Source organism: Pezoporus wallicus, unplaced genomic scaffold (genome assembly GCF_028554395.1).
Source record: "Pezoporus wallicus isolate ANWC-B61680 ecotype Strahan unplaced genomic scaffold, APGP_CSIRO_Pwel_v1 contig_5787, whole genome shotgun sequence".
Classification (NCBI taxonomy): domain Eukaryota; kingdom Metazoa; phylum Chordata; class Aves; order Psittaciformes; family Psittacidae; genus Pezoporus; species Pezoporus wallicus.
Genome location: NW_026637253.1, coordinates 858,431 through 1,435,146, shown reverse-complemented (window position 1 = coordinate 1,435,146; position 576,716 = coordinate 858,431). Strand labels below are relative to the sequence as shown.

The following is a 576,716-nucleotide window of genomic DNA, read 5'->3' as shown; positions in this document are numbered from 1 at the left end:
AGAAGTGGGAAGAACAGCCTTTTTATTGGTAGAGAAGCCTTCATAAAATCTTTGGGAATCCATGGGACTAGTGGCCAAGAGGACTGTGTGTAAGCAAAGTTCCAGGGGGTCTGAGAAAATATGGCCTCTCCAAAAAAAGTGCAGCTAAGGAGAGCAGGTTGTCTGAAGAAGACAGTATTCTTATTGTGTTAATAGGTTTTGTGCTAAACCAAAATCTGCATGAAAGTCCTGGATTTTGTAAACAAGCTGTCAACAACACTTTATTGTATTCACATTATGTTTCAGCTTATTATACTTAGAAAATTGATGCCAACTTGTTAGTATTTGATTGTGCAATGACAAACACATCCCAGCAATAGAATATAAAGGGATTCATAAAGTTTTCTCCTCTGTCGTGCTATGTATCTTGTATACCATAAATACACATTTAGATTTTCAATGTGCTTAAAAGGAAAAGTCTCATGATTGCAGGAGGTAAGCAGCAGTGAAGACTGTGTTTCATTACAATTCAGACGATGCTAGAGGAAAGGGTTGGCAAGAGGTTTTATGCAGGAGTTGAGATGTGTGCTCAATTTGCAAACTCCTTGCCACTTAACAGGGCAGTTAGAGCCAGACCTGCTCTCTTTTCTATATTTCTTCTTAGCTGGCTCCTAGCAGCTGGTTGTGAGCTTTTCACTTCTATTGTCTTTATCATCATTATATATTGGGGAGATTAATTAATCAGAGCTGCTTCAAACAGCACAGCAGTGACATTTGCTTTGGTAACTGAAGGATGACAGCTCAAAGGAGGCAATGAATAGAGAGGATTTCTTCAGCCCTGCTCACAAGCCTAACTAACCCCTCAGGATGGAGCCATCGGCTCTGACACAAGACATGCTTACATCTGCATTTGGTGGGCTTTGTGGCTCCCCCTTGCAGGAGACCTGATTACGGACTCTGCAATGGATTGTCCCGGGCCACAGTGCAAATAGGACTTTGCCATTGGTGGGCTGCTCAGGGAGCAGTTCTGGCTGGTAGCATGAAAATAACCCCCACACTCCAAACCATCCTGAGGGTCACAAATTCCAGTGGCTCCTGATATCAGCTTCGTTTAACTCTGAGTTGCTCTGTTTTGCTGGAAATTTATAGTTAGTCATTGACTCCAATGACAGCTCAAAACATCTGCTCAGGACAGCTAAGGGGGCCACTGCAAAACCAAAAGCAAAAAAAAACCTAGGATCTTGCTCCAGATCCCTGCATCAAGATGGGCTTCTGTGGTGATGCACCTGCTCACACTAGAATTAAAATGGATGTTCTGTATTCACTCAGTGTGAAAAAGAATACAATGGTAAAAACAGCTCTAACTCTGCTTTGAGCTGATCTGTTAAACATGATAATTTGATATAGAAATCCCTTTTAGATGTGAATACACAGTAAAAACAAACCAATTAATTAGAAATTGGATTAAATGAGCAGCAGTGTTTAGTGTGGAAGTGGTCCCTGCTGTTACATAGAAAGCCTTAGCCCTCAGAAAGCTGTGACTAAAGGACACCAGGCTGAATCACTTCAGTAGTCATGCTGTCAGTCGACATTAAAGAAAGTTGGGTTTGAATAATAATAAGAGACCCTGGTCTGTATCATGTGAATCTTTATTATCCTCTAAGAAAGAAAGCAGCTGCAAAAATATTGATAATAGAAAGGGATGAGCATAGCAGTAACTGCTGTTCATCTGTGCATGAATGATCTGGTTTATCAGGTCTACCAAGATGCCCTTGGCACTCAGGCACTGGTTCAGTCAACTGAAATCCATGGTGCCTCAAATGCAGTGTAATTGCTCTGAAACTCAAGAGAAAAGAGGATTAGTTTGTACAACAAACTTATTCTCTTTGATGTGATTCATAACTGCATTTGTGGATGTGTTCAAAATATACAAACCACATTACCTCCCAGAGTCCAGTATTGACTGCAGTGAATACCGGTGTAGTGTATGGGTGGGTATTTCTGCCATCTGCCTTCTGCTTATGTGCAGTGAAGAGGACTGAAGTTAGAAGCCCCAGACTTTAAGTCTCTCCCCAGAATCTCAACCATGTGTGTGAGGGTCAAATGAAATTGCCTAAACTGATGAGAATATTCCCTGCAAAGCAAATATACCAGAAAGTATGCAGTCTAAGTCTGTGTCTGAAGTATCTTGGCATGAGAGGGAACCATGTAGGGTTTGGAAACCTTTGTTTGAAAGTTGAATTTATTGTTTAATTGCAGAAGTGAAATCTCTCTGCAATGAAACTTCAGAAGCGCCATTACAATTCTGCTCTGCTGCTACTGCTGAGTAGAATGTGCAAATCCTTCTCTCTTCTTTCTAACCTGACTGGTGCTTTACCTTTGCTGCTATTAGCTGTATTCATGCCCTAAAGATTCTCCATTTCTTTTATGAATATGCTCTACTGATAAAAACACACTTAGATGTATACTGCTGTGACTAAGCTCAGGAGATTTTACCAGCGTAACTACATAGTATGATTACCTTTTTGTGTCCTTATTCTTTCCCTGAGGCTGCTTTGCCTCAAATAGATGATCATTCAGTCCCACTAGAATTCTCCTATTTTTCCTCCTTTAATTTTTTTTTTAATTTTGTCTTCTAAAGTGTGTACATTTCACATTTCTGCTTTCCATTTTACCCTCGTGTTTTATCCCCTAGCCTTCTAGTTTTGCTTAACTTCATCCAGCTCCTTGCCATTCTTTTTTCATCTGTTGTTTCATTTCTGTCTTACTATATTCTTTCTGACAGTTATTCCCCCTTTTCTCTTCTCCATATTCACATATATATTTACAGGATTCTTGAGACTGAAAATTGGCCCATTTTGTTATTTGCTAATTCCTTGTCTTTTTTTTGTTTTTCTTTTCTTTTTAATGTTTCAGGTATTTACTCAGGGTTAATTTTGTAAAAACGTGCATATTTGATGCCTCTGTTTCTTTGGGGGAAAGGAAAAAGATGCTACTACTTTTACAAGTCAACTGCCACCCTGACATTTGTTTCTATTTCTCTCCTAACTTTGAGGCAAAAGAAAATGTTGGCCACTTGTCTGATATAGTCTGTTCAGCTCTACATTGGTACAGTCAAGGGAGACATTTCTGTCCAAGGAAAATTTGGATGCTACGAATCAGTGTGCCACATTTTGACTATTGAGTGGTGGCAAGTAAGTTTATAACACCTTTAATCAGAATCCTCTCATTGCCTATAAAAGTGGATTTCCCACATCGCTATTTTTGTATGACTGCCATCTTCTGCCAAGTAGAGAATTTAAAATGAGAAAATCTATTTTTGGCAGGACATATATGTTATAAACAACACATGCAGTGGTATCCTCTAATCTGGAAATGATCCCAATAGTACTTAAAATAAGAAAGCTTTTGTGTCTCACAATAGTACAAAATCAAAGAAGTGCCAGCAAATAACAATCTTGAGAATCAGCAAACAATGCAGTTGCAGTCCCAGCAGAGGTCTGTGACATCTATAAATTATAAATACACTAATTAGGATATAATTGATAATATCTTACTTTGAACCCAAATGCAAGTGCTTTAAAACAGCGTGATCTGCAACAGCGTTTAAGTATTTTGTGACACTGTCATGACAAGATACAATTTTTAAGCATTTTGCAAAGATGTTTGAACAACTTTACCATGAAAGGAAAAAAAAAAAAAAAGACTAGTTACAGATAGCACCCATGGGAAAACATGTAAGCAGAAATTGTTGCAACCAAATTTGGAAAAAAATAGCATTATCAGGAATGAGTTGTGAATTAATAAATTTGGTAGTGAGATTTGGGTTTTTTTAAAGCTTAACTCTGGCCTGGTTTCTCAGTCTCTAGAAAGTTCCCATTGCAGCAATCTAATGGATTATGTACAGGTGCACATTTAGTTGCAGTACAATGTGGTGTATCATGGGGGTGGATTTAATGGCCTCTCTGCCTCAAAGCTGATACTGAAACAAGCACCATGGAGGTACAGTGTCAAAGTTTCACTGGTTCTGCCAGCTGAGAAGTGTGAAACTTGCTCTCCCTTAGCAGAGCCATTGCCCTCAGAGTTATGAGAAAATACCTCTGTCACCTCCAGCATCTTCTTCATTGCTCATACTCCCTGCCCTGGAGGTCTCAGCAATTGCTGAGTTACCTCCTGAATTTCATGTGAAAAGATACTAAAGGCCCTGGCCCCCAGCTCCATGAGGGGGCATCCCCTCTCTGAGGATGCCGATAAAAGCAATTTTGAGTATAACAATGAATCCAAGAGTTTATTAGTTTGACATCCAGCTGATCATGGAGCTTATAATCTTTACAGCACAGAAACAGCAGATATTGAGAAGGGACAAGGAAGAGGTCATTCTTGGGAATGTCAGTAGCTGTGGTGAGGTGGTGGTCACTGTGCTCTGTCCGTGTGGTTCGGAGCCCCAGGAAAGGCAGCCTGGGAGCAAGACAGGAAGGAGCCCAATGACGGTCAAGAGGATCATAAGAAATAGCCATCTGAGCCCTGTGCAAACATTCAGGGGTTAGGCAAAAAGTCTTCATCTCAGGCAGAGGAGGAAGAAGGAAGGAGAGAGGAGAAAAAATGTGAGTGTGGGAATTTGTCCTGAGTGGCATGCCTGTGAGGAAGGGACAGGATGTTTCTTCAGCCTGCCAGGGCAGCAAAGACAAAGGTAAGAAAGGTTGGGCCCTGTTAGGTAAAGGTTAATCACAGTCCCAAAAGCTTTTTTTGTGTCAAGGGTTTCATAAGCCCACAATAAGCACATTGCGTTCCCTTTATATATATTCTTTGTGTAATTCTTGGCATCAGAATATAAACCTTTTAAAAGTTTCCACTAATAAACTCCAAAGAGGTATTCATGGATTCACGGTATTAAATTGAAAGTGTAGTGTGCGTTTTAGCAGTATGGTATTTGTGTACAAATATTCAGCAGTTATAATGAAAATTAATTCCAGGATTAGGTTAATCTACATATTCATCTTCTTCAGTTGTGTTCAAATTGGGAGACAACACTTGAGAAGTAAAGTTAGATTAAATAGCCAGGTATGAATATCCCAGTTCTGATTAATTTTTTTTAAGAGTACTATTTTTCTACTAGAACAGAATCACGTCAGCAGTGTTCCACTTATCTTGTACTTTATAGCAATGGTTGGCTTTCATGAGTCTCATTTGCTGAAGCTTGGGTTTTAAATTTGTATCTTACTCTGTCTTGACAGTATTTGTCTTTCTTTCTTGCCTCATTGGTTCCAGATAATTATTTATACGAATTTTACTTTCAGATTTTTGTAGCCTTGACAGCTTTGCCTACAGGGATGTTTTCCTGTTTTACCACACAGTTTCATAACCATCCGTCTGCTTTGTTGAGATCAGGTTCTTTCATACTTCTCCTGTCCTAAGAGTAAGAGGTAACTCGTGGTACTAATCTGCATTTCAGAGTGCTGCCAGTCTTGAGTCTTTTACATTTAAGAAGCCCAGACGTTTTCAGGCACTGTGACAATGAAGTTTTAGCACCATAGTTTGGGTTTAAATTCTGCATCAGGGAAGAGAGGAAGGCTTTGGTTGCTTACTGAAATGCTCCTGTTACTGTTCAAATGCTGCCACTGCTACCTCAAGAACTATATAGCTTTAATCACTTCTGATGCTTTAATGAGAAACCTAGATGGCATTCAGGTCCCCATTCATCTCAGCCTGCACTACAATGAAGGTCTAGACCAGAGCATAGATGTCCATCTCCACACAATGGGCAATTAAGAAATTAAAAGTAAGTCAAAATAAGCTCTCTGGGAATTTTCTAGCCAAGCTGGTAGCGCCTAATGAGGCACAGGAGGTACAGACCTATCAAAAATCCAGAAGAAAACCTCAAAACAAAACATAGCTTTGTTTTGCTTTCTCTTGCAGGAAAACAGCATGGTGGGTTTTGTGGGGTCTTTTTGTTTGATTGTTTGTTTTTTTTTCTGGCATCCAAGCAAACTGACTGATTCATGCGGTGCCATAAAACATGACTGGAACAGTCATTTTAAGCCCATTGTTTGGTAGCATAGTTTTGTAGAAGTAGTGTAAAGGATAAAGAACAAACTGGTGAGTACAAGTAGATATTTTCTAGAAGATAAATGACTCAGAGAAAATGTGAAAATTTAATTCTGTAAGATATTCAAAATGCCCTTTTTCTCTTTTTTTCTTGTTCTTTATTTTTCATTTTTTGAGGAAGTGGGGTTGTTCTTTTTTGGGGGGGTTGGGGGTGGTTTTTTTGTTTGTTTGTTTTTTTCCCTTGAGGAAAGGTAATGCTATTATTTTTTTATTTTTATTTTTATTTTTTTTCTTTTGAGGCAATCGGGTTTGGCAGACAGTGAATGCAGATGCTGGCAGAGAAAGGATGTGTGGATGGTATTGGAGCCAGAAGCAGTCACCCACCAAAATTACAATTTTCACACATTCCAGTTCCTCTACAAGGGCTGAGATAAAATACAGGTGGGAAATTGCTGTTTGCTCTTTCATCCACTGCTGTGCTGAGGCACTCTGTGGGGTAATACTTTAGACATGCTGCATTTTTAAAGGTGGTAAATCCTTGGCTCCATTAAAAAAAATGGAAGCTTTGCCAACAGATTTTAAAATGCTCTTATCTCTTTTAATTTTTGTTTTTTGTTTTTTTTTTTCTAAAGACTTCTGTTGTAAATAGGTATTGCTACAGAATCTCACAGGACTGACAGTCTGGGGGTCTGGTTCTCCTCTGTAGGTCGTGGGTTCCCTCAGACAGTTGCTGCCTCCCTTGGAGATGAGAAACTTCCCTAATGCATTGCCTTGCCTTACTGTTGGAAGCACCTGTGCCCCAGAGGATGCTTAATGCCCTCTGGGAGCACAGATGAGAGAAGACACATTTCACAATGGGAATATATCAGTGGCTGGGCAACAGCTGGTATTTTGACACATTGCTGGTAAGTTGAAATTTGTAGGCATCTTGTCCAAAAAGTGTGTGCACACACATATATATGTATGTGTATACATATGCGCATAGGTATATATAAAAATAGGTACTTATATATGTGTACACCTGCATACAAAATAGCTTTTTATAACTTTTCCATAAGGGAACCCTCTCTTCCCACATGTTACATACTGGCTACCATTAGCATGGAATTCAGCTGCAGTTTGAATTTAGACAAATTCAAAGTCAAACTTACAGACAGCTATCTGGTATGTCTCTGTCATGACGTCAATACACTTGGATGTGTATGGAGAGTGACTGCAATACACAGTAAAATAATATTGCTATTATTTTTATGATTTGTGTGCTTACATTCTTGCACTATTTTTTTTAATTAAAAAAAAGAAAAAAGTCCTGCAGCCTGTTTCACAATCCCATTTACTCCTATTAGCACACACACATACTCTGTTTCAAATTGACTTTTAAAACAGATACAATATCAAATCAATTTTAAAAATAGTTTGTACCTACCCCAGGGAGATCTGGAATCCTTTAAAGCCTACAGCAATTTACATTCAGAAACAAATATTCAAGGCAAGCTTTATCAGTTCATGCTGTGCAGTTTGTTGTGCTCAGAGTGGACTGTAAAAAATAAGAGCTTTGCAACTTGTAGCAGCCTGAACACAGGGCTGATACAGTGTTTAGGATAAAAGAACAGCTTCTTTCCCTTAAACAAAAGGAACAAAATCAGTGTTTTGGACCTTGCATCCTCTGCTTGATTAGAGGTGTTAATTATTTCAGCATAATCACTGTCTGTGTTCACAAAGTGTAGTCCCCTCAGGACACTGCACTACCTCTTTATCAGCTGGCTTTGAATGGCACCACTGGCTCAGCTGGAGTCGTGCTTTGCAAAGCATGTCAGATGGGGTCAATAGATCTTTTCAGCTCCTACTTTACAGCCATGTATCTGCCTAAGTGCTCTTTAGTTATCATATGCTTTGCGTAACTGGGCATTACATGAAGAAAAGTAATTTTCCTTCTGCATGTTTTAGTAATACACTGTTTCAACTTTATTTTCAGGTAATTTTTAGGGAATAATTTTGGTATAAGAGCAGGAAAGTTTATAGGATCACCTGTAAACACACTTTTAAAGCTTTCCACCACCTTTCTGAAGTAATCCCAGATATGTCCTAAAGGGTCAAGCAAGGGCTTTGTTGTTTAACTCCTTGAGCTTCTCATGAGCACGGCTACTTACTGGCAACAGGGAGCATGTGTATTTCCTAAAGGGAGATTCTTTGGTCTTTGAGTCAACAACATGGTTTGTAAGTATAGCAAAGGGAAGAAAAAGAACAGAAGTGATGGGGAACCCAGACTCTTGAATCTGAATGTTACCTTCAAGTGCTGCTTATTTTTTGATGACTTGTATCTCTTATTCAAGTCTTCAAGAATTCCCTCTCACTTTCTATTGCACCAAGCCATTGTTGACATTACCATGCTTCAGTATTATCCTTGTTTTCTGTATTTCTTCATGTCAAATAATTACTTTTGTGCCTTTGCCTCATCTGGTTTTCTTTTCTGCAGAAGCTGAGTTGTCCTGAGAGAATTCTCTGTGTTATCAGCAGAGTTGTGTCCTAGAGCAGATCTTATAGATTCAGTCCATACCTGGAAATTGCTTTTTGCTTTTTCATCTCAAAGAACAATCTCTTCTTTTGCAACATCTCCCTTGAACTAGGTTTGAGCCATTCTTATTTGTCTCTTCCTATATCCCTCACAAGAGAAAAAACAAAGTCAAATGTATTTCTCTCTATTATGTTGTCCTGAATTCTTGTAGTGCCAGGTCATAATATTAAAAAGAAAAACTGACTGGAAAAGAAAAATCTTCTATAGTAAACTGTAAATCAAGAGGAAAAGACATCATTTCACTGCAGTGAAATGTATGAAAACTTCCATTGAGCTGAAACTTGATTCATAATTGTTCACATACTGTCAAATATTCTCCGGTGCACTCTTGCTGCAGGTCTTATAATTCATACCCTTTAACAGCTTCAGGAGCAAGCTGGAGCTTTTTAAATAATAGTTTGCAAGAATGATAATTGCAGGCCTGTCATACAGAAGGGAATGCTAGAGAGGCATTCAGTGCACAAGGGAGGCCTACAAACTTCAGGAAAAAAATCATGATTGCATTTAAGGACAGTTGAATTATAAGTGACTGTTCCATGACATGTCAAATGAGACCTATTAATTGCTACAGAAACAAAGGAAGAATGTATCCAGTGGGTGGTGGAATTATTAAATTTTCTGGGACTGAATGGTTATCGGGTATCCAAAAAAAAGGCCCAACTAATCCAAACCTGAGTTTCCTACCTAGAATATGAAATAACAGGAGGACAGAGAGAACTTGGAGCTGCTAGAAAAGAAGACAACTGTCAGACTCCACGACCGTCGACCATCAAGGAGCTCCAGACATTCCTGGGAATGACTGGATGGTGAAAACTTTGGATCCATGATTATGGTGTTCTGCATCCTTTTTGCAGGAATGATTGACACAACCACTAACACACAACTGCTTGGCCACTATAGCGACTGTATATTCGAGCTGACCAGACTCAAAAGGAAAACCTCTGGAAGATGCTGATTCTTGGTTTACTGATTGTAGTAGCTTCATGAAAAATGGTGAACGAAAGGCAGGATATGCCGTTACCACCACTTCACAGGAGATCCTCTACAGGAGAAGTGGAGTGGACCGTGCCAGATATTATTGACCACCCCTACAGCAGTGAAGATAAAGGAACAACCTGCTTGGATACATTATTCAAGAATAAAGAAAGCACCAGAGCCAGAGAAGACATGGCAGATCGAACCTTCAGGACCCTTTATGTATAAAATTGTGTTGGTCATAATTTGGACTCATATGATAACTGGCGCACAAGCTTGGGACCAGAATTTATACCAGAACTTATACCTGAAATTAGTGCAGAATGTTACTAAGGTTTTAATCATAGTGACTATTGGGTGTGTGCACAGTTGCCTAAATCAGGAGAAAATCCGGACCTTCCATTAACTGGAGTTCCAATTCCTTAGACTATCTCATGGACAAATTTGTGGGTGAACACTAGCAATCTACATCCGAGGGAAAGGTTAAAATTTGGGATAGTTAATCCTAATCCAGGTAATAAATATTATACCTTAGCACAAAGACGTATTGCAAGAGGAACCAGGGTAGGAGATCATGCTTGTTTAAATGCCACAGATGTAGGTCACTGTTCAAATTGCAATCATGCTATTAATATAGATGGTATCGTAGTTCAGTGGTGGCCTGTTCCTAAAGGGAAAGGATGGTATTGGTCATGTGGAGAAAATGCTTATAAGACTCTACCCCCCAACTGGAAGGAGGCATGCACCTTAGGTGCTGTAATACCCGATTTTACTATTATCAACGAGTATCCTTCCGGGACCTGGATTAGAAGCTAAACAAATTAAGCAAGGGTTTAACCCTATTATTGAACGGCACACTGCATTTCATAGTTTTGTAAGAGGGCTAATTCTATCTTTGGCAGTAAGTGAATTAGAGAAGGCAATTGTAAATATCTCAGCAACCATAGAGGAAATGGAAAGTCAAACTATTGTTATAATCCAGGCAGAACAAGAAGAGATAACTAGCCTATCTAAGGTGATATTACAAAACCGAATGGCTCTAGACGTGTTACTGGCATCACAAAGAGGGGTTTGTTCCATAATCAATGAAAGTTGTTGCTCCTATATAGACCAAAGTGGCTGAATTGAAACAGATCTGGAGAAAATTTGGAAACAAAGATATTTCATGAAATGGCCATGGAAGGCACCTCCTGGGGTTTTGAAGAAATATGGAAAAAGTTAACTTCATGGTTACCTTATCTCTCCTGGTTGAGGCAACTGGTTGCAGGGATATTGATGTTAATTGTTTTAATATTGATTACTTGGGGTATGATACAATGTTCCCCCTGGTGTCGTAAATGGTCTATGGTAAATTATGAAGATTGGAAGAGAAATGAAATCAAGCATCAAGTAGAAATGGGAAATTATTTCAAAAAGACTTTAGACGGCAATGGTAGTATATAAAGTGTTGCAAAAGAATTTACAAAAGGATGGAAAAAGGGGGGATTTGAGACAAGGGGGAGCACAAAATTACAAAATGGAATATATAAACCTTTAGAATCAGTTTTAAGTAATGTTAAGTTTGATGGCTTTGTAACAGTAGCAACGGAAAATTACTGAGGTGCATGATACACAGAAAAAAGTACAGTACCCGTAGAGAACATACCGAGAATTCTTGTACAAGAGAAATTGTTATAGTTAACATAGTTTTAAGAAAAACAGTCTAGAAGAACAGGACACAGGATAAGAGTATCTGGGAACCGCAGGTGTCCAGGATGGACTACAGTTAAACCAACTGATAAGTAGGAGGATAGGAGGATTATTATGTCTCCGGTGCTAACAAACCAATTAAACTGGTATGAGCATCTACTGCGCATGCTTCAAAGGCTGCCAGAAGTGATGAAGATTGTTGGAAGAAGTAAATGACCCTCAGAGACCACCACCACAATTCTGTACACATGGGGAAACTTTCTGGAAAATTATGTAATCCATATGTAGCCTCATGAATATGTATGTATGCCCAGGGACTATATAAGAACGGCTTGAGTAGCAATACGGGGACACACGTTAGGAGGAACTATCCCCTGTGTCTCCTGGCACTGCAATAAAGAATACCTGCTTGTCAGCTTGAAAACTTTATTGGCAAGTTTGTTCCTGGAGTTCTCTCCAAATCACAAAAGAGCAGGTGGAGCTCAAGCACAATCTGCAGCTGAAATACTTTAAAGGTGGACTGGAAAGCAGAAACTGGCTTTTTGCCTTTTCTGTGATGTATAAGGTTTTTCAAAGACCAGTGGATTTATTCTTTTTTCTTCTTCTTTTTTTTAATAAACATTATATACTTCAGGTTGTTCACACTCAGTGTTGAAAGATTAGCTAATCAGGTACCTGAAATAGTAATGCTCTCCAAAGGCATTGTTAGCAGTCAAGTCCCCTTACTCTACTCTCATTAGTTGGAAAAATCTCTTATTCACACGGGGGACATCAATATTTTGACATTTCAGAGGCCTTATCAAAAATCTTAGTGGAAACAGAAACAATTTAGGAAAGCAAGGAGCAAGAGGCAGTTGAAAATGGAAATGTGAGCACAATAAAGGTTGACTTTAGTGTGGACTTGATTGGTGTTTTTTAGGTAATATGGTATGATCACATCTGTTTCAAAGAAGAGACAGCTATAAGGGAAGGTGGCTCTGTAGCGGAAGAAACATAGCCTCCCTCCCTCTTTTTACTAATTTAGGGAAACAGGAGGAGAGATGTAAAAATTAGTAGCTTTTTAAACTTTCTCACTCTGGCAGAAGAAATGATATCTTGTGGGGCACCTGGAGGAAGAAACTGATGCCTACCCAGCTGCTGCTGACAGGGCTAAAGACTGGTCTGCCAGGGAACCAGCTTCCTTCTTCTCCAGCTGCAAAAATACTTCCCAAAAGGCCCATTTGTCTCTGGTTTGGATTTTTTTTTCTTTATCTCTGCTTACTCCTCCCCTTCCTTCCCCGCTGACTTTCTGAAGCATAACAAACTCTTACTTTCCTCCTCTCAAATTTTGCTACTGGCTGTCATCACTTTATGGCAGTGCTCTCATATCAGAGAACAGGAATCTGAGATTGCCTTGCCATTTATCTTAGACTGTCTCCAAGTCTGCCCACTGACTTTTATCCACCCTTCGTTTCTTCAGTCCCTATGTAACTCCAGGCTGTTCTTTCACCTAGAAAAGAAAAGCCAGACACCGTTGAAGACCCAAAGTCTGGGTTGTCTCTGAATTGGCTGCCATGCCTGCTAGTCAAACTTCAATCATTTGTTTGTCAGAGCATCTTTTGACAGAGGATTTTTACTTGGCAGAATCGTAACAGCAGTTATCCCAAATTAACACTTCATTATCTTTATGCTGCTCCATTCCTCACAGTGACTATTGCTTAATTTTAGGTTCTTCACAAAAAAAGAAAAAAAAAAAAAGCTGCAAAAGCCAAAGGCCACATAAAAATTTCATAAAAAAATCTTTTAGACAGTGTTGGCTGTGTTCTGCCTTTCAAGCCTGCACAAGTTCTGCTGACAAGAGTAGTGATTGAGTGGGGTACAAAGAAGATGAAGAATTCCAAGGTGTTAAAACAAAATAGTTTAAATCATGCCTGACTGAAAAGAAGGCAAAGAAAAAGAGAGGAAATGTTTAAAAAGAACTTTTTTCCCCAGTAGTTAACTTTTCTGTTTCACCAAGCGTGTCATGCCTTTCCATGTAAATCACTTTTGAATGTGGATGAGCTCATTCAGGTTCAGCAATTTGAGTGGCTGCATCATGCTGATATAACTGACATCAGCTGGTATCTGCCGTGTTAGCGTTGCATAGCATTTAGGGACATGCTGCATCTGACTGGGGATATATGGAAGTTTTCATACAGTCTGGATTCCCTAACTGAAAAAATGCTTGAAACAGCAAACAACACTCTCAAAATCTAAGCAAGTTGGTCTTTGTCAAAAGCATACAAATAAGATCCTAAATTTCCAATAACCTCCTGAAGAAAGAAGCCTGCTCCTACTGTAAATGCTAAGTAACCGATGATATCTTGCTGCACAGGGTTTTAATATAAGACCATTACAAGAAATAAACCCCAAATAACCAGAAAGATTAATTGCAAATTTATTCAGCTTCTTTTATTTCTTCACAGATTATGACCATGATATTTCAAAGTTGCCAAGAAAGAGTGGAGACAAACCCATGCTGGAAATCACAGCTTTTGAAATGACAAGTGGTATTTCTCAGACTTCTGGGAGATAGCATGCACCACTGCAGATGAAACAACAGATTCTGTCACGCTATCATGTGGTCAAAAGCCGAGCCAAATTCAGTGAAAATTTTGAATGTGTTACAAAATCACTGAATCAGTTGAAGAATTGTTCAAATGATAAAGGTGTACCTTAAGATCTGAAGTACACATGTTCTGATACTCCACTGGGAAATCAGTCGCGCAAGCCACCACTGTGTTATCACCATGAGCCTAAAATTTTGAAATGTGTTTTTCAGCTCTGTGGACAAACAGGAACCTTCCTACTCCACATCTCAAGGATGGACATTCTGCAAATGCAGTGTGGTTTTTAGGCTTGCTGGCTCAATAAAAATGAAAAGCAGGCGGAATCTAAGTGAGATCTTCACCTGGGTTTACATAAGGTTTGAACTGACTGCTTGCAATAGAAAGAAACATGTGATGGACTTGCCTGCTGTGGGATTCTTCTGATACAATCTTCTTTAAGTTGCACACAGACATTTATAGTTTCTCTCAGCTGTACATAAACGAAATTTTACTGCCCTTATTAGAAAGATTAATGTAAATGCATTTTGGGAGTGTTGCTTTCCTACCAGTCTTTTCCATTCCTTGATCTGTTGCTTCCTATATTATATGTTGTATGGTATTTCATAACAAAATGATCCTATGTTAATTAAAGTATTTTAAAGGAATTGTCGTGAAAGCCCATTATCATTAACTTCATTTCCAACCAAAACATGAAAAAAACCTAAACAGTGAATAAAAATGTGAAACAATGAAATAATACACTTAATCAGGTAGGGTTTGCATTTGGCCTGAAACAAAATAAAAAAAGAAAAACATTTGCACTGTTACAGTGTTACAGAGAGTCTTAGGCCTATGGGCGATTATCTGTTACTAATACCATGTGTAGATTTTCCTATTCCAGGAATTTGCAATTACAGAGGCATAAGCACCGCCTCCCTTTCTGTGTCTGTAAAATAGAGGGTATATAGAATCATATAATCGTAGAAAGGACCTTAAGATCATCAGGTTTCAACCACCTGCCATGGGCAGGCACTCCTCACCCTAGACCACGTCACACAAGGCTCTGTCCAACCTGGTTATGAACACTGCCAGGGATGGAGCATTTATTACTTCTCTGGGCAACCCATTCCAGTGCCTCACCACCCTTACAGTAAAGAACTTCTCCTTTACATCTAACCTGAACTTCCCCTCTTTAAGTTTAAGCTCGTTCCCCCTGTCCTATTGCTACAGTACCTGATGAAGACTCCCTCTTGGGCATTCTTCAGACGCTGGAAGGCCCCCTTCAGATACTGGAAGAAACAACCATGTTAATGCATTTTTGTACAGATGAATGAGAAGTCCTGTACAAGTTTTCTTTTCCTAGCTCTTGAATAGAGAATACAGAGTGTCTTCTGAGTTTCTCATGAGAGAATTTAGTGCTGGGAGAAAAATTTGCTATCGCATAGACCTCCCTCACTTAGCACTAGCTGAAGAAGTTGCTGTCTCTTCCTTTCTTCTGTTCACTTTTGTTTTGTCAAACAAAGCCTCCCTGAGCACCTAGAGTGCCACCAGCAAACAGCTGGGGCAAAGCTGGGAAAATGTTTCTTTTGGCCACACGCAGGCAGACACTGTATGGCAGTAGAGGAGTATTCTTTGTGCTTCATTGCTGCAGTGATATGAGCTAACAAAAGGCAGAGCAGACTTACAGGGCTTTAGCTGAAAAAGACTCCAGAAATCATGCTGGCTACACAGACAGTTTTGTGTTCCTGAGCTTCAGTGAGTGATGCCACCGTGTCACCTAGCAGTGGGCACACATGAGGAGGGAATTACAGCATCCTTTAGGTTGTAAAACACCCTTAAAATCATGAAGTCCAACCATTAACCTAGCAGTGCCAAACCTAGCACCACTAAACCATGTCCCTAAGTGCCACACCTATACATCTTCTAAATATCCAGGGATGGTGACTCAACCACTTCCCTGGGGAGCCTGTTCCAGTGCTTAATAACCCTTTCCAAGAAGAAATTTTTCCTTATACCAAATCTAAACCTCATCTGGTGCAACTTGAGGATATTTCCTCTTGTCTCAGACCCCCACACATACATGGGGCATGGCCAGAAAATGGTACCAACCAGTCAACTACTTACAGGTGACCAGACTCTTTTACCTCTACTTTTCCACACTTGATCCTCCCCAGATCACCCAAATCCATCACTTCCTTCATTTTGGGCTCCTTCCCTAAATGTCCCATAATAAGTCTTGTGCAATCCCCAAATGCTCTTCCACTGCACACTATCACATATCGTTCAGCCCTAGAGAGCAACCTCCCTCAGTCCAAAAGATGATTTGGGGTTGACTCCTCTTCATGGGTTTCAAACTTGGGCCATAGGGCTGAGGCTGTCTTGAGTCAACCCTGAGAAGTGTCTGGACAGCATGTCCGTATCCTTTCCTCTGAGTCCTTAATTTGGGTTTGCACCTGCCTTTGTGCCCCTGTGCTCCTCTGGGCTTGTGGAGATGAGGCTTTGATGGGCTGATGGCTCCTGTGATGGGCCTGGGAGCAGCTGGAGCAGGGTGTTATGTGAGCTTCCCCACTGTGCTCAATTGTGGGTGTGCAGACAAGCTTTTGTCACACAACCTGACATTAAATATATTCCTACCACTGCATCACTTCTAATGTTACAACTTCTCTTCATCTGTGAATCTGACTTCATTAAAAGTGTAGGTTTTCTCTTCAGGGAATGCCATGATCCCAAACTTACAACAGACTAGCTAAATAGTTTAAAGGTTAACCTTCTGAAAGTCTGCATTACAACAATGAAGTTTAATAAGTGTTTTCTGGTTCATGAATTAACCTCAATATACCAGGAAAAATAATCTTCCTGCAGTTTTGTAGAGACTCAGACTGAAAGTACAAACCTGATTCTGGAAACAACCTATTTGGCTGAAATTTTCTGTCTGAACAGGACCCTAGAAACTTACATGGGCTCAGTGCAGGCTTAAAAAATTTTCTAAAAACTCAGATGTCTCCTGCACAAAGGCAAAGGTCCTCCCATGTGAACCTCTTCTTGTGGTCTTGCAAGCAAAGTTGCTGACTTTCCTGACACTTGGTATTTGTCTCAAAGACCCACAATCTTGGTTCTCATTTTTTAATTTTTCTTATTGCAGAGGAAAACTTGAAAATGTCAAATCTAGGAAGGTGGTGACTTGAATATGAATATTCCTTAAATAAGGAACAAAAAAAAAAATAGATTATTTTTTGAGAAGTTATTTTCAGACTCATCTCTTCCATCGTTTTTCCTTGGTATAATGGATGAAGCCTGGAGAGCAGCAAGAGTGTTATAGAGAGGCAATATATGAGGTTTTGATGTGAGTAATTAAAAAATCACAGCAGACTCCAAGGACAAGCAATACAAAAGCTATGAAACCAACCTTACAATGAGATGCAAAAGTAACAATTTATTTCAGCTGGAAATAAAGAGAGAGTGCTGTGGAAGGAAAAGAAGTAGCTGTTTTCATAATTCATTTTTGAACATGTAAGCCTAAGCCCTGAATCTTCTCAAACTTCTGTAGTTATGGTCCTCGGTGGAACTATATAATCAGTATTGATGCTTAACACACAGAAATAACATTTCAAGGCAGAACACAGGGTAGTAAAATCAGACCATTTTCAAAGTTCAGTAAATACTCAACAGCTCTTTACACGCAAGCTGTTCTTCATGCTTCTACAAACCCTTAAGAACATCCTTTTATTTTAGTAATGGCAAGTGGTGCCTATTGAGGACTTGGAGTCATAGCATGTAGTTTAGATCTGTTTGCTAATTCCTTCCTTTTTAGAAAATCTGTGTTTTATAGTAAGTGGTTGTGACAAAAGCTGTCTCTTTGTTTTATTTGGAAAAGGAATAACGTGCTAAAAATAAATTTGAAAACCATATGGGTCTGTAAAAACCATGCCAGAAAAATCTCCCATTCTAGAAAGCTGCCTGTTTTCTAAAACTTTTGTCCACAATCTGGAAGTGTGGAAATGCTTGGTGTTATTTAATGTTTTTAGTATGCTTTATGTCTCTAAGCAATAGATGCAAATTTTTACAATCCAAATCACTAGGGGGTAAGCAGCTCTATCAGAGAGATTTAATACCACAACTTTTTTTTCTTATCTTCTTTTAAAAAGTGCATTTTCTCCCTCCTCCTTAATAATCTGGGAAGATTAGATGCATGAAGCTATTACAATACACTGCTAGATGTAAGAAATCAGGCACTCAACCAATTAGGATATATACTGAAATACCAATAGCAAATACAGCAACAGAGGTGATATTTTCCATCTCAATTAGTTGTTTGAAAGGTGAATCTTATTGTCATGTTTCTTATTAAAATGTACCAACAAATAGAAGATGAAATAGAAACTGACAATTTTCTCATGCCTCTAATAAGAGCAGCAGTATGTCTTTTGACTTTTTCTGATGTGGAAAAAATTGATCTCAGATTCACTTTTTTTTTTCAGTGTATAAGGATTTCATGATGTACTGTGCATAAAAACACAAGCCTAACTTTTACATTTGAAAAATGGTGATGCTCTTACTACTTATAGTTTCCTTGCATTGTCATTTTTCTCTGGGGACAATAAGAGTTCAAAAGAATTCTAGATGCATTTTGTGCTGTTATGGATTTGAGGAGGAAACAGAAGCTTTTTGTTGGTATCACTGTGTCTGTCTTCAGAAAATACCATTTACTTCAATTCTGAAGAAATTACATTACCCTGAAAACAACAAAGTCTCCAATTGTTTCTATGACATGCATTATATGTTGAAGAAAAAGAAATAAGTAAGTATCTAGTCTAATTTTTCAAAACTCTGAAAATAAGAGTACATTTGTAATTCTCTAAATATTCACCAATCCGTGACAGAAACAGAAAATATGCACTGAAGGTGATCTCATTTGGAAGTGACATCCCAGAGATCAGAGGCACTGAATTGCTTTCATCTCTGCCTACAATCCACTTCCTTTGAGAAACCACATATGTTCAAATAAAAACATAGGCCAAATTAGTTTTGTGACAGCCGGTCCCCTGCAAATGTACATCATCTTCAAATACTGATTGGAGAAGAGAATTTAAATTTGTGTTTGTATCCTAATCCTCTCAGGATAACATCAGAATTATCCAAACACTGTCACTGCCCCTAGGTTAAGTAACAGCTTCCAAACCTGAATGCATCTGTCAGCGGCAGATTGCAGCTAACACCACGCAATTGGCACCATGCAGCCAGAGACTTGATTAGAAAGAGCTAAGTGATTTTGCTGCTTAGTCCTTCCCTTTTGTTTGTTAATTAATTAATGTATATGTTCAATTAGAAATAAAAAAAATATGGATGGAACTTTCCAGGTTTGGGTTGACATAACCTGTAATAAGGATACACAGCTTTCTGCAGGTTTTTCTGTAAGTGCCTTCCACAGTTCCCCAGAAGAGTTAAAAATGTGTTTAGACATAAATTTTTTCAATTCTGCAGGAGCTCCTTACAAGATTCCTCTTTAGTTTATAGAAGAAATGTATTACTGGACACATTTTTCAACCTACTGAATTCCCACTGACAGCTAAAAATACTGGATGCCTGCTATTTCAGAAGCCTTCTATTTAGCTAAAGTATTTAGATAGTTATTTAGTGTCCTCCTACTTTAAGGCTTCCCTATGTCTAAATAAAAATTTCTCCTACACATAAATCTGCTCATCAGTGAGCAGTTGCTGTTTGGCAGACAACTAACATCAGAAGAAACAAATGCGTAGTAGATGGGTATGTTTCTTTCAGCTGATAAGAGAAGCCTTTTTAAACAGAAGCAATAAAGGTATCTGATAGTCTCCACTGACAGTAAAGATGAGTACATTTGTTCTAAGTTAACATATACTACACAATAAACTAACTACATGATTTTCCTTATCTAAGAAGCTGCAGGCACCCTCTGCAATTGTGTAGCAACTAAGAGAAAAAACAGAAAAGTACTTTTATTTTTGTCAAGTCATAGTGCTCTCCTGATTCATCCCTTTGTCCTCAAAAGAAGGCAGGAAAGAACAGAAGTGTTTCAATGGGAGGTTGACCTCTATTTCAACATGAAACCCATGCAACAGACTGTAGGCAGAACAGATTGCTTTTAAAAAACTAGTTTTATGGCTGTGTACATGGATGTCTCTGAAAGTCAGAACTGAATTCTGATGTGTGTGTACCTGATTACATTCAGAGGTGCACCCTACATGGGCCACAGCACCATGATTGGCAGTGATGACAGAAGGGACACTGCAGGACAGATGAACGGATGAGGCTGCTCTTGGCTGATGCAGCTGGCAGTCTGTCCATACTTACTGCTGTACATATGTGTACGAAAGAGGAAGCAGGGCCAGTCTTTTGACCTAGGTCTAAATTAAGGAATTTGCAGTTAGAAAGTAGAAAAGCAGAAGGTGATGAACTGGGTTTGTAAGAGCATGAAGGTGGTTTGGCTTGCCCTTGATGACAGCCAAGGAAAAAAATGACACTCAAAAACTGAAACATCATTTGAAACAGAAAAGGGGATTAAAACTTGCCCCAAAATAGATACTTGCATCTCTTCTGTTTTCTGTAAGCAGTAGGCCTGACCTTCAGACTTCATGAGCAGTGCTGTGCTCAGACATGGGGGTGAGGGTCTCAATGAGGGCTCAGAAGAGCATTGCCTGCTGACAGGCACAAGGCTGCCCTGAGCTGCTTGGCTGGGTGTGGTGGAAGGCTGGGAACGAGACACGTCATCCAGGCAGGATGTCAGCAAGGCCTTCCAAGCCATCCAGTTGTGTTTTCCAGAACTTTCATGGCTGATGCTGCTCTGAGAGGCCTTTGCAGAGCCTTTGACCAAACAATGCAACCATTCATCCCGCTCACCTCCAACCTATGTAACTCCTCAGAATGCCCATCTGGCATCCCTCATTCTTCTAACATTCAGAGCTGGCGTGTTAGACACCCAGACACCACATCTACCAACATTTCCCGCTGCTCTCAAATCTGTGTACCCCTCTACTCTCTTAGGCTTCCTCGAGTCCTGTGATGAGCAGATAGCTCCTGACCCAGCTGCGCCTGGAGGTGCCTGAAATGCACAGTGAGTTTTGGAAGGTGTGGAAGTACTCACCCTATGCACAGGGGGTCCCACCATTCCTCCTAGGGGTACTGGAGAGTTGTCACCTCTTCCCACCCCATGACCCCAGTGCCCTTTACCCAAACACTGAATCATTGAATTGTTTACATTGGAAAAGACCTTTAAGGTCTTGCATCTTTCATGTCCTCACCACTGTGACTGCTCCCTCCAGAGCAGGGATATACTATTTCACAGGAAAGATGCAGAGGATACATTTGTGCTGTACATACAACAGATGAATATAAGCAGGTCTGCAGACCAAAGCAGATGTTTGTGAAGACCTAAGAGATGCCTGTCAGTGGAGTTTATTACGGACTAGGTCTTGCTTGCTTTGGTGCTAGTTAGGAGCTGGAGTGATCCAGGTGTGCTCCTGGCATGCATATTTCAGTTTGCTTTAATCCAAGAGTAATCCACTTTGTGCACTCTGATAACACTTCAGCAGTGTGCACAAAAGCACAACAGGGAAATCTGCTTCAAAAGTGCACTTCTGTTGAAACGCTAATATAGGATTAGGAAGAGAAATCTGGGAGACCATAGATCAGAAAAGTCAATACCTGTGACCTGGATGTTGAAGGTAGTCCACAAGCCCTTGAACACCCATTCTTTAGCTACCCCAGGACCTCTACTTAGTTTTTTGAAAGATTAATACAGACTATATTCCTGCTGATTACAGCAAGATTTTCCTCAGGGTGACATCTTTCATTGGTTGTGGGTAGTAAAACCAACAGTGCCGAAAAACTGTGATGAAAAAGTCTCAGGACTCTTCAGGAAAAGACATGTTAAAAAATTAGAAGGTTTTGTTGACTTTCATTTTGCTACAGAATACTAAAAACTGAATAAATATTTATATACAGAAAATTGTTTTCCTTCCATAATACACCCTCATAATTTTATGGGGGTGTTGAGTGCACTTCCTTATGGAAGAAATGCACACTAAATGTTTTGCATTTTGGGATTACGTGCTGAACTTTTCCATAATCAGCCATTGCAATTGCCTTTTCCTTAGCAGACCAAAAAAAATTGGAGAGATTAATAACATCTGAGCTGTCCAACTGATTGAATTTCTGATTTGGTGACTAAAATGAAGCATTTGAAAACATTTGTAAAGTATTCTGAGATAAGGCTCTTTATTTACAGCTGTTACGCTTCACATCGCTAAATATTCTTCAAGATAGAAACAGAAAGAAAGTCACAGTCATAATTTAATTGAGGACCTTGCTGCAAAATTTGAATCTCTGCTTGTGTGACTATTCATTTTACATAAAGTATAACAGCAGATAACCTGCTGTTAGCTGATGGTTTAGGTGTCTCTGGGAAGGGTTTCAATCTCTGCTCTGAATCAGGCAGAATAGGGATTTGAATCTGGAACTCTCATGTCTCTGCTCAGCGCCTTGACTCACCAAGCTGGATTCAGGAGGTGCTAAGGATGGAGAAGATGCAATGACATCTCATTTCCCTTATTTTTGTGCATGGCATCAAATTCCTTAAAAGCAAAATACTGAGGATGGGATGCAGATGTGTAAACGTAAGTGCCTAATGCCATCTGCTCTGTCTTAGAGTAGGTGGAATATTTACACATGGGTGAGAGATAGGTCCAGATATTGCTCTGGAGTGAGGGCCAAGTGGGGTATTCAATAGGTATTCAGATGACTCTAGCTAAATATGCTGAGGCAATGGAACCTCAGTCTTATTTTCAGAAATGCCAAGCTAGATACTAATTCTATTTTTTCTTATTTGCTTAAAGCTGAATATTTATCAAACAAAATGCATTCCCCAGTAATCTCCCCATTTATTTCATAGGTGCTTACTTGTGTGAAAATGATGAACAAATTACCAAAAGCTCTCCTGCACCATTGCTGCAGAAGTAAAAAGCAAAAGAGACATTCAGTTCACTATTTCACTCACATATACAGACAGGAAATGAGCATATGAGCAGAAATTCTATAAATGACACAGGCATGCTGACCATACAAAGCTCTCTAAGTGTCTAAATAAAATGGTGGTAACACAGGCAGAAAATTCCTCATATAAGTGGAAAAAAATTCTCCGTGGCAAACACAGTGATCCGGCAACAGCAAAGGTTTTGCAATATGTACTTCACTGGGCTTTCCTAAGCAGGCATTTGATGTCGGCACACAATCACATCTGAGAAGGTAGCTGGCTTTTGTCTGTCAGCATGATCACGTAGTATATGGGTGTCGTGGTTTTAAACCCAGCCACCAATTCAGTACCACACAGCCACTCGCTCACCTCCCTCTTCCCCAGGCAGGATGGGGAGGAGAATTGAAAGAATGTAAACCCCATAGGTTGAGATAAGAACAGTCTGATAACTAAAATAAAGTAGAATATAATACTAATACCAATACTAATACTAAAAATGATAAAGGGAATAACAAGAGAAGAGATATAAAACTAAAAGGGTAAAGAAAAAAAAACAATAAACAAAGCAATACAATTGTTCACCACTCACTGACCGATACCCAGTCTGACCAGTCACGATCAGTGATTAGTCCCTTCTGGGTGCCTCGCCCAGTTTCTATACTGGGCATGACATGCTGTGGTATGGAATATCCCTTTGGCTATTTTGGGTCAGGTGTCCTGTCTCTGCTCCCTCTAAGCTTCCTGTGCCCTCATCACTGGCAGAGCATGAGACTGTAAAGTCCTTGATCAGGGTAAGTGCTACTTAGCAACAACTAAAACATTGGTGTGTTATCAGCATTGTTCTCAGACTAAATCCAAAACACAGCACTGCACCAGCTACTAGGAAGAAAATTAACTCTATCCTAGCAAAAACCAGACCAATCAGCTTCATATAACAATTCCTCTTTTTTAAATTTTTCAACTCAAGCATTTGCTGAAAAGCATATGACAGCTCAGACATATTGCCACAGCCTCACTGAAAATATTGGCTGAAGTACTCTAAACTTAAGACTACTTTTTAGTTCAGCTACTTTCAGTTGTAGTTACATGAGAAAATGGGGACAGTCAGTCCTTAGCTTTAATCCTTAAGAATTTAGTTAATCAATGAAAATACCCTTACAATAGGGAGCATTCTGGTTTCCACACAACAGGCAGGTTGTTTACAGGAGGTTTTTTTGCAGGGCTCTGCACAGGCCACTCTGGTGAAGTGCTTTCAGCAGTGCTCAGACACTGCCGACTCAGGAGCACTGCTGCTGTCTTTACATGGGCTAAGCAGCAACAACCATGCACACTGCTTTTATTATCTGTTCAAATAGGAGAATGAGTTTAACAATGGTGTATGCCCAGCACAGGCATTAGTGCTCAGATGGTGGGTTTGTGAGTCACTGCTTAACACTGGAGGAAGCCAAGATTCACATGAACATTATTCAGTTGTATGCTCATATGTTTTATACAAGTGTGAAGAAGTCTCATATGTTAGAAAGGTTGATATATTTTTCCATATCATTAAGGAGGCCGCAGGCATACCTGTTTGCTGTTCTCTGTAAATTACAGTTACTATTAGTACCCGAAGAATTCTCCAAAATGCTGAAGTCCTTGGCCTAGAAGGATTTGTGGAATTACGCATATCTTTTGGAGCATGCTTTTCTTCTTCCATACTAGGGAGACCTGATGTATCAGTTTATGATGTGATAATAATACAGTATAAACTGAAAAATGAGCTAAGTGATCTCCTCATCTGCTTTAAACTTATCCCGGGTGTCCAGTCAGTTGCTGTTGCTGGTACTTGGATGTCAATAAATATAAACAAAATGTCTTTGTTTTCAGTGGAGATCACAGTTGGAATGGTCTTTCTTTTTCAGAAAATGAAACAATGAATGCTCACAAGATGTGGGGAAAAAAGGATTACTCTTACTGTGTTACACATAAAAGAACTGGCAAACAGACTGGGTGACTTGCTTGAGCTCACACAGAGTCCATAGGGAGAGTTGGACTCATCCAACATCATTCTGGTCTTCTATCCACAAGTTATAGAATCATAGAATCATAGAATCGTTAGGGTTGGAAAGGACCTTAAGATCATCTAGTTCCAACCCCCCTGCCATGAGCAGGGACACCTTACGCTAAATCATATCACCCAAGGCCTCGTCCAACCTGGCCTTGAACACTGCCAGGGATGGAGCATTCACAACCTCCTTGGGAAACCTATTCCAGTGCCTCACCACCCTAACAGGAAAGAATTTCCTTCTTATACCCAACCTAAACTTCCCCTGTTTAAGTTTTAACCCTTTACCCCTTGTCCTGTCACTACAGTCCCTAATGAGGAGTCACTTCCCAGCATCCCTATAGGCCCCCTTCAAATACTGGAAGGCTGCTATGAGGTCTCCACGCAGCCTTCTCTTCTCCAGGGTGAACAGCTCCAACTTTCTCAGACTGTCTTCATATGGGAGGTGCTCCAGTCCCCTGATCATCCTCGTGGCCCTCCTCTGGACTTGTTCCAATAGTTCCATGTCCTTTTTATGTTGAGGACACCAGAACTGCACACAATACTCCAGGTAAGGTTTCACAAGAGCACAGTAGAGGGGCAGGATCACCTCCTTCGCCCTGCTGGTCACGCTCCTTTTAATGCAGCCCAGGGTACGGTTGGCTTTCTGGGCTGCAAGTGCACACTGCCAGCTCATGTTCATTTTCTCATCGACCAGCACCACCAAGTCCTTCTCCACAGGGCTGCTCTGAATCTCTTCTCTACCCAACGTGTAGCTGTGCCTGGGATTGCTCCGACCCAGGTGTAGGACCTTGCACTTGGCATGGTTAAACCTCATGAGGTTGGCATCAGCCCACGTCACAACCGTGTCGAGGTCCCTCTGGATGGCATTCCTTCCCTCCAGGGTATCAACCGAATCACACAGCTTGGTGTCATCGGCAAACTTGCTGGGGGCGCACTCAATCCCACTGTCCATGTCAGTGACAGATGTTAAATAGGACCGGTCCCAACACCGATCCCTGAGGGACACCACTCATTACTGGTTTCCAGCTGGACATTGAGCCATTGACCACAACTCTTTATGTGCAGCCATCCAGCCAGTTCTTTATCCACCGAGTGGTCCATCTATCAAATTGATGTCTCTCCAATTTAGAGACAAGGATGTTGTGTGGGACAGTGTCAAATGCTTTGCACAAGTCCAGGTAGATGACATCAACTGCTCTACCCCTGTCCATCAGTTCTGTAGCCCCATCATAGAAGGCCACCAAATTGGTCAGGCAGGATTTCCCCTTAGTGAAGCCATGCTGGCTGTCACCAAGCACCTTGTTGTTTTTCATGTGCCTTAGCATGCTTTCCAGGAGAATCTGCTCCAAGATTTTGCCAGGCACAGAGGTGAGACTGACTGGTCTGTAATTCCCCAGGTCATCCATTTTCCCCTTCTTGAAAATGGGGGTTATATTTCCCTTTTTCCAGTCATCGGGAACTTCACCTGACTGCCATGATTTCTCAAATATGATGGCCAGCGGCTTTGCAACTTCATTTGCCAGCTCCTTCAGGACCCGCGGATGGATCTCATCAGGACCCATGGACTTGTACACGTTCAGATTTTGAAGATGGTCTTGAACCAGTTCCTCTCCTACAGTGGGCGCAAGGTCTTCATTCTCACAGTCCCTGCATCTGCCTTCCAAGACTTGGGTGGTGCAGTCAGAGCCTTTGGCAGTGAAGACCGAAGCAAAGAAGTCATTCAGAACCTCAGCCTTCTCCAAATCCTGTGTAGCCAGTTCTCCTGAGGGGGCCTACATTCTCCCTAGTCTGTTTTTTATTTGCTATGTACCTGTAGAATCCCTTTCTGTTATCTTTAATACCTCTAGCTAAGTTTAATTCTAACTGAGCCTTAGCTTTCCTAACCTGGTCCCTAGCTTCTCGGACAACATCCCTGTACTCTTCCCAGGCCACCTGTCCTTGCTTCCACTAAGCCTCTTTTTTCAATTGAATTTTCCTCAGGAGCTCCTTATCCATCCAAGGAGGTCTCCTGGCCCTCCTGCTGCACTTCCTTCTGGTTGGGATGCAACACTCCTGAGCTTGCAGCAGGTGATCCTTGAATATCAACCAACAGTCTTGGGCCCCTCTGCCCTCTAGGGCTGTATCCCATGGAACCTTCCGAAGCAGCTTCCTGAAGAGGCCAAAGTCTGCTCTTTTGAAGTCCGGGGCAGTGAGCTTGCTGCACGCTCTTCTCACTGTCCTGAGGATCTCAAATTCGAGCATCTCATGATCGCTGCATCCAAGGCTGCCCTGGAGCGTCACATTTCCAACGAGCCCTTCCCTGTTGGTGAGCACGAGGTCAAGCACGGCACCTCTCCTTGTCGGCTCCTCTATTACTTGCAGAAGGAAGTTGTCTTCTTCACAATCGAGGAACCTCTTGGATTGCTTGTGCTGGGCCGTACCGTCCTTCCAACAGATGTCAGGGTGGTTGAAGTCCCCCATGAGAACAAGGGCCTGTGAGCGTGAGGCTTTTCCTATCTGTCTATAGAGTGCTTCATCCGCAGGTTCTCCTTGATCAGGTGGTCTGTAACAGATCCCCATAGTAATGTCTCCCATAGCTATATTCCCTTTAACCCTGACCCACAAACTCTCTGTGGAATGCTCACCTGTCCCCAGACAGAGTTGCATACTCTCCAGCCTATCCCTAACATAAAGGGCAAAGTTCATCCATCTCCAAAGAGAAAATTCAGATAAATTTCCAACCCAGGAACCCAATTTCTATATCTGACTTGTTAATTTCTCTGCTAATGATCCCTTCTCTGCTCTCCAAGAGCCTGGCATCATCTGGCAGAGTAGGAGAGCTAAAGATAGGATTGATGCCTAATCTTCCTGCTACTAATGTCAGCTAGCAGCTCAGGGATATCACACCGCCTGCATTTTGAGAAGATAGGGGTCTGTTTTCCAGGGGCTTTTGTGATAAGCACAGCTCCCATCACAGGGTTCAGAATCTGAGGCAATGCCAAACCAGCCTGAACTGCCCCTTTTCTCTTTCCAGGCATAGGTACCTTCTGACTAGGTATAAGAACACTGCCTTAGGTTTTGGTAATTATCTTATTACCCTTTCTTTTCCTCCTTAATTCCATGTATTTTACCAAATAATTTTTGGTTTCCATTTCTTGATCTCTGTTACAGTGTCTTGAAGATGCACTGGAAAAACCTTGTTGAATTGTTGAATACACAACCTTTTTTGATAGATCTCTATTTATTTTATCTCTGAGTAATCCATGATACATTCTTATTGCTTACAGATTGCAAGTACTGAAAAATTTCAGAGCATCTGGCATATGAAGTCCATCTGAAGTCCTTCCTATAGACTGCATTTTTTGTGTAAATATTACCATACTGTTATTTTCTAGGCTGGCTGTGGGGATTCAGGCAAGACTCAGAATCGGGTTAAACATGATACCCCCATTAGTCAGTTGAGAAGGCTTGTGCTATCTAGAGCAATACGCTCCACTTCCCTGCACCCACATGGCTAGGCATGGGGAAATTCCTTCTGTCAATCCTGTCAATTCTGTCAATCCTGTCAATTCTGTCAATACCCAGGCAGGGTACAAGCATCATAAGGTTTGCCTGGTGTGATAAGGAGATAATTATGTTTGCTTGTTGTTTAGCAACACCCCTCTTCCCTTGCTATACTTATGGCAAAAGAAGTAGTCCCAGGAGAACTCTAAGACTTGGCCTGTGCTCATAAGCATCATTTTTGCAATGGGATAATCCTCACCATGTCAGCTAACAAGGCTTTAGGTCTGGATTATGTTTGCAGTGTAGTGCAAAGTGATGATACCCCATCAGAGAATCTGGCCCATTTTAGTGGTGAGTGATAATTTTGCATGTTGCAACAGGGTATCTGTCATTTAATATAGGTGTGCATACAAAGAGAAAGAAGGGGGATTTTGTGTCATTCTGACTCATTATATAGAACTGCAAAAAAGCTTGGCTATGATTGTGTAGCTGTCTTGATCCAGGGATGGCTGTGAGAAAAATAGGCTTCAATTCATAAAAAAATTCAGGAAAGCAAAAAAGATTTCTAGTACAGGTGCTCTTCACCATAGATAAAATTTCACAGGAAGAGTTGACGGCTCTGGAATAGATGTCCTTTCCCAGAATATAAATTTTCTTTACTCAGAAATTTAATTGGACAAATAGTAGACATTTCATTCTAGTGATGGAATAACAAATTAAGAAAAGTCCAAGGCTCAAAGAAGATAAACGTTCATTTACTTATTTAGTCTTTTAAATTATGTTTAGACATATACCCCCCTCCCTTCTAGTTACACAAAAAAAAATAATAATTGCAAGTCAATCAAAACTGGGCTGCGAGCGCACACTGAAGCCAGCTCATGTTCATTTTCTCATTGACCAACATCCCCAAGTCCTTCTCTGCAGGGCTGCTCTGAATCTCTTCTCTACCCAACCTGTAGAGATTGCCCTGACCCAGGTGTAAGACCTTGCGCTTGGCATGGTTAAACATCATAAGGTTGGCATCAGCCCACCTCACAAGTGTGTCAAGGTCCCTCTGGATGGCATTCCTTCCCTCCAGGGTATCAACCGAATCACACAGCTTGGTGTCATCGGCAAACTTGCTGAGGGCACACTCAATCCCACTGTCCATATCAGCGACGAAGATGTTAAACAAGACCAGTCCCAACACTGATCCCTGAGGGACACCACTCATTACTGGTCTCCAACTGGACACTGAGCCATTGAACACAACTCTTTGCACGCGGGCCATCTAGACAGTTCTTTATCCACCGAGTGGTCCATCTATCAATTTGATGTCTCTCCAATTTAGAGACAAGGATGTCCTGTGGGACAGTGTCGAACGCTTTGCATAAATATATTTTGTCAATTATATTTAAAGTAAGCTTTTATTTAGTATCCTATAATGTGAACACTGAATTCAGGCTTGTTTCTGGGGCATTTACAGAAGGGGAAATCATTGGCTAAGCACTGTCCATGTATATTACTGGATATTACTTATCAAATACATAACCAATCTAAAATTTAAACAACATGGCATAGGGGAAAACTGGGAAGAAGGGGCAATAGCCATGCCAAGGCCATCATCACCTATAAGAAATACGCTATCCGAATTTGGAGGTGCAAAAGAAAGAGAATAACAGGACAAGGGTAACAGCAGGAGAAAAACATAAGAAAAATATCACCACAGCAGTTTAGGTGAAAGATTAGAGAGTGAAAGACAGCCTACACAATTGCAAATCTGAGATCTTTAGCATTACAAAGGTTAAGGCACAGTGTGACATGGAGAACATGAGGAATTTGATGAGACAGTTATTATTCCTCAAAGAAAGAAAGGCAGGATCAATAGGAAAATAAATAGACCACTCTCCAGCTTGACAGGGTCTTACAAGCTCCTCTAATTGCTGTGTTTCCTCCCTTTGAATCTTTCAAAGCAATAATGATATCTGGCTCTGTAAGTCACTGCTAAGAAGCCAGCTTGACAACTTCAGCTGAGGAATTTAGATTTCAGCTTAGCCCCCCTCAGTGGGCAACACACTGCTGCAGGAAAGGGGAGAAATATTAGCTGTGTGGCAAATGTGCCAACAGCCATGGTTGATGGATGTGGAAATATAGTCTCTGAGGAAATTTGGAACCAGAATAATTCTGTTTTATGGAACTTGCTGAACCTGTGATGCTTTCATAACTATCACCTGCTGTTTTGCAAAAGTGGCTGCCTCCATTAAGTTGCTGCTTGGTCAGCCAAGAATTTAACCATAAGTAACTTCGGGACAGTTCTTGTGAAACCTTCATCATTTTGACCATTTGATGACACACCAAAGAAGGGAAGTATTGCCAGGAGTATTTCTTAACAAGTCAGAGCATCCTTGCTTAATCTGTCCAAGTTTTGTGAAACAGATTTCTCAAGAGAACTCCATATCTAGTTGCTTAACATCAGCAGCTCTAATGGGTATGGAAGCCAAAATTCTGGAAAGTTAAGTAAGATAGAGCTAACAGCCAGAAGTTTGTTAGCAATGCTGCTTTCCTGACAAAGAACAAGCATCTTGCAGAGATTTCTAGTGTGAGCAACTTGGTAAAAGAGATGAGAGTGGTTTCTCTGAAGGATGATATGATGCCCTCGTCACAGACTGTGGTGGTGCCTGGTAGTATGCAGTAGATACTGCTGGGTTTTCCAGTCTCTGGTAATTGAAACAACATTGCTACTATTTCTTTCTTGTAAATATTTTCAAGCTCTAGGAGTTCCACTACTATAAACTGAATGCAGGCAATTTTGCTTAAGAGTAATAATTTTAAAAGTGCAATCAGCTATGTATAAATTGCCTAAAACCATGTTGCTACTTTGGTTTCATGGCTCAGTGCTCAAAGTTTGTAAAAAGAAGAGTGGCTCTGCCCTGAAAACCCTTGAGAAATTCTAGTCTTCAATTGCCTATTTGGGAATGACATTAATTAAAAAAATACTCAGAGTAACCACATAGAAAGCTGTCAGTGACAATAGCATGAATACTCTTAAGGGCTTTGTCCACACAACGTGCATGCTTTTGCATCAATTCAAGTTGACTAATTAGATGACAGATAAAAAGGTTCTTTTTTCCAACCCCAAAATGCAAACCCAAATACTGCTACAAAGCTCAAAATTGTACTCTTGTGATGGAGTCTTTTTGGGCCACTTGTTATAACATGTTTAGCCCTGTACAGAGACCCTGCAAGCAAGTGTATACACAGCTTTTAAGGATAAGACAATTATGTCTTAGCCAACACAAAAGATAGCTGTTTTTAACAAGCCACATGGTTTGTTATGCTCCCCACCCCAATAAGACACTCAAAGAACATTTGCAGGCCAGGCAGGCATTAGTCAGGAAGAGAAAGTTGAACTGCTTTGCTCCATGGCATAGATGCTGTTGCTGTGTTGCTACCCTTCAGCATCACCTTTGTCTTCTATTTTTTAGGGTTTTATACCCTTCCACAACAACGCTTTCCTTTTGAATACTTGAGCTACTAATGATCCTCAGAATTTTTACCTGTCTGCAATTTCGTCTTCCTTGTCTCTGCTCCACAGACTTTTCTACAGCTGTTTCTTAAACTGAGTAATTACATCAGAGGCCTGAGACAAGGTTATGCAGGTGGGCCACATCAGTGTGGGACTTCCCATTCCTGTCTTGGGACAAGTTACAGAGGGGTACAGAAGGAAGGAGACCTACACAACCTTGCCTTCCATATTCCCTACCTGGAAAAGGTCAATCAAACAAGGAAGAGAAACTACAGCAAAAGGTTTCCTATATGCTGAAATTTCACTGTAGGAAAGCTTCTAAATGATATTTGAAAGAGCTTCTGAGTAAATTCTTTGAGTTTTTCCTCACCAATTTCAAAATAGGATAGTTTGGTGTTACACATATTACTTTGCAATAGTAATGTGTTTGTGAATTACACCTGCAAAGTGATTAAAAAGCAAGGATGCCTGCATGTGAGTTTGAGCCTCTTTCTGGCTAAATATTGACTGTACATAAACACAGTGGCCCCTTTTCCATTCTGGCTCAGGCTAGACCTCTATAAAGCTCATAGTAATGTCTGTTCTACAGAATTGTTCATGGAATTGGCAATATTTTAAACCTCCCATAAAATCAGAGAGTAATTTGTGTTAGAAGAGAGCTCTGGAGGTCTCTAATACACATCCTGCTCAAAGCAGTGCTGGCTCCAAAGCTAGATCAAGGTGCTCAGAGCATTCTCCAGTCTAGTTTCGACAATCTGCAGGATGATTATTGTACAAAATCTTGGCAGGATATTTCAGTATTTGATTGAAAAATCAAAATACAAAGTATTTGACTGTATAAGAAAAAACACCATGAACACTGTTTTTTTTTATGTTCAATCAAAACTTTTTTGGTAAAATATTGCCTTTTGTTCTTTGTAGTATACCAGAGAAGTCTGCCCCCACCTCCTGTGCAACCCTCCCCCTGTAAATATTAGATGATGGTAGTGTAAATCATAGAATCATACAATCAGCAAGGTTGGAAAAGACCTTTAAGATCATTAAGTTCAATCTTTACCCCAGGACTGCAAAGTCCACCACTAAACCATGTCACTGAGGGCCTCATCTATGCATTTTTGAACACTTTCAAGGACGGTTTTTCCACCACTTCCTAGGGCAGCCTGTTCCAATGCCTGATAACCTTCCCAGTGAAGAAAGTTTTCCTAATACCCAGTCTAAACTTCCCTGGCACAGCTTGAGGCTGTTTCCTCTTGTCCTATCACTTGTTACTTCAGAGAAGACACCAACCCTCACCTCGCTACAACCTCCTTTCAGGTGGTTGTACAGAGCAATAAGGTCCTTCTTTTCTCCAGATTAGACAACCCCAGTTTCCTCAGCAGTTCCTCATAGAACTTGTGCCCTGACCCTTCACCAGCTTTGTTGCACCTCTCCGGACCCACTCCAGCACCTCAGTATCTCTCTTGTAGTGAGGGGTTCAGAACTTAATGCAATATTTGAGATGCAGCCTCACCAGTGCCAAGTACAGGGGGATTGTGACTTCCCTAGTCCCGCTGGCCACACTATCCTTACTTTGTCTTGGGTTGGTTTTTTTTCAGGCTAAATAGTCCAGATCCTTTAAGTTCACATTTTATGTTGTTTGCTCCAGCTCCCCTCACTTAGCTGTCTCTGGACGCTCAAATTTGTCAACATCTCTCTTGCACAGGGAAGCCTAAACTAGACACGCTGTTCCAGAAGTGGCCCCACAGGTGATCAGCAAGCAGAATGATATGTCTTGACCTGCTGATTATGATATTGCTAAGATAGCTCAGGATCCATATCTGGTCTTCATCTCTGGGCACACTGCTGAACCATGCTCGGCTTGGTGTGCACCAGGCCCACTGGGCCTTCTCTGAAAAGCTGCTTTTTAGACAGTAAGCCCCAAGCCTGTCCTGGTGCATTGGTCTTATGCTATCCCAGGTTCAGGACTTTGCACTTTGTTGAACTTCATTAGATTCCTGTCAGCCCATTTCTCCAAGGTAGCCTGGCCCTCCAGTTTATCAGACCCTCACCCACCGTTTACATGAATGTTGCACTTAACTTGTTTCCTTTCCTCAAGTGATGTCAGTAGGAGTAGGTAGTACTCCCTAATCACAAGGGAGAAAAGGCAGTATTGGAGCTTGTTTCACATTTTACAGGTGTGCATTCACACACGTATAGGGTCAGATCTTCAGCTGTTACACACTGCTATTATTCTCTCCACTGGTTTTAATATTTTTTTTTCACTGTTTGTATCCCCCCGTTTTTGGATGCACAAGAAGGAAGTGAATGAAATCCAAACTTCTTCCAAAATAATGAAAAATCTATAATTTATTTCAGTAGACCAACATTCCTTTTGATATTTCAGCTCTTATAAAAAGACAGACTTCAGCTAAGTAAATGCAGTGAATGAAGAATACACCAGAATGTTTTACAGTTTATGTTGCTAAACATAGCAAAGCATAAAAAGCTTCAGAAATTATATAAAACCCACAAGATCTTTACAATGGAATAGCTCATTTTGCACTTTATGTTCATTTTGGCTTGTAATTTGCTTAAAAGCCCTGCAGAGAGAAACATTTATGTCTCAATGAAAATGGCTAGCATGTATGTTAGTGCACTCAGATTGTCTTGTTTGCATGGGCAAAGAAGTTGGAGGCTAATCTCATCTAACCTAAATGACATTCACATTAATTTTTGCCAGAGAGCTGCAAGGGGAGGGATCCTGTACAGCATTGTATACACTTACCTCCTAGGCTTCTTTAAGAAGGAGCATTATTTCCAGATGCCTTATGCTTATATTGTGTCCTCAATACAACGCAAATATCAGAAAGCAATTACCTGTTTTCATCCCTGCTTCTGGCTGGATGCACAGACAGTAGCAAGCTACCTGGTTTTCAGAACACTTGAAATGAAAGGCTAAATTTCCACTTCAGTGAATGGCATTCATCCCTCTGTCTCCTATAAACATTAATGGGGATCCCATCACTAAATCCCCTGCAGTACACTGAAAATCTCTTCCTGTTTCTAACTCAGGGTCATGTTGTTGTTTCTCCCTGGATTGTGTTCTGAGGGGATTATTTTAATTTTTATGCCCATGTTTTCATATAAAGTAGAAAGAGATGATTTTAACATTTTCAGGCAGTATAATTTGCCTTTTATGAGTCTTTAGGAGCTTTAAGATGACTAATATGTTGTAGTTCTAATTTCCGTCTAAACTTGGTTACACCAAGAAACAGTTCTTCTGGCCCCCAAACTAAAAAGCCCCTTGTATTTCTTCTTTAGTTTTCTTTAGTTTTTACTTCAAGACCTGAAATCCTAATCTGCAGCTCCTTTGGACTGACACTTTGCCAGGAATACACTGTAGTTCCTGCATGAGATGAGTGTATAAGTCTTGGTTTGATGCATTGTATGGAATTCCAGGTCAGAGAATTTTAATCCCTGGGAAGCACTCCCAAATTTCATATCATATGAGAAGTCCTTCTGTGGAAGAGCATTGCTTAGTGTTTGTAAAAGGGAGCTACTGACTTGTCTTTGCAGCTGGAGGTACGTAACAGCAATTAAATAGGGAGTTATTTGCACAGAGGAAACCTGGTCACAACTGTCTCTTCAGGGTGAAGCAAAGTTGCACTGAGAGACGAAGTGAGAAAGCTGTGCAAACATTGAGGAATAAATGCTTTCAGAAATGCCATACATCGCTAGCATGCCTGTAGAGCAGAATGAAAATGCTGTTTTCAAAGGCTATACTTATAGTGGTAAATAAAACATGCTTAGGAACAATCCTGGGCATTAATATCAATGGGTACTGAGTCGTGTGCGTCTCTGTATTGGAGCTGCATTACTCTCCCTAAAATGGTTGACTGCCTGCAAACTGCAAGTGTGCTGGGGATGGTCCCTGCCATGTGCTGACCCCCAAACCATGCTTCAGAATCATTTGTATCACACTGACTGGTTTGGGTTGTAACAGTCCCAGACTACACCTGTTTAACCTTATAGAGGGTTGCACTGCTTAATTCAGTAGTATAATTGTATCCATACTGTTCACACATATATGTTTGTGAGTTTGATAACTGGCATGAGAAAATTAGTGAAGATAGGTCAGCTCAGGTTTTATTTGACGTAGCTAACAAGAGGCAAACTTTTGACTCCAAGAGCTGACTCTTTCTGTGGCCTTCTAAGCAGCACATGTCGACATTGAAACTAGCCCATCCTTATTCCTGTTGCTGCCCCTGATATCTAGAATAAATCTGGTACATTCATTTTATGGTGTGGACAGACGGTATGTTCCTTAGAATTTAATTTCCATTTTAAAACATCATTTGGGTGCTCAGCTGCCTTAAACTTCCTGAAAGTCAGCAGAGTTTAGGTCACAAAACACTCAGCAAACTCTTCTGCAAATGCTGCCAAGTGCCTTTCAGAGACAGCTGGCAGCCAGGGAAGCTCCCAAGGATCATACCTGGACCCATCCTGCTTCAGGGCAGTCTTGCTTCATAGACCCCTAGCTTTGCCACAGGCTTCCATAGTACAATAAGCAGACCTCTGTATATGAGTTAGGAGCTCACATGCCAGCTGTCAGCCTCCCTTTGTTTACTTATTTCTCTTTCTACTGTAGCCTGGTCATACTTGAAGTAGCTAGCTGCCTCTCACATATGGCGCTCGGGACTGTAAAGAGCTTCTCAGGTGAGCTTTACAGCCTGTGTTAAGATCAGTGTTTCTAATTTGGCATGCAAGCTAGATAATTTAAGGCTCTTTGGGATATGCTTACACTACTCCACAGGCACAGCATGGTGCTCAGCAGAGCCACACACCAAGAGAACAAACAGGCTTGCAAACTGCTGCCTATGCGCATTTGGATACTTAACAGAAGCACAGCTTATCACTCCTCTGTAATATACCGGTTTGGATCTGTTGGTCAGAGAAGGGGCTTGCCCTCTCCTGGCCCAGCCCTCCCACCAGTCATGGTTCCTACCTTATTCATGAGCATGGAAGGTTCCTGATGGACTCAGGTGCAAGCTGGTGAGATCAGCTGTGCGATGTCAACATAAGGTGTAGCCTTGTGTTTCCTTGGTTCAATAAGGTTAGAGCAGGAGATGAAGAGTAGCACATTCAATAAAAACTTCACAAGCATAAACAGGTCATCGAGAGAGTGTTGTGCCAAGATCAAACTGTGGTTCATTCCCTATCACTTATGAACACTACCAGGGAGTCTCAAATAACCATAAGTAGCTACGGCTCAAGACTGATTCTCCATGGAAAAAATAAACCACTGCTTTTCAGCTCACTGCCCTATGAAAAGTATTGGAGCTTGAGTCAGAAGAGTCAGCTCAATGATTCACATTCATCTTCACATTTATCTTCAATGTAATTATCCTGGCTACTGGCTGTTCCACTTCTTTAAACAAGGACTGATACAGCCTGTTGTGCAGCATGCATGCGTTTTTATATAGACAAAAATATTTAATAATAGACAGTTTTGTTGTATTTTTACATGAATATCATCCTCTCCGTATGTCTTAACTTGAAGATCAGCAAAAGATTCTAACCTTTGTCTTTCTCCCTTCCAAATAAACCCTTGCATTTTGAAAAAAAAAAAAAAAAAAAAAGTGGAGCTCACATACAGGCGATATTCAAGCCCCAGTTAAGGTGCTAGCAATTATCACACATATGTTATTGGCTGCCATATTTAATTCAGTGAGCTTGGAGCCAGACTCATTAGGTGATAGAAAAGACTGGAGTACAACCCCCTAAAACCCAGGAAAAACTTACGCAGACCTTTCCTTTTTTTTTTTTGCAAGCCCATGGTATGTCAAGAATCCCATTTCCAAGACTTGCTGAGTATGTCCCTGCTGGCTATTAAAAGGTACTGGTAATTCTGCAGTTACATTGTTCATTTATCATTGTCTTGCAGCACTTCAGAGCATAATTGCTTTTTTGCCACAAGTTTCAAAGATTTTGATACCAAGTCTTTAGAAAAAAACTAGGAGGAGCAGGTTTATAACAGCCACAGCCTAATGAAATGAGTCACATTCTCAGGGAATGCTGGGAGCTCGTTTTAATTACCTGCACAACCAGGGTCCAACTGACTGCGCTTTGCTCCCTTCACATTTTTCTCGTTCATTTTGTATTCCTTTGGGGCACACTCACTGCACTCAAGTAAAATACATTTGTCAATCTATGGCAAGTGATGTTTTAACTCCTGGGTGTCTGCAACACCTACAGCTGTGTACAATTCAGAGTGCCTGCTGTCGTACTGAAGATGACACCTTCTATGGTATTCAGGTGATTTGAGCTGAGCGTGGGTTGAGGAACCTTGGTCAGCTCTAGTGTCAGCAAAGAAACCTAAGAGTTACATCGAGGCTGCGAGATCTTATGTATGTAACAAGGTCCTTTTCCCACTTTGACCCCCATGTTTGTGTTTTATCCTTATTAGGGATGGAATCTGGACAGTTGGCCCGTACTTCCATGTTTCTTGTTCTGTGTTGAGGAAAAGAAAATAGGAGAATAGATACAAGAGGCAGGTTATGAAACCTTTGTATTACAGTTACTTTTGCTGTTTTAATATATTATTTATTATTTGGATTTTTAAAGATTTCTTGTGATAAACCCAGAAAGATTATTTTTTTTTTTCTCAGGAGGCCAGTCTATCACTTCTAAGGTATCCTTTTTAAGGGACTAAATACTCTGTTGAGTACGTTTTGCAGGTAAGCTCTGGATGAGATTACTTTGGGTGATAGATGAATCTCCTTTGCTGGAGATCTTCAGGAACCTCACAGGTATAGCAAGCCCAGCTGTGGGGAGAAACAAATAGACTGAATGACCTTTTCAGGTTCATTGTAAGTCTGTCTTCTATGAGTTTTATATGATATAAAGCAAAAAAAACCAAAACAAACAAAAAACAAAACCAAACCAAAACCCACCCCAAATCCAAAAGGAAGATACAGGACTAAACCCAGGGGTTTTTTTTTGGCTTAAAACTTCACAAGAGTGCAAACCTGCAAAAGGGCACTGGTTAATGTATATGTTTTAAGTGCACAAAAAAATCTTTGAGAAAGTTGCCAAAATCGAATACTGTCCTTGGAATACTGTGTAGATATTAAAAAAATAATAATATTGTAGGTTCAGTTGCTTCCTTTCTGATGGCTCTGTTTGCAGTGGCTTGAGGATGCTCAGGCACCATGTCAGATTTCTTAAGTTTGTCATCTTCCCTCCCTTCTTTTTCTTCAAATACTAGAGTTCTGACATTAAAATGAGATATAAATCACAGTATAAAGAGAGATTTTCGAGTTCTCTTCCATCTTTCAAGACTAGTATAACTTTCTACAACAACAGCAGTTAAGCGTCCACGTAAGAACAATGAAATCAGCATCTCACAGAAAAGGGACGTTTACCATTGTTTCAAAGGTACAGTGCAAAGGTATAGATTGCCAAAGGCACATCCTTGCATTCATTATTCTTGCTTCAGCGATTTCCAGAATTATTTAATGATTAAGATTTACTTGCTTTACTTCATTACAATGCTGGAAATCAGTGCAACATGCTCAGAGAACTGTTGCCAGTGTTCATTGGTTGTGCTTCTAACCCTCTCTCTGCATGCTTGAGTGAGCTCTGCTTGCTCTGTTTGTTGTCATTGTTTGTGCTGTGTTTTGGTGGACATCTGGGCTGGGGAAAAAAAAATAAAGAAGAAAGAGAGGGAAACAGGTCACAGCTGAATAAAGTAAGTCTGTGAAACAATAGCATATGAAGAAACAGTGGATTTCTAATTAAATTTCCCTGTATGTTCCAGCTTTATAGCACAGAATATATTACAAATACCTGTCTAGATATATTGTCCCCGTCACTGTAATAGCTATGACCTTACAAAATTTGAAAATAGGAATAACTATGGAAAGTTATTTCTGGCAAAAAAATATGCTTAGTGGAAGTTTGGAATAATTCAGGCTTTATGACCCATCTCAGACAAAGAAAACCTATAGACAACAGGGGCAGTGACACAGTGACATTTTTAGAGGGTCAGGTTTTCCCATGGACAGCTCAAATGAGCTCTGGTTCAGCTTTGGAGAGAGTCTCATCTTGAAACAGGAATGTACTTAACACCTATGCCTTTTGATTTCTGGCTTGTGACATAAGAACTCAGAGAACTGAAAACTCTCTGGATAAACAATATATAGCACTAAATTCCCTGGAGCCTTTTTAAGATGCTCATTTTGAAGAAGGAAAAAATGCTATTAAATGAAAATGAGTTTGGTTGTATTTATTTTGCAATGGATGACACAAGGCAGAGGAGAACCTGACTCCTCATATTGTATTGACAAATTCTGTGATATACTGCTATTTTCAAACGGGTCTGTGGAGACACATGCTACTTATGGAGTCGTATTTCAGAAACTGATTCATTAAAGAATAAGAAAAGTCTATTTTCATAGCATATCTAGGTCATGTTTGCCGAGGTGCGCAGCTCCATAAAGGAGCCTTCAGTACCGGAGGGCGGGGATACCCCGCGTCCAGGAGCCTCCGTCCTGAGCGGCGAGAGCCACCGAGGGAGCCTCGAGCCCCCGTCAGGCCTTGCCCAGGAGCCGGCAGCTCCGCTGAGGCGAGCAGGGACTCACAGGGGGCGGTGCCAGGACCGCCTCCCCCCCCCCCCCCAAGGGAGCGCGGGAGCAGCGCGTGGCGCGGGAGTTGGGCGGGATGGGGAGCGCTCGCCTCAGGGCGGGGGCCCGGTCCGGGAGCTCTGCTCTGGCTGCCCCGGAGGTGGCAGCGTCGGCACCAGACAGAGCCGGCGAGAGGGGAGGCTGCAGTGCAGAGCTCGGGGTGTAGAGAGTGCCTGCACTGCTCTGGTGAGGGGAGGGTGCGCAATGGGCAGGGCTGCACTCGGTGCTCCCGGGTGGAGGTCCTCCTGCATCAGGGGCTGAGCTGCGGGATGCTGTCAGTAGCTGAAAGGTGTCAGGGAAGCGGAGGGGGAGCTGGGCTGCTTGATCCAGGCCCGAACTGTGCAGGGGTCTCAAGCGTCCATTGGTCCATTGCAGAGCATACAGAAAAGGAGGAGGGCAGTAATCCAGGAAGCAGTGAACTAGTCAAGAAAAAACAAAACCCACCAAAAAAGTCTGACTTCCCCACCCAGAGCCACTTAGCGGTTCTGTAGGAGGCTAACGAGGGCATCCACACTGCGCCAAATGAGTGACCAGCTGATGCACCAGTAAAGAGGATCACTACTCCGGGAAACGGGTCGGTCATAGCAGTGGGTGACTACGTTGAAGGGAAGAGAGGCACCATCTGCCGGCCTGACTCAGTCTCGAGGGAGGTGTGTTGCCTGCCTGGGGCTCAGACTGGGGATGTTGCTAAGAGGCTGCCTGGTCTAGTGAGTCCCACTGACTTACCCTTCTAATAATACATGTGGCTCCTAGTGACATAGATAGCAGTATCCTGGAGAACATTAAGAAGGACTACAAAGCCCTGGGAAAGGTGGTTAGGGGCTCTGGAGCTCAGATAGTTTTTTCATCTGTTCTCCAGGATAAAGGGGAGAACCTTAAAAAGGCTAGGAGGATTGGCCAGGTTAATAAATGGTTAGAGCGGTGGTGCCACAGTCAGGGGTTTGGGTATTTAGAACATGGGACTCTCCTACAGTGGGCCTAAAGTCTTCATTCTCTCAGTCCCTACATCTGCATTCCAAGATTTTTGGGTGGTGTGGTCAGAGCATTTGCTAGTGAAGACTGAGGCAAAGAAGCCATTGAGAACCTCAGTCTTCTTCAAATCCAGGGTAGCCAGCTCTCCTGATAGCTTCCGGAGAGGGCCCACATTGTCCCTAGTCTGTCTTTTATTTGCAATGTACCTATAGAATCCCTTCCTGTTATCCTTAACATCCCTAGCCAATTTTAATTCTAACTGGGTCTTAGCTTTCCTAACCAGGTCCCTAGCTTCCTGGACAACATCCCTGTATTATTCCCGGACCGCCTGTCCTTGCTTCCACCTTTTATAAGTTTCCTCAGCAGCTCATTATCCATTCATGGAGGTCTTCTGGCCCTCCTGCTGCACTTCCTTCTGGTTGGGATGCAACACTCCTGAGCTTGCAACAGGTGATCCTTGAATATCAACTAACAGTCTAGGGTCCCTCTGCCCTCTAGGGCTATATCCCACGGAACCTTACTAAGCAGGTTCCTGAAGAGGCCAAAGTCTGCTCTTTTGATGTCCAGGACAGTGAGCTTGCTGCATGCTCTTCTCACTGTCCTGAAGATCTCAAATTCAACCATCTCATGATCACTGCATCTGGCTGCCCTGGAGCGTCACATTTCCAACCAGGCCCTCCCAGTTGGTGAGCGCAGGCTCAAGCATGGCACCTCTGCTTGTTGGCTTGTCTATTACTTGCAAGAGGAAGTTGTCTTCCATCATCTTCAGAACCTGAACGTACACAGGTCCATAGGACCTGATGAAATCCATCTGTGGGTCCTGAAGGAGCTGGCAAATGAAGTTGCTAAGCCACTGTCCGTCATATTTGAAAAATCAGAGCAGTCAGATGAAATTCTTGATGACTGGAAAAATGGAAATATAACCCCCATTTTCTTGGGGGGAATATGGAAGATCTAGGGGACTACAGACCAGTCAGTCTCGCCTCTGTGCCTGGCAAAATCTTGGCGCAGATTCTCTTGGAAAGCATGCTGAGGCACATGAAAAGCAACAAGGTGCTTGGTGACAGCCAGCATGGCTTCACTAAGGGCAAATCTTGCCTGACCAATTTGGTGGCTTTGTGTGATAGGGCTACAGAACTGATGGACGGGGGCAAAGCAGTTGACATCATCTACCTGGACTTGTGCAAAGCGTTTGACGCTGACCCACGCGATGTCCTTGTCACTGAATTGCAGAGACATGAACTTGATGATGGACCACCCAGTGAATAAAGAATTGGCTTGATGGCCACACACAAAGAGTTGTGATGAACAGCTCAATGTCCAGCTGGAGACCAGTAAAAAGTAGTGTCCCTCAGGGATCAGTGTTGGGGCTGGTCTTGTTAAAATCACAGAATCATAGAATAGTTAGGGTTGGAAAAGACCTTAAGATCATCTAGTTCCACCCCCCCTGCCATGGGCAGGGACACCTCACACTAAACCATGCTGCCCAAGGCTCTGTCCAACCTGGCCTTGAACACTGCCAGGGATGGAGCATTCACAACTTCCCTGGGCAACCCATTCCAGTGCCTCACCACCCTAACAGTAAAGAACTTCCTCCTTATATCCAATCTAAATTTCCCCTGTTTAACTTTGAACCCGTTACCCCTTGTCCTATCACTACAGTCCCTAATGAAGAGTCCCTCCCTAGCATCCCTATAGGCCCTCTTCAGATACTGGAAGGCTGCTATGAGGTCTCCACGCAGCCTTCTCTTCTCCAGGCTGAACAGCCCCAACTTTCTCAGCCTGTCTTCAACATCTTTGTCAGTGACACGTGCAGTGGGATTGAGTGCGCCCTCAGCAACTTTGCTGATGACACTAAATTATGTGGTTCAGTTGGTACTCTGGAGGGAAGAGATGCCATCTAGAGGAACCTTGACACACCTGAGATGTAGGCCACTGCTAACCTCAGGAAGTTCAACCAAGCCAAGTGAAAGGTCCTGCACCTGAGTCAGGGTTTTGATTGATGAGAAACTTAACATAAGCTAGCAGTGTGTGCTTGCAACCCAGAAAGACAACTGTGTCCTGGGCTGCATCAAAAGAAGTGTGACCAGTAGGTTGAAGGAGGTGATCCTGCCCCTTTACTCTTTTTGTGAGACCTCACCTGAAGTATTGTGTACAGTTCTGGTGTCCTCAACCTAAAAAGGACATGGAACTGTTGGAACAAGTCCAGAGGAGGGCCACGAGGATGGGTGAGATGGTTTAGTTTGAGGTGTCCCTGCCCATGGCAGAGGGGTTAGAACTAGATGATCTTAAGGTCGTTTCCAACACTAACTATTCTATGATTCTGTGATCATAAGCTCCTTTCCAACCCTAACTGTTCTATAATTCTATGATCTTGGGCAAAATCTGTTAGAGAAATTGGTAGGTGTGGTAAAGGTAAGGAACTTATTCCTCAGTTTTATCCTGGACGTCTTGGATAGGCTTGAGAAGATATAGTAGATGCTGAATGCTGGTATTCTGTGCATCGTGCTCTCTGCTTGGACAACCTTGTTATGTTTGATTTGTAATGGTGTGAGCTGGTAATAAGAACTATAAAATCAGTTCTGACATTTATCAATCAGTTATACTAGAAGGATAGGATTTTCTAAAATCACGTCTGGTCTTTCAGAGAAAGTCTGAAAGAGAGGGGACTTCTGTATGGAGGTAAAAGTCTCTGCTAAATGATTAATTGGTGACTTGTGAAGTGGCTACATTAGTATATCATCATTAAAGAACAACTAAACAAAAGAATGATAAGCAAAAGAAGCAAACCACATGATTTTGATCATAAATGGGTGCTTAGGCAAAATGCATGACTGAAAATCCCTATAGTGATGGTAAACTAATTTCATTTTGATGTTTGGTTTTTGTTTTGTAGAAAGTTTCTGACATTCTGACAGGTCAGGTAGTGCATCTGCAAGGCACACGAGTCACAGAAAAATGATCACATACTTCCAACAACTTCAAGGAGGAGTTCTTACTTTTGTGTGGAGGTTAATAATAAAAACTTCAATGAATAAATTTCATATACGGAAATAACTTTAACTTCTCAAGGAGATGATATGCTCTATTTCTGTGCCAAAGCTCCCTAAATGCTGATGTGACACTTAAACTGAAATGTGGGCCATCTTTGGAGATGTGAAGTAGCATGCAGGCCTCATTTGGTGTTCGGCCCCCCAGAAGGGAGGATTTTCTTTGAGGACCACTATAGTTTTGTTAAAACATCTGATAAATATATTTTGCGTGATAAATTTTGGCAGCTTAATTTCAAGAAAATTAAGACAATTATAAAACTAGATAATTCTCTTAGGAGAAGAATAATAGTAGTAACTAGGGTTAAATGCATATTTATATTTAACTGTCTAGTGGAACATGTATGACACCTTATACAAGGTGTTGGGTTTCTTCCCTGTGGGCATTCTTCTGCAATGGACTCTTGCTTTTATTACTAGCCTCCTCTTATTACAAAAGCCCTCCATATCCACAGCTATTCAGCATGACCTTTTCACCAAAGAAGTTAATCAAGGGGAGACAGACAAAACCCATCCATATCAGATCTAATGCTATGAACATAGAATTAACAGCTCAAACTGTTTGTTTTTCATAAGTATATTGGGGCAATTATTTTTCAGGCATTCTATCCAGATAAACTCCGTATTGAGATGAAATATATAATGTACACTTTAGAGTGCAGGGCTCACCTGTATTCATGGTCTTTAAGACAAGCAAGAATTTCTCACACAGGGAGTTTTTCTAATCACATTAGCATTTTGAGCAGGTTTGAATGTGACCAATAATAGAGCTGCATTGATAACAGTGTGCAATGCCGTCTCTGGTTAATTTTTGTTATACATCTATTATTTGCATATTTGCAGCTGTAAAAAGCTTTTCTGTGTTTAAATAAGTCTGTGTTTGAGTCTGAATGGCTGAACTTGCCACTTGAGTGAATCAGCTGAAGAGCAGTAGTCCTTTTTCTTTTTAAGGTAGCAATAATATATCCACTGGTCTGTATAAACTCACTTCACCTATTCTCAGTGATACCAATGAAAATGTATTACTAGCTCACCTTCTTTATTTCCTGAAAATTTTGAATTGATATCATGCTGGACTGAAAGTCATTTCTATTTTGGTCATGAAAGACCAACTGTCTCAATATACTGCTGCAGTGAGATGCCACCACCTCATAAATACCTCACATTGCTTGACTTCTGCTTATGTAGAACAGAAGAGCCACCTGGTATTGCACTACCCCTGCAAAGCTACTGAGATTTCCTGGTGCTGGGCGTGAGCAGGGCATAGTGAAATGGGGAAGCAAATGCTGGGGTCGCCCTTCCCACCCTTTGCTGTAGCACTGGACCCTGCCTTTAGCAAGGGCACAGGATGGCAACATTGTGACAGTCACGAAAGCTGGCCTGCGACCCCAGCCAACCTTGAAATCCAGGGGTGAGAAGTAGGGTCTCACCTTCTGGCTCTTCTCCCATATAGAGCCAGGAGAGACAGCCAGGCCATTTTCCCCAATTTATAAGCTTATTCTGCTCAGCCTAAAATTTACTTAGGGATTTCCCTCCAATTATCCCTCCTGACAGTTTGCTCTAGAATATTGCTCTTCCTATATTTAGGTTCATTCTCCCAACTTACAGGCTCAGCCTACTACTGGTCTGCTTAAACCCATCTGTTCCTTGTGTCAGTATTGTATATCTTCCGTACATGTCCTTCTGCCCTTCTGGTAAGCTGTTACCATAATTTCTCCTAGACTAAATTTCATCAGATCAGGTCAATCAATTATTCTAACCTCCCCACAGAGAATATAATGTTTGGTCTCCTACTATCTTAGCATCTCCTTCTGCACCTTTGCCAAATTCAGTTTATCTTTTCTATCACAGCTGACAAGAAATGTAGGTATTTCATGATTTGCGTACCAGCACTGCAATAGCACTTATTTTCTCCATCTCCTTAGACATCTTAAGATACCACCTTCTCTTTATTAGATGTAACCTTGCATTGATTGCACATAATTATGGTGTAGTGACTAGACTTTCCCGAGCTTTGTCTCTGGTTCTCTTCCTACTTCAGAGTCTGGTTCTTTTTTTGTAGTAGATGGAGAGGTAAAACTGTCCCATGTCTTGCAATTTGTCTTGTCAAATAGAAAGGAATAAATGATTAAGGAGAACTGTGGTTTGTAATTTTTCTGATAAACATACTTATGGAGTTGTGGTGGTAAAAGTACATAAAAAATCTATTGAAAACAGTGCATCCTAATAGCTTCCAAAAATCTCACAAACACTGTAAAGAAAGTTGAATAATAATTGCAGGGGGAAATGGTGAAAAAAAAGATGCAGTAAAAATGGTATAATGATCAGTTGCTAATTTTGGTTACTCATCCCACTGGCTAATTGACCCTGTGCATATTCTTCCGTGTTAATCACCATGCATTGTATATCATAATAGCTAAGAAGACCAGAATTTTCTTATGTTGCTATTTTTAGTAGGCTTTGCTGGGTAATGTTTGAATTCACTGATAACCAGTAAAATATCTTTCAGTCAGAGGAATTTTAGATACTTGTTTTCTTGCCTGGTTAATTGTGTGTAGCACGAGGAGGATAATGCCACCTTAACTAGTTATATTATGACTTACACTTGTAAGTAATGTTATGTTTGACATCCATATGGACATTACTGAAGATTTTGAGTGAAATATATGGACAGTGAAAAAAAAGTATAGTTGTCTTTCAGTTAGATTATTTTGCTTTGATTTTCATGGCTTTCTATTCAAAGCTGTGCAGAATAACTGCAGTTTATTGTGCCTTTTAGACACATTCAGCAGGTTTCAATGGACACTGGTGCATTGAAATGCCTAATTTTTAGAATGATATTCTAATTTACTCAAAGTCCACAGTTTCCAGATATGTGTAGTTTGTAGGCTGGAGAATGTATTGTTGCAACTATATTCAGCAAAGGCTATTCCATAGTAGACATTAAAAAAATTACTGTAGTCTAGTAAAAACAATCCCTTCTGAACAGTGAATTAATATGTACATAGAATTTTACACTAGGAACGTATCTATTTCTTTTTGTTTCTGTGAATTGAGAAATCTAGTAAAATTCGAATGAGAATAAAGTGAATGCCACAGTTTTTTCTAGGCGCAGTTTATGTTCTGCAAAAAGGATGGAAATTCAGAAAAATTAGCAAGATGATAGCTGAAGAAGGAGAAAGAGGTTTCAAACTATAAACCCTGTGGTAATATGTCTCCAGCCTTTGGCCAGACACTCTGCTCTGATCAAGTACTCACTCAGGCAGGACTGGCGGGGAGAGCTTCTCAATAAACTAAGGAGAGACTCAGTAAGGAGGAGTTGTTATCTGAGTAATGTTGAGAAGATATTTCATAAGTTAAGGACTTGTGTTGCAAAGTAATCATTTCTTGAATTCAGTGGTTATGCTGATTAATAGTTACTGTTTGTGAGTTTAGCAATAGTAGTTTTAGTATCAATCTCTTCCTCTCAACATATTTGCTGTAATGTGTGCAGACCTACTTATTTAGCTTAACTACTCCTACATTGATAAGGAAGACTCAAATTCCCACACCAGCTTTTTAGCATGTACACACATGCCACATTAGATAGTGTGAATATCCACTCTTGGAGGACTCAACTTCCCTAACTGAGGTTAATCTAAAATGTCTTTGGTATTCATGGAAGAAAGCACCTTCTTGTTATAAGTTTTCCCAAGAGCTTTTCTCTAGAGCTCTTGACCAGCTACTCTCTCTTACCTTTTTCAGCTTGAGCTGTTCTTCAAGGTTAATAATTAAAAAAATGATCCCACAAAATAACTGTCTGTAATTCACATACACTTACTAGCCTTTCTCTAAAAACTGAAAGAAATATGCTGATTTTTTCACAGAAGTCACCTAGGCGCTTTTTTTTTTTTTTTTTTGAAGAGTGGAAAAATGATCTTAGTAGAGACAAAAGACATGGTGGGTCCTCTGCTTTGTGCAGAAACTGTAGCATTAATAATTAGTGGCAATGCATAAAAAATACATAATTGTTTTAAAAGTCAGATGCAAAGGTGTAAAGGTTCTTAACTGGGGAAGTTTTGTATGCTGCGGCAGTTGTTCTAGTAACTGTATGTTGGGAAGTTGTTACTAACTTTTTCCCCAATTGTTTGTAGGTGAAGTATGGATACTTCCTAAAATTAAGCAAAAAGTTTGCTCTAATTGTGTTGGTTTTGGAACAAATCTTACACAATTAAACGGCCAGGGAGAAAAAAAATCTCAGTAACCATCCTTGGTTATAAAGGGATATCTCTTCATAAAGTGTTTCTGAAGAGGTATGCTCCAGGCCAGACAGGGACCAGCTGTTACCTGTTACGTTGCCAAGCAACACTTGTCTTGCATTCTTAAAATTCAAATGACTCCTCTTTCATTTTGCAGAGCAATGGGGTTGAAATGGAGGGGGCGCACAAGCCGTTTAAATAAAAAAGGAGCTGGAACTTTGTATGGTTGCCTATTCTTTGTGTAATTGAACATTCTTATTCTATAGTAGAAAGACTCATTTATTCTGGCCATGACTGTAATGCGCAAGCAGGTGTGCATATCGGATGTAGCACACCAGTGTCTCTGTGTAGATTTACCAATACTAAATTACAAATTCTGTTTCTTTTGTAATCATCAAATTGTTCTGTACCAGCACAGTTATCTTTCCATCATATATCTCCTGCTGGACAGGGATTTAAATTGGTGATAACAGGTGGCTAACAAAGCAAAGACAAGAACAGCTGATCATCTGTTATCCACATCATAAGACAAGAGCTGCAGTCCAGAGGACATGTTCTTCCACATTGTTCCCCAAAGAAATCAACTAGTGAAGTCCCTGGATGAGGGATGTTAATTTGTAAACTAGGGAGAAATCACCTGATACCTTGGAAAATAGGGGTGTAAGAAAGGTTTCCTACTGCTGCTTGAGGAAGGAGAAGGTAGAGCTGTGCAGAATGAAATCTCAGATGTGGAGCTGAGAGGTTCAACAGAATTCTCTCTTAGGGATTCCCAGAAAGAGAGACTACACTATATTCTTTTGCTGCTTTTCCATACTACCTTTCTGTGGGTGAGAGGTGTTGGTTTGCAGATTTCGTAGGAAAGGCTACATGACGCATTTACTCCACTATATTTTGAAGAGACATATTCTCGACTTTAGAGAAACACTGGTTCCACACAAGTAACCTGGGAGAGATCTGGAAGAGCTGAAATTAATTTATAGAGGTAGAAAGTTGATCTCTTATCCATTTCTAGAGTCACAGAACTAGAAAAAAAATCCCAGAAGAAAAACGGAAGTGGAGGAGCAAATTCAGCTCTAGATTGACACACTGAATTTCAGGTATGGTAGGTGTCCGTATATGAGACAAACACTTCTGCTCCTGGGATAGAGCAAATAACTCTAGTGAGTTATCCATCTCATTCTCCAAGGATGGCTCAGCCTACAAGCTGATCTATGTCATAAACACCTGATGATATTTGAATCTTAGGAGGTGTATTTCTCCCCACAGGTAATAATTCATTTGTACCTACTCCATGCACAGAGTTTTCAACTGGTTTTGGTTCATGCAAAGCATAGATTAAGAACCTGCTCAGAATCTTTTTGAATGCAGCTTTTGAATGCACCAAAGTCTATTTACTTTGGTAAAGAGGAATAAAACTGTCTGAAGAGGTGATAACATAAGAGTCACCTATGGGGTTTATGACTATATAAATATTACTGTTGTGCCAAATATGCACTGGAGAGGTCAATAACCTCCAAAGCAGTGAGCTAATAAAATTTAATAGTCTAAAATAGAGTGACATTTCTTATGCTGACATTATGTCATGCTCTCTGATCCACTGTGTTGCTTGCGCTGTTGGTAAAGGTGAAAATTATTTGTGATCCTGTTCACCTAAGTTCATTTCTGTGATGATGTTTAAGTCTCATTAGTGAGGCATAAGTTGTGAATAACTATAAAGCAGTGTGATTTTACACAGTTGATGGTAGGATTTCCAGGTGTGAAAGGTTTGTATTGCCTGAATGTCATGGAATCATAAAATTTCTCAAGTTGGAAGGGATCCATAGAGATCGTTGATCCTAACTCCCTGCTCCTTGCAGGACTACCTAAAACTAAACCATATGACTGAGATGTTCCTTGAACTCTGACAGGCTTGGTGCCATGACCTCTTCCTTGGGGAGCCTGTTTCAGTGACAGACCACTCTAATTTTTCCTTATTTAGAGCCAATACAGGCATACCTGAATGAGCAGAGGTGACTTTCCACAATAATTTTTCATTTCTGTCAGTTTTCTTTAGCGACCTGTCAAAAGTAATCTGAGGTTAAGCCTTTTTGATTTGTGAAGCTAAGCAGAACATTTCTATCCTGCCAGAAACTGTTAAAGTATATGAGGGACTTTCATGACCTCTTCTAATTATAAGCTGAAGGTAATTACCACATTTTGTTTCCCACGCAGCTAACTGAGAGGGAAACTCCAAATACATCCCAGTGAGGAACAGGTTTCTAAAATGGAAAAAAGGTGGAAAAAGAGTGTCAGTGTACCAGAAGTTGAGAAGCACCCTTACAATACAGCTAACATAGGAGATGATAGTGTAAATTAATATATCTAAGAAAGCTTCTATCCAATAACAACAGAAAAAACTCTTTAAATTGTTGTGTTTTTTTTTTTGTGCCACGAAGATTGATGTATACAACTGGTGCTTTTACAACTTATTTGAAAGAACTTCTCAGCCTGATTTATAAAATACACCACATTCTTTGAGTTGGGATGGGACCCTGAGTCTGAATTAATGCCACTGTATCTTGTTTAGAAACATCCTGGTCAGGACAGCTTCCTTATATTTTATTTATATGTTTCTGTTTTTTCTCATATTGTCTTATCTTGTCTTCATGGCTTTAATGAGACAGGTGTGTGCCCAGTAGAGATAATAAAATGTATGACATTTGCAAATGCCAGTTTATTAAACATCTCTGGAGACCCTGTGTATTGTCATTGACTTGGCTGAACATTAGAAAACTGAAAAGCAACTGCTCCTTTCCAGTTACAGCTTATGAACAGGTATAACCTATAAACACTGGATACACTATCCTGCTGTCAGGAAATACAGCCTACTGAGCTAGACAGTCTCTTTCTTCACCGTAATTCCTAATGATTAATCTTACAGAAACATACATTTAAAGTTCACCTGTCTTCTCCAGTTACTTCTTCCAAGTGCTGTAGGATTTCACTTGGCTTTCATAATTCTTCATTTCAAATAAAGAGAACTTTTTGATAGTTCATTGTTTACTTTCCTTAAAAATTGCAGTTTTCTTCTGTTCCTAAATCTACTCTTCCTTATTTTTTCTTGTATATCTGTGACAGCACCAGAGCAAGATTTCTCTCTCCAGCCTAGGATGCTCAGAAGTAGGCATAAGCAGGAGAGTCACTTATGTAGGCTATAAGAAAGAGACCCAGCTGATCTGGGTACATTAATACCATTTCTTTAACGGCAAAGATGATTCTAAATTCCTAGAATAAAACACTGCAGACTGAAAGGCCAAAGCTTCTATCAAGATAAACATTAGTATTTTTAATAGACAATACTGCAAATCACAGACCATTTACAGGACGGTTGTTGAATACCTAGAAAGGCAAGGGGAACTGTTGGAGTGCTGAAGGAAAAGGAATTTCCATGGCTTACTTCTGAAGGATATACTACAGTGTTGATGTCAATGTGAACTTGATGGAAGAAGAATGTGATGTGTAACTTAGCTTTTGTAGTTCAACATTCAGGAATGTATGCCAGGTGGTGGAGAAATAAATCTGAATGAAACACTGAATAGCAGTAAGCGTGAAGGAAGCTGTCATTCAGCACAAGGGAGCAGTAAAAATCATAAGAACAGACCTAATGTTGGACAGAAAGCAAATAAATTAGGGAAATAATGCATAACTAAAGTGCCAATAAAAAAGGATGATTTCAGCTACCATTCCCCTTCATACTGCTGTAAAAATATTATCCTGATCAAGCCCTGACATCTTTTTAAAGCGCAAAAGGTAACTAACATTATGTATAATTCACACAGAAAGAAGAGGGATTAGGTGACCCAGGACAGCAACAGAGGACATTGCCAGGGAGGAAGACTGGGCGGGATTATAACTTGGACTTCTTGGGCTCCCAACAGATCGTACCTTGTTATGTCTGAGAAACAGAGGAAGATTTAAAGAGATTGCTGGAGATGATAGTGAGATGGGCATTTCCTAACATATAAGTGCCTGTTGTAGAAGGTCTGTTTATGTTCTTTTTGCATAGTTTCCCATTGATGGCTGTGTTTCTGTTCAACATAACACTTCTTGAGAATATGTCAGTTAGATGATGAGGACCAAAGAAGCAAAAGGAAGACATAGACTTTGTTTTCACTGCTGTAGTAATCATGGTCTGTTAGCTGCACAAAATTTGATCATACCATTTAACTACCCAGGTTGGACTGGATCTGGGAACAAGCAAGTTCAACGGCATTGACCTCAAAGGCTTCACAGCCAAAAAAACATGTTGGGATTTCCCCCCCACATCTAGAAAAATGCTCCTTCATGTGAATATGTGTTGGTGAAAACAGGGTTAAATTTCACTAAGATGGCTCTGGCTAAATCTAGAAAGGATAAAAATTTAAAATATTGTTAGATCATGTTAATTATTATCAAATAATATAGTAGGGTTCTGTCTTCAAAAAAGTCCAGCACCCTACTAATGTGGTGCAAAGAAAATTTAGGAAATAACAACCTTTTCCAGTGACCTGCTGTGTGTATACTGTGTCCAAATGGTAAATTCAGGGAAAGACTGAAAAATCTGTATTTTAGACTCCTTACTGATCTATAAACTGCCCCCCTAAAAGTGCTTTTGACTTTTATTGATCATCCAACTTAGTGGTGGGGTTTTTTTCTTTTTTTTTTTTTTGTGGTTTTGTTTGTTTGCTTTGTTTTTGTTTTGGGTTTTTTTTGGTTTTGTGTTTTTGTGTGTGTGTGGTTGATTTTTGGTGGGTTTTGTTAGTTTTTTTTCTTGGGTTTTGATTTTTTTTTTGGGGGGGGAAGGGTGTTGATTAAACAGTTACTTTGCATCTTTCTCTTAAATGAGGTGATCTCTTTCCATCTCATTGCAAGCTTTGGGGTTCCCTTGCTATATCCATTAATGAAAAAGGAAAACAAGAACACAGAATTCTATACACTTTCCATATTAGCAAAATCCATCAGTTGGTGAAGAGCAAGCAGAACCGTCTAGAATAGATCAAGTCTAAACAGACCAATTTACATGTATGTTTTGTAGCATTTTGCAGCAGTTCGCTGTAGAAAAGCAAACAGATTTCTTTGCCTCTGGAATGAATGTAATGATTATGCTCAACAGTTGAAAAGTCTGCATAATTAAATTGCATCCAATTTGAATGGTTTCTTATATGACGAGCTGCATCTGTCAGAGCTGGTATGAAGAGGCTGTCAGAAAAATGGTTAAACTGTTTTCTTACTTCAAAAAAAGAGGAAAAACTCTGCAGAGGAAGTTCCCCTTAAATCTAAAGAGACAATGAAACGTACATGTATTCCTGCTACCCTTCAAAAAATATTACCTTGTGTACCGATACCTCCCCAGGGCAGCAGAGTTCACATCAAACCAAAGCAGAATCACTGCAAATAAGATTGAGCTATTTGAGGATTAGAAAGAACAAGAGCCTCTGATGTATCCAAAGGTTTGGTTTGTGGGGAAAGAATTGGGAACCAGTCATATGGATCTTGGAAAGACTGTAAAACATGATAGTATTATAGAGAAAAACTAAGCAGCCAGGTTGGAAAGACTGTAAAACATGATAGTATCACAGGGAAAAGCCAAGTAAGTAGCCATATTGGAAAAGCTGCAGCTGGCTAGTGCAGTGCAGCTGATGATGGCAATATGCCTCTCAGGATCCGGGTGAAGTGTCACTTAACCTCTGAACAGTGGTGGATCAGAAGACAATAGTCAAAACTAATGGAAATCTCAGCCCTCTAAAATGGATGTGCACGCATGCTTTGGTGTGCACAGAATGGAGAAAGCTGAAAAAGATTAAATAAAAATTTGCATTCCTGGCAGTGTTCGAGGCCAGGCTGTATCGGGCTCTGAGCAGCCTGGTCTAGTGGAAGGTGTTGGGGGGGGGGGGGGGAGGGGGGCTGGAACTAGATGATCTTTAAGATCTGTTCCAACTCAACCCATTTTGTGATTTTATGAAGAAAGCCCTGTGCAAGGTAGTTGAGGAATTTCCCCACCTCTAAAGCTAGGAAACACTTTTCTTATGTTTACGAAACCCATATTCAGCACCTTAATGAAGCACAATGTTTCTTCAGCTGAGATGAGAGCACAGTTTGTGCCCCAAGGTGAGGGTAGGAAACATTCCCAAAAGCCATAAGATCTATGCAGCACTGACGGTGTTAAAAGCTATTGATGCAAGCAACGTGCTGGTTTTGACAAAGTCTGCTTAGGACATCACAAATTACAATCTGTGGCATGCATCGATTCGTGTTTCTAGCTTCCCCACCAAAGCAAATGAACTGTAACTAGGAAGTGTTTTTAGCTGCTCACCATTCATCTGCTAAGAAAGCTTAAAATTATATTATACTTATGTGTAAAGCTAGTGCTTGTGTGAACTGAGGGGCTAAGGAGGGATGGATCTGTAGGGAAAACCAAGTTACTCCCAAGCACAGAGGTGTTCTGCATTTTGGATTAAGGTTCCAGGTTATTTAAAATTCTGAAACAAACAACTGTGTTATTTTAATTTTTACTTGTCACCCCTGAAACATGGCTGTAAAATTAATTCAAATTACACTGGTGAGAACCTACAGAGCAGTGTAAGTGACTGTATAATTTTATTAGTATGGAACTTTGAAGAATCACCACATTCACATACTTTCTTACAATCCTTTCCTGATTTTTACTAGTTCTCAGTGTCTATATTCAAATAAAAGTATGAGATCAATTCAAAATTGCTATTCCAAAAGAGCACCTGGAACACAAATCATCATTATGTTGCATCATCCAGTTGGTTCATGATGCTTAATACACCCTGCGTTGCAGTCCCTTTTATCAGCTATTTCAAAAGCAAACTGTATTTTTCCTGTGTTTGAATATACAACACTGTGTCCAGAGAAAATTTTGTCTATAATTCTGCTTCTCTCCAGTAATCATATTCAAAACAAAACAATTTCTCCCTTGGAGACAATATGAGATGAGAAGGATACGCATCATGACTTTATTATTTTAATGTGCTATGATTTTGTGAGGAGAAGACCTAGATGTTCAGTTTAAAATTTCAGTAGTGCTGCTATAGCTACATGGAACACCTGGCATAAGAAAGAATGAAGGATGAGAATGGGATTATGAGGTTTTATTCCTAACTTGCTTAGAAGGGATAAGAAACGGGGTTTGCCCATGGTATCACTGTAGTGTCAAACGCTGTTAAGAAGCGTTTATATTAGTCGCTTCCTTTGGATCAAAATGTGCTTTGCAAGAAAATTTCTAAATTTTCCCTATCTACCCTTATTTAGTTTATATCCTGGAAAATGCAAGTGTGCAAACTGAATTCCTTTCAAGTGAAACTGAAGTAAAGGATGTCCAACTGCTAATTGGGCAGTTCAGCTCAGCGGAGCAGTTTAAGCTAGTCTAAAGGAGCTCCTTCTGAAATAGGTATAATGGAATTGCCAAGTACTTGGTATCAGCTGTCTTTCTCCAGGTCCTCAATTACTGCACTGCACTGCTTATAAGTGAAGCCATAGTGACAGACCTTCTCAGGGAATGGCCAAGAATGAGGAAGAAGAAATAAGCAACCACTGGAGGTTTCCTGAAGTCCTCTGGGATCTCAAAGTCCATAATGCACTTGGTACAGTGAAATTCACTCAGAAAAATTAAAAGCGTTAGATATTAAATGTGAATTTTGTTTGGTTAAAGTGGAAGGCTGGACAGATGTTCAGTTCTGCAGGAGCAGAAAGTTTTTTTAAGGTAACTGAAAGGGTTAATGTTGGGAGTGTGAATTAAAAAATACACAAACCAAATAACTGAAAACAATTTCACAGTCAGGTTACAGCACAAATTAGGCATTCCAATAAGATAAATGTCTAAGACTGAGCATGGTTTCTCCCTGCCAGATATTCCTACTGATCATCAGGAGTAAATCCCATTTAAAACATTTATTTATATGATTAGCTGAGTTCCTTAGACAAAAAGGAACTGAATAAAGGTTTTCAGATATAGAAAAGGTATATTAGATTTCGTTTGTTTGAGCTCAGAGGGATCACACTACCTTTGCCAAATGCTGGTCACACTTAGGCGCTGTCAGTCAGGGGGGTCAAAGATTGCCAGCATAAGCTGTCCTTGGGCTTCCTTCATAATCAGCAGCAACTTAAAAAGAGTGAACAGTTAAGAACGTTGAGTAAATGAAAGTGTGATTAACTTAAAGAGGCTGATCAAAATAAGTCCAGTCTTATATGGGACTTTAAGAATTTAATTCTCCTTAGAGTCTGCGACTGTTGGATGACACAGACACTCCCATAGGCACTGGGGAGCATGGTGTGTAAGTGCCCAAGCTGGATGCACACTGCAGCTGATCTTATTAGCTTGGTTTTAGCATCTTGGGAATATAAATGCACTGCTTAACTTTGAACCTGAGATAAGAATTAATCCTATACCCTCTCTGCAAGCTGCTAGCTCAAGAACAGCACTGTACTAACATAGTGATGCAGTTATCAGACCAGAGCGAGTGCCACATCTCCTTCTATCCCCCTGAAAGACTTACCTTTGTGAAAAGCGGTAGGTAGCTGGAGGTAGCCCATTTTGATCCCCTCCCATCTTCTAAGGGCACAGTTTGAACCATTAATGAGCCCAGACGTTGTATGGGAAGAGGCAGATGACTCTGCCCCTTAGGACTTACGTATTCCTTTTTCCCTTCATGAGTGCCAGATTTCTAGTAAGAAACCAAAATCATTAATGAGCATCTTTCTTCACTTAATCTTCAAGACCATGTAAGTTTTTACTGAATTCCCATTGTGCAGAAGAAAGAAAGAATATAAGTCAATTTTATCTTGATCTTCTAGGCCGTGTTTCACTTGCCTGCAACTTCCACTCCGCATCTGACACAAAAGGTGATAATAACTCATACACTATTTTCAGTGGGTATTGTATATTTAATATTTTATAAGCTGAGATAAAAGGTGTTAGCTTTTTGAATTTTTGCTCTTTATCTTACAGAGAGCATCAGGGGGCTTGCTCTGGCACTCTGGCACTTGTCAACTGCTTATGATTATTAGCATCAAGTCTCAGATTTGTAGTCCAAACTTTTTGCCATAGACCCTTCCATGAACTGGTCTGATCAGAGTCTTTTAATGGTCCACACTCTGCCTGTTGCTCCCACTTAACTTTTCTCATTCCTTTCACTAACTGGGCACACAGTTTTCCTTGTCTCCTTCCAGCGCATTACATTCCTCCTCCTTTCTATGCTGTCACTTGTTTCCATTTCCCTCCTGCTTAACTCCTTTGCTCCCCTCCCATGGTCATCTTAGTTCACTTCCCTGTTCCTCCCCACTCCTTGTTGTCTGCTATGCTTTCCCACTTACTAAAAAAGGGGTTTTGTGAGGAAGATCAAATGGCTGAAGGCTTAGATGTTGCCTTAATGGATGCTTTAATACTGTAAGATTAGTGTCTGTTTACATATGCAGTTTTCCCAGTCCTCCAAATTACCACTCTTCCTTTCTCCCCAATTCCTGTATACATTTAAGATTTTCTTTACATGTACACACTCTTTATTTTTACGTTTTTTTCTTTCTGGAATACAACTTCATGAATTCAAATGTGTTCCCAAACAAAGGAATGAAATGTTCTAACAAGATAAAGTAGATTCTCATTTGATCACTTAATTGTAGGAGCAGGAAGCCCATTATCATAAATATCATGATAAGATTTTGAAATCTGGCAATGTAGCTAAACTATTGAGTAAATGTAACTACTTGGTCATTTTTTTTCTTTCCTTAGGGAAATGACTTGAATATAGTTGAAATACTCCACAAATTTAAGATGGAAAGAGATTTCATCTAGGACATAAAGCTTATCTCTGATTGCCCTATATGCATCTTGAAGATGCATCTTGAATATAAAGTGACCACTGCTCATGTTAATGTGACACACAGATAGAGCCCTTCCTAGCAACATGGCAACACTTCTGTACTATCTCATTTAAAGATTAAAAATATTTTTCTTATGAAAGTGACTTTGATGTTTGGATGCTATTTTAATAACTATTCATCAGCTTCTCTTCATACTGATTACACTTTTTAGTTAATATATACAAAAATTGTTTCCAGGCAAGTACTAATTAAAGCTATCTTTATGGACAAATAGGAGAACAGAAAGAACAGTCTGAGTGTAGAGTTTTACCTTTAACTCTTTCATGCACAACTGGGAAATGGCTTCGGGGCTTCATAAGGAAAATTTACTAACAATCCTTTGTTCTGCTTTATTGTCTGAGGCACATTAACAGCGACTTGTTACAATACCCTAATAATGTAAGTAAATCAGAACTAATATCTCTATTTAAGTGGAGTAGAAACAGCTAAATCATCACAAAAAACATGATTTCAGTTGTTTCATACACACATTCTGCTCTTTAGATTCTGGAAAAAAATCAGGTTCCTAAACTACATGAGTTTATGTATTCTGTCTTCAATGAAATTATAACACAAATTTGAAGTACTGAAAATGTTGCTACTCAATTCATTCAGAGCAGGAATGGCTCTGAAATGAGATATTTGATGCTGTTCGAAGCAGAAATTCTGTTTGATTTAGATAATTGAATGTCTCACTCTTCTATAAATACCTTTTCAATTTTTAGCATAATATTTGTAAGAAAATTTGGCTTACAAGATTTAGGTATATATTTATATATATATGTTTTTATATATATGAATATATATAAATATGTATACATATAAATCTGTACAAGATTTAGGTATATACATGTCTGTTGTGATTTGGGCATCTTTTAAACTATGGATCAAATTCATTCATGTTGACAGATGGGAAGAGTTTCCTACAGTTATGGAGTGAAGAATAGACCTTAGTTGTTTTCTCCTGAGAGAAAAGCTGAAAAAAAGCCCTCAGCTCCTTTATTTTCTCATCAAAGAATCCATATATGTTTTGCCATATCATTTGTTCACAATTTTATGCTGGTGTGTTTTTTCCACACCACTTGTTTATCCTATGTTTGTCAGCCTTTGCATAATTATGCCTAAATATGACTCAACATACTATTCATCAACAATCACATTCTTAGGTCACACTGAGTTTCCTAGGACTTACTCACAGGGTGTCTTGAATTAGGTTGTGGTAAAAGGAGACAAAAAGAAGGGGCCATTTTTGTGGTGCTGAGTGACATGAATTTCAGGTTGGCAATGGCTTTGCTCCAAAGCTACGCAGGAGAATAGCTTGTTAGAGCGAGATTGCCAGACTTACTCTCAACAAGTTAATGTGGGCACTCAAAGTGCTTTCAGCCATGGCAGCAGACAGGTTTACCCTGCATATGTGTGACTTCTTGATTGTCCAAAGCTAGATTGCTTTGGACAAATTGGTTTGGACAGTCAAATTTGCCTGGAACACATCAGTCCTACAAGACTTGGGCAGTCTGTTTGGGTTTTTTTTGAGACACGTTGTTACAGTTGACTGTAAGTTTGCCTTGTTTTTATACTGCTGCTTATACACAGATCTGTAAATAATCAACAGCAGGCAGATTGTTGCTGCAAGTTAACAGAGAACCTTGAATTTAAGTGCTGCTGGTGTTCCAAGGCATCACTAGCCTTGGCATTCACTAGAGAGAAAATGGAAATAGACATAAAATATAAAACCTTTGTAATTCCCCATTCTTGAATGGAAACCAATATTTATAATGAGAGGCTTCATTTTTATTCAGCTGCACAGTTAAACCCCAAATCAAGAAAAATCTTGAACTTGGCCTTTATCCAGACTATCCTAATTGCATGAAGGTTATGCATGTGTTTAAGTATTTTGTCATAATGGAACAGCAGCATGCAGAGGGATTGGGCCAATACTTCTCCAGACTAAAAACACAACACTCATTGTGGCAAGATCATGATGGAAAAATGAAACCTCAACAAATATCGTTAAGCAAATGAGATGAAACTAGAAAGTGTAAACAGAACCCTGCTATATTTAATGTGTGTTGACGTGTTATGAATCTGTGAGAAATGCAAGTACATGGTAGGACTGTATGTGGCCACGTGAAATAGCCCATGCACTTTGAATAATTTATTTAATTTACAAAATCTGATGAAAGGATGGATGCTTATGATTTGATTTTTTTAATATTGAAGACATCAATTATTGCTTTAAATTACTGGAGAAATTAATAGTCAGCTGAAAGTCTTTAACATACTCAACACGCTTTTATATCTACCTTTTCTACTTTTTTCACTGCTATGGGAAATTAATCCTTTCACTTTCACTAGTAACACTAACGAAGAGAATTTTAGGATTTCTTTCATTTTTAGCCTTAAGATAACATTATCCTTCTGCCAAAATTAATTGAAGATATGTATGATTCACTTATTACCATAGGCATAGTTTTAAATATTTTTTCTTCCTCAGCCAATAACTTTCTTCTTTCTGTATGGATCTATGTGATCAACTGTTAACAGTATCTTAATGCAATCACTAATATGTTTGGGTTGACACAATTATCCTGAGAAAAAACCAAAAATAAATAAAATCAATACATCTGATTTTAACAAAAGGCATGGGGCTATATCCTAAGAGATATCCAGAACTCTCGAATAATCCCATTTTATCAATATACTTTTATTCTGAGTTAAATTCATCCTAACTCAGACAAGGACTTGGCACTTTTGAAGTCCTTAACTCTTCAAAATAGGGCTTTGATGGGACAGAATTCATAAGCAGATCTTTTGGTGGCTCTGTGTACATAAACATATCCATCTCATAGGTTGAAGAGCCTGTGTAACTTCAGTGTTTTACTGCTTGGAGTTCAGATGCTCATGAGGACATACGTAGGAACACCCTTATAGTAAGCCATAGTGCCAGTATTTGTTAGGCAGTCCTTCAAGTAAAGCATCAAATACTGTGATGTAGCTAATGAAATCATGGCAGTAGAATCCTGGGATTTCCTTCTCTCTTATTATGTTTCTTCATATGGTCTATCAAATTTTCAGTGGCAAAACAAATAATTCACATTATTTCAGATGCAAATGCCTTCATTTGGATGTGTGATTGTAAATCTGAAGGCAGTCTATTTGCATGTTGACAGTCAATCTCATCTTTAAATACTTAACTGAGACTTTCACGGAAGCAAATGTGTCAGTATTTACTGTCCCCTGAATGTGTAGCTGTCCTATACATGTCCTGTACTTACTGTATGGACTGACACTGAATCATGGCAAATGTGTTATATGGAATTGCACAACATCAGTACACAGAACTGACTTAAACTGGAAAGGTCATTTAATGATAATTGTTTGGTGAAGTGAGTATGGACTTCTGTTTGGGCATTGATTTAAATATTTGCCTCATTTGCTGTAAAGGCTATGAATCAACATAAATTGTTCCTGGTAGTTTTTGCTTTCCTTTTGTGTATTATTTTTTTTTTTAAAAAGAATTTCCACATTAACCGTTAGTTAAAATAATTCCACCATTGCTATATCCATATTAGAACAATGTCTAACATCTCAGTTGTCTGGCCAGTTGTCTGTTAGTTGTGTTCACAAGCATGGTGGCCTTCAAAATTTCTGGGCATTTTTCCACATGTCTAAAAACCACATAGGTCACTATCTGTCTATCAGTAAGTAGATAAGGTGGTTAAAACAAATGATTTAGTCCATTTCAAAGCCATAGGTGGCAGTAGGGTAAACAGCCTACAAATTAGTAGGTCAAAAGGAAGATGCAGAACCTGCAAGAGCCAATTACCTCAGTTCTTTCCTGTAATGTGCCATTTATCTTCAGCTGAGATATTAAGATGAATAATAATGAGAATGATAAAAATAAATAAATTTTATTTGCAGGTCACAGTAGCTTTTTTTTTTTTTTTTGCTAATTTTCTGGAATGCAATTTTTTTTCCTGAAATATGGTGAAATGTAGTAAAAGATTTTTATATCTGAAATAATACATCATTTAATTAGGGTCAGTGAGAGGACCATGACAATATGTCCTCTGACACTTCCTATTCTAGTCTCTTTTTATTTTTAAGTACTGCAGTACTGCATAGTTAGCTTAAATCTATTCTAAACATGTAGTGGAAACATGGCTTTTAACTAGGTTGAATATGTGATAATTTTAATAAATCAGCAAGAAGCTGAGCAAATACCAATGTAAAGTCAAATCAAATATTAGATTAAATATTTTAATGTCAATTATAAGATATATGATTTGGAAAATATCCTTTTATTAGCTTAAATCTAAGACTTTAATGTGTTTTCTCTTCAGGTTGTCCCCACACAAATGATTCTTTAATTTAATAAATTTTTTACATTACTGTTCCTGCCTGTCACCAGCCTGAATTCTTGTTCAATCAGGTTGATTATATTTTTCTATAAGCAATTGTATCACTGATACCACTGTGGCAATGAAAAATCAAATGGCCCTTTGTTGTGTACAACACTTGGTGGAAACAGAAGCCGTTCAAGCTAATAAAAATGCAGACACCTATATAGGTGCACAGAGAGTCTGAAAGCTGAATAGTTTATTCTTGCAAAGGAAAGAAGGTTGTTAGCGTGAGAAATTGTAGCTCTCCTTTCATTCTCTTTACTGACCCAGCTCCTACTGAAATCAAAGGAAAGGCTCCTGTTGGCTTCAGTGAGAGCAGACTGGAGCTTTGTAATACCTGTGAGTCTCAGATATAAAATAAATCTTCCTCTCTTGTTAATTTAGAGCTGGCTGATTCATAAGTGCTGAGCTCTGCTGTCATCTTCCACACTGTGTAATCCAAAATTTCACCAAAGCAATTGTACTAGCTCCTCCAAGAGCAGCCTCTCAAGTTAAATTGGTGCTGCAGGCATAATGCCAGATGGGGATGCAATGGATAGGACTAAATTTATGGTGCTTCTTAATGTAATTCATGGCACAACTACCAAGAACTGGAGGGAGGAGACAGAGTGAACTCAGGGCAGGCTAAGTATACAAATTCATTTTTGGTGAAATTAAAGAGATTAATTGGAATAAAAATAGGAATTAGAGAGGGGATAGATTATTGATGATATATAAGGGAAAAAAAAATGGTTAGCATGTGCTCATTTTTAACTAGAGAATTTACTCTTTGCCAGTTCCAGTACAGCACTTAAAACACACACTGTATGTTCAGTCAGTTTCAGCTGGAGTAAATCTATTTATTCTCAGGTTTGCAAAACTAACCTGATGTTTAGTTCTTTGTTGAATCAGGTACTAAAAAGGAAACATTTTCAGAACAATAAGACTCAAAGATTGCATAGAAGAAAAATAGAACGCAGCAAATTGTCATCTGAAATCTAGTTATTTAGAATAAGGAACAGTAACATGAACCACTGGGGGAGACTCAATGATTACAACTCCCCAGCCTACTGCAACAACACTAGACTAATTCAGCACTGAATTTTAATTCATTGAGAAAAGATATATGTAGTGGGAAACTTAACTTATTAACATATTTCTGTGCGCATATTATTTCTGCTTTACATTGTCAACTACCCTACACTACAAAAAGTGCTGCAAAAAGTGGACTCCATTCCTTCCTCATACGTGTCCCTCAAAACACACCTAGATCAGTGAGTTTTAGCAAATATATCTGTTTTTGACAGAAATACATTTTGTGCAAAGGTGCGGTCAGGCAATACTCGCTAGGCCAGTATCCAGCTGGATGCTCTAGATACCTTGCAGCTGTATCACAAAGTAAATATGTACTGTAAACAATGTGTCGCAGTATAATGAAGAGCAATCAGCTTGTCCACCACCTCATCACCAGTTGCTGCGTCTTAACAGAAGGAAAAATGAGCATGTAGGCTGCACAGAAACTCTGATGTAATTCAAGCAGATTTCCTAATTTATCCATCTGGGGAGTTAATTCTGGGAATTATGGGTGAAATTTTTTTTTTTTTCTTAGGAATGGAACTGTTCCTTTTTCCATTTAATCTGTTTGTAAGGCCATATGTATGTGCACAGGCATGTTTGCATCAAGTACCATAAGATAACATCTTTATAGAAGGAAATCAAGAAACATAATATTTGATAATTCGGTAAATATTATTAGATTTATTTAAAGATGAAAGATTGTGATACTTTTCAAGCTGTATATCTACTGAAGAAAATGTCACCTTAGTTTTCCTTCTGTCCTAGGACACAATTGGCACCATGTACTAGGCATGGTCCCTATTTGAGAATCCAAGAACTCAGCACCATATCTGTGGTTAGTCTCCATTTCATATTTTCCTTGTAGGTCTTCAAAAGAATAAGCAGAGGTTAATATCACCTAAAGAATCAATTAATATTGTTTTATGGCAAACATGTCTTGCAGAGTTTCTGCAACTGCAGCTTCTCTCTACAGGCTGATGAAGCCTGAGTGGAGCAGACTATTCCTTTCCATGATTCAAGTTGCTTGGAATCCTGTTCCTATAGGCACTGCACAGATGACACCTCATAATGCTAGTTAATTAGTAAAGAGGAAAATTAAATTATCATTCATGTTAAATACCTCCTATGCAGATGCCCACAGCTAAACTGGTCTTTCTAGTCTCCCTCTTTTATACAGGGAGGATAAATAGCAGCTGTGGATTTCACCTGACATAAAGCACATGGTCTATTATAGGTGTTTTAATAGAGATTAAATTATTCAAAGTGTAACTATAAAGGACAATTAAGATGACTTGCCCAGATACAGACATGAATGTTGAACTTGTCTACATATGTTCAGACAGACAAAATGCCAGTACGATTACAGTGAACCATAGTGATGATAGAGCTGACAGTTCCTGTGTTACCATTGTGACTGGTATGATGGCTGTTGTTCCTGGGAATGCTATAAAGTTGTGTGTCCTCTCTAGATCCTTCTTAAGGGTTGTCTGGATCATTGCGTTCATTTCAGGCTATATACAGAATGGAGTGGCTGGATTTGCTTTACTGTGATAAGTTTAAATATGCTTATATGTTTGTGTGTCTTAATAATATAACAATGCGTCAATAATAGTTTAAGGAAACAAATCCAGCCATTTCTTTTTGGTCGAGAAGGAAATAGACACTGATTCAAACAAAACATTTTCTAGTCACCAGCTTGTCCAGCTCGATGGTCACTAGGGAATCACACATGCACCAAAGAAATACATACACACAGAAAAAAACAGCAGGGTATCACAGCAAATAGTTGAGAACAGGATTTGGTAAAATGACATGACAGACTGCAGTGATCAGAGGCAGGGTGTGCCAGGTGAATATGCTGACCAACAGTTTGTTCGCATGCGACTGGGCCCTTTTATTCCCCCTCCTCTCCATTTTTGTATGCTTCTGATCCACTTTTATCCACCCCCTTTCCTAACTTCATCCCTTCCAGAGTTTTGTGTATTCCTACCATTCCTTTAAACAACCCATAATAATCTTGCTCTTCCCCATGAGACCCATGATAATCTTCTCCAGAAGATTACTGAACCTCAAGGCTATCAGATTTTCTTCTAAAGCACTCCCTTGACCCAAAATAAATGTTAGTGTAGATGCACCTTAGATACTTAACAATTAAAGTTTGGAAAACCAGCCTATACAAATTGAACCCTTTCATGAATGCTTTTTATGAGAATAAAGAGAAAGAAGTCTTTTTAGTGCAAGTTTTTTTCTTACTCCCTTTTTTAAAAATTCATTAATAGTGGCAATGGAGTGATTTAACAAAATAGACTTCTTGTAAGAGTAAGAGATATAAAAGTGGGCCCCTTGGGCTTAAAACATGACATCTTGCTTGACAACTCAGGGATGGCTAGTGCTGAATCCACTTGTCTCTTCAGTATCTTCTGCTAGGTAATATAAGCATCTGGGAAGTTGCTCCGTGCTCTTCTGATGCTGTCTAGAGAACCTGCACTCCCAAACTTGGTACCTGGGTTTTCACAAGTAAGTGGGAGGCTCAAAGAATGGGATCTTCAGTTCTCGTACTTTAACGAGGTATTCTGTGGGTCTATTTAGTACTGACATCCACACTGTTTGTATTAAGACAATACATACAGAAACTTAGAAATCAGAGCTCATCTCATTTCTGGCTTTTATGTACATTTTATGAACTTTCTCAGTCTATAAATTGGAAAAAATCCCAGAAAATGAATACATAGATTACTCTGATAGCAGTTTCAATTAAAAGAAAAAAAAAAGAGAGAATGCATAGTGTAGTCAATCAGGAAATATTATGCTAATTACTATAAAGATAACAGCTGTTCATACTCGTTAGATTATTAACACCTTCTGCACTCCAGCAGGGAAGCATCCAATGCAATGCTAATCTTCCATGTGCAAACAACTGCTGCTCCGTCACAGGGAAGTGAGTAATACATTCTTCTCTCTGACAGAACAATAGGCAAGCAACAGCAGGCAGAACAGAAGTTTTATGACTTTCAAGATTTTGTTAATGTCATTGGTGCTGCAAACTGTTCAATACATGTGCTACCAGTAGAAAACAAATGTGGTTCCTATAAAACAAAAATCACATCCAGCCTTTTATGCATAAATAAATTACTGGGTTATGCCAGTTGTTAATACTTTTTCTTTCTTTTTGATTTTTCTCTTTTTTTCTTTCCCTTATCCAATTAAAAATAGTGAACACCCAGCATTAGTTCTGAACTGATTTTGTGGAAAGGTCAATTTCTGACTTTATAAATAAAATCTATAGCCAAATTACTATGGTGCTCGCTCCTCATTTTCTGGATTATCAAAGTAACTTTCAGATTGTTGCCACCTTAAATATTCTGCTTATGTTGCAGAGCAGTGTTAAAAATAAGTTATTTATTTCATTTCCTACCATGGAAAACTGGCTGCTATCTGGGAAAAGGCGGAACAGCATTTTTATGTAGAAAAAATATGACCTGAATAGTAAAATAACCTACTTTAAATCTCTGGAATGTAGGCTTTGAAAATGAAGTAGTAAATCCAAGAAAAAAATCCAAGTAATTTGCAGAATTAGCAAGTTCAAGGGCTCTCTGAGCTTTAGGCCTAAAGAGAGTTCAATTAAAGTTAACTGAGAAATTTGAAAGTTATGAAAACTATGACAAAAAAGAGGGGAAAAAAAAAAACACCCAAACCCCAAGCATCTAACCCTGAAAGAAATGAGATAAGTGCATGATAAAGCAATTCCTTAGTGCTGCGTTATGCTTGTTCTGTGAATGAATCACTTGGCAAGGTGTGTGCTCTTTGTGCTTGCTTTGGCAAAGCTGTATGCAGATGCCTGTCTTGCTGCTTACAAAACAGATTAAAAGGTTGTCACCCTCAGCATTTTCCAATCCTCTTCACCCCTTCTACTAGACGGAATGTACAATATCAAGATTTATCACATATTTATTATTCAAGCAGTTCACCCCTCATGCAGTCCTGTCAAAGTGCTCTGCATTTGTTGTTCTTCCCTTCTGCCCCTCTTAGAGCACTTGCTGCTCAGGTGCCTGAACTATCCTGGATCATTTTGCCTGTTGTGGGACACCCCAAGAGCAGCTGTGCCAGTAGAAATGAGGAGCAGCATCTCTTGACAAAATTATGACTTTGTAAGTTCTGAACAATTTGGGTTTTAGTTATTAGCACTGCTCACAAACTTTGCAGTTTCTCTGGTGCTCCTGGTCAACCTACAGCTAAGGAACATCCTTAACAGGGTGAGTCACTCTGGGTGAATCAGCTCTGCATCACTCTGAAACATTGAAGTGCGTTTTACCTCACTCCAGGTGAGTACTGAGCTCAACAAACTGCCAAAACCCAAATTACTGCCTCTACCCAGAAACCATGTACAGAAAGACACTATGACCTGTGCTTAACTTTTCCCCCTTGGTTAGTCCTCAGGCTTTATTATCTCAGAGAAACAGGCTATTGGCTTGGGTGGATGATGAGCTGTCCCACAGTCTCAAGCAAGAGGCCATCTTACCTCAGTGTTGAAGAGAGACCAGGAAATGTAAAGGGATTTCTTATTTCCTGAGATCTTATTTTCTAAGAACTAGGGGAAAACAAACAAACAAAAAACACACAAAAAAATCAAAACAAAAACAAACAAACAAAAAAAAGGCTTTGCACTCCCTGTGGTGCAGTATAAGGTAAGAGACATAGACAAGACAGTAGCAGGCAGGAGTCTACTGGAGCTGGCAGAACTTTAAGGGTGCCTTCCATAGAGTGCAAGAGCTCTTGATCCCCAGGTGTAAGAACTTAGGTAAGAAAGTCAAGAGGCTGTCGTGGCCAAGTTGAGACCTGATGGTCAAACTAAAGGGCAAGAAAGAAATGCACAGACAGTGGAAGCGGAGACAGGTATCCTGGGAAGAACATAGGGATGCTGCCTAGTTGTGTAGGGATGGGATCAGGAAGGCCAAAGCACAGGTGGAGCTGAACTCTGAAATGGTTGCAAAGAAAAACAAGAAGGGCTACTATAGGTATGTCAGCCAAAAAAGGAATGTCAAAGTGTTCCCCCCATGATGAGCAAGACTAGGAAACTGGTAACAATGGACAAGGAGAAGGCTGAGGTTAAAACAACTGTTTTGCCTTAATCTCCACTGGCAACCCACACCTCTTGAGTGGATGGACTACAAGGCAGGGAATGGAGGGGGTAAATTCCCTCCAACTGTAAGAGAAGGTAGTTTTCTTGACCATCTGAGGAGCCTGAATATATGTAAGTCTATGGGAACTGATGAGATGCATCGCAGATTCCTGAGGGAATTGGCTGGTGTATTTGCCAAGTCACACTCCATATTTGAAGTCATGGCACCTTGGTGAAGTCATTGATGACTGGAAGAAAGGAAACATTGCACCCATTTTGGAAATGGTGAAGAACTTTGTGACTTGTCAGCCTCACCTCTGTGCCTGGGAAGATCACAGAACAGATCATCCTAGAAGTTATGCTAAGGCACATGGAAGAGAGGGAGGTGATTTGAGACAGCCAACATGTCTTCCCAAAGGGCAAGTCTTGCCTGACCAGCCCAGTATCCTTCTAAGATGGAGTGACTATATCAGTGGACAAGGAAAGAAGGAGGAACTACAAGGAGGATCTACAGTTGTCATTTACCTGGATTTCTATGAGGACTTTGACACAGTCCCCCACAACATTCTTCTCTCTAAACTGAAGAGATATGAATTTGATAGATGGACTGTTCGGTGGATGAGGGATTGGTTGGATTTTTGCTTCCAGAGTGTAGTGGTCAATGGCTCAATGTCCAGATGGAGATCAGTGACCTCAGGGGTCCATACTAGGACCAGTGTTGTTTAATTTCTTCACCAGTGACATAGACAGTAGGATATAGTGCAACCAGGGCATGTTTGCAGATGAAACCAAGCTGAATGATTTGGTTGACACACCTGAGGGACAGGATGCCATACAGAAGGACCTGGACAAGCTTTAGCAGTGGGCCTATGTGAACCTTAACAAGGTTCAACAAGGCCAAGTGCAAGATCCTGCACCTAGGCTGGAGTAATCCCTGATATCAATAGAGGCTATGGGGTGCAGGGATTAGAGAAGCCCTGTGAAGAACGACTTGGGGGTTCTGGTGGATGAAAAGCTGGACATGAGCTGACAATGTGCACTTGCAGACAAGAATGCCAATCACATCTTGGGCTGCATCAAAAGAAGTGTGACCAGCTGGCTGAAGGAGGCTATTCTGCCCCTCTGCTCTGCTCTCATGAGACCCCATGTTCTGCCTGGAGAAGAGAATGCTTGAGAGAGACCTTGTTGCAGGCTTTCAGTTCTTAAAAGGGGTCTATAGGAAAGATGGGGACAAACTTTTTACGAGGGGCTGTTGTGACAGAACAAGGGGAGATGGTTTTAAACTGAAAGAAGGTAGGTTTAAGCTAGATATAAGTATGTAATTATTTTACAGTAAGGGTGATGAAACACTAGAACAGGTTGCCCAGAGAGATGGTTTATGATCCATCCCTGGAAAAATTCAAAGCCTGATTGGATGGGGCTCTGAGCAACATGATCTAGTTGAAGATGACCCTACTCACTGCAGGGGGTCTTGTACTAGGTGACCTTTAAAGCTTCCTTGGATCTCAAACTGTTCTATAATTCTATACTTCTATGCTTCTCTGATCCTATGATTCTGAGATGACTTTACCAAGCCAGTCTGAGTTTCTAGGAGATCCAGATCACCCCTAAGGTAGAGGATATATATTTCCCAGCTGATCTGTCAGAGATTCGTTTCACTGAATCTTACAGGTTTCCAGTGTAGACACCTGATCTAGCACCCTGTGGACATCTTGACAGGCAGTGGGTGCTTTACAGCAAATGTCACTTCGGCAAATGGAAATGATTAATTTAGGGTGAGGTGAAGTGTACCACAGAAATAGTTCTACAGTCACTAAAGGGATAATAGAGTAATTCACTGAGATGTAATATCTGTATTGAGTCATGTTAATACCATCTTTGGTATTTAACTTACAATAAGCTTTGATCTAATGTAGCTGAATCTTAAAAGTACAGTAGATGCATCAGCTTGTAATTCTATTTTGGCAACACCCTGTGCAGTAAGAACATTTTTAATGCAGAAAAAACTTTCACAGAGGTTATTTTTTTCTAAAGTATTATCTTAAAATTCCCAGTCCACTCCTTTTTTTTTTTTTTGTTTGTTTGTTTGAAGTGAAACAAGTAATCCTGCCTCCTCTGGTTTAATAAAGGACAGTGCTACGTTAGAAATCTCTGGGAGGTTTGTTTTGTTATAGGCATCTGAAGCTCTGTTAGAAAGAGTTTGAAATTAATCTACTCTTAAAAGTTTGCTTGGATATTAAAAATCTCTGAAATTTGAGTGACTCCCTAGCTTCTGTGCCAAGGATCATATGGTACTTGATTTTTGAGTCTAACTCTTTCCTGGCAATTATTGTTTTAACTGGAGTGTAAAATTAGGCGTCTGCAAAATTTGTATCTATTGATTACAGTAGTGAAGAGGTAAAGAGACAGATAGCTCTTGAAGAAACCTTCATAGGTAAATATGATATAAATATGTGATATGTTTGCAAAATAATATTCATAGCACAGAAGCCCCAAATAGTGTAATGCTGTTCATGGTTCATGTTTAGGATGAGAGATTTGTAGGAAGATTTTTAAATAGAATGTATTTCTTATATGCACTTGGAATGTCCTTAACCTATGCTAAAGCTAGAAGCATATGAGATTTACCTTTTCTACAAAGAAAAACCCTATGGTTATGCTACCAGCATAATTCAATTAAAGTAAAGAAGGTGAAGATTTCCCTCATCATTTAATCTCTGGGTTATTTGGTTATTTTGCCTTTTTTTTTTTTCCCCCCATGCTATTTTCACTTTTAATGGGGAAAAATTGGAACATTACACACACACACACACACACACACACACACACAAAATCACTTGTAAAAGACTTTGTTTAAAGAAAAGTTAGCACGTGATAACTTTTGATAACTTTTTTCTAACCACGCCATATAACAGAAAGCACACATCTACATAACTGTTTCCACAATCACCCCAAAACAAAGGAAACATCCCATCCTTCCATCCCTTCTGGTAACCTTGTATTCTCATAAAAATTTTCTTACTATATATATTGTGTTTTGCATGTTTGATGGTGGTTTTACAAATAGATTTCTCTGAAACAGAAAACCTTGACAAGAAAGCTTGGGGAATAGACTGGGAAAGTCTACATGAATCAACATGTCTGTTTCTTTGTACCAGCAGGAACTTGGAAAAAGCTTCCAAGGCTAGTGAATGTTGTAATGTCTTGTAACTATATGTTTTCTCTTACTTTGGATCAGCTTGGGTTTTCAGTTCACACATGTGCTGGTTTTAGCTGGGATGCAGTTAATTTTCTCTGTGGTAGCTCTTATGGGGGCTATGTTCTGGTTTTATGCCGGAAACAGTGTTGGTGACACAGGGATGTTTTTGTTACTGCTGAACAGCGCTTACACAGTCAAGGCTTTTTCTGCTCCTCAGCCCACCCCAACAGTGAGTGGACTGGGGGTGCACAAGGAGCTAGGAGGGGACGCAACCAGGACAGCTGTCCCCAGCTGAACCAAGGGATATTCCATATCATATGGTGTCATGCTCAGCACGTAATCCTGGGGGAAGAAGAAGGGATAAGGGGGATGCTTACAGTGATGGCACTCATCTTCCCAAATAACTATTACAAGTGATGTAGCCCTGCTTTCCTGGAGATGGCTGAACACTTGTCTGCCCATGGGAAGTAAATGAATTCCTTGTTTAGCTTTGCTTTCATGCACAGTTATTTACCTGTTAACTCTCTTTATTTCAACCCATGAGTTTTCTCACTTTTACTCTTCCAGTTCTTTTCCCCATGCCATCTGGGGGGAGTGAGCTAAGCGGCTGTAAGGGATTTAGATGCCAGACAGTTTTAAACCATGACAATGCATATGAAACATTTTTTTCTGATGTATATGCTAGCATTGTGTTATTCCATGAGAAATTGGCTGAACGTCTTGGGAAGCCTGGGACGGTTTCCAATAGTTATATGTAATTAGGAACATCTCAAGTGATGGCAGTTTTTCACATCTGTGGAAAATAGGAAAAATATTTACTTTTAGTACTTATTTAATCATCAGCTCTGCTAAATTGTGGGGTTTGGTATATTCTCTTGCATTCTATTTATTGTGCATTGTTCTTTTTTTTTCTGTATTTTAGTCTGCTGCACTAGGACATTGCAGAAGTTCTTGAAGGAGGCTGCCACAAACTGTCTTGAAAATGCCAGTCAGAAAACTAATTTAAATCTTCTGTTTGGGATTCCATAGGTTTTGGATCAGCCCTGGAGAAAGTGGTCATCTACTTGGAGGATCTGATTGCTTCCACAGCACAGCTGATGCTTTACTTGCATTGCTACTTCACAGAAGGTGCTAGATTAACCAGCACAAGTGATTCATAATGTAAAGATGAGAAAAGCCATAGTCCTCCATGGGAGTCTTAATTGTCATGGTCGTAGCTTTGGCTACTGTATTTTAAACATACAGAAGAAATTGCAGCTATCAGCGTCCTGGAGTATATGGATGTGGGGTACCATGTGAAATAATTGTTAAAGTTTTGTGCTCAACCTCCTGCTTCACAGTTCTCCAGTCAGGCCAAAGCTAAATTTTCTATCCTTCCATGACAAGGACAAGTGAGGATACAGACAGTCAACAGTTCTGGATGAGGTATGACCTCTAACTCCTCAATCCAGCAATATCCCCTTTGCTGTCTTGTAGAAGATCAGGAATCAGAAAGCCTCTTGTCTTCACTGGAGCCAGCTGTAGACAGCAGAGACATTTATTAACAGGTTGCATATATACATATACCACATGTGCATTCACTCTTTGTATTCCACCTTCCAAGATAATTTATAGAAGCAGAAAGACTGAAGAATTTTTCCATCCCTTCCCAAAGATCACATGCAGTCTGGATCCTGGGAGTGCTAACCCTCTCTGCAAACATGCCGGGGAGCCCTGGCAATTCATTTTGATATGCAGAGCAGATCTGGAAACAAGACTGTGTAAGTCCATGTAAGGTAGATTAGCTAAATCTCCTTTTCCATGCAGAGCAGCCAATTTCATCGTCCCTGTCTGACTCACGCAGGGACTGGTCCCGTACAACCCTCACACCTCTCATGGGGAGAGCAGTGAGAAAATGTTCTGATGACAGTTAAGATCCAAACAGGACTCTTGGATGAGGCTATTTCTTTTTTGATCTTTCAGATGATGCTCCTGTAGCTAAGAACATAAATTAGCAATTGTCATCTGTATCTAGGTTAGAACTTAATGGTCTGGATGGGTGGACAATTATATGAGTAAAAAGCTGTTTGGATTATCAGTGGTTAATGGGTCATGCTCTGCATGGATGCCTATGAGTACTGCAGAGGTCTGACCTGGGACCTATCTGAACATTTTTATAAATGACTCAGCAGTGTGCATTCTAGTCAGCTTTGCAAATGATGCCAAGCCAGGGGAACAGTTGATTTGCTTAAGGGTACGGCTGCTATCCTGAGGGACCCACACAGGTTGGAGGAATGTGCCAAAGAAATGTCATAGAATTCAACAAGGACAAATACAAAGACCAAATCTAGATACTATGTCCAGTTTTGCCCTCCCCCCCCCCTTCCAAAATAGGAAAAATGTGGACAAATTAAAGTTTAATGGAGGTCCCCAGAGGTGATGGGGCTGGAGTTCTTGCCCTATACAGACATCTGATCTTGTCCAGCCTGGAGAAGGGATGCTTCTGGGGACACCTAGCAGCTCCTTAGGTACCTATGAGTTGTCATCAAGGAGATGGAGGTTGGCTCCTTGCAGTGGTACATGGCAGGAAGGCAAAAATGGGCAGAAGTTGAAACAAAAGAGAAGAAAATTTTTCCTGAGAGTACAGTCAGGCAGTGGATCAAGTTGCACAGAGAGGCTGAGCGGTCTCCACCCTTGGAATTTTTCAAGACCCATTTGTGCAAAGTCCTGAGCAACCTGGTCTGATCTCATAGCTGACTGTGCTTTGGGCAGGATTTTAAGCAGCTGACATCCCCAGATTCCTTCCAACCTGAATTCCTATCAGTCCTATGATTGTGTTTCAGTAGCTTCTTTCTGGACTTTTTTTAACCAAGATTTCATAGGCTGCAGACTTTCCAGATCTTTTAGAAGGGAAGCAGTTTAGATTCAGGTTGTTAATCTCTATCATTCACTTGTCTGTTAGGATGGATGCAAAGCATAGGTCCCTACATCTGGGATACTTGTACAGACTCCCACTGTAACTGATAGAGAGAAAGAGACATTTTTGGGATAACATTAATCTAATCTGAAGGCAGATGTCTGAAATAAGTTGTCTGGATCACGCATAAGAATGTTTTTCTCCACTAGCTATATTGAAAGTGTAGATGAATAGCTCAGTTGTAGCTGCCTATAATATAGCTGCCCGCAGAGTTAAATGAGATCATCCGTATCTGAAATGCCTGCAGCTATCCGCCACCCTTTCTATCTGCTCTGTATGCTGAGATCTGTGTGACAGACTAAAACTGACTAGTTCCTGAGAAGCTTTGCCTTTGCGGGTGGTGGCACATGAAGACCTGTGGGAATAGTTCAAGGCTAACAAGAATCTGTGGGCAAAAATGTCTTTGTCCGTTGTACGGAAGCACATAAATGGCTGATGGAGTTTCAGAAACAATTGAATCTTGATAACACAAATTGACAATTCTCTCATAGCTGTCACGATAGAATGAATCAGGTGGAAACAGCCTGCCCTTTTCCCTGTTTTATATTCAGTAAATACCGCTAATTTTTCAAGGCTTAATCATAGAAAGGTTTGTGCTGGAAAAGACATTAGACCACCTAGTTCCATCCCCTTCTGCCATAGGCAGGGACACCTCACCCTAGACCATGTTGCCCAAGGCTCTGTTCAGGCTGGCTTTGAACACTGCCAGGGGTGAAGTTATTTACCACTTTTTGGCCAACCCATTCCAGTGCCTCATCACTGTCATAGTAAAGAATTTCTTATGTATATCTAACCTGAAATTTCCTTTCTAGGGGTTGGGGAAAGGATTTAAAAAAACACAAACTAGAAAACTGTCATTGCAGTTATGTACCTTAATCCTACTAATTGAATGATAATCCCAAATTACTCCTGTTTGCAGAAGGATCAGGAGCTCTTAGAGGATTCTGCCTCATGCTCCTGTTTATTAAGTTTGTATACAGTTCTGAGTACTTACGGTATATGAAAGAATCATATCTTAGGCAGCCTGACTGTAATTGCAAAGATTCAGGAGGGAAAGAAGAACACATTTTTAAAATTGTGGCCCGAGTGATCTATATCTCTTATACAAGGTACACACACAAGGCTGCAGGATGGCTAGATCATGGGATATTAAACACCCTATCTACGAGTGACAGTTCCAGTGATTAGTTATACAGAGAACTCTCATATCTCAAATCAGCAGCACATTAATCTGATCAGTTTTACACAGTCATATTCTAGAAGCCTAATCTTTGCAATGATAGGACTGTGATATTTTACTGCCTAAGTACAACAATAGCTTAAAATCATAGAATCATAGAATAGTTAGGGTTGGAAAGGACCTTAAGATCATCTAGTTCCAACCCCTCTGCCATGGGCAGGGACACCTCCCACTAAACCATGTCACCCAAGGCTCTGTCCAACCTGGCCTTGAGCACCGCCAGCAATGGAGCATTTACAACTTCCCTGGGAAACCCATTCCAGTGCCTCACCACCCTCACAGTAAAGAACTTCCTCCTTATATCCAATCTAAACTTCCCCTCTTTAAGTTTTAACTCATTACCCCTTGTTCTGTCAGTACGGTCCCTAATGAAGAGTCCCTCCCCAGCATCCTTGAAGGCCCCCTTCAGATACTGGAAGGCTGCTATGAGGTCTCCATGCAGCCTTCTCTTCTCCAGGCTGAACAGCCCCAACTTTCTCAGCCTCTCTTCATATGGGAGGTGCTCCAGCCCCAAAACCATCCTCGTGGCCCTCTTCTGGACTTGTTCCAACAGTTCCATGTCCTTTTTATGTTGAGGACACCAGAACTGCACACAATACTCCAAGTGAGGTCTCACAAGAGCAGAGCAGAGGGGCAGGATCACCTCCTTTGACCTGCTGGTCACGCTCCTTTTGATGCAGCCCAGGATAGAAAGAAAAGAAAAGAAGAAAACTTTCTTGATTTTGCTAAAATACTTACAAGTTCCATTTCGAGTTAGAAGCTTTTCATAACTAGAATCAAACCTGTAAGAGCAAAAAATTTAATACTTTCAGTAATGTTCCCATTAAGTCAATGGTAAAACCACAATTTTGCTCTTTATGTTCCTTTCAGCAAGTAATTTATGACTCATGAATTTACTTGTTATTACTTGACAATATTTTTCTGTCATTTCCTCCCCTCTTCCTACTGTGTGATTTTCTGTGAATGGTTTATGGCAGATAATGAAGCCAAGGCGTTTGCAATCAGACTCATTCTGGCCAAAGCTGCATGGAATTTTTCTTCTTTCTGATTGAATGAACACGTGACAGTCAGTATGATGTGTACCTGAGAGAAAAGACCATTGAAAATGTCACTAGGTAAGCAAGGAGTATGAACAGGTAGAAGTTTAGAGATGATTAGGAGGATGTGGAAGAATTTTTGCAATTTAAAACTTTTTCTTTTCTTGGTCTCAGCTGTGTCAAGGAAGGGAAATATCCTAGTATCAAGGTTGCTGGCTCAATATTGGTAGTATTTAAGGGTAATTTTTCATCACATTCAATCAAACAATTGTATGTGAACATAATAAAAATAGAAGGCATAATTCTCGTTCTGATTCTGTTGATTAGGAAGATTTTTTTGTCATTGATTTTAATGAAATCAGGATTTTACATGAGGTCTTCTTTAAAACTTGAAAATGTAATCAAGGGGATCACATGTGCAGCACACATAGGAGGTAAAAATGTCCTATGGGTTTGAATTCCTGTTGTTGGAGGCTTGTGCATGTGTAAATAAGCATGCTGAGTCTTGCAAAAGTAAATGATTTCTGCACACAGTTTTGTGTAGGTAGAAATGGATTCTGAAAGACTATTTGAAACTATGTTTTACGAAGTTAAGACTGCAGAGCACTGAACAGAGCTGGTTTTGACAAGTGTAATGAAAGAGAGAAGCTTTTGTGAATTTGTGGAACAAAATGAAGAGAATGATCTCAGCAGCTGAAAGGTAATTAAGCCCAAAGAGCAAAAAATGTAATATGCAGTTATTGTGTCAAGTTCCCAAAGCTTCATACAACTGGGATGTGTGTGCAGTTCCCTAAACTGCAAACATCAAAAGAAATAATTGGCCTTGTGATTACAATGGCAAGCATATGAGAAAGACACTTCCACTTCATTCTTGATCGAAGGATACTGAAAAGCTCTTTCAGAAATTACTTCATTCTGCTTAAACAAGATGGCATGGATTTGGTGGCTTTAAAATATCTGAAAAGGAAAGAAATAGAAAAGTTCATTTTGGGGGAAATTGCTGTTAGCAGAAAGTTTATTCATGCCAGAATAAAGGTTCTTCTTCCTTCTAGGTAATATCTTCCCAATCAGCTATCAGAGATATATTAAGGGAGAACACCTGAGATCAAAACAGGCAAAAAGGTGCTTTTTTTTTTTTTCATAGTTGATGATACTTCTTTACAAAGTGCTGAGGAACTCCTTGCCTCAGAGCAGTTGGTTCTAATATATAGATGAATACAAAGGTCAATCAGACAAACACTGTGTAGAAGAGTCCATTGTGATTAGCTCTAATTCAGGATGTTACTGAGCCACAAATAACTGTGGTTGGTGAGAACATTCTGGGAAAATATCTCTTCTATTCTTATAAATAATAATAATAATAAAAAATGTTATTTTCCTATACTTTTCTCTATGTACTTGATTCTGGGCTAGATGGAACTTCAGTCTGACTCCACACAGTAATTCCCATGGTACCGTTGTATGTTCTATGTTTCAGATTTTGGTGTACCCTAGGGATGTTCATGGTATATCTGAAGTAGGATCTCTTTCCTGAGTTTCTCGGTAGATTTGTTCAAGTCTGATAGGAATTCCTACAGAAAAAAATTTTGGGGGTTTTGAGTGGCATGGTTTTACTCAGCAGATAATGAGTACCTCAAAATCATGATCATAAAGTGTTTGGTACACAGAGATAGAAAGGTCATTACTTTCTATTGACCTATGTAAAAGCTATTGTTTACCAATACCTAGTATTTCCCACTTCTGTATAAATAGAGAAGATCTGTAGATCTTCATGCATAACAAGCTGGCACTGGGGAGACTGCCAGATAGAATGGGAGTTTCAGCAATTTGTCCTTCTATTACAACAGTCACTCCTGAATAAAAAAATAATTGTCTCTGCTTGCACCAAGCTTCAGCATGCTGGAGAACAAGCAATAAAGTAGTTGTAGTGAACAAAAAATTGCCTTTCATTTACATCTGAGAACAGGTTAAATGAAGAATTTTCTTCTGCAAAAGCCCTGCAGTCCTCAGTTTTCAATCCTTCCCTTTCTAGAAGTCACCACTGTATTTTTTCTACATCCTTCAAAGGTTTTGTCTGATCTCTAGTTCTGCCAACAGCATATACCTTTGTAGACACCAGCCATGTCATCATGAAATACTAGTCTGTGCTTTACAACACAGGAATAAGCATATTAGATTCATCATGGGCAGGTGTAAGAGCCAAGGATCATAGAAATTCTTGTTCTCTGACACTAGAAGGGTCACTATCTCCCATACAGATGTGGTGAGATTAATTCTGTTTTGTGAATCTAGTTCCCTCCTCAGAAAATATTGCTGCCTTGCTTTCCACCTGTGGTCCAGCAAGCACAACTGCCTGACTGCTTTGGTAAAGCCAGGCAGCTTTATGACCAGCAGACAAATGTAATGACCCGAAAGTTTTGTCTTTTAACCATTCCACAGCACAGCCATGGCAGTACAGCAACAACCACAACCTCATATTATAGAATCATAGAATAGTTAGGGTTGGAAAGGACCTTAAGATCATCAAGTTCCAACCCCTCTGCCATGGGCAGGGACACCTCACACTAAACCATGCCACCCAAGGCTCTGTCCAACCTGGCCTTGAGCACCGCCAGCAATGGAGCATTCACAACTTCCCTGGGCAACCCATTCCAGTGTCTCACCACCCTCACAGTAAAGAACTTCCTCCTTATATCCAATCTAAACTTCCCCTCTTTAAGTTTTAACTCATTACCCCTTGTCCTGTCACTACAGTCCCTAATGATGAGTCCCTCCCCAGCATCCCTATAGGCTCCCTTCAGACACTGGAAGGCTGCTATAAGGTCTCCATGCAGCCTTCTCCTGCTGGTCACACTCCTTTTGATGCAGCCCAGGATACGGTTGGCTTTCTGGGCTGCAAGCACACACTGAAGCCAGTTCATGTTTATTTTTTCATCAACCAACACCCCCAAGTCCTTCTGCACAGGGCTGCTCTGAATCTCTTCTCAGCCCAACCTGTAGCTGTGCCTGGGATTGCTCCGACCCAGGTGTAGGACCTTGCACTTGGCATGGTTAAACCTCATGAGGTTGGCATCAGCCCACGTCACAACCGTGTCGAGGTCCGTCTGGATGGCATTCCTTCCCTCCAGGGTACCAACCGAATCACACAGCTTGGTGTCATTGGCAAACTTGCTGAGGTCCATGTCAGGTTGACTGTCCATGTCAGCGACGAAGATGTTAAACAAGACCGGTCCCAATACCGATCCCTGAGGGACACCACTCGTTACTGGTCTCCAGCTGGACATTGAGCCATTGACCACAGCTCTTTGTGTGCGGCCATCCAGCCAGTTCTTTATCCACCGAATGATGAGCATTATTGAAGAGCATTACACCCATGTTGGCAGTGGTAATTCCAATTTTTTTCTTTCTTTTTTTTTTTTTTCCTACCAAAACCTGCAGCCGTAATTGGGAAAATTTGTTCAGGTATTGAAGGCAATGGCAGCTGTATCTTTCTTCATGAACTAAAATGATACTTTTTATTTAACATTTGTATGTGATCTTTTTTTGTGCTTTTCCCCTAGTAATCATGATTTATTTTTGTAACAAAATTTGTATTTTCAGATAATCAGACTATGCTGTTATCATGTGGTTGCAGTCCTGTATATGCACAGAAAAATATACTGATTATTAGGGTGACTAGACAGATTAATATGGGTAGAAATCCACTAATTTGTTAATTTAAATAAATCATTCCATAGCCTTCTGATTAATTTAGCCTGTAATGCTCTATACTTCCTGGAGTCAGAAATAAAGGATCAGTGGGCACTAGGGGTACAAGTGACTTCATGCCTTTGTTTTTAGTATTTCACAAAATCCATCCACTGAAATGCCTATCAAACATAATCCTCTATTCAGCACAAGCAGTGCTCCAGCAGTGCCAGTCTGCCCTCTCCTACGTTATACTCACCAGGCCAGAGCTCACTGTACAGAACATCTATAAGCTGTTGGACATTTCCAAATCCTGCTGTACAGATTTACAACTACCCATGCTGATAGATAAGAAGAAATGAAATTGCCTTTATATAAACACCTATTTCGTGGAAGCTAGGAAGAATAGACTTAATTAGTGCTATGGGCTTAAGGGGCTCATTGTTCTACCTGGAACAAAGACTGAACATCATCCCCCTAGCAACCATGGCACTCTCAACTCCACAGTGCCCTCTGAAAGGTCCCAGGGTACACTCTTGTTTTTTCCTGATCCTTTTTATCCCTAGTCTTGGCAGCAGCATGGCAAAGGGCAGGTTCAACATCCTTTTCAAAATAGACCATTGCTACTCTAAAATTAACTACTGAAGCTGACTCTGACAAGTGAAGGTAAGGAGTTGAAAGACTGGGGGGAGCAAGATGAGATGGAGTTGCAGCTTTGATCTTCTTTATGCACTCACATCAATTGCATGTGGACTGGGAGCACCACAGTAAATGCACTGACATATCCTTCTTGCGTACTGCAGCATACCAGGATACTTTTTAGAGTCTTTTTCTGAGAGCATGTCTGCAAAAGCAGTCCCCTGAAAGTTTTAATCAGAGCAATACACTAGGAAAGAAACAACTACACTGACATTCCTTTCTCTATCTGTGAGAAGGCACACGCTGCTGAGACACCCTCAGTAATGTGTACAGCACAGGAAAACACATGTTTCTTTACAGGGTCAAAGAAAGTAGATGATGCTGTTGTGTGTTTAATCCTCTACAGTGCTTCCCACCAGCCTATAAAGATTGGGCCCCTTTGTTCTATGCCATTAAAAATTCAGTATTTACTCCACCATACTATGTACTGCTTATCAATTCCATTTACTGTGGGAAGATAGCTCTATCATAACTTTTGATAACAGATGTCTTTCCAGAGGCAGAGTCAGTAATAATTTGTGCATTCTTGCTTTCAAAACTCCTCACCTAGTTCTTATTCAGCTGGCTTCCTCTGTGTCTTCCCAAGCAGCTGCAATGTTTTCCACCTCACTTCCTTCGTTATCCCTCCTTACAGCTGCTGCACTCTGCTTTGCTGCTTCTCTCCTAAGTTCTTTCTCTGACTTCTCCCAAGTTTCCTGCACCTTTCAGCTGCTGATGTAATCTCTGGTTGTCCTGCAATAAGTGCTGTTATGGCTGCCTGCTTCACCTGGAGGGATTTTCTCCAAAGAATATTTGTATGCCTCAGGAAATGGTATAATTCAGTAGAGTAGGTAGTAATCTTTCTAGGCGTTAATATTAATCCAGGCCTTAGCATCATGTCAATAAGCTGTACTGCCTGGAAGCATATTCTCATTGAGGTGATGTACAGCTAAATGATTGACCATTCTTGGTAATTAATGAAATATTTAATTTTAGGTCAAATGAAAAAGTTTTAAATTGTCCAAATGACATTTTTTTTTCCTCTTTATCCTTTCTCTTTCTCTTTGTGGACATTAAAGTTAAAAATTAATTATTTGGACAGCCCCACTGAAAATGATATTTTTTACTCTCCCTCCATTATCATCTGACACAAGCATCATTAGTCATGATGCTAGTCTTGGCCATGGTACCATGAGCAGCTGGAACAAAAAAAAATCCCATCTTAATTCTAAATCCTGCAAATTGTAAGAAAAAGCTGGAAGAAAATAATCAGAAGCCCAAACAGCAAAGACCAGTGGGTTCTTTTACTAGTATACAAAAAACTTATTTTGCAGGTAACACATAATGAAGTATATTTTCCCCTGACAAGATACCATAGAAATGACTTCAAGTATTCAATTCAAACATACAAAAGATTGATAATGTGAGTCATAGAAAATGAGAAGATGAAGGCAGAACACACTTCACAGCTCTTGCAGAGCAGTATAAGAAGCCAAAAAAGAGAGCAAAAAGCATTTAGCTGCAGGATACATATTAGAGCTCCCCGCTATCCGTATGCTTGGAAAAAACCTGTAATCATAGAATCATAGAATAGTTAGGGTTGGAAAGGACCTTAAGATCATCTAGTTCCAACCCCCCTGCCATGGGCAGGGATACCTCACACTAAACCATGTCACCCAAGGCTCTGTCCAACCTGGCTTTGAATACTGCCAGAGATATTGCAGATAAAACTGTATAGCTGCAGCTCTTCTGTAAGCTGATAAAAACAAAGAAAGAACTTCAAAAAGAGCAGAACGTTTGTCCACTTTAAATACTCCAAAGTCTGAAATCTGAAATCCTTTGTGTAGCTGAAGCTGAAATATATACCCAGTAGCCACTCACCCACTCTTCAGCCCAGCTGTAGCATTATGAAATTGACCGTATTGCCTTTCTTGCTATTTTTTAGGAGGGATTGGTGGTTGTTTAGGGGTTCTTTTCCTAATTTTTAGGATCATAATTGGTCTCCCCAAATACTCTAGGTCAATTTTGACTTTCAGATTTTGGTTCAATACTTCCTTCAGGGAAAGGAAATGTTTATTATGTCTTTAGAAAGAATGCCATCTTTATAACCAGATTATCCCCAAAAAAGTTGACTGATTTCAAGATAATTAATTTTCATTAGCAAAGTAATTGAACCTGTTTCACAAAATACAGCTTGGAACAATAACATTATGTGTACAGCGAAAGTTATTCTTGTGGACCTCTTACCTCAGAATCAGCCCTTGTGTTTCCCATTACATTTTTGTGTTATATTTTTTACTGATTATTGGAGGGTGTGTGTGTGGGATATTTTACAAATTTGCATTTACAATAAGTATTCAATTGATTTTACCAAAACTATTTTATAAATTATAAACTTATGAATCAATATAACAACCTATATAACAAAATATAATGAAAATTAAAAAGTATAGTCTGTAATTTTGAATATGATTTGGGGTCTGGTTCATATGACTCAAGCTGTATTTTTTTCTATACTCTATATTTAAATGTGACATTGATACCAAGGTGCATTGGTATTTGTACATTAGAAATAAGCCCTATAGAGTTTTTGGTACAAGTATGTATCTGAATATATTTTTCTTTCTCTATGGCTAGGAGATTTAACTTAATTTCACAGTGGGAAACCTTCAGATATCTCCAGTGAAATTCCAAGGCTGAATGAAATTATCATTCTTTAAAACCTTAAATCATGACTTGAATGTCACACAAATTTTGCAGGGAGTCGTATTAAATGCATATATGATGGTTTTAGTGGAGAAATTAAACTAACTTCAGTATAAGAAGATCTTTTTTCAAAAACAAATTTTAAACCACTTCTGTTACTTCTGAGCTCATTGTCTTGGCAATATTGCAGAATGGAATTTTCTTATGAGAAATTCTACCTCTATCATTTTTTTTATTGAATTTAAAATCAGTGATGATTAGTGTTCTAAGCAGAAAATCATGAACTTTAGCAATGAAAAATTTCTACTGTGTTTTCTAATTCATTTTTGTGTCACAGTAACGTTTATTATTTCAGAGTTACTGTTATGGCTTATATCTTCCTTTAAATATGACAAATACTAAACCTTGCACTGCTTCTAATTAGGATTTTTTTCAGTGCCTTACATACTGAGGAAACAGGATCGCTTTCCTTGCAGAGACTGTTTAGAGAAATTCTCAAAAAAAATCCTGTTTCAAAGAAAGAGAGTGGGCTAAGAACAGTTTGGGAAAGAGGTGAAAGAGACAAAGTAACAATGCAGGCATGTCCATACTCAAGGGCATCAACCCACTGTAAACATACCCTTCTCTCATGGTAGATGCATCTTAATCAGTTAATACCATGCGAGTCTCAAAGCACACATGGATCTTCTTTCCCTTCAGTATCCTTCTGATCTTTTGTGGTGGCTGATGACTAGATAAGAGTATGATGCAATAGGTCAAGGGACTACATCTTCCAGGACAATTATTTTTAGGTGCTAAAGAAAGATATCCAAGACTCTGTAGGCAACTATGTTTCTGTTTATAATCAGCATCACCTTCTTCAGCTGAGCACTCCAGTTTAGAAGCCTGGTGTTGTTTGATGTTACATAAAGTTTTCCTCACAAGATCATTAAAACCTTAAAAGTCTGCAGAATTATGTTTAGACAAATGATCTACTTAAATCCTTTCTCGATCCGAATTTAGATTAGACCAGTTCTGAAATATCATCTAGCTGCATCAACAGGATGTTGATTCTTCATAATCAATTGTCTATTGTGTGTACATTTCACGCCCTTGCCTTCTGTTACTCAGAGAATTTCCCCCTGTACTAATGGCTAAAGGGAAGGCACATCAAGGCCGGGTTTTTTCCATCCTTATGGGGGCTCCCCCAGAGAATCCTTTGCTGTTTGTGTAGACTAGCACCAGGAAAGTAGCAAGGGCAGAGTCTGATACAGTGCATTAATTAGTTTTAAAATGAAAATTCACTGTTGACAGAAGCTGTATTTGAAATGTAGCAGAGGACTGCGTTGTCCTGTACTTTCTACACTCCTTCAGAGCTAAAGAAGGTTTTATTTTGGCTGCTCTACTTGTTGGAGTCCATCAACTTCCTCTGGAGTCTGTCAAGCCCTCCTACCCTCACATTCCTGAACAAGCTATAAAAGGTTACTGTTTAATCCCCTGGACCTCTGCAGAACTAATTTACTTTGCTTGCTTATTTTTCCCTCCCTTACTCCCCCTATTTATAATTACATTAATTAGATGCATGTAAAATTACAGTGTCTCTTTCACATTAATTACTTGGCAGTGAAGATTGCTGAACTTTGGAAAATGTTCAGTGTTAGACATTCACAAATGGCTAACAGCTTTTATGGGTCACCGGTATGGTGGGAACTCGATTAATGACCACAAAAAGGTTTCCTGTTGGTAGCCAGAACAAAAAACAAACAACAAAACACTAAAAAACCCACTCTTGAGAAAAATAAGAAGTAGTTTGATATACAAAATGTAACACAAAGTGTCTTTCTAGATGAAAGGTTTATTCTCTGTAGTCATTTCCCTCTATAATCCGTAGCCTGTAATGCTTTGCTTTTAAACTCTAATGACAACTTTGTTAAAACTTTGGTCAGGTTTTTTCCCTAAGCTTTGAGTACTTTTCTTCATATTTCTATTTCTGTATAAAGGGGAAAATCTACTACTGAATGACATTGATAGCATTGTACTTGCAAATCTGCCAAGGTTTTCACAATTGTTTCAGCAAAGACAGAAGACATTAACACTGCTGTAATGGGCTTATTATTAAGACCAGAGCTGCACGGCAAGTAGGTACAATATTAAGAAAGCTGGATAAAAAGATGCTTCAAACATTAGTGTGACCAAGACTGTTTTGTAATTTCCTGAATATTACCATGTGTGGTCTACATAGTTCCTGGTGGGAGGAAGTCTTCTGATAGTCGTCTTTTGATGCAACCCAGGATACAGTTGGTGTTCAGGGCTTCAAGTGCACATTGGGGGTCATGTTGAGCTTGCCGGGTCATATGGAGCTTCTTTTTTCCTCTTTGCAAAAACTGTGTGTGTGACTAAGTTTACGTGTGGATTAAAATCCCAGTAGAGTGAACCACAGCCCTTATAGCAAGTGAAGCCAGGCTTAAGAGGTACTAGCAGAATATTACAAGGAGGTTCCCCCAAAGGGAAAAAAGTCCTAATATGCCATGATTGTCATATTACATATAGGTGGGAAAACTGTGGCATTCCTGTCTCAGATTCCAGCTTGACGTATGTACAGGACACGCATAATGTATATGTGTGTACAAAGCCATTTCAGCCACTGGGTCCAATTATGGTCACAGTTTCTTTATCATCATCAATATTATCTGAAGTTCTATAAGTACTGCTGTCTGGAATACAAAGTCAGTAGAAATATTCCCATCTAACAATTTGAACATATACTGAAAAGTTCTTCAGGATCAAAGCATTTTTAAAGCAAAATATTAGATGTGTTTGAAATTATCCATAAGAATTCTTTTTTGACAGAAGATTTATTTTGTAGAAATAGATTACATGTTATTAAAGTATATCTTAAATTATAACAAGTAATAAAATTAAATTCACTTTTGATGACTACGTCTAGAATTAAGCCATTTTGCAATTACTAGATTTCTCTGCAACTGCTTTTACAATGCATTTTACAGTTTACCGCTATATATAGCTACTTCACAGTCTTTATTTGTCACATTATAACATTCCCATGTATTAGAGAAGTTCCATTACTCTGGTTTTATAGCTTTGGAACCTAAGAAAAGAAAAGCCACAAGCAAATTGGTGGTAAAGCTGGGAAGTGAATCCTGGCTTTGGAGTGTCAGACAGATGACAACAAAACTGTCTTTTTCTCCCTACAGTCACGTGGAGGCACACACAGGGTATTATCTCTGAATGCATGGAAATGTTCATGGACATTGACCTCCACAGTCTTGTGTTTTTATTCTTGCAGCTGGCTATGCAAATAAGTCCTTCCAGGACTAAAGCCCTAATATGCAGTGGACTCCATTTAAGCACTAGTTCACTGCATCACTATTAAGGCTCCCACTTTTACACATGTATTTTTCTGTGTATATACATTGTACTTATTTATTTATATTTCTTCACTTCTTTTGGTTGGCTTATTCTGTAATTGATTGATACACAGTTTTCAGGAAAAATATGCTTTAACTTCAACATTGTTAGGTTGCATTGTATGGTTTAGCTGTACAGGTCCAGTGCACTGGTGTGATCACTCAAAGTGCAAAAGAGTCACTACTTACTATCTCATTGCTCATCATTAATTCCAGAAGACCACTGGTTCTCTGTTGTAGGAAGGAAAAAAGGTCTTTGAATTAACTTATACACAGTTGAAACTCTGATTTCAATAATGCACATGTGGTAGCAAGGGTTAACATTAATTATGCATGGAAGGTTTTGCAGGATTAGACCAAAGATCTTTCCTAAGAACATAAAACTACTTGTTCTTAATGGGTAGAGGTGTATCTAGTCCAATCTTTCTAAAACTTTGGGTACCTCAATTTGTGAGAGACAATTTCAGTTATTTCAAAGGAGCTCCATTTTACATAGATTGTGCAAGGAATGGCTTTTTGAATATATAAATCAGAGTCAGTTAGTTGTTTCACAGTGGATACCTAGAAACCTCTTAAATATTTTAAAAAATTATATATTGTGTTGTTATTTTATTTTTCCATCATTTAAAAAGAAAAGGAAAATTATACGCAATCTGGGAGAGCAAAGCACAACATACAAGCTTTTTGCTGTATTTGTGGTTTTGTCTTCGCTAGATTAAGAATGCATATAGAGGTAAAGAATTTTCCCAAATGGAACAAAAATCTATTTAAATAGACAAAAGCCTATTTAACAAATCCATTTTCAGAAAGAAAATTATTACTTTGACAGAGTTTACTTCTCCCTTCCGTTATGGCTATCTGGCAAACAACATACTTAACACATTCATCAGCAAAACTGTCAGTGTTTGTTAAAAAGAACTGATTGCATGAAAGACATTGTAATAAATGCAGTCGTTGCCTTAAGAGGTTAACTCAACTAATTTAAAATTCAAATCTTACATCCTAGAAAAATGAATTATGACAGTTTCTCTGGGGATGATTTATCTGAAAACTCTGAAGCAAAGAAAACAATGTAAGAAATCAAGTCCTGTAACTGCATTTCAAGTGCATTTCAACTTTACTCATTGTAGAATAAGAATATTAAAAGTGAAAAATGAAACAGCTTTGGAAGATAACCTCTTTTTGTTTGTTTTCCTGCACTGAAGAATTATTCCTTAAATGCGTAACAGCTAAAAAAACCCTGAAACGTTTTCTGCTTCATAAATCCTAGAATGCCTAGGTTACATACCAGCAACAGACACAGGAAGAACTTGATTTTTGAGTCTGTTGAAATGTATTCTAACATCAATAGTAACTTTAGGTAGAAAAAAAACATATTCTTAACCTCTGGACTGGTGACACAGTTTAGTCAACCTTGAGCTGACATGAATGTCGTAAAAGATATATATGTTTTCTTAATGAAGAATAATAACATACTTAAGAAGGAGTGTGCAACTGCAGAATATATTTTTGGAAGACAATAGTGGTTTTGGATGTTTCCCCTTAGAGGATTTTATGTGTTTTATGGTTCTGTGTTCGGCTGTTGAAGAATTGCCCTATGCAAGATAAAATTGGGCAAGGTGACTTGAAATCCATGGCAGTACAGGCCAGCACAGAGTACCCTGTGATATGGAGACTTTTTACAAATTGAATGCCAAAGGGGATTCCCAAGTCACCTATTCTGACCTGTAGTATATCACAGGAGAAGCACCATTTTCAGATTGGCTTTCCAGTCACCATTATTTGAATACTGTGGGTAATTTGCATGTATAAGAAGTGTTTATGTGTACCTTTGCACAATCCATGAGGACTCATTTGGCAGGTTCTTTTCCCCAGGTCAGCCCAGCATCTGTCTGAGCAGGCCTGTCTCAGCATGATAAAGTAGGAAAGTCCATTACTACGTAGGAAGTGAAGGTACAGATGGAAGCGGGACAAGGCTGGCAAGACACTGTGCAGCTGGAAGATGTTTCCTAGGTCTTTACAAATGACTGACCCCCTTTGTGAGAAATCTCAAATCCCTCATACTCTATTTTCCTTGTATCCACTGTGATGCAATTCAAGACTTAAAAGAAATTACATGTATATACTAGCATTGTAAACAAAAGACTGATGGGAAAGAAATTTCTGGGATCAAAATAAGCCTGAATCTTCTCTGCTATACCCACTATACCCTCCCCAATGCACTATTAATAAAGAAATTGAGAGGGTGAAATTATATGCTTTGATTGACTTTTTTTTCAGTTACTTTCACTCTTATTTTGTTTATTCAATATAATTAAATAGCTGTATAAGGCCACAGAATTGTGTCTTTATGCTCAGATGAACAAACAGAAGCAACAATTGTTTAACTTGGCAACTATTGTGTGGCAATGATGATGTGGAAACAAAGATTCAAGAAACAGGCATCAAAATGGAGGCTCTCTTTCCATCTGTTTGCCTCTTCATTTAAAGGATGTTGATTATGGGGTCATGGCATCAACAAAAGTTAACTGGATTGTCATGAATAGGAGGAACAAGATTGCTTCTGTTTATTTACATGAGGGCTGCACCTTTGCTGTTCATGCAGTGTGAATGTGAAGAATATTAGAAGCCTATCCTTGCAAAGTTTTCACAGGTTTTTGCTGCATACAAATACATGAGATTGGTTACCTGTGCCACGTTACCCATGCAGCTAAGGCAGAGGGATTTGTAATGAGGAGCTCCTGCACTACTTTTCAAAGGGCACCACTTAGTCTCTATGTGTAGTGGAAAGACCTACAGGTCACTATAGCCTGAGCTGACAGCCTCTGAGTTGTCTAGGAAGGAGCCAGATCCATCCTAGATGCTGTGTACAGTTTTTAGCCTGAGCCAGCTGGTCTCGCTGACGTGAATCCTGGATAACACCATATGACATCTGTGACAGACCTCATTTGCATCTGGCCAGCTTAGAGCAGCCATAGGCAGAGTAGCATGTGTCTGTCTACACCATCCACATGTATATACACCCATCTCTCCATAAATGTGAAAAAGCAAATAAAGGCATTGCCCTGTTACAGTAAAATGCACCCGCAGAGAGCACAGTGGAATGGAAAGGATGGACTGAGCGTGACTGACTCCACAGGAGTCTCCCTGGGGCCAGGTGGCTCTTAGTTGTTTTCATTAATGCCTTTGGAAAGCAGCTGACAAGTAAGCAGTGTGTACACTGCTGGATTCCACTTCCTTATATCACTTGTTATCCACTTTTTCCCCTCATAGAAAGATTTTTAGAAAGTGAATTTGCTCAGGAGAAAAAAAGCAACTAAAGCGTCAGATTACTTCTCAATAGAAATGAAAAGCTGTTAGCAGATGACAGTAAGAAGGTCAGAATTTTCATTGTCTTTTTGGTGACACTCTTCACTGAAAAGGTAGGTTTTAGTCAGGTGTCTAGCTTAGAAATGAGTTAGAGAACACAAAAATTTGCCCTGCATCATCTGAGTGACTGAAGGACTTTCAAAAGTGCAGGTAGCATTTGAAAATCTGAAGGACCTGGAATGAGTTAAGCTTCCAGAAGACTGCAAAAAAGGCAACCAAAATGCCCGCCTTTTTTAAAAGGTGAAGCCTCCCCCACCAAGCCGAGGAATTACGATGTTAGATGTTTTAAATTTCTAGAGAGAAATTGAAATATAATGAAGCAAACCCTGTGTAAACACTTAAAAGATAAGGGAAAGAAAACTTTCAGTAAATATATTTTGTCTAACATATACCAAACAAATAAATTTGATATGTTACAAGGTCTTTTATATCTAGCTCATTTAATGTTTTTGAAGACAAACTAGGAAAATATACAACTCTTCAGGGGATGGACTGAGGCTGGAAAACCTCTTAGAGAACAATTATTGAATATTTATTGCCACGTGGAGAGAATGCACGGAAGGGAAATCCACAGGAATCTCCCCTGGGCTGTTTTCTTCAGTATCCTCCTGAGTCGCCTGGGTGAGGGACTGCACCCATCAGGAAGGGCTGTGGGAGTGTAGGATCCCAGCTCCAGCTGCTCAAGGTCCATTGAAAAAATGGTGCAACTCAAATAGGGTACATTTCCTTGAGAGCAAGAACCAAGTGTGACCTGCGGGCAGGAGCTGTAGGTTGTACAAATGCAGAGTAGAGAATAACTGGCTGGACAGCAGCTCTGTGAATAGCACAAGGATTACAATGGCACTTGAGTCAAGCACAAAGCAGTAATGTTGTGTCACTGTGATAAAAGGTGTGTTCTTGGATGCATAAACAGCGTTATTATGTGCAAGGGACATGAAATAGTTTTTCCTATTTGATCCTGGTAATACATGAGTGGACCTGTGAGCAGTGTTTATTACCTAATTTCAATAAAATATACATAGCTGGTGAGAAATGCATGGCAAGAATGATTTAGAAAATACTGTGAATGAGAAAAAAATGAAGGAAGGCTTGGAATTCTTTGGTTTAGAAAAGAACTAACTTAAGACAGACATGAGATCACATTTCAAAAAATTAGCTGTAAAGACAAAAGGAATAAGGTCTTACATTTCTGTGAAAAGGACAGAAAGTTGTAAGTCTTTAAACATGTGTCAGGACTGGCATAAATATAGCTGAACCTGTCCTGGGGAGGGACAGGGAATGGATGATCTAAATGCTTTTCAGACCTACAGTTTGTGAACTACAGCTCTGTATCTATATATATATTAGTAAGGCCACAATTTTAATTTATTGTTGGTGATGCAGTTTTTAAGTATTTCCATTTAAAAGCAGATTTTTCAAGCATAAATAATTGGCAGAATGCATAGGTTATTTTTTTTTTTCCTTTTTTTTTTTTTAATCTGACTTAGAGAAGTACAGAAATTGAGTTAAGTCATCATTCCCCCATCTGATCTCAGCTGGACATGACCAGAATCAATGTGAGAACCTGAGTCAGATCTTTAGAAAGGCTTCAATTATATTGGATTGATTTCATTTTAAGGTGTTATAGTCACACTGTGATTAATGGCTCTAGTCATGGTTTTTCAGTAGAGCTGTCACAAGCAGCCCATTTTTAAAGAGCGCCTTTGGGCTTTATTCGAGAGAACAAACGGGCAGCACTGAGCCACCAAGGAAGAAATTAGTTGTAACTGTTAATATTTCCACACATATTTGCCTGCCAGAGCTTCTCACTGAAACAAGAGTGTTACCAATCTTCTTGGGTGCTCATGCCTGCGTTCACACCCTCACACACCACATCATGCCTTGTTGATGGAGTCCCAGCTTGAGGGCTCAAAATCTTTGTCTTGTCTGAGTTAAAATGGGAACTTAAATTCACAGTGCTTATATATTTGGATACTGAATATTAGGAATGGGGCTTTTTCAGGGTCATCTGCTGGAGCACCACGTAGAGCACCAGGAATTCAGCTTCTACTTAGAGAGAGGAGCATCTGTAATTTCACTGCTTTGTTTACTCACAGGGATGTTTAAGTCCCTCCACTAAATCAAAGACAAAGCTTTTGAACTGAGTTGTATCTATCTACTAGTCTATCTAAATAGAAGTTTATTTTGCTTCTGCCTTTTTTTTTACATGGACATGGTCTTCTGTCTGTGGTGGAATACCCCTGACTAAGACATGCTCTGGCAATTCCCACAGAAAGTTCATCCCTGTGGCAGCACAAGCAGAGGAAGGCTTAACAATATTTGAAAATTTAAGGATCTCTGACTGTGCTTAGCTTTCAAAAACTGGCATATTAAACCGTTGGCCAGTGCTTGCCTTCTGGCAGCTCTTTACACACCACATAGCAGGAACTGAAGAATTTGCTGCATAAGATAAGTGTCAAGTGATGGTTTGAGATGATCAGCAATGCTTTAAGCAGCTAATGGCTTGTTGTGGTGGGTTGAGCTTGGATGGATGCCAGGTGCCTACTAAGCTGCTCTTCTCAGCAGGACAGGGTGGGCAGAAAATAACATGGAAAAAACTTCATGGGTCAAGGTAAAGGCAGTTAATAAAGCAGAAGCAAAGACTTTGCATAGAAGCAAAGGAAAACAGAAGAGTTATTCTCTACTTCCCATCAGCAGGCTATGTCCAGCCACTTCCCAAGAAGAAGGGCTTCAGTACAGGTAGTGGTTGCCCTGAAAGACAAACATCGTAAATAATGAATGCCCATCCTCCTCCTTTCTCTAAGCTTTTATTTCTGAGAAGTCATTATATGGTATATAATGTTTGTGTCAGCTGTCCTGGCTATGTGCCCTCCCAAGGTCTTTCCCACCCCCAGCCTACCAGTGAAGGGAAATGTTGTAGAGACAGCCTTGATGCTGTGTGAGCAGTGCTCAGCGGTAGCCAAAACTCTAGTGTGTTATAAACACCCTTCTGGCTACCAGGACAAAGCACAGCACTAAGAGGGCTGCTGCTGAGAAAATTATCTCCATCTCAGTCAGACCCAATAGAGTTGTTCTGCTGGTGAACCAGGAGATTTGAATCCTTTGCATTCTTGGTTTCTCTCTGAAATCAGTCATACATCACCAAGGTGAGAGACTCGGCTCTCTATTTCTTTTCAGAATCACAGAATGGTTTGTGTTGGAAGGGACCTCTAAAAGTCATCTTGGGCAGGGACATCTTTTACTAGATCAGGTTGCTCAAAAGCCCTGTCCAGCCTGACCTTGAACACTTCTTCTAGCTATGGGGCAGCCACAGCTTCTCTGGGCAACTTGCTACAGTGTCTTATCACCCTCACTGAAAAAAGTTGTGTTTCTTATCTCCAATCTAAATCTACCCTCTTTCAGTTGCTCATGTCCAAGTTTTCATCCACCAGTATCTTCAAGTCCTTCTGCATGTGGCTGTCAATCCATTCATCCCTCAGTCTGCATTGATACTGACCTGGGTGCAGGACCTTGCCCTTGGCCTTGCTGCACTTCATTAGGTTTCCAGCTCATGCATCTGCTGGAGGCTTCAGTGTTACTGGTGGCTGCTCCTCCTCTGCCTCTCCCTGGTATGCCAGCTAGTAAAAGAATCAAAGGGCGTTTGAGCAGCATATGTATTATGCTTCTAAATGTTAAAGAAAGCCTAAGCTAGGAATGGGATTTAACCTGTCCTTTCCATTTTGGGTTAGTGTAAGTGGGTTTATCTGCTGCAGTCTTGACTTTTGAAGATGTAACTAGTTTTCTAGACTCACTTCATTAAAAAAAAGAGAGACAAAGGGCATCTGAAGGGGACAATTTTTCTTATTTATTTTGATGCCTGTCCTGAGTTGCAGTGATTCTCTCAGTGAAGGTATCCACAGGTTAATCTTGTGGGATGCCTGATGACTCACTTTGCAGGTTATAGTTCTTGAGTTGCACATATAGTCCCTACTCATTTACACCTTTTTGCCCTTTTTAAATCACAGCCTTCACCTTCACAGTCTTGGTGTGACTTTTTTTCACCTTTTATTTTTTTTATTTTTATTTTCACTCTTCTTTTTCTGGTGCTTTAATATGTTTCCTACTTTAAAGGTTTCCCAAGATCTGCACTATCCAATTGTGTAAGTGCTGTGTGATAGTAGAAGTAGCACCCTAGATGAATCATATTTGACATATATTAACATTATGCAGAAACATATAACTAAATTATGACTAATACAGGAATGACACACTGTCTGACAACTGAGGCAAACATAAGCCACTACCTATAAATGGAAATGCTAGAATCAGCTGAAAAGCAGGTAAGTCTTTCAAATTGGAACAATACAACTTGTGTTTATTGATCTCTGCTTTTGTGCTCATAGGGAGCAAGATTGATCTGAGAGTTCTAAGATATTCTGTGGATGGTCTGTACTCAACAGTTTTCAAGGCAGCAAAATTCATCATGGTCTTTTCCGTCAAACTATGTATAACACTGGGTCTGACTTGCCTGGGGGTAGATGCAGGAGAAGCTCAGTTGCTCTGAAGTGCCCAAGGTCCCCTCATCCCTGCCAGACGTAGAGGCATTCTAAGGCTTTAACAGGGAGCTGTAGTGAGGCAGCACCACAGGGTATACAGCTAACACATGAATTCTTATGGGCCTTGAAAGGAGCAAGGCTAAGGTTCTGTGGTGCTGTGCTAATTAGCCCCATATGAGTTAATTAACAGGCTTGTAAACTGAACTTAGTCAAGTGGTGCTTTTACCTCTAGTCCTGGAAGAAGACTGTTCAGAGCGCTGTTATTCTTTCCAATAACATCCTTCAAAAGGCAGCAACATAGTGCCAAACTCTTACTTCTTTCAGTGTCACCAGAGCAATCTGGTCTCATAAAGTACAGTCCTGCAAAGCAATGCAGCCACAGGCAGTGGTGCCACAATGGTTAAGTGCTCCAAGAGAGGTCAGGGAGTTTGGCACTGCCAGCGAGAGCTATCGGTACAGGGACAACATCAGCACCAGCACAGTGACTGAGGAGCTGCCTCCATCAGCAGGTTTGCAAGCAGCAGACATCACCAGAGACAAGAGCTGCAGCTTTGCTGTTCTCTCTTACTCTCTTCTTTTGGATCCCACTTGGGTCCAAAAGAAATATGTTTAGAAGCAGCAATGAGCTCTACGCTGTCTCAATGGCAGAAAGTAAGGAATTAGTCTTTTCAAATACAGTCTAAGATACAGTCATACAAGAGCTTAAGAGTCAGTGAAAAAGAAAAGGATTAAGGATATTATTAAAGTAAAAGCCTTCCTTAATTCCTTGTATCAACATAGCCTTAACTGTTTTCATTTTCTTCCTTTCCTGCATTATTAATAGGACTTTTCAAGATATTTAATGGTAGTCATTGCTGTGGAATGAAGCAGACCAAAACCACTGTTCAAAACCCTGCACCTTTTTTTACCTGTTTGCTGCTGTATCTAGCTGTCATGCTAGCTCTGTTGTGACTCTGGGCCCATCTCTTTTACTGGAAATAGAGACACCTAACAACACTTGCAAATACTGGAGCTGAACCTGCAGCTTTCTTTGTGGCCACACAATGCTATTCACTGTAGCTGTGGATAGAGCAGCAGCAGGAGGAGAAGGATTTTCCAAGTGTTATTCACCAGATCAGTTACAGAAGCAGACAGGCTTTCGCTACTCTCCTAGACCAGTTTAGAGTCACTAAAAGCTGATGTTTGATGTGCTCATGACTAAATTTTTTTGAGATGACTCTCTGAAGAGTTTTTGAGTTTCTGCTCAAAACATGAGGGAGGACAGCTTTGGGTGCAATTTTTCTGAACTCAGACAGTGTTCAAGCAGGCATTTTGACTAGTATCATTGCGCTTACTTCAGTTATCACCAAACTTTGCAATGTTTTAGCCAAAGTACAACAATGGACCTCTTTTGGACCTTTTTTTTTTTTTTTTTTTCTTTTTTTAACACTAAGGTGGAGTTGAAGCTTCTTTGGCTGGTAATTTTCTTATTTTTTGAAAATCAGTGTTCGTATCACCTCTCAGGGGGTGCATTTTCACAGGGCGACGACAGATGATGCTTTTAATGGGTTCTGTGCAGCAAGTGTTGTAGAGCTTGTTATTATTCTCCCATAGGGTGCATTGAAAAGTAACACTTAATAAAAAGGACCACAGGAAGCCAACATCAAGTGATACCTTCTATTAAATATGAAGCATCTGTGGTATACACAATTTGGGGAAAATGAAGCTCAGTTTTACCTTTTGTCTATCCCTTTAAATCCATCAGGAAAGAAATTAAAAAGCTGTTCGGGGTCTTGAACACAAATAGACATTCAGCTCTACTATGGCACTTGAGTGCTGCAGTGCAGCACATGCAGCATCGGGTGCCAGCTTTCCAAGAAGTCATCCCGCTGGGGTATCCAGGTTTCATATGTAAAACAGAGGGATTAAGTGTACCTGGATAAACCAACAGTATTTGGGACTACAGGCACTTCCTGCAGGAGCTCCAGAGATATTTTTAACTGGAAACTACAGTCCTGATGGCATCTGACACATAAGCCAAGATTTTAAATATGCATTGTCATACTACATTCCAGATCCAGACAACTAAAATACAGGTGAACATACAAAGTCCACCTTGTGAACAAGATCTTTATCTCTGCAGATAGTGGGAATACAGGCACAGCATATGGACAGCTGTTAAGTTCAGCAAAGGTGACTAACTTTAGTGAGGTGAACAGGTCTCTGTACCTCAATCAAATGTGATTTACTTCCAAGCTGAAATAATTTGCTCCCTTATAGATGTCCAGAGACATTTGGGCTGTTCTGAGGCTCCAGATGCCCTTCTGGGTCATGTGTGACACCCATCAGTCCTGTATGATACCTGCCCATGCCATCTCAGGCACTCACTCCAGGGCACCTCTGATGACATCAAATGTCTGGATAGGTCATATATTACAGTACAGTACGTGCTGACACTTCACATGGGAGGCAGCAGTTGGTAGCTTTGTTTTTCCTCCCTGTTGAGGTACCAGGAGAGCTGGGAGCAGAGAGAAATTCTCTGCTGCAATGGATATATGGTACATTGAACATGTGGATTGGTGAACTTCCATCTCTTCAAGTTAACCCTTCAAAAGAGACCAGAAGGGTAATTTCAGCTCTAAGAAACATTGTTTCACAGTATCACAGTATGTGATACTTCCCAGGCTTTTCTGTACAGAGAAAAAAAGGGGACTTGGAAATCTTTTGGGGCACATTTTGAAACTTAATTTTCAAAATGAAGGCTAGGCTGCAATGTAATCAGGTCAGCCCAGGGGTGAGATATACAGCTGAGAGTTACTACAAATTGCGCTGATTCAGTTGATTGCAAGACAAATTAGGACATTTCAGCAACTCATAACCTGTCTTCAGGAGTTTCAGATGTTTTGAGAACAGAAAAACTTCTGCTTGGAACCACTTCAGTGAATCTGAAATACTTCATTCAAAGCATCTTGGATTCAGCGCAGTTTCTCTGGACCCAAAACAAATCTCTGCCTATCCCAGAGCTATAGATCCTGGGAGCATCAGAGTCTGCGTCTTGGCATCCCGCCAACAGATCTGCTGTGGGCAGAACACTGAATCCCCCCGCAACTGCTTTCATAAATCAATGTTACAGCTATTTTTAGTCAAACTGACAAGAATGTCATTTTTCACAGAACAGTTGCTGGCTCTGGGGAATTTCCACTTCATAGGAAATTTTTATAAAAGTTGTTTTTAATATGATTTGAATAAAGATCATATGTCAAAAACTTCCTTGTACCCTGAAATTTCTCTTTTATTGGCCATTCTGAGACAGGAAATTGTACAGGAAAAGGGCAGTCTGAGCACAATTGAAATTAATGATAGCTCTGCTCTTACCAAACTATGTCTGCAGTAACCAAGAATTAGAACCAGCATGCATTTACTCACTGATACTGGGTAATCCCCTCCTGTTTGTCCAATTAAATCACTACTCTTGTGCACCACTGCTGTTTGTCATAGAATCATAGAATGATTTGGGTTGGAAAGGACCTTAAGATCTTCTAGTTCCAGCCCCCCTGCCATGGGCAGGGACACCTCACACTAAACCATGCCACCCAAGGCTCTGTCCAACCTGGCCTTGAACACCGCCAGCGATGGAGCATTCACAGCTTCCCTGGGCAACCCATTCCAGTGGCTCACCACCCTCACAGTAAAGAACTTCCTCCTTATATCCAATCTAAACTTCCCCTGTTTAAGTTTTAACCCATTCTCCCTTATTCTGCTGCTGCAGTCCCTGATGAAATGTCCCTCCTTGGCATCCTTGTAGGCCCCTTCAGACGTTGGAAGGCTGCTATGAGGTCTCCACGCAGCCTTCTCTTCTCCATAGAAATCCATTATTTTTTTTTACTTTCTCTTCTAGTTTTATATTCTCTCACCTTGTCACTTCCTTTATCGTTATTATTATTGTATTTTTCTTTGTTTATGGTTATTAAACTGTTCTTATCTCTACCCACAGGTTTTACATTCCTTTGATTCTCTTCCCCATCCTACTCAGGGAAGGGGGCCAGGGGTTGGGGGCATGAGTGAGCAGTTGTGTGTCACTGAGTTGCTGGCTGGGTTTAAAGCATGACAACTGGCTAGCAGCTTGAAGGTTAACAAGACATTTCTTACACTTGAAAGTCCCAACATTTTCTCCCTTGTAGAACTACGGCACAATTTTAGAATTCTATTAAACTGAAGCCTTTGTAGTTTATATAAATTAAATTTATATAAAGACTATTTTTCACTTATCCTAGAAGTATGTTATAGGTTCTTTTTCTTACCTTTTAATACCTTTTATCTACTTTTTTTTTTTTTTATTTTTCAAAGAAAGGAATTTTTGTGTCCAAATGAATTTGTTTTTAATGTTCAAACTTCAGATACTTAGCTCCTGCTTTGTGAAATCCACAGCCCTGATGTCTGGATACAGGTCCCTGTGAAGAAATTGCAGTTTTATGTTGTAAGTGCTACTAACAGAGGTATAATGATATGCTGAAATCAGGGATGTATGTCCAAAGCTTCCTCTCTTCCAAATCATGTAATATCTGAGAGCACAGCAGGCCCAGTTTGGGTTACCTCCTCTGACTTTACAGTACATAACTTTTAATTATGGAATGAATAATGCAATCAGGAATATAAGCAAGCTCTGCTGGTAGAGACCAGCCTTTTCCCCTCGATTTCCATTACCATGTGCCTTAACCACTGGACACAGATCTTTTTATTTGCTAATCTTGGGAATCCTCTTGGTTTAGTTGCATAAAGGCCAGCTGCCAATAGGTGGGGACACTGGTACTCCTTCATCACACCTCCCTTAACTTCTCTTTCCAGTTTGGCAGTAAAAGTGTTGTGAATTACCTGCTGTGAGGGCTGAGGATTTCAAACTTCTCTGCTTTGAGAAGTGGGCTACTGTGGAGATGAGAGAAACAGCACCTGCTTATTCTGCCTAGGAACGTTTAGGAGTAGGTTTTCAGCTCTGGGTTTTGAATGACCTAAGAAGGGTGCCTTGCAGTTCCAGTTCACATCATAGCTAAGCTCTGGGCTGGAGCAAAAATTTCCACCTATTTCGGGATTTAGCATTTGCCTGTAGGTTTTTCCCTACTTGTCATGAAAAACTTTTGGAGCACTTTTAACTTAATGTGTTGTCTATGCACTCACTAGGAACTGTAGATGCTTTGCAATATGGCTCAGGCACCTGGAAATGTACACATGGTAACTTAAACACTCCAGAGTGACTCAATCTGTTTCAACGTGGCTATGAATGAAAAGTTTACCAAAACATCAACAACGAGATGACCATAGAAAGCAATATAAGCAACGTTCAAATTCTTGTATAAGCTTATATTTTAAGTGAAAAAGAATTCTAAAGAAGCTGAGCCAGTTCTAGTGTGGGTTTGCATCAGGTCCCCATGCACTGCTCAAAAATGAAGTGATTTTTTTCTGTCTGTAGCATTTCAGTCATGTTTTCCCTCACGAAGGCTTCAGCTGAAACTGCCCAGACTCACAGTCCTTGACAGAAATTACTTGAATTGAGAACAGAAGGACTGGGTTCGGGTGGGGAGTTTATACTTCAGTACTATCACAATAGAGTGCTCTAAATGCAGAGTGCCCCATCTTTGTGAATAATACAGAGAAAGGGAAAAAAAGAATTACTTTTTCCTGGGTTTTTGGTGGAAGGCCAGACCAAAGACAAAGAGATTTTGTGACCTAGGTTTTCACAGTCATTTTGACTAAATCTTCTGATGCTCAAGGGTAGAGTAAAAGCTGCAGCAGCTCCCTGTTGTGACTGACTGAATCCTCCTAACATTCATTTCCACAAAACAATTATTTTTGCAGACACGCTCTCCTGGTCTTTTCCTTTAAGCTTGGTAGAAACATTCAGTAGCTGTTTTAAACATCTCCTGCTTGCTTTAGCATACTGCCTTTTTTGTGTTATTTTCTGTTCAATTTCATCTTCCTTTCACTAGTTCTCTATTTTCATTACCAAAGAAGTGGTATGTCCTTACCTTACAGCCTCTTCTAGCTCTTGAAATACTCATCATGCACTCATTTGGTTTATTGCCTGCTCCTTTTCCCTAACCTTTCTGTCACCCTTTTGACCCAGTCTTATTTAGACTTTTAAAATCTGTCTTCCTAAGTCAGTGCTTTGCCTGTAAATGCAACTAAAATTAGGATTTAAATCCTAATATGAAATGATGGCTAAAGAAGAAGAAGAAGAAGTGATAGAGTTACAAATAAACACAGCAGTATTCAATTCATCTACTAATCAGTTCCTTATCATTTTAAAAGATCTAAAACAGTCTGGTACTGAATGACAGATGTTCAGATACCGTATCTGGGCTCTGAAGACACTGCAGCTGCACTACAAAAAAAATAGTCTGTGGGCTCTCCCCAGATGCAAATATAATGTAAATGTGAATTTATGCACATCGTCAGAAGCTATGTGCAGACTTTCATATGCAATCTTATTTGCTGCAAGTCCATGCAATTGATGAAAATCATGAACACTGTTGGATGAGAATCATGAACACTGAAGCCATTAATCATCTAGAAAACAGGGTTACCAACACATCTGACCTCCACAGCACCAATGAATAAGAAATGGGAAGGCAGTAACTCTGGATGCACGGAGATTGTCGTTTGCAGAGCATTCATGGCTTATAGTAACCCTGAGACATGCCATTCCTTTGCGGCACAAAGGAATTCCTGCCTTCCAGCCAATAAGTCAGCTTCTTCAGGGGCCCAACTTAAATGCCTCCATGCAAACTTACATAACATGGGGAATAAACAAGAGGAGTTAAAGACATGTGTACCCTTCAGGGCTATGATCTTAGCAGCATCACAGAGAAGTGGTGGGATGGCTCCTATAACCCTAGTGCTGTAACAGAAGGATAGGGATTTTTCAGGAAAGACAGGCAAGGGAAGCAAGGAGGAAATGTTGCCTTTTATGTAAATGGCCAGTTAAAGTGCATGGAGCTCCACCTGGGGATGGATAAAGAGCTGACTGAGAGTTTAAGGGTGAGGATTAAAGGGAGGGCAGGGGCAGGTGACATTATAGTGGGGGTCTGATACAGGCTGCCCAACCAGGAAGACCAAGCAGATGAGGACCTTCTGTAGGCAGATAGGAGCATCCTCGCATTCACAAGCCCTAGTCCACATAAGAGACTTCAACCACCCCAGTACCTGTTGGAGTGACAAGACAGTGGGGCATAAGAAATCCATGAGGTTTGTGGAATGCACAAATGATAACTTATTTCTTCAAGTGATAGAGGAGACAAGTGGAGGTGCTATGCTGGACCTTGTTCTCACAAAGAGGAGCTGGTGGGGAAGGTGAAGCTCAAAGGCAGACTTGGCTTCAGTGACCAGGAAATGGTAGACTTCAACATCAGGGCAGCAAGCAGGGTGCACATCAAGCTTACTAACCTGGACTCCAGAGGAGCAGACTTTGGCCTCTTCAGGAATATGAACACTGGAAGGAAGAACGCTACCCAGAGGAACCCTGACACACTTGAGGAATGGGTTTATGTGAACCTCATGATGTTTAACAAGGCCAATTGGAAGGTCCTGTGCTGGGATCAGGGTAATTCCAAGCATAAATACAGCCTGGGCAGAGAATAGATGGAAAGCAGCCCTGAGGAGGACATGGGGGTGTTGGCTATTACATGCTAAGGCAATAATACTGAAGTGTGACCAGTATGTTGGAGACTGTCATGCCGAGTACTGGTGACTTTGAAGTTGACTCAGATTTTTATTTTTGACTTGATAGTCCTGTTTTTAATGTACCATATCCCTGAACAGTAGATGTTTCTGGAAGGCTTCCTGGAGAACTACTCTTAGAAAAAAAAACAACAAGATGCACCTGAAACTGAGCAGTATTATTATAGACATTTAACTAAAAATTAGAAAGGTAAAATGGCATCTGCTTTTCTGGGTTACCTATGTCTGTCACCTTATGATCACCTCACTACTTGAACATCTCATGTAATTTAAGCAACTGTCAGGAGGTAACTTGCTCTCAATGTGGAAAATTAAATTTGCATTGCTAAGGCCAGCCCAAAAGCTCAACTGGCTGGTGAGCCACCTTGCTGTAGTGTTTGCTGTAAGTATTTGTCAAAACTGGGAATGGCATTGTGGGCTACTGCAGGTATATAATGGTGTGAATGTCCAAGGCAAGCTCTCATGGTTACATTACCTTTTCAGGAGGCTTGAGGACTAATAATGAAGAAATCTCAGCAAAACCAAAGAAGTCTATTTTTTTCCCAATGAATCTGTTAATTTCAGTTTCAAAATACAAGATTCCCAAAGAGAAAATCTGAGAGTCCTTATCCTGAGAAAGTGCTGAGCATCATCTTTCAGAAAGCAAGAATTCACTAAGATTTCTAAATCTGGGCTAAAATTTCTGGCAATGAACACCTGCTAGGAGAAATTTATTCTGGATAGGAAGCAATAGGAAGGATGTCAGCACTTTTTTGTTAAGCTCTTTCATAGAAGGAATAGATTTTGTCCATGGACTTACTTAGCCTGTCCAGTCTGCTGTGGCAGGGGGAGTGTTAATAGTGCAACCAAAGCCAAAAAACAAAATCAATGAAAAAAAACCCTAACCAACATTAATGGCACAATAGCAAAAAAATTGCTTTGAGCCTTTGGGGCTGAAAAGTGGCTGACCTTAATAATTTATCCAAGAAACATAGAAAGGGTAGGCATAACATGGATTTAAAGAAAATAAAAATATCAATTTAGGCTATTTAGGATTGTGTTAAGATCCAAAAACAATCTGCAACACTTTGTGCAGTCTCCTCAATATGCAAGTGAGGCTGTACAATGTTACATGATTTTAGAAATGCTTCAATTGTCCCTTGCTAAGAGGAAACAAAAAAATCCAAGATTTCTGCTGTTGGCAAAAAAAAAGAGGGTGGGAGGTTGATCTCATACCAGAGTGACATCACTCAAATATTTCTACTAGCTTCAAGTGACACAGTATCAAAACAGCAAAATCATATTCTTCTACTCCAAGAGCCAGTTGAGTATGGCAGCATCCTGAAAATATGCCAGTCATGGCAACAGACTGCTCTCGATTTGCATTTTGTCCCGTAAAGTGTCTACGATTAACTGCAGGGGACATCATGCTTTGCATTAGTCTTTTTAGATAATGCAGGTGTTTACTAGCAGAAGGCCTGTGATGCTGTGAATCCCATATCTTCAGCACCTCCATAAAGCCGCCCTACTGCAGAGACAGCAGGTCACTGAAGGGAATTTGGCACAGCTGTGCATTTCACAGGGCAAGGAGATCAAGTGGACTTACTGTTCTATCTCTCTTGATGAGGAATTTTCCTCTTTGGATCTGTGGTTTGCTGCCAAATAAACTTCTGGGGACAGAGAGCATCCATGTTAGAAGAAGGAGGTGGACCATGTACTGCTTCTTGAAGATGTACCAAGAGCATACTCTTTCTTGCTGTAACACATCTTACGCTGTACATGCATGATGAGAAAGATGTAAGTCTCTCTTTTCTCTTACCTCAGAGATTCCAGTGGATATAGAATCAGGATTTTTTCTGTGAATTAAAGCAGCACTTAGCAGTGTATGGGTGTTCTTAATAACCATTTCCTTTGCCCAATAAAATGTTGTTTTCTTTTTGAGTCGTAAAGAACATTTTCTTTTTTTTCCTCCATAAAGGCGAGGAAGAATAAGAGATGGTATGGGTGATGTATTTTGTAGTGTAGGGTAATTCTGGATCATTGGCAGTATTAATGGCTCCAAATCAGCAAGAGCTGAGTGTCAGTTATAGATAGTTAAGGTGATTAGGCATGATTAGATCACCTACTCTGACTTCCGAATAAGGCACCATACTTGATCCATTTCTCTCTGTTCTGAGATGAATAGCTTGTATTTAGCTAAATAGAAATATCATCAAGCCTTGATGTAAAGACTTCAAAAAGATGAAGACATTGCTAGCGCTCTCAGTGTTTTTTCACACTGGTTAATCATACTCGCTTTGAAAGTTTTATGCTATACCTTAAACTTGAAATTCTACACGGTTTGACAATTTCCATTGGGCTTTATCTTTTTACTTCTACTGGGCAAAGTTTTCTGGAGTATGAAGTGAAACCCTTTCAGCTGAGTCGTGGTCACATAGATCCACAGTCTCGTCTGTGAGTCTTTCTTTTAAATCAGGTGAATAGTTTAGGAGAAAAAGAGTCCATGGATTAAAAGCTTTGAACAAGACAGTTACATGGCTAGATAGAAACATACATCCATGACATTCATCCATGAGGGAAAAGCTCACCCTTGGATGCAGGTTTGCTGAGCACACTGCCGTGAGATAGGCAGGCATAATGTTGGTTCTGGAAATGAGGTTGTGAATGCAAAGCTGCTTTTCAGATGCTACCCAAATGTGAAGGCTTGGTGCTCTAAATGTAGTTTTTTACTGTTTGCAAGCTCAAAGGACTGGGTGAGATTTGGGGAAATAAGATATCCTCAAACCATTATGACACTGACTTGCAATTTTCTTTTTCAGGAGAAGTCCAAAAGTTCAGTTGCAATATTTTTCCAATAAAACTTTACAAGAGGCTAAGGGAAGGGAGAAATAAAGAAACATTGAAGGGAGAAAAGAATTAACATTTCCTCTTTGGTTGAGATGTGAAATTTCTTTTTCACTCCAAAAAGAGAAAAGTCTAAATGTGCAATAACAACCTAAACCAGTCCAAATTAAAATCAAATTTTTGTCCTCCTCCATATTGCTCAATATAGGAAAAGGGAATACATATTTCTGTCTTAACAGAGAGTCACAGATTTTTCTAGTGCTCATCAGGTTATTACTCACACGGTAAGTTAGCAGAGACAAATATGCAGAATATGGTGGATTATTAGTTGCTACTGATTCACAGTAGCTTGTCTCAGGGACATTGCTCATATTGCTTCTAAGCTTATCCTTTGGACTCATTTGCATTAAAAATTAAAAACCAACTAAAATTTAAGGAATAAGAGTGGCAAAGACAATTATCTTTTGTAGCAATTTGCTTGGTATACATGTAGTTTTCAAAAACAATTGTATCCAAAACTGGTGGGAAAGGATATGTCTTCCCACAGGCAAAATGAGCATGAAAAGCTTATCAGAGTTACAGCTCACTGATGTTTCATCTGTATGTCCCCAACATACTGTAGGGTTCATCACACTTAGTGGCATATATACATCATAAACCTCTACATCTGAGATCCTCTGATATGCAGTGGAGAGAAATCAGCATTGTACAGGGGCATAAATCCTCACAGCAGATATAAAGACACATACTTGAGTTTAAAGGTTCACCCTTAAGAATTACAGCCTTTCCTCCCTTTCTCATCTGGGATTTTAGGATGACCAGCTCAGATGCAGATACCTACCTCAGCTAATTCCCAGCCAAAGTATCCCCACCCTTATTTCCCTTCAGAATTTCACCTGCTGGGATAAAACTAGCATTTCCCTCTTTTGTGCAAGCTGTCTGGAGTAATGAAATATAGTACTTGAGAGATTGTGGGGGTTGACCCTGGCTGAATGCCAGGTGCCCATCAAAGCTGGTCTGTCTCTCCCCCTCCTCAACTGGACAGGAGAGAGAAAATATTATGAAAAGCTTATGGGTCAAGTTAAGGGCAGGGAGAGATCACTCACCAATTACTGTTACAGGTGAAACAGACTCTACTTTGGGAAATTAATTTAATTTATTGCCAATAAAATTAGAGTAGGACGATAAGAAATAAAAAATCTCAAAACACCTTCCCCCTACCTCTCCCCTCTTCCCAGGCTTAACTTCCCTCCCAGTTTCTCTCCCTCTCCCTGCTCAGCAGCTCAGGAGGGCAGGGAAGGGGGGTTTGTGGTCAATTCACACATTGTCTCTGCTGCTTCTTCCTCTTCAGGGGGTGGACTCCTCACACTCTTCTCTTGCTCCATCGTGGGGTCTTTCCACTGGGAGACAAGCCTCCATGAACTTCTGCAATGTCAGTCCTTCCTATGGGCTGCAGTTCTTCATGATCTGATCCAGCACAGGCCCCTTGCAAGGGGTGCACAGGGTAGCCTAACACACCATACATAACATACCATACCATAACATAATATAAACCATAAACATAAACATAAACTCTTACTGAAATCCTCATGGACTTCTAGCCTATGAAACTTGTAGTTTATTTACCTCCAGATTCTGAACTCTGAGAGAAGAAAAAATATTCAACTGCAATTGGAAGCTCAGGTAGCAGCCTGCTTGAAACATGAAAGCTTAGGACCAGGATGACAAATTCTCTTTGATTTTGAATTCTGTCTTGTAAGGTAGAAGATGGAGTACCACAATCTGAGGCACTTCAGGTATACAACATGCAAAACGCATGTATTAATTCAGACATATGCAAAGGTAAGAAAATCGTTAGTAAAAAATACAACTTACAAAATATGTACAATCTAACTGATTTGAAGCTTTTGGGAGTATCATCTAAGAAGGTTTCCATCTTATCAAAAAAACACATTCACAATATATGAAAATTGTCTTCCTATTGTGATTGTCCTAACTACAGTAATTCTTTAATCAAAGAACACTGCAAACTAGTCTAACAGAACAAGTAGAGACCTGTATAATTTTCAAAATTTGTATAGGTCACAAAGGCCCTTGTATTTTTTATGCAGCAGCCTTTCCCTCCATGCTGCACACCTTGCTTGGGAGGGAGTCAAGCTACTGGTAAGTGAACCATAGCTCACTGGTATGAAAGTTTTAAAGGGGGCAAAATAGATCCTAGACCTGAAGGGCTAAATACAAAATAGCATGTGGGGCACTGCCAGATCTTGTTGTGGAAACTTGTAGAAACAGATCAGGGCCATACATCACACCGAAAGACAGAAAAAATCACCATTATCCAGGTGAGCTTAGTTATTTCAACTGGTTCATATAAATGAAATGAGGGAAGGGAAAATAGGAACCGTGCACATAACGAACGCTTGGATAACTCTTCAGCATGCACACTGTTGCCAAAGTGATAAATCTGGGTAGTGAGCAGTTGAGCGGTCAGCAGCTGAGACGAAGACAGTTTGTCCTCTAATAGAAAATCTCCACTGGATGCATACGCTGCTGTGCAGAACAAAGCAGTGATTTGTAGTCCTCATAAAAAAGATTTTAGCAGATATCCTTGGGCTCTCAGGTACCCGCTATATGGCAAGGCTCCTGCAGATTCTACTTCTTTAAGTTCAACAGATTAAGAGGTCCACAGTGATTACAGGTTCTTCGTTCTTGTCAAATGTTAAAAACTTTCTCTGAGGCTGGCAATACCTCTTTTAACCTCAGTAGCTGCTTTTCCTGCTTCACCTCCATTCATCTTCATCTCCTCTTCAGCTTTGTGAGGTTTCAATCATACACTGGCAAACATCACTCTTTGAGTTCAACCATCCCTACATATGGAAATTGTTCCTCACACCAACTGCTGTTAAACAATTACAAAACTTTCCTCAAGTGGTAACAGAAACCTTAGGTGGAGAACTAACAGCCATCAGTTGTGCCACCTGAGCTCTCTTTGGTGCACTTTTCTAGGGAACAGCAGCAAGGGCAGTTGCTCTGGACTTCAGGTAATGAGAAGATCCCTTGGACTCATTGAGACTGTGGAGCTGACAGTGGACAGGTGGGAAGAAGCAAGTATCCTTGTAAGTTTAGCTCTAACCCTGTTTTCTGGTGCCTTTCCAAGTGCTGTAAAACAAGGAAATTAAATAGGAATTCAGAACATCACATTAATCATTGATGTGAACAGTGTTGGTCTTGCAGTAATGGAAACCAAAAGTACCTTAATTGCTCGAAAACTGACTTCTAGGAGAAGGGGGGAATTAAAAAATTTTGTTGGAAACGTTCCCGAAGGCCTGTATTGTAATTGCATGAAGCTTCATACCTACACATTTCTACAAATAGCTTAATGCATATGACAGTCCCACAGTCTTGGTGACTACTTATAAAGCAGAGGACCATGACAAGAGAGAGACCAGAGAAATACACATGAAACACGAACACAGTGTTAAAGAGCTGGGAGCAAACACATTTTTTAGATCTGACTACCCACTAGCTATATAGCTCATGGCAAACCCCAAAGAAGGCTTTAGACAGGCGACAGACCTAATTGAACCAAGAAACCTGAGAACACCAAGAGAACGCAGACAGGCCAGTCTGGGCCAGTCAACCCAGGCTCCAAGTTTATGTCAACTCAGCCTGTTACACAGTATCTCAAGTAAAGATAACCCTCAGTAAAGACTATTTACATTCACTTTAACATAAGATTGTAGAATATTTCACTCCTGACCTTTGCCTTTTTTGCAAAGTTAAATTGGATGCTATGTGTAGAAGTTATACTCACTGAAGTGGGTGGTCCTGGAGTCCTGACTGCCTGCTTCTGCATCTGCAGTGTTGACACAACCAGTAGTAAATCAATAAAATGATCTTAGCTGTTGGAAAAACATTCTGTGTCTGACTTTGCTCTCAATCACCACTAAGCCTTGCTCTGAATTTGTAGTGAGCTCCTAAGAGTGGGCTATATTACCCATAAAATCCCTGCGGAATTCAGAGGACAGGGTGCCTCCCACATAGTTTCAGTCAGTCTTTACCTCTTTCTACAGTCAGAGACACCTTCAGAAGGCAATTTCTCATAAACTGAAGTAGGCATCTAAGAAGACTTAGCTCTGCAGGCACCAGCTCTCTTCACTGACTTCAAAAAGGCTCTGAGCAACTAGAACAAGTGGACAATTAGCTTTCATATGGCTGAAGTTAAATATGATTATTAAATATTCTCAGTGGAGATGAGAGGCAAGACAGCGCTTCCTACCTTACAAATACACAGTGGCAAGATCTGCTAGAAAGAATGAGGTACTGATTAAAACAAATGGGTCTGAGTTGATATCAGAAAATTGTTTGTGGTTACAAAAATCCCAGGTTAGGGTCTTTCTAGGCTTACACGTTATCTTAATTATATGCAACACTGAAGATATACTTTCTTAGCAGTTGTATATACTCAATCAATTTGACATTCACATCAAACATATTTAAAAGACCAGACACTTGATAATAGAGACTTAGAGCAGCCCACAGTTCTGAAATTATAAGTTTAAAGTGACTACTGTCTATGTGTCCTGGGTTCAGCAGTAGCAGTCATTTTTCTCCTTCTTGGTAGCTGGTGCAGTGCTGTGTTTTGACTTTCAGCTCGGGAACAGAGCTGATAACAAGGATGTTTTGGTTTGGCCAAGGACTTTGTGAGCCTCGTGCTCTGCCAGGGAGGAGGAGAAGCCAGGAGGAAGCAGAGACAGGACACCTGACCCAAACTGACCAAAGAGGTATTCCATACCACAGCACGTCATGCCTGGGATGTAACTGGGAGTTATCCAGAAGGGCTGGGGGACTGCAGGGTTGGAGGAGGTATGGGTCGGTGCTTGGTCTGGCGGGGGGAGGGGATGAGCTATCGGTCGGCTGGTGGTGAGGTGATGTATTCTCTTCCCTTGTTATTTCCTTTATCATTGTTATTATTGGTGGTAGCAGTAGTGATTTGTGTTATACCTTAGTTACTAAACTGTTCTTATCTCAACCCGTGGGAGTTGCATTCTTTTCAAATTGGAGTGAGTGAACGAGTTACCTGACTGGATTTAAACCACTACACTATGACACATCTTGGCTTTGCAATTTTTGCACAAGATTAAAACCAACTCGCCTCACCAGCACATCTACTCATACAACCCCGCTGCATTGCTAGCATACCCCAGATTGCAAACATATGATTTACAAAATAACTAGAAAAACTGACCATTACTGGAGATGCTTGGAGAGAGTTCTTCCTCTTTATGTCTAGAAATAAGTAAATTATTATTTTTTCTTAACTTCTCATAACTTACTCAGAATAACCTGACTGTGTGCAGCAAAAAGGGACATGTATTACTGTTTTTAAAAGCTAAGTAATTCAGGCTTTTGCCAGAAAATCTTGAGAAACATAGCTGATTCCAGTTAACCAGCTACAGGGAGAGTTAATTACTGTGGAATAGTCATTTTACACATAATAATAAAAACAGATAGACACTCAAGTCTGGAAGAAGGGAACTGCATTTTGAAAAAATAATCCAAAATTTCTTACAGATCTAGAATGCCTAACCACTATGCCTTAACCAGAACTTTGACACAGAAGCTGCATATTTTTCATGAAAACACTGAAAAGGTTCCTCCTGAAACATGCACATATCTTCCTTTTCCACATGTTAACATTTCTTTTTTTAAAGAGCTCTCCATTCTGAAGGTGAGAGGTATATTTTCATTTCACAAAATTATTCAGGCCAAATACAATGTTCTAGCTTTCCGGAACCTATACATATAGAGTTGGGTTTGCTCACAAAATTCTACTGTGGTCAGCATAAAGATTACAATTTCAGAAAAAAAAACAAACAAACAACCCAGGCTAAAAATCAGACTCTGATAAAATAATAAATCCAATACACTCTAAGAAGGAATAAACACTGGATGTGCTGTGGCAGGGAGAGCACAAAATAGAGAAGTAAACCAGCAGAAATAAAATGCAAGTCCTAATTTTAGTAGGCCGACATATGGCATTGTTATGTCAGTTCTGCAAGTTCTATTTAATAAAGGGTAAGTTCACACAATCACAAGTCTCGAGTTATTACAGATTAACACCATATCATTTCTCATCTGATATGGATGTTCTCCTGCTGCTGAAAATGTCATCACCTACACAGAGTGGTATAACTCAGTCATATGGAGCCATGTGAGCAAACCGTAAGTGCACGTGCTCTTAGGAAGAACAATCAATTGTTAATTTTTTGTTTCCTAAGTCTAAATTTATAAAGTATCTGTCACACAGTTGTGCTCATGCCTGTGCAAAGTAACCATGACCATACAGATGAAGTGGATTCATCCGACCTAATGTGTGTGTCCCCACCTAAGCTAGGCAGCTAGGTTCTTGCTACAGGCAATAGAAAGAAATGAGTGTTTCTGGACTGCTATTGATCTCCGTCTAAAGTAGCCCTGTAAATAACAAAGATAAATCATCCCCAGCAAGGCTTTTTTCGTAACACTGATGATAGAGAGACCTGAGGGTGACTATCTCAGAAGAGGTTGCCGCTGTGGACATCTGCAATTCGCCTAAGGCTAATGTCAAAACTACAGCAAGCACCAGCAGATGCAGGAAAAGAAACAACTCATGCATGTAAAAATATGTTTTGGAAACAGGGTCTCTAGTAACAAAGATTCACTGACAATGGTGATGGCTGCACTTGTTTTTATGAGCCTGGGTCATCCTAGCTCATAAAATTGTCTGCAAGGCAATCTAAGCACTTGGGAGTTACATGCTGCAATACTTCAGAGCAGTTGGCTCTCAGGATAAAAACTGGAGCCTAAAATGGAGCAAAAATGGAGCAGACATTCCCCACCAAGGGCACAGTGTGGAACAGGCATCTATCTCAAAAAGACAGTCTGAAATATCCTGATATTGAATGGCTGAGATGCATTTGGCCTCCTGCTCTTTCTGGAGCTCAGTCTCTCAGAACCATAGAATCATAGAATAGTTAAGGTTGGAAAGGACCTTAAGATCATCACGTGCCAACCCACCTGCAATGGGCAGGGACACCTCACACTAAACCATGTCACCTAAACCTCTGTCCAACCTGGACTTGAGCACTGCCAGGGATGGAGCATTCACAAATTCGTTGGGCAACCCATTCCAGTGCCTCACCACCCTCACAATAAAGAACTTCCTCCTTATATCCAATCTAAACTTCCCCTGTTTAAGTTTTAACCCGTTACCCCTTGTCCTATCACTACAGTCCCTAATGAAGAGTCCCTCCCCAGCATCCCCATAGGCCCCCTTCAGATACTGGAAGGCTGCTATGAGGTCTCCACGCAGCCTTCTCTTCTCCAGGCTGAGCAGCCCCAACTTTCTCAACCTGTCTTCATACAGGTGATGCTCCAATCCCCTGATCATCCTCGTGGCACTCTTCTGGACTTGTGTCAACAGTTCCATGTCCTTTTTATGTTGAGGACACCAGAACTGCACACAATACTCCAAGTGAGGTCTCAGGAGAGCAGAGTAGAGGGACAGGATCACCTTCTTGGACCTGCTGGTCACGCTCCTTTTGATGTAGCCCAGGATACGGTTGGCTTTCTGGGCTGCAAGCGCACACTGAAGCCAGCTCATGTTCATTTTCTCATCGACCAGCACCTCCAAGTCCTTCTCCACAGGGCTGCTCTGAATCTCTTCTCTGCCCAACCTGTAGCTGTGCCTGGGATTGCTCTGACCCAGGTGTAGGACCTTGCACTTGGCATGGTTAAACTTTATAAGGTTGCATCAGCCCGCCTCACAAGCATGTCAAGGTCCCTCTGGATGGCATTCCTTCACTCCAGCATATCGACTGAACCACAAAGCTTGGTGTCATTGGCAAACTCTTGACCGAGACCTTGAACAAAAGTTCATATATCCACTAGGGTGTCAGATATCTGCGCATCGGTTAAATCCTTGCCTGCACCTCTCTTTTGAAGCCACTGAGCTGAGTTCATTGGCCTCTGACATCTTGTTGGCTTGTGCTTTTGCCTACCTGGGTGTTGTAAGACACTGCTGGAACTGTTTGCAAGGAAGGTGAGAGGCATCCCTTTGTGTTCAGATGGACACACTGCACAGCAGAGAAGAAAAGACACAAAATGTGCAAAAGCCCTTGCTTGACAAAGATTTCTTGGCGCTCCTATGCTGCTTCTGCATGTCGCTGTACTCCTACTAAGTTAAAAAAGTAATGCAAGGACAAGCGATCTTAACCATTGGAAAAATAATAGAAGCTCAAACTTTAGATATTATAACTGAACAAGGAAAATCTGTGATTTTATGTATTAATTAATTATAGAAAAATATAAATGGTTTCTAATTGACCCTAGAGGTAATGGCTATCTAATAGTTGCATTAACACTGCATTAATACTTCATTCTTTTACCATGACAGGCTGTACAGTCATGTTGCAGTCGGAAGAATATATAGTCCATCTCTGTTTTATTTAATAGATCTTTTGGTAGAACAAGCAGGAAAGCAACATGATAAGATCATATAATCATAGAATCATAGGTTAGGGTCGAAAGGGACCTTAAAGTTCATCTAGTTCTAACCCCCTTGTCGTGGGCAGGGATACCTTCCGCTAGACCAGGTTACTCAAGGTCCCATCCAACCTGGTCTTGAACACTGCCAGGGATGGGGAAGACGCAGCTTTTCTGGGCAACCTGTGCCAGTGCCTCACCATCCTCATAGTAAACCTATGATTTACTGTCTAAATCTCCCCTCTTTCAGCTTAAAGCCATTCCCCCTTGTCTTGTCACTACATGCCCTTGTAAAAAATGCAGTGTGGGTTTCTCTATCGGACAAAGTCCCTTTACAGTTGCACCTCCTCCTGTATCTCCTCTCTGGTCCTGCTCCTCCTTGGCCATTCAGGTTCCTGTGGCCAGGTGAAGGGCCATTGGAGTGGGTCCACAAGGGGCCCTGAGCAGTGGCAGAGGCAGATGGGAGTTTCCCCACTGCTGGGTGTAGGGCCTGTCCTTGCCTCAGCAAGGGACTAGCACAGTGACTATTTGGTCACTGTTCATATAGCTAACAATACAGCTAAGAAATATTTGGCAAGAGAGGCAAAGGAAAAACAAATGTCTGAAGACCTAGAGCTAAAAGTGGACATATCTATAAGGCAAGTATAAAAAATTAAAAGAGGATAATTAGCCACCTACTGAGATGATAATAGTTCTGTTGGACTGGATAATTCATGATATTTTTAAATAAAGGTTTGATGTTAATTCTCTACAGTGTTATGGTCTACTCCGAGTCCATTCATTTATTTGTGAAGCCTGGATTCATTTTCTTCTTCCACATTATTGTGAATTTGCCAGGTTCGAATTTCTCTGCCCTCCCTCCTCTCCCCTCCCAGGTACCTGGTGTCAAGGTTTTCCAGCAATGTCTTGAAAACTGACCTTGACTTTACTACCAAGCATATGTAAATGTAATTAGTAAATTCTTTCAGCCAGCTATGCACCTTTTTAAAAAGCTCATAAACCAGGTTAGAATATAATAGTTAGTCCTGCACTTTGGGGAGCTTAAATACACTATTTGTCTCCTTGTGGAAAAACCAGTGTGGTCATAGTTCATTCATTTAAATAAGAGTTTTCTTCCCTTTCTGACGGGAATTTAATCCTTGTTTAAGGGTAGCGGAAGGTCTGTTCTGTATCAGACTTGGCAAGGAGGGATCTCTTTTCTTGACAGGCTTCTGTGACCAGCTTTTGATACCTGTCCTACTCTAGTCCTATTCCAGACAATCCACTGATATCTGCATTTAAGTCACTGTATGTTGGTTTGGAGAGGCTATTGCACTCACTGTCATAAGATCCTTCACAGCATGACTTTTAACAAACTAAATTTGCAGTCACAGTTGACTTTATTTATAAGATGCTAATTCACTTGCTAAATCCATCCTGAGTTATACTCAACTGCATTTCAGTTAAGGGAGCTAGCAACTGGGCAGCTCTCACACTGTCTTGCAGCTATAGTTTGCTCTATTAGTGATCCTGAGGAGGCAGGTAAGTTTGACATACCTAAATGAATAAGATGCTTATGAAAAGGAAACAGCTGTGCAGCCACATGCATAAGTACCTGAAAAACTTTCCTTATTCCTGGGCAGTCAGGACTGTAGGGATTGCCAGGCCTTATACCAGTAGAGGTATTTTCCCCTGCCTAAGAGTGACCCAACTGTTCAGGAAATTTATCCTCAACAGTTTAAAACCCTACATACTAATTTAATATTAAATTTGTTTTTAAACATACAGCTCAAGAAAAACTATTGACTCTTCAGAGTCAATGTCCCATTCATGCGTCTTTTAAAGATAAATTGACATTTTTTTTGTAAATGGGGGGACGATTTGGACAGGCTTTGGCAGCCATGTACGGGACATCTGTTGGGAAAGTAAATAAAACTGGAGGAGGAGAACCACTGATCTAGAAATCCAGCGTTCGTGTGAAGTATCCTTAACTAACTCTCGGTTAAAAAAAAAAAATAAAACTTATTTAGTTTCTAAGGGTACTTACTACACTTTTTTCTGCCCTACACATGATTTACCAGCACTACCTCTGTGAGAAACGCAACTCAAGTCAGGCCGTACACTAACTTGGCAGGTGGAGCTGCACTCCAGGCTCTGCTTCTCTCCACATGACCTTGGGCAAATTGTGTGTACATCAATTTTCTATCCATTCTGCAAATAACCAGTGCTTCCTTTCTTCACTTCTCTGCTTGGCCTCTTTAGAGAGTGGCTGTTTCAGAGCTAGGTTTGTACTGTTCTACACACTCCTCAGGCATAGAGAGATTAAGTACTCTAACTCTGATATGATTCAGTGTTTTACAGGCTCATGCAATATAAATAATAATTATATCAATAAATGTTTAAAAGAAACTTTAACTGACAAATAAAGCCCCTAAACTTAGCATACAAAAAAACTGAGATGAGGGCTTTAAGACCATCTCTTTAGTAGCAGATATCAGCCTTGCTTAAAGACAAATGAATAAGGAGCTGGTAGAAGTCTAATCATCAGTTACAAGGACAGGATATGTAAAAACTGTAATAATTATAATGCAAGAAATATGTTGTAGATACAAAGAAAGATGTTTCTTCATTCTTTGCGTATCTGACTCGCAAAATACCTTGGCTGAAAATATTAAAAACTTATGTGGATTCCAAAATCAGCTGGTAAATTCATAAAAGAGAAAACAATACGGTGGCTCCTACAGTGTTCCTAAGACATCCACTGTTGGGTACAGTTAGTTTTTTTAATTAATCTCCTGGACAACCCCACCTTTTGTAATGTGGTTTTCATTGTGGAGTGGTGTCAGAAAGCATGAATGCGGTTGCTGTTTTATCAGACTAAACAGGATAGTGTGCTCTGTGACTACGAATAACACATTGCAACCACTCATGGCACTCAGTTCGTGACCTACAGCTAGTCTGTAGGGAAAAGGTCACTGAAGTATGTCTAAAGTAATGTCAGGATCCTAACACCAACCTGATTTGACTCTGATTGTCCACTCTAGTTGTCTTCTTCACCAGTGGCTACCAAGGTACTGCCGCAGGATTTGACCATTTGAGAGCAGAGAATGGTTGACACCCATGTATTTCTGGTTCCAGGGCTATTCTGAAGGGCTTTTTTCTCTCCTGGTTGGATCCTTCTCTTTCACACAGTCACATATACCTTCTCACCAATCCTTTCACCTGTTCATTCTTGCTTAAATTTTTTCTGTCTCGCTTTCCTTCCTTTCTTATACCTGCCTGCTAGTTCCAATTCCTTAGCTGTGTGCCTCATTTCCCAACAGTCACAACTGCTACAGAATCCACCGGAAGAGCCAAAATCAAATTGCCCTTCCACTCTTCTGACCTTCTGCTGCACCATATTAACTGCAAATGATGCGTGCAAGAGCTTAACTTTCATACCCTACCCAGTGTCCCTTGATAATTTGCCACCTGAGAAGCATGGTTAGGCAAAAATGGTCCAGACAGCATGTGCCAGATTTTAATTACTCCCTTAGAAAGAGGCTGACTTGATAAACCTGACAGGGAGAAGGTTATACATAATTAGGGTTTAATTTTATCTTTAATTACGTATTTACTTGTGAAGTTTATCATAACCTTGCCCAGGATAACATTTATCCAAGACCACAAGGCTTACTAGTGCTTAGCTGGAGTCCTGCAGGCATTAAAGGAATCACACAACTAGAACAAGGTCCCATTCTGCTGAGGCCCCCCCCACCTCAGGCACTTGCACACAAACACCACCCACCCCACCCCACCCCACCACCCCCTTCATTCAGCTTACAGTGGGCTCTTAAGGAAGAGAAACTGAAGGAGCTTTCCCAGTAGCTGGGAAATTCTCATGCTTTAAGGATATGTCAGGCTCTGCTGAGCACCATATTTAGTCCTGGGTAAGGCTGACAGAGTTATTTGCTGGCAGAAGTAAACATGATTTTCTCAGCAATAGCAAATCCAGGGTAAGAATTGTGAATATAAGCCAATTCTTTAATATCAGGGTAAGCATCACATATCCCTTACAATTTTTCAGTCTAGCTGAGCCCCACTAAATACTCGAGTGTAATCAGTTATAGAAGAAAGAGCTGCTAAGGCTTGACAGAAATAAACATACCTCCGTCCATAATGAGAGAGCTATTGATGAGCTTCCTCTAAGTCAAAGAGAACTAGATAGAAGAGTAATACAGAACATTGCAGAGGGCTTCCTACTGGCTTAACTTATTAACTGATAATTTATTCGCAATCAGTGGAGAAGTCCAAAATAGATTAAATGATTATTCATCTTCAACTTGTACATGCACATAAGACAGGCTGAGAAAGTTGCGGGGCTGTTCAGCCTGGGGAAGAGAAGACTGTGTGGAGACCTCATAGCAGCCTTCCAGTATCTGAAGGGAGCCTACATGGATGCTGGAGGGACTCTTCAGTCTAGGGACTAGACTATTCACTAGGGACTGTAGTGATAGGACAAGGGATAACGGGTTAAAACTTAAACAGGGGAATTTCAGATTGGATATAAGGAAGAAGTTCTTTACTACAAAGGTGGTGAGGCACTGGAATGGGTTGCCCAAGGATGTTGTGAATGCTCCAGCCCTGGCAGTGTTCAAGGTCAGGTTGGACAGAGCCTTGGGTGACATGGCTTAGTGTGAGGTGTCCCTGCCCATTGCAGGGGGGTTGGAACTTGATGATCTTAAGATTCTTTCCAACGCTAACTATTCTATGATTCTATGATTTTTTTTTTTTTTTTTTTTCTCTGTGGGTCTTTCACATCTTAGGTCAGAATTTCTTTACTTCCTGTCTCATAAGACAGGAGAAAAAGGATAAGAAAGCAGAATCGCCTACAGATAGCAACAGTGAACTGGAACTATAGCACAGCTATGTGGCAGCATTGTCATGGTGAGTGAAGGAAGGGCATGTGCTAATTACATGCAAATACACTGAGGCTGATATTTTCAAATAGGCCAGTAAAGCAGTGTGCACCCAAGCTGAGATGTTATTAGGGTTTACTTTGGCGTTTTTTAAATGAAACTGGATGAACACAGAAATAATCCCTATCATTTGTTATCACTCATTGTAAATCTCCACTCTACTTCAGGTGCCACAACAAGTCAAAAGCATTTGTCAGGTAGCATAGGTGCCATAAAACAATAGACATGACATGCCAGCTTCTTTTTACTGCCTTGTAACATACCAAGGAGTAAAGTCTCAAAGAAATTTGGGACCTGCAGGACAGTAGATCTGGAGAGCTCAGCTTTCCTGATGTTTTGAAAATGCTAACCACATGCTAACAAGTCTTTCATAAATCCAAGCAGCCCAAAAATCCCAGATGATTTTAACCCAGGGCAAGAGCAGGTGAGAAAGAGCAGGTGAGAAACTTTCTTCCTAGGCTGCTCTTTCTTGACTTGGAGGCACCAAAATAATTCATTTCTGGATTTATCCCAGACCATGCAATCTCATAGTCTTCACTGCAGGTATGAAATTTTTTTCATGACATATTGTTAAAAACCTTACTCCTTAGTGAGACTAAGTTGGTTTCAGCTGAGATGGAGTTAATTTTCTTCTTTGTAGTGGGTACAGTGCTATGGATTTGATTATTATTATTGTTATTATTATTATATTTTCTTTATTTCAACTATTAAACTGTTCTTATCTCAAAACTACGGGGTTTACCTCTTTTTGAGTCTTCTCCCCACCCCATCAGGGGTTGGGGGAGGAGTGAGATTGCAGCTGCATGATATTTAGTTGTTGGCTGAGGTTAAACCACAACAGCTGAGTAATTAAAAAATGTCAAAAACTTTCTATAGTAGCTCATTAAATCCTTTTGCTACCCAACATTCCTGTCAATGCTAGGGGATTCTGTGGAACTATGTGTTCATACGTCAGACTGAAAGATAAATTAATTTCTTTTTCATTTATAGCAAGAGTCGAGCCAAACAGTATACATATGACAGTTTCCTGGATCACATGGTCCTGCTTTCTCCAGTAGTTTGTCACCAATTGCTAGAGTTCTCCATTTCTAGATGTAGTGGCACTCAAAAACAAAGGCAAGTATTTTAGCAAATTGGGTAGGAGAGAAGCTAAGAACAAGGACTTGAAACAATGAAACATTTACATGATGCATGCCAGAAACTTCTCCTTTATTAAAGAATGCTTTCCAGATAAATAACAAGCGCTCAAGACAGCCGTTATTTTTCTCTGCAATCATCCTTTCATGTAATCTATACAAGTATTCTCACAGGAATAATTACAAAGTATTCTGATGACTACTATTAACAATCAACTGAATTGCATTTCAGAATAGTTCCTCTCAGATTGTGTCCATTTAAAAAGTATTGTCAGCACATGCCCAGAAGTTTGGAGAGAAAATAGACTGAGTCTGCAAGGGACGCAGCAAAAAGGAAAGACCAAGCCAGATAAAGGACCACTTGGTGGATATAGAATTGGCTGGATGGTTGCATTCAAAGAGCTGTGGGCAGTGGCTTAATGTCTGAGTGGAGACCAGTGACCAGTGGTGTTCTTCACGGGTTGATACTGGGACCAGTGCTGTGTAATGTTTTTGTCAGCAACATGAACAGAGGTATTGAGTGTGCACTCAGTATTTGGGTGAAGACACCAAGCTGCGTGGAGAAGTCAACACACTAGAGGGGATACCAGCAAGATGGAATTTTAGAGGCTTCAGAGGTGGGCCTGTGCAGACATCATGAAGTTCAGCAAGGCCAAGTGCAAGGTCCTGCACCTGACTTAGGGCAATCCCAGGCACAGCTATAGGTTGAGTGGAGAATGGGTTGAGAGCAGCCCTGAGAAGGAACTGGAGGCGTTGCTGAACAAGAAGCTCAATATGAACCAGCAGTGTGTGCCTGAAGGCCAGAAAACCAACCCTGCCAAAGAAGAGTGACCAGCAGGACAAGAGAGGAGATTCTCCCCCTCTACTCCACACTGGAACAGGTTGCCCATCCCTGGCAGTGTTCAAGGCCACATTGGACTGAGCGTTGAGCAACCTGGTCTGATGGAAGGTGACCGCAGCAATGGGGTTGGAACTAGATGATCTTTAAGGTCCCTTCCAACCCAAACCATTTTAAGATTGTATAATTTTATGATAAATAAAGACACAGTTGTAGAAGCTGCATGTATGAACAAAGAAGGATGAATAAAATAATAGAATTCAGGCTCTTGAGAGAGAATTTGATTTTCCAAACTTCACAAGAATAATCCTCATGGAATCTTCTAAAATGAAATAATAGGGCACCTTCTTTTGAATCAATTCCAAATTGCAAAATATTTAAGATAAAACAATAGTTTAAATGACCATATTTAAAGTTAACAGCAAAACTTACTTCAGTTAGCATTATAAAGCATGTAACGCAAGATATTTTTGCTAACCTCTGTAAGAGACTGTGAAGAGAATTGGCAAAAGAAATTGCAAAGCTGGCAAAACAAATGTTTGGGTTTGGTTGTCTGCTCAAATACCTTCTTATTGATAATAGATCTTTCAGAAACACGTAATACACTGTGTTAATCTGTTTGTACTTAATTAAGTACTTTATCTGATGCCCATAGGAAATCCTTGGTGGCAATGAAAGAATCCAAGATTAATAGGGTTGTCTAAAGCAGAATTATCAGACTTGAAATTGTTCCTGCTGCAGATAATATATGAGCTCTAGGCAGAACTAGACAAAAGTTGGTAAGGAAAAACAAGCTTACAAAGATATTGTTGAGCTGAATAGGACCTGATCATAAAAGAAGAGTTGGATCGTTTTAACTTTGAGGTTGGTTTTGTGCTAATTTTTGATCATATTATACCCACATGATCTCAGAGCACCCCCTAATTGGCTGTCCATTTCCTTTGGAACAGAAATTAATCATGGATATAAATATACGTGTATATATATGTCAGAAATCAGCATTTGATGAATGAGGAGGGACAAGATGGAAGGGTGCCATGATCTCCTGTTCTTGCCTGGACTTGCAGCAGGCGAAGAAAGAATGGATATAGGGAGACAGTGTTGTTCAAAGGAAAAATGAAAAAGTCTGGAAATGCCTGACTGGCAACTACCTCCCTATTTCAACTGTTTGTCCAGAGTTTCATTTCTTATGTGTGAGTAACAGTAGTAGGACAAATATAGGTCTTTTCCAGCTGTGAATCAGGAATGTATCCCAGGCTCCTAGGGGGCAGGGAAAATGGGATACCTGCAGTAGGGGAAAAGGGACATAAATTAGCCATACCCTGGACCTGTCTTTAAGAGGACATTTAGAGAGGTCACTGAAGGGCACGGCAAATAGGTTAATCATGTGGTGGAACAGCTATGGCCAGAAGACAATTGTAGTGCTGGCAAAAGTATAGCAGCCTGCCCTTTCAAAGATATGTTCAGGGCCTCCAAGCCCTGCCGACACCTCCAGGAACAGGGCTGGCATCTTGGCACTGCTGGCTTATATCCTGTAGATCCACCTCAGTTCCTGAGGTACCTCTTCACGCTGGACCCTCTCTGGAGATCCTGAGACTTGTGGGATTGCTGCCTGGAGCGGATGGGAAAGGCTGGCATTTTCTTCCCATTTTGGTCTATGAATGCCTGGGCCTGTGTCTGCCTGGCTGGAACAAATGCCCTAACTGCTGCACACCTCTCTGTGGCCTGGGATAGCGTCCCCTTCAAGGGTTCACTCTGTCCCTGACTTGCTGGGCTGACGCTGGACAGCACATGTGAAACCTGTACATTCAAACCTTCCTCTTCTCACTTCTCATTGAGAAGTTAAATAGATTCATCTCCATTATGCATCTAGTGAAACTTAGATCTCTACAAAGTTGCTGTTTACAAGTGACCTGGCCATGTAGGACTTTTTCTGCAGTTGATCCCACCTTGGAACTCTAAAGCATATCTCAGTCCTTTGGTCAATCTCATATTTCTTTTCTTCACCAATGTTTATGCATTGCCTTGAATTGTGAGTAATAGAATTTCACATGGAATTTTCAGACCAAATGTTTGAGTGGGCTTCACTGAATTTAGAGTGAGCACTAGATGAAAATATCCAATTAGTGTTTTCCTGAAACCATCTTCCAACAGTACAAAAGGGAAAATATGTAATTTTAAGATGGATCATGCTGGCTTCTGAAAAAGACGAGGATGACGTTGGTTGTGGTACATTTATTCAAGATCAAGAAGGTCTATCCCTGTTGTCATGGTTTAAGCTCATCCGGCAACCCAGAACTATGCTGCCGCTCGCTTACTCCCCCCCTTTCCTCCCCTCGCTCCTGGAGGGGGGAGGAGAAGAATCGAAAGAATGTAACTCCTACGTGTTGAGATAAGAACAGCCCAGTAACTAAGGTATAACACAAATCACTGCTGGTAGCACAAATAATAATAATGATAAGGGAAATAACAAGGGAAGAGAATACAACCGCTCACCACCTGCCGACTGATACGCAGCCCAACCGCAGCAGTGATCTACCCCTTCTGGGTAACTGCCCCCAGTTCTACATCCTGGGCATGACGTGCTGTGGTATGGAATACCTCTTTGGCTAGTTTGGGTCAGGTGTCCTGTCTCTGCTTCCTCCTGGCTTCCCCTCCTCCCTGGCAGATCAGGAGCCTCAGAAAGTCCTTGGTCAGAGTAAACATTACTGAGAAACAACTAAAAACATTGGTGTTATCAACATTGTTCCCAGGCTGAAAGCCAAAACCACAGCACTGCACCAGCTACTAAGAAGGAGAAAAATGACTGCTACTGCTGAACCCAGGACACCTGTCCTGTGACTTATCCCAATAAAGGCTGTCCTTTGGCACATGCAACATGGCTATAGCTTCTCTACCCATTGCTTCCCTGATAAGATATCCAAAGATTTCATTAGCCTTTTGACCACATTTCAGTAGGCAAGCAGGTAATTTCAGTCCCTGAGCCATCAACCAGAAACTTTGCAACAGCACTACAGGCAATTAAAGACGAAGTATTAAAGAGCAAATACATAAATAAAAGGCTGTACATTAATAAACAGTTTTGATTCACTAAGGCTAATATTTCTTAGAACAACTGCTTACAGTGTTACTCAAATTTACATCACAATGAAGGTTCAGAATTTAGCTTGCCTGATATTTCTTATAGGTGTTTTTTTAGTATTGATTTCCATGGTACCCAAGCACTTCAGAGGAAGAAATGCATGTGCTGTGAGATTGTTTGAAGTGTGTCTCAGGATGCTTACAGTGCATTTATCATATTCACACCATACAGCATAGGACATTTGTGTTTAAATGAATGACAGAGCAAAACCCACGCAGCTTCAATCTAAATAGCTGTCTACCAGTTCCCCCGTGTAAATGGCTTTTTTTACAAATAAACATTATCATATTCACAGATTGTTTAGGCCAAAAGAAACAATGCTGAATTTAACTTCTTATTTAAGATTTCACCCTTTTTTTTTCCTCTTTTTTTCTTTTTTCACTCTGTAGCTAATGTGATGAAAGAAACATGGTGTGATGGTTTCAACTTCTTTAGCACCCAGAAGGAACAAAAGCAGATTTCAGCTGTGCTACTTAGAAGAGCCTTGTTATCATATTTCTTCACACTTTTTTATTGTGCTGCTTCTCACAGTGCTTCTGAGTTAAGGAAATGGTGTTATTTAGTTTTGCACATGAAGGGCTAAATCAGTTTTCTAAATGCACAAGTTTGCAACCTGATGGTCCCAATTCCAGAAATAATTTAGTAATAGACAGGGCTAAAAGCCTGGTTCTGGAAGTACTATTCACACAGTGACTTGGGTGAGAGCATCTTTATACGATACATAGGAAAGACATTTGCACGTGAGCTATTCTTCATGGTAGCATCATCTAGTGTGCAAGTCAAGCCTTTACTTTAAACTCTGTTCTTCACAGGCCGCCCTATGAAACTGGAACACTGCAACTGGAACCCTTTTCTGTGCTGATATCATCAGCTCCTCTTGCTGTCAGATGCCACAAACAAATCTTTCCTGAAGTATAGGAAATATCACAGAAAAACATGGCTTACTGCACTTTTCACTTCAGTAGATACAGACATCCCTTAAATCCTGTGTCATCTGTCATTGATATGGGTTCTCTGGTTACTAAATATAGATCTAGTTGTGCTGATTCCATTCATATGAGGTGAGAGAAGATGCTTCTAGGGCATCTCCTTCTAACATGAACATCTAGGGCTTGATTCAGTTGTTCATATATACATATCTAATGTCATTTGAGACTCCCTGAATTACCTACTGTTTTCTTGGGTTTGGCAGGTATGACACAGGTCCTACTGGAGACCTGTACTCATCTGGAGGCAGAAAAAGCAATGCCCACATTGGCACAGAATGCTTATTTGTGAGCAAAGGATTTGTATGCTATCCCTGAGCAAAAGAATAAACATCTGAAAGAGGTTTATTCTTACTCATTTTCATTAATTATGAAGGGAGTTAGATGTCTAGGTTAGATTTAGCCAACTGAAACTGAGATCAATCCCACCCTGCGAAGGTGAGTTTTTATTGTAGAGTTAGGTTAAACTATCAGATAAATCCTTATGCAAATGCTTCTTGTTCTGGAAATACCGAAGCACCTGCCTTTTTTATAAGTGTTAGTGCTATGAAAAACCCAAATGTTTAAAATGAACAAAAACCTGTTGGGATTTACCAATAAGCAATGCATGTAATATTGCTACATTGTTAGCTGTGATATGCTAATAGGTGTAATATGCATCTTCGCTGCATATATTGTTCTTTTTTCATTTATATCAACACAATTATAATGTGTATGACTAAATATATAATAATGTAGGTAGGATTAAATAAAATCCTTTAATACTTATTAATACGCAAAATACTTCAATAATTTAAATGTTCTGTGGGATTAAGTATAGGAGTAGAATTTTTTTTTAGTCAATGCATCATTTAAAAAAAAACAAGTTTCAGAATAAGGACATTACAATAGAAGGAAACTCACCTTTCAGTATAAAACTTATCAGAAAAATTGGTCCAAAATTTAACAGAACAATGAAATTACGCAATGGACTAACAAATCTGAAATTACCAAATAGAATGGAGAAGTACTCAACATGGTTACAACACTTGACTTCCAGGTACATTCTCAAATGCACGCGCTGTTTTGCAAAATGTTCCTAAGTGCTGAAGTACTTAGAATTTTTGTAGGGTTTCTATGGAAAGTAACCACAATGCTTTTGAGCATATTCTTTTCAAATTAACTTTTATATTACTAGAAGTGTCGGATTTAGATTTACTTAGCCATTAACAGGGTATGAACTGAAGAATAACAGTGAAAATTCTCCATATGGCTTTAATTATGTAGCTCAAGTTTGACTTGAAGAACCTAAAGCAGAAGAATAGGAGCCTGGGGTATCTCTGTTGACTCTGCCAAGAAGCATGTGATTGCTTCATATGCTGCTACCTACCTGTCAGCTGGCAGAAACAAATACTTACACTCTCTCACCTTTGCCTATCAGGTTAATTTTGTATAGAGAGTATGCATGTATTAATGAGAAAAGGGATTTACTCCCTCCAGGGAAATGTATGAAAAAATATTTTTGTTAATCCCTAAGGATCACTACTTAAACAAGAAATTTTACTATTTTCCAGAAAGAAGAACATAGTTCTTAATCTGTTTACTCCAGAGGACTGTTAAATTAAGTGCCATGGTCTCCTCACATTACGAAATGGAGGGAAATAAAAGTAGAAAACAGCCCTGCTGCAGCAGAATGGGGGAACAGTTACACTGGAGCTGGAGAACCGGCACCCTTTTGGCTGGTGAGCTTCACTGGGATAAATTAAAGTAGCAAATTGCCACTGGTGAGTCACACTGAACCAGCATTTAAGCAGCAACATCCATTGTCTCTCTCATACAATTTATATAGCAATTATGGCCAGGCAGAAGTGCAACGCTACTCCCTGTTATGCTGATAACAATGGCCACTGCACTGTTTGTGAATGGAGGCCAGTATCTGTCAAAAAACTGTTGAATGGTGTGTGAGAGAAGTATGAAAAAACATTCCAGCTAGGATTCACATTAAAGTGGCTCTCCCAGGTCCGAGTTATTCTTCATTTGGCAAAGTACAGGATTCAATGCAAGTCAAAAAAAGAGGATAGCTTACCTCTCACAATGGACCATATGGATGTGAGAATCTGCATGTTCTGTGGCTGTGCATGCTGATCATTTTGCCTCCATACTTCATTGGCAAGTGTTTTTCACACTTGTATTCACAACACACAGGCGTACCCTGCTATCCATTGAGAATATGTTACTGGAAAGTGTGACAGTTTATTGAATAGAAGGGGAGACTGTATGCAGGGATTTGTGAAATACACATGATTTAACCACACAGGGACAGTAATACATCACACAGGGACAGTGCGTCAGCATGTTGTGACAATAAGGTCTTTCCCTTCATTCCAGTGACACTACTCAAAAAGGCAAGATCTCAATGGCACGAGTGAATGACAAGGATGAGAGGGATTCAGCTGCATAACCATACACAAGGTACTCAGCTTAATTCTGCTAGTGCTTGTGTGGTGTACAATAAAACTTCAGTGAAGTATTTAAAATACTGTGTCTATATTCTCAGAAGTTATTTTAACACAAGCAGGTATTTGGCAGAAACACTTCAGGATAACTGGATGGCTCAGGGAAGGAAAAACAGTTACAACAGCATTTAGCAGAGTACAATATTAAATGATTGATTATGGACCTCCAAAATGACTGTAGAAAAATGACAGAAAGTGTGGATTTGCTCCTGAGAGGTCTCATATGTACTTAGGTGTGCTCTATGACATGCAGTACCTCACCTTAATTGAGTTTTTCTCATGTAGAAGAGCTCATTGCAAGTCCAGTAAGTTACACTAAATGCACAAAGTGGTTCATTTTCTCCAGAATATTATTTCCTGTTCCATGTCATCTTGTTCTCCTCCTTGTTATTGTCTTTTGACCCTCACCCTGTCTAGAAAGGCTAGAGGTAATTTACAACTTAACTGGAAAATGAGCTGGGACACTTGGTTGCTGTGTTACAGAGAACTGGACATGACTTTTTGAGACCACTGTGCTATATATTTCTTTATACAGGTACCTTTGGGTATGAAAGTGCCGCATGTTGTGGTGAAATTTAGAAATATTTCAGCTGATTTTCTTCAGATGGCTTAAACTGGAGAAATAGTCCAAATCCTTTAGCCCAGAGCTCCCTGCACAGTACAGTGAGTTATCCCACACATAGCTCCCTGCTACCAGAGCAAAAAGGCATCTTGAAGTTGTGCTACTGCAAGCAGCCTGCGCTGTGTCACTGCAGGTGTACAATGTGTACAATATAGTATGGCAGGTACTGTAAACATATTTGTGATGGTGTTTTCCTTTTCTCCACATCCAGCTCTGTTCCTTGTATATGCACCATTGCTTACATGTCCTTCTTATGGTATTATTGTTCTGTATCCCTAGGTGCAGCATTCCTGTTTCTGCTGTTTAAGAGATAACATGGGTGGAATTCATCTTCCACAACTGTAAATGCTTATGGCTGGACTAGACTCCCTTTAGACTCCCTTTATAGATGCTAAAAAATAAATGACCTCTTTTAGATTATGGTTTATGTGACTCCAATTTCAGATGTCTACTTTATGGTAAGATCCATTGTGTTCCAGAAGTGTCTGTGCCTCTCCATCAGCTGTAAAGGGAATTTAGATTGCTAACTCAGTGACAGCATCTACAGTATTTACATCTATATTTAGACAGATGAACTTTGCTTTGTGTATATTATTGATTTATAGGTTTGGGGTTTAAGTTTGTTTGTTTGTTTTTTTTTTTTCCATTGAGATTTGATTTACTGGACTCTTACAATATAGAAATAAGGATTTATTTTTGCCAGATAGCCACCTTCAGTAAAAGTAACTCAAGCAGCAGACTGCTTGGAATGGTCTTTTGGACATGCAAAGAGTTGTGAGGTTTCAGTTTTTGATGTGGGAGTGCTGAAGTGGTAGTGATACCTGTGGGTTTATAGAATAGGGAGAAAATCCTGTGAATTTGCAGATTACCTCCCAGGATTATCAATGTCTAGGATATGTGACACTTCTAAACCTGAAGGCCTCCCTTTCTGTCTAGGTTACATTGTTCTTTATCACCTGGCATTCGGGGTGGTGGGAGAACTGTACTCCCAGTTGCCTACATAGAGCTGTAGCAGGCAGCTCTCTCCTGTAATTTATAGCGCTTCATGCCTTAAGTCTACAGTTTGAGATCTTCCTGGCCTTTGCATTTCTGGGAGCATTGTCTCCTGTAAGTGATGGAATCTACTCTGTGATTCTAATCTGCTTTTCAGTACCCTAAATACAATGTAGATGAACTCATGTTGTGAATTCAACTCTTCTTTGGATATATTCTGCACTAGCTTGTTTGTGCAGAAGCCACCCCTCACTGCCTCATCTGAGATTCAGTGCCATGTGATGAGGATATTTAACAGTCCTACAGCCCAAAGTCTTCCACCCTGATATTTCTAGTACCTCTTCCCTGGAATGAACTATGTAAACCGTCCCCTTCCTAGAATGAGTTGCACAGCAGATGCTACTGTGATCTTGTTTGCACAAAGCTGAGATTGTCTGTTTCGGTAGGTTTCTCCACAGATGCATGAAATTCGTACCTGTACTGGAAAGATCTTCATATGATCATTAGTTTCAATCTGGCTTTATTCCACATGTGCAGAACTAATGAGCTCAATGTCTCTATTAAGTGAGTGTACATACATAGCACAGATACAGTAGCAACCTTTAGGCCAAAGATACTAGCTAGAAATATGCTCACAAACCCAGCTGCTTAACCTTCCTATCAGCTTTCCATGTTCACCTATCCATCCAGTTTCCCATTTGTGAATTGCTGGTATTTTACATGGCCAAAGGGGAAGAAATAACTTTGTACAGAACCTATTTTTCTCATCCTTTTGGATATTACTGCACACTGCACATTAATTACAAAACAAGCAGATAGAGGTTAGTTTATTTGTATATGTAACACCTATAAAGAGGTTAAAAAGTATAGCTGTTGTCTACCAGTTGCTGAAAGGACTGCGGCTATACCTTTGGATGATTTAGTGTACATCGCATAACAATAAGGGCTAGAAATTTCATTAATTTCTTAGGGGGGTTTGTTTGGTTTTTACTGTTTGTTTGGTTTTTCATACCTTGAAGTATCTTCCTACATTTACAAACACAGTTGAATCACACTGGAGATCCTTTGTAACAGTAAACCTATTACTCAACCACACGTTTCAATGTTCAGGGTTAATACTTTCACCTATTCCAGCCTAGATTTGTGTAGAAATGTAGCATGTAGGTTGCCCACTAAAAGCAGCTAGAGATTTTCCTTCATGCAACATAAAATGGAAATAATTTACCAATTTGAAAGAGAAAAATAAAATTGGGATTGTATCAGATGTTTCTTTTAAGAAGTTGCACAATAAACACATTTTTTTAATTTGACAAAACTGTGGAAGCAATATACATTAAAAAAATTCACTGACATAAATGACATGTTCAAACTGGGGCTTTGCATAGTCATAAAAAAACCCAACCATTTCTCCAGATGGCATTAGGAGGTCTCACTGGGAAAGCATACTTTTACTCTTGACATGGCTTATGTGCTATATAAAAAGAGAAATTGTTCAGAGAATGAACAATAGCAGCAATGCCAAAGCAGTTAGCTTGCATGTTGGTTCTAATTACGTCATTGCTCACTGTGTTTCTAGTTGAATATATATGGAAGAGGCAACTGGAGAAAAATTCCTTTTATAGGATCACACAAATGTTGATTAGAATGTGGCTGGTTTTGGAGGTCATGTAGTTCTACCTTGTGCTTGAAGGCAGACTGCCATTGACACCAGGTCAGGCTCTGTCCAGCCAGGTATTGAGAACCTCTATGGAGGAAGCTCCCACAGCCCTTCCAGGCAGCCTCATTCCTGCAGCACTGCATTGTGGAAAAGCTGCTCCTCATCTCCAGCCCAATCCTCCCAAGACAAAACTTGTTCCTCCTCCTATACTGTAGGAATACTGAGAAAAGATTGAGTGTTTGGCTCCAGCGTCTTTCTAACTGTCCTTCAAGTAACTGTAGTTCGCAACTAGAACATCCCCTAGCCTCAGCTCCAAATGAGCTCAGTTCCCACGGCTCCCCTAGTTCATCTGGACCCTTGACCATCTTAGCAGCTGCCTAACGGTCCTCTCTAGTTTCTCAGTATCCTCCTTGACCTTGTCGATAGGGAGGACATGCCAAAACCACTATATTTATTACTGCCATGTACTCACCAGTGCTGAGCATAGGACAGTAAGAAATTCTTTTAAGCTGAAGGACACAGCCATAGCACATGTCATAGCACATTATAGAGCTGCATTAGCTGTGCTAAGCACACATTCTTAACTTACATACCTGGCAATCACAGCACTCTTCACTGGCTTCTCATGCTGCTCTACTTGCTGGTTTCCAGCCTGTATTGCTGCATAGTGTTTTTCTGCTCTCATAGTGTTGTGCTTTTTCTTACTGAACTTCATGAGGTTTCTGTCTTTTTAATCCTGAGCATAAGCGCCAGGAGTGGACCATTAAATGGTTTCCAGTTATTGGATTTGAGGGATATTCAGAGATACCTTGTCAATTGTATTGTTAATGAGTACATTTTATCTAGCAATGACACGAGAAAATAGAGGAGCCAATGGGAATTTTGCATTTAACTTTTATAGTTGTCATTGTTTTCGCTGATGAGTTCTATAAACAAATGTTGATCAAAAGATGTTGGTCCAGCTTGGTTGGACCAAGTCTTTTACCAGCACTTTACCAAGGTTTTTTTCTGGTAGATAATGCATGAGTATCTTTAAACCAACAAGATTTCATAGTGAAAAAAATCCCCAAAACCTTGAAATAGAATGTCTCAGGCTTTGGGAGAGGTAAAGTTTTGGCTGAGTATGAAATAGAATGTCTCAGGCTTTGGGAGAGGTAACTCCCAAAGTTACCTGGAAATAGAATGTCTCAGGCTTTGGGGGAGGTAAAGTTTTGGCTGAGTATGAAATTTGCAAACTCAGTTTCTATTGGGTTTTGTAGTGCCCTGACCAACAGTTAGTTGTATTTGAATCTACTATTTTCTGACTAATCTTTCATTAATGTGTTGATGCTTGCTTTCACTGAAGATGCGATATGGATGAACTATCACAACCTCTACTTGTGTGTGTCTTGCGATCTGCTCCCTCATGTATTTTAGGTGACCATCATACTAAGCTCTATAGGATTCAGTGCTCTTTTCTCTCCTGGATGTTAGGTACACAGGACCTTGGTGCAAAGGCTTGTATAGGCTGCAGTGCCCTCACTCCTGTGAAGGTACATAACAGCAATGCTCTGGCTTATCTGACTCAGTGCAATTTAGATGTGGAAGGGAAAAAATGGATGTTAGAGGTGAAAAAACACCCAAGATAGCAAGGAATATTTACCCAGGAAGGGCAAGTGTTTGCTTTTTTTACTGATTTCTTTTTTATTTGTCTTATTTTTGACTCCTATCTGACAACTACAAGACCCCAGGAAACTTACTTAACCTTATCAAAGGGTACCTTTTCAGCTTTACTATGATTCATGATGCTGTTAGACTGAGACTTGCTCTAGAAAAAATAATCCAACCTCTGACAATTCTTTAGAATCTAAAGCTGCTACAGTGTATAAAAATGTGTTATCTATGATGTGCACTGGTTGCACAAAAGTAGAAGGCAGGCTAATGAAACTCCTGTTACTCAGATTTTACTTATGTGACCAATTATTTCTTTTAGGGACAATTCTGTGGCAGTCTGGAGGAAGATACACCAAATGATGATAATATGGAGCAAAGAAATAAATAAAAATACCCACTGGCATACGTTGCTGCATGTGAAACTTCAGCATATATCAATTATTTTGCACAGCTACTGCAGATGCCTTCTATTTATAAACCAACTTTAAAAATGTGAGGGTTTTTTACTATGGCTATTAAGTGACAGTGGTCTTCTAATACCAGTCAGTAGGAAAACATTTATTCTTTTTATTCCTTACTTTCTGGATAGCTCCCTGATATTCAGCTTTGCACATTTTCCGTTTCACAGACTGAGTTTACTTTAAATAAAACTGTCAAGCAGTAATTCAGTTCTTAACTAGTTTTGTGGTGGTGAGACAGAGGGTAACATAAAAAGGCAGAATTTATTGGCACAATTCATCATCATACTTTACTGCACACTCAAGCCGACTGGGCAGGAAATGTTACTAAATTGGAAGATGTATCAGAGCCTTCTGAATTGGGCAGGATGAACACCTTAAATCTCTGGAAGGACTGATGTGCTCAGCTCAGAGTCAGTCCCCATTAACGGTTGCAAGAACGTAGATGGTGCAGGTTAAGCTTTGCAAGGGAGAACAGCTAACAGTGTTCACACTGTGACAAGGCAAATAGTCATGGCAACAGTTATGCTTGCCTGTTTGTTATTCTGTGGAGTGGGGCATAATTACATCAGCTTGGTTACTGCGTGTCATACGCTGTTATAACAAGCATCAGGTGCTGTTAGGGAAGTCCAGAATCCATGGATTTTTTTAGTAGACAGGTCAGTACTAGTAACTAGTTGCCTCGAAACACAAACAGGGGCAAACCATGGAATTACATGTCAAACTAAGAAGTAAAAACATTGGAGCTTCTGAAGGGAAAAAGATTTTTTAGTGAAAGTTTAATGAAATAGGATGGGAGAATTAGGTGTAATCGGAGTTTCTTGTGAAATAAAACATATTTTGGAAAAAAATGGCTTAGTGGTAAGAACATACAGGAAGTATAAATATCACAAGCTCAGACAGGGAAATCTGTGAGATCATGAGAAATCTGGAGAGTTCCTGCATTATCTGTGGCTCAGCTGTCAGCTCCTGTTACCATAGACTGGAATCCTGAAAAGAAGTAGAGATTTCATAGTCAAACTGAGTTAAGATTGGAAATTCCGTGGCCACGAATGTACAGAGGCAGGAATTAAATTGCATTCAAAGAAGATAAACCAAGAAGACACTCTCACTTTACAATAAATGACTGCCAAAGAAAATATAATTGTAAAAATGCAGAGTACAGTTTTATCAGTGAATTTCATTGTGTAAACAGATCCAAAGAACTAGCTTTCACTGTACTGAAAAAATTGGGATTGGGAAAATTTTCAAAACAAATTTGATTGCAATTTTTAAATTATGAAGTTTTTATATTCGAGCAGTTTATTCAAAAGACACATCTTGTTCCTGGATTTCTCTTTGAATTTTGTATAATATTCTTCCCACTTCATGTTAGCTCCATGGATAAACCTCAGTCTCAAATCTTTTAGTTCACTGACTCCTCATGCTGACTATAGAAAACATTTTTAAGGATGCTTTTAAAATTCCTTTCAAGAACACCCATCGGAAAGGTAATACGCTGTGCCTCTTTTCTTAGGCAGACTTTCAGATGTCTGTTTCTATTTTGTTAAGCCCACAACTTCCATGAGAAAATACAACCACCAAAATATGCACACAATATTTGCATTTTCTGATAATGTGTATTTATTTGTATCCAGAAATACAAATGTTGGGATCAAAATACGAATATAAATAGTATTCTAGACGCACAGCCCTACTCCTTAACACAAAGTAAACTGGAATGGATGTGATCGATAAGGGAAAGTCATCTGAGAACTTGAGGAGATGAAGCACACGGGTGTTTGATTTTTCTGGTTAGGTCAGTCTGGGAGATCACTAGGATGGCTATCTAACTTAGAATGACATACTGGTACTAGTGCTACCTGTAGTATTCAAGGCACATTGGGCACATAATTGTACTTTCATTTCACTATGACATCACAAGCTGCACTGCTAGCAAAGAAATCACACACCCCTAAGAAAAACTTACGAAAGAAGGATAGTTAGAAATCTAAATTTTTTTGTGTTCTATAAGAAAGTTCAATTTGGCACATAGTTGGCAGTTTTATGTGATTCCTAAAATTGCACTCAAAAAAAAAATAATAAATCCTTATGTTGTCATGTTGTAAAAAAAAGTTTTGAGAACCATATATGGAGAGTTTAAAACATGCTTATATGAGGTGTTTGATGACTGCTTTTGATAGCCTCTGACAGGGCTCAGATTCCCTCCAGCCTAGTGTTCCTACTTGCAACAGCCACATGTTGGCTCATGATTTATAATTGGTATTGCATGTGAGTATGGATTACATTAAAGTCATAAGACTCCTTAATGACTACAAAAGAGAATACGAGGGACTGATACTGTAATCTCTCTGCACGAAGTTTCCCACTTTTGTTCAGAGGAGTACTCCTTTGTGGAAGCTTATTTCTTTTGGAGAACTCTAGGAATGGCATACTTCCCTGGTCTGCCTGTGCAATAGTGTCAGATGTAATTAATTAAGCAGCTTTCAGTGAGTTCCACAGCAGCTCACATTTTAAGGATCTCGTGTGGTCTGTAAGTATGGAATGGACTCTAGCATGCTTGTTCCACATTCATCTGTCAGCAGTTAAAATGTATCAGCAATATTGTTCTGTTCATTTTCTATGTACAATTTAGAAATTTTGGCATTTATCTATTTCTGATAAATACTTTAAGAACGCAAATTGCAAATCTCACTTTAAGTACTCAAGTTACAAATCTGCGCTACACAAGCTTTTAAGCCAGTCAATGGATAGTCAACACTTCCAGATCATGACCTGGTCTAGTGGAGGGTGTCCCTGCCCATGGCAGTGGGGTTGGAAGTAGATGACCTTTAAGGTCCCTTTCAACTCTAACAACTCTGTGATTCTAGGATCCAAAGCTCCTCCTGTCTGCTTGTAAGAATATTTTAACCTAAACACCTCTTCTGTCAATAGTCTTGCTTGATGAGGAATCTTTTGACTCAGACCTAGAGGCCTTTTCTTGAAAACTTGAAATCATAACACATTCTCAATAGCAAGCCACAGTGAAGCCATACCCAGCTTCACTCTGGGTATTGAATTTGTTATATTTTGTAATGCAGTATGTCCATATAGTTTCATTTCTCCCAAGCACTGCCATAGGCTGCAAGAAGGAAAAGAGACACTAGGAGACTACTTAGTACTGTATTAAACAGTAATAGAAGCACCTGGATTTCTCTATAAGAAGTTCTACATGGCTGAGGCTTCTAAGTAAAGCTAACTCATGTGAGTGCATGACAGCAAAGAGGCTGTTGTGGCTCCTCTGGCTAGTGTCTTTCATTAACTTAGTAAAAACATATCTGGTAAATAGCTGACTGTATCAGTGCCTGGTTTGCCTGGTTCAGTCCTAGAGCAAGTCTACCCCCAGACATATGAATAAGAGTTAACCACATCTTCTGCTGTCTTTGTCCTTCATAAATAGCAAATTAGAAGATCAAAGTGCATGTTTTGATAGAAAGCAGAGAATTCTTAGGTGTCCAGCTCTGAGGCACTGAGTTTCATGATGAATTTTATTTTTTAATTTCACATATTTTCTAGGAAAACCTTTGAGTACTCCAGATGCACACAGACACTGTCTTGAAGACCCACAACAAAAGACAAAATATAGAAGAAAGTAAAACCTGTAGGAATACATAATCACAGATCTTCAATATCTCCCTTGAGGAATGTCAGCGGTCACTAACAGAGTGCTTGAAGTCAGTCACAATCTAAAGTCATTTAAAGAAACAGCTGGTAGGTAAATTGAATTATTAGAGCAATATTTATCCCTAATTCAGGTCTTAGTCCTAGACAGGTTTATAGGATAGCGTATCACTTCAAGTTAGACACCACAGATATGGTGTCCAAAAAAAATATTGTCAGGGGAATGCAATTCAAATGGAGATTATTCTTTTTTTTTCTATTAAAACATCATTTCTTTTTAGATATAAAATACAGGGTTTTTTTGTTTGTTGTTTTTTTTTTTCCATCTAAAACAGTGGTCTAACTGATAAAGAAAGTAGATTCTCTGTTTGTTTTCCAGACAGACCATGGATCCAGGGGAAAAGATAAAACTATTAAGGCAACAGTCTTGAAGTAAGGCTTTCCTTTCCACATGCATACTAGAATCCTTCAAGAAGACAATGCGGTGAGGCATAAGAAGCTTTTAGGCATATAAATATAGTATAAGATTATAGTATACTTTTTTTTTTCCAGTATTTAAGTGTAAGCGTCAATGTAAGTTTTCAGTACATGAGTGATTTTGTTCTTGCTAATTTTATAGGTGAAGGGAGAGATGGAGGGAGATTCTAAAATTAACTCAGAAAAAAAAAAACAAACTGTAAAGGAAAAAGAACTTCACCTTTCAGCTGTGGAAATGTGTTCCCAATGCATAGTTTGTTTTTTTTGCCTGTTTTAAGCAGTCTTCTGTGAAGTGACCTGGATGAAGTAAACATTAGCCTTGAGTATATGCTCCAAATGTCTGTACGTCTTGGTGGAATGAAGTTGCTGAGTGAAGGAAGGATTCTGCCAAACTGATGAAATCTCATTGCAGTTTCCTTGCTACTTAGGAATTAAGAAACCTACAGACTGCTTAAAATATAAATAAAAATTGGACAAATGCTCAGTGTAAATGCTCATTGTTTAAGTTGAAGACATCTAGAATATTGATCACTCACTGTAGTGCTCAGGAAGAACTCCTGAGCAAGTCCATTGTCCCTCTTTCTAACTCTCAGGCTGGGAATAGCATATACTTTGCCATCAAGAAATGCTGAAGGCACTAATGTAAGAGGCACAAAGATTTCACTGTAAGCAAGAAGGAGAAGAATATCCCTTGAAAAAAGTAATCTAATTGGGTAGGCAGCTAAGATTATGGGGTATGGCTTGCCTTTTCTTAGTGCTTTATGGAAACCCAGAAAAAGCAACCAATGGGGAAAGTATAGTCTGTTATGGACATCCTTTATAAGTTGTAGTGGGTGCTTTGTTTTACAGCTTAGAAAGTAACATCAGCCCTCCAGATTCTGAGACTGGTGAAATCTGTCTTAAAATATGGAGTCTCCCTGCCCACAAAGCAGTACAGCAATTAGGTATTTCCAGAGCTGCAGCTGGTCCCTAGGAGCACGGGCAGGGCAGAGCCACTTTCCTAGGTGTATGGTGGAATCTGGTGTAAAAAGGAGGCAAGCATTCTTCCCTTCATGAAATGATCAATTAAGGCGAGCTGTGATAAATTCATGCAACAAGATGAGGTGCTAGACTCCAAGACACATTAGGGCTGAAGAAGTGTTTGAGATGATAGCTATCTATCTGAGCCATTTGGCATGATGCCTCCAGTTCCAAAAATATCATTTCCTATCAGCTCATGTGTCACTGCTGTTCCAGCTGATGAATGTGCAAACCACCAGTTGGATGATTTGGAATTAGCTGTGGATAGTGGGTGGGAAGAATTGAATAAGAGGAGTAGGACAGATAAGAACTGCACAGCAATAAGAAATAATTTCCTCCTCCTCTTTTAGCTTCACTACTCATTGCTGTCTCTATGAAGACAGTTCTGGCTTTTTTGATTCTTGCTGCTGTAATTTTTAGCATTTTTACTGGTATGTACAATATACCAATACACAGGTGAGAATCGGTGGAGGAGAAAATTAGTATCTGAAAGAGAAAAAAGACTATAAAAGTGCCTGAGGTGTTGTAATCTACAACTGTACTTCTTGATTAGAAAGTTACATTAAAATTGTGTGGTGTGTGGTGTACTTCAGTTCCACATTACTGCTTGAAATGGACACGGCGTAAACTAGCTGCAAGTTTTCATACACTTATTCTTGGAAGAATCACTGTAAAAGAAGAAGCTGTCAATATGTTAGGCATCAGGCCAGGAGAACTAAGCAGACCAATATTTTTATAAATTCTTAAATATCTTGAAAATGTTGCCCTCAATGCTGGAAAAGGTTGTCCATCAACTTCTAATTGAAGAGAGAGAATAAGAGGTTTGACTTTAGATCTTCCTGGGAAAAGGAATGTCTAAAGTTAAAGTTAAAGTAAAAAGTTTACAAAAGTTAAAAGGAAGATCCTGGTTAGATAAACAAAGCCTCACAATCTTTTCTGTAACTTCAAACAGAAAGGAGTGTAATGTGAAGACACTTGATTTTGTGGTTTTACATACATACCCAAATTCATTCATCCCACTAGTAACTCAGTTCTGCTTTTCTCTGTTTCCTTCCCTTCCTTAGAAGCATAAAAAGAAGTACTAACAAAAAGAAGTAATTGAAAAAATGTAAGTTTTGAAAATGAAATTATCTTAGAAGAAAATGGTCCAAAATGCTAAAAGGTGGTTCTTGTATTTCTCATGGGGCAGTGCACAGAACTGTTGTTTTTTTTCAATTCACAAGAGTATCTGGAGGTTAATAAGGATATTCTTACTACTACAGAAGGATATGGCACATAGATATATGCAGACCACATTATCTAGTTGTCTAGAATAATTGCATTTTGAATGATGCAGAGCCTAGAAAGCTTATCTTTCCTTATCTCTGGGTTTTCAGTGGCTGCCAAAGACAGAGCACTGAAGCAGAGAGAGTAAACCAAGCAACTAGGAATATGCAGAGGAATGCATTCTGGAACCTGCCAGCCTGTGGCTGCTCACCTTCCATATAATTAATTTTTTTTACATAACCCCAGAATAGAATATATTACATTGTAGAATAGGTCCTCTGCTGTCAATAAAAGAGCAGGAGCCAGTGATGTCTGCAGATTCTTTCTTGGTTAGGACCATGGCAAATAGAACTATATACTTAAAACTTCCGTTTATGAAAGCACCCAGAAAACAAAGGCAGTATGAAGAGACTTAGCAGACTCAGTCTTCCAAGGAAGGTTCTGATGGGCTTGTATGCTTTTAGAAAGAATGGATAGCCATGAGCAGAAGTGTAAAAAAGGTATATGCTCATCATCTAAAATGGGAACATTCCACTTCCACACTTACTCCCAGGACATTCAATCAAGTATGCAACTGCTAAATAAACCTCACTTGAGCTTTTCAAGACCTAATGGTGGAAGGTACCTTCTAGTTGGAACAAGTCCAGAGAAGGGCCTTGAGGATGATCAGGGGACTGGAGCACCTTCCCGTATGAAGACAGGCTGAGGAAGTTGGGGCTGTTCAGCCTGGAGAAGAGAAGGCTGCATGGAGACCTCATAGCAGCCTTCCAGTATCTGAAGGGGGCTTATAGGGATGCTGGAGGGGGACTCTTCATTAGAGACTGTAGTGATAGGACAAGGGGTAACGGGTTAAAACTTAAACAGGGGAAGTTTAGATTGGATATAAGGAGGATGCTCTTTCCTGTTAGGGTGGTGAGGCACTGGAATGGGTTGCCCAGGGAGGTTGTGAATGCTCCATCCCTGGCAGTGTTCAAGGTCAGGTTGGACAAAGCCTTGGGTGACATGGTTTAGTGTGAGGTGTCCCTGCCCATTGCAGGGGGGTTGGCATGTGATGATCTTAAGGTCCTTTCCAACCCTAACTATTCTATGATTCTATGATCCGTTTCAATACTCCTACCAAATTCAATTGATTGTGCAGAGGGTTTGCAGGATCAGGCCCCTAAAGGATAACTTTCAGTTCTTTTATTTAGTTTTGAAATATTTCTAATATTCATTCAAAATATGGCTGAAGGTGGTTGTTAGAGTAGACTAATTCATAAATAGAGGCCAGGATATTCAACTTCAATTCAATCGCTTTCTTGCACTGATGAAAATATAACTCACATTCTTAAATAAAATGCACACTTCCAAGTGCAGGATGCAGAGGTTTAGAGAGTAATAGATTTTAGAGTAATTTGCTACTGAGAGTTACCAAAATCTTCAACATGTATTTTTAAATCAGAACGTCATCATGGATTTAGAAGGCATCAGATTGGGCAGATTTTGCTAATAAACCTAACCCAAGTATTTCTTCTCTGTGCTTCTAATTTGAATTTTTTCATACCTTAGAAAGAACTACCCCACTTAAATCCAATTCTGTCTGATAATTTAGACATGAGAAAAACAGAAGCAAGTTTTTGGAATAAATACAATTAACTTTTGTGTAATTTTTTTTCAGTTAAATCTCACTGGAATCACAGAGCAACAGCAAGAACAGTGAATTTTCAAAGAGCACAACAGAATTTCTGTTCTTTTAGAATTACCACTGCATTAGTTTTTGTTTGTTTGTAGGATTTTCCTTCTAAGGAGAAAAAGAACTGCTCTTCAATCACATCTACCACTCATTTTTTAATCAACTATTGTGTGAAAGAGACACACATTTTTTTTGAGACGATCAAGTCCTTCAGAAGACAAAAAAAAAAACCAGAATTTTGGGTTTAGGCATGTTTTAACTCTAGTCATTTCTAACCATTTGACATCCAAAGGGTAGTAACAAGCCATTGCTATTTCGTTTTGAATCTGTTTTCTTTGCTTAATAATAATTATTAAGACTGTCTGTAAAATATGTAATCTAGTTTAACACCGTAAAGCTAGTTTTTAAAAGTGGGTAGTTTAAGAATTTAATGTGCAAAAGCTTAAAAAAATACAAAACAGCTGTATATTAGTTGGTAGTTTAGGAAAAAATGAAAACGACATTTTCCTACATGTGGTTACTATTCCATGATTATTCCAAATGAGTTCCCATAATGCCCTTTCTAAGTGAAATGAAAAGTGTTCAGTCTTCAGCTCAGACCCAGGGAACAACTGCTGTGAGTAAGGACTGCAATATTTAATTTTATGGAAGGAACAAAAAATGTCCTTTGGCACACATGTTTTTCAATTTTGTAAAATAACTTTGAGAGAAAAAATAAGAATGCATGAGAGCACTTTTTAGTAAATTCTAATCTGAAGAAAGTCACATATTCCTAGTGCTATTATATAGTGATTTTTACTCATGGCCTATCAACTATGATCTGCTACAATGACACAAACAAGCAGGAATCTTTTCCTGCTTCAAGTACTTTAAAAATCAATGACCATCCTGTGTTTAACCAGTCATAAAAAAGACAGTTAAAAGCTTGAAAAATTTTAGAAGTTATGCCTACAGCTGCCTCAGTGATAGGCAAGTCTTTTATTTATATCAAAATAATAGCTTTCTCATAACTCTTCCTTTTCACCTTAAGTTAAAACCAATATGTGTAGGTAAGTGGCTACTTCCATGAATCCCAGAAAGTAACGTCCATGTTTTGATCACACCAGACACATTTCCTACTGTCATTTGGTAGTTTCTCTATAGCAAGGAGATCACTGATGAAATATTTCCCAAAATCTATGGGACATAGCTCAAGCAAGACTAAATACAAATAAGTGGATTCATCAGCTTTGGCTTATTTGCCAGCGCCAGTGTATGTTGCTATGAGCCTCAGGAATATGGCAGCATTCTGAAGAAAGTATAGGAATGAAAACCAAAAATTACATATTTAAACTTTGCCTGAATTGTGTATAACTTCTATGCCAAGGGAGAACAGTAGAGATTGTAACGTACAGTCATTATTAATAAACATTGCTTACACTACAAATTCAACTGAATTTGGTAAGGATCTTTTGCTTAAAATGAACAGCAGTAAGGAGAGAATTCTTCCCCACTTTTCTTTTTTCAGGCAATTACATATTAAAATTCTTCATTAGGCTTTGTGACGGTGAAGGTTAATGTGGCTTTTATAATTTGAGATGAAACTGACAGCATCCTTCACTTTTTCTCCACTTTCACCATCCCTCCGCAGCGTGAAAACACAGCAGTCTTCACCACTACAGGCAACATTTAAAGATAGAGGTATCCAACCCAGTAGACCAGGTTAAACAGCAGGAAGGATGTAGGAAAAAAGACCCTAGAGTAAGAGTCCAGTTCTAAGATGTCTATGTGAATCCGTCCTCTCCTCCATGAGCCTGATTTACACTCTTCATAACAACAGAAAAAGCTCTGGCAGTCTTTCCCATCCAGACATTCATAGACACACGCATCTTCAAATTCTTGCCAGTACATGGCATTGTTCAGTGTGATGACTGTAGTTGGTGGTCTCATATCAAGTACAGAATAATTCTGAGGAGAGAAAAAGAAACCAACATTTTGATAAGCTTCCATGAATGATACAAATCAAAATTAAGAATCATGAGGAAAAAAAAATTACAGGAGCTGAGAATAAGAGGTTGATACTGTAGTAATTCTAGATCTAGAGAGCATCTTTCTTTCCCTCAAAAGATGCCTTTTCAGCTGAAATTACCATCAAGACATTGAGGAGTAGAAAGTTAAATAATTCTAGGTGTATTTCCTGTTTGGGTAACTCAAATAATCTTTCTTTTTTTTTCTCACACTTAGGAGTTCATTTGCCTGTCAGAATGCTATTGTCAAGTTTCCTTAAACACTTGTAGCTACTACATTTAAGAGTGGATTCTGAAAAACAAGTAACATGTTGCCCCCCATCATTTCATTACAGAATAATCTCCAGCTACTATAGTTTCATTTACTGCCTTTGAACTTTACCATAATTTATAAAAACAGATATGGTCAACAGATAGTGATTATTTCAGTACAGGATTTCAAAAAGCCACCCCTAGGCATTGTGCCCTTTAGTGTGTATGGCACTAACCATGCTCAGAAATAGGACATTTTGATATCACACATCCTCACAGCACTACTCACTTCTACAGACCTCTCTTTCTCCAGTATACTCTCTATTTGCACTTTGTCAGCTTTTCTATCACACCATTTCCTTTTCATGAAAGGTGCTTTCTTACAACAGTTTCCTCTCTCATCAAGCCACCCATTCTATCCTCACAAATGTCACTTCCTCTACTGGCATCTACTGTCCCATCAGATTCACTGCCTGTCTGCATCACCCTGACAAAGCAGACTCCAGCCCTGCCAGTGCAGTTTTTTCTACCTCAGGGGACCTTCCTCTCCCTGTGATTGCACTGAGCATTGCCTCTGCCTGCAGGAGCATGCTGGGTGTCCATTAACAATCTAGTCATACCTCTGCTTCATGCCTGCATGCATTCTGCAGGACAATCTGGGCCCCTGCTTCCACACTTACAATACAAAGTACTTAGCATTTCCTGTTGAAGGTGGTGGGGTGCACCTGAAAACTTTCACTTTGGATGTGAAACAGATCAGAAATAGGACTGACCTGCCTTGGTGGAAATTTTCCTTTTTCACAGTATCACAGTATGCTAGAGATTGGAAGGGACCTCAAAAGATCATCTAGTCCAATCCCCCTGCCGGAGCAGGAACACCTAGATAAGGTTACACAGGAATGTGTCCAGGCGGGTTTTGAATGTCTCCAGGGAAGGAGACTCCACAACCTCCCTGGGCAGCCTGTTCCAGTGTTCCGTCACCCTCACTGAGAAGAAGTTTCTTCTCAAGTTTAAGTGGAACCTCTTGTGTTCCAGTTTGTACCCATTACCCCTTGTTCTATCATTGTTTGCCACTGAGTAGAGCCTGGCTCCATCCTTGTGACACTCCCCCTTTATATATTTATATACACTAATAAGGTCACCCCTCAGTCTCCTCTTCTCTAAACTATAGAGACCCAGCTCCCTCAGGCTTTCCTCATAAGGGAGATGCTCCACTCCCTTAATCATCTTAGTTGCCCTGCGCTGGACTCTCTCCAGCAGCTCCCTGTCCTTCTTGAACTGAGGGGCCCAGACCTGGACACAATATTCCAGGTGCAGTCTCACCAGGGCAGAGTAGAGGGGAAGGAGGACCTCTCTCGACCTACTAACCACCCCCTTCTAATACACCCCAGGATGACATTGGCCTTCTTGGCCACAAGGGCACAGTGTTGGCTCACGGTCATCCTGTCGTCCACTAGGACCCCCAGGTCCCTCTCCCGTACACTGCTCTCTAACAGGTCGTTCCCCAACCTATACTGGAACCTGGGGTTGTTCCTGCCCAGATGCAGGACTCTACACTTTCCCTTGTTATATTTCATCAAGTTATTCCCTGCCCAACTCTCCAGCCTGTCCAGGTCTCGCTGGATGGCAGCACAGCCTTCTGGCGTGTCAGCCACTCCTCCCAGCTTAGTGTCATCAGCAAACTTGCTGATAGTACACTCAATTCCCTCATCTAAATCATTGATGAATATATTAAATAATACTGGTCCCAGTACTGACCCTTGAGGCGCTCCACTAGTTACAGGCCTCCAACTAGACTCCGCCCCATAGACTACAACTCTCTGGCTTCTCTCCTTCAGCCAGTTCACAGTCCACCTCACTACCTGATCATCCAGTCCACACTTCCTCATTTTAGCCGTGAGGATGCTGTGGGAGACTGTGTCAAATGCTTTGCTGAAGTCAAGGTAGACCACATCCACCGCTCTGCCATCATCCATCCACCGTGTTATTTCCTCATCAAAGGCTAAGAGATTGGACAAGCGTGACTTCCCCTTGGTGAAGCCATGTTGACTGCCCCTCATAACCCTCTTATCCTTGATATGCCTTAAGATGGCACCAAGGATAAGGTGTTCCATCACTTTCCCAGGGATGGAGGTGAGGCTGACCGGCCTATAGTTACCCAGGTCCTCCTTCTTGCCCTTTTTGAAGACTGGAGTGACATTTGCTTTCCTCCAGTCCTCAGGCACCTCTCCCGTTTCCCAAGACTTGGTAAACATGATGGAGAGTGGTCTAGCAATGACTTCCGCCAGTTCCCTCAGCACCTGTGGGTGCATCCCATCTGGACCCATGGATTTATGGATGTCCAGATTGCTCAACTGGTCTCTAACCCATTCCTCATCGACTAAGGCAAACCGCTCCGTTGACCTGACTTCATCTAAGGTCTCAGGGGTACAGGGCTCTTCAGGACTGCCTGCAGCAGAGTAGACAGAGACAAAGAAGGCATTCAGTAACTCTGCCATCTCTGTATCTTCTGTCACCAGGGCACCCATCCCGTTCATCAGTGGGCCTACATTGCCTCTGGTGTTAGTTTTATCTGCCATGTATTTGAAAAAGCTCTTTCTGCTGTCCTTGACCCCTCTCACCAGATTTAATTCTAAGGAGGCCTTAGTCCTCCTAGCTGCCTTCCTACATCCTCTAGCAGCAGCCTTATATTCCTCCCAAGTGGCCAGCCCCTCCTTCCATGACCTGTAAACTCTCCTCTTCCACTTGAGCATACCCAGCAATTCCCTATTTAGCCACGTAGGTCTCCTGGACCTCTTCCTTGACTTCCCACATGTCGGGATGCTCTGATCTTGAGCTCGGAAAAAGCAATCCTTGAATGCCAACCATCTTGGGCCCCTTTACCATGGGATTTCCCCTAGCAATTGCTTGAAAAGGCTGTTGACTTCATTTTCTTTCTACAAGCCCTTTGGTTTGGCACACAATACTACTACCCATTTAATTAAAAATGCTGATCTCTGAGCTAAGAATCTGATGTGGCATCCTTCTGCTTAGATGTTGGCATCTCCAACATAGTTAACTACACCTGAGCAACTGTCCTATGGTATCCAGCCAATTACTTCTAGGACTCAATTCATCTCATCATAAGTAAATGGCTAAAATCTCATAGGTGAGTTGTGCTGTGGACTGTGAATATATTGCCATTTAGAAGCAGATTATTCCAAATCTATTTGTTGTGAATGACTTTATATCTGAGATTAGATGACAGAAATTACACCCTCATGGTCTTCTCTCCCATTTGTGAAATTTCAAGTGGCTGGTTTTGGAGGTTTACAGTATGCTGTACACGGAAAAAGGCTAAGATTATTGCACAAGCAATCATTTTTTGACTGCAGCACTTTGGAGAGAAAAAAAGCTATGACTAAAGAGTATATGGAGTTCTACTATACCACTGTGACACATATTGCTCATTTATTTCAGTCTTTTATGAAAATTTCCTACTCAGGGACTGAAATTTCCTATGCCTGGCTATAATACTTATAATAAAAAGTAAGGTTAAGTTAGACCTCTCCAGATGATTTTGATAAGTGAAGATAAATAAGTGCCCTAGTGCTGAAAAGGAAATTTTCTCATCTATCAATAGCCTGGGTTTTTTTTTTGCTATTGTTTTATCAACTATCTGCTCATGACAGAAGAGAAAATAAATGCCCTGATTAATTTGATTGCTCGTAGGGGTACTGAAGTGACTAGACACAAGGTGAAGGTGGATGGTACCCACCGAGTCCTGTATGTCTTGCTGAGCTGGGGTTGGGAGGAAAGGGGTGCACAGCCAGTGGGCACCATCCCAGTACCCAGCACTGAAATAAAATTATTTCAGACAAGATATAAGTGTGGAGGTTTCTCTAGGAGAAAAACAAGGGTTGGGATTACCTAAGCATGGGTTTACTAAGATTAATAAATTTCACCTTTTAGGTGGCATCACTAGAAGTCTGGAAAGCACAAGATGATACCTTGAGAGTCAGAGATATACGCAGGTTGTGTTACAGTTTGAACATGGAAGTTGTTTGCGTATAGGAGAGGGCCCTGCTCGATATCTGTCTTATACTGACAAAAAAGGAGAGAGAGAGGGAGAGGGAGAAGAAGAAGGAAAGGGAGGGGAGGGAAAAGGAAAAAGAAGAGAGTTTGGAGAGGGAGAGGGAGAAGGAAAAGGAAAAATAAGAGGAAGATGGAGAGGGAGAGGGAAATGGAAAAGGGAAGGGCTTGCAAAGGCTGCAGATATTTTCCAAGCAGATCAGATTGACTAGATCTAGCCAAAGACTAAGTGTTAAATCCTATTGTCATTTAATTGTGTATCTTTTCCATTTTTTTTTTTTAGTTGGAAAAAGAAAAGTACCGCTACCCAGTCAATGTGCCTTATTAACTTATTCTTTCAGATAAATCTGTCCAGGGAGTGACAGCAGTAGTGAGTGCACAAATGCAATGCTTGCTGTAAAAATGCTCATTGTCAATGAGCAGATTTTCAATGCTATAGAGCGCTTTAAATACATCAGAAAACTCATGGAAAAAAAAAACCAAAACTGAAAATAAAATCTAGAACATTATTTGTTAAGGAGTAAGCAGTTGTAAATGAAAAACTTCAGTATATTCAAACCAAGAAATGCAAAAGCAATGTTTCATTTCTGTCCCTGTTCTTATTTGGACCTGGTAACTAGGAATCAGGCCACCCAAGCAGCTAAGTAACTAGCCCTCTATATGCTTTTATATATATTAGTATGGATTGCAGTTTCACATTTCATACAACTTGGAGACACAATTTGGTGCTCAGTTTCAGTTTTATCACTTCTGTATGCATACAAACAGTTATGAGGGGGTTTCAGGAATAGAATTTATTGCATTTTTAGATATAGTACAACTAACTGTGTTCAACTTGCGTGCCTAAATAATTTGAAAATCCACTTGAAAGCTTATTAAAGATTTTACAGATACGCATAAATGAATTATTTTTCATGAAACTTAGTAAAAACTCCATGTAAGTTTGTGATATAATTTGTGCTTACTACTTTTTTTATAAAATGTAGTGAGAAACTGCAGTATTGCATAAAGCAGGCACACAATTTCTGGGGCAAAAATAATATGCAATATTATACACTTGACCCTTCTCTCTCCCAAATAATTTGATAAGTCCTTATTGAAAGAGGCAGCTATGTTCCTCTGCCACAGCCAAAACCAAACTGGCCTTTTAACAAAAAAAGTAAAGCAATATTTATAGAAAATTCAGGGTAAAGTGTAACAGCATTACAGCTTTCTCAGGAATTATTGCAAGTAAATGTCAACCATACATTCATGCCTCCATTGCTTTCACTGAATAGTTTACTTACCATCACATGGCCAAAACTGACATCAGGTAGCTTAAATGAAGATAACAAAATAATTATTCAGAAGGAAACATTACTTCATATGCATCTAATGTTCAATAGCGTTTTTTAAACCTAGCATTTAAATGCATTTGTCCATAAAACAATTCATGCGGAATATTCTGTATATTCAGGGTAAAATCTATACACTTTAAAACTGCATGAAACTTCAGTAGAGTGCACACTTAGTTTCCACCTATTTTAAATCTTTATTCTACTCATTAATTACTTAGCAAACAATAGCTAAGTATGTGTTGATTCTTACGTTAATTTAAATCTCATCATTGTTGCATGCTTTCACTCATCTTCATTCACATGTCTAGAGATATATCCTACTCACAAAGAGACTCATGACATTTTCATTCAGTCTTTCTGTAATTTTAGTTTCATCATTAGCAAGTTCATTTTGATGGCCTCACACTTTTCTTTTGGCAACACTATTGCCTTTTGTGAGCAATGCATTTTTACACGATACTATTAGAGGTTTGACGGAAATTTCATAACTAAGTCAATGGTTTTCTAGGTTTTCTCTAATTCCATATTTATATCAGCTTTTCCTTCATTAGTTCCTCATTCAATTCTTTTGTATAGCCCTTCATCTAACCCCTTTTACTTCATGACCTATTATTCCTTGAAATTAGCCTTCTCTTTCTTCAATTTCCACCTTCAAATTTTCTTATTTCCTTCATTACACAAAATGGCATCCAACATGTCCAATTAATGCTCTCAAGCACAATAGTTTCCACTGCTCTTGAGCAGACAATCCACTTGCCCTTCCCTATGTTTTCACTGAGATTTTTTTTCTCCATTATCCTGCCCCTTGTTATCCTCGTAGTCAATTATAAAGTACACCAGGCAGTTCTTTCTTCACATGATCGTTTTAATTGATTCTAAATAAACAGCTTTTGGGGGGCGTCTGAGTGTTATTCCTCGAAGCATCTTTTTGGTCCAAAATGCAGCGAAGTATAAAATCTTTATTAAGCGGCCTCTGTTTCTGTACTTGGGAATAAGCTTCTTTGTGCATAGGGCTAAAAATAAGTCCTGGTTCCAAGTGGAGATATTGAAATGTGAAGTTCATAAGTATTTCTAGACACGTTAAGCTGAGAAGCGGATCCATTTGAATATACATTGATGTGCATATGTTTGTGTAACAAGCTATGCAATCTGTTTCAGTGGGAGTCCTTTATGACATACAGACAAAAGACCTGTAGGCAGGCTTCATGGTCAGCAGGTTGTTTCAGTTAGGAACAGACCACTCAACTAGCACGTAACTGATTCTGCCGTTGCTGTGGGCAACTATTTTCTACCAGCTTTTAGAGCAGATCACACCATAAACTGATAAGAGCTTGAAGCGGCAGAGTATCAAAGGATTACAGGCTGCCACTGAATGGTTGTCTGCTCTCTCAGCCATGCACACGTTAGAAAAGAAATTTAAATGTGGCCATCTTACCGACTTTTTCTTCTTAGTACAGTTTGGTTTCCTGCAACTTGAGTAGTAGTTGAGGGCTGCATACTCCATCAGAGCAGCAAAGACAAATAGAAAACATACAGTGACAAACAAATCCATAGCGGTGACATAGGACACACGGGGTAATGACTTTCTTGCAATGGTGCTCAAAGTTGTCATGGTCAATACAGTTGTGATGCCTGTAGAGAGAAACCAGATTTAGTTGTACGCAGCATTTTTCAATGTTGCAGAAGAATCTTTGGAAACAAAGAAAAATCCCCCAGAAATCCAAACTGAATCCAAATAATTCATTAATTTCATTTGGTAATATGAAAAATTACATCAGTAGAGGCAGTAGTATTTTGTAAACAAAATTTTCCTCAGCTGTTTCTGTTCATCTTTTAAAAAGTGACATAAATATCCTGAAAAACTATAACGAGTCCTAGAATGAAATCTATAGGATGTCAGTTATTTGGCTGCTAGTACTTCATATAATTCCTCTTCATTCCTGAGAAATAGAAGTATTTTCATTCCCCCTTTGGACTGATACTTCATCATTTGCTATGAATGGCAAGCCTTCTGATAGAAAAAAATATAGAATTCCTCAATGGCTCAGGAAGAAAAATAAAGCTCTCACTCAAATATGTCTCAAGAAAGATCCTGCTCTAAAGCCAAAATAATCATAAGGTAATCTTTCTATTTATAGTTAAAGTGATACTTTGCAATGATACACAGTGTTTGAAATGACAGGGGATGACTGAAATTATGCTTTATAGAAAAATTACTTCCCACAAATGGTGCTCTGGAGAGGAAAAAATATCTGTTTATTACTTTTGACTACGTTATGTTTGTGAAGGAATGCCCACCTCTGATTTGTAGTGTTTAATATAAACTACAGCCATTCACATGAATAACCCTCCTCATTAAAACCATTAGAAAGTCCCTGAAAAAGGCAGAAGGCAGATTATTGCCTGGGCCTCATCCTTCTTCTTCAATGAATAATAAATTGTAAACAAAATCAAACCCGAAACAAAGAAACAACAACAAAAAAAGTTGCTGCAAAACTCCACAACCCAATAATCAAGATGAAGTTAATGCTGATAGGAAGTAGGAAATGTGGGCTTTTCATGTACCTTCAACATCTAAAAGCTATGGGGAAAATATTTCTGTTTCCTGTCATCTGTGCTACTTTCCAATATAAGCGTATGGCTGCCATGATCCAGCATCCTCTCCAGACCCCTCAACATCAGTTCTGTTGCTAGCTGATGCTTTGAAAAAGCTCCAGAGGCAAACTCCATCCTTGGTCACTCATAGTAGTCACCTGCAAAGACGTCCAGGTGCAAAAGGTGTTGACTTACTAGCCTAGATTTGGCCCTTGCTAACTATAGATCAATTAGTTTTCTGTATGACCTTGACTCAGACCTTGGGAGTCACTAGCTTCAGAAGAACTGTACCCAGGCTATGACATAATCTACAATATGAAATTAAGTTCTTTAACACTTTCTAACACAAATCCATCCTTTCATCTTTTTCAGAGCCATGTGCACATGCACCTGCTCTCAGGTATTTTACTGCCTTCAAAAAATTACTCAAAACCTTTAGTTTTTTTCCAGCATGATAAACAGTGTCTTTTTACCTGATCTCAAGGGAAAGCTTTTATTTCCTGCTCATCCTATGATAGGCTCTCATATTACTTTAGGACACTTTTTTAATTAAAAGGCTAACAAAGATCTACAGTTTTTCTACTGACTGTTGTATTGACAATGTAATATTTTTTCTGGAGGTATAACTTTGTATTATTTGGGACAAGAAGTATTGTGCAGTTATCTGTAATGACAAACACCTCCCAGAGTGACTATGGACAGGAAGGCAGAGAAGTTGAAATAAAATTACCATTAATCTCTGTGCTTAAGTATAGAAGTCCTCAACTTGAGTCCTATTATCTGTGCCTTAAGCCTGAATGTGAATGCCTGCCTGCATTGTGCTTGAGAATGTGATAAATCTAGAAGCTCTGGGTGAGAACTAAACAAAACTAGCTCAGTAAGTCATGTTGTAGATACCTCACCAATGCAGAATCTGTGAGGTTTGAGTGGCTCTGGACTAATTGTGGTTGATTTAAACAAAGTAGGTTCTATTAAATTTATAGAAATAACAATGGTGTAAGCTTTATTTTGGTTTTCAGATATTAAGAGTGTCCATCCTCAGTCTCTTTGACAGCAAAACATATTTGCTACAAGAATATAAAATCTTGGGGAAAGGAAAGTTTAGCATTATCACAACCACTGTAGTTTCTGGACTATAAATCATATTTTGAATTATGACAAGGGCATGAGATAAGATTGCTGAACACAAAGACAGAAACATCCAAGAAGCAAAGAGCAAAGAGAAAGAAGGTGTACCAGATGGTACAGTTTTGTATTCCTATACATTTACCAGCTGGAATATAGATACGCATTTATGAATAAAATGCAGCACCCATTATTTCTGAAGAGAATATCTACATTCCATGCCTGTAGCTCATTTTCTCTCTGAAGCTAAGAGAATTCAGTTGTTCAGTGGTTTCAAATGCAATAAACCTTGTCAGATGAAATAGTTAAGTCTCTCACTTTGGGGAGGACTGTATGGCAAAGTGAGCTTTGTGTCTGTTACTGAAGTTCACAGTGCTCATGAACTGTCTATTTCAACAGAATTTTAATATCAGGTAAGCACAGCTTTGAAGTAACATGGCTTCAAAATTTTCAGGTAGACAAGTGTTAAGTGGGAGCTTCCAAGTTTGTGTATAAATACCATTTTGTGACATTTATGTTCTCTGAACAACTTCCATACCAAAGATGCTATTTGATAAGTACAAAAGGACTGTCTGAGAGATCAGCTGATGCAGGGATACATTATGCATGAAAACACTTTAAATCGCTGGCCTAAACAGTTATTCAAAATTAGTTTGAAAGCTGCTACCTGGACAACTGTATGCAAAATGAGGTAGCAGGAGCTTCAGTGTTAGAAACTGTTTGGTCACCGAGGCTTATTTTTGCCTATTTTCCTAACGGTATGTTTGTGGGACACTGGAGGAAAGGTCTACTGCTTTTACTCACGCCATCATTTTGTTTAAAAACCTAATATCTCCACCAGCTCTGGCACGTGTTTAGAGCACTTGCTTGGTTTTCTAGTGAATGAGCTTAAGATGGAATGGCAATGAAGCGATACTCATCTTTTATTAAACATGATCTGTATCTGATTTTACATCAACACATTGCTGGCCTTGATACCCACTTTTTATTTAAACTGCAGTTTGAAGTTGCTCTGTAGTAACTGCCTAGTCCTGTTACATATTATACCCATTTTGAAAAAGTAGGGAGAAACTGGGATGAAAGCTTCAGTTTAACTTAATTCCCTTCATCTTCAAGGAAAACAACCGATTATTATTTTCCAGATCATGACTTTTCTTCAGATACTTGCCGGCTGCTCTTGACTATGAGCATTGGGAAAATATACTTTTGATTACTACAGATAAGCAGAAACAGCAGTGAGCTTTTTTTTTTTTTCTCTTTGAATGGAGGGCAGAATAAGCTGCAATTACAAAACACAGTTCTCATCCAATACTCAAATTCTATTTCCAGTTTCCCACTGACTCTTCAGGTGGCCTAGAATGAGTCACACTGCCACTCTGGGCATCAGCTCCTCAAAGGGCATGTTAAAAAGGGACTATGATGCCAAGTTTTTAAAGAGCACTTTGATAAGTCTGGACAGTGCTGATGAAAGGATACTTAGGGTCCCATTTTTTCCTTCACAGCCAAATACCCCGATTGTTGGGTTTTCTTCCAGCACAGAAATAGCTTATTACTTAGTGTTATTCAGAAAGGGGTGAAACCAATCCTTCATGTAACTGTGAGTAGCTGCCAATAGCTTTGGAAGTTACTCATTAATTTCAGAGAATGAAATATTTCCCTGATGCTTGCCCTTTATATTAATGCAGCTACACTCGGAGTAGGTTGGGGTGCACTGAGCCTACAATTAATTTCAACTAATTAGCAGAACAATTTCAGTGGTTTGCCCTTGGCTGTATTACAATTTCATCATGTGCCACTATCCAAATGTGGATGTGTGCTATTGCTCAGACAGATTTGTAAGCTGCATTGTATAAGCAGACCTACAGTAAACTGGGAACATCTCGTAACTGCAGCCCAAGAGTCAATAGTCAGTCTGGTAACAGTCAGCCCAAGAGCCATTGCCAGTTTGGGAGCAACACAAATCTGGGCACAAAAAGAGATGACCCATGTACATATTATTTATTAAAAAGTTATATTTTAGCCCAGTAATTTAATTCTTCATCAGAGTTTTAGAAGGTAGTCATGATAGCCATTCAATATAAACTTGGAACATTTCATCTTAATATTCATATTTTGAACGCATGATCTCAGTATAAGAATACATTTTTTGTCTGAAGTTCCTGCTGGCTGAAGGGGCAAGGCAGGGAAAGTCATACTGCAGTGACTAGTGATCTAGCCTATTTCTGTGTCTAATTAATTGGAAAACAGAGCTGTGTGGTGTGGGGAACCACCCTCAGGGACAGGGTACAAACATTGCTTGTGAAAAATCAGTAATGCAAACTGTTAGATACCTTTTCTCCCTTTTCTGTTATGCATTAAGAAGGATAACACAAATGGATGCTGTGTGACTCTGCACAAACATAGGCTTCAGACTCTTATTTAAAAGATGAAGCATGGTCAGTCTTTCCTTATCTCCACTGAGACACTGAATTTAAGAAGAAAGGAGTTCATCAGATTACACTAAATGCCTATTGCTCAATTTTCTGGCCAGGGAGGCAAGTCTACACAGCCAGGAACAGGCAGTTTTTCAGCTGCTCTGTCCTCACCTTTGTATAGCCTTTTGAGCTATCCTGGAGGTAGATGGAGATCACAGAATAACTCTGTCTTAGGGTCTGTCATGTTGCTGGGGCCACATCGTAAAGGCACTTTGGCAATCACATAAAGGGAGTGAGGACTGAAAACTTCTTTATGGGAAAATAACCTTAGACAACTGGACCCACATGATGTCACATGACTTACAATGGTCAGAAGTGTTACGCTTGTTAAATTTACAAACTTCTGGAGAAAATCCAGCAGGTTCTGCTCTTGTGCTGACCTCACACAAAATGGGTTTTAAGCAAGAAATATCTATAAAGTGTGAACCAGTGCTGGCTGCTTGCAGTCATCTTATTACAGGCTCTCTGAGACTTTTATTTCTACAGCTTGAGGTCACTGAGCTGCTCTTGGTTTGGAAGGATGCCCTGTGTCACTCACTAAGACTTGAAGCTGATACAACCTTCCATTAGGAAGATGCCTAAGGATTGAGTAGGAATGGCTGGGATATAGCTTCATTGCTTAAATAAAGCTGTGCCTAGTGAGGAAGTTAAGCTTAGAGGATATTTTTGGTAATATATTTCTTCTATCATTCAGCTGAAAGTTACTAAACTGTTGCAGAATGACTCTAAGAGCAGGACCATAGAGTTCTGGAGGACTGTGCAAGCAAGGCAGGGGGTGGCTCCCACAGGTAGCCGGAGACCGGACCTGGGAGGAGAATGTGGAGGAAGCTGTGAGGGGCTAACCAATACTGTTGTGCCAATGGCTGAATACCATTCCTATATATGTGTGAACTGCGTCACAAATAAATTAGAAGTTGCTTATCACCCATATTGGGTTGGCCTGTCTGCTTCTCCTCGCCACTTACAAATGGCGCCCGAACAGGGACGCGGACTACAGGGCCTTGGTCGCTGGGGACCTGGATTACAGGGCCCCGACTAGCGGGGACCCGGATTACAGGGCCCCGACTAGCGGGGACCCGGATTACAGGGCCGCGGCTAGCAGGGACCCGGATACAGGGCCCCGGGCGACGGGGCGGTCAACAGGGACCCGGGATACAGGGCCCCGACTAGCGGGGACCCGGATACAGGGCCCCGGTCGACGAGGACCCCGATACAGGGCCCCAACTAGCGGGGACCCGGATACAGGGCCCCGACTAGCGGGGACCCGGATACAGGGCCCCGACTAGCGGGGACCCGGATACAGGGCCCTGACTAGCGGGGACCCGGATACAGGGCCCCGGTCGACGGGGATCCAGAAGGATGAGTGAGTGGCGCCGGCGGCAGCGGCCAGGAAGCGCAGGCAATGCTGCTGCAGTGGCGTGACGGACCCGGGTGCTTGGACTGACCAAAAGGAATCTGCCGCTGGGGCGAACCAGACACTGCTGCGTCGGGAGGCCGATCCGGAGACCGAGGACAGGACCGAAGAAGACGATCCGGAAAAGGCTGGCCGTGAAGACCGAGAGTTGGACTTAGGACGACCCAGAAGAAGTGCTTAATGATTATAAAAAGGCAAAGAAACTCGGTAAACCATGGAGGGAAGTAATGAACTGTATAAAAAGATACAAGGCAGAAAAGAAAACTGCCGCGGTAGCAACGGAGAAACTAGGAACAGACGTCCCCGGTCGGTTGAAACCGGGGGAAGATTCCAACTTGTTCCCCCCAGCTCGCGGGAGCACAGGGTTTCCCACCCCCCACCCCCCCTTCCTTTTCTCCCCCTCCATCAGAAGGTGCTGCGGAGGAGGTGTAACCCCCTGCTCCCCCACCACCCCAGTTCTGAAAGTAGGGACTTTGAAAAGGACAGAGAAAGTATATTAGAAGGTATACGCATGATAAATGTTGAGGAATCCGAAAGAAAGAGGGAGGTGCCTCGGCGCCGGATCGATTGCGGCGCCATTTTGAAGCACGCAGTAGAAAATAGGGATCATGCGCTAGCGGGAGATTTAAAGGAACTGCGAGCCTCTCCAACCCACTACGCCCTAGAGTAAAAAAATTTTTAACTCGGTTACGGAGGAGCCAGGTCTGCAGATGGCTACATACCGAACGAGAGACATCTGATAAGGAAGACACAGCTGCGAGCAATGGAGACCCCGAGTTCGGCGCAGGATCAGCCCCTGAATCCCCTGAATCCGAGCCAGATTTATATCCTCTGCTTCCAGACCCTGACTCTTCGTCTCCCGGGTCGGTCTGCTCAGACTTACTGGCGCTGGAGACACTCAGTTGTAACAATGGGTAACCAAAGAGGTGAACATTACTGGGGAATTTTCTGCAATGGGCATCTCTGCATATCCTGTGTTTACTACACAGCAGGGGGCTAAAGAGTGGGAAGCTCTTGATCTCAAAATAGTTAAGGAGGCCTGACAAACAGTGACTCAAGCTGTATATGTTATGATTTTTTCTTGCAATTGACAGGGGGAGCCCATACAGTTTCTCTGTGATACTCATGTACTAGAAGTTGGTAAACATAAGTATGTCCAGGTTTCTATCAACCCTTGGAGACCTCTGTAGATACTGCTGGCCACTTCTTCCAGCACAGGCTGGCCACCTGTGTTGGAATGAGTGTGCATTTTGGTCAGTATAAAAGCCCAAGCCTCATACGATGTGGGGGAGGCAGAGCCTCTGCGGGGACGCCCGCTAAGGTTGAGCCTGCCACCTCGCACTGCAATGATGCTTCTCCGAGCTGGTTTGCTGTTAGTCTCCACAGGGTCCTTGTGCCACGTTCTGTACGTGGGACTGTAGTGGGAGTAATGATGGCTTTTGCAGGGACTAAAAAAAAAAAAAAAAAAACAAAAAACGGGGGGGGGGGGAGAGAGAGTAATGATGCTGCACTTAACCTGTTTAACCTGTCTACTTCTCAAGAACTGAAGAACTAATAACCTGGAGGAGGGGGTATATTTGTGTCCTCCTGCCTACAGGTCCATGGTGACTGCCTGCAAAGTTTGTCAAGCCTTGCCATAAGCTGGACAGACAAATGGATAAACCTGATGCCTCAGCTACAGGAGCTGACCGTGATTACCCCAAACAGAATGAGATAGAGGAAGAGAAAGAACAAATAACTGCAAAACATCACTTGGGGGCAACTGAAAAGTAACATCCTGAATATGCGTGCTTGTAAAGTAGCTATTATTAGAGGTTGTGATTTTGTGTATAAACCCACCTGTATTTACTAGCTAGTTGCTAATAAGAAACTGCACCTTGTATTGTATAGATTTGTCACTTGTAAAAGAGATGTTAGAGTATGGAAATTTGCAGTAGCTGCTAGAAAATGCTAAGGCAAAAGCTAGAAAAATTTTAATACAATGGTAGTGTTATAAAGCAGGTGATGGAACAAATTTAAGAGGGGGGAGAATTCCACTGGTAAGAAATTTCTTTGGCTAGTCCTTCACTGCCATCAGCATCTTCAACATGCTGCTGCACCCTGTAATAGTTACTCTGCTAATGTAAATTTGTGTGTGCCTTGCTGTAGTAGCGACTTGTCACTGGATGACGCAGGTGAAACTGTGCATTGACAGCAAGGTGCAAGGACTGAGGCTGACCAAATGCCTGCTACCACAATCAAGGGCAAGACTGGGTTGGCTTCTGTGTTTGCCACCAAGAAGAACCTTTAGCTCCGCTGTTGGCTGCAACCCAGCAGGTGTGGAGCGGTGGGGACACACGCCATGCCAGACCTTGATGTGAAGGATCAGAGAGCTATACAGCCTGTTACCAGAGAGCCATACAGCAGAAAAAAGGGGCAGGCCCAGGCAGCCTCTAGTTGGCATATGTTGGAAATATAATCTAGCCCAGATCCCCTGCTCAAGTAGGGCCACCCAAACCGTATATAAAACATAAAGGGGGAAGATGTGGAGACAGTGTTCTCATGGGAGAACGCATAATTGGTACATAAACTTTGAATAGTCCTGAAAGATACAGCAAGGCCATGAGAGGCCCGAAGAAGCTTAAGCAAGCAAGATAAGAGGCTGGAATTCACTAAGTTAATGAGAACTGTGGACTGTTGGCAAGCTTTCAAGGTTGAGTTCTCACACCTGTGTTTAACCAATTATATGTTAGTCACTAAGGGTCTTCATAACATGTATCCAATCATAATATGCCAAATCACTGTAAGTGCTTCAGCCGGGGCCTTGACTCAACTAAGCAGACTGGGTTGCTGAGTTGCTAAGCAGACAATTCTATATCGAAGGCAATTTCTGATTTGTTTTAATGTTGACTCTGTAAGACATGCAACACTGCAGAACCTTTTGTTGTTGGAACAGGGACATGGATGTGAAGAGTTTGAGGGAATGTGTTGTATGAGTCTCTCTGATTATGCTAATTCGATGCACGCACAGCTGAGAACCCTGGCTCAGCTTACCCAGCAATAGTAAATGAGCAATATCCTAAGAATAACTAGATGGTTGTCTTCACGGGGCATTACAGGTTGAGTCAAACACTGCTGTTTAAAGTATTGCACTTATGTATCACTGTTAGGTTAATCATCGTAGCTATTAGACTTGTTTATAGTTGTGTGATAAAACAGGTGAACAGAATAACCCATAATGCCTTGCTTGCACAAAGAAAAAGGGGGGAATTGCTGCAGAATGACTCTAAGAGCAGGACCATAGAGTTCTGGAGGACTGTGCAAGCAAGGCAGGGGGTGGCCCCCACAGGTAGCCGGAGACCGGACCTGGGAGGAGAATGTGGAGGAAGCTGTGAGGGGCTAACCAATACTGTTGTGCCAAGAAGGAGTGGCTGAATACCACTCCTATATATGCGTGAACTGCGTCACAAATAAAGAAGAAGTTTGCTTATCACCCATATTGGGTTGGCCTGTCTGCTTCTCCTCGCCGCTTACACTAAACAATTGAAGCATTAGAAGTTTTGGGAGGAATAATGTTTGTTACCCAGGGCTTAGTGTACCCTGAATAGATGACTGCATGATTTTCGCATGAGTGAAAAACTTAGAAAGGGGGATGAGACTTCCAGACAAGTTCAAGACACTTAGCCACTAAAATCTCGTTCAGAGTGAATGGAGTTTAGAGGGTTTTTTAGCATTTCATTTTTCTTTTCCCCTTCAGAGCCTTCAGGAACATTATGGTAGGAACCACAGCACCCTCAGAATGGGTGGTTGCTCAGATTTATTAGTGCAGGAGAGAGACAGAAACAGGACAAGTAATTTTGTACAACTGTATAAAGGCTGTGAAGGCTGTATTGTCAAAGCTTCCACTTGAGATGAAGTAGAGCATCTCTACATGGTGTTTGAAAGACCTAACAGAATCTGTTAGATCCATCTAACAGAAATGGATTCACATATAAGTAACTACTATTTCTAGCAAACGCTTAGTTACTTGGATAAAAAAGGATGGGGAATACTGATGCCTCTTGAACAGCTGTATACGGGAGTGGGAAATAGAGGTGTTTGTACAGATGGCCTCTCCTATACTATAGTTGAATGAAGGGTTGTTGGCACACAGCAGCACTTGAGAACACTGTGCTTGCTGCAGGCTGCCTCTGAAGAGATATAGCCTGTTCACAGCCCTTGTCGTCCAGTCATTCCTTGCAGCTGTATCACCCTCTCAAACCTGGAGACTCATTTGCTCCTACAAATGCTTTCTCTCTGATTTCAATCCAAAAAGTCAGGCAGGTCAGTTTTAATAATATATTCTTTAGAAATGAAATGATTTAGACAGTCTAGCTGGTTAACTGGAGATGGTAACAAACTCCTGCAGGAACTAGGAAAGAATAGCTGGGAATGCTAAACAGGCATATAAACCTTGACATAGTTTCCCCTTTTTCTTAGACTGGTAGATTTGCGACTGAGTTATTGCTGGCAGCCCTGGCAACCACAGTCTGGACTAAAATGTTAGTTTTCCTTCAGTTCTGCTGTACGCCTATTATATAGCTCTATGCCCTTGATGCTGTCAAAGCATACAGGTTTTCCTATTGGCATAAGAACAAAAGGTCAACATTTGTAAGTGTATCCTAAAGCATAATTACAAAATACACACATTTGTCCTGACATATATGAGCTGCTGGAAAACCTATACCAGCATAAATCTTCAGAGTCTATGAAAAATATCTATACACCTAGAGTGGAGCTTAACTTCAAGAGCACAAGCTAAAACACTTTGCTTGAGTTAATATTATTATATCCCACAGTTTTATGTATATATAAGACATAATGCCCTGTGGGGGGAGAGTTTCAAAAGGGAATGAAACCAGCAGTGCAATTAATTTATTCTTCAAAAATGTCACTAAAATATCATAGTGAGAACAAGGAGACAGACATTAATTCTAGAATATTATGCTAGTGTCATTTCAAAGGGTCAGAATAGTTTACTCTTAATTACTCTATTAAAGGCAGAAAACCAGAGGCTTCAGTGGTAAGTAGCTGTGGGTCTGCAAGATGCGGTAACAGTAATCCAAAGCATATAGCCAGTGGTGTCTTTGCTGATATTTTCAAATGATAGTGAAGGAACTACACAAAAAGATCAGGAAAAGGAATTATTAACAACTTACCTAATGCTGTTCTTGCTGGTGTGGCATCTTTTTTAATCCAAAAGGATACCCAGGAAAGAACAACTGTTAATATACAGGGAATGTATGTTTGAATAGTGAAGTATCCCATTCTTCTACTTAAGTCGAAGTATATAGTCATGACTACATAATCACCTGCAATAATAGCACAGAAAATAAATATACATTTTGGTGAGATAGGGAAATTTGCTCACTGACCTGCTAATTTTTTAAAATTCATAAAAACAATGCATAAAAAATATTTCTTAATGTTTTGAGAAATTTTTGCAGTAATGCTCACATAAAATAGAATTTAAATAAACTTTTCCATTCTAATTTCCTTTAGTTTTAGGTGCCTGTGGAAATGTTGATCTATTTGGACAAGCAGAGTCTGTCAGTAATCATATTTGATGAGTAAATTTTTGAAAGGCATCTTGAATTTCAAGACTTGATATTTATGGATGGCTCCATGGCCACATCATTTACTGGATTCTGTATCCAAACTGCACAAAATCCATCTTTCTGTAGGCTATGTCTTCCCTGCCTCAGTTTCAGGTTTGAGTGATTTCTGTCATCTTTTGCTATATCAGAATCAGGCAGTAGCAGTCTTTATGGGAAGTGTAGAATGCACATGATTATGGCTTTACATAAGTCATTTGTAGTCACAAGTGCCTTAATGCTGGTAAAACTTTATGCTTGAAAGAACTCATAATTACAAATCAAGAGTCTTTTTGTCAGCATTCCTCCATTTCAAAACAGTTGTCACTTTTCATATCTAAAACCTTCAGAAGGTGAGTCTGGATATAAAGTTTATTATTCTACTGTAAAAAGAAAATTTAAAATTACTAATAATAGTAAAAATCATAAAATCAAGAACTCAGTGAGAAGGCTAGTTTATCTCACATTATATGACTTTCTTCCATAGTATCTCTTTTGCTAACCCTTGTGACTCCACAAGGGATAATAATCTGTCCCTCTCTCTCTACTCAGTAGAGGCTACTGACCTTATCACCCCCCTTTTTTACTGACAGCCCCCTCAGCTTCATAGATGTTAACTATCCTCTTCTCTCAGACAGTCACAGTGATTAACAGTAATCAAACTGAACAGAGACCAATTTCTGTACTTTGCTTGAAGTATATTACTTTCATTTCAGATATGAAAAAGAATTTATATGCCTGAGAACTGATCTTAAGGTCCTTTCCAACCCTAACTATTCTATGATTCTATGATTCTAACTGTTACGGGATTTTGTTTGATGATGTCAGACTTGACCTAATAAATTATATTGTTTCTTGTTACAAGCTTTGACTTTATAGAATATGATATTTGAAGAAGCCATGTGCAATATGTCAGTAAGTCTGTCCTACCACAGCAAACCATCATGAGACTGAAGAAGTTATTAGCATAGAAAGGTGAATCTCCCAAGGAACGTACATGCAACTCACCCAAGTAGAGGCATACTGGGTTTATTAGATGAGGCGAATTAAAGCTTAATCTTCTAATAACAGAGAGCATATGAACCAATGCATTTAATACAGTAGATATTTTGACTATAGCTAAATATTACATAGAAAAGAAATTAATTCAGTAAGAATAACTTCCTCCATCCAAAGAATCACTGAAGGCCACTGTAAAATGAGTGAACTACCATAAGCTACAAACTACAATGTAAATAAAAATCTGAGAGTGGGATGTGGAGAGAGAAACTTAGAACTGTGAATCAAAGGGAAAAGTTTCCATGTGTTAAGTATATTGGCTTGAGATATATCTATTTGGAAGAGGTTGCTAAGTCTGTGGGTGCTTCTATCATGCCTCTGTTAGATGAATGTGTACATTTTCACAAGTACTGTGCCAATGAAAAGCATGTGACCCCAAGATGCTGAACTGACATTTCAGAAACCTTGTATATTTGGCATTATGGAACAGAACGATTGGTTCTGCCGGCTTATTGTTAGACTGCATCAGCTCCCTAATCTGTTTTGCTGCACTAGAGAAAGTCTTACGCCACAGCAAATGAGATAATTTCATAGAAATAAGTGTAAGAAATCAGAGGCTGTGTAAACCAGTGCTTCTACTGACAGTAACCAACCCAACAACTATGGGAAACAAAGATATGATAATGTTTCAAACATTGCTGGTCAAAGCAAAAAAGGAAAACAAAGAGTCAATGAAAACTGTGCCAAATATTTACATTTCCCTTACTCAGTTATTGTATCTAAAAATGCATGTCTACGAATAAGTTACTTGAGAATAGTATAAAGCAAAGCAATCAGCAAACTTTTCACTGTGTACAATGATACATGATAAATATAATCCAAGTTCATAGACAGGTCACTCCTCCTCTAAGTAATATGATCGTGATATCCAGCACAGCAAATGGGAGTGGGGCTAGATACTGGACAGTAAGATACTGGGAAAGTAAGTCAAGAATTCCTGCTTGCACAGTCTTCAACTGGAATAAACCCGACAAAGTGATAGTGGGAGGAAATTATGGCACATTTCAACTGTTTTGCAGACAGGAACTGAGGCAGAGACTGAATGATGTAGAGAGTCCATCATCATATTTAGCCATGAACTGATTCAGTATCTTTTAGGCAGGATTAATTTCCCCTCATTTTAGACATCTAGAAGGTAGATTCTACAGATGACTTGCACTCTGTCATTAATGAAGAGAAATTGGTACTTTCAATATATGGCTTGTCTGATCTCTAAAAGAGATACGCTTTTGTCATGGTTTAAGCCCAGCTGGCAACACAGAACCAAGCAGCCGCTCTCTCACTCCCCAACCCCCTTCCTCCCCCACCTCCCAGAGGGATGGGGAAGAGAATCGAAAAAATGTAACTCCCATGGGTTGAGATAAGAACAGCCCAGTAACTAAGGTATAACACAAATCACTGCTGCTACTACCAATAATAATAATGATAAGGGAAGTAACAAGGAAAGAGAATACAACCGCTCACCACCTGCCGACTGATACCCAGCCCAACCCCAGCAGTGATCTAGCCCTTCTGGGTAACTGCCCCCAGTTCTACATCCTGGGCATGACATGCTGTGGTATGGAATACCTCTGGCTAGTTTGGGTCAGGTGTCCTGTCTCTGCTTCCTCCCGGCTTCCCCTGCTCCCTGGCAGAGGATGAGACTCAGAAAGTCCTTGGTCAGAGTAAACATTACTGGGCAACAACTAAAAACATCGGTGTTATCAGCCTTTTTCTCAGGCTGAAAGTCAAAAACCCAGCACTGCACCAGCTACCAAGAAGGAGAAAAATGACTGCTACTGCTGAACTCAGGACAGCTTTAGAAAGAGGTGAATGCACCCATAACATTTCCATTTCTCTTTTGTGATTGAAAAATTAGTATGTTTGGCTCAGATGTGAACAAAGACATTGTAGACACTTGAAAATGATCCAAGGAGTCAATCACACCCCTTGATTCGATGGTGAAAGCTAAAAAGTGCTACTTCTGTAGGGTGTTAAGGTTATTTTACCTAAATATAATTATCTCCTTAGTCTTTTGAAGAGTATTTTAGTTATTTTCCTCCTTTGTTTCATGGTTAAACTTGATCCCTTCATCCTTGAGGACATGCACAACTCCTTTGCTTGCTCCTCTGTTCTCCTCCACCTATCTTCTCTTCCTTCCTTCCTTCCTTGCTTCTTTCCTTCCTTCCTCCCTCCCTCCTTCCTTCCCTCCCTCCCTCCATCCCTTTCTTTCCTTGCTTCTTCCCTCCCATCCTCCCTCCCTTTCTTCCTCCCTCTCTCCCTTCCTTCCTCCCTCTCTCCCTTTCTCCCTTCCTCCCTCTGTTCCTCCCTCCCTCCCTCCTTCCCTCCTGTCTGTCCATCTCTCTCCTGCCATTTATAACATCAAAACTTTTCATCTTTTCTCCAGAACATCCTTCCATCAAGCTAAATAAGGGAACTGTGACTTAGTCAAGTTTTACAAGGAGCTGCAAATTCCCAAATTATCCAACAAAGACCCATAGATATCTTACAACTGCCTAATGAATATGAAATCCTAGCACACTAAGTGGCTACATTAGCTTAGCCACTAACCTATTTTATTGACTGAGACCCATACAAAAATTCTCACAGTGAAGAAGGCAGACCCAGTCATACATGCAGCAGCTGTGCATATGGACTTAAATACTGTACCCTGTTTGCTGTACTCATGGAAATATGCTGATGGATAGTATAGAAAGAAGTTGGGAGAACAATTTGGTTCAGTGGAATTATTGATGCAAAGTGGAAGTAAAAGGAGAATTTGCTGGTTCTCCTATAGTACTCTAACCATTCTTAGAGGGGATGCAACTCAGAGACAATGAATGTTGATGACAATGCTTTGTGTGAGGGGGAAATTACTGCTGCACAGCCCCAGCTGGAAGCATCAGTGTTGTGACTGCTCTCAGAGGCAAGCATGCTTCTGTACGACATGTGCTGAATGCATTTTTTAATAGCTATAATAAATTATAATTTTCAACTGTATTACCACTTCATTTCTTCTATCCTCAGCCAAGTCAACTTCTGATTAGATTCCTGAATTGTCTCTTTGCATACAGAAGGGCCTACATGTATGTGCTGTGGCTATTTTTCTCACTGCACTACTCCAAACTGCATTATTATTATTAATACTATCATTACTATTATTGTTGTCTAAATGAATCTGTTCAGAATTAATTATTCTATATAAATCTAAAATCACTTCTCTGCAGCTTAAAGGAAAGTAGGCATGGTACATACATTTCTGACTTTCTCTATAAACACAAAATAATTTCTACAAAGAAGCTCTCATCTAAAAGACCTGACCTACAATTTATTATTCTGTATGTCCTGCAGGCATGAGCAAGCCAAAGGAAAGAAAAATCTCTCAAGAACTCTGCACAGTGCTTCCTTGCTCCTTTGCCAGCCTTCAGAGCTCTACCTGCCATCACTGCCACTGCTAGGAGAGGAGCTGAGGCTGACTGTGCAGCAAAGCCCTGCAGCACAGAAAGATGGGAAAACCTCCTTCCAAACAGCATATCACTAAATCAGTGTACTTGGTTTAAAAGTAATCACACAGTGATTGACTAGTAAGGGAACACTGGAATAACTAATACCACTTTGAAACCCAGAGAGGAGTTCTATTTTTTAACAGCTTAAATAATTTCCCTGGAAGGCAGAATAACTTAACTGAACCAGCAGGCCATCAGTTCACTGAAATCAATTAAAATTACTCTGAGACAAAATAGTGCCCGACCAGACTTCTATAATGAGAGCAAAAGATGCACCTTGAAATAGCAAATCTGGAGTAATAGGAATAGTGTAGCAATGCTTCCCATGAAACCATGAGGACTGCTGTCTGTGACCCATAGGACTTACATTAGCTTATATTTCTGGTTTGAAAGTAGGACACTATTTAGAACAATAATTTTTAAAGGAATAACTGCTGTGGATTTTAATGAACAATAATAAACTACAGCCTATTTCCTTTGTTTCTGAAATGTAAGGGTATGGTTTACTGAATTGCCAGAATTTTGCCTACATTGGACTACGAACAGTTCCCTTAAAGGTGAAATGTTTGAGCATAATGAAATTGGTTATTTTATTTTAAGAAAATATTTTAAAAATATAAATTTATATACTGTAAATGATTTATTTACTCAAACCATAGTATTCTATCTTATCACACATTTTCATTTATCCTCCCATTATTCTCTGTGCTTAAAAATTGCTATAATCCAAATCATTTTAGGAAAAAGTTAAACAAAGAATAACGTTACAAATAGTAAAGTCATTCCTTGCAGTATGAAAGTAGAATGTAATACACAGAGCTTTCAGCATCTGGATTAAGTTTACATGCTGATTGTCCACCAGTGGAACTGCAGAATAATGAGAAGTGGCGTTGTGTTATGAGAGTTTGATTAGACAAAAAGTCCTAGTCATTAAAACAAGAACTCACACAGTGTGCAGTGACCTTTCTTGGTTGATCAGCGAGACCACAGAGTACACTGAGGTAAGTGTTTTGGTTTGTTTTTTTTTGTTTGTTTGTTTTGTTTGTTTTTTGTTGTTGTTGTTGTTTTTTTATTTGGAAGGCAAGAGTAGACCCTATTTTATCCTGCCATTTACTTTTCATTTTTCCCCAACCTGTTTTTTGATATTTGCTTCCCAAAGATTTTTTTTTTATTTCCTGAATTAGGTTTCTCTGCTTTCTTAGGAAGCTGAAATTTTTCTACTAGTTTGACCACTGCCTATCACTTATTCAGGACAGTGACCTTGCATCATAAATACCTTAATTTACAATTCTACTCTGCTACCATGGTGGAACTGTAATATTTGAAAGCAATCAGCTCAAGCATGAGACCACTCCTGGTCTTGACAAATAAAACCATTGAAAAAAAAATCAAATTCAGTATTTATAGATATTTTTGCAAAACGCTCACCAGAGAGTGGGGTTTTTTTTGGAAGTTACACATGTTATCATGGCAATACTGGTATCAACTGAGGACATGCAAGTTTAAGGTTCAAGAGACAGTTTCAGGTGCCAGATTTTGAGCTCAGAGTCAGGCAGAAACAGAGACTATGGTGCAAAACCCAACCTTTCTAATTCAAAGTAGAAATTTTCTTCAAAATCAGTCAGAAGGGTCATGTAAACTAGGCCTTTTCACATCCCAGGCCAGCATCCCAATCCCTCAGGGACATGCCCAGTGGAAGTTCAAGCTATCTTCTTACTAGCATTACTCAAAATAAAACAGATGGATCAGGATTTCTTAATGTACACTATTACTAATGCTTCAGCAGCTGGTCCGTCTACAGAGCTGATATCATCCCATCCTGACTTTCCTAGATCTCCACTGGTCTTCAGTGAGTCCAGATACGGAGAAGGTTTGAACTCTGGAAGATCCAAAACGTAAGCAAAATGGTAGGAGAAATAGCTGAATGCCCTCATAGGGGATTATGACTCCAAAAGGAGGTATTATTCATAGAATTATAGAATGGTTTGGGTTGCAAGGGACCTTAAAGATAATAGTGTTTCAGCCCCCTTGCTGTGGGCAGGACCACCTTCCACTAGAACATGTTGCTCCATCTAGAGACAAGGGTGAAAACAGGATTTTAAAGTTCTCTTGAAGAGAAATATAGAAGGAAAGAGAATCATGAAAATATCATTAAAAATGACTTAATCTTCTGCAGCATCTTTGTAAGCAATGAGGTAAAGCTGAGGACTTACTGCTGGCTTATTCTGACTCCTACAAAATGTGTCAATCGGCATGAATCAACAGTTTTCATTACCAGGATCAATTTTTGCTCCATAGTACTCTGGGACAAATGGTTCCAAGACATAAGGAAAAATAAAGTGATCAAGGTCATGATGGACTTGTCTGAGGCTTGTCTGAGAATTAAGTGTTCTTGGAGTGGTAACAGGCACTCATTACATACACTATTTCTGCATAAGATACATGTTTAACCACACAAGAAATGCATACAGGTCTTCAGAGCTGTTATTTCTATATATATTGCCATAGCAGCTATGAGGTGCCCAGTCACAAGCAACGGTTTTATGCGACAGATATTGAACAGAGAATGAAAAAGGTTTCTGTGTCTCCGAGTTCATAATTGCCTTTGCCATTATCAGGATGTGCCTGTGTGTGTGTGTGTGTGTGTGTGTACATGTACAAGTACAGTGTAGCACAGATTGGGCTTTCAGCACTTACACTTGAAAAGCAAATTTTCCAGAAATGAATTCACACCATGAATGCCAAATCATTGCTTAAGTTTCTCATTATCACAGACAAATTTCTATAGCACTATACAGTGAAAAAAAGAAACCTAATACCAACAGCATTGTTTTTGCTTGTAGAAATCATGTTCAATTATAAGTATATACATATTCATAAGCATACATAATAAAAAAATCAAATATTGACAGATTAGAGTGAAAAGCAAAGACCAGATCCCAGGCTGTCTGATGGCAACAGATTTTTTAAAGTCAAGTAAGACCAAGGCTTCGCCTAGCTTATCAGAATGAAAAGACAATGTGTTTTGTTCTTCTGTATAATAATAATAAGAATATATTATTGAGGAACATATTTTAACTTGAGGCTATTCGGTTTTTTCATCACTATCACAAATTTGCATTTATTTTGTTTTTCTTCCTTAGGTAGTGAACTTTCATTTTCTTTGATGCAAATAGCATTTTCAAAAGATTTGTGTAAAATGACAGTTTTGTTACATGAACTACTGCCCACTTTTAAAAGTTAATGACCATGTTTCCAGTACATAGAGTTATTTTATCTTCTGATTTTGGCATTTAGGATTGAATTTGGAAAACCAATTAATTTGTTGAAAGACTGAATTTCTTTGTATTGATTTCCCCCCCCTTAGAATTATTTGCATACATAGGTCGCATGCTGGAACTTTTCACAAAGAACTGAAATTAAATAAATAAAAGATCCTTTTTTGCAACTTTTAAATTCATTGTGTCCCCTAGTAATTTGAAATCTACTAGTCAATATTTCTTGTGCTCTAACCAATTCATTATATTCCATACTGGCGCTTTCAAAGGCAGTTACTTTTTCATTCAGTTGTAATCATTTCACTGTCTGTATCCCATAGCACCTGTTAATCATGTGAAGTGCTTTGAATGTACTTGGGAGATGGATCAACATCCATGAACACAACTGACCTCCAAAATTAATAAATTAATTTTTAAAATACAAGTTTTTTAAAGGAAAAAAAAATTTGTAGCATGTCCAAGAATGTTTTGTTTATTTATATACTTACATGTTTATATACTTACACAAGCCGTCCTGCCAAACACACCTATTCTTTCCCCTCAGTCCTACTATTGCATATAATGCACTCCTTTACCAAAAACTATATGAAGTTATAGCACCTAATTTATCTATGTGGTATTACAAGGATCAGAATTGTTCTCAGGATGTTCAGGTCTATTATTTTTAGGCATAATGACATTTTGGTTTTACAACATGAAGTGTCATTTTGTATGTTCTTTCAAATGGGGTACTAATGAAAACAACACAGTTTTAATTTGGCTGTTGTAAGGTACAAGTCATCTTGGAAAATCCTCCAAAAAATTCGGTTTCACCAAGTCACGTAATAGCTATAAAGATGTATAATACCATACACAAGACTTCGATCTACCAGTCCAGATCAATTTCTGCCTTAACAGTAGAAAAGTTACCTACGCAAACTCTGTTTGCATTCATGCATCAATCTGAAAGACAATCAATATACAAATATGGTGTAGCATGCATGATCCATTACTCACTACTTCTAGGAAGTGCTGCTATTTTATCATATAGACTGGATTTTTTGTGCTTGAAGAATAAAAGTGAACAACAGTAGATGAAGTAAAACCAATAATAAATTAACACCGCTGCCTATGTCAATGAAAGTAGATCCAGGATCAAAGTGAAAATGTCATTTATGTAGGAAACGTCTTCTGAGAGGGTTTATTGATAAGGAGCACGGCAATGCTTGTCAAACACAGCATTCTTCACGCTTCATAGAGCACCAAATAACTGCAGGAGGTCTGAGAATATACACTAATGGCTGCTGCATTCACTTTGCTCTTAGTAAGCACCGGATCATGCCTGGGAACCCCTAGGTTTATGTCATCCACCAATGCTGATCACTTCTCATTTATTACTAGGACTGAATTTCTTATTAACAAGAGCTGTGGGAGGAGGCCCCTTTGTACTGAAGTTTGTTATTAAGTCCCACATGACTGGATTTGGTGAGTTTGCAATTCCTAACCCAGTTGAAATAGGTTTCAATTAACTATCAAAAAAAACCTCATTTCAACATTTTAAAGTAGAATTCTCTCATTATCTTCCTCAGAATTTAATTTCACATACTTAAAAAGATAATAATAAAAATGCAACATATTGCTAGTACTGATATCTCTTTGTTCAATTAAAATGTTTGTAAGTTTGGCCTCAATATTGTGGCTGTACTGTAACAACTTTTATATAATCATGGAATGTTGTAACCTGTTTCTTCCTATCCATACTGACATTTAGTCCACCTCAACCATCCCTAACGTCACTCCTGTGGCCCAATTTTCCTTATGCTCTTTTGAAAGCTTAAGTTAGTATCTTACTGTTGGAAGCCCATCCCTGTTGATTATATTGCATTCTGGAAGAAACTATCATAGAATCATAGAATAGTGAGGTTGGAAAGGACCTTAAGATCATCACATGCCAACCCCCCTGCAATGAGGAGGGACACCTCACACTAAACCATATCACCCAAGGCCTCGTCCAACCTGGTCTTGAACACCGCCAGGGATGGAGCATTCACAACCTCCCTGGGCAACCCATTCCAGTGCCTCACCACCCTAACAGGAAAGAATTTCCTCCTTATATCCAATCTAAACTTCCCCTGTTTAAGTTTTAACCTGTTACCCCTTGCCCTATCACTACAGTCCCTAATGAAGAGTCCCTCTCCAGCATCCCTATAGGCCCCCTTCAGATACTGGAAGGCTGCTATGAGGTCTCCACACAGCCTTCTCTTCTCCAGGCTGAACAGCCCTAACTTTCTCAGCCTGTCTTCATACGGGAGGTGCTCCATGATCATCTGGTCACATTTTCTGCATGGCATAAGATTTTTCTGAAGTGATCATTGCTGTAAACCCAAAAGTTATGAATAAAGTAAAACAACTTTTAGAAAGGCAACCTAACTTAACTTTCAAAATTCTATCAACAGAGTTGCAAAGTTGTTCTTTTAATGCTTAAGTATTTTCACTGTGAAAAACAGGTGGGTTTTTCCTAGTCTGCAGTCATCTATCATCAGCTCAGACCTTGATTCTTAACATACCTTTGCTAGACTGAAGAACCAAGAACCCTTTTTAACCAGTTTTCTTTTTCTTATGCAGGTATTAAGTGATGGTAATCAACTACCCTTTATCCTTCAAGATAAACACGTCTCTTAACACAAGGAATTATTTTCAGTCTCTGATAAATCTTACAGCTTTTTTGTTCGCTCCACAACTTCTCAAAATAACTCTCAACATGCAACCATCAGAATTAGGTCTTATTTCAGTAGGAACTGTATAATCATAACATACAGAGATAATATTATATTGGGTTTGTGTGGCAAGGTTTTAGTAGCAGGGAGGCTATAAAGTTGGCTTCTGTGAGAAGCTGCTGGAAGGTTACCCTATGTCTGATGCAGCCAATGCCAGCCAGTTCCAAGATGGACCCACCGCTGGCCAAGGCCAAGCTCATCAGTGACCGGGGTGGTGCCTCAAGGGTAACATGTTTAGGAAGGGGTAAAAGTACTGCACAGGAGCAACTGCAACCAGAGACAGGAGTGAAAACATGAGAGAAACAGCCTTTCAGACACCCAGGTCAGTGCAAACAGAGGGCAGAAAGTGCTCCAGGCACTGGATCAGAGATTCTGCTGCAGCCCATCTGAGTCAGGCTGACCCTCTTCAGCCCAGGTGAGTCTGTGATGGAATCAATGTTCACCTGCAGCCTGTGGAGAACCCCACACCAGATCAGGGGGTATGCCCAAAGAAGGCTGTGACCCTGTGGGAAGCCCACCCTGGAGCAGGCTCCTGGCAGGACCCGTGGCCCATGGAGAAAGGAGCTCATGTTGGAGCAGGTTTACTGCAGTGCTTGTGACCCTGCTGGAACCCACACTGGAGCAGTCTGTTCCTGAAGGACTGCACCCCATAGAAGGGACCCACGTTGGAGCAGTTCATAAAGAACTGCAGCCTGTGAGAAGACCTCACATTGCAGAAGTTCATGGAGGGCTGTCTCCCATCAGAGGCACTGGAGCAGAGGAAAAGTACTGCTCCTTCCTAACGAGGAAGGAGCATCAGAGACAATGCGCGATGAACCACAGCCTCCGCTCCCCATGACCCTTTTGCTGCTGAGGGGAAGGGAGTAGAGAATTAGGAAGTAAAGTTGAGCCCAGAGAAAAGGAGGGTGGAGAGGCAGGTATTCTGAGATGCGTTTTTATTTCTCATTATCCTACTCTGATTTTATTGCTAACAAATTAAATTCATTTCCCTAAGTCGGTCTGTTTTGCCTATGACAGTAACTGGTGAGTGTTCTCTCCCTGTCCTACAAATGATATTTGTTATATTTTCTCTCCCCTGTCCAGCTGAGGAGGGGAGTGATAGAGCAGCTTTGGGTTGGCACCTGATGTCTAGCTAAGGTCAACCCACCAAAAATCCAAAAGCTCTTTTTCTATAGAGTGATCTTTCTCTGAATACATATTCAAAATCTGTGCTTGGTATTTTGGCCACACCTTCAAACAAGGAGTGTATTTTAAAACAATATAATTATTGACAAGAAAAATCCCACAGGCTTTAGACCTGCAGCACCTAGATTGGCAGTTCTCCAGTTCCGGGAAAGCAAAACCCACAGGCTTCAATCCTAAATACTTGCTTCAATCCTGAAGTATGAAAATGACTACTGGCATTTGAATCCAGGCTACAAAGCTATTTGAACTATTTTCTACCCTGACTTGTATCTGTTATGGACCACTCCCTCAGCTTTTGTGTCACCTATAAAGTTAATGAATATTATTATGATTGCTTTTCCATCATTAACAAAAAGTATTAAATGGTGTCAAGCCAGAAGACATAGCATCTCAACAGAAGATCCTGATGAATAGTGTTTTTTTCTAGCTATGTTGTGAATCATACCATGTAGTCAAAATTTAATAATTTGATGTGTGCCACAATGATTTTCTTATCACTGTAGCTTCTTAATCAAAATGTCATACTGCATCAAGTGAGATGTCTTACAAATGTACATTACATCACCAGAAATGTATAAGCTTGGAAGATGATATTGAGTTAGTTTGGCAGGACCTAGTTTCTATGAATGAATGTTTATTGGTATTAGTTTAATTATCCTCTACCTTTGTGTTAATCTGTTCCAGGATCAGCTGTTCCATGGCTTTGCTTGAGACCGATGCCAAGATGAAAAGCCTGTAATTAATTTGGTCATTTCATTTATTTGTTTATAAATTTTTTAAAACTGGGGGGAGGAATAAAAAAAACTAAAAAAAAAAGTGTTGTGTTTTTTTTCTCCCTCAAGCCTTCCTTGAGGACTTGTTGCAAAGTGATCCCTGGTCAGCTCTTTACCCTACTGTTATCAAGTTATCAAAGGATATGTTAAGAAGGAATTAATGAAGAGGTTGTTTTGGGGAAGTCACTGAAAACAGAGAACAGAATGCAGTAAAATAGTGTGTAATGGAGTGGAATAGAACAATGTTTCAGTTAGAAGGGACCTACAACAATCATCTAGTCCAACTGCCAAGCTAGACAAAATCAAAATCCTCAGAACCTCCCCATAAGACATTCTTTCCAGCCCTTTCGCCAGCTTTGTTGTCTTCCTCTGGACACATTCAAATGCCTTCATTTCCTTGTTAGATTGATTTCTCTATTTTCCACACATACAAACAGTAAGTCATTACTTGCACTCAAAAAATCCGTTAAAAGTAGTTCTATCTTTTACAGTCTAACTTTCTATCTCATACCAAATTCCTGCATTCTGGAGGCAATGCTTTTTTTAATTAAGAAATTGTAAGAGGTAAGGTTGAGAAATTACAAAGAATACTGTTAGCATCTGCAGAAGGAGTTTTCTTGCAGATTAAAACTATCTGACACAAGTATTTCTCACTTCACATTATAGGTAGATTTTTCTTTCTTTTTCTACAGTTATTTAGTAATTTGCAGCAGAGGCAAGCTTGCATTCTTTCCACTGTCTTATCTGATAAAGAAAAATATTGATCTGTATGATTTACTTATTTACTTGAAGATATTCGATAACTGGAAAAAGGTAATGCCACTTCTGATTGTTATTTTAGCTGCTTTGCCTACTCAAGCATTTCTAACTAGATTATTATCAGTTTTTCTCACATCACTTTCTCTCAATTACTGTTTTGTCTTTGCAAATTTCATTGATATCACTTTCTCAAATATATATTCAGAAACAAGCCGTAACTGTTGCCTTTTTTAATTTCCCAAGCTTGTAGGAAGGGATATGAAACAAGGGATACAAAGGAAATATCTTCATATCTACTGCCTTTATTGCAATGTCCTGTTAGTAAATTAATTTTGTGCTGAACAAATGCTCCCTTTTTTCCTGCTTTTACTAGCCCTTTTTCTTTCACGTACTGCCCTGCTGAACTATCTGGTGAGTCTGTTCAGTACTTCCTAGCTCTGTAGTGGTGAGCAAAAACCCAGCCTAAGTCTCGCCTAAATCCAACTATTTCTCATTTGCTCATTTCCATTTATGAACAATATTTTCCGTTTCTGAATCCATGCTCAAACTTTCACTTGTTTTTATTATAATTATTTTCTTGTTTTATGTCAACTGGCAATAAACTTGCCTCTAACCTGTCAATAGCATTAGCTGAAAATTGTTAAAGACATAAAATCAGAGATTTAACCTAAGCCTCTTGATACTGCTCTCCTAGCTGTCTCTGGGGGCATTGCTTTTGCTTATTGATGAATTCTCTTTATCTGATATTCTGCAGTGTGAAATATTTAAATTGCAGGAGAATAACATGCACTGAGTTTTTAAGAGGGTCCTGTTAAATTCCACGCTGACAAAAACCCCACCAATGCTATCCTTGTGGCAAACAAACAAACAGAGCTGTTTTTCCCTGAGTAGCTTTCATTAACAAATTTTAATAACTCTGTTGATTCCTGGGCAAGAGCCCACATGTCTTTCTACATCTTCCCTGCCTGAAGGTCACTGAACGATTCACGAAGGATTCATTCTCAATTCATAGTTAATTATAGACTGGAACAACTGTACGGCAGGAAGATATCAACATCCACTGATGCCAGAAGTTAATTAGTTTTTGGCAAACAGAAAAATGGTTCTGTGTAATGAAGCCAGACCAAACTATGGATTCATTTTTCAACTATGCTAACTTTTTGAAGAGCATATGGAAATTTCTTTGATTATTACTTTGTAGGTTCTAGTTTTCCTCAACTACAAATACCCAGTCAATTACCTAAAAATATACGAGTTTGGGGGGGAGTGGCCTGCTGTACTTCAATGCATGAATCACCATTAATCACCTCTTCACATGGGCCTGTGTGAAGAGGACTGTATGTCAGATATGTGCAGATTAAACGGGAACATGAGATGAATTCTAACCAACTGTAACACTAGAAAGTCTTTGAAAATGCAGCAACTTCAACTGTTTGTAAGAGGAGAATAATTTGGGAATAGCTAAATATGGGAGAATCTCTTTTTTTTAACTACTTAATGACTGTGCTGCTGCCGTGGCTGAAGCTCCAGTCTGCACATAGAAGCAAAGAAGATATAATGTGATTTGAAGTTATTTTTACCCAAATGCCTTTAAAACATTAATGCATTTTCATGTATTTTGATTGAAGGGGCCAACTCCGGTTCATTTATGTGAAAGGACTCAATTAAAAATGCGAAAAGCTACACTGGTGGAACAAAATAACTCCCGAAAGGCTGTAGTTCATAGTTCTTGCATTCCTCCAGTTTCATACCTTATCTTCAGCATGAGCAGCCTTTGTTGCTGGGCCTCATTAAACAACTGGGCTTTCACTAAACAACTAGGTGTGAATCTAGCCTGGTCGACTTCTGTTGGCTATTGAGTAAATATTAGTGGCAGCACTTTCAAAAGCACTTCACTCTGATGGAAATCAATGAGGTCCATGTTTCTCAGTCACTCATGCCACAGATATACAAGGTAATTGGGTGAACATGGGGAAGGCTTTAAGCACAGCATACTCTGGCACCATGCAGCTATATCAATACCTTCCCAATACTGACGGATTTCTAGTCTTAGTGGGGTCACTTTGGGACCACTGTTAGTGGGCATCCACACAGAATGCAAGTCCCTCATGACTCTATGCACTCCACAGGTTGACTAACAAGCACTTTTGAGAGTTTTCTCCCGTGTACATTAGTTTTAGGTTTGCAAACAGCATTTGTCAGTACTGGCCATCTATTGAAAAGAGTACAGGACCTACATTCTCTGTTTCACTCAAATTATGTCTTCTGAAGAAGAAAGTGTAGGAATGTTTCAATTTCTGAAGGCCTTAGGACTGCAAAAATGAAGTGCATAATGAGGTACCCACAGGGCAGCCAAAAAACTTCACGGGCAATCTTAATTTAGGCCTCTGGGTTGTTTGTGTTTGTTGTGGGGTTTTGGGGGGGTTGGGTTATTTTTTTGGTGGTTTGGGTTTTTTGTTTTCTTTTGTTTTGTTTTTTGATTGGTTAGTTGGGTTTTTTCCCAGCCAGCAGTCACTTTGCCCTGTGCTTCGCTTCCACAGATGAATCTGAATGCAACATGGGGAGAAAAATACCACATGCACAAAATGGTAACAAGCTAGAAGTAACTAGCTGAGGAGATTCAGCCCTGTGGAAAGGAAATTCATTAACAGTTAGGGTCTAATTTAAATAGTATGCATGTCTGCAACGTGACCAGATACAGAACAGCCATTATGTAGCACATTTGAGCCCTAATTTGCTTTAGATCTACCTAAGCAACAATCTACTTTGGAAAAGAAGCATAAACAAGATTTTCATATTTCTCCCCAATGACATTACTGATTTTAGAAACCACCTGATGGACTGGAGAATGAAGTATCTTATTTACACAGGTTGGTCACAGGGCAGCAAGATGATTAATATTCATGATGTCTAGCAGACAACAAACTGTAGGGAAAAGTAGGTTTGAGGTAGAAGACTAGATTTAAATTTCAGTCCATTAAGAGTGCAGTAAACAAGTGTTATGGCTGGAGCTGCGTTGACAGCACCAGCTTACTGAATACTATCTTTTGGCAGTTCAGTGATTCACAACATATACAATATTTATGAAGGGCAGAGGTTAGCACTGCGTAAATAGGGCCTTGGGAGTTTCTGTCAACAAGGAGGAAAGTTTGCTGTGTCCATTTGTTCCCTTAAAATATTAAAAAATAGAGAAGGACCAAAGCATCCTGCCTATACCTTTTTCTCTTTTTTTCTGTTACTGCTCTTTACAAAGTGACGACCCTATTCCTGCATGCTGATTATACCTTATAAAATGAGAAGCGCCTTCTGAAACTGAATTATCACTGACAAATTTCTGTTGCATTTATTGATGAGCCTTACTATGACACAATGATCTACATGAGACTTAATAGCGTAGACAAACATCTTGAGTATTTGCATAGCAAGATTTGTTTTCCCTTAATGTGTTCTTTCTTTGACTATATAATTTGAGCCTTGACTGCAGGTAATTTTATTCTACATCTAGACCTCTGCTGGGCATTATCTCAAATTTGTAGTAGGCTGTGCAGTAGGTTTGCATTAGGAATAATGGGAATAAACACACTTGTGCCCAGCTTGGGTAAAAGGCTATTGTGCTAAGCCCCTATAAGGTTTAGCCCCTGGAATTAGGTTTCTATGGCACTGCCAATCAGCTATGGCAAACTTCGGATATTTGTACATAAATAATATGTTAATGAAATGCTAATGGCAGGTATAAGCTCCTTATACTGTCAGAAAATGAATAGGAGAGACTGCTAAAATTGAAAAGCTTGGAAGGGCCCAAACAATCACTTTTGATGCAAGTAGGTTGCTTTTCCATTAATATTTGAAAGTATTTTTAGGACAAGGATAGCAATATTGATAAACACCAGATTGAAAATGACAGATCACCTATGAGCACTGCCCAGTGCTTTCATGTTTTTTATGTATAGCTGCATTTGCTCAGCATTTTCCAGAGATTTTGGGGCACGCATGGGCCATCTGTGAACATTTATTCAGAACTGAATTTTGGCAAACAATAAGGCAGCCTTGGAGCTCTTTACTTTCACAACTTTAAGAAAGATTACTCAAAAAAAAGTTGTTTATGTTTAAAATGGTTTATTTCAGCTGGAGCTACCTATTCTCAAGCTGTGTTCAATTCTGTTTTATTATTTCCTTATTATGATTCTTCTTCTACTTTAAACAAAGAAATATATGCAGTTTTCCTCCATCTTAACCCGTCACATGCTTTTTTTCCCCTGTAGAACACAGCCTCTTAGTCTAAGATTTACTTTGGAAATTATCACTTTAACAGTTTTCTATACATTTAATTTTCATGTCAAAAAAATGCAATTTCTTCTTTAAATAACCATTAAACAAGGCTTTTTGATGAAGCCAATGGGACCAATGAATAATGTTATAACCTAAATCTCAGCCAGAGTGACTTGTAGTCTTACAAGATAACATACAAGTATCCACCAGAAATGGCAAACAGAATTAGTTCCCATGAGCACTTAGAAATATCTTCCTATTTTTGTAATAACTTTTACGATACTATCCATGAATTATTAATTTTAAATGGCTTAATCAAGGCCTGGATGATTTAATGTAGTAGAAAGCATAAAAACATTTCTGATGCTGCTCCTTAGGTGTGAAAATACATAAACATGAAAGATAACTTATAGGACTGAAGCAATATATAAAGTTAGCAGCTCAAGACTGTAAGATTATGATTTGGTTAAACTTGGTGTATATATTTGTTACTTGCCATCTTACCCTCTCAACCTTGCAGTTGATAAATTATGTACTTAGTTTGTGGTTATATATCTACTTTATTCTTGAATGGATTTCTACATAACTCCATAATAATTCAGATTAAAAATAATAAAAATAAAGATAAAACAAAACAAACCCAAAAAACAATAAAAGTAAAACAACCTAAATCTAAACCTAAAAATAAAAATAAAAATAAAAAAGAAGATGGGGAGGCCAAGACAGTCAAGATTATTCTTTATTACAGGTAGGCAACCCGTGATCTGGAGCTTCTAACATACCTACAATATTTCTAATGTAATAAAAGGCTTGGATGGATATAAACATGAATGGCTCTAAATCTAAATCTAAAGCTCTAAATCTGACATGATCTCTTTTCAGTTGCTAGCTGTACGTCTTTCCCCATGTAAGACTTGCAAGTAAAGAGTCATTCTCTGATGTTAGTGTGTCCTGCCTAAAGGGATTCTTTGGGTTGTCTCTTGCAGTGATTATACAGGGCAACTCTTTTAACAAGTTAACGTCAAAACCAACAGACTACAATATTAAAAGCTGGAACCTTCCTTCTTCCCTGCATTCTGCAGGGGTCTTTCCATACAGAACAGTGCATTGTTAATGCAAACTGCCTTGATTTTCCCTGCAGGAGCCTATCAAGTCTTACAAAGCCTCAAGCCCTGCCAACAGGGAATATTACATTTTTGGAAGTTCCTTCCAGATAGCAATGAAAGACAAAAGCCAAAATGGTCAAACCTTTGTGCTGTTGCATTTAGGAGGTTGTTTGTGATAAAACAAGCAGCTTTGTTTCTTGATTTTCATCCAATGTTTTGCTGTATTCAATGGCCTGTATTGAATTTATCCACTTCCTGATGGAACAAAAAGGTTCCCTTCAACATTTTCTTTCATTACTTTATTTGTAACCCATCCTGCAGCCCTACTGATACCTGAGCTCAGTGACTGACACTGTCTATGATCATTTGGCACCTAATTCCAGAAATGGAAAAAACAGACATTTTCCCATGGGTTCGTAAGCATTTTGTTGACTGTGGAGAATTAGTGAGATCTGAGGGTCTTGGACACCCTTCCAGGCTCTGAACAGCAATGTAGTCTTTCCACCAAGCTTAATATATTCTGCCTCTGTCCAAAGCCTTTCCTCATTCACAGCTCTGATTTTTTAGCTGGTTTGTGCAAACAGCTACAGTACCAGTTCACCAGCTTCTCATCCCAGTTCCAGCCTCCTTATTCCTGCCATTTTCTTTCTTCCTTACCCATGCCCCAGTCTTTCTTACAGCACATGGCTTCCTTCCCTACTACAGAAGTTTTCTTGTCCAGACCTCCTCAAGCTCTGCTGTTTTAATTTGTCCTCCTCTCAAGTGCTGCTAGCCTCATCTTTCCCACTTTGCCTCTCCCTAGGTATTAGTGTCCAGCCAGTCCCAGTCCCCGATGTGAACTTTCAGTTCCTCATCATTTCCTGCCTCTGTCTTCCTTTGGATTTTTTTTTTCTTTTTTAAGGTTGTTTAATGTGTTTATTAATGGACTGTGAACAGTAATGAGGTAAAATCACCAAAAGAGGCATATTTTAGGTTAATCAAGTTTGGAGAAAAAATATGACCTGAAAGATGACTTTTTTTCCTCCTGGCTCTACAGGGTGTTTTTTATGTTTCTTCAGTGGAATTTCCTGACCAGAGGGAGCCTGGACTGGGCCCACAAACTCTTCAAGCACAGAATGAGGTAAGGCATTTTCCATGGAAAGTTGTCACTCTGGATTTATTAACCCTAAGGTGCAAGACCTTCCTTGCATGCTTGAACTCATATGGTGACTTCATGGGTGGAATGAGGACATTTTAAACTTCACTAGCCCTCTTTCTCAAAATAATTTATTTCAATATAAATCTAATTCCATAAGTATGTATTATTTCAACTATTTCTTGTTTTACTTATGGAGTCAGATCTTTTGGAAATACAATTTCTTCCATTGGTCTTGTGCTTTGAACAGGAAGCAATGAAGCATTAAACTCTGTTTAACACTAACCAAAACTGGTTAGAATATAGCTATTTAAACAGATGAACAGACCAGACCATAGTCTTCTGCATGTCAGAGCAGGCTGGTTTATGATTTACATTTTTGGTTTGCATAATTAAAGCAAAAGGCAGAATTGGGCTAGATATCTTCTTGACACTTCACTCACCATTAAGCCAATACTTCATGGAGATATTTCCAGGTGCTTAAGTGTTTGCACTCTGAGCTTATATCAAGTTTTAATGATGTTTGGGTGGCTGAACATGTTTGATTAATAAAACTGCCACTTTTCATTACTAAGGCTAAGGTTGCCAACTTGGTAAAAGCTCTGAATTGGAAAATCAGCTGAAAATTATCAGAGATCCTGTAACACTAATGTTTGAAGCTGCATTGACATGGAATTGCAGAGAGAAAAAAATGCATTTTATCATCAAGAAAAATAGCACATTTATTGCCACAGACACTGTTATAAAGAGTTCTTCCTGGGCTTTTTTGTTTGTTTCTTTGCTTTCCTCTCTCTTTTCTTTAAGCATATTTAACAGGAACTAAATGCAAATCTTAAAGTTTATATACTGCAGCTGAACAAGTAAATCTTTCGTTTACCTGTTTCTGCCTGCAGTCCCCAGATACGTAGATCTTTTCATGTTCATTTTTTTCAGTAAAAAATAGCATAAATACAGCTATAGTAGGAAATCAGTACATTTAAATTCTATGCAGTTAAAATGTTCTCTTACCTTTTCATAAAAAGTATTTAATATTTGCTAAATAAATAATTTTAAGTATTACATACCAGTTAGCTATTATTTTTACATCCCACTTAAACTGAAGTAAGTTATCAGCCTAGATTCAGGGGAAGAGAGAACACGTTGCCCATCTCCCCTCTTTCTCCTTGTTTTCCTGATTGTAGTGGTGTTCCTATAATATGTATCTATCTATAGAACACATTCCATGAAGATCTCTACAGGTAGTGTGAACATAGAAGACAATCTACCGTTGCAGTAGTTTACCAAATTGATTTTACAGCATGAAAAGTTGCAGGCATCAGAAGACAAAAAGAAAAAAGAAAAAAGAAACCACAACCAAACACTCTTCCTCAAAAAAAATCAAAAAACAAAAAACAAAGCAAACAACCAAAACAACCTGTAAAAACAAGCAAAATGAAAAAAAAAAAAAAAGAGAAAAAAAAAATAGGAGGTAAGAAAGCCTTTAAAAGTTCACTTTCTAATGCAATCCTTTAAAAATAGGTTTGATTTTCTCTTTTTGCTAGAAAGTGATTTAAATATCCAGTATTGATAACTGCTTCATAATACGAACAGGGCAGGCAAGGGAAAAAACAAACTACCCTGAGAAAAGTGAATCAGGTTGAAATATTGCTATTTTTGCCTATTGTCAAACTGTGAGTAGTTTGAGTCAGTTCTGATTCAGAAGAGCAGTAACAGCAGCCCCCTAGCAGAAGAGAACTGGAGATAGGTAAGACAAATAATAAAGAGAGAATTTTTCCGTTGGAAAAAGGAAAGCCTTTCATGATGCATATTACCACACTGAATCTTGACACCTCACTAGGATGTCTTCTGATTACTTTCAGAGGAAACCTGGTAGACAAACAGAAATCACTAAAGTTATGTCAGTTTCTGACTTGATTGAATCCTTGCATTTATGAACAAGTCATGAAGATCTGTGACCTTAATCCTTGCTTAATACAGCAGATTGCCAAGGGAAATATACTACTAAGGAAAGAGATCTGCATGGCTGAGTTTGAAGCTGGCAATGCTTGATTACCATCACTCTGCTGACTGCAGAGTGGAGCAGACTGCCTGGAGAGGCAACAACTACCTATGTGATTCAAAAGGTGACATCTGTTATTCCTAAGGTTCTTGGCTGGCGTTACCATGTTGATGGGCACATAGAAGAGGGCAGTCTGTTGATCTTGCTGTTCCTGAAATACTGAAATCAGTTGATCTTTGCATGGACCTGATTCCTGAGAACTTAATCTCTGCAATTGTCCCTGCTTCAACAATGATCTGCTATATTTGCTAATCCCTTTTCTTCCTTATAATGGCCGAATTAGGATTTCACAAAAAGGAATCTTAGATACTTTGCTGATATATTTCTGTTGCATTCCTGAACTATTTTCTCATCCTTGTGAGACTCCTCATTCCAAACACCAATATTGTGAATCTTTCATCAATAGTTCATTAATGAGCTTTCTTTGAGATCCTCCTCAGAGCCCTGGAAAGGTCTGACTTAAAAAAAGGGAAAAAAAACCAACACCAAAACCCAAAAAACCCAAAACAATAGCCAAGAACAAGGCAAGAGGTCTGTGTCAAATGGTCAAGGAAGAATAAAGGCCTTATTCCAGCATGAGTTCAAACGAAAGTAAATACAAAGCCCCAAACCTGTATTAATGGAAAGACAGAAGTACTCAGAGGAAATGGTTTTTAGGACAAAGAGGGAAGGAAAAAAAAGAAGCAGAGAGGCCAGAAGACTATAGGTGAAAAGGCAAGCTGGCTCTTGTATGTTGGCATGAATTGGCATGAAACTGGTCAAAGCAGAAATAACATTTTTAACGATATCTAAATGAGCATAGTGAGATTATAAGTGATTACTACTATTTACAGTGTGTCTATGGTGGTTTTGATCAAATACCAAGAGCTATAAACTATGCATTTATTGAACCTCATACCATGATTAAAATTTAAAGATTGTAATTAAGAAATGTGATGGCTAAAAAAGATTCATCCCCTTTTTTGATTAATGTATCATTCTCAAAGTGACCTTGAGTATTGCCAAATGGATTTGTTGCTATTTGTTTAGTATTTGTTGAATAGCTTCTATAACTAATTTAACAATACAATTATTAGAAACCTCTTAATAATATACTGACCACAACTGCACTGTCTGTGCTTTAACTGTATGACAGCAGTCCTAAATATGAGAATAACAAATGACTTTAAGAACAAAGAAAAGCCAAGGTAACAAAAATTACAAACCCAGGTGTTAAGGTACTCAAATATTTATGAACTACATGAATCAAAAGCATAAATGCAATTAAAAAATCTTCAACATTCTTCTTTTCATTGTCTCACTCCGTTCTACTCTGGAATGACTTATGGTATTCTCAACTTACAGAAATTCAGATGAGATAATGAGATGAAGGTGTTTCTGAAATACGTAATGCTAAAACTATTTTATCGTCACTGGCTTTCACAATAGCTTTCTGAACAAAAGCTGAAAATGGTAACAGCATCTTATATTTATGGGATCAGCTTGAAGATTAAAATAAGCAGACAATAAATTAATTTTCTACCTTTTTTCCTGAGCCAGCATCAGTACCAGATAAATACTACTCATACGGCTGTACAAACGTCTTACAGTCAAAGAGAGATTAACTTGGGAAAATGGTGGACTGCAGTCTTCAGAACTCTCTCTCTTTTTTTTAGCAGTAGGAACACCGGTTTTCCTGAAGTATGCAAAGTTACGTTTTACAATATTCTTCAAGAAATTATTACTTCCAGAAGATGCAGCACTTGAGATCTTATTATTTTTTCTTGTCAGTTTGTTAAACAGTTTGGGAAACAATGGAGGAAAATCAATATTTATGTATGAATTTGGGAACTATTAAAAAAGCTCACAAGTTACCTTAACATGCAATGCTTAATACAGTATTAGTAGGATTGAAACTGTTTCAGGATGTTATTGTTGGTTCAATCTCAGATAAAAATACAAGTGCAAATTTTTCTTTCCTCAGTACAACTGGATGTAGAAAAACTGCCAGCATTGCTCATATTTTAGAAAAGTTTTTGAGCACAGGGCAATAGGGAGTATGTTGTCAGTTCAATATCAAAGACAATCAGAAACTACCAAAAAGTGGAACAATTAATAATGTATTGTTTGTTATAATTTCTAAACTTCCTTGGAGTTTCCCTGTCCTAAGATACTGAAATGGGGTTTCCATGAAAATGTCAGTGTTTGCACAAAGAAATTAAATTTCTATGCAATAGTAATATGTAGATATGTAATTGCATTTAAGATGCAATTTTATTTTAAGGTTGTGACAATGAGAAAACTTTGTATTATGTTTTAAGAAATCCTCCATTCCTAAATGATAGGGTATTTTTTAGTATCCTGTAAGCCTGTTCCCTGCACTTCTCACCATGTGTCTGATTTTTAAATGATGTAACAGGATGGGATTAAGCACCATTTGCAACGAGCCTTGGCCTGAGGTGAGATATAAGACTAGTGCAGAGCTAAAGGGGCTTCTGTAATCTTAAGTGAGATGGCTAAACCCAAACTTTCTATAGCTGTAAGTCACAGTATACAATGTCAAGACCAAAACAGCTTCTAGCTGCTTGATTTGCTGCTAGAGCAAGCTAAAGACCAGGTCTGTGCTCTTGCTAGTGTTCCCTGATTGTGATGGAAGAAGCCTTTGTCAGGCTAGTATTGAGAGTGCTCTCCAAGGATGCACTTCATTGCAAAAGAGATGGTCCCAATACATGGTGCAGCTTTCCTGCTTCAATATTTCTGGTGACTTCAAGCAGAAAACATAGCCAGGATAGCTCCTTGAGGGTTTCTGACAATGTCTGACCCAAGAATAGACACAGCTTGGAGGAAGCTTGAGTTAAGAAAATAATAATAATAATGCTTCCAGGTGCGCAAGTGACCTGAAGTTCAGAGTTTTCTGAGGGGATTCTTGCAGGCACTGTGCAAACCTGTTCAAGGACTCAGGTTTTTTCAGATGTGCTGCTCAGGATGTATTCTTAGAAATCAATCTCAATTCATATAAATAAGAATAAGCTGCAATAAAGTTTTCTTCACACTTGACTGTGGTTCTGTCTTTATCTATTCTGTTAACACAGGCAACATTTACCAAATTGTCCTACTTTTGAAGGAAGCATTTAGAAAAACAAACAGACATGCTCTCTCTTAGTGGCGGAATGGAAGAATAAGGATTAAATAGTTCAGAATGGGAATGCATAAATTGGTATTACTACAACAGGTACTTTAATCAATGTTTTATATTACTAGACGTATGTTTAACAGATTTTCTGGGAGGTATCTTTATGCAAAAATTTACTAGCTGGAGAAAATTCAAACCAAAGTGGACCAAGACAGATTAAACTATGATCTGCAAGTTTGGCCTCAGCTTTGCCTAAAGATATGTATTATTTTGACAAGTGTCCAACTACAGGAGGAAGATATATGGGAATTTCAATACACTTTTAACATCTTTATCTGCTCCATAGCAACCTGTATCTAGTGAACAATGTATGAGGTACGTATACTTTTTTCTCTTCAAGCAGCTTCGTAATTCTATAATTCTTCTACTTTATTATTCTAAGAAAATTTCTGTTTTGAACCAATTGCACTGAAGGAATAATTTGGCACACCACTTGTAGTATGCAACAGACATCCCTGAAACTGTGGACATGAAGAGCAGAAAACTATTCAGATGTCTTTTTCACTCTAACTACTTGTAGGAGGTCTGCAATTAACTTTAATACTGACTTTAATTAGAATGTGGGTGGCGGTTCTGTACTTCTCAGACAAAAATCTGCGTTTCATACTTATGTAAAAATAAGCTACTCTCCTTCGGTATAACATCATACATGGTTTTGTTAGTGGGGTGCTGGAGGGTGGGGGATCCCTAGGTCCAAGACAGACTTGAAAGATTTGTTGAAGCTAAAGGGAACTTACTGTAGTTGCAGACACTTAAGGCAACTAGAGCAGCAGCTGCTGTGGATTGTTTCTGTTAAAGAAAGATAATGTAGATGGTATTGTGAAACCATTGGATCGCAGAGCAACATTAATCTTCAACATCATAGTTAAATGTAGTCTTCCAAACACCAGCCTTTATAGGTCATGTCAGTGAGAAAATTTAAATTTTCCTCTCCACAGAGGATAAATACAAGATGGTAAATTCTGAGAAAGGGTAAAGTTTTAAAAAGTTTTGAAAGAGAGGCTGACAACAACATGCCCCAATATCATGCAGAGTTATCCTATATGAGGATATTATCTACTGTTATAGTTCTACCACTGGTTTATATAACAAGGTATAAAAGACTAAACAGACTCACTTACAAGGCTGATTCAAGAAGGCCTACTCAAGAGGATTGATCTATTCAGAATTCCAAGGACATTTGCAGAACTCAGTACAAGTCACTTGAGTGTTTTGAGATCCTTGTCTTAATGCCACCTTCCTGCACACTTTGGATTATATATTTTACTTCTAGGAAGCAATGAAACTCTGGTACACACCCTCAATTTGTCTCAAGTTAACTATGATTAACTTTCTCTGATGTAACAAGTCATAGGCTATTTGGTATATTCTGCCAAAATTATTTTGTAAACACTGCAATGCACCATGATTGATGCCAGCCCAGATTTTTGTCACTGTCAGACTACCACACCCACATGCAAATGGTTCACCTCTGGTTCTCTGCGGGATGCTGTGGTAGCTCTCTGGTCATGGCAGGCTTCCTTACATTTCAGGAATGTTCTCTCACGTTATCATAAGGCCATAGAATGGTTTGGGTTGGAAGTGACCTTAAAGATCACCTACTTCCAACCCCATTCCACAGGCAGGTATACCTTCCACTAGACCAGGTTGCTCAATGCCCCACCCAACCTGGCCTTAACTCCTATCATTACTTTGGTTGCATTTGCTGGAAGGTTTGGGAAGTCGCTTAATACTTATTTTTATACTGTACTATTTCCTTAGCTATCTGACAGCATAGCTCATACTTGCTAGACTTTCTGGCAGGTAATGGCAAGATGCATATTGGCTTCAGTAGGTGGTGGATAAATCCATCATTGGGCAACTAACCATAGAAGAGATGTTCTTTCTTGCCAGTGTAACTAAGAAGCAGAGGTGTTGACAGAAGCAGAGTTCTTAGTATGAAGAAGATCTGGATATTGTGAATAATAGCTGCAGAAAAGGGTGCTAGAGGCAAAGAGCCTCCACGGCTGCATGGAAGATATTTGGAAACATGACCCGAGTGTAAAAGAGCAAAGGCTAAATTTAGAGAGATCTGTGCTGCACTTTTTCTGTAATACAGCAATTAAAATCTGAAAAGACACTTAGCACCTTTCTGCGACATGTGAATAGTCATCCAATTCTGTATCTTTAAATTCTCATTAAGATTGTAGATTCAGCAGTGAATAGAACATAAAATATCCTGTGCAATACTGTGAGTTTTAAATTAACTACAATTGCTGCCTGTGAAAGACTTTTAGATAACATTGTAGCAACCTTGGGCAAAGGCCAAACCTTCACAGTTTGCATTAATATAAAACTTTTGGTTGAGCCAACTATAAATCACCAATACAGTGGTGTAAAGACACAGAAGTAGGAATAAAAGCTAGGGGTGCTGGAATTGCAAATTCTAGAAAGCTGCTCTCAGCTGTTTAAATCCAAAGAGGCTCACAGTTCTTATGTAATATGTCTTTCCATCCCCATTATAGTGATATTAATACCACAAATTTTATCATCCATCTGCACTCTAGGCAAGAAAATATAGATATATTTCATAATTTGAGTCAAAATGTTCTGTCTATGTACCTTTTTAGGAGTAAATAGAACTTACTGATCCAATTCTACTTTGTCTTTTGTGTATTAACTACACTTGTAAAGTTATTTTTACTGCAGTCATGGTGTCTTTTCTGTAGAAATACTTTCCTCTCTACCTACTGCTTTTGCCATCACAGACAGCATGTTACTGCCTTTATAAATGTAGCCCAGCAGAAAAAGGCTTGCACCTCTGAGGATCTGGGTATCACGTACATAGCAGTGCAACTTCTCACTGGGCAAGGCCTGGCCATACAATCATCCTCACAGACCCAGTTCTGCCCTGGTTCTCTGCAGCAATTGGGAGAGCAGGACATCTCAGAGTGAATCCATGAAAGCCAGCAGCTTACCACGGTGTCACCTAAGCTGTGCAGGAAAATGCATAGATGAGGAGAAGGGGCTGCTAGGAAGGTCTCTGTTGCTATGAAGAATTCACTACTCTGTTCTTTTGAAATAAGGAACCAAAGTATTTTTCCTAGCAAAACATGGAAACTACCAGTCTTCTGCTTTTTACCTTGTATCCTACTGGTTAAAGCGCCAGGACATGTGAAACCAAAGTCCCTACCTCTAAAGTGAGTGATTTGGCCAGCCTTCATGCTAAATTCTGAGATGGGTTCACCTAGTTGTTGGTGTTCCTATTAAACATTCAATCACCATTTCAAACTTAGAAGAGAGTTCAGATCGACAACCCCAATCTCTGGGTTATGGTTACTGGGGAACAGAATCAACCCTGTTGTTTTCCTTTCCAGGTGAATTATCTTGGAATGGAAGACAATGTAACTCCAGTAAAAGGGAGCAGGAGATTAGCATGCCATGTACAAAGAGGAGAAATAAATAACAACATTGCTGGCAGCTGAATGAATGAGGACATCATTCTAGAACTTGTTACACATTCAAAACTTCCAAAACATAGAAACTATCAGATAAAAAACTAATGCAAAAAGACTGTGTGTTTTTTTCCATGCAATATGAAAATCTTTAAAACGGATAGCTTGAGGTCCTTTAATGAGGACAACTACTTCCTACTGAAATTTTCCCTTAAGAAGAAAATGCAGGTGAAGACCTGCCTTCACGTCTTCCACTGTCTTTTTTTTTTTTTTTTTTTTCACTTTAGCTTTTACCACAGGGTAAAGTTACTTTATGTCTGATCTTTCTCACTATTTGCAACAGTACGGGTCTATACAAAGGACACTAAGCATTTGTCTCCAAAGCATAAGAATTAAACTAGCTACATATGCACTTCTGAGAAACTTACAAAATACAGAGAGGAATAATATCCACTCCACTCCTCTTGTTCTAATCATCTTTTGTACTATTCATGAACAGAAGAAAGGTATTTTTAGAGCATCTTATACTTAGCCCACTGGTATATCATTAAGCTGAGCTTTCTCCAGTTTCTGGTGACTGAAGGGTTACATTGAACAGCCAGTTTCAGGCTTCAACATTTCAGGATCTGATCCCAGGCAAGCATCAGGGAAAAGCTCCATTAACTGCAGCATCTATTGATCAAGCTTTAAATAATTATTTTCAGAAGATGTCTTACTGTGAGCTTTATGAGACATTTTGTAACAAGATGGGCAAGTGCTGGATTTGCAGGACAATATAAGTTTTGATTCCCATAAATGTCAGTCAAACTTGTAACCAACACAGGAAAATATTTTAATAAAGGTATAATTACTAATCATTTATTCAATTATTGCATTACTAACCTGAGTAATGACAAAATTATCAAAATCCATCATATGAAGTTTACAAAACCAGTGCAAGATGAATTGCTGTTAAAAATAAAAATTCAGATTTCCCTAAGAAAACCCATTTTATTCAAAATATTAATTCTGATTGATTATCACTTGACATGTGAATATAGTTTAATAGTCAATGCAGACACTATTGAATATCTCTGCTAAGATGTATTTGATTTATTGTAAATAAATATATATATCAGAGATAACATATCAGAGATAAAAATTTCTGAAAACAGAAACATTATTGCCAAATCTTCATATAATCAGACTAATTTTCTGCTTTCATGTAAATTGGTGTTTACTGTCAAAAACTAAGTAAGTCCTACAATATTCCCCTATTCCAGAGATTACTGCAGTGGCAAGGACTTTATTACTTAGCCAATTCAAATCCAGGCTGTGTATCTGGTCCTGCACATAAAGTAATTTTAATCTGTATAAACATTCTGGATTTAAAAGTGTTGTTGGAGTCATATTTTACAATGAACTATGAAAAATTAACAGGCAAGAGATACTGTATTCACTTTTGCAATGTGTCAGCTCTGTGGATCACTACTAGGCATTACTGTCAAGTACTAGTCAGTTTTTTCAACCGATTTGAAACCCTAGTTGGAATTTTATGTTCTTGTACTGGGTCTGATGGATTTCATTAAGGACAAAGTTGTGGAGAGACCTGCAAATAAGAAAGAAAAGATAAGTGAAACCCATTTACAATTCCCAGTACCATATGTATGTCTGCCTATGTCAGGGCAGCAAGCAAAGGTTTCAGCATGGGAGCTGGAGAGTTGGGTTTTGAAGGGTGCATTCCTGGTATCTGCTAGTTTGTCAGCACTGGAGCTCCTGGGGATGAGGGCCAACGCGGGCAGAAGATGCTCAAGGACTCTGAGAATTTGTATGCATTTGCCTAGGTAAGGTGAGAAAGCAGAAAGGAGTGTGATGGAGCAGCAGATTCTGGTGAAAGGTGGCACCTCGGGCATCAAACTGTCCCTGTATGGCTCTGTCTACCACCTATAAAAATGAACATAATCAGCTTCAAGATTCAACACAGGATTGTAGCAACACCTGATTTTAGCTTGGTCCTTAACTTCTTAGGATTTCCTTCTATATGACAGAAACCCCAAACCTCGTTTAATGAACCTTGGAAGCAAATGCAAGCATGGTTTGTAGGTTTCCAAGGTCTAGAATTCAGACTGCGAATTTCAAGAACCTAAGGACAGCTACAAGGATGATTACATCTACCTGGTACAAAGCAAGACTCAACAACTGTGAGAATGGATTGTACCTGGAAGTGTTTAAAGCCTGGGGGAGGTGTGTAGGAACTGAAAAGCCAGAGAGCAGAGCAATGGAGAATTCTCACACCGAAACCTTTTCTGTCCAGCCTCTTTGGGCAGTGTTAGACAGTCTTTTTTTCCTCACACAAATGCCAGACACACAGAAGATACTGTCTGGCATTAGAGGAAAGAAGGTTCTGAGATGCTGGAATCCAGCTGCTCCTCCATTCATGCCAGTAAAAAGAAAAATCTTTTTCTCCATGTCCTGGGTTCGGCAGTGGCAGTCATGTTTTTCCTTTGTGTTGGCTGGTGCAGTGCTGTGTTTTGGCTTCCGGCTTGAGAGCGGTGTTGGTGAAGCCGATGTTTTCGGTTGTTGCTAAGTGATGTTTACCCTGACCAAGGACTCTGTGAGGCTCATGCTCTGCCAGGGAGGAGGGGAAGCTGTGAGGAAGCAGGGACGGGGCGCCTGACCCGGGCTAGCCGGGGAGGTATTCCATACCACAGCACGTCATGCCCGGGGTGACGGGTAACTGGGAGTTACCCGGAAGGACAGGGGCTTCCGGGTGGAACTCGCTTTCTTGGCCGGTGGTATCGTATTCTCTTCCCTTGTTATTTTCCCTTATCATTGTTTTAGCTGATAGTAGCGGTGGTGATTTGTTGCTGGACTGTTCTTGTCTCAACCCGTAGGAGTTGCACTCTCTCGATCCTCCTCCCCGTTCCTCCGGGAGTGGGGAAGGGGAGAGCCCCGGTGCAGGGGGGGGGGGGGGGAGATGGACACGGACCTCAATTGTTGTCAGCTCGGCACCACTCACTGGGAGTGAGTGAACAAGTTACCTGACTGGGTTTAAACCACGACAGTTCTTTTTGGCGCCCAACGTGGGGCACGAGGGGTTGAGATAAGAACAGATCTGACTGGATTGATAGTCACTCGTCACAATGCTGATTTATTGGCTCTCAAGGTTGTTCCTCTTGATCTCACAGTTTCAGTACATCATATCTTACGTAGAGCCGGTATTCGCTGTGTTAGTGTTTATTAAGTGTGGGGCTTGGGCTAAGGTTTTTATCCCATTGTACTTTATGGTAATGACTTGTAATACAATAGAATCATTGATCATGAAACTGATCTGGCTTATTTTCCCAGTGTGGTCACCACCTTTATACTTTGGGAGGTATATGATGGAGGTGCTTAGCAATTACACATCTTTTTTCTCCTCCTCAGGTGCTCAACCTGTAAAGGAGACATCCTTTTACCCTCCTAGTCGTCCCCCCAGACCATTTACATTTGAGAGTTTTGAATTTTTTGAATGGCCTTTTAATGCTGCTGAGACTTGTTTGCTGATGGTGATGGGAATCACCATGCTAACACGCATACAGAGTGTGTTTTGCCCACTACTGATTTCAAGAGTTAAGCAGATTCAGATTTGGGTCTTGTCTGGGATCAAACGACGATGTAGGAGGACCGAGAGATTTTCCCAGAGGCTGGACAGCCATGAGTGGCAGGGTGTGTGGGATAGTATGTGCAAGTATCTAGGTCAGTGGGCCCCTCCAGTACTTTGGAATTTCACTACCGAACAACTGCAAAATCCAGAAGAATTAGTAAAACACTTAAATGAGGTGTGTGGTCATTCTGGCCATACCAGAGAGAGACAAATCATGGCAATGTGCTGGGGCTTGGCCTATGCTTACAGGGCCTTGTTCAACACTATCCAGCACCTTCAAAAGGAAAAGAATGTCGGCGGATCTGAGGGCAAAGCGACAGTCGCTACTCAAACTTTGGCTGCAATGAACTGCGCAGCTACCCCAGTGGCAAGTACAGCAGCTGCTCAAACTTCGACTGCAACAGACAGCGCGGTTACCCCAGCTCCAAGCACAGCAGCTGCACCACCCCCAGCAACAAGTCGCTATTCAAACCACAGTGTTAATCACTGCAGCCAAACCAGAGGACCAATTCGTACCAATATCCGTTGCCCCTGTACGCAAGAGAACAAGCAAAAAGGAGGCAAAAAGGGTGAAGCTAGATGAAGAACCAATGAATTCACCACCCGGTCCAGAATCTGATCAGGAGTCATCATCACATGACGAAGAAGAAGAGGTAACTTCTCGACCTTAGACCTCAACCGAGCTGCGGAATATGCCAAAAGATTTTACCCGTCAACCAGGGGAGCACATCATCACCTGGTTACTCCAATGCTGGGACAATGGGGCCGATGGTCACAAACTAGAAGGTACAGAAGCCAAGCAGCTGGGATCACTTGCTAGAGAAGGGGGAATTGACAAAACAATTGCAAGAGAGAAAAAGTCCCTCAGCCTTTGGAGGAGGCTCTTGGCAGCTGTGAAAGAAAGGTTTCCGTACAAGGACGATGTTACGAGTCGTTCGGCCAAGTGGACTACTATAGACAAAGGCATCCAGTCTCTGAGGGAATCAGCCATCGTAGAGATGATCTATCACATCAAGCCGAATAACGGGGATACACCTATAGATCCAGATGAAGTTGAATGTACACGACCCATGTGGCGAAAACTTACACGGAATGCACCGTCATCATATGCCCATTCATTGGCAACAGTGACCTGGAATGACATAGTACCACTAACAGTGGATGAAATGGTTCATAAACTCCGAGAGTTCGAAGACAATCTCACCCCTTCCATCATCTCAGCTGTGAAAAAACTGTCCCAGGACCTCGAACAATTGAGGGACAATCTATCTGATTTATCCAGCTCCTCACGTGTACCAACACACGTCTCAGCTATTAACAAAAGGCGTCCTATTGTTCAAGAGAGGAGATACAAAAGGTATAAGCCACGGGGTACCCTATGGTTTTACCTGCTGGATCACGGAGAAGACATGACAAAGTGGGATGGAAAACCTACTTCAGCTTTGGAGGAACGGGTGAGTGAACTGAAGAGGGGAGCAAGGGCCAAGACTGATCGTCCCATGAGAGCTACGGCTTCAGTCTCTGGTGAGCAGTTTCCCAGATGGAGTGGAAGAGCTGATTTTACTCCAGCTCCTGTGATAACGAAGAATAATCCCTTTCAACACGACTTAAGTGTCCAGTGCTGTGACGACCATTAGAGGGGCCCTGCCTCCAGCCAGGTGGAGGTAGGGGACAATCGGATTTACTGGACTGTGTGGATCAGATGGCCTGGCACATCAGTCCCACAGAAGTATAAGGCTCTAGTAGATACCGGAGCACAGTGTACCCTGATGCCATCAAGCTGTCAAGGGGTGGAACCCATCTATATTTCTGGAGTGACAGGAGGATCCCAAGAGTTGACTGTGCTGGAGGCTGAAATCAGCCTGACTGGGAGGGAATGGCAAAAGCACCCTATTGTGACTGGTCCATAGGCTCCATGCATCCTCGGCATAGACTACCTCAAGAGAGGGTACTTCAAAGACCCAAAAGGGTACCGGTGGGCTTTTGGTATTGCTGCTTTGGAGACTGAGGAAATTGAGCAGCTGTCCACCTTGCCTGGTCTCTCAGAAGATCCCTCTGCTGTGGGGTTGCTGAAAGTTGAAGAACAACAAGTGCCAATTGCGACCACAACAGTGCACCGGCGGCAATATCGCACCAACCGAGACTCCCTGATTCCCATCCGTCAGTTGATCCGTAGACTGGAGAGTCAGGGGGTGATCAGCAGGACCCGCTCGCCCTTTAATAGCCCCATATGGCCAGTGCGAAAGTCTAATGGAGAATGGAGACTAACAGTAGACTATCGTGGCCTGAATGAAGTCACACCACCATTGAGGGCTGCCGTACCGGACATGCTAGAACTTCAGTATGAACTAGAGTCAAAGGCAGCCAAGTGGTATGCCACGATTGATATTGCCAATGCATTTTTCTCAATTCCTTTGGCAGCAGAGTGCAGGCCACAGTTTGCTTTTACTTGGAGGGGTGTCCAGTTCACTTGGAACCGACTGCCCCAGGGGTGGAAACACAGCCCTACCATTTGCCACGGACTGATCCAGACTGCACTGGAACAGGGGCAAGCTCCAGAACACCTGCAATACATTGATGACATTATTGTGTGGGGCGATACAGCGGAAGAAGTCTTTGAGAAAGGGAGGAAAATAATCCAAATCCTGCTGAAAGCCGGTTTTGCCATAAAACGGAGTAAGGTCAAGGGACCTGCACAGGAGATTCAATTTTTGGGAATAAAATGGCAAGATGGACGTAGACAGATCCCCACAGATGTGATCAACAAGATAACAGCAATGTCTCCACCAACTAATAAGAAAGAAACGCAAGCTTTCTTGGGTGCAGTGGGGTTCTGGAGAATGCACATCCCAAATTACAGTTCGATTGTAAGCCCTCTCTATCATGTGACCCGGAAGAAGAATGATTTTAAATGGGGCCCTGAGCAGCAACAAGCCTTTGAGCAAATTAAACGCGAGATAGTTCACGCAGTAGCCCTTGGAACAGTCCGGACCGGACCAGATGTAAAAAATGTGCTGTACACTGCAGCTGGGGAGAACGGTCCTACCTGGAGCCTCTGGCAGAAAGCTCCAGGGGAGACTCGAGGTCGACCCCTTGGCTTTTGGAGTCGGGGATATAAAGGATCTGAGGCCAGCAACTGAGAAAGAGATACTGGCAGCCTATGAAGGGGTTCGAGCTGCTTCAGAAGTGATTGGCACTGAAGCACAGCTCCTCCTGGCACCCCGGCTGCCCGTGCTGGGCTGGATGTTCAAAGGCAGGGTCTCCTCTACACACCATGCAACTGATGCTACATGGAGTAAATGGGCTGCACTAATTACACAACGAACTCGAATAGGAAATCCCAGTCGTCCAGGCATTCTGGAAGTCATCATGGACTGGCCAGAGGGCAAAGATTTCGGAATGTCACCAGAGGAGGAGGTGGTGCGCGCTGAAGAGGCCCCACCATATAATAAACTGTCAGAAAGTGAAAAGCAGTATGCCTTGTTTACTGATGGCTCTTGCCGTATTGTGGGAAAGCATCGGAGATGGAAGGCAGCTGTATGGAGTCCTGGACGACAAGTTGCAGAAACTGCTGACGGAGAGGGTGAATCGAGTCAATTTGCCGAGGTGAAAGCCATCCAGCTGGCCCTGGACATTGCTGAACGAGAAAAGTGGCCAGTACTTTATCTCTATACTGACTCATGGATGGTGGCAAATGGCCTGTGGGGGTGGTTGAAGCAATGGAAGCAGAGCAACTGGCAACGCAGAGGTAAATCCATCTGGGCTGCTGCACTGTGGCAAGATATTGCTGCCAGGGCGCAGAACCTGGTGGTGAAGGTACGTCATGTAGATGCCCATGTACCCAAGAGTCGGGCCACTGAGGAACACCAGAACAACCAACAAGTGGATAAAGCGGCTAAGATTGAAGTGGCTCAGATGGACTTAGATTGGCAACATAAAGGTGAATTATTTTTGGCCCGGTGGGCCCATGACACTTCAGGCCATCAGGGCAGAGATGCAACATATAGATGGGCCCGTGACCGAGGGGTGGACTTAACAATGGACACTATTGCCCAGGTTATTCATGAGTGTGAAACATGTGCTGCAATTAAACAAGCCAAGCGGTTAAAGCCTCTCTGGTATGGAGGACGATGGTTGAAGTATAAATATGGGGAGGCCTGGCAGATTGACTATATCACACTGCCACCAACCCGCCAAGGCAAGCGCCATGTGCTTACCATGGTGGAAGCAACCACCGGGTGGCTGGAAACATACGCTGTGCCCCATGCCACTGCCCGGAACACTATCCTGGGCCTTGAGAAACAGATTTTGTGGCGACACGGCACCCCAGAGAGAATTGAGTCAGACAATGGGACTCATTTCCGGAATAACCTTATAGATATTTGGGCCAAAGAGCATGGCATTGAGTGGGTATATCACATCCCCTACCATGCACCAGCCTCTGGGAAAATCAAACGGTACAATGGGCTGTTAAAAACTACACTGAGAGTGATGGGTGGGGGAACTTTCAGGCATTGGGATACACACTTACCAAAGGCCACCTGGTTGGTCAACACCAGAGGATCTGCCAACAGGGCTGGCCCAGCCCAGTCAGAACTTTTACATATTGTAGAGGGGGACAAAGTTCCCGTGGTGTATATGAAGAATTTGCTGGGGAAGACAGTCTGGGTTATTCCTGCTTCAGGTAAAGGCAAACCCACTCGTGGGATTGCTTTTGCTCAGGGACCTGGATATACTTGGTGGGTAATGCGGGAAGATGGGGAAGTCCGATGTATACCTCAAGGGGATTTGATTTTAGGGGAAAACAGCCAGTGAACTCAATTGTATGCTGTTGCCTGCCGTGTAATGCTTTTATAGCCCATCAACTAGATGTCTCCAGGTCACCAGCGACTGGCCCTGACTTCCCTCCAGCCATCATCCCAACAGAGAATGAACTTGGAACATCATGGACCAAATGGACTCGGCAGCATTATAGGGATTGGTCCATGCACTAAGAAAAATGATCTTTTCCTCTTGGTCTGTATGTATATGGATGTATATATGTGGGAGAGCGATGGTATATTGAAAATGTGGGATCTGAGCACGACGTGAATGGTATGGAATAAGGGGTGGATAATGTCCTGGGTTTGGCAGTGGCAGTCATGTTTTTCCTTTGTGTTGGCTGGTGCAGTGCTGTGTTTTGGCTTCCGGCTTGAGAGCGGTGTTGGTGAAGCCGATGTTTTCGGTTGTTGCTAAGTGATGTTTACCCTGACCAAGGACTCTGTGAGGCTCATGCTCTGCCAGGGAGGAGGGGAAGCTGTGAGGAAGCAGGGACGGGGCGCCTGACCCGGGCTAGCCGGGGAGGTATTCCATACCACAGCACGTCATGCCCGGGGTGACGGGTAACTGGGAGTTACCCGGAAGGACAGGGGCTTCCGGGTGGAACTCGCTTTCTTGGCCGGTGGTATCGTATTCTCTTCCCTTGCTATTTTCCCTTATCATTGTGTCAGCTCGGCACCACTCACTGGGAGTGAGTGAACAAGTTACCTGACTGGGTTTAAACCACGACACTCCCCTTCTGCACTCATAAGAGTCAGGGAGGACAGGATAAGGGGACAAGGAGACAGTATTTGGAAGAGGAGGGGACACTGTCTGGAATCATGGGAAGCGAGAGTATATGTTTGCTGAGGGCTATAAGTCAAAGGCTAACCATTAAAGCAACTGTGATACACCCTTGCTGATAGGGGCAAAGCTCCTGCAATGCCAGGTAGGCAAAAATAAGCACTGATTTCAAATGACGTGGTGCGGTTATCTGAGTCTCCACTTGTCTGCTTCAGGATGCCATCTGATTAAGGACAGTCTGCAGCACAGCTGGCTGAGGCAGTGTATGCTGAATCCCACTGAAATTGTTATTTCAGGAAAAAATAATTAAACTCCCCACATTTTTACTGGGAAGAACACACAGATAACAAGCACTCTCTGATGTGCCATTAGGACTCAAAGGGACATTAGAAAATGTCAATTACTTTAGAACCCCAAGATCGCATGAACATTCATTAAATAATTGTCTTCAGATCAGTTATTTGGTGCAGGAGAGGGTGTGACTGAATCAGGTCATCAAAACCAAACATGCACAGACACAACCACATTCAGCAGCTATAGCATATTGTGCATTGTCTTCCACTCACTGTTCGGGCAGTGAGTGCACCAACAGACTCCAGTTACCCTGATTAGCTTGTGACCATCCTTCTCTGCCACTTTTCTTGCAACCACATTTCCCAAGCTGAGGGGCTTAGCTTCCTGTGGCCAACCCTTGCTTTGCCTTGTGAACCCAATGTCTGTACTGGTTGGAGGTCCTGTCTCATCAGCATGGACCTCTGGGGTGATAGCTGGAGAGCTGTGCGCACCTTGTGTGGGATCTTGTGGGCCCTCTGTACCTATAGCTAAGTGAAAACACTTAACAGCAAAAAGGAAGCAGATGCCAATTTTGAAACGGTTTCTCAAGCCAGTTGTTCTTTGCCAACTAGAAGAGCTAAGCACATGTGCATCTTCCCCTCTGGGTAAATCTCTGGGAGTGTGCTGGTCTTATGACAAAATTAAGGAGCATTGGCTAATGCCTGACTCCACCTGATTCATCCCTTGACTCGATGGGGGTTCTCCCAGTGAAATTTAGGCTCCTTGTAATGCATGTCTATTCCTTCCATCTTCTGCCAATAGCTATTTTTTGTAGGTCTTCACATCTTCTTAAATGACAAACTTTCTTATTTTTGTCCTACTGTAGTTTTCTTCACTTGCATTTACCAAATCCTCTGCAAGAGTATGGACTTTAAATGGTGTTGCTATTAGCATTGTACAAAGAGCTTTATCTGAATATGAGGCTACAGATACTAACCTTGCTTTGCAGCCCTTTGAAATAAGGCTGAGAGCATCATGTAAGCTGATGAAACAGCAATTTCAAACTACAAAGCACAAGTTAGAAATCATAGAATCAATAGGGTTGGAAAGGACCTTAAGATCATCTAGTTCCAAGCCCCCCTGCTAAATCATATCACCCAAGGCCTTGTCCAACCTGGTCTTGACCACTGCCAGGGATGGAGCATTCACAACCTCCCTGGGCAACCCATTCCAGTGCCTCACCACCCTAACAGGAAAGAATTTCCTCCTTATATCCAATCTAAACTTCCCCTGTTTAAGTTTTAACCCATTACCCCTTGTCCTATCACTACAGTCCCTAATGAAGAGTCCCTCTCCAGCACCCCATAGGCCCCCTTCAGATACTGGAAGGCTGCTATGAGGTCTCCATGCAGCCTTCTCTTCTCCAGGCTGAACAGCCCCAACTTTCTCAGCCTGTCTTCATACGGGAGGTGCTCCAGTCCCCTGATCATCCTCGTGGCCCTCCTCTGGACTTGTTCCAACAGTTCCGTGTCCTTTTTATGTTGAGGACACCATAACTGCACACAATACTCCAGGTGAGGTCTCACAAGAGCAGAGTAGAGGGGCAGGATCACCTCCTTCGACCTGCTGGTCACGCTCCTTTTCATGCAGCCCAGGATACGGTTGGCTTTCTGGGCTGCAAGCGCACACTGCTGGCTCACGTTCATTTTTCTCATACAACAACACTCCCAAGTCCTTCTCCGCAGGGCTGCTCTGAATCTCTTCTCTGCCCAACCTGTAGCTGTGCCTGGGATTGCTCCGACCCAGGTGTAGGACCTTACACTTGGCATGGTTAAACTTCATGAGCTTGGTATCAGCCCACCTCACAAGTGTGTCAAGGAGGTCCCCCTGGATGGCATTCCTATCCCTCCAGGGTATCAACCACACAGCTTGGTGTCATCGGCAAACTTGCTGAGGGCACACTCAATCCCACTGTCCATGTCAGCGACAAAGATGTTGAACAAGACCGGTCCCAACACCGATCCCTGAGGGACACCACTCGTTACTGGTCTCCAGCTGGACATTGAGCCATTGACCACAACTCTTTGCGTGTGGCCATCCAGCCAGCTCTTTATCCACCGAGCAGTCCATCCATCAAATTGATGTCTCTCCAATTTAGAGACAAGGATGTCGTGTGGGACAGTGTCGAACACTTTACACAAGTCCAGGTAGATGACATCAACTGCTCTATCCCTGTCCATCAGTTCTGTAGCCCCATCATAGAAGGCCACCAAATTGGTCAGGCAGGATTTCCCCTTAGTGAAGCCATGCTGGCTGTCACCAAGCACCTTGTTGATTTTCATGTGCCTTAGCATGCCTTCCAGGAGAATCTGCTCCAAGATTTTGCCAGGCACAGAGGTGAGACTGACTGGTCTGTAATTCCCTGGGTCATCCATTTTCCCCTTCTTGAAAATGGGGGTTATATTTCCCTTTTTCCAGTCATCGGGAACTTCACCTGACTGCCATGATTTCTCAAATATGATGGCCAGCGGCTTCGCAACTTCATTTGCCAGCTCCTTCAGGACCCGTGGATGGATCTCATCAGGACCCACAGACCTGTGCACGTTCAGATTTTTAAGATGGTCTCAAACCAGTTCCTCTCCTACAGTGGGCTCAAGGTCTTCATTCTCACAGTCCCTGCATCTGCCTTCCAAGACTTGGGTGGTGCAGTCAGAGCCTTTGGCAGTGAAGACCGAGGCAAAGAAGTCATTCAGAACCTCAGCCTTCTCCAAATCCTGTGTAGCCAGTTCTCCTGAGAGCTTCTTGAGGGGGCCTACATTCTCCCTAGTCTGTTTTTTATTTGCTATGTACCTGTAGAACCCCTTCCTGTTATCTTTGATACCTCTAGCTAAGTTTAATTCTAACTGAGCCTTAGCTTTCCTAACCTGGTCCCTAGTCACATGACAGGCCAACTTCACTAATCATTACCCATCCACTGTATGTATGCAAAGATGTATCTTTTTATGACATTAGTTATGGGTATTTATTAGGTTTGGGTATTTATGTTTGGGGGTTATTCAGAATGTATGAAATGGTACTTTCTCTCTGGTATATTTCAGTTGAAATTATTAAAGTTTTTAAAAGGGGCACTTTTATGATATTTTCTATTTTTTATTAATTATCTTGAACTTATGTATGAAGAGGCTCCTTTGGACTGCAAAAATCTCCCAGGCTAAAGGCATATGAGGAGGAACAAAAATATGATTTTTTGTATAATGCAAAGAAGTTTTCAAGTAAATGGAAATTAGAATCAGTAACTACAAGGTCCTTGTGTTTATCTAGCTGCATGGTTTAAAAAGGAATAGACTTTTCCTGGGCTAAACGTCAACAGAAAATTGTAAGAAACAGTGCAGTTCACTCCATGACCTTCACTCGTGAAGTCCTTTACACTTTATGATTCTGTTTTCTTGGGTTTTGGTGGGTCTTGGTTTTTTGTTGGGTTTTTTTTTTTTACTCTCCCCAAGTGTACTTGGGAAGTCTGGGACTTGGAAACCTCAATTTTAGTGCAAATGCACCCAGAGTACATTTAAAGATGATGTTCTCCCTCTCTCCTGTTTTCCTGGTCACCCTTCTATTGGCAGATTTGCAGTTTTTAAAATTTAAAGATTTTCTCCTTAAATGCAATTTGTCCTTTTTTTTTTTTTTTGCTACTTTTAATTATTTTTGTCAGCCTTATATGACATTGCAGCAAGACAGTGCTCTTGCTATATTATCTGACTACCTTGCCAGATGGCAACAAGGGAATTCTTCAGTACTTGTGAATTAGTTTGATATCACCTGTCAGTGAGAGCTTACTTAGGGTGTAAGATAAAGGCTCATGACCACAGCACTGGCACAGTGATTTCTGCCATGTATTCCCTGTAATCACCATATGCAGTAGATGTTTATCTGGTTGAGTTTGTACCTTAGCATGAAGTTAAAAAAAAATAATCCTGAAGAAAAAGTGAATACCTCTTCCAGATGGCAATGAAAATATTCTCTCCCTGCCAGAATTTGTAAAAGAGGATACTTTTCTTGCAAGAGTAAAGCACACCTCTCTGGCAATGCTATAAGGTACTGCTGCTGCAAGGCAAGAGACAACAACGTTTCTCATCTTGCTCAGATTTCAGAAATGCACTCCTTGTGACAGCTGGCTTCCTACTTGTGTACCTCTGAAATTGCCCTAGATTAACATAAAGGTTATTTAGACGTCTGAAAAAGGTTTGGAAAGGCTGAAAGTATAGCAGAACTCTGCTGAGTGCTAAATCTAGTAATTTTATGGTTAGAATTACTACCAAGAAAGGACTTAGAGAAATGCTGGAAAAACAGCAGGATGTTGCTCTGTGGTCAGTGTGACTTCTTTTCATCATAGCCAGAACACTGCTGAAATTGAGTTTAAAAAGGCATCCCAGAAGTAGACACAGGTAAGTAAAGCTGTGGCAGCTTTCATGTTATGGATGAACACAGAATTCAGTGAGAAGTAATACTGTCATAAATCATCAGAAAGGTGTAAGTCAGAAGCAAAAGATTATTAGGGGTTTGAATCCATCTCTTGCTAGTGGACAACTGCTGTCTGCAACATGTGTATTTTGCAGCTCTTGATGCAAACTCACAATGCCAAATGCAAACATCACACCAGATGTGAGCAAAGCAGAGGGAGCAGGGCTTTGTCTCCTATTTGTACCACCCCTTCCAACGAGTTCCTGTGATGGGTTTGACTGGGATAGAGTTAATTTTCTTTATAGTAGCAAGCACGGGGGGCGGGGAGGGTATTTTGGATTTGTGCTGGTTTTCTTACTGCTGAGCAGCGCTTACACAGAGTCAAAGCCTTTTCTGCTTCTCACCCCACCAGCGAGGACTAGAGGTGCACAAGGAGTTGGGAGGGAACACAGCCAGGACAGCTGAACCCAAATGAAACAAGGAATATTTCATAACATATGTGGTCATGAGCAGCACACAAAGCTGGGGAAATAAGGGAAGCAGGGAACATTCAGAGTGATGGTGTTTGTATTCCCAAGTTACTGTTATGTGTAATGGAGCCCTACTTTCCTGGAGATGGCTGAACACCTGCCTGCCCATGGGAATCAGTGAATGAATTCCTTGTTTTGCCTTGCATGTGTGTGTGGCTTTTGCTTTACCTCTTAAACTGTCTTTATCTCAACACACAAGTTTTCTCATTTTATCTCTTCTGATTCTCTTCCCCATCCCGCTCTGAGAATTGAGCAAGTGCTTAGGTGGGGATTAGTTGCCAGCTGGGGTTAAACCACATACATATATACTTTAGTGATTTGGTATCTTGTGCTTGACTGTTATCCACCACTCCTGGTTCAACCTATGGGTAATTTGCATTCCTGAGAAACTTACAGACTACAAAGATTTTTATCCATAACAGAAGAGAACTTTTATATGTGCACTGTTTGCAACATTATGTTCTGCTAAACCGTGAGCCCAAAATACTCACTAAAGCTTTAGTGACTCTTCATTACAAAAATTACTATCCGGTCCTAAGAACATCTTGCTAATGTTAGTGGGTGGACCATGATGCAACAGCAGTGGTTTCAGAGATTAATATTTTTTGGTTGTTGCTATTATTCACAGCATTTCCAAAAGAATAACACAGCTCTGCTTACATTTTTGAAAAAAAAAAAAAAACACAACATTTTCAAACATTCACCACCAGTTAAACCTAGTTGCTTCTAGGAAATTCCTTCAGCAGCTGGGAGAAGACTCACAAATGGTGATCATGAAGCTTGCTGTAGAGTCATGTATTAAAAATTGCTTGAATTTTATAATAATTTATACAGTTCAAATAATGCATTCTATTTATATACCTTTTTCCCTTTGTCGCCATTATTGAAACAGCAAGATTTCTGAAGAAATAAAATAGGCATCATTAGATGTTAACTACAATCAATTAGTAAGGTCAGTAGCAAAAGCATTTATCAACTGAGAAATAAAGAATGTCTTTGAACTATTCAGAAAAATACTAAACTTGTGGCTGAATAATTAGACACTATTGAAAAAAAGTGTTTAATTTCACTAACTCAACCACTGTGCTCAAAAATCTTTCTCTTTAATGTATAGTGAAAACATATAGCTCAGTGCAGGAATGGTTTAAAAAGCTTAGCTCAAGAATGAGAAGCATAGAGTAACTTCAAGTGTCTTAACAACAGCCATGTCAAGTTGGCATTTATTCCTCAGTTTGTGAAATTATTAAAAGAGTACAGAAAAAGATATCAAAAATCTAGAGAAAGTCAGTAGTTTTGAAGTCTGTACTTCAGAGGTTTTAATATGAATGTTGGTACTCATTGAAATCAAACTGCACTTGAATGAAAGCAAAGTTGGAACAAATACTTTGAAATGTATTTTTTTTTCTTCAAAAAAAGCCCTACCGTTTGTACCGTTCTTACCTGCAGAGGTTTTCACAATTTCTGAAGTGTTTCTGAGACCCATAAAGTCAAACTGATAGAGTCTCCAAGATTTCTGGTCAGCAGCCTCCACAGAGTTTTTCCTCCATCTGTATATCATTTCCTCTTTAGGGTAGCCATCTAGAAATTAATATATATATATATATATATGAATACATTGCATGACATAGAAAAAGATACTGCAAAACAGTATGTGTTCACTGATTGAGTTATTTGGGAATACCTAAATTTTTGATCTGATGCTTTCTCAGTGAGTTTGGTTGTGTAATTCAGCTAAAGAGTTATAAGGCAATTGAAAAAATAGATTCACAATACTGGCAAAACTGTGATTTTTAACAATTATTTCTTTTGCAATTGAGAGAAATTCAGATCAGTTTTATCAGAAGCAAATCTCTTCAGAGATGCAGTTGATTGTACTAATTTGAGGTCCAGACAGAGACGTATACTACTTTATGTATGCTCTGAAGAAGCTGTGCAAACAGCTAGAATGTGAAAAAAAGTGGGGTGCTGGGGGAGGCAGGGCCAGTGTAAGTCGTAAACAATTGAAAAGGACAGATGCTTTTAAACATGACAATAGTTCAAGTGTGATGCGTGCCACTGTACATCTGAAATGAGCTCAATATAGTGCAAAAAAGCAAAATTTTAATTACTATGGGATTTTTTAAGTGGTTAGCCATCATATTATTTCAAATGGCTCTGGTATTTAATGAGATCACCTGATAAAGCTGAAAAAACTTCAGAAAGTCTTCATTTATCAACTTAGCTCTCAGTAGTCATAATTAATCCTTATGCCAATATTTAATTTCCTTTTTGTTAGAGAATGGCATTTTCCAATAGAATTCTAACAACAAATCTTCAAACAGCCTAAACCGTAATAATAGACCACCTAGAACACAACAGTGTGCCCATGCTAGTTAAAACGAGATTGTTCTCTAATGCATAAGACAATAAATTCTTATTCATCTAATAATTAATATAGTAGATGTAGATTACACGGAAAATTAAAAACCTAACAACAACAATAGCCAGCTCATATAACTGTCTTGTCAGTAATTTTTTTTCCCCATTAGATACTGATGTTTTCTCATATTTGCATTGCAAAACAACTTCTCTGTTCATGGTGCTATATCCTTGACATTTTCCTCCTAAGACTGTCTTCTTCAGCTTGTTTAAGATTCCATCCTGCTGGGGCACTTCTGTAAGGTGTGCATGGCCTCATTTATCCCTCTCACTAACACAGCATGAAAAGTACCCACAAGTCCCTTAGTTCTAATCTGTAGAAAATGACTATGTGTTTATTCAAAATGCCACGTTCATATATTTCCCATCAATGTAAAATAACGAAATAACCCACAAAGGACCCAACTGAGTAACAAACACAATCCCTGCCGCTCTCCATGAGAACTCTTGCTGTCAAGTACATTTGCTGCCAATTCTGCTGTGCCAGTCTGTAAGACTGATCTAAAGGTTAATTTTTTTTGGCTGGCTGACTATGTCAAAGGATGCAGAGGCACAGTGAAAGAAGTCAAATTTTGCAGGGCCTTTTGAGCCTTAGCCCTGAATCCTCTGAAGTCCTTTCAAGTCTGGCTCCTATTTGACTGAGCCCTCTGATCATATTTATCATCGAATAATGTGTCTTTCTAAGAGAAAGCCTTCTTCTCAAATTGACTTAATCTGTAGAGAACTTGGTATCTTTTCCCCACAGTTCAGAAGGGAAGAAGCATCAGACGGACTCCTCACCACGCTGTGGCTGCTGTGCCCTCACTCTGGACAGTGGTGGCAGAACTATTCCTTCCTCACAAAGCAGTATCAGGACCACATGGGGGACTGCCATGTGGTCTGAATCCTAATTGTACCTCCTGATTTGTCTCCTGATGCAGAAGAAATGAAATCCTTGCCCTGTTGCACAACTCACACTGCAGAACTTGTGACCCTAAGTGCTAATTAGGAGATTTTATAGCAGGCAAAGGGGCCCCTTTTCTCAGGCAGATTTCACCATAATCATTGCTTCAAATATCTTGGAAAATATGCTAAGGTAAAAATGCTTCAAATATCTTGGAAATAACACAGATTTTCTTTTTTAAAAATATTGGTCCAAGATGAACTTTTAATATATTTTTTTCAATTTACTGAAAAAAGTTCTGACAAAATTTGAATTCAGTTTCTTCCTGATTCTTCTTTTTTTTTTTTTTTGCTTTTTTTTATCCCATGGCCACCCCACCAAAAATCCATTACACCATTAGTTAAGCTTGAAATGTTACTATCATATTATCCAAGGCATAGCTGTTTATCCTCACATGAGCTGCATGTAGTCAAGAACAAGTTCATAAGACTCTTATCCTTCAGCATTATTCCCATATTTGTGCCTAAGAAGAGACAGATTCAATTTCAGAACAACTACTTTCTGCATAATTCATCATTATTAAACAGTAAGCACCTGACTTCAGGGCAACATCATGCCCTTTCAGTAGTAGTTCCCTTAATCTACAGTCACTAACATCTGCTATTACAATAGTTGAGTTACTTACATCAAAGGAGGTAAGTATTAGTGATTCAACGGGGGTTGTTTCAATCTGCTAAATAACTGCTGTTATGTTCTGCTCCAGTGACAGGTGACTTTACTTCTCAATTAATTTAAGAGATATATTTCTTATGGAATAATGACACATCTATTTGGACAGCATATCACTCCTAGGATTCATTTAACTTACAAAATGGACTGTTGTGATGGTTCTTCTTTCAGTGATATAAAATATTTCCTGTATACAGACTAATCTCTTCTATCCCTCATTATAAAAATATATCCTTCACTATAGAAATATCAGAGCTGGGGAATTTATTACCTCCACACACAAATGCAACTGCTGCTGTTCAGCCCACAATGTAACTAAGAGTATATTAACTATAAAAGTATCTGGTTTCTTTCCCTTCCCCAGCATGACAAATGGCAGTAAATTGTGTTAAATTCTTCACACTGGGGATTCAAGCCATCCACATTAAACAATTTGCTATCAAGTGTATTTACTCTGTCAGGTTGCTTTAGGCTATGTAAGAATATCCATACTGCAGCAGGGTAAGGGTTCAGAAGGTTCTGGAGCTTTTCCAGCAGTTGCTGGTAAGACAGCTAGGGGAATGTCTTGGGAAGAAGACAACCAAGTGTGTGTTCTGCATTACAGCCATTCAAGTTCTGGCAACCTGTAACTCAGTATCTTCTCAACCAAAACCTGCATCAACACCTTCATTATCCCTCCCATGAATTTACTTGATTGCCTTTAAATTCTCCTGCTTTTTGGCCTGATTGTTATTTTTGCAGGCTGTGCTGTTGTTATTCACATCTTCTGCAGGTTTTAGATACATACACCACCATGTCTAAGACTTCCAAACAGCACCTTGACGATTTAGTTTTTTGCAAGACTGGTACTACATGCATTTGTAAAATCAACTGAAGAACAAATCTGGATGAAAACATTTCTTTAAGAGCCCAGTAGAAATTATCTATGTAATACCTTCTGTTTACTTTCATCAAACATAATGGCTTTTCCAGTAATAGGTTTGGTACCTTTGTTACTTTACTCGCAGGCTTTAAACACATACATTTTCAAAGATTACCACAGACTTGAACTGCAATAATGCAAATATGGATAAGCAATAAATGCACTTTTTGTCATTTTGGAGGTGAACATATAACAGAAAGCAAAATTGTCATGACAACCTGTGATGTCCTCTGGATATTGTTCTACCTGCCTTTTGTTATTGGAAGAAATGAACTCATGTTAACACATCTTCTCACATCACCACCATATAATTTATAATTTATAGGTTAAAAATACTTGAATTTCATTCTTCAAGTTCATAGTGCTTCACTTTCTAGGGAAACTGAGCAATTTGTGACAAAGCCTGCACCAAAGAGCTGGAAAAATGGTCAAGGCCAGAAACATCTCAAGACTTGATGAGAGGCGTATGTAATCACAAGATAGCTGTGAGAAATGGTGTCAAGTGGCCCTGAAACACATTTGCTACAAGAGCCAACACTGATTTAAAACCAGAAACTTCCGTAATACAGCCACTGATGTATCCATGCCTGTTAGCGCATACTGCCTCTAACCTTGATTTTCTCAATGCTATTGTTGGTCTGGGCATCTTAGATCAATGCTTGATTTCTTTGTTTCACCTTCTTTTCTGTGACAATGGGTCTATTTTAGGAAGTGAGAAGAGGTAGAAAGAAGATAGCAGGAAAGGGGTGTCATGGTTTAAGCTGGCAACATGCAGCCGCTTGTTCACTGTCCCCTCCCTCCTTCCCCAATTCTGGGTGGGATGGGAAGGAGAATTAGAAGAATATAAAACCCACAGGCTGAGAGAAGAACAGTTTAGTAACTGAAGTTAAGTAAAATATAATGAGAATAGAAATAATACCTACAATAACAATACTAGTAATAATACTAAGGAACAACAAAAAAAAAAGGAGAAATAAAATTCAGAAAACACAATTGGTGCACAGTACAATAGCTCACTACCCAATGATTGATACCCAACCCCACCTGAGCACTGATTGGTCCTTTCTGTGTAACTCCATCCAGTTTATATACTGGACATGATGTGCTGTGGTATGGAATACCCCTTTGGCTAGTTTAGGCCAGCTGTTCTGGCTAAGCTTCCTCTTCACTGGCAGAGCATGAGAGATTGACAAATCCTTGATCAGGGTAAGTGCTACTTACCAACAACTAAAACATTGGTGTGTTATCAGCATTGTTCTCAGACTAAAGCCAAAACACAGCACTGCACCAGCTGCTAGGAAGAAAATTAACTGTACCCCAGCTGAAACCAGGACAAAGGGTCATGTCAAAAAGGACACAGATTACTTGAAGAACTAGCTTATATCTAAAAAACCTTCTTTAGAAATATATCCAGGATATAGAAAGACAGAAAGGCATGGAAAAAAAACAACATCTTTCATCTCTCCAGACATATTTCTCTTCCTCTGTGAAATCAAGTCAATTTTACTGCTGGTTCAACACACTTTGTATTCACATGTAACACAGGGAGACCCAGGTTGTAGCAGAGGGAATAATACAAGAACGTTCATCTCTCCTTCCCAGACTTGGAAAAATTTGGATACTCAGATTATGCAATGAGGAGTTAATGAAACCAGCAGCAAAGCTGAAATTGTGGGGGAAGAAGGCAAGAAAAGATCAGTTAAGTTGGTTGATGAGAACATGAGCTGGTAAGGTGCACTTGCAACCCAGAAAGCCAACCATATGCTGGACTGCACCTAAAGAAGTGTGACCAGCAGGCCAAGGGAAGGGATTCTGCCCCTCTGCTCATATCTCCTGAGACCCCACCTGGAGTACTGTGTTCAGCTCTGGGGTCCCCTACATATGAAGGACATAGACTTGTTGAAGAGAATCCAGAGGAGGGCCACAAGAATGGTCAGAGAGCATCTCTTCTATGAAGACAGACTGAGAGAGTTGGGCTTGCTCAGCCTGGAGAAGAGAAGGCTCAGGGGAAACTTTATAGCAGTCTTCCATTACCTAAAGAGAGACTACAGGAAATCTGTGGAGGGACTTTTTACAAGGGCATGTAGTTATAGAAGGGGAATGACTTTAAGTTGAAAGGAGATGTAGATTAGATATAAGAAAGAAGTTCTTCACTGTGAGGGTGGTAAGGCTCTGGAATAGTTTGCTCAGAGGAGTTGTGGTTGTCCCATTCCTGGAAGTGTCCAAGGCCAGGCTGGAGGAGCCTTTGAGCAAGCAGGTCTAATGGAAAGCGTCCTTGCCCACGGGAGTTTGTGCTAGATGATCATTAAGGTCCCTTCCTACCCTTCCTGCCATTCTATGACTCTGTGATTCTGTGTTTCCACTGTGCCAAGTGTCTGATGTTTGTGACAGAGGTATATATTAGAAAAACATAACCAGATTCTGGGAAGGTTCTGCTTTTCTAGTGGTGTTAGCTATACACTTGAAGTCAGGAAAAACCTTTCTCTGGTATTGTGTTGTGGGTGAGAAATCATATGCTTCTACAGAAGCTGCCTGGGCTCTTTTTCTTGTGAGCAGTCTTTATAAATGCTACTTTGTTGGCAAGAAAACTGCATTTTAATCCAAACTTTTCAACGTTTTGGAGGAAGAGGTTTCTTAGATCTATTCTCTTATCTATCCAGGTTTTGTTCTCAGAAGGTGTGTGAACTTTTAAGAGGAAAATCCTGGAAGTTCCCTTATTAAAAATGATGCTACATTAGATTTCATGATTCCATGCACTTATTAAGCACTATCAGATGGCAGAAAAAAGCAAAGTTTTAGTTCAGTTAATTTCAAAAAAAAAAAAAAAAAAAAATCAGGGGATATAGAAAACTCCCTGTGTCTTTTCAGGAGAAACCCATTAGGGTAGACTGATGAAGAAGTAGGGAAAGGGAACAGAGACATTTAACTGTTTTCTTAAGACCTACAGAAAACAATATTCATACTTGTAACTGAATGCATATTGAGTTCTCTCTGCCCACAAATGAATGTGTGTAGGTTTTTTTCTCACTCACTGATTTAAAAAATAAAAATAAACAAAATGGTGATTTTTTTTTTTTAAAAGACAGCTCTAAAAAGGAAAGATAAACATGAATGCTGTAAAGATAGCTTTAAAATCTGAAGTGATTTATTTCAGTAGTTGTAGATAATTGCACTTAGGCGATAACTACAGTAATTATAAACGTTATTCTTTGCCCTGTTTGATTGCATCGATAATTGACACCTTATTAACAGTACATTAACTCATGAAAAAAAATCAACCAACATAACCCTGACTGCAGAATAATGGATCTAATACTGCCCTGAAATTAAAGGATGCATCTCCCATTGAAAGGAACAAACTATATTTCTCTGATAGAACTATACTGCATCCCCATTCCTAACATCATTAATGGCAAATAGGCTCACCACTCTCCATGCTTATTGCATATAAATTGTATCTTCTCTAAGGAGAGAGTTCTTGCACAGATCAGTATACTTAGGACATACATAGAAACCTTTCCTAGTCATATTCTAGTCATGCTTTCTGCAGAATGGATACTTCACCCAAACCTCCTGTTCTCTTATGTATGGAACAACATAAAGATTTTACCCTTGTTTCCTTGCAATGCCAGTTACTTGAGAAGAAAAATGAAAGTCCCAAAACTGTTTTTCTTACCTCAAGTTCTCTCCAAACCTGAATGATTCTGGAGTGTGTACTCACTCTATTTTCCATGTATTTAGAAGCATTCTGCTTATAAACAAAGGTGCCAGACAGAACTTAATTTTTTACCTCCCTGGACTGATTTTTAATTGTTAACATAGATATTTCATAATGACCTTGTGATGTTTCAAATTTGTGTGTCCTTACAAAGAATAGCCTAAGACATTATTTATAATGTGGTTGAGACAGTTTTTGGCACTGTAGACCAAGTCTCACATTTCTTCTGGCTGGGACACTGCAGAGGGTGATTCAGGTAAGAGGGAATTTTCAGATATGTATGGCAAAGAGATGGCCTTCCGGATTCTGCTGGGATTGTGTGCTGCAGCTTTGCTCTACATTAGATGTTATATACCATGGCCAGCTCTGCATAGAGGTGGGAGGTTTCATCTGAGCACCTTGCTGTTTCACCTGAGCACTTGCTGTTTTCTGAAGGTTTTGGTGTGAAATTTGACTAAGCTGGCAGTCTTGTCTTTTCTCCTTTTACATGGACTTCATGTAGCCTGCAACAATGACTGAATGATGATGAGAATTCAAGATCTATGTGCTACTGCCAAGACATTTGCCTCATTTTTGTACTTCTAAATATGTATATTGAGTTCTGTAAAAGAAAAAAAAAACAGTGAAAAAGTAATATTAAAAAATAAAATTTTGTGCTCGGCTGCTGCTTGAACTCAAGTGAAAAGAGAAAAATCACATTTTGTAACTGACTACTGAAGAATATTAAGCTGCATGCAAGATTTTCTCATGTTTGTTTAAACATGAATTTTGTGATGGATGTGCTGAGGGCTAATTTTGAGGTGCTTCCCAAAATTTTTGCTTAGATGTGCTAAATCTGAGTGGCTACATACTCAGAAAGATGTAGGTCATGGCAACCACTCGCAATTTTCTTTATTTAAGTTGACTTTTAATTTAACCTTTAGAAAAAGAGGAAGCCAAGAGCATAATAATAGAGCAGATTAAAAATATTGGGATAAACCACAGCAAGTCAAAGGTCCTGGCATCACAGTTTAAAACCAAACATAGTAGGATTTGCATTAGACAAAGAGGAACATAAACCTCCCAGTGTATTAAAGCAATTATCTATCAAATCTGCAATTCTTTGGTCTCCTGACATTCTCTATAGCCAGGATGCAGCCTTCATAGAATCATAGAATCGATAGGGTTGGAAAGGACCTTAAGATCATCTAGTTCCAACCCCCCTGCCATGGGCAGGGACACCTTACGCTAAATCATATCACCTAAGGCCTCGTCCAAATTGGCCTTCAACACTGCCAGGGATGGAGCATTCACAGCCTCCCTGGGCAACCCATTCCAGTGCCTCACCACCCTAACAGGAAAGAACTTCCTTCTAATTTCCAACCTAAACTTCCCCCGTTTAAGTTTTAACCCATTACCCCTTGTCCTGTCACTACAATCTCTAATGAAGAGTCCCTCCCCAGCATCATTATAGGCCCCCTTCAGATACTGGAAGGCTGCTATGAGGTCTCCACACAGCCTTCTCTTCTCCAGGCTGAACAGCCCCAACTTCCTCAGCCTGTCTTCATACAGGAGGTGCTCCAGCCCCCTGATCATCCTCGTGGCCCTTCTCTGGACTTGTTCCAACAGTTCCATGTCCTTTTTATGTTGAGGACACCAGAACTGCACACAATACTCCAGGTGAGGGCTCACAAGAGCAGAGTAGAGGGGCAGGATCACCTCCTTCGACCTGCTTGTCACGCTCCTTTTGGTGCAGCCCAGGATACGGTTGGCTTTCTGGGCTGCAAGTGCACACTGCCGGCTCATGTTAAGTTTCTCATCAACCAACACCCCCAAGTCCTTCTCCACAGGGCTGCTCTGAATCTCTTCTCTGCCCAACCTGTAGCTGTGCCTGGGATTGCCCCAACCCAGGTGTAGGACCTTGCACTTGGCATGGTTAAGCCTCATGAAGTTGGCATCAGCCCACCTCACAAGTGTGTCAAGGTCCCTCTGGATGGCATTCCTTCCCTCCAGCGTATCAACCAAACCACACAGCTTGGTGTCATTGGCAAACTTGCTGAGGGCGCACTCAATCCCACTGTCCATGTCAGCGATGAAGATATTAAACAAGACCGGTCCCAACACCAATCTCTGAGGGACACCACTCGTTACTGGTCTCCAGCTGGACATTGAGCCATTGACCACAACTCTTTGCGTGTGGCCATCCAGCCAGCTCTTTATCCACCGAGCAGTCCATCCATCAAATTGATGTCTCTCCAATTTAGAGACAAGGATGTCGTGTGGGACAGTGTCGAAGGCTTTCACAAGTCCAGGTAGATGACATCAACTGCTCTACCCCTGTTCATCAGTTCTGTAGCCCCATCATAGAAGGCCACCAAATTGGTCAGACAGCATTTCCCCTTAGTGAAGCCATGCTGGCTGTCACCAAGCACCTTGTTGATTTTCATGTGCCTTAGCATGCCTTCCAGGAGAATCTGCTCCAAGATTTTGCCAGGCACAGAGGTGAGACTGACTGGTCTGTAATTCCCCAGGTCATCCATTTTCCCCTTCTTGAAAATGGGGGTTATATTTCCCTTTTTCCAGTCATCGGGAACTTCACCCGACTGCCATGATTTCTCAAATATGATGGCCAGCGGCTTCGCAACTTCATTTACCAGCTCCTTCAGGACCCATGGATGGATCTCATCAGGACCCACAGACCTGTGCACGTTTAGATTTTTAAGATGGTCTCGAACCAGATCCTCTCCTACAGTGGGCTCAAGGTCTTCATTCTCACAGTCCCTGCATCTGCCTTCCAAGACTTGGGTGGTGCAGTCAGAGCCCTTGCCAGTGAAGACCGAGGCAAAGAAGTCATTCAGAACCTCAGCCTTCTCGAAATCCTGTGTAGCCAGTTCTCCTGAGAGCTTCTTGAGGGGGCCTACATTCTCCCTAGACTGTTTTTTATTTGCTATGTACCTGTAGAATCCCTTCCTGTTATCTTTAATTCCTCTAGCTAAGTTTAATTCTAACTGAGCCTTAGCTTTCCTAACCTGGTCCCTAGCTTCTCGGACAACATCCCTGTACCCTTCCCATGCCACTTGTCCTTGCCTCCACTTATTATAAGCCTCTTTTTTCATTTGAATTTTCCTCAGGAGCTCCTTATCCATCCAAGGAGGTCTCCTGGCCCTCCTGCTGCACTTCCTTCTGGTTGGGATGCAACACTCCTGAGCTTGCAGCAGGTGATCCTTGAATATCAACCAACAGTCTTGGGCCCCTCTGCCCTCTAGGGCTGTATCCCATGGAACCTTCCAAAGCAGGTTCCTGAAGAGGCCAAAGTCTGCTCTTTTGAAGTCCGGGGCAGTGAGCTTGCTGCATGCTCTTCTCACTGTCCTGAGGATCTCAAATTCGAGCATCTCATGATCGCTCATCCAAGGCTGCCCTGGAGAGTCACATTTCCAACGAGCCCTTCCCTGTTGGTGAGCACGAGGTCAAGCACAGCACCTCTCCTTGTCAGCTCCTCTATTACTTGCAGAAGGAAGTTGTCTTCTACACAATCGAGGAACCTCTTGGATTGCTTGTGCCGGGCCGTACCGTCCTTCCAACGGATGTCAGGGTGGTTGAAGTCCCCCATGAGAACAAGGGCCTGCAAGCGTGAGGCTTTTCCAATCTGTCTATAGAGTGCTTCATCCACAGGTTCTCCTTGATCAGGTGGTCTGGAACAGATCCCCAAGTAATGTTTCCCATAGCTATATTCCCTTTAACCCTGACCCACAAACTCTCTGTGGGCTGCTCACCTGTCCCTAGACAGAGTTCCATACTGTCCAGGGGTATTCATTTAAATTGCGGTTATATTGAAGGTGTTTAGAAACATAGCCCTTCTAAAGCAAGTGCTGAAATTCCTTATGACCAGGATGGACAGCAGTGCTACCAAAAGATGCTGGCCACCTGAGTTCCAACACCCCAGCATGAGTGGAATATCATTCTTTGCAGGACTCTAAAAACACTGGGTTTTTATCTACTGACTATGCTGGGCACCTCAAATTTAGGGACAGAACAGCTGTGTGAATTAAATGGAGCACATTCCATCAAAGATGTTTAACACAAATAAATGTGAATTGAACTAAAAATAGCCCATAAATGCTCAGTATAAACTCTACTAGACATTACAAGATTAAATAATCTTGCCTTTACCCATTTAATGGCAGTAATCAACTGTATCCTTCTTGTAGGACTACTAAGATTTCCTTAAGATTATCCTGATGAGAAAGATAATGTTTTGTTTATCCATTGCTTTGTTAGACAAAGTGCTGAGCAAATGTTTTTTGGCTCATCTAAAAACATATAATGAACAAGCAAAGATTCTGATGGAGACTCAGAGCTCCAGTAAAGTAAACACCACAGCCACAATTTGCACAGGAAATTAAAAAAGACACACTTGTAAAGTTTTTCAGTCGATGCAAGTGGGGAAGAACGGCAAGAACATAATTTACTTAAAGGTTTCTTGTTTTAATTGACAAGTAATCTATCTAAGCTCTTTATTTCAACATTTGATATGAAGATTTCTTTAGCACTAAGAACTCATTTTGTGTTTTTCACAAAGACTTGACAGTATTTACAGATTATGCTAAACACACTTAGCTCTCATCTTCATTCTGCTACTTAATAATTAGTAGTATATGTTAAGTGCAATTACAAGACGGATATCCATCAGCAGTAAAATAATAGAATATTATGATTAGGGGGCCTATAAGGATGCTGGGAAGGGACTCTTCATTAGGGACTGTAGTAATAGGACAAGGGGTAACGGGTTAAAACTTAAACAGGGGAAGTTTAGACTGGATATAAGGAGGATGTTCTTTACTGTAAGGGTGGTGAGGCACTGGAATGCGTTGTCCAAGGAAGTTGTGAATGCTCCATCCCTGGTGGTGTTCAAGGCCAGGCTGGACAGAGCCTTGGGTGACATGGTTTAGTGTGAGGTGTCCCTGCACATGGCAGGGGGTTGGAACTAGATGATCTTAAGGTCCTTTCCAATCCTAACTGTTCTATGATTCTATGATAAGAAACACACAATTATCAACATGTAAATATAAGCTATTTGTTGTACAATGTATATAAAAAAGAATAGCCTGCATTTCTAAAGATAGGCAAGAATACTTTGTATTCTCATAAAAAATAATAATAATACTAATAGAGTAGATTAAAAAAAAATATGCACAACTTGAAGGTGGCTGTTACAAAGAATTAGTAATAACACCCACAGAAGCATTGGCATATACTTACTGGTCAGTGCCCAACTTCTTAGGCTAGAAATATACTAAAATTTATCCACAGTCCCATGTGCATAAATTTTTTATCAAATTTGAACTACAAAAGTCATTGTAGTTATACATTCAGCTTACATAGTCCATAGCCTGAATCGTACATTTTCAGATCCATGAAACCGAAAATGTAGGTAACAACAGTGCTTTTTCTGCATTGCCATGAAACCCATTTCAAGCTTCACAGGAGCTACACTAGCAACGCCTATGTATTTACAGAAGTGGTCAGAAATGTACTATGCTCAGTCAATGCAGCATTAATGGAAGCAGGTTATGAATTAAAGATTTCCATACAAGATTATTATGACTTTTTAATAGGTCTTCTCAGAATGCATCATGAATGGATGATGAAAGGTAAAACAACAGAATACTCAAAACTGAAAACACAGCATCTGAGTATTACCATATCATAAAATAAGTCAAGAATTTGCAACATACACTCAGAACTAAACAGAAAATTTCATTAAGCCTGAGATTAAGCAGGTTAAGCTTTTAAGGGATCTGTAAAATAGCATTGCTGTTGTTGAAAAAAAAGCCCAAATATTTTTTTTGTTGAGAGACTCATTTCTCTGTTTTACATCACAGTGTAACTACACATGTGAAGTGACAATGCAAAATCAAAATTAGTTATTTTTGACTATGTTTCTTTAGGTTTTTTTTTTCATTCTACCACTTATTTACAAGGAAACGAATGTTATCTGCTTATTCATATAGTCATTATCAATCTGTATGTAGATTTATTGTCATTTGCACACATTGTTGTTTGCACACACAATAAAATTTATAAAAAATATTTTTTTGTAGCTCTATAAAGTAAACCAGCAAAAAAAAAGTCCTAGCTCCCTAGGACTTGTCTGCACCTTATTGGCTTAGCAAGCAAGACTAGGCAAACAAAGAAAGATAAATGTTAACATACTTTCTTGTATCTAATGCTTACAAAAAGAGCAGTTCCTGAAAAGGTCATGGCCAAGATGCAATCTCCTTTTTCTTAATAACAGCTCATCAGAAATCATCTGACAAAATGAAGTTTCAGTTAAACAGGGCACTTTGCTGACTGACATATTTACAGTCACACTCAATTAAATTAACTTTAAATTAAATGTTTTCATTTAAACATCAGCAAGAGTGTTATGATGAATTGGTAAATGTATTAATTTTGCATTCACTAAATTTGGCCTTCCTGTTCTCTGGAAGCATTTATCCATGCCTTGGTTTGTCATTTACTTTCCAAGCATCTCATGGCTGTCACTTCTCCAGTTAATGTTTGCCTCCTCCCCCACCCCCTCCCGATTCTAGCATCTGTATCTGTTTTGGTCTCAGGATACTGCTGATGGATTTTAGCTGATGCTCTTGTGTAGTACATCAGTCCAAGTATCCTTTGTGTCCTTTTCCCAGCTTTTGAAGTACATGCATTGATCACAGAAACCTTTCTGTGATGTGTCTGTGTATCTCAATGCCTTAATATCTTGTCCAAGTATGCTATTTCAAGCACATGAAGCTGTTATTTTTGTTAGCTTTGCTTCAGCTCAGCTAAAACATTCCTTCTAAAGCTTCTGAGGAGTCACAATCTTTTACTGTCCTCCCCAGATCTCCACGCAAATTTACTGTAAATCTCAGTAACTTACAGTACACAAAATAGGGTAAATTCTGAGCCTCCTGTTAGTTTCTTTCTCAGTTTCTGGTCCCAGACACTAATCATGATCTGTATCTCCTCAGATGATCAGTTATTGCTCTAAAACTGAAGAGCTGTGGTGGAGAAGGCTGAAGAAGCCAAGTGACTAATATTTTTGCCTTATAAAGCAAAGACATCAGCTATACTTCTTTCATGCATTTCAGTTTTCCTTGCGGTGCAGTATTCCTAAGCTTTTAGGTTGACAGATAGCTTTGCATGTGGTTAATTGAGAAGTATTAAGATCAAGTTTTTCAGTACCCTGTTTCAAAACAAGGTACTATTCAAACCAAGTCTACACACCAACTGTACATAGTTTTGTGCTGCTTCATTTTCTGATATAGCTGCAAAACAGCAGTACTGTGCCTCAACGCACAACACAACTGCCTCCAACGGCTCTAATCCTCCAGAGGCTACAGCTCCACAAGTTCTTCCAGACCATCAGGCAGCTGCCACCACTCAAAAAAACCCTAAATGTCATGGCTGCAAGGATGCTCCAAGCAGCAGCCCTGGGACCCTGGCAGCCCTGTCACAGACAAAGGTGTTTTCTGGCTCTTGGCTGTTTTACAGTGGAACTACCTTTCCTGCAGCAGTAAAAAATGGCAGTGATGCCAGTTTCCCAAAGTAGTTGCCAGGTTCTGTCAGAATTGTTTGTTCTTGCAAAATGTACGCTCACGTTTCTGAAAGAATATATTATCCATATATCCAGATCATGGAAAACCTTTTTTAAAAAATGCTTTCTGTGTGTTTATATTGAGAAAAAAAAAATCATCATAAAATAGTGAGAATCTTTATTCAAGAGACTACCTGTGTAATACATTTTTTGGAATTTCTGAAAAGTCAAATTTCAAGATTTTTTCCTGGGTTTCCCATTATTCTGCATTTTTGTTACTCTTCATGTCCTAGCATCTGCCTGTTCTCCTGAAAAATGCATGACTGCCATTTCATGGCTATTTCAGGCCCTGTATAAATCATACTGACTATTAAAAAATCCCCAGTCAGAAAATTAAAACCTCAGCAGTTTTTGCTTCACATGCCTGTGGGCCAAGTTAAAGTAATTAAGTATTTTTTAGCTTGGTTTGCTTAGGTGATGAGGCTTATGTAATTATATCCCTTGTCTATATTTATGCCCATTATCTGTCCTTGCTCCAATAACATTTGCACCCATTCAACAATTTTACTGAAATCTGTCAGAAGTAAGCCTCAGATATTAATATGTTCTGTAAAAATCTCCCAAACAGGGAAACCATTTCTAATATTGCCTCACAAGAAGAAGAAGGCTACAGCTTTGTGAAGGATTAGGGAAAGGCCACTCAACCTCAAGTTGTATGCCCTTGGAATATTGGTCTCCATTAGTTTCACTGCTCCGGTAATCAAAAATACCGTAGTATATAATTTCCTTTATGTTGCCTTTGTCACATATTTCTCCAGCAGAGCTATTTATGGTTATTTCAGTATCCCTCCCAAAACATCTCTCCCTGCTACCACCCAGTGATTTGGCAGATGCTATATTTAATTGGGCCCTAGACTGCTTTGATTGCTTTACCCAGGGACATTGACAAGAAGGGGATCCCATTCTTCAGCTTACCAACAGGTGAAAAACCCTCATCACAGAAGCTTCCTGGACACAGCTTTCTGCTTCTTAGCAAGCTTGGGTTTTTCAACTGCAGTGTCTGACATTCTCACAACACGCTTGTTTCATGCCAATTAAATTCATCTGAAGATGATTCAAAATGTGCTCCAACCAGATCCCAGCTGACACTGTGTCTTCTCCGTTCACACTACTTTAACCCTTTTGGTCTTCTATCTCTGTCTTAAATTTTAGCACTGGATTTTCTTTTCAGACTACAGAATTACCTTTCCTTGAAGGCATTTTGGAAAAGGTGTATGTTTAAATTATCTCCTTTCTCTGCCACCTGACTTCTCCTCTTGCTGGGTATTTAAAGCCCTACTGCAAATGCTCTTCATTCTGCTTGCTCTTTCACTAAGGACAGACTGATGGAGGTGCTAGAGGGAGCTATGGTTTGACATGCCTCCAGGACAGGAAGCCAAGCTCCAAAGCACACAGCTGATTTCTCAGGGGAGATTGCCCTTACAGAAACACCGGTTAAAGTCATTCAAACACAAGGGGCTCAGATGGTTGGTCTAAGTCTTTAAGTCATGTATAAGCTTTTCAAGACTCTGGCATTGGCAAAAGGGCCAGCAGCTGACTGCTCTAGTGTCGCCTCTCCTTGCTTGCCGAGAGCAATCTTTTAAAGTAAGAAAATCAAGATATCAAGAACCAATTCACAAATGAAAGGGAAGAGCAAAGAGTGTTCTACAGTCCAAAATATTGACTTATATTTTGTATGCCAGAACAACCAGAAGAATATAAGGTGAGATGGGCATAGGGGACAGCACTTCTTTTCTCTTTGGAAGTGAAACCCACTGAGAAAAGAACAGGATAAAGTTTAAGCTGGAACCTGAATACGTTGAAAAACTGTGAGTACTGTCCACAGTTTCCTATTTCCTTTGAAAGCAGTTATTGAAGTCCAGGGCTGCTTGCACAGGGTCCCCACACCTTTCACAAAGGTCTCCCCACCTTTCACAAAGGTCTCCACACCTCGGGGAGAAGTAACATCATCTGTAATGGAGCCAACTGTGTGTATGTGGCAAACCCCTCCGCTTTCTGCAAAAAGTCTCCCTCACATGTCTGTTAACTTGGCAGCCTGAATGCGCACAGGCACAGAATAATAACTGTCCTGGCTTTTCAGATGGTTTGGTAAAATAAACTTTCAAAGGAAGGAAATAACAGTGACTGGAATGTTATCTCACAGCAAAGCATATAATGCAGCAGCCCTCCCACCACTAAAGTAACTCTGCTCTCATCAGTAAAGCTCAGTGGACATCCATGAATGAGGTTGCACATTAGGTAAAGAGTGAGAATGGGACCGAAGTCCACGTTTGCTACCAGCAGCAGTCAAGTAAATTAGACTGGCATATGAAACCAGTTTCTCCACCTCAGAAAACAGAGCCTTTCCACAGGGGGCTAGGATGAGAAAGTATCACTGCCTGAAAGCACCACCCCCACCTTATATTTCTCTTTTTTGATTTCTTTTTCTTTTTAATCAGCAGACATATATAACTTAAATTGACTCACCCCTCAGTTCAGCCACCCCCATATCTGGGTGCAAAGAATCAGAGAAATGGCATACGGAGGAACTAGGTGATAAGCGAGAAATTGCCTCTGTTTTCTTCTGTGCAGTGGCAGAGAGGAGGTGGGATGCTCACTATGCTTCATTTGCCTTGGTGAGAACACGAGAGTGGTTACTAATATTTTAAAAGCTTATTGGCACCTTTATAAAACCCGAGTATCCTCCTCTCTTCCTGATCGCTCTATATATAATGCCGTTTGCTCCACAATGCTTCCTGTTGTGATACTTAAGTATTTTGAGCCTCTAAGCCATTGCATTATTAAAAGAAAAGTATATATTTCTCATGTTGCCAGAGATGCTAATTAACAAGTCAGAGATGCTAATTAGCTGCAGTTCTCCTCACTTCAAACACGATGGCACATGTGAGAGGACACTGTGCAAACGTTCTGCCTCTACATGAAGAGGCAGTCATAGCGTTTTCTTTCTGGTGGCGTTTTCTTTCTGGTGGCGCAGATGCTTCTGGTGCTTGGAGATCCCTTAATCCACTTCCCTTTAAAAGATATCATCCAGTCTCTGGGGAATTATTTTGGGCCTATATTTCTCCTTACTTTTTAATGAGATTAAGATATTGGTGAGAGCTATTTATAGGAGATTATAATGGCTACAGATGCTTTGAAGAGATCATTTCATAAGGCATGCTTCCTTTATAACTGCACAGATTCAAGAGAATTTTAAGAGTGAAAATTCACTTTTTTTCAGATTCGGCATTTTATAATGAGCTGGCACCTGCTGCTCATCTGTGTTATAATGAAGCCAAGCTACATTTTCAAACTGAGTTATGACATATGGAGAGGTAGATGTTGAGGCTGCTGCATAGACTGCCTAGCAGATTGCTTCAGCCAAGTGCTATGTATAAGTGTAATATGAACTACATTTTAACTGCAAAGGGGGCTTAAAAGTCTAACCCTTAATGCGGACTTCTTTTAGCAGAGTTTGTATAAAACATGAGGAGGTAAGGGCTGAAGGCAAAAATTTGTTCCAGTCAGCCAAATACTGCTAGATTTTCGATTAAAACCGTACTGAAGAAAAACAACCCACAAACAAACCCAACAACAAAAATCCTCTGGAGACTTTAAAAGCAATGACTGACTTGACTGCCTGTTTTTAAGTATCAGAGGAAAGGTGTCTCTTGAGTATTCTTTTCATTCTTCCTAAATCCAATATATAATCAGAAAACTTTCAGGCAAGTGCAGCTGCAAAACAAATCTGTCCTGTGGCTGGAGCACAGGATATTTAATGATAGAGTGAGGGCTCTGGTAATGCTGATGAAGCTCAGCCTCAGGAGATTATTAAGAGTTAGTCATGAGTTTGTTATGAGATGCAGGGAAGGAAGCATGTAAGTGTGCTGTTCCAGAGCAAGGGCTGGGAAACCACTGTAATCCATTCCCCAGTGTCTTCCCGAGGGGGCAGCCACACATACAAAAGTCTTCATTTTCTGACACACCAGCTCTTTTGGTGGGTGAGAAAACAAAAGTAAACCCCTCACCCACTCCCTGTCCTTGGGCTGAAATGCAGAAAGGTGGCTATGCTGAGTTTGCTTTCCCTCTCCCTTTTTCCCTACTTGTGCAGGCAACTCGCTCAGGGAATCTGACACCAATCTCAATTTGGATTACTATTCAACTCATACACTCAACCTCCATTTCCAGGGGCTGAAATAGGTCTTTTGCGTAGATACAGATGCTTGATGCAGAGGAAGCCCACATGCTCATCAAAACTACACCATCATGATCATTATGATTGCTGAAATAAAATTAAAAAAAAAAAATGCAGCTGAAGTTTAACACTATAGTAGCTGATATTTATAACACGTACAGCGTGTGCACAGGCTTCTGAATTCCCTTCTGTGGGTTTATAAGATGAACATGGCCAAGAAAAGGGAGTTAGTAGAACAGCAGTATTGAAGATATGCATCATAACAAATTATTATAGCAACAAAAAAGTCAGAATACCCACGACAGACTTCTCTAATATTTTCTCTATATCCTTACGTCCTTCCACTGAACATAATTCTTTAATTTTTTTACTTTAATTTGCATCTCACCAGATATTAATCTTGCTTACTGTGTTTGAAATAGTCATAAAAGCACTTTTGTAAATCTTCAAAATGCAGTGCTAATTGACACCTAGGTTGGTATTCTCAGTCAAAAAGGTGCTCCTTTCAGTATTTTTTTCTCCATCTTTGCTTTTGAAATAAAGATGAGGTGGCAGTGCAGACATGTGGTACTAAATTCAGTAATTCCATTAAATTTGAAGGATTATCATTGCTTGCATAACAGCTTGTTTCAATGAGATGTCAGATAATGTTTGAAATGAATAGCCTGGCATTATGGCTAGGTGTGATTCAATAACATTTCTAGGTGATCTGAGAGAGATTTCTTGTTTTCCTCTTGCAATGTGCCATTGAATTACTCACTTTTTAAAATGAAAGCACGCCTATAATGGAGAAGCAGATACTTTTGGGAGTATGTAATCTATATGGCTCAAGCTCTGCTTTTGCTTGAGCTCTCTCATGCCTTATGAGACTAGGTGTCTTGTGTCTAGTCACTGATGAAACATAACTGAGCCTGGGAGCCAGATGGCAGAACGCCATGGCTGTTACAGCAGGGCTAAAGACGACTGTCCTTGGAAAGAATGTCTTTTTTCCAAGACAATGCTTTCACATTCTTATGATCCTTCCCTAAAGAACAGATCTCACTGAGGTGAGTATTGCCATTCAGCCATACTATGCAGCTATTCCAGACCTTTTCTTCTAGGAGATTTAGGTGTGCAGCAGAAATGAAAGGTGTTTGAAATCCTTGTTTCCAAGTGTCCTAATTCCTTTATCCATCTCACACCTACCCTACTACCAAGTGATGATAATCTAAAACATCTCACCTATCATGAGTTTATTTGGTATCTGTGATTACTTGCAAAATCTTTAATAATTGACTGATCCTTCTCACTTCTTTGGTGCTGACCAGTGTGATGCACAGTGGGTGAAAGACTCTTAGTTATTCAGCTTCCCAGAATCTAAATTAAAGCTGTAAGAACCCTAGGAGTATGCTGAATACCTTGCCACCCAAAGGGCTGCAGCAGTCAGAAAATAAATTCAAATCAAGTGAAACGTTAGAACAACAACGATGGGAAAATAAGCCTGAAAATGTAACAATTCCATTAAAAAGCGACACTGTCACCTGAGACATGGTGCTTATCTCCAGCTGCCCTGTTAAAAAAAAATTGAGAATAGAGGAGCTGAGAGATTAATGACAGGAATGGCTGGATTCAGAAACCACGTCTGTATGAAAAGAGATTGAAAAGTTCGGGACAGCTTATTTTTTTTTCTAACCAAAAGGTGTTGGCAACAGCTTTCAAATTAATGCATGGCATCAAGGAGGCACACACGCCTCTAGATGTGTCCCCACAGAATACAACAGGAGAGAGCTTGTTATTGAATTCAGAGGGCAGAAAATTAAAAAAAGGTAGAATTATTTTTCAATGAGGAACATAATTAGACAATAAAATTTACTGACCATTGATAGTTATTAACAGTTATCATTAAAAAGCTACCAAAACACTAAGTAAGCCTGCAGTTAAGACACCAGGATGTATACATTAGGAATCAAAAAAATTCAATATGGAATAGGAAAGAGAAATCATCACTGCATGTTAGGCTGTCTCAACCTGTACCTGAGAGTATCAGGAAGAAAATTTCCATCTTAGGATGAGTGATGGGGCCACATATGGGGAGAGAAAGGCAGAAGGGCTACCCTATCTGCTGCCAGGAAGTCTACTTGTGCTGTTGCTGCAGGGTCTTCCCCTTCTTGTTAGATTGCCAGTTTTGGCAGTGCCTTTCAGCTTGAATCATAGAATCATAGAATCAAGTAGATTGGAAAAGACCTTTAAGATCATCAAGTCCAACCATTACCCCAGCACTGCCAAGACCACCACTAAACCATGTCACTGAGGGCCTCATCTACACGGTTTCTGAACACTTCCAGGGACAGTGATTCCACCACTTCCCTTGGCAGCCTTTCCAATGCCTGATAGCCTCTCTGTGAAAAAAAGCTGAAATTGATGGTCTTGTCCTTTTATTACCTGGTTAGCCTCTGATATGTCTCTGGTTACTGGGTGATTAGTCTGGGGAAGGTACAGATGCCTGACCTAGCATGCTTGCTGGCCGTGTAGATGATGCAGAGATACCAAAAGAGCCATCCAGGCTCTTGGGACAGCCTGGTTTGGAGGTGCTCTAGCCTGACAGCTGGAGCCACTGCCCTTGGGAAGCCATGGGCAGCAGGATGCTGCTGCATGAGGGATCCTAGTGTTCAAGAACAGTGAAGGAAGGGGGGTGTCCCCTTCAATGTCCTTCACACTGCCACAGCAGCTCCACCTGGCAGCCCAAACCAGGGAAAAGATTGCTGTTGATATTTCTGCTGTGTATCTGTGGCAGCAATGACCAACAGATGCTCACCATCTTCAAAGAGTCTCCAGGAACTTTAAGGAAAAAGCAAGACAGAGGCAGCACAGATCAACTTGTGATTTGATTGAAGTTTTGCTCTGATTCACACCTGTGCAGAATCCACAGACTTCACACAGATTCGCAAATTTTCTCTTGCAGAGTTTCACAGAAATTTTAGGTATGACCTGTTGCTGGAACATGATGCTGGATTTCAGGCGCATGGTCCGGTTTGCTCCAGAAACGTCTGTGGTTTTAACAGGAGAGTATTTGCATTAATGAAGTGCTCCATGCTGTTGTCCTTGCACACTCACGAAGTGTGAGCCAAAATAATTTCCTACCTTACAATATTAAGTAGAGCTAAAAGGGTGAGTCTTTTTCCAAAATAACTTGGAGAAATGTTAATTCTGTTAGTGTTCTTCGCACTTTGCTGATAATGCATTTCTTGTTTATGTCTGGGAAAGAAATACACCTTCCTTTGCCATCAGTCTTAGATGCTGTAACACTTCTGCTGAGTTCTCCACCCTGGATGCCATTCCAGCAGCTATATTGTAAATAATTTCTTTGCCTCAGGACCTTATATTAGCAAGGTCAATTGCTGCTGAAATGATGATTACTATAAAGCTGCTGTGTATGAAGAGGCTGGCAATCACAGTGCCCTTGAGCATTGACTGTAGGAGGTGGCTGCCATCCCATTTTTTGCACCTGACAAAACTATAGTTAACCACTGTATTGTTCACTCTATGAAATGGTCCCAGAGAGGGAAAACCTGAACAGCTGTCTTGTGATTTCATCTCTTGTATTCATGCTAAACAGAACTTTATCTAGAAAAAAAATCTTTAAAATTGAAGTTTTCGCAGACAGAATGTTGACCCTGGCTTATAAATTTATTTCTTAGATACTTCAAATAAATTTCTCCTAACTGCACATTTTCATATTTGCAGCTGGAGCCCAAGACTGAGCTCCTTATCTCCTATGGAAGAATGATGTCTAATTTCTACTTTATCAATGAAAAGCTGCACAAAAATTTCAGAAGGCAACTCCATTTCTAGACTGACACTGTCTCCTGTTCTGGTAATGTCCACCACAACATAGCCCTCAAGTGAGCAGAGGGACAAAGCAGACAAGCACCGGTCCCTGATGGCATGGGAAGTCAGCCTGGGACCTCTTCCCTGTTTTGGATACAGACCAGCAGGGAAAACAACACAGAGGAGAAGCAACCAGCAGCTGCAGATCATCCCATGAGACCAACAGAGTCAGAAGTACTGAGGGCTCTGGTGTCTGCAGCCACATTTGCTACCTTGTACTGCTTATCCCTATGGGTTTCTGAATGTACTGCTGAACGTTTGAGACCATCCTTCGAAATGTTCCTATTTTTAGGATAAGCTTGTTTTAAGGTCCATACACTGTCACAGGCTCTAGATATTCAAGCTCATAGCCTTGAATACGTTGTTTTCTTTGGCTGTTCTTGGACTTGCTAACAGATGTCTTTGAACATGACCTAGAAAACAGCTTAATGGGCCAAGACTAACAGCATCACCCTCACTCCTCGGTGGTATTGTTATCCTTATATAATAGATCGGCACTTTTTTTTGTGCTCAAGAATCCTTAAAATACAATGAATATCTCAGTCAGGAAAGCTTAGGCATTTGCCATTATCGTGGTTTAAACCCAGCCAGCCAGCTTGTTCACTCACTCCCAGTGAGTGGCGCTGTGCTGGAAGCAGTTGAGGCCCACCCCCCCACCCCGGGGCTCTCCCCTTCCCCACTCCCGGAGGGTGGGGAGGAGAATCGAAAGAGTGCAACTCCCACAGGTGAGATAAGAACAGTCCAGTAACCAATGTACAACACAAATCACCACCGCTACCACCACCAACGATAAAATAACAAGGGAAGAGAATACAGTATCACCTGCCGAGAAACGAGTCCCACCCGGAAGCCTGTGTCCTTCCGGGTAACTCCCAGTTACCCCCCACCCTGGGCATGATGTGCTGTGGTATGGAATACCTCTTTGGCTAGGCTGGGTCAGGCGCCCTGTCCCTGCTTCCTCACAGCTTCCCTTCCTCCCTGGCAGAGCATGAGCCTCACAAAGTCCTTGGTCAGGGTAAACATCACTTAGCAACAACTGAAAACATCGGTGTTATCAGCACTGTTCCCAGGCTGAAAGTGAAAACACAGCACTGCACCAGCTACCACGAAGGAGAAAAATTGACTGCTACTGCTGAACCCAGGACAGCCATCCATTGCAATTATTAAATCTGAGGGATTTACACAATGGCAGCACAAAGTTAATTAAACTTCAGTCATAAGAAGTAAAATTAAAAAAGAAATTATGTTATTAATCATATTTCCTCACAAAACACAGCACACATATCTGGCTGAACTGAACATGCAGAGTAGTTTCCTCTACAGTTTGGCATCTCTTGCTGACATATTTTTTTCTGATTTAGCATTAAAAAAAAGTCTATTTTTTCCTTAGCAGATGTTTTTAGTTGTTTCATTAAAAATCCACCCAAGTTATTAAGAAACAAAACAGCCAAAACCAGATGTCATGTTTCACTAGACCTTGAGGTAGGACTACACACTAAAGAACAAATATTTCAAAGCCTCCTTCTAGCTGGTGCCAGGAGCACAAGGGGACTACAGCTCTTGAGCAACCCCAAGCATCTCCAGGCTCCATTTAGGATATCATCTCTGTGTACTATTTCCCAGACAGCTAGATAAATGACTTCATTTACTCCAGAGTGGCTAAATACTTCAGGGGACAGTCCAGTTCCCATCACATCAATGTGAATGAACTTTGAGACATCACTGAAAGGTTAGTAACTGCTACTATCACTGGTGTTGGTCACCAGTCAGGGACTGGTGGTTCATAGCATGTTTCCACCTGCACAAGTTCAAGGAAAGAGCTTGTTACTGATACTACTCTTTTCAGGCTAAATTGTGTAATTTTCCCTCAGAGCTCCTTTTCTCTGCATGTTTCCTCAGAAGGGTAAGCAAAATCTACGCTTTGGTTCAGAAGCAACCAAAATCAAACAAAGAGTAAGGGCTGCTCTGGGAATTTCATGAGAGACTTTTGAATGTGTAGGATGTCAGTGAAAGCAAATGGCATCTGGCCTGCTTTTCTCTCTGATAATTTCAGAGCAAAAGGATACTGTAATAATGACAAAATATTGATAGATTTTTCTGCAGTAATGAATTCAAAGTTTGCAGAACACAGCAGGGTCTCTGGCATTGCAAAATCACATTTCTTGACAAACGTGGTTATTACGAAAAGTATTTTTCAATAAACTATTATGTACACATAAACAGATAAAGCAACTGGAGTGAAAAATCAAATTCTAATTCTGTCTTTAAACCCAGGTGATAAATGGCTTCCTTCAGATTCCATGAGATAGATAAACAGGTAGATAGACAAATAGGAGATATAGATAAATGTAAAGACAGGCTTGCATGTAGCCTTGTTTTCTGCTGTCTTCCACCAGGGCTTGGGAACGCCGTATTGAAGATAAAATTTAATTTCCAAGAGAAGACTGGATGAGTCTGGGAACTGATAATGGCACATAAAGCCTTTTGCCTTTGTTAAGTTGCTGGTTCAAATAGAGGTCAAACTGTGACTGATCTTTGCTCCCCTCTGATAGCTGTTGAGTATATGGGCCGTGACATGAATCAGTCCTTTCCAGCTGCTTTCTGCATCCTCACAGCTGGCACAGTCCCAGCTATTTTATCTGCCAGATACTGCAGGGCTGCGGGGGCAGTGGTGGCAGTGGAGAGGCCAATGATTTCTTTGTCATTGGATTTTTGGACTTCTTCCTTCTGACCAAGGTGGAAGTTATACACTTGCATAACAAATCTCTGCTGCTCATATTATACTATTTCTATGGCTGGCACGGAATCTAATTCTCCACTGTTATCAGCCAAACAGCTTTCAGTAAGGCTAAAACTAAATTTAAAACCAGTGACCTTTCCTCCTCTCCATACACAGAATATTTTCTCATATACAAAAAAACCCCAACCCAAACCATGATTAAAGATACCTCCACCTCCCTGTATGTGAGTTGGTCTTTGAAAGACTATCAGTCATTTCAGTGAACTGTAGATTGTTTACCACTGACCAATGTGGGTGGGGGATAAGTCGTCTATTCTCTGAAAATCAGGAGGATAGAATGTTAAGAAGACTTTCCTCAACTGTGCTGCTACCAGGCTGAAAAACCCTGACCTTATTAAATTCTCCAGGTTTATATTTTTATGCATGCCATAAAACATGCCATTCATGTTTTATGTAAGAGTATCATATTAAAGGCCTGAAAACTGCAGAGTGAAAGGGTCGGTACAGGATCTGATATTCAAGAAGGGAAAAATAAAAAGCAATTTAAATTTTTAAATGTTTGCTGAGTATCTTCTTGAAGAGGCAAAATGAGTTTTGACTCTAAAAATACAGGCGGCAACAGAGGAAAGATGATGAACAAACTCATCTCCCTTCATGCCTTGCTTTGAGCTGAACCTGCCATCCTGCAGAGCTTGCTGCCCACAGTTATGATCTCACAGAGTGATGCATAGCACCTTGGTGTGGGAGGTTCTTAATACCTTACATGATTTTCACATCCTACTTACAAGACCACTAAACTATAGTTCTCTGTAGTACTATAACTTTGCATAGATCAACATGAAGTCAAAATCACATTGTTATGGCCTAAATTTACAGTTGCCAGTAATGCTGCCTATATTGGTGACTGGCTTTCTGTTTCTTTTGGACCAGATCAGCATTTCAGTCTGCTTTTGTTATCAACATGATGCATCAACTACAGCAACAACATTAAAACTGTAGTTTTGGCAAGTGGAATTGCCTAAAACACAGCAATGCTCTGGTTTTCTGCTCTGTTTTTTGGTTTGTGGGTTTTTTTTTTTGTTTGGTTTGTTTTGTTTTTTTACTCTCTACAGATACTAAACACCTACTCTGTTTAGAAGAAAAAAATTAAAAGGCATTTAGTATCTCTCTGGCTAAGCTTAATTTCACATAGAAAGCTATACCAAAACATTTAACAAGAACAGTTGCAATTAATGTCACAGGTTTCAGAGAGGTCAAAGATCCCATGGAGTTCCAGGAGGAGAAGCCTGTAGTAAATGAGGAATACTTGGACAATGTCTGTAGAAAATTGCTGCTTATTTTTGAGGAAATACTAATTAAAAATTTATTTCACAGAAACTACATTTAGGCTTAAGGTGTTTCATAGGTTTAATGCAAAACAAACATTAAAAAAAAATCTTAAAAAATTTGGGGAAAAGATTTTTTTCTTTTTGCTTGTTTTAAATTCATTGAAAGCTTTTCAGAAAACTAAACAAGTTTGCTTTTCAGTCCAATAAATTTGAACAGTAGTTGCCCTAACTGTAATTAAGAATAAAGAAAAATATCCAAATTCTCACATTTTAAGGTATATGCATCTGTATAGTTCCTAGAAAGGCAAACTTCAACATATGCCTAATTTTCAGTAGATTAGATCCTTGAAATACCTCAAAGTTAATCAGAAGTCCAGAAGATTTTGGAACACATTTGACTGGGTCACAAAGCAAAATTCAGGTGGAAGAGATATGGGAAGATTCAGCTGTGTAACTTCCCCTTGGAAAGACCAGTTTCAGCAGGATGTAGTCTTTTCCCCACTATACAGAGCTTAATGGAATTAGTCATCAGAGGAATCACTGAACTGATCACACTCACTCTTCCTACATATAATCAGTTGCAAATTCACTTATATCAATAAATAATATTTATGTAATAAATGTTTATAGGAATACTTGAAAAAGTCTTTACATATTTTAATGTGTTATGATTAATAAATTATTCTTGATTACCAGCAAACTTTCAGCCTAATGACATCAACCAGTACATTTACTACACATTTCAAAATAAAGCACAAAAGACGTTTGGAGATTTACTTCAAAATATTTTTTCCATGATTTTTCTAACAAATTCTCTTTGCTTCCCAGAAATACAGACAAGAGTAACCTCTTTATATTAAAATAATATTCACATAACAGTAATAGCTTAACATCATGCAAACTGGAAAGGTTTCATCTGAGACACTGGATTTCTTATTATTTGATTTTCAGGCATCCAGTTGGAAAGAAAAAGCAATGCTGAGATGGCTATGTACAAAAAAAGCTGTGCAGTTAGTTTTTCCCAAGTAAAAGTTTTCTTTCATGTACATTAGCACAAAGGATTCATCAACTATTGCAAGTAGTACACTGATAAAAATGAAAATGTATTCATGAATTATTTTTAAAAGCAAAAGCCATGTTGAAATATAGGAAGTCTCTTCTACTTTAATCATTATGTGTCCAGCTCTTCAGTGATGTAGTCAAAAACAAGGAAAAGAATTCCCATTCTGTAGCTTCAAAAGGACAATGTAAGTCTTCAGTTCAATGGCTATTACCTTGGTTCAAGATTCTAGATCTTCTAACAAAAGCTTTAAGCTAATTTTATTGACAGATATCCATCAATTTTCCTTGTCTGCTGCCCAAACAGCTAATAACAGTTGTTGATGCTTTTCTTGCTATACTATCCACAAAACCAGAATGAATGTAAATAAATGTTGTACTATTAAAAAAAAATGCTGGCCAAATTTGCTGTAAAAGTTCTGGGTACATTAAAGGACAGCAGCAGATTCAGAAGTTGTAACTGATACTAGTTGCACAATGTGCGGTAATATTAACACAGTCTGATTAAAGTCTTTGGGTTAACACTGAATTTTACTGGGTAAATAAATGCTTTCCTTCACTGTAATAGTTAAACTTGGTCCTGGACTCCATGCCACATAGGTATGGAGAGGACAAATTTGGAGCCTAGTGCTCCTGGAACACTGACCATTACCCAACACTGTTCTTGGTGAGCAACACTGGACCTTAGATGCAGCTCCCTTGGTTAGGACCAAGGACATATTGAGAAGCTCCAGCCAGCAGCATCTTGACTGTCTGAATCATGGCATTCATTTTCCATTGTTCAGTACTGCTCTACAATGGAAGGAGGGGCTGTTATTATGATTATGCATTTCCTTGTTCTTTGGGTGTTTAGGCAGCAAGTGGTACAGAGTGATACCAGCACTCTCCAAAGAACAGCACTCTCCAATTAAGGACCAGCACCTCCAGCCACTGTAAGCAGCAGATGAAAAATTGTTGACATATCTTTAGTGCTGCCTCTGATTAATTACACTGATGTATTGGTCCATGGATTGCTCAAGGATGTCTCAAACCTTTTAAAGTAAACAAGAACTAATTAGTTATTCATTGGATAAATTAATAGAATAAATAATTGAATACATTGATTTAATTGAATAAATAATCTTGCATTAACATGTATATTCGTCTTCAAAAGCATGTGAGCTCATGCAAGTGTTTGTTATTGCAGAAGACTTAAAAATTAATTAAATTTTGATTGAAGACAAAATGTTTTATTCGTTGGTGAGGATTATAATAACAAAGGCTGCTGGCTTTTGAAGAAGAGGAAGCAACATAACATTAGGAAATTATTTTAAAATAAAACCAGTAAAACATCTTTGTCTTTTGCAGGAATGTGTTATCTAAAAAAAAAATATTCTACCACTATCTTTTCCCTGTTTGTTTGTTCTTTTCTTTGCATGACTGCACCTCAGACACCTTAGTTAGGGACCTAATGGCAGCACATATTCAAAAATCAAAAGGTAAATCTCCTCTGGTTTAAAAGAGCATCCAAGAACTGCATTTGGAGCTTCCCTAATGCAGACAAGAGGATACAGTTAAATTTTTACCTCACATGAATTTCTTAGCATTCTTTGGGAATGTGTTAAACATGCTATTTATTACTGAAAAACACAAATAAGCATCACTTATTCCAAAAGGACATTAATTATAAATACATCTTCTGCCAGATCTAAGTACTGGATGTTTATAGAATTTATTAGTGCATGTAGGGCAAAGACTGTAAAACATAAAACTAGTCATTAACTTGAATAGCATGTTCTTTTCTCATATATTTCCTAACATTTTTCACGTAATTGAAGTTTCTTCTTATGAAGTGAATGATCTCTGTGGAAGCTGATTCCTCCAGCATCCATTTCTCTTACTTCTTTCCTCAGGGCTTGTATACTTCTTTTGCAAATTAAAATCCCATTTTCTTCCACATATTTAGATGCCTGTATATAGTTATTCTATGGAATTTAAATTATATAATAGTCTAAATGAATATTGTGACTTGAAAATGAGGTTTTCTGCAGCAGAGACACTGAAAGTTTGTGTTAGTGCAGATAAAACAAAACTGTGACTTAGATGCAGAATCAGGCTGGTTAGCTAAAATAAGATTTCCCAAAACAATTGCTCAGAAGTTAAGCTAAAATTGAACCCTAGGGGAGAAAGAAGCCATCAGTATCTCTACCTCTTTATTTTGCAGTTTTTATGCTTTTTCCCACCTTCTGATCTCTAGCTAGGATCATGAATGCAAAAAGGCAGTGAAAGAGACTATTCTAACACCATCTGCTCAGCAGCAGAAACCAACAATGCTCACAGCACAAGCACAGCTGCTGCTGTAAGAGTTTCAGCACAGGTTTACAAATTTATGAGCATGATGTTTGGGGGACTCTAGTTTCATAATAACTTGAAAAGTTCTACTAAAGCTCTCAAGTTGCTCTGTCAATGAATATAGTCTACATCTGGAACCAGCCATATGCTGCCAGGGAATATGCAACTTGTACCTATTTTCTTCAATCAGGAATAATGAGGGTCTGATTAAATCTAGGCTCACTAGGCAAGTTGGAGATAGGGCCAAGGAATTGCCAAAAGAAACCAAAGTATCATAGAATGGTTAGTGCTGGAAAGGACCTTATCATCATTAAGAAATATGTCCAAGATTTTAATATTTTTATTTAGATCTTTATATATCTCCAGTCAGAGTGACTTCTTTTGTAATTCTTCTGAAGCCTGTCTGAATGAACTAGTGTGGAGAGCTGTTAAAAAAAATATATATACATTAAAAAAAAAAAAAAGTAGTTCTCAGAGGCCTAGAAAGTTTTTAACAATGGAGAAGCTGGACATGGGAGTGCAGCAGTGGCCCCAGAGTCTTTCTTCTACTCAGGGACTGCAGACAGACAACCTGTTCCCTGGGGCATGGGTCAGAGGAGGTGAAGAAAACAGAGCTGGAAGTCATTTAGTTCAAAGAAAAGTCTAAAAGCAGCTAAGTGTAATATGATTTGACCAAAATTGTAGGTGTCTGGAGAGCGTCCAAGTGGCTGGGCTTATGAAGAGCTCTGTCATAAGGGCACAAATTGGGTTGAATATTTTTCTAAAGTGAAATATTTCAAATGACAATGTTGCCTCATACCAGATTTCTTTGTTCCTCGTCCTAAACATGCACTGGTTCACAGGTATCCATTCTGTCTCCCAGTTGCTCCCATGCACAGATGTAAGTTGCTGTGTGATTTGCAGTTCTGGAATTCCATGAGTACCAACCCCCCCCCCCCCCAACCTAGTCACGTTGCAGGATGCTTCATAGGCAGTGATGCGAGGAAGTTCAGGGAGCTGTAGTGGTCCAATACAGATATGTCCTTGCAAAGCTCTGTTTGAAAGACTACAACTCCCAGAATATTCCACTTTTTCATTAATTGCTGCAGAGACTTTTATAAGGTGATACCTGCTGCAGGAGAAAAAAAAAAAAAAAAAAAAATGCCAGGAATCAATTGTTAGTGTGGAAAAATAATTAAGAAAATGTACTTTTAAGCTGACACTCTAGAATCCATATCGAGTTGGGTTTAGGTGGCTTGAGAAACTGAGATACAGAAAACTTCATACAAACAGAAAAGCAGCAACACAAAAATAATTATTTGTACTTTATGGAGTCTCTTTTTCAAAGTTTCAGCTTATCACTGAAAAGGGTCCTTTGGGTCTGAACTGGAGCTGAAGTCCAAAAAAAACACCCCAGAAGGAAATATTTGGGGCAGACATAACTACAGTCTGAATGGGAGAGCTCAGCAACTGCACGGACTTGGGTACATCTCCTGGGAGGTATTCAGTGATGCCTTAAGGAGACATATACAACCTCTTTTTATTTTTGTATATAATTTGGTCTCACCAATTTGTGTAGTGCAGTTAAGAGTGCACTTGAAGAACTACTAAGACTCGCATAAAGTTTCAGTCCACTGTTCTGCAAATACTCTCAGCCCTCATCCCCAAATATTCCTACATGATTATTTTTGCAGCTACGAACTTTTTTTTCAATGCAAAAATAATCCATCGAGGATTAGCTTCCAGTGTGTGTTAAAAGTTTCTGTATCTTTCCATTTCTTACCTAAAAGTGCGTGTTCACAGACAGCAGCATGTCTAGAATATTTCTTGTTGTGCAAGTGCTTCAAAGCATTTCCTGGGCCAAATATTCTGAAGACTGATAATAACCTGTACTACAAGAGAATGAAATACCTGTGGACTTAGTCTCTAGTACTTTTCTGATGTGCAGCAACATGAGCTGAGAAAAGCCTGAAATCAGCACAGTAAAAAATGGAAGCTGCTACACACTGTAAGGCTATAAAACAGATTATTTCAAACTATGAATACCTTTAGGTTCATACTGTATTCAGTATTTCAGCAAGGATGGAGGTAATTTGTCAATATTCATGACAGGCACACCGGGTTTTCCACAACTTTTAGTTTCTTTGGATTGATGTTGCATTCTGGGCATTATGCTCTCCTGCAGACAAGGTTCCTTTTTTTAAATGCTATTACAGAGCAATGGTTTCTCATTTCCAGAATGCTTTAATCTGCAAAAACTACATCAACAGCACAGTGATAATGATAGTGGCCAACCCATGAATTTTTTATTTACACTCAACTTCAATCGACCAAGAAAGATCTGCACACCCTTAGGTGACAAGATTGTAGACATTCAGAGAACAATTTGTTATGCACTCTATTTGCATCTGCAATTTGGAAGAACATCTGCAAAGTCAGAGAAGGAATACTGTATAAATTAACACGCTACACATGTAAGTGTAAAGTCTACAGTATGACAGGCTATGTACTAAGGCCTTTAACCTGTGATTCAAATATACTGTAAATGCCTGGCCTGTAGTAAGGGGCTACTGCAACTGCAAAGGGGGTTTTCCAAGCATGAAAAGAAATTGCTTGCTTCGTTCTGCACATCACTGAGAAGTGTGGTGCATCTTCCTCATTAGGTTCAGACAACCTCTTTCAACAATTGTCTTCAGAGGTCTGCTCTCCTCCCCTCATTGGGTTTGATACCTGTACCTTGTGGAAGCAGTGAAGCAGCTAGTTCCACGATTGAAAAGGCAGAGCTACAGCTTTGCCTTGCCCTAACATGGTCTGCTTTAATGTGGCAGGCTCTTGCACTTGCAGAAGGATTGACAAGCTCTAGCCTTCAGGATCTACCAAAGCTTTATGCTTTTCATTTCATGATCTACCTCTTTCACAGATCACATCTAGAACTGGTCTGAGTGAAAACTGAAGAGAAGTCTTAACTTTTACTCTCTAACTGTGTTAACCTTTTAAAACTAGGAATCAGTGAAAACAACAGAAGAGTGTTTCATATTCAAAGATTAACAATTTAATCTTTTGTTCTCACTAGAAAGCAGTAGAAAATCCTGTGCGTGTGTTTTTCATAGTGTGCTGGTGAAGGGCATGGATGCTTTGGGGCATATGGATGCATTTCAGCCTGGAAAACCCTAGGAAGACATATAGAGTTCGTAACTATGAGTAAATAACATATATTTTAATGTAGATCCTGAGCTTATCTATAAGATAGAAAGTTTAACTTTTGATAACACTGATAGCAGCTGTTCATGTAACATGGAATACGTGTATATTAAACATCCTCATTGGTCCAGAGTTTACTAAAGTGTCAACAGCCAAAGGGGCAACAACACCTTCTTCCAGCCCAGAGAGGGGTGTAGTCTGAGGTGCAGGAACTCGTGTTTCCAACTTCAGGTCTCCTATTCAGCCAGTGAGATGTTGGACAAGATGGGAGTTATGATAGTAATTTCTTACAAACAGAACTTTTTTCAGCTTTCTTAAAAGATAATTTCATAGCAGACTTCAAAGTCACATTTTTTTGCATTTTTTCACTGTTTTAAGGAAAATAAAAATAAGTATCCCCAGATAAGTTTTCTTTTTTTTTTTTTTTTTGTGTTTACATAGTTTTACCAGAACTGGAGGCACTGCAATCTTGCTCATGCTGCCCCTTCATTGTAAGCTCATCTTTTCAGATCTAAATACAAATATAGATCAGTTAGGACGTGTTTAGTTCTGATATACATTGCAGGAAGGACAGAAAATAACTCTGACGTGCTTCTGTCTGCTTTCAGAATATGATCTTCAGAAAGGAATTATCACTGACATATCGAATTAGCAACTTCTACCTTTAAAAAACATGAAAGAAAATATATGAAAGTATGAATTCTAGGACCTCCCAATATAATATTATTCTAATTCATCTACCCCAATTTAAATATCCAAAATTGAAAGAGCAAATTCTCAGCTAGTCATCTCAGACAATCCAGGCAATATTTCTGTGTGTGCCTTTACAAGATGATCCAGCACATCCTAAGAGTTTTCTAACACACTTCACATGAATCACATTCTGGAGATACATATTTTCATCCATTTACAAGTAAGTGAGATGGACTCCATCATCAGAATCCAAAAATTCAAAGACACCAAAGAATTTGTATGTTTAAATACATTTGTTGTTTTATTTTTATGCTAGATCTACCTGTGCTGTGCACTACTGCAGCAGGAGTCTGTAGGATACAAAGTGATTTGGATGTATTGCTGTAGAGCTATACTGGTAACAGGACCTGGTTTTGGTGGCAAGGATTGGGGCCTGATCTACAGATTAACTGATGTGGATCATCATGTTGAATACCGCAGGTAAGTAGGTAGAAGAGCTCTCTCAAGCAAACAATCACGATTTTTGTTGGATTTCTCCCACCTCTATAGCTATTTGCTGTGCTCTAGGCTGAAGCCTACAGGCAAAGCCTGTTGAGCAAAAATAGGGAGCAAACCAAGCTGGTTGTATAAGCATACCTACTAGTTCAGTATGGCACTACCCCATGTTCCTATAGCAATTAAATGAAAAAGGATCTAAAGTCCTGTCAGATGCCACCTATCATGTATACTTTTTTGCAGGAGGTATGCACACCTTGTCTGGTCTGAGACTGCACATAGCAGAGACTTTGTATGTTTAATTTGTTTCCTGCTTCTGTTTTTAATTAGAGGGAGAACAGAAGGGACAGAAGGTGCATGCTCTGTGTCACCTTTTGCATTGGGTTTTCTGTTCTCTCTTTGTTCCTGCTGTCCTTATTCCCTGGCTATTTATTTTGATAACAAACAATCTGTCTGCAACTACTTTTTTTTTTACTTTTTTTTTTTTAATTAGAGGTATATCTGATTTCAATAGAAAAGCCAAACAAATGCAATTCATATGCAGAATTAATCCCTTTTATACTCAGCACTGCAATACATCATTTAATGTTCTAGTTCAGTAATCCTGCTTGCAATCACATGCCTTCATGTATCTACATGCCATTGTAGACGGAGTAGTAGTGTCACTGTATAACAGGTAGGAGGAAATGGCATTTTCAGTGTGGATGGCTTTGCTTCATTTGGATGACATATCTAACTATCCATTCCACTATCCACCCAAACATCCACCCGCCTATCTACTATTACGTAGATACAGGTAGCTGCATCAATACTGCATTATATTTATTTGAGCCAATTAGTTTACCTTTTGGTCAGAAATATGTGTGATTTCTCCTGCTGCGGATTAGCTCACATTTGCACAGTATCTAATCTGTTATGATTAAATGATCTGCTACAGTGTGCAGAACTGGAATGCCATGCAAGAGAAAGACATTCGATACTTTTACTGCCAGAAAGCAGGATGCGAGGTTTTCAGTACGCAGAGATAGAGGAAGAAGGGTTGAAGAAAGAAGAATGTGGCAGAAGTTCACAGTGGTGAAGGACAATTTTAAGTTAAATTTAAACTATTTACAGTACCATGAAGCATTGCTCAGTGGAGGTTCTTGTTCACCAATTTAAAATCTTAATATTTTTCTACTCTGTATTAGATCAATAAGCCAGTCTGGCTTTCAGTCACTCTGCAGATATATTGTATTAAAATCAGGGAACCGTGGAGCACCATTGATTAACCTGCCTATTGTGAATCCTACAAAATCTATTAACCTACATATACACCAGACATCTGCTTTAACACTTTAGAGTACAAACAGCCAACTGCAGCTTAAAAATGCCAGATATATATTAAAAAAAAAAAAAAGCCAATCTAGATATGGTTCTGGTGAGCATGACTCCACAGTTCACAGCAGATTGGAATGTAGGGATGAACTGACACCTAGGGAAGTTAAACTGATCAGCCAAATTTAGCACTGGAATCAGCTGAGCTTATGCTAAACTAGCAATCAGTCACAATCCTAGGTGTCAGTATATACAAGCTGTCAAAGATTAGAAGTAGTAATTTCTGGCTTGCACTGCATTTCTTGGTGAACATGATAAAATAACAAGCAAAGTGCTTTTCGATCAGGTATAATAATTTTCTCTTTTTTATAAGCCAAACATGGAAAAATGCAAAACCACTTGAAAAAATATAGATACCTTAAGTTAAATATGATAATGCAAAATTATCAACTTAAAGATGTCAAACTCCAAATTAAACCTGAACCCCAAATTTTATGAAATTTTACGAAATTTTACGTCATAAAATCTGTCACAGATTTTATATTTGTGTTCAATGAATATGATGAAGTTTCATCTACATGCCTAAATGTATGTCTGCAATAAATAATCTTTTAATACACCAAATACTAAAAATATATAGATAATATGAAGAATATAAGTGTTTTAATGCATAGCAGATTTTATGGTTCAAAATAAAAGTTAAAGGTTTTTAATCTACTAATACACTACACAAAATACCCTGTAAGATCTGACTGCATTTATTACTTCATTAACTGTTCTGGACTCCTATACTGAGGGGGAAAAAAAAGCCTTAATTAAAGTTTCCTACAACTAACTCTTAACTACAGCTAAAGCTTTCTTCACAAAATTCATACAGAAATTTATCTCAGACTGTTCTACTTCTAGGAACTTTTTGATTAGTTCACCCAGTGAAGTCACAGTGGTTTTCAGTTATTGTCTGCCATCTCTTGATAACTGTCCAAAGCAACAAGCTATCTCCATTAATGACTTAAATACCAGTTAGGAATGTTTAAGGCAACTGACACCATTTTTAAAGAATGGTCAGATATTCACTGAACTGTGTGGTGAGAGAAGGGAAGGTCACGGTGCACAAACATTGTCATGGCAGTGTTTTTCATGGCCGTCAGAGAGAAAACATGATCCTTCAGCTATACTCTGAGAAGAAAAATGTGAGCTGAAAGAAAGTTGCTCTTTCACGTGAACTGAGCTTCTTCAGTTAAGAAAAAAAAAAAGGGAGTCTTGAGCAGCTATTCCAAAGACTGCAGAGGTCTGGATGTAGATCAGTACACTGGTGTTTAGAAGTAATACTCCTTGAAGCATCCAGGCTCATTGCATAACAAGCTCTAGAGTGCCTTGCTCATAAATGAACTTCAGCTAAGGACAGATCTGAGCCTCTCCTTGCATCAAGTATACAGTTACCTCTGACAGGACTCTCCTACTTTAAAAGTGAGTAGTGCTTTTCACTAGTTTCAGTGTGTGATGTTACTGTGCAAAATGACCAGATATGAAAATGCCTTTATTACTTAACAGGTACAGTCCCCATGAGAATTCAAACTTGTTTCCATTGGCTTCACTGACAAGTAACTTTTTAATAATGTATGTTCCCAATAGTACGGTAAAGCTCATACAGAAAGGAAAGATAGAGCTTGGTTTTCTACCACAAGCAACAGAATAATTTAGCAGTTTCCAGGTCCGTTCCTCAATCATACTGAAAACCAGAATTTTTGAAGTATCCATTTCTGAAGGGAATAAGAAAGACAGAAGAGAAGCATTTTGGATCTGCTGTCAAGATGAAATTGCAGATATTGAAATGGAAAGTAAACATATCTGAATTTGGAAATTGTCTACTATTGCAACCACTGTAATACACTTGATAGCCCTTTACAATGTTTTTGTCTGGACATTTCTCCAACCAAAGCCCTGCTTTAAATCTTTTATGTTAATGGAACAAGGAATTCAATACATTGCCAGCTAGGAGGCCTGTCAGTCTGATCAACGCTTTTGGAGGCATTCATACTTGTACAGTTAATAGCACTTTTAACTTGCACTGAGAACAAGAAGACAAGGACTTTTTTTTTTTTTTTTGAGCTTTCTGTCTATATTTGAGGAGATATATCACACTCCTAACAGGTTTTTGACAACATAGAAATCATTCTTGTAATAGGCTCCTGTGTTGCTTCACATAATGGAATGCAGTACTGAATGGGTACTGCTTGTGATGAGACCTTATTTTCTCTTATATTTGTCTTAAAAAATGCTTCCAAATGGTTTACAAAAAGGCAAAAATTCTTGAGACAGTAGGTTGTCATCTGGTTATCAAAATGATGGAGTCTCAAAACAAGTGCATGTGCCATTTGGTTTTTGGTTCATGAGCTATACATGCAACTACTTTTCTCCTTTGTCCTATATATTGAAAGACATGGTATATGTTAAACTGAAGGACAAAAATCCATAAAATCTTTTGCTGAGAGTTTAAGTTTTGTATGGAAAATCTTTTATATTGGTGGCTGGGATTCCTCACTTAAGAGTATTCTGAAATTTTCTCTCGGCTCACATTAACTGCATTGGTATTCTTGGATATTAAGAATGAAAACTTTTGCCTATATATTTAATTTGTTTAAATATTAATAGAACAACCTGACTGCATGACATACAACAGAGGAAATTCATAAAGTCAAAGAACTATTAATATTGGAAGGCACTTCTGGAGGCCCTTCAATTAAAGCTGCCTGTTCAAAGTATTGCTAGCTTCAAAATTAGATCAGGCTAGGTCCAGCTGAGTTGTGAGAATCTCCAAGAACTGAGATCCTGCAGCTTCTTCCACAGCACTTGTTCCTTTATTTAGCTACTCTGATGGGGATTTTTTTTTTTCCCTTACACCTAGCCAGGATTTCCTTTGCTGCAACTTCTAATCATTGCTTTGATCCTTCTGCTTTCTGATTCTGAGAAGAGTTTGGCCCAGCCAAACATTCCTTCCTGGCCTTCCCTCTTTCAGGCTGAATGAACCCAGCTCACTCAGCTTCTCCCCAGCCACCTAAGTAGGGTTCAGCTGTTTGCTGACATCTGCCTTGTACTCAGGTGCACAGAAGTGGCATCACTTCTGAGGAAGAGAGAGGAATAATGAATTCTTTTTGTCTGGTGGCTCTTCTTTCTCAATACAGCATTGTGTGCAGTTACCACAAGAGTACACTGACAACTCATGTTCAAGTTGCTGTCTGCCAAGTTACCCAGGATCTTCACTGCAGAGCAGAAACTTAGTCTGTGCCCAGCTTGAATGTTCCTGGATGTCCCTTAATATTCCACCATACCATCAGTGCCAGCTATGCTCCCCATATTAAAACATATTATGTATAGGATTAGATATCCTTCAGGCTGTGCGCAAGGCCAGCTAAGCCAATGTCTGGGGAAAATGCCATCTGCACCTATGAGTATGACGCATTGCTGGAGTTAAACTGCAATGAAACCCCATAAGAAGGGTTCAGAAGCCTGCAGAACTGGGGATAAATAAGACCACAGGAAAGGGGACATAGGTTGAGTAATAGAGTTCTTCTCAAAATCTCTTAAAGACTTCCTGTAAATGCAAGATTTCTTGCCACCCTGTAACTTCAGTCTCCAAAGATACTCAAAGATATCTACTTGGGAATCATATTGAGGAAGCTGAAGACATTTCTCTCCACACCTGCTTATATAATCCCTCGTCCAGGTATTGCCACACCTGAAACAGGAATGTAGAAAGAAGCTGTATTTCTCAGCCACCTAGCTGAAATAAGTAATGTATTCATTTAAACTCCTATCAGAGGAGCAGACATTGAGATAAAAACAATCTCAGCATTATTCACAAGAAGATATTTGTCTAAGCCCTTGCAATTTTGGGCTCTGAATCCCACTGCATTTAGAAGTTAGCTGTCTGTGCTGCCTTAACCTTCGTTTATCTCTGTTTCAGGAAGAACCAGAGTTGTGTTGCTTTTGCATCATGACTCATTTTTCCCTAAGTGGTAGATAAAACCTCCTTCATATATACATATATATATATATATGCTGATAAAGTCAAGATGCACTTTTTCAACAGCATCTTCAAGCACTCAACTGTCAATGAGATTCAGCAAGGTTTCAAAGTATTTTCTAAGAGCAGCTGGAGTGACTGCTGATTGTTTATCTGATTGCCATCCCACATATAGATCTTACTCATAATATATCCGGAGGTTTTATATTAAACTAGCAGGTGACAGTTCCCAAACAAACTGAAGGTGGTATTTCTTACCCAAAACACGGTTAAACAAGGGAATTTGTTGAGCTACGATGCTGTAGATGATAGAAGTTTATATGAAGTTTAAAAAGCCACAAAAGAAATATGGAAGGAAAATGCATAAAAGTCCTTAAACACAAAGATAATATCTTTAGCTCAAGATGTCCTTGGGCTGAAGATATATAGATGACAAGGGAATGCACAGAAGAGGGAAATATTACAGACTTTCTGGTTTTATACTCTTCTCTGAGCATCTGCTCTTGGCTACAGTTAAAAACAGGATGCAGAGCTAGAACTCCAGACTGGTCCTGTATGGCCTTTCTTATGTTCTCATGCCAGTTGCCAACTACAATAAAGCACCAAAACCAGGAACAACAATGCTCATTTTCTAGAGCTCAAACCATTTGGAAATATATCCCAGCCCCCGTGGATGTCATTTTATAGCCAATCCTCTGCACATCATCTATACGTCATGAACAGCAAATTTGTTGTTGAAGATTTGAAGGCTGAAGAACTTGCACAGAATCATTTGTTTCGAATCTTCCTTCATGTTTATAGATTTGATCACCTACATCAAATGGCCATTCATGCTGTTGGATAACACGACTACCAAGCAAGAGCCCTATATTAACTCTCACTGCTGGGCAGGGAGTATCAGCACACAGCTCAATTACCATGCGCTTATTTTAGTCATGAAGGTCTACAAAGAGAAGATTCTTAAAGAATTATCCTGACAATTTCTATCCACTATTACGGTGTTATACTTAATTTATAAAGTTATAAAGCCATACCTAATTTTGAAAAAAAAATTATTTCTTTGGTTATAGGAAGTTTGGGCTGGAAATAGCAAAGTTTTACTGAAAAAATAAAAAAGTTGATTTATGTTTGCAACTGTTTACAGGATGAGATGGCTATTCTTCCTAATCTTACATGTGTATTAAGGAATCACAAACTCCTTATGCCTTGGTCAATCTTTCACTTCAAATTAGTCTTTTTTTACAATACTAACAAAGCTTTTGTTATGTTCCTGAGGATTATGTCTTTGAAATCTGCACGGGTAACTTTGTTTCAGGTCATTTTTATTTTGCTTTCCTTTTCATTTCTTTCAAAACACCTCCTATTGCCTTTTGAAATCTCAGTATATAAGTGCTGATAAACTAGCCACTAATGCATTATTTATTATGTAAATCCTTATTACATGCTAGCTTCCACATCCCATCTTTGTGGGTACGTGTAAGTTCTTCATATAGCAGTGGCATTTCTTCTGTAGTTTTGTGTTTTATGAAAAATAAAAGCCTACTTGCTGAAAGGAAAAATCCCATAATTCAGTGATGTGAGTGACCAAATTATTGAGGATCAAGAATCTCAATCCAGTGGATTTAACAGTAGCCTGCCAAAGTACTTCTAAGCTTTACACTCACTCTGGGTTTTAGCTGCTCTTTGCTCCCAGTCTGTGACAAGAAGATGACTTGACTAAATGCAATTTGGGATAAGCTGATCCTTCTTATGATAGACAATTAAAAAAAAAGAAAAAAGACCTTTTCATAACCTGCTAGAATGCTCAACTCTACTTCTCAGTACCAAACTGCTCTCTGACAATGCAGTTTGCTGCAGAAAGCCATGAAATCATACATGAAAGTAAGATTTCCCCTCGACTACAAGAAACAGGTCTAGGAGCTACAGTAGTGCTGAGGATTACAGTAAACGGCTCTTGGTGTTGTCTGAATATTTCCATAATTTTTCCCTTAGCCTGACGTTCATCTGGCCCAAGGACTAAGTGCCCTTTTGCAGTTGGAATGTCTCTCTGGCACAGCTTCAAGTTCATCATCTAAAAGCAATCTGGTTTTAGAGCTGAGACCGCTCCATGGTGTAACCAAAGCACAGTGAGGGCAGGCAATTGGGTGATTCACTTCAAAAGAGAAAGTTCAGCTCACCTGAACCAAAACACTAATGTAGATGCCTGTAGCACAGTACCTAAGCAGGAAAGTAGGCCATGCTGGAAGATACATGTTGTGCTGCTCAGGTGTCTAGTTTGCATACCAGAGGTGGCCATGTTAGAAATGTGGGCAGGGGAGCTTGGCTCTTTCTGCTCCCACTGCATACGTGTGCTCTATGTGCAACAAGGAGTACTTAGTCTGTTCTGGTCACCCACTTTGAATGTACTTTTAAAAGAAATTTCAGGGAGCAAGACCCATACACACATACATCCTTGGGATCCTGAAATGCCCTGATTTTCCAGTGACATCTTGCAACTGTTTGTCCCAGCACAGCCTATTGAAATGTATTTCCAGAAGAAAGAATTTACTGCATGGCTTTAAAGACAGTGGGAGAAACCTCAAAAAGATCTGATACAACTGTTTTCTACATCTGTTTCTATTTAACATTTTCAGTAATTACTTGAATCATGGAATAAAGCCTACTCTCAAATTCTGTAAATGACATCAGCTTTCAAAAGAGCTGAAAACACTCTGCATTGGATCAGAGTTCAAATTATATGCATAAATTGGAGATAGGGCCAGTACAGTTGAAAATCAAGATGCAACTTGCTAAAAATAAACGTATTAACTGTGTAGCTATGCGATGGCTGTTCAGCCGCTTTGCAGAAAAAGACACAAACACCATTCAAGGTGTGAATCTATTTATTCAATGTACCACCCTTTCAGAGAAATGCACACAAGTTGCAGAGACTCCTTCGTAAAGTTTTAGTGAAAGTTACACAGACTACAGAATTTCCTCTTGAAGGTTTTTTTTCAGTGCTGATTAAATGAACTTCTGTTAAGGTTCATGTAGGTGCCATTGACTCTACTTCAATGCAATGGCCTCTTGAAATTTTCTCCAGATTTACACTTTCATGCTTTAGCAATGTGAAGCACCACTGCCTTTGTAAAGCATGGAGACTTAGGGACTCTCAAAGTCTCAATTCCATCAGAAGCACTCCTCTGCAGCTATGAAAAGGTGATTATTTCTGGGACATAGACATCTGGAGCTGTTAAAGTCTCTCTAGAAGTAAACCCTTAGTAGATGCCAGTTTTTCACTCCTCCTCAGACGTAAGTTCATTCACAGCAATGGTGAGAGAAAAAAACCCTTTCAGATGCTCATTTGAGTATAATCAAGATGATACAGGCTTTTCCAGGGAGAACAAAAAGTTTCTAAGTATCAACACTACACAAGCTACTGAGTCAGAGGAGAATAATTCTTTGGAGGGTGACTATCTGCCATTAGGTCTTTTGCATTTGAATCAACTTCATTACTGAAATTACAGGTAAATAATTATTTCATAAGCAGCCAGAGATTATTTTTTTTCTGCTATATTTTTAATAATTTTTTTAATCCTTATCTAGCCATTTACTGTTTGAGTATTAAAATGGTAAGAAATTGCAATGGGGAAAAGCTTGGGGAAGTTATGACTTTGATTAAGAAAATATTTTTCCCTCTCTATCTCTGCTGTAAAACCTTTCTTTCCTGAGCAAAACATCTTAAGGATACTTTCCATTTCATAAGAAATGTGATGTAATCACAGTTAAGGCAAGGATGACTAGTGCCACTCAAGTTACTAGTCAGTCCCTGAAGGGATATTCAGGCTGTGCTATTCAATGGAGAGCCCCAATGTGCCAGCATCCCTATGGCTGGCTGACCAGGTTTTGTGTTTTCAGAAATAAAAATGCCTAATAGGGCTCTGACAGTTGGGCAGAGTTGCCATGGTAACTGGAAAACATGGTGGCAAAACATAAACAACAGCCCTAATAATAATTTGGCAACTATTTACCTTTTTATCTCCAGTATCCTGTGTCACTGCAGACTCATTTGTATTTCGTGTCTCATAAAGATGTCGATATTATTTGGCCTGCAAGGTCTCTAGCTGAGCTTTAGTGTCACTGTTAAGCAGATTTAAGTGGTATATTTTCAGAAAAAATGTGCATCAGTACTCCTAAAAATCAGTTTGGAGTCTCACGCATAAATTTATTGTGATTCTTTTTTGAGACCAGTTTAACCCTGCTAAATTTTAATCCCTTTACAGCAGCATAAAACTGGAACATTATAGAGCAGACAGGCCTAAACTAGGCATAATCCCCCAATCTATGATTTTGCTGGTTCCTGCAACTAGTCTTAATTTGCACTGTCTATTTAACTTTATATTTTGACCATAGAAACGACAGAATACACTTTTACTTCTTGGTTTTTTTTTGTTAGGCACCAGATTAATTCGTGATCCCCTCTGTTTATATTTGTGGGGCACATTTATTTCAAAGCACAACTAGTGCATAATATCTGGGAAGCAAACTGGGAAACATATCCACTATGACGACATGTACCTGTTGAAGAGGAGCTTCAAATTGTGTGGAGTATCCCTACTTAAGGGTGACAGGTTTTAATCTTTCTCAAGGAAGATCGTAAGCAAAAGCCTAGTGAAAACCACTGCAATCTAGAGACAATTTCCTATAAACACAAGTACATGACAAAATTACTCTAAATATTCCCTGTGAAAGTTCTTCACATACTGCACATTCTGGTTTTATCTCCAAGAGCTCCGTAACCCTTTATTAAAAACAGACCTCAGAGACACTCTTTGAACCAGAACAGAGAATATTACTTCAGTAAATCAGGTTTGAAATAGTTTTGCAAAGCAGTTAGGCATTAATGAAATTGTTTCAAAGGTCACTAGGCTTAGTTCAATTTCGCATTAAGTGGAGCTAAGAGCTCAGTGAATAATTAATAGGAAATGACTGACTGATTTTCACTTTCCTGTTGTAGTTACAAGCTCTTTCAGCAAGTTACCATACTCTCAACAATGTTCTGAAATAACTGTTTTGGTTGTTCCTCACACTTTCTACTGGTACATTGTTCGAGCTGGTCCGTCTCTTGCACTGCATTTGGGGTCTGCCATGTTCTGTCACCTCTCTAAGTTCCATTCCCTCATCTGTCCCTGCACTGGAAATTCAAGCCATTGTCAGTACACATAATGTGCTGATCACAATTAATCAAAAAAGGTCTAAGAATTCACAGGAAGCTTTGGGAAGTTTTGCAGTTCTGGATCCACATTAAGTGCATTGGCTCTCAGGATGCGATACATTTGTTCATTGCATATTTTTGTGGGAAAAGATCAAAGAAGCCACTGGATATCTGTCTGCAGCTTTAAAGTCTAAAAAAGAGCACTTTGTCACTGCATACCCTGTAATAATTTTTTTTTAAAGCTAAGAGAGAAGTTCAGCCAAATGATAAAACTGCTTACTACAGCGATTGAACAAAAACCATGCGGCATCTTAAGGGCAGCAACCCATCGAAACCAACAACTCTAGGCTTCAGCAAAGGTTACAGAAATCTGATGATAAACTGGATAACCCTACACACAACAAGAAAACTTCCTGAGAGGGAAAAAAGGGGCAGCCTGTCTCCAGCCACCTGCAAAAAGTCAGCCGGAACTTGTAACTCAGTGAGTTTGAGGGATGTCACTGCATCATAAACAGACCGGATTTTCTTGGTTGCACATTTCAAACTTTACGTACTATTTAACTGGCTTTCTTCCAATAACACCAAACTCAGTGACCAGTTTTAGCGCTATATCACACTTTTTTCCCAAACATTTTCACTACAAATTGCCAAAAATGAAGTGAATTGATTACTAAAAATAAACTGGATATTTCTGATAAGGCTCAGCAGCACAATGAAGACTATATTGTATTACTGAATTTCCTATTACATAAAATACTTGCCCTCTCACAAAAGACTGCGCATGCAGCTCTCTACCTTGCGTTTTCTACCTAGCTTTTTTTTCTAGAGGCTACCCTTTATCTTTGAAGCATATATATAAAAAAAAACAACAAAACAACAAACATACTTTGAAAATTGGTGCCTCCACTGAATGCTGATAAGCTTCTTAAATCATATCTAAATCTGTCTATTTCAGCTGAAGGTAAGTCTCCAAGAGCCTCTCTTGTTTAGGTTATTTTGGTTTTCTTTCCTTCTGTTTTTTATGCAAGTAACACATACCAAACAAACACGCTTACATAATTAATAAAATCTATAATTTAATCTTTCTGACACTATGACCTCACAAGCACATTCATCTGGAAGACTTTGAAATAACAATTACCTGGTGATTTTCAAAGGCTCCTGGATTTTGTAACTATTCTGTGCCATAGGTCTCTAAGGGCTACATTTCATTTTGGTCCACCTAGACAGTACACAGAGTAGAATTTATTTATTCTTAACAGGTCAAAGTCTTGGTTGAGAGAACAAACAGGCCTGAGTTCACTAATAAATTTTTGCCAACATAATAGAGCCCACAGTCCAAGAAAACCTCTAGGGATACAGCTAGGGATCCTGTCACAGGAGGACAGGAAAATCGGGTGACAATGAGTGGAGAATCACAACAAGACTTGCATTTTCAGCCCTGCCATTCTGGTTTAGGCAGTTTTCTCTGGAAACTGTCTCTGGAAAAAGAAAAGCCACCTCCCTTCATTTAGCGTTCTCTGAAGGACTGAGACCCCCCCCTCCTCTTTTTTCCCCTTAAAAACTGAGATGAACAATCCATTTCACAAAAGCTTTCTGGCAAGAAGCTTCTGCTCACTGGCTACTGCGAGGCTATTATTCCATGAAGGTGTGGAAAATATGGGTTCATCTGCATGGCTGAACAGACAGATCCAAGTTAATATCCTCCCATGGTAGGCTGACTAGAATATTTAACAAATGGTGTGTGATGCTCCCTAAAAAAGGGATTACCATTTTATTTAGGAAGATAAGCATGAAACGCATCCTTGCACAGCTAAGAGCCTCTGGTCTAGTTAAATGATGTTACGGAAGTTGCTCTGAACTCTGATTTGAGCATTGCTTGCTTTGCAGAGCATAATGAAGGGCAGGCACATTGCATACCTTATGGCACCTCTGAGACAAAATACCTGAAGTTTAGGCTGGAAAATTAATCAGGAAGTGTTGGTGTTTTGCAGAGTAAAGAAAGCTTTTGTTCTTTAAGGACATGAATATTAATTAACCATACTCCTCAAACATGGAGTTTGGATAGTGTCATTCAGCATGGCAAATTCTGTATTTGAAAGAAGATGTATGCAGGGATCAGCACAGAGGCAGGGCTAATGGTTCTCCACACGCAGGTGTAAGACATCTTTCTGCTGCGGCTTCCCTGGCTTGGCTGTTAGGTGGACAATCACCACATTGAGGCTAATGGTAACAAGATTCTCCCCTCACCATCTAGAAACATTTGTTATGGCTATTTCAGTTGTGAAGATGACAAAAAATTTTACCTGCAACAGGTTGTAAGGGGACACAGCCAGGTCCCAATGCCTGACTAATATCTCCCTGTTCAGAAGACCAGTGGAACAACCATGAAGAAATGTAGAACACTTGGGCTTTATCAGTAATATAGGTTCAGCTTGGACTGAGCTGAGCTACTGCATAGAAAGAATATGTCAAGAGATACTATAGAAAGAGAATAATAATTTGTGAAATTTGTGAGCTCCTTTCTTCCTAAAAGAATAGTTTCTTCTCTCTTTTAGGCTTCAACTCTTCTGGATTTTGGGGGAGTGTCTCCTGCTGTGGGAGCAATTCCCTAGAGCTAGCTATTTTGTAGCCTTATTTTGATGTTTAATAACTCTTGATGGGTTTTTCCTAATGTCTAGATGCGTGGTTAAGTGCTTTTTGAACCATTTATGTTTTTAGTCTCCAGATCACCTGTGACAGAGAGTTTAAAAATGAAATTGCATATAAGGAAAATAAATCTATCTGTCTGTTGAAAACCTGCCTCCCAATTTCTTCACTCGATGCTCCTGAGTTCTTATGTTAGAAGAAATACAGCATAAGCATTCTTTCTCTCTGGGTCAGTGATAATTTAATATGCCATTACATTATCCATCCAAAACTTACACGATAACTTTCTGCAATTTGTTTTTGGTTTAGTTCTTTTTTTTGTTGTTTTTTTCTTATTATTATTTTTTTATTAAAAAATAATTTGAATAATTTGGCAGCATCCATAAATTCTCTAACCTCATAATTCATCTCCCTTCCCAGGTAATTTGCGAATATGTTAAACAGTAGATATCCCTCTCAGACCACACCACTATATTCTCTTGTTGTAAGACCTCACAATATGTTTTTCTTTGTTTCTTACTTCTTAGCCTCAGGCAGTGGTCACATTCACATTTCTGGCTATGTCTGGCTTTCCCTCCATACTCCGGTTTAGTTCCAGAATGATTTCCAGTAAACACTTCTGGAATCTTTTACCTAAAAAAATACAGACGGTTTTCTGCCAGTAGTTCTCGCGACTGTAAGAGCAAATGGGAGTGGGAACTTGCAATAGAGTAATATTTTATGTTTCATTTACTTAAGTCATTTTTTTTGATTGCAGATGCGTAAGTGCTGCACTGACAAGGTCCACTGAGGTGGGTAAAATAGCCTATTATGATTGTGGTAGAGGAATGGATTTGCTCTGAGTTAGTTGTCTAACTAACAGGGCAAGGATTGAGTGATTCTGAAGCAAATAAAAGCAGGAATATCTTTGTTTAAGAACTGTATCTGGTTTTCTGTTTGAAAAACAACTTCAAAAGCTGTGAGCTAGTTTTGGCTCCAGGTACATTTGTGCCTTTGTTTGCTTTTGGAGTGTATTAAGATATCAGAGGAACAGCTGTGAGGCAGATGATTAATCACAGAGGAAGCTAAGCCTAACTATCCCATAAGACCAGCTTTCCCTTAATGCACAACCTTGTTCACACTGAGTAGTATCTTGCTCTGAGAATCATCTCTCTGAGATTAATGTTGCCATTAGTTTCAAAAACGAAGCCCCTCTGAAGACAGTAAGGTTTGAAAAGCACTTAATCAAAAGGCAATGGGATTATATGCTTATCAGTCAAAGTACAATCTATCCCAGACTATGAGTGATAATCATCTGTTATAAAGTTGAAAATAAAGCTCACTCCTACTTTTGAGTAATTCTGATGTTCCTATTACAGCTTCTGTTACTGATTTATATTCACCTTAACATATTTAGATGAAAAGTTAATTGGTGCTGCAGTTGATTCACAGGTGGATTAGACTGCCTTAACTCAGGGCATCAAAGGCGCAGGGTGGCTTATGAGGGGCACTAGCAGTTTCAGCCATCTGATTTTAACTTGTTACTACATTTTTGCCAAAGCCCTCAGAATCCAATCTGAATTTGTGGATAAACAACCTGTACAAGGTCAGATCCTTGATTAAGCTAGAGCCAGATTAAGCAGAGGAACAGAGTTTGTGTCTGTGCTACAAAGACATACAAACTCAGGACAAAACATACTGGAGAACTCAGCCTTTTTCCTTCAAAACTACGGATGAGCAATATGGCATTACTGACATATAAAACAGGTGACAACTTTATGCAGCTAATGTTAGTCTGATTTCCAAGGAAACCAGCTATTTTGTGATCTCCTTCCCCACTGATTTGTGGACCCATAGGCCAGTTACCAATCTAATGTAAAAAAGCAAGAAGAAAGCTAAAACATATGAAAATATCACAGGTTTCATGAGTCAGTAACAACTACAGGCTTGTGGCTGGCAGAGTCCTGTGCACCCAGAGAAAGTAAGACTGTGTCTCCCATTGTAAGTGTGCCCTAGGGTTTGAGGCACGAGCTGAAGTTACTGCAGGTGTTGGGGACAAAGGACAAAGTGTGCTGGAAATGGGATTTTACTGGCTCCATGGCTCATTGGAACAATTTATCGTAGCCATCAGAATAGATTGCACTTAAACAGCAATGACAGTTGCTAAAATATAACCAGCAACTCAAATACTGTACATCTGTTACAGGGACTGATAGATTGCCACTTGAAACACTTGGTTTTTAATTATCATTTTCCCTAATTCATCACAGGACTTCAGAGACAGGAATACAATTACTTTGAGTAGAAGCTACTTTTAGGGGTTCAGATACAAATTTCTGTATTCCAGCTAAAGGAAACTTAACAGAAACCTGTCATTCAGTCATTTTTGGCAGTGAGTTAGTCACACTGGAAGAGTGACTTACAGAAAACATCCTTATTTAAGGACTATGGTAGGTTGACCTTGGCTGGATATCAAGTGCCCCCAAGCCAGTCTCTCACTCCCTGCCTCAGCAGGGGAGGGAGGAAAAGAAAATAACAAGGAAAAAAACCTTCTGGGTCAAGATAATGACAATTTAATAAAGCAAAAGCAAAGTTTGCACACAGAAGCAAAGGAAATCAAAATATTTATTCTCTACTTCCCCTCAGCAGGCAATGTCCAGCCACTTCACATGAAGCAGGGCTTCAGTAAGGTTAGTGGTTGCTCTCGAAGACAAATATTATAATAACAAAAGCCCCTCCACCCCTTCTTTAGCTTTTTTTTCTGAGCAGACATCATATGGTACGGAATATTCCCCTGGCTATATCCCCTCTTAAGATCTTTCCCAGCTCCAGTCTCCTGGTGAGAGGGCATGATGTAGAGACAGCCTTGATGCTGTGTGAGAACTGCTCTGCAGTAGCCAAAACTCTGGTGTGTTATCAAAACTCTTCTAGCTACCAATACAAAACTCAGCACTATAAGGGCTGCTATGGGGAAAATTAACTCCATCTCAGCCAGACGCAATACAGTGTTGTAAGATCACGTATCATTCCTGGTTCCCTGTGATTCTTTGTGAAGGAAGATTGAGCTACTGCTCAATGATGCTCCATTATATGGTCTAGTCTATGCTGGTACTGCATCAGTGCTTTTTAATGTTTTATCTAATCTAGTAGTAAGTGTTCTCTGATTCCAATGCAGTCATTCACAGCTATCCTGTACCACAAATACATATACGAACAATATTTGCTCTTCGATAGCTATTGCAACAGGTAGTAGTTCTAGCTTAAGAAAAAAAAAAAAACAACAAAACTAAAAAAAACCAACAAACCAGCTAACAAAACAACCAAAACCAACAAACAAGCACCCAAAACCTGTTTAATGTAGGTTTTTAGTGAATTCTAGTATTCTGGTTACTTTGGTTATCCAGCAAGAATACCTTACCTGGAAATCACCTCTTTTGGTATCACCCTGTGGAACAATACTACCAGACATTAAAAAAGGTTTGCTCATTTTCACACTGCAGATTAACATCCTTGAGGGATTCTATAGAGAGAAACAGCAATCAAGTAATTGCCTGTCATTAAATAATATCTAAAAGATTAATATATCATGAAGGAGATGGAAATTACAGGCATTCGCTATCCAGAATCGGCCAGTGAATGCCTGTTGACCTGGGGTATGTACATAATGATAGATGACATTGCAATTCAAAAAAAAAAAAAAAATTGTTCAGCTTTTCCCAAAATGCCATCTAGCATTTTAGCCATGGGCAGATGGTAACCCCAAAGTAGACATATGTATGCACATATGCTTTTATATTTGTATTCAAAAAAGGCTTTAATATTAAAAAAATCACTCTAATCCAGACATCCTATTCCTGCACTCTTTGAATGTCAGATTGTGTGATTGCCTAGGAACTCTAACTAAAGAAAGCCCTACAGAGAAAGCTTTATGGATATTATTTATGCTTGCACAGCACTGGGGGATAGAGAAAACAGGAATTCTTATGGAAGCCCATTTACAATACTCAATATCTGCTAGGCAGCTCCTCTTGTGACTCTGCATTTGAGACCAGTCAGGCTGTCAGGACTGTATTGTGAAACCTGTGCACTAGCTGGTGGCAAGACTGAAATAAATTGTGGCAATAAAAAAGACAGAACTCAAGACCATCAAACAGAGTCCATAGGTCTAATTACATAGATGTTATTAGAAGAAATACGGAGAAGGTATGGTCAAAAGCACGAAAATAAAAACCAATGGTCTCTTTCTTGGTAGTTTTTTTGTTGTTGTTGTTGTGTTTTTTTCTTTGTCTGAATTTCTTTTCACTCATACACAGAAGAAAATGGGAAAAATGGAAAAGGGCAGGACTGAATGAAAAGCAAAAGGTCTTTTCCTTTGCATCTGTGAGGCACAGCTTGCCCTACATCTTTCAGCTGAAATGTCATATAAGAACAATACAAATAGGGCTACCAAACGATAAGGGGATATCCCAACATACACATATGGCATGCTGATAAATAAACTAATGGCTACTGTTCCTGGAAGCAACTGTTTGGCATATATATTACTCTGCTGTAATCATAAAGTACTTCATGTCCAGAAAAAAAAAAAACAAAAAACAAAACTTTCTGAGATCATTGGAATTATCTTTTCAATGTATTTTCAGCTCAAAGTGGCTCAAGTACTTTATTACGTTTTCTTCTCTACATATTTTTTTTAAAAAAGCAACGTATATTCAACAGGCTGACACAACAATTAAATGATCACCAAGTTGTTAGACTGGCTTTAATCCAGGTGGTATCTCCAATAATGAAATGTGACTGACAAAACGTCAGTCAGATGTATTCAGATAACATTCCTTAGGTAACTGATATGGAAATGAAAACTGGATTTAGTGCACTGTTTTTAGGGCATGAACAGGAAACGCAGTACAGCATTTTTTTCCACTTAAATTTACTTCAGGAGATGTTGCTTTCAATATCAGGAGGAAACAAATGATTCGGTTTTGATCTTTGCTAAAATGTGAAGGAAAAAAACCTCTTTTTCTTACTTCTTTCTGTTAAAAAACAACTTGAAGTCCAACTAGGAAGGCTAGTACATTATTTTTTTCTCAGCAATCTCTCCAGCAAGTCATCAAGAACTGTCATCAGCTAATAAATGTACAAAGATGGTAGCAGCAATCTCCAGCTGTAAAATAAGTACCCAAATAGAACAGTCCTTTGGGAGATAACAGAAAATAATTGAACACAGAACATCTCTACTTAAAATAAATTATACTGTAATTCTTTGAAGAGTCCAAGTGGCTGAATCTGGGGGAGGGTGACAAATACAAACAACAAGACCCCATCAGTCTTACTTACTAACAGCTCATAACACAGAAATTATAACTGTATTTATTTGTTTTGTCTTTCAAATGAAATATATAGTTGCTCATCTATGAGAAAAATTACAAAAATATGCTGGTGGAGGATTCTCAAACCAGGCTGGAGTTTATTTCCAGCAGTTGCTACCTGTGTAAAACAAGCTGAACTACAAAAGCATGAAGGCACAGCACTGTGAAGAGGAGGATGATGTCAAGGTATCCTATATCTTCTCACAATAAAAGACAATGGTTCTCTCACAAGGTCCCATGGAAAAAGGAACTAACCCTCCACACCTGAAGGCTTTCTGGTGTCTTGTCTGTGAGCAACTCCATGGGCTAACAGTGGAGTTCCTCACCTCTGTGACATTATTTATATGCTTGATCCTCGGATGCTTTCAGGTTCCCAGAGATATATTTGTGCTCCCACTGTGTGACATCTTCATAGTAGACCAAATCTGGATGCTCACCAACCCACCATGCACTCAGGTTTCAGAGAAAAAAAAACAGTGGATACAGACAGGACTCAGACATGATGTTGAGCAAGCCTCCTGGATGACTGAGCAACCAAAGTCCTGAGGGCTTTGTAGATTTTCCCAAAGAGGAAGACTTGATGAAAGTGCCTAGGGGCAAAAGCATTCAAATAACATGAAAGAAAATGTTCAAGGAATCCATACTTAATTTCTGCACCAACAAAGCTTCTGCCTCACCCTCCTGAAAGCTGATTGACCAGATCCTTAGATATCTATGACTCTATATGGCAGTGGTGGAGAACTAAGTCTTCAGCTGGAAATTCAAAGTTAATTTGAAACGCAGCACAGGAATGCAAGCCCCATATATACAGCTGAATTTGATATCTGTGCTGGTACCAATTGGATGATTATGTTCTTTGCCTGCCTTGTCTCTCACCTCCAACAGCCAGCTTATTTCTTCGAATAAGCTATTTCTTATCCTTCCTGTCCACATAAAAGGGAAATACCTTTGGCTGCACCTCAGAGTTTATGTTGCCATTGATATTGGTAGTGGTTCATCGCAAAGCACAGTTGACTATAGAGGCTGAGAGACAGTGACTATTCTCTCCCAGCTGTAAATACAAGGGAATGAAATGGGATTTCTATTATTTAGTTTTTTCTCACAAGTAAAGGCATTCACTGAAATTGTATTTTTGTTTATTCTTATTGCCTATCAGTAAAGTCTGAACACGCCTAGTAATGGCAATGTTCTTGTTCAAATTGGTTCCTGTCACTACTGTGACTCTTAATGAATGTTTTGTGCATGCTATTCCTGCAAATTGCTTTCAGGAAGAAGTTTTGCATTTGTTTGGGATACAAATCAGCCAAGAAAACCTGAGAGTTATAATACTACCGGAAATGTTCATTTATTTCCCTAAGAAATCAATATAAGAAATCCTTTAGATATTAAAAAAAAAAATCTACCAAAACTCACTATAAACTATAATATGCAGTGAAACAACAGCTTTATACTTTCAGAGTTGTAAATGAAAGCTCTGAAACTTCAGTTTCAAAAAAACTCAAGTCATTGTAGTAAAAAGTGACAGACCAATTTTACTAGTTCCAATTAGACTAAATAATTGATTTTTCTTTTCTTTTTTTTTCTTGTTCAAGGACCTTTGACCAAGTCTAGGACTAAGTGGATCCAGAATCACCTAAACTCCTCTTTGAGAAAGAGTTCAGAATGCAAGGGGGTCCTTCCTGAACCTTGTGACTCAATGGGAACATCTCCCTTGTAGTTTTGTCTGACTCTGTCCTTTATGCAGTACATATTCAAGTGTACCTCGACATCTAATCTTGTAAAACTGCTGTCACATTTCCCGTTGAACTTTGTTAACTCACCTTCTTATATCAATCGCATTTGTTACCAGTCTTTTTGAGGATGAAGTGCGTGACTCTCTCTGTGACAGTCATGCAACACAAACCCTCTATTGTAGTCTATATAAATATCATTTTGGTGGACTGCAACGCAAGTACATACTATTTCTAATGCTGATGTGAAAAAGACCTGTCAGAAAATATGACTTGTATTTTCGGGCTCAGCAGCACAATATAGGAATTTAGAAAGATCAGAAATGCAAAATACTACGTGTCACTAAAGTTCATACGGTACCTTTCATGTGCACAACACCTTGCTTTCAGGTACATAATACAGACTCCTCACTCCTGGGAGAGTTCTGTGGCTACTTTTGAAGTCCAACAGTGAAATGTCACAGCTAAGTGAAGTTATAATCCACAAACAAGACAGAAGGACAGAGCTGCAAAGCAGAGTAAGCCTTATGTAACTGCAGCTGAAGCTCCAGCCTGCCTGCCAAGCATGCCTCCTTATTTCACATGGAAGAGTGCAATATCCAAAGAATATGGCAGTTCAATGTGTAATGGCAGATCCTCCCTATCAGACTGGTAGTGGGAAGATGGTCTTCCATCCAGACCAACATAACTTATTCACAGCTAGTGTTATCTTAATTAGACACAGTAATTAACTAAACACAATTATTAGATGCAGTAATTGCATCCATTAATTAAATACTGTAGCTTACCCATTTTTCATCAGTGATTTTAATTTCTTCATACAATCCTTATAATTCAGATGATTTGTTTCACTTTAGTCATAACTAGCGAAATCCACCAAAGTGCTAAGAGGAATGGAAGTGCATCAGTTCCACTCCTAACTCCCCAAAGCTGTCTCTTATCCCTGTGCACTGTGAGAAGTGTCTGAACTCATGAGGTGCTTCTCTGCTTGACTTTAATCTACATTAGGAGTTTGTCTGTGACCAAAAGGTGGCTTGGACTAACACCTAAAATTGATTAGAATGCAAAACCTCTGAGAGGGAGCACCTTCCCTCTCAGAGTTCGTTTTGCTGGACGTTTTCAGAACACATCTAAAGGCTACCAGCTGAAACTGTCAGATTCACATGGTATTTAGGTGAGACTAGAGGGGGGTGATATTCACTTAGTATTAGCTTAGAAGATAAGAAAAAATGTGAGAAAATTCCACCCTCAGTCTCTGGGGATCTGAATCCACATGATCCATTAACTGCAGGATTACCCCATGTTATAGACGAAGTCAGATGGAGTAGGACTTCCATGCCCTCCAGTAAGGATAAACCAAATATAACACAAGATTCACTGGATCAAAAAAGAGCATGGCCTCTGGTTAGGGCCATCTCAGTCTTTGTTCCCACATCTGGTTTTGTATTTTTCCACTGTCAGCCTTGTATGGTGTGGAAGGATTTAAAACCATTCAAGCTGAAAAACCTCTCTCATCTCTAGGGCAAAAGCTAAGGATGAAAATATTTTTGCTCTGTACCACTTGCACAAACCCTATATTAAGTTCTTTAGACCTAATTCAGAAGAGACTCCAGGGCAACAGTAACAGACAGGTTTCTGAAGCCCTGGCTAAGACATCTAAGGACTTGAAAGAAAAAGAGTCTTTAAACATCCCTATCCTCACTCTGTCTAGCAGCTTCCAGCTCTCAGGACCAGCCTGTCAAGATCCCATCAGCCAGTACTGAACTACCCCCACCACTGGCATGGGGGACCAGACTGCCTGGATGTGCTCTAGACTCAACTGTGGGGATAAGCTTCCTCATTTTAAACTCAGAAGCATGTCACTGGATCTAATGCAGACTCTCTGCTTGATTTGAGATGTCTTGTTAACTAATGCGGAGGTGCCTTTGTAACAGAGCGTAATATAAAAAAGGACTAGGAATGCTTCTTTCTGTCCTAATAAAAAATATCCATGAAGCAAAAGGGAATTGATGAAACTGTCCCTGAAACTTTATCTCTCTGAAAATCTCCAAACATAGCACCTTAACCTTTCTCAGAGAGTCTTGTTCACAGGCAGCAGGCAGACATTTCCTAACATCCATCTAACAGGCAAAATGTGTTGCTTTCCATTAAAATGTGACACATGTATTTCAAAGTCTCAAATCAATTTCCATCCATCAAACAAGAGTGATACTGGTTGAAACTTTGAGGGTTACCTCTATGCAAGAAGAAATACTTGTTCAGTTTCTTCCTTCTTGTTTAATATTTGTCAGGCCACCAAAAGCCAAGTAGTAAATGAAGCTTTAAATTCCACAACAGTTCCACAAACTTAGTAAAATAGAATTACTTCTAATTCTGGAATGGTTCCATGTAATGACATCATCTTTGGCAAACAAGATGCCAACTATGAAACAAGAGCTGGGGTGTAATTACAGTAGTCATGAAAGGAAAAGGAGCAACAATCTGAGAAGCAGCCACAGCTGTGACAAAGAATGTAAAAACTCCAGAGAAAAATACAAATAGCAAACAAAATGAAACCCGACCACGACCTCAAAGCATTTCCCTGCCCCTCTTTCCCCCCCAAAACCCCACAATGACTCATCCTCAGATATAGGGAGCCATGCAAGAAACACAAAACAAAGATACAACATTGTGCAGTATGTCTACCGCACTATAGCAAACATAAAACTTCAAACAAGGCATTATCTGGACTAACATGTTAAAAAATATAATTATGTCTAAATAAAGTAAATGGGCTGGGAAAATGGCTCAACAGCTCAAAATATCTAATGACTTTGAGAGCAGCTTAATTATAACTACAATCATTCTAGTCTTAGCTCATGCATGTTCTCATTTATGGTAGCAGTCATGAAAAAAATGTTTATGTCCCAGTACATAATTTTTGTTCAAAGAACGTTGCAAAATAATTTTCCTATTTATTTCTGATCTACTTTCCTTTACAAAATCCTATGTTCCAGCACCCTAAAAGATCAGCAGTTTGAGCTGGTACAAGCACATAGCAGACACTGCAATATGAGAAGATGCCTGCCTGTGCAAAGCTCAGTTTTAGGCCAGCAATGTGATAATGTGCTGGTTGTCCAACAGAGAGCAAAGGCAGTACACACTGTCTTTCAACGGCATATATCAGTATTTTGCTGCCAAAACAGGAGGTATGGTTCCACATGTATCTGTCCTGGATCCAGTGTTGATCAGTATTTTTACCAGCAGAAGAGAAATAAACTTTTAGAATACATCAAATTCAAAGAAAACTGAACAAACTGGGGAAATTGTTTCAGGAAAACAGGACATAGCTCAATAGGAAGCAACACTGATGCTGAACCTGTGATGTTCCACTCTGAGTTGGTTGGAAAACTGCATTTTTACTTGAACTTAAAAATTTGTGAAATAATTAGAGGCATGAGAATAACGAGAACAGTCTAAAGTGCACTGGAAAAGGTTATTTAGAAAAGATTATAGAGGGCGTAAGAAAACTAGGTAATTCAACTTCATAAAAAGACATGTATAACGCGAATAAATCTACCTATCTCCTTTATGGGCAGAACAAAAGAGTACTGGCTTTAAATTGCACTAGAAGAGTTCAGTCAGATATCAAGAAAAAAACAAACCAACCCCAGAACCTAACAGTAAGGACAGTAAGCTACGGGTATAGCCCACCTGGGCAGGCTGGTTCCAGCCTCCAGCAATGGAAGCTCTAAAGAATAGGGTGTGTTCATGGTGACACCACACAGCTGGTTGGTTGGTCCTGACTTTGGACCACTTGGCTTTCTTCAATAACTGGGGGCTGTGGTAAGTTTGCACCTCTCATTTTGTTTCTTGTCTAGAAGGAAACGCGTCTTCCTCATGGAGACTCTTGGGTGATGGCTGTAGTTCATATGCCAGTAACCTGCTCATTACCGTGGCGCCTCACCTACAGGAAAGGAGGCTGCTTGTCTGTCTATTTTGCAAGTTTAAAACATAAGTACTTGAAAAAACACCCAAGATATTTTTGAACAAAGCAAACAAACAAACAAGCCAAACTTCTTATAATATAAAGGGGGGAAAAAAACCTGATGGACTGTTCTTGTCAGCTCTTTGCTGAAAGGCATAAATTCAAGACAGCTACAGTAACAGAAAATGAATTGGCACTTCACACTTCAATATACTGTGAAGCCTCCAGAGTGTTATTATTTTTCAGATGTTATCACTGAGTTCTTACATATCAGAAAGACAAACACCCCTTTCTGAGGCATACACATGGGATGAGTCCAGGAGAAAGTGCTGGTAAAGACAGCTGTATCTGAGCATTGGGTGGATTTGAGGTGCACAGGCACTGCCCATTGTCTGGATGTGCAGACCTACTGATGCATGACATGGTCTTCTCTGGTCTCAGTGTCTGGCTTTCCTTCCTTCAAAACCGGGACTAAAAAAATCTCATTTGTTGTTCCCTTCTGTCCCCAGAAGGAATGGGGTGATGGTAAGGACCAGAGCCAGCCTCTCCCCTATCATCAATTTACTTGTAAACGTGGACTTGGCATGGAGCAACACATCAGCATATAAAGTAAAAACACCATCATAGAATCATAGAATCATAGAATAGTTAGGGTTGGAAAGGACCTTAAGATCATCAAGTTCCAACCCCCCTGCCGTGGGCAGGGACACCTTACGCTAAATCATATCACCCAAGGCCTTGTCCAACCTGGCCTTGAACACTGCCAGGGATGGAGCATTCACAACCTCCCTGGGCAACCTATTCCAGTGCCTCACCACTCTAACAGGAAAGAATTTTCTTCTTATATCCAAATTGTGTGCAGTTCTGGTGTCCTCAACATAAACAGGACATGGAACTGTTGGAACAAGTCCAGAGGAGGGCCACGAGGATGATCAGGGGACTGGAGCACCTCCTGTATGAAGACAGGCTGAGGAAGTTGGGTCTGTTCAGCCTGGAGAAGAGAAGGCTGCGTGGAGACCTCATAGCAGCCTTCCAGTATCTGAAGAGGGGCTATAGGGATGCTGGGGAGGGACTCTTCATTAGGGAGTGTAGTGATAGGACAAGGGGTAACGGGTTAAAACTTAATCATGTTGCTAGCCTCATCTTTGCCACACACCAGGAAGACTAAAACCTTTCTCAACACATGAGAAGCACACTTGGAGACATGACACTTTTCTAACATGCTGAAAACTTTAAGGCATAAGAGCTCACATGCCACTCATGATATAGTGCTGATATGGCTTTTAGATCAATACACGAGAGACTGAATATGGCTTTTAAAACAAATATTAAAGCTAAGGAATTTAAAAAAGGAAATCTCATCATTCAGTATTTCAGCTTTGCATATTTTATGTTTAGAGATAGTATTTAAGTTTAGGATAACTGTGAACCCTGTTGCCATGGAAATATAATTTGTAAACTGCCACAATACACTGTGAAGGAAATGATACCAAGGGACCACAGTTCAACAGTGAGGTTAGCAAAAATAAAAGTCATTAAATAATCTCATTATGATTGTTTTTTTATTTTACCTGGACAAGCTGTGATGCAACTGAACTTCAGACCAGCGGAGACCAGGTAGCAAGCATTCTACAACACGTATGAAGTCCAAGTCAGGGCAGGGGGGAAAGAAAAGATCCTTACACTCCTCTTTTTTCACTGTTTGCACATGTCAGACCAAATCTGACTTCAAGCTGCTGGCTTTAAGGATCTGAATGCGTTGTCAAAGACTTTTTTTTCCGTGTGCTATAATACCATGCACTAAACATAAAGCTTGTGTAAACAGTTTACTGGGCACACTGCATATTTTATTTGTGATTCACATCAAGCTGCTTTAAAGAGAAATTTGATTCAATTTTAAGTAAACAAAACCAGAATTTTCAGTTTAAATAAAGATGCCTCAATTGTGTTGTACACAGAAAAAAAGCTTTATTAAAACATGTTCTAGATCTGAACATTAGCCTTTCATTGAAGAACTGAAATATTATTTGCACTTAACTAATTGAACAATTTATAGTAGAACATTCTAGCCAAGATTTTAGAGCAACTATTTCAGACGTCCTTGTATCTCAAATTAAAATACTAGATGAAAATAAACATTCCTCTTTTTTTCAGCTTTTATTGACTTTGACTAGAAATGAAGCATGTGTTGTATTGAACAAGATGGATAACCTGGAGTGAAGAGAACCTTGTTTCTGAAGTTATGGGAGCAGTCATTCCTGACAAGGGTTAAGTTTTGAAGTTCTGCAAAGCTTCAACAAAACTAGAAGTTCCCTGTTAGTGAAACTTATGTCAGAATGATACAATCTTCTTCAAAACTCATACGCTCTGCCTGGCTGCCAAAGCATTTTGCAGCCTTCCAGTACACATAACATGTAACACTGACTGGCATAAACATGATATAAATATCTTCAAACCCCAAAATAAATAGAATGTTACCTCAAATAAAAAAGCATCATATAAATCAAGCATACACTATTTATTTAGCCTGCTTCCATAGATTAATCTGCAGTGGAGTATCAGAGATACAGTCATAAAAATGTCTGTATCTACAGGTGTGCTTCAATTCCTCTGGCACAGACAAAGCCTGTTTCTTCCCTCTGCTCTCACACCCTTCTCATGGTTTACACCTCCCTGGTTGAGCATGTCCACACTCCAAATCATAGAATAGTTAGGGTTGGAAGGGACCTGCCTCACACTAGACCATGTTGCCTAAGGGTCTGTCCAACCTGGCCTTGGACTTGGTCTGTCGCATCCCTGACCTCCAATACTGCCAGGGATGGAGCATTCACAACATCCTTGGGCAACCTGTTCCAGTGCCTCACCACCCTCACAGTAAAGAACTTCTTCCTTATATCTAACCTGAACTTCCCCTGTTTAAGTTTAAACCCACTCCCCCTTGTCCTATCACTACAGTCCCTGATAAGAGTCCCTCTCCAGCATCCTTGCATGGTATCAGTGAGATGAACCCACACCTGTGTGCCAGCAGAGAGGTTTGTGAGACCTGGCAGAGAAAAGGAGGTGACAGAAAAGCTTAGGACTGGGAAAGAAGGAAAATTCTTACCCTAGTTTGGTTTGCTCAAGGTCTCAGCATGTGGAAGTGTTGCCTATCTCAACTTGCAGGACATATGTACAGGCACGTGAACTGGCTGGCATCGACATACATCACTGCAGGCACTGTGGCATCACAGGAAAACTGACCCGATTCTGGGAATGAATTATTATATCCCTTTCCAAAAGACTGGTTGTTCACACCCTCTGCATCACACAGCACAAAGTGAGACCATGATGTGTGTTCTCCATACTCTGTTCTACCCTCTCTCTGGGTTTCCAAGATACTCATGGTGTAGTGACTATTTCTATTTATTTATCTTTTTAAATCTCAGTTCTAAACAGAAATGAAAGAGGAAATAAGCTGATAGCACGCCTTTGGGTACTTCCAAAAGTCAGCACTCAGGTGAAGTCACTGAGACTGGACTGGATTTATATCAAGCTGGAGGCATGTCTTCTTGGGAACCTTGATATTTGACTTCCATCACTGTACTCAATACATTGGTAAAAGGCTTAATATTTTATTAATAGTATTTCATAAAGTATCTTTAAACACTGCTGCATAAAGCAGCAAAATATTTTGCTCCATCAGCATAACTACTTCTCACACACATGTGCGCATTCATATATTTTGCCCATGCCTGATACTTATTTCAGAGGGCTTTCCGTTTCACGTGGTATGAGATGGGGAATTGTTCACTGATTTATTAGCCTCAGATAATGAATCTGTGTGATAACATTCCTCTTACTGAGGTCGAGAAGCAATATGAACACAGGAGAGCAAATTTTGACCCAGTCAATTCTTTATTTTCTTGGGAGACAGCGACAACAGACATGTCATCACTGTAGAAAAAAACGGCTATATTCACAGAACTGTGGTTTTTTTAATACCTCAGCTTTTTATTTGGCTCCTTCAGTCTTCCTGTAGCTTTTCCTTTGACAAAGGTCTCTGAAAGATAAGATCCCTGGAAACTGGGGTGGAAAGGACATTGCCCTTTCAGAATACCTTCCCATATAAATGCATGAATAAAGCACACGTCACCTTTGTCAGCTGGAAGGTCATGGTGAAGTCATGTGCATATTTTTCACTATTTGCAGTGAATAAAGGCCCTTCTGATGAGATGCCACCTTTCACTCTTCCATAACCAGCAGGTAGGCATTCTGACAGCACTCTGACAGCTGAATCCAGAAACTTTTCTTTTATAGAATCCCCAAAATTCCATTTTAAAAATCCTGTGCTAGGATCTAAATTTTTCTCATGTCCCGCCATAAGCTATGGTTGAATTACAGTTCGGGAAAACTTGACACACACATAGCAGCTATTCAGAAACAGTGCCTTTTCTCACTGTTGGATTTTGTTTACATATATGTCGTGGTTTAAACCCTAGCCAGACAGCTTGTTCACTCACTCCCAGTGAGTGGTGCCGGGCTGAGAGCAATTGAGCCCCCCCTCTGGGGCTCTCCCCTTCCCTGCTCCCGAAGGAACGGGGAGGAGGATCGAAAGAGTGCAACTCCATGGGTTGAGACAAGAACAGTCCAGCAACCAATGTACAACAGAAATCACCACCCCTACCGCCACCGACAGCAATGATAAGAGAAAATAACAAGGGAAGAGAATACGATACCACCGGCCAAGAAACGAGTCCCACCCGGAAGCCTGTGTCCTTCTGGGTAACTCCCAGTTACCCCCCACCCCGGAATGATGTGCTGTGGTATGGAATACCTCTTTGGCTAGGCTGGGTCAGGCGCCCTGTCCCTGCTTCCTCACAGCTTCCCCTCCTCCCTGGCAGAGCATGAGCCTCACAAAGTCCTTGGTCAGGGTAAACATCACTTAGCAACAACTGAAAACATCGGTGTTATCAGCACTGTTCCCAGGCTGAAAGTGAAAACACAGCACTGCACCAGCTACCACGAAGGAGAAACATGACTGCTACTGCTGAACCCAGGACAATATTTAAAAAATTGTTTGTTTTTAGTTGTTTCCCACCCTTTGAAGTATAACTTTTTCACATGGCAGTTGTCCAAAGAAGGTTGTTTTTGCATTTACAGAACACCTTTGTATAGACTAAGGAATATACCTCCCTCCCACTATCACACTGACATTCATGCTGTTAAACAAATAGGAAAATGCAAGGGATTCTTTGGTTACAGTTGTGAAAACAGCGTATTATTATTATTGTTGCTATTGTTGTTATTATTGTTGTTGTTGTTGTTATTCCTGAACACTGCAATACGGTTTTAGTAAATGCACTTACAATCATTCTGACATACCTGGATAAAATGTTATACTGTTCTTTTTGTGACATTTATACACCAAGAAGCTGTGTTTCTAGGAGCTCAAAACACTGTACTGTGTTGTGACACCATCGTGTACTACTATATGAGTGCCCTGCCACCATCACTTGCATTACTGAATTTCTAGCCTGTGTACAACAGGAGACACGCTGCCGCTTCACGGCATGAGATAATCCAGGGCTGCATAAAGAAACCTGATCCCTACCCTTGTTCTACCCTCTTGTCATAGTGATGACATTGTTCTGGGTGATTAAGCTGCCTGTAAAAATTCAACAATCTTTCTCTGAGTTTTAATTGCTTACGGCTCAGCTTCATGAAATGTTAAATTTTTTTCCATTTAATATTTACTTAAAGCTTATTATAGTTCATCCTTTGGCACAGGAACTGAAATTAGTTATCTAATTGTCTTTCTGCAAATTTGTATATTAAGCCTGGATAGATGATTAGAACATGTAAAAAGCTGTGATTAATGCATTTTGCTGTACCAATCTGTATGCCTGGGGAAGTTACAATCTGTCTAGCAAGAGATGCAAAGTTCAAAACCGCCTTTTAAAAATACACATTAGAATCGACGTTCTAGTTCTATGAAATATCTTTCTCTGAGACAGCTGATAAAGTATCAAAGAATGTTTGGATTGCACGAAGATTGAATACAGTAGGAAAAACCACTAAAGTGGTTATTAAATTCCTATCAATCAGGTACCACTCAATATACACAAAAAAAAATAGAGATAATTCTATGTATATATATATCTGTATAGATACAGATTCTATCCCCTTCATTCTACCTGAAGGGGAACTTAAATGCTTTATTCTTTCCATCAGAATTAAATTTATTCAAATAAGCTCTAATTCAACCATCATAACCACATATTTTTTGCCTGCAGATATTAAAGTCTATGGAAAAATAAAAGTTGTGGTCAGACATATATTATTATTGCTCTACCAACTTCTTAGCTCATTTAGAATATAAGAAGTTGAAATGAGTTTAGAAGAAACTTAGCTCAGGAAGCAGATGGCCAAATTTAAGATTCCACTGTACATGCAAAGATCACAAATCATGTTTTTTTATCCTAAGACTAGATATGCTCAGAATAGCCCCACATTATGACTGGGTCATGAGCTCAGTAGTGTTATAATTTTGTAGTTCTAGAAACCTACTGACAGCATTAGTTGCTACTTCAATTCCATGGACTTTGTAAAGGTACTGAATTCACAAAAGATAAAAGATTTTAAGGGTTACCTAACAAATAACATGACTGAAGCATACATTTTTTAAACCTCTGTTTGCAAAGATGAACAAATAATACTTTGTCTCCCTTTCGTGAAACTTTCAAACTGCTGTGCTCAAGAAATTAGTTTTTTATTTTAGATTAGTTTAAATATTGCACAAACTTTTATCCACGCATTGAACTGAATTTCATAGCTGTCTTAATAGCATTCCTGAAGCAATCCTCTATGTTTTTAAATTTTGTTAAGATCATGCAGAAATGAAGGCAGTATGTTTTACATAAACATAATATGGCTAATACAATAATACTTAAACAACAAACATGCTGCAAGATACAACACCTCAGTCTACAAAATTTTCAGTTACATAGAAAACCAGTCGGATTAACCCTTATTTACTTTATGTATATTTACTCCTGCTTTTCTAATCTTTAACATATTAGTTTCTGAGTTGGCACACAGTAAAATTCTGCAACAATTTAGGAAACATCCTTATTTTAGCTTTCTGCAAACATACATGCTTTAATTCTCACCTAATTTGCCTAATAGTGTGTAATCTGTGGCCAAATGAGTGGATGATGTACAGAAATCTTTTTTATGCAGTATTTTGCTTTGTTCACAAAAGAACCACTTGTTAAAGTCCAATTTCCACAGCAGTTATGAGCAGCCTTAATGTCAGAAAATATTCTGTTTCAAAGATGCTGAAAATTTGCTAAATCTAAATAGATTATCTCTAATATCTGGCAAAACAAAAAAAAAAAAACAAAACAAAAACAAAAAAACAAACAACCAAAAACCCCAAACAACCAAAACCAAAACAAACAAAAAACCCAAACAAAAAAAAACACAAGCCACCAACCAACCAACCAAACAAAAAAACCCCACCAAAACCCCTACAGATCAAATACAGCAATGATATTTTGTTCTGTAAACACTTGTAAATATGTCATGGGCTTGTTTTTTCCTGATAGAGAGCTACAGATTATGTTATACAAGTAAACTAATTTTACTTGTCCACTGTTAATAAGAATTAATGATGTATATATGATAGGATAGTGGAACAGCTAAGATAGGCATGATCGAACTCCCAAGCCAGAAATCAAGACTAGAAATCTGTGCCTGATTCATTTTAGCTCATCCAGTCACCCTTGCTAAGGACTTCCCCCTGTAACAATCATTAATCAGTGCAGCAAAGTTAATCCAGAAAAGAAGGTATTTCTATCCTTAAATATACCATCATTGTTAACTTCCCCAATATAACCTTAAGAACAAAGTTTTACATTTAGATGCTTTGATTTGCTTGCAAATGCTGGAACATATTTTCTTTGTTGGTGGTATTTCACAGTAATAATCCAATGGCAAGTAAAATAAAACATTATGATTATTTACATATTCTTTAAATGTTTAGCTTGACAAAATGCTCTTTTTCTTTTGATAATTGCTTAGTGTATGACATCTACATATATACTTAATTCTTCTCTAGAACACATAGTGAAATATCCTTCTCTAAATTGCCGCGCAACTGCTTACTCTTGCCCAGTAACCAGCTGAACCCAGAACCATCATGTGTTATATCTGAAATAAGCTAAGATCCCTTGGATGTAACATATATACAATAGTGTAAAACTGCATTAGTATATGTCAGAATATAAAGATATTTTGTGTTAAAAAATAGAAATATAAAGAATACTTTGTATTGTCAGTTCGAAAGTAATATCTTGGAATTTAAGTGAGCAAGTGGCTTCCCCAAATCTGGACTTTTTTTCCAAAATATCCTAGCATAGGAAGAGTAAATATCATTCAAATCTTGGATACAATATATGTCTATATTTATACAACAGCTTTTTATATTTATACAACAGCTTGAAAAAATCTTGCAAAGTAATTTAAGAAAGTGTATCTTTTTTTAGATCATATCTGATATACTTTATTGAGAATTTTTTATGGAAGAACTGCAGCATGTTCAAAATTGAAATACAATCATTTTACTAGCTTTTTGAAACAATGTGATGAAATGCCTCATATGTTTACATTAGAAGATGGAATAGTGTTGCACAAATAATCCCACAAAGCATGTATTCTGATGTTCAAATAAGCAGAAAAAACAAACAAAAAAATCAGACTACCAATATACACAGAAAATCAGCAATTTTGTGACCTCTCATTGTTATTAGGTGTTCAAGTTAGACAACCTTGTAAGGTTATCTGAAGAGTTTTTGATTCTCTATAATTATGTGACTCAAATTATGATCTACCCTTTGTTAAAGCCTTCCATACACCTGCAGTAGATGTCTCCATTGAACACAAAATCTTGTGTTAAGAAGTATCTTATTTATTAGGCTCCATTGCATTAGTCTGCATGGAATTATGGTATAAAAGTTATAACCTTTGAATTCATTTAACATGATTTTCTGCTATTTAAGAAGCAGTTCAATGTTTCTTGCTAGACATCTTATTAAATGCTTTGAATAGAGAGAATTTTATAGCACAGCCATCTAACTGTACAACATGTGCTTAATTCTTAGTTAGTCTTCAGTTATTCGAGAATGCTGTCCAGATTAATGAGCATATTGTGCTAATATGAGCAACATGAAGCCCAAGGCAACAAAGCTTAGGTTGCAGTTGTAAGGCAAAAGAAGCCATATTTTGACTCATACACTTCTTTTTGAAAATAAAGTGAAAGTCCTGATGAATGTAATGGTAGTTCTTTTTGTTTCATCAGTGAGAAGACATACTTCATCACTCCCAGAAAAAGACCCTTAGCAGAGAAATGCAATTTCTTCATTTCCAGTAGATGTTTCTTGTCCGTTAAAGAGTGTTCATAATTGCATTAAAAAGAAGATAGAGGTTAACTACCACCAAAAATTCTCAAGACCAAATTCTGCTGAGAATTGCACACGGAAAACACTGAAAAAATGCAAGAAAGGGCATAATGTAACCATAGGATTTGGTAGAACAACACTTTCAAAAGCATTCTACAGGTATCAGTTCAGTTCCAAAATATCCCAAGGGTATATGCCATGTTCTAGATGAATTTATAACTATTCTATTAAAATTTATTTTGTTTTAGTGATAACTCTGCTACGCTAAAACAGAATTCTTGCATTCTGTAAGACAAAGTGATAAGTAGATAAATGTATATAAGTGGAGGTTAACAGATGACTAATAACTGCTTGAATTGCTATCTCAACAATAATTAATCAGTTGAAATACATTAAGATTATGACAGAAGCTTAGCTTACAACTATCCAGACATGAATCTACATTTGGCCTTATGGCAAATGTAACACATAGAGGTGGAGTAATTATTATTTATATCGTCTAACTTAAGATGTCTGATTTGTAGTGTCTCTAAGCAGCCTGTTGAGCTCAGGTGCTCTGAATCACCTTCTTTAAGAGCCAAACTCTCTCAACTGACTACATTGGGAGTCTTGGCTCATACGTTCGGTGGTTCAGTCAGATTATGCAAATCTCCCCATTCTCCTCTTTCATCTCTCCCAAACACACATATATACATATAGCTCATATATAAGAACTTTTCAAGAGGATGCAGTAAAGGAAGATCAGCAGACTAATGCTGTATAAAGCCCACAGGATATCTCAACATTTACTGCTTCATCTATGTTGTCATTACTAATAACTGAAGGGAAGCTAAGTAAAGTAATCCACTCTTTCACCCAGAAAGAGCTTCTGAGAGATGTTGAATGAATAAGGACAGTATTTTAAGCAGAATACTTAATGAAACAAACTCATGCTTCACTTGTGCCTTTTTATTTCTATGCATAAAAGACTAGGGCACAGAACTGAACACTATAATGGTGAGAGATGTAATACTGTGGTATGCAAAACCATCTTAAAGGCACTTTCTGAAAGAAAGAAGTATACATAGATTAGGTAAGCAATTTTGCAGAATTACAAATTACCTTTTCTAAAGACTCCTACAAAAGAAAGCATTAATCTCAAATTAGCTTGAGAGCATGCACTTTCATATAGTTTTTATTGTCCCATTTCAGTGCTCAATATTTGAAATAGCTCTTTTCTTCAGAGTCCTACAAATCAGAACCTGGCCTTTAAAACATTGCAAAAGATGACAGCACTTGTGGCTGTCAAATAAACCCTTCTAATAATTCTTCTTTTTATAATCAATCTTTGTAAAGAATTCACTTTGTCAGCCTGCAGCAACCTAACCTTATTGCTGGTTTCCCAGAGAATTCAAGTCACTAATGTCTTCATATACTGAATGCCACTGCTTTAAATACCAGTTTCCGCAGGAAACTTCATCATTTCAAACATATCAATGAATAATATTGAAAATATCCAACTGGAAGTGTTTTGTTAGACCTCTGTTATACTTTAAATAATTTCAAATATAAAACTTAATTCATACATTGTCACATGATGCTTCGAATTCCAGTGTACACTTCCCTTAGTAAGTAGAGGTAGAAAAGATTGGGGCACCATCTGTCAAGCTCGATGGTCATCCCTGGAGAGGTTGAAATGCACTAAGATAATTCAAATACTTTTAGGCATAAAAGGCAACCTGGGGAGCCACCTACACTTTTCCCTTCCCTCACACTGCTATACAGCCTAGCCATGATGATGACCCTGCTGTGCCTATTGGAATGAAGCAACGTGTTGTTGGCAACATCAGCTGGCATAAAGGCAACGCAGAAATCTCTGTTTCTCCTGCTTTAGTTGTTGAGACACTAGTATACCAGACAATGGAACTGATGGGGGTTTCAGCAACTGTGGAAAGTGGAAAATTGCACCTTTTTGTGTGTATCTGACACACGATCCTCCCAGAGGACTCTGCCTGTTGTGCAGCAGCATACCTAATCGTCTGCTCTGTGATACTATGTTCAAGGCACAAATGCTGATTAGGTGAAGGGGATTATTCACCATATGCATCAGACAGGTGGGATCTGTCGTAGTTTTTTCCCTGAAAAGGTTAAAAAAGCCAGTCCCAGCAGAGGAGAAGTGTGAGGACAAATTCAGTTTCCAAAGTCTCATGCTCAGTGTATGAGTGGCTAACTGTGATGGATTTACCTACAAGCCACTGCAACATACAGTTTCCAGTCTGTTTGATTTAGCTCCATGAGACCAGCTTTCTAATATACAAGGAGAGGCTGTGAGAGCTGGACTGTTCAGACAGCAGAAGAGAAGGTTCAGGGAGATCTTACCCATCACTATAAATACCTGATAGGGAGCATAAAGAAAGTGGAGACAAACTCTTCTTAGTGGTACCCAATGAATGGATGAGAGGCAATAGGCACGAACCAAGATACAGGAAACTAACATAAGAAAACATTTTCTCCACTATGGCCATAGTCACTGTTAGTGGAACAGGTTGTCCAGAGATGCTGTGGAATCTCCATCTGTAGAGATATTCAAGACCTGACTGGACACAGCACTGAGCAATCTCCTGACCCTGCTCTGAGCAGGGTGTAAGAATGGATGATCCCCAGAGATGCCTTCCAAAGTCAGCCACACTGTGATTGCTAGCATCCATTATCACTGCATAGCCTAACCAGTCATAAAATGCTCTAGTAACAATTAACATGTTATTGGATGCTGTGATGAAAGTAAATAAATGAGAAATGTAATCTTATTAGAGATAAGAGAAAGGGTTTAGAAAATAACATGCTTTGAAAATAATAACATTAGAACAACTTTGAGTTGTTTGTTGGTTTGCGATTTTTTAATGAAAGCTGGAAGCAGGCTGAGAAGAGAGGCTTTTAGAAGATATGTACAAGTATGTATCAGGAGAAAGTGTTAAAATGTTACTGACAAAAGTTTGGAAAACAGAAGATGGTGTCCCAGTGAAAGCTCACAAAAGGTTTATTTCACACATCCACACTTTTTCTTCCCCTGAAAATTGTAAAATCCAATCACACATACCTAAATGAGATTTTTTTTTACTCCTAATTTAAAATTACAAGTAGTCTATCAGGATAATATGAAAATGAAACACCAACAGAAAAAAAAAAATATTCCTGAGATTCAGATGATAAAAGTTTGATAGGGGTGCAGCTGATACCACTTTCACTTGTTTCTGACTTTAGATTTTTACTACAGTCCTAAAGCAGACAGATTTCAATCCTCCAATTTATGTGCTCTATTAACAAAAAATCCATTTAACACTGCTATCCAGAGACATCAAACTGAGAGCCACAGGCAGAAAAGCCCCTTGATGAATGGCTAAATGGGAACAGGCTGACAGTGTTTTGATTTGTAGCAGGGCTACTTTTCCCTTATCTACTGGGTTATTAAAATCCACATGCTGATGTATTGCAATAGCCTTTTAAAGAAGAAGGTGACCTTGTACTTGGCAAAAATTGACCTTACTCAGACTGTTTCAAGAGTGTGACACAAAATGTCCAGTGACACAGGAGTGAGGATAAAACAGAGCTTCAAATCCCTTTCTGTTCCTTTCTCATGCTGCAAATCTACCTGGTTCCTGTATCGATCACAACCAGGGTCATCCAGTGTACTGTCACATATGAAAAAGTGTATAGCTCAGGCAAAAAAGTGAGGTTCCCAGTCTGAAGCATGCAGGTATGGGTTAGATGTGGAAGAGGAAAAAATATCCCAGTTCACTCCAAAAAAATCAACTGTTGAATTAGAACACAGGTTTAACAGCCATGCCTTCTCCTGAGGTTTCCTCCTGTTGTTGATGAAGGTCAGTATTTCTCCAGTGTCTCTCAAAATGCAGAATACAGAAAATCTGGTGTCTCAAAGATGGCAAGGGAAGGATATTGCAGTGAGAGACCAAGAGAGTTTTAAGAATAACCTTAAAAAACTCACCTATTATTTAAGTTACTAAATCTGTAAAAGATAGAGTTCAAAGAATGAGCAAAGAACCATGATGGCTCTATGAATTATTTTCATACATGCCTATCATTTTCCTTACATTAAGTAGAATCATGCTCACTACCTCATAAATTCTCTTTGAATTACAATACAGTAAGAGAAAAGGTCTGGCAGTTTCCTCATCCTGAAATCTGAATAGAGTAGCCCTAAGATTATATAGTTTTAGAACATTGTCTGCTTGCCAGAGAATTTAAAAAAATATATCTTCCATATACAGATTTTAAAAAATTAATACAGAATACTTCACTTCATCCCTGAAGTAGTGGGGGCTTGTTCTTTATTTTGGGGTTTTCTTTTTGGATGAGCTGCCCTCTGGAAACAGGCAGTCTGAAATGACTACTTAAGAATCACAGAATCATAGAATGATTTGGATTTGAAGGGACCTTGAAGCTCATCTTGTTTCAACTCCCTTTCCATGGGCAGGGACACCTTCCACTGGACCAGACTGCTCAAAGTCCCATCCAGCTTGGCCTTGAACACTGCCACGGATGGGGCAGCCACAGCTTCTCTGGGCAAACTGTGCTAGTGCCTCACCACCCTCACAGTGAAGAAATTTGTACTAATACCTAATCTAAATCTACCCTTTTTCAGTGTAAAGCCATTCCCCCTTTTTCTGTCACTACATGCTGTCCTGGGTTCAGCAGTAGCAGTCATTTTTCTCCTTGGTAGCTGGTGCAGTGCCGTGTTTTGACTTTCAGCCTGGGAACAGCACTGATAACACCGATGTTTGTTGCTCAGTAATGTTTACTCTGACCAAGGACTTTCTGAGTCTTCATGCTCTGCCAGGGAGGAGGGGAAGCTGGGAGGAAGCAGAGACGGGACACCTGACCCAAACTAGCCTAAGAGGTATTCCATACCAAAGCACGTCATGCCCAGGATGTAGAACTGGGAACAGTTATCCAGAAGGGCTAGACTGCTGCCTGGGTCGGGCTGGGTATCAGTTGGCGGGTGGTGAGCGGTTGTATTCTCTTCACTTGTTACTTCCCTCATCATTATTATTATTGGTGGCAGCAGTAGTGGTTTGTGTTATATCTTAGTTACTGGGCTATTCTTATCTCAACCTGTAGGAGTTACATTCTTTCGATTCTCCTCCCCATCCCTCCGGGAGCCAGGGGAAGAAGAAGGGGAGGCAGGAGTAAGTGAGCAGCTGCATGGTTCTGAGTTGCCGACTGGGCTTAAACCACGACACACGCCCTTGCACAAAGTCCCTCTCCAGACTCCCTGGAGGCTACCATTAGGTACAGGAAGGCTTAAATCAGATTTCACTTTGTTTTATATAATTATCCCATCCTCACTGTCCTTCTGGACAGTGTGATTAGGTAGGTAATGCCTAAGAAAGATGTAATCGGAATCTTTGTCCAGTTTTAAAGGAGGAAAACCAGAAGACTTTTGAGGCAGCTTAATTCATACACACTAGAATACTGTTCAAATACCTCTAATGGAATACATGCAAAGCTTTTTAATAAAAAAAAAAAACTGATTTAAAGAGAAAATATTTTCTATTAATAACCTAAAAGCACAGCCAGTTTCCTGACATTAATATAGGCTGATCAAAGGCTGCCTTACTTTTGCTTCTTCGTACACAAACTACCAAGAATAAGGTTTATGAGACTCAGGCTTAGTTGTCCCTGTTAGTCACAGGTCATGATCACCAGATCATTGCTATACGTAGATAAACAGGCATTATTTTTCACTCCTTCTTACACCTTGCTGAAGAGCTACTGCTGACTCTTTTATGCTTGTTGGTGCATGTGTGTGTGTGCGCATGTGTGTGTGGCAAGTTGCTCTTCCAAAAGCAACATCAAATCAGGACAAAGTGTTCTCCAAAGCTAGATCAAGCCACAGCATATGGTTGACATGAAATAATGGGAAGAGCACTACTACTCAAGTGTTTCAACTACTGCATCCCATTAAACTAAAAAAACATGCCAGCAATGAGACACCTAAAATAGATAGATAGATAGATAGATAGATAGATAGATAGATAGATAGATAGATAGATATAGATAGATTAGACACATCAAAAAGCTGAGTTTACTAAAAAAATACTTTACAGAAAAATCCCCAAAACAACCAAATGAAAATCACGCAAGAAAATCACAGTGTTTCCAAAATCTCGACAATTTCTGTGGAAGTTCAAGCATTTTGCGGGAGAATTTCTCTATAATTCTCTATTTGCACAGCTTATTTGTCTCTATTTGCACATTGTCACAAATGGAAAGAAGAAGCAAATGTAAACAGAATTGAAAACTGTGTTGACTCTTAAGAGTTGAAGCATAGTTGAAACACTGATATTCAAGACTAGGTCAATGGCATTTGTCCAGATTGACTTACAGTAGTCAAAGGAACTTCTTTCTTTTTGCTATGTATTAATTTCATATTTAATTTTAAATGACGAAATGCATAGAAGACAGTCATGGGAAAACGGAAATGAACTGAGCAATTATTTTAGGATAAATACAACGTAAGTGGAATTCCAGGTGTTCACTTGGTGAGTTACTATCTTGCCCCTACAGAATTTCTGACTTAAATCTCTTAGGCATCTTTATGGCAGAAAGAAAAACTGCCTGACAACAGTGATTTGAAGGAGGAACATAGTTGAAGAATCTTGGACTTCATGGATACCATGGCTGAAGGTCTCCTCAAGATGGAACACAATGAGAAAAACATTGCTTAAAAGTTAGGTGAAGTAATAGATGTCAGACAGTACTTCCTCTGTCTTGGGGACAGGAGAGAGTCTTTTCTCCATGAACATATATGCATATGCAGTTTTAGTTATGGTTCTTGTACTCTGGTTTTTGTTTTGAAAAGAGATTTGTCTCTACTTGCTACTTGGAAGAATGCAAATGAAGTACATAGCTGCCAAGAACTACTGCTTATCTTTTTAGTTCTTACTCATGGTTCTCAGTTGAAATTGAGGTACAGAAAATACACTGATAAGATAAAAATATTTTTTCTGCCACTTGGTACAGCAGATGACAGTCAGAAAGTGATATTGAGCACTGACAGGCCAGAAGTACAAGGATTACATCTGGCAATATGGTGTCTGAGCAACTAGTGCTACCTGGCCAGCTGTTTCAATATGGTCTCTGAGCAACTAGCGCTACCTGGCCAGCTGTTTCTTAGTATGTTGACTTTTGGCTTTGAGAAGACAAAATAATCTTTGGTGTTATTTGACCTCTGGAAAATCAGAAGCACTGACAGAACCATGAGCACTACATTAGGAGTCTGTATGTTCTCATTCTAAAATTAACTCAGGCGCACAGACTGCTGTGAAAATGCTCCAGAAAAAAAAAAACAAACCAACAGCAAAACCCACAAAACCAAAGGGACCAACACCCCCCCCCCCCAAACAAAACAAAACAAAACAACAAAAAAATAAAGAAAACAAACCAAAACCAGAAACCACACAAACAAACCCCCCAAAACCCCCAGGGTAAAAAAAGACTATACCTATGCAAGGTATCCAAGAATTTCATGCTAGGGAAGACAAGTAGCAGTTGTAGAGGGCTGTAAGCCTCTATTTAATGCACACATCGACAGCACCAATTCTCTGATGCCTACCTCATCACAGAAAAGCACCATATCAAGAATGGGAAGGCAGCCAGTGCTTCCTCTGTGCTAACAGGTGGCAATGTTTGCTGTGCTGATTTTGATTTTGTAGACAAAATGTTTTACTTGTGACAGGCATGGAATCCAAAGGGAAACAGGGTGGTGGTGGCTTAGCCAGAAACATCCAAGCAGCAGCATGAAGGTAATACCTGGTAATATCAAAATGACTGCAGAGTAACTGAGAAAACAAAGAGGAAGCAGATGCAAAGAAGGCAAATAAACAAGAGGGAGAGATGGCAGTAAATGAATGACATAGGACCCATGGAAAATGACAGAGAGGGAAAACTGGGTGTTTCTATGGTTTTAATGACAGTACAATAATGGGATCTTGAAGGAAAGTCTACATTCTCCAGGGACAGAACTGGGGAAAAGTTTCCAGGAGCTTCTCTCAGTGACATCATTTTTTTGTAAGTTTGCCTTGTTGACCATTTTTCCCCCCAAATCCTGAAATTTTTACATTGTCAACAATTATCTGAGTTGTACACCATTATAGAATGTTCTTCTCAATAAAGAATAAGAAACTCATTATGCAAAAGCCACTTTAAATTGAACCAAATACGTCTGTGAATCTTGACATTCTATAATGTGTTTGTTAACCGTCAGGTATTTTTCTCAATTTCTGTTTCAATACTACCATTACTGAAACTGTGAAAACTGAAGACTATATTTTGTTATAAGATGGAGATTTTGTTGGAGATTTTATTTCTCGATTCCTTTGTTTACTCTCGTTTGGTTAATGTGGTGGAAGATAACACAACTGATGAAGACTGAATAGCGGAATTAATTTGTTGAATAGATAATCTAATTTCAATACAGACCATAAAAACAATACTTGATGTAACCTTTTGATACACATTATTCAAGCTAGCAAAAAAAAAACCAAAACCCCAATTTCTAGTCTTTAAATCCTCTTTTAAATACTGTATGCATTCACAGGAGTATCTGTTTTGCAAATGAACTTAAATCTAGATGCCAAGATTACACTTACTTTTTTCGCTTTCAAAAAAAAAACATTACATTGCTTACCTGTTTTTATTTCACTGGCATTGCTTGTTAAATATTTTGTTCATATGCTAGGCCTTGAAACAACTTTGCTTGATTTTATTTTGCTAATAAATGCTTTCTTAAATAAATTCTGAGATTTATGGCTTTTTTTCCCACCCTAAAATATTTTTTATCTATTATTTCATTTCTGTGTTCCCATTGACGCATAATGTCTTTTACTGAGACTTCCTCAACTATTGGAAGTAACCAGGACACCCAGGTCCTTTTTTGCAGAGCTGCTTTCTAGACAGTCAATCCCCAGCCAGGCACCCTGTTACATGGGATTATTGCATCCCAGATAGACATCTGCATTTCCCTTTATTAACCTTCATTTAAGGTTCCTGTCATCCCATTTCTCCCACTTATATAATGCCTCATTGTGTGGCAGCCTTGGTTTTCATTGTACTACCTTCCCCCCACCTTAAATTTAGTATCATCCTCAAGCTTGCTGAGAGCTCATACTGTCCCATCATCCAGATCATTAATAATCGTATTAACCCTTCAGGGACACTGCTAGTAACTGTCCATAGGTAGACTTTGTACCATGGATCCTTTGACAGAAGACAGACTGTTTCTCACACAATGTACAGTTCATTTATCCAATCCACATCTCAGTAATTCTGCTACAAAAATACTACGGGTGAGTATGTCAAAGGTTCATAAAGCCTCCACTTTTTTCCCTTTATCCACAAAGCCAATCATCTCATCACAAAAGGCAATCAGTTTGGTCAGGCATGATGTGACCATGACAGATACCAGGCTAGATACTGCCAATTGACTTTCTGTCCCTTCTCTGCTTGGAGATGTCTTCCAGGAGGATTTGCTTCACAACCTTCCAAGGGACTGAAGTTATGTTGAGTGGCCTGTAGTTACCTGGATCCTCCCTGAAGAAATGTATGATGTGTTTATACAGATATTACTAATCTTCCTCAATCACTGTAATCCTCTCAAAAGTTTTAGAAAGTGTCTTTGCAATGACATTGGCCACTGGACACACTCCACACAGTTCCATGGATTTGTATATATTTAATTGGTGCAAGTGCTTCCTGATTCTGTCCTACACAGTTTATTCCAGAGACCCCACCAATAGTTTTGGGAACGTGGGAGCAGTCCTTACGAGCAAAAAAGTGAGAAAAAAGGCATTGAATACCTTAGGTTTTTAAATGTCTTTTGTCACTAGGAATGCTGCCCTATTGCATAGCAGACCCGTATTTGCCCTAGCCTTCCCTTTGCTGCCAATGTACTTGTAGCAACTCTTCCTGCTGCTATTTTATCGCTTGCTATTTTCAACTGGCTGCTCTTTAGCTTTCTTAACTATTTCTGTATGCTTCAGCAATGTCCCTATACTTCTCCCAGGTAAATTGAGATGTCTTGATGATAACTGGTGTTCATTCTTCACATCCTTCCCTGAGCTCATCACTCCTGCCTATCCCCTCTTCCACTTGCAGTTGATCAGTCACACCTGAAGAGGCTGTTTTTGATGGTCAATGAGTTCTCCTCAGGTCCATTGTCCTCCAGAGAAGTCTTTCATGGGACTGTGACAGGCAGGTCTCTGAACAAGCTGGTCTGCTCGCTTAAACTCTAGAGTTGTGATTCCACTATTTGTCCTGCTCACTTTACATAAGGTTTTAACTGTGTCACCTCGTGATAGGTTCAGCTAAGGCTGTTCTTTGACTCCCACATCCACAGACAGCTCTTCCTTATTTGCATGTAATATCAAGAGGAAAGCATCAAGAGGAAAGGCACCCAGGTTTTGGAGACAACCCTGAATGGAGTCATGCACCAGCTAGTTTGGCATTCAAAGATTTTAGCAGGTCTCCTATGCCATAGAGCCAAGAAGTTATTCACAGCACTGAACTTCTTAAGATTCATCTCTATGCCATCATAGCATGTGAATTTTGCTCCTCTATGCCATCATGGCATATGAAGTTTGGGTTGGTTTGCAACATACCATGCACCTCCTCCAATATAATAACCTTAAGTCTTTCTGGCATCAAACTAACCAGATGTACAGCCACATGTAGATGTTTCATACTATCAGAGTGTAACACACTGACATGATACAAATGCAGCAAAGACATTAGAGATTTATTTACTTTTGTACAAGCTCCGAGCATGTTACACCTGAGATAAGGCTAAATGTATCTGATGTTGATGCTCAGGTATTGTTTTCATGAGAACATTTAAAAATAAAATGTAGGAAATCAAAGTCATCTTTACCAAAAGTAAATATGTCAGTAATGTCACCTACAAAACCTCAATTTGTTCATATGTGTTTTGTTAGACCTGTGCTCAGTCTTTTTTAGTAGATTTTAATTTATAAGATTTCATAAGTACTTTTAATATATAAGATCTCATGCCACTCACAATGGTATAGAACAGAAGGACAGGCAACATTTAAGAAAGTAGAAAAAAATATCCCCAAAGTGACATCAAACCCTGGTGTTGCTCCAACTGTTCAGTTTCTGGCTTTACATTTAAACGAAACAAAACAAAACAAAACTCTCTTTAAATGGACTTATTCATTAAAAATTAAAGATTAGAAATTGTGAAAAACAACTTCTGTTGTTTTTCTCTTGATTAAGATAGATCAGCAATATTCATTATATATGTTAGTATTCTATAAATGTGATTGTGGTATATGCTAGGCACACACTAATACTGGTATCGGGTAAGTTAATTCCTGCTATGTGTAAAATTTCTCTAAGTTAGATGCAGTTGAACATCTTAAAATCCTCCAAGGCTGGAAAAGTAAGTCACACTCCATAGACAAAATTGCTTAATAAAAAGACTCTGAAAATACTGACACTTTAATGGAGTATATAAGCACTTTAGGTGAGTTAACAAAGGCCTCTTCAGTTTCTCAAGGACTTATATTGTTGGAAGAGTAGCAATTTATACACCTGAGTTGAGAGGTGAGAAGAAACCGAGTACTATTTCAAAGAACATTCAGAAATCTCCTTGAGAGATTTCTAAAACTTTGTTTCTCTAACAGCCGTTACAAATTTCTGACTATTAACAGGTATTAGCTCTTCCATAGTTTACAAAATGTTTTAAGCCTGAGATAGGTAATGGTTTTAAAATGAAGTTAAGATGAAAATGATGAAGCAGATTTGCAACTGCAGTCAGCCATTCACAGTATTATTTGTACGAGTACTTTACAGAACTTCAAAAGTTTTTGTTCTGACCACCACTGAGAAGCAGTGTGGTCATCTGTCTGAACAATATTTCAGTTTCACAGACAGTAAGTATGGTTGTTCAGAAATTCTGCAAAGGTAAAACCTCCAGTGAGAAATTTCTGCTATGCCCTGCCTTTCTTTATCAGACAAATAATATAAGAATATTTTCAGCACTTCTGATCCAAGCTCTAATGAAAATAAAAAGTCAGAAGTATATGGTAAGAAAATTACTGGAAGGGTAAATAATGAGGGGTTTCAGGGAACTGCAAAAGCTGGTCAGTTTGAGTAAACAACAAAAATTTCAGATCAGTGAATTATTTAAACTGACGCTCATGAAACAGAACAAATCAACAGAAATTTTATAAATTGTGCGATAGGTATACACATGGCAGTGTTTCATGCCTTTTTATGCCTGAGTCCTGAACAGTAAAATAATTGCACATTTTTTTCCTCTGTTTATTTTTCAGTCTTGGTCTACTTTCTATATGATCTCTCTATATTCCTTCTACTTCCTAATTCCAAGCTTTGTGTCACTGAGTATCTTATTTTAAAATTCAGCCATAGTTCTTGGGTTTTCTGTTCCTCTGTGATTTTACATCATACAGTTGCTTTTTTGATCTGTATTTTCACACAAAGACATGAGTATCCATTTTCCTCCTCTGTCAATATCTGCATCACAAGAAAATAAAAATAGAAGGAAATGTGGGTCAATAGGGAGAAAATGAAAGAACTGTAGAAGAGACACCTAGGAGGGTTCTAAAGGAAGTTGTAAAAGGTAGGAGGTCATTCTGGGGACTGACTAGGTGGCAGAGAAGAGGGAAAACAGATTTCATGTGTCTGACCTGTGACAAGATGAAAGTACAGTCTAATTTGAGCAGAGTGGAAGGAGATGCTGGAGTCAGCGTCAGAGTCCTTGTGTACTGCTGTGGTGTGAATGCCAATAGCCAACAGGTGAAAGAATGAGCTACCACAGCAGTATGCCAGGGACCTGAAAATCAATTCCTAGAATCTGCAAAGAGTGGGAAGAGCTCTGTGGAAGTAAAATGATAAAGTCTATGTTCTGCTTGACTTTTGAACATATTGCCTAACTGTATTAGTCTTTGGAAGAATCTCCAAATCTTCATTAACAAAACTTTACTTTGTTTGCAAATAATACACCAGTGATTGCTGGTGGTAACAACCATTGTACAATGGAAAAATACAGAAAAAAGAAAAAAACAAACCAGTATTTTTGATAAGACAACTGATTCAGTGATTTTCAGTGATTCAGAAAAATAAACTACAAGGAGGAAATGGCAACAAGTTTGAACTTTGGATGTTCCTTAAGAAAGCCAACACAGAATTGATTCTCTTAAGTTGTCAGGGAAAGATGTTTTTCATAAATACAGATTTTTATCTCTGGATATGAACATATTATAAGGAATATGAACATCTATAAGGAAGACTGAATACTTTAATATAAATCTTGTTTTGAATGTGAAAAAGATGTTATGATAGAGCCAGTCAGGTTGGAAGGGACTTTAAGACGTCTCTAGTTCATCCTCCTGCTCAAAGTAGGGTTGATACTGAATCCAGACCAGCTGTCTCAGGTTTTTATCTAGTTGTGTCTTGAAAACCTCCAAGGACAGAGATTTTACGATGTCCTTAGACAACCTGCTCCAATACTTTGCTGTCCTCGGTGATTTTTCTTTTCCTTCTACCAAGTTAGAACCTCCCCTGCTTCAAGTGATGACCAGTGTCACATTACTCCATCTAAACATTAAAGAATACTACCATCCACAGGCCATTAATGCGTTTTGCTTTGGTACCTGCAGTTATGTAAAACATTAATGGGAAGACACCCTTTGGTGGCTGTAACGAATCACAGTGAAAATGATTATAAATAAAAGTGGAACTGTTATTCTGGAATCATGGAAAAATCTGTTTTCCTGCTGAAACTCCCATATAGGTAGTGACCAGCCTCAGCTTGATTGACTTTCGAAATCTCATAGTACAACAGACCAGGATTTTTGGCTGCCAATTCTGGTAAGCCTTGACATAAGTAATGCTGCTGTATTTTGCACTAAATCAATAGAAACCTGTAGTACAAATCTCCCAAACAACTTTGAGGTTTGCTCTTCCTCTCTGCAGTCTTGTATCAGTTAGACAAGAAAAGCTTCAAAGATTTCAAATATGGACTTAGGGGAAAGGTGCTGGGGACAAAAAGAAAGGAAGAAAATACCATGTTATGAAAGACTTGGATATCTCAGTTTTCTTTTAATCATAAGAGACATTTATCCAAGAGTTTTATTTTTCTTTCTCTGGCTACCAGAGGCAAAAAATGTTGTCTTATTGAAATGTTGATTTTCAGACAACTGCTGTGAACAAATACTCTATTCAGACCTCAGAGTTCTATGATTCCCTTCTGTTGAAAGTCATCACTTGCAGACAAAATTCTCCATGCTCATTTGGTCTAGTAGCTTCATTTGAAGTCAATCAATACAGGAAAAAAATACCTGCAAGGTACAAACATGCGCTTCTTGCTACTTTTTCTTCCTTTTAACTTGAAATGAACAACTGACCTTCCAGAATTAAGACATGGACAACACTGACTGTTCTAAATACTTACAATTTTTTATTTTTTTTTTAACTAAAGGAGGTGGTTTTTTGCTCCCTTTCAGAAAAATGCTTAAGGAGCACTGTAAGTGCAAAATAACTACTATTTTTCCTTATGCACTGTATTTCAAGTATTATGCATATTGAATTCACTTTCTGCAGTGAAAAAATTAGAGAATCAGAAGCTATTCAGAAAACTGTAGAACAGTCAGTGTGTCATCGGGCCACTTATAGGCAAAATGAAAAACTATATTGTCCTTTTAAGACAAAATTTGAAATTGAGCATCACACATCCAGACAGAGGTGCCTCAGGGTATTAAAAGGTGGATACTTCTTTCTGCTGTGGACCAACTGTTAATAAAATCTTTCAAAAAGCTAAATATATATTCCTCAAAAAGAAAAGTTTATATTTCACAGGCATAATCTCTTTCCAAATAAAGTTTTCATCAATTGAAATGGCATGAGATATGTAGACTATACCATTGCACCCCATGAAGACTATAATATTAATATTTTTTAAAGAACAATTATAGGAAATGTGCATTCAAATGTCAAATCTGTTAATATAGATAAAGGGAAGGCTTATAGGCATAGAAGCATCAGAGTGCCTCAAGGCCATAAGTAAACACTTGACATTAAGAAAAGCTAAAGTATAGTCAATTTGTCCATTTCAGATGATTCACAATAGGATTTGTTCTTCTTGCTTCATCCTCTTTAATTCTGTGCAACTTCTTGCATATTGCTTGTTGCCTTAGTAGCTGAGCACCTGCCAGTAATGAAAAAATTGAAAACTATCACATATCTGTTTTCTCATCTTTTCTCATTCTTCTAGGTATATCTGTGAGTGTGTGGGTGCATGCAGCAGAATGGATGCCCGTGAGAGACAGAACAACAGAGATTCTTTCGGTAGGTTTATTATTATTATACTCATGTTGCTTGTGTTTTTACTGAGGAAAAAAATGGAGCAGAAGATGGTGAGAAGAGGATGGATCTTCTTTTCTAAGATGTTAATCTACAAATCAAGGGCTAACTTTTATATCAGTCTTTACGATTTTCTTCTGTTCTTGTCAAGCAACAGTTTCAATTAGGAATTTAGATGGCTTTACTATATCCTGGTCAGTGTATGTAATACCTTGAGTGTAGTGACTCAGATGATGAACCTTGTTCATCTTTTCATTGTGTAGCAGATTCATGTCAAGCATGGAAGAGCTCTGATGTGGTTTTCTACTAACCTTTGTTGCTAAGAATGAAAATAGGAAGATACTGATAAAGGACCTTAATACTGTAACTTGTAATTCATTCTACTTCCTGATCATCATATTTATTTCAATGAGGTTCTTGTTTTTTCACTGGTGGTGGTTTACCAAAGGGAAGAGACACATGTCTAATCAGGCTGCCAGAGTGAAAAAAATGGACATTAACCAGGTCACTCCTTGAACTGATGCACTTAGGGCTCACTCCTCTGACCAAGAGGAGACAGGTGCAGCTATCCTTGCTCACCAGAGCTCACCAAAAGACATAAATGCAAGTAGCAGCAAAAGTGATAGACAATGTGAAACAAATAGTCTGATTAAGGTTACATCGCAACTAGTGGAGCTGAAAGAACTTCTGAGTTCCTAAGTGCTCCTACCCCCCCAGGACATAACGAAGTCACACAGAAGCCCTCCCCACACTGCCTTGGTTTCCCTGAGAAAGAAACTCAGAAGGAGCTAGAAAGAAGCCTCAGTGTCTTCTTCACAAGCTTTCTGATTTGGACAATTTGCCCCAAAATAGAATGCACACTTTGTTCAATCTACATGCCTCCCTATGTTTTCCTTCTTACGAAAGGTTTTGTGGAAAAGTCAGACATTCCTGAGCTTTAACAGAGCTAAACTGTCAGAAGTCACATTATGAAAAAATTGGGGGAAAAAGGAATTACTTTATAATATGCATGTCCAACCTAAACATTAATCATAACTTAATTTCCATTCCACAGAAATAATCTCTGTATTTCGACATACAAAATTGCAGCATGTCTTAAAGAATCAATTGAAAATCCACATCATATGGGAGACCATAAAAATACTTATTTAAAAATTAAGTTAAATTTAATGTCTCAATTTGTGTTTCTGCTTTCTCTCATCCTAATCTTATCACATATTTGTTTGTCTTGCTGAAGGGTTATCTGATAGTAAGAGACGCAATCCCAGCATACTCCGTTTTGACAGACATACATGATACCCAACCAGGAAAAAGGATTGAAATTTTATTATCTGTGCTACAGCATGCCCATTACACAGTCTCCTTTTAAGGAGACAGACCTGCCCTTCATTGACAGGGATCCAGCCAGGCAGACCTCAGCAACATCCCTCTAACAGGAACGGATACAGAAGGCATATTCCTGACTGTCCTTCTGCACTATTAGCAAAGCAACAGTCAAGGCTACACAAATGCCGTACTTCCATCCCCTTCTCATTCTGTGGGAACGACGGATACATTTCTGGTTTTCCGTTCATTATGCAGAAGCAGAAATGAGAAAAGGGAGGGGCTTTTCTCATTGCAATGTTTCATGTTTCCAGGCTGCCTTGTTTTTCAGTCTGTGCTAAAGGTAAATAAAATAGGCAAGACAATTCTAATTAGTTGAGGACTTAATATTTTTTCCTGTTTTTTGAGTCTGTTACAAGTAAACTTTTGCTGACTTCTACTAACCTCATTATTGATTATCGCTAAACAGTACAGGTCCCGACATGGATTCCTGAGAGACATCACTTGTCACCAGTCTCCAACTGGACACTGAGCTGTTGACCACTACCCTCTGGATGCGACCAACAAACCAACTCCTCATCCACCAGATAGTCCACCCACCAAATCCATATATCTCCAATTTAGGGAGATACCCATAGAAGCCCTTCTTGTTTTTCTTTGCAACCCCTGGTGAGTTCAACTCCATCTGTGCTTGGCCTTCCTGAGCCCATCCCTACACAACCAGGCAGCACCCCTATGTTCTTCCCAGGATACCTGTCTCTGCTTCCACTGCCGGTGCATTTCTTTCTTGCCCTTTAGTTCGACCAGCAGGTCTCAACTCAGCCATGCCAGCCTCTTCCCTTCCCTACTCGATTTCTTATACTTCGGGATTGACAGCTCTTGCTCCCTATGGAAAGCATCCTTAAAGATCCGCCAGCTCTGTTCTGCTCCGTTATCACTGAGGCCTGTATCCCGGGGGATCCTACTGATTAACTTGAAGATCTGGAATTTTGCTTTCCTAAATTTTAGGTCCTGACTTTACTCTTCACCTAACCCATATCCCTTAGGACTGCAAACTCCACTAGTGCATGATCACTACAGCTCAGGCTGCCTCCAGTCTTGACATCACAAGTTAGCTCTAGAGTTAACACTGATGACCATCAAGTCCAGTATTGCATCTACTCTGGTAGGGCTGTCGATTACCTGGCTTAAGAAGTTATCCTCAATGCATCCCAGGGGTTTCCTGGATTTCCTATAACTTCCAATTCTACTTTGCCAGCAGATGTTGTTGCGCATGAAGTCCCCTATTAGGATAAGAGCCTGTGAGCGGGATGCCTCCTGTAGATGGAGTAAGCAGGCTTTGTCTACAGGCTCGGCCCCCCTTGATCAGGCAGCTTGTAGTAGACACAACCAAAAGGTTCCCTTTGTTGCTTTGGTCTCTAACTCTTAATCATAAGCTTTCAACATGCTTGTGGCTATTCTTCAGAGACAGCTCTTCACATGCTATCCAGTTTTTGAAGTAGAGGGCAACCCCTGTTGCTTCTGAACAGCTTACAGCCATCAATAGCTGCATTCCAGTCATTGATGGCTATAAGGTGGTTGGTAAAACATGACTATATCGTCTTATGATGCAGCTGTTACAGATCACCAAAACATTCCTTCTTGTGTTAAAAAATATACAAAAGAGTGTGAATGTCTCCTGATACTCAGTATATCACAAATATGAGCTCTTTGTCAGAAGTTACAAACATAGGGCTGCTGGGAGTTTACAAGTAATGGACCAGCCTCTCCATAAAGATCAGATTCATTTGCAAACCATTTATCACATACCTAAGCAAGCAATTAAATTAATAGGTAGTATATAATAGGTGTTACTCTACGTTGGAGGGAGAAAGCCATTTTCTTGATGCCTGACATGCATTTGTGTCGCACTGACAAATGTGTTTAAAAAAAAAAGAATACTCACATTGGCTCATGATAACATGCTTAAATGGGATTTGGCTTCAAGTAACCACTGAATATCATGAGATTGGTGATGAAAACATGGGATCTAACAATGCTTGTCACATGGCAGAGACTCCAGGGCCTTTTGCTGATATATTCAGCTGTCAGACATGCAGTCAGCCACCTGCCTTACTTCAGCATTCTTATTTTCTCCTGACACCATAAGCTACATATATTCTTGCTACTTATATTCTTAGCTACATGTATTCCTGGAAAAAAAAAGAAAACAAAAAAATAGCCTCGCAGTCAGGTTTTGCCTTCTCTAAAATTGTTTGGTTGTTCGTGGTGGTTTTTATTTTATTTATTTTTTTAACTTTTAAACTTTTTCTAAACTTAAAATTTAGGAAAATATAACTGGCTGTTATGAGAAGCTAGACTGCACTTGGGAATTTTGGGACTTCCAGTCTCCTTGTTTAAACATAAGTAAAAGCTGAGGAGCCCTATCCCTGATATACAGTCACCTGTGTTAATCTCTGTATCCTGGAATAAAAGCTCTTCTTTGGCTCCGTAGCAGATTGCCTGGAGAGTTTGTGCCATGACATGGGCCCTCCATCTTCCCAATGCAACTATGCAGTGTAAATGGAGACACCAAGGAACCCTGGAAGACAGCTACAAAACTGGGGTAGATGCCAGGCTCCTGGAATAGCCTACCATCAATCCAGAAAGTCTCAGGAAGAGTTTGCTGGATGCAAGATGTCATGAGTTAAGCATTTTAGGCTTCACTAATTAGCACTTGCTTTAATTTTACTCTAGGGTCTCATTTTTGCTGGAAGTAACAGCAGCTGCTGCCTCTCCAGCCTTCAATCTCATGGAGAAAAATCTCAAGAGTCACTATAAAAGGAGACATTTGGTCTGCTACTAGGCCAAAAACTTAGCTCTTTGTGAGAAACAGAAAAGCAAGGGATAATAGTTGAATTACTCACTGCCATCAACCCTCCCTGATCATCAGAGGGGCAATGGACAACCTTCAACCTCAGGAAGTTTCACTGCTTTCTCAGGAAGTTTCACTGTTTTTTGCAAGAATTTGTGTATTGCTGACTATCAGATCTAATATCAGGTTAAGTCTATTACTCTTATATCACAACATACTGTGTACATTTGGATCAAGCATCGAACCATATAGCTGTAAATGTTTAGAAAGTTTTCTCTGGTATACCTCGAGCAATGAGACAGAAGACTAACAGAAAAATTTGTGCCACAGTAATATTATGATATGTACTAGATTGGCATGAATCTACCATAAATTAGGTATATAAAGTGTAACTTTACAGTGAATGTACTTATACCATAGATTAATTGATTAATTTCACCAGTTTCATAGATATTTAGTACATACTTGTCATGGTTTAAATCCAGCTGATAACAGTGCCACACAGCTTCTTGCTTACCCCCACCACCCTTCCCTGCTCCCTGGGCAGGATGGGGAGAAGAACTGAAAGACAATAAAGCCCATGGGTTGAGATAAGAACAGTTTAATAACTAAAGTACATACAACTACTACTACTACTACTAGTAGTACTAATAATAAGGGAAATTACAAGGGGAGAGAATATAAATCTTAAAGGGGAAAGGAAAACAAAACAATAAACACAAGTGATCCACAATACAATTTTTCACCACCCACTGACTGATACCCAGCCTGACCCGAGCAGTGATCAGTTCCTTCTGGGTAACTCCCCACAGTTTACGTACTGGAAACAACATGCTGTCATATGGAATGACCCTTTGGCTAGTTTGGGTTAGGTGTCCTGACTCTGCTCCCTCTTGGCTTCTTGCGCTCCTCCTCAGTGGCACAGTATGAGACTGAAAAGTCCTTGATCAGGGTAAATGCTATTTAGCAACAACTAGAACACTGGTGTGTTATCAGCACTGCTCTCAAACTAAAGCCAAAACACAGCCCTGTAACAGCTACTGGGAAAAAAATTAAGTCTATCCCAGCCAAAACCAGAACAATGCTATTGGAGCAATCAGATAAAATTTTGCAGAACTTCCAAAGCAAACTAACATCTAAAATTTTTATGAGTCTTTGCTTGGCTATAAAATAGAGTCATAAAAATATAAAAGATACTTAATGCATCATCTCTTATGTATCAAGAAATTTGTTGAGTTGATGCAAAGGGTTAACCGATGTATGGGGGGGGTAGGTCAAACTGCTTGCTTAAGTGTTACTGCTTGCTCATGCTTATCGTACTTGCAATGTACAAGGGGGTAGATCAAGCTGCTTGCTTAACAATGTTACTACTCGTTCATGCTTATCATACTCGCTGTATATGCTAGAACAAGATTTAAGGAAGAGTCTATTGTTAAGAGGTAGGGACCATGACTTTATTCCCGTCCTTTGATGCCTAGGCCGGCTGAAATTGTCTCTGTGTTTTGGACAATGACCAAGCCTCCAGGAAGCATATGTAACGACTAACAGTGAGAAGTTCAGGCTTGAGGAAGACTCATTTACTTCATCTTGATACCTTTGCCCACGACCACTAGGAGGCACTGCGCAGGCACAAAGGACTTCTTAGCTCATTATAATACAAAGTGGGAATAGGACATGAATATGTATAGGCGTGTTGTGCAACCTCATGCATATGTATAACTTTAGAGGATAAATGTAAAGGAGAAACGACAATGAAGTGCGCATGCCTTTGGAGGAGCTATCCCCCATGCGCCTCAGCGCCGAATAAAAGCATACCTACTTTACAACTTCAATGAGTTGTGGACCCTATCAGTGCATCAGAGTCACACACAGCAAAGGCAGTGAGTTAGCCAGTAGTGACCCAGCAGTGTGTGCCTGCAGCCCAGAAAGACAACCATATGCTGGGCTGCATCAAAATTAGCATGGCCAGCAGGTCAAAGGAGGTGGTCCTGTCCCTCTGCTCTTGTGAGACCCCACCTGCAGTACTGCATTCAGCTGTGGGACCCCAACACAAGAGTCATGTGTACCTCCACAAACAAGTCCAGAGGTGGGCCATAAAGATGATCAGTGGGCTGTAGCACCTCTCCTGCCAAGACAGGCTGAGAGAGCTGGGGTTGTTCAGCCTGGAGAAGTGAAAGCTCCAGGGAGACCTTCTAGCAGCATTTCAGTACCTAAATGGGACCAACAAGAAAGCTGGAGAGGGACTTTTACAAGGGCATGTAGTGGTAGGACACAGGGGAATGGCTTTAAACTGGCAGAGGGGAAATTTTGATTAGAAATCAGGGAAAAATTCTGTGCTATGAGGGTGGTGAGACACTGGCACAGGTTGTCCAGAGAAGATGTGGCTGCCCCATCCCTGGCAGTGTTCAAGGCCAGTTTGGATGCGGCTTGGAACAACCTGGTCTAGTGAAAGGTGTCCCTGCCCATAGCTGGAGAGTTGGAACTAGAAGATCTGTAAGGTCCCTTCCAACCCAAACCATTTTGTGTTCTACAAGTAGTCAAGGAATTGGATAAACATTTGATTCTCAAACAAATAATATATTATTTATGTTTTTAAAAAAGAAACGTGCAAGGAATATCAGGTAAACCTAAAATTTACTCTCTACAACTTCCTGAGAGGAGGTTGTAGAGTGGAGGTGTCTGGTTCCTTTTCTCGAGTAATAACTGATAGGACAAGAGATAATAGTCTCAAGCTGCACCAGGAGAGGTTCAGATTGGGTGTCAGGAAAAATTTCTTCACTAAGGCAATGATCAGGCATTGCAACAGGCTTCCCAGGGAAGCGGTAGAATCACTCTCCTTAGAAGTGTTCAAAACCGGCATAGATGAGGCCCTTAATGACATGATTTAGTGGAGGACTTGGCAGTCCTGGGGTAATGGCTGGACTTAGGTCTCTTCAAACCTAGTTGATTCTGTGATTATAGGGAGAGTTAACAACTGAGCAAAGCAGTAGCAGATTCCACCCAGAATAGCTATTGCAATGAAGAAAGGAAATCACTCATGTAAGATTATAATATATTCCAAATTCACTATGTCTAGATGTCATTGTGGGTACCTCAGGAAAAAATTGCTTAGGAACTTGTCATGGGTTCAGCAGTAGCAGTCATGTTTCTCCTTCTTGGTAGCTGGTGCAGTGCAGTGTTTTGACTTTCAGCTCGGGAACAGAGCTGATAGCGATGTTTTGGTTTGGCCAAGGACTTTGTGAGCCTCATGCTCTGCCAGGGAGGAGGGGAAGCCAGGAGGAAGCAGAGACAGGACACCTGACCCAAACTGACCAAAGAGGTATTCCATACCACAGCACGTCATGCCCAGGATGTAACTGGGAGTGAGCTGGAAGGGCTGGGAGACTGCAGGGTTGGAGGAGGTATCGGTCGGTGCTTGGTCGGGCTGAGGGGGGGGGCAAGTTATCGGTCTGCTGGTGCTGAGGTGTTGTATTCTCTTCCCTTGTTATTTCCTTTATCATTATTACCATTGGTGGTAGCAGTAGTGATTTGTGTTATACCTTAGTTACTAAACTGTTCTTATCTCAACCCGTGGGAGTTGCATTCTTTTCGATTCTCCTCTCCGTCCCTCCGGGAGCAGGGGGAGGGAAAGAAGGGGGGGAGTGAGTGAACGAGTTACCTGACTGGGTTTAAACCACGACAGAACTTTAACGTTTATAGGTTAACAAAAGCAAAGATCCCTACAGAATTATGTATTCCTCAAAAATCTTTGTAATGATCCACTTGTCTATGAATACTGCTTTGCACACAACACAAGGTACTCTTAAAAATGTGTAATTAAAACAGTGAAGTCTAAAAGAGGGCAACAGAAATAAGAAGATATGGAAATGTCTGTGTATGAGAGGGATTAGCAGATGAAGGGGAGGAGGGATTTATCACAGATATCTTTCACGTATTGTATTCATGAATTGCCATATGAGAGACAAGTCATATGTTAAATACCGCCATTAGGAAGAAACTTTCAGATGCCAACTTTTCTGTAATGGTAATTCTTTTATCCTTGTTGCAATGTCTGTATATTGACTATTATCTGGAAAAGACAGCCTTCTGAAGAGAAGGAAGAATGCAACCTGGTACCTTAATTTCTACTTCCTAGAATAGGAAAAGCTACAACAGCTAAAATATGTTTGTCACAAAACCTGAACCAAGAATTCCATTTATTCCCCATGATCTGGTTCAACCCATTACAGGGAGCACAGATGGGAAGTTCAGATGAGGATTAAAGCTCTTTCTACACATTGCAATGCCTTGCCAGCATCTTTAATGAAACTCCTTTTGAGATATGAACATTAAGCTGTTTTCCTTCTGGCCTGCTCTTCATCAGGAATAAAATTCTGCCCTCAGACTTTATTAATGATTCTGCTGATGAGATTCATGAGATAAAACAAAGCACAGCTCATTCCACAAAACCAGCATTTACTTTTCTAGGCTAGGAGAAACATATTAAAACTTGCGATGACAGCTAGTTCTGTTAGAAAATTAATGATATGAGGCTCAAAGTACTGATTGCATATCCATAAGAGGTTTCATGTTCAAAGGAGGAACATTTGATTGAACTGAGTTTATATTTAGAAAGGCAGGATCTGTTTCTTTCAAGCACTATGTTAGATCGGATGAATTTCTTCCAAATGCATTTCACATTTCCTTACTTTTTTCTGCAATAGTTTGCATGCTTTTGTACATCACTTAGAAAAACACAAACCCTTGAACTTTTAGAAGGCTACAAGCAAGTGTTTAAAGACCTGACTGAGCAAACTGGACCATCAATAGCTGGAAATTTTGCTTTCCCCTATTTTAAACTGAACTGAAAACACTGAAAACTGTTAATGAAACTTCAGGTGTATATTTTAGTGCTTCCAGACGTGATCGCTTTTTCCTGCCTTACAGCAATGCTCCAGTAATGGCCAGCTCAGGACACTTCTCACTGGGGAAAATGTAAGTAATTGGCTACAAAAAATGTCATAATTTCTATTGCCTAAATCTAAGGTGTTTTTTAAAATGAACAACAGCGCCTGGAGCTTGATCAGGACAGCAGCAAGAAAAATAAAGGAATGAAAACCCATTAATCAATTCAGTAATTATTTTTATTCTGATGTCTTGCACTGTAGCTTAATATTGCTGCATTTGCTAAACCCTGAAGCATGGCCATAGAGATTGTTTCAGGCCTTAGGTATGTAGCCAGCACTGATTTCCACCTTAAAGTTCCTTGTACATAATTAAAATGTTAGTTGACCAGATGCTCTAAACAAGGTATAATGTGTTTGCCTGTTGCATTTTTATATGACTGTCATATGCTGTTGCCTGGAGGAGTGTCATGAATTTACGTTAATCTTGAGCACGTGGAAGGGGAGAGGAAATGAAAATTTGTGCTGGGCTGAAAAACTTAACACCGTAACAATTGTTGCAGAGGTGTGGGTACAAACATGATCAAGTTATTCTGCAGTGTGCCTAGTCCTCTTAAATTAAGAAAATCTAGAACATTCAACAGTCTTACAGTGTCTGACACAGGAAAGGAAAACCAACCACGTAGGTCAGCTGGAATCCTGTCAGGACTAATGGAAAAGAATTTCTTCAAGTAGCTTAGGCATGTGGCCAGTTTTGCCTACTATTAAGTGTGAAATGCCCTTACTCCCTCAGAATAAAAAAAAAAATTAAAAAAAAATTTAAAAAAGTGGCCATTAGTACAGCAGGATGTCACTATCCTTAATAGCTCCCAATGCATTTTTCTTTCAATGTTTTCCCAAAACACTTTTGAATCCCTGTAGAATTTTAGCACCCACATTATCCTATGGTGGGAGTTCCACATTTAATATGTTTAATTTCTCATTTCCAGCCTGCCTTTTGCTTCCTGTTTCTTATTTGTTTATACTTGTGCTGACATTGTCCTTCACACAGAATACCTCTTCTTCCTTTCTGATGTTTATGCGAATCTTAGCGACCTCAATAAACTAAACTTTATGGCAGAACCTGAAATTATTTCCACAATTCTCAAATCACTGCTGAATAGAGATAACCAAGACAGCTTAATATGCTACCTGAGTGCCAAAAGTAGCAAAGCAGCCTCCATTGGCTAAGAAGGATAAATTCACCCAAAGAAAGAATCTCACTGACAGAATATGTTTATGCAGTAATATATAGTACTTTAAAACTATATAAAGAAAATATGATATCATATTTGACAAAGCGCATCAAATTGATATAGCATATCAAAGGTTGCTACACTGGGGTCAATTTGCAGCACTGATTCTTCACATTCATTGGGAAACACACACATTCATACCATGTGTTGGCATTGATGCCTGTGTTATAGCATCTCTTTATTAAGGAATACTGTTTGTCACATGTGAATGACCAAATCAATCTGGTACACGGATGGGGAAAGAGCTGCCACATTGTATAGCAGCCCTGCATTATGCCATTGGGCTCAGCTTTTCACATAAGCAGCGTGCTAAGTGCACATCTACGCAAGAATGACAATGAAAGACACACACCTGCAACGTGCACTAATATGCCAGATGATTCATCTCACCACCTGAAGCACATACAAAACTTACAGAGAGAGAGTGAAGAGCTTTCAAATTATTTCAATACTTTCTAATTCCTATAAAAGAGACTACGGAACTCCAGGAACCATTCTTGAGCAAGATTTTCAGCAGGAAGTGGTAGGTAGGTTTTAGTAATTACTGTTAGCACACTGAGATGGTCTCTTGTGTGTAAGATGCTGGTTTTCCCATATTTATCCTGGCAACCAGACCCAGTAGAGCTCAATATTCTCACCAAAGGAATGTCAACTGTCCCCAAAGCAACAACAGGGTTAGGGTGTGAATTAGCTAACACTAGAGGAAAATAAAATTATTTAAGATTAGTTTCACATTTCTGTAATATCAAGGAAAATTTATATAAAAAGTAAGAAATTTCAAATATTAACCTTCTTCATATGTGTGTAGAGCTGCAGGGAATATTCTTCTAAACTTGTGCTTTTTTGTGCTTGCCTGCAGTGGAAACTGTGAAGATTTGTCTGCATGCCAGGGAACAAGCAAAAGGGATGCCGAGGGAAGTGAAGCTGTGCTGTGAATTCTACAACCATTTTTATCTTATTCAAAGACATACATCTTGGAATCTGTAATCAGCTTGTTCCCTCAGAAACTTGTCATAGAGGGCAGTAATAAATCATTCAGGCATTCATTCAGTCATAAGTCCCGCTGAGTGGCATGTATCTAGAGACTGCTATGAATGTGCACACCACTAAAATACAACCGCGTTCTGAAACAAACAAATCACACAGAGAATGTCCTGCTATTATGATAATAGTAGTGCTAAATGTGTTGAAGAGAAGAACACAATTCCATTTGGACCTAAAGAAATAAATCCTTGTTATCAACATGACTACAAAGGCTGATAAAACTATACAATATAATTTAACATTTCTCCATGGGGTTTTCCATCTGAAAAGAGACTACATAGAGCACACATAGAAACTGTGACATATTCAGCTTCTTCTTCATCCTGTGTTATCTCCATAAATGTTAGTACATGTATGATGGCAATACATGTGTATTTTCAAGAGCAGGAGGGCTCTGAGCTAGCAGATCTAAATTATGAGGAATCTCTGCAAATCAAGATGTATTTGAAACTTTGCCATGCAGCACAGCCTTCTGAAGTTCCCACTGATATCCTCTCTCTTTAAATAAAAAACACACAGCTTGACTTACTTTCATTCTGCAACCGTCTAGCTACCAGGGAATGCAAGGTTTGAAGCAACTTTCCTGTTTAGATTAAAGTTCACGATTTTCAGATATTGCTAGTGCAGGACCTATTAAATTTGTGTGGTAGGTTTAATTAGTATCTCTGGACTGGGATTTCATTTTTAATATCACACACTCCTTTCCCAGTACCTCAACAAAACAACAGCAGATTGCCACAAGGTAAGAGAAGCATTATGCACTAACTAAAAACAGCTGAGGGGCATACAGTTCAGTGACAAGAGTTCATTAGTAGGAAAGGTCATTCAGGAGCTATCTGCCTCTTGTTCAGTTATGTCTTGTTCAGAGTATGCATATATTGCACACATCTGAATTAAATCCACCACTGTGTATTTTTGCCTAGGCTCACTCATATGCACAGATGTTAAAAAATGGCAGTGTGGTAATGATGTTTGGGGGGAAAGCGAGATGTTTACATTGGCAGAATTTTTAAAAACATTTTCCTGGGGAAAAAGAAGAATACACACTGGATTAGCTGAAGTTTAAATCGAGTTTCTGAATGAGGATCACTGCTTGTATATCATGAATGGAAATTAATACCCTACTATCACAACAGCGTATCTGTTATAAAGGCATTAAATAGTGTTATTATTCAATCATTTTTTAAGAGATGATGGAGAAAATGCTATTTTCTAAATAGAAAGAACAATACATTTACTGTTCACTTTTGGAGAACACAAATCGTCCAAGAACACAGTCTTGGAGTTTATCAAAATAAGTATCTTTAGTGGATACTCTTCTACAAATGTTGGTAAAATGTGGTTTTGTGGCTCTGAATTACGAAACTCTGCAGGTATACGGACTAGCAAATAGCTCTCAAGCTTTTTTAAATGAATCAACATGAAGATAACTTCTCACAGTAATATTGGACCTTACTATTAACTTCTCTTTCGTTCTGCATTCATTTCACCAATGTATTTGTTTTGCCTATGAGGTAGGTTTTAAATGTACCAACAACACTATATACAACATTGGGACTACTAGAAAAGCTGAGGAATAAAAGGAAAATGAGATTCACAGTAGTTACACCATTTATTTTATTAGGGAACTGAGAGGCATTACCATGTTACTTGCTGTAAACTCATATGTTCAGAGACTGCTAGTCATGTCCCCAAATTGTGCGCCTCCCATAGAAAATGGCAATTTCTATTCTCATTTGCATGACACATGATTTTATAGGTTACCATAGCAAAGATTAGTATGAATATCTGCTCCTGCTGAAAGTTTGACTATAGTATGAACTAAAAAGGCTGGTTCTGGTAAAAATAACAAAGTAAATCTACAGAAGACTTCATGTTTCATGGCTGAAGTCCATCCACCAGGATTGCTAGAGAGGAAAACAAAAATTTCCTGAATATTTAAGCAAACCTAAACTTCATATACCTGTTGCGGAACGGTTGAACAACCCGACAGAAATCAGAATTAAATTCATGCTTCTGAATACTAGTCAATTACAACAATAAGGCATCAAAGCAGTACTTACAGCTAGAGAATATCAGAGGGCAAGAGTGTTCATCCATTGGGAAATTGTGAAGCTGCAGCTGGCACTCAGCATTGATGGTAAGCCTATGGAGAAACCAATAATCTATTACTATACAGCAGCACAATGAACGGTCAGGGGACGAGGCAGGGAACCTTAGGTATCATGCAAGAGAATTCTGACATCCATAAGTTAAGTCCGAAAAGGAAAGGACTTGATTTGGAGATTGTTCATTGGCCACATAGGTCTTATCCAAAACAATAATAATTATCTAAAATCACAAACAATTTCAGACACATCATTAAGAATTTCTTGATACCCAGAAATCTGTGTCTATGTTTTTCTATAGATAATTCATCATTGAAGGATATGGGATGAAAACAAATATTGTTTACAAAAATAACAGGAAATACGGAATGCAATTCCACAAAACCGAAACCTCATAAGGAATCTTATGAGGAATATTCTCCACACTTCCTTAGAGTGTGAATTTAAAATTCTTTCACACCCTAAAACAGGCAAGGAAGGGGATGGAAAGGCATGGAGGGTGGTTGAACCTTGTAAACTTTCTCCTGAACACAAAACTCTAATAAACACATGACTATACCAGGGCATACAGTAGGTATCTCTCGCCATACTAATTCTGGCAATTAAGTCAGATAAATTGTTTCTGAATTACAAAGTGATATCAATGAACAATGATCATTCTTAAACGTCCATCATATTTGAAAAATCATGGCAGTCAGGTGAAGTTCCCGACGACTGGGAAAAGGGAAATATAACCCCCTTTTCAACAAGGGGGAAATGGTTGACCCAGGGAACTACAGACCACTCAGTCTTACCTCTCTGCCTGGCAAAATCTTGGAGCAGATTCTCCTGGAAGGCATGCTAAGGCACATGAAAAACAACAAGGTGGTTGGTGACAGCCAGAATGGCTTCACTAAGGGGAAATCCTGCCTGACCAATTTGGTGGCCTTCTATGATGGGGCTACAGAATGGATGGACAGAGCAGTTGACGTCATCTACCTGGACTTGTGCAAAGCATTTGACGCTGTCCTGCATGACATCCTTGTCTCTAAATTGGAGACACATCAATTTGATGGATGGACCACTCGGGGGATAAAGAACTGACTGGATGGCTGCACACAAAGGGTCGTGGTCAATGGCTCAATGTCCAGCTGGAGACCAGTAACGAGTGGTGTCCCTCAGGGATCGGTGTTGGACCGGTCTTGTTCAACATCTGTCGTTGACATGGACAGTGGGATTGAGTGCACCCTCAGCAAGTTTGCCAATGACACCAAGCTGTGTGGTTCTGTTGATATGCTGGAGAAAGGAATGCCATCCAGAGGGACCCTGACACACTTGAATGATGGGCCGACACCAACCTTATGAAGCTTAACCATGCCAAGTGCAAGGTCCTACACCTGGGTTGGGGCAATCCCAGGCACAGCTACAGGTTGGGCAGAGAAGAGATTCAGAGCAGCCCTGAGGAGAAGGGCCTCCTGGTTTTGGTTGATAAGAATCTGAACATGAGCCGGCAGTGTGCGCTCACAGCCCAGAAAGCCAACCTTATCCTGGGCTGCATCAAAAGGAGTGTGACCAGCAGGTCAAAGGAGGTGATCCTGCCCCTCTACTCTGCTCTCATGAGACCTCACCTGGAGTATTGTGTGCAGTTCTGGTGTCCTCAGCATAAAAAGGACATGGAACTGTTGGAACAAGTCCAGAGAAGGGCCACGAGGATGATCAGGGGCCTGGAGCACCTCCCGTATGAAGACAGGCTGAGGAAGTTGGGGCTATTCAGCCTGGAGAAGAGAAGGCTGTGTGGAGACCTCATAGCAGCCTTCCAGCATCTGAAGGGGGCCTATAGGGATGCTGGGGAGGGACTCTTCATTAGGGACTGTAGTGGTAGGACAAGGGGTAACGGGTTAAAACTTAAACAGGGGAAGTTTAGATTGGATGTAAGGAGGATGTTCTTTACTGTAAGGGTGGTGAGGCACTGGAATGCGTTGCCCAGGGAGGTTGTGAATGCTCCATCCCTGGCAGTGCTGAAGGCCAGGTTGGACGAAGCCTTGGGTGACATGGTTTAGTGTGAGGTGTCCCTGCCCACGGCAGAGGTGTTGGAACTAGATGATCTTAAGGTCCTTCCCAACCTTAGCTATTCGAACAGCTCCTCCTATGTAAAAAGAAGGCTGACCTGAGTGGACAAAAAGGACTGAAAACTTCTTTCACAAACTAAAAATGCTTATTCACACAATCCACTGGGTCAAGTATTGCCCCTTTTTTAGCTGTTTTAGAAGAATTTTGCAGTCCATTCAACAAATAGTCTCTTTAGTGACAGCTAAGTAAGTCTAACTCCTATTAGGTAGACACCTAACTTGCTGTGAAATACTGCAATAGGACGTAATAGAAAAAAAAAACCAAACAATTAAACACAAAAGATACCCCAACCAAACAAAAAAACCCATCAAAACAAAAAATAAAAACCCCAATCCAACCAAGAGGGTATTGGAGTTGACATCCTAACCCTGAAGCTTTATCTAAAGGCTACTGAAATAAGCAAGAGCTTTTTACACTGGAGCAAGACTAAGAACAGAAGGGAACTAAAAATATCAATAGCTTATCTAGCTATTTAATTCCTTTCTTATTGTTTGCCAAAGACTTCCTATTGAAGCCTGAGTGCAATTGCAATCATGATCAGAATATGCTTTTGCACCGAAAGGGCTGAACACAATCACTGGAGAGAATGTAGTATAAAAGGGACGTTTCTGAAACAGCTTGCTGTGTAGAATATGGCTTATGGCAAAACTCCCTTCTGAGCAATTCATCTCTTCCATAAGTAAACACATATTTTGATTTCCACAGACTTTTTTATGCAAACGTATACAGTATTTCTAATACTACAGAGTCGATGGTATGACAAAGATAGAAAAACTCTAAAAGCCTTTCCTCAAGCAATTCACCATCCAATGAGGTATTACAGAATATCTTTCGGTGTGACTTCTTTGAAGAATCAAGTAATGGCATTAGCATGAATCTGGAAATATTTTATTCAACCCTGCATCTAAGTCTGATCAGAAAGGTTTCTGACAGGTTTTATGGGACTACATGCTCTTGATTTTATTATAGGCACCAGAAAGGTGAACTTCTACAATTTAGACAGACCTATTTCTCAAAATTTCTTTTTTAGAAAGACACAAGTTTGGTTTTTTTAAACTCAGCAGTACTTACGTCTGAATATTTCATACTTGTCAAGCATGGTCAGGTAAGCATCACGAAGAACACAGCAGAGGAGAACAAAGATACCACTGAAATTTACTACTACCACAGTAGAGATAAGAGAAGTTTTCATCACTGCAACTCATGGAGTGCTCACCTGAGAGTGTACAAGATCTTGCCATCATTCCATATGCGGAGGAGTTGGTTGGGGGTGGTGATCCAGTGAGCCTCTGCCGTCTTTGAGTTTCGAAATATTGTGTCTGGGATCCAAATCAAGCCAACCATGTTGCTGTTCAGAGTCAGTATTTTCATGGTGCTATTGAAGCGAAGACGGCTATCTGTCCACGTCTGGGCAAAAAATATATCAATTTGATATTCCTGCAATGAAAGCATACACAAATTGAAATCAGTTCCACATTTCCCACTATTATTTGGTGTTTGATAAGGTCTATCTGAGTGTAAAGCATCAGGATACCTTCAGGCCAATGGATCTATGCTTTCTTTTTTAGTCCCTGAGGAAATATTATTTTTTTTTACCTTTTTTCCCCTTTTTTCCCTACTCTAGCTACTTTAGAAATCAGGCCAAAAACCTCACTTGCCTTGGTCCTGTGCTGTAACAATTTCTGCACCTGCACATTCTTTTCCATTATCTCAGAAAAGTCACAGCCACAAGGTACAATTTGCACAGACTTCTTTGTTGTAGGGCAGACTGATATAAGAGGTGCAAAAGATGAACAGGAGCAACACATATAAGCTGGAGAATGGTAAATTCCCAGAGCCTTTTGGGGAGGAGGTTGTGTAAGTTCAATAAATTAATTGTTCTGTTTGTTACCAATTGTTCAGCCACTCTTTTTCAGGCCACACTACAGCAGAATTTAAAAGACATGTTCATGCTTCTTTACAGACACCTCACGTACCCCAGATGCTAAGAGCTGGGTGGTCATTAGCTTACTGCCCTGAATAGACCAATATCATAATTTACATGAATCTCATCCTTTCACTCCATGCTTACTGTTGTGTTACTGTAGGTAAGCAGTCATAGTAGGTGTAAATGCAGAAATTAAAATATACATAGACAGACAAAATTATACAGGTAAACATACAAACATGCTGTTATGCTTTTAATACCCACTGGAAGAAACTGTGTAAAAACCCAGTATTTGAATTGTGAATTCCAGCCAGCAGAGCATGGAAAAGCTCACGTTTGATTTGTTTGTGTTCTCCTTCCACTTTCCAGACTGCATTACCTGTGAACCCTGTGGAAATAGCCCTCTGACTGTGTCATGAAGGACCCTTCCAGTATCACAGGGCTGGCCACATCAATGACAAGGAAGGTGTTTGCTGATGTGTCACAAAGTCTATGCTCTGCAGCACAGGCTAATGCAAGGACTGTGGATAACTCAGAGGAAAACATCTCCTTAGCTCCCCTGGTAGATGCACTCTTGGTATATCTGAACAAAGGAAAATTTGTGGAAAGTCTGATATGTCTTTGCCTTTGGTCACTCTGAACTTGCTTTTATTGCATTTTTTGTTTGTCTTTATTCTTTAGGTTTAAACAGGAAGGGGTAAAAAGAACTGTTATTATACAAACAATACTGTATATTTCTGTATTTACAGATAGTTAGAAGAGCTTCTGTGCTGAACTGAGGACAGCGTTTATGCTCAGAGCCATCTCGTTCTCCTGCACTATCACATTTTTGGCAGGCTATCCTTCCAAAGCTGATATTATAATACCACGAAACCTAATTCACTCACACTGTAATCCTAGTCCAAAATACACTCTGGCCCTCTCATTTCTAGATGGCAAATGATCAATAGGTGCATAAGTGTGCTAGCATGTATCCAAATAACTTAGGATCACCTAAGGAATTAAAGCCTAGCCACCAAAGGTATTAAGGACCATTTTTCTTCACAGCCTATCTCACTATTGTTTTTCACTGCATTATTTTCTTAGGGAAGCTGACAGATTTAAATCTGGAGACTTTTTTTTCCATCTTGATGAGCAGAAAATTGCACACCTCCAGGCCCTTAGAGGGTAGAATATAATGTACAGAGGGCACCCTTCTTGTTCAAAAAGACACCATTAATTCACCAGATTTAAGATGGTAGAGTGCAGATTTTTTTTAATTTTTTTTTTTTCTTACAATCAGGCCCGTATCATTTTAGCCCTTGAAAGTTCAGTAACAAGAGCTTGGCACATTCAGCTTCTATAGAGACAAATATGCCAGACGTGTCTATGGGTTCCTCCAAATACTGAGTGAGTTGATTTTTTTTTTTAGCTCACATGTGAGAATCAGTATTTATAGAATCAAAGACCATTTGTATACAGCTGGCTAATGACAGTGCTGTCTTTTTACAAGGCAAGTTTTTGCATGATATTCATATTTGAAATTATTTTATATGAATGCTTTATTCTGACTAAATTTAGGAGCAGCCATAATTGTCCTATAGTATATTTTACATTTTTCATATTTAGGATTTAGGATATTTAAGATTTTTACTCAGGGAAAGAAAAAAAAAAACCAAAACCAAACCCTTGAGCTCATAATCATAGAATCATAGAATCATTAGGGTCGGAAAGGACCTTAAGATCATCTAGTTCCAACCCCCCTGCCATGGGCAGGGACACCTCACACTAAACCATCTCACCCAAGGCTTCGTCCAACCTGGCCTTGAATGCTGCCAGGGATGTGTTTTGAGAAAATAGGGCAGCTAGATATGAGTAAAGTAGGCACCAGCACCATTTGGTATGTATCATTGTGGTTTCCATCCAAGTAAACTACCCTGGGTGAGAAACAGGTTACATTAGCCCAGAAGCAGGGCCATGCTAATACCACTGTCCAACCCCCATTTTGCATCTCCTTTACTTATTTCTGCAACTAGAACATGCCAGCAATGATCATTATTCAAAATACCCCTGCAATGGGCCACTGTAACTCCATTCACCTTAATAAAAAACATTTCAAGTTGAATTAAATGGTTCACAGATCTTCTGTGTTATTTAATTAACAAATGCATGTCTTTTTTTAAACTGAGATCTACAAAAGCAAAGCAACTTTTTTTTCATTAAAGTCAAAGTCATTTGAAATTTGTTTCATTGACTTTTTCAACACTTTACACCTATTTTTTTCATTTAATTTACAATATAAAGAATGTACAAACTACAAAACAAAATTTTCCCAGTAAAAAATGCCACTGAATATCTAAAATCCAATTGCTTCATTTTTATTCTATTAAACCTTTTAGAAGGGAGCGTTAGATCAGCACATCCACTATATTAATCTTTGGAACTTCTCCAGTCTCAACCAAGCAGTTAACAGGGTATTGGTATTCATATATTCAATCTACTAGGAAGGGACACTTTTGAAACTGGCACTCAGTTCTTCACTGGTAATGGAGCTAGGCCTGTGTACACTTCAGGAAAATTACCTTTATCTTCACTGACAACAGATACTCAGTTCCTAGTGAAGGCAGCAGCTTCCATATGCTGCTTTGCACAAAGCTGGTACAGTGGTCTCCAACACACAGCATCCAACAAGAAACTGCCAGAAGAAAGGTTTCTACGTTGGTCTCATATACGGGTTAACATAATATAAGAAAGAACTGCTTTTAATTTGCTAGCTAATGCCTGCTATTTTAAATCTTTATGAAATATAATGGTTGTACTAAGAGAGTTCCAGCACGACATCAGGTTTTAGTGAAATGATGCCTCAGATAAAGCAACATCCTACAACTCCAATAGTATTCTTTATGTTCTGTTCTACCACTGCACCAGAAATGTTGTAAGAAATAAAAATTTTCAATAAGATGTCTTCCCAGCGGCAGAAATGTGGAACTGTAGTCTTCATGAAATGATGCCAAGGTTACCTAGAGTAAAATGTTCTGTCACTAAGTTTTCTTGTCTTACATGCACCTAAGTTGCCACGCTACCACAACAGACTCAAGATTCTTCCTTCTTATACCACACATTCACACCATGCCTGGATGCACTGAGCAGCCACAGTTCTGAAAAGACATTCTCCTTGAGAAGAAGGGGCAACCCTAAGGGGAAAAATAGGTCTACACGTTAACATGAAAGGAAATCCTAGGGAAATCTTATTTCCTTTAGTACACTGCATATTTCTGAAATAAAAATTAAATTTCTCTGATGCAAAATTCAGTTATAAACTTGAGGGGACTGACAAAATAATAATTTATTTTTAATTTAAATGGTTTTATTATGCTTATCTTTGAAAGTAATTTCATAAAGCATGCTATATCACAGTATGCTAGAGATTGGAAGGGACCTCAAAAGATCACCTAGTCCAATCCCCCAGCCAGAGCAGGAACACCTAGATAATGTTACACAGGAATGTGTCCAGGCGAGTTTTGAATGTCTCCAGGGAAGGAGACTCCACAACCTCCCTGGGCAGCCTGTTCCAGTGTTCCATCACCCTCACTGAGAAGAAGTTTCTTCTCAAGTTTAAGTGGAACCTCTTGTGTTCCAGTTTGTACCCATTACCCCTTGTCCTATCATTGTTTGCCACTGAGTAGAGCCTGGCTCCATCCTCGTGACACTCCCCCTTTATATATTTATATACACTAATAAGGTCACCCCTCAGTCTCCTCTTCTCTAAACTATAGAGACCCAGCTCCCTCAGGCTTTCCTCATAAGGGAGATGCTCCACTCCCTTAATCATCTTAGTTGCCCTGTGCTGGACTCTCTCCAGCAGCTCCCTGTCCTTCTTGAACTGAGGGGCCCAGAACTGGACACAATATTCCAGATGCGGTCTCACCAGGGCAGAGTAGAGGGGAAGGAGGACCTCTCTCGACCTACTAACCACCCCCCTTCTAATACACCCCAGGATGACATTGGCCTTCTTGGCCACAAGGGCACAGTGTTGGCTCATGGTCATCCTGTCGTCCACTAGGATCCCCAGGTCCCTCTCCCCTACACTGCTAACAGGTCGTTCCCCAACCCATACTGGAACCTGGGGTTGTTCCTGCCCAGATGCAGGACTCTACACTTTCCCTTGTTATATTTCATCAAGTTATCCCTGCCCAACTCTCCAGCCTGTCCAGGTCTCGCTGGATGGCAGCACAGCCTTCTGGCGTGTCAGCCACTCCTCCCAGCTTAGTGTCATCAGCAAACTTGCTGACAGTACACTCAATTCCCTCATCTAAATCATTGATGAATATATTAAATAATACTGGTCCCAGTACTGACTCTTGAGGCACTCCACTAGTTACAGGCCTCCAACTAGACTCCGCCCCATAGACTACAACTCTCTGGCTTCTCTCCTTCAGCCAGTTCACAGTCCACCTCACTACCTGATCATCCAATCCACACTTCCTCAACTTAGCTGTGAGGATGCTGTGGGAGACTGTGTCAAATGCTTTGCTGAAGTCAAGGTAGACCACATCCACCGCTCTGCCATCATCCATCCACCGTGTTATTTCCTCATAAAAGGCTAAGAGATTGGTCAAGCATGATTTCCCCTTGGTGAAGCCATGTTGACTGCCCCTCATAACCCTCTTATCCTTGATATGCCTTAAGATGGCACCAAGGATAAGGTGTTCCATCACTTTCCCAGGGACGGAGGTGAGGCTGACCGGTCTATAGTTACCCAGGTCCTCCTTCTTGCCCTTTTTGAAGACTGGAGTGACATTTGCTTTCCTCCAGTCCTCAGGCACCTCTCCCGTTTCCCAAGACTTGGTAAAGATGATGGAGAGTGGTCTAGCAATGACTTCCGCCAGTTCCCTCAGCACCCGCGGGTGCATCCCATCTGGACCCATGGATTTATGGATGTCCAGATTGCTCAACTGGTTTCTAACCCATTCCTCATCGACTAAGGCAAACCGCTCCATCGACCTGACTTCATCTAAGGTCTCAGGGGTACAGGGCTCTTCAGGACTGCCTGCAGCAGAGTAGACAGAGACAAAGAAGGCATTCAGTAACTCTGCCATCTCTGTATCTTCTGTCACCAGGGCACCCATCCCGTTCATCAGTGGGCCTACATTGCCTCTGGTGTTAGTTTTATCTGCCATGTATTTGAAAAAGCTCTTTTTGCTGTCCTTGACCCTTCTCACCAGGTTTAATTCTCAGGAGGCCTTAGTCATCCTAGCTACCTTCCTGTATGTTAAATTCCCCACAATTAAAATCTTCATCAAAATGGGAAATGCTTGATGATTCCACAATCTGTCCAGACCTGATGATATAATGATTTTTTTTTTTAATAAGGTAAACAATTTTATGAATTTGAAAGAGCAAGAATGTGAAACTAGAATATGAGAATGTTTTCCAAAGACTCCTGACAAATATAAGCACTCAGCTGAATTTCTAACTACATAGCATCAGGACTTTTAAGAAATTTTAAATTATTGATAGCTTTTCAGTAAAATGAAATCAGTTTATTTGTATTTTGTTTGATCATCTGAAAAGATAAACCCTCATTTCTGGCAGGTAATGTGTACCTGTGAGTGAAATGTATTTCCTTTCTTTTTTTTCCCTGATGATGACTAGCTTATAACCAAGGAATTTGTCATCAGTTCTTTTTTGCAACTTACCCTTAAACTAATGCATTATCTTATACAGTTAATCATGTAAAAAGAGAGTTTGTTCTACTTGCAAAACGTACTTGTAAGAAACACTCAGTTCAATCTCAAATTAATAAGTCACTTTCTGTCACTGAAAATATTTCTATCATCATCTCCAACAAGGTTATATTTGAAAGTGGAATTTTAAAATTTCTACTTGACAAGGCTTACTTAACTTCCAAAAGTAACTTCTAAACCCAAGAAAACAGATTAGGGTTTTATGTATTTCTTTGCATTCAAATTTTATATGCTCTCCTTTAAATCTGAAACTTTGCTGTGAAAAATTACTGAATGAGATGAGGAAGTGACTGATTTTATTTTTTTTCTAAACCAAGTGATGATTTAATGAGATGGCATCTTTCTGTTTTATGCTTATGTACAGAGCAATAAGCCAGAGATGATTTTTCTTTCTTCCTTTTATTTATTTATTTGTGGACAGGGAACATAATGAGTTAGCAGTATTACCTAGAAATAACTGTACAGAGTCAGGGTTCAACCTACTTGATTTTAGCCAATTTTTTACATTTTCAAATATTCCTAATGTGGTTTCATTAATGCCTTGAAAATAATCAAGCCAGAGGTGAGTTATTTGCTCCTTAACTGTGCAGGAATGATTAATAATTTGGAATACCTTGAAAGTGCTATTGTTTGAGGCATCTGTACTCACAGAGAAAAAGATATGCTCTCAACCAAGTCTTTCATTGTTTTCTCATCCAAAAGAGGAGCTCACATGCTACTGGCAATACATGAAGCTTTTCCCCTACCACGATGTATCATTTTATCTGTGGGTTAATCCTGGAAAATACAATTTAATTGGCTGTCACAGTCAGGTAATCTGTGAATGACTATGGATAATGGTATAGTATGTCCTTGTTGCTTCTGCTGCAGCCTGCTATTTTCTTCATTTTCACAATTACTCACAACAACAACGAGTATTGCCCTTGAAAAAAATGCAAGAATTTCTTGCATTATAATTTCCAGGTTCTTACTATTGCCTACCAGAAGAGGCACCATCACCTCAAGAGTCCATTTTCCTATTCTTTAGGAAGCCTTTAGGCAACTAATGTTATTTTTTCTGATTAATTTATAATTATTTCTCTAACTCTTCAAAACTGTTTAGTTTTTTAATCGTAGAGCCTATACCTTGATTGATGATGGGGTGAGACAGTCTTTGATTAAAGCTATTATTGGGATTTGCATAAGACTGGTAATCAGCTAAAACATAACTATAGAGTCCAGTTACGATTGTTCTGTGCCCTTTGCAACCTTTGTATATCACACCAACACCACCACACACAGTTTCCCGTAAGCCTGAAACTCATCTGATAAATTGTGTGAGGGATAAAATCTCCTTTAGTTGTCAAAAGGCTTGACTTCACCAAAGTGGGCAATCATTTTTATTAGTCTTACACTGTTCTGGAAATAATTATTAAGCTCCTCTTTTATACTTCAGTCCAAAGCATTCAGTATGAAGTAGGCTTAGAAAAAAATAATAATGGTAGAACCTTTTACATGTAAACAGCATCGCAGAAATGTTAAACATTATGGTTTAAAGATGGGGCATGGCACAGGGCTGTTTAGGGAAACAGGAAGGAAATGGGAGCAAAATCCCTCAAGGCTGGGTGTCCCTCTTTGTGCACTCAGCAGAGACCACAGGTGAACACACATGGAAATGTTCTTTCTTTATGCCTTTGTTATGCTTGGATTAAAAGTACAAAGAGAAGCTTTTTGAGATACTGTGTTTTAATAGGAAATGCCCCAAACATCAAAGCAACACACAAGACATCTTAGTCTGCAATTTTGTGCACTTGAAGAACAGTAAGAGTGAGTACTCTTTTCAGAGTCTGAAGCTCATTTTCAACAATACTTTTTTCCAGTCCAGATCACTGCTGAAATAAAAGTTTAATCAACAACTGAATTACCAATGATTACCCTGCAAAGGGCTGATTGATTCAGCCACCCCTTTAGTTGTGTGTGTGACAAAAGAGTGAAAGAAGAAATGGTCACTGAAATATGGGATGAGTAGTTCCCTCTTCCTGAACCAGAACATTCACGCGTCTGATAGCAAAATACCAAGAGTCATTCTGAGGAGCACTGCCCACATTTAGTTTTCCTGATTCATCATACCTTACCCTGAATATGTGGCTTAGAAGGAGAAGACCACTGTCCGTTGTCCAGTGGAACATCTTCTGAACACACTGTTGATCATTTGAAGAGGTAAAGGCCGTGCTCATGGTTAGATTTGATCTTGATGGAAATAAATATTCTGCAGCAATTGCCGCATGGTGCGTGCTGGTTGTTTTCCAGACTGCGTAGTGCATAGATTATAAAAAGTCAGGAACTACAGTTGATTCCAGGAGAGCCCTGGAAGGCTTAAGATGTTACCTTCACATTACTCTGCAACCGGTATTTGTTGTTTTTGCATCCTGTGCACAACTTGAATTCTAGTTTTAAAAATTGTAGAAAAACACTTAGATACCCTATGGGAAGGAACTGAAAGTAGCAGAATGGTCTACCATTTTCCGGCAAAGCCATTTTGAAACCTATACACTCCCATTTTGTGGAAATAATGCAGAAAGAAATAAATGAAGTCTGCTGGAGAAGAGCTGCTAAAACAAAGTGTGTATTTCATGTGCAGTGTATATTCAAAACTCTTGTGGTATCATCAAGACCAACACAAGCCTTCTTGTACGTGTCCTGAAAGTTTACCTTGTTTTCAACACTGCTTGCAATAAGCGGAGTAACACCATTAGGGCTGCCTGTAACCTTCTCTGAAGTATCTGCCAGCTCGGAGCTTCATCTCTTCAGAGGCTGCTAGGCAGCTAAGTGTGGGGGATTTACTTCACCCTATGTACAACACTGGATTTTGAGGCCTAAGGGACAGCATATAGTAGCTTACCTTTCCGTTCTCCAACAGTCTCCTTTATTTCCACTCTTTCTGCTTCTGCACCTCCTCCTCCTCCAGCTCCTATCGTTATTCCTAATAACCTCTATGAGGCAGAAGAGCTCAGAAAACATGTCCCCACTTTCAAAATATCTTTTTTTCTTAATTTGATTTTTCCCAGCAGCATTGAGGCTGCACCTTAAAAAGACTCCCCCCCCCAAAAAAAAACAAAACCAAAACATAGAATGATTAGGTTTATGGTGGTAGTTAAATATATAACTTTGAAAATTTTCCGAACTGTTTTATGCCTAGAAATACTTGGAATAACTTGCAAATTTGTGAGAATTTGCTTTGATACATTCATAAATTTACAAGCACGACGGTTACATAGAGAAAATACAATGAAAGAAGCAAAGTCAACACTCAGATTGTCACCACAGATATAACAACTATTCAGGTTAACAGTGGCAAAACATTACAGCAAGCAGTCACAATTGTTTCCATAGCTGAATGCTCTGAGTCAAAAAAAAAAAGCTCTTCTCATCACTGCCTCAGCAGGAGTCTTGGCGAAGGAGGATGGAAGCTCGCCTTCTTCGCTATAGCATTGCTTTCTAGCTGCTTCAGGAGGTTATTTCACTGATTTCTTGCTATTATAAAGAGTGAAAGACAGCTAATCTCACACTAAAAACAAAATATGCAATTATTGTGTAGCATTTCCTTTCCCTGAGTAAACATTCATTGTTTCACTGCACCTATTTTGGCTTCTTGGAGGCCAGCTGTAGTCCTGCTGTACTCCAGATAACTTCTTACACTTAATGGAAGGGCTGAACATGTTTCTCTTGGCCAATCCCCTAAAGTTCCTTCATACCTTCACTCCTTCACTGATGGATTATCCCTTCTGATTCAATCAATCGTTTCACAATCAGAAACACAGCATGAAATTAGAAAGAATGTAGCTCATTTTAGAAAAACAGCTGTAGATCTATTCTCTTTCCATCTTTTTTGGTGGAATACTCTTCATTCTCGCTGAATATCACTGCTTCCCATTTACTTTGAGACTGTACTGTTAGCTTCTGTTTCTCTTAGAGCATTCCCAGAAACATTCTGATTTCTATGATCTAGCTGCATTTCCACAGCCTCTTTTCTTAGTGTGTCAAGGGGGTCAGGGCTCATGCCCTGTTGCAGACAGGGCCTGATGAGAAGCTCTGTCTTTGATGAGCGTTAACTACATGACCTTAAACTGGGGCACTTCAGAAAAAGGGACGTCCAAAGCATGCAAGCAAGTTGCAGGAGAAGTAGAGGTGGGTGATAGATGGCAATGGGCAGACTTTTGATCACTGTTATATGGTGTGCAATGTAACCGGAAATGTGAATCAGAATAGTCACAAAAGGGATTGCTGCTGGAAGAAATTATGTTACGATTGACAGAGAAAGTACAGTGCCCAATCTGACCTGTAATTCTGTAATTTAAGGCTTTACTAAGTCAGCAGACAGGTTGCATTTTATAAGAGAGAATGGAAGGGGGTGGGCGGGAGGGAAGAGAAGAGAGAGAGAGAGATGCCAACTGCATAATTAGATATGGTAAGAAACCAAGGTTGTTAACTTGTGACTTTAGTAAGACAAATGCACAAGGACATGCTTAACTCCTGAGGAAATAGTAAAGAAATAAAAATGAATTATCACTGAATATAAGAAAAAAAGAAAGGAAATTAAAAGTCTATGACCATATGCTAATCTCTGTACTTAATATAATAAAGTACACTATTAAGGTCTCCTAAGGATACTTGATATCTGAAGAAAGTATAAAACAAATTATAAAGATACTCAATAGTATTCACATATTACAACAAAAGATGTATCAACTTTATAAGCATAGTTCCTGAGGCATTAGATTATTCAAAACAAAAGCTGGACTTCCCTGTTCATGAAAATAAGTGCACTCTCAAAGCCTGCACACTTTATGTGCATATCTCTGTATTTTTTCTGTTTGCTTCAATGATGAAGAGAGGGCTTTTTGGCCAAACAAGTGAACAAACATTTTGAAACAACTTTTATGGAATTGCCAAACTAGAAAAGCAAAGGTCGCCATGATGCTTTTACATGCACTGTCACTCTTATCACAGGAACAGTTGTAAAAGAATGGGAGATAGGGCAGTGATGAAAAAACAGACAGGATCAGGTACAGTGAGGGTCTCGTGCAGAATCATGAGCAAGAGGAAAGATGATAAGGAGCATTTTGTAAGGAGGCAGATGGCAAAATCAGATGGGTAAAAGTTCTGTTCCAGCTGTTCCCCTCCAGCTCTCCTGAGGTTATGTTATATTTCAAGAACCCACATACCCCTTTAGTACAGTATCCAAGTCCCTCTTAGATAAGCAAGAGGAGTGGAGTTGCCCTCTTATGCTTACAACACCCTATCTGAGGAAACAAACAAGCAAACAAACAAAAGTTATACCATTCTTTTACTTTCTCAGAAGCCAAGATATTGAGGGCATCTGTGTCTTCTCCAGGGTTGTGCAGGAAAGCTACAGCTCACCAAGGATTTAAACACCATTCTTTCAAAACCTCTCCCATTTGCAACCACCCTGCCACCCATCAGTGAACATCTTCAAAGGTCAAAATAAATAAATGCATACGATACTGCATTTGTTGTGCTTTTCCTCAAAAGAAGCACTAACTTAGTGCTCTAACTATCACCATAACTATCACCATCTCCATAGCTGAATAAATGGAGAATATAAACATAGCTTGAGTACCACACACCCACTCATTCACCTTGCTGACTTTCTTTCACTGTTCCTACCAAGGTAAATCTGTCACAGAGGCAGCTAAAACTAAGAAATGTAGACATGCCCCAGTTGGTGCCACTCAGTCCTGGGGACAAGCATTGGTCCCTAGACATCTTTGATTTAGCAAAATAGACATACCCAGTTCACAAAGTCTAAATTCATTACAACAGAAATAGGATCCAAAAAGAAAGCTTAAAGTGCTGGATGACAGAAATCAAGTAAGTAAATGAAGTAACAGTAAGGAAGTTATATCCTGTATCCACAGGATGCAAATAGGTGTTAACATCATTAAACAAAACAATGAATAAAAAAGCCGACTGTGCACAAAGGAGTAGAAAAAGCTCATTTGTAAAAGCCCTCATTTGCATTTGAGAGAAATGCAAATGTTTAATCGCTCTAAAAATGAGATCAAGGCTGTTTTGCCACATAAGCACAGAGAGACACTCTATAATGAGAGTCTCAGCTGTGCTCAAGCCTTTCTTGCTCTCGGCCTCCAGAGGAGCAGAAGCAGCCCTGCACCCCTCTGCATTGCTCACTCAGACAAAACCAGACCATTCTCAGCTTCTGCATTACTGGAAGCATTCTTTGAAGGGAGGCTGAGACTCCATATTCAGTATATATAACCTCTAAGATTGTGCTGGCTGCCTTCAGTGGGCTGAGCCTAGCCCTCCCACATTTCCAAGCTGAGGACACTCTGGTTTACAGCTTATCTCTTCAGAGGAAAATATAGCAGGCAAATATCTGCAGGCTTCTTAACACATTCACAGAGAAATTTCAATAGGGTAAATATCTATAAGCCTATCCTTGCCTCAGTTTCTTCACCTCTTGGGCATTTTTACTTTTTTCTTTTATTTGATCTGTTTTTGTGGGTGGTTCCAACTCCAGTCATCCAGGTCATACTTCCTACCAAGCCTTCTTACCAAGATGGTTTGACACTCAAAATAGCTCTGTCTCCCATCAAGACCCTACTTTTCAAGCTGAAATTGATCAAACTTTAGCTTCCCCTAGATTTTATTCCATTACGTTTTGATATGAGACTCATATTAAATCACCCATTGACACTGGTAATTCTTCACAGTCCCTAGTATGCGAGAAAAGTGACACCACATGTAATAGTAGATGGCCGATTGCCATTCACTAGGCCATTCAATGATAGAAATTTTGAGAGTTCAGGCTGCATCTATCGGTTTTATATGAGTGCATTCCTCTTATACTCACAAATTCCATCACTCCTCAGACGGGGAAATTCAAAGGAGCCAACCTAAACAAGAAATTGTAAAATCTACCTTGCAAAGCTTGTTAGGTAAAAGGAAATAGAGTGATGTAATGATGTCTAAGATAAACTTACTCCCTAACATTGTTCAAAGTCAGTCCCTAATTCAGCATCTCTTCTAGCACTGCACAATTAGTAACTAATGCTGGCATACAGTTTTTTTCACTATATTAGAAAGAATTAAAAGTAATTCTGTTGCCACTTGTGAACTGGTTATAAGATAATAATCAGTCAAAAGAAATTAAAAGGGGTGGAACTTTTGCGGGAAAAACATTTTATCTTCAGTGCAGTTTTACTTTCTAACTAGAAATGAAACAGGTGATATATGTGGGTGCTAACAGTGTGCCAGTCACTCCTGGTACATTGTGCCTAAATCCCCCAGCACCAGGCAGACAATTAGAAGTAAGGGCAACTGCATCTCCAACCCAGTTGAGAAAGGCGCTCCGTCTGTTGCCATGGTAACACTCCCATCTCTGTTCTCCTCCCCCCCCCTTCCCACTGGTCCCCTCCCTGTTGCTATGGTAACCACTCCACATCAGTCCCTCTTCTCCCACCCTTCTCAGATACCCACCAATCTTTTGGCTGTGGGCTCAGGGTACTCACTGCCATTGGCACCACACAGCAGGAAATTTAATCAGAGAGATGCTGGGAAAGCACCAGCTTCTCTCTTGACAGAAGAGGCTGTGGAGGTTCTGTTTGTTTCGTTTGGACATATTTATGCTGGGAAAGTCACAGGGTCAATGTAATGCCTGTATGTTGTTTTCTGCGGTACATGGGCTCAAGCTGATCCCTTGTCCATCATTGAATATCACTGGTAATTCAATCTATAAAGTCTTTTTGCTGTTATTTTTTAACTTGTATTTAATGACAGAAGAGAAATAATAATGTTAACCCAGCCACATTTCTCCAACTCAATGTATTTTGGCTTATTCAGAATTCATTTCTTTCGTTTCTGAATACTGTTCTTAAATTGGTAAAGGTTTTATTTTTATTTCTATTTTGTTTTTCTTTTTCCCAATTTCAGTAAAAGTAAGATGAAAATAAATGTTTTGCTCAGGAACTCACAGGATTTCTTTCTGAATCCTTGAACATTTTCCACTGCAAAGAATATAAACTTAGAATCATATAACCACAGAATCATAGAATAGTTTGGGTTGGAAGGGACCTTCGAAGGTTATCTAGTCCAACCCCCCTGCAATGTGCAGGGACATCTTCAACTAGATCAGGTTGCACAGAACCATATCCAGCCTGGCCTTGAATGTCTCCAAGGATGATGCATCTACCATCTCTATGAGCAACCTGTGCCAGTATTTTACCACCCTCATTATAAAATCTTTTCTTCTCCATGCTCACCCTGAATCTCCCCTCTCTGAGTTTAAAACCATCACCCCTACATCCTACTACAACAGGCCCTAGTACAAAAGGTCTCTCCTCATTTTTCTTATAGGCCCCTTTTAAGAACCGAAAAGCTGCAGTAAGGTCTCCCCAAAGTCTTCTCTTCACCAGGCTGAATAACCCCAACTATCTCAGCCTTTCTTCATAGATTACTAAAGCTCCTTTCACCCGAAAATAGGACAAACATTTCATGTTCTATTTCACTGCTGAACTGTAGCAAACACCTGGAAGTCCAGCAAGAAGACATGGAAATCAAAGGGCTAACACTGGTTTCCATTTTTACCTGACATCAATACACATTCATGCTGTTTTCTTGACTTGAGCATCTCCAAACTTGGTGCTGTTGTAGCAGGAGATAAAAACTCAGCTCCGATTTGCCAACTTATGCTAATACAGGAAAAAAACTCAACTCTTTTCCATGGCAATTTTCTATTTCACCGTTATTTTATAAAACATATTTCATAATGCCCAGCTGTGAAGTTTTGCTTTAAAAATGTTTCATGAAACAATTCGTCATATACATTTCAAAAGTCTATGAAAGGGAAAAGTTATTATAACATTTTCAATGCAAAAGCCTAGCCTATTGTGACAACATGAAAGAAGTGGACATGCTTTTTGCTAATGGAACCCTGCATGAATCCTTACTTTCTAATTTCCTAGCATAAGAGTAAGAATGAAAACAAAGGACCCAAAGTACAAATTGCTCTAAGCAGATTTTTCTCATTCTTAAAATGTGGAATGAAAGCCAGAGAAAGATGGTTGAAATTGTTCTGGAGGAAATAATTGCATGAAAAATGAAGTGAAAAATGTGAGAATTCTTGAAAGCATCTATTGAACAACTGAATTTTTAATTATGCATTTTTTAAAAAGCAACCTACGGTCCTAGTTGATAAATTCATGCATAAAGTCAGCTGTCATTAGAGTGAACAAAGCTTGAGGAGCAATCCTAATGCGGTTTATCTCTCTAAACCCATAAAGAACACTTATCAGAGTTGCAAAACGTCCACCTGCTGCAACTTTGATCGTTTGAATTTAGTGACCTTCATAATTAAAGTGGCAACACCAGTCTGGGAGAAATGAGTGATCAAATATTAAACCAAAGAATTTTCTCATCTGAACCTTCATTTGAGGTTCTTTTCATCTTGCTCTTACTACAATACACAGATCTAGGTGCGCTTCAGAGATGAATGAGACTGAGCAATCACAACAGCAAACATGGGAACTATTCTACCTGATGTTATGTTCTTTGATAATAAGCCAACACTAATTACTCTGCAAGTAAGAAAAAAAAATTAAGTTCTACAAATTAAAAGTTTAAAAAAAAAAAAGGCTCTTAGGGGACAATCTCTGGACAGTTGCCAGTTCTATACTGGCCAATGCATCTAAAATTAAAGCAAACCTGCTTTAAAGAAGACAGAATGTACAACTGATGGCTCAGATGAGAGTCAGCAAAGGCAGGTGGACATTCCTCAAACCATTTATCTACCAAATGTAATTTTAACAGTTCTAAGAAGCCTAAGTTCAGGAGAACAACTCAGGAAAGCTCTGAATTAATTTGCTGAGGTGCCTCATACACCTTAAATGCCTAATGATATGCTATGGAGCAAATTCAGCGGAGTCCTTGTTAGCTGAGGTGACAGGTGAGTCACCTCAGGAGATAGTCTGAGGGGCCTCAGGTGATAGCTGAGGTGATAGTCGACGTGCTTTGAACCCTGAGTTCCCACATCCCAAGACAGAATATTGTCGGGTACAGGCTGAGGAAAAAGAATGTTCTGGATGGCAACACATTCCACCGCTTCTGTCAAAGGTGTGTTATTGTGTCACCAGAAAGATAAGTTTCACAGAGGAGGAGAACAAGAAAAAAAGTCTCTTTAATTTCAATCTGCTGCTACTTGCAAAGTTAACTGAAGAGTGGGAGACAAGCAACAGTTTATGAATTTCACATTAGACTATTGCTGCATAAACAAGAAAAGTAACATGCTAGAGTTTAGTCCTATCTTAGTTCTCCAGCCCTGTCTAAGAAAGCAGTTTCTGGCCTGACTTCCAGTTTCACAAAGGTATTTAGGGCTATGCAAAAGTTAGTACTTCAGAGAATGCCCTTTTCCTTCAAATGTACTTTTTGTTAATTTATGTTAATTATTACTCAGAACTCAATTATTACCAAGAACTCAGAATAGTGCCCCTTCTAAATAGTGAAATTTGAATGAATTTCAGAACTTCCCTGGTGTTTAGGTGGGCTGGGAGGCAGTTGAGCATATGGGTTACATTCCCAGAGACAGGTGATGAATGCCCAAGCCTGGGATGAATGCCACAGGCACTGCAATAGATCAGGAAATGTAGCAGGAAAAGGGCACATTTACACCACACCTTAAAAACTTCCATAATAGCTGGGAAATCAATTATTTCTCATAAAAAAAGACTGAAATTAAAAAGCCGTTCAAGCCAGCTAGTGAAACTTGATATTTGATATAGTTGTCATACTTTTACAGAGAAAATTAAAGAAATTAGAAATAAAGGCACAAAGCTGATGTGACATTAAAATACATTTACATGGGTAAGAACTCTGAAGTAGATCAAAAGATTAACATAGTCAAATGGCAAAAGACCTGAAGTGATCAAGATGAACAGCAAGCAAAAGGAAGTAAACGATCGAAGTGTAACATCTGCTGCCACAGACAACTTCTATGTTAGAAGTGTATTAACCTGAAGCATCATGACCATTCCCATCAAGGACCCAAATATTAAACCTATTAATTAAAAACAAGCCCCCACTCTTGCTAGAAATATTTTCATATATGCACCCAAGTAATTTTTATTCCACACATTGATGGATAAGGAAGGCTTATAATGACCATTAGGAACTGCAACTGCATGGGCAACTCAGCATAAGGCTCCCCAGAATTATAATGAGAAAAGCCCCAAATCTGGGGGTTAACAACTTAGATAAATTTACTAGGAAATTCAGTTCTCTTGTGTGATGGTTTCTACATGAAAATCATTTTAGTACACTAAAGGTGAGGTTCTTAATGTCACCAGACATTATGGAGTCTGAGTTGTCCCATTATAGAAATCTATTTTCAGTATATACACCAAAAGCAGTATCAATGTCAAGTAAATGACTCAGACTGACTTCATAATTATTGTTTTTATTTCAGTCAAAACCGCATCCATTTCTGGTTATGAAGTTATAATTGCAACATCATCTTATTTAAAGTTATAAAACAAGTTCTTGCAAACTCTTGAGACAAGGTCTTCTGACTTGGATAAAGAACACAAAAGTTGCAAGAAGCGTAGCTTTGTGTTAGAAAACAAAATTTTAACTGTGCTGAAAATCTGCCCAAACTGTTACCAAAAGAAAATAAAACAAACAACGCCAAATCACAGTCAGAATGTACTTGGTAGACATTTTCTAGATCTTTGCAGATAAATTTCCTGAAGAATCTGTCAAAAGTAGATAATTTCTGTGCTGGCAGTAAAAAGGACTTTCTTCGTAATTGAGGCCTTGTTACATAGCAAAAAGCAAATAGCCTGTCTTTTCCAACCTGCACATCTTTTTATTTCCATGCACTGTGGTTGGAAGACAGCTCTTTCAGCTTACACCTTAATAGAACCCAGCAGAACTTCATTACAACACTCCTAAACAGCTCAAAAAGAAAATGGGGAACACCTTTGAGTTATACAATTTCACTGAGATTATTGCATCACACCAGGTATTTCAGAGGATATTCAGTCTTTGCTATTTACTTTTTCACTATTTGCTAATCACAGTAGAATACGGCATGAAAAAATCACTGTTACTATTGCATACAGGTGTTTCAAAATGTGTGCATATTGCTGTGCTTTTGTAGGTAAATACTGACTTATATAGCAAAAAAATTTTAAAGCCAGTAAATTAAACTGAGTAAAATATTGACTTCTAAGCACATGTTTTTAACAAATGCTAGAAAATGAAGGATAAAGATAAGACATGAAGAAGTTTCCTGGGAAAAAAAATTGAAGCAAGTTTGTATTTAGGGAGACCCAAATTTCTATCAGAAAATGCACAAGTAAATCCTCTGTGCTTTAACAAAAAAGCAACAATTATTGAATACATTTATAAAGCATTCTTGCACTTCAAAAACTATATAAACTTCATGTTTGATAAACCCCCCATATTCAGATTTTCTCCCTTTTTTTCCTCCCAGCATAACCTAAGCATTATTTTTCTTTTTCTAACTGATACTCATAGAGCACAATGCCCAGAATTTAAGATACCTATTTAGAACTTTCATCGTATGTTGAACTTAGAAATCCAAGTTCCATGCTGAACCTCTCATGCTCAGTTCCTATTTTTATCAGGGTACTTCTCCATTCTAGAAATTCACTGGATATGTCAAAGTTCTGTCTCTGGACTACTGCAGAAATATGCTATACAATTTCTAAAGCTGTTTAAAATTTGTCATTCAGAGGTTAGAATCATAGAATCATTAGGGTTAGAAAGGACCTTAACATCATCAAGTTCCAACTCCCCTGCCGTGGACAGGGACACCTTACGCTAAATCATATCACCCAAGGCTTCGTCCAACCTGGCCTTCAACACTGCCAGGGATGGAGCATTCACAACTTCCCTGGGCAACCCATTCCAGTGCCTCACCACCCTAACAGGAAAGAATTTCCTCCTTATATCCAACCTAAACTTCCCCTGTTTAAGTTTTAACCCATTACCCCTTGTCCTATCACTACAGTCCCTAATGAAGAGTCCCTTCCCAGCATCCCCATAGGCCCCCTTCAGATACTGGAAGGTTGCTATGAGGTCTCCACGCAGCCTTCTCTTCTCCAGGATGAACAGCCCCAACTTTCTCAGCCTGTCTTCATACGGGAGGTGCTCCAGTCCCCTGATCATCCTCATGGCCCTCCTCTGGACTTGTTCCAATAGTTCTATGTCCTTCCTATGTTGAGGACACCAGAACTGCACACAATACTCCAGGTGAGGGCTCACAAGAGCAGAGTAGAGGGGCAGGATCACCTCCCTCAACCTGTTGGTCATGCTCCTTTTGATGCAGCCCAGGATACGGTTGGCTTTTTGGGCTGCAAGTGCACACTGAAGCAGGCTCATGTTCATTTTCTCATCAACCAGCACCCCCAGGTCCTTCTCCGCAGGGCTGCTCTGAATCTCTTCTCTGCCCAACCTGTAGCTGTGCCTGGGATTGCTCCGACCCAGGTGTAGGACCTTGCACTTGGCATGGTTAAACTTCCTGAGGTTGGCATCAGCCCACCGCACAAGTGTGTCAAGGTCCCTCTGGATGGCATTCCTTCCCTCCAGGGTATCAACAGAACCACACAGCTTGGTGTCATCGGCAAACTTGCTGAGGGCACACTCAATCCCACTGTCCATGTCAACAACAAAGATGTTGAACAAGACCGGTCCCAACACCGATCCCTGAGGGACACCACTCGTTACTGGTCTCCACCTGGACACTGAGCCATTGACCACAGCTCTTTGTGTGCGGCCATCCAGACAGTTCTTTATCCACCAAGTGGTCCACCCATCAAATTGATGTCTCTCCAATTTAGAGACAAGGATGGGACAGTGTCGAATGCTTTGCACAAGTCCAGGTAGATGACATCAACTGCTCTACTCCTGTCCATCAGTTCTGTAGCCCCATCATAGAAGGCCACCAAATTGGTCAGGCAGGATTTCCCCTTAGTGAAGCCATGCTGGCTGTCACCAAGCACCTTGTTATTTTTCATGTGCCTTAGCATGCCTTCCAGGAGAATCTGCTCCAAGATTTTGCCAGGCACAGAGGTGAGACTGACTGGTCTGTAATTCCCCGGGTCATCCATTTTCCCCTTCTTGAAAATGGGGGTTATATTTCCCTTTTTCCAGTTGTTGGGAACTTCACCTGACTGCCATGATTTCTCAAATATGATGGCCAGCAGCTTTGCAACTTCATTTGCCAGCTCCTTCAGGACCCGCAGGTGGATCTCATCAGGACCCATGGACTTGTGCACATTCAGATTTTTAAGATGGTCTCGAACCAGTTCCTCTCCTACAGTGTGCGCAAGGTCTTCATTCTCACAGTCCCTGCATCTGCTTTCCAAGACTTGGTTGGTTTGGTCAGAGCCTTTGCCAGTGAAGACCGAGGCGAAGAAGTCATTCAGAACCTCAGCCTTCTCCAAATCCTGTGTAGCCAGTTCTACTGAGAGCTTCGTGAGGGGGCCTACATTCTCCCTAGTCTGTTTTTTATTTGCTATGTACCTGTAGAATCCCTTCCTGTTATCTTTAATTCCTCTAGCTAAGTTTAATTCTAACTGAGCCTTAGCTTTCCTAACCTGGTCCCTAGCTTCTCGGACAAGAGGTTCAAAATAGTAGTGCTATTCTTTTTTGTCTTTTCTTCTATCTGATTTTAAAGATTTTGTAGATCACCATAAGCTAGGCAGCAACTAGTAAAATTGCAAGATTTATCTCAAGACTGTACTCCAGGTTCGGCTATCACTAGGGATCTTCCTTTTTAATTTATCAGTTGAAGATAAAACGGTTAGTATGTCATTTTAAGGTAACATAGAATCTGAATTTGTATGTCTGACGGTTGCACTTCTGTGCTAGAACCTGGCTCCAGCAAAAGCAAAAGCAAGAGCGTTCTTTTAGAGGTCTGTCCAGGCGGAGGGTCTGCGTACCTTCAAACCCCACTGAACTCTGTGGAAGTACAGTGCCCTTAGATGCCCTCAAAGTCTGAAAAAACTCAGCCCTTGAACTGATTAAATGGTGCAGATTGGTATTCAATACCTCCTGTGGCCAGTATAAAACAGCAGTGATTGCCAGGCCAAGAATAAGATGCTGGCAGAACAGCAGGACCCACAACTGCTGAGGGAGCTGGCAGATGTGATTGCAAGGCCACTCTTGACAACCACTGATCAATCATGGTGATTAGGAGAAGTGCCCAAACACTGGAAGAAAGCTAATGCCACTCCTGTCTACAAGTTGAACAAGAAGGAAGCACAAGGGAACTACAGGCAGGTCAGCCTCTCCTCAATCCATGGAAAGATGATGGAGCAGCTAGTCCTGGAAAACACTTCCAGGTATATAATCAAAAGGAAAATCATCAGAAGTAGTCAGCATGGATTCACCCAGGGGAAGTCATACTTGACTAACTTGATAAACTTCTACAATGACATGACTAGCCCGGTAGATGTGGGGAAAGCAACATCTACCTGAACTTAGGTAAGGCCTTTGGCACTGTCTCCTCTAGATATACTCATAGATGAGACCTAGATGAGACATGGATGTTTTTTTGCCAGATAAGTAGACAGTGAGGTGGGTTGAAAAGAAGCTGAATTTGGAGCCTACAAGGCGATGATCACTCTCTTAACAAGAATCAAGAATTTACAATAATGTATCTATGACTTCTTTTGCCTTTTTATCCTGCCTTTTTTGTTAATTCTGGATTGTCAGGTGAGATTTGGATCTTCACGTATTTGCAACAATAATATATCTTCCACTACCAAGCTGTTCTTTCATTTGTTATTCTCTTAGACCCCTAAAAGTTAAAGAGCATACCAGAGTGTTGTATGTTTCCACGACTGCAGGACTGCCTTTCGTTTTGTTAAATAGTGACAACACTCAGAACAACAGTCATCATGCTAACTTATTCTCTCTCTCTCAAATGATATGATAGAAAAGGGATCAGTCAGTCTCAAACTATTTAATTTCATTATGATCGGCTACCTCATCAGTAATGTCTATTTAAAACAGCTTATCTGCAGTAGGGCTCTGGAAAAAAAATCAACAACAACAAAACACCCAAATACCAAACCAAAACAAATCAAAAACACCCCCCCCCAAAACCAACACAATCCCCACCCCCAAAAAACCCAACCAAGCAAAACTCAAACAACACATCTCAGGTGTAACAATATCCTGCATATGCTTGGTGCGACCCTTTGCTTTGGGACAGACAGGTGACACAACCACAGCAATTTAATGAACTGTTTCATGTGTCATAAACCCATTATTTATCCTCTGTAAGTTGCTAAAAAGGATTTAAAATGTCAGTTCGACTGAGATGGCTGAGATGGCAGCTTGGTACAAGGGAGAGAGACAGCCTAACTGTCCTGGTTTTCTACATGCACCATATGTATTTTTGATGCAACAAGTAAAATAATTTCAGAGTACTACATAATGATTTCTGACATTAAGATCTTCATATCAATCAGTAAATTTGGAAAAAAATGAATCACTATGTTAGGCACTAAGTAACTATCTATTTAAAATACAAAATACAGAGCTCAGAATCAAACATTACCTTTTTTCCATTACCAAAATCTCAAATTCAAATTGAATCACCTTGTGAAAAATTTACTGTATTTTTGAAGTGCCTATGTCTGCATTTGCAAAGGCAGTTCAGCACCTCTGAAGCAGACAATGTCTGATACATTTTCTTGATGTCACTTGTTAGGTTTACTCCAAGCATTCACTTCAGTGATACAAATTAGAACTGCTCTGCTGCAGAGCTCAGACAAAAAAATGTTGTTATGAGAGTGATCAATTAATTATGTAAAAGGCCTGCTTATCCTGCAAAAGGCAGTCTCCAGAAGGCCCTTCCAAACTGTTATGTGTCCTCTGTGCATTAAAAGAAGGGCAGATATTTTATGATGGACCTCTCTAGAATGATTTGGGAAAACATTACAACAAACTACCTTCAAACCATAATTCGCACAATGGATGAGTGACCCAGTGGAAATTAGTTCTTTTTCAATTAGGAGCCCTTGAAATATTACCCTGCACATGATTATTTTTTCAACAGCAGCATTACACTTGTAAAGTCTGTGGCTGAAGCGCACCTCACTGCATAGAGCCTGAGCATCAGTTGCCAACTGCACAAAGCAGATGAAAACTGAGAGCAGGGATGAGCACTACAAGATGACTAACAGCATAATATCATTACCTTTTTTTGCTTAAGAAATTAACAAAAATACCACCCAGAGGCATTAGTGTAAAAACACTTTGGTGACCAAAACCCCAACATTTGACCTTTTTTTCACATGCAATAATATTTTTGCTAATAGCATCACAAGATCTTCTCATATGCTCAAGAACAAAGGTCTCCTTGTTCTTGTTTTCTGCATTGTACCCACAAGACATGAATTCTGCTTGTTCAAATGACACAGATTCACAGTACCAGAGTATCATCAGTTAAAAACTTCCATGTGTACCAGCTACCTGCCTACATACTTAAGGTGCAATCAAGTTACACAAATTTGCCTTTTCTCCCCAAATTCTACCGTAAGAACTTTATTTAGTAAAAAAACCCTAAAACTAACAAACAAAAAAAAAATTGAAAAAAAAATCAGATTTTGCCTTAACAAGAAAGCACTGCTTCAGTGAAAACTCTTAATACATGTCTCCTGGTCAGTGTTAAAATTCCTACAGAATTTTAACTGTTAAAACTGTTAAACTGTTAACTGTTAAAATTCTTAACCGTTAACTTAAATTCTTTAACTGTTAAAATTCTTGCAGAATTCTTGCAGAATTTTAACTGATAATTCTTGCAGAATTTTAACTGATAACAATGTTTTCAGGCTTTGTTGCCTGTGTGTAGGTCCTATAACAAAGTTTCCACACCATGTAAGAATCTTGCTTTTCAGTGTTGTGAAGCATTGACACATCACATGAGAAGCAACTGCTGAAAACTGACAGAAAAGTGGTGCATACTTTTGAAGACTGAACTATGCATCTGGCTGCATGTACACGATGCCATGTGCCAAAATCTAGGCACCTAACTTGGTCTATTTAACACCGAATTAGCATAAGGAGTAATTTCATTTATATATGTAGCATGTATTTCAGGTTTTTTCTTCAGTGTCTTTACTCCATTTGGAAAACAGAAGTCAAGAAAGCATCCAGGCATTTTACTGTTTGTGTTATAGCTCTCATCTGGACTAATAAACGGTGCAGAACTCTCTATATTTTAGAAGTGGCAAGTGTATTACATGAAATAGGCCAGATAATAAAACACTGAACACTTCTAGGGAGAATCCTGCCGAGGAAAATAAAACTGAAGCATAAACCAGAAGCTCCAATGCTCTCCAAGGAACAGCAGCGCTGTGGGGAAAGTGGGGGAACTGATGGAGTGCTGTGACAGCCCAGAGGCAGCAGTCCTGCTTGCTGGGGTAGATGTCCATGACTCCCTCATGACTAGGAACAGCAGAATTCACAGTAGGAACATTTACTGTAGGAGGAAGCTCGTGCAAGCTTCCCTGGCTGCAGGACAACAGCAAGGAGTAAAGTACTTGAAGAAAATAACACTTGTGTTACTTGAACCGTCAGTCACAGAACAAAATGGCCCTCCTGAAGAAATCTGCATCCGAAAACCTGTGGCAAGTCTTCCTGTAAGTCCTTCCAAACAAAAAAAACATCAGCCAGAGTGGTCAGTTGTATGTTAGTGCCTAATCCAACAATTTTGTGGTTTCCAGGAGCAAAGGAGGAAACATTTTACAGTAAGTCTTTTACTGGAGTGTAATGCCAGGCTTCACTGTACTTGCTAGATCTGCAGCAACCAGCAGCAATACAGGTCTGAGTTTGTCAGGCTTTGTGCCACACTTTGGAGACCACCAGCATTACCTTAGAGAAGTATCCTGGCAATACAAGTGCTCCCTCTAAAATTCCTTCCTTTAGTTTCTTTCCCATTAGTGACCTCTGATTAGCTTAAGGCAAGGATTATCACATTCTGAGTTACGATGGAAACAATACATTTTTACGTACAGGTCATCACTTTGTGAAGCTTGTTAACAGAGCAGGACTCATCTCCATGGGACAGTTTCAATAAGACTTCCATCTTGGAACTGTTTATTTCCATAAAGGAAGCACACATTAGAAAATTATATCAGGAGTTGCCTCAGCTGTTTCATTCAGAATTATATTTAGTATGTGTGTACAGCAGTGCCTCTGCTGTCAAATACCACTGCACAACTAACCAGGGTTTACAAAAATGATACAGTCCATGTATTTCAAAACTCTAAAGTATTAATCATAAATCAGTCAGAAAAAGTAAAAATATCTGAAGTGTTCACAAAGCAAGATATTAAAAAATATTTTTTTCAACCTTCTAGAAATAGTTTATCCATAAACATCTCATATTGATACATTAAAAATCTGTTAAGAATATTGAAAAACTCAGTGATATTTTGCCAGAACTCTTTCAAAAAAAAAAAAAAAACCAAAAAAGAAGTTATAGTCCCTCAAAAGGCCTTGATTTAGTTGAATCAACATTTTGCTGTAGAAAACATTTCTATAAGAAAATTCTATCTCTGGCTTTAGGAAGTAGCATCATTAACTTACTTGTTTGGTAGATGAAAACTTACAAAGTTACCTGTAGCAAAACTGGGAACTGAATGAGACTGACACCTTCCACGTAGTGCAACAGAACATCACCCATTTCTCCATACAACCTATTGCAATCATTGTGCCAAACCTTACAGACTTGGCTGTACAAGTGACACCAGCGCTTGATAGCAAACAATGCCTCCATCCCACCCAGCTACAGTCTGGCAGAGAAAGCAGTAATTTCAAAACTTGGAACTTTAGTGTTGAATAACTGGTTCTGTACATCCATAGTAAAAGATGAGTCATTACATTTTGCTAACTGGTCCACACTGGGGAAATTATTTTCCATTATTCTAATCCCTCTAACAGCAGAGGGACAATTTTAGGCACTAAATTGCAAAAGCTTCTAATCATATATATGACTGTTCCTTCAATTTGACCACTGTAGGAGTGCTATGTGTTATGCTTTCATCACCCTCTGAAAAAAAACTTACTTAATTTACACAAGAAAACCAAACACATAACATTGGGGGTTTTAGGTCATAGAAGAATCGTAACATGCTGCAGAATGTAAATATTAGTAACCAATTAGTAACAAGCAGTTAGTTACCATTTCTACTAGATTAAACAATGCTGTTATTAAACTTGTGGAAAAATCTGGGCTTGCTTCCCTTTAGTCAACCTCTCCTTACCTCCTCAGATCTGCTGCTTTGAATGCCAGTCCAACTATTGTTTTGAGTGCAGAGCAAGCCAAAATAACTTTTTTAACAAGGCAGAATACTATTTGCTACTATACCAGCAACTGAATAAAGGGGATCCAGTTAATTCAGATCGTTTAATAGAGAAGCAGTTGCTGCTTCTGCAAGGTAATGTACCTGCAAAAAGGAGTAATGCAGATCTCATTCATTCTAGGCCACCATACAGTGACTGTCTCAGACAAGATTCATAAATCCTGCCAGATCTGAACACAGCAGCTAGCAGGAAGGCACAGCAGAAGTGCCAGATAGAGCTCAAGGGGCTGAAGTTGATGCTTCTGCATCTCCATTGCTTTACTTTCCCCAAAGAAGGTGCCCTAAAGTCAATTTGGGAAGGTCTGTACTCACATCCTCCCAACATAATAGTGAGCCTCTTTGTATATATGTACACATACACACTGCTCTTTCTCGATCATTAAAGTAGCATACTCTGGTTATTCATCCTATGGCCACTCACTGTTGCCTCTCACAGTAGGCATCTGGAGTTCAGAGATAAATTGACACTGAGTTAGCTTTATGTGTTTATCTAATTTTAACCATCGTTTACATACAGTGGCTTCTGCAAGGTGCTCAGTTCTTAAAATACTCAGATCAAATGGTATCATTGGTGCTTTAAAGAATATCATGCTGACATATCAGGTACACAAAGCAGTAACATATAGCTGCATTTATTACCTATAACCAGAAAAAAACATCAAGAATGAAAAAACTAACTATATTTAAAAATAATAAAAGCTCCACATTTGCCTGCGCTCTGTGAACAAACTTGGATGGGCTGTGGCTTATGACCAATTTAGAATAATTTAACATCCAGATAGTCTGCACTGGAACAATAAAAATCCCATTTGTTTAGATTTATTTTAACAGCAAGATAATCATAGGCTAATCACATATGCATCTTTTCCCTACTGTATAATATATATTTTCATTTAGGCAAAATTATAAGAAATTTAAATTCACTGGCCTTAGAAGAACAGAGAGGTAAAACCAATTATTTTAATGAATAAAAAAGCCTTTGGGTCGCTGATAATTCAGATCTCTAACAGAGAAAAGGGCATAATATTATACCATGGATTACAATATTCAAGACAAGAAAACAGTCTGGTTTATTTTTATCCTACTGACTTATCTCTGATTTGAAGATGCACCAGTATCATCCTAGGCGCCAGTGTAGGCTTTAAAGTTCAACACTTCTGAAAACAAAAGACAAGGATAAGTAAGTTGGCAGAGCTCCATAGAAACAACCTGAGAAGCCAGATTCAAATTGTCTTAGCTATCTTCAGGATAAGTCTTGGATTGATAAAAAATACTAAAGTCGTAATTATTTATCCAAGATTAGGTCTGAGTGCAAGTGACTACATTTGATGCGAATTTTCAGGATTAAGAGGATTGATTTTATGGCTATTTTCTGAAATGTCAGAATGTCTTGCTTTCCGTATCTCCAAGGGACTCCCTCAGCAAATATTATGAGTCAATGACAATGGAAAACATTTAGTCATTGTGAATGGCAGCCAGCCAGCACTGCTGAATGACAGCAGGCAGGAAAGGCAACCCAGGGGACCGGCACTTGGCTAGCAGGCGGAAAGTTAAGAGTAGGAGATACTGCTCACCTTTAACAAAATGCAGGGGAAACCTCCTGCAGCAGCTTCACCGGAAATAAAGCAATGCTTTCAAAACAGCAGAGCTCACGCACGACATTTATTCAGAGCGATTGATTCTTTTTTTTTAAGTTTTCAGTCAAGAATTATATTCCTCAATAGAGTCCTGCAAGCTCATCTGCAGCACTGTCAGAGAGGAGGGATGTACAGATTTAGTAAGGTCCTGGCTTTCCCTAGGCACAGCTGCCAGAAGCTGCTCCTCAGGAGGGAGCGTGGCCCCAGGAGCAGGGTCTGAACATGGAGCAGGGAGGGGCACGGGGAGGAAGCATCACTCCTGGCTCCTCACCAGAGCTGTGCAAGTGCTGCAGGCTCCAGCCGCAGAGGACAATGGCACGCCTGGATGACAGATGTCCCAGAACTGGTTGCACCTCAAAGGTCTCTTTCCCCTGAACAGCTGGCGGCATGTCAGAAAATCTGAGCATATTTTACTTTGGAGGCTTTCACAGCTCAAACGCTTCTCTCTGATTTTCCAGGAACAGAAAAACTTGATGATAATTTCTCCCCCTCAGCTGTCATGGGTGACCTACATTATTCCTAATTATTTCTTGATTTGTGTGTTTGCTAAACAAGTAAGAGAAACCATGAAGAGTAACAAAACTAGATACATGTAATAGATACACATACAATAGAATGCTATCATTCTTTCTAATTAAACTTTGCAGGAATTGAGTGAAATACTTCTCAAACAATATCTTGCACCTCGGTGCGTAATATCAGTTAAGCAGCTAAATAAGCATGCTTTTGGAATGGCTGCACGATGACAGACAGGCTCGCTGTGAAAACAATTCTGGGAAGATGGTCAGTTTTAGTGCTACTATTCATCCGTAACTGAAGCGTAATCAGTTGTGATTGGCTGAGGAACCTGCCTGCCTGCAGTTTAGGAATTCTGGTTAATTATGTAAAATTGCTCAATATTTAATGCATCAGTGTGTAATGAATCAGCCATGAACTAGCTAAGCCCTTTGTAAATTACTGCCTGCTCTGTCTGGAAGATGAGCCCGTAGATAATGGAAGACAGAAGTTAACTGAAATATTTAGGGTCTGGATGAACTCTACAGTCAGATCAAAAAAAAAGACCATTTTGGTCCATACCTGGAGACAGGAATGGGTCACACTCGAAAAATTCCCAAAGAGTAAAATAGGGTGTACATTACAGATCAGGGACTGACAGAAACAAAAGGAATTTGGGGGCAAGAAAGTAAGAAAAGGGACATGCCTTCATTGCTGATTTGTCTGTGGGAGCAGCTGAGGAAAGAGAAACTGACTTCAGAGAGGACAAAAGAGTGATGACCAGGAGGAGATGAGAGTAGCAGAAGGGGATGCTGCCAGGGTAGGAGAGGGCTGAGGGCTGTGTTTCTACCTCCATCTGTGAAGGTGGGCTCATGTGATCAGAAGGGAGCTGTGCCACTCACTGTCTACCTGAGTCAGGTTCAGCTCCTAGGCGTTTCTGCTGAGAAGAAATGCCACAGACCCCGAGGAAAACCAGAGAGCTCAGTTGTCCCTACACTAAGAAACTACCCTATGGACTCAAACACAAAAGCAAAGTGGACCTCAATCTGGGTTACAAGGCTGAGAGGATGGTGTTTGCCATCTCTCACCTCATTAGCAGGAGCTAACAAATGTTCAGTTACTAAACTAGAAGAATTCAACGTTCTGTGCAATTAAATTCTTGTTCCTCAAAAATCTTAACTGTTTTCTACAGGATCGAAAACTGATTTAGCTCCATTTCTACACTGTACTATCAGGTTATTTTTGATTGCATAAAGATGTTTTTGAGGATACTGTCACTATAGAAACTAGTGCTAAAGGAAGTCCTTCTGCTCTATTTTCCTGCTGGAGAAAGCAAAGAAAATGCTCTCTTTATTAGCTGGCAGAAATGGATATAGTTACATTTAAATATTTTCCTCCTGCTTCTCTTAAACCACTTTTGTATTTGACAATATTGCATTTGAAACAGCTTTCATTATCTTCATTTAAGACTGGGGTTTTCCCTTTTCTCCCAGCAGGTTGTTGTATGTGCGTGTTTGACTGTAACGACATGAGTAACAGACACCACAGACAAAAACTAACACAAAATCCTTTAGGTTGAAGCTAATGTTATCAAAACACATTGTTAAACAATTCGGACACAGGAAATCCCAAGATAATGTTCTTTCCACAAAGATTAGTTTGTCTTCATGCATAATACACAATGTAGTCAAAATGAGTAATAGCTTAGGAACAGAATAAAACTGAGGAAATCACATCTTACATTATGATATTATTACACATAGTATGGCAATACCTAGATGTTCCAAGCCCCTTCCCCCATCCCACTGTGCCCCTAGTTGCACTATAGTCTATACCTATAGATTTTAAATACATTTCTGTATTCTAAAAGATTTTTATTTCAGTATGCAAGGACTTTGGAACAATCCTGCAGTCAGCCTGGGTACCTTGTACTGCCCACAGTGTCAGCCCAACAACCATTTCTCCTTGTTGCCCCTCTTATGAGGAAAGCCTGCCTGTTTTGTGAAGAAGGTACTTTGAAGTGTTTTCACTCAGATCTGAGCAGCTAGTTGGCTGCTCCTCTCAGCTGCAGCTGAGTTGCTGCTGCTCTCTCAGAGCTGATGTGAAGTACCTTAAGGAGGAAGGTGTCAGAGTCTGTCAACCCCACAGGAAGGCTGACAGTCACGGACAAAAGGTAAAACACCACCACCTCTTGAACTGCCTCCAAACTCTGCCCAGCAAGTGGTCCGTACTCGCTCTGTAGCAAAGCCAAACAGACTTTAACCTGCCAGTGCTCTGCATGCAGGTTCCAAGAGCCAACAACCTCATGATCACAGCCCAGGGAAGAGAACCAAAGCTCTTACCTAGATATTAGCTTAGGCACAAGAACAACTAGGGGGCAAATCCCTGGGTCAAACACACCCAAAATGTAGCTGTTGCTTCATGTGCAGATCCCTTCCCAACCCGCTGCATAACAGAGCATACAGATCCCATGTGGATGTGTAGGCAACACTGATCTGGAAAGATTTTATTCCAAAAGAAATTGTCAGAGGCACAATGACTGAAAAGGCATATTTACCTTTTTTGAGAGACAACTGTGAATGAATAAAGACTGACTGGCAGTGAACTTAATTTCAGTAACACTTCCAAAGATCAACTCCCCATTTTTAACATCAACAGAAAATCTTTTAAGACCAAGAAGTTCAACAAATGTAGAGCCACTCTAACATTATACAACCACCAAATGATGCCCAAGGCAATAAGAAGGAGTTGATGAGCAGCAAAGAACGTGCTTTCCTACTTCCAACAGCCAATCCGGGTGATATTATCATATTTACATAGAATTACATAGAATTTTCATCTTCATAGAGAACTGAGAGAATACAAGGGACCACTTGCTACCAAAGTAGGTTGCTATTTCCAGGTACATCAGCACTGAGTGAAGGCATCAAAGCTGACCAGGAGAAAATAAGAGATTAGTTTTACCATTTTATGTAATACAGAAAACTCCATTGCATCAATTGGTATATAGAAGAGTCCTTTAAGCACCTACAGTGCTGTATGGTAGACCATACAAGAAACTACATGGCCAACTGAAATTACTTAGAAATCAATTCTTTATTCACTACTATTATCCTGTCAATAACACATGCAGAATAAGCAGTGCTAGCCTGAGAAATATAGAGCAAATGAGTGATAAAACACATCAATTTGTCCTAATGGCTTTTTTAATAATGTTTTGGAATAATTTTTTTTTATAATGTTTGACACTTAAAGTAGCAATGGTTCACTAAAAATTTAGTTGAGGAAAATTTAATCTACAATACCACAGACAATTTTCCAAGCTACCCCTATGACTTTCATCCATACTGCTCCTACGAAAGACAAATCAATGTTTTGGTCTTTCTATAAAATTGACACAGGTGGAAAAGGAAGGCGAAGTAAGGCTAAGTTGATAAAGTGATGCATAATTATTTGCACTGGTATAAATTACTTCAGAAGGCACAAGACATCAAGATACTAGCTATGCAGTCTATACAGTTTGCCAGAGTTGAAAGATTTATGATTGTGACTCCAAGGATAAATATATTTTATGATTGTAGGATAGTGAATATGGAGTATTTTACCACTCACAAACAACATTAGACTACTATAAGCTGAATGTACATGAAATAAATGAAGTATTTTATCCTGTAAAATAATAACAAACATTCATCAATTAATGGGAACTCTGTCCCTGAGGTTAATGGACTACTACCTTGGATTTCTTACTTGTGTGTACCACAACTCCTACAGATCATTTGTTCTGGCACAAATGGATATGTTAACAAGCATTCTACAGCTACCCAAGCCACTGACATTTTATCATGATTAACACTTGTATCAAATTAAAAAAGAAAAAAAAACAAAAACAAAACAAACAAACAGTAACATAATACTAATGCTGCACTTTCTTTCAAACAAAAGCTAAGGAAATCTGCAGGAAAACTGTATTTGTTCCTAGGCAGTGCTATTTTCAATAACCTGTTTGTGCACACTGACATTTTCTTTTTTGAAAATTGTTTTAATAGAGCCCAAGGTAGCAATTTAAAACTGCAGTGCACAAATCTAAATAGACCTGAATACACCCTGAAGCGTTCACCAAGGAAGAGGCTTTTCAAAATCAAATGATATGCCTTCAGCAATCAGAACATCAACAGGTTGAACTCAGTGAAAGAGGACAATAGCAAATGACAGGAAACGGATGGCAGAGCTCCCTCCAGCTGAAATCAAATTAGGGGGAGAAGTGATGGGGTGAAATAGCTGGAAACACACTTTTCTCATAATCAAAGATCATAACAGACAATCACATCATGTTGTGGTGTTGCACTTGGAAGGTACTATTACTAGAATACCTGGAAGTGAGAGCAATGTAGTGTTCAGTGAAAGAATGAACAGAGAAAACACAGGTACTGAGTTCAGAGCTGAAAAGTAGTGCTATTCTGTTGAATAGCAAGAATCTAACTTTGCTGGGGTCAGGAACTCAAAACTTACACTGTCCCACATTTAGCCTTGTAAAATTTATTAAAGACCTGCACTTGTGATACAGCTCAGCATCAAAAGAATGGGGGATGATGAATCATTTAACTGTACCCATTTTTCTGTTAAAATAAGTACAATGTCAAAGGAAAAAAAAAAATTGAGCGTTTTTAGAAATATTCTGAAACAGAATATGGCTTTTCAGGATGCAAATGTTTACATCTAAAGCTGTTCTTTCCAACATGGTTTTGTACTACCATTTTAGTACTATTTAACAGCATCTACAGGTTCAGAAGCTTATTTCTGTTTCAGGATTTGTATTAATTTTGTTCCTTCTTCATCATTTAGGTTATGCAACACAGAGAAAAAAAAATCAGGAAGGCATCTTTTTATGCAGAGGCATGCCTCAAGAAAGTTTCACAGAAAGCCAGCAGAAATCTTCCTATTTTTGTTTTTATTGATGGAAAGACTTCCTTTAGGCAAAGTGAAGTGTTTTACTGTCTTCAACAAATAGCAGGGTTTGGAGAAAATGGAGCCAGATTCTTCTCAGAGGAGTAGAATGGCAGGACAAGAAGAAACAGTTACAAGTTGCAGCAAGGAGGTTTCTACTTCGACATTAGAGCAGCCATGAGAGTGTCAAACAGTGGAACAGTCTGCAAAGACGGTTTATTTGACAGTGTTAAAATTCTGAGTGGACAAACATCTTGAACAACCTGGTGTTAGTTGTCCCTGCTTTGAATGGTGGGTTGGACTAGATGCCAGCTGTAGACTTCTACAGGCCCATTCCAGCCAGTGTATGTCATTCTACAATATTAGGTCGTCAGATACAATCTAAACGCAGGTATAACTGAAGCTGGCTTCAGAACAAAGGAATTAAATCTGCTTTCTTTAAAGCAAACAATAGCGGAAAAGTGATACTTCTACATAGCTCAGAATTTGATTTCTATTTTCCTTTGATACCAAATTAAAAAAGCAAATCCAAACCCAAACACATTTGTGATTACAAGAAAACCATTCAATTCCACAGAATACTGTTCCTTCAAAATTTATTTAACTAGCTGTTTTAATTGGTATTACTTTGAAAAAAATAACTGATTTTATTTAAAAGCTACATTTTTTACAAAGTAACCAGTGATTTGTGACATCTCCATGTTGTGGTTCTGATAAGAGATAATATATTGCGAATGTGATATACAATATTACATACTACATACCTATTCACCTGCCCCAGAAGGAAACCAGTATGATTCCAGATCACCCTGTTAGCACCTTAGGCAAACCAGAATGTTTTCAGAGCAAGTCCAGAAATCTCCAGAAAGTTACAATTCTCATGTACAAACTGAAAGGTTTCGTGAACCTAACAAACTCCAGAGCTAGGAAGTCAAGAAGACCTGGCAAGAAATGAGTTACCTGCAGCTAAAGGCTGGTGTATCTCTAAATAAAATTAAAATTGTGCTTTGAGACTGTTGTAAGAAAAACAAACAAACAAACAAATAAATAATGAATGCTTATAAACAACAGGTAGTTGGATGTATGGGGGGGAGATACATGTTCAAAATTAAACTTTTCATCTGTCAAGTACACGTGTGCAGCTTGCTGTGTGCAACCTTTATGGGCTGGTCATAAATTTTAGTAACACTAGGTCTAAACAGAAGTATTGCACCTTGGATCCTCCAATTAATATATATGAAATAGTACTGCCAAATAGGAGGCTGATCATGCTTCATTTTGGGAAAATGCCCAGGAGCCAACACCTAAAAGAAGGGCTAAAAGGTGAAGATTCTCACTGAACGAAAGATCCTGGAAGTGGAAGAAGATCCTGGAGATCAGGAAGGTACATGGAAAAAAGTGCTGGGGACCACAAGGTACCTGGCCACTATCATCTAAGACAGGTCACTAAGAGCCAGGCAGCTGCACAGCTCATACTGATACTACTTTCTGTCCTGCCTTCCCAGATCATAATCTCCCTGCTGGGGAGGGAAACTGAGACTTGTTGAATACAGCGCTAAGGGGGGTGCCAGTGGTTGCATGAGACATTCAAATATAGTCTTGCTCTTTTTAAAATAATCCCCAGTCTCCAGATTCTCTGGATTGTTTTTACCTCTGTATTAGCCATGGCAGAGACCAAAAATAATAACTGAAACAGGCAGCTAGCAACACTGCCTGCCAAATGGAAGGTCTCTTATCCACAGTCTTATCTTATCCTCAGTCATCTTGTTCTTCATATCATGATACTCCTCAGGCTACGAAGCAATGTAGCAAGGCACAGTAGTCTATCATGCACATGACAGCATAAATAATATTGTCTTGTGTGCAATATAATCCAAGGCAATTCCTCGCTTTCTGATCTGCTCTCAACAATGAGTATATATCCATCTATGGAAGGAGAAACCACAATCACAGGTAATCGCATGTGGCTGTCCACGTTTTAGTATAGTGAGGGCAAAAAAAGAGGAATAATGGAAGATAACAAATAAGAAGTCTATCCTTTCATTTCCATAATTAGTCAAATATACTTGTCCAACTATTGTCTTATCTAGGATAAAGTAGCTAACAAAACCACTACCTATAAATGGTGAAATAGGGCAGGTGAACTGAAAAGGATTTAGAAGTAACTGAACCTGGTCTTTGTACCAGAACTTCATTTTTTCAAGTACTAAGACCGAATAATTTTAATGTGTGGTATAGAGAGAACAGCATTTAGACATGCAAACACCATCACCTACATTAATTAATGAAGTTAGTGTTCTTTTTTTTTTTTTTTTCTCACATTTGTGAGAGAGTTTAAGTGGCACATAAATGAATCCACTCGGAAGCCAAGATGAATGGCTAGTGTTGACCTTTCTGACTATCTAGATTTGTTAGCTAATTATATATGTTACAACCTCACAATTTGCTTCTTGTATCAAACACAGCCTCCACTCCTAGAGGCATAGTTCTGGTAGTTGCCACTAAGTGTCACTATTCACATAGCCTCAAAAGTGATACTGGCCCGCAAATAGAGGCTGGGTGTGGGGAGGATCCTCTACGATTGGGTGGATTTAGGTGTAGAAGCCTCAGGTCAGAGGCTGGGATCTGCTAGGATGCAACAGTGAGAGAAGATCCCAGTTATTGCATGAAAAAACATTGGAAACCAAGTGGTGAGCAAGAATGCTAACACATGCAACACAAGGAACTTGAGGTGGGGTATTTGAGGATCAGTACGGAAGAGCTCTTCATACTACCTCTCTTGTAACCAACTGTGAGAACTTTTCTATCCTGTTTCAGAGGGAAGTCAAACAAGTTAGCTGAAAACACCAGTCATCATCATCCTGCTAAACAGCAGGATACAACTATGCACTAATTTGGATAAACCCCCCAATAATTTTGTGAAGCAAATAGGCTAAGCTTTTCCTGGGATCAGGTTTCATGCACATTAGCAGATTCTGTCCTGGGAGTTGAATTAATTCCTAGAAACCAGATATAAACTAGAAAAAAAAAAAATACGTTAATGCTGTTTGGCCATCTAATTTCAGAACTGGTATATGTGTGAACACAAATCACATTTACAACGCACAAAAACCAGACACAACCAACTTCTCTATTACAGAGTCACTCTATCCATCTCTCCTCACAGCATGCTGTTCAAACAGCCAATAATATTGGTGGAGAAAATACTACTACCTCTGACCTAGACATTGGTACAGAGACCATGTTTAGGCCATTTTTCAAAACATCTTGCACTAAAAGAACCTGCTGAGAAGTGCTGGCTCTACTTACAGAGACTTAACAGCCAAAAGCAAGTGGAAAAATATAAAAGATCACATAGGCACAGCCACTCTTTTAACCACCTTTCTCTGTCTGATAACAGAGGAATAACTTTCTTCAACTGATAACTTTCTTCAACGCTGGCTAGTTTTGATGGCATTAGTACTCTTCTACTTATTTAATTCCATTTTGAATTTACTGACTCAGCTGAGTTATTTCTAATTAGTTCAGTCATGGCAGTTATTTAGATAATACTTTACTCAATGCATATATAAACATACAAACTACCTCACCTATCTTGTTAAAGTATGATTTGCATTAAAGTTTGTCTCTCTTAATATAATTTGCTTTAATTCCATACTCTTTAGAGCTGAGCATTCTTTCCAATCATGTTTTATGCCAGAACAACATGTGTCACTGACAAGTGATATGTGAAAATAACCAGTCCCACTGGGTTAATGAATTATATTGCAGTAATTTCAGTCTGAGCTATCTCAATGTCTTTTCTCCTTTACACGTTAGTAATTTAATAAACCAGAAAAAAAAAATAATCTTAGAATCATAGAATATTTAGGGTTGGAAAGGACCTTAAGATCATCAAGTTCCAACTCCACTGCCGTGGGCAGGGACACCTCACCCTTAAACATCTCACCCAAGGCTTCGTCCAACCTGGCCTTGAACACTGCCAGGGATGGAGCATTCACAACCTCCCTGGGCAACCCATTCCAGTGCCTCACCACCCTCACAGGAAAGAACTTCCTCCTTATATCCAATCTAAACTTCCCCTGTTTAAGTTTTAACCCATTACCACTTGTCCTGTCACTACAGTCCCTAATGAAGAGTCCCTCCCCAGCATCCCCATAGGCCCCCTTCAGATACTGGAAGGCTGCTATGAGGTCTCCATGCAGCCTTCTCTTCTCCAGGCTGAACAGCCCCAACTTTCTCAGCCTGTCTTCATACGGGAGGTGCTCCAGTCCCCTGATCATCCTCGTGGCCCTTCTCTGGACTTGTTCCAACAGTTCCATGTCCTTTTTATGTTGAGGACACCAGAACTGCACACAATACTCCAGGTGAGGTCTCATGAGAGCAGAGTAGAGGGGCAGGATCACCTCCCTCGACCTGCTGGTCACGCTCCTTTTGATGCAGCCCAGGATACGGTGGGCTTTCTGGGCTGCAAGTGCACACTGAAGGCGACTCATGTTCATTTTTTCATCAACCAGCACCCCCAAGTCCTTCTTCTCAGGGCTGCTCTGAATCTCTTCTCTGCCCAACCCGTGGCTGTGCCTGGGATTGCTCCGACCCAGGTGTAGGACCTTGCACTTGGCATGGTTAAACTTCATGAAGCTGGCATCAGCCCAGCTCACAAGTGTGTCAGGGTCCCTCTGGATGGCATTCCTTCCCTCCAGGGTATCAACCGAACCACACAGCTTGGTGTCATCGGCAAACTTGCTAAGGGCGCACTCAATCCCACTGTCCATGTCAGCGGTAAAGATGTTAAACAAGACCAGTCCCAACACTGATCCCTGAGGGACACCACTCGTTGCTGGTCTCCAGCTGGACACTGAGCCATTGACCACAACTCTGTGTGTGGCCATCCAGCCAGTTCTTTATCCACCGAGTGGTCCATCCATCAAATTGATGTCTCTCCAATTTAGAGACAAGGATGTTGCGTGGGACAGTGTCGAACGCTTTGCACAAGTCCAGGTAGATGACATCAACTGCTCTACTCCTGTCCATCAGTTCTGTAGCTCCATCGTAGAAGGCCACCAAATTGGTCAGGCAAGATTTGCCCTTAGTGAAGCCATGCTGTCTGTCACCAAGCACCTTGTTGTTTTTCATGTGCCTTAGCATGTCTTCCAAGAGAATCTGCTCCAAGATTTTGCCACTCTAACTGCCAGATAATGAATTTGTTCTGTAAAAGCTGGGTTTCAGTCAGCATCTCTATATTAATACAGAAATATCTGCCTGGGAACAGAACTTTTTCAGTCTCTTTCAGCTCCCTCATTGCCAGCTCTAACCATTCCATGATACTATGATTTCTCACATTTTGACTTCCATATTAATATTTATGAAAGCCTTATTTTTGATAGACAATAAAGTCCCCTTTCATAATATGAAACTTGGTAGTTCTGGGTCATTTAGTGCATCTATTGCTATTGAAGTACAATACTTATAACAATGTTACTGCAGTTTTTATACAGCATCTCCCTAATTTCTGGAATATTCTCTAACTTAATCATTCAATTGTTTTATTTAGAGTTTTTCTCTCTAAATAAGCATACCTTGGTGAAATTTCCCAGTATCCTATCACCTATTCGGATGTCCTGCTCCACGGTTATTCTAGTTTGGGCCCTGAGAGAGTATCAGCACAGTTGATAAGCCACATTCATGTGAAGGAAAAAAAAAATGTGCAGAAAATGATAAAGCATAGTAAGAGAGTAAGGCCTGAAAAAGCTCCTATGGAGGAAGAACAAGACAAGGTACATCACAGACCTCCTGTATCTGACAGTGAAGAAAGTCTTGACATCACTCAGTTGATACAAAGAAAGCTGCTTAGGTCTCCAGGTATGTTTTCTTTGGCCATGAATTTCACTGATCCCAGTTGATACAAATCTTAGGTACAGTTCCTCATCCTCTATTAGGTGCATTATTTCTCACATCTTATTACAGTAGACTAGCCTTTGATCAAATAATTATATATATTCATTGCTTGGATGATCTGCAAGAACGTAACTTTCCTCATCCAGGAGCCATGTCTGAAACCAGCTTTGCACAGCACATTCAATTAACCTCTTCTCTTCATCAACTCCTCCCATTTCCTGCTTTCCAGTCTCTTGATAGCATCATTAGCAACCAGTATTTACATAAAATCTATTATTTGTTTGTCTCTTCTGTATTAAAACACTTACAGAACTCATAACAAAATAATGAGAGTGGGTGAAGATAATTCCGGTTCACTGGTTTAGTTAATAAAAAACGGAAAAAGAGACGACGAAGGATGATTTTTTTAAAAAGCCTCTTTTTCAAGTGCTCTGGTAAGCTTACCAAGGATGATTGTGGATGTCTTTCCAGTCAGATGCTCTTTCGATGTTTCTCTCACCTTTAAATGAGAATAGCAAATATGATTTTCTCTTTGTTGTGTCCTCCTGCACCTTTTCTCTGGTTAGCAGCTGTTTAGCTTGACTCTTTTCTGTAAGATGGTAAATTTCCTGTTGGGTTGTTTGGGGGGGGGGAGGGGGGGGGTGTTCTGTTACTGCTCTCTTACAAGACTCTTGGCAAAAAAATAACCAGTCCCCTGCAACTCCAACCTGCACCTTTTGATCTATCACAGCAGCAGGAATTTGGCAGACACACATTTGACAAATAAAAACTATAGCCTGTGAAAGGAACACTACAAAGGAGTTTTGCGTGTTCAAGCTGTTGGCTTATTTCTTTACAACTACCTTTGTAATTATTGTGAATCACAGAACACCAGAGGGCTTTCCGGAGCCCGCTATCCAGCACACTAAGAGTATAATTGAGTTATGAGATGCAAAGTTAAAGAGAGAAGAGTTTAACCTTCTCAGTAAGGAGCCACAGGGTGGGGAAAGAGGGAATATTTATTTATTACAGCTAATCTTATCCTACTTCCTCCTCTCTCCCTTCAAGAGCACCAGTTGCATATCAAATACCTTCAGGGCACCACCCAAAATTGTGGCCAGTCTCCTTACCTGTATGAGAGAGGGGCTGGCAAGAGACTTTGATTCAGATTGAGTAGAATGCAGAAGACAAGACAGAAGCAAGACAGATGATCAGGATATGGAGCTTGGGTTCAAGAGCCATTTTGAGACCTAGGCTAATACAGACTCTAAGAAGAAAGACCCAGAAAAGTCTTAATCAAAAAAAGTGTTTGAACTCTGATTATAAAGTTCTTTGTCTTATGTTATTCCCACATTAGGAATAAACCTTATGTATCTCAACAGATACCAAGGAAGAAAATAATCTTACTTTCCTATTTTTAAACCTGCAGACCCATGAACAGTTTCAGAATTTGCCTAAGGCCCAGTGTAAAAGACAATGAAAGACACAACACAGGCATATATTGCCCTATAAAAGTACCAAACTGGAATATAGGAAAAATAGATTCAAAACCCTACTCACAAAGTATCTCATCACTACGACATTTATAAAATATGGTGTCACTCCCTTCCTTCCTCTCTTTTGAACAAAAGTAGAATTAAATCCTCACTGCAAAGATCGAACATCAAATACAGTGCTACTGTAGCTTTCTCATATTTTCATTACATCTACACAGACTTCTGCATGTGATGACAGGACACTGTCTGAACCCAATGCCAAGATTATTAACCAAAACACATCATGAGAAGCTATGTATCTGCAGAGTTTCAGATTCAAAACCAGCTCATATATGGCTGGTATAGAGAATATGAAGACTTCTCTCAAATACAATTGTAAAACTGTCTATAAACAAAATGAAACTAAGACAGCTGTAGAACAAAAGATTTAGAGACACCTCAGAATACAGGGCTGCTTGAGCTTCAGGGATTTGCCTAAGACACCTCCCTCTTCCCCTGAATAAGATAAACACTTTGTATGTGTGAACCTATGATACATTTCTTGATCTTTAACTTAATTTTCAAATACCTTATGTTTCAGTCTGAATCACAGGACTATATCATTCATGGAAGCACAGTTAGAGACAGCTGATTCCTAAAGTTAGCTATGGTCATACTTTCGGAAGCACAATGAGACTTACATTGAGCTCAGCTTGTCACTGATGTCTCCATCAATCTAGCCCCTGGAAAATATTCTCAACCTTAGTAGTCTCCCTCTTGTGGGCCATGTGAATATGGTCTGCATCCAAAATCCAAGATGGGAAGTTTTCCAAGCCACAAGATCCCAGATTCCCAAGTGCTCTTCCATGGACCTGCATGTGAGGGCTGTGCTAAGAAAGAACTGTTAGCTAACTGTTAGCTAACAGCTAACTAGGTTATTAGCTCTAGAAGTTTGTATGGGTTCATAGACAGAAATAAGGTAGGAAAAAGACTGCCTTTGCCTTTTGGAAATCTGCTTTGAGTAGCTTAATCGATGAAAAAGGATTTCCTTATAATCAAAAACTAACGACAGGCAGGGCACAACTTCAGGAGAGTTCAGAAAAATCCTGTGAATCAAAGCTAGGAATTTGGATCATTTACAAGGATGGACAATATAGAGAGAAGACGAGCAGTGGAATAGCTCAATTACAGAAATGTGACTGCCACTTATGAATACAAGATAGTCTGTCTTGAGCTTTGAGATCTGGCTACTTACTATGAGCAAACAGTAATAGGATGTCAAAAGGCATCAAGGAGCTAAAAAGATTAGGAAGTCTATGTGAACAGAGCTCGAGACTTCTGTTCTAGGTCAGCACCCAAAGACTGTTTGTTGGTTATTCTATCACTAACCTTGAGCACTCTCATGTTCTCAAAAATGAGACAGAGACTTAGCTATGAATACCTAAGGGGAAGATTTATATCTGTCACCCCTACACTAGGTGATCGCTGTGCAAAGTTGAATTCTCGGTTCTTTCAACCTTCTTCCTTTGTATTTCTTCACTAAGAAATTCAGCTCTTCCCTCAGCTTGAGCTACCTCTTCCATGTAGTGTGTAAGGTACCCATCCACATAGCTCAGAGTTTAGGATTATAGAAGATGTCAAGGTGTGAGGGTTTTCACTGCAACACAGGACAGGAGCTTTGCCACTGGGATGTGACTGCCAAGGGCTGTGGTATAACATATGGTGATTTGATGCTTTCATTTTTACATGAATGAAGCAAAGAAGTCACTAAAAAAAAAACACAAACCACCACAAACCACTCCCTCGCTTTTGCTGCCTCTCCAGTCAGATATGGTAAGAAAATAAAATCTTATTAAATGGAAAAGCAAACACTTGCCATTTGCTTAGCAAATAGACACATTTTCATTAAATATACCAAAGAACAAGATAAACAAAATGCCTAGCCAGCTTCCAGACTGCTTTCTCATTTGAGCAAGAATTTCAAAGACATGCCTATATACAGCTTTGTGTTCAAGCAAATTACAGAATACTATTCAGATTAAAAAGTATACTACTGTAGTGTGGGGGAAGACATTTGAGCTTGTGCAAAGTTAACCAATCCCTCCTGTTAGAAGATTAAGCTGTGTACAGTAGGTCAGAGGTACAAGCTGAAATACTACTCTGTAGTCAGAGGAGACCCCTCTGACATAGATTTGAAAATCTCTCAGGTCATTTCCCTCTGCTCTGTCAGTAGGCAACTCTGATTGATATACCAACCATTGCTCTTGAAAAGAAAACTACTAGAGAATTAGTTTTCTAGTATTATAACAAGTAATTTGTGTAGTTACTTATGCAGGTGAAGAGCAAACAAAGTTCAATTGCAAGTGTTATAATTAAGTATGAAGGTAGATAATTGTGCAACAAGCTTTGCTTCTAAAGCCTGACTCCATTTTTTATCTTAAACACAAATAGAAGAGCAGAAGTCATGCTTTCCCTCAGTGCACATGAAGCAGGAGGTCCTTTGCCTCTGCCATTTGTCTTGATAAACAGACACATCTTGCTTCAGAATAGCAGCAGTAACCATTCCTTTTGATTTATTGTTGGCATTGACAGAAATAATGCCTCTGCATTAAAAAAAATACAATGCAAACAAATAAGCAAAACCAAGCCCACTGCAGCATGCGCAACTCGCTGTTTCTTAGGGAAAATAGAGATCTGGATATTTGCTGTTTACAAAGATTTGACATCTCTTATTTCTTTTTCTCCCAATTTCCAAAAAGCTATAGCCAATTTATTGTCAGGGATTTCTATTACTGTAAATTTACACTCAGCAGTACAATGATACTGCTGACACAGCACAACACATTACAGCAGAAAGCAGTCACAGCAATTTACGCACATTTCTGTGTTAACTAATAAACAGAGGTAGCCATACTGCAAAACAAGCAGGAATGTGGTGCACAGAAGCCAGCATGGCCCCAGGGAAGAGTCTGGTCCAGCAGTAATTTTTATTAGCCCTGAAAAGAATGAGACCTTCTCTCTTCCAGGTTCAGATGCACCCCTTCAGACTCCCTGCCCCATCCTCCTCACTAACTTTAAATGCAGCCAAGCATCAGAATTTCAGGAGAATTTTAGATCCTGATTACTCACTCATGCTGGTGGTTGGCAGCTTTCCTCACAGCATACACCAACTAAGAGCCCATCATTCTGATGAAAGGAGTAATTATCCACATCTCAAGCCTACTAGGGGATTATTCTGTCCAGTGTTTGCTGAAGTTTCTAGTTGCAAGCTTTTTATTATTATGGATTATTTTTTTCTTAACTTTAAGATTGGTGGGGTTTTTTTCCTCTCTCCTTTACCTGTGAAAAAAGTTCTTTTCCTTATCTTTGAATTTATACCTGGCCTTTCATATTCTGTCACAATGTTTGATGAGTTCTTTGTCTTTATTTTGTTAGATTTTCTTTCCAGGGCTTTTCACATTCTGCAGCTCAAGGTTTCTCTCAACAAATGAATGCCTTGAATGCCCTGAATGATGAATAGACCATCTCTTTATCTACATCATTAAAATCAGTAGTTGTTGTTTGGTTGGGGTTTTCTTTAGTTTTAGTGAAGCCTAGCCATGGAGAAAAGAAATTCACCCTTCAGCATGCTCTTCATTGAGCCAATAGGTACCTTGCTCCCCCAGATTAGTTTTAACAGATGTCAGAGTCCTAGAAAAGATTCGAACAGCTAGAGAAACACAAGATGAAGGATCAGATAACAATCATAAGGTAAGCCACATCTGAATGGTGGAATGTGTTACTTGAAAGATTGAACAAAATAATAAACGTTAAGCTAACATAAAAAAACCCTCACAGACACAAAAAAGTATGCATTATGTGAATATGATTTATCAAATCACAACGTAGATAGTCATATCCCAGCCAAATCAGTTGGGTTTACAGACATGCTAGCTAGACTTGCTAAATCTAGATTGCTTCACTCAAAATCATGATTCATAGTCATGTTTTTCATTCTTTATTTATTTTTAGTAGTGTCAGTACTAACACCTTCCACTGACTCAGAACAGCTTGCTGGAGCCACTGGGTTGTCCAGGTTCTCTAGAACTGAGATCAGCTTTCTACACTGTGTTGAGATATTGGCTCTCTTTAAAGCTGCTGCAGTTTTAAATTTCTCAGCCTTTTTGTTTTTATTATTCTTGTACATGTGATTATATTTATTTTTTCTTTTTTTTTTTTAAGTGCAATCATGTGCTTTTGTCTAATGTTAAAGATGAATAGCAATGAAACATAAAAAGCAGTGCCTCCATTACCACAGAGAAGACAATGAAGGGAAATAAAAAGGAATGGAGAGCCAAAGCTTAGCATACCACAAGAACTGTGGAAATTGGTGGGGATTTCTAAGACATGATTCCTAAGCAGCTGAAATCAGTATTTCACAGTGAATATGGGAGTGAGAGCTTTTGGTGTATGGGATTATTTTGCTTACAGTAGAATACTAGTTAACATGTTATGACAAAGGAAATCAGTGACAGCAGTACACTGTCACTGTGTGCATGTCTCACTGCTGCTGAAACATGAAATGAATCAAGCTTATCCTATACAAAATTATCTAAAACAACATTATTATTCCTATTTTATCTCCTATTTTAGTTTATTAGGAAAAAGAGCTTTTAATAATCTAATAAGTAAATCTTCATGGGTTTTTTATGAGTTTTCCATAGAGAAAGCACTTAAAAAGACATTTTTGTGACCTCACACACATGCATAAATGAACACACACACTTTCTTCTACCTGCTTCCTACCACCTTTGGGAGGCTGGAGAAACATGATGTAGAATAAACAAAAAATCATTCCAAACCAGTTGAGCTACAAGCCTTAGGCTCAGGTGGCCCCACAGCAACCTGTGGTTCAAAGACTAATATATTAGATGTTCTGGAACAAATTTGTCCAAATGACCAGAATTCAGTCCAAATCATTGCTTTCATAGTGGTGAGCCATCAATATGGTGAATGGTATCCTAGTCCTGTTCTCTTGGGACTTGCATTTTGCAGGGTATGCATTTTTACACTACAGCATTTTGCAACATAAACACCAGAACCCTCTCACAACCAACAAAAACACTAGGCTCAGGAGTCTAATGTTCAAAGTCTGCTAGTGCTTTATACACTGTCTTACTGAAACATTTTTTTTAGTCCACAGTAATTGCCATAAGTTTGAAAGTATGCTTCTTAACCAACAGAATACAACACGTTGTATTCCTGATTACTATGAGCAAAAGATCGTTTGGGGAGAAGTACGCTCTTTAGCATTGAAGTCTAGCACCAGATGAGGACCTGGCCTTGCAGGAATTTCAGCTGCTCTCTATATAACATCATTTCTAGGTACATAAAAGAAGCCTTGTGTGAAGGAAGTTATGCAGTTTTGGCTAACCATGAGAGGTAGCTGCATCTTCCATCTGCTATGTTATCGGTATTCAGTATGAGAGCTTTCCTAACCATCTGGGAAAACGGCTTTTAGTTGGCAATAGACACACCTCCTTTGCTGCTGGCAAAAAGATAACAAGTTTGTTCTTGGCAGAGAGATTATTGCACCATTGCTGATGGAGACATGAAAAGATATACTTTGCATAGGCTAAAAGCAGTACCTGATCTTACTGAGACCATTTATGGAACCATATTCCTTGTGCTAGTCTGGGATACCAAAAATGGAAAGGGTCTTTTTTTATTCATTTATTTTTAATTGATCCTGGGCTGATCACACACATTAACTAGGAGTGAATTATTACATACTGGATTAAATAATAGCCAGGAAATAATTCCAGGATGATACTGAATACTAATGGAGCTTATATTCTGCAGCCCACCAGAGCTCTTCTGTGCTGGCTGATGAGGCTATTTGCTAGCCAACTGGACTGTATTAAACAACTGCACAAATATCATGGCAGAGCATGTATATATCATTCAGGAGCATGTATTTACTCAGCGTCCCATTCATGTCTGGAACTAGAGGCTTCTGAGCAATCTCTGCCTCACATTATGACAGATACTGTGCTAAACAGTGTGGTATCAAAATAAGTGAGAAAATCTCACCTAGTATGAGTGCATGAGAGGTTATAATCTATAGTGTCCTCCACTGTCTGGTCCCTAGCAATTTCCACTGACCATATTAGAATTGCACAAATAGATGGGTCCTAAATTCTTTGGAAGAAAACCCTGCGGCATGCCAGGATAACAGCTATGGTAATCTTGTGTGGGTCTCTCTCTTGACTTGTTGGGAGAAGGGGTCTAGTGCAGGGTATACCTTCCCCATAACATAAGCTCAGCTCTGAGGATTCAGTAGAGGGTGTCTTCCAAATGTTATGACGCCACTACAAGATACACTCTTTTAACATAAAAGTCAGCTGGGGAGAGGAGGTGTCACTAAAACTTCTTGGTATGAGCTGCTGCTCTTTGGTTATAGATTTTTGGGGAAGTGAAACATGGGAACTGCTCAGGAGCTATGTGATTCATGGGGAGCAGATTTGCTAAGGTAAGGTTATTCTCTACTGTTGAGCTCTCCTCACTTTTTTGATCACAGGAAGAGATATTCTCCAAATATATAACTTTTGACTTTTGCTTCCTGGTAAGTTTTTCCAGGCATCAGGGACTTTCTACTCTTGACGCCCAGGTAAAGAAGGGAAAAGTAACAAGAAGTAGCCGGGTTTTGAATATTTTTAGGGCAGAAAAAAAAATATCTCACTGAATTCTGGGTTGGCGTAAATGTAAGTCTTCTCCTGGAACTGATAATCTGCATGAATGGCATGGATGAGCTTTCTTCTCCATAATAGTGGTTCTGAGAGAGTAATAGTGTGCCACATCTTAGAGAGGCTAAGAGAATAGCTGAGTAATGACAGTAAGCAAATTGTCCAGGGTGTTACCAGTAATGTATACCTTTGCATCTGATGATGTGATTTTTAGGGAAAACATAGGCAGAGCTAGAAACAGGACAGCTGAGAGAACTGCACATACATTTAATGGCTGCCTTTCCTTTGGATGATGTGTCACTGGTCCCTGTGACCACAAAACACAGGAAATATCCACTTAGGAAACCAATGGAAACCTCAACAGGAGGTGAGTTAATATTATACGCCAGAACGGTCCCTCCCTCCATAAGCAGCTGAAGGATTAAAGGACAAACTTAAAATTACAAAGCAGCTTTGCCTAGTCCCACTGATCCAAAACAGAGCACTCACTGTACCTTAAAATATACTTTGAGTCTCCTGCGGAAAGTCTGCTGTGAACAAAATGGAGTTTTATAATAATTATTTGGAGCCTTAGGGGTTCAGAGCATCCTCTGGTTCACATTGCTGCTTACTACCCAAATGCATTTTCATGTATATCTTAATCAGTTTATTTACTGTTTGAATCCCATTTTTTATGTCAGGAAGAAATGTCTGGGTAGAACACTGTAAAATCTCTCTCATCATAGGGAATGATGAAAATCCTTCAAAATACATTTCAGATTGTATTATAGACTGTATCTGATAACATGAAAGCAGCTCTATCTTCTAACAGTCATTGGACAAATCAGTTTTAAGCTCTACTTGCTCATCACAGGATTTAATATGTGGTTATATTTTTTAAATCTGATATGTCAAAAAAAAAGATGACAGGTAGTGCAAGGCTGTCCCTTCGATGCAAGGCACAAGGAAAATTTCTCACAGCAGACAACTGAAAGAAACAAGAGGTGGAAGTGAAACAGAGAGGAGAATTATGTGATTATTTCAAGAATTGCATCAAAGCATCGTGATTAGAAGCATGTGAAGCAAGAAAGGGCATTGTGGTAGATGTCAGGTGGGAAAGAGGAAAGATTCCTCTTACCAAGGCACTTGATCACGGGTGCAGCCAGAAAAATAGACACGAGGTAATGTTCGAACACTGTGGTGGTATTTAGTAGGCACTTACGAAAACTCATTATGTAAGTTCTGTGTGGGGAAAAAAAGAAAATAAACTATGGTATCTAAAGTTTTTGGACTTCTTTCTTTCAGGAGGTCTTGGGTTACTTTCATTGAAAAGAATGCTACTCCTCACTGATGTCCTGGCTACTACTGAAGTCCTTTGTGGCTCCATTCATCTGGCATTATGCACACGGAAATGAAAATTGGTGTCTCTTCTGAGCAAGGTCATGCCCTGTTCTCTGTAATAAAAGAAAGTCAAGTGCCATCTCTAGTTTTCTTATAAGCCAGTATAGACTGCCTTACTTTCATCTGAAACTGCATCTTTTTAGCACTGACTTCAAATGCATCCTTGTTGTGTATTATGCTCAAAGGCTTCCTGACCCTCTGCTTCAGAGCTCAGGAAAAATCAGCAATGATCAGTTCCCCAGCCCCAGGCAGGTCCACAGCCACTCTACACACCACCTAAGGCACTAATGCAAAGCATGACATGATCTTTTAACTCCAGGAGCCAAGAACTGGAAAATGATTCAAGTGTAGCCATCTACTAGCCTTTAATATGGGGTACTGGAGGACATCCAGTCAATATGAATCCAAAGAATATCAATGGATTTTTATGCTGACGGTGTCAAAGCAGTCTAGAACAGCAGATGGGTTATATCCAGTCTTCTAAAGTGGCTAACTAATCACCCTGTTGACCTATAATTTTTTTAAAAAATATAACCATTACCTCTGCTAATTTCAGCATATAATATACCCTTAACTTTGATCATGTGTGCAAAGTTCATTTCCATATACAAGTCCCTTACAAATTTAATGTGGGCTAACCCTCCTTACAACTTAGTGCAAAAGCAGTATCAAAACTTCCCATTAAGTTTGAATAGGGTGGAAGTATCTCAGAAATCAGAGGATATTACAGATATCCTTTAATGATATTGATTTTCTAATGTAATCACTGAAAAGACGAAAAATGGCCTCCTAGGAAATAATGATGACTTTTTTGGGGGAAACAATTAAAGACTGGAATTTAGCATAGAGTGAATTAAAGCAAATTTATTAGTTCATTGTGAATATGGAATTTCTTGTCATTTCACTGAGATAATGAATCATGCAAAATATTTAATGTTCTGAATTTATTCATGGAATAGTTTACAGGCATTGCTTGTCAACCAGGCACCATTGCAAGACAACCAGGCACTAGATAAAGCACACAGTTCTTGAAAAGGATCATCTTCTGTCTACCTTCTCTGCCCTCTTTAATGGAACAAAATAATTTGTAAGTGGAAATCCTTGCAGGAAGAACAGTGCCTACACTAATGGAAGTAATATGCAAAGTCTAAATTTTATTTCTTCACGGTGTCATCCTTTGGGAACCATTTGTATTCACTTGAATCTCATGTGGTTTATGTCAGGGAAGAGGCTGGGAGGAACATGTAACATTCACTTCCTGTTTCAAATACAAAAGATAATGAAAAATAATCATAAACACAACAATGCATATACTTTCAGCGTGTAGAATGCTAGACTTTACTTCTGAAAGAGGCAGTCAAGTACTAAGAATGAAAACACTGTAGACTAAAATACAGTAGTACAGTTTGAATGCAGAACTACACTCCTAGCCTAAGATCATAGGTTACCTCTATAGTCACTAGAGTTCATCATACCAAGCAGCCACAGATCTGTGCAAGTAAGCCAGTGCAATCTAATATTAGCAGAAAGATACAACTAAGCTTTAAGATCTTGAAAAAAGGAAGACTTAGTTGGACTGCAGAAGGACTTTAATACAGAAGCAGCCTTGAAGCAGCCTTTAATGCAGAAGCAGCCTTGGATTTCTGTATGCCCAAGAGCTCATTATTGGTTCTTGACTGAGATGAGGGTTTGGCAGCAATCAAGCAACTTAAACTACTAACGTATGTGGGAAGGTTGATCAGCAACTTTTACTTAAGGAATATTAATACCCCTGCTTGAATAAATTTATGGCTAAGAAATGGAAGTTGTTAGACTCTAACAAGTCTAGCAAGAAAGCTTTTCACACACTCTGACCAGGTAGTCTAGGTTGCAGCTTCTCTGAAAAGAAAGGAACCTTCAGCTTTCCTGCCTCATCTCATGGCAGAAGGAAAGCTGGCACAAATAAAAGACACCAGGGTGTCCTTTATGTTCAGTCAAAAAAGAATTAAAAAAGCTTTTTTTCTTAGGGAGGGACAATACCATAAAAAGTAGTCAGGCCCAACAGGTCAATTTCAACAAAGGTAATGGCAAGCCAAATAGTAATACATTTAGAGAGTCAGACAGTAATGGACACCACTGAAGAACAAATACAAATTTAAATATTATGTTTTGAAAAACATAGAAGTTACAAGATCTAGTGCAATTATTGAGCGCATGGATTAAGCTCTAAGTTTATCAGCTAAGTTTAATAGCAATAACTAAACCTACTACCCGGAGTAGTACAATTCCACTATCAAGAAGGACAGTATATATACAAAAGCACTGATCTTCTTGCAAGATATTGCAATAAGCAATTATGAGATTTCTTGCGTAACTCACTCTAGAGCTGTAGCGCTAGGCAGTTACATGATTTAACTACTGTCCATAATCATAACCCTGGAATGTATGATAACTTTTTTTATTGGTCATCTGGTATGAAAATGCTTCTGTCTTCACAAACCTCATCACCCGAAAGAGTTCTGAACCAGAGTACTAGTAGGACCTACAGAAGAAAAATACTTTACCACTTTATTAAATGTATTAAGCCACATGGCTGGATACCAGGAGATGCTTCTGCTTCTGAGTTAATCAAGATATTATACATGTCTACAGTTGTTGTTTTTTTTTAAAAAAAAGACCTACGCTTTAAGTAAACTGAGTCCAAACAGAGTCCACCAACACTAATATGAATGTTAACTTTGCACCATATTACATTTTCCGTCAAAATTACCCCTCATTCTAAAAGATTCCAAGAATTCAATTTACTTATATTAATTTTAAGAAAAACATCTTCAGAAGAGACCAGTTAGCTTGGTCAAGTCATGTTTTAGGTCAGCAGAAACTGTAACAGTATAAAGATTTCACCTCTTATAGGCAAATACTCTACAGCCGTGAAGACTTATTTTATATTTTTAATTTACAGAATGGTCCCAGCCATATTTCTAAATTGATTCATGTTCAAAAGTAGACACATTTGTACGTGAATAAGAGACATTTCTGTGCAGCTTTTCATTTCTTTTTTTTTTCCACAGCTATAGCTTAGGGATAAGCTAAAATGACAACTAGAAGTCCATTATAATAGATATGTACTATTTTATATTGTATTATATTATATATTACAAAATACCTTTGAAAGTAGACTGTACAAGTATTTGAGAGAAAATCTACAGGATGCATATGAATTGTCAACCACACTCTTCACAGATGGGATTTTTTGGACTTCAAAGAATAAAAAAAAAAACCCAAACAAACAAAAAAACACCTCACAAACCACCAAACAAAACCAATTCCATTTTAAATATTGTACATTCACTGAACCTTCACAGGAAAATTAGGAGAATTATGAAGAGAACAGAAAAATCATTAGGTATGCTGTATCCCAAACCACACAATATCAAGACTGACTGGAGCCTTAGGGATATGAAAGCTTAATGGAATGGAGGACTCCACCTCAGAACTAAAGCAATAATGCAGAACAAAAGGATCATCCTCAGCAGTCTTCAGGATCATGCAGGTGTTTAACAAGAAGCCATGGCACTCTTTACCATCCCTACTGCCTGACATTCCGTATCTTCCAAGTCAGATGACAAGACAGCCACTGTACCACCCACCACACAGTCATCGCTCAAGTCACATCCCGGCTACATCAAATCCTTTAGGAAGCACAGGTATGCTTCTTAGCCATTTGCAACCAGCAGTTACTTTTCTTGGAGTTTTCATGTATATATGAAAGATCAAGGAAAGCACTAAGTGGCTGTGAAGGCTTATATAAAACTTCACATTAGTATTCAGACAAAATTACTCATATTGATAACTTAGAAACTCTTGAGATGTTTAGGAGTCATCCAGTTACAAAACAAACAAACTATATGACTTACCTGAGCAATCCCAGCATGAATAACAAACCAAGAACAGTCACAGAAAGTAACCTGTGAGTAATCTGCAAAGGTTCACATAACAGCCTATACGGAAAAATTCAAGATAATCAACAATTCCATGAAAAAAGCAATGCTTAACAGTAGACTATTCACACACAGAAAATACAAACTAGCTTCAATATTGTGTTTTTGGTGAATAGCTGGTCTTTTGCTGTTCTGCTAGTGTGAGGTAGAAGTGCAGCAGTGTCCAAAGCTGCTGCTGCTGCAACTAGAACACCAGCATTCTCCCAGGGGACAGAAGAACCATGCCAAGTGCAAGGTCCTACACCTGGGTCAGAGCAATCCCAGGCACAGCTACAAGTTGGACAGAGAAGAGATTCAGAGCAGCCCTGTGGAGAAGGACTTGGGGGTGTTGGTTGATGAGAAAATGAACATGAGCTGGCTTCAGTGTGCGCTCACAGCCCAGAAAGCCAACTGTATCCTGGTCTGCATCAAAAGGAGTGTGACCAGCAGGTCAAAGGAGGTGATCCTGCCCCTCTACTCTGCTCTCGTGAGACCTCACCTGGAGTATTGTGTGCAGTTCTGGTGTCCTCAACATAAAAAGGACATGGAACTGTTGGAACAAGTCCAGAGAAGGGCCATGAGGATGATCAGGGGACTGGAGCACCTCCCGTATGAAGACAGGCTGAGGAAGTTGGGGCTGTTCAGCCTGAAGAAGAGAAGGCTGCATGGAGACCTCATAGCAGCCTTCCAGTATCTGAAGGAAGCCTATAAGGATGCTGGAGAGGGACTCTTCATTAGGGACTGTAGTGACAGGACAAGGGGTTACGGGTTAAAACTTAAACAGGGGAAGTTTAGATTGGATATAAGGAGGATGTTCTTTACCGTAAGGGTGGTGGGTCACTGGAATGGGTTTCCCAGGGAAGTTGTGAATGCTCCATCCCTGGCAGTGTTCAAGGCCAGGTTGGACAGAGCCTTGGGTGGCATGGTTTAGTGGGAGGTGTCCCTGCCCATGGCAGGGGGGTTGGAACTAGATGATCTTAAGGCTTTCTAACCCTAACTATTCTATGATTTGATGACTCTATGATTCTATAAGTAGCTTGATCAGTGTATCTGTGCCATTTTTTAATCTTAAAAGCTCTTAAAATAGTTAGAAATCAATTTTTAATATTGTCAATCTATAGGATTTTTTTTCCTAGACTGAACTTAATTCAGAGCAGTTTAAAAAAAAACAAAACAACAAAACCAAAAAAACACCAAAACGAACTTTTTGCTCAATGCACAAAAGAAATATTTTCTTAAATTAATCTGAACACACAACGATAACAAAGAGCATGACCCAGTACACGAGTATGCTTTGGAAAATCTGACAAAAATATTTAAAGTCAACCACTGTACTTTCATGGAACAAAATCCCTTGACCACAACATACTGGATGAGAACACGTTCTCCACAATTTTTCAATTCCTGATACAATCTTCCAAATGTGAGATCAAATAATTTTAACTATATCTAATTTAATGTAGAATTTTGTGGGGGTTTTTGAGTGCACATATGATGAGTCACTTGAATCATATGAATACAATATATGAGTTAGCCATCAAGGTATCCCCCCAAAATGCCCTACTGCATAATTTCTTCCACTGAACTCCAGTCACTTCACAGAAATAAATACAGCTTGTTAGCTAGATAAACAGATGCTAATATGCAACAGTAGTACTATGACTAGAGCCAGCAGGTGCAGCGATGAGTTTTATCCCCTCTATTTAGCTCTTGAGGGGGCCCATACGGAGAAGTATGTCCAGTCTGGGGCTCCCCAGTGCAAGAAAGGTGTTGGCACACTGGAGCAAATCCAGCAGAGGACTTCAGGATGGTCAGAGGCTGGAACACATGAAGCTGGAATAGGTGGGCCTGTTCACCCTTAAGAAGAGAAGACTAAGGCAAAGACTTTACTGACTACCACTACCTGATCAGAAGACAAAACCGGAATTTACCTTTGTGGCGCACAGCAATAGGATAAGAGGCAAAGGACTGAAGCTAGAACATGAGGAATTATGATTTGATACGAAATTAAAGATTTTTAACCTTGAGGGTGATCAAATACTGGGAAAGGGGCCCAGAAAGTTTGTAGAACCAGCACCATCTGTGCAGGTGTTAAAAGACCTTACACAAGGTGGCCCTGAGCAACTTGATCTGACTTGCCTGCTTTAAGCGTGGGGTTGGACTAGATGACCTCTGGAGTTCCCTTCCAACCTAAATTGTTCTATGATTCTATGATTTTAAGTATAGAGATACACAGATATATAAAACAAAAAGCAAAAAAGAGGATATAGAAGTTAACTATATTGAAGCTGGTGTTTGCGAAGGAGGAAATTGGGCATTATTAGTACTATGTAAGTACTATATAAGTGCTATGCATACAGCCAGGAGAAAACTAAAATTTTCAGAGATACACTAAAAATCATGAAAACAAGTAAGAACTAACAGGACCATTCGAAGGAGAAAAGACAGGCTTTCTAAATATAGTATTTTAAATGCTTATTTCCTTTGAAACTACATTACAAAGACTATCAAGAAAGGTTTTAATGGGACTTGAGAAATCTGCACATCAAATGTATAGTTCATCTCAGCTTGTCCCACATACTAGCCCCAAATGGAGGAAGTCAAAGGCACTCAAACTCATACTAGCAAGATTGAGGATAGCTAACATTTCGTTCTGACTTAATGGATGGACTTGATGATCCTAAAGGTCTTTTCCAGCCTGGTTGATTCTATTATTCTATGATTCTATACCAGTTAGCCAGAAATGTAGGTAGGTAGCAATGCACTCTTTATTCACATAATGAAAAAAATAAAAGACAAAACTCTCAAGTTCACAATGTGTACATGATTTCAGTCATTTTACTATTGAAAGACTATCTGGGTGGGACAGGGGAACAATTGCATTTATATGCAAAACCAGACAGCTAAAAATTATCTATTTGCGGACTATGTTTGATATTGACTGCCTTAGTGAGTGAAACTAAATCATAAGTCCCCGTTTCTCCAGCAGTGTTTAAAGCCAGGTTGGGCAGAGCCTTAAGTGACATGGTTTAGTGGGAGGCATTCCTGCCCATGGCAGGGGGGTTGGAACTAGATGATCTTAAGGTCCTTTCCAACCCTAACTATTCTATGATTTGATGATTCTATGATTCTATGACTTTCCATCCAGTAAAACAGCATCTGCCAACATCTTTTGTAATTTGAAAGAAATGAAAATACTCAAATAACATAGTAAGGAAAGGAAATGACTAAATTATAGTTTTGTTCTTAGTAACAATAAAGCCACTACCTGCTGTTCAGAAAAGTAAAAAATTACATTTAGTAAAGGTTATTCCAAATGTCATAGTATGAAAGCATGGTTAAAATCAATATAAAAATATGCGGATAATATTATCCTGCATTTCTTTCATTTTGTCTCCTACAAGACAAAATAAATTCCCTAAACAGCAGCTGCTGGACTGGAAATATTTTGGCAATTTTTTCTATCAATGGATTAGTATTTATAGGAAAATGTTTTGTAGTTTGAGGGAGCAGTCTCCTGGGCTATTGCTGTGTTTTTATCACTGCAGATGTCTTTGAATGTTTCCTTACAGCCACTTGCTGTAAAAACAAGTATATACAGATGGAAGTATGGCAAGACGATGCAAGAGTTATACTATCTTAGGCACTGATACTTTATGCACTTTTTAGTGTAACATTTAAAAATTTATGAGCATCCACTCTGCTAACAAAGTCTATCTCTGTTCCTGTGGGTTAAAGTGTGGTTTTATACACCTTCAGTATTTCAGGTTTGAGAACCTAGCAATGAAGGAAAGAAGCCTGTTTTCAGAATTCTAATAGGGGTATATCATTTAAGCTGGAGTAGTAGGTTCTGCATTAATTCCTTAAATTAAGTGCTGGAAGAAGCATTGTTTCTGTGGTCACTGTGGTAACCTGAGGTCAGCTGGGTTATCTAAAAATGCTTCTCTTCTTGTAATCTATTAATGTAAGCATGGTTGCTTGAAAGTGTCCAAACAAGGCAACAAATACAATACATGTAACAATCAGAAATAAAAAAAAAAAAGCAGCTCAGTGAGACAAAAGCAGCTTTGAAATGTTAGTTAAAAAAGTGAGAAGAGTCTAAAGACAGACTGATAGCATAGCTTAAAACCTCCCATAAGTATTCTCTCTTATGTAAGTCCTGTATTTGCCATTAAGCCTTACCTTATTTACGGAGCTTTTCCAAAGTTTGATTACAAAGCCATTTACACAGAGTTTGTAATGTACAGAGTTTACAGCAGTGGTTTACTGGTATCTTAGAGATGGGAAAATGGAGGACAGGAGAGTGGTGTTAAACTGTGCTAGCTTTGAGATATATCCCAGTTCCCTAATAGGATCTAACCACTTCCTCCACCTTCACAGAATACTTTCTTAGTGATTACATGATGTAGCTACTAAAAGCAGAGGTGATAGCATGGACAGAATGATTTTCGAACATGCTTCCCCACTTTAACCTTCATTAACAATTATGAAGTTCTTGATAGCTGTAATTCAGTAAAGCTTCTGATGGAACAAAGTTCCAAAACATTAGCAGTAGGTGATTTGTATTTATCATTTACTGTACAACATAATCGCTATTATTATATTAAAGGTGAGGTAATTTATCACAACACAATTAGCTGAAAAGCCTTGACATATAAATTAGTCCCACTTTAAGACACTATCAAAACTCAAACTCCTACAGAGATTTTATTTTATTTATTAAAGCAATGTAAAACATCTTTAAAAAATTCACATGTATTGTCTGCTGACTCTTTAACTCTTTTCTATGAAGACAGAAGGTAAAAGACATATCCATGAGGAACCTTATCCAACTCAGTCTCAAAATAATCTCACATCAAAGTATGGAAGGATCACTCAGACTAAATGAGAATAACAGATTGCAGTACTCAATAAAATGTCTAATACTTCTAAAAAATGCAGCCGTCATCTGTACTATTACATATTTCTATGTTTGTAGCCATATACATTCATATAAAGTAAGAAATTATAGACACCCTGAGCTACTTTGCCTTCACTTTATACTTATCCACAGCATCCAGAGCATTTTGCTTGTGTACTTGAATGAACAGCAAATGAGTGTCCAGGTATTTCCAAGGCCTAAATTACCAATCTGTCACCAATTAAGCAAACATCTTCATGACACATTCAGATAAAAGTCCATATTATTACAATTAGAAAGTAAAATGAAGAATATATAGTGAAGTGCAAATATTCGATCATCAGTTATCCTGCAATAGAGTGTCAGTTGATGCTGAAGCTGGAGCCAGGCTCTAGTCAGTGGCAAACAATGATAGGACAAGGGGTAATGGGTACAAACTGGAACACAAGAGGTTCCACTTAAACTTGAGAAGAAACTTCTTCTCAGTGAGGGTGACGAAACACTGGAACAGGCTGCCCAGGGAGGTTGTGGAGTCTCCTTCCCTGCAGACATTCAAAACCCACCTGGACACATTCCTGTGTAACCTTATCTAGGTGTTCCTGCTCCGGCAGGGGGATTGGACTAGATGATCTTTTGAGGTCCCTTCCAATCTCTATCATACTGTGATACTGTGATACTGTGATACGCTCTTGCTCAACCCAAGCACCGGTTTCCATCTGCAAATGTTTTCATTGGTGTCAACACCTGAACAGTGAATGCCCATTTGAACATTGTGAATGGTGATACTGTACTAAGGCAAATTGAAGAGTAGACATAGAGGTGGGAGTGCTTAGAATCTTAGAAAAAGAAACAAATCTAAAAAGTAATCAAAAGCAAGAGTATTTGAGTGTGGCTTAAAAGTCACTGTAGAAATGGTTGACATCCTCATTCAACCATATATGTTAGAAAGTTGATGAGATACAACCCATGGTGTTAATTTGCAAAAAGAGGTCCCATTACAACTCCTAATGAGGTCAAAATGAGGAATAAAGTGTTGATAGTATTATAATGCTACATAAGGACATACTGTTCATAAGGAGGATTTGATAAAAGAAACAAAAAAAGGGTGGTGAAGTGGAAGTGAAAGTTAAAATGCTTGCTGACATAGATACTGTTGCTACATCAAAGGCTTGCTAGCAAAAAGGAGAAGTAGTTTCTAATTTTCTAAGAGATTGTAAGGAACTATGCTGAATGGCAGGTTCTACCATGTCTTCATATCTGTCCACCTATCATCCCGAATAGCTGACGCCACCCAAAATCAAAGTTAGACAATTAAAAAAAAAAAACAAAAAAGGTCTCCTAGAATACAGTCATCTCCCTCTTTATGAAAGGAAGATGTAATTTAGGACATTTTAGTACAGAGTAAGTAATTTCATCCATTTCCATGTAACAGTCACAAAATACACAGTACACAGGACTGTTAAGTATAAAGGTAAAACAAACAATAGGACAAGCCCTGATCAAAATTCAATTGCAGTGCACAGGCATTTTTAGAAAGAACTCAGAAGGCTCCGTCAATCTTTGACAAAGGTAAGCAGTTGGCTGAATTAGATTCAGAGTGGAAATCTTGTACACCTGAAAACCTCCAAGGGAGAGATGCACCTTTAAAAGACAATCTAGAAATTGTCTTCAGCAGAAAATTTATGCTGGAACAGTATATTTGATGTCTCACTGGTGGCCAGTAATCTATTACCTGTCCTACAGGAAGCTCCTTCCTCTTACCTCTCAGAAATGAAAGCAGATATTTGTGATTGCACTTTAGTGCACATCTATAGTCAAAGTAGCAGACTACTAACAGATACTACTAATAACAGATGACAGCAAAAAGCCTGTATGTACAACCTCACTAAGAAAGGTTTTAAATTCCCTCCAGATAAGCCCCTGGCACAAGCAGGACATAATATTAGCCCAGACAAATTAATGCCTCATCAGGGAATAACACTGCCAAACATCCATGTACATTCAGTCATTGTAAAGATGTTTCATGTACCATACTCTACTCCGAGGCAATATGCCTTGAAAGTACCCCACCAGAGAGTCTGACTTGGCCTCTGTTTTAGCGACATAGTTTTTTAAACCAGATAAGTAAACATCAAAGCAGCATATAGTTTGTTGGTAAAGAGAATTCAAAAGACTGTGCAAAGGTATGGGATGCATAGATTACTTCTCAACTCAGCATGCCAGACTTACATGCAATCTATACCAGTTAGTCTGCTGCTCTTTTCCTATGGCTGACAGTGGGGGCAGATGCCCACTGAGACAACAATTTAGGTCAGTGGGTACCTTCCAACTAAGAGAGAACACGCAGAAGAGACCACTTCTGCTCCCAGAAAACAGTCAACTGACCAGAGACAATAGCGGAGAGGGTGAGTGGGGAAAGGACAAAGAAATCAAGGCTGATGAAAGTTACAAAGAAGATATTCAAATACTGTCAAGATCCAGTGAGGGGTAGATTCAAAGCAAAAGTAAGAATAAGAAGTGAGAAGTCTCTCTGAAGGTAAATTTCTCAGGTAAGATTCACCTTAGTCAACATTAGCTGTTTACAAAGTACAGGTCAACTACCCTCCCTAGGCTACCCTGGAGAAAAACAAGTTCTTTAAACAATTTACACTTTAGAAACATCTGGGTTTTTTTCCTCCCCTGAATAACCAGGAGGTATGGATGTCTCTTTCAGAATTTGACATATATAATGGTGACTTTTGGGGAGACTCATAACTGGCTAGAATGCATACAGGGCAGTTAATGAGAGAAAAAATACAGGATCATAGAAAGGACCACTTTGAATTTCTGCATAGATGTAACAAAATGTTTTTACACTCTTAAATTATCAGGGGAAGTTTGCTTTTGTTTTTGTTTGGGTTTGTTGTTTTTTTTCTTTCGTTGGGATTTCATTTTCCTTATAAGTATATTCAGGGAGAGGTACAAATATGCTGCATAATTTTGAGACATCAAAATACGTCTCAATATCAAAATATGTCTTAACAGCTCCAGATACTGGAGTTATGCAGGCATTCGTATTGTTTGATTAACCAATTAGAATAACCTTTAAGCTTTGCTGCATCTGGCTTTCAGACTGTGGTAATTGGTTTGGTCATCTCCACATTACAAATAAGCCACTTTGCTGTATTTTAAGTCTTTTCAGCTTTTCAAAAATACTTTCTCCTTCAAGGAACAGGGTAGAAGGCTTTAGGGTAGCATTTTCTGCTACATTCAAGGTAACCCACATACTCACTACAGTAGCCAACTGATTGTCAAGCACTTGATATACAGTCATGTTTTTCCAAGGTCATTCTAAACTTGCAGAGATTTAACCTTCTTCCAGTTTAACTAGAGGAAAGCAGAACAATTTTTGTCTACTAAGATGGTCTACCACTGCAACTTTTAACAGTGGTAAATATAACCTGTAATGTCATATTTTTATCGATACAGTGAGGTCAGAATTTTACGTCAGCAAAAAAGATTTTTCCGTAAGTAAACTGAAAAAGTAGGCCATTCCTCAGACATATTCCATGTGAATTGGACAAGTATCAGTTGGAAAAGTTCAAGATACTTGGATATCATGGCACATCTTACCCCCTCCTTCCTAAAATATCTGGGTGAAAAAATGGACAAAATAATCAGAAAGGAGCAAATTTGAAAAGAGAAAGGAAAAAGAGGGAAAAATATTCATATATCTAGTTTGTTGCCAATACTGTTTCTGAAGAAAAACCAGCACCAAAGGTTTTGCATTATGAAGAACGCAAAAATATGTCTGGAAGAGAGAATGGTTCACACAATTTTTTCATCAGCGTCATGTGTTAACTCAGCTGGCACCTGAGTACCATGCAGCCATTTGCTCACTTGGAGAACTGGATAAAAAGTAAAACTCATGCGTTGATACAAGAACAGGTTAATAATTGAAATAAATAAAATAATAATAATAATTAATAATATCATTATATAATAATAATTAATAATAATATTATTACCATCATCATCATTAGAGATGATGGAGGGAGGGAAAGACAGAGAGAGAAGAAGAAAACCCAAGTAAAAAAAAAAAACAGAAGTGATGCGCAATACAGTTGCTCGCACCCACTGACCGATGTCCAGCCCACCCCCGAGCACTGATCAGCAGCTCTCAGCTAACTTCCCCCCCCCCCCCTTGACTTAGGGTAAATGCTACTTAGCAACAACATCAGTGTGCCATCATTATTCTCATACTAAATCAAAAACACAGCACTGCACCACTACTAGAAAGAAAATTAAAGCTATCCCAACTGAAATCAGGTTCTTATGTTTCTGTAAGATACAGCCATTACGTAGTTTCTAGGCAATAAATACTGATATACATTTACCTGTTTCTTCCAGTCTTACAAGTGTAACTAATAGTTCCTAATGTTCTATCATACAGTATGCATGTGCTCTGTTTTTCCAAATACTTTTTGTTCTATAACTCACATTCTGATATGCTTCATATATTCGCCTCTAAGTTGGACAGCAAGTGGCCGTAGTGCTGATACACTTCTCAACTCAGTTTTAGTTTATAGAGCAGATCCATTTTATTTCCTCTCAAGATAGGCTGAATTGGTTTTGACTATTCATGATCTTTAATTAATCACACATTGTTTCACACTTATTGCAGCATTTCTGAGAAAAGTTACATGTTTACACTGCAAGTAAAGCTTTGCAGTCCTTTACTATCAGTTCATGTGTCCTTGAGAAAAAGCGCATCTTTTCCATTCCTTCTTAAGCACTGCTTGATTTTCCATTATTCTGAGATTTTTTCACTTTTCTTTAAAAAATAATGTGCAACATTTAAAAGAGCACTATATACTAATAATCATAGATTAAAACTGTGTACTGACTAGTTCTATTTGTGACACTTGAACATTACTAAAACATAAGCTCAAAGAAGGAAAAGTAGTCTTCTATTCATTCATATTTATTCATATACATCATAAGACTTTGTGCCTAGCTATTTTTCTTGCAGAAGCAGGGAATAATAACATACAATTTACATCTATATGAGTGGTTATGATGAGTTTATACAAGGCATGCCAGAGGACCAAAGTAGAGCATGCTGTTCGATCCCTACACAAAGGAGAAAATAAACACAGAGGTGCAAAATTCACCTGGTTTTGACATGGGATTTGTGTTTAAGTGTGAAAACTAAGGTAAGGAGCTTTATTTTGCTGTCTGACTAACCACTAAGGCAGGAATACACTTTGTTGCTTTACTTGAATTTTTTTTGACAAATGGAGCCTTAAAATCTGTGTGAGACTGACATTTGGAAAAAAAAAAGCTTACATGAAAGGCTACTATAGCAAATATAATCAAAGTGTATATAACGAAAACCAGAATACACTTTTACATTAATGAAGCATGTGCGTCAATTCCCCTTTCTGGCACCTGTAACAGAATCATAGAACAGCTTGGGTTGGAGAGGACCTTAAGATCATTTAATCCCATCTCCTCTGTCATGGGCAGGGAAACCTCATACTTGACCATGTCACTCAAGGCTCTGTCCAACCTGGCCTTGAATACCGCCGTGGATGGAGCATTTACCACTTCTTTGGTCAACCTGTTCCAGTAATGCTATAACACAGTGCAATCTGGGAGGTTTTTATGGGTTATTATTGATCAGAAGCTGAAGCAACAGAAAAAATAAAAAAGGAGCATACGACTATCAAAGGAAGTTGTTCTGACACAAAAGAGATCAAATTGCCATAGGACTCCTGATCTATGTAGAAAAACAAGTTTTAGGCACGATAGAGACAACATCCATACCATAAAGAGTAAGATTTGTAAACTCATCTACCATTGCACTGGAGAGATTTCCATAATGTTGAGAAAGCCAGTGTGCCTTTTCCACGGATAACTAGATTAAGATGGGCTTGCACTTCCAAACAGTTTTAGAAGGCATTCTCAGAAGAAAGATACATGTAGAGGTAAGCAAAAGTAGCAAACTCCATCAACCTCCAAGACTCCCATTTGACTACTAAAAATACAGAACCACTTAATCATGCAATAGAAACATTTTCTACAGAAAAAAAGAAACCTAACCGGATCAAAGTTAAATGACCAGAAATTAGCTACGGGGTAATTTTATTCCTTTTTTTTTTTTTTTTATTAAGTATGAGCAGGTAGCAGACATCAGTATTCAATGGAACATAATACTTTGGTCAATGTTACAAGTGAGACATTAAGTTGGTGCTTACTTGAAAGCTGTTGGACGAGTTCTGTAAGAATAAAAACATATATGACACAAAAGAGCATCCAGAAAGCAACAGAAATCAGTGATATTTTGACTGGAAATTGCTATCAGATTGCAGCACCAAAAATATTCCCACTGTTAAGAAACATAAGGATAGCAGCCACTTGGCAGAAGACTTGCAGACGCTAATCTATTCATACCAAGCAACCTACAAGGAAATGTGCAATGCTATACAAGCCCCAGCACAAAACAGCCTGGGAAATATTTGCTTTAAGTCTGAAAAAAAGTCAAATTATCTCCACTCACCCAGTAACAGTATGTGAGAGAAGACAAACAAGGAAAAGTTGGAGCTACTTCTTCCACAGCTTCAGATTTGCCTTTTGCGGTCTATACAGCACAGCAGATGTTGAAAGCCTGACAAGTGTCTCATGCTTTGAACTTTTATAGCTTAAAAAAAGTGAAAAGAAAATCCAACCTTCATATAAAAGCTTACGGTATGCCAGGGTGGTTGGAGTGGCTGACAAAAAAAGGAAGTTTGGAGGTATGCATGCAGCCATTCTTCAGGCAATAGACGTAACTGGTGTTCACAGAAGAAAAAAAAAGGAGCCCCCATCACCCCCCTCTGCCCTAGGGAATTTTTAAAAGTAACTGGCAAGGTCTGTAAACACTTGAGTCTCAACAGGATTGTCAGATCATACCAATCTACATAAAAGCTCCACAGATCTGAATTATTTAAGATGCTTGAGTCTTAGAAAAATCAAGGCTGAACAGACCTCCTTGAGATACTTATACCACTTTCATATGTGTTGATTGCCAAAAAATATTCAAGGAACAACACTGCAGGCTGGAAGTAAAGAAAGAGAAAAAGTAAACTACAGGAAAAAAGAAGACCGCTTAAGCCTCTTAAGTATTTAACTATTTCAGGACTTTAAGAGAACTTTTGTTCTAACACAAAGAGAAAGACAAGAGAGTGCTGCTGTACCACAAGAAAGCCTTCAATTTTTGCTGCCACTCTGTAAATAAGTAACACAAAAATTACTGTAGGTATAATTGATGTGGTTATCTTTATCCTTCTAAAGATTATCTGAACTGGTTGAAACCTAAGCATGCATTTCACAAGTAATAAAAAAAAAAATAAAACAAAAAGGTGAAAACTTTTAAAAATAAATTGACCCCTTCTAATTATAAAAGAAGCAGGAGATAGCGGTTTTCCTTGTCAATGAACAGACTGACATAGTTCTGAGTTTGCCTGTTTTTGTAATTAATTTTTAAGTGATGCTAAAAATATTTATTACAGAACATTGAATAAAGCAATGTTTACTAAAGACTATGAAGTATTTGGATTCCTTAAACAAAATCCCATCATAACTCCCTCAGTAGCTATAGTGGACAAGATGGCTAAATTATATCATAGCAGCAACAATAATTGCCATTACTATTTCTGGAGCTTTTTGCAGATCTTGAAAGAACCACATGTATACAAAAAGTGGAAAAAGAAAAATAAAAAGGAAAGGGAGAGGGAAGAAGAGAAAGAGAGAGAGAGAGAAAGAGGGAGAGGGAAAAGGAAAGGGAAAAGGGCATCTATGATGTTTAAATAAGAACTATGTGAGCATATGCAGACCTATATATAAATAATTTCTGTGAAACCAAGCTGGCACATAAAAGTTTAGACTGCAGTGTCTGCATGGTGCATTCATTAGTTCATGAAGAATACCCTTCCTTCTCACTATGCACGAGGTCGCAACCTTCGAAAGGGGTCCCCGGCAATCTAAGTCTTCATTAGTGGAGGAGCATTTTGTGTGAACCATTCGTCTCAAAGTAAAACTACTACTAGAAGCAGTAGCCACAGCGTGTCTCCTCTATTCACAAGTATGTAGCATTTGCTTTGCTCATAAAAGCTGTATTATGGATCACTGCGGACGAGGCTCTTCCCACGCTGACCTGTTAATGACAGCTTCTGCCTCTCAGATGAACTTCTCTTGGTCTCTACTCAGTCAAAATATTTTATCAATAGCTTTTTTCCTTGCAACTCAGACTTTAGCCTGGTTCCACTAATACATACCTGTGGTTAACTTCACTGCCATGAGTAATTCAGTGAATTTAAACGAAGATATTAAAATATTTGATTTCAACAGCATAGAGCAAATTTTGTGGGACTGCAATCTTTGTACTAATCAATACCTTTGAATTTCTGACTTAAAACAATCTAAAGATCTACATATAGATTTCAATAACCATGAAGCAAGTACAGCTACTCTGAGATCTGTCATGACACAGAACATCAGTAGCCTCCTAATTTAAGTGCTGTATTACCGTATTTCTCATTTTCTACCTTCATCCAGATAACCATGAGTAAATATGGTTCCATAAGAATATACTACCATAGGAAAATTGCTTGCCCTCAGCTTCTTGTAAACTTATTTTGAATCTGAAATATTACACCAGAAAACACTTGATAATTTGCTTCTTGTGAATTTCCACCACCACCTGTTTCTATTTCAAACATTCCTCATTGGCAGTGCCACTTCCACTACATCAATACACTGACAAATATCAATGCAAAGGAGAAATTAGTGAGAAAAAAATATTACAAAAAATGCGAATACTTTTCAATATTTTAAAAGCTCTACTGATGTGCATAGATCTGAGGTTTTGGAAAGGAGTTATATGATCTTTGATACTGTTGGATAGCTTAGGGACAACTTCAGAACCACTACATAGACCTGGACTCCAAAAGTAACCTTGCAGCCATGTCCTGATTATACATCAGATGAGATTAAAAACATGACACCCCCAAGACTGTAGAAACAAGTATAACCACAGCAGTGGGACCATGTCTTTCGTTACAGATATCCTGGGGATCAGGACTGTGAAAATCCACCTGTTTCATGATGTGATCCTATCAACTGTGATCTAAAAGCTTGAAGCAGCTGCAAAGAGAAGGGAAATGATCTAAACCGTTGCCTTGCTCTAACTGCATTTCACTGAGAAAATTAATTTTATGCCACTGTAGAAAAAAGTAACAACTGCGATAGACCATCTGAAGATATTACCAATGGTATCTAAGCAATATTGTTTCAAAACGAAGTATAAAACTGAAATAAGAATGCTGTATATTTCTCTCCTGCCAGGTGAGTAATAAAATGCATAAGGATTGCATTGTAAATACTATTCACCTTGAGCAGATTCCTCCCTCATAAATGGAAATTTTAAAGGTCAGACATATATTAATTGGAGAAGAAAAAAAAATAAAAGAGGATTATCACTACAACACTATTCTCCTTGAGAGGACTAACACAGTGTCACTGATACAATTATTTTTGTAACTACAGTAAGCAATCTTTATAAAATTGGATTGATATAAAGTATACTTTTAATGCTATCAGTTCTAGAAAATTAAATCTATGAGCTTCGTAAATTGCTTATAATTTTACATTCTCTGGTACATCAGTAGTAGAAGTTATAATGAAAAGAGTTTGCATTTCAACCTAGCACAATATTTTTTTTCTAGGTACTTACTGGTTTGCAGAAACATTTTTCCCCTCCCCAAAAATGGCAGACCAGAAAATGAACATCATGGAGCAAGAAAGGAATCCGTCTACATTTTCAGAAATTCACATCACTGAAAATTCTTGCACATCACCACATAAATCATCAGGCAAACATGCATATAATCCAAATACAGTAAATCATGCATTCATGTATATAAGTACATCCAGTTATACTTTCAGAATTTATTTAAACTCTTGCAAAAAATTCTCACTGCTTTCAAAGGGATTTAGATGGCCTTGCTAGCTACTTGCCTGTAGAAGTGCCCGTTTCACCTGCTGTCCTGCACTACAGCAGGATAAAGGCAGAAAAAGAACTGAGTTCATTTTGGAGTGGCACAGAGTAAAATGAAGAAGCACATGAAGAAGCTATGAATGAATACATAGACCACCGAGTCTTCCCGCCTTCTCAAATAACTGAGACACGCTATCCTGCTCTTTGTATTGCTAGAAAAATACAAGTATAATCATAATGAAACTAAAGATCTGCCATATATTGGTGACCATGAACACACAGTATTTCAGACAAACTGATGAACATATAACTGTTGGAAGACCATCAGTAACAATTTTGGCTCAGCAATGACCATGCAATTACACATGCAAACACTGAAGTTTTTGGGTGTGCTTTTTTATCTCCATTTACATAAGCATATACTTAAGGTGAGTAGATACTGCACTATTTTGTTCCATTGGCAAGACTAAAAACATTTGGAAATCATCACTAGGACTAGAACACCATATCCAATATCCAATAGATTTTGTGAGGAATGTGTCAGAACTCTGGTTTTATACCCAATGCTGCCACAATTATTTCAGAAGATCAGGCATGTAAGAAAATGGAATTCACACAACTTGAAAATACCCATTAATTTCTTAATCAATGTAAAAACCAGAAAACAGAACAGCAGAGAAAACAAGTGATATCAGAACAGATCAAGGACAACAGAACTGATAACAATCTAACAAAATAAAAAGTGCCACTTCATTTTCAAACTTAGCAGTGTAAAAATATAGCAAACATTAATTTGTACCTCTGTAATTCCAACATGCATCATGATATTTCACATGTGGAAACCTAAGTGTTTTCAGATATAGTAGTAAGAGTTAGACTATGCGAATAAAAAATGGAAGGAAAAAAAAAAAAACAAACCAAAACACACAGATCATGTGTCTATTCCAGATGTCTATTCTATAAAGGATGGCAAAGAAGCCTTCTCACACATAGATGGATGCCTCACTATGTGAAAGAAAAGAAACCTCATCCTTAATTTCAGCATCAGAGGCCCAGCTTTCAGAAGCCTGCTGATTTCTATTTTCTGCTAGCAGGCATCTAACCCTGTCAGGAAGCCCTGCTGAAGTCCATGCTCCTTTGGATGTTGTGCTAAGCAGCCAGAAACTGATTTCTACATGCTTCTGAAAGCCCTGCTGAAAAGAGTCCTTCTGTGCTGGAGTGCAATGAATGACTTTCTAACTCTCAGAAAGTAGACCAGGACTGAGGCTTGGAGTTTTACAGAAGCTTCATGTTGATTAAAATATATATATATATATATTGTTTTTAAGGCTAGGACATCTGGGAGGATGAATAAGAAATGTGTTCAGCTGCCCTCAGCGTTCTGGTGTAACAAGGATAATGAGAGGTGATGGAGATTTCCTTCACCAACAGAGCTACTGTGGCTTGCTAGCACAAGCTGTGCATTGCACCATGAACTGCTAATGGTTCATCTTTTCTCAAGTAGATGGTTGAAAAGAAGGTGCTGTACTTACTCAAGTCCAGCAAAACACTAAGAACTTGGGCTTTCTTCCTCTTTTGTGCTTACACGACTTCTCTGGTCTTGCTATCTACAGTGTTGCAGCTCCAGCTCTGCTTCAACAGCACACATGTGGGAGGGTAGAAAAACATTCTATGCTTACAAGTCTTTTCTTTCACTGAAGAAAAATCTTAAGACTTTATACCAAATCTTTGAGAATTTCATGCAAAAATCATACAGGGAAACATTCTTCAAAAAGTCAAATACACTACACTAATATTTTCATCAAGCCAGAGGTAATTTCAGCTATTGTGCTACAACGTCTCCCTTCCTGAGTTTTAGGCAATTCTTTCTTGTTTATCTTTATATATATGATTAATACTTGGAGTTGAAAAAGATAGTATCTACTTATAATTTGGACAGAATTTAAATAAAACCCATTCTGAATTTGATGATGCCTTCCTAAATGCAAAATATCTAGAGAACACTTTTTCGGCCTCAATAAATTGCATTTTCTACTCTAAAACATTCCAGTAAATATCTGAAGCTTCATAATATCTAATTTTTCCAACTACCATATTGAACTTCTTGTAGTGGCCCAATTTTAAATTTTAAGGCCAATTGTTTTTTAATATATTAGATGGATAAAATTACTTTGTTCGCATTCTCAAATTCATGTAAAGCCAGTCATCAACATCCAGATGTCTTTTAGTCTAATCAGAAATGTGCTCAAATCATCTTTAATATTGCAGTATAGCCTTTGAAGTTTGTTAATTATTTTATACTGTAAATATTCCTACAATCTGCAAGAACCATTCATGATAAAGAGAAACAAGTATTCAATTTATTGTTTCACTGTAACAAAAATATTATGTTAAAAGATACTAATTCAAACAAAATTGTATCCTGTACCCATTAGAACTTAAACATTTTGGTGTTCAGGTCATAGAATTAGGAAGTATCTGTTTGCTTGAGAGGATCAACTGAGACATAGCTAATTGAATCACATAATCATTACTTTCAGAGAGCACTATTTTTCTACCTGTATCAGTTTTATTACTTCTGTACAACCCTTTGTGGCTACTTATTTATACATAAGTGTATATATATGTACAGGTAGATATGAGACTACCTCTACAAAAACAAGTGAAAACATTACAATCAGAATATAGTATTAATAAAAAGTCTAATTATGAAAAACCAATGAGTTTTTAAGTCAGATTCTGAAATTTCATTAAGCATTACTAATATTCCTATTGATTACAAACAAGGGCACCCCAAAGAAAAGCCAATTATTTTTTTTCTGGATTATGACCAAAACCACTGACACAATTCAAGAAGCAATGTCAGTAAATTTCAGTTTTCATCATTGGGTACTATTTCTAAAGAAATACATTCTAGGGATTGCAGAATAACACACTGATAAAATACAAAGGCATATTTCACAGTACCCTTTTGGAATAAGGCTACCTGAAAAGCTCTCAAGATAAATAGTTTTATCTAATGTTCAGTAAATTACAACATCTTTTTACCTACTCCTCATTTTTCTTACTAGTAAGGATTCGTAAGAATCCAATAAATAATAGTTACTCACTAAGTAATAGTTTTGTGATTCAACAAAAGTTATTTTTAAAAAGACTAAATTTGTTTCTTCTTTCAAATTAATCCCTATTGGCATTTTATGTTCTACAGGCTCTGACCAGTTAAGGCCTAGATCTACAAAGGGACTTCTGCACCAAAATACTGATTGTTGAAGCAGCCTGACCATACAGTTGACTGAATTGCCTTGTCCTAAGTTCAGAATTTAGACACCCACATTTGTTATAATACAGGTCAAGTCTCACCAGCTAACTGAGCATTGCCTATGGAAAATGTTAGAAGGACAAATTCTGAGCCCTGCACTTGTTAAAAACAAACAAAAAAAACCAAAAAAAACCAAGTACTTCGTATCATTACAATCATGTATGTGCATCTATTCAGAACTCACAGCTCCAAAGCTCCTCCTGCGAACAAGCACTTAAAAAGCCCTTAATTTAGAAAACAAGCTAACAAAATAGCTAGTGAGGCAGCTATAAGGGTCACAAAGTTTCTTTCTAAATGTGGTAGAAAAGAAAATTAAATCATCTATAAAATTTATTCTATATGTCAGTGATTAAAGCTATGGCTTTATACAAGAGACTTTAGCTCAATTTTCTCTACTTCCTTGAACAGCTTTAATCTAGTCTGAGAAGGACAAACAGAACTAGACCTGGACAATGAGGTACATCAGCAACTGACGCTACTGAAGCTTTTAGGTCTTGTATGTGCTATACACATACTGCACTCTTCTAGGGTTGGACAGTATTCTAGCTAAGTGGCTAGGAAATCACTTGCAAAGGGGGACTGGCTCTTAAACGTTGAAAGGCCACATATTTTTTATAAAACAGGTAGTTATTAAGAAAAAAATAAAGCATACACACACACCCTTGTCCTCCCATGCTGGCACATGGAATTTACAGGAACCAAATAGACACTTGGGGATCTAGGTTTTCAACTTAGGTATCTAAGTCCCATATTAAATGCTTTATTTCTTCACAGTTTATTTAATCTTAAATGCTATCTTGTCTTCTCTTCATGTTTTCCTCAGTTCAAGTTAGGGACACCTCCAGAAGAATGACCACAGCTGCAGAAAACCAAATTTGACACAGAAAATGAAGTTTCAGTTTAGAAGAACAGCACACAAAATTGTATACTGGGAGAGAGGTTAGGCATATAAGTCACAGGACTTGCTGCAAGTAGAGAATAACAGTCCTCAAGGCAGGACTTTCAATGTCACTCCCAGGTTTGCTGGTCAGTTTAATAAATGTCAGCAGTGTTTAACCACCTGCCTTTGTCAAGGTTTAAGCCCAGTCGGCAACTCAGCCACACAGCCCACTCTCTCACTCCTTCCTCTTTCCTCCTCCCTGCTCCCAGAGGGATGGGAAGGAGAACTGAAAGAATGTAACTCCCACAGGTTGAGATAAGAACAGTCCAGTAACTAAGGTATAACACAAATCACTACTGCTACCGCCAATAATAACAATGATAAGGAAAATAACAAGGGAAGAGAATACAACTGCTCATCACCCACCAACCAATACGCAGCCCAGACCGAGCAGTGATCCACCCCTTCTGGAAAACTGCCCCCAGTTCTACATCCTGGGCATGACGTGCTGTGGTATGGAATACCTCTTTGGATAGTTTGGGTTAAGTGTCCTGTCTCTGCTTCCTCCCGGCTTCCCCTGCTCCTTGGCAGAGGATGAGACTGAGAAAGTCCTTGGTCAGACTAAACATGACTTCGCAACAACTAAAAACATTGGTGTTAACAGCACTGTTCCCAGGCCTAAAGTCAAAACCACAGCACTGCACCAGCTACTAAGAAGGAGAAAAATGACTGCTACTGCTGAACCCAGGACAGCCGTTAAGTCCGTCTTAAAAAGGCTTTGATAGTCCTTGGTAGGTGGTGGTAGATGTGATGTGGAAGCAACAAAATCTCTAGGTCTGTGTGAGCTATACATAAAGAAGGGTATAACACAGAGGTGTTTAAATCTTGGGAATGTTACTGAATTCAAAGGGCTCTGGCTCCTATGGATGACTCCTATGGCTATTCTGAAACTCTTCCAATCATAGTCACAGCACTTGACTAGTTCATCAGGTTGCCTGACGAAGAGGACCAGGTGATCTTAACCTCAAGATAAGGAGCAATTTGTCAAGGTCAGTTTTAGCTGGAAGTAACTGACACTACCTTTTCAAGTATACCCAACTTTTACTTAGATAAGCAAAATTAGAGAAGTCAGCCAACTTCATAGAAAAGTCTTGAAAAAGCAGCCTATGCATAATTTACGTATGAATTATATACAGGCTAGGGAAAAAGAGAGCACACAGAAAAGCACATTTTTGATCTCTTTCCCAGTTATGCATCATACCATCTTAGATTTCATAGTGTGGGGCAAGCAGAGGAACACACCACTGCTATGTTACTCTGTGTGTGAAGGTGAGCACTAAATCTCAGCAGACACAAGATGCCAAAACTTCACTGAAGGAAGAGCATGCCAGAGGACTATTAATCCTTTAAGTCATATATTATTTGGACAATGATTGAAGTGATAGACAGAACATCAGTTCATTGCTGGCAAAACCCCAGCATCTTCAAGCAACAAATAAGCATTAAAAAAAAAACAACCAACCAACCAATAACTAGTTAAAATATAAAGTGACTGGGAGCATGGGAAGAGAACAATACAGTTTTATGGACTTAAGCTACCTCAGAGCTTGCAGAGCCAGTGGCTTTTCAAGACTGTTAATGACAGTTTGCAACACTGTGGTAAACCAAGGCCTGTAATTTGCAGATTTTATTTTTAGAAATACTTATCGTCGCTCTGTGGCATTGATGGCTATGAAAGAAGAAATAAAAGAAAGGGGGGAGGAAAGAGCCCATGCAGAATTAAAAGCTTTTCAAGTTTCCTGAAAAGAGTTTTTCAGAACAAGAGGTGGGTTGTGTGGAGTTTTAGTTCTACTTCTTAGGGGAAAGATAGGAGCCTAAATTCAACGGCATAGCATATGCAAAGCACATGCAGTGTGAAATGTCTGACATTGTATCATATTCATAAAAAGCTGCCGCTAGCAAAATAGATAGCCAAATTGAAACACACATCCCATTTCTATAAAAAAACAGGAAAGGAAATATTAGCTAGAAAAACTAATGTCAAGATGAAAAGCAGGCTTTTTTCCAGCTGTTCTTGTTCAACAATGGAGCCAGAATCATGCCACAGAAACAGACAGTCCAGTCACAATTAACTCTGAATGGGGTCATTAAAGGCAGAAGATACTCCTTCATGACTTAATTTAATTATCACTCCTGGCAACTGGAAAGCCTTTTAACGTTTTAGAATATAGACTTGTTTTCAACAGTTTCTTTGCCAAAATGTTCAAGCAGTCATTTCTGAACTAGTTTCATTCCAGAGGTGACAAGTCCTGCCACAGCTGTTTTTGTCAAGAAGCTCCCAAAGCCCATTAAGTCATTGTAGTTTTGTTTTCTGAACTAAGTGGGTTTGTGTTCACCGGTTTACTTCAAGTTATCAATTGTAAAATTACATGCTATCTTCATGCTGCTATCCTGACATCAGGAGATGCTCCCACCCTGAGTCCCTGTTGAAAGATATGCAGTTTGTTAATGTTACAGAGCAACTTGATCCTTTTCTTCTAATTTTTAAAATTTCCTAAATACCTTACTGTCTTCCTTGCAAATATGCAGACATGAGCTACACTAAACAGCCTCAAGAGAATAAAAAAATAGCCAAATGAAAAGTTATTTCAACATTCTCCTTCCAAATAGCCACAAGGTAATTCAAGAATGCCAGGTCAAAATTTACTAGGAAGGCACTGATTGTAGACCTTAACACTCGGCTACCAGCCCAATCTGCTGGATCACCTATTTTCAACAAAAGGGACTGAAAATTCAGCCCACTTCCTTACATCTTCTTTGACCTCAAGAGCAATTGAACACTGCAAAACAAGAATGGGTCCATCTGTTTTCTAGGTTGGGATCCAATATGATATAATGTGCAACTTCAAAGAAAAGACAGCTCAGTCTTTGGCAGCACTCTCACTGCTGTTCAAGGGCATGAAAAATTTTACAGACTCAGGCTGCAAGTCACTCATGCATCTCCAGTCCTGTCAGCGGCTTTATGTGACATGAACTATGGGTTTCTGTGTAGTTCATAGCTTGGCAACAGCATTACTTCTAAAAGAGCACAGAGGAGCAGCATCAGAAATCTTTATGACTGCCAGAAGTCTTCAGTGGACTCTGGAACAAATAATATTCAGTAGCCAAAGCTTCAGAACATGTTGGCAGCTTTACCTCTTTAAATTACAACCTGCTTCTAAAAACAATTTCCAAAGATCTAGCGCAGGAGATTTCATTACGATTTTCATGAGTGGCTAGAATAAAAAATAAAAAGGAAAAGCTCATTCAGGATTGAATCCCTTTATTTCTCTTTCATTTACAACTACTATGAGACCACGTGCCTTTTATGCAGTGTTAGTAAAGCCAGTGTCTTAACTGACACAGAATAGTTTCGATTTCTGTGGCTAGGAACATCAGCACTGGGTTTTCCTCTCATTCTGTATACAGAGGTTTGCAATGAATGCAGTTTTACAATCTCTCCTCCCCTGGGTCAAATTCTGCCAAGTTCTCCTTATACCTCCCATACAGTTCATAGTATTCTGAAGCAAGGCAGCATTTGATTGAGGAAAACAAGAAAACAAAACACACTTTGAAAAACTGTGTTGCACAGTGTGGGGTGAAATTTGTTCTACTTGTACATGCATCCTCTCCCCGATTCCTAAGCAACATGTGCATGAGCGTAAACATAACGACTGTTTGTTACTTCATTCCATGTCATCCTAAGCAGTTGGGGGTTTTCTCTAGCTCTTTTAAAAGATATTGCACTAAGAGCAACTTTAAAATTCCTTCTTTACAAGTAATAATAATAATAAAAAGACTTCTAACCTGTAAGGAGCTCTGCGCAGAACATCTCTTTAGTTCGTCTGAAATCCTTCCACTTGGAGTCTAAACTGCTGCGGAAGTCAAATCATATGGATAACCAATCTCTTGGGTGCCAGATGAGTTATAAATTGGTATCTAGAATTCACGGTTGAAATTACAACTGTTTTATTTGCCACAAGCCTTGCTCATGGCAAATCTTCCCTGTTCTATATTGCTTCACTTTGCTTGGGCTTTGATCTTGCTGTGTTGTTAAAAAATAACTGAATGCCTTATTTTGGAGCTGAAATATCTTCCAAAGTGTGTGAAGAGTCACAAATAAATTTCCCAGAACTGTGCTTTCACTTGCTAAGCAAAACAGAAGAAAACATTGCTTTTTTTTTCCATTGAGCTCAGTTTCCTTCCTTTCCTTCCTGTATCTCTGATCTATTTACAAAGACCTTTATAAGCAAGTGGTATTCCTCTATCATTAACTTTTTTATTCCACCTCAGCAGTTTTGAAGGATAACTAGTTCTTTCCTTTTTAATATCTTCTAGACTTGGTAGAAACTGGTTTTAAAATAATAGGTTTCTGTGATTTTTTAATCTGTCTCTCCCAGTTCTATCCAACCCTACACACACAACTCTCTACAATTCTTATAAACTAGTTATAAATATAGGGGAGAAAAAAAAGTGAACATAAAATCAGACTAGATTTCCACTAACTGCAAAGTGATAAAGTAATGGCTTATCAATTATTTAAATCAATGTGAATTCTACCATGATGTAAGCACATAGTATTTTCCATCAGGTTTGGGGTTTTTTTACAGGTATAAACCCCTACAATGCAAATCTAACTCAGATAATAAAGCAGCTATGCAGTGTGTCTGAATGAATAGTACTTCTAATTTGCATATGTATAGTTCAAAAGAGCAGGTCAACTAGCAAGCATGTAACTGTCTCTACATTGCCTAACAATACATTCTTCCACATTATGCCCATTATTTCAGATGCAATTGACTATTGAACTGGGAAACAACTGGACCTAAATTAACGTATCAGACAGGCAAGCCAGCAACTGGGAGGTACTTCTGGCTTTGCAGTGGACCCTAAGCTCCACAGATGGGCAGCACTTCCTACCTTCTTCAGTTGGCTGGGAAATTGCCTTACTGGCACATGACCCATCATCAGTTATAGAGGTCTTTAATCTTAACAGTAACCAACATTAAGAGGGGCTTAATGATAAAGATGTATTCCCCCAAATCTGCAGCTGGTACAGAACATGGCACTGCACTTCTCCAGCACTTCTGGATATGGCAAGTACACCAGCTCCTTACATTCACCTGGAAAAGAACCAGTGATGAGCTCAGTAATCTGGGCATACCACCTACAAATGCTCTTTAGAGTTATATTTGATGGATTTACTCTTACCAAGTGGTTTATTGTATTTTGAAAAGGCAGATCCCTGCTTTCTGTTGATTTGCCATAACTTCACATTAGGCTGAAACTTCATGTAGCAGCAGCACTCTCTTTCACACAGGAAAGAATCATTAAGTAAGCCTAGTCCTCTCCTCAAATAGGACAGCCTAAATAATACTTTTTAACATCAGAAGCAAAACATACCACCTCCAAAATCCACAAAAGTGATCAGCCTCTAGGGTGAAGAGAAGGGCAGTTTTGGTTGAAGTTGTGAGAGCACTCATCCTCACTAAACTTCTTTTCTTTTTCTCTTTCTGGAGTGGTGATAAAGCAGCATCCCTGAGCAGTAGGGATAGGAGAAGTCTGTCCTGATTTCTAATTCTTCCTGTTGGAGGGAAGAGACCAAAAAGGCAGCACAACCCCAGATAGAAACATGGCAGGGAAAAGCACAAGGTTAGTGCAATAGATACTGAAATAGCCACAGGACCTATGAAAGTTGGTATTATTTGGTATCCGGGGCTATTTTAAAAGTGTTTTCATCATTGTACTAAGTATGCAGTCCAGTTAAGAAGTCCTTGTCTGTCAGGAGGGATGTACAAAGAAGAGCTCTTTAGGTGATAAAGTCTCCCAGCACGATCCTATACTCACCTTGACAGCATAATGAGAGAGGGAGAGAGAAGGTTAACAGCTCTTCCAATAACTGGTCACTTTTGTTCCATGCAATGGAAATAGGGGAGAGAATTGTGTCAAGAATCCGGTTCTGTTGGCTTTTCTCTAATCTGGAACTGAATGTACCATTAAACTGAAATATAGTAGGGCCAGTCCACACCACCCCATGAGCAAAGAAATTCTTTCCCATCTTAAAAATGGAAAGTTAAGAAATATGGAGGTACATTTCTTAAGCATTTCTATATAGCTGAAGGGGGTTGGAGTGGGGCAGATGTAAGTAACCAGTTATTCCTTATTTATTAAGTTCTTTCACTGTTTTGACCACTGCTGCTTTGAAATGATGCCCCATTTAAATGATACAACAAAAATCACATTGATATGGGTCTATCTTCATGAAAACCCTATGTACAGATTCTTTATTGATTGGAACACTATAGGAATTGATGTTATAATTTATTACAAAGTTTTTGCATTTCTAATAGAAGAATGAGATCTGTAAAGAGAGCCCTAATGAAAACTTTTAAGCAAAAAAAAATTTTAGGTCTTTCCTTTCCAAACGTAAACTAACAAAGTTTTGAAAAATAAATGCAGCTATTTTGCTATGGTAATGAATACATTTTATGGTTTTCTATGTATTTTGCTATGCAACAATCAACTGAGACAAAACCTGAGAAACATTCAATGGCAGATGTTAATAACCCAAGACAACATAACATGAAAGGCAGCCTATATGTGCATGTCACAACAATGGTAGATAAACAGTTTGAAAGGCACAAAGATAAAGATTGGGCACTCTACAAATGTGTTCTAATGTGCAAAGTCTACAACTTAAAAGTTTACCCTTTACACAGGCCCAAAAAAATCCTTTGAAAGCAAAGAGAGATCTTCTTTGAAGTGCAGCTTAATGCACCCAGCAAAGTAGAAGAAAGAAATTAAACAGGTATTGGCAGGAAAAGGACTAATTAATGTTACCAGATAGGCAGAAAGCTCCAAATATGACTGTAGTAATACACTGACGTTAGCAACAAGTGATGAACTCATGTACTTAAAAAAACATAACACTGTGATTAAGTCTATGAATTCATAGAAAAACTGGAGACTACAAAGTGCTTTATGTTCTAGGATAGCTGAAAAGGGATTGTCTCACATGCAAATGGCATGCAGCATCGTCTGCATTCAACTGAAATGGGAAATTCTGGTAAAGCAAGGCCAAACTATGCCAATCTATCCCAAGCAAAACTAATAATACTATGGTGCTGTCACGACACAGATCAAGCAGTGAGTAATCTCATGGAAATAACCCCATATCCTCATCAGATATTTGCCAAAGGTATCATCTTGTCATCTGCCCCGTTTCAGTCCACTTCAGTGCTTGCTCTTAGCTAACACGTCTATCATCAGCAAGCAGTGTGTTGTTCAGTGCTTAGATCCCTATGGCACTGGAGCACTCACTTAATGTGGTCTGATGTTCCAAACACACCTTCAGGCTCATTACTTCAGGATGACAGAAGGCTTAAGGTCACAAAATGAAATTAAAGCTGCATTCACAAAATCACCCTCATAACTGCATGACATAGATGCTTATATATGATAAGGTAGTCTTTGAACAGCATTAAAACCAGAATATAGGTGTTTCCAATTGACAAATAAGATGGAAAAGTCTGTTAACCCAGTCATTGTGCTTGCTGTGTTTTTTGTGCTCCATGAAAAGAGCTTCTGTTGAGTTTGGGTAAGTAGTTACCACAGAAAGAGATTTTTCTTCTCCTTCTTAGTAGCCGGTGCAGTGCTGTGTTTTCAACTTTAGCCTGAGAACAATGCTGATAACACACTGATTTTTAGTTGTTGCTAAGTAATGCTTAGCCCGATCAAGGACTTTTCAGTTCCTCGTGTTCTGCCAGTGAGGAGGGGCACAAGAAGATGGGAGGAAGCAGAGACAGGACACCTGACCCAAACTAGCCGAAGGGGTATTCCACACCACAGCACCTTAAGGGTTTATGAGGATGTGACTTCACTTATTTGAGCATCAACCATTTTTCATTCCGGCCAGTCTGTGTTAAAAGGGTTTTAATGCTTGTTTAACGAAGCCTGGAAAAACAGATATGTTTTCTGCTTCTGTCCACCTAGCTGCTTTGTTAGAAGTTACAGTATCTCCTACAGAATTTTACCCATTAGTCTTTCACTGGCAGTACTTTTAAGTTTCACCCGAATTATAGCAGATACTAGTATTTTAAGGAAAGTCCTGCTCTTTGTTCTAGCATGCATTATAAACAGCCTTTCTGGGGGTTTCTCCTTTTAATGTCATTACAGTGATATATTCATTTTTACCTACTTTCTCTTTGAAATCAGGTATTTAAAAGTATTGTTTATAAATTTACTTAGGTATTTATGTACTGAAAATTTTCCAGTGAGATGCACAAATATTCCTTTTAAAGATCAAAAATGGTTCAAAACTGCAACTTTAGGAAAAAAAAACAAAACAAAACACTAGGTTTATCTAGTACTGAATGGAATATTTTGCTGAATATGTTTTTAGGACTGCCTTTCCAACACTGATTTATTTTTCCTCTTTCCCCTGAATATTTTTAGAGTAATTTGGAGTTTAGTTATATTAGTAGTTTATATTATTTGTTTTTGTGTAACCACATGATGCTGTCTTATCTTTTTAATACTCTTGGCTAGAGCATCTGTGCTATTATCAGTCATTTCACTGAATATTACAATATTTGATACAAAAAGGTATTTCTTAGTTTAAACATTCAACTGTACTGTCTCCCTGAGGCTAAAGATATGTCCTGGATAAAGGTAAGCTTTCTCCAGGGACAGTTGAAAGCTATGGAGAGACCTTTAAAAGGACAAAAGGCAGTAACAGTTTGAGCTTCCAAGTTCGAAGAATATTTCTTTGACCCTGCTTCATATAACAAACTTACAAAAATATATGCAGGATAAATTTAATAAAATAAACCAAAAGAAATATTGCACAGTGCTTTTCTTCCCTTGGGGTACAGGGAAAGAATAAACATGTGACAGATGTTAGTTATTCCTAAAGGCATGGCAATGGCATGGTGAAGGGAACAGTCTGAGAACCAATACATACTGAAACCTCTGTATGACGGCTATGCAGCGTATGTTTTCGTTACCATTCATAGATCATTTTAAACAAGTTTTATTTCCAAAATTGGTCTCTTCACTTAGGTTCCATCTCTTGTCCTATCTTTTGAAGACAAAACTAGCAGAATACCTTCTCTAGCAGCTTCCAAACAGCAGTCACCGTCCCTCCTCCCACTGACTTCTCTCACTGTCTTCGGAAATTTTTGTGTGAAACTCACCCTGATGATGAATACTGGAAATGTTTCTCTCTAGAACTGTCCTAGAGCCTCCGTTAATACAGAGAGAAGGGAGTTTGTACCTATTATTTTAGAGCTACGGCTTTAGCTGAGGAGCCCTCCAATTTTTTTCATGTTCTTTTTCTAGTTTTCACATACATATCATGCTGGCTTGAAGTCTCATGAAATAAATTTTAACAGGAATAATAAATAATACAAGCCTTTAAACCGTGCACAATAGTGCACTGCTGAGATCACAAAGGATTATTCTAAACTGCTTTTTTGAAAAAATCATTTTTCTCCTATTGGATGTACATTGTTTCTCTGTTGCTTCTGTTCAAAGTCCTCATAAGAGTAACAACTTCCTTCAAAACTAGGTAAAAAGGATGTGCATTCAAAGCAAAGTGTGATCTGAATCTGTAACATCAAAACTTTGCAGAGCTGTTAAAATTCATGTTCTAGAAGATGTAGCTTGATACTCTTTATTGTATAGCTTGTAAAAGGAACCAGTTTTTAAATGTTACTGAAAAATTAGCAAAGTGCAATCGTGTTTGTTTTCTAAGTCAGAAGGCTTTTATATTAAATAACAGTTCAGCAGGAGCTTTTAAACATAAAACGTCCACTTCAAAGCTCTGCATCCTTTGTGTGCAAAGCTATCTTATTTTGGTTCTGTTTACTTCCCTTCTTGATGGGGAAAAAACACCCACAAAAAATATGATACTGAAAATCAGCATAATGCATAATTTAGTGCAACTTCAGCTGTTATAGATCAGTGTGAAGCCTTCCAGATCCCACATTTGACAGTGCATTACAGAAGGGTCAATATTTTGAAAATACTTTTTGACAATAGGAACTATTAGAGCATCCAAATATTGGCTCAGGTTTCTAATCATAACTGCTTTATCTCTCTTTCTTTCTCTAGAAGGAAATTGGTTCTCTCACTGCTTTCGTTTGAACAAGTTTTAAGAGCAAAATATAAATAAATTTCTAGAAGGGTAAAACTGACAAATGCTTGATTCAGTCCAGATGGTGTGAGGGTTTGGGTTTTTCTTTAAGTAAAACTATCTTCTATTTCATAATTCTAAAACCTAGGTAAATACTAAATAAATAAACAAACAAACAACTGTTCAGGGGCTTGTGTAAATGTGCTGTCCAAGGCATTATAGCAACTATTTTTGGGACTGATGAGGGTGATCAGGAAAAACATGCTAAAAAAGCATTCAGGGATAATAGCTACAGAGCTCAAAACCTCCAAACAAACATGCCACCTATTTTCTGTAACTGTCTAAATAGGCCTAACTGCAGGTAATTAAGGTTGAAAGAGTGCTGTCCAAGGACATGGAAAGTAAGTCGAATCACTGTGACACTCTGGATTAGTTCAGACGTAGGATTGTCAGATATGGTCTTTCCCTTGACAGAGGTATCGAATAGATTTACCATGAAATTGTCTCTTATACTTTCTTGTCCATCACCCTGTGTTACACATGATTTCCTACCACACACCTTTTCATGCACTCTTTTCCTTGGTCACAGGGTAAAATCAAGGTCTCTGTGAAGTCTGTTTTCACTGTTATTTTCACTGGTGCCAAAACTGGTGCTCCAATGAGACACAATAATTCAAACAGTCCCACCACCGTACTAGTTGAAAAACAAAATTCACACAAACCAGTACAAACATGATAGATCTGGTAACATCCATAATGCATTTTCAGGTAAATAAATAAGTGGATATATTCTTTTACAAAAGCTCTGCATTCCTGGGACATTACATCTTAGAAAAGATCTTATTTGGTTCCTCATACTTATCAAAGTAATTCAGCAGATTTCCAAACACCCTTCTTATTTGATAGGCACGGTCAGTATCCAAAATAAGGACAGAGAGATAGAAAGGACAGAAGTAAGGTATTAAAGGAGAAAGCATCTGTCTGAATATCCCATGTTAAATATTCTATATCAAAGTCGTGATGGAGCTGCAAATATCTTTTGGATTCACCATCCAAGTTTTCCTGGAATACAAAGCATTAGACCAAGAAAAATTTAATATGAGGTAAGTATTTTGAGAACATTCACGATAACTCTCGAATACATTCCTGACATTTTGGGACCAAGAGGAAGGGCTGCACACTGTATTTCAGACTGGTCTTCAAAATGCTACAAGAAAGATGTTTAGAATATCTTTGGGTATAGCCTGCTGCCGTGGTTTAAGCCCAGCCAGTAACTCAGAACCATGCAGCAGCTCGCTCACTCTCCCCTTCCTGAAGGGATAGGGAAGAGAATTGAATGAATGTAAATCCCACGGGTTGAGATAACAACAGTCCAATAACTAAAGAAAAATACAAAACTGTTACTATTAGCACCAATAATAATAATGATAAGGCAAATAACAAGGTGAAAGAACATCAAACTAAAAGGGAAAAGAAAAAGAAAACAATAACCAGCAGTGATGCAAAACACAATTGCTCACCACCCGCTGACTGATACCCAGCCTGACTCGAACAGCAATCTGGGCTTTCCAGTGACTCCCCCCCAGTTTATATACTGGGCATGACATGCTGTGGTATGGAATATTCCTTTGCCCAGTTTGTGCCAGGTGTCCTGTCTCTGCTTCCTCCCAGCTTCTTGTGCCATTCCTCACTGGCAGAGCATGAGACTAAAAAGCCCTCGATCGGGGTAAGCATTACTTAGCAACAACTAAAAATCAGTGTGTTATAAGCATTGTTCTCAGGCTAAAGTCGAAAACACAGCACTGCACCAGATACTGAGAAGGAGAAGAAAAATAACGGTTACAGCTGAACCCAGGACACCTGCATTTTGGAAACCGAAAAAGATACCAAAATGTTTTAATTGGTGATCTTTAACAGAACATTAGAAAAACTTAAGATCCTTTAATGCTATCTACAGAAATACAAGTCAGTCTTTCTTGTAAAATTTCTCAGTCTGTAGTCTTCCATGGCTAGACTTCTTTGCCGTGGCATTTCAAGCCTTGCTTTGTTCTCAAAGCTAGCAGGTTTCCAGAATACTATAAACTACCTCAGCAAGCACAAAGGTACTCCAGAATATGGACCTAGACTATTATAAAGTCCCAGAAATTTAGAAGCCTTAGACATTACAGTCTAAGAACTTTCTGTTAGCCCTGATTGTACTTTAACAGGAAGACCTGTAGGCAAAGCTTAGCCCTAAAGGTCTTTACATTAGCAGTGCTCTGTAGAAGAGAATTCCCCATTAAAACTAGAGTGGTCTATAACAGATACAGCAAATTAACAGGAAGATAGAAAGGACAAAGAGGAAACTAATTTAACTCTTTTTTTCTAGTACAGTTCACACCCCAAACTTTTTCAGTTTACATCCCTTCCTATTTCAAAAGCACTGGATAGCCAAGAAACATCATTATAACCTCCTAGAAGCACATCTGTACTGACAGCATTGGTACTGTTGGTGCAGAAAAGAGTAGTGGATGGTAGGTGTTCCACTAGAAATTAAAGAAAGCTTTGTCTGTCTTACAGGCTTTTTTCTTCACTTACTCTTATCAGCATCTCCCTTACTGCCAACAGAAAATCAGACACAAAGGCAGAACAGAAAGTTTACCATGCCACACTGCTGTGTGATGATTAACATGCTTGTTAATCATTAACCCTCATAGATGTTCCAATGAAATCTCTTAAAGCAAGTCCAGAATGCTTTCACCACAGCATTTTCAGATGAATTTCTCATTCTGGGTCCTTCTTCTGATCAGCTTTATCTAAGAATGGAAAATTCTGCTCTGGGGTACCAGAGAAAATTGAGTGAAGAAGAGAAAGCCCTTTATTGTTTCCTTCTGTTTCCCTATTTCCATGTCAATTCACAGAAGCAAGAAGCTGGGGAGCCTCCAGTTATCCACCCCAGCCTGAAATTTTGGGACAGCAGGAGCTTAATACCAATCAGACTGTCACTGGAGAACATGCTACACCAGTGCTTTACAGGATAAACCTTGTTGTGTTTTATCATTACATAGTATGCATGGCGCTGAAACAGGATAGGTGAGGAATGTGAAATGCATAAGAGGACCTCAAGACTAACCAGTTCCTCTTCCAGCATAGACAGTTTGCACAGCAGCAAAGCACACACACTTTGATGCAGTCAGATTCTAGTCTAGACTTCAGAACCTTTGGTCATGAGCATCTCAACACCTCCCCGGAGAGTTTCTTTCAGGAATTCATTGCACTTTAATATCAAAAATTTTAATAACCAAGTCTCCTTTTCTGGAAATGAAATGAGTTTCTAGGGCAGTTTGAAAACTAATTCCTAAATGATATGACTTTTTAGTCTTCTGACTGAAGTGAAAACTGTGATGTTTCAGATGAATTTCATAATGACATAGTGATATAACAACTCTATGAAGCTTTTAAAACTGATGGGAACTAATTTGAGAAAGAATAAAACATATCTAATCTTAATCATTCGTCTTTGATGCTGAAAAGGGGGAAAAGATTATTTTCCAGTCTTCTCATTTCTTAGTTCAAACCTCAGGTTAACCAGATCTTCTGGAATTCAGGCAAGTGTCTTGTATTTCAACACACTTGTATTATTGTATACAAATAACTGGTAACACCACGAGTTTAAGCCACCACTACAGAAAGACTTTAACTTTCAGAATTACCAATTAAGATAACTGCAGAACAACCTGTCCCTGCTGCTTTACAAGTGCCACCGTAATCTGGCATATATTCAACTAGTTTAGCTTTTTTCCCACTAAAAAAAAAGCTTTATTTTAATGGGTTTTGTTATTTATAAATGTTTTCCAAACCTGCATCTGGACTTCTTAAAATACTCCAAACCTGCCTCTGCACCAACAGAAGACATTGAGAGCTTTAATCAAGAGGATAATACTTGCTGGTTATCTGCAGGGTGTGATCGTCTGTATCACATTAGTTCTGCTCCTTAATTAGGCAAATTAACTTCTATGACTAAGGGGAGGTGGGAAAAATCAGAAGCTTTTCAGAAGAGGTACCATAGGTACTCCCATTATTAATCTCACCACGAACACATTAGAGACTTTTGCCTTTCAGAAGCATTCTTGGAGGCAAATCATTCCCAAGAATGTTTGTATACAACTAATTTAAAGGGTGTTTAACAGTAACATATATTATTCTATGGATCTATAAAATTCAGTTATCCAGAAGTAATTGCTCTCTTCTCCAGACTTTTTCACTGTTATAATTAGAACTCAGTCATTATAGATATGTTTTTGCCTACTGTATGGAAGCTCTTAAAATCCTAGCTTGTACTTCAGCAATTTTTCTGTATAAGGAGTGGTTTTGGCACAGAATACTACGTTAAATGCTTAAATAGATTAATGGTTATTAAAAGCATTCACTGAAGACAGAAAGCCAAATAAAAAAATAAGAAAAAACAAGAAACAAAACTTGAATCCAACACTTGTTTTCTCCTCCCTAAGACACACTATAGAGAAACTACAGCCCAGACATTGGCACAGTATCCTAAACTCCCTTTGAATTTGTCTTTGTGGTGTAGGCTTAAATTTTAAACTAACAATAGTGTGTGTGTGCCTTTAACATAGTAGAATATACCAAATTGTTCTAACTTACTAACATATATAGAGAAAGGAATGTTCCATTGACAGGGGAAGGAATATCACAGGATTGGTAACAACTAAGGAGACAGTAAATAAGACCAAGGATACTAGACTTTAAGATAGCAGAGAGGCAGCCAGTGTGGAACAGAACAGAAGCAAGGACATACAACTGCTAACTCAGCACTAGGACCTTGCAAGCGTGCCCAAGCACTGAGGTCATTCAGTAAACACAGTGAGTAAGAGTCTCAGCTACCACCAGAGACACCCACTCAGCAAGAAAGCGCATGCGTGATTAGAATGCAAATATTATAATTTGTTCCTGGAAATGCTATAAATACGCATGAGCATGCTAAATATATAGTTGCTGGCAGCAAGTAACGGGTGCGCTCACCTTTGTGAAACAATTTGCGTGTGCGCTCGATGCTGCAATAAAGAATGCTGGCTTTCTATAACTCCAAATTGAGTCTTAAGAGAGTTTCTCAGACCAACTTTTACAGTAAGAGGGCCCTAGAACAGACTACAATTTCCTGAGTTCTTCAAGACGTAAGGAGTTGTCAGCTGACATAAGGTATCCATGGATGTGCCACAAACATGATTAGCTTGACTCAGAGATACGGTCGGAAAACGCCTAAGAAAACTGGACATATGTAAGTCTATGGGCCCTGATGGAATGCCCCCACGAGTGCTGAAGAAGCCAGCTGATACCATCACGAGGCCACTCTTGATAATCTTTTAACAATCATGGCAAATGGGAGAAGTGCCTGAGAATTCCTGAGAACTGCTATCTTCAAGAAGGGCAGGAAGGAGGAACCAGGGAACTAAAAGTTGGCCAACTTTACCCTAAGCCCTGGGAAGATGATAGAGTGTCCTGGAAAACATTTCTAGATACATGAAAGACAAAAAGGTGACTGGGAACAGTTGGCATGTATTCACATGGGGGATGCCATTTTTGACCAACCCCATAACTTTCTATGATAAACACACTGGCCTGGTAGATGAAGGGAGAGCAGTGAATATTGCCTGTCTAGACTTCAGTAAAGCTTTTGACACTGTCTCCCATAAAATCCTCATAAAAGCTGATGAAGAAGGGGCTGGATGAGAAGGCATCATGAAATAATACCAATTTCTTTAATTTTAAAAGAGCTTTAGAAAGTCATGATTTAGTTCAGAAATTTTAACATTATAAACTTGCTCATTTGAACTTATATGTATTTTGATACAGGTAAAAAATGAGAAAGTCAGTGAAACTTAAATATAACAGATTACTATAGCTTTGTAATTGAAAATACCTGCAGTGGACTCAGACACTACATACACTTACTTGAAAAGAATTAACACTAGGGATCCTGTAGAAAAACATACTGGTAAAAATATCCAGGGCTGAAATGAGATTATTACATATATAAAAAAAGTGAGTTGCCAATCCTTATACAAGGAATTCAACAGAATTTGGAAGAGGAAATATGGTACTACAGAAACACCAGGACACTTCAGATGCCACTAATACTACCTCTGTACAAAAGCTTTCTAAATGTTTGCTGGAAAAATGATCTCTAGAGACAGGAAATATTAGTACACTTTCAGGCACTGAAGACAGGCCTGAAAATTAGAATGAAAGTTAACTTTACTTCAGTGGAAATTTCGGAGAAGGGCAGCAGCAACATCTTTCCAGAGGATGAAAGTGATTTTCAGGAATATGAACTCAGAACTAAACTGGAAAAAAAAAAAAAATCAATGAAACAACAGTAAATCATATAATCAGAAGCACTGCTATTGCACTGGATACCATATGGAAACTTAGAGGTAATCCTGTCACAAATTCTTCTGCTCCCAGTATGAACATACTCAGTTTATGGACTTGTCATGGTTTAAGCCCAATCAGCCACGCAGCTTGCTCTCTCACTCCCCCCACTTCCTCCTCCCTGCTCCTGGAGGGATGGGAAGGAGAATTGAAAGAATGTAACTCCCACAGGTTGAGATAAGAACAGCCCAGTAACTAAGGTATAACACAGATCACTGCTGCTACCACCAATAATAACAATGATGAGGGAAATAACAAGGGAAGAGAATAAAACCGCTCACCACCCACCAACCAATATGCAGCCCAGACTGAGCAGTGATCTACCCCTTCTGGAAAACTGCCCCCAGTTCTACATCCTGGGCATGACGTGCTGTGGTATGGAATACCTCTTTGGATAGTTTGGGTTAAGTGTCCTGTCTCTGCTTCCTCCCGGCTTCCCCTGCTCCTTGGCAGAGGATGAGACTGAGAAAGTCCTTGGTCAGACTAAACATGACTTCGCAACAACTAAAAACATCGGTGTTAACAGCACTGTTCCCAGGCCTAAAGTCAAAACCACAGCACTGCACCAGCTACTAAGAAGGAGAAAAATGACTGCTACTGCTGAACACAGGATAGTATCCACCCCTTCTTCCATACCATTCCTTTCATGCTCAAATCCCATATTTTCAACATACCATCACTCTTATCTCATATATATATATATATATATATATATATATACACATATATATACATCCACAGAGAGAGAGAGAGAGCATTCCTTAGTGCATGGACCAATCCCTATAAAGTTGCTGAATCCATTTGGTCCATGAGGTTGGGCTCCATCTCTTGTAACAGTTTCTCAGAGCAGGAGAGAGAGTGTGATGTAGTCAATCTGCCAGGCTTCCCCATATTTGTACTTCAGCCATCATCCTCCATATCAAAGAGGCTTTAACCGCTTGGCTTGCTTAATTGCAGCACGTTTCACACTCATGAATAACCTGGACAATAGTGTCCATTGTTAAGTCCACCCCTCGATCATGAGTCCATCTCTATGTTGCATCTCTGCCCTGATGGCCTGAGGTGTCATGGCCTCACCAGGCTCAAAATAATTCACCCTCCCCTTCAGCAGTTTCTGTAATGTGTCATTTGGGACTCCATAGAGCTGCCTTCCATTTCTGATGCTTCCAAAGCACTGGAGGGGCCCAGTGGACTAGATGCTTTCCCATACTGTCCCATACACCCTGCCACTCATGACTGTCCAGCCTCGGGAAAAATCTCTTGGTGGTCCTCTTATATCATCACCTAATCCTAGACAAGACCCAAACCCGACTCCACTTAACTTTCGAGATCACACAAAATGGTCATGGGTAAAGCATGGGTAAAGGTCCTCCTTCCCCTCTACTCTGCCCTGGTGAGACCGCATCTGGAGTATTGTGTCCAGTTCTGGGCCCCTCAGTTCAAGAAGGACAGGGAGCTGCTGGAGAGAGTCCAGCGCAGAGCAACGAAGATGATTAGGGGAGTGGAGCATCTCCCTTATGAGGAAAGACTGAGGGAGCTGGGTCTCTATAGTTTGGAGAAGAGGAGACTGAGGGATGACCTTATAAGTGTCTATAAATATATAAAGGGGGAGTGTCACGAGGATGGAGCCAGGCTCTACTCAGTGGCAAACAATGATAGGACAAGGGGTAATGGGTACAAACTGGAACACAAGAGGTTCCACTTAAACTTGAGAAGAAACTTCTTCTTGGTGAGGGTGACGGAACACTGGAACAGGCTGCCCAGGGAGGTTGTGGAGTCTCCTTCCCTGGAGACATTCAAAACCCGCCTGGACGCATTCCTGTGTAACATTATCTAGGTGTTCCTGCTCCGGCAGGGGGACTGGACTAGATGATCTTTCGAGGTCCCTTCCAATCTCTAACATACTGTGATACTGTGATACTGTGTGAAAGCACACTCTGCATGTGTGCCAACATGCTGATCCCTATCACAATCAGCAGGCAGGTCTCAAGGGTACCTAAAGGCCATTCAAAACTTTCAGAACTCTCAAATGACGCTACTGTACTTGTCACTGGGGCTGGTGGAGCTGCTGTGCTTGGAGCTGGAGTAGCTGCGCTGTCTGCTGCGGTCGGAGTTTGAGTAGCTGCTGTACTTGTTGCAGGGGTGTGTGGGAATGTCTCCCTCATAGGCTGACCACCAGAGGAGGGGAAAATAGATGTGTAATTGCTATACACTTCTATTATATACCTCCCAAAGTATAGAGGTGGTGACCACACTGGGAACGCAAGCCAGATCAGTTTCATGATCAATGAGTCTACTGAATTACAAGTCATTACCATAAAGTACAGTGAAACAAGAAACTTAGCACAAGCCCCCCGGCCGATAAACACTAACACAGCAAATACCCGCTGTAAGTAAGGCCCAACATGCTGAAACTCTGAGATCAAGAGCAACAACTTTGAGAGCCAATAAATCAGCATTGTGATGAGTGACTATTAATCCGAAACAACGAATGCTTATCACAAATACGATTAGACAGACTCCAGTCAGATCTGTCATTACCTCAACCTATTGTGCCTCATGTTGGGTGCCAAAAAAAAAATGTTGCGGTTTAAGCCCAGTCAGCCATGCAGCTTACCCACTCACTCCCCCCACTTTCACCCCACCCTGCTCCCAGAGGGATGGGGAGGAGAATCGAAAGAATGTAACTCCCACGGGCTGAGATAAGAACAGTCCAGTAACTAAAGTATAATAAAACCACTGCTGCTGCCACCAATACTTATAATGATAAGGGAAATAACAAGGGAAGAGGATAGAACTGCTCGCCACCAATACCCAGCCCAACCCCAGCAGTGATCTAACCCTTCCGGGTAACTGCCCCCAGTTCTACATCCTGGGCATGATGTGTAGAAAGTCAAAACCACAGCACTGCATCAACTACTAAGAAGGAGAAAAACGACTGCTACTGCTGAACCCAGGACAGGGTTTCATCATTTGACATCTTAGCCCCCTGTTTCTTACAAAAAAGTGACTTTGCTAGAGCTACCTGACTGCTATTTAAAAGATCTAGATGCATTTGGTTCACTGAAATTTACAGCCTATATTAGAGCAGAATCCAGAAGCAATGTCAGATTTCTAATCAGCACATATTCACCAGCAATGAGCATATTATGAAAATCTGTTGCTAGATAAAATCATTCTAAAAATGGACAGTCTCAGATACAGGTGTAGATTCTCCTGCTGAGCTGAGTGAATGCATTTGAAAAGAAAGCGTCATTATTTTACTTGGATACTGTTACTTGTATAGAACATCAGCTCTAAGTTTCAATTCAGGACATGTTTAAGCACAGGCCTAAATTTAGTTCAATATGGCCATTTCTCTGAAGTCATAGGTTTACATGAAATAGCTCTGGAAAGGACAGGATATTTCACTGTGCCATCACAAAGTACAAACACACACACAAACACAGCTATGAACACTTCTGCACTGGTTGCTGTTTCACAGGATCACCTCAAGCTCTCACATGTAAGGTCTAGCGTATACTGGGAAAAGCTTGTCTTGGGTAAATAACCCTAACAAAAGTGTTCCTAACAGTCCTAAATAACATTTAAATTACTGGTTGATCTACCTATCAGTAGAAAAAAATGGCTCCGGCTTTCTGTAAACTTTCAGCAAAAACTTGCTTTTCACGTTACTCCATCACTGGGAAGTTAGGCATTGCACATGAATAACACTAAGAACAATATTGCCTAGGTTTTAGTGCTTTTATTTTTCCTGTATAAACCTGGTCTGTGAGATGTTCTAACAATGTGCATCAGAGAAGAAAAAAAAAACACAACGAAAAACAATCCCCCCGGAAACTAACCTCTGCCAATAACCTCTGCTCTCTGCTCTGACTGACCTATGGACAGTTTGACAAAAAAAAACCTCTCTCTGCTTTGGATCATACTAATTTCCTGACTGTAAAAAAAATGATCCACATGCAATCAACTAATTGCACATCCTAGTACTAAGCAGTAAAATAGCTGCTTTACAACACATTACACATGAATATTTCTACTGGGAGTGAAACAAAATTGAGTTTTTCAAAGAACATTGGAGTTATATTTGGCATTTTTATGGTAAATTGCATCTAGCAATTATCCTTGAGGAGCAACTATGAATTCACTTTATTTATCATCTGTGACAGCAGTGCTGCTCTTCCTGAGAACTGCCCCTGCAAGGGTACCTCTGCTTCTCTTGACACTAGGAGGCAAATTGGAGAATCTTCTCGTGTTCTACTTAGCAGCTATATTCTGAGTGACTAATTTGTTATATATCCCCCCAGGCACTAAAAGTAGCAGTAAAAGAAAGAAACAAACAAAAAAAAAATTGCAGTTAAGCCTGGGCCAAGACTAGGGAGGAGACAGGAAAAAAAATAATTAAAGAGTAGCAAGATGGAAAAATAAAACTTACTTGAGGAAGATTAGAGAGGTAAACTTCCCCTTTTTAGGCAGAAACTGACAGAGAAGCAAATTCTGACAGTATACTCTTCTCCCTTGCTTATGAACAGCTAATGTTCCTACGGGAACTTGCAGTGGTTGACACTGGGTATACCACAACCAGAACTGTAAAGCACTGGGGATGGAGTGCTTTGCCAAGTGCAGCAGTACAGGACATGTGAAGGTGCTAGATTTTGATTTTCTGCTGGATTCACCGTACGATATTTTTTTCACCACTTAATGATTTCAGCATGGAAAGCCTCCTGTGTGTGCAAAAGCAGAAATGTGCAAATGGGAAGAACTCATGTTGGGACAATACCAAACTTACAGACCGAGTTGGGTATTGTATTCACCACAGCACAATTACACAGATTTACTTACACATAGCACTCTGATAAACAGCTGAGTCAAGTCTCATAATTTCTCTTCTCCTACTCTAGGCACTGCAAATATTGCCTAAATTACAACTAATCAGGAAATTCAGATACTGGTATTCCTCTTCAGTGCCATTACCAGTGGAAGGGACCTAGTTCAACATTCCTGCCATGGGCAGGGACACCTTCTGCTAGACCAGGTTGCTCAAAGCCCCATCCAACCTGGCCTTTAACACTGCCAGGGATGGTGCAGCCACAACTCCTCTGTGTAGTGTGCTCTGTTGTCTCACCACCCTCATACTGAAGAACTTCTTCCTTATATCTAATCTACATCTCCCCTCTTTCAGCTAAAAGCCATTCCCTCTTGTCCTATAACTACATGTCCTTGTAAAAAGTCCCTTCCCAGATTTCTTGTAGGCCCCCTTCAGGTGCTGGAAGACTGTTACAGTCTCCCCTGAGCTTTCTCTTCTCCAGGGTGAACAAACCCAACTCTCTCAGCCTGCCTTCACAGGAGAGATGCTTCAGCCCTCCGGACTCACTCCAACAACTCCAAGTTCCTTTTACGCTGGGGGCCTCAGAGCTAAACACAGTACTCCAGGTGGGGTCCCATGAGAGTAGAGTAGGGGAAGAATCATCTCCCTCGACCTGCTGGTCCCACTCCTTTTGATGCGGCCCAGCAAGCATATGGTTATCTTTCTGCAAGTATATACTGCACACTGCCAGCTCATACTGAGCTTCTCATTAACAAACCAAATCGTTCTCTTTAGGGCTGCTCTCAACTCATTCCCCACCCAGCCTGTTGTGCTTGGGATTGTCCTGACCCAGATGCAGGACCCTGCACTTGGCCTTGTTGAACTTCATGAGATTTGCCCTGGCCCACATCTTGAGCCTGTCAAGACCCCTTTGGATAGCATCCCTTCCCTCCATCATGTTGACCACACCACACAACTTGTTTATATTATGTTTATAGCTTTAACTAAAGCCTTAAGATTTGCCAATATGTAGAGTGGGATGACTTTGATACCACACACACTGACTTAAATGTGATCACAAGAGTGGTCCTGAACCGGTATCTGTACATTGCTATCACCTAGATATTGAAAAAGGGATGCAGTTTCCCACAAATATTTTCAAAGGTTAGTTAGTTCCTAACTGTTAATGAAATGCTGGGAATTGGAAATCTCTATTTTCTGAATTCATGTACCTTTAAAATTTGCCCCCAAATCACAGACTATTTACCATGAAACAATGTGCTTAAGATCTAAAAACATTTGCAGCCCTCATGCACAGCCCCACTGAATTCACAAGCTTAGTTAAAATCTGTTACATCAATTCATCTTTTAATTTGTAGTAGCTTTTCTTAGATATGGTAAACCACTGTTCATCTCCTGCCTGGCTATTCAATAACAATATTTGTCAGCTTTGTACTTATGCCATTACTTCCAACTTACTTGACCAGTTAATTCTAATTGCTCTCCCAGTAGAAGCCATTTATAATCCACTCCTCTGAAAAACTGCATCCAAACCTAAAACCAAAACAAAGCATTTGAACTTCCTACTAAGCCCCACAGCCTGGAGCTGCTTCAGCTGCCATTTATATGCTTCTAATCTCTTAGGTGTAATTGCTTTTATTATACCAGTATGGACCCAACTGGCTGCTGCTCTTTTTAACCTATTTCTTTCAACAATTGCATTTAACCTCCATCAGTTGGATTACTTTTGGAAGCACCGGCAAAGGCAGCACATTATGATGAGAATGGTAATGGGGAGAACAAGAACCATCAGTTACAGGGAGGATTTCTGAAGTATTTTTCATCCTTTCCCTAGAAATGCAGCATCACACAGCATACCCCATTTCAGATGGGAAGGATGACAGTGACTCCTGGAATTTAAGAAAGGAGCTTTGTATTTCTCATCTGATTCTAAGTCAAGCTGATGGGAACTAATACATAAATCATCACCACCCTCATCATCTGTATGAGGGGGCCTGTCTGAAAGGCCAGCACTTTTGCCTCTCCGAGGAAGCAGAGAGGGAGATGACTGCTGTCACAGATGGCCCACGGATTGTCTACAGGCAATGATGCAACAAGCATGAACAAAGATCAGCAAGAAACAGGAACCTGCTATACACATCACTGTTTCAGACTTGCTGTGGAGGCTTTATTTCATAAACACAGTGCAAGTTACTCTCCAAGCCACCCTCAGCTTTTTTGCAGATACAGAACCCTTAGCTATCTATGGATTCTGACCCCATTCACTAAACATGACTGTTTTTACAAATAGCAAACCTCCTCCAGGCAGAATTCCCTTGTTACTAAAGTGGCACGGGAACAGCCTGCCTTGTTCTATGTTGTCTTCTCACTGTCACTAAGATGTTGAAAAATCTCCACCAAAGAAGTATGCCCAGTGCTGTACCACATAGCAACCCCACAGGCAGTTCAAGTGAGCCATCTGGAAATTATGGATAAGTGATAAAAAAGAACAGGTCTGCCTCAGTTTAAGAACCATTTACATTTATAAAATACAGAAGCAGGCTTAGGCTAACTTTCACTCTCTCATAGCAACTCCTAGGAGTCCTAAACCAAAATGTATTCATACAAGCAGTGATCTTGTTTTCATTAAAACCCTAGCAAATAAACACACCCAAATATAAGTCAAAAGGGTCAACAGTTTCACCCAAGTCTCACTAATGTTCCATTTACAAGCCAAGCCAGCAAAAGACTAGACTACATTGCTCTCTACTAATCTGATTACCCCAAACCAATAGGAAAAATAGTAAACATTCTCACCAATGTTGAGAAACAATCTACAAGCTGAGAACACGTAGACAACTTTCTCCCCAGCACCAGTGGTGCTGAAAGAGTTTGAAAAACCACTCAATATTTCTGTCTAACAGATGCAAGGTCAACAGAGATGCCATGATTATATTTCCATTTTTAAAGACAAAGTCATAGTTTGGTAGGGTGCAGGGGCAGCAGGGTTTTGGAGTGTTTAAAACCTCACTCTGTCCTATAAATCTGGACACAACCAAGATCATAGCGACCAGATCAATGGCTTATACACAGAATCAAATCTACTTTGATTGAGGCACTAAATGAGGATTTTTAAAAATAGATTATGATGAGCTTGTAGTTCAGCCCATTTCCAAGCAAATGGGAAGAGAGAAGAATGAGGCTGGATGGAAGTCTGTCCTCAGAAGCATCAGGGAAAAACATCCATTACACCTGTGTTTGCCAGGTTTAGCTTTATTGGTTTAATCACATGGTGGCAATAGAAGGCTGATTGTCTTTTATAAACTGTTAATGGAAAGCACATCTTATGTATTACTTCCCTCTATCAGTAGAGAAAAACTAGAATTTGAAACTTCACATAAAAATAAGCAGTTAGACCAACTGGAGAAGCATGTTGACAGATCAACTGAACAGACTGTATGGCTGCAGGAGACAGATGTATTATAAGTAAAAGAATTTAGGTTATGGAAATGTCTAGGGACAAGCTTGGAAACATGTATCCTTGCTGAAAATCTTCTACAAGACTGGTTTTGGAGCCCATATGAAATTCAGATTAAAAAGAAACTAATTATTTTTTTAAATGAATGTTCCAGTGAATGCCCAATGGTCCAAGCCAAACACTATACTTTTGATAAATGAAGGTTCAACATCTCTCTGACTCCTTATACAGACTTACACCAAGTTGAGTTAGGCAGTAACTGCGTTGCACTGCATTATGAACTTTTCTTGAGGGCACAAAGTGCTTTTAGTTAGTGTACCATAACTTTTTCCCCTAAAGTATGTTACGTGCAGGTTTTGCTTTGTGAAGAAATATAAGAAAGCAAAAAAGTGTCAGATGGTAGATTGTATTTCTGTCACTTTCCTGGAAGCATCTCGGATTTTTTGGCAATGGACATACTACAATGATATGAACAGAACTTAACCATTCACAATCTAGAGGATTATGCAAGTGTTCCGCATTTACCCGTAGAGAGAGAACTCTTACAGATATGCTTTGTTAGCAACAGTTAAAGGGTTGAGTAGGCGTTGAAATTATTTTGCCAAAGTTGTACTGGCTTTTCCATAATGTGAAAGTATTAGCTAAATGAAAATCCTTTCATACTGAAACATTTTTGCTAAATAGCTTCCTTTTGGTAAATCTCAAACAAATACAGATGTATGTTTTTAAATTCTGTAAAAAAAAAAAAAAAATCCCAGATAGATCTAGCATGTTGAAAAGAGAAAAAATTATTTCCCCTGGTTTACATTTCTAGTCTTTTAAAAGATTTACAAGCATGCTTTGCTGCTAAGCATACTCCATTAGCTACAGGAGGCTGGAGAAAAGAGAAATAAGGATGTTTTAATTGAGAAGGAAAGAAACTGGCTATTAAAGAACCTCATTTCCTCTTCTCTCAAACACACTTCCTCTACTAACGTGGATTATGATGTAACATGTAACAGACATGTAATAAGAAGCTGTAATGGAAAACTACTTCATTGTGTTTGCATCTTAGTAGACTATGACCAAAAAAGCTGAGAGGTGGAATCAGGCAAAGCTCTACTGGGGTCTAATCCTGATAAACAGTTATCTAATTGCTTTATTAACCATGCAAAGAATACACACACACACACATAAAAAAACAACAGCCAGAACAAAATGAGAATCCAGAGCTACCTTGAAAACTGGAGAATGTGAGAGGAAAACTGGATGAAATTTGATAGAACATATGTAAATTTCCACATATCTTCAGCTACACAAAGAAGAAGAGTGAAAAATCCTTTTGATCTCTGTGACAGTGGTAAGGCTTCACCTGGAAAATTGAGACCTGCTTTTAACCATGAAAACAAGATAGGCATGGACTTTCAGAAAATTCAAAGGCAAGAAAGAGAGTGATCACAGAAACCAAAGATCAAAAATTTACTAAAACAGATTGAATGAGCTGTGGAATGAGAGATATTAATTTGAAGAATAAGAGAGTAAACAGAACTTTATAGTCTTTGAGTATATAAAAGGATGGTGCAATCCACTGTCCACATTCACAATGCCCAAGGCAGCAACGAATAACTGAGCCTCTCTTACTGGACCTCTGATTTTCTGCTCACAAGCTAGCAGTGAAGAGGAGGTCTATCAGACTGTTTAGCTTAGGATACAAGCATAAGGACAAAGGAAATCTATAAGGAGATGAATGGTTCTCACAGAGCCTCCTAATCCACATAGCTGCATTTACAGCCTTTGAGAACACTTACACTGTCTTCCTGCATGCAGTTCTGCACTCACAACCATTAAACATCTCTCAAAAAGCTTCCTGGCTAGCATTCATTACTTAGATTATACACAAATGGACCATATTTTCTAAAATGCACTTGATATGTTGAGGTGAAAGGCAAGGTCTACACCTGAGATTTCCTGCAATTCTCCCACATGAAGGCAACTCTTCCTATCTCCATTTTCTGAACTTTACAATTACTTTGCTGTCCATTCTGCAGTTCAAAAACAGATTGTCAAATGGAGATAGCAAGAGAGTAAGATGAATACAATTTCTAGGACAGGCACGGTAGCATTAGTTTCTTAACTCATCCTTGCTATGATACTTCCAGGAAGCCATAATAGCTCCTTGCAGCCCTGCGAGATGGATAAGAAAACACTATCAGACTGGAACAATTTCAATAAACTGGACAAAACAGAGGAAAGTAGATCGTTCTCATACAGGAAGACAGTTTTAGAGATGAGATTAACATGAAGTAACCTCACTTCAAAATTACTGAGCATTATCTCCCATTAAACACAGTTTCTGTACCGGAATTTTTGATTTTTGTCTGTAGTCAGGTCTGGTTTGGCTTGTTTGCTAAAGGATTCAAAGCATGCAGATTGTACTTAAATAATTTAACCTTCATTACCTGTCAAACCAGATTCACTATCCCTCTTGATATGAAGTAGCTGCATTGCGATAATACTGCATAAAGAGGCAGAAACAGTAACAATCTTATAGTGGTTACTGTTTTCTGGGTTTTATTTTTATTGTTGTTATTTTATAGATCATATTCCCAAGCACATATTTCAAAAAGAGTGACTGGGACTATTTTATTTTTAAAGAACTTCATAAAAGTTGCTGATGTCTTGCTCAGGACTACATTTTTCTACTGCTTGTTCTTAAATAATATCCTGGTTTTTATGTTTTGATGTCATAACAATTTACTCACCTTTCTGGTACAATTAAGGGATGACATCTTACAAAATAAAATAAAATAATGACAGCAACAGTCACTAAGAACCAATGAGCATGAAGGGCAAAAAACATTTGAAAACAGTGAAAAAGTGATACAACAAATAAAAAATAGAGCATTTGAGAACTGACCTGCAATGTAACAGTCATTTATATTCAGACAGGCTTTAAGGTGATTCTACCGGAATGACCAGAAACTTTGTTTTCCTCACTAATTCACTCCACACTAGCAGGCTCTTTATACTTCTGGGCTTAGCAAGCAGGATTGCTTCAGGTCAGAGGAGGCTCTTTCCTAGTTTTGTTCAGGTAACACATGATATCTACCTTGGGTGCTTGGAAAAGAAAAATCAAACCTCTTCTTTTATTAATTTCATATACTTTGTTTTAAAAGCACTACCTCCAAATCATTTCTCATTGCTTTAAACCTTAGCTCATACAGGGAGATTCCTCTCCACAACACATGCTTTATCTGCCCGTCAAAAAATATTATGCACACTTAGTACTGGAAAAGCCTTCAGACTTTTTTCCCCTCTGCTTTCCCATTCTGAGCTAAAACCAAGCAGAAAGCCCACAAGCTAGCTGCCACTTGTAAATATTTAATAAATACTGTAAGAAAAGTTTCCAAGAATAATTACTTCAGATTATATTTTGCTACATCATAGATATCTTCATTGGTCGCAGCGCTGAATGGCAAACTGCTATAAAAGCAAGTTTAAAGCATTGAATATTTATGCTTGCATGTGATTTGCATGAAGAATAAACACATCTTACAAGTAATGAAAACAATTTTTTTAGCAGTGAGATAGGCTACAAACAGAGTAATCTGATGATCAGCTAGCAGCATAAATAACTTTGGGTTATAGCTTTTTAGACTCTTCCCAAACTTCAAGCTAAAATCAATTCTTGTTCTTGTAATGCCTTTCTAAATTGTAAGAGGTGTTCTACTGATTTCATTTGGAGACAAGTTAATGTTAGAGCAGTGTATCAACAATTTAAAAAATATGTCTTTCTTGGAAAAATCTAACAGGACTGAAAACTTTGAACATAAAGCGCCTTTCACTAAGGATCCTAATACGTTCAGAAGTGCTGGGGCCCTATTGGTCCCCTGTAAAACAGGTGTGTTGATCCTGACCTCACTTCCAGAAGGTAAACACTATGGAATTCTTATGGAAATTAAGTTTTACAGATTCATGGATTAAACCAAAAGGGGAGGAACACCTGGAGCTCCATTCAAGTCTCAAAGGCGAAAGGACTTGAGCACCATTTGGATGGCCTTTTGAGCAACCTGATCTAGTGAAAATGTCGTTGCTCATGGCAGTGGGGTTGGACTAGATAATCTTTGAAGGTCTCTTCTAAACCAAACTGTTCTGTGATTCTATGAAAGAAAGAAAAACTCCAGAAAAAAAAATAACAGCCAAGAATCTGGGATATTCCTGAATCAAGTACATGACTAAAGAAAAGAAAAAATTATTATATAAAAAATAAGCAGATCAAAGTGAACTTTTCCAATATCTACTGTATTCTGGTAATAAAACTATGGGTAACAACTTATCTGTATGTAGAAGTGACAACTGCAAATGCAAGTCAATCTTCATGGAAGAGCTACAACTGGACACAAATTATTGCTGTAAATCCTAATAGAAAGGTTCAGAGTTTTCCTGTATAATTTCAGCTGGTTTAATCCTCCCACATGCCCCCTGCAAAAGACATCAGGCCCTGGAAGGGTGTTTGTCAAGCCTTGCTTCTAACCTCTTCAGCTACTAGACAAAGGGAACAAGAAGAAAGCTTCCTGCTCTCCAGTAGTACAGTAAACGTAAGACTTCTGTTTTCCATTAGTTCACTTCTGGTTTTTAGTACCTGAAATTAAGTGTTTTGGATTTGACTAAATAAAGTGGTTTTGCTCAACAGAACATAAAACTCAAGGTTTTGTTTTATTAAAAGGAAAATCATAGAATTTCTTTAATCTGCAGCTATCTTCCCACTTCCCTCAATTCAACTGATTTGGAAGGTAAACTTAGTCAATTATTCACATTCCCAAAGGGCAAATGCAGCCTAGTTATCAATGTTTCTCAAAAAGCTGACAAACTACCTCTACTAATTAATTAGCACACAGTCCCCATTAAAATGGGTGGACTTGTCATTAAGTCATTAAATTCCTTGGCTACTCACAGTGATTAAAATCTACATCCCCAAAGCCTAGCAGGATATTGCCTGTGTACATCAAGGTGCTATTGCATGAATGATGAGCAATAAAAATAATTTACAGAAGTCTGAAACTAATTGGCCATGCTGCCAGCTTCCCTTTCAAGTGATTGTTACCGATTTCAATTAAAATCCCATATATAAAGAACAACAGAAATTGATTGCAACATCTCTTGATTACAATCCTGGGAAGATTTGAAGCTCTTGAGTTTTCATTATTACAGACAGTATGTCTACACATTTGTCTATCTACCACAATATCAGAACCTACTGGGAACCTAGGAAGGATTTTTCTTGACAGGATCATACACGTAGATCCAGAAAGAGAGTATTTTAATCAGAAAAAAAAACAAACAAAAACCACCCAACTATCTTTAATATTAGTTTTAAAATAATTCTAAATTTAAAAACAAAAAGCACAAAAATATTCTTAATGCTTTTCCGTGACCAGTTTTTAACTTAGTAGCAATATAAGATGCACTTTTATTTTCATAACACAGTTAAACACCATTTTCAACTTTTAATAAGATCAATACTTTACCCATTTTGGGCTATGCTTTATTATTTTCTTTGTATGTGCTTGTTATGGCTGAGCTAATCACACTGTCCTATGCAGAGGAATGTCATAAAAGTTAATGAATAAGCACCTACTGAGCAGAGCTGATTATTAGTAGCACTAGCATTCTGAGGGAGGACAAGCCTTTATTTGCCTCTCTTTGCTGACAGCAAGAAGCACCATACTGTAAGTCATCATATTCAGCTGCAGGTAAATTAGTGGATCAGGAAAGTTTGAAAGAACCCAACTTGCTTTCAACATGAATTTCTTTGTGCGCTCAAGTGCAGCTTCAGCATCTTTTTTATGATCATAGCAACAGATAGAGATATTCATTTGCCACAGGCATTTTTAGCTCATTTCTCATTTCATGGACAGAAAGGGAAAAGTATTAAAACATTTCTAACACATCAGAAATAAGCTCTACACACACACACACACACACACAGAGGTCCAAGCACAAGCCAAACAACATACAGGAGTTATTTGTGCAGTTAAGGACCTACTGCTGGATCATGTCAGCTGCTCAGTTAGTTTTCATCAGCAATAATAAGCACCACTACTGACATGAAGAGTAAAACTATCACAGTATCACAGTATCACAGTATGCTAGAGATTGGAAGGGACCTCAAAAGATCATCTAGTCCAATCCCCCTGCCGGAGCAGGAACACCTAGATAATGTTACACAGGAATGTGTCCAGGCGGGTTTTGAATGTCTCCAGGGAAGGAGACTCCACAACCTCCCTGGGCAGCCTGTTCCAGTGTTCCGTCACCCTCACTGAGAAGAAGTTTCTTCTCAAGTTGAAGTGGAACCTCTTGTGTTCCAGTTTGTACCCATTACCCCTTGTCCAATCATTGTTTGCCACTGAGTAGAGCCTGGCTCCATCCTCGTGACACTCCCCCTTTATATATTTATAGACACTAATAAGGTCACCCCTCAGTCTCCTCTTCTCTAGAGACCCAGCTCCCTCACTCTTTCCTCATAAGGGAGATGCTCCACTCCCTTCATCATCTTCGTTGCCCTGCGCTGGACTCTCTCCAGCAGCTCCCTGTCCTTCTTGAACTGAGGGGCCCAGAACTGGACACAATATTCCAGATGAGGTCTCACCAGGGCAGAGTAGAGGGGAAGGAGGACCTCTCTCGACCTACTAACCACCGCCCTTCTAATACACCCCAGGATGCCATTGGCCTTCTTGGCCACAAGGGCACAGTGTTGGCTCATGGTCATCCTGTCGTCCACTAGGATCCCCAGGTCCCTCTCCCCTACACTGCTCTCTAACAGGTCGTTCCCCAACCTATACTGGAACCTGGGGTTGTTCCTGCCCAGATGCAGGACTCTACACTTTCCCTTGTTATATTTCATCAAGTTATTCCCTGCCCAACTCTCCAGCCTGTCCAGGTCTCGCTGGATGGCAGCACAGCCTTCTGGCGTGTCAGCCACTCCTCCCAGCTTAGTGTCATCAGCAAACTTGCTGATAGTACACTCAATTCCCTCGTCTAAATCATTGATGAATATATTAAATAATACTGGTCCCAGTACTGACCCTTGAGGCACTCCACTAGTTACAGGCCTCCAACTAGACTCAGCCCCATAGACTACAACTCTCTGGCTTCTCTCCTTCAGCCAGCTCACAGTCCACCTCACTACCTGATCATCCAGACCACACTTCCTCAATTTAGCTGTGAGGATGCTGGGGGAGACTGTGTCAAATGCTTTGCTGAAGTCAAGGTAGACCACATCCACCGCTCTGCCATCATCCATCCACCGTGTTATTTCCTCATAAAAGGCTAAGAGATTGGTCAAGCGTGATTTCCCCTTGGTGAAGCCATGTTGACTGCCCCTCATAACCCTCTTATCCTTGATATGCCTTAAGATGGCACCAAGGATAAGGTGTTCCATCACTTTCCCAGGGATGGAGGTGAGGCTGACCGGTCTACAGTTACCCGGGTCCTCCTTCTTGCCCTTTTTGAAGACTGGAGTGACATTTGCTTTCCTCCAGTCCTCAGGCACCTCTCCCGTTTCCCAAGACTTGGTAAAGATGATGGAGAGTGGTCTAGCAATGACTTCCGCCAGTTCCCTCAGCACCCGCAGGAGCAATCCATCTGGACCCATGGATTTATGGATGTCCAGATTGCTCAACTAAATTTAAAAAAAAGAAAAAAAAGTAAATAACCTGAAAATGTCAGTGTCAATGTTTTGGAAAAGATACTGATGGAGATTTCACAATTATCTATATATAACACTACTGGATGTTCAATATTAATGATTGAACTATAACAAGCATTATAACATCCCACACCAATGCAGGTGATGCCAGTCCTATAGCTTTGTGGGAACATTACAGCAAGTGTCTAAGTCTAACGCATGCAGATAAAGGACAAACTATATGAGGACTATAATGAAGGAGAGACATCATGAAATTTTAGGAAAGGTGAATCTAGAACTTGTTTAAGAGAGGTAAGAAATCCCTCTCATACTACATTCCAGTGTGCCAGAAGGCTGCTAGAGGATCAAAGAAAAAGCCCTAAGTAAACAAAACAAAAGCAGTGTAATCTTGTTACACTTGGTACATTCAACATTGACTTCTAGTGATATAAGCAAACATCTAAAAATTTTATTCTGGATTGTAAGGGCTCAGACATTAAATATTTGTTTAAAGGTCGAAGCTGTAGTTCTGGAACACTGTCTTCTTGCAAACATCTCTTTAGGGGGACAGGAAAAACAAATAAACATAGTGTAGCCTCTGGAGGTCAAAACATTTCAAGTCAGCCTATTTCAAAAGCTTCAACTACCAAAGGACCTAAACCCATACTTATTCTTAAACCTTTTTCCTTCAGTTTAAGCTATCACTGATATTGCTGAATACATCACTTACTAATACTAAATGCAAAGGTTCCAAAGCTACAATTATACCCAGTGAGAAGCTGAAGTTTAAAAGAAATCTTTTTAACTAGCGAGTGTAAAAAGTCAGCACTGATCAAAATACAATTAAATGTATTATGCAGGAAAATCTGCAAACTACAGAGGGACTTTCTCAGCTTTCTCAATAAAGAGGCTGAATGGTTTTCGTAGCTTCTATAGTTTTAAATTCTAGATTTGCATTTTGAGCTTCAAGCCCAACTCTATTTCAAATCTGATTTCTTCTTGCTTATTATAGTTTTCTATCTGGCAATGCAATTGTTCTTGCTCCCAACATTTGCCACAGATACTCAGAGTCTATTTTTTTGATGAACCAAACAGGACTTAAAACTACAGCAATGAAGAATAGAAGTTAGCCAGATTTGCTAGTAAGTTGACCTCCATTAAACACATTTGCTAGTGACACTAGTAGATCTTCTCATACAGGGAGAGAAAAAGCAGCACTGCCCCTCTCCACCACACTGAAAACACATTATTTCTATTTTATGTGAACTTGTGGCAAGAAAAAGAAGTCCAGAGAGTTCTTCTTTCAGATAGATGCACTGATTAGAAAAAGGAGGCACTGAATTGAAAAAATAGGACAAAATCTTTGCTAAGAGTATTATTTAAATACTCAATCAGAAATGGGCTGGGGCATGAGGAGTTGAGTCAGTTTTGTTTTGTTTTACCAGATGAACAAAGTGGTCAACATTTTTTAATCTGTGGGAAAAAAAAAATAAATTCTTTATATATGTCTTATATTAGATAAACGATTTTTAGAGCTAAATGGATGTTTTTGTAAATAATTTTCAACTCTTTCTTTGAAATTCTGTTCAGCTGTTTAGAATCTGAAGGTTAGAAAAATGTGAAGGTCATATCCCAAACACAGAAAGACCTCATTGTGACAAATACTAACAATTACCTTGGATTTTGTACTGCAGATTGTTGTCAGCTCAAAAGCCAAAAGTAATTAATATCTCTAATTTAATGAAAAAGCTATTGTCACTGAAAATGTTATCTGGAAACCATTTGGATTAGTTTAGTTACTATATCATGCTACCTCAATTTCTCTTATCTACAGAAAGAAGAGCATACACTTTCACAAAGGAAGAGGCAGAGCCTAAGATTTAAAGAGAGAAAAACATCTACGAAAAAGTTTCTCAACCCTTAATAATGATGATAGGGGAAGTAGCGAAGGGAGAGAATATAAAACTAAAAGGCTAAAGGAAAAAAAGCCCAGTAAGAACAAGTGACGCACAATACAATTGCTTACCACCTGCTGACCGATATCCAGCCCGACCTGAGCAGTAATCTTGCCTTTCAGGTAAATCTCCCCAGTTTCTATACTGGGCATGACTTGCTGTGGTATGGAATACCCCTTTGCTTAGTCTGGGTCAGGTGCCCTTTCTCTGCTCCCTCCCAGCTTCCCATGCCCCTCCTCACTGGCAGAGCATGAGATTGAAAAGTCCTTGATCAGGGTAAGCATTACTTAGCAACAACTCAGGTGTGTTATCAGCACTGTTCTCAGGCTAAAGTCAAAAACACAGCAGTGCACGAGCTACTAAGAAGAAGAAAAACAACGGTTACAGCTGAACCCAGGACAACACTTAGCCTATACCACATCTGCACTGAATATGGCAAATACCTAGCAATTAGCCTTAAAATGGCCATTTCCTGAAAGAAAAAAGAAAACAACTACCAAAAAAAAAAAAACAAACCCCAAAACTACCATATTTTATATGGAGACTTGTGCTGACGAGCATACTGGCACACCACTGGCATTTGAGGATGTGACTTTTCACCAAAGCACTAGAGTGTTCTGTGACTGTCCTGCTGAGGTGGGCCTCCAAACCTGTCAAGAAGTTTAGGATAAGGACTGAAAAGAGGAAAGGGAGGAAAGTGAGAGACATTTTTACAGACTGCAGTGAATATTCTGTAAAATGAATGGGAAATCCTAAAAAAATAATGTGAAATTTTTGTGGTGCCACCACATTTACCTCTTTACATTTGCAAGCAAACACAATGAAACACAGCTTTTCATATAATTGGCACACACAGTTAAAAATCATTGCCAGAAATGTGGAACTAATCACTCTGTACTACAACGCGCACAAGAATGGCTTCCATTTAGGCAAAGAAACAGAATGTGTCTGTCATTCCTTGTTTCAGTTTCTCTCATGTTCTTTTGGAACATATTAAGGTGTAGTAGACATGTTTCTATAAGTCAAGGTCTCCTTCTTTGGTCTCTTTCCTGCTAATGGCTTCTTTTCTGGAACAAGGAGTCTGTCTTGACTCTTCCTTATTGTCCACTTCAGCCAAACTGTCACTCAATTTCCTGTAACAGTGACTGTTACCATAGTCAAAACTCCCCCAAATGAGTTGTGCCACCTCTTCATGACAGTTCTTCTTTGGCTTGGGTCTTGGTAGAGGGAAACTATTGGCTGCCTGATAACAAATTCAAGCGGGATATAAATCTAGGTGACTGGGAATGTTTCCAAGCTTCTGGATCTGGGTATATAGATATGCAGGCATATCTACCTGCACCCACAGTAGGGCAGGACTCAAGCAAATAATAATCTTTTGCCTAAATCCTGGTGTCTTTCAAAAGGAAACTCATCCCCACAGGATCAGTAGGAGTCATAACTCACATTGACCAGGTCTTTACAGTACATAGTCACAGCTTGACTTAGAAACCACCTCAGCTGAACAGATGGTGTCCCAGTTCAGACACCCTCATTGCCTTTATAGAGTGAAGTTGTTAAGAATTAGCTTCTCTGACAAGTTCTCTATCTTCTTTCAGAGAGGGTAGATGGTATGTGACAAATTCAGTGTTGGATGGAACATTAAAAAAATTCAGCAGTTTCACATCCTTAACTACACTGAATAAATTGGGCAGAACCTCCTCCCAGAAGTCATCACACGGTTGGATGATCTCTTAACCAAAATCCCCAGCTTCTACAAAGAAAATGTTCTGCTAGCTGACAAATTTTCTTCTCCCAGCTCTGTACTCACATGTAGCTTCAGCGAGAGGGCTGTATGTACGAGTGCCTGAGCCAGGTGGGTTGTATGGACACTTACCCCAAACGTACCATGATGGCAAATCAGGGCTGTAAGCCAACAGAAATAGCTGCTAGACTATGAAAAGATGAGGATTAACCCTCTATAAAATGTCATATATAGCAGGCAAACCTTTATGGATGAATCACTTATTCTCCAGTGGTTTCTCTGCGACATTCAACATTCAAGCTTTCTTAAGCACTATACTACTCATTACATAAAAATGCTAGTAAATGTGGCTTATAAAACATGCTAAATTATTGATCAGATGATTGGCTGGGAACTGTTCTTATTACTCCTCATTATTTAAACTGAATGCAAAAAAAAAAGGTATTCTGAAATTTGTGGTTAAAGCAGGAACCTGTTAAGTAAATGCCTAATGCACAGTCACTAAGAGTTCATTAACATTTGAAGAGTTAATCTGAAACTGCAATACCATTCTATCAAGTATGAAAACTGAGTTTCATTCAGTGAAGGCAACAATATAAAAAAATCTGATAAAGTGATAAAGTTTGATGTTTTCCCTTCTTTAAAACCACCAAACATTTTTTTTCCTGTGACAATATTTTTGTACATCACATTCCTATCAGAATTTCTTTTTCCATTGGGAAAATAAAGAAAAAATATAGCAAGTTTTTGATAAAACTGTAAATTCTTCATGGGAATTGACCCTAGCAACATTGCTTCATTTCGCGATAGACCACTGGCTGATATTTTAACCAGTCTCAGACAGTTTAAAGTCTGAAACTAATCAATAACTGTTCTTAGGGCTCCAGCAAGAAATATAATCCTAGTACAGCTGTACTTGTGTGCATTACTATTCCTCATCCTTCCCCTCTTTTGCCTCCAGCAGATATTGATTCACTGCTAATATTCCATCAGTAAATTGCTATTAAGCCATGTGGGCCTAGAGTCAGGAAAGTAAGGGCCTCGAGTCCTTCCAGACTTCAGAGTATATGATCAGGCTTGTATTCTCACTATCATATGCATCTTGTAGCCCAAATCAAGAGTTGTACACTCAAAATGAAAGAACAATATGTGAAAGAAAAGTTGATATTCCTCTAGGAATTGATCCAATACTAACCTAATAAATGAATTTCCAAGAAACATTATGAACCAAAGAAAACAACAGTGTCTGGGAAACTAATACTTTGAAAACAGCTCTACGTGTTATATTAAACACTTACATTTAATGTTCTAATATACAGAATTTCACTTTAGAGGTGCAATCCTTTTCAATGTCTTGATTTCAAATTCAAACAAGAAAACAGTTCAAGTAACAGATCAGTATTTAATTAAAATCTTGTGTGCCTGTGCATATTGTTTTTATTTTTTTTCTAAGTAGCAAAGAAACCAGAGCTATTTGTCTCAGTCTTTTAAAACACCACTGGTTTTAATCAATGAAGTTTTCAGAATACATCTTCCTCCAATCTCCTCAGAAGCTAAATCTCTCAGAATCGTGTTGGCTTTCCTGAACACTGAGGACATTTGCTAGCAGTCCTACAAATAAAGTGCATGTAAGTCCTGAAAATAGCTAACAGGTGTTCCTTTTCAGCATAAGCAGCTTTGCAAAATGAGGTTTGTGTCTATCACTTTCCTACTGTCAATTTATCTAAGGTTTTGTGATTATCACAGCAATCTTTGGGGAGAGTTAAATGGGATGATAAGTGATTGACAACTGGCTGCATGTACGGATGCTTTCTAAGGGATCTATATTTCATCATTTAAACCCAAATGAATGTTTAATAGATGGAAATAAGCATGAGAGAATGCCTTATTAGCCTATGACCTGCCTCCTAATGAGACAATTTCAAATTGAGGAAATTCAAACCAGAGAAAACAAAATATTAAGATTAAAGATGAAAGACAAAAATGAAAAATGGAGATGGCAAAACAAGAGTGAGATAATCCAGTTTTACCCTTGCAGTCAATAGAAAAGTCCACAGGCTATATTTTCAGACAGTCTTTTTCACAGGTGGCACTTTAGACAGAAAGTAGAGAAAATACAGGGTATAACAGTCCCAGGTCTAACAAGATTTAGACTCTCTGAAAAAAAAAATAGGAAGCAATTTAGTAACAGCCAGTGTCCTGTAAGTCGAAGAAGTCTTGGTAGCCAAAGAACGTAAGAGAAAAACAAGACTTTTGCTAACATGAAAATTAAGAGCTCAGCCAAATTAAACTGGGTTTATCTAACATGTACTGCAATTGATATTTCCCATTATAGTGCTTTGAACATGGCACGTAACAGTGCCTTCACACATCATGTAAATAACCATGTTGTAGATGTACACACAGAGCATTACAGTCACATTCAAAGTCCACTGCCACTAATGGAAAACAGCCTTAATTTAATCCTAATTCTCTCTGTTAGAGATTTCTGACAGTCTGAAAAAAACACAGAAAAAAGGCAGTATGAAGTATGACCCTGAATTATGTTCTCTTTAATGTTCATAATTGGTATTAATTATACAGCAAACAGTCTAGAAGTTGCTTTTAACACTTCTTTTTCTTTATGCTAACAGCAAACATTTTACCTCTTATAGCATCTAGTTAAAAGTGGCCTGGATAGCCTAGTAGACATGCAAAGGCACCTATCACTAAAGGAGGAATGCTCCTGACAAGCACAGAACAATACTACTACTGAAAGAAGCAGGTGCCCTAGTGTCTCCTATTATCCTTAGCACTGTAGTAGTAAGTCTCTGCAAGGCACCCGTTTGCCAAGATTTCCTCTCATCATCCTAATTCTCCAAAGCTACATATTCCTGGAGGATAAAAGTTATAAAGTATTTATAAAGCATTTATAGCTTCATAGACAAAAAAGTGACAGCATAAGAAATGGTGAGCACCGTGGGAAAGAACCTGTGCCATCACTCAAACTTTGATCTATCGTGCAGGACCAAAAAATGGTATAGCCTAGTGTTTTCAGTATGTTCCCTAAAACACCTGTAAATTTGCATCAAAGTTCAACAAGACAAGTCTTCTCTGGCATGCTGGCTTTCATGGCACTAAGAGCAATTATCATCTGTTAAAGGGCATTTTCCAGTTGTTGAATTGCAATTGCAATAAAAACATATGGCATTACCAGAGCCCAAATTTTCCCTTCATGGTTACATCACACGCATAAGAGAGAAGAAAGGGCAGAAAGCTACCTCTCTCGTTCAGTATCCCCACACGATGACTGTCATATCAAGCACAAAGTAAAATGAAACAAGCCACACCAGTTTCATTCTTCAATTTATCTCCAGTCTCAACACCACACTTTCAGTGTGTCTGATCTCATGGTTGATTGTTAAGCCCACAAAAACCAACTATTTATTCTATTTAACCAAGCCGCCAGTGATAAAAAAAAATTACATTATCTAAGCATTTGACCTGCAAAACAGCAGTCATGGCATAACATCCTGAAAGCTGTCTTCGCCAAACCACGCTTTTGATGGATAGCAGTACACCCACCATGCAAAAGCTTTGGTTGGACACATAAAAAGTTACCAAGGTGAAAAAACACGCAACTGGAACACTGGTTCACAATATTCCTGAAAAAAAAAAAGAGTATTTCTCTTTGTTGTAAAAGAAAGACATTACAGATGCACAAATATCCTCATTACAGGTAGTAATGGGAAAAATGCAGAAGCAGGGTATGCCACTCAAAGCTCAGGAGCTCAAAGTTACGTAGTAAAATAAAATGCTTCTGTAGTTAGCAGCACTGTAACAGAAACAGAGCTGCAGAGCTGAACCTAATAACTTCAAGAGCCTTTTAGAAGAGGTCAATGAAAGAGGAAAAAGTGTGAAAGTACACTTCTGTTTGTGGAGGAAACCATCCATCATTTGCACTGCAAAATTCTTAGGTAATCTTTTTAGAAAGACACAGACACAGCTGTGTTTATGCTTTTGGTTACATACTTATATTAATCTGAATATAACAGTAGTAGATAGTTTTACAAACTAATTAATTAAATGTGTTCTGTAGGAGTCTGCTGTCTCATGATACATTTTTATATCCTTGGTAGAAAGAAAACAATGCAGACATTAGTATAAAACCTTGCTTATTATTCATAATACTCTCTTCTCTGGATTCCTAGGTAACAAATGCAAAAATACACCAGAAGCATCCTAGTGAAAAGAATTTCTAATGCATCCTAAGTCTAAACATTACCATCATTTTGAGATATATTTCTAAATGTCAGAGAGCAAATTATATTTGATATCAAGCCAAAGATTTCAGTGTGGAAGCACCACTTTAGGCTTCTATTAATAGAACAGTCTATTTTAAGAAAGAAACACTACTCGTATTTCATGTGGTCTCCCTTGGAGTTTCAGAAATTCAGCCTGAATTTGTCATCATGTTTTCAATCTAGCTCTTTCAGATTTATAGTTTTTCACTGACTTCTATGGCCATAGTGTTTGCTCTTGATTTCAATTAGGTAACTTCATTATTTATGTTTCCATCTGTGGCCTCTTATAGTAATTCTAAATGTTTAGGATTAAGCACATTCCAATCTGTTATCTCATAATTACTCATTAATTCAAATATAAAGGTATTATTTTTCATCTCAAATCATCATTTCTTCTGGCTTACACAAACAAGTCTGCGTAAGTTAAAATGCTTACTAGACAAGATTTAGAGATGGCAACATATTTAGCGTCATGCTAATCTGAAGTATCTTTTAACCTTGAAAAGCATCCAAAGCTTTTCATATTTCTGCCTTAAAACATTTAGGCCATCTTTTCAGAATGAAAGAAACTTTTTCAAAGAGATTACTGAGAATACTAAGTGACTGCTTGTAGCTGCAAGTTCTACTTGCAAAAATAATTCTCTCTTACTTTCACAGCATTCTGCAGCAACACTAGTAGCCAAGGGTGAATTTCTTTCAGCTGCCTGAGAATTTTAGCACCTATATGCCTCTTAGTCCATGAAAAAAAGAGACAGGTTAGCATAAATCATTCCTTGCAAATACTTCAGACAGGTATATAAAATGGGTACCTGAAAGAAATCCATCTTCTCAATTGGCTCTACAAAGAATCTAGATGATTAGCTTAGATCAGACATCCAGAAAGTTTCTAAATGGCTTGGATCTGACAAGACTTGCCATCCAAGTGGCCTCCTCTTCTATGATAACAGTAAAGCCTGCAGGTCTCCAAGGTAATTAAACCATGGAGAGATGTTAACATAAATTAACCCAGTAGCAGTTACCCAGAGCCAATCAAACAATGACAAAAGTTAGAATTCAAATGTTAGGAGAGTCTTAGAGTATAACAAGCAACATCCAGGACCATAAGCATAATTACGAGCAGCTGACCAATGCCTTTTGGATGTAAGACACAATGCTCATGTGGGCTATAATGTCTGAATTTCTAATAATTCTTTAAACAGGATTTGAAAACTTACGTATTCACCTCATATCTGTAGTGCTGGAATATCTGTTCTCCCATGCTTCACAGCCCCTTCATTCTTTTCTCTAGGTTAAATGGCCAGTTACTAGAGCAATGTCAGACCTGTGTACTTCCATCATGCTTCTGATTCTGGAGACAGGGTGGCTATAAGGCAGAAGTCATGGCATCAGCACAGCCCTATCCTGAGCTCATCCTCCTGGGTCCTTCATGTTTCCATAGTGCAGGTTGAGCTATTCCTGTAGCTCCTGGTTTTGTCCTTCATCTCACTTGCTCAAAGAAATGATCCAGGTGGTTTGTTAACAGGCTTTTCAAAAAGGTATCTAATAACTTTTACTGTTACAACTTTCTTGATTTAGGCACATACATCCATTCTGGGAACTCTTTGTTATTTATTTGACCCATTTTGCTTTTAAATATTTATGCACACACCTGCACTGAAAGCTACTCAATCTTGCATTGATGGATTTATTCTTCCAGGACTCTCAAGGAGGACACTCAAGAAGTTACTTGAAGGAGCTTAATGTTGATGCTCTTTCTAATTGCACTGAACTGAAACTCTTGGATTTGGAAATCCCTGGTTTTATATTTATTTTTGAGCACCACGTCAAATAATCAACTGCAAGTATTGCGAGCATGAAGAAAGCATGTTAGCTTTTTTCAAATATTTTTCTTCCAAAAAGCTGCAATTACATATATATGCCTACTTTTCCTAGCTTGTCTTCAATCAGTAAGCTCTGTCTCTTTGGAAGAGTTAGTACAACCACCAATTTCCCCAGTGAGAAGGGGCAGGGGGCAGCAAGAATCCTCCCTGTGAATCTTAGCTTCGTTAGTCTGAAAAATCCTCACAATCTATAAAACTAAGAACATTAAGCTATTCGAGAGAAATAAAGTTTTTTGTTCATCTTCAGTTCAGACCTTGGAGTTTTAAACACAGCAGTGTACAAAATGTCTCTTTCTATTGCTAAATAAAGTCCACATGTAATCTCCTGCAACACAATAAGAATTAGCTAACTATAGCACATGTGCAATGAATGCTTAATGCTCTGCTACCCTTCCCTCTGGAAATCGGCGGACCATGTATATGTAATAAACCTCATGAGGTTTCTCTTATGAGTATGTGCTCTCTGCTAGACTAAGTAGAACACATCTGTGGCCCCAGACCTCACACCTCACCACAGCAGACTATTACTGCACTATGATCTTTCCAATTAAACGAAAGAGAAGGGAAGAGAGGCTTGCAGGAGCACCGTGCTTTGGTGTTTTACCCTATTACAATATTGAGATCTTGCTAGGGCTGCACCCAGACTTCACAAGCTGAAAAACATTTCTATGTCTATCAGTTTAACACAGTCATCATTGTCACCTGATAAGGCCACTGGTGTAATGACTCAGTCAGCGAGAGCTCATTACATGAGTGAGATACCCACTAAGAGCCAGCAAAAGGAGCAGTGCTTGCCACATGGTTTCTTTAAATTCATGTAACCATATATAATGCAAATCTAGTCATAGTTTTAAGGTTTATCAGAGTTTTATTCGATCTATTACGTATTCTACCACAAAACAGACTTCCTACCATGGGAAAAAAATCCAGAGCCACCGGTATGTGGATGGTCTTCCGAAGTCAACAATAGCATCCACTACAGTGTGAGATTTTCTGACTGTACTTATTGCCTGAAAACCCTCTAGACAAAAAATACTATGAAGCTGCCAGCCCGGATAAGAATTCCACCAGTACCTGTAAGGGGATTCTGCCAACAGCAGAGTGCCAGGTCTGTAGATGGAGGTCTAGTATGATCTACAAATCCTCTGGCTACCCACCACACAACCAGGTAAGCACTGCTTCAGGAACCTTCATGGAAAACACACCATTAACTGCAGAGCTGGAGCAATGCCAGCCTGTTAGTTCAGGAACTAGCAAGATGGGCTTCAGATTACTCCAGAGGTGATAAGAATAGGCTGAAAGGTAAATTTGGCAAAACAAAGAGTCAAGAGAGGAAAGCAGGAGAAGGAATAAAAAGAAGAAGAAAATATTAGTAACGCTGTGTTTGGGAGGAAGGATGAGGGCTTGAAGTTTTTGAGGAAAGACACAGTTGTGTGTTTACACCACTTATTTTCACCAGAGAAACACCTGAATAGTGTCATCCCTATTTAAAATAAATGCAGATACTTTCATTTCATGCTGCTTAAACAGTCCAAAATTTCCTTCAATTACTTGTAGAAGTTTATTAAAGCTGATTTTGAGCCTCTGGGGCATTCATATGCCCACTTATTACCTGGAAACACCTGCAGAGCACTAGTACAATGAGAAGTGTTACATAATAAAAAAAATAAAATCTAAGGTTGTTTCTCTTCAACATCCTTTTGATGCATTTATATCCTGTCTTCAGTTAAAGACCTGGGCCTGTTCCTATTCAGCTAGATCCTAAATTATCGATTTAGATTTTGCTTTGATAAGATTCTCATCTGGCTCAGTAGGACTTGTTAAGTAATGGCCCTGACCTTGGCGCAGACACTGTGGAACATCAAGCTTGCTTGCAGAGGGTGATGAACCTACTGTAACAACTTTGGGAAACCATTTGTACCACACTGTATTTGCAAAGCTTGCAGTGTTTCAAAGGGGTATTGGAAGGCTGAGAATTGTAAGAGAAAAAAACATTTCTCTTGTTTTTTCAAGAGAAAACACTATTTTATGCAACATCTTTTAATCCAACTTAAGTAAGTATACTGTTTGGCTAAAGTCTTACAGCAGATTTGATATTTGGGCCTGAGAAATAAAACCAACAAAAAAAATCTGGACTTTACCTTAACCTACATTAAGTTATATAAGCGCATTTCATGCCTGTAATGCATTCCTGACCCACCCAGTTAACCTTAGTCACTATGACTAAGTCAACACCAGTAGGCCAAGCACCGCTGAACTCACACATCCAAGTGTACATACAGGTCCTTTTCCTCTGACTCCATATAGAGACAGGAATCAAGCACAAATCAATTCTCGGCCCCCTGGTCTTGGCTTCTGCAGGAAGGGGTCAAGGTAACTGAACTGGAGAGCAGTCACAAAATGATTTGAAGAAATCCTTGATTTGGACAACCAAGGTATTTCTGCCACTCCTCCTAGGTACAGCCAATATTCCACTTCCACTACAGAGGGCACTAATTCTTCAGAGGGGTGTGGAATAATCTGTTCTGAATAGTCATGTGCCTGGCAGATTTCTCCCCTATGTGTAGAGACACAGGCACTCACATACATATACACAAGCAGTCTTCAAATGCGAACTTGAGAACAGAAATGCATCTAGTCTTACATTTTCATTGGTTAGACATGGATAAATTGAAGTACACTCTCTTTGATAGGCTTCTTTGATACATTTTCAGGGCACATTCACCTTGTGCTATTCCTTGACGGACATAAGCCTGCGCAACCATGAGGTCTTCAGCCCACCAGGACAACTGCTAGTTCTTCCACCTTCCTTGGTACTCTCTCTCCCTCCATATTGCTCAGTAGTTTAATTACAGTTTTTCATCTCCATCCTCACTCTAGGTTTACAATTCACTCTTCTGGATTGTACAATTGCTAAAAGGAGATAGACTCAGAACTAAAAAACTTTCTTCCTTGAAAACCAACAGAAAAAAATGCATGCAATTAGGGTGCAGCTTGTCTTGTACTAAATTAGATGTCTAAGTTTCATTAAATGACTCCTAATCCCAGATGTACTTATTTTTCCACCGTTCAACAGTGCTAGTAATTCAGATGTAGCTATCATGAATTAAATAAAACAAAAATCTAACTGAATGTTTCCACACAAATTTCTCCCCAGTTTTATTGTTGTAGCTAGAAGAAAACTCTAAGCAAAGTGCAAACAAAATACCCACTTTTCAAAAAACTTCTTGATCACAGGATCCTCATGTTACTGTAGAAGTCGGTCGGAGAAACTCTTGGAGTTTTAGAAAGCAGGCATTCTTTATTGCAGCACTGGGCGCATACACGAATTATTTTGCAAAGGTGAACGCTCCCCTTACTTCCTGGCAGCAGCTATATAGTTAGCATACTCATGCGTATTTACAGCTTTTTCAGGAAATTATTTACATATTTATGAGATTCCCAGAAACTAATTATAATATTTGCATTCTAATCACGCATGCGATTTCTTGCTGAGTGGGGGTCTCTGGTGGTAGCTGAGAGTCTTACTCACTGTGTTTACTGAATGACCTCAGTGCTTGGGCACACTCGCAAGGTCCTACTGCTGAGCTAGCAGTTGGTATGTCCTTGCTTCTGTTCTGTTCCACGTTGGGTATCAATCTGCTATCTTAAAGGCTGGCATCCTTGGTTTTATTTACTGTCTCCTTAGTTGTTATCAGTCCTGTTATGTTCCTTCCCCCATCAGCCAAACATTCTTTTCTCTCCTCGTGTTAGCAGAGCAGTTTGCTCTATTCTACTACGTTAGTTTAAAGACACAAACACTATTGTTAGTTTAAACCTGTAATTTAAGCCTACACTAGGAGGTCCTCCATAATGTCTGTTGCTCATGTTCTTTTCCTCTCCAGAGTGGCATCTCTCTATTATTTTTATAAATTAAGCCATTTCTTGTTCAGTCAATTTGCTTCTTCCTTACCTAGTCATTTTCTATTTTGGGGCAATTCCATTATTCTCAGTTTCAGCCTTAAGCAGAGAAGAAAAACTCCAGCACCCCTTCCCTCTTTTCTCTTCCCATGTCTCTGCATATGAACAGGAGCTCCCTTTGTTAAAAGAGTTTCATTATGAAGTTTCTATTTAAAGCACGTGCTAAGTGCTAAATCATTAACTGAAACACAGGACTCTCATGTGGATTACTCTGCCTTAGTTCTCACTGTTGCTTCAGCACTCCTCAAGGCCAGGCAGTCATATGATAGATGTCTAGTCTGAGGGGTCTGCAATACCTCTATGAGTGCGCTGATAGACCTTACTTGGCATGATCAGTCTCATCTTGGATAGTTCTAGAGATATCCCTCGGGCAGCTCCTTCTGTGCCTAGCCTGAGCAATTTGGGTACTTAAATAAGTTGATTAACATCCTAGGTGGAGAATCTGGCCTTTTCCTCCAAAGATTCCTCTAAGTATGTCATGCTGCAAAACCGATTATATTGTATATAAGCAACACACTTGAAAATAGTCATTAGAAATTGTGTTTTGTATGTAGTTAAGATAACCAATAGCAATGAATTATGTGTCCTGGGCTGTCACCAAAGGCCACAACCAGAGCTGATAGAGCAGTGGCTCGGGAAGTCTCATCTGATCCAGATGAAGATGCTGCAAGGACCTGCAAAGGAGCCTCCTGTCACCATCTGGACAGTAACTAATGTCTTTCTAAAAAATCACTCTTTATTACTGTCTTTGCAACAACTGCATGAGAAACCAGGTAAATATTCTGATCCAGAATTGCAAGCTAGATGGGAAGGAATGTCACCCAGAGGGACCCTGACACGTAAGGTGGGCTGATGCCAACCTCATGAAGTTTAACCATGCCAAGTGCAAGGTCCTACACCTGGGTCGGAGCAATCCCAGGCACAGCTACAAGTTGGGAAGAGAAGAGATTCAGAGCAGCCCTGCGGAGAAGGACCTGGGGGTGTTGGTTGATGAGAAAATGAACATGAGCTGGCTTCAGTGTGCGCTCGCAGCCCAGAAAGCCAACCTTATCCTGGGCTGCATCAAAAGGAACATGACCAGCAGGTCGAGGGAGGTGATCCTGCCCCTCTACTCTGCTCTCGTGAGACCTCACCTGGAGTATTGTGTGCAGTTCTGGTGTCCTCAACATAAAAAGGACATGGGACTGTTGGAACAAGTCCAGAGGAGGCCACGAGGATGATCAGGGGACTGGAGCACCTCCCGTATGAAGATAGGCTGAGAAAGTTGGGGCTGTTCAGCCTGGAGAAGAGAAGGCTGCGTGGAGACCTCATAGCAGCCTTCCAGTATCTGAAGTGGGGCCTATAGGAATGCTGGGAAGGGACTCTTCATTAGAGACTGTAGTGATAGGACAAGGGCTAAGAAGTTCAAATTTAAACAGGGGAAGTTCAGGTTAGATATAAGGAAGAAGTTCTTTACTGTGAGGGTGGTGAGGCACTGGAACGGGTTGCCCAGGGAAGCTGTGAATGCTCCATCCCTGGCAGTGTTCAAGGCCAGGCTGGACAGATCCTTGGGTGACACGGTTTAGTATGAGGTGTCCCTGCCTGGTGGGTTGGAACTAGATGATCTTAACGTCCTTTCCAACCCAAACTGTTCTGTGATTCTATGACCTGGAAAGGATTTCTAAACAAAATAACCAAGTTCCTGACTACAACACTTCCACCCACAAAGCAGTGTGCTCTGCTGCACAAGAGCTGAAACAATGCATCACCCTCTCCACAGTTCTGTTTCGCTCCTTCCAACTCAGAAATGTCCCTAGGAAAATGGAATGTTGAGGAAACTACCAGTTTAATTTTGATTACAAGTTTTATTCAACACTGTATGCTACAGCAAAGATGGAATACATCACCTGAATGAAGTTCCCAGAGACACCATGCAGAAGTATATTAAATTAGATGTGATTTTGAAAATGTTTGACAATGCATATCAACTTATTCTAACATTAGATTCTCCAACCTGTTATATTTTCTTATGTGTGGTTTCTTGGTAGCAAATTGTGGGTGGGAATACAAGTTTCTTTACATATAATCCTGGAACAACATGATATATATCTGCAATTAAAAAAAAAAAAAATAAAAAGAAGAAAAAAACACAAAAGCCTAAATACTGAGGATTTCTGCACCTGAACACAAACTGCAAAAATAGAAATAAATTCTAGCTTTAGGTTAGCTCCACTCTTGGATGTAAACCCTAACACTATGATGGTTCTCTAAATAGTTAGACTCCTTCAGCTCTCATTTCCTTGTTCAAGCATAGCAGTAAGAAAATGTATCTGTTTAATACCTCTTCTAATCCACACCCCTGGTGTCCTCTAGGATGAAGGCCTCACACCCTGCTGCTCAATATGCAGCTCCTCCTATGTCATACTATAACATAAAATGGTTCAGCCTTCACACACGACCAGAAAACCCTATATAGCTTACTGCGTCACAACAAACTATATAGATTATTGAAATAAAATCACTAAGGATAAGTTGAAAAATTAATCCAAACCAAAGCAAGCTCTGTTGAATACATCCAGTCAACAAACACAAGTGTTACCAGACCAGTCTTTCATCTAAATACTCAGTGTATTGTTGTACTATAAACATTGATCAAAATGATAGCCAAATGCTAGTTTTTATATTTAATTCAGTTCTCTTTATAACTGTTAAGCTAATGGATGGAGGGGGGAAAAATGATGAATAAAGCATTAGGCTAACGCTAGACTATTTATGGATACAGAACACTCAGAATTCGCCTGTGAAAACATGTATACCTCATTACCTACCAATACTGTTGCTCTTAGTCATCCACTATTGAGAGGTAGTGATGATCCCGACCAGAATCTAACTTGGCTTGAGTAGCCTCACCATAACTGCACCTACCTACATCCACTGTGTCAAACACCTTCTTACTTACTAGATAATACATGATACCTACTAGAAAACAAAATACAGAACTATGAAGCAACTGCCCTAGTCTAAATATGTAGTGTACAAGATGCTGTAAGGTACCATATGATGAAAATCTTGGTGCAAGCAAACATCATAAAAACTCTTCCAGATAGTAACAGGTCATCATTCATCCAAATAAGAATGATAAATATGTATTACTGAAAAATACTGAGGCAGGCTCAAACTTATTTCCAGGGTAGATAATATACGTCTTATAGAATGAGAGTAAAGAAAGATTTAAGACGGCAAAGCATCTTACAAGGCTAACTGGAGAGCCCATTAGAAACCTCTATTCTCCCATATCCCAGTTCACTGACCTCTGAGACAGTGTGGCAAAATCGGTCTGCTCCAACAGCAAGATCCATCAAAAGCTGCTCAGAAAGAATCTGGTAATATGACCCTAGCACATACATTAGAATTGTTTTAAATTTGTTTTCCTCAGCACTGGAAAAGGCAAGGCAGAAATCTATTTCTATCTCAAACATTAGTTTTCTAATTTGTTAGCTGGATATGGTTTCCAACAGCCAGGCTAAATTTTACATTAGCATTTGGTTTAGGTTGTCAATTCAGAACCACATTTTACAAGTATTAACTGTTCAGGCTATTTCTATTTATAAGTGAAAGAATGCTTTCAAATAGCTTTTGTCATGAAGAAAAAAAACTGAAACGATATTTTGTAAGCCCACAAGATGTAGGCAGTTAGCTCTTAATATATGCTGTTCCTCCAGGAATTCAGGGGCTGGGGAGGAGAGGCAGAGAATCTGAAACAGTTTAGGTCTTTTGCCTGAAGAGAGCTGCTGAGCAGGGAGGTCACTAGCTACTTTTCACTGAATCTTTAAGAGGACGCATTAATATTCTGCTCTGTTGGTGGTATTATTATACACGATGGGATTTCCCACCTCAGCACAGAGTATTATTACTATTTATATGGTCATACTGTAACACTTAACTGAATAATACATATTCATATTCTGACAGAATATGCTTGGAATTACAACAGTTTATGCGCAGCCTGCAATTTCTGGCAATACGGAGAAGAATACATTCTGCCAAGAGAGTGCTCCCTTCCAGTTTCATTTTTATAAGCAAAGATCATAAAACATCCTGCTTATTAAAATCTGAATAACTTCCACTGGGGGTTCACTTTTCTGAAAGTGTTTTCCTACAGCTGGTGGCAAGATAAATCCGCTGGCTAACCAGAGCTTTAATAGGACATTATGAAATCCACAATGAGCATGAAGACAGTTGTATAATCAGAGCAATGATTATCAACTCTTCCAAAAAATGGTAAGAGCTTAAGCACAACTGAATATCATGTAACAAACAAAAGAAGCCATCACTGTCAATCTGAAGTCCTGAATTAAACGTTTATATATTATATTATTGCTTTCATTGCAAGAAGGCCAAGGGTAGATCCATGACAAAGGGAGCACCATATAAAACAAGACCATAAATCACAGGGACAAGAGTTGTCATCATTAACTGTAACACAAGACCCTGGTGTGGATTACTGTGCTTTAGTCCTCAGTGTTGTTCCAGCGATCCTCAAGCCTAAGCAGTCATATGATAGACGTCTCGTCAAAGGGGTCTGCAGTACCTCTATGTGAGGGCCACGAGGACACTGATAGACCTTACTTGGCCTGATCAGCCTCACCTCAGATGCCCTCTGACCATGGGCCCAGGGGTGTGGTTTCAGGTCATACCAGGGCCATCAGTCAATTCCTGCCTCAGCAACCTTGTACGAGTGATGGTCTCCAGGTGTACTGCAGTGATTCTTCTGCCTGGCCACGGATCTCACTGATACTGACCCTGACTGCAGGCTGACATCTTTACCTGGCCTGTGAGCAGGCCCATCACCACTGAAGCAATAACCTAGTTTCAAGTTAGTCTGTTTTCTTAGGCCAGTTCAGCTGCCTCAGACATGCAAATGACCCAGGCAGTTAAGGGTGGATGCTTACTGGGATAATCTGACAGATCATTACAAGACCTCTCTGGGTGGGACCTTCATACAGTTCTATAGATAGAGATAATTCTAGAGATATCCCTCTTTAGTCTGATCAATTTGGATACTTAAATATGTTGATTAACATCCTAGGTGGAGAATCTGGCCTTTTCCTCCAAAGACTCCTCTAAGTAGGTCATGCTGCAAGACATTACTTTGTATATAAACAAATAGTCATTAGAAAATGTGTTTTGTATGTAGTTAAGATAATCAATAGCAATGAATTATACATGTGCTGGGCTGTCACCAAGGGTCACAACCAGAGCTGATAGAGCAGCGGCTCAGGGAGTCTCATCTGATCCAAATGAAGATGCTGCTGCAAGGACCTTCAATGGAACCTCCTGTCACCATCTGGACAGTGACTAATATCTTGTTCAATAGATTTGATTCCCCATGAGAGCATTACTCTGTAAAGGTTCCAATAAACTTGTTTGTCTTTCTAACCTAAATCACACTCTTCTTGATTCTCTTTGCAACAACTGCATGAGAAACCAGGTAAATATTTTGATCTATAATTGCACGTTAGAGTACTACTGATTTGTATAGATGTAGCAGCATATCCATATGTTCACTAGTTTGCTGTACTGGCCTCTCCAATACTTTGGATATTTCAATTAGTTCAGACAGAATGTGTGAAAGTAGATATAAATTAAATATCTGTCCTGTTACCAAGGTATAAGACACAAGAAAACACGCAGTGTTTCCCCCCACTCCTGTTTGACACCTCCACTCCTATTTGCAGCAAAGTTTCAGGCTGCTTTGGCTTACTGGTATCTACACTGCAAAAAAAAAGAGAAAATATTCAATAATTTTGCAAGATGTTACAGTTAGGTGTAAGTTCTCTACAACTTAGGCCTAAAACAGTAATTGAAAATTCAAAGTTCTGCTTATAAACAATCTGTGAGTTAAACCCCATCGCTCACACTTAATGGTAAGATGCAGTGCACATCATTTTTTTCAGCTTGATTTATTTGTGTCCAATGACCACTACTGGCATTTTTATACTACACTGCAAATTTTACATTAAAAATCCAGACAAATCAACATTAAACTGAAAACTATTTTATTATTACTGTGATTTAGATGTATCTATATTAGGAAGTCTCAAAAGAATTACTAAAAAAATCTCACTATCTAAAACCTTACTGAAGGCATATGAAGAGTCTTAAGAATCTGTCAAGTCTCTAATAAAACGCAGGTTTTCCTGGAAGCAGATTAAAGATTCTGTTCAAAGTACTTTTATGAGCAGATGACTGTAGACCTATTTTAATAAAACCCATAGGCTCTGAGATTAAAAAACAAATGTTATATTTTTCAACTGGAAACAACCTCAAAAGACCCTATTTACATCATACTGAACATTATTACATTATAAACATAGAAATAAGTAATGAAGCTGTAGAAGCAATCACTGGGGAACAAAAAATTGATTGAATGCATTATTGTAAGTAATTTGGTGATTCTGTGATTGTTTTGTCACCTGGAATGATGGAATTGAGTAATCAAATTTAGTTCTATGTTGTGGCTTGTGACAATAGCATACAATCCCTTAACAAGCTCCCTCTTGAAACTCACTTACTCTCCTTAGAGAAGATCATTATTTTCTGTCTGCAATGAATCACTGCATGTCTATAACTGCATATTTGTATTAACCCCATCCTTGGTGTTCAGCCTCATAAAAGTATAGAAAATCAGCAATCAAACATCATTTTCCTGAACAAGTGAAACTTTCTTACATTGTTCAGCTATACTGTTCTGGCGGAGTTGCACTAGGTTAAAACTTCAGAATATAAATCTCCAGATCATCTTCCTTGCCTCTTCAAATGAGATGGCATAACCGATCAGCTCATTTCCTCTCCCAGTTCTGTCAATGTTATATTAAAGCATTCATCTGCTGGAGGGTTTTAGACAGAGACAAGTTTGGTAACACATAAGCTTCACACATATAGATCTGAACCCAGCTCAACTTCAGCCAAAACGGTTAATAATAGCTTTTGTGTTGGTTTGGTTGTGGTTAGGTCTTTTTTCCTAGAAAGCAAAATCTTCATCTCCTTATGATTGCAGCAACTCTTTTCTGCATCTCTTCCATCTTCAAGTCATCTCTCTTGAAGAGTTCTAGTAGAAGTCTCATCCCACCTTGTACATTAGCCCTACCCACTGCTGGTAAATTTGCAGGTTTATGCACCAGGTAGAGTGTAGCCAATCCCTTGACCTGACTGCATGTTTGTAATTTCCAGTCATTATTTTTATTCCTTCATTACCCTCAGCTATTTTTCCTTTGCACAACCTTCTCATTCAGTTGAGCAGCTATTCTTTTAGGATTGCGAGCATGTCACATTGCCAGTGAACAGTAGCTTCAGTTGCCCATATTCTGTTTGTACTTGATAGCTAAAGTACTGGGAGGTTTAGTGTTCTACCATCTGAATTATTTCTCCTCAGACTCTTGATAAATAAGCTGGCTTTTCAGTGACTAATCCACTTTCTGTTCTTAACTAGCTCTTTTCTGATTCCTAATTCCATTTTACCTAGTTCTGTAGCACTCTCCTTAATTATCTCTTTCACCCCCATCCCACTTCTCCATTTGCTTGGGATGAAAGTCAGTTTTAGAACTTTGAATGATGTGCAAGCCTCTGTAACATCAAAGTTCTTGACCCGTGCAATCAATCTGACGTCAATAAATAATTCCCTTAAATTTCTCAAAAATAAATGAACTGGAAGGAAAATTGCAACAGGTCTAAAGTGAAAGTTAACTTGAACCGATGTGTGAACCCTTAATCTAACAGTATTTGGGGGGGGGTGTTTTAATTTTTTTTTCAGTACTTATAATAAACATTTCAGCACAAAACCAAACATTACAGGGGTTTGGCCCAGTAAGTATTTAGTAAAGAACTCGGACTGCCAGCACATCCATGAATAACTGAACTTTTTGTTGACCTTCACACATTAGCTGAGAAAACTGCAAGCCCAAAAGCGACCAGGCTTGTTTCAGTGGAAAAATAAAATTCTTTTAAACTAACTACTTAATTATGCAGTACAGACAGCAAGGGTAAAGAGCCATATCTGATTCGACATACTACACTGATAAAAAGGTGGTGCAAAAGACAGTTAACTAAAGATAGAATGAAAATAAGAGTCGAAAAAAGAAAGTGAAACTTTAAAACTGGAAGTCTTTATTATTTCAAAGAACATTAGTAGTAAAATTACTTATACAGGCAGAAATCTCACCTAATTTATCTAAATTGGCAACTGAGTTTCAAGAAAGCAATCATATATGATTGTACCACCTTCTCTTTCCATGAAGTAAAAATAGCATTGAGCAATAATTTAACACTCAAGTTGTTCCTTCAAGCAATTTCCTATTTATTTTATACCAAATGCTATATTTAAACCTACTGAAAAGTTCTCAATAAGTTTTCCATTATCATTATGGGAGACTGTAACTTCACACATTGATACCACTCCTAGAAAAAAATTTCTCACAGCATTATTCTGAAATTCTCTATTCTTAATAAAACCAGTTCTAGGAATATATAGGCTAGCCTATATATCCCATAGAGGGATTTCCTTAAAAAAAAAAAAAAAAAAAAAGAAAAAACGGAAAAACCAAAAGTGAAACGGAATTCAAACTAAGTCTGTCTCCTCCCTAACACGAATTCATTATGAAGCTACCCCATAGCCAACCGACAAAGCTATTACAACATGATCTATCTTCCCTTAATAGGACATAACCTGTGTAACATTATCTAGGTGTTCCTGCTCCGGCAGGGGGATTGGACTAGATGATCTTTCGAGGTCCCTTCCAATCTCTAACATACTGTGATACTGTGTGTGTGATAACAATCAGAGCTTGTGTTCTGGACAATTATTATCTCCCACTTCTGTAAAACACTGGTTTTCACAAGCTGTGGAGCTGTTGGATGCTATTCTGGAAAGACTGATGCCAGTCAACATGCTTCCCACTGAAAGGTGGAGACATTTTGTCATGAAAGTCCCAGAATAACTAGTGGAATGAGCATCTTTAAACCATGCAGCCCACTGCCAGCTTTAGGACTGGAAGGTTCTACATATCACTCAAGTCTCCATTTTAGCAAACAGTTTTTTCAGTAAACTGAGCCAGTTCCGTCTGTTGTTGCAGAAGGAAAAATCCCCCATGTATTTTCTTTTGCCTTTATTGCTTGCCTCAGGTTCTGTTTTGACAGCTTCTCCTCCTCTGTTTCCAATATATCCATCTCTTCCTCCGTTCTCAGTTTCTTCTTCAACTTTGTTGCAATGGACATGTATTTCCACACATTACACTTCCAATCCAAAATTCTGTCTCTTATGTTCTTTTCTTTTGTAGTCAGCTGCAAATATTTGAGTGATATTCAAAACTTTCACTCCATTTTCAGGCTACGCTATAAACCACATTGATATTTCAGTTACATTTTAGCCCTTCATGCTCTCTTTTGGGGGGGTGGGGGTGGGGAAGCTTTGTGGAAAATAGAAAGCTTTCATGAGGTACAAGTATGTCCCACAGTTTTGGCATCCAAAACTTTAACACGACCTTTGTCAAACAAAGAATCCAAAATAAATTCCTTCATCTGTTGACTCCTCTCATTTAAGCAATTTTTTTCCTACCAGAAAAAGTAACCTAGCACCATAATATTCCAAGGAATCTTAACCAGATTCCTGCTGGCATGCTGAGGGTTAAAATGCCCCATTTATTTCAGATTAAGATATACAGGATCTCATGAGGATCTTATTTATTAGGACTAGATATTGAAAATGCATAGTGCTGATCAGATCAACTTAGGGAGAATAAACGTTTGGCAGCCAATAGATCAATCTGTTTAACTGCCAAAGTACACAATACCCTAATCTGTTGGCATGCAGTATATTAAGATACCCATAAATATTCTACTTTTCTACAGAAAAGCATTTCTGCAACACTCTCCCTGAATTTTCCATACAGCAATATAGGAAGAAGCAATTAGCATGTAGACCATAATATCCTTGAATGCAAAGCTCTGTTGCCTTACAGTACCAGCCACAAGTGCTTTCGGATTCCATGACTTTTTAAGGACATATTAGATTGGATATTTGAGTAAATATAAAGGTAACACATTTGTCACATCTGCCTTCTGTTGTCTCTAATCACCTATAAGGAAAGGTAAACAAAAGTAAAGAGCAGAGCAATGAACTGATCAAAATTGTGTAATAAGCCTGGAATAGAATCAAAATAGTCCAAGTCTCTTTGCAGTGCTCTTTTCCCAACTCCGCATCACAATTTGATATGATAAATTTCAAACTGAACTGAACATTCTCACACTTCCTCTGCACACAGGTCAAGATTATAGTGAATTTATTTTTTTTTTCATTTATAATTGGGTTTGCAAATCATTAGTCAAAGTAAAAATACTACAGGTTTAGACAATTTATGTTAACCATTTCATGACAGTTTCATGTTTTATAAAATACCTCTCATGTTTTGGAATTCTGATGAACACTAGCCAACATCACTATATGAAAGGATGCCTAATTATGTTGCTAAACCATTATGGCAATACTTGCGAGCTAACCTGCAGTTGTTAGAGTCTGTTTAGATGAGAGTTAAGTCTCATAAATCCACTAAAAAGCCAAAACAACAAAGTATTTCAGCTTTTAGTATCTTGTAGTCTGTTATCTACCCAACTTATTTCTGTCATGGTAATTTAATGAAATTGCTTCTGTATGGTTCATAGCAATATTTATTAGACTTGCAGGTTTTTCTAAAGCCACACAAGAAGCTAGACCAATTTTTCCACATAAAGGTGGGTAAGGCAACTGTAAAATAAGTTGCTTAGTATTAAGCAAGAACAGACTCAAGGAATGGAAAACTACAAAACTGAAATACAGCTGAGAGAAATCTGCATAAATCAGATTAACATAACTTTAAAAGTTGTGTTTTAAAAGCTTCACTTTCAGTTACTTTCAAGAATCTTGCATACAGTCCTTAAGGCTTTGCCAGTCTTTCATGCTGCTCTGGTACACTCAAAACCCTTGCCATGATGCCCTACCCTGAAATTAACCTACTGTCTTTTTAAAAACTCCTTCCACCATTGCATGGTAGTAAGAGTCAGATCTCCATGATTTATCAAGGGTTACTTAGTGCAGTCATATGCAGAACAAGGAAATAGGAGACAAGTTTGCCAAATCCAAATATTTTTATTTGAATAATACTCTATTCAACATTCCTTATTACAAAACTGGTACTCTGGCATGGCATTGGCTTGAATTCCACAGCTGACATTATAAAAATATGTTAGTTTTCCTAGCTTGATCCGAAGATCTTTAGAAAGCTATTAATATTTGGCAATTAAACTCTAAAGACTTTCTCAATGAGGTCCCTTTTGCCACAACCTTTCTGAGACTGAAGCAATATACAAAGAAAAAAACAAAAAACAAAAACAAAAAAACCACAAATATATTTAGCTGAAAACTCAGCTTATAGAGGAGTGGAAAGAATAAGGATCATGAACAGCTTCAAACAAGAAACATACAGTTTTGAGTTTATGTTGGATTATTTCTTATTAGTTTTAACAAAATTATGACATTCACCTTTTAAAAGAATGCAGTGGCAAAACTGCAGGCAGAAGCCAAATAATTTTGGCAAAGGCATATACATAAATATGCTAGGAGTTGGCATGAAAAAGTCTAAGACATCAATTTATTAAACAGTATTTTTATTATTTAGTTATAAAACTAAACCCATAGTACTTGTGGACAAAGTACTCCAAGAAACTAGAGGAAGTGTAAGAACACTAGTATCACACACTGTTGTTTTTCTCATTAACTCAACACAAGAGAAATGCAGTCAATGGGACTTATCTCCTACTTTCTTGACTACACTATCATTAATGGTAAAAAAAAGTTAATGCAAGGTGGATGTAAGAGCCACTTTCAAATCAGAATGCTTTCTTTTTGCACAAGTGCAAATAAAACATTATCAAAAAAAGTCAAATAAGAATCAACTCCAATAAATTGCTAGGTGAATAACAAGAATTCAGAACAGATCAAGTAATCATCTCTCTTGCCCTTCTACTTCCTCTAATTGTTTACTGAATTTCCCAGTCTTTCCACTAGGATAACTCAGTTTCTTCCAAAGAGGTCTCAAACATTTCCAGAACAGGCTTGACTTCACATAGACCTCCACCACCTCTCTGGAAGCTACCCTCAGTGTTTGAAAAGCACTTTAGCAAAGCAAAAAGGAAATAAGCTTTGTTTAGTTTTCATTTTTGTCCTACCATATAATTACCTTGCACTGTTCTGTTGAATTAAAGAGAAAAATCACATGGTGATTTATGGAAAGAAGTCTTGGATCTCCTCCTGTCCATGTACACCCCCTGCTTCTTCCCTTGATGACCAAAGCTCACTGAGGATGCTGCACACAAAGGTCTCCTCCCAGCCTGAAGACACAACAAGATCAAGGTGCGCAGCTGGAACTGGAGAGCACCCGGGGAATTTAGTTTAGAACTATCTTAATACACTTAGTATTTATGAGCACCTGGTAAGTGGAAGAAAATGAGAAATGAGAGACTCTTCATTGTCTAGTACGTGCAAGGTACATAATGATAAGGGACAAAGAATGCCAGGGTCTTTTCCCTCACTCTGCCCTGTTTGGTTTGGGAAGGATCTTGAGGCAACCTGCTGTCATGAAACACTTTTTCTGAGCACTAGCGTACACACCTCTAAAACATGAGTAAAAAAGCTGTAATTTCACAGAGGATTCCTATGAACCTTAATTAACATATGTAGATAGCTGCACTGTCTTTTTGGTTTGGTTTGGTTTGGCTTTTTTGTGGGTTTTTTTTTTAATGAAAATTGGGAAAAAACTTTTTGAAGCATAGAGCCACACTATCTTGCCTGTGAATCACTTCTAGGTTGCCAGAGTAGGTACTTCACAATGCTTTCAGTGAATTTTTCAAGGAGCTTGTAGACTGTATCTTGCCCTGTTTTGCTGGTATTACCCACACCTTCAGGACACTTTGCTGACACTTCATTGATGATCACAAAGCCATGGTTAACAGCAGTAATAAAGCACAAAATTTCCTAATTAAACCAAACAAACACATGCGTGTACATTTGCACTTTGCTCAACTATAATAAAGTTTTGTGAAAGCTGGACTAGCTCTGTGATTAATATGGCCAATCTATTAATAAAAGATAAACCCTGGGAAATAAAAAAGTTATTTTTTAAGAAAGTGAAAAATGATTGCAGAAGGAAAAGCAGCTCTCTATGTTTAAATATCAGCAGTATTATTAAACTCCCAGCAGCTGTTGCCAGCTTTAATCCCATGGAGACAAATTGATGATATCTGCATTCCTGTATGTTTCTGCTGATAAACTGGCAGCCCATGAGAGATAGCCTGATATAGCTAGACTCATACATATGTGGAGTAAGTTCTGCAGATATTAGAATTTCCTTGGCTTCAAACGGTTGCCTTGGACACAAAGAGACACAGACTTAAAAATAGAACAGTCTCTACATGTGGATTTGATAGTCAGCACTCCTTGAGCCAGCCAAATGAATATAAATCAAAGCTCAGAAAGGCTGGGAAGAAGCTTCATTGCTGTTTTGTCTGATTGCTTAAATCAATTGGGGTTGAGAGAATATTGCAATTACACATAGCAACACCAGTATTTCCCCAATGGGAAAGTATTCTTTCATCTATAGATCACTTCAACCAATAGAGGTATTACACAGTTAACAGTTCACTTTTGCTACAGTTACCTTATCTATCAAGATCAGTTACTGCATTAGGAGACCAGGGAAAAGAAAATTCTGAGTAATTTCTAGTGAGACAGATCTTTGACAGACTGTTGTGCAGTCCTTTCCTGCTCCTCTACCCAAACCTCAAATCAACTTTTAAAGGATATCAGTTAAAGCACCTATCCTTCTATGACAGAAATCATCCACTGTGATAAATACCAAGAAAGAAAGAGGTACCCATCGATTTTTTGCCCCTCTATACACAGACCAAACCAGACATGAGGCCCTATATCTGTTCTTCATGTGCTCATATTGCAGTCTTACCTTGTAATAATAACTAACCACGTACTTCGAGGTTAAAGCAGTGCCACAGAATTCATCACATATTTGACAGACCCAAGCACAGTCAAGTTTTACATTAAGAATCTGTCCTCAATCTAGTATGCGTTTCCTAAAGAATGTCAGTCTTGCTTAAAGGAATAGTTAAATGCTGATTAATAGCAATGTGAATAACCCAAAAGGGAAAAAGAGTATTCTAAGAGGCACCATGAGATACAAATATTACATGAACAGCTTTCCCATAACATACTTACAGCCAAGCAGGTGAGATATAAATTCAATAAACAGACTATGAAGTGGATGGAAATTAGCTGGACCACTGGGCTCACATGGATGTCATTAGTGGTACAAAGTTCAGCTGACAGCCAGTTACCAGTGTCATCCCTCAGGGATCAATAGCTCAATGCAGTATTCTTTCACATCTTCATTAATAACTTCAGCGATAGGACATGTGGCATTCTCAGAAAGTGTGCATCATACTGGCGGGGATAATCACCTTAACAGCTGAAGGACTGCTATTAAGAAATACCTTGATGAGTTACATAAGTGAACTGACAGAAAATTCATGCAACTCAACAGACAAATGTAAAGTTCTGCATCTGGGATGAAATCACTCCATACAACAGGACAGGCTGGGAACCGATGGGCTGGAAAACAGCTTTGCAGGGAAGGACTTGAGGGCTCTGGTGGACAAGTTGATCATTATCAGCAGTACAAAGCTGTGAAGACAAGGGCCAACCACACACTGAGCTGCATTAACAAGAGCATAGCCAGTGCGTTGAAAGGCATGACTTTCCTTCTGTTGAGCACTTTAGACACCACATATGGAGTATTGTACCAGACTAGGACTCCTCAGTACAAGACACTGACACACTGGAGCAAGTCCAGCAGAGGACCATCAGGATCATCAGGAGGCTGGAAAATGTGACATATGAAAAAAGCTTAAGAGAACTGGATTTGTTCATCCTAAAGTGAAGGCTAAGGGGAGCTCCTCAGCTATCTTAATGGGAGAATTTATGGAGAATGAATACCCTTCTCAGAAGCACGCAGAGGCAGGAAAGAAGCAACAGACACACGATAGAACACAGGAATTTCCATTTAAATATACATTTTCTTAAACCATAGCAGTGGTCAAATATACTGAACAGGCTGCCCAGGAAGGCTCTGGAATCTTCTCTCTTGTAGAAGCTCAGAACTGCACTGACTGAGGTCCTGAGCAACCTGATCAAGCTGAACCTGCTTGTAATACAGGGTTCAACCGGATGACAGGATTTTCAGATGATCAGATTACTTGATTTCTGGATGTCCTATCTCAACCTAAAATATTCCATCATTCTAAGCATGAATACAGAATGACTTTTTCTGACCTATTTCCTATCAATAGCTACATAATCATATTTCTTTCTGATGAATTTGAAAGCAAAACAATACTAACAATTTAATATTTAATAACAAATATTTGATTAACAATCACTTTTTCTCATTCAAGATAAGCCCATGTTTATCTGATTCACACATTCCTACTCAAATGCGGATGCAAAGCAAAAATTGCATTTATGATAAGGATATGCATAAAAATGCATTCAAGCATTGTTTGAATCAGACTGTGGTGGTTTAAGCCCAGCTGGTAACGTAGAACCACGTAGCCATTCACTCAACCCCCTCCTTCTTTCTGCCCTCCCGCTCCTGGCAGGATGGGGAAGAGAACTGAAAGAATGTAAATCCCACAGGGTTGAGATAAGAACAGTCCAGCAACTGAGGTATAACACAAATCATTACTGCTACCACCAATAATAATAATGATAAGGGAAATAACAAGGGGAGAGAATATAAAACTAAAAGGGGAAAGAAAAAAACCAACCTGCAATAAGCGCAAGTGATGCACAATACAGTTCTCACCACCTGCTGATTGATACCTAGCCCAACCCAAGCAGCAATATGGGCCTTCTAGGTGACTCTCCCCAGTTTATATAATGGGCATGACGTGCTGTGGTATGGAATACCCCTTTGGCTAGCCTGGGTCAGGTGTCCTGTCTCTGCTTCCTCCCGGCTTCTTGTGCTCCTTCTTGCTGGCAGAGCATGAGGGACTGAAAAGTCCTTGGTTGGGGTAAACATTACTTAGCAACAACTAAAAACATCAGTGTTACCAGCATTCTTCTCAGGCTAAAGTCAAAAACACAGCACTGCCCCAGTTTCTAAGAAGGAGAAAAAATAACTGTTACAGCTGAACACAGAACACAGACTTACAACAAAATGGACAGAGTGGCAAATGATAACAAGTTAGTGATTCTGACTCTAAAACTAAAATATCCTTTATGTTAGATGGGAATACCACCCAGGTGTCCATCTGCACTGACTCAGGTCAGACTTCTCCTGACTACAGAGAAACTGTCAAAATTCTCTCTCTGTTCAAATCTAAAGGAATCATTAGATATATACTCTGCTTTAACCGTGATTTTTTAGTATTTTCTATATCTGGTCTATCATTTGAAAAGCCCACGATTAAAGATGAAAAATATTGTCTGTGGAAAGGACTGCTCCCTGCTCTTTCTTCCATACAAGAAGAAATAAATTGGGGTGGATTGACCTTGGCTGGACACCAGGTGCCCACCAAAGCTGCTCTATGACTTCTCTTCAGTTAAACATTGAAAAGAAAATATAATGAAAAGCTCATGGGTTGAGATAAGGACAGTAACTTTTCCCCCTTCCTAAATATGTTATCCCAGAGGCACTACCACTATCACTGATAGGATCGGTCTTGGCTAGCAGGGGGTCCATCTTGGAACTGGCTGGCATTTGCTTCATCAGACACAGGGGGGAGCTTCTGGCAGCTTCTCACAGAAACCACCACTGTAGCCCCCCTGCTATCAAAACCTGGGTGCTCAAACCCAGTACAGAAACTGAGCAGATAAATAAGGGAAACCTGAGCTTCACCACAGTTTTTTTCAGCTTGCTTACTGATTAAAGTTCATTCGCCCTTGATCCCTCTCACATGCCATTTTTGTAATTGCATGTATAATGAATAAGAGGCCTCTGCTGCTAACATTTTTCTATGACCACATGAAGATGTCTAAACTGATGAAAATATTCAATCATACACTTTACACAATGCTTTACCACCTGAATTCCTTGGAGTTTGAATTTTCATTTTGACTGCTTTGGCATTTGCTTAGCTAATCCTGACCCACCTTGACTTTGACTCCATTTGCACAGTGAAAAAATATCAGTAGTTTGTAAAAGCATCTAAACTTTGGATTGATTAACTTGTGTAAACTTCGGAAAATTTTAAGATTAATTAAAATTTTAATTCATTTACGATTAATTCCATCAGTGATTATAATGTACTTCACACACAGGCAAACACTATTACATAGCATATATTGACATTTGCAGTCTTAAAATGCTATAACTGTAAGAGCTGACATTTATACAAGTATCCCTCAAAATTTTAATTTCAGTACAAACTGTATATTATGCTAACAGTAAGCCTTTAAGATTAATCATATTTATTAGAAAGCAATTATACAAAGGGTATAAATGTTATAAATGCCCCATGTCCTAAAGAACTGGTAGGCCTGACAAAACAAGGTCAGAAAGAAGGCACAAAATCTTGCACAGAGTGAGTTACAGAAGAGTAGCCAACTGTGCAGCAGTTCTGCTGGAAGGGAGAAATCAGTGTCATGAAGATGTGGAGTGGTGTAAGGACAGGATAAGCTGCAGGGAATGGAAAGAAAAGGCACAAAGAGGGCTTTTCAAGAGTAGTGAGAGTAAGAAATTAAGAAAGAACTGGAGTAAAGATTAATTACAATGAAAGAAACCAGGGGAAAGAGGAGAACCCTTCCTTCGTAACAGGCCATCAAGTAATGGATTTCGGTAACTCATTCACTCTTTCCACATGGTATTCTGATTCTATGCTTTTCTTACATTAAATATAACCATATTTCCATTTGCCTATGTAATGCCAGCAGCTTGCAGCAGTGAGAGGGACAACACAGACAATCAGAATTTCTGAGCTTTATTTCCACCCTCTATCGATGGTAGACTGTACAAAGTAATAGCTAGAAAACGACTAGCTCTCCCTTCAGCATCACACACACACACTTTTTTTTTTTTTTTTTTTTTGGGGGGGGGGGGGACAGGACGGGATGGGGACAGATCATCTCTGTTTATTCACTGTATCTAGCACATTCCATCTGGAAGCCTAGATTTCACACTCTCCTGTAGTGCAAGAAATACAAAGAAAAGCCCTTCAACATTCTATACTGTGTATGGTATGCTTCTTCACTAGCCCAGCAAAAGGAAGAGATGTTAATCTCTGCGTTCATCTGATCTAAACTGAAAAATCTGGACACAGCTAATCCACACCAGTCAAAAACAGTTGTTTAGGAGAAAGAAGACTAAAGGATACATGAAAAGAACTAGCTTGCATGGCTTTCTACAGCACCATGGAGTCAGTTCAGTGCCATAGGGGATAACTTCAGCTTTTATTGCCCTGCTTAGAGAAATAGCATCTTCAAGCACGGCTTTAAGATTTTATGCAAACCTGTCCATTCATCTGGTCTACAATCCAGCTCTCCCATAACATTTTTACAGTTACTAATTTCTGTGAGATTTCTGTTCCCCTTTAATTAACCTAGCCTTGGTTGCTCAGGCAGGGGTTGTATTCCCAGTGCAGCAAGCACTGCAAAAAGCACAGGCATTTTCAACTCTGTGTTCACTAACAGAGAAGACTTAGCCAATCAATACACAGCTGTTACAAACAAATACAGGATTCAGTGGTCTGTAAAGCAAGTATCAGGACAGCTACTGCGATTTATAAATTAAACTGCAACTTTATAATCTTTATAAGAGCATGATACAGAAAGACCCTCCTAGTCACAAAGCCAACAGAGACTATCAGAGCATTCAAGGGGCACAAATATCCCTTATCCTGAAGATACATCTAGCAATCCCACAATAATAGCAACACTCTCTTTTCTTTATAGCACATCTTTTATTCCCTCCATCATGAAGCATTACCTGTATTACATCTAGGACAACAACCAATACTTTTTCCATTCATGACTTCTCTCAGTCAGCAGTGACACCTCCCTGCCTGAATCATTTAAAAAGATAGTACCACATCTTGCGTACCTGACATAAGAATAGGCTCAGTGTTCCCACTAGTTTTAACTTGAAGAAAAAGTCTTACAAAATCTTATGGCCACAGCCTACAGAGGGAATAACTGGCACCACTAAATTGCTTATTACAACACAAGAGATGGAAGACTGCAGGTACAAAGTGATTCTGTCATTTCCTTCCAACATCCACAGGCAAATCAACAAATCCTCTCAGCAGGGCTCTTGAAATCTGTTAGCCTAACAGAATTAGAGCACAACAGGGGTAGAAAGGACCATGATGCCATATACCTGATCCATTAAAAATTGGATTTTAGCCACTGGCATCCACAGTTGAATGACATCAGAAAAAAATCAAACACAACCAAGATTCAAAACTACCTGAAAACTCCAGAAAATATTTAATATTTCTATATTAAGAGCAAAAGTGAGGATATCTACGAGCAATCAGGTCCCTCTTCCTGCTTTTAGCAGTTAACCCGTTTGGCAGACTTAACATGACATGCAAAGATACGGGAACCTGACTGAATGGAATTATTTTTTTGAGAAGACAGTAATGGTCTCATTTTGGAATTTTTCCTACACAGAGGAGGAAATATACAATTGCTTACACATAACAGCTTGAAATGTAAGGAGTAACACTAGCCATGGAAAAACTAACAATGAGACAAAAACAAAAGAAAATGAAGAGGGAGATGAGGAGGGGCAAAGTGAGGCTAGGCAAGGGAACCACAAGCCAAAGAGACAGCAGCTTGCCACACAAGTGTCCTCTAGAGAAAACAAAAACCCCAAAACAACATCATCATACTCCAGAGGCTTTCTAAAAATATACACAATTTTTCAGAGGAAAGAAAATGGGTTGAGTAAAATTCAGACAAAGGCAAAAATAACACAAATCTGCTGAGAATCTGTTGAGAGAATGAGCAGAAAAGAAGCAGCATGTCATACTGTATTTCAGGTCCTGCTTTTAAGCTGTGGACTGGATAGCTCTCTCAGTTTTGATTAACCAAAGGAAAACACAAATCCAAACAATTCTATCTTTGATAGAAAAGTTTGTTTCTTACACTCAACCTTTGTTTGATACATGAGCAAGCATTACTGGCAAGTATTATAACCAGTAATTCATTAATTAAAATAAAACTTTGCAAGATGCCTACTACAGAAAACAGACTACATCTGTAGACTGACAGATTTTGGCCATTCATGGATATTAATGAAATTAATGAATTTAAAATTAAAAAAAAAAAAAAAAACCTAAAAATTACAGGCTGATTCCATAATGCACTAGTTTTAAATCAACAAGTGAGCAGGAAGTTAATTAACTTGCCAAAAAGCTGTAAAGCCTTACTTGCAACAACTGAATTCTCCCAACATGATGTAAAACTCACCATATGTTATATGCCTTCAAATAAATTACACTGAACCTCCGCCTAAGCCTTCTTTATTCAAGAAGGGCTCCCTGCTTAACTATACCAGATATTTAGGAGGAAAGAAATACTTCTGTTAACATTTGCTCCCCCCTCCCTCCCTCAGCAGCATTTCATAAATTATATAGGAATAGATTATGAAGTATTATTTGGAGAGCATCTGAGGACCTCCCTTCAAAATACGAGCTGGGTTACTTCCTCATCCAGTACTCTGATCACTGTGAATTACTCATGCTATATTTTTTAAGTAAATATAGGTTGCGTTCCTTTGAGTATCTGCAACAATCACTTAAGAGAGGCTCAAAGTATTAATGGAAATGACTGCAGAGTAGGCAAAAAAAAAACAAAACAAAACAAACCAGCCTAATTATCAGCCCACTAGTTACCCTGTTTTTAATAGCATTCACTTAAAAACTCCTGAGTTGAAGTCCTGTCTTTTCCAGGTAGGACAAAAAAAATCCAGTCTACATTCTCCTGTATTCTAGCTGAAAGGCTTCTAAGTATTTCTTTGCTCACTGCATTGCTACTTCAAGAAATCCTCCCGGCTCCTGAGTCGAAAACTGCTCTTTTAAAGGTTATTAGAAACTCACAGGTTTTAAAGGAGAAATGCCAGTTTACAAATCATTTGAAAAACAACAACAAAAGCAATCTGCCCATTCTTACCAACCAGTTCCCAGAACCCAGCTGCCCTACCGCTCAAGAGCAGGTGGCTTGCTACGCTTCTTGTAGGCTCATCTCCTGCTGATCACAGTGGTGTCTGGATAAATTTCAGGCAACTGTTTTGTCAAGTTTATTTGCTATAAATTAGTCCTGAGACATATGTTAGTCAAACAACATGCAAGCAAATCCAGTCTTCAGAAACTTTTGTCAGGTAATGTATATGTGGATTCTGAGTAAAAAATCCTGAATTTCCACCAGAAAGTGAGATCTCTCGGCATTTCTGATACAAAAAAGCTATGTGGTAAAACTAAGATTAATTCACCAAACATGGAACTATACCTGCACTTGATACAGTACCAGTGAAGGATATCTTTTTAAGTCTCAAAGCCACTTTCATTAGTGTCCTGGGCTCAGCAGTAGCAGTCATTTTTCTCCTTCTTGGTAGCTGGTGCAGTGCAGTGTTTTGACTTTTGGCTCGGGAACAGAGCTGATAACAAGGATGTTTTGGTTTGGCCAAGGACTTTGTGAGCCTCATGCTCTGCCAGGGAGGAGGGGAAGGCAGGAGGAAGCAGAGACAGGACACCTGACCCAAACTGACCAAAGAGGTATTCCATACCACAGCACGTCATGCCCAGGATGTAACTGAGAGTTATCCAGAAGGGCTGGGGGACTGCGGGGTTGGAGGAGGTATGGGTCAGTGCTTGGTCGGGCTGGGGGGGGCGAGTTATCAGTCGGCTGGTGCTGAGGTGTTGTATTCTCTTCCCTTGTTATTTCCTTTATCATTATTATCATTGGTAGTAGCAGTAGTGATTTGTGTTATACCTTAGTTACTAAACTGTTCTTATCTCAACCCATGGGAGTTGCATTCTTTTCGATTCTCCTCTCCCCCCCTCCAGGAGTAGGGGGAGGGAAGGAAGGGGGGGGGGGAGTGAGTGAATGAGTTGCCTGACTGGGTTTAAACCACGACAATTAGCCACCCCAGAAATCTAGGACTGAGCTATTAAAGATATCAAAACACTTGCTTTAAACAGCAAGAGGATTTTAAGTCTTACCTGAATCACACCTCATTGCAGAAGAACTTATACCTCTCAGCTGCAGACAGAAGATGATGGTAAAACGAGGACAAGACAGAGTGCTCTTCAGTTGTGTGTGGATGCAATGGCAACTGGAAGCCCCTGTATTCTAGTTCTCCTAGGAGAGCCCATGAAATCTGTAGCTGATGCAAATTTACAGTAAGAAAACAAGCACTTAAGGATATCGTAAAGAGAGAAATATAGGGAAAGTTTAGAATGTCATGAAGGTCCTTTCAATTTACTTACTTTTAATATGTACCAAGAAGTATAAGTCAATTGTGTTAAGACACACTCATCTCCCTAGATGTTTGCTCAGCAGAGGAGTTCCCAAAAAGACTCATCATACCTCTGACTCTGAGAGTAAGTCAGAAGTTCACAGAACTTTTTGGTGCTCAAAATCAGGTTTACCTTGTTTTTTTCAGAGTATTTTCTATTAGATAATATGCAATGACATAGGACTTATGTTCAACACTCATCAGCTCAGTATCTATTGCACTGCTGCATATCAGGCCACAGAGTATAATAATAGGTTACTAAAGTAAGGCACATCCAACTAGTAGTCATTTTGAGAAGTTTGTTGTAAACCTTTTATTCCACATTCCACAAAATTTTCTGAGGCAGATGCAGGATCCAGTTCTACTAAAGCAGCATTCTGCTGCTTCAATCCCAAGACCCTCCTGACGCCTCCATACAAATACCTGCTGGTACTGCAATAGCAATAAAAAGAAATCACCTTTTAATGAACAAAAAAATCTCAGACCAGAGAAACTTTGTGTATACTAAAGGAGGAACTAGTTTTCGGAAACATGATAGATTATCAAGAAATGCTTAAATACAAGTGAGAAAAAAAAAATAAACAATCAACCATACCTTTGATTTTTCAACTCCAAAAAGTCTTTAAATATAACTTTTGTGAATACTTTCCTAGCTTTTTATATACAAAATAACCTATTATATGCCACCATAATTGTCATTTCTATAGGTAAAGAGAGTTCAAAATATTAGCTCCATCACAGTGAGCTCTGTTTGGGTTAAAAGACCATCTTAGATCCTATCGCTTGCCATCCCCTTCAAAGACCAGGAGAGTTTAATGTTACCTGAATGGTAATGAATTTGGGACTACACCTATACAGCCCTTTCAGATTAAGCATATCCAGGCCTAAGACTCAATCATGTGATTATCTTTCCAGCTACACACTGGCCCTCCCTACACACTTCCTCCACCTTCAGGGTATCTCAGCTGGGTACTCAGATACAGCAAAATACACGGACACTAGTTCATAGCTGATAGCTGCCCCCATAAACAATATGAATGTAACAATCAAAATACTTACATCCAAACTTATGCACAGCTATGAAGAGGAGTATGAGCATGGCCTTGAATTCCCTTTTCAATTTTAGAGGAGCATGAGGGCTCTACTAATAGATTTTCCTACCCACCCTCCCCAGTGTGCCCCTTTTCTTTTCACCCTGCTCTTTCTTTTTACCTCCAATCCCAATTTCCTCATACCCCAACTCCTCAGTCCATTCCTATTCATTACACACAGCCAGTCCTCAGTCTTCTATGCTCTTCCAGACATCCATGTCTCAGTCCGTTCTTCTCACATTTATTTCAGGCAGTCCACCCTCTGACAGCACCCCAACCCATTGTCCATGGCAATCAGGTAACTCCCTCCTCTATGCTGCTGCGGTGCAGCAAGATCACTAAGAGCACAGAATACTCCTCCTTCACATCAGCTGCAGTAGCTCAAACGTAAGCTTTCCAGGAAATCCAGTCCACGCTCACACAGGAACATATGAAACACAGGTGGAATCAGAGATATAAGTTGCTAAAATCATTTTTCTCTGCAGAGCATGTGCAAACAGACTTGCAGACAGACTTTCACAGTGGCAACAGAAGGCATCTCTGACAGAGGAACTGCACCATACTCTCTCCTCTCTATCCCACCCAAAACCTTAAAATTTAATTTCCTCTCTGACTAGCATGAGGTAATAAAGTTTGGGGGGAGGAGGACGGTCACTCACTTTTGAATGTGAAAGCAATGCTTCTTCCTAGTTTTGTTTCAGAAACAGACAAACCACTGTCTGAACTGCTTTTGGCAAATAAAAGTTTTGTGATGGATATCTGCTGTTGAAAGTTTTACCCACACCTTTACAATAGTCAGCTGAAAACCACTGTTTACAAAGAAAAATACTACATAGATGCTCAATTAGATTATAACACCAACTGCAAGTACTTAGACCCTTATTTCACTATTTTCATTGAAATTTTATAATCCAGAGTAGTTTGACCGGAAGAAATTACTAGGTAAAGCTAAAATTACATTCAATTTTCTAAGTAAAACTGACCTGTCCTGCATCTCATCCTGGAAAATACTCAGTTAACACAAATGGAGAGTTAACCCATGGAAGGGTTATTCAGATTCTGAACAAAAATGGAAGCTGAACTTCGTAAAGTTCAATTAGACGCAAAAATAATGAAAGACCACTTTCAAATCCAGTTCCTGACTTTGGTTTCCATGTGATACTCTGTACAAATCAGGTCACTTATTTAGGAGCTGACAGATTTTTGGCAGGTCCCTCATTTGTATTTAAGGTTTTGACTTCTGCTTTGTTTGTTGGTTTATTCAGAGTTTCATAAAGACTCTTGTAACTCTAGACCTATGGAGAGTTTAAAATCTGAGAGATGATAACCTGTTATCACAGCCTATATATATGTAAAAGCTAAGATAGGTATACTAGCAACAACAACAAAAAAAAAAAAAAAAAAGAAAAAAAAGAAAAAAGGAGCGCTTCTAGGTGCATGAGAGCTAGGAAAAGTATGAAGTTTTTTTTCTGTGTGAGAAGTAAATTTATGTTTAGATTTTTCCTACTGAATAAGCTTACCCTGAATCTTTTGATACAGGTCTACTTGCACAATGCCAGCAAATAACTGCCAGCACAGGCACTACTGTATTCAACAACTAGCCAGTTGATGATTCTGCAAGCACAATGGCCTTTATGAGCAAAAGGCTTTTACCCCATCCTCTAGTTGATGGCTCTTCTGGTGGGGTATTTTGAAAGAAGTCGCAGTCCTAAACATTGCTATGTCAGCAAAAGTTTCATGCATAAATCTGGGCTAAACCAAAGAACAAGCACAAGTTGACCATTCAATGTGCCAGTGACATTGCTCCCATTACCTAGAACATTCACACAATGCCGGTTTAGCCAGACATTTTCAAAATCCAAAAGAAACTCCTAAATACTTCTTTTAATCTGCCTCTTTGCAGTTGGCTAATCTAGCTGTGTCACAATCTATCAAAAGCTTTGTGTGCTAGTCCAGTTAGGCAGCTCCCAAAGTGTAGGTCCAATTTTATCTTTTTTAAGGCATTCTCCGGGGCTTCCTACATTTGTGTTCATTTTCATATCCTTATACCTTTCCTGCAGTACCATCCACATGGCAAAGAAATGCTCAGACATATTTACATAAATACAGCTTCAGACACCAGAGAGTGAGAGAACACATTGCAAGGACAACAATGAAGATAAACTTAGCAGCTTTCAGGTGAGTGCAATCAGAAAATCTTGCAGTCTTTTTTTCTTTTTTGATACACTCTACAAAAGAACGATATGCGCGATTATAATATGCAAAAATACCCTCCTAATACGTAATCTTTTAATCTGAAAACAGTAAGAAGTACTTAGGAAAAAAGAAATATGAAAGAAGAAGCCTACGTACTAGCACAGGCAGCACATTTCCACTTATGTTAATGCAGTCAGCCATTTATTTCAGGTGAGAACCTGGGCCCCCTGTGGAATTCAGACCACAACATTAAGCACCAGGCAGATCTTTCACTGCTGTACACATCATCTTTTTATTCAGCCACATACGGCACAGAATAAATTTCCCAACTTACTGGTGTTTCACTTTGCACTCTCCACAATAGTGCAAATTGTAAGAAAAGAGAGAAGGCAGTGAGGATCCAATATGTTCAACTACCAAAATGAACTTTGGGTTACTTGGAATCTTATAATTAGCCTCTTGGCATGACTCAAGATTTATGCCTGGCATAATTCCATTCACTTCCTGAGAGATTAATTTATTTCTTTCATTGTTTATGCCATTTCACACATTGTACATAGGTATCAGCGTAAGTCAGGAACACAAAGTCGTTGACTGCGTTTACCTAGATCCTTATGTATGCCCTAATTGAATCACAAACAAAAATGATTGCATGAACTGAACTTACCCAAAATTGTTAGTCTGATTTCAAACCAGCACCAAGAGGAGAGGCAAGCCTACATGATTCTGACCAAACAATATAGCTTGATAGCTCATCTCAGTGTCTAATGAAGTAACATTTGCATAATGCATGAAGTACAATTTAGGAAAATTGAAACTGCTTTGCCTTAAAGATGGCCAGATGTTTAGTGAGCACGTGATCAAGTGACAATTTCACCCAAAGAAATGAAGACCAAGACAGAGGCAGATAAGTAATACAGGAGGAATTTTTTCATTTCTATCTCAATTCTTCAATTACTAAAAGCAGTAAAATCAAATAACTGATACTATTAGAAAAAGAGATGGTTTATTACAATATAATAATCTCTATAAATTGAAAGAATAAAGTCATACCTTTCTACAGTTCACAGTTTTGATTGCCTTGTAATTCAACCTTAAATCTACAGGCCTTCTAGGTAACGAAAAAAAAGCCATACTTTGCACACTGCAGTAAATATACCTTAGGGAAATATTTACCTGAACAGCCGTTTGAAAGCACAGGGCTATCAGAGTCCGATATATTGAGTGTGTGTAAGCATATAGCAGTTATTTCTTTGTCTCAGTTAGATGACAAAGTTTACCAAACATGAACTATCAGCCAAAGCTCAGTATCCCTTGAGTCCACCAGCTACTGTTACCAAGAATGATTTTGAGAGACAAGGTCTGAAAGCAGAGGTATTCTTATTGGGTAATACAGGAGGAAATGTTTCATTTCTATTTGCATTCCAATTCTTCAATTACTAAAAGCAGTAAAATCAAGTAACTGACATTACTGGACAAAAAGATGTCTAATATAGGTATGAAGAAAAAAAAAATAAAAATCACCAAATCTTGGGCACACATGCCCTTTTTTTTTTTGATCCAAAACAGACACTGAGAACTTCAAGCCTATTGAGATGAATATATCCTAAGTGAAAATAAGTTACATTAATCAGCAGACAATAACGATAAAGGTTAGTATGTACAATTGAATCAGGAGAAGGTGCAACAGACAAGAAAGGTCACAAGTACTTGCCACTTACAAAGGTTACCTGGAACACAAGTTGTACAGAGATATAAACCAATGCCACTATTGAGCTTGTGCTTTTTTATATTCAACACAGTTATGAAATTTCATTTCCAGGCTGCTTCTTGACGGTGTTAATAATCTTTCTCTAGGATAACGTCCTGAAGGTCTGAAATAGAATGGCTGTCCTATGAAACCTTCTCAAAATAGTAGCCAACCGTTTCTGGTTTTCTGCCTCTGTTACAGTTCACTGTGATGAATCATATTTATTCTGTTTCTCCCATATAGTCTTCACAGGAACTTTTGACTTCAGAGAAGAATATTCATACAGAAGCAGACTACATGACAGTGTAATCACCACTGTGCCTATGTCAAATGTGATAAAGCATCTGCATGTTGAAGGGTTTCTCCATTTTTTCCAAATATACCCCCTTTGTAACAGCTGGCCTAATTTGTTTCCTTCAAACAGCTTTTTTAAATCACAAATCACAACAGGTACAACAAACCTTTATTACAACCTTTTTTTTTTTTTTTTTTTAAAGACCAGAATTCCTATAGAAGATTACTCACAGAAAGTGCCAAGAATTATACAGTTTTCTTCTCAATTCACTATCTATGCAAAGAAAATATCAGTGGAGCTCAGACTGATATAAGTATTTAACAACCATTGACATTTATATTAAGCTAGGCACTGTAAGAAAGAACTTGACACTTGCATACCTTTGTGAACATGGTCCTAACTTTTTCGAGCTATACGTATGAGAATTGCAACATGTTACTATACCTAGGTATTTAACACCTCCCATGGCTAAGGTCCTTAAGCACTTTTGAAAATTCTGTTATCCTTGCAAAATAAGACAAAACAAGTTAGTTAGAGAAAGCAGGAAGCAGCTATCCCTGCTCCTATGTCTCCCAAAGAATGCATTTTCTTAGATAAGCTCTGAGAAAAACAGCCTTCAGGTAAGAACAGAAAACAGTCAGAAAAGGAGGTAGCAGTTTGTTTGGTTTAGGGTTCTTACAACAGCTCTAGAGCCCTGAACAGTTTCCTTATCTTTGCCATTGAAAATTAAATAAACAGTAAAATCAGTATACTAACATTAAACTGTTTGTTGCTGTTTTTAACAAAGTGACTCTATCTCACTGGAATGCCTGTTTAATTAAAACACATCCAGAACTACGGTCAAAAGCGTCTGCTTTTTTGTAGTATGCAAAAACCTAATATTATTACAAAACCATTTTCCTGTCACCAACTTGCTTCAGCACTCAGGGGTTGCAAATGTAATTTGTGGAAGTAGGAAAAAAGGCACGAGTTTCTGGAAGAAATAGCAGTTTTAAGGCTAGAAAACAGCTTGTCCAACACTCTATATAGCAAAACCACCTAACAAAAAGCTGACACACAAGAAGACAGAGGTGGAGAGAGCTCTGAGGAAGAAACCTATGAAAACATATAAAGAACCTAGAATATAACTATTTTTGACCACATAAAAGTCCCTTTTCTAGGACAAGAAAGTAATAAATGAAGACCACAGTGATTTAAAAGGAGAAAAGTATATGCTGTTAACAAAAGCATGGAGGTGTTGGGATACAGATACATCCCTGCAGTTTGTAGACTTTCTTAATTGCAGAAACCAAGCATTTGTTTTATTCTTCAGTTCTGTGCAGTCACTCAGCAGAAATACCTTGTCTGTACCAGAAAATGCATGTATAAGAGTACTTAACTGTCAAGGGACACCATGTTCACTAAAAAAGCTTGAAGGGAAATGAAATACAACTCTCTAAACCTTTAGTTTTAAGCAATGGGACAATAAAGGAAATTATGTCCAATTAGACTAGGGACAAACTCTCAGGTGGAAAAAAAATTAAGGTACATGGGCTCTTCTGGGTTTTATTCATTGTAAAAATGGTGTAAAAAATGAAGGGCATTGTTCTGATGCATAAATGACACTGACGAATGGTATTCATTCTTTACCAACAAAACCCCCTGTTTTACAATATAAAGGGGGGGGAACCAAGATTGCAGATGAATTTTAAAAGTTTTAAAACTCACTCAGAAGATCCCTAACATCAGCGGAATCATGTTCATTATGATTACAGGTATGACAAAGTTTTTTTAAATAAAGATAAAATCTTGTGGTAGAAATGAATATTGCACCCTACAAGGCAGGTTCTCTAATGACGCTCTAACATGAAATAGCAAGTTGAGGATTTCTGTAACTTTCTTTATGAAGAGATGAAAACCAAGACAAAGTGATAAAATATGCATACAGGAAGACTTAGTTGGGTGCAGAACATCCGTGTGTCATTTACTTTTAAATCAACTAGTGTATGGGTCTTTTTTAGATGCGTTCAAGTTCATATCCAATTACGATTTTGATAAAAGGCAGGCATCAAGATATTCATTCAATAGATGGCTTTTATCTGTTAAACAAGTCACCCTAAAATTTCTGAACATGCACTCAAGCATCTCAGAGTTTTCAATTTCAAAATACTCTCCTCTAGTATCAGTCATTTCTGTCATTTCATAACATCAAGCCATAGATCTAAATGTTGAAATTACTTTCTCCTTCAAAGCCGTTGCCACTTAAAACTGCCTCCCAGTATCACTTAGTTAATTATTCAGCCTGCTTTTACCTTTTTGTTCTCACATGATTCCTTTTCCTTGCTAATTAACATGAACTTCTTTTAGACTATTCCATATATAATCTTCCATGTCACAGACAAAGAGTCACCACTGTCTATCCAGAAAACAAGTTTCTATTGTCATCATAAAGATGTTATAAAGATGAATCTGTAATAGCAGAGCATCTATGTTACTTTCATACAATCTCTCCTGTCTTTTCTGGAAATCTTGAGGTTCTACATATTTTGGAAAGCAACTAAGAAATGAATCAGTGATAGGGTTTTTAGAATCATTGAATCACAGAACAGTTAGGGCTGGAAAGGACCTTAAGATCATTCAGTTCCAACCCCCCCCTGCCATGGGCAGGGACACCTCACACTAAACCATGTCACCCAAGGCTCTGTCCAGCCTGGCCTTGAACATTGCCAGGGATGAAGCATTCACAACAATTCCATTTTAGGGAAAGTGCAAACAGTCTGGAATGCAGGGTCAACCATATATTCCTGTGGATTATGCCATCTTTGTCACAGAGAACACTGACTTTGCTTTGACTGCAAGCCTATTTGGAGGGATCCCTAATATTTTTTCCCCTTGTGGCACTTCTAGTCTCAGTCTAAGGGGATTTCTTTTCTCAGAGTCACAAGTATTCACATACAATTCATCTGAGGTTATCTTTGCTGTAGGTAGGTGTCTGGTAGCACCTGTCTTTTCCCTGACTGTTAAAGAAACAATGAGATCTTAATACTCATGCTTAAGTCTAATCATAATTATAACAAAGTTATTGACATCTGAAAAGCTTTGCTCTACAGAATTGGCGTTAGCATTCAACTGAACATCCACTGAATAGATAACTTACAGAAAATTATTTTACTTCCTAGGTTTCACCCACAGGATGGAAAGCACTGATGAAAACTGATAAGAAAATATACCTGCAGAGTCTGATCTTTAGAGAAGCTCCACATGACTTTGCCTCAGAAGCACTGCAGATTTAGAAAAAAATGATAGAGCTAAGGGCTAAGTTTGGAAGTACACAGCAGGGAAGTCTTCCTTCTACATGTTGATGATCTCACTCTTGAAATAGAAGAGATGGAAATCAGTGTAATCATCTTTCTTTTTGCTCAATCAACTTGCCGAGTTGCCTTGACAGAATAGCTCACCTTTTAATAATAATTTAGTGCAGAAAAGCTAAAAGTTCCTGTCCTGCTGAGCAACATAGCATATGTAGCTTCTCACAGGAATACTCTTTTTTTCTCTCAGAATACTATTCTAAACTCTGTACACAATTTTCACACACGTTCATCTCTCTTCAACAGTTCAGTTATATGACAGGAATCAGGTTGAAGATGGTCCCTTCCCTCCTCTTCCTCTGCCACAGGTAATCTCCAGCTAATTCACACGTACCCATGCTCCAGCAGTTCACAGGGTACACTAAAAACTGCTTACTTAAAAATATTTTTAAATAGTATTTTTAATCCCCAAAAATGCTGTTTGTTTGTTGGGTTTTGTTTTTTGTTTTGGTTTGGTTTTTTTGTTGTTTTTTTCTGGTAGAACATCACAGTGCTACTGCATACTGTAGACAAACAGAAATAGAATCTTAGAATCACAGAATCAACAGAAAAAAAATCAAGTAACACAAATGGGGAGAAAAGTAGCTCCTCAATCAGTTCTTCCATTGGAGAAGAGTAACACAGTAACACAGCTTGTAGGTCTGAGAGGAGGACTTACCTTCATTGTAAATTTGAGACTACAAGCCCCTTTCTGCTCTCTCATGTAAGTCTGGATCAGATCCAAAGTAACAGAGCAGAAATTGAGCTTCTGGAAGACAGTTTGCTATTACATTTGAGTGCTTAATATTAATCTCCTGTATTGATAACTAGGTTTGAGAATAAAGGTGAAACTCAAAAAGTGCTTAGCTAGTTTAGATCCAGTTTCAGTAGGATATACTTTCCACAAGCATATCTGAAACATGATCCATTTCTGTTCAGAAGTTTAAATAAAGTTTTACACAGACTTAAGTCCTTAAAAACTTCAGGTACCTGCATTTTATATTTCATCTTTTTTTTTATCATTTGCCCTTATAGATTATAAATAGTTTTTTTTCAGCTGCAACCAAGGAATTTCTCTACACCATATACTCATTAATCATCCTATTAAGATCGCCTACTACCAAGGAGATACAGTATGCAGTTTTTAACCTAGTGTCTTTCCATCTTGGTGCCATAAGATACTCTGAACTCAAAGTTAAAGGATAAGTAAATTAGTCATGTTTTGACTGTGCCCTAACAATCTTCCAGGAACCACTGGTTCCTTCTATTATTATATTTTCTTTCTTCCTATCTGAATCAGTTCTGATCAAATGCTTTCTTAATTATTATTCCACATACATCTCCAACACCCAAAAAGACTTCAAAAAGTAAGCATCCGTACCATTGTTTCCATTGTTTTTTAACAGAGTACCCACTCCTAGAGTATATGGAAATGCAAGCCAGAAAATAGGTCTTTTGATAAATTATTCCCTGGACAAGTCATTTAGTACACAGTTGGGGAAGGGCAAAATAATTAGATATTTATTAGTTCAAGAATGAAGAAGGTACTACCATTGCTTGATATTCAGTGCTTCATTATGAAATATGACCAATACAATTCACACTCTAAATATGTGGCCAAGTTGGTCCCAGTACATAATTTGTTCTGTCTGTATTTGCCAGATTTCCCATTACCAGGGGGCATGGGAGTCTCTGACTATCCAGTATTTGACATGCTGCAACAATTTCCATTCTCCCACATACACAGGCAAAAACAACCAGGATGAATGACCACATTTCAAATTCAGGAGTTTTTACTCAAAACCACAAAACGTACATGCAGCGCATTTATTAGATTCTTATATGGACATGGTACACAGCAGCATTTGAATGTCATTGTGAAAAAGAGAAAGTAATTTCTCTGAAGAGGTTAGTGTAAGAGCTGTAAGTAAATTAAGATATTAACAGGCCCTCTGTTACTAAACTGTATTAAGGAAAAATTCAGCTTAGCTTACAAGAAGGAATACGGTACTGATTCCGAACATGAAGGTGCACAAGAAGCTACAGCAACCCATACCTCTATAACTACATAAAGATACAAGAAATTATTTGCTTTCTAAATCTGAATGTATTACTATGGAATTGAGAAACATGCTGGAGTTAAGACTGCAACAAATTACTTATGTTTTGCTAAGTCTGCTACTGTCACACTATCACACAGACTCTTCAGTTTCTCCTGCCTTTGTACATGCAGTATAGCTACGTACAAGTTCTTCAAAATTGTACTTTAAGGCTAAAGATTGTTAATAACTTACTGAAAGAAGAGTAACCACTGAAGAGATGATGAATTTCAAATAAATACACTGATAGTATGTGATGATTCTCATTAATTCCACATTATGAAGCTCTGTATATTCGACTGACTCTTGAAACATTGAATTCAGATTTTTCTTGACACTAGCTATGCTTCATATATATTGGTTTTTTTTAGCTATGAAGGCTATTTTGCTATTCAAGATCTACCAGCATTTTGTGGTAGACAACACAGAGGATAATACTGGCTTGTAGGCTTGTTCCTGTCTTGAAGAGACACAAAAGATTCATCTGAAAAACAGAGCTATAGCTGAAAACAAAACTAAATCAACAATAAAAACAACCTATCCTGGTGGTATTTATGCCTTTTTCAAAAGCTAGTATTGATGCCAAAACCAGCAGTCCAGATAAAAATTTTTGTTAGCAAGTCACTTACCATATTTATTGATGATACGGGACCAATGCTGTTGACATAAATGTCAACATCAATAACTGTTGGTTTTACTGTGAAGAAAAAAAAAGAAAATGATTTTCCAGAAAACATAAGTAATCACTTTAAATATTTTCCTCCCCAATAACCGTAAGTTCTGCTCTTCAGGTAGAGCTACTGAGAAATATGGATAATATATTTTTTGCGGAAGACAAGGGTCTTTTCCTTGAATCAAAAAATGTCATAAATTACAGCCTGTACCACTTTATCATTATGATCCCTATTTATTTCAGCAGCAACTTGTTAAACAAGCTTTCAGTACTAAGCACAGTGGCTCAAAGTCAGAACATAACATGACTGACACAAAACTAGAAATAATGGAGCATATCATTTTTTCTACTACCTCAACACGCAGGTCCTTTAGTATGCTTGTTCCACACCAAAAAATCTTTCCAGATTTTCTCATCTCATTGGCCCTGAAATAATCTTAATTTAGAGGAAAATTATGATGAAATCCCTTTAGCTAGACCTAAGCAACTGTTCTCCTTTCCATTTAGACTCATTCCCTCCAGCCCACGTTGCCTTTGCACTCATTCATCCAAAGCTTTTTGAATTTGATTTGATTTATTACATGCAATTTTCTCACAAGATCTTCCATGTTTTCAGACTTCCAGGATTTAATAGGCTAAGACAAGCTCTGTACTCCTTTCCGTAGCTCAGGCCACTAGGATTTATTTCAGGATTTTTGGTGGCAGTGTACCTGATGAACATTATTCAGATAGCTCTTACTGGTGGTGTAGGCTAACTCTAATGCCACTTTTACACTGAAAGACACATTTGTCTTATACGGCCCTCCTTCTGACCTCACAGCGTATACATTAACCTCTGAATTGAGATATTAATTTGTGTTTTACTTTCTACAGAGTTAGCTGACCAGAACTATGTAAGTAGTCCTGTTATAACCTACATAGTCAGAGCTGATGGAAACTTTGCCCTCGTAAGGCAACAGCTTCTGTTAGATATCTCCCTTTCCTATAGAGGCACCACCCTTACTCAGGGTCTTCAAAAACCTCCAGAAAACAATTCAAACCACTGAAATTTGGGAACTATGCTGAACTCGAGGCTTTTTTCTCCCCCCCCCCCCTTACCCTCAAGCCCCCTCGAATGAGGAAATGCAAGTACATCAGCCACTCAAAACTCAGCTTTCCTTGAGGAAGCTACTAAGCAGAGAAGTGATGAACAGTTAAATACCACAGTTCCATGGGAAGATTCTCTCAATTAATTTATCTAAAGCTTAAGAAGCCATTCTGCACAAAGCTGAAAATAAACAGGCATCTACACATGTAAAGATGATTTTTTTTTTTTCCCCCCCCATCCCTCAAATTTCAGACTAACATTATGATGCTGAAAAATTCTGAAGTACCTTAAAAGTTAGAAAGGCAGGCTGGCTTGTCATGTAAGACTTTGGTATGTACATATCATTAGGAAGAGTAGATCTGATGTTGCAAAAACACACATTAAAGTGGGTATAAATAGTGGTTGAAGATGATAACCATTCCTTAGAATTCATAAAGTGACACACACTTCTTTTACTGCATATGGTCAAAACTTCCAGGATTATTTATGGTCACAGTTTCAAATTGTCTGAAGTACTGGCTTAAAAACTTGTTGGATCTTCCCCTGAGCAAAAGAAAATCTGAACTCAGCTGAACAAGCACAACTGATTAATGCAACTCTAATTGTACCCAGCTAATAGCAAAATAGGAGTCTAGCAGCTTCTGGTAATAAGACTTGCCTCAAAATGCAGTAATAAATGTCATTACATAGGAATTGGTAATAGTGGGGAACTGCAGCTAGCTCTTTTACCAAGACAGCATATGTGGAATAAATGGCTCTGATCTTTCTTGGTCTTAGGCACATATCTAGCTGGAATTTCAACACTAAGGAGTTCTGGTGAGTGTTAATGGGACTAAACAGTGATGTAAATTGGCACTCAATTGAACTTTAGCAGGATTAGGGACAAAGTTCAGGACCAGAACACAGTGCTTGGAATCCATTTTTGTTTAATCATTGCAGCTAAGTATATAAATAGATTATGTGATCATAATTTCTCCTGAATGTGCTGGACCAAAAAATGAAGAAGTGCTTGTTAATGCTAAAGAGAATTTCGTCTTACAGTAAACATCTAATCTTGAAACAGAACAAAACTAAGCAGCAGGCACTTCTTATGTCAAACTAAATCATCAACTAACCTCAGACATTCACAGTGAAATTCAAATTAAAAGCAAACAAATAAATAAATACACGTAAGCTATTATATCACTACAAAAAAAAAGACTGAAAGTTTCTTTGAATTATACTTTATTTTCCTAGGCAGAGGCAGAAACTACAATTGTAATAAAATTGCATGGCAAATGTGTGTTCAGGTTTTGAAAGAAAAGACAGAAGAGTACAGTTGTTGTTGCACATGATCTTTCATGGATATAAACAGATATAAACTGGGAGAACCACTAAGTATAAATTTCAGGGGGTTTTATTCAAGGATTTCAATTCAAAATACCTAACATGATGAGGCAAAGATTTTAAGATTATTTCATCCAAAATGCATTATAGAAAAGAAAATAACCAAGTCTTAAAGTTATCATATTTTATTAGAAAAAATTCACCCTCTACCAGTCTTCAATATAAACTAAGTTTAATGGAAAGACATAAATAGTTACATTACCAATTATTTCAAGTTTTTCATTATACTACATTCATTTGTGAACACTTTGCTCATGGACTGATTGAAGTCATGCATCAAGTTGCTGAGCTGCAGATAGAACCTTTTGTCTTGCACTAAGAATGTCCTCACAGTCTTGATGACTGAACAACATTAAGTGTTAATGTCTCACTAAAAGCTGGCAATAAGATCACAAATGGATACTCAGCTCCAGTACCATTCTGAAATCAGCAACAGCCCAAAATAGTTCTAGAGAGCTGTCAGAAACTTGTAAAAATTACTGGCAGAACCATGCATATATCATATGCAGGAGAGCAATTAAACGTTGTCAACAAATGTACTAACCTTCTCAAAGTTCTTTGAAATAATCTTTACATGGTAGTTAACTTTCCCTAAAAGACAATGTCAGCACATCCAAGTAACTGCAGTGTTATGCTGCTGCACAGTGCTAAGGTTAGCTAGCTGCTTATCACAATCATTTCATCTTCAAACATGTTAGTTTTAACTGAGGAAGGAATTTATCAAGCCAATCAAAATATCTGCAAACAAAATTAAGGTCACATCAATATTTAAATAATAGTCCCCATCTGATCTAAATGGCATGGCTTTGAGACAGACAGAATGTTTAAATGCCAGTCAGCCTTGTGACTATTACATTACAAAGACACATCCAAGTGAAATTTGTCTAAAAACATTAGAGAATTCAAAAAACACTTAGCCACAGGAGTCATGAGTTCAACACTACCTGCAAAGCTCATTTCAGAAGCCAGGTGGACACTTAATTAAATTAGTATAAAGCTAGGTCAGGTATGTCTGGACAACACCACAACACAGAAACAGCTAGAATAATGACCTGATCACAAATACCCATGCAGGCCTACTACAGGATTTGTGTCGTCCTGCTTTATAGATTTACACTGGTGAAATAAACAGTACCTGAGCCTGAAACACATTAAAATCCATTAAGACATTACTCTTGAACATATGCAAGCTGATCATGTGTGTAAAAAAAAAAAAAAAATTAAAAAAAAAAAACAGATGAATTGGGAGAAATTGTAAAGACTTATGAAAAAATTGAAAAAGGGATTTTATAAAGCTTCACAAGTAATGTAAGGAATAAACTCTGCAATAAGTTCCTGCCATTTTGCTTATTTAGTACTTTAAAATTTTCTATCCTTTTAAAATATCTTTTATTTTTGATAGTTCTCTGCTATCCAGAATTGATCCTTATTTCATGAATGAAACCATTCTGTTTCCTTCCTACAGAAAGCTTCCTCCACAATTAACTCTAGCCAAATAGCATTTATGTTCCTGCCTAAATCATAAATACTTAGAATTATTTTTTAAAGTTTAATGTTTAGAAATACTTTATTGCAAGTTCATTTAAACACGAGCTCTTATAAATTTTAAATAAAATTTAAATTATTTTTTGTTGAGAGTTAACCTTTCTTATACTGTTCAAACAACTACCAAGTCTAAATGATTCTAGTTTTAGCCAGAGCAGAGGTGGTTAAAATGTTATGGATCAATACACACGTATTTATAGAAGCAAAGCAACTAGCACCAGATTTTTAGGAGGCATGCAGCCACATAAACAGAATATGAGCTCTGTTCCAGAAACACATAGCCACTTAAACTCTGCCGAAGTTCCACAAGACTTCTGAATGCACACCACTAACAAGATTGGCTCTACGGTAATGAGATATTTTTTGAAATTATATTTTACATTATCTCATTAGCACATAAATTGCTATTTTAAAATTGGGATAAAGCTGTAATAAATCATCACACAGTTATTGGTAGCTGTAGTAGTTGTGATTATAGTGTTAATTTTTACTTTGTATTAGTGATTATGATTATTAATATTTTCCTACATGACCTTACAGGCAACCGGTTTGTTCCTGTAAAACAAACTGCTACACTAACAAGTCACTTATCAGGGGTAATTATGGTCAGCTAAAACTTCTATATTTTAAGACAAATTACCACATTTGAAGAAAGACATGGTGTTGAGTCACCATCCCTGGAGGTATTTAAAATGGCATTTTAGATGTGGCACTTTAAGAGACATGGTTTAATGGTAGACTTGGCAATGCTAGGTTAATGACTGGACTCAATGATCTTAAGGGCCTTTTCCAACCTAAATGATTCTATAATTCTAATCTATGATTCTACAAAGGTATCAGTGAAAAACTGATGGAACAGAACCAAGACCTTCACATGCTACAGCCAGAGAAACTCGACAGAAGTGTCATCCCTACGTTTTAGGTTAGGATCAAACTACCAAAACATGACTGCAAATGAAAATCAAAAGGATAATCAAAAGCTGAGTGCCGACTTGAAAGGAAGCTTGGATGACAGCAACAGCAGGATGAGAACACAGTCCTCTGAACAGGGTATTTTATTCACTTGCTAGGTTTTGTTGCCATTTTGTCCAGAAGTGTGAATGACAACATGCACATAAAGGGACTCCCTCAATTAACTATGAATCACTTTTATTCTTCATATTCCACCAACAACATCAATCAGTCTTCAGCACTTTCATCTTTTGTTTACCTCATTTACCTTTCTCTAACACACAAGCTGTAATTTTTCCAGTATTATATTTTTGGGAGAATAAAAACTGCAGATTTTAATGGTTAAGCTGGTTTTACAATCAATTCCTAAAGTTTCCATTTTTGTTTTACTTACAATCATAGGAGGGGTGATATCATGCAACTGAAAAATAATAGGATTTGCTCCTGTAAAGTGTAGCATTCCAGCAACCAAAGTCTGGATGAACAATAACAGTCGTAAGAAAACTATATAACTGCAAAAAAGTGCAACAATATTTTAAAACAATATGTGCAGAAAGTTTTCCTTGTTTAAAGATGACAATAATTAATTAGCTTATGCTGCAACCTCAAAATGATAACTGTAGCACTGTATATCTGCCCAATTTAGAATACTTCCCAGAACCCTCTTTAAGTTAAATAAACAAATAAAAATAAATTATATATATATGTATACTTTTAGATACACATCTACACTTGGAAGAGACAGAATAATCTAGGTAATCACAGAAGGAAGGCAAGAAAAAAAAAAGAGATTTTCTCATGTAATTAATATTTCAGACTTTTCCTTACTGTTACCTAGCTTTCAATCTGTGGCATCTCCTGTATAGCATGCTATACTCCCAGCCTTCTCTCAGATTTCTTAGCTGAAGTTATGGAAAGAAAAAAAAAGAGAAAATAAGAACTAGCAGCTGCTACATATAAGTTTGAGTCTGACAGTGTAGATGAAGAGTCTGGCAAACATTAACTGTCAATCACACTTTCCTACCTACAATGCCATTCAAGAAAAATATTCAATCTGCTCTTGTATCAAGCCATTTCAGCAAGTAATTGTTGTCAGGAAATGTAACTCTAAATTATCTCCGTAAGTGTATTATTTGCATTAGCAAAGAGAAGTTTGTATTGTAAGGGACGTTACTCTTGAGTAGTTGGGTGAAAGACCTCTCTTTCCAACACAGAACCAGTGTGTTCGTCAACCGAATAGTCTACATGCAAGACATAAGTGTTGTAAAGATACAAGAGGCACATTAGGAAGGAGACAAAAGAGCAGTTTTTTCTGCAGAGAAAAGTACAACTTGGAATAAATTATAAGATTAGTTTCAAAAAAATCTAATGTTTGAATACTGAAATATTTCTATGTATTGAAGTACTCTAAGCTTCAAATTAAAGTTTTGCTTTCTAGCTATTGATTTAAACTAGGTGTTCTGAAAAACTGAAACAAGAATTGAAAAAAAAAACCAAAAAACAAAACAATCAAATCCATTAAGTAATATTTAAAAAAAAACACCAAACACAATCTTTACTTTTTAAGCAGAAACATTAAATTGAATGGCTTCAGGGTCATTGCACTGGACTGTAATTTCTCTGCATTCCATTGCATTGGAATAAAATTTCTCTACATTCTTTTAGTACGACACAGTAAGAATTCTACCTGAGAAAAGGATGAGTAAAAAGTAGGGTGTTTTCCTTGACAGTTGAGAAGCTATGAACCAAACCAGGTCAGAAAGCTCCATGGTTAAATGATTAGAAAAGCACAACATAGGTATTAAAAAACTCACTGTTGACAGTCTATCCTACACAGAAATGTTCCCATAGTAGATTTCAAAAGGCCCTATGTCTGATGCACTACACTGGCACAAGGCAAGAATTAGGTGCAACCAACACATATATTTATGTCATGTTTTAAAACTCATATATGGATCACAGTTTTCAAAATCTAAAACTGGGACTTTGGAGTGGACAGAGACCACTCTACTCCTCACTTACTAGCCTTGCTATTAATATTCTAGAAATGTTTATGGCAAAGGATGCAGAAGGAAGCATCCATTACTGAAGATGCTTGAGAATTATAACTCCTGCAGACAATCAAGAAGCCCTTTCTATCCTCCCACCTAGAATAGAGATTGCTCTTTTTTGCATTGAATAGCAGCCCTTTAATCAGGAATATTCCTCTCCTTGTGTAAGTGTGCTTATTTGTAATGCATGGGAGATGACTGACACTAAAACAGTCTTCATATTTACTGACTTACTTACGGACAGCTAATGGATTTCTAGTTTGATGGCTGAACTAAAACAAAACTTTCAAAAAAAGTTTTTTGCCTCATGATATTTTTCAGCTCCTGAGCTCCCACAGTATTCAGCCCTTTTTTCGTAGCTGAGTCTTAGCCACAACATCCTCACCAATGTGATTTTCTTCTTTCACATAAACCTAAGTTAGACAAATCTGCACAATTTTCCACAGTGTCCAATACTACAGAAGTTGGATCCAGGACCATAGCTTTCCCCTCCTGAGTGCTGCCATAATACAAACACAAGTTACTCACTCTCTCCTTGTTGTATACTACATTTACACACTGGTTAGCTCTCCAAGTACAACTGTCTATAAACAATCCCTAAATGAAAACTGTCCTTTTCACTACTTCCTGTTTTAAGGTGTCCAAGAGAGTCTTTTGTAGGCTAGCTTTAAAAAAAAGACAGCAGAAAGTAGTAATTTGGTCTTGCATGACAGTTTACAGCTTTCTCTGCACTATGATCTGGGAAATATTTTCAACTGTGAGGCAATAAGCAAACTTCTGTCACCACATACGAGGAAGCCTTGCTAGAGCTAATTTAAAGAGTATCAGGTGTGGCAATCAGAAGCTAGCAAAAATTACTTGACAGCCACAGGGATAGCCTATGGTGCACTTCAGGGTTCATTTCTGCATGGCATGCTAGAAGGGCAGGTGCACAAAAGAAAGGTTGTGATACTGCTTTAGAACTCGGGGTTTTCCTAAGGATTGTGCTGGAAAATGAACATCTCCTTTAAAATGCAACAGAATAAAAGTTGTGCCCATTCATCCAACAGATCTGCTCCCTCCATACACTAAGAAATTGCTTAATCTAGTTGCAGAGATGACTTAACGGCTTAAAAAAGAAAAAAAAACAAACCTGCTGTTTGATGCTACCAAGCCAATACAGTAAATTGTTTGAAACAGATCTTAGTCCCCTGTGTTTGCCGATACAAACAAGCCTACCTATTTCTACCAGCTACACTTGTTCAAACATATTCAAGGTATTGAGAGCCACAAAGCTATTTCTAAGACTGCTCTCCTCTTCAGAAATTTGGCTAATGGTTATAAAGATACTTGGGAAACAAAAGAAACCAAATTAACTCCCAAGACATCTAAAACTGGTGGAGTCAGAAGATGCATAGGCATTCAATTATGGGGCGTACATATGTGTGCATATGCATATATATACATACTGATTGACTGATAGATTGGCTTCGTGAGCGAAGATTTGGGAAGGGCTTTAACTATGCTTAGTACAAGCATGATGACCAAGGGCACGTGGGATATGCAAATCTGGTCAGAAAAAAAGGGTGCTTAGGCAATCAGGAAGTGTTCGACCAAGACTGTCATCTCCTGAGCAAACTCGAGCTACCCATGTGCTGGTCCGCCTGCATGCAAGGTTGGATCTGCAGTTACCCAAGCAGGCTCTTCTTATCATTGCGAAGCAGAATTCACCAAGTGTTGGATCGTTCAACCACTAATAGGGAACGTGAGCTGGGATTAGACCGTCGTGAGACAGGTTAGTTTTACCCTACTGATGATGTGTTATTGCAATAGTAAACCTGCTCATTATGAGAGGAACCACAGGTTCAGACCCCTGGTGCATGCGCTTGGCTGAGGAGCCACTGGCATGAGGCTACCATCTGCGGGCTTATGACTGAATGCCTCTAAGTATCCCACCTAGACGCTTGTTGTGCTATTGCGTCATCGGTCGCTTGTGATTGACCCAGGAGATGACAGTCTTGTTCAGAATGTGTGGGTGAAGGTCTTCCCGATATATATATACATATGTATAAACATACATACTTCAAAGTGAATGTATCTGGACTTATAAATACACAATACAGGAGATCACTAAAGGTTGTGGGATCAAATAAATCTAGAGGATCTAAGAGGAACCCAAGAGTTACTGCAGGATAATAAAAAGAGGAGGGAAAACCAGGCGTGAGTGGGAAGGCACCTCAGAAGACAAGCTGATGAAGCTTTCTTCATCATGTGCAATTCAGAGCTTTCTCTAATACAATGGTACATTTGAGAAGCAGGAGATGTAAACATGCAATACAAATTATCTTCATACTCTTTTCTACCCTTTCAGTGAATATTATCAGTAAAATCCGTATTACTCATGCCTATTCTGTCTCTCCCATAATGCTCTTGCCTCAAGTCTGATTTAATGTCAGCTTGACTTTTTTTTTTTTTAAATAAGAAGGCAGGCAGCTTAAAAACCAGGTACTAGAAAACATAGGAAGAATAAATTAATATAATAAATTACCACATTTAAACAAGACTTCCATACGACATTTGGCCTTTTCAGTTCTGGTTGACCATTAATAGAAATATCAATTGAAAAACTTGCTGTCAGCTAATTCTAAGGCACAGGAAGTTCTCTCTTGTTTGGATTTTATCTTATTTTAGCTTTATTTCTAATATTTATGACCACACTGTACCTTCAATTTCCCTGGGTAGTCTGCATACACTACAGTATAGTCCTATCTGGTTGGCTTTTTTTCTTACCAGGACTATTTGCTCCAGCCTCTGAAATAGAAATTAACTGAAACTATTAAACCTTCCCTGGCAGACTATAAAGACTATAACTGTAAAGATCATTGGTACAGCCTGAAATGCAGGGGAAATAACTTCTGTGGGTTTTTTTACCTATGATGTTGTCACTGAAAGTCAGGAGAATAAAACTCCTTAACACCAATGTAGCAAAGAAGCAGGCACTTCTTTATTGCAGTGCTGGGTGCTAGGGGCAATTTCCACAAATCAAGCACACCCAGTGCTGATTTCATCATTCTGCCTATACACAAAAATTACAAGATAGTACTCTCCCAGTTACAATGATTGGTTAGTGATTTACATACAATTATAATATCTGCAGCATCACTCTCTTCTGTTACTATGATTGCACGGGGCAAGGGTCTTCTCAATCTGTGGGTGTGTTTTTTAGTATTATAATGAAGGCAATTTACTTCAGGTCACCTTAAACCTAAGTTTTGTTGCCAAGCTGCCTTGCCAGCTTGTCAAATAACTCATTCTATGTACAACAGACCCTAGTCGCTTTGGTTATGCTCTAGAGAGTAAGGACTAAGGCTAATTATGTCACAGAGCACAAGGACCTCAAGCAACACAGCATCTGATTTCAACTAATGCAGCAACCCATGCTAACATAAAGGCTAAATTCTTAAATCACAATGTTCCTATAGGTAACTATATTACAAACACAAAACAGAACGATTCAGTAGAACTTAAGACAATCTGCAGAAATGTTTTTAGGCATTTTTTAAAAGTGCGAAATCAGAAAGTTATCACTTTCCTAACACCACTTCTCACATTAGGAACACCATGTGGAAAGCTAGTGGACAGCAGCTCTGTGTGTGTGTAACTCCTTATTCTAGTCCTCTTGTGTTCTGAAGGTGTTTTAGGAGCTGGGGAGAGGGCCAGGAAGACAGGAGAGTATCTGATCAGATTGCAGTATGTGTGGTTTTGAATATCTTTTCCATTGGAATGAAAGAGCTGGGGTAACTGCTTGTTAGAGATGTTCAGGGAACAGTTTTGTTCTCCAAAACATATGGGTGAAATAAAATGTTTTCTTTCACATTAGGTTGAGATAAAGAGGGAAGCTTGGAGTTTAGCTCAGCTTATGAACTAAACCTTAACATTACTATTCCCTTGTCATCACTGAAATTTTGGCCTACATGTAGTTATTGCTTCTTAATGAACACGACAAAAATAGATCTTTTCTTTCAGGTAAGCAAAACCCATGAAAGGCAACTCTTAAGAGTTACTGCTCTTCATGCTCCAAATGAGAACTGCAGCTCTGAGCCTGGTCTAGGATGAGATTTTTATTCTCCCTTTACTAATAGCACACTTTAGAAACCTCTCCCATATTAAAGTTTTTGGTGGGTAAGATGACTTTCACAATGAAAGAAAATGATAGCGTTAACTGTCATCTGAAGTATTAACTTTCAGATGTAAAGTTCACTTAGGGAAAGTGATTAGCAAAACTTTTACTTTGGAAGAATACACTGTTACAGGCTTTCTATCTCAGGAAACCCATGTTCCATATAAAGATAATAAAGCTAGCTTTTATTCTCCAGGACTCCACTGTGAACTAAGCTGTCTATGAAGGAAGGCGAGAGGGAAGGTTTCATTAAAGTAAACTGACTTTGAAGGAAATATGTTTTGTCATGTACTATTTAACTTACTTGTAGGTTGCTTCACTGGTTTTGTTGCATTTTGGGTTTGGTTTTTTTTTAACGGAACTTAAATTCTAAATCAGTTAATTACAAATTGAGCAATGACAAAAACCCGGTTTGTTAACAGAACCCAAATAAGACAGATTATTTTTTAGCTGTAATTATCATCATTCTACTCTGTGGCCTCTTGGTTTGCCTAGTATTTCTATTCTTATTTTACCAATAAAGAGGAAGTAAAATTTTAGAGCCAGAACTTATTCCTACATCAGGACTTAAGCCAGTGTGACACAGGAGGGTACAAAAAAAATAAAAATCACTCTTGGAGGGTAGTAAGCCTTAGTTCTTCTAAGTTGCGCTTAGAATATATTGCATATCCATTGAACGAGTCTCCAAAGGACTTTGAAACAAGCTCCACAGTACCTGCCTATGGAAGAGATTTTAAGACCTTTAAGACTCATTCTGAGTTTACTTTTGTGGAGCTAGTGCCCTTTACACCATGCAACAGGCCCACAATTCTCAGACCTACAACTGTAACTAGCAAAGCATAAGTAGAAAATATGCTTTGTCTCCTCAAAGCACTTTTCTTTTTGATCTTATCAGTACACTGGTATAAGCTGTTCAGTGTGCAGTGCTTTTTCTTCTTTTTATTTCTTAATTCTAAAAAGGTGGGTATGTTCTGTAGCATAATGGAAAACTGCCAAATGTCACCATTAAAATTAAAAACCTCACAAGCTGTGATGTTTATGGAGACAAGAACTCTGCCAAGTGTGTGGCCACAGGGGATGCAGTGAGGCATTCCCCTCCTGGTAGAACACTGCTTTGTTCCAAAAGGTGGTGGAGGAGGAAGGAGGGTGGCTCAGTGTTCATAGGAGTTCATTCAATGGTGGCTATACTCCTGACTTGGAGGTACATGTTTACTGAAGAACTCAGTGCCCGTATTATAGCAAATGGGCACTGAGAATATGCCTGTACAGCAACAGGTGGTAGCTGCACACATCTTAGCTAGGCAAAACATCAGCTGCCCTGGGAAGGATGAAAAACCACATAAAAGTCACTGCATAGGCTAGCATGCACTTCAATACCTTCTATTTGCCAGTCTTTTCCTCTCAATAGCCTTTGGCTTGCAAAAGTGTGCTCCTGAGTGATCTAAAAATCAAAATCCTAACCTTTGAAAGAGCAAAGAAGTCAGAATTTTCTTAGGTCTTTCTGTCAGCATTCAGAAAGAAGATCATTTCCTCAGGAGCATAGCTAAAGTTATCCACTGTTAGAAACAGTGCCTTCGCAAGAAAGGATTAGAAAATTGAGTGAAGATCAATCTGGCATGAAACAGTGGGTGTCTTCTGTCCTGTGGGGCAGACAGTTTCCTTACAGGCAGCACTGCACAAATATAAAGGTCCTAATGAGTAACTGACTGCATGTTAGTCCTAGATTTAATCCTCAGCATCTTTTACTGGCAGCACTTCTGCTTGATCCTGAGAATTATCTCTCTCTTCCTCCACTGGTTCATTCCATGCTTTCTATTCATTCCAGAACATGCATTTTCTTACTGTATGTTCTATGTTACCTGATCCACTACTTTTTTTCTTAGTGCTTTGACTGCTATGCATTCTGCTTTATCCAACTTGGATCTTCTGGGCAGGGACACAGTTCAGTTGCCAGGACAAGTCAACCATCTAGTTAGGAGGATAACTAGTAACTTTCTCCCAGATGGAAAGGGAGATATGCTTATGTGCAGGCTACAGGCCAGCAATTCGGGGAAGCTAGATATAATGCCTGGTTCTCTAACATTCCCCTCGTGTTCTCCTTGACAAATGCAGCTGCTCCTGAGCTTCAAAAGGGCAATGTTATTCATCTGCATCAAAGGCATGAAAGGAGGGATGTGGGACCAGTGAAGGAAGCAGAGGTGAACTAACTTCTCTAGTGTGTGAACAACACTCTGCTCAGGTTCTGAAATAGCCAGATTCCTATCAAATCCTATCAGGCCTAGAAAAATGGCCTAGGACAGAGATGAGTGATAGAAATAGACAGATGTAGTTAAGAACTGTAAAATCGCTTTTTGGTACAATATATGAGGAGCTGTGTAATTTAACTCCTTTCTTTAAAACAGGATTTATGAAATTTTGTGCAGAAACAAAAGGAATTATATTGGTAACAATTTTCCAGTGATGCAAGATATTTTTCTGACCTCTACTTGATTTTAGGCCAACTGACATGATTACTTTGCCCCACATAGACATAACGTAATTTACTCTGCCTGAAGTCAGTGATCTGAGGACATTGTGAACAAAGTCAAATAAAAAACGTGTTTGAGAATGTCTTCCAGATGTTGATATGGGTGGGGTACTGCATTAAAGCACTTCTCCATCAGATATTAAAGATCAGCTAAATTCAGTAAGAGAAATTAAGAGATGTGACTGTGTTAAAAACAGACATACTTATCAAATATGATCTTTGTAAATACCATGAAAAATCAAAGTAATAGCTCTGAAAAAAAAACAACAAACTAAACCAAAACAAGAACACTTTCTTTCACAACACAGCATGGGTTTTGGCTTTGTTTCTTTTCTGGAACTGCTGCATTACTGTATAGCTATGAGACACTAATAACTGTAATGGTGAACATATACAGATGGCTCTTACTTCCCTCTAAACTGACCCAAAGGGATCACTTAGTAAGTGTATCAACTACTTTCCCAGCCATTTGTGCACACTAACCAAAGTATAACATAATGTCTTTTCTGTACATAATGATGCTTCTCTGCACTTGTGCAAAAAGTAGTACTTACTTCCAATATCTGGCCGCAGCTTTTTGTCATACTCTCTCAACAGCTTGTTTAGTATGAGAGTCACATCTGTGTCTTGTGTTTTTGGAGCTAAAACCCATTTTTGGTTAGTTGTTCCATCTTCATATTCATCCTCTTCAACCTTTCTAGAACTGCAATAAATCAAACAAATAGATGTTACTTCATGTAACTAAAATCTGAATTTTACATTCTGGCTAAATCTCCACACATAGCTTAAGAAGTATTAGATCTCTCCCTTGGTCTTGCCTCTACCCAGCCTTAGGCTGTTTTTGCCACAGGATGCTCCCATTAACAATCGTTGAGAATCTGTCAATGGGCCACGACTGAGAATTGTTTATACATAGTCTTCTGCCAGTCTCTCAAAACATGAGTTAATACAGCTATGGGAGTAATATTATATATCCTGTATTTTAACCAAGCTATCCCAACTCGTTAGTTTACAATACACTCTTATGAAGAGTGAACATCTGCAGTATTATTTTATTAATACATCAAGGCAACTGATCCATCTCTTGCACAAAGGCTAATAAGAGTATTAAAAATTCAGATCTTTTAATACTTCCTGATCATTTTATCCTATTAATAAATTATAATATTCTCAGTGCCTGAATTTTAGAGTTTAATGCATTACAAGGCTTAGAATTAAGAGCTTGCTCCTAGAATTGAAGATGGATTATCACAAGCACACAAATACATTGCATAAATTGAACTGAATTTCCCTGTGGCTTCAGTGACATTTTAAAAAAAAAATGGTACTACCCAAAGAGTTGAGACTTCTTTTCCTTCATAGGTGGATTATTTTTATTTTAAGAGTATGCTAACACAGATTTGGTGAACTAGTTTGCCCAGAAATCACAGCTAGAGCTGTTTTCACACAAGGCTAATTTCATTTGTGCGTTTTTTTACGCCTAAACAGTAAAATGTTGATTTGAAGATGTATCTTTTGGTATCTTGGAAACCAAATCTGCTTGATGTCTCTCACTGGAGAAAATCTATGACAGTTAAACTGAGATAAAGTTATCAGGAGAACAGATAACCTCTCTGGTGGAACCTACAGCAGTGATTATGAGCCAGTAATCATTGCCCTGGCGACACAGTATCATTTTGCAACCTTTTTACACAAATGTCAATAATTAAGCAAAGTGCAAAGCAATGGAGAGTCAGAGGCACCAGCCTTGCTTATTCATGGCATGTGCTACATGCATCAGAGCAACCTCCTTTTTCTCTCTCTCCCTCTCCTTAAAAAGTCTCAGATGTCCAGAAAACCTGATGGGCACTCTGCAGGAACAGAAAAAAAATATGAATACAAGTATAAAAATTTAATCACAGAGCATCACTGACTCTTAACATTGCTTGTGGACCACCATTTGAGCATTTAATGAAACTTTTAATCGGAACTGCTCTACAGCCAATATGCCCCTAAGGATTAGCCATGAATCATTTAACACTACCTCACAAATTAAAAGTGCTCACGATAAAATTTCGACATTAAAATAATTTTGAAACCTAACCCCCGAGGATTTTCTACAGAGACAATTCATACAACCAAGTTACGAAAGTAGAGAAAACTTAAGGGAAATTTTGAATAGATGACCATTCCTTCTCCATAAGCTGTATTTTGTAAAAACTTGAACTTTTTTGTATAATTGACCCAATGAGTTTTTTAAATCCCCAATAGGATTTTGGGAGTTTGGATTTTGGTTTGGTTTGTTCTGTTTGTGTTTGAGGTTTTTTTTTTGTTGTGCTTTCCTCCCTCCGATTCCTGGGATCTTAACGCTGGGATCTGTGCCTTAATGCTGTAGTTACAGAACCATTCTCCAAGGAGGCACCGTCTCCAAACATACATGGTATTTCAGAGCTGAAACGCTGCAGTGGTACCGAATAACCGGTGGAAAAGCAGCACAAAACGCACGTCGTTTTTTTCTGCTGCACCCACAACTTTACTGAAGGCATTTAGACTGCATGTGGAAATGAGAACTGAGTTCAGGCAGGATCATGATTCCCATTTCTGGGAGCCACTCCTTTAAAAACAGTCATTCGCAACAGCCTAAGCACTGGCAGATCTTTTGAACACCCTGACTCTAGCAGCTCCTTTCCTAGAAAGTACTTCCAAACTATGTAAAATCCTACCTACCTTCTAGATTAAGACTGGGGGTGGGAGAGGTTTCACAGTGGATCTGACTAACACACTGCACGTATTTTTTTCAAGGTGTTTTGTTTTCTGTAAGTTTGTTATTACTCTTCCCTTGCCTGACTCTGCACAATTAAGCTCCTTGAAGGTACGTGAGGTTGCATTTTTCACTTGTAAACTTACTAGTGACTGCCAATTCCCATCACGTTCCTGCTATCCACAGAAACAAGTGTGGGATAACGGCAGGCCATTCTCAAACTGGGGAGGAAGAAAGGCTGAGTACCTTCCCCAAACTCCTCAGAGGCCACTACTTTTGGTCCTCTGAGGAGACAGTGAAAAAGGAGAAAGACTGGAAAACCCTGAGAGGCTATGGGGAAAGGGTTTATTTCCCGCAACATGTGTGTCTCGGACCTGCTCTGGGGGTTGGCATAAAGCAGCCTCTAGTTCCTTTGAGGATCTGGAGAAGAGCTGCTACTCCAGTGTGGGGCAGGCTGCTGAGATCATGATGAATGAATAAACAGAGAAGGGAAAAGAAGAGAAGGGCCACTGAGAACGCTTGCAAGTCTGTTGGCAGATCCTACGGGGGGGAACTAAGGTGACCCATTCGCATGGGTCGTGAGGCAGGGGCCCTTCCTAGTATCCTGGACAACCACGGAGACCGAATGCTAGCCTAAACCCAAAGATCACGGCCGCCGCCGCCGGCTGTCCCGGCCCGGCCCCTCACCGCCCGCCGCTGCCGGAGCTCCGCCGAAGGAACCCTTTCCTCTCCTGAGACAGGGGCCAGGGATTCCCTGGCCCGGCACGTCACATACGCTTCTCCCGGTCCCTTTTCTCGGCAGTTAACACCGCCCGCCCCCCAGAAACAGGGCACCCCCAGGGACTCATGCTGCCGCGGCTGCCCTTTCCGTCCTTACGATGGCCCCGTCAACGGAGCCCCCGCGGCTGGGGCACAGAGGGAAGCCGGGGCTGCCGGCTGCTCGGCGCCGAGGGCAGCCCGGGCAGCGGCGGCCGCCGTCCCGCCGTCTGCAGACCCTGGCAGCCGCCGGAGCGCGGAAAACTTTTTGCCGGTCTGGCTGGGGACAGAGGGCTCCTGGGCGACCTCCGGCTTCACGCCAGGCCGGGAGGGGCAGCGGCGGGGCCACCGTGCAGGTAGGCGGGCTGCGGCTGTCAAGGGAGCCAGGCGGGTCCGGGGAGGGAGCAGAGGAATGAAGCCCTGTCACGGCGTGGGGGGAAAGGAAGAGCCTGCGATCCTTCTCGGGCACCGAGTATTTGGCAAACTCCGGCGAGCGGGATTCCATCCCGCAAGCCCCGGAGCTAGAAGCGAGGGTGGAGGAGGCGAGGGGCTGCAGACTTACCAGGCGTGAAACACTGAGAGGAGGAAGAAAACCGGCAGGAGCTTAGCGGGTTTAGCGGACATGATCCGGGCAACGCTGGCCAGGTGAGAGGTACGGCAGGACGAAGGAAACGTTGTAGAGAATGTTCATGTGAAAGACAGAATGAGGCAATGAGGTGAAGCTCTTAGCCTCTCTTCCTCGGTATTCTCAGTTTTATACCCTGAAGAAAATACCCCCTTTCACACCGCTCCAGGAAGGGAGGGGGGAGGAGAAAAGGGAAGGAAAAAAAAAAAAAAAAAAAGAAAAACCAACACAAAAAGAAGTGTTCCGAGGGGGAGATCCCCAGCGGGGCGGCTGCCAGGGTTTAAACCAGGGTGTAAATCAGGCTCCACGCGCTGACAGGTGCTCAGCGGATACCGAGCTAAGAGCTTCCCGCTTCCTTCCCGGCGGCCGGTTGCCGAGAGCAGCCGCGCGGCCTCTCCCGCCCCTCGGTTGGAGCTGGCCGTGCCCCCCCCCGGGCTCTGCACAGCGCGGCAGAGCCCGGGCCCCGCCGGGCCCGGCCGGGAGGAGGGCGGGCTGGGGCGTGGGAAAGGGGGGCAGCTCGCCCCCCCCCGCGGAGCGCCAGCCCCGCAGCGCGGCACCGGAGTGCTGCCGGGGGCCGCTCCGCATCGGGGAGCACCGCGTCCCCCGCTCCCTGCCCAACAGGTACCCTCCTCGCAGGCAAGGGATGGGGGGGAGCCGGGAAGTGAACCCTGCCCCCCCCCCGCCGGCGCACACACGCAATCGGGAGAGGGGAAGCAGCGAACTCGCCAGCCGCAGCCAGCCCGGACATCAGCCCAGCCCGATGCCCCCTGAGGGGGAGACTCTGAGGGGGCTTCGGCGCCTGGCGGCAGCATCCCCCCACTGTTTCGGAGGGGTTCCCCCACCCCCAATCCCCGTACTCACTTGCAGAATGCCCCCCCACCCCGGGCACTGGAGGGCCTCTCCTCAGACGGAGGGAGAAGGGTCGGCGTTGTTTCTGGTCTCGGGGTGGTCGGAACCACCGGCATCCCGATGTACATATAGGTGTAGATCCATGTAATCGGGGCAGCTACAGAGGGGGACCTACAGCACAATCTTCTACAGACAAGACAGACATACACAACTCAGAGCCTTTGTACCATGCCTCTGTATCTACCTGTATGTATGTATGTATGTAGAAGTCTGCATGCACTATACAAATGCATGGACACACATAGATAAGCATACAGCATGCCTGCAACATGTATATGCAAGAGAGAGAGATGCGGTGGACCGAGCTACCTGGATTTATGTGTATATTTGGAACTTCAGAATAAATGAGGATTTTCTGCTGTGGGAATTCGGAAATGTGACAGCAGCCAAGTGTATTCAGGGCTAGAGTAGTTTGGGTCTGGACACCGTGTGTTTTTCTACTTCACTAAGAACACTACAGATGTGATTTTTAGTGACTTCAGTTCTCCCCAGGTGTGTGGAGCTTTGCACCAGGCATCGGGGTGATATGAATATTCCCCTTTGCTTTCAGAATGGGAAATGACAGAATCTCAGTTACATGACGGTAATCTGGAAATTAAAAGCTCTGCTAGAGGTACAACGAGTGATCGTTTTAGTGTGATCAGGAGTCTCGGAAGCGTAAACCTTTGCTTCCTCCTCCCTTAGACATAATTTCCAGCTTTTGGGGCAGCCGGTTTTAGTTATGATATTGCATTAAGAGAAAAAAAAAAAAGTTCTGCTGGAAGATGCAATTTTGCTTTTAGCATAACTCCTACATGATGCCTAGAAGAGCTGGTTGGAGAGAGTTCTGTTCCTGAAGTTATTTATTGAAGGAATGAGACACCTTAGGGAAAATCCGTTCTGAGTAAGGCAGTTAATTCCCAGTCATGCACTTCAGGATTTTTAGTTTTCAACGTAAACGTCTCTGCACTAGATTATACAGCAGTTCTCTCGTGTTGGCTTTGGCTAACTGCAGTTACCGTGAATTGCTAATAATCACTTGTTACAAGACTTTGGCTCTTTTCCAGCGCCAGAACAGTGCAGGTGACTCCAGAACGCCTGCTGCCTTGAGAAAATAAGGAAAGGAAGGGAAAGTAAAAAAGGGAGGAAGAAGGGAAGGGAAAGGAGAAGGAAAGGTGAAGCGAGGGGACTGCAGGAACTCGGAGGTTGCCTGGATTTCACCAGAAATAGCTATGTGGAAGCGCGCCTTTACTCAGGCGCGGCCGGCTAAGCAGCACCGCGAACCGCTGATGCGAACTTTGCAGAAACACCAGCGCTGCTGGGGCGAGCGGGAGGCTGGACGGGGCGAGCGGAGGAGCAGCCTCCCCGCAGCTACGGGAGAAGCTCCGGCTAGGGCCAGGGTCCGGACTGGTGGGTCCCGGCGGCACCGAGCTCGCTGCTCCCTGCGGCCAGGAGCGTTTTCAGGTACCCGAAGGTTTCCTGAAGTCTGGTGGTTATGGAAACACCACTCAAGGCTCCGGGGTGGCCCTATCCACGTCCCGGCTCGCAGTGCTTGACCGTTTATAAAGCAAGGACGGGAAGCGCTCTACGCAGGTAGAGACTCTTTGCCATCGCCGACTACCCCCGCGCTGGCCACGTACGGAAAAAGGTGTGTATTCGCACACACTCCGGTTTAAATAAATAAAAGCCGAGCCCAGCAGAACCAACTTCCGGGGAAATGCTGCAGCGGCAGCGGGCGGCGCGGGCCAGGGGTGCTCTGCCAAGAGCGGCTCGGGGAGGGGTTGGGGGGTCGAGGCCGCTTCCCCTCTGCCACTACCCGGGCGGTCGGTGTAAATAGGGCAGAATTCCCTGGAGAAAAGACAAACCGGCGGCTGTTTGCAAACGGAGGACGGCGAGCCTAGTCCAGAGCCACCCCTCTGGCCGTGGAGCCCCACCTTCGCCAGCCCTCCGCAAACGTTTGAGGACCTCCGCTCCCCTCCCTCCGGGCCGACAGCGGCTTCCCCGTAGCGGCGGCGGCGCCGCCCCGCCCCTTCTGCGCCCGCCAATCCCACCAGCCTCCGCCATCTCCGGGCACGGCGGCGGGATCCTCTGGCGGCAGCTTCGGGAAGCGCGGAGCGGCGAAACGGACGTGGGTTGCCCCGCGGGCTGCGTGCAAGCAGCCGCAGAGCCCTCAGTGACACCCCTGTTAGGAGTCCGTGTGCAGTTACCAGTGCTGTACGTGGTCATCAAGCCACCCACCCTGGAAAACCCTCACGGTGTTACATTGACAGCTCTACTCTTTTCTTGCAGGCTGACAGCAAGCCCCAAGGCTCGAGTTGAGCTTTATGGTTCATTAATTGTTGCCTCCCTCTCCATGGGCTGTAAGGAAAAAGAATAAGTGAGGTTTAATATTTTCTTTGTTGTCTTGCGTGGGTTATTTGTAGGACTACTTCATCACCACTTTTTATTATAGCTCTTCCCTTGGTCATTTCTACTTTTCATTATCACATGCTTTTCTGTTACTTTCAAGATGCTCTGCCTTTGCTAAGCATTTTCAAATTGTGTATTCAAGTAGGGATCATGATTAGATATCGGGAAAAAAAATATTTTCATTATGAGGGTGGTGAGGCACTGAGCACGTTGCCCAGAGAAGCTTTGGCTGCCCCATCCCTGGCAGTGTTCAAGGCCAGGTTGGACAGGGCTTTGAGCAACCTGGTCTAGTGGAAGGTGTCCCTGCCCATGGCAGGGGGATTGAAGCTAGATGATCTTTAAGGTCCCTTCCAACCCAAACCCTTCTGTGTTTCTATGCTACAATTATCCAGCGCCCATTTTCATGAAAGAACATTTTATAATACTCTCTAATGATAGTAAAGTACTTATATTATCTGCATAATAAAAACAAAGCCACATTTTAACTGACCTTTCATGGCATTTTTACAGAGGGCAAATATCTTTTCAACCAGAGAGATAGCAAAAGGATACTTTTGCGGTCTTTCTTATGCAGGGGGGGGAAGAATGAACCTCTCAAAGCAGCTGTGCAGAAAGCTAGTTAGCATAAATAAGGGGGGAAATGCAGAAGGAGGGAAGGGGGCTCATAGATCAAGTGTCTCGCTTCCTAGAACTGGATGCCTCCTTTCTAGCACTTAATGGGTTCCAGAAATTGGCCACCTGAACTTTTCTGCAATTAAATGTAGAAGGAGAGCCCCCACTGCTGGCTTTCCTGGCATCCCAGTGACTGAGGCTTCCAGCTACACCACAAGCAAGACATGAGGGAACTGGGGCTGCTCTGAGACAAACAGGGAGGGGGCCGAAACCTGTCTCCTGCAGCTATTGGATTCCTCCAGCTGGAGGCTTATTAGTGATTTATTAGAGACGAGAGCCAGTTCACTCTGGCTGAAGGTCTCTGTTGCTTGTGCTGGAGGCATTGTGCTTTGTACAAATAATTAAACCTGCCTTGAGGTGGGAAGTGGAAGCTCAGAGGTCCAGACACTTTTCTGTATGCCCTCAGCTCTGTCCTTCAGCACAGGGCTGGCTGCTGTCTTGGCCCACAGGCAGGATATGGAGAACCCCTTCCTGATGCTACTGTGCCGCAGCTCTTCAACAGATTCCCATACACTTGCTGGCATTAAGGGCAGGCAGGCATGGACCTCTGGGAATGGATATCCACTGAGGAATTCTTCTGAGGATGTCAGTAACACCAGCCTGCACCAAAAGAATCCACTGAGGGCAAGACTGCTGTGGGTGGCCAGTTTCTGCATTTGCTATACATGTGACAAATTATGCAGTTGTTTTTGTCCTATGTGTAGTACATAAAATATTCCCACCTACAAATGCAACCTATTGTTGTCAGTCCAGTGCATTGCAATGTATCAGTATTTCTTAAAACCTCTCCAAATTCACCTAACTGAAATGAGTTCGTACCTTCAACCAACATTCTTAACTTCCTTTTCACTTATGTTTTTTTTTATAGCCAGGATGAATTTAAGCAGCAACTTCTAAGACATGACTGCGAGAAGTGATAATTGCTTTTGAGGATAGCAATGAGAAGGCAAATAATGCAGTACAGAATCTATAGTAGTGGTAAACCTAGAAAGATCCTTCAGAACTCCTTTGGGCTTCATAAAATATATCTTCCATTCTTTCTTTCTCAAAGTTGAACAAATGTCCTTAACAAAACAGAAGATGGAAAATTGGTAAGGTGAGGATGTCATTTGAGACTGTCACTGTGTGATGGCCATATTTGTTTGTAGTGATATAAAACCAAGTTAAAAGTCAGAAAGATTTCAAGCAATTTGATCAAATACTCCTTTAGAATAGTTTAGGTTCCTCTGAACATTTCAGTGCCAACTCCAAACTGAGGAGCAAGGGTGTCAGGGTAAATATATCCTTATTACAAATAACATTATTTCCACATTTAAAAAACAAATATCTGTGCAACTGCTACATTCATCTTGTCTGCATAAACTGAGTAGCAAGGCAGCTTCATTCAGTTTTCTTGAAAGTTTAACTTAGATGTTGAGCAAGAATTTTTGAGATATGACATTATTTCATAAAATCATTTCTTCTCAGTTTTGTACATATATGTTTAGTTATTCCACAGAGGGTATATTCCATTTAGGAAAAAGCAGAACACAGATAACAAAAGAAGGGTGAGCTTTAAAAAATACGTTGTTGCCTAAATTCATCCTTGGAGTAAGCTGGGACCACTCAAATACCAGAAATAAAACCCCTTTTCCATTGTATTTGACTTGTTCTTTCATTCTTAATGGGTGCAAGTGAGGAAAATTGGCAGTAGAACTGCACACGCTTACTCTCCAGTGCTTAATAGTTGTAATCCACTTTTCAACTCTTTTTTTTTTTCATGAAAGTTTGGAGGAAAAAACAGTGACAGGCAATTCCTATTTGTTATTTTCTTTGGCCATCACTAAGCTGTGAAGTAGATGCGCTCCACAGGGTCCCAGCTCACCGTACTGGGGGCAGTGACACAGCTCACACTACTCCTGAAGGCCCAAGGTGCTCCACAGCATCCCAGCTCACCCATACTGGGAACAGTGACACAGCTCACACCACTCCTGAAGGCCCAAGTTCCTTCCAAGGAAAAGCAGAGAAGGCTAATGCACATCCAGATACTGCCCCCACATGGAGCAGGAGAAGGCAAAGGTGTTTACTTTGAGCCAGGATCTGGAAAATGCTCCCATCTCCCACAGTTCAGATGCCATCAGTGAGTAATGGTCTCCCACACACAATTCCACTGACTGAAAAGAGATTTAAACTGTTAGGTGTTGCATAGTGCGAGGCAGCATCATTTAAGTACTCCAGCCAGGAATCAGTCGGCTTATTGAAGCATCTCCCAAACTATGGGACAGCACCTGTGGTTCAGGCAGGAGCACACCGTGTGAGATGGTTTCTTCTATCATTTCAGTTCTCAGCGAGGATTAGGAGTGTGTGGCTTTCTTTGAGAAACATTTCTGCACGAAACTTCATCCTGATTTAGCAAATCTGTGATAACAGAATGAACTCTAATCATTATTTTCTGTCTTTACCTTCTAACAGAGAAAGGGACAGCCAATGCAACTGGAAGTGATCTATGCATAGAATGTCTGTGGTGCCAGTGTCTTAGGCAGGTAATTATCAGGTGCTCTACACACCAGGTAAATTGATAAATTGTTTGCTAAGATAAAGCAAAGGGCTTGATCCTGTGACTATGCAACTCTACTATTTGCAGGTAGTTCCATATTCAGTGATGACAAGGAGACTTTCCACTTGCGTAAAATAGGTCAGATTTAGAGGTCCTAGCACTGAGTGCTGCAATGAAAACCAGAAAATGATGCTGAGCCATTCAGGGTAAGAGTCAGACTTGGGCGTAAACAAATTAAGCAAAGAACAGAAAAACAATTATTAAATTATCCTTATCTCAGCCTATGGTGTTTACCTTCTGATTGGCACCAAGTTGGGTGCCACAAAGAACCGTTGTGGTTTAAGCCCAGACGGTAACTCAGAACCATGCAGCTGTTTGCTCATTCCCTGCTTGCAAATTTCTAATCCCAAAGGATCAAACAAAAAGCAGAAAAAGGAGTGGATGTGTGAGACTTTTTTCTTGGCAGTGTTTAAGAATGAAGGAGGTGGAAGAGAAGACACACAAGAAGCCCAGACAGCTCCCCAGTCTTAGACCATATTCTCACCTCAAAGTGAAGCATGAACTCTCATCTCCACCCCAGACAGAACACGGGGCTGATGCGCCAAAGCTAGATAGCACTTAATTCTGAAACATCTCAACTCAGTGTCATCACTCGGTATATACCTTTCTGGGCAACACTGAGGACACATCATTCTCACCAATGTGACTGGGTGTGTGCATGTGTGCTTTCAAATTAATACCCTTACTCTTGTCATAATTTTTTGGTCTCTGTAAAAAGATAACCAGTATAAAAAAGACATTTTGCAATCAAATATTGAATGCATTTTTTATTTAAACATTAAGATTAAATTACAAAAGCTTCTGGAACAAGGAATGGATGCCAAGGAGGAAAGAGCTGAAAACTGAGATTGCATGTTCTCATTCATTGTGAAAGCAAAACACATTGGCAGCAGCAAGGCATTTTATAGAAAAGTTTCAGATGGACAGTACAAAGACCTTTCTGTCAATATTGTCACTGAAACACCTTGCTGTCATGAAGCACATCTTTTTGATCACACTTCTTAGTGTTGGCTGATTGGTTTTCACTGTGGGAAACAAGTAATAATTATTGTAGAATTACTGTAATTCTTTACTGTTTATCTCTGCTAATATAACGCAATCTTCTTCTTGGGAAAATGTCCAAAGGTCATTTACTTCACTCTAATAAAAATGTCTACTGCTTTTGTTAAAAGTTTTATTTGCACAAGTAAGTTCCTAATCTATGTTAATTTCATGCAATATATCTCTAATTGGAATAAATACCGAGAATCATCCAAGAAAATTCCTTGGAATGCAAAATCCAAACAAACCTCATATTTTCTTTTAAAGGCAAGATTCCACCACCTTTATTTACACAAGTAGCATCCTGCTCCCCATGTTACTTCACTGCAAGCTGGAGGATCAAGCAGTGAAAATCAGCATAGCCCCATCAGGATTTACTGCAGTGTGTTAACTTCCAATGAAAATTGGGCTGAGCAGTTTTATCTGTGGAGTAATGCACTATCTATCACCAGTAAAGGTGCTCAGACATAGCCCTACATTTAATAATTTGACACATTTACAACTGGCGTTACTCAGTAACTTATCAGATGACAATAGTGGAGCTCTTCTGTAAAATATAGGTTAAGCCTATATTTGTATGACTGTACATCTGAAGTATAAAAACCACGATATGTAGTACACTTGAACAGTTAAAAAATATAACTTATTTATTTGTAAACTATCAATGCAAGATACTCAGCAGCAAAGAAGCCATGTTCAATGTCTTCTGATCTTTTATAAAGATCTGTTGCTGTAAGTAATATAACCATCTCCGAAACATCTGAGGTTACATGTAGAAACAATCAAGGCAATATTATTTGTACATATTATTAAACATGCAAAAAACTTCCTGAAGTATATTGCCCAAATGTAGAAAGTTGTCTGGATCTCAAATTTTCCTTGGTAGCATCTGCTTTGTAAGTATGGCTCACATGTGGCTTTAGAGTCCTTCAGTTTATTTTGGAGAATTGGCACCTTTAATAACAGGCTCCCTATTCAAATATGTGGCCCAGTAAACCAAGTTAAAAGTTCCAAACAGCACTGGAAAAATTATCCGTGACATTTTGTCAATCTTACTGATGCTGTTGTAAGTCTTTTTGCTTTCAGCAGGTTTTTCTTCTGAGGACTTCACTGAAGCAGATACAGTGTTTGAGATGACAGATGGGGCTGAGTCCTTTGGCATGTTTGGTGCAGGGGTCAGCTTCCCAGTGGTGTAAGTATTGGTTGATTTACTTCCCAACCTTTTCTGCAGTGTAAAGAACAAAATGTTAGACCACAGGAACAAAAAGTGGAAACACTCTCAAGTTACTAACCCAAAAATCTAAGTACCATAATCAATCATGCTAACAGATCTCTTGGCTACTCCGACTACTGAACAGCTGTTTCTGCCTTGATTTTATAGCCTTACTCAGGTTAAACTTTCCCTGACGCCACAGAAAGCTGACGGTGACTGTCCAGATCCAGATGCCACCTGGTATGTGCACCAGCAGCTTCTTTTGTCAGGGTGATGTGGTCCTGCACCTGCAGGGGTAGCTGTCCCACAGGCAGCTGCCAAGATGTGAACCTCACCTTCCTGGCTGCAGCAAGGAGTGTGGTGGAGGGCTCAGTGCCACTGCCAGCTTGCCCTCTTCGTATTGTTCTTCTGGGATGCCTGCAGGTACTCGCTCTCTCTAGATCATTTGATAAGAGTCAGTCCTATTCCAAAATTTTAATTTCAGCGTGGAACTCGAAAGTTTGTATTTTCACAGAACTGCTCTTTTGTCTTTTCCACTGGGGATTCTGTGGTGGGACCCTGATTCATGGAGCTCAATGTGAGCTTTGTCATTTATTTGGGAGAGTGCACAGAGAGTGCTCTGCAGAGATATGTTTGATAGAATCATAGAATGGATCAGGTTGGAAGGGTAATTAAATACTTTTTATATAAAGAAGCTGAAAATGATCAATTATTTGAACTATGCTGAATACCTGCTTTTTATTCTGGGTATTTGAAAAATGTAAGGTAAGCACCTTGATTTTAGCAGCTTCCAGGGCTTTTTTGCCATCCCATGCCCAACTCCTCTTGGTGAAATAGTTGACTGTTGCAAATTCAATCAATGCAGAAAATACAAAGGCATAGCAGACAGCTATAAACCAGTCCATTGCAGTAGCGTAGGCCACTTTTGGCAATGAGTTACGGGCACTGATACTTAAGGTGGTCATGGTGAGGACTGTTGTTACTCCTGTAAAGAATAAAAGAAAAAAGAAAGATATCAGTTTGGTAGCCTTTACGAGATCCCTACTGAGCTACAAGCAGGCCCCAGTTCAGCAGGATACCTAAGAAAGCCACATGAAGTCAGTGTTTGCATATTATGGTCCAAAAGAGACAGCTACTTGCTCTCCAAGAAAATGTGAAAGCCTCCACCCTCAGGTGCTTACTTCTGTGGTATTCTGGTTATCTCTAGTTGCAGTGTGTTTAAATAAGCACTTGTAGCTTAAGATAAACCCAGCTGTTACACAACAGAAACCCTTACTGGTCTTCTATCCCTGTGCACTGATGCATGGTATGTATAGCGTGTCCCTCAATCAGTGGTACATTATAAAATAAGTGAGTAACCCACTTAGCAGTAAGTGTCAGAATAAAGTGGGATTACAGATTCTATTTTCTTACATGGAGATTGTATGTATGAAATTGTTGGCTGTTACTGATTTCCTTGTCTGTATCTCCTTTCCCACAGGCCAGTAAATGACAGAGCTGCCACTATTTTAGTCTGTGGAAGGATTCCCCCAATATGACAAAATTAAACTCTGAAGTTACATCTTTGTGAACCTGGAATGGATACCACCGGTCAGTAAAGAGATGCTGGTACCTGTATTCTCCCCATACAGCTTGCTGAACTGATTTTTTGATCAAAGCTGCCAATTGATTTCAGTAGTTTTGCACAGAAGAATTGCTTAAGAACAGCTGATTGAAGTTTTACATAATAAACTGTTCCCACTTCCCTCATTTTCCATCTAGTGAAAATTTTGTATTTCATCAGCCTTCACTGAAGACTGTTTATTTTCTGCAATCTTTTAGTGATAAATCAAGTAATTTAAGAGAGCCTGAAGGATTTCTTTCATGACAACTTCTGTAGTAAATATACGTTTGGAAATGCAAAATCATATTAATTTGTTTGATGGTAATAGAGATAATTATCACTAATTAACCTCTACATGGTTTTCACAGATAAACATCTTAAAACAGAGATAAACAAAATGTCTTGAAGTGAAATCTGTCTCAAATGCTTAGCTAGAGTACACACTAAATATGATAATATGTACTTCTTTTGTTCTAAAGCATCCTGTGTTTTCCGCAAGTGGAACCCCCTTTCCCTGCCCCCAAATCACACCAATCTCATTCTTCTGCCTTCTGTCCTTAACCTTCATATATTGATTCTTGAAGAGTATCTGTCATAACTTTACCAAAAAACCAAAGACAGTGTTTTTAAATGTATTTCGAGTTTAAATTGGAAGAGAAGAAGGGAACACTTCAAGCAGAAATAAGCATTAATGCACTGTGGTTTTATTACATCAAGTTACTTCCACAAGCCAGACCAATACTTCCCCTGTGCTGGGAGAAAGTGGGATACTCACCAAAGACAGTCCTAGCAGGGACAGATTCTCTGTTTAACCAAAATGATACTTGTGATAAGATCACAGTCATAATGCAAGGAAGGTACGTCTGGATAACAAAATAACCAATCTTTCTTTTCAGATGAAAATGGGCTGTCATAATAGTATATTCGCCTAGAAGGAGAAAAACATTCATGTGGGTAAAATAATGGATTATCAATTTAGGGATTTCAGCAGGCCAGCCCCATCCCACCCCATTTGAGGATGCCATCCAGCCATTCTTAATTGCATGACAAATGTTTTGGTTTCTGTGCTGTGGAAAACCAGGACTTGAGACAGAAATGCTGCTAGATCCTGATGGTCTTCATATACAGTCCCTAAAAGCAGAAGACAATGACTGACTACTCCTACCGCACTGAAAATCTGAAGTTCTTTTATATACCTGGGATGTCTTGATGTTCCCAGGCTTAAAAAATCTGGGTGCTGGCACTCCGTCAGTCCTGCCTGGTTTTGACTCAATCCTACAAACAGTCTTAGCAGAGTAATGATTAAAGCCATCTACTCTCAGAAACCTAATTTAGCAGCATGACTTAACCTCATTAGGGCAACTGTTACTGCCAGCCATCAGTTTTCAAAAATGAGAATGGGCCCAGACACTCCTTCTGCACTGCACTTCAGGGACCACCTGTCTGTCCCTGTGTCAGTGCTAAGAAAACTGCAGCTTTGCACGTGGATCCTGGCCTGTCTTTCTGATCTGAGTACCCAAACCCATCAGATTGCAAGAATACTCCTCTAGTGTATGCAGTTTTCCTAGAATTTGGTACACCTTAACCCTTGGAAAGATACATCTGTTTCTGGATAGCCATTGTGGCATGTCTTGTTCACTTGTGCAATGAATATTGTACTGCCTGCATAGAGAATTCACTGAAAGCTGCCACAGAAGTGCATGGCTTTTTTATATGCCAAATTCACAGCACTGCCTTTATCTGTCTTTTGTCAGGTCCTCTGAATCTCAATGAAAGCCTAAAAACATGCACTCCAAAATCGACAGACCAGCTGTCACCTTCCCTAATGTTTCAGAAAAAATCAAAACTTAACTGGTTCTTTCGGACTGTTCCTGGAAAAACATAGTTGTTACTGAAGGCTATTCATTGATGGTAACTGCTCCCCAAAGCCAAAATCTTGCCAGCTAAAACCAGGCTACAATACAGGAAAAATTAAACCAAAAAGTAAGAGGAAAAAAACAACCAGCCCCTTCAAGCCCTAGCAGATCTCCAGATCAAAATAATGTAAAAGCATGCATCATGCATCTGGGTACTGATGAATCAGAGTAATTCCTGTTCTGAAATATGTATCGTTCTCCAAGAACAAAACAAATATAGCTACAATCTCTGTTGCAAGACTTGACTGTTAGTCTCTACAGACTGGCCACAAAAGGAAAATATATAACAGACTGATTCTGCCTTGAGTGAATAGCCTGAGTTGAGCTGCAGCCAGCTTTGCTAAGCAGTTACATTTGGCAGATTATTTCTAAGTGACAATATGGCTAATTAGCTGAGAACAGGTCTACAGTGAAAGGACTTTTGCAGGTATAGCTGCACTGATACGTTATGCTAGGGGAGCTCTGTTATTCTGGATGAAGTTTACAGACATTCACGCTCAGGATTTTAGACAGAAAGACTGGAATATGACAGAAATGTCTTACCCAAGAGTCTGCCTCAATCTCTGTAACTGTCTTCTGGAGTCTGATTTTCTCATGAAATGGTTCCCTGAAGAGGGATGTGGAGATAGATGGACAGAGAATGCTGTGAAAACTGGGGAGAAAATCCCTGTGAAGTGACATCTAATTCCCTTCCATTTAGTGTAATATTGAACCAGGGATGCTGAACACATTATAGTCTCAGGAGGAAACCCGCTTGCTCTTTAGAAGCATTTATTTTGTGGATTACCCATAAAATATGTCACCAGCAGCAGGGTCTTTGTGCCTGTAATCTGTTTCTGAGTTGCTGCTGCATTGGGATATGTTTGAGTCACAGTTTGCTTGCTCACTAAGGAGTGACAATGTGCATTACTGATTTTGACACTATGCTTTTGGAGATGGAATTAAAACAAATCTACACAGCTTCAGCAGAGCAACAGAAACTTTTTTTTTTCTTTTTAAAATGCACAAAATGAATGCCTGCATTTTGATGGCACTCCACAGATGATTCTTAACTTACCATTTTAACCTATCGAACCTCTTGACACCACTGGAATGATGCTATCATCTTGATTTTGCTCTTCTTCCAACCTAAATCTTCTCCAGCTTCCCATGCTGTCCCTTTCAAAAATGCCTACACCAGGAATACTTCCTCCAGCAGACTTACAGCTTAAGAAAACCCCACAGCTTGGTTTTTAATGCCCTGGACTACTTAAAGTAAAGCTAAAAGCTACCTGACTTGGCCTTTTGTTTATACAGAACAAGACAGTGGCTCTGCTGGAGTGGCAAAGCTCCCTTTTACTTCTGCAAGGCCACTGCTTATTCTTAGACCATACACTTTCTTGAGCCAGAGCTAATTTTTGTTATAGGTTGATGCAGCACTTAAAAGAGAATCCTGTTCCTAATGGGTTCCACTCATCACTGCACGAAAACAATTTTAATAACGAATTTAGCACTGATGAAAAGCCCTAAATCTGAAAGAGCTGCATTTCTTCACAGAGCTATGCTACTGTGCTGCTGCTGGTCTTAAGGTGGGTTTTATGCTTTAATAGCTGCTACAGTTTTTGGTTTTTTTCGGTATCTAGATGATGGAGTTCTGGGTTTTCCATCAAATTCTCCAGGATCTTACATGCATTCTTCTATCACCATTACACTGGGATTCAATAGAGTATTTTAATAGGGCTGGACCAGCCCCCAGGCTTGTTTATTTACTGGATATACCTGGACTCAGGTGTATCAAAAGCTATTCTGGTGGGAACCTGACATTAGGTCTGTGGGAACCTGACATTAGGTCTGTGACACTGTATCCCTGATCACGTTGGAATCCAGAATATTTTGGCCCATGAAAAATGCCTGTGTCCTTTATAGAGTGATGCAGGAAAAGATTAATCTCAAGGAGAATTCAGAATGATTTGGTGCAAAATGAAGGGTTGAATGTTTCTTTTATTATTTAGGCTTTGGATATTTTAGAGCTCAGGCTCCAGCTGGCAGAAGATAAAAGAGTGGGTTTTTGTTTTGTTTTGTGGCACTGCAGATCCTAAGTTAGCAATGAGAGATTCTGGATGTTGGGAACAGAACTGGGCAACCATTTGCAGAAAGCAGCAAGATCCACTTGGACCCAAATCCCGTACCTGACTCTTTTAAGCACTTGTACCACCGGGACATAACAGATGTTGGAAGCAGTGCAAGTAGTCAAACATCTTCTCTTTTGGGGGAATGACATTTGGGTATGTTAGCACCAAAAACACCACAATCCCAATGAAGTGGCACATGTCAGAGCTATTTTCTGTGGCATGGTTAAAATATTCTCATTTCAAGACTGGCTGATGAATTGGGAGTGCCAGAGTATTTTTTTCTGAGAAGACAGCCAAACTTAGCAGCTCGCCTACAAACCCAGCAGAATCTCAAGGGTTTGAGGCAGGTCCAGCATTTCCATTAAAAAAAAAGTCTGCTACAAAGGTGAGCATAAATGTCCTATGATATACATGAACATTTTGCCTATGCAACTGCACAGTCTGCGCAGTTTGACTTGTGCGCCAAAACTCCACAAAAGATCCAAGCACTTGGATTGTGCAATAGCTTTTTTTTTTTTTTCCTTTTTCGCATTCAACAATTCAATAGAAGGAAGAAATGCCTTCATAAGTAACCCTGATTACTGGCCTCCTACAAGCCTGATGAAGTCCAGAAAATCCATGGCTGACTGATGCTTTCCCTGTGCAAAATCGGATTTTTGTATTTTGCTAATCCCTGGTTACAATCTGTGTCCTGCTCTTTGTGATCCACCCTGCAATCAGAATCCAGCCAGCCCAGATGTAACCTGGGACATTAATATAAAACCTTGATGTTAGAAACCAAGCATTTATTAGCCTAAATCTTAATATATAGCAGGGAGGTCAGTACAGGGCAGAAACTTTGGGATTTGTCTGAAGACTACCCTCTTTCCTTGGGTTTAGGAGTACAAGGATCTTTCACAGACAGAGCTGCAAACTGGAGGTGGCCTGGAGCTGGCACACTGGAGCACTCACTGCCTGGGCTGGACGGTTTTCTTGCTCTGAGGAGTAGAGCAAGCTTGTAGGAGATGTCCCAGTACATCCTCTGGATCTTTTTCTTGGCAACAATGAAGGCAAGAGGGGAGCTACCATTCATTGCAGAAAACAACGCGGCTATGATGGTAAACTGGTAAGGAAAAAAGCGTCTTTGCTTTTTAATGGGAGATCGCATACTCATGCTTTTCCTGCAGCAGTGCCTGTCTATATGTTTCTCTTGATTTCAGGTATCTATCTGCTTTGGCAACAGCTCTGTGTCTCCTGAAATGGGCAAGGGAGAGGGTGAAGCTCTATAGGATGGGGATAGTGGTTGTGTTCAGTGGCTCCCCTGTGTTGCCTGAGGCAAGCCTTCCCTCACTTTGTGTCCTGTTTGGAGACCAAGTGGCAAGCTCAGCTGCACCCTCTTTATTTGCTGTGTTTGGATAGTTTGAGCAGGAAGCTTCATGTTTAGGTCCAGCTAATTTTGTGTGGAAGTGTATGTGTACCTGTTTCCACATCTCCTGAGTTTCCTGCGGATAGCAGTAGGTTCCTAACTCAAGCTATACCTTGTCCTTTACAATCTTGCATTTGGCTCAGAGCCTGTCATTTTTCACCAGGGACACAGTATATCACCGAAAGACTCCATCATGCTTTGCCAGCAGGAATTGCTCCCAGTCATGTGGCTGCAGTCTGCCCCCTTTACCCACCCCAAACCCCACACAACCAGCAGTGGTGGAAAGCCCCCTTCCCTTGATGGCAGGCTATTTTGTTCCCCACCCCGCTGGAGGCCACTAATGCTCTGCAGACGAGTGCATTGTATAACCTGGTTAAGCCCCAGTCCTGCTGAGCCCATGTGATGCCTGGCCTGGACTCAACCCCTCCGGGAGTCCCCCCACCAATGCATGCCCAGGGCTGCCCTTGCGTGGGAGCCTTAAGAAGGGGGGTGGGAGGGGGGCTGGCTCACGTGGGTGCGCGGCCTGGGATTAAATCTTCTTTGCCTCTCTAATGCTGCCACATCTGGCGCCTCCGCTTGCAGCCTGGGAGGAAATGGGAATCCTCGGGGCTTGCACCTCCTCACCAGCCACGTGGTCCTCCGGACACGCTGCAGAGCCATGCCACAGCCCCCAGCCACCTTCTGCTCCCTCCCCATGTGGTTTCATCAAGCAAAACATTTTAAAGCGATGACTGAAACGGACCAAATGCGTGGGTGGTGTTTGCCTCCTGGGGTGGTTGTTCCCACAGGGAAATAAGCCAGCAATAGCGCTGGCAGCCTCAGCAAAGGCGGGCACCAGAAGCTGTGTGCAGCTTCTGCAGTCTGTTAAATAGCAGGACCTTGGATACATCTTCAGTGACATCTTCGTGATGTACCTAAGAGCCAGCACACAACCCTCTCTGCATTCAGCTCCAGGAACATGCTCAGGATCTCCTGCACACCCCATGTCATGCAGATGCTTCCCTAGTCTCCTTACAAAATAACTGGAGCCTGTGATCTCCGCTCCCACTCCAGCTATCAGCAACCATGGGATGGATGTATTCTCCCTACCTGTACTGGTACTGATGTTTTCAGTTCCTACAGTTTGTCCCATCAGGTGGTACTGGTTAAGTCGTGAGCCATCTTCGGCCACCACCACAGATGTTGTGGTGCTATTAGTCCACACATAGATCACCTCAGAATTAGGGTAAGCATCTGTTGACAAACGGGTTAAAAAACAGTGATGAGTAAAAACCACTGTGTAATATTTTAGTGGATCCTTAAATGATAAATGGTGGGGAGACAGAAGAATGGAGGAGTGAGAGTGAATGGAGAAAAGTAAATAAAGATGATACAATCATGGTCCCATATGCCCAGCTCAAAAAATATTAGGTTGAAGCCTTCAAATATAAGAGATGTGTGGGATGGTTTGTCAAAGGCTGGAAGAGTGAAGGTATAAATACGATCCATCACAACCACTCGATTTGGGAAAGAGCATCTCAGATCAGTACTCACCTAGCTGGCAGCTCCTAAACCCCAGCAAGCTTCAAAAGGCATTTACTGAACCTCCCCACTAAAAAGGACTTCAGCATCTTAACTGCCTGGACAGCAGGGACCCTCTGTGTCTTGTCCCATCTCCAGGATAAAATACTGTCACCATATGCAAGTGTGGGGTCTGGTGTGTGTGCACTGACTTTGGCATATGTGCTTGTGCATGAGGGGGTAGTTCTTGCAGTTGTATATAGCAATGTATATAGCAATGGTTGTACATAAAAGAAGCTGGAATGTGTCTGCCTGTGCCTGTGAGGAGCAGAGACAGGATTCAGGGGTGAGAATGAATGAAGGAGAGCAGGAGTGGAGAGGTTGCACATGCCAGAGCAAATGGGTGGTGGTGTGGAAACACCTGCAGACCTGGATATGTGAATGCGATAAGATTTCTCTCACATTCATTTGAAAGTCGTAGGAAATAAAGGTAGTGGCAGTACTGCCAACTCCTTCATTTCTCTGTAAAGTTGCTGCTATTTTTAATGCCCTGACACCTGGAGTAATTATGCTATTATATGGGAATATCAGTTTTCTTTTAGAAAGACAGTCAATGCTGTATTTTTTTAAGCCTTCTCTGCAGTTAGTCTCAAAAAATCCAGGAGATGACTATATGTTTAAATATATTTTATTTAATTTAAGTAGTTCTCATACTTCTAGAACACCTTGATCATTTAAGCTTTCAGGTAACATTACTGCAGGCAGGTTGCAGTAGGCTGGAATCCATTGTACTACAATCTCTGAAAAGCTGGCAACACTCTCCAAATAGGAAATGAAAACCAGGTAGAGCTGGAAGCGGTCTGAAGTCAAAAGCTAGTATTTCATCTTGTCGTGGTTTAAACCCAGTCAGGTAACTTGTTCACTCACTCCCAGTGAGTGGTGCCGAGCTGACAACAATCGAGGTCCGTGTCCCCCCCCCCCACCGGGGTCCTCCCCCACTCCCGGAGGAACGGGGAGGAGGATCGAAAGAGTGCAACTCCCACGGGTTGAGACAAGAACAGTCCAGCAACCAATGTACACAAATCACCACCGCAACTATCAACTACAACAATGATAAGGGAAAATAACAAGGGAAGAGAATACGATACCACCGGCCAAGAAAACGAGTTCCACCCGGAAGCCCCGTGTCCTTCCGGGTAACTCCCAGTCACCCCCCACCCCGGCCATGACGTGCTGTGGTATGGAATACCTCCCCGGCTAGCCCGAGTCAGGCGCCCCATCTCTGCTTCCTCCTGGCTTCCCCTCCTCCCTAGCATAGCATGAGCCTCACAGAGTCCTTGGTCAGGGTAAACATCACTTAGCAACAACTGAAAACATTGACTTCACCAACACTGTTCTCAGGCTGGAAGTCAAAACACAGCACTGCACCAGCTAGCACAAAGGAAAAAAAAACAAACATGACTGCTACTGCTGAGCCCAGGACACATCTTCTGAACTCTTTAACTTGTAAGGTGGGGGTGCAGAAAGTTTCCTTCTGGAAAAAGTCACATCCTAGTTCAATGCCGTCTTTGCAGGAGGCAGCACACTGGCTTTTCAGAGAAGGACTTGAGAGTCAAGCACAAGAGGTTAGCTTGAAGGATCATGTACTGGCTCCATGAGACTGAGAGTTTTGTTTGCTAAAGTTAGTAAGCTGTCTTGGAAAGCTGCAGCTCCATGGAGGATTTACAAAACTTCACGGGTCAACATAAACTTCTGAGGCCCTGCAATGGCAAGAAACATGCCAAAGTGGTCCCTGGATCCATACAACCAGGAATGCCAAGCAAAAAATGGGAAGAAGTAATCCCAGCTCAGGTTAAGAGTTTACATGCATAGCACAGTGAGCTGCAGATCACTTGGATACTGGAGCAGGTAGCAGTGAAGAAAACAGCACCTTATTTTCAGTGTAGTTAATCTTCCAGTGGCATCTGTGGGAAGTGCTGCCAAAGGCAGGACAATAGGCTACATATATCTTTGGTCTGACTGTTTATGGCTATTTGTATATTGTTGTTGACACCTGAGAAAAGATAATCGGGAAATAAGCAGAACACAGAAGGGGAGAGAGTTCAAAAGAGGGTCACAAGTATCTCCAGGGACTAGAAAACAAGTCATAATTTTAAGCATTAGGAGCTCAACTTATTTAGCTCACTGACAAAAAGCTGAGAGTGACTCAAGTGCTTAGTATAGATACTCGCATACAGAAATCTAAAATCAGGGTGAATTTCTTGTGCTACTGACGACAAAAGAAAAAAAAATTCAGTCACTGAAAGATGGTTTCAGGCTGATTCAGATGAAGAACAGGACACAGTTTCCTAACTCCATCTGTAATTAAACAGTGGATAACCTTCTGAGAAAAATATTATGGACTTCTATGTTTTTTGCCATATATCTGTCAGTTTTTGTTCCTGTATTCAGGGCTGGAACTGATCCAGGGTTTGGTAAATGAGGATCTACAAATCCTCCATCCCTTGTTAGCTAAGCAGCCATGCAGGTCTGCCCAAATACAAGCTTCCCATGTGCTTGTATTTGTGGCTGTACAGTAAAATTACTGTAATTACATCTCATGATCTGCTTGAAAAGGCTAAGAAGGAATGTCTTTCTCATTTCAAAATATCTGCATTAAAAAAAAGGGATGGAATTTCACCTGCCCTGTAGAGCTGGGATACTTTATCATCTCAGAGGTGGTTACAAGTTCACAACGTGCTGTAAATAATTAAAAAGTCAGATCTGGAGAAAATAAGTAGGAGGAGATGGGTCCACTTAAAAAGGTGCTTCTTTTTTAAATGCTTATCTGGTATATGTTGTTCCATGTGCTGATATCCCCAGTGAACTTCAGATTTGTGTTAGAAGATTTGGGACTGTCAGAGAATTTGATTTTCATGTATATTACCTCCTATGCAACACTCCCCCCCCCCCGCCCCAAACATTGGGCTTTTTTGCTGGGATGATCCAGATGTATCCTGCCTCGGCAGTTTCCTGTTACTGCAAGGATCCTAGGCACCTGGATAACTGAGTTTGTCCTGCTTTCTGCCAACACCACAAAATAATTCAGCCCAATTAGATGCTTCCCAGTGAGAGCACTGTAACCAAATTCCACTGAAATTGTCACCACACAGGAACACAGGCCTGTAAGGCTTAACAAGTATTCAGATGCTTTGGTTCACTGTTCTGCCTAGGGGCATAGCTAGCCTTGGGTGTCCTAGAATATAATCAGTGCCTCTGCTTTGAATTGCAGCCTTTACTGGGCATTTAAACACATGTTCCAGTACAAGATCAGAGGCTCCTACTCTGGAGAAGCTCAGCACCTCCTCCTGTAAAAAAATATCTGTGATTCAGACAGAGGCCAGAAGGTGCCAAAACTCCACACAGATCTTTCAAGGTATGCCCAAGCTTTCTTTCAGAACCATGGCAAGGAAAGGATGCTGCCCATCCCAGGCCAACTGGTGAGAAGAGAGAGCACTCAGGCAGGCAAGAACAGAGCTTGCGGCCAGTCCCTCCTTGGGAGGAGGACTCCAGCTTGCAAGAATGAGGCTACAAGATGGAGAGCTGTGCCCTGTTTGGCCAGGAGTAGAGTATCTATGGGAAAAGGGAGAATAGCAGCACTAAAAGAGGTTCTTGTGCAGAAGCAGGACGGTTATAGCCAGGGCCTTAAGCCCAAGAGGGTAAGAGATGTGTTCCTGTGGAGTCTAACCTAAACCAATGCAACCTGCAGTGAGTTATCCCCCCAGAAGTCACCTGTCGCATTAGGAATAGGATTAATTTACCCCAGTCTTGAGACATTCTATCCTGATAGATCACATATATGATGTGATCCTCATCTATCTTCCATGCAAACATAAGAAAACGTGGTCTGTGTTTAAAAAGATATAATATAAAATCTTTGCTTGGTGCCTCCTTTTCTCGCTATAGGCCAGGCTCTGAGTTTCTAAGCTTTCTCAGGAGAAAGAGAAGAATGGAGAAAATGTCACAACATGAATGTGAATGTAAAAAGGCACAGCCACCCCCTCTGTCCATATGTACCCTTGAGAGGACCTTACAGCTCTGACAGAGAAAAGCTACCCCATGCACCTTGGGGTGGCAGCTGAATCGCTGGCCATTTCTTTTCTGGTCATCTACAGAAAACTCCAGGTAGACACACCTGTGTACTTGCAGCAGGCAGTTGTCTTTCTACTGCAAACCTTCTGCTGCATGTTCCCAGAAACCCCAAACTCCAATTATCCCAAACTCCAATTATCCCAAGCTCTACTGCTGCTAACCCATGCAGTATAATTAGGCACAGTATTATTGAAAGCTGAAAGTGTGTGAGTAGTCTAGAATAATGTTATTTTGCTTTTGGGATAGAGCAGGTGCTAGTGGAGAGATTGGAGAGTGGAGGCATTATTCACTGTCATACCAAATTGTGTAAAACCCCTCTTCTACTTAAGCAAAGCTTCTGGTAGTTGCCTATCATCCATGCTGGCTGAAGGGCTTAAGAACTTCATCTAGAGTTATGACAAAGTTTTATTGCTGGTAAGGGAATATAGTCCTTGTCTTCTGTACATGGCACAAAGGATGGGGACAAGGAATCTCCTAAGGGGTGATAGTAAAGTATTGTGGCAGCTTTGGGTTCGCAAGCTGGGTGAATGCTGCTGGTGTTGCTGTAAAAGCAAACCCAAATTCAAAGTTACTGAAAATCCAAGTGAGACTGATTGGTGTTCCTTTTAGTGTAAACAAGAGGTCTTCTTCTGGTTTTATGAATCCAAATAATTAACTTGATGTTCTCTACAGTGATTTTGCAGGCTTGCCAGAGAAAGGGGGAAGCCTTGTTAAATTATTCTTTTTCTTCTAAGGTCACTCTTTCAAAAAAAGGAAAAAAGTAAAAAAAGGTAGCAGTTGAGATGAACAACTAAAATTACAGAGAAGTATAATGTCATTAAAAGTGAGAAAATGACAACAGACGTTTATTTCTAGTGAACATTTGATAAATGGCTTCAGGCTTATCACCTACCAGAGTGATGAAATAAGTAATTTCTTCTCATATCTATTTACTGATGAGCAGATCTGTTTTTCTACATTCTGACATCCAACACACACCACGCAATATAAAAGCAGTAAAGATCTCCCTTCATCTTCTCCCACCCTCTTCCTGCTCTTATATGACTGGCAAGGAAAGCATGACATGGTCTTTCTTAAGCTAATGAACAGAGGGCAGGGGAGTGACCACAGCCAAAGGGAGGAAAAACATTGTCTTCATGTAAAGTCTGACAAATGAGAGAACCAGCTGGTTAAGACCTGGAGGACACCTGCCATTCCCCCTGGCACTGAGGGGTGCTTTGTTTTCCCTGGTTTCAATTGTGAACTGAAGTGTGAGCAGTGCAGCATCCTCCTGTATGTTCAGAAAGTAGCCCACAAGTAGGGAGCCATCTCCTGCCACAGACACCACCATGGGGCAGTGGCTAGACAGGCACTCTACCTTCTCACCTTTCTTTCTCCCCCATATTGGAATAAACTCAAAGATTTGGCTCGTTAAGTCAAATAAATGTAAATGTGGATGGCTGAGTCTAAACTTCAGAGTCCATGGGACCCAAATGTATTTCTAGGACTGATTTTTTTAAGCCATAACCCATTAATAAAAATCACCACTGTTTTCATGTCTGCATGATAGGGCATAAAATAATTCAGGAAAAAAGAATCCCTCTCCAAAACAATCCCTAAACCCTTTCACAGACCTCACAGGAAGCCATACAAGCTGTGCCTGCATAATTAAGTGAGGGCAACCTGTGAATAAGTGAAGGATCTGTGTGTATGGTTGTCCACCCTGCATGCTTGGGTTGCGTTCCACAATTGAACAACCTGTTTAACCACAAACCATGGCTGGAACTTTTCTTTCTCAATTATGCTAGTCAGAGGTTGAATTCATGAGAAATATGGCAAAAAGATAACTTCTGGCTTGTTTTCTACTCCATTGCCATTGTGCAGTTACATTCTTAGTCTTTATCATCATGATATTTAGTACATGCCACAGCATCATCAGACTGCCCAATCTTGGGAGTATTGCTAATCCCCATCAAACCCTGCTAATCTTGAAAGGGGTGTGTTAATTGTTGGCTTTTTTAGAAGCTCTAATTACAATCGGAATACATATACAAATATCTATCATTCTATCTTACCTACCCATTAATGTATTTGACTTACTTAGAGGCTGTTAGACAACTCAATATTGAGATCCGGCCTTCTGCAGGCAGTAATATGGCACTGCTAGTAAGACATCACGTACTAGATTGAATTCTACAAGTCAGGATGGGTTTCTTGCAGTCTAGTTCACGCATGAATACTTGTTAACCCATTACAAAACATCTGTCAACAACTGCGCCTATGCAACTCAGGACAGATTTGAGCTCTGTAATTTAAATTTCCCATTAAATTGGGTTGATAAGGATGAATCAATGTACAAATGAGATCATTCTATAGGAAGAACTAGTGGAAATGTAGTAGAAATGTAATTTAAATATAAAAATAACAAGATACGGTGCATAAATATGCATGGACTGTGTATATGGGGAAGTATCTTTTTTTCTAACAGGAAGTTATTAAAGTGAAATAGGAACTTAGATACTAAGAGAACTGTATTCACATATTCAATGATTAGGAGCCTAAAATGAAGACTTTGCCACAGTGTGACAAATTCTGCTGGGAGAATTTGAGGATTATGGAAACTACTCTGGGGACCTGAAATCATCAGAATTAACAGTGATCATTTAAAATGGCATGAGCTTTTAGCATATGGACAAACAGCATGCATGATTTTAAATCTGTGCCACAGACAAGAAGTGTAATGTGTACAAACTGTATGCACAGTGCATAAAATGTAAACACAGGATTACAAATTCGTATCACACAGAATCACAGAATGGTTGGGGCTGGAAGCACCTCTGGAGATCATCCAGTCCTCCTCAAGTTCACCTCCTCACCTCCTCAAGCAGGGACACTGAAAGCAGATTTTCCAAAACCATGTCCAGACAGGTTTTGAGTATCTCCACAGATCGAGACTTCTCAACCTCTCCAGCCAACCTGTTCCAATGCTCAGTCACCCCCCCAGTTAAAACATGCTTTCTTGTGTTCAGATGGAATTTAATGTCTTTTAATTTGTGCCCACTGCTTCTTGTTCTGTCAGTGGGCATCACTGGGCAAAGCCTGGCTCCCTCTTCTTCATTCCCTCCCATCAGTTATTTATACAGGAAAATCAGGTCCTCCTGAGCCTTCTCTTCTCCGGGCTAAACAGTCCCAGCTATCTCAGTATCTCCTCATAGGAGAGATGCTTCTTAAATGATCTGTGTGGCCCTGCATTGCACTCGCTCCACAAATTCCAGATTTTTCTTGCACTGGGCAACTCAGAATGGGACAGCGCTCCAGGGGCAAGTAGAAATTAAATGGTCAGAATGAAACCTTTTTTTGGAATGGCACAGTATCATCTAGATGGGACAATGGAGGACATCCAAGGAGGAAATTATTCATAGACTTGGAACGATTCTTGTATGAAAACTGATTGCAAAAGATAATAGGACACCACTGGCTATGGAATGGGCAGTGGGAAGTTCAGTCTTACTAAAACAATCACTTTTCTCTTTCCTAAATTTAAATATAATTTGGTAACATAGGCAGTGTTTTAGATATTTTCCTGATACACAATTTTATTCGATCTTTTCATCACATTCAGCAGGGAATAGAATAGGATGTTCTGAAAAATGTGCCAGACAGGTCTCAAGAGACTTCATTACTAAGCAACACTAATATAATATACTGATCATTGCAGAAAAAAACAAACCAAAAGAAAACAAAACAACAACAAAAAAAAGCCCAACATCCCTAAGATAGATAAAAATGACCTTGTTTCATAATGCAATTTCTAAGTAAACTCAGGAAAAGGTGGGAATAGGAATTTGATAGAAATGTCCATGGCTTGGAAATGAAATGGAAGCACAGACTGTAACCATGGGGTGGTGAGACATACAGAACCGAAAACGCCTGTGAAATTTGCTTTGAGACATAGTTTTGTAAAAGCCGTTTTCTTCAGCTTTTCAAAGCAAGATACAGTTGGAAGGTCCTGCTTAATTTTAGAAGCTCCAGCTCATGGGGTAAAACTCTAAACATGACCTGACTTAGAGCTCAGAAACATAAAGCAAAGTCAAAAAACCTCAAAACTTTACAATTTTGCCTTAAAGCAACTTTGTGATTTTGGAGGTATGATTCATGATTAGCACAGGCAAGGCTGCTGACTGCTTTAATACAATAAATTGACTATTTGCAAACTGGTACACTAAATCACAGTCATACCAATGATTAATGTAACATGAATACTAATGAACAGTTGTCCTGATAATTCAGTCAGACACAGTACCTTCACAGGATGCTACTGCACTATTTAAGAAGAGCCCTGAGCTAGCAGCTGTGTAGAGTTAACCAGAATGTCTCTCAAGGATGACTGGAGACAGCACAGCAATTTGACTGCTGCCCCTTAAAGGGGTTTGCAAATTTGCCACTACACAGGCAGCGTCACCAGTGACAATATCAGCTGTTGCCTGCCCCATCCTGGTCACTCATGTGGCCACAGGGGAGCAATCAAGAGCGGTGCATCTGTTCCCCAAGCACTGGGATGCAACTGATACCGACTCCTTGATATGAAATCTGACAGTATAGGCATCTGAATTAAAAACCAGGCATGGCACACTGAATTGAGCTGTGCGTCCTTGGCTAGCAGGTCCTCAGGCTCCACTCAGAATAGGAGTAAAAAAACCAGCAAAGGTTTTCCCATGGAGCAGCCTGGAGCACCTGAAACAGCAGCAGACATGCAGGTATAGACAACAGCTAAAATGCGCCACCCATCACTGTGGAATGCCTGCCATAAGCTGACTGAAAGGGCTGATTAAACAGGGTCTGCTGCAGAGCTGTTACACACCCAGGTGCACCGAGGTACCAGGCAGCAACAGGTCATCTTCCCAAGTTCCTGCTTGCATCTGAAAGCTGATGTTAGGAAGCAGATGACATCTTCCTTCTTTCACCTTTTCCCATTTCTTCCTGTCACTGCAGTCAGTATTTATAACATAACTTATTGCTTTATTTTCAGATTTAGTGGTACCTGTCTCAATCTAGAACTAAGATGAGAACTGATTTAACACCACATTTAATGGTAGCTACACATCTGCTTTTCTTAAGGAATGGGTCAAAATCTGGTATCCCAGCTGCTGCTGCTTTCTTTTTTTCTGTTACAGATAGTTAAATATCTACTGCTAACGCAACAGGGCAGTAAGATGTGCTGGGATGACTTTTAAAAATTCAAAATATCCTGGCACCTTCCTGAACCTATCTTGCTCTTTGTAGGCCAGGCATATGGCAATTTGAAATCACTCAGCCAGTTTGAGTACTGTACTAGCATTTAATGAACTTTGAATTTGCACTGACAATATTCAGTAGTCATATTAACTGCTTCATTAGAAGAAACAGCATGGTCATGAGGAAGATGCTAGAGATTTAATTTACTTTTTTGCAAGGCAAACAAAAGTATCCTCCAAAGTGTGACTGACACCATTACTCACTTTGCATAGTACCTTACTCTCTAAGCAATCTTGATTGCAATGATCCACTCATTTTGTAAGCTGCCTCTTAATATCAGCAAAGCTAATGTGATCAGCTCTCCAGAAGCATCACTGGAGTTTCTTTGGAGAAATGCAGAGTGAATTTAAAAAAATACTCCATTTGATCTTGCTGTGAAGGATGCCTTCAGAGAATTGGTATTTTTGGCCACATCTAAGATGAATGAAAACCTCATTGCAACCAACAGACACTCTTCCCACCCACTTGAGTGGCACCAGGAACTCAGCCATCACAGTTCGCCTATCTGCTGGGCTTACCATTCAAAGCATCCTCGCTTATAAATCGGTACAATCTGAAACCAGACAAGAGTGATTTGGACTACTTGCAGATTTAAATATATACCTTTGTTTCTGAAACCAGTCCCTTAATGAAGACATTTACAAATCTCAGAAGTACTCCTACATTAAAAATACTGTGTGAATGTATAATCAATAGGTATGAAGAGATAGCAGGCTGAAATATTATTATTCAAATACTTTAATACTGCTCAGAGATTGCAGTCGATGGAACTTATTCTCTAAGCCAGAGGTACAGTAATTTAAAACTCAGAAGCTGGATTATAGACTCCTGCCATGGGATGCAATGCAGCCCCGTATTTAAGAGAAGAGAGAAAATCTCCTAAGGCTGTTGGTTCAAACTGCCCAACCTCAATGATGGATACAAGGATCCTCTCTGAGCTGATCTGCTACTTACCAGAGGCACTGCCATTTCACCTTGTGTCTGCCACAGCACTCAGGTACACGTTGCCCAGAGACACTGTGGCTGCCCCATCCATGGCAGTGTTTAAGGCCAGGTTGAACAGCACTTTGAGCAATCCAGTCTAGTGGAAGGTGTCCCTGCCCATGGCAGGGGGACTGGAACTAGATAAGCTTTAAGGTCCCTTCCAACCCAAACCATTCTATGATTCGGTGATACGATTCTATGACGTCCCCTCTTTGGGAACTGTCCCATTCCAGTCACGGAGACCCATGCCCAAAAGTGCTCACAGTCTCATCTTCCCTGTGCACAAGTAAAACATCTCTCTATCTACAGGCATCAGCTGATCTATTTTACTGATCTGCTTTAGGAAGAGATTAACCTGAGCCTAAAAATATCTACCTCTTTCCCCTGTCTGAACGAGGGTGAGAGTGATCAGCTCAGCTGAATATATTTACTCTGCAGAAAAATAAATTTAGGAGGGAGGAATTCCAGCTTTGCCAACAGATTTACCACCGGGATGCTTTCAGCAACATGGCTAGCTACTGTCACAGGCTGCCCATGAGGAGACTTTCAGTGGATATAATGGGGAACGGGAAAAACAGAAGGCTTTTCTGGCTCTCCTTCTTCCCACTCCTCCTTCCCTCTCATTTCTTCATGGGGGACAACATGGAACAACTGCTTTCTTTGAAGAAGCCTGCTGAGCTGGGACTCCAGCAGTGCAAAATCACAGCTTGGGGTCAGCAAGGAGCCTAGGTAGGCTCCAGCAATTTAGAGGGAGGACCCCCTGACCCACCAGAGACAGGTGTCATGAAGGAGCTGCCAGACAGGAAGCTGGAATCCAAGTTTCAGCAGTGTCTTGCAGCTTTCAGTCCCCCCTGAAAAAAACCCCTAGGCAAGTCATTTTGTCATTAATGCACTGCAGTAGCACTGGGAGGCTCTAATTGAACCTAGGGACCCATAACGACAGAGGCAATAAAAGCAGGTAATGAACCACTCTATCTTTGCTCAGAAGAGACTGTAATTGCTCTTTGCCTCCTTTATCCCCACCTGCAAAAGGCAGGCAACAGAGACCTACCAACCTCACACCAGCATCGTAAGAATGATTTTAGACATATTTATGAAATGCTTACGAGCCATGGAAACAGCCACCTTAGAAAATAACAGCCATTAAAAACCTGGCTTGTAAAGCAGCATTTACCCATTTCTCCCAGTTATGAATAGTATCCCATTTACCAGTGGCATAAACCCCTGAGCCATGGCTGGCAACATAAGCCCTCAATGTGCCTTTCGGGGCATGGTGTGGCCAGCACTGTCTTTGCAGGTTTGCATCCAAGGGTCATTGAAAGCTTAAGCACATGAAGCACAGAGTCTCTGCACATTGTTTTCTACTGCTGACAACTCAAACTGAATCACTGCTTTCCTGCAATCAGGCAGTCGCACAGCCTTTAAATTTAGGCTGCAATGTCCAGAGTGGGAAACGCATGCTGATATTTGTACCATCAGCAAAGGACCTGGATCTCCACACCTCTCCACCACAATCGTGTCTAGGCCTCCTACAGGTGACATAAAAACCCCACTGCCGAGTGTCTCCACATCAACTCCTTCTCCTGCCTGAACTTCTGTTTCCTGTAGCTCAAAAACACCACTAGTCAAGGTTTTCCCCTCCAAAAAGGCTGATGTCCATGGGCCACCTCCGGATGAGGGGGCTGCTTCCCAGGCAGGCAGCATGCCAGCTTTCAGCAGCAGCTGCTCAAAGGGCTCTCTGCAGATGCCACAAGCACTCCTTACCAATACCAAACAGGGTTTCGTTAAGGGTGGTCTTGCCTGTGTGGCAGCTAGTAGGGGCCAAGCCCTCGGCAGAGTTTGCAGCCTGGGTTAGTGATGGCTGCAAGATGGATGAGGAAGAGAACAGCCTTTTCAGATCATGCGGCATGACCTGTGTGAGCAATTGTTCTTTCTGACCTCCCTTTTTCCCCTCTGTTATGAACCTAAGGGGGAAAAATTCATTGGCTTCTAAACAGGGGGTGACCAGGAGTAGTAAGTGACAGACCCAGAGCTGGGCACTGTTTCACAGGAGAGCAGCTTTTAGTGTATTTTTAAAATTACCTCAGTGCAAAGAGTAACCATGTATATGTGACAAAGCCTTTGAAAAGTTAATTAACGTCAGCAACTGCACTTAACGAGAATACTAGCACAGTTTCTCCAGCCTTTCCTAGAAAGTCCTTAATGTGTGTAAGATGGACTTCCAAGTTACACTGACCAGGGTACAGTACACCTATTGACATCTGAGCTAGTATTGCAGAAAAACGGGAACTTTTAAAATATGATTAATCTCATCCTTAGGCACGTATCAAAAGTAGTTCTAATGAGCCTCACCACAGAAGTACTTATTTCCTTTCAGTGGCCATAAGGGATGTCTAGACAAGTAACTGACATATTTGTTCATCTGGTGGTAACACAGGGCAGAAGGAAAGAGCAGAAAAGTATACAAAATGTCTTAGAGATGCTGAATTTTAGTAGCCACCTAGCTTCACCTTATTTTAGTCATTCAATGTCCACTGCAATGGAGCTGTCTAAGGAAGCAGTGACAAACATTAGGAAAATGTAAGAGAAGACATGACATGAGTGAGCAGCGTGGCTGCCTTGACTTCAAGTTTCTACACACTGTATAAAAGCCAGATCTACGATTTCTATATTAGCCAGCTTTTGCCTTAAATTGCAAAATCACAACTTAGTGTTGAACTTGGCTGCTCAGAGGACCTCCCCGGCTCTCTGTATGTTCCCTTTCAAAAAGAAGGCACTAAGACTTCCCAATGGAGTAAACAAGCCATGCTGCCTGTCTCTGCTCTCAGGAATGGATTCAGGAGCCTCTTTGGGCTATTCTGATGGAGATGAATAGCAGAAAAGCTCTGCCTCTACAGATGAGACTGCAGTTCCAGCTCTCCTTGGGAGCAACCCAGGAAAACCTACGAAAGGGCCACTTCCCCTTTCCAAAGTCTCCTAAATTTACATTCGTCTTTATTTATTATTAATTATATTCTTATAAAGGACTTTTACGCACAAGTTTAGACAGGCTGAATACATTCTTTATCACATTTTACTAAACCAGTATTAGAGCCTGTTTAGAACTCTGCTTTGAACTCTACCTCCACACCTGCAGTTCCACCTCCACACCTGCAGTTCTCCTGCAACTTCACAGATGCTAAGGGGGAGAAGGCACAGAAAGCAAGAATGCCCCTGTAGATGCCTTCACCTCAGTGCCTTCTCAGCATTATAGAGAAATATCCCCATCAGGAGAATTTTCTTAAAATCCTTCTTTTCTTTTTTCTTGTTTGAGAAATTTGTCAGTGGCTGCAGGCACACGGTTAGTTTTTGAACAGTAAGAGCCTTAATGTTAAGTGTTGCAATAAAATCCTGGGATACTGGTGAAGTTACTGTCTTCTCATTACTCTGACTTTACCAGTCTTCTTAGAGGAAAACAATTTGAGCATGCCTCCTGGTGTAGCAGAGGCAGCACTTTCCCTTATCAAAGACTCAGTTGGAGCTGTTAAAAAGGACAAGATACATAAACCATGTTAACTACTTTCTTCAGACACTACAAATTGTACCTAGTGTTGTTTTCTCACAGTCAGCAAGCTCCCTCTTCATTGACAGTGATCAACCTTCACCATCTTCGTGGCTGCCTTAAATTCATCAGGAATAAACACCAGGCCTGTTTTGCTCTGTTCATGAGCTGGGAGATCTCATTATTTTCAGAATATTCATTAGACTCTCTACTTAGTCTAAAAATAGTAGTTTGGGTTTCTTTTTTTTGCCACCGAGTGACTAGTGGGCAGCATCTTCATGCATTTATCCATCCCACAATACAAGAGCTCATAACTACATGTACTCCAACACTGTGCCTTCAAGAAAACAGTAGCCCTAAATAGACTCCACCTTACAGTATTTGACATTGTCAAAGCACTGGTTAATGTTCACTAATAACAATTATCTAATTCATCTTCAGGGCAACCCTGTGAGCTAGGTAAAACTGATATAATTAACGCATGACTAAAATGAGATTTAGGATTTAAGTCAGTTGCCTGGGCAGAGGCCTTCACGGTCTAGTGGATTAGACATCTGTCTCTTCAACCAAAGAAGTTGAGTCTAATCCTTTTTCTGACATTGATTTGTAGTGTGACCTTACGAAAGTCAATTAACTTCTCTGCCTCAGCTGCCCTAGAGATAATGATGCTTACCTACCCGTTGACACATGGGTGTTTGGAAACTGTACTAAACAGTATCTTTAGTGTACTCTTAAGGCCTGTCAGTGAAGAGCTGAAACATTAAAGCTTCCTGGCTTTAATATCCTTGCTATCTCACCTAATTCCTCCTCCCCACACCGGAAATAGCTTGGGTGTAAGAAGGAATTTCTTATGCTAAGATGCTGCTAATGAAACCGTGGCTGGCATCAGGAATTTTCATCAGATCCTGTTTGACCAGCAAATTTATTTAGAGTATAGGTCAGCATTAGAATTGCAATATAAAGTTTACTTTCAATTTGGCCATGGGAGAAACCAGCATCCTTCTTGTGCCACCATGAGGTAATAAACGGATTTTCATGGCCATCCCCACCAGGCACCCCACCTGATTCAGAGGGAGAGGAGCCTGTTTGCAGAGACCTGAGAGCCCGTGCTCATGCACCATCCCCACTTCCCTCGTACCTCTAAGTGAAATCTCTGCAGGGTAATTTCTTCAGGTGGCCTTATCATTAGCAGGGATGCAAACCCAGAGGAAGACCACCTACGTACATGCACGTCCTGGAGCACACCCCCTGTATCTTTCCATCTTTGAGCACTGGGGCATTATACTTAAGAGGAGGACAACTAAAACCTGCTCTGTTCAGTTCACTAGAAGCCATCCTTGAACTTCTGTCCTGTCATCAACATAGCTTTTCATGACGTAAGGTAGAACATTAAGAAATATTGCTTCTGTAGTTGTCATGTAACTTTATGTCCCTTTTCCTATATTCGACCTTGCTTTTAATTATTTCTATAAAATATTCTGCTGCTACATATAATGCTGCCTGGGCCCATAAAATCTCCCTCAATTCTAGTACAGCAAGAAACCAGCCAAACAAAACAAAAGAATTCAACATTTACCTTTATTTCTGTAAGCAAGATTAACATTCCTTCTCTTTAATACTGAAGGAAATGTCAGGGCTTTTTCCCTTTTGCTTGCTGAATTATAGGAAGTGTGGTGAATGATCATGCAGCCAGTAAAACAATGACCTGCTCCTGCCTCTGCTGTGGCACCAATAGCTTCTTGGTATCCCCTCTGCTGCCAATCCACCTGTGCACTGGCTGATTTGTTTCACTGCCCTGCTCTTTCCACCCTCTGATCAGTTAGCACACATCTCCACCCTCACATCTCTATTGATGTGTTTAACGTTTACTTTGATGCTACTCCTTGAGGCTTTTCAAAATCTTCTCTGAAAATAAGACCATTAAAAAGAAACCCTTTGGGGAAAGACAGGGAGGAAAGCCAAAGCAGAAAAGGCATGTGCTTGTGTATAATATACCTCAAAAGCTTTGTCTTGCCACAAGCCTGGAGATAAATTAGTACTGCTGTAAACAGGGAATAAATACTGTATTCTCCTAAAATACATCTGGGCTAATTCAATAAACTCTGGCTTACTGGATGCTACTTGTGCAAACTTCTGCATATTAAATCCCAATAAATTACTAATGAGCTACCAGATCAGTAATACAGATATTCCCCAGGCTGAAAGATTGCCTATAGCTTGTCCCTATATATTTACTTATTGCTGAGGCTACCAGCATGGACTAGCACAGGCCAAATGGCTCCATGTCTATATACTGTGGAAGAACTTAGAGGTAACTTGTGGTAGCTTATAAAATACACTCTAAGACTGTATACTGAGCATGGCAAGGAGTATGAACTAAAACCATATTCAGCCCTCACATGCCTAAAATGAGACTTTTCAGTGCTGTTTTTTTCCTGGGTTAAAATTACCTGTGTGCTAATAAGATAATTAATACGTTACACATTTGGCATAAGCAGAATATTATAATTGCATTCAGACAGATTGTTGGGTTCTTTTCAATGCTGCTGAAGACTGTACTCCTTCTAAGAGTTTGTAGCTTATCTAATAATATTATCTCCTGCACTTGCATGTTTGGGTTTGGGTTTTTTTTTTAGTCTTACTATATGGCAAGTTAGAACTTGTACCTGCACTGATTTACTAATGCACTGAAGCATCCATTTAACCTTACGGTTGAGCTTCAGATCTCTGCTGCATCAAGCTCTTTGTTTAAATATGTATCTTTAGTTTCATATTGCATATTTTTCAAGATTTCATAAAATTACCCAACAACCCAGTTCAAAAGTTTGCACTACAGACCAACAGATGTGACTTCAACTTTATCTATCAATGCAGTAAAGAATACGTAAAACTGGGAAGGACAACTCATTTTTCTTCTTCATCTTAATTCTTTCCAGTAGCTTCTGTTTAGATCTATTTACAAATAATGTCAGTTTCCTGTGAGACATTTTCCCATTTTTAAGTTTGGAATGAAATGGATAATTTGTGTTTAATGTTTTGACTGTAAAGGCGTGTGGCTCTTCGGACTTATATTGGCTTTGCTACGATTAATGTTGTTGAAGTAAATGGACACAACATGCAGTTACCTTGTAAAATACTGGTGGCTATTTAGATGAAGATTGGATGAAGGAAGGAAAATCAGTTCATCTGAAGTTTGGTAATTTTATAATTGTTACTGTAAAGTGTTTTTACATCTTAGTATGATCTCTAGAAGACAATGCATAGCCAGTATTATACCAGGGTAGATACAGACAATGAAGGCAAAGCTTAATCTTGCAAGGATTAGTGACTCTAAATTGATACAACTGAAAAAAACATTGAAAAATGCTTAAGACAGGTGCCTTCAGGAGCTAGCAAAATGCCTCACCTGCTAATTTTCAAAAGTCTGTAGAGACACTGATTGCACCTGGAACCTCTGATTTGATTACCAAAATAAAAAATGTCTACTGTAGTAGCCTCATTTGTACTTTAATTAAGAGCTTTGTATTTAAATATAGCCATCTTATCCCCTCAGGTTATTTTTGAAGTAAGCTTCTGGCAAGGCAGCAGTGTGGTGGATTAGAGGCTTGGAACTGAGGAAAAATCATCATTTGGCACACAGTTGAGAATAATGTGTGCATATATATAAATACATGTGTATATGGTATCATGTAACAAGATACAGGACTGGGTTTATTAAAGCCAAATGGAAAGACATTTTCTCTTTTAATATTATAGATCTCTATTAATATATGTGACATAGATATTGCACTGCAGTCTGATTCAGATAAATAACAAGAGCACATCAACCTGATCTGTCCAATGAAAGTTCCATTTTTCTACAAACATAAAGCCAAGTTATCAACTTGGCTGTCTGCATCTACTACTCCATCTAACTGTGGCTGTTATACCTGACGTGTGTATGTAAGACGTATCACCCACCAGCTCACCATTTATCATGGAGCATGCGAGCATGAGCTGAAAAGCATCAGATAAAGCACAGTTATGGAAAACAAGCAGCAGGATAGAGGCAGAAGCGTCAGTCTCAGGGTGCTAATGAGCAATGCTAAAAAGGGAGAAGGGTGAACAATTCATACAAGACGCGGCTCAGTGTGAAAAGCCAGAGAACAATGGATTTTTCTAGTTCTTATTTCAGAAGAGAACTTACAGCTTCCAAATTTTAATGGGCAAGCATGTGCATCCATGGGGAAATCTTCAAGCTGCATGGGACATTCAGCAGAGATGGTCAACCTGTGGGGAAGAAGAAAACACATCATTGTTTTTTGGTGCCTTTCCTTTAAGCCTTTCATGGCAATACATGCATGCTGACACAAGCAAACTTTTTCTGAAGGCTCCTCACTCCTGTTGAAATCATAAACCCCCTGATAAATTGAATGTGAGATAGGCCAGCTGGACCACTGTAGGCCTCATCTAGTAATGCTGAGACACGTGAAATGATTTTATTCATGAAAGCTGCTCCAATAAGATCATTCCTTCTCAGGAGCACATGAAGGAACACCTGTGCTTGAGCTTCTGTCATGTATCTTACCGCTTTCTGTAGATACTGCAACTGGACTAGGAATTTTACTCCTGAGTATAGCACTGTTACAGACATTAAGAAGCACTGCCATTACATATAGATGTAACTGTTTAAATGCATAAAAGTAAGTATTTATAAATACAAGTATATAAACATTTATAACTGTATATAAAGTCAATGACATATATATTACTTCCTATAGCATAAAAGTAAGTATTTATAAATACAAGTATATAAACATTTATAACTGTATATAAAGTTATATATAAAGTCAATGACATATATATTACTTTCTATAGCACTACAGTTAGTTTCTATGGAAATCACATGGTATTGGGACAGCCCATTCCAGTTCAACATACTGTGAATTATCTGGGTACCCTGTCAGAAAAAAAACAACAGGGTCATTTTCCCCAACACATTGCCCGGGGAAGCAATTCCATCTCGAACTGCCCTGCCACTATGTGGAAATTCTTGAGCTATAGTGGATCTAGAAGTCAGAAGGGCAAAAGTCTCAGTAAAACAGACATATCCCGTGGATGTTCCATATGACTGACAGATGAAGCTGAACACAAAGAAAAGTCTGAGGTGAATTTCTGAGCAGTGAAGTATCAGTTATCTTGATACCAAGAGAGCCAAAGCTTACTTTTCTAGGTGCAGGTAGCACATAGCACAATAAGAATCTGTTTTGATTATGCCAGTTTGATATTTGCATAATACAGATGGTTTGCTCAGGATAGTGAGGATGCAAATCTCATTTTACATTATGAATACCCTTATGGCTTTCTTGTTTTATACTGCTATTCTGCCTCAGAAGCAAAAGACCAGAGACACCCAAAGCCTTACAGACTGCCCAGTGCTGGGGTGACACAGGGCTCTGCTGGGGGGCAGCCTGATTCCTTACCAAACTGCTGCCTGGGAGGCAAAAATCTGTGAAGAAATTCACAACGCCATACTACCAGAACGCAAAACTACCCTCTTCTATCACAACAGCCATCATGTAGCTATACTCCGCTGCTATATATACTTACCACTTCGTATTAGCACACCAAAGTGAGTATTGTTGCTACAAGAACTTCTATCCAAAGGGACCATTAACAATCTGTCTGTGTACAGATGGCACAGTGTTCAGCCTGTCCAATTCAATACGACACAATGATGCCTCGCTGGGGCACTCAAGCTACGTGGACAATAAACTGGAGGAAACAGCTCCACTCTCTGCCAATGCACAGAAATCCTGGAGCTTTATCAATAGTTGGAAATGGCAAAATAAGCACAGAGAAATGCAATAGCATCATTGGCTAGAAATCGTATCATGAGGATGAGCTGGGAAACAGGGAGGGAAAAAGGCAACAGCAAACAGTAATAGAAATTGTGAAGATAATAAATCATATAAAACCAAAGGAAAAATATCTCCAGTTCAGAACAGAAATAATGTGTCATTTGGTAATAACCGATGGGAAGTCCACAATACAGAAAAGAAATTACTGAGGTCTGAGATACCTGCCCTTAGGCAAAACTGTTCTTGAACTTTATTTTAGCAACAGAAATTTTAAAATCTCTAAAATAAGGAGTTGTCTGCAGTGGAGACTGCCCTTGGGCACCAAATCCAGCAAAACCACAGTCACTGCGAGTGCTACATCATGAATTTAACAAGCTGGTTCTAGTAGCATCCTGCCCAGAACTGCCATCCTTTTCATAAAAATCACTTTAACAGGTACTTGAAAGCAAGGCTACCATCCCTCCAATGCATCATTATATTTTCTGTACTAAGTATTGCAAATTTAATTTTCTTGATAAATTCAGAAACCTTGCTCTAAGTGCCGTAAGAAACCTAACGTCTGCAGCTTTCTGCTGCAACCCATTGCCTGTCTCTTTGTCTACCAACAGTTCAAGTATGTTGTTTCAAAGGCTGCAGCTTGACAACATTTTAATACACACACTTGTCACCTGCAAACATCAAAGGAGGGGTTCCCTATATCCATCTTACCAAGAGAGCAGCTGTGGAATCAGGAAGTAAAGGAAGATTCAATGCAGAATTATGAAGAAGACCTTCTCTTTCAACTGATTGTCCTATAAATTTTACCCTGCTGCCTGCATCTCTGGAAACAATGCTTGTGTGTAATGATGAAGGCTGTAGAGATTCCTCAACTGTAAATGTGGAAGTGAAAATGAGGTGCACAGAGACTGTGACCTAGTGCAATTTAATTAAGTCCCTCCAGAAATTAGTTTTGCCTGTCTTAAATGAAAGGGAAGCACATAAGGATGGAGGACACATAGCAGCCACTACCTGTCTCAGAAGCGACAAAAACCCTGATGGTGCCAAGGCTGCTGCTGTGGCCCCTCTGAATTCCTCATCCAGCAAAAGGTGGCAAATAACCCTTTAAAGCATGGTGCCTGGTGCAGTCTTCTGGGTCTAGGCCAGGGGTAGAGAGAATGGAGTTAATCAGCTGCAAATGTGCTTGGATACAGCCCTTTCTTTAACATGAATTCTTTGGATGAAATAGTTCCTTTTGCTTGATATCAGTGTTCTCCCAATGGAGGCATGCTTCTTTTCTTTCCCCATGCCTCCGTCCTAGGGCCACTCCTAGTCTGGCCACCTTGAATAAAATCAACTAGCTATTCCTATTTATTACATGCTGTTCATTAAAAGTATGTAGTTGAGCCTCTTAGGTAATTTTAAAATGCTCAGTGAACACTCTCCTAGCTCCCCCTTACAAGATGTGCACTAGCCGAAGCTTGTGAAACATCTTGGAATGGGCAACGCAACAGAAAACTTGACCGTGGGTTATGATACACGAAGTTAGTGTCATCACCCTGAGTTTCTGCAGAGCCCTCTGTGCACAACAGGAGCTGTTTTTCATTACTGTGTGAGGACCTGAAAAACAGAGTCATTAAATTGACTCCTGGTTCAAAGAGACTGGATTTTCTACTGCACACATAAAAAAAAACAACAAGCAGCACAGCAGCCATCTCTTACACTCTGGGGGCTGGAAGCATGGATCGCTGCATACAGATTTGCTCCTAGGTACAAACTATATATTCAGATCATAGCTCCAGGAGTCACAGATAAATTGGCATCTGCGTCTGCTCCTTCAAATATCGCCTGGGGTGATATTTGCACACTTTGGCTTTTAACACTGTGTTAAAATATAGGTACCCTTTGCATACTGCAGTTTACACAGCTGATTATAACAAAATTACTCCAGTTTGCATTTATTGAACCAAGAGAAAGGAGGCCTTGGCATGCATATGTGAAACAGCCTTTGACTAATCCTTTTAATATGGTCACTCCAGAATGATCTTGCTGTGTTCACTGCAGCACATTATCTGAGCTAGAGACAGTCTCCAAACCAGGATTTTTCTGTCACAGCACAAGTGCTGCTCAAACTTCAGTTCCTTCCAACAGAAGTATTTAAAAGCTTCCCACCTTCACCATCGTTCTGAATAAAAGCCCTATGGGATTAGTTTTACTCAACAGAGTTTTTGACAAGATTGTAAGTGGCTCTTAAAGGTCCTCTACAGTGGGAAGACAAAACTCCGATTTTATTAAGTTAATGGTAAAATTCTGCCTGACTTCAATGGGGATGGTATTCACACAAAATATGTAACAAGCCCTTGTTACAGCTGCTGCTGTATCATTAACAACAACATTTCACTCTCATAAAGCTCCAAATAGTTATGTTGATATCAAAATGTTAATCAACCAACAAAATGCCATAGCATACCTTAACTACCTGAAAAAAAAGTTATGTCTTCAAAGCTTCATCAAGCTTCATCAAGCCTTTAAGAAAAATAGATTACTGAAATTCTGTTTCAATGAAATATAGACACATCAGTGAATACTCATCTAAGAAAGCACAACAGTTCAAGCAGCAAGACTTCTTCAGTCCAAAAAAGTCACTTTCAACCATTTCCGCTAGAGAATTAAACATGACAATGCTTTCAAGAGGCTGTTGCTTTTTAAACAAGGAGGAGAAGGAGGTGTTAAAGTCAAGGATGTGACAAGGAAATAAATACGGATGTTTAGGAGCCAGACATCCACAGCAAGCATGCTTCAAGGAGAGGTGGGAGTCCCAGCAGAAGCCCCAGAGGCACAAGGCACTCCGTCCCATAAGAGCCTGTTTTAGGGAGCTGTAAGGGCCTCCCTGCTATTCCCATGATTTCCATCTACGCAAGGCGCTTGTGCTCCTACTTGCGGGAAAAGAGCTGAGAGACTGAGCAAAGCTGTCATCTCTCTGCTACACTGCAAGTGCAGAAAACACTTTCCAGAGCATTATCTGCAGCTGCCAGGCAGGAGGTGAGGGCAGTCACCTGCCGGGGGAGCAAACTGACAGTCGCAGGAATTTGCTTTTTCTTATCAGCTATGAGCTTTAGTACGCAAACAAATTAAAACAGTGAGCTTTAGAAGGAGAGGGGATCAGACAGGCAGAGTCACCAGTGGCTTTTGGGAGAAGTTAACTCAAGTGTTGAATAATAAGAGTTACTGGTGAAGGGGACGCAAGGAATATTTTGTTGGTTCTGAGGTACTGGGGTCAGAGAGATACAAAGTTAGTCTGCCTGTGTGCCCTAATTCCCAAACCAGCTCCATCTTCTTAGATGTTTATTTCTGTGCACTGCCTTTGCCCCTGATTAAAGGGAGTATTTTAATACTGTGCTTTGGCCCTACCTGTGCTGGCAACTAGCAGCTGCTGTGAGGATCAGTGAGGATGGACACACAAAAGCCAAAGTACCCTTCCCAGCATGAGACCAGTCATCACCATTTCCCTCAAAAAAAGGCAAAATTTTTACTTGAAACTCATCTTGAACCTATCTCAACATGCCTAAAGAGAGTTATGTGGATCCAGCCTTGCCCAAGCTATACCTCACACCAAGGGGTTTGCTGGCTCCCTGCAAAGGGAGACTTCAGGGTCAGAAGCCAAGTCTAGGAGGAGCTTCCTTGGGTACCTGCTCCAGCAGAACCTGGGCAGAACAATTTGAGCTCCTGCAGCATCTCCATTATAGGCTCTCACACACTCATGTGGATAAGAGGATAATGATGAGTTGCTGGTTTGGGTTTTTGTGGGTTTTTTCAAACTGTGAACACATTGTTAGGTTTGTGAAATTACTCATTTAGCCTTGACTCGGGACACAACTATTCACACGTAATCCTACTGTGATGTCTTGGGAACACTTCTATAAACAAACTTATTCTTTTCAAAGGGTTTTAAAGCAAGGGCCTTTGTTGTTGTTTAAAGCAAGGCCCCATTGTTTCAGGCCCCATACTTACAGCATAAGTGTGTAGCCCAGGGAACTGATGTCTTCCTGCGTTCCTTAAGTAAATGTAACGTGCTTATACGAGTACATATATATACACACACATGCATATATATATGCAAACGACTTTCTTGGTACTAAAGCACCTCTGCTACATTCCAAACAAACCCTGCGGATGGTGGTGATAGTGGGTGACCTAACACAGCACAGAAGTGTCAGGATGTGGATATACATTCAGTCATGGTATTGACGGCTGTAACAGTCACCCTGAAACTTCCTCCTGGCTGGCTGACAGTCTGCAGCCTGCCTCAGGGGGAGAGAACTGATTAATCCTGGTAACTCAAACATTGCCTTGCTTACAAATCTCTGTCACTGTGTTGGATAAGAGGCCAAAATACAGACTCAGGGCCTTGATCTGCACCTCTGTGTGGGCTGTGGAGGCAGTTCACCACTGCTTCTTATCTGTAACGCTGGTTATACACTCATTTCCTTGGAATCCACCATATAAAGCAAACACAGAACAGAATAAAACTAGGATCTGGACTAAGTTGTCTGCAGAAATTTTAGCCCATTTTTCCTTCATAACCACTCTACCAAGAGAGTACCTTTTTCGGACTTTCTTAGGATAATGAGCTATATTATCTTTATATGATACCAAAATGTGCTTTGAAGAGCTCCGGTTACTGATGTTTCTGTAAGCTGTGAATGTGTAATTCAGATGTATAAGTGTACCTGATAGCAAAACTCTCATTTTAAGCAAACCAATCCTTAGCATAGATTATGCTGAAGTGAGAAAACAAGGCTTTAATTGCCTGAATTAACTGTGCTGAAAAGTAGGTTATCTGAGGTGGACAGGACTGATCTCAAAAGCTGCGCCACTATAGGAATGACCTCCCTGTGTGTGGAGTACTTTGGCATACCTAGAGCGCACAGGAAGAACAGAGAAAATCAATGAAATAACCAACAGGACACTTAAATTATCTGTTCTTTGATAAGGATTTATCTGTTTATTTATTTGTATCTGTTATCTATTATCTATTTATTTATTTATCTGTTCTTTGATAAGGAGTTCTAGAAAGAATCCCATTTCCAGCTCGTGGTAAAAGTTTGTATTAGAGATAATGCATTTCATTCTACAATATTTCTTTAACATGCATAAAACCAGTGGGTGGAGCAGTGAGTTTATGCTCATCCATCCCTGCAATGCTATGTGTCTAATGAAGTCCATATGCAAGGTAAAACTTGCTGGAAGCAGCTCTGCTTTTTATCGGACTAACTGGTGCAGTAAAAGAAAACAGGCTTTTCAGCAGTCAACTCCTTCTCTAGGTTCTCTGTCTACAAACCTTATTTTCCTAAAGAAATTTTGGATCAATCTGGCTATGCAGCTATGCATGCTATAGTACAGTATCATACCCATCTACTTGGTAGTTTTACTTAAAAAGATCTATAAGCTTTCTCTCCTTGCTCGTCCTTTGCCCATGACGAGCTCTCCCTGACACCCACGAGAAAGGCCTTCAAATCTCTCCTCTGCTGTAGTTTCTATTTTTATTGAATTCATGAATTAAAACCCGCAAATCTAACTAGTACTAGCAATGCTGAGAAGCCGATGCAGTTGTAGATGCAGGTGAAATAACACCTCAACCAGCCCACACTTCTTTATGCCCTGCCACACATTTCCCCAAGTCTGTACATGCTACACATTTTGACTATACTCTTCTCAGCACGACCCTTTGGCAGCATGTTCTACTATGTGCTAACTGCAATAAATAAAATTGTTCTTGAAGTGCTGTGTAAGACTGAACTATGAGCTTCTCCCTGGCTCTCAAGAGAGGCAAGGGCAAGTCCAGCTACTGGCAGGACCAGCCAGTGACGTCAATGTCTGTTGCTACCCAACCACACAAGGTGTCATCCAACCCTTGCTTTCAGCGGGGGAAAACCCAAGCACATGAGGATGAAGGGATCACAGAAGGGTCTCCCAGGCACCCTAGCTGATGGAGGCTAAGGCCATGTGATGGACATGGCACAGTTCCTTCCTCCCAGCTCACACAACCTTTATATTTGCACGGACAGGCACAGAACTGCATGTGGCATGTGGCATTTTCTACAGAGAAAAATGAGCTGGATTTAAAAAGTAATGAGGCATTGGGTGAGCAGTACCAGCTCACTTGGGCTCTCTCACATCTACACTGGGATGCACAGACATGAGGGGGTAGGTAGGAGGGATTATGATCTCACAACATTAAATACAGTGCTAAAAACCTTGGTTATTTTCCACAGTTCAGGCAGATGACCTAGAGCTCCAAAACATCCCACCACAGTTTCCTTTCAGCCACTCACCTTTAACCCCAGACTCTTCTTATTCACCTCACATTTCTATGTCCATGTCCCCGGTCACCACTCACCCTGCCTTTTGTGTAACTTCAATATGCCACACCTCTGTGTGAAAGGGGCATGCCTCAAGCGATTTGACAATAACCTCTTTCACAGGAAAAAATGGGCATAAGCCTATTTGTATGTACCCCTATCGGTAACAGAGAGGGTTGTTTAGCCATCCAAGCAGAACATTATTACCTGGGGTTTTATGACTTGCTACATGCTCTTGATCAATACAGCTGTAAAGTGACAGGTAAAGGGGCAGGCTGTGGATGCTTGTTGCTTCAGAGAAAGAGTCCTCTGATCCCTCAGTTTTTTCACACCATAAACAGTGACTAAACAGGCCTCAATTTACCATCTGTTTACTATTTATAACATCACCAGTGCTAGCATCTGCTACAGCGTTAAGCACCTGTTTGCTGTAGTGCAACCTGACAGAAGAAGTGAATCTCCTTGTGACATTTGATTGTCCCCATGCTAAACTATGTTCAACAATATACTTGCTCCTCCTGTCCACCCAGATTTCCCCAGGATGAAGATGCAGTAATGCAGCTGGGTGGGAGCTCCTGTTCCTATAAAAATCAGTGGGGTCCTTTTTTCCCCAAGTCAGGTACCCCTGTGCCCTTGCATGCAATTGGAGATGACGGAGCTGCGCCTACAGAGGTCAGCTCGGCGACAGCTTCAGAAGAGACAGAAAAGTGAAATCACATAGGATGGGTGAAATACATATTCTACCACTGGACCAAGCAAACCTAGAGATAGTGGTTCAATTGATGCTAAAATCAATTTGCATAGCTGACGATTTTAAGATGCACATTTAATGGCAAAAACATAGTGTTTATTACTTTGATTAAGAAAGTTTTGCTAATTTCCCTTATCTTTTAGCTGAATCTCTGATTCAAAACATAGTTGATTTTTTTTACATGGACAGGACACATGAGTGCATTGAAGAGATGACTGTGGAGCAATAAGACAACCTTATGAAGTCTAACAGAGCCATTAAGATAATCTGGGGTTTTATTATCCCTTCTGGTCCCGAAGTTTCCTGGCCCAAATTCCTGGCAGGAGTGTTAAAAGGGAAGGCCAGCCTTGCTTGCAGAAATTCTTCCTAGGCTTTTATACTGAATATAGTGTATATAATGAACACAACCTCAGGATTTTAGCTAGAGCCTGGTGAAAAAGACTTACTTCGTAATTTAGAGCAACTACATAGAAGTAAAAGTTTGGATTTTTTTGAGTGATATAAACATGACTGTAAGATACCAATTGGTGTATGCGATTCCAGGAAATTTTAATTTAACAGCAGAAAATGTAACGTCAGGCTAAACATCAATGTAAGATAAATTAACACAATAAGATCTCTTAGAAATTAACTGAGGCAAAATCTTAAGACTTCTACAGGACAGAGTAGACAACAGACTAGAAACAGACACTGCTAGTGCCTCCCTAAAACCCTTTATTCCTCAAATACATGCTTTTACTTTCTGACCACTTCAGATATCTATATCCAAACCTGCAGTACCTTCTAGTTATTCCTAAGTGACCATCATCAGTACCAAGTATCCTGCTCTCCAAAACCCTTCTACTCCCATTTCTTGTAAAACCCTATCTTACCTAAGCCCTCAAATGCATCTTGTGATCATCCACTCTTGACTCAGCCACAGGTACCTGGAACCCACCAACAGCTAGCTGGCCTCTGGCATCCATCGCTAAACACCCCTTTCCTCACCAACATGCTATGGGCTCTTCCCTTCATCTAAACAAGCAAAGGAAGGTTTGCAATTTATTGGGGTTTCTTGAGCTTCTCCAAATTTGCACTATATTTCCTCCTACATCCACCTAGACAAAAGTGGAAGACTGAACCCAATTTAAATGCACTCACATGTGCACAACCTTGGGCTTTATGTTGCATGGAGAAGCTATGCAAGTCCTCCACAACACAGCTACAGGACCACCTTCTGACCAGAACATCTCATAGCTGAAGGCAGCCGGCACACTACCCATCTCCAGGCTACATGAATACTGGGGTGGGAAACACTAATGGAAATAAGCAAGTAGCATGGGACTCATGACTAAACACAGACATCAATACTAACAGCAGTTACCCTATGCTCCTATTTCTGCCACTGTGAAAAAAAACAGGAACCCCCTAAAGTATAAGTGGAAAGAGTGTATCATCTCTCATACTAAAGCAGACAGCAGAAATAATGCAGATACCTAACTCCTTAAAAAGTCTCTCCCTGCACAGGAAGCAATTCTGAGCCAAAAGGCTCAGCTGCAGCCATCAACACTACAGATGAGTAATATTACCTGAGGTTAATACCACCTATCCTGCCTGGTGCATTCCACCACAGTATATTTCAGATTACTCATTGGCAGTCTGACGTTTGAGCACAAACATAAATACACTTCAGGGGACAGTATCTGCAATTAGACAGATGAAAATTTTAATTTCAGTCTAAGTGAAATGTCTAGGGAGCTCACTGTAGTGTTATCTTCCCCTGGTAATAAAAAAAGATGGGGTAGCCCTAACAATTCTCCAGTATCTATCAGATACTTCCAAAGTTCCCAGCTGCAGATTTGGCCAAAGGCAGAGTCACCAAAGCAGATACGCTCTCCTAGAGGTGCTTTGGGGTACCCTTCAGGGCACTGCTTCCTTCCGGTTTCTGTTCAGTCACCCCATCCCCTCCGTGTATACCCAGGACATCAGGCTGGCCTTCCTGGTTTGTTCTTATAAATCAGGGCGAGCACAATGGAATCTGGCAGAAATTGTACCAGCTAACCCCAAGGGAAAGCTGGGTCTGACTCTGTGCTCAGCACAGACTCGGAACTAAAGCTGGACTTTTTGTAACGCCTCAAAGTATAGGCAAGCACCTCCATCATCCAAGGGCAGGCTGGTTCTGGTTTGGGTTTTGTCTTTTGATCAATTCTGCCCTTGCTGTGTGAGTTCCCATCTCTGCAATGGAGATCTCTGCGGCACTCTACCCACTTTTATTACCAACAGAATAGGCTATTGTCACGCATTCTACATAGGTACTATATTTGGGCTGGTCGTGATCGTGTTTTGAATGTATTACACCACAGCCTCCTCTGATGCCTTTCTCTCCCTGTGGGTAACTCCAGCCATGGATTTTTCAAAACAACAAATCTTGGTTCCTAGAAGGACAACTTGTGAGAAATGGGGCAATGTGCAATCAAAGCAGAGAGATGGGAACCAATAGGCTTGGTGTCAAAACAAGAATCCTGCTGCTATCCTCAGGGAAGGGCCCTTCATTTCATATATCCCTGTTTTCTCTCGCTCTGTCAAAATCTGAATTGATGAAAAGCAGCTGAGAGTCCTTGCCACCACAGCAGTTTTTCATAACTCTGCGAGATTCAGCCCAATGTGAAGAAATTATTTTTCTTCCAGCTTCAGGCAGTTTGAAGCTTGAATATAAAAGAAAAGGCAGCAAGTCTAACAGGGGAAAAGAAATGTGTATTTGTATGGCTTGATAGCTCCTAATTAGTTTTATAATATTTACACAATGCCCAAAAGCATTGACAGATTCCTTTATGTAAATATAAATGGATGCATAAATTAAATATTCCCTCTGAAATAAAAGCAACATATTCAAACTGAACAGAAATGTTCCCATCTAGACGGCTGCCTGATTGAAAACTAAGGGTTCATTTTAAAGTGTAGATTTGCTGGCTGAAGTTTTGGAAGCAGCACCATTATCTTCCAGTCAACTGGTTTTATAATTAATAGCTCTACAGCATAAAATGGTTAGCTTGCTAATCAAGTGCTTCATAGAAGCGCAGACTTTGTGCTAACATGCATCCAGGACATGTGTACACTTGCACATAAAATTTTAATGCCCAGTGCTAATGTAAGAAACAGTGTTTTCAGCATAGATTGAAGCCTGTGCATGCGCTCCAGAGCAGCAAGCAGCGTGGTTTTGCTGCCACCAAGTGCCACCAAGTGGCATCCGACACACTGCTGAATTTTAAATAACTCCCAAGAATGGTAAAATAACAGTATTTCAGAGCTGTACTAAAGATTTTGTACCTCCTTAACACCATACTGACAAATGTCTGCAGTCTCCAGCTGATAAATTATGTATGTGAAGATCAATGGGACAGATTTAACTGCAAACACTCTCAGGATTTCTGGCAACCTTCAGTCACCATAACATGGAAAAACCTTTTTGCATTCTCTTCGGATACAGAACCATGGACGTTTAAAATCCCAGATTATATCAGATGACTGGCAGTCCTACTGGTAGCAAAAGGGGCCTGGGGTCCTTTCAAAATGATAGCGAGAATGGGGCTCTAAGGAGCCTAGCCCTTCTGATGACACAGATTTTTCAATACCTACAAGCTGATAGAAAATCATTAAAAATGCCTATGAGCTGCTAGTGAAAAGTTAATTTATGGTCCAACGGTTTAGCCATAGGGAGCATGCTCTACTTCAGACTTTTCTGGCTTCTCTGCAGCGTTTTTTCTGGCATTCTACAGCAAAGTTTATCAAAGCTTCTGTCTTTACACCCAGTTCCAACTGACTGAAAAAAATGCAGCTCACTGAGACATGTTGGCTTTCTTCTTAGCCTGGAAAGGTTGCTTAAATCACTGTTCCCATTTTTCAGAATAGTTTCAAGGAATGAGCCAATTTTATGCTTTTTACAACATTTATTTCTCAGATAAGACTAAATATATTTTAAGCTTTTAAAGGGAAAGAGTAAAAATTTTTGCCTTCATTCACAAAGCTGTTTTCGATACAGATTCTTGAAATATGAAGCTTATTTGCTAGTGCTTTTTTTTACCAGGGCGCTCTTAAGGAAAACAAAAAATAAATAAAAGTGGAGATGCAGACAACACCCCCCTCTAGGGGCAAAAACAGAATTTGCAACATTAGATTCATCTGTGTATCAGTTGTAAAATTAAATAAATAAGGCCTACCAAATCAAAGACAAACAGAATTATTAAGTTGTTCCCTGCAGAGAGTGCTGCTGCCTATGATATCTGTCTAAAGAGCATGTTGTGTTCCTAGATCCATGAAGAAGGGATTTAATAGTACATGTACCTAGAAGCTCATTCATCAGATTTCCCTAGCAAAATATATCCCATTAACTTCTGACCTAGACAATGTCTCACCCGATGCAATATGCAAAGAATAAATTTTTCTTTCAAAGTAAACACATGTATCATGCAAGCGTATGTACTGACAAGTGCTAAAGCTGGAAGTTTGCTCAGCTGATCATACTTGGTATATTTGGAAGTCAAATAAGATGGAAGGTCAGCATTGGCTTGGCTGCTTTCCTCCTCTTCATTCAGGCAGCCAGATGCAAGGTTGCAAAAGCAATTCAGGCATCTTCGTCAATGACAGAGGGTCCAATCCTCCCGGCACAGATTACTCCTACGTACAGTCTGGGAAGCTTGCAATTCCTCCTTGGAAATGAGGGGAATGCAGAGCTAACAGAGGGTTGTCTCCCCATCCCCAGATCTTGAGAACTCAGTAAGCCTGTTGGGAGCTACAGGAGATGGGGCTGAAGACCCAGGTAAGACCTAGTACCTTCAACCAGCGCACCACTGCTGAGACAAGCAGCTCTCCCCTCAAAAAGCCAGTGCTGCCTACCTTCTCACAAAGAGCTATCCTAGGCAGCACTGTTGAGCTGTTACTTTCACTGGTAACATGCAAAGTCAGCTGAAAGGACTGGCTGCATGTCACAGCCACCCCTGCATAGGTCAGGATGGGATCCTCAAGCCACCTCGCAGCAGAGTGTCACTCATGCTGCTGAAACACCCATCACAAAAAACTGCTATCCCTAAAGTGGCACAGCTCCATGCACGTTACAAGAGCAGCCCCCTGACTTGTGTTTAAACAGAATAGCACAGACACTCTTTTATTTTTAAAGTTATTACTTGCAATAGTAGAAGGCAAGCTCTTTAAAAAGCTTTGCGCTACATTTCTTATCACATACACCATGGCTAGTGGGAATTTATCTTTGCACACATGCACGTTCACACACAATACTCTAACAAAACAAAAAAAAAGAAGCTATGCTGCATGGTTTTTTTAGGTTGCAAAAGCATTCCTTGCCTTTCTGTAGCCTACGAAAACATCAATCCCAAAGAGCATTTCCCTTGTGAAAACGAGGGGAAGAGGAACTGAGTGGGATGATGAGAAAGTCTGTGTCAAACCCAAATTATTCTCCAGCTCCATATGCTGAGCAGGGCAATGTCTTTTCCTCAATATACCTACAGCCTGTGGCACCTAAAGTGACAATACTCTGCCGTAGTCACAAGAGAGGCCCTTCCACAGCATAACTCAGATTCAGCAGCAAGCACATCCAGGTCTTGCTTGCTAGGTCTTGCTGTGCTGCCTGGGGTGGCTCAGCTCACTGCCTCATGAATCAGTGCTTCACAGCACTTCTTTAACGCTGCAAAACCCAGTGCTTGTGCAGAAATAACATGCCAGCTGCAAATCCACCACGCAACATAATGTTTTGCTCCAGGCTGACTGCAAGCCTGACCTGGACTTTACTTACTTTATCTGGACTTTACTTACTTTATCTGGACTTTACTGGGTAATTTACACAGATAAAAGGGAACTGCCTCTGCAGCAGTCTCTGAAGTAGTACTGGTATAGTTGAAACAGCAGTGAGACTGGTTTTAAGGTCAGCATTACAAATATTTTTGTGAAAATAAGTTTCTCGCATAGTTATTCTGACTTGTATTCATTTATGCATGTGTGAATCCCCTTGCATTATTTTAGTTTATTGTTGCAGAGATCACTAAATTGAGGCTAGTAAGAACAGGAATATACACAGTACATGAGAAAACTAAGGGTTGGGTTTTTTTCCCCTTCTTTTAGATATGAGTTCTGTCACTTCCAAGTGTTTTTAGTGCTGGTGCACTTACAACTATGACAGTTGAACACTGTAAGGACTTACATAAGGATGCCTTACCTCTCTTAAATCTGTTTTCCTTTCAGGAAAAGGGATTTAAGGATAAGGCCTAACTCCTGAAGTTAAATCTGGGAAGCTCTAGGTGCCTGTGTATGAAAGCATAATACCCTTGAGCCCCAACAGGTCTTAACCACTGCTCCCCAGGAGTGAGCTCAGGGATCACCTCCCCAGTGTGCTGCACTGGGTGGCTTTTGGCTCTGCTCCACAGAACACCGGCATCAGTGGGAACTCAGCTCCCTTCTCCCCTTGTTGGGAGCTGCCTGCTGACATGCCAGGCATCTCAGCACCTCAGCATCTCCTCTGGGATGGAGTTTCAGTCCTCTGCTAGGTTTCAGGCACCACTCTGGCCTTGTATGTGAAAAGCTCAGAATTACATTTTGTTTCTCGGTAGGTTTTTCTTTTCATCTCTTTTTCACATGTTATCCGTGTGACTACGCTCTTGGAGAAAACCCTATTGAAGGTAGACAGCAGCCTTAATTACTACGGGCTAATTACATGAATGAGCAAATTGCCATATACCAATGTGGGATTTGGCCTGAGAAGTAGTTCAGGCAATCCTCTAACATCACTGATATTATATCTTATATCGAGGTTATACAATGATGAAGCTTGACAGTATCCTCTAGACAGATGAGGAGCATGACTCTGAAGATCTGAGACATCAATTTGCTTCTCTGCCAATATAATGTGCCAGCTTTGTTTTCAGGAAAGAAGCTTCACAGTGCTCCTAGCTTATTTCATTTATCCCTGTGATGATTTGCCTTTTATCAGTATTAGGGAAATTGAAAATATAGTAATAAAAACTCCAAGTGTTCAAGATGTACTGCCCCAAACAAGATAGTTCCTGGTCTTGGAGATGGTTCTCCTGTAATCAGCACTGCAGCTGCAAATACAAACAGCAAGAGAGAACAGATCTTCATAAAAAACTGGACTGTGTCATCAAATCTGTTGAGAATATGCCTTCGATTTAATCAAAGGAAATATTTAAGCACTAGCAGTATTCAGAAGCTACAAATTAATTGGTACTTGTAGGCAGTGATTATGTTTTCCATTTTTCTTGATATTCACATAAATATGTGTGAGAGATTGGCTGCCTGGCTCTACTAGGAGTGGGGGAAGTGACACTCTCCACAAGCATTTGCAAAGTTAGTTGGGAAGCAGCATCAGAAGAGATCGATTGTGGTTATTACCTCATAGTGTAGAGCAGAGTGCCATCATCCTCCAGGCGCAGAAGTTTGTTTGGGGTTGTCATGTTGTGAGCAATAGACTTCTTGCCATTGTGGAAAAAAGTGTCTGGGGTCCAAATCTTGCTGGCAAGCAGGTTGTTGAGAGGGAGGCGTTGCATAGGTCCTTTGAATCGCAGCCTTTCATCTTTCCAGCTTTGTCGGAAGAAAACATCAATGGTGTATTCCTGGCACAAAGAAACACTAGAAGTATTGCAGGATCTGAATAGGAGCAGTGGTTCCAAAAACAACTTTAGCAAAGCAGATAAAGGAGATCTGGCAACCACACTCGCAAACTTACCATTTCGGTGTCTGACACAGGACCAAAACTGGTAACATAGATGTCTGTTTTCACCTGAGTTATTCTCTCTGTAATAAATATAGGCTCTGCATTAGGAATTGCTTTAAGATGCAAATATGTGCTTGAGATGCACTTCTCTATTAACTCTGGATCATTCAAAAATTCCCAAAAGCTTGAAATTAAAGATGTTTGAGGAGGAATTTAATCCCTGATTAAATGCAGTGATCGACCTTTGGGAGCCCAGGCTCTCTTCTTATAATTAGTGGAAAGAAGCAGGCCCATAAAGGGTGCCATTCCTCTGGCTGGCAGGTTTTGAACACAGAATCACAGAGTGGTTTGGGTTGGCAGGATCATCTTGTTTCAACCTCCCTGCCATGGCCAGGGACACCTTCCACCAGACCAGGTTGCTCCAAGCCCCATCCAACCTGGCTTTGAACACTGCCAGGGATGAGACAGCCACAGCTTCTCAGGTAACCTGTGCCAGTTCCTCACCAACCTCACAGTAAAGAACTTCTTCCTTACATCTCATTTAAATCTACCCTCTTTCAGTTTAAAACCATTACCCCTTGTCCTATCACCATGCCTCCATGAAGAGTCCCTTTCCATCTTTCTTATAGGTCCCCTTTAGGTACTGGAAAGCTGCTATAAGGTCTCCCTGGAGCCTTATCCAGGCTGAACAAGCCCAACTCCACCAGTCTGCCTTCACAGGAGAGGTGCTCCACCTTCTGATCATCTTTATGGCCCTCCTCTGGACTCACTCTAACAGGTCTATGTCCCTCTTGTGTTGGAGGCCCCAGAGCTGAACACAGTATTCATTCATAAGACCAAGAAGGGGAGAATCACCTCCTTCAACCTGCTGGCTACGCTTCTTTTGATGCAGCCCAGGATGTGCTTGGCTTTCTGGGCTGTCAGCTCATATTACTGGCATATATTCATTACCTACTATAGGATGAGATGAAGAGTATCTCGGAAGGACCTATTTCCCTCCACTGGCTTGGGTGATCTGCCCAACTTCATCCATCTATATTATAGATGTCCAAAGTTAGGTGAAATTAATTCAATCCACAAAACTCTAAGTCTTTCTGGCATCTTTTCAAATCCAGGACTAATTTAATTTAAGGGCAGAAATTTCAGAAGTTCGTTACATAAGATAGGAGCATGGAGCCCTATTTTCAAGCATCTCTGTGTAAAGTGAGAGGAGAAGGAGAGAAAGGGATGAAAGCAATGTGTTGGTCTCACAAGAGGAAGGGGTGGGGGTAGCCAGATTAAAAAAGGGCCAAGAAAAAACATAACAGATGGTTTACACATGCATAGGAGATGAGAGAAATCTGGGGGATAGAGAGCTGTAAGGAGGGCTCAACAAGGTTAGCATGGCAAGCAACTATTCACATGTATGGTTTTAAAATAACTGCTTTAGAGGTTACCAAAATGACATATTAATATAGATTTCCCGTTGCTGTTTAAAAATGGATGATTTGGGGATCTGTTTTTAACTGATTTTTGCCACTGGCATTATTTTATACATGCTGACCAGTGCAGGAACATTGCAGCAACCTGCTAGCACCATCTCACTCACCTGAGGGAGTACCAAAAAGAAAAGAAACCCAAACTGTATTCAATTACAGAAAAATGCATCACACATGCTCTCCTAATGCAACATCAGATGACCTCAATGACTGAAAGAGGACAACTTTCAGTGACCTTTGTATTGCATCCCATTTGCCAGGAGACAAATCTACTTTCTGGGCTTCGTTTAGCTAACAAAATACAACTCCCTTTTCAAGGCCCATGCTGAGAGCAGGTACCCATGTGGAAGGGCATCATGTAGACAATAGTCCTGCATGGTGGAGGCCTGGCCACAGTGAACGCGCTATCCTACCTCCCAGTCCCGGGCGCAGACGGTTGTCATAGCCGTCCAGCAGACCATCCAAGATCCTGGTGAATATGGTGATGTTATCATTGGCGTCCTCTTTTCCCGATGCTGTTGGTGTTTGTGAGAAGCTATTTTATGCAAATGAAGAAAAGAAAAACCAAGTCAAAAGCTGTGCCAGCCTCAAGGGGCTTCAGTCTCAAGGGAACTTTGTGATGGAGCCTCTGCCCCCTCTTGCCGCCCCAGCTGAGCGGTATGTGGAGCTGCAGTGATTTTATCACAGCTATAAGCAATCATAAATAGCTCTCCCTGGAGGAGGAGGACCTAAGGATGGGCCCACACCATGGAGGTAAAGGCCTGGGGCACTGGATCGGAGTACACCTAAGCCCACTGGCCATCTTGTTGTAGGGCACAGGGAGACCCCAATCCCTTGTGCTGCTCTGCCCCACTTCAGTCTCACCACTTCCCAAGTGCTAGCATGTCTTCATTCCCTGAAAGGAGTAAGGTCAGCTCACAGCACCAGTAAAAGCTGTGACTGGTTTTTCCACTGGGTTAGCTCTCCAGTCTTTGGGAACTGCATCAGCAGGCAGGGGATCTGCACGAGCAGCACTGGCTTGCTTGGGGACACTGCTTCAAGTGTGCCTGAAGGTAGCCTTTAATCCTTACATGCCAAACAGCTTCTAATTTCCAGTTTATTTAATTTATTTGAGGATAACAACTCCCACTGCATTAAAAAATCCCAGCCCAGATCACTGGGGTATCTGAAAAAACATGTAACTGCAGTACAGAAAACACAGTTCTTCATTCTTCCTCTCTCTTTTGCCTAAATTAGTCCTCCCTTGTAGTATGAAAATAACAGCAATGTATAGTGGTCCTCATTCCATATCTTTTAGGCCAAATTTGTTTTATTGTGAACTTTATTTCAACATTTTATACATGGCTTAGACATAGTAAGCTGCTCACAGCTCAAGAGTACAACTATAATTTATATTTTTAAGTCCATTTGATTTTCATTTAAAGATGCTTAGGAGAATCCTCTGCCTAGTGATGCCTTTGCCCACCAAAAGAACATAGGCTTAAGTTTATCCATAAGCATGCTTCACCTGCAGCTAGCAACAACCATCTCTCAGGATAGCAAGTCTGCTCACACTCGGCGCTTATTCAAGTTTCAGTCTCTGCTGAAGCAGGCAACAAATGCTCCAGCTGTGACAGAGCACGTCATCCCACTAGGAACCGTACCCTGCCTCATGCACCCTGCCAGCAGAGAGGAATCACACTCCAACAACTGGCACTCAACATGAACTAGTCACCCAGAGAGAAAAAAAAAAACTTAAAAATCCATGTTTATTTACTAACAGTCCCCAGAGAAATAAATCAGTAAATAGAGAACCTCAAAGCATCCCTCTGAACAGCTTTCCTTGCACAATGCTTGTAACACATGCGTTCGGCTTACCTAGCAGAACACGCTTTATACAGAGAAAGGCAAGTGACCTCAACCTGGTTTAACCTGCTCAAGGTTTACAGTAACGGGACCTCACTGACACCCATGAGATGGGTCTGGAAATTTTAGTGACTCAAGACCTGTCTCAGGATGAGCTCCTGGTGGGCACATTGAAGACATGGGGACCCCCAGTCCTGCACCTGTTCCATTTACAGCTTGTGTGTTTCTGCTAGAAAAGGAAAGGATCACAAAGCCTCTCAGAGGAATAAAGGCTGGGCAGTGGCAACATGGGCCCAATTATAAGGAATGCCAAAGCACGTGAAAACGCCTGGCAGAGGAGGCTCCTCACAACCCGAGTGCCATCAGGACTGCTGTGACCCTCAAAAAGCTCAAGACTGGAGAGCCCAGGCCACCAAGGAGCTCCCCTTTGCTGCAGGTGGAGACATAGCCACAAATCTCACCCACTCTTCAGGCCATCAGGTCAAAAGACCAAATTTGTTCTGTTTTCTATGCTGTGAGCAGAACCTTTAGTGAGTAACTGAGGCAGCCAACATCACAGACATGTTTGACTATAATGAAAGATATTATTCCAGCAGATGCAACCTGGTTACAGAAACATTAGACATCCTTACACACCAGACCATTCAAGACAAAAGACTGTATATTTTTCTGTCAATCATAATCAAAGGGATTCACGACATGAAGGTGAATATTTACAAGTACCAGCCTAATGAATACAAATGGCAGACACAAGTTACAGAGGTGCTTCATATGCAGTGACCATAACTAACTCTTTGGTAAAATCCTAGAATACTATTTTAAACTTTCCTCATTTATTTTAGCTTCTTTCTTTTTTTTTTTTTTTTATTCTTTCATAAGAAAGAGATAAGCATCATGCTGTCTGCCTGCTTCACCCTATCAATTGAGGAACCCGTTCTCATTTTCCAATGTATCTGACAAAGAAGCAGAGAGATCAAACTTCATTTCATTCCTACAAGTTTCATGAGAAGCAGTGACTAGACAAGGGGAGAGCAATCTAAATTAGTGCCTCATTAAGTAAAAATGTGAGGTCAGCAGTCATCTATTCCCTCTGGCTCACTGACTGGGCCAGTCAGCACGCATGTAGCTCAGAAACAGCCTCAGCAAAACCAGCCCACCTCCTCTCTGCTAATTAAGAGATATGGAGGAGACTTGCAGGGTGATTAGGAAGGGTCCTGGGAGAAAAGGACCACAGAGGTAAAATGCAGGTGTTGCAATGGGAGATGGGAACAAGGGATGCCAAATGCAGAGCCAGGATTATTGCAAAGGTACAGTGCTGGGGGCACAAAGCTTCACTAGTTTCTCTGCTCTTGAAAAAGCTTGTTATTTTTAGTGCTTATGGCTGAATTCAAAGCCAGTTGAACTCAGAGGGAAGATTTCCATTGAACTATTTTTGTGGGGATGGGACAAAATATACTTAGTTCTCACAACTGCTCCTCTGAATCTAACAGTAGTAATCAATGCTGCTTCTTTCTATCTATCTCAGCTATATATATTTTTCACAAGAATAGTATGCACATCTCAAATACTGAAATACTTTTATATCTCCACAAGAAAAGCTAATTAATACAGGAAAAAGGCAGAGAAACAACTAGGGTGAAGACTCATAAAAAGAGTCTGCAGCAAAACTGCAATCCAATTTATATTTGGCAGACCGCTTCACCCGAAAAAGATAGCATCTGATGCTGAATTTCGATGAAATGTCAGTATTACGTGAAGTTGCATTTGTAAATGGGTTCCTGTTTGCTATTAATGCAAATGTTACTTTCTCTTTCACAGAAAAGTTGACGTTTAATTTCTATTTTTGAGATTGCTAGCAAAATGCTTGTTTTGGAGTAAGTGCTGAGGTTGTCTTTTATGACGTAAGACCTTTAAACTGTCCCTGCAAGCTTACACGCATATATTAGATACTATAGCTCTAAGAACATAAAGAAAATGTGTGATATCCTAAACTAATTATTGCCACACAGCTAAAGATTAGGTTTTATCAACATATTAGTAGGTAAGCATGTTATTGCCTCTCTGCAACCAAAGATGTTTTCCTTGCAGACATCTTCAGTTATGAATAAAAATAAACCTAGAAAAGCACCTTAGGAAAATGAGAAAATTCAAAGATAATTGCATTTAAAGCTCATTAGTGAACATAAACTAAACCAACCAGGAGTACTTCTCATCACACTTACTTAATATTGCAATTTCAGGGTGACTGAAAAAATCAGAAGCCACAGAAGGGGCCCATCAGTGTTAAATGTAATAACTCTTGGAAGACGTTCAGCTATCTTTTCTGACGAGTTAATTGTTTACCATTTTAAACATCACTGTCCTTTTTTGCCATCTAGTCAAAATCATGACATGTACAACTCATAGCTTAGCTGTAATAAAAGGAAAATGTACAGTAGATATTACATTTTTCCAAAAAACTCATTTTTAAAAAAAGCAAGAGACACTGTAAGGAGTATTTCACTATTGGAAGTGGTATTTTTCTCTCTCACTGTCTTAAAAGCAGAGTTTCCAATAACTTGCTTTAATAGGATTGGAATTATACCAGAACTTCAGACAAATTAACAGTTTGTGGAAAAGGCAGCGGAGAATGCACTTGCACACTTTTGGATACTGCCAGCTGGCCAGACATCAAAGGAAATAGATTTACTTTTCTAAGTTAGCTTCTTGCCATCCCTTTCTTACAGATTCTTGAGATCTAAAACAGCTGGTATTTTGTGAATTTGTGCAATGAAGATTCAATTCTTTCACACTGGATTAGGACAGAGGAGAGGACTGAGTGAAATGATGAGAATGTAATGGTCTTTGCAGATCCTTAAAGAATAATGTAATTCTTTTATTTAGCAAGAGCAGTATTTTACTACCCACAAGTAATTTGTGAGCAGTGTAATGAAAACCTGTTCTTCACAGAGCTATGTCTTATCATCCTCCTTGCACCTTAACACCTCTTTCAATATCCTGAATTTCTCCCAGGGTCATTAAACACCTTCCAGTACTCTCAGCTCGCCAGGTCACTGACCTGCAGCTTCTCTGACAGGCAGTGTGTGTGCCAGGGCTGGTCCTGCACCAAGCACGTGCTGGATGGCCTGCAGGTACACACCTGCATTTTGGCCAGGTGGGAGGCCAAGTGAAACAGAGATGCTGAAGCTGTCGCTTTCTGTTTGGCAGAAGGATTGACTGACTGACGCCTGTCTGCCTCCTCCAAGCACTTCCATGTACCCACTTAGTCTTCCAGTTATTAAAATCATCTGATGGGCTCAAAAACTAGCTGGAGACATGAAGAAGGAAAGAAAACAGGATAAAAAAATAAACAGACAAGCATGACTGCACAATGAGGTGATAATTCCTACAAAACTATGTTAAAAATATGAGGAAGACCTCCCTAGCACCTGCTAGGAATGACAGGGAAAGGGATAACCCAGCAGAACTAACTGCTTAGGGTTGCAGAGACTAACTTGAAACAACAGCCTGAAGGAAAGGTTATGTTCAGCCTAAACAGCAGGATTATGGTGTTAGTGATAAGGGCTGTGAGGTAGTGGAAAAGCATGTGAAACTACAGACACACCACAGACTGAATTCTTACAGTGTACAGAGAACTCTTGAATTGGCTACATTTAATTGGGATCTTCTGTTTTCCATGTTTCTACTATTATAAACATTATTAGCAGATGACAGCTAAACTGTGGGTACATGAGCTACATCCATTCCGCTTGGTTTTGGCTCTCAAGAAAGATTTCTGAAGTTGTGCATCCAAAACGCAAATGCACAGGGACTGCGCATCACCAATGTGTCCCCAGAGAGGTGCCTTTGGGCAGTCTGGGGCTTGCAAAAAGAGTCGGGATGCAGTAAGGTTAGCCAGCGTGGGGCTGGCTGCATGCTACCTAGTCTTAAGCTGATCTCAGTGCAGACAGTCACCCGTGGTGTCCACCCTTGCAGGGATCCACAAGAGCCCATGACGAATCGAACTCTTGTCTCATCTGAAAACACTCTTCACAGTTGTATTTGACTTTCACTTATTCTCTAGCTCTATTATTAATGTTTACTTTCAAGACAATTGTGAACTATCTTGAAATGCTTCAGCAAAATACCTCAACCCGTTAGAACATCATAGAACTCAAGGCTGAATTCAAGCTTGAAAAAGCCTTGACTTGCGCTGGACTTTTTCTGCAGTAGGCTCATAAAACTGCTACACCAGCAATGGTGGGTGACTTAACATCCTCTTCTTATTTCATCTATATCTTTGAATTTTAATTCAGTGATTTTTCTTTAAATAACTTCTACCGACTATGCCTACAGTCTTCCACTACTGCCTGTTGATGTGGAGAGCTATCGATAGTCATTCCACATTTATGTTAAACATTAATCACAGACATTTGCTGAGATTTCTGAAGTAGCCTAGGAGACTGAGATACATAATTCCTGTTTATTTTAGCAGGCATTGTGCATCAAAATCCCCCAATGTGGCTTTGGCTACATCAGCAAAAACTGTATTTATGCTTTAATATAAATATGGAATTACTATGGAGCATCATAGACAAATCTCTGCCTTCAGCTATAACGTCCTACAGTATTTTTTTTTTTAATTTGTGCTCATTTGACCAATCACTTCTATCTAGCACGTTGAAAAATGCACTGCAATGCAATGGTGCAGTCCAAACATGGATAAAACTAATAAAGAAGAACCTGGTAGCAACAGCAAGTATTAGCAGCGTTAGATCCTTGCAGTTAATATACCAGCCTACATGTTAATTGTACTGCTCTGTCCTGAAGAGTCAGCCCCAAAGCACTTAGCAAATTACACTTTGAAACTGCTTCTGCCTCTGAAACAGAAGCACTGGAGCATCCCCTGTCTTTTGAGCAGGGTCAAAATTCAGCCTTAAGGCAGTGTGTGAATGGTGCAGCGAACTGGAGCTGCCTATCTCCGCAGGTCCAGCCGAAAATTACTAGATCAGAAAAGGGGTGGTGGAGGGGGAAGTTACGTGATGATCTCATTTTAGTGCACAGAAGCTTTTTAAGTAACTTGCAGAAAACAAGTGTCCTAGTTTCCCCTAACTAACTGTCCTGTTCTGATTATCTGCCAGGTTACAGGTCATGCCAATTTCTAACTGGGACTTAATTCAGTATTTGGTTTGGGGTCAAAAGGGAGAGTTAAACTCTCTTCTCTCTTTGCAGCTTCACCTTTCCTTCTGTAAGAGAAGTAACACAGTTAAAAGACCCCACATCAAACATGCCATGCTCAGCTATTGCAGTGTGCTACCTTCAGCACGAATGACGATGGTCCATCAGGAAGTACTTAAGGTCATAGTTCTCAAGATTATCTCAATATGGTAATATTTTGTCAAATTGCAACCATGTCAAGACAAGTTTTAAACAGGTCCCACACTACCTATGCCCTGTTCATTTCTATCACAAAGTCCAGGGAGAGTTTTGCCTCAGACCACAGTAACAGCAGGGCTGAGATTTTCCAAGGTGGATACATCAGAGTGCAGGTCTCTGCATCCTTTGTAGTGTGCAGTCCTACAACTATTCACATAAGCCGCTGTAGTCGCAGGCTTCTGACTGCCCACATTGGACACTCACTGGCGACAGGGCTAAGTTTTGCTTCTGACATACACAGTCATCACTCAAAGTCTGGTCTTTCTCTTAGTTTCAATCTAGAGAAAAAAATCACTTTGCTTGAAAACCAGAAACTGATTTGCATCTCCATTTTGTTTCTTCTTATAGCAAGGAATTGATGGGTGTGCTTGTGAATCAGCACGTTGGGAGGATTCATTTTTTTCTGGTGAAATCATAAATGATTGTTCTCCTCCACAAAGAAGAATCAACCTACGTTTCCAGAGCACTTTCAAAATGCCTTTTCTAGATTCCGCTGCATAGCATGATTTTGGAAAGTTAAGATCTCTGGGTTTAAGAAAAACACATAAATAGGGTGTTTCTGATTGTCTGGTTGTTTTGGTTTTTTTTTTCCTAAGAGCTATAGTAGGAGTATTTCTTCAATGCAGTTTTCACAATATCACCATCCGGAAAGCATCCAAAGTAAAAATAAGGGAACAGGATTCCTTGCTATATGCGTTAGGGAAACACAATTGCTAATCATTCCAGCAAGTTTCAAACTCAGCCATCCCTCTGAGCAGTCACGATCTTAGCTTACTCACTAGAAAGCCTGCACCAGCCAGCAGCCTGCTCTGAGTCCTGCTGTTGCAGCCTTGCACTACAGCCTATACCCTGTAACCTGGCAGGTGAGAGGGAAGGTCCAAGCTCTCCTCATCGCACCACAGCCCCCTGGCTGTGCAACACCACAGGTCAGAGCATTCAGCAGTGCAGGCCTGGTTGTCTGAGCTCCCCGCGCACCCCTCTCTCCCCAAGCCTTCTCATAACAGCATTACGGGCATAAAGAACCGATCCGAGACAGTAAATCTGAGTAGGAAAACAAATTGCTCCCTTCCCCCTGACACCAGCACATTAAGATGAAATGCAAAGCCCGCTTGTTTTGTTCAGCACCAGGAGCCAAGGTTTTTCATCTCCTTAAAAAAGCCCACAGCAAAAATTCAAACGCAACTGGCAACTCACCCGAAGTGGCTGGCTAAACTCATGGAAATGCAGAAGAGGAAGAAGTTTTTGATCATGATAAAACCAGAGACACTCCCATTGTCCATTCCAGAGGAGAGGAGGAACGCAGGTGGTTGCTTTGGTGAAGGTGCAGCTGCTCACTTTGTTCATACGCTGCAACAATATTAAAAAAGATAAATGATTGCACGGACAAAGAGCAGGATGGCCGAGTTCAGCTAACACCGCATCTTCTGCTGTGTTTTTCACAAACTTATCTAGGCTTATGTAAACATCAGCTGTTTATGTAAAATTGTATATCTTCAAGGACGTGTTTTACCTTCTGCTGACAGAAAAGTGCAAGCCAGGAAAAATTCTTAGTGGCCCAGTTTTCCCTTATATTCGTCCGTGATACAAGCAACTAATGAAACAAGTCACCATTTCTCAAATGCCAGTTTCGACCCTTTACCTATTTCAACAACTTCCAGACGCCTGCAAACCCAGGCTGTGTGCAGCCTCCGCATCCTTTCCTTCCATCACAATTTTTTTCCCATTAAATACCCTGCTTCCCTTTCCAAAATCCCAGTTGAAATGCCAAGAAACACCTACTGCTTCTTGGAATTCATGCTGCTGATGCACGGCTTAGCAAAAGAGAGGGTGGGATGGGGAAGGGGTGGGGGGAGTGAAAAGTGACCTTCCTCGCAAAGGCACATAAACCTCACGCTAGCAGGAAGAATGACAGTCATATAGCTGCTCCAGCGACTGCCGCTTTTTGGATACCTGCCTTAGCCATCAGTCCACCAATTTCAGCACTGTGCACAAATGTTTTCTCCTGTGCACTCAAAAAAAAAAAAAAACAAACCAAAAACCACAACCCAAACAAAACCAAAAAAATCCAAACAAACCAAACCCCAAACAAATAAAAATAATAATTAAAAAAACAAACAAACAAAAATATCACAAACCCCCAAAGCAAAACCCCAAAACAGACCCAGAGGGAAGCTGCTTGCCTTTCCCACCTGAACCTTATGCCCTCGCGATACACCGCTCCGCAACTTACTCTCCCTTCCGCGCCGGCGCAACGAGGCAAATATCCCAAACCAAAAGCCTCCCGCAGGGGCTGCGCCCGTCCGGTCCGGCCCGGTCCGGTCCGGTCCAGTCCCGTTCGCTCCGCACCGCTCCGCACCGCGCACTGCGGGGCTGCCGCTCCTTCCCGCACACGCGCAGCCCCGGCCCGCCCGCACCTGCCCGGCCGCCGCCGCCGCCCGCTCCGCGGAGGGTGGCACCTGCTCGGCCGCGCCGCGCCCGCTCCGCTGCCCCTTCCCTTCTCCCCTTCCCTCCCATCCCCTCCCCGCACTGCCCTCGGGCTTCCCCCGCACCCGACCCCGCCAAAGTTTTCCGCAGCCATGTGCGCGGCGCCGGGCGCAGCGGCGGCCGCCTGTGGGGGCGCGGGGGGCTGCAGCCAAGGGCTCCCCGCCGCTCTCCGCCGGAGCGACGAGCGGGGCTCTTACCAGCCGCCGGCGGGGGGACGAGGGCGAGGGGGCGGTCTTTGCCCGAAAGTTGCGGAGCGGTAGCGGAGCGGGAGCGGCGGCGCTGCCTCCCCGCCGCTGCCAGGCGCGGCCCCGCCGCAGCGCCGCGCCCGCACCGCCCCCGCCAGGAGCCGGCGGCCGGGAGCGCGGCCTCGGGGACCCCCCTCCTAGGGGCCGCGCAGGAGCCCCGGGAGCGCCCGTTATCCTCGCACGGGTCTCCCGCAGCCACCGCCGCGCTCCTCAGGGGGCACCGAGAGCCCGCGGAGAGAGCCCCGGCCACCTCACGCAGCGGGTGAGGCTTGCCGGTGTATAGCTCCTTGCACACACGTAGCGTAGAAACACAGGGTAGTTTGGCTTGGAAGAGACCTTAAAGATCATACGGTTCCAACGCCCCTGCCAGAGGCAGGGACACCTTCCACTAGACCAGGTTGCTCAAAGACCCGTCCAACCTGACCTTGGACACTGCCAGGGATGGGGCAGCCGTAAATCTAAGCATCCACACAGCTACAGACCCAATGACCTGTGTCCATGTTCCTCTTCCATGGTCGGTGGAGCTGGTCTGAACCGTTCCAACCCTCATGATTAAATATCCGTGGTTTCTATCAGCATTAAAACATTTCAGGAGACCTGCAGTAACTTTGAGGTCTCCTTGCGACTGTTGGTGGTGGTATTCCAGAAAAATGGAGGCACTGCTTCACAGCCTCAGGACTGGGAGCACTATCCTCAGTACACATTCAAGCCCCAGGCATTACAGACTGCTTGCAAGTGGAGGAGGGTCGATGTGTGTTCAACTATTCAAAAGGTGAAATGCGGGTTCCTTGAGGCACATGTGTCACTTTGTGGCATGTGCATGCTACCTGTGATGAACACGATTTCAGTGTTCATAACATGTTCTTCATGGTCATACTGTTGTGACCAGGCTTCCAAATAATACTCCAACCTCCATTATTAAATTATTAGATCTAATGAGGTAGTGTCCGTCTTTCAGGCAACATTATGGATCAATGAAGTATCCTTCTTTTCCCATTGTCCAAAAAAAGCTCTATGAAATGAATCCCTCCACTGAAACCAATACTGATTCTGCAGTTCATTGTGGTGGAGGGTGCTGCTGCATGCGTGCTGGGTTCATGATCTGCATGATTTGAATTGAAAACTGGGTCTTCTGAATTCAAATTTCCATTTTAATTTTTTTGGGGGGTGGGGTGGTGTAACATGTGGTGCTTAGCTACGTTCAGCTTTTCCAGCAGTGATTTATGGTCTTAAACGCAGAACCAATGACATACGTTGTTCCTTAGTGACTTCAACAAATACCAAGTTGTGAATGAATGTTGCTATCAGAGTCGCTTTCCCAGTACTTAAAAATATCTGAGCAAAGTAGTACGAAGTGCCAGTCGTTTCTCATGTTAATGTTCTTGCCTAGGAGCGTTTAAATCAGATTTATTTCTTTTACAGTGCTGTGATTTCTAGTACAAACTATTTATAGCTCTCTACAGGTGATGTAAAAAACACGTGATCTTTAAATAATTTTGCAAAATAAAATTTAAAAGTAGTAAAAGAATTGAATAATTTTACAAAAACAAGCACAGAAACACCGGGACCAGCCTTTCTATGGGACTGGGTGAGCAGAACCGAGCCTCCATCCTTCTGACTTGCTCGAACTTCCTCATGAAGTCATATTCAGCATATCCACTTCGCCAAATTTAAAGTGCACTTAAGATTCGGAGAAGAGAAATAGCAAGAAAATTATAAAGAAAACTTGGGGGGGGGGGGGGCGTCGGGGCGGGGAGGATAAACAATAAAGGAGAAAGAACTTCGTGAAACGACTTGGTGGGGAGCCGTCGAGTTCCCCATCCAGGTGGGTGGCTACCGCAGTTCTCCTTGTAGCCGCCAGGGGGCAGCGCCGCTCCACGGAAGTGCGGTGCGGTGGGCAGCGAGCAGTGGGGTGGGAGGGCCGGTAGTTTTGGGGGTGCCGAAGAGGACCCTGTAGGTGATTTAGCGAGCAGTGTGGCCGGTGAAACGGATGGGAAGCTACCGCCCGCTATGCGAATCCTTAAACGTCACTAAAATAAAGGGGCTGGGAGAAGAGGCGTCTCGGGCATTGCTGGTGGCAGCCGTACCCGCAAGGAAGCGCTTCCCGTGGCTCCCAGCAGCAGCGTCGGGCGCTTCTTTTTCCCCATAGCCTTGTCTATATGATAGCAGTGTAATACACATCCGGTGCTCTTTGCCAGCTCATTATAGCTAATAATGCAGTATATCAGAAACATGTTGTTTATTAGCTCCTGGGCAAAGGTGCATACTTGAGAGCTTGTCAGATACTAATTGCGGAGGTTTTCAGATTGGATCCCTGCAGGATGGTGGCTTTGACCTGTGACAGCAGAGTTATTACAAGCAATAGAGAGACCTTTGCTTTGAATGTAAGTATTGTCCATGTCCTGCACTGCCTGTTTTCTGAGGCACTCCCTTGGGATTCACACTTGCTGTATTTGTATCCTTAGCCCCCTTGCTGGGTTTTAAATGCCATGTTGAATTTAGTATGTGAAACAATTGCTTTTTATTGTGGTCAAGGAAATGTTTTGGTTGGTTGGTTATTCTCTGTGCTGGTGTTTAGCAAAAGCTAACATAGCCATTCCACACTGATTTTCTTTAATATTTGAAAGAAGTTTTGCGTGGTCCCTCTCTGATATTTCTCTTCTCTACTTCATTAAGTAATGTTGCTTATTTACAGAGATGAATGAATTTGAGCTAGATCGTCCTCTACATGGAACTGAAAGAATAGTACAGGCAAACTAGGCCGTGATTTTTACCATGGCATGCGTGAGTGCTTACACTCAGGAGCACACTGGGAAATGCACACCAGGCCCTAACACTGTGACACTCTGTGTTGGGAAACGGACAATTCCTCCAGCAGCCGAAGGCAAGGCATCTCTGCCATTGATCAAACCATTCCTTCTCCTTCCAGGACAGCTACAGAAAGCTCATGAAGTTGCATGGAGGTGTGACATACTGTGGGTATTGATCCAAGCATCAGGCTCTTCAGAGGCATTCTCTTCTGCCAAGGCTTTTCACTAGGTGGAGAAGATTACCTGTTTTCGTTGGTCTCCTAGCTAAGACTGTGAAAGCACCTGGGACAGTGGTTTTGGTGATGCAAATCCTTTTCCAATAGAGAGCAGTCTGAATTCAGCAGTCACTGCAGGAGTCCCTGATTGTGAGCTAACATCAACTCAGCCACTCTCTCAACACACAGAATGGATATGAACAAAGGGTGAAAGACTCGTTTCCACTCCCTTTTTTCTTAGTATTTGTAGAGACCACAGTCAAAAAGTGCTGGGTCTAGCTTCGGGCTCCCCAGTGTGAGACATGGTCATAGTGGATAAGGTCCAGCAAAGGACCAGTAAGACTACTAAAGGACTGGAGCATCTGTCCATGAGGAGAGGCTGAGAGAGAGCTGGGACTGCTCAGCCTGGAGAAGAGAAGGCTCAGGGGAATCTTATCCATGTCTATAAATACCTGATGATGGAGGAAAGAGGAGGGATCCAGGCTCTGCTCAGTGCTATCCTCTGACAGGACAAGGGACAGAAACACAAACACCATGACATTCCATAAAAAAGTATGTTTTTAGTTTGAGGACAAGCAAACAGAGGAACAGGTTGCCCAGAGAGGTTGTGAGGTCCCTGTCTGTGGGTATACTCAAAACCTGAGGGGGAACAGTCCTGGGAGACCCACTAGAGCTGACCTTGCCTGAGCAGGAGGGGGGTCTGGCTGATCTCCAGAGGTGCCCTCCAGCCTCAGACCCTTGGGGTCCTGTAATCTATGAAACAGTGTCATCCTGTGAAACTGTCTCTCACTTTCCCCAAACTATTCCACAAGTGCATCTGGTAGTGAAGTCACACAAACAACCTCTTTGATGTGAGAGCTATTAGAGTCTGGTAGACTTTGAAGCATTTTGTGTATTTCTGAATGGTAAGGAGAGGTATTAAACGCCTTTTTTTTCCTCCATTCTACTATGCTGTGAACACCCACAAAACACAACCAGTGCCTTGCGTTTCAGCTGTCTGACAGACCACACTGCAGACAGCTGGTGGGTTTTGTGTATCCCGGTGGCAGTAAGGAGCTACTTAGTGGAGTTTTGTGAAAGGTGGTTGGGGGCAGAGTGACATCGGAAAGGATTGCTCGGAGATAGAGATTGTCCCTTTTTGCTTAACACAAAGTGGTGCCACTGGGAGAGAGAGGCAGGCGACCGCAAGCTCTGTCCCAGCAAAATTCCAGGTGGTTGTGAAAAGCAACATCTTTAGCAAGTGGCACTGATGTTTCTGCATGCTATTTATTGCAATTCCCAAATCTGCAGGTTCAAAGGTCAAAGAACTTTATCTGAATCTAATCTTGAGCAGGTTGCTTTCTGCACACATTCAGTTTAGAAATGAATGAAAGGCTACACTCTTTGTTTGGTGGTCATCTGTTATTGGCAACCTACACCTCAGTCCGTTTCCACATATTAGACTAACAGCCGAGTGACTGAAAGATATGCCTGAACACTGCCATCATGGATTCATGGCATACCTTAAGTTTTCATGTTTCTGACAGTCACTCTGGGCACCTTACAGAGGTCCATACTTCAAGATGAGAGCTTTGGGAGCTGACAGCCCTTTTTCTCAAAAGTAGCTGGCAGGAAGTTTAAATGACCCTGGATGTGTATTAGATGCTTTGCATCATCAGACCAGGGAAATGCTATCTCAAGATACCCCACAACCTGCAAAGGCGTGGAGAACATATCCAACATTTTTCAGTCCATTGCAAGATTATAAATCCTTGAATCAGAGCATTGAAACAAAGCTTGTCTGTTACAACAACTTTCCTGTCTTTCTACACCCACAGAAAGAGGCTCCGTATTTTTCCAAAACCAACCTTGTTGTCTGATTCCTTACAATTCCCCTCTCCCTTACAGATCCTATCCTCCCTACAGGTTAAACCAGCTGGTCCAGATTTACACAGTCTAAGTTCCACCTGTGTAGCTGAGATGAGTGTAACTGTTGAAAGCCTAGTGCTGGTCAGTGAGGGGCATGGGGCCCGGGCCAACAGTGGGGCTCAGGCCTGGTGCAGCCCTTGCAGTGCCTTTGCAAGGAAATGCTGCACACGGGCAGGTTCTGAGAGGTCACTTGTGTCAGCTCAGCTTGACAGTGAGGTAGCCCTTTTATCCTCTGCCCTGGAAAAGAGAGAATTCCCTTTATACCAGTGGATAGCAATGCGAAGTCAGAGTGCGGGGTCAAACCTGCTCACAGATGTTTCCCCATGGAAGAACTGAGGTTTTATTTACATCCTTGCCAGGTTCACGTGTGAAATCTTCCCTGTTGCTGCAGAGTCTAGAATAGTCTGCCCTTGAGATGCAAGCCATGAAAGCTAATGGGATTTGCAACACATCCTGACCTGCTAGTTCATGGTCTTGATTTCAGGAGGCAGAAGGGGCTACCTAGCAGCAGTCCCTCCTGCAGCACACAGTACACAAATATCCTTAGTAGTACAAACTGTGACTTTCTGGTTTGCTTTCCTCTTGCTTTGTGAGAATACAGACTGCTTTTCTGGGCATCCTTGAACTCTGCAGCAACTCACCTCCTCTGTGAGCGCTACACTCCATAAACAAGGGCCTGCTGCTACCTCGCCTTGCATCTGCCCTTGGTTTCTTCTCCTGTGGGCACACAGTTTTTAGCAGAGAGAAGATCATAGACTGGTGAGGTTGGCAGTAAAACTAGAGGGAGATTTGAAACATATGTTTCACCCCATCAGAGTTTATACCCAAAGATCTTTTAGATTTGATGTCTTGGGCCAAATTAACAAATTGATTGAATGTATCTGTAGGGATGTTGTGGATACAGATGTGAAGGTCACATTTTGCCCACATCTGAGCTGGACTGATTAAAGGTTTCCTGCCTTTGGAACCATTGACATTGGCTAATAGTATGGGAATGACGGTACAAATAAATGTACTTAAGCTCTTAGCAAGCCTTGTGAGAAGCAGGTGAACTCAAACGCAACATTAGCAAACAGAAGCACCTGTTGTCTTCTTAGTCTGTGTTCTTACTCAGCGATGGTGGTTGTTCTATCTCCTGACATTCTCAGGTGATTGCCCATGGATCTTGCCATTCTCCAGAATTTAACTTTTAAACACAAAATACATAAAACATACTTTTGCATAGAAACAAATAATAATGTAAAGGATGAACAAGTCTTCTCTAAACCTATAAAATACTTGTAACTAATGTGTGGAAGTAGATTAAATACAAGATTAAAGTAGATTAAATACTACTGGAGTGGGACTTTTTGCAAAGTCATGCAGTGACTGGACAAGGAGGAATGGCTTTAAAGTCAAAGAGGGGAGATACAGATTAGATAACAGGAAAATATTCTTCACTATGAGGGTGGTGAGGCACTGGCACAGGTTGCCCAGAGAAGCTGTGGCTGCCCCATCCCTGGCAGTGTTCAAGGCCAGGTTGGGTGGGGCTTTGAGCAACCTGGTCCAGTGGAAGGTGTCCCTGCCTCTGGCAGGAGGATTGTAACTGCGTGATCTTTAAGGTCCCTTCCAATTCAGAGCATTCTGCAATTCTATGATTGTTCTGTGTTAAACACTGCTGATAGATGCTTAGGTCTAAAATGCAACAGTTTTCCGTGTAAATTTAGGGGTGTTTTATTGCACCTGAGTGAGCAACAACTCAGTAACCTTCTGAACTGGAGTTCTATGATCCTATCATCTATAAAATATATTTACTGGATTTCCTCAAAATGGCTTAATTTACTGGTTAGTATTTTAGCTAGCTAGAGTAACAGTTATATATATGTTTGAAAAATAACGGGTCGTTAGTGTAGCATTGTGTATTATATTTAAGTCTTAGTCCTCCCGTCTGGTGATTTTCCGTAAGTATGTACTGCACAGGGCACTTCTTGTGAGCACAGAGCACACCTTTAATGAGCTGAGCAAAAAAGGCAACTTACTCTGTATTCTGAAGGATCTAAGTAAGAAAGCTCTCTGTGGAGAATAACCACAAAAGTTTCATACATAGTATTAATAAAGATTACTCAGGCTTACAAGTTCTACATCAGTATTCAAGGGTTTCTGCATATGCTACTGTACATGTAATTCTTCCATAAGGAAGGAGAGAACAAATCTTAGAAGGAACAATACAGAAATGCAGTGAACTGAGATGGAAGGATCAATATTGATAAATTCTTCATTAAGTATGTATTTAAATATTCATAATGGATGGAATGTGAATGTACTTATGGACAGTATAGGGCTATAGTAACCTAATGTACTTAGTGATGTTAAGGACAGAGTATTTGAAGTTTAGAAATTGGTTAAATACAGACAAGAAGTACCAAAATCTATTTGATAGTACATGTCTCAATTTTATTATACATACATATGCATGTATATCTCTCATATTTAGGTTATAAGCTATAAATATTTATGCCTATTGATACATGTATATACATATCAAACCTACCTGTCAACTGGGTTCTCAGATAAGATTAGGTTAGCATGTTTTAAGCTGTTTTGATGAACTCAGGTCTTTTTTGCCCCTTATAGTTTCTGTATTTACTGCATTTCTCTGTGTTGTTTACATGAATGCTAAGCATATTGACAGAATTCATTATTTCTGTTTCTGATCAACACAGGTAACTGTCAAATATACCAACAAATATCAGTTTCCTCTTTTGTAAAAGTACACATAAGCTTTCCTGTCGCCCTGTAATGATTCATTATAATAATTAGCTGCTGCTCCAAAATTACATTAATTTGGAAAGCTGTAGACACAACTTACATTTATTTTAGGATTTGCAATATACTGATTTTCAGGCTGAATTTATTGGCAGGGGTTTGGTGGGAATAAATGTTCTCAGTGGTTCCAAATTCCATTAAATGTGACTTCTGTTATAAGATTCAAATGCTATAATTAATAAAATTTCACAGAATCACAGAATCCCAAGGGTTGGAAGGGACCTCAAAAGATCATCTAGTCCAAGCCCCCTGCAAGAGAAAATTTCAAGAAAAATGAGGTTTTAAATGCTTCTATCTAGAATTAACATTTACAGAAATTGGACAGAATTAAAAAAAGAAAAAAAAGAATTGGAAAAAAAAAAAAGTAAATAACCTGAAAATGTCAGTGTCAATGTTTTGGAAAAGATACTGATGGAGGTTTCACAATTATCTATATATAACACTACTGGATGTTCAATATTAATGAATGAACTGTAACAAGCATTATAACATCCCACACCAATGCAGGTGATGCCAGTCCTTCGGCTTTCTGGGAACATATTTTGCCAGTCCCAGTGCAATAGAATTCAGAAAGGTGAAATTTATGACATGTATTATGTGTAGTAGTCAATAAGCCAGATCTTAATGTAGTATAAATTAGCTAAGTGAAGGGCAGTGGAACTACACCCATATATCAGCGAGGTTATGCCTCGAGTGTGACCCAGTAATTAAGATTCAGTCACTGAGAGTCTGTCTGAATCTGAAGAATGAGATCTGGCACAAACATTAAGGGTTTTTTTTTGTTGTTGTTTTAGTTTTGTTTTTTCCTTTTGGTAAATAATTTATTTAATGAAAAATGCAGGTGGCTTGCTCACAAAACAACTGCAGAGCAGGCTAAAATTTGCCAATTTGTATCAGTCAATGGAAAAACAAAAGTAGAGTAACCACTAGAGGTACTGGGCATTTTGGTTTTAATATTTCTAAAATATCAGTAAGGTGGAAGAGAACGATGTAGCTGCAGAAAGAGTTAAGAACAGTTGTGAGGAATCACCATACAACCCATGCTTCAGATAGTCCCTTTGGTGTGAGAAACCCAGATTAACTTTTTTGCTATGGGCAGCCATTATCTTTTTGGACAGAGGGGAATTTGCATGGATTTTCCTTTTTCTCACCTCATAGACTGTTCCACTTTCACAGAAGTGATTGAGTGTTCAGTGGGTCAGCTATCAGTGGAGATGAATGCCTGTGCCAGCCCTTGCCAAGGAAAGCTTTGCATGGAGGGAAGGAAAGCACCCTACCTCCAAGCTGCATATTTAGGATGTAGCAGATTCAAGTTCAGTCCCAGGTGTAGAATGCTTTCCTTGACTACTTGTGCTGCAGTTTTTGAAGTTTATGAACTGGAAAGACAACATGGCATGCTCTGGTCCCCAGGCTGCACACTTATTGTATCTGGTCTTTCTTTAAAGTCCACAACAACTCCATTGGCTGCACATTTTGTAGGAACAGGATTACCTTTATAAGTAAACTAAGCTGGATTTTTTGCCATGCCTTTCACTTTCAGTAACTGAAAGCTAGTGGATTGGTTTCATATTTGGAGCTGTATATTGGAATGGATCACAGACTGCTGGTCAATACTGTACAAGAAATTTTACCTGCTTGTCTAAACACATCACTTCTGGATGCAGGGAGCTAACACAGCTATTAATTTTAGCAGCCAAAGAGTGGGTCAATGAACATAGCATCTGAGATGCACAGAAGAGGATCAAAAGAATAGCTTCAAAGAGAAAAAAGTGACTTAAATAAAATATGACCACTGGAATAGTTGCAGTTTGATCTACTGGTGTTTCCCCTGTTTACTAAAAAGAACAAAACAAGATCCATCAAATGTTAATCAGATGCTTTTTTGTGTAGAGAGCACTGGGGCAGAATCCTGGATACGCTGTAGACAGCAGGAGAGAATAAGTTTCAGGTGAATAATCCAAGAGAAGAGACCTTAAGCCTGTCAGTTAGTTTTCCACTCTAAATGTGTTTCATTATAAAGTGTCATTTTGTTGAGATCAGATTATGGTGCTTTTTTCATGGCTTTTTGAGTTCTAGCATCTACACCACAGAAAAGTAGATTACCCATCCTGGAACCACCAGCACCCCAGTAGTTAGGGCATTCACCCAGGTTCAAGACCCTTTTGTAAACACCAGACTTGAGTATTAGTCTCTTAATGTGATGGTAAACGTAATGTTCTCTCAGCTGACTATTAGCTGTTTATTTTATGGATGACTAACTAGGACTGCCCAAGTCTTACAGAGCACTTGCAGTGGTAGACAAAAGTGGTGAGAGCTGTGGTTTCTTCACACCTCTGACTGCAAGGCAGTGCATTCTCCAGTAATGTGCACAGGGTTGCAAGCCACAAATTTTAATTCCTGGTCTGCCACTAATTCACTGTGTAGCTCCAGGCAAGTTCCCATCTCTTCAGCTGTAAAATGGGAACAATAATAATGGTTTCCTATCTTTTGACAGCGATAAATTCATCTGTGTTTTTGAGGCATGCAAATACTACAGTGAGTGGCCCAGAAAAGACCATGAAAAAATGAATAATTCTGTATTTACTGCAGGCTTTGGGTATGCAGTAAATAAGGCACTGCTAGCTGGCTGGTGAAGATTACTTTTCTAAGTAGCTGCTTATTCAGTAGGTACTGTGTAATCAGTACCTACTTATCCTGTGAAATGAATGATTAAGGATTATTTGGTGGAAAAAAAAGGGAGGCAAAGACACATTTCAAGAAAAATAATACTGATTTACAGGAAAGCACAATTAGGATTTCATCATCCATTTAGATTCTAGTGTTCTCCAACTTTAAAACACTTGATTTTAGCAGCCATCATAATCTTCTTGGGCAATTATCTTCTGTGCAGGCACATGAGTAGGTCTGTAACTTGCACTCTGCCATAAGAGCTTTACTCAAAACTAACATTTTGACTGTGCACATGTACCCATTCTTCATGTGCAATTATTTCTGTCTGAAAACAGGGAAAATTAAGTCTGCCTTTTTGTTTGTTTGTTTTGTCTTATTTTGTTTTGCTTTGTTTTGTTTTGTTTTATTTTAAATGTCTGTTCAGATCACACCATTGTATTCCCATTCTTATACAGCATTTTTCTAGGTTCTCAGATTCGTTGCAGTGCTGGGGGCCTGTTCAATTTCTTACAGTGTCTCTCCCTTTCTACACAAATAAAATACACCCCCAAAACCTCCTTTTTTGACAAATAGATTCTTGCTATTGAAAATAGAAGGGAAAACAATAAAGACCACTATACATGATGTTGTGATAAGACTTCAGGTCAAATTCTGAGTAGTCTGAGCATGTTCATCCCACATTTTAACTGCTTGTTAGACCATTACTATTGCATTTGTTAAAAGCATGTGCAATCCACAAAGCAAGCTGCCAAACATCTCTTTACAATTACGTTGTTCAGGGACCTGTATTGTCAGCCTCTAGGTTGTATTTGTGTATATGATGTTAGTGCAGCAGCCCCTGACTGGGCTCATTTAACTATAGCTGGAGTCATGCTTACTTTTCTATACACAGGGAGATCTAAGCTCTGCTGAGACAGAGTACGCACAGATTTGTCAGTCTAATCTCCATCCTATTTGGTGATGCTAGATTTAAAATTAGGACGTATCAAATTGTAATCGTGATACCTGAAGTAGTCTTGACATAAAAGGGAATTACCTACCGCATAATACTGACAGCCTTTTAATGTGTCTAATAAAGGAGGATGTTTTATTGTACTGTACATGTTTCTAGACATTTATTTGATACTCTTACGTGTGATATCTGAGATATATTTGAGATAATAAAAATATACTGCATAAAACAAAGGAATATATGACTGCAAATAATATTTTAAAATTTCATCTAAAAGCTAAAGTTCTTCTTGCTACTTATATTGAAAACCTTCATGAGTGAATATTTTGGAGCAAATTATTTCTATAAATGTCTCTTTACAGGCCCTGATCTTATGAACTGCACATATGATTGTTTCTGGGCATGTGAATTCATTGCAGCTGAACCCATATGCAAAGTTGCTGCAACGATTAACTCAGAAGAATGTTTTCAAAACTGTCCTTCAGGTTTTTACTTTTCAGTTTACAAATGGTGCTACCAGCTATGAGCAGGATACAAACAATAGGCACAGAATTATTGTCAGGGATGGCTGTTACCTCTAGCCACTTATGAATTAAACATCTGCTGTCTCACATCATAGAAAACATTTTAAAAATAGTTTGCATATGAAAAAGATGACTGTAAAAGAGATTTCAGTGAAGAAATCCTTAGCTTGTTGTGAACACAGCAGCCTTGCTGCTCAGTAGAAGATTGCCAGAAGTACTTCACCCTTTGCATTGCTATCTGACAGAATCTGATGGCCTAAATTTCATTTAGTGCATTTTGTTTAGTGTTTCCTATTGTCTAGGTCTACATCTTCAGAAGCACCTAGACATAGAAAATACAGTGAAGTAGAAGGTGGGGATTGTCTGAATGTGAGTTTTCATGTGGGCTCCCCTACAAAAGAAAGGCAAGGTGCAAAAATCCTTTTTCTTTAAACACTGATGAGCACGCTAGAAAAAGTCTCTTACCATGATCTCCCACAAAAAACATGGCCCCTAAAATAATGCTACATTAATAGGTAGGGGATGAACATAATTGCAGCTGGCAGAATTTCATCAGGGACTATGCTAAATATAAAGATTGAATTCAGTGCTAGAATGTATTGAAACGATTGTAACCTTGCTGTACTTCAAGTTAAAAGTAAAATTCTCATCTTCCCAGAGAAGCACCCTGATGCTTGTAATCAAAACCAATTTGAAACACTGGCCAGTTTCGTGGTGTCAGGGAAAGAGATTAAGGGGAAGGAAAGATCACTGTCATCTTTCATATCACAGGACATATTTTGAAAAGGTCACAGTGAGACCAGGGAAAAACCTGAATGGAGGAAGAATATACCATCTACCACCACTCCAGCACCAGTTGTAATGTGGAGCTATGAGCCAGCACTACAAGCAAGGTTATAATAAGAACGATGTTTAAATTCAACAAAATCTGTGGTGGCAAGCAGCTACTATGCAATTGTGGCTTATTTAACCCCAGCTATGACTGCACACAGGTTTACTTTTTAAAGACAGGAATTTACTGTGGTAAAGAGCTGATGCTGTCACTTTTGCTGTGTGGTTTTGTCTTGATGCACGAAGAAGGTTGAGCATCTTTAGAAGGCCAGACTCAGATGACAGCATGGAAACCTGAGCAGTCTCACATACTGTTATATAAAGAGCCTGAATCATTCAGAAGATTCCCTTTTTTTCCTTTTTTAACAGATAGAGCTGCTACTACATGGTTCTTAGCCATTCAAATGCCTACATAAATAATGAAATACTTCCCTGCCATTCTCTCTATTGCATGTAGATACTCCATGGTATTGCTAACTTTGCTAATGTGAGTAATTTCATTTTGGTGTTATTTATAATTATTTTCCTTCCAATCTTTCATTGCATCCATTTCCTCAGTGGCTAAAACATTAACTGTTAACCTCACAATGGGAGGAACAAAAAGGTGGCTTCAGTGTTATGTATTTGTTATTCTTTTTCTTGGCTGGAAATTGAATTATCTAATCCTATTTAAGACTGTCTAATGAAAACATCAGTTAACTGTGAACCTAATGTTCTTTAATAGGAGCAATGCACAGCTAACTAGCAGAACAGAATAAGAGTAGAGGACAAAAACACAAACAGGTGCAGAACTGTGCACATCTACACATGGAAATAGATAAGCACTTTACAAGAACAAATGGATTAATCCTCAGTGCACCATGCAATGTGGTCAAATCTTTCTCAGTGACAGACCTGGAGGACAAGATGCCATCCAAAGGGACCTGCACAGGCTTAAGTGGTGGGCTGTGTGACCTTATGAGGTTCAACAAGGCCAAGTTATAGGTCCTTCATCTGGGTCAGGGCATCAGTACAGGCTGGGGGATGAGGGGATTAGAGCAGCCTCGAAGAGAAGGGCTGGGGGTACTGGCGGATGAAAAACTGAACATGAGCCGGCAGTGTGTAGTCACCTGGAGTACTGCTTCCAGCTCTAGGGCCTCCAATATAAGAAGCATGTGGACCGGCTGGAGTGAATCCAGAGGAGGGCCATAAAGATGACCAGAGGCATGGAACACCTCTCCTGTGAAGATAGGCTGGGAGAATAATGAGGACAAACTTTTTAGCAGGGTCTGTTGTGATAGGACAAGGGTTAATGTCCAACTAGAACAGATTGCCCAGAGCAGTGGTAGATGTCCCATAACTGGAAACATTCACAGTCAGGCTGGACAGGGCTCTGAGCAACCTGATCTAGTTGAAGATGTCCTTGCTCATTGCAAGTGGGGTTGGATAGATCACCTTTGAAGCTGCCTTCCTATCCAAACCATTTTATGAATCTATAGGGAAGAAATATTAATGAGGGTAGCTCTTTGGTTTGATATGGCACAAAATTGAAACTGCCTGTCCTAGGTGTTAGATAAATGCTTTCCTTGGTAAAATCATCTGACTTCTGCTAATGAATACATGAAATAAAAATCCTAGAATATTCTGTGCTGCCCATGTTGTAAAGTTTTCCTATTACCTAATTCTAATGTCCCAACTCCCATTTCAGATGGTATCACAGTATCACAGTATCACAGTATGCTAGAGATTGGAAGGGACCTCGAAAGATCATCTAGTCCAATCCCCCTGCCAGAGCAGGAACACCTAGATAATGTTACACAGGAATGTGTCCAGGCGGGTTTTGAATGTCTCCAGGGAAGGAGACTCCACAACATCCCTGGGCAGCCTGTTCCAGTGTTCCGTCACCCTCACTGAGAAGAAGTTTCTTCTCAAGTTTAAGTGGAACCTCTTGTGTTCCAGTTTGTACCCATTACCCCTTGTCCTATCATTGTTTGCCACTGAGTAGAGCCTGGCTCCATCCTCGTGACACTCCCCCTTTATATATTTATAGACACTTATAAGGTCACCCCTCAGTCTCCTCTTCTCCAAACTATAGAGACCCAGCTCCCTCAGTCTTTCCTCATAAGGGAGATGCTCCACTCCCTTAATCATCTTCGTTGCCCTGTGCTGGACTCTCTCCAGCAGCTCCCTGTCCTTCTTGAACTGAGGGGCCCAGAACTGGACACAATATTCCAGATGCGGTCTCACCAGGGCAGAGTAGAGGGGAAGGAGGACCTCTCTCGACCTACTAACCACCCCCTTCTAATACACCCCAGGATGCCATTGGCCTTCTTAGCCACAAGGGCACAGTGTTGGCTCATGGTCATCCTGTCGTCCACTAGGACCCCCAGGTCCCTCTCCCCTACACTGCTCTCTAACAGGTCGTTCCCCAACCTATACTGGAACGTGGGGTTGTTCCTGCCCAGATGCAGGACTCTACACTTTCCCTTGTTATATTTCATCAAGTTACTCCCTGCCCAACTCTCCAGCCTGTCCAGGTCTCGCTGGATGGCAGCACAGCCTTCTGGCGTGTCAGCCACTCCTCCCAGCTTAGTGTCATCAGCAAACTTGCTGACAGTACACTCAATTCCCTCATCTAAATCATTGATGAATATATTAAATAATACCAGTCCCAGTACTGACCCTTGAGGCACTCCACTAGTTACAGGCCTCCAACTAGACTCAACCCCATAGACTACAACTCTCTGGCTTCTCTCCTTCAGCCAGTTCACAGTCCACCTCACTACCTGATCATCCAGTCCACACTTCCTCATTTTAGCCGTGAGGATGCTGTGGGAGACTGTGTCAAATGCTTTGCTGAGGTCAAGGTAGACCACATCCACCGCTCTGCCATCATCCATCCACCGTGTTATTTCCTCATAAAAGGCTAAGAGATTGGTCAAACATGATTTCCCCCTGGTGAAGCCATGTTGACTGCCCCTCATAACCTTCTTATCCTTGATATGCCTTAAGATGGTACCAAGGATAAGGTGTTCCATCACTTTCCCAGGGATGGAGGTGAGGCTGACCGGTCTATAGTTACCCAGGTCCTCCTTCTTGCCCTTTTTGAAGACTGGAGTGACATTTGCTTTCCTCCAGTCCTCAGGCACCTCTCCCGTTTCCCAAGACTTGGTAAAGATGATGGAGAGTGGTCTAGCAATGACTTCCGCCAGTTCCCTCAGCACCCATGGGTGCATCCCATCTGGACCCATGGATTTATGGATGTCCAGATTGCTCAACTGTTCTCTAACCCATTCCTCATCGACTAAGGCAAACCGCTCCGTCGACCTGACTTCATCTAAGGTCTCAGGGGTACAAGGCTCTTCAGGACTGCCTGCAGCAGAGTAGAGAGAGACAAAGAAGGCATTCAGTAACTCTGCCATCTCTGTATCTTCTGTCACCAGGGCACCCATCCTGTTCATCAGTGGGCCTACATTGCCTCTGGTGTTAGTTTTGTCTGCCATGTATTTGAAAAAGCTCTTTTTGCTGTCCTTGACCCTTCTTGCCAGGTTTAATTCTAAGGATGCCTTAGTCCTCCTAGCTGCCTTCCTACATCCTCTAGCAGCAGCCTTATATTCCTCCCAAGCGGCCAGCCCCTCCTTCCATGACCTGTAAACTCTCCTCTTCCACTTGAGCATACCCAGCAATTCCCTATTTAGCCACGCAGGTCTCTTGGCCCTCTTCCTTGACTTCCTACGTGTCGGGATGCTCCGATCTTGAGCGCGGAAAAAGCAGTCCTTGAATGTCAACCAACTATCTTGGGCCCCTTTACCTTCAAGCAGCCTTGCCCATGGGATTTCCCCTAGCAATTGCTTGAAAAGGCCAAAGTTTGCCCTGCTAAAGTCCAGGGTTGCAATTCTACTTGGTATTCTACTAGTCCTGCCACACAAGATCCTGAACTCCACCATCTCGTGGTCGCTGCAACCAAGGCAGCCCTCAACCCTTACTGCTTCAACCAGATCCTCCTTGTTAGTGAGGATGAGATCCAGCAGCGCTCCTCTCCTGGTCGGCTCATCCACCATTTGCAGGAGGAAGTTATCATCCATACACTGGAGGAACCTCCTGGACTGTGGCTGGGTTGCCGAGTGGTCCTTCCAGCAAACATCAGGGAAGTTAAAATCCCCCACGACGACCACAGCCTGTGACTGTGAGGCCGCTGTCAGCTGCCTGTAGAAGGCCTCGTCAACTTCCTCACCCTGATCTGGTGGTCTGTAACAGACACCTACAACAGTATCCCCCCTGCCAGCCTGCCCCTTAATTCTCACCCACAGACTCTCAACTCGCTCGTCATCTGTCCCTGGACAGAACTCGGTGCATTGTAGTTGCTCCTGCACATAAAGAGCAACCCCACCACCCCGCCTGGCTGGCCTGTCTTTCCTGAAAAGGACATAGCCCTCCATGACTATATTCCAGTCATGTGAGCTGTCCCACCACGTCTCTGTAATTGCCACCAGATCATAATCTCCTGACTTAACACAGGTTTCCAACTCCTCCTGCTTATTTCCCATGCTACGCGCATTGGTGTACAGGCATTTCAGGGAGCGAGCTGAGCACACCGATTTCACCCTAGGATTGTAGGAGGCCTCCCAGTCTTCATTAATTCTGGAGCGCTGCCCCACTGGGGCAAGCCCAGCTACAATCCCATCCCCCTTCGAATCTAGTTTAAAGCTTTCCAAATGAGCCCTGCTAATTCGTGCCCCAGCATCCTTTTCCCTCTGTGAGACAAACCTTTCTCACTTGTCATTGTCCAGACTGGTGCCCTATAAAACCAGCCGTTATCAAAGAATCCAAAGCCCTGCCTGTAGCACCAGTCTCGAAGCCAATTGTTCATGAACTGAATCTTCCCATTCCTTCCCACATCATCAGTGGAAGATGGTAGGAGAGAGGAGAAGATCACTTGAGCCCCAGACTCTTTCACCATCCGCCCCAAGGCCCTGTAGTCTTTCTTCATCCCCCTCAGACTGCGGGAAGCAGCTTCCTCCCCACCTGTCTGGAAGACCAGCAGCGGGTAGTAGTCTGTCGGGTGCACCAGGCTGGGGAGCGCCCTGGTGATATCCCTGATCCGGGCTCCAGGCAGACTACACACTTCCCTATGATGAGGGTCAACTCTGCATATCGGGCCCTCTGTTCCTCTCAGAAGGGAATCCCCTACTACAATGACCCTTCTTTCTTTCTTAACAGAGGTAGTCTTGAGGTGCAAAGTCGACCCCCTTTTCCTATGTGGCCTTGTGGGCTGGCCTTGCCCCACATTCTCACCTACCTCTCCTTCAAGATCCAGGGCCTCGAACCTATTACGGAGGGACACCTGGGGAAGCAGGGCAGGAAGGGGGGAGGGTTTCCCACGACGTCGAACTGGAACTTGCTTCCAACCCTCGTCGTCTTTTTGGTCCCCTACCTCTGCGCAACAGCTACAGGGCAGGGGCTGTCTCAGGCCATCCCCCTCTGTGTGAGAAGGCAGGGGGTCCTTCCCCTTTTGGGGGGTATCTCCCTGGAACCGTTCCAACTGGCCCGCCAGGGAGTTACTCCACCAGTCGATCTCCCTTTCACACTCCCTGATGGTCCTCAGTGTCTCAATCTCCTCCTTAAGTCTTGCCACCAGGCTAAGCAGATCTTCTACCTGCTCACACCTCACGCAGGTGGAATGCTGTCCTCCCTCCCCCGGCAGCAGCAGGCTCTGGCACTCCCTGCATCCAGAGACCTGAACAGCCACGGTCTGGGACGGGGTCTCTGTCTGAGTTGCTGTAGTCACCTTACTGCAAGCTCTCTGGTACATCAGGGTCTTCAAAGATCATCCTCCAAGATGGGAAAATAGAACCCAGCCATCTTCCACCCTGGCCAAACCCCCAGAAGAGGGCACATCGTATACCTGAGAAGATGCAGCATCTGGCACACGTCTGTTGTGCCTGATGGAGCTCCAGAGCTCCCAGTGGGCTGCGCAGCTTGCCATAACCTCCAGAGTAGGCATGTTTGTGTGAGGCACAATCTGGCCCATAGTTTCAGATCATCCTCTTAATTTAGCAGAAAAAATAAGGAGTAAGCTTTTACTCAGAATTATGTTTTCTTTTGCTAAGGATTATTGCTTTCTAATTATTGTTCTAACTGGATAGTATGCATAAATGTCAATAAAAATGGATTACAAAGAAATATGACTAAAAAAATGATTTATGTTACCAGAACTAGATTAATCTTTCCAGGAGGAAAACTGGTAAAGATGACAGGACATACCACATTGAAACGTAGAAGCTGTCAGCTCCATTGATTCCTCTTTCAGGCTAGCATCAATTACAGTGAACTTGTAGCAATTTCATTTAATACTGAAGGTATTGTATTAAGAAGCAAATAAAGCTTGACAAAGTTTGTGTTTTGTTCAATTTTCTACTATTTTAATGAATGAGATTTTAAACTTTCTGAAAGTTTTCAGACTGTATGCATTGAATAAAAAGCAAGAAAATTTGTAAAGCATAATATGATGTTGATTTCTAAAGCAAAAAGGAAATTTGGTCTAAAGTTCAGCAAAATATAGCTTACTTTCTTATTGACACTTCTACTGGGAGTTTCTGTTAATATATAAAGTTGCTGCTAAATGTACAGACCCCTAGTGAAAGAGCAAACCTGTATACAGTTATAAGCACATAAGATCAGGAACGCACTGGATCAAACTGAAACAGTCTACTCAGTGATGCCCCACAGAAACTTACAGAAAGTGAGTAAGAAGAAGGAAAGTACTTCCAGTGCCACAATAAGAGAAGGCAGTTCCCTTGTGCTTAGCAGCAATGAAGGGTTGAAAAGGCTGTGAGAGGGTCCAGCCTTACAGTCCCTCCCACTGCAGTCCCAGTCTCTGGGTCTCCATCAGTCCACACATTGCCCGAGGTCCACATGCCAAAATCTTAAGGGGCTTGGGAGGATGAAAACTAAAATAAAAAGGCAGGTAGTCTGGGAGTCATGACGAACTTTCTGGTGGTAGAGGAATTAGTACCTCATTTGTTCAAGGGCCAAAATTCCATTTCCTGGCACCCAGCATTCAGTGGGAAGTCAGCTCCTCCCTAACACCCAAGTTCCAGCAATCTGCAGTATAGATTTAAAAGTTAATCTGTATTTAATCATATATAATAACTCTATAAATAAGAGTTATGCATGCCAAAGTGGAAGTTATTAGGATGTCTGAAATACAGTAAAATGGATGTCTACTTGATTTATTTTGTCTAAAGCACTGTTGAATGTAGACCTGCTTTCAGTAGGGGGAAAATACCTCTTACATGTCCTAGAAGTTACAGCAAAGCATTGTGTATTATAAGACTTCACATTCTCTTCCCTATCTACCAGGGAAATCTTAAAACCAGGACTCATTGCATGACATTGATAAATGATTGAATTTCACATTGTTTGTCCCATACTCCTCAAGTGGGTTTTTTAAATGGAGATGAATAACTACTCTCTTCTCTGATGAATAACTCTCTCTTCTTCAGATGACCGAATTTTACATTGTCTAATATATGTATACACAACATTTGTGAACTTTGAAAGAAAACCACCAAATATAGTTAAACATCATATTAGAGACTTTTAGCCAGTTTGCATGCATAGTACAATTTATAAAAATGATGATGAATAAAGCCAGGCAATTTGGAGACTCTAGTGGATGGATAAATAGTGAATGAATATAAATAAATAAGGGTTATGAACAGGCATTTTCTGTTGGTGTTTACTGGAAATAAAAAAGTATTTCAGGCTTATTCAAACTTGTTTATAAAATTCTTGATATGTTGAAGTGTTGAAATGTATACTTTGGATTTCAGCAGTCTTTTTTCAGACTTAAGTACTTCACAGTATTTTAAAATAGAGATGGAGAGAATTTCAAAACATAATTTGAATAAAAATATCTAAACCATTTCATTCTTTAAAAATCAATGTTTTCTTTTCTAGCAAAGTCAAGAGTAGAGCTGAGAATATTCCAGTGTCACTGGATGTTCATTGCACTATAAAAAAATGGAAAAACTTAAGCTGATAAAGTTCCACTGAATCCTTTTAAAAGCATGCAATTAGAACACAGGACTACTGGTACAGATGGTGGGATGTCCCAGTATATTCAGAACAGTTTAAGTGTACATGTTCACATCTGAAAAACCTGTCAAATAAAAATGGTGTTCTTCTGATTCATTTTTAAAGCAAAGAACATTTCTGTGTTTTCCAATTCATAGAACACTTCCAATTTTTCATAGGCTGCCATGACTATTTAACTAAACTTTGCAGTTCTCTCACCCTCATACTTGAGTAGGGAAAATGCAGAGATGCATATGCTCTGTTACCAGCTTGTTTCTCTTTTAAATCAAAACTTCTGAATGTTAAAGAAGATTTGTGGATAAAAGAAAATACAGCTTGAGGCTATGATATAATGCACTTAAAGGTCCCAAAGGCAATGTTCTTAACATCTACAACCAAACCTGAAACATAACCTAGGAATGTAAATGTTAGGGCTGGGCTCTTAAATTCAAGTTCCTGACACACTGTGGGCTGACAGCCTTTGAATTTATAAAGAATTCCTATCTAAAGAACCAAAGAACTAAAGAACACTGAGAATAATTATTTTGTTCTGTACTTACAAAGCAGTACCTATGAGAAAGTATTACCATGTACGTGTCCAGGTGATTATTTCATCTGGTCATACATGGTTTTATAATCTTAAAATTGTTCTTCCATGCAAAATTTGGAGACTAGTTTTGTCAGTACAAGTGTGTGTCAGTGGGATTCCTAACCCTATTTTGTGTATTTGTGTGTACCGTTATATACAGTAACGAGGTTTAGATCAAGAACTTACTCTTCCTCATGATATTTTTTCAAATATATTCTGTCCATTTTTTTTTTTTAAAAAAACGAAAGAAAGCATTTTTGGGGGGTTTGGTGAATGCTTACAAAATCCAAGGAGAAAACTGAAACCTGAACTTCTTTGAAGACCAAGGGCGCATTAAAAGTTTTGCAGTAAAAGTACCTGAGGAGTACCTAATGAATCCTGTCAAATAGTTGTGCTTATGGGCCTGGCTACTACGCAATGGCACTGAAATCAGCAAAGAGCGTGTTAGAAACACCTACTTTCATTCAAAACTGTCATAATGTCAGGTCAAGGTGACCTCTGCGTTTCGTAACATGGGTCATATGCAGTGCCCACTAATATGCCAAGATGAGAACTCAAGGCTCTCTTCTGCCTCCATTTAACTTCACATGGAAAACCTAAATCCCTCTTTGGAGAGCTGGCCTTTTCAGTCATAAGCCTTTCAGAAGTGGCATCAACTATTTTTCATTAATTCATTTTTATTTTACTGAGGCTATTAACTCTCATTCTGAAAAAACAAAAAACAAAAAACAAAACCCCCAAAAACTTAAGAGAATAAGAAAGAATTTTAGAGCCTGAGAGAGTAGGCTTTGTTCTAAGTCATAGTTTCTCCTGCCACTGAAGATGAAATGCACTCCAATATATGTCAAAGGTGCCAAATTCTTGTATCAAGAAGTAAATCTCCTGTCTTTTATAATATCGATACACTTGTCAATCATATTTTCTGGTCTGTGAAAGTGTAAGTTCTTTTACTGTTGTATTGTATGAGCACTAACCTCATCTGCAATTTTTTCTTTCTGAAAAAATGCATATTTTACAACATCCCTGTAATAGCTCAGAAGGGTTAGAAGGGACACTGACATAGTTTTTATCACCCTGGCATGTATGGGAGTGCTTCAGGGAGCTGAAGAACAGAAATAAAAATATGCAACTAAATGAATTTCTAAGGGAGGAGAAGCAAAATCAGTGGTTTATTTGTGGAGGGTGCAGTAATGTAAACAATGGGACAGTTTAAGATGTGAAAATTGTTTTACTGCTGGGTCAGAGTATGTATTACAATCAGAGTATGTAATACAGAAACATGCATTTGCATCTAGTTTGCTGTCCTGCCTCTGGCCATGGGCAGTAGCACATACTTTGGGAGGAGCATAAGAAACAGGACAGAATGAAAGCAGTTCTTAACCGTGTATAACCTTTCAGTTTCAAGCAGCCTGAGGTTTATGTACTTCCTTAGCTAGAGAGTGCATTCACAACATTGATTTTAATAGCCATTGATGGAGTTCCTTTTCAGGCATTTGTCTAATGGATTTTTGGGTCCATTTATAACTTTGACCGCCACAGCTTCCTCTGGCAACGAGCTCCACAATTTAATTATGCATTGTGTAAAAAAGGACTTCATATTGCTCTCTTTAAACTGACCACCTGATCATCTGAGTGCTACTTTGTTTTCATAGTATGAGCAATAACAAATACTCATCCAGTCTATGATTTCATATATATATATATCTCATATATCCCCCCCCACACTGCTTTCCAGACTTAAGTCTCAGCCTAAGCCTCTTTCTTCTTACCAATGACATTTCATACTTCCAATCATCCCTGTAGCTCTTTGCTATACCTTAATCTAGCTCTTAAGCTCTTTCAGATGGAAGAGAACTGAATGAAGTTTACAAGATGTAGGTAGGCCTCAGATTTCTGCAATGCTGTACTGACCCTATTTTGTTCTATTAATTCCCTGATTGTTCTTAGCGATTGTTTACCTTTTTGACTTCTGCTGAGCACAGAGCTGGGACCTTCACTGAACTATCTGCAGTGACTCTGAAATCTTAACTGTAAGGATAATGGCAAACTTATGCACCTCTGTTGTGGGTATTTTGATAGCTTTCTCTATGCCTAATATTTTTATATTTGGAAACAGAATGCATTAAAAAGAAAATAAATCCTGTGAACTAAAATAATTGGAACCTATTGGATTTGAACTAGAACTAGATACCTTTGAGAGTATCAGTGATTTAAAATTTGAGTAAACAGGAGTCTACATCTTGACATATTCTCAATTCATCCTTCCTACTTTGCTCTTAAATACCAGCAAGCGGGTTTGCAGACTTGCTAATGCATTGGCATGTTTCTGAGCCATGCTAAACTTCCCAGCTCTGGCTGATGTCAAAGGGAGTCAAGACTGGCTAGCCCTCATAGAATTGGACTTTAAGAGCATTGTTCTGGTAACTGTTTATACTATGTGACATTGTCACTTCCACGCTATTTGTGGAGCTTGACGATTGGAAAAAATGAATTTCTAGAAAGGTTATGAAAGATCAAGGATGCTATAATGTCATCATAATTACATGTAACTTGGGCATCAGCATTACATAAAAGCATATTGAATGGTTACTTAACATAACATTTGAATAAATCATGTTTAAAATCATGTTCACTGAAACATTTATTTCAGCTAGAGCCACATAGTTTAAGCTTCTCATACATAAACATTTTTGGCATTATTTATGAAAACTTGGCTTGCATCCACTTAATTTATACTTTAAAAAATAAGAGATAGCTATGTGAATCTTATATTTATAGCAGAAACCTCCATCGTCTGCTGCTTAGTGAGGTTTCAGCAGATCTACAATGATAATTCAATAACTGTGCCTATAATATCCTGGGAGTTTTAAACACAGTTTCCCATTTTTGCATTTGGCATTTCAGTCTGCACTTTCTTTCTTTCCCTGATAGGTTTCTAGGTACTAAAACTAATTTGTCAGTGCCTATCATGCTGTGTGGCAATGATGCCCTTGAATACCTAACCTGGTTAGCATGGGTTGAACCTCCTAGGAAAACAGAAAATGACTGGTGAAGGTGCCTCACAGCTACTGAAGTTTCTGGAGGGAAGGTTTTCAACGTGAGTTGAGCAATCTTGGTGTAGAAGCCCAGAAGGAGCTGTTCCAGGGAGGAGGAGGTACACTGAGGTTTTGCATCTAGCCATTGGTAATTGCCCCAAGGCCATGTAGTATGGGCTTAATTTGGTCTCTATTGTATATGTTGGGTCAATAATAAAATGTATTTTCTTCACTTCAAAATGAAAAAGGCTCAAACATAACAAGGTATGCATTCTCTAAGCCTGTGGAGAATTTTAGCATCGTGTTTATTTTGTTTCCTGCTTGTAAATGGTGTGTGTGTGGTGTACAGAGCTCTTTCCAGAATAGAAAAATAATTTTTTTTTTTAATAGTGGTATTCCATGTTCATATGCTTTCAGAATTTGAAGCTGAAATATTTCACTTTTTTATTGTAAACATTATCTTCCAAGTTATAAATATTAGCCTTTGTATCTGTATGTTCATCCTAAATCATTTTGTTAGATATGTAACATCAAGAGTACTTATTAAGCATTCTGTGATTCAATAGCACTGCTTTGTGTTCTGGCCTTAATCCAAAAAGGTCTATTACTTTTCACTCTCCTCAAGACTATTTTCAAATTAATATATTTAACTTAATTCCTGCTTTTAACTTAATTTCTGCTTTTATATAATCTTGTAGGATTTAAAGGTGTGACAGAAAGCGATGATCGTTGTTTAAAATTTAACTTACATTTAGTTAAAAGACTCCAGCAATTCCAGAAATAGAGTACTAACTTAGTAGCTTTCCAGTTTCCTTGCTAACAAGATACCATTAGCAGAGATGGATTTCCAGCCTAAAGACATGCAAGGCATCATGGGCTGGTAAGCTTTTGGAGGGCAATATACTCAATGTATTGAAGCAGATCTAGCTTCCCTTCCGATAAAATCACCATGGATGGGATATATCTTATGCAGTATTACATACTGAAAAGTCAGCTGTCTAGACAGGTATAGGCTGTGTTCATAGATATTAGGTACTTCTGGAGGGTGATTCACCTACACTGTTTCAGTCTTTTTTCAGCTTTTGGAGTTTCTTTCAGTCTTTGGGCTTGCTTCCCCCCTCACTGATAGTTCAGAAAAGTCCTGACATTCCAGTATGTGTTGTTGATGGCATGTTATTTCTCTATTATATTGAGTGAGCCTTCAACAGAGCTGGGAGAAAAAAAGGAGAAAAAGATGAGTTACTATTTTTGTTATTTTAATAGTCCTAAATGCAAAACATTAGCTCTTTCTAGCAACAAAAGCTCCACCAGCAGCAATACTGAAACCATATGCCCTCCATTTGATTTACCATCAATGACTGTCTGGCTGCATACAGAGCCTTTCTGCTTAATAGTGGCTCTAGGCAAGTGCATGTAAAATATTCAAAGCAGTTTTGTTCTTTTATTAAAGTTGTGATAAGGATGCAAAGCATTTTAATATGAATTATCAATTATATAATGATATTCATATACAACAAAGTGCTTTTAATATAAGTACCTTTTATGTGGTGCTTTTGTGACAGGGGAATTACTTTTGTCATACTTTCAGAAGCATGTCTTCTATTGGTGCCAGGCAGACAGCAGCAGTAGGAGACTTCTTTAAGAGATGAGCTCCATTTACTCATCATTCACAAGAAGGTATTTTTCTATGCAGAGAATTTCAATGCAGAGAATGTCAACATCAAGATGTGTCTACATTTTTGTAAGAGAAGAAAAAAATGGAGTGCATTATCAGTCTGAATAAAAGATCATTATGAACCTTCAACATTTAAAAGATTAGATTTGACTCTTTCCTGTTACATTTGCCTAATTGTTTTCCTGATCTCCCTTTGCTGTTATCATCTCTCTTTCGAAAAAGAAGCTAAGTTAATTCTATCCTGCCATTGGCATTTTTGCTGATGGATGTCAAAAGTTATAAACACAAGGTGGCCATACCAGATGTTTTACACTTTTTTGAAAATTTTAATAAACATATTAACAAAAACTGCTATTGTATATTTACATAAGGGGATTGAAAACAGACACTTATTCTATCTATATTGTACATGTTCCTTTAGAAGTGGTGCCCTCTTCCACCCATAGCTAATTTGCTACAAATCCCATTATGACAACATGCCAGTTGTCATGGTTACAGGGTGAGCTGCATCTGTCTCTCAGGTGTCATTGGCTATGTTTGGGAGCAATGCCCTAAAGGATGACGAAGGCTGAGCATGCTCCATTACTATATATCCAGCTTTTGCAGATGTAAAGTGTTTGCTCTGATAATCTTGCAGAAAGTGGCCATGCACACTTCAGGAAAGAGCCCAGTCATCTTCTGGTCTCAGTGTTGACCATGTGACACGCATGTATGAGATATGTGACTATAAACAGGGGACATAATTGAGTCAGTGTTGAGGTTTCAGGTTCTCCTTCTCTGCAGTTCCTCCCCTCCTCTCTCCTTTGCTGAGCTCAATAAATTACCCCAAGCCTATAATGAGTCACAGTGGATCAGACAACTAAGAAATGTGGACACCAGACAAAACTGTACTTAAGAATATCAGTCAAACCACAAAATAGCATGCTCAGGCATGGTTGCAGGCATGCAATAATATCATCTTTAAATCCAGAGCAATGTGGCTTGGGAATCCTGATGCCTAGAACTATCAAAAGAACAATGTGAAGTTTGGAGTAGGATCCATCTGAAGATGTAGGTATCTACATGAGAACTGGGTACTCCCATTATGTGAACAGAGATCTAGTCAACTTAGCTCACAGAGCTTATAGAAAGCTGTATAGAAAGCTAGGGATCTTTTTCTTGGGTGGAATCTGACTTGAGAGGTTCAGCCCAGCTCCCACACTCAAGCACCCTGAGCCACGGGGATGCTCCAAGTTATGTTCCGTGGACTCCAGTTACCTCTCCAGTAGAGTGTGGTATTGGGGAGCATGCTCCCTGATTCTCTATATCCAGCCTACATCTTGTATTGTAACTAATAGCTCTATGCAGCATCTCAAGTAACTCAGGGCATCTTAAATAGACAAGATGGTGGCATCTAATCTGAGCCACAACCAGCCCTACTAGTTCTGTTTTAGATGGCTGGCTATTTCAAGGGGATCCAAGACATGAGAGAGGTCCCACATCTCCCTACCCAGTGCACAAGCGAATAGGGCATTCATAATACTCAGATGTTAACATCCTTTAGCCAGTGCACATTTTATGTAAAATGCATAACCACTCCAAGAACAGGGACCAAACCCAGGATCTACCATTCCCATGTAAGTAGAGCTTAATGCATCCAAACTCAGGGTCATTTACCCCACGCTTTTAGTTGCCTCTCTTTAACTTCTCTAAGCAGACAGGTAAAGTAATGCACAGAGACATAAATCAGATTGTAAGATACAAATCAATACTTATTATGGAGTGCCCCTTACATTCATCATGCCTTCTCAGAAACTACTTAGCTAAAACTTGTATTTTATTGCTGATTCCAGCAAAGCCAACACATATCAGGCAACATCTCCTCTTGCTCTGCCTTAGATCAGTAGCACTATTTCAGAAGAGTCCTCTGTTCCCACATGTTCTGAAACAGCCCACCAAAAAAAAAAAAAAAAAAAATCAGGAAAAAATATATCTGGGTTTTTTTTATGGGTTAAAAAAAGCAAAATGTATTCTGCAAAGTCACATGGATTTAATTGAAAAAGCTGGGAAGCTTCAAATTTTCAGCATGCCTTTTTTTATATGAATCTCAATGTTTTAAACACTAAAGTATTCAAAGTGTCAGAGATAAAATATTTCATTTTACCTTGAACACATTGCATTAGGTTACATTGTATTTTTAGTTTGGCTTGTAAAAAATAATGAAATAACCAAATTGGATAATGTTCATCTGGATCAATGAGAAACCTTTTCTAAAAATTCTTTGCACAGCTCTATCAAAACCATACTGTTACATTGTGTTTTTCACAAAAGAAGTGACTATTTTTCTCCTTTTTCATTTCTTGGCAACAGAGTCATGGATCTATAATTAAAATCCTACTTAGACAATTTCCAAAAGATTAGTACAATCTTGTCATGTCAGGTGTTGAACAAGTCAATTTATAGATTTTTTTTTTTTTTCTTCGCATCCCTACATTGGTTCTACAATAATGGTCTGAAAAGCTTCAAAGCTGTAAACTGCTTTGCTTTGGCAATTAACATGGGTCATGCTAATGATATTCTCTCTTTCTCTCTTTTTAGGAATGCAGTTGAAGAAAACAAAAAACTATATGCAATTTATGACACAAGGTGAGTAATAAAAATTATTTTTAAAAGGTGATAATATGTAAATGAATGCTAAGTTTAAAATGTTAAAAATAATATTAACATCTATTTTAAAGTATAATCTTTAAATTAAGGCACAATGACAAAGATTTTACATCAACATACACAAAATTGTGCACCTACCTACTAATGATTCTCCTTTATAGACAGTGATTTCACTTTGTACACAGTGCATAAAACAAAGAAACGTAGTTACACAACCACTTTAATCCAAATGTTATTTCACAGAGGGAATATGGCCCATGATCCTGATCTGTGTATTGCCAGCTTAACTGTGGCTGCTTCTGATGCTAGTGTTTGAGGAATGAGAGGGAAGGGCTAGCTGGCACAACCTTGAGAAAAGAGGATGCATTAAAAAAGACTAAGAGGCACTTCCACCATCAGAGCACTGGGTCTTGGCAGTGCATGGCTTGGATATAGTCTCTACATAAATACACCTCCACACTCCCCACACTCTGAAGCATTTCCTTGCCCCTCATCCTTCATAAACTCTTTCCAGTTGAGGACACTCTTTAGCATAAGTTAAAAACCTACTCAGAGAATAAGACATATATAGACTTTCACTTCATTCTACCCATAGCTCTTCCTTTGTTATCCTGGATTATCACTCCCAGAATTCTTCCCGATCTTAGCAAATTAGGATTGATACCAAACAATTTCTTTGCCCTTTCCTTCTCATTGCTTATTCTTTTTTTATGTGGGAAAGTTTGCTTGTGTGAAAATAGCTTTCTTTTTGTTTTTCTTTTCCCCTCAAGTGTTTATTCTTTGTCTTTCAACTTTTCCATTGTTAAAATTCAAAGGGACATTTGATGAAAATATCAGGAACCAACATCTCTTGGTGTTTTAGCTAGTCAGTCATTATACAGAGGCATCAGGTAGGATCTTGACTAGATCATCTTTTAAATATATTTAATACTAAATATAAACAATTCAAAAGACTCATGCTTGTCTTCTTCACTGTGTATAATCTGCACAATGAGGCTTGGGTCTTGATTTGGAATTCTGGCTGCTGTAGTAAAAAATGCATAAACAATAATTGTCACAAATGAGACAAAGATCTTGATAAATACAAAAACACAAAGAAATGGACTATATGCTTTTATTTTTATCTAATCTTACAGAAAAAAATAACTGCTGCATACTGTTGTGTTAAGAATAATGTGCTTCTGACTCAAATAGAAACTCTTAGTAAAAAAGTCCTACGTAAAATAGCTTTTCCTCAACTGCAGTTACAGTAAAAAATATAAAAATATAAAATAAAAAAATATAAAAATCATAACTCATTTACTTGTCTGTTTTTCTAAACAGACTGCGTTTTCATCAGGACAGAGACTTAAAGAATAGTACTTCTAAAGCACCACAGGCACCTCTAATGTATTTGTGTTATTTCAGTGCATAATCATCAATCTTCATGATGAAAAAATGTGAGTTATAAAGAGCCTTTATTATTTCTTCCTCTGCCAAAGTGTCAATGGATTTTTATTTTGATGTGTCTGACTCATTATGTGCATAATCCAGAGGTTTTGCTGCATAAGGAATGTAATATTGCAGAAATAATCTTTTAAATTCATTCAGATAATGCAAATTTTTGTTCTGTTTTCTTTAGTATGAAGAAAAATAACCATTTGAGAATTAAACAACAGTTCAAAACAATTTGGGTCAAGCCTCTTTTTAAAGGCAGATTTGCCACCATTACTCATATTGATTAATGCCTTATTCCTTATGTGGCCCACGGAAAACATTCAGATCTCCACTACATCAGAACTGTTGACATAAAAACATTAATATTTCTGTATAATTAAATGAAAACCTGCAAGTTCTGCAACCAGAGCAAACAGATTCATAAAATGCTGTTTGCAGTCTGCCTGACAGAAATAGGGACGATGAGTGTAAACCTGTTGTCAGGTTATAAACTCAGCATAAACTGTTGAGTATTGCTGAACATCAGCAAATACTACATATGCTTTCTGATAAATACACAAAATAAATAAATACTGTTTTCCCCACATAGTATGTCCAAAAACCACTGCTCATTATATAAAGAGGCAAAATACAGCATATGAAACCGTCAAAGTGCAGAATGAAACTGACAAAGTGCAGAGTATTCATCAAGCCCTGATGTCATGCGTCTACTCCCCAGCATCCCCCTGTCACTCTAAAACTCTGCTTCTGCTGAGATAGAACAGAAAGTGAGAAAATTGAGCTTTCTGAAGTAAACATTAAGCTTCAGTTGAACGGTATTTCGGCAAAAATGATCCTCAAGTCTTGGTTTCACAAAGTGAAAAAGAAGTCACACTTGGGGAAAAAAGAAAAGGGGGCTAAAATTTCAGGAGGTAGAAGGAAGCTTATAGAAGGTAGAAGTGATAACAGGTGGCTTGGCAGGAATACAGGGACATTGTCTGGGAAGCTAGGGATCAGGACAAGAAAGAAAGGCCCAGTTACAATTAAATCTGGCAAGGGATGTGAAAGATAACAGGAAGGGCTTCTATAGATATGTAGCAAACAAAAGACAGACTAGGGGTAATGTGGGCCCTCTCCGAAAGCTATCAGGAGAGCTGGTTACCCTGGATTTGGAGAAGACTGATGTTCTCTGTGATTTCTTTGCCTCAGCCTTCACTGGCAAATGCTCTGACCACACCACCCAAGTCTTGGTAGGCAGATGCAGGGACTGTGAGAATGAAGACCTTAGGCCCACTGTAGGAGAGGATCAGGTTTGAGATCATCTTAAGAACCTGAATGTGCACAAGTCCATGGGACCTGATGAAATCCATCTGCAGGACCTGAAGGAGCTGGCAAATGAAGTTGCTAAGCCAGTGCCCATCATATTTGAAAAAACATGGCAGTCAGGTGAAGTTCCCAACGACTGGAAAAAGGGAAATATAACCCCCATTTTCAAGAAGGGGAAAATGGATGACCCAGGAAACTACAGACCAGTCAGTCTCACCTCTGTGCCTGGCAAAATCTTGGAGCAGATTCTCCTGGAAGGCATGCTAAGGCACATGAAAAACAACGAGGCGGCTGGTGACAGCCAACATGGCTTCACCAAGAGCAAATCTTGCCTGACCAATTTGGTGACCTTCTGTGATGGGGCTACGGAACTGATGGACAGGGGTAGAGCAGCTGATGTCATCTACCTGGACTTGTGCGAAGCATTTGACACTGTCCCGCATGACAGCCTTGTGTCTAAACTGGAGAGACATCAATTTGATGGATGGACCACTCCGTGGATAGAGAAATGGCTGGCTGGCCATGTGCAAAGAGTTGTGGTCAATGGCTCAATGTCCGGCTGGAGACTGGGGATGATCCTGTTCAACATCTTTGTCAGTGACTTGGACAGTGGGATTGAGTGCACCCTCAGCAAGTTTGCTGATGACACCAAGCTGTGTGGTCCGGTTGATACGCTGGAGGAAAGGAATGCCATCCAGAGGGACCTTGACACACTTGTGAGGTGGGCTGATGCCAACCTTATGAAGTTTAACCATGCCAAGTGCAAGGTCCTACACCTGGGTCAGAGCAATCCCAGGCACAGCTACAGGTTGGGCAAAGAAGAGATTCAGAGCAGCCCCGTGGAGAAGGACTTGGGGGTGTTGGTCGATGAAAAAATGAACATGAGCAGGCTTCAGTGTGCTTGCAGCCCAGAAAGCCAACCTTATCCTGGGCTGCATCAAAAGGAGCGTGACAAGCAGGTCAAAGGAGGTGATGCTGCCCCTCTACTCTGCTCTCGTGAGACCTCACCTGGAGTATTGTGTGCAGTTCTGGTGTCCTCAACATAGGAAGGACATGGAACTGTTGGAACAAGTCCAGAGGAGGGCCATGAGGATGATCAGGGGACTGGAGCACCTCCTGTATGAAGACAGGCTGAGGAAGTTGAGGCTGTTCAGCCTGGAGAAGAGAAGGCTGCGTGGAGACCTCATAGCAGCCTTCCAGTATCTGAAGGGGGTCTACAAGGATGCCGGAGAGGGACTCTTCATTAGGGACTGTAGCAACAGGACAAGAGAGGATGCGTTTAAACTTAAACAGGACAAGTTCAGGTTAGGTATAAGGAAGAAGTTCTTTACTGTGAAGCTGGTGAGATACTGGAGCAAGTTGCCCAAAGATGATAAATGCTCCATCCCTGGCAGTGTTCAAGGCCAGGGTGGACAGAGCCTTGAGTGACATGGTTTAGTGTGAGGTGTCCCTGCCCATAGCAGGGATGTTGGAACTAGATGATCTTAAGGTCCTTTCCAACCCAAAGTGTTCTGTGATTCTATATTTTTCTTCTGGATTTTTTCCCAGCCGGTTTTATTAATTACACCTTCTCAGCAGGTTAAACCAGCAGGCTATTAAAATTGCTGCAAGGCAGAATAGGTAAACAGCAGCATGGGTCTCAGCCTAGTAAGATTAATGTCCTGCATTCCTCAGAAGACACCACTTCAGCTGTAGGAGCAATTCTTCCACTTTTCTTTTAGCTTTCTCTCTCTTTTGTATTTTGGAACCCTCTGTTTGCAGTTTGCTTCAGGATAAGACTGGATCTTGGTCAAAATCAGTTAAAATATAGACAAGCCAGGGAAGAAAACGAAAATGAAAATGTTCTGATAAGTGATTCTGGCCTTCATTCATAAGCTGGGTTATGTTCATTTCATCAGGTAAACCCTCAGTATGACTTTCCAGTGCAAGAGCTCAGTGATGTACTGCATGGTGTGATCAAATACTTCTTCCCTGATTCTCAAGCCAATGTTTCTCCTACAGTGTAGTGAATGATAGTGGTAGTACTGCAAACGCATTAGTTGTGAGCAGACCTTTCCTTTTCTCTCACTTTCCTGTCACTGCCTCCTCTTCTGTATCTCCATTAGTACTGACAATGATGAAGAAAACTGGAATTTGTTCCAAAATTTTGAGTGGCTCTTCATTTCACTCCCACTGCCTTCAACAATTTCTGTACTTTAACAAAGGCTGAGTGTGCTCTGTTCCAGCTCCTACAGAAAGGAGATGATGGGTGTGTCTACATAGCATTTTAGTGCTGATCAGGACTGTGCTTCTGAAGTGAATCATTTGATCATTCCCACTTACTATGCTTTGGTTCACATCTCAGAGCAGTCTCAGAGTACATGAAATTGATTCCTTTCGTAAGAAACTAAGGTGGAAAATGCACCCCAGCAGCACACTGAATGTGGTCCAACTGCTAACGAGCATTTGGTCTATGGGAACAGATCAGAATTTTTTTCTAAGGGAAAAAAAAAAAAAATCCAAAATGTGTATGGTGTGGATACCAGGTCCTCAGCAACAGTAATTCTATTCTACAAACCAGCCTGAATGCTTGCTAACCTAGGCATGGCCAATAAATGAATTGTAGCACCTGTAGCACAGGACTTTTTTTCACATGTAGGCTTCCATGCACATCTGCATCAGCCCAAGGACAGCCCTTTTGCTTCTTAGAATCATAGAATAGTTAGGGTTGGAAAGGACCTTAAGATCATCTAGTTCCAACCCCCCTGCCATGGGCAGGGACACCTCACGCTAAACCATACCACCCAAGGCCTTGTCCAACCTGGTCTTAAACACTGCCAGGGATGGAGCATTCACAACCTCCCTGGGCAACCTATTCCAGTGCCTCACCACCCTAACAGGAAAGAACATCCTCCTTATATTCAATCTAAACTTCCCCTGTTTAAGTTTTAACCTGTTACCCCTTGTCCTATCACTACAGTAAACACATAATGTTTGCTTTTGCAGTTTAGACTTAGCCATTTTTGAATGGTAATGCTAAGAAAGAAAAGAATATCACTGTGCTTAGCTTACTGAACAAAATTTGATGAGGAGCAGAGATCTTAATTGTCCAGTGGCCCATAGGCTAGAACTGGAATTTTGAATT

At 39.9% G+C, this 576,716-nt stretch overlaps 2 protein-coding genes across 6 annotated transcripts; both read right to left on the bottom strand.

Annotated features, from left to right (window-relative positions):
* Nucleotides 1-143,533: 143,533 nt before the first annotated feature.
* On the bottom strand, nt 143,534-478,916 carry GABRG3 (gamma-aminobutyric acid type A receptor subunit gamma3). 2 transcript variants are annotated; one of them, XM_057404470.1, is made up of 10 exons: nt 478,673-478,916; nt 475,169-475,317; nt 460,865-460,932; nt 308,045-308,265; nt 304,675-304,757; nt 207,436-207,573; nt 162,604-162,756; nt 151,254-151,450; nt 149,768-149,797; nt 143,534-144,099 (listed from the first exon to the last, which is right to left on the bottom strand). In XM_057404470.1, the coding sequence occupies exons 1-10, from the start codon at nt 478,732-478,734 to the stop codon at nt 143,821-143,823; spliced, it is 1,380 nt and encodes a 459-aa protein (XP_057260453.1). In that variant the 5' UTR covers nt 478,735-478,916; the 3' UTR covers nt 143,534-143,820. The 2 variants fall into 2 exon arrangements, with proteins under 2 accessions (XP_057260453.1, XP_057260454.1); XM_057404471.1 differs by having other exon boundaries at nt 308,045-308,235.
* A 7,646-nt stretch (nt 478,917-486,562) lies between these two features.
* Nucleotides 486,563-542,209, bottom strand: GABRA5 (gamma-aminobutyric acid type A receptor subunit alpha5). 4 transcript variants are annotated; one of them, XM_057404465.1, is made up of 10 exons: nt 542,085-542,209; nt 540,598-540,750; nt 532,557-532,678; nt 530,678-530,745; nt 530,344-530,564; nt 514,206-514,288; nt 495,679-495,822; nt 489,933-490,085; nt 488,328-488,539; nt 486,563-487,566 (listed from the first exon to the last, which is right to left on the bottom strand). In XM_057404465.1, the coding sequence occupies exons 2-10, from the start codon at nt 540,681-540,683 to the stop codon at nt 487,276-487,278; spliced, it is 1,380 nt and encodes a 459-aa protein (XP_057260448.1). In that variant the 5' UTR covers nt 540,684-540,750; nt 542,085-542,209; the 3' UTR covers nt 486,563-487,275. The 4 variants fall into 4 exon arrangements, with proteins under 4 accessions (XP_057260448.1, XP_057260450.1, XP_057260449.1 ...); XM_057404467.1 differs by lacking the exon at nt 542,085-542,209 and adding an exon at nt 541,760-541,873; XM_057404466.1 differs by lacking the exon at nt 542,085-542,209 and adding an exon at nt 541,634-541,752.
* Between the last annotated feature and the right edge of the window lie 34,507 nt (nt 542,210-576,716).

Bases quoted from the DNA above. Each gene is read 5' to 3' on its own strand.
- GABRG3 (XM_057404470.1), bottom strand. From the start codon at position 478,734: ATGTCCGCTAAACCCGCTAAGCTCCTGCCGGTTTTCTTCCTCCTCTCA. The intron at 149,798-151,253 runs GTAAGATGGCCA...TCTTCATTTAAG, and splicing joins GTACTAAGAAGAAAAAGTCG to CTACCTGATGTCAGTTTTGG. The intron at 144,100-149,767 runs GTAAGTAAACTA...TTCTCTCCTCAG, and splicing joins TCAGTTTTGGCCATGTGATG to AATTATTCTGTACTTGATAT.
- GABRA5 (XM_057404465.1), bottom strand. From the start codon at position 540,683: ATGGACAATGGGAGTGTCTCTGGTTTTATCATGATCAAAAACTTCTTC. The intron at 514,289-530,343 runs GTAATAACCACA...TCTTCCCCACAG, and splicing joins ACTCTGCTCTACACTATGAG to GTTGACCATCTCTGCTGAAT. The intron at 490,086-495,678 runs GTAGGGAGAATA...TTCTCCTTCTAG, and splicing joins AAACATCAGTACCAGTACAG to GCGAATATACTATTATGACA.